We start from the raw sequence: 576716 nt of genomic DNA, 5'->3' as shown, positions 1-576716 counted from the left end.
CTCAAGTCCAGCTCACCCTCCCAGACACTATGAGTAGGTCAAGAAAGTACTCAGTCTCTCATCCGCGTACACTGGGTTTGAACGCCCACATTGCCAAACTAATCTCGTTTGAGATGATGCCCTTTCGGTTGGTGGAAAGCACAGCTTTCCGTGAACTCATGGCCTATGCAGTACCACGCTATGACCTACCCAGTCGCCACTTCTTCTCTCGCAAAGCCATCCCAGCCCTCCACCATCATGTGAAAGACCGCATTGTCCATGCACTCAAGCAGTCAGTGAGCGGAAAGGTGCACCTCACAACTGATGCATGGTCCAGTCGGCATGGCCAGGGCCGTTACGTGTCCATCACTGCGCACTGGGTTAATGTGGTGGATGCAGGGTCCACAGGGGACAGCGGTGGTGGGACAGTGCTGCCTAGCCCACGGTATAGGAAACAGTTGGCTGTAGGCGTTCGACCCTCCTCCTCCTCCTCCTCCTCCAGAAGCGACAGCTCGTCCACAAAGCGCAGTCGTACGAGCACTCCATCTGCAGCTGCCACTGTTGCACACGATGTGTCCCCCTATCGAGCAGCTAGTGGAAAGCGTCAGCAGGCTGTGTTGCAGATGATGTGTTTGGGCGACAGACACACCGCCGAGGTGCTGGCCGAGTACTTGAAGCGACAAACTGAGTCATGGCTGGGCAGTGTACATCTTGAGGCAGGCAAGGTAGTTAGTGATAACGGCCGTAATTTTGTGGCAGCCATAGCCCTTTCAAAACTCAGCCACATACCTTGCTTGGCTCACACCTTGAACCTGGTGGTGCAGTGCTTCCTCAAAAATTATCCGGAGTTAACAGCCCTGCTCCAGAAGGTGCGAAGACTGTGCGCCCACATCCGCCGGTCGCCTGTACACTCCGTTCGTATGCAGAAGCTGCAGCGATTGCTCCACCTTCCCAACCACCGCCTCATTATCGACATTGCAACAAGGTGGAACTCCACCCTGCACATGGTGGAGCGGCTGTGCGAGCAGAGGCAGGCCATAATGCATTTGTGGGAGGATACACGGCCAGGCACTTTGAGAGCAGACATGGAGTTGACAGGCGTGCAGTGGTCGAAGCTGAAAGACCTTTGTAAAGTCCTTCAGTGTTTTGAGGAATGCACACGGCTGGTAAGCGCAGACGACGCCATCCTAAGCATGAGCATCCCACTTATGCGTCCGCTCATGCAAACTTTGACGCACCTTAAGGAGCAGGCGTCTGCAGCCAATGTTGATGAGGAGGAAGAGGAGGAGGGAATCCTTGATGACATTCAGCCATTGTCTGCTCAGGGACCTCTCCTGGACGAGGTGGAGGAAGAAGAGGAGGAGGAGGAGGAGGATGATGGGGATGATTACTTAGGGGAGGAGGATGCATCTCGTGGGGCAAGTGAAAATGTTGGCGTGGCAAGGTCTGGTACAGGGTTTGTGCGTGACTGGAGGGATGTGGATTTGCCAGAAAGTGCTCCTCCACCCAGCACTCGCAGTGCATCATTGACACCGGGAACATTGGCCCACATGTCAGATTATGCCTTGCGGATCCTAAAAAGGGACCCCCGCATTGCCAAAATGATGAACGATGACGACTACTGGTTGGCCAGCATCCTGGATCCACGCTATAAAGGCAAATTACAAAACATCATGCCACAGGAGAACCTTGACCTAATATTGGCTAATAAACAAGCAACTCTGGTAAATCGGTTGCTTGAGGCATTCCCAGCACACAGCAGCGGTGATGGTTCTCACACGAGCCGTACGGGCCGGGGGCAGCTTGGCAGAGGTGTTCGTGGTGCACACAGCAGAAGTGGCGTTGGAGACAGGGGTTTCATGACAATGTTGTGGACTGATTTTTCAAATACCGCTCACACAACTGGTAATACTGCATCGATGGAAAGTGACAGGAGACAGCAGTTGTCAACTATGGTTACAAACTACTTTTCCTCCCATATCGATGTTCTCCCACACAGGTCATTCCCCTTTGACTATTGGGCCGCTAAACTGGACACCTGGCCTGAATTGGCCCAATATGCCTTACAGGAGCTCGCTTGCCCAGCTGCAAGTGTGCTATCGGAAAGAGTCTTCAGTGCAGCTGCATCAATCCTGACAGAAAAAAGGACCCGTCTGTCAACCCAAAATGTGGATGATCTAACCTTCATTAAAATGAACCACGCATGGGTTTCCAAGGATTTTGTCCCACCTTCCCCTGATGACACATAGGGTGACAGAAAAATGGCTTGCTTTGGTCCACCTCTTCCTGGTACTTCACCTATTTCGCCTTTTGCATCAGTTGAATGTCCAACATCAACATATGCCACTTTCTAAAACTCCCTAACTGTGCTCCCTCCCCCCCATGGCCGGGGTCACCACCTAGCGCACGACACCGTGCGAGTGCCGTTGCCCTGGACAGGTGGGTAGGCCGACACTTGGGCGCGGGCACTGGCACAGGGTCCCTCATAGTGCAATCAAGTGTCTCTGACGGTGGTGGTGCACACCCGCCGTCAGACACACCGCTGTACTATGAGGGGCCCAGTGCCAGTACCGACGCCCACGAGTGGGCCCCCCTTGCTTGGCCAGGGCCCCAGCATTTGCAATCTTTACCTCTCCCTGCTCCTCCGCTGTGTAATCTGGGCCGTCAAATCCATACTGTGCCTGACACCGTCTGAGCCTGCCTCCTGAGACATATATTTTGAATGTGTATGCTATCCATACATGTTATCCAGGGATACGGTACCCTTTCTAACCTTTGTGCAATGACGTGCAATCCATACTGGGCCTAACACCGTCTGAGCCTGCCTCATGCTGTATAGACATATATTTTGAATGTGTACGCTATCCATACATGTTATCCGGGGATATGGTACCCCTTCTAACCTTTGTGCAATGACGTGCAATCCATACTGGGCCTACCACCGTCTGAGCCTGCCTCATGCTGTATAGACATATATTTTGAATGTGTACGCTATCCATACGTTATCCGGGGATACGGTACCCCTTCTAACCTTTGTGCAATGACGTGCAATCCATACTGGGCCTAACACCGTCTGAGCCTGCCTCATGCTGTATAGACATATATTTTGAATGTGTACGCTATCCATACATGTTATCCGGGGATATGGTACCCCTTCTAACCTTTGTGCAATGACGTGCAATCCATACTGGGCCTACCACCGTCTGAGCCTGCCTCATGCTGTATAGACATATATTTTGAATGTGTACGCTATCCATACGTTATCCGGGGATACGGTACCCCTTCTAACCTTTGTGCAATGACGTGCAATCCATACTGGGCCTAACACCGTCTGAGCCTGCCTCATGCTGTATAGACATATATTTTGAATGTGTACGCTATCCATACATGTTATCCGGGGATACGGTACCCCTTCTAACCTTTGTGCAATGACGTGCAATCCATACTGGGCCTAACACCGTCTGAGCCTGCCTCATGCTGTATAGACATATATTTTGAATGTGTACGCTATCCATACATGTTATCCGGGGATACGGTACCCCTTCTAACCTTTGTGCAATAACGTGCAATCCATACTGGGCCTAACACCGTCTGAGCCTGCCTCATGCTGTATAGATATATATTTTGAATGTGTACGCTATCCATACATGTTATCCGGGGATACGGTACCCCTTCTAACCTTTGTGCAATGACGTGCAATCCATACTGGGCCTAACACCGTCTGAGCCTGCCTCATGCTGTATAGACATATATTTTGAATGTGTACGCTATCCATACATGTTATTCAGGGATACGGTACCCTTTCTAAGCTTTGTGCAATCACGTGCAATCCATACTGGGCGTGAGAACGGCTGGCGAGCTGTTAAGCAAGCTACAGCACCTGTCCAGACAAGTACAGGGATTCCCTAGCGAGGAGACTTATTTGATTGTTTTCTATGTTGGGACAGCAATTTTTGGGGAGCACTATACTCTGGAGAATGATAGATGGGGCCCACCATACACTGGAACATTCCAAAGGTGGACATCAGACACTGGAGCAGCATTTACAGGGCCCATTATACACTAGAGCAGTAGAAATGGGGCCCATTATGTTTGGAGCATTATTTGGGCCCATAAGACAGTGGAGCTTCATCCATGGGGACCAACATATACTGTAGCATTATGTGGAGCTCATCATATACTGTTTCAAACATTATATGGGACCAATGATTTTGTATGGAGAAATAGATGGGCCTCGTCATGAGATGTAAAAAGTGAGGTATTTTTCATTGTACTATACCGCTATTTCTCTGCCGTATCTGAGCATGATGAGTTGTGGTATGTGTTAAAGGGGCGCTCTTTCGCCCAGGGCACATGAAAACCTGCAGCCAGCCCTCCCCCCCACAAATTTAGCCAAATAACCCCCATTTTTCAGTGCGTAACTTGTATTATGAAGTTAATTAAGGTTGACAAGCTTAAGTAAGAAGAATTGATGCTTTTGGCATTCAAATGGGCACTGTAGGTGTGTTTCCTGTCCTCCTCTCACTGCCGACTTTTATTCCCCATTGACTTACATTGGGTTTCGTGTTTCGGGACGACCCCGACTTTTCCCTATAATCGGACGATCTTGCTCGACCCGACTTTTGGAAAAGTCGGGTTTCACGAAACGAAACGCGACCCTAAAAAAGCAAAAGTCGCTCAACTCTAGTTACAAATATTACATTAAACTATTAACGATCTTGATCTTAACAAATGTCATATACGTGGTGTAAATGAGTCTGAAGTATTCCCTCCAAATGTAGGGATTTCTATTACCTTTTGATCCTGATTTTTCTTGTTCCACCTGTGTGACATCACCTTACCATCTTACAATCCACAATTCCAGGGGTGGACAAAGACAGATGAGGCCTTTGTAGAAGAATGGTTTATGAGCCCATTGCAGACCGATAGTTCATCCTAATGCACCCATTTAGGTGTCTTTGACAGAAGCTGCTTGCCTCTTTGGAGGGGCAGTGGACCCCTTCTTGGGCCTCTGTGCAACTGTACAGGTTGCACAAATGGTATATCCATCCCTGCACAAGTCAGTAGTCTATCACTTAACAAACAAAGCCAGAGCTGACATTCCAATCATGTGGTAACAGGACAAAATACCTACAATAAAATATTGGCTTTCGAAGGAGCAGGATGGTTATGCGGATGGAGGATCTCATGGATCTCTGAAGGTTGAATAATACCATGAAAAATACTGGTATGATTGGATTTGGTTTTGAAAACTCTGACTTTTCTATAATAAATTGCACTTGACTAGACTTGATTACTCTTCTCCCCACCCTGCCATCATTCACCTGCTGAAATACCCCTTTGTTATTTACGTTTTTATTAGTATTTTTGCTCTAGCTATTATTTGAAGCCTTAACTGTAACCTGAGATGGTGATAAATGTATGTTTGAACATTCATACAATTCCCACCTCTTATTTACATGTCACTATATGGTTTCTTTCATTGTGTTTTAATAGAGTATTCTGACCACGTCTTTGATATTGCTATTAATAGAGGTGCCATTTATGCTGTATTGTAACTAATGTAATGTAGTAATGTAATGAAGAATATATGATAAAAGAACATATTCTGTAAAGAGAATACCTATTTTAGAATATCTGTAAACCACGCTACATTTGTCCATAGATTATATTGGTATTGCTTCAAAGCCTCATTCATTTTGATGGAGTTTAACTGCAATACCAGACAAGCCAAGGGCAAGTATGTCATGTTTTCTTAATCAGCTCCAACACATTAAATACACACTGGTCCTCAAGACTGGCAATTTTCTCTCCGGTCTTGATGAGGTGGCGTGTAAGAGTCAGATGCTCCTGATTGATTAAGAATGGTGTGCACCTTCGTGCGCCTTGCTGTAAATCTTACTCCAGTTCCTAACTGTAGTAAGATTTCTGGCTATAAGTAACGCCACAGCTCATCATGAGTTAAACAAGTTGTGGCATCACACCCCAGCCGCATTCCCATCCATAAACTATGAAAATGACAAGAGTCGTTAAATTTCTGTGTAACTACTTTTCAAAGCAATTTACTTCAGAATTCTGTTGATATTGCTTTGATGAATCAGGCTACTTGCATAAGTGGAAACTGAACATTTAAGTTGGCTGTACACATTATATGGATGTTGGCCAAACAAGGCTTCATCCAATTGTTTGGATATTAGCCATCTCTTTCGTCTCTCTCATACCCTGAAGTCTTCACTCAGCTAAGCGCTCCTGTGTTCTTCATGAGAAAGCCACCAGCTGACATCTCTGATGGTGGCTTATCTACAGGAGAACAAATCAATCCACAGTCCAAAATCAGACATGTTTGGATGACATCTCCCCTGACTATCAGTCGGCTGGTGCCCCCATACACATTAGATATTAGTGGAGTCAGCCAATATTAGTCTAATGTTTTTTTGGGGGGCTTTTACTGCCAGGTTTTAAAACAAATTACTTCTGATTGTCAGTTGCCTTAGCAGGGAGACCCACTGAGATAATTTATTATCAAGGGACCGTTATCACGGTTGGGATGTTTTCATAGAATCATAGAATCATAGAGTTGGAAGGGACCTCCTGGGCCATCTGGTCCAACCCCCTGCTCAAAGCAGGATTCGCTAAATCATCCCAGACAGATATCTGTCCAGCCTCTGTTTGAAGACTTCTATTGAAGGAGAACTCACCACCTCTCATGGCAACCTGTTCCACTCATTGATCACTCTAACTGTCAAAAAGTTTTTTCTAATATCTAATTTGTGTCTCCTCCCATTCAGTTTCATCCCATTGCTTCTAGTCTTTCCTTGTGCAAATGAGAATAAAGATGATCCTTCTGCAATGTGACAGCCCTTGAGATATTTGTAGACAGTTATTAAGTTTCCTCTCAGTCTTCTCTTTTGCAAGCTAAACATTCCCAAATCCTGCAACCTTTCCTCATAAAACAGGGTTTGCAGACCGGTCACCATTCTGGTCGCTCTTTTCTGAACTTGCTCCAGTTTGTTGATGTCTTTTTTAAAATGTGGCACCCAAAACTGGACACAGTATACCAGATGAGCTCTGACCAAAGAGGAGTAGAGGGCAATAATGACTTCACGTGATCTAGACTGTATGCTTCTGTTAAAACATCCTAGAATTGTATTTGCCTTTTTTGCTGCTCCATCACACTGTTGACTCATATTCAGTCTGTGATCTATTAGTATACCCAAGTCTTTTTCACATGTGCTGTTGCTTAGCCCTATTCCTCCCATTCTGTATATGCTTTTTTTATTTTTATTGCCCAGATGTTGTTAGGTGTCGGATTTCTGTCACTGCACAGCGAGAATCCCAAGTGTTACTTCCAGTGGTCTCCCATTCCTCTCCAGCCACAGAGGAGGTTGCTCAGCAAACTCGTCGGTCTAGGCGCTCTGCCCAGACCAGCTCCGTGAGTTTGCTTGCTGCTGCCACCTCTGGCACATCTATGGCAATACATGCTGCTCAGCAGTGAGATTCTCCAGGGACTAAGTCCCCATGTCAGGCAACTGAGCATGCCCGTGTAGTGATCTCCCACTGGAGATCGAAGGTCACGTGCCCAGGTCCTGCTCGTGTACGGATTGGCCCATCCGAGAAACCAGGAAGGTCCCGGACACTCACGGCTATAAAAGGTTTGCATGGCCGCTCGGCCATGCGCTAGGATAGACTGTATTTACAGACTATGTGGAGTGAGTAATGTATGCATGTATGAATGTCTCTGGTGAATGACTCATTAAGAAACCCCTACCCTTGGTACGCATGTGTTGTGCAGCCTAGCATGCTAGCGCCCAGGCTTAGGTGTAGGTAGGACAGAGGTTGAGTCAGGCATCAGTCCTCACCAGGGACTTGGCACGCCTCAGTGCACGTGCTCCACTTCATAGCCAGCGTCTATAGCGGCGCTCGCGGCAGCGACGCCGTGCGCTCAGTGGGCCTAGAGGGACTCTAACCCCGTGTCCTTGGGGTAGAGTTCTGTGACCGTACACTGTGCGCTCTTTTGGCCAGGCTCTGTGAGATAAACAGGCTCCGGCATTTACGTTCAGTGGTTGTGCGACTGTGTCCATTAACAGAGTTCGCACCTGATCACATTGGGTGACGTAACCCACGTGTGACTGTTTTTACGCCGCTCTATTCTTCCGCCATTACTTAACAGCAGTGTACCACCTCTGCAAGGTGGACCCCGGGCTGCGAACGCACCTACTATTATTTTATAATTTGGTGTGTTCCGCCAGCCCTAACAGATGTAGTACTTTGCATTTTTCCCTGTTAAAAACCATTCTGTTAGTTGCTGCCCAGTGCTCCAGTTTATTTATATCTTTTTGAATCTTCTTTCTCTCTTCTCTAGTATTAGCTATCCCTCCTAGCTTTGTGTCATCAGCAAATTTAATCAGTTTACCCTCAATTCCTTCATCTAAATCGTTGATAAAGATGTTGAACAATACAGGGCCCAGGACAGAGCCCTGTGGTACCCCATTTGAGACATTCTTCCAGCTGGATGTGCAGCCATTTACGACCACTCTTTGGGTCCGATCACTAAGCCAGTTATGAATCCACCTAACAGTTGCCTTGTCCATTCCATACTTAGTCATTTTTTCAATAAGGATTGTGTGAGATACTTTGTCAAATGCTTTGCTGAAGTCAAGATATACTATATCTACCGCATTTCCCTGATCTACCCAATCAGTGATTCTGTCATAGAAGGAAATTAAGTTAGTCTGACATGACTTATTAGTTACAAACCAATGCTGACTCTGTTTAATCACTTTATTCTTATCCAGGTACTGACTTACATGTTGTTTAACCCCTTCACCCCCAAGGGTGGTTTGCACGTTCATGACCGGGCCAATTTTTACAATTCTGACCACTGTACCTCTATGAGGTCATAACTCTGGAATGCTTCCATGGGTCCCGGTGATTCTGACATTGTTTTCTCGTGACATATTGTACTTCATGTTAGTGGTAAAATTTCATTCAAATAACTTGCGTTTATTTGTGAGAAAAACGGAAATTTGGCGAAAATTTTGAAAATTTCGCAATTTTCCAACTTTGAATTTTTATGCCCTTAAATCACAGAGATACGGCACACAAAAGACTTGATAACTAACATTTCCCACATGTTTACTTTACATCAGCACAATTTTGGAACCAAAATTTTTTTTTGTTAGGAAGTTATAAGGGTTAAAAGTTGACCAGCGATTTCTCATTTTTACAACACCATTTTATTTTTAGGACTACATCACATTTGAGGTCACTTTGAGGGGTCTATATGATAGAAAATACCCAAAAGTGACACCATTCTAAAAACTGCACCCCTTAAGGTGCTCAAAACCACATTCAAGAAGTTTATTAACCCTTTAGGTGCGTCACAGGAATTTTTTTGAATATTTAAAAAAAATGAACATCTAACTTTTCTTCACAAAAAAAATAATTCAGGTTCAATTTTTTTTATTTTACCAAGGGTAACAGGAGAAATTGGACTGCAAAAGTTATTGTGCAATTTGTCCTGAGTACGCTGATACCTGATTTGTGGGGGGGAACGATTGTTTCGGCGCATGGCAGAGCTCAGAAGGGAAGGATCGCCGTTTGACTTTTTCAATGCAAAATTGGCTGGAATTCAGATCGGACGCCATGTCACGTTTGAAGAGTCCCTGACGTACCTAAACAGTGGAAACCCCCTACAAGTGACCCCATTTTGGAAACTAGACCCCCCAAGGAACTTATCTAGATATGTGGTGAGAACTTTGAACCCAAACTTTCATACAATTATAGAAAGGGTCTAATGTAATCTCATATATATATCCCCTAAAAATGATACTTTATTAGTTAAAAACCACAAGTGTGGTAAACACACCAAAGAAAAAAGTGACAAAAAATAAACATAAATTGAAAAAAGTGTTCAAACAGAGACCACTCTAAGGTGACACCTAGGAATCCCTGATGTAATCCTGAGCTTGAGTCTACCTGTCCGCGGAGGTTGGCACCATATGGGGGAACGTTGTGGCGCCCCCGCTCAACGATGACTATCCCTAGGGGCCCTAATATACCCTACAGCCACTAGTGGTCACCTCTACCCGATAATAAAGGGGACCTCTATTACTAGACAGAGACCAATCTGCTCTAAAGAGGGCCCTGTGTCCCAAAGAAAGAGGTTAAAAATAGAACACACATGGCATCAGGTGGTATAATTAAATACTCATTTGCATTATAATGCCCCACATCCGATATCAACAGTGAGGCACCATATACAGATTAATGGGAGTCAGAAACCGAACACTTTAGATAAATTCAGTGTTGCCACGATCTTACAGGTATAAAATCTCTTAATACAAAGAGAAAAATATATCCAAAGCTGGCAATTTAACCAGTGTAACACAGGATAGAAGATAGTGTCCCATTATTAAATCCATTAGCATCCCATTAGAAACAGCAAAGTAAACACAGAACTGCCACAGCGATACTCATCTGTGTTTATCGCCACCAGCCATCAAATGGTTAACACCTCAAGGGAATGGGATGCTAATGGATTTAATAATGGGACACTATCTTCTATCCTGTGTTACACTGGTTAAATTGCCAAAAATCATATTTTTTCCACAAAAATGATCTTTTCACCCCAATTTTTATTTTCCCAAGGGTAACAGGACCCTAAAAGTTATTGTGCAATTTGTCCTGAGTACGCTGATACCCCACATGTGGGGGTAAACCACTATTTGGGCGCATGGCAGAGCTCGGAAGGGAAGCAGCGCCATTTGACGTTTTTGGCTGGAATTGAGATCGGACATCATGTCGCGATTGGAAAACCCCTGATGTACCAAAACAGTGGAAACCCCCCACAAATCACACCATTTTGGAAACTAGACCCCCTAAGGAACTTATCTAGATGTGTGGTGAGAACTTTGAACCCCCAAGGGCTTCACAGAAGTTTATAACATACAGCCGTACAATTAAAAAATCATATTTTTTCCACAAAAATGATCTTTTCACCCTCAATTCTTATTTTTCCAAGTATAACAGGACCCTAAAAGTTATTGTGCAATTTGTCCTGAGTACACTGATACCCCACATGTGGGGGTAAACCACTATTTGGGCGCATGGCAGAGCTCGGAAGGGAAGCAGCGCCATTTGACGTTTTTGGCTGGAATTGAGATCGGACACCATGTCGCGATTGGAAAACCCCTGATGTACCAAAACAGTGGAAACCCCCCACAAATGACACCATTTTGGAAACTAGACCCCCTAAGGAACTTATCTAGATGTGTGGTGAGAACTTTGAACCCCCAAGGGCTTCACAGAAGTTTATAATGCCCGGGCATGAAAATAAAAAAATCGTATTTTTTCCACAAACATGATCAATTAGTCCGCAATTTTTTTATTTTCCCAAGGGTAACAGGAGAAATTGGACCCCAAAAGTTGTTGTCCAATTTGTCATGAGTACGCTGACACCCCATATGTGGGAGAAAACTACTGTATGGACACACGTCGGGGCTTGGAAGGGAAGCAGTGACATTTTGGAATGCAGACTTTGATGGAATGGTCTGCGGGTGTCATGTGCGTTTGGAGAGCCCCTGATGTACCTAAACTATTGAAACTCCCCACAAGTGACCCCATTTTGGACACTAGGCCCCCCACGGAACTTATCTAGATGTGTGGTGAGCACTTTGAACCCCCAAGTGCTTCACAGAAGCTTATAACGCTCGGACGTGAAAATAAAAAAATCATTTTTTTCCACAAAAATGATATTTTTGCCCCCATTTTTTTATTTTCCTAATGGTAACAGGAGAAATTGGACCCCAAAAATTGTTTTGCAATTTGACCTGAGTAGGCTGATACCCCATATGTGGGGGTAAAACACTGTTTGGGAGCATGGCAGAGCTTGGAAGGGAAGGAGCACCATTTGACTTTTTCAACTCAGAATTGGCTGGAATTGAGATCAGACGCCATGTTGCATTTGGAGAGCCCCTGATGTGGCCAAACAGTGGAAACCCCCAATACTAACTCCAACCCGAACATGTCTGAACATGTCTGAAAGCTGCACATGTCTGCTCCGCCCAAAGCGTTGCCTGCTTTTGAACGCTGGTGATTCCGTATGTGTTCATTGAACCGTGCGGAATCACAGCATCCTATACATTGTACAAGTGATTTTATCTTGTGGAGACGGAGCATTTCCACAAGATAAATAGACATGCTGCAGTCTGGAAAGATGTGCCGCATGTTAGGTTACGCAGGGAAGCCGGAGGCGTCCCTGCACGCATAATGGAGATGGGATTTCATCAAATCCCAACCACTATGCTGTAACATCTGGACGCTGTGGGTTGGACGCTGCAGCTGTATGCAGCGTCCAATCCACAGCGCTTACAGACCTTGGAAACATACCCTTAATGATTTACCTTATATTTTATATAGTCCTTTACTTTTTATTCCTTCTATTCTTCAAAAACTTATTGTTAGACCCAACAGCAAACATATTATGCATAGCCTGTGGACAGACACAGGGTCCTGTACCTTATAGGCAAGGGAATAAGCCTTTACATTAAAATGAAAAGACCAGTACTATTACAGTATAGTGCTTTTTTGGCTGTAGTAAGTCTGCAAAAGGAGACGAGAGGAAGGTGCTCTATAAATAAACTAACTGAAGGCGATCAATCTCTGAAATTCTGTCAAATAGTTACAAAATTAAGCTGAATTTTAGCTGAATATGGAGCAGCATGCAAACCAGTGCCTTACTGGTAAAGGAAAAATCACTGATTTCTCTCTCTTCCAAAAAAATAATAACATGTTTTCTTGTAGTCTACTGATGTACTCTGTTCAGTAAGACATTGATGTAATCTGTAAAGTGCTGTTTTAAGCTGCAGAAAATGGTGAGTAAGTTCCCTGATTTAGCCAACACAGCAGTTTCTTGGCAAAGTGTCTCTGCATTTCTGTTTGTGTTAGTATACTGGAGGAAACTGATATAATAGTCAATTAATACCTGAGTATAAGACAAAAGAAAGCCCAATGAATATTTATGGCAGAAGAGTATTAAGTAGCATTGTAAGCAAAAAAATATCATATTTCGGTAAGCCCAGCAATGTTGCTATACTCACGGGAAGATTATACATTCAGTCAAGTATCACAGATACTTCTACTGTAAGGTAATTTTGACCATCAAAGAATTTCTAAAAATGTGACTTCATTGGACTTATATTGGCCCAAACAAACATTTTGCAAGTACCGTATTTGTTCTGTACTTACATAGTTATTGACATCACATAATGTATTTTCTCAGTATTGTGCCTATCCATATAAAACTCCAATTTCTGCATAGTTTAAACACTGAACATTGAAATACAACGAAAACCACACATTATGTAAAGAAATTAAACATTTGTATTGAAAAGTCACATAATATTCATGGATATGTACGTCTTAAGATTTCCAATAAACGTAAGATATATCAAGAGTGAAGTACATCTAGTACTCCATAATAACCCCTGATCCATCAAACCAACTCTCCCCTCACCTACTGTATCCTCACCCAGTTCTTGTAGACTGTGAGCCCTTGCGGGCAGTCGTCTCTCATCCTGTACCAGTCGTGACTTGTATTGTTTAAGATTATTGTACAATATTTGTTTTTATTATGTATACCCCTCCTCACATGTAATGCACCATGGAATAAATGACGCTATAATAATAAATAATAATAATATGAAATCACCAACTAAACAGTATCACAGCTATGTAACATAGCAGAGGATGGCAGTATGAAAGACTTATAGTAGAGTATATTGTAAAGAGGCATTACTGAATGTTCAAATGCATAAGAAATTTAACAATAAATCCCGATAGGAGTATGTGAGGGTGCAGGTTATCAGGAACTAAAGTGATCCAACACGGGGTTACGTACTACTAGTTACAGTGGTTTTAATGCAGGCCTAAATGATCTGATCATCCAACAAAAGAGCATTTTCCTGATTTGTCAGGTGATCAGCAATATCACCAGCCGATGATTGGGAAAACAGCATTCTTATAAACACCGGTTTGCTAATTATGGACTTCCAGAATGGGCGATTAGTTTTTTTGTGTGTTTTTTTATGTTTTTTTTACATTTAGGTTAAGTTCCTACAATAAATTTTTTGGTAGTTTTTGATGCTGTAAAATTTCGCTACGCAAAAACATTATAGAAATCTCATGCCCATTGTGCATTTATTTTCATGCTGCATAAACTGAGCTGCACTGCAGTTTTGAAATCCATATGTTAATTTTACTTACCATTACTCTAGGCTTTATGTGAAGATATTCCCCATAAAATTGCAGAAGATGTAGAAAATCCGCTGGTAAAAAATGCATATGTGCTTTAGTGCATTTCCGTTGTGAAGACACATCAAAAACGTATGTAATCCAGACAACTGTATCATTAAAGTTTTGTCAAATCAAAAAATCAGGAAGCATAAAAAACAAAGCAGCTTTAATTAAAATATGTCATGCTAAAAAGAGGTAAAAAACACAAAACACCTTAAAAAATGCACTGAAAAACGCACTGGAAAATATGCATGTACCTAATTTACCTAGTAGGTGCAGACATGATGCATAAACTCTCCAGCATGAAAAACTTATCAAATACTCATTGTGGCAACTCAGTCTTAAAGGGAACCTGATAGCAGATTGATGATGCCTGAAACCACGGTCAGCATGAATCAGACGCTGACTGCATTGTTGCAAGCTTGTACCCTTAAGGGCAGGCTCAGACTGCCGTATTTCTCCTGCGAGAATCGCATCGAAAAACTCATCCTGGTTGTCGGCTATCCTGACCTGAGCTTGACAGCTGCATAGTAATCCTGTCTTGCTCAGGTCAGGAGCCACGACAGGCAGCAAAGAAGAGGACGTCACCGTTAGAAGATGGGAAGTGCTGGACGGGACGGCGACACCCATCGGACCGGACCAGTCCCCCGGGTGAGAATAATCTAACTCTTTATTCTTATCTTTCAGGTTACATCGGGGGGGGGGGGGGGGGATTATCTACAGCATTAGAGAATGCTGTAGATAAGCCCCTGATGTCAGTGCCAGCAGCTGATAGGCGAAAAATAGGGTGACAGATTCCCTTTAAACTCTATTGTCTACAGCCAAGCCATTAGGTACAATCAAATATGTTCCAAATCTATGGATAGAGATAAACACCATGGTGGCCTCAGAAAGGCCTTTTGAAGCCAAGGCTACCATCCAAGAACAATTGAAAGCCAGATTACATGAGCCACCAGAATATCATGACATCACCTCCTACATTACAAAACTAAAGAAGAAAGCAACCGAGTACCTCTAATAGTCACCTACAATCCAAATCTGTAAGTGCTAAGGGGAGCAGCAGGGAAACTACAACCTTTACTACAAAAAGATGCCCAATTGCAATCCATATTTCCTGACCTCCAACTTCTGTGTTTTAGACAGCCCCCAAATCTAAGAAGACTCATTGTCAGAAACTCCCTGTCCTTTCTGACAGCTACAGGAACCTTTCCCTGCAACCAGAGAAATGCAAAACTTGTCCATTTATAATGACCATGGACAAGATAAGGATCCCAATCTCACATAAGGACTACAAGATCTCAGATACTTTCAGCTGCATCACATCTAATGTGGTGCCTTAATTATATGTTCCAATTGTTAGTACTATGGGTGTCTGATAGATGTCTCTTACTAACTCCTGGGTTTGATACCAGCAGACACTACAAAGCTGATGTCAAACCCACAAACCATTACCCCAATTGCCACCACACCAGAGCACTCTGGAAGAGACAAGGCAAAATGCTAGAATTGGCGCGACTAAAAGATGCGCCAAATCTAGGGTGGCTGCAGGCTGGTATTTTTAGGCTGGAAAAGGCCAGATAACTAAGGACTTTACCAGCCTACTAATATTAGTTCACAGCTCTTTGCTTTGCCTTTTGCTGTTATAAAAAATGGAGGGACTCCAAATTATTTTTTTAGGGTTCCCCATTTTTAATATCTAGCAAAGGCAAATCGGGCTTATATTAATAGGCTTGGAAGGTCCATGATTATGTGGACTTTTCCGGCCTGATAGTAAAATCCTGCAGCTGGCTGTTTTTCCTTAACTGGTTATTTAAAAAGAAAGGGGAACACACATCATTTTTTAAAAATTATTTATTTATTTAATATGTTTAATAAGGCTAAACACCTTTTAGTGCCACATGAAAGGCCCTAAAATGTGCTAGTTTGTTATATGTAGAGGGCTTGTGACATTAAGTTTGTACATGACTCTCAGGTAAGCATTGACTCATTTACTAACATTGGTCAGAGTGCAATGTGATGTTTTCTCACATTGCTCTCGTCCAATTTATATGCTTATGTGAGTGAGGCCTAAGAGCAAGACTTATTGCATGCATGATGAGAAAAGGCACATTTTGAGTTACCAGCATGCCGAGTCTGGAGAACAAAATTCGGGAACTTTAGGTGGGACAGAATTCCCCATGGAAAGTTAAGAAGTTTTATTACACCCTAAGGCCATATTTACACTTTCAGTATTTGGTCAGCATTTTACATTAGTATTTATAAGCCAAAATCAGGAGTGGAAAATCAGAGGGAGGATATAATAGAAACCACATTACCACTTCTGCATTTTTTGTATTTTTGTATTTATTTATTTATTTTACTCACTTATATAGTGTCATTAATTTCACAATGTTTTATAGACCCGGTTTTAGATTACAAATACTGATGTAAAACACTGAATGTGTGAACATGGCCTTAGTATTTGTGCACATGAAGTCTTATCCTGGTGGATTCTGTTTGGAAGACAACTGAAAAAGCGTTCAATAAAAATGTAAAATTATGACTATATGCACAGCATCTTCAAAGCCACTTGCTGTGCATATATTTCATCTTTTTAACTTTTTTTTAGCAGCTTCACAGCTTTTGAAACATGAAGAAGTGAACCAACCATTTGTCAGGTGGCCACTGTTCTATTTACGAAATTTAAGAAAAAAAGACACTGGCAGCAAAATCAACAAAAGAGACAACAAAGAAGACTCTTCAGGAAAAACACTGTTGGCATTTTCCTTAAAAGGAACCTGTCAGCAGGATTGTGCACAATAACGTACAGACGGTGTCAGGGTGGCACCATTATACTGATTAAAATGATACCTTGGTTGAGGAGCTCTGATTAGGTATTCACCAGTATTGCTTCTGACAGGTAACTGATCCCTCAGTGACCTGCCCTCTAGTTTACATAATGAATGTTATACAGTATATAGCTTGGAAAAAAAACACCTTCTGCAGGCAGGTGCCAGCGGTGGCGCCTGTGCTGCAGCATGATCACATATGTAATGTGTATACTAATTTGTTTCATGTTATCCTGATATATATATATATATATATATATATATATATAAAAATCTGTTTGAAAAAGGCGCTGGCCGCACCTACGCAGTAGCAGCTATTAGTGATCCGATAGCTGCCACCGTGCAGGCGCCGGTTACTGTGTATAGGTCACTGTGCACAATTCTGCTGACAGGTTCCCTTTAAGCATCTTTTGTTTCAAAACCAAGCTCTGTATGCCTACACAGTATACGACATGCACAAACCTTAAGAAACTGGTACTACTACTAATCTTGAGTACTAATTTGAAGTGCGGTGAGATGTATTACATGTTATTTTTAGAGAAATTATCGTATTTCCTGTATGTCTGTAATGTGCAGGAAGGAACTGGCTGCAAAGCTATGTACTCCATCTGTCAAGTAATACACTCAATTAACGCTGTGTAGTGGGTAGTGAATACATGCCTTGGCACTGAAAGTGATTACATTGAACCCATCTAGCACATGATTGCCATGTACCTGCTAGGAATAGAAGAGCTGGTGGGTCCTAGCAGACCCAGATTAGTTCTGCATGTGTGGCAGAGCAGAAGGGGGCTTTGTCTGTTAATGAGACTCTTATGGATGCCTCAGCTGTGAAAAAGTGAGGAACAAAAAGAAATATATATAACTAGATGGAGGCCCGATGCTATCGCATCGGGAGAGCGGTAATGTCATGATGGCTTTGCAGTGTTGAGAATCTCTCCCCTCATGTGCTCACCCACCTATCCACTCTCTCTTTCCCCATATGCTGACTTCTCCTGTCTTTGCTCTGTTCTTTGACCTGTCTACCACATGTGCTATCCCCCTTGTCTGCTGTTCTCCCCTCATTTGCTGTCCCGTTTGAGCTTTCTCCCCCCTGTGCTCTGTCTCTCTCACCCCTGTGCCCCTGTTCGCTTTCTCTCTCCTGCATCTGCTGTCTTCTCCTCTCATGTCATCTCTTCTTTGACCTGTGTACCCCATGTGCTCTCTGAATGATTCACTGCACCTGAACGGAATTCACGCAGGTGCAGTAAATCAGACCGTCATCTTTGTGCAGACAGATAGCAGCGGTCACATTAAAATTGCGCATACGCTCCTCCTGTACAAAAATGGCGGCTGTCAGTGAATTATTCGGCTGATGCCCGCGGTGGCGTGTACGCGATGGTGTTCTGTTGGTGGTACCGTGCATGAGGCTGCGTACGGCGTATACAATGTGTGTGTCTGTGTGTGTGGTGTTTTCGGCATATACAGTGTGTCTGTGTGTGGTGTGTACGGCGTATACAGTGTGTGGTGCGCACAGCATATACAGAGTTTGTGTGTGATGCGTACGGCGTATACAGTGTGTGTGTGTGTGGTGTGTATGGCATAAACAGTGTGTGTGTGGTGCATATGATGTATACAGTGTGTGTGTGTGTAAGTGTGTGGTGCGATGGTGTTCCGCTGGTAGTACCACGCAAGAGGCTGGTACCACCAGCAGTTTCTATATTGTGACACCCATCTCTTGGGTGTCTCTATATGGCGGTCGGTGAACTTCCGCAGCTTGGAATTCTGAGATCTGGACACATCTGGCCGAAACAGGATGTGAAGACATTATAAGGTAAGTATATATTAGGCTAGATGGAGTTCCAATGCTATCGCATCGGGAGGGCAGTAATGTCATGATGGGGGCAGGCTTTGCAGCGTTGAGAATCTGTCCCCCCATTGTTCTCACCCACCTATCCTCTCTTTCCCCATGTGCTGACATCTCCAATCTGTCCTCTCTTCTTTGATCTGTCTACCCCATATGCTTTCCCCCTTGTCTGCTGTCTCTCTCCTTCCTGTGCTGTGTTCGCCCCTCATGTGCTGTCCCATTTTAGCTGTCCCCCCTGTGCTCTGTCTCTCACCCCTGTGCACTTTCTCTCTCCCCCATCTGCTGTCTTCTCCTCTCATGTCATCTCTTCTTTGACCTGTGTACCCCATGTGCTCTCCCCCTGCTGTTGCTCTTCAAGAGTCTCATTTGCCCGTTGATGCCTTTGACGTTATGCCTTTGCTGCTTTCCTTTCATTGTCATTGGCATACTTTTCAGGAGGAGCCAAGTTGGCATTGATATTTGCTTTTTAAAGGGGTTTTCCCACAAGCCAAAGTTCATTTTAAAAATTGTTTGTGTCTGACCATGTACAGAACATACCACAGCTCCTGGGCAGGGTAGGAAGCAAAACACAATCCTGACGTTACAGCAGGAGATGGCAGAGGATACATTTTGTGAGGTAAAATATTGTTTAAAAACAGTCAGTGAAATATTTTATCTCACAAAATGAATCCTCTGTGATCCCTGATGTAATGTCAGTATTGTCTTTTGCTTCCTCCCCTGCCCAGGAGATGGGGAATGCTCCGTACACGGTCAGACACAGACAATTTTTAAAATGAACTTTCGCTTGTGGGAAAACCCCTTTAATGTGACCGGCTTCCTCTGCCTGTAGACACGTCGTGCATCTGCTGCCAGGATCAGCCGAATGATTCACTGTGCCTGCGCTGAATTCGCGCAGGTGCAGTAAATCAGACCGCCGCCATCTTTGTGCAGACAGATAGCAGTGGTCAAATTGAAACTGTGCATGCGCTCCTCCTGTACAAAGATGGCGGCAGTAAGTGAATCATTCGGCTGATCCCGGCGGCGGCGTGTTCGCGACGGTGTCCGGCTGGTGGTACCGCGCAAGAGGCTGCGTACGACGTATACAGTGCTGTGTGTGTGTGTGTGTGTGTGGTGCATACGGCATATACAGTGTGTGTGTGTGGTGCATACGGCATATGTAGTGTGTGTTTGTGTGTGTGTGGTGCGTATACAGTGTGTGTGTGTGTGTGTGTGTGTGTGTGTGGTGCGACGGTGTTCTGCTGGTGGTACTGCGCAAGAGGCTGATACCACCAGCAGTTTCCATATTGAGACACCCATCACTTGGGTGTCCCAATATGGCAGTTGGTGAACTTCCGCCGCTTGGAATTCTGGGATCTGGACACATCTGGACGGAACAGGATGTGAAGACATTACAAGGTAAGTATATTAGGCCGGGGTCACACTAACCGACGCAAAATACGGTCCGTATTTTACATGCGTAATACAGATGAACGACCCCTAAATAGAGCACCGTATGTCATCCGTAAGCAAGGTGTGGTCACGTATTTTGCGCATGTCAGCATCCGTATGTAATCCGTATGGCATCCGTATGGCGAGATTTTCTCGCAGGCTTGCAAAATGGACATTTAACGGTTTTGAGGCCTGCAAACTATTTAAATCATTAGCCTGCACCCTATTTATTGGCTCAGGAACAGGTGTTTGCCTCCATTCTGTCCATTTGTGACCTTGCCTTGACTAGGTGTGTTGGTGTTGTATGTGCAACATGGCAGACAGTCAGAGTTTCAACACAACTGAGCAGGTTCTCTTCAACTGGCTTTGTCACGCCGCTTTGGTCAACCATACCCAGTGATAGTGGATCCGCGGAGGAGGAGACGCATGTGGGTCCATCCACTTTTGAGGCAACAACTCACAAGAGGTCATTTTCACCGCCTCTATTCTTCTCTGCAGGAGCATCCGGAAAAATTTTACCAATACTGTCGCATGAGCCTTGCAACATTTGATCTACTCTTGGAGACAGTGCGCCCTGGGATAACCTTTCAGAACACAAGGATGCGCAAAGCTATACTTGCAGAGGAGCGACTTCTACTCACATTATGTTATGTACTACACAACCACATTCTCTATGTTCATGATGTGTTGCCCAAAGTATGCATTTTTTGCTTCTTGGACTAAATTTAATGCCCTCATCTTATGCCAGATATGTTTAAACTTACAGACCAGAATGTTATGTGTAATATGTACTGCATATCACTTAGTCATTGTGCGACCAAATATATGTGTGTTAGTAGATCTGAATAACTAACAAGTTTGGTATGTATGTACCTGGTCTTTTGTTAATTTGTGCATTCTAAAATGTTCCATTTCTGTTGTTCTTCAGCTTCCTGTCCACTGGCCTGTCTTATGCCGCCCTCCACCATGAGTTTCTCATTGGAAGATCTACCATTTCTGGCATAGTCAGGTCGACATGTAGTGAAATATGGTCAAGACTACATCAACTCGTCATGCTCGAGCCCAGGATGGAAGACTGGTTGAGGATATCAAGGGACTTTGAGGAGGAATGCCAGTTCCCTAATTGTATTGGGGCCCTTGATGGCAAACATATCCGGGTGCGTAAGAGGCCGAACTCTGGCTCCCAATTCTTCAATTATAAACAATACTTTTCTGTTGTATTGTTGGCTCTAGCCGACCCTCAATACAAGTTTATAATTGTTGACATTGGGGCCTATGGAAGGATGGGAGACTCTAGAGTCTTCAATACTTCTATTATGGGTCGGCGGCTACGCACGAACCAGTTGGATCTAGCACCACCACGCCAGCTGCCAGGCTCCACTCAAGAATCAGTCCCTTATGTCCTTGTGGCAGAGGAGGCATTTCAGTTAACGCGCAATGTCACGAGGCCATATCCCCGGCGTAACCTGGACCATGGCGCAGAATTTTTAACTTGTGCCTATCACGTGCTTGGCGACTGGTGGAGTGTTCCTTTGGCATTCTTTGTGCCAAATGGCGGGTCCTCCAGTCTGCCATTCAGCTGAGTGAACAAAATGTTAATGAAGTTGTTAAAGCCTGTGTGGTTCTTCATAACTTCACCAGGATACATGATTGTTCCTCCTCTGCTGGTGTTGTGCGTGGGTCGGACAATGTGCGTAGGGCGAGACCACCTATCAACCCTCAATGTAGACCGCTGTCTGGGCTCAAAGTGCGTGATATTTTCACAAATTACTTCATGTCACCTGAGGGGGAAACTTCTTGGCAAAAGCATGCTGTGTCTATGTTATAATTTTTTAGTTTATGTCTGTCTAAATGTATATATATTTAAACCCCTTATGATTCTATGACTGTTTAATTGCATTGGTAGGCGTATCTTAGTATGCTGACACCTTTTTTTAGAATTGAGACAGAGACGTAAAATGTAGTAGACAAATGTTTACTTTTGCCTTTTTTTTTTTTTTTTTTTTTTTTTAAGAAAAACATTATTGCCATATGATAAATGTGGCAATGGGCCAAATTGGCCTTTGTGCAGATATGAACATTGGGTACAAATAACATTTTCTGACATACAAAACAACCACAAAACCATTAGGCAATACCAAAATGGCAACATTATAAATTTTGGTAGGTCAGGGGAGGAGAAGGCGGAAGACCAGCCTGTGTTTGCTGCTGGCTACTTTGCCCAACTTGGCCATCACCCTGTGTGGGGGCATACTGTTGCCCATGATGTGCGTAGTGTACTGCCTCCTGGGATTGTGGTTGGTACTGGCCAGAGTGTTACTGGAGAGGGGCCTCTTGTTGGGGCTGGTAGGCCCGTGTCTCATACCCAAAAAAATAGCCATGTCGTCCCCAACCAGGTTGGGACCAGCCTCCAACACTGGGTGGGAACAAGTGGCCATATTGGTGAGGTTGGCTAGAGCCAGACGTATGTGGCTGCTGTTGGAAAGGTTGGGTAGGGGGAGGAAGGGGGCGAGGTGTAGGCCCACGTATTTGAGGAGCCTCAGAGCTTGCTTGAGCAAGCATCTGTGTGGGGTGTCTAAGGCGCATCAGATTTCTGGGTGAAAGCTGCCACCTCTCCAGATATTCAAATAACTCATAAGGGGTATTGGGGTGTGTGCTTGCATCAAGCAGGATCTGAAAACATCCTCGAATACGTAGCCTCACCTTACGGGAAAGGGCACAAAGATAAAGGGCCAGGCTGCGTGAGTATGCCTCCTCGCCATCATCATTATTGACTCTAGCCAGATAGTTCAGTACCCCTGTGACAACATTGGTATGGGTATCTTGGGCAGGGATATGGCGCCTTCTTCTTCCTCGCTGGGATGGTCCAGCAGGCTGTGGGGAGCCCTGGATCTGGGCAGTTGGGCTGCTGCTAATGTTGCCCTGCTCCTCCTGTATGGCTGATGGTGCAGCAGACGGTCCTGCTTGTGGATGTGGTCCTGGTGGTGGGGTTTGTGGTGCAGGCACTGGGTTTTCCTGAAAGGAATCTTCACCCATGCTTCTTGGAGGGGGAGAAGATGGGCAAGCCACCTCATCCCCTACAGACCCAGGATCTATGATGGGCTCGGTATCTGAGCCAGTTCCTCTCTCCGTAAGGTTGGACTGAGTTCTGTTATGAAATAGAACAGAGCCAAAAATAAATCAATTTTTTTGGCCCTGCAAAGTATCTGTGTAATGTGGTGTGAGGTATCTACTTACGGTCTCAGATCCAGAATAGGAGCGAGGAAGGAGAGGCGATCATAATAAATATATTTTCGCTTTGTGTGGCCAGGAATCATCACTCCTGGCCCGCTGCTGACGTTCCCGTCTGTATTGGTCGTGGATGCTGCGCCAGCGTCTCATCACATCTTCCACTGCAATGTGACAGGAAATATTCTCAATTTCACATATTTGCTATGTCAAATTTGCTACCAGTAGCCTAGGCATGTGGCCTTCTAGGGTGTGCTTTCTACCCAGGGTGGCATATATAATTGGGGCATCCAGGCCAGATACACAGGGTCACAATAGTTCAGGTATCAAGTAACTACACTTAATAACTTGGTTGGCTAGGAGGATGAGGAGCTTGTGGCCTGGGCCAAATTATGGCAGTGTAAAACCATGGGTCACATAAAAATCTACCCGCCTCATGAGGCAAAAAGTCCAAGCAAAGGAAGGGGGGGCTGCTGATTCTAAATGCCTTTTTTGATGTGAGGTAATTTTAAACAGTTTTTGGGTTGTACTTACTCAGTTGCTGCTGCTCCTCACGTGGCCGATCAGCAAAATCGTGGAACATCTGTCGACATATGCACCTCCATGACGCCTCCTTTCTTGCCCGGTTGGCATAATGGGCATCACGTTGGTCCCAGATTTCTGGCCGCTCCTGCACTAATACAATAAGCATCTCCACATTGAGGAAATATGGCGCCATGACGCTGCAGGACTCCGTGGAGGCGTACTTCCTGGATGTCTGGAGCGCTTTTTGAGCTAATTAGCATGTCTAAGCTTCCTGATGATGGATTGGCCCATCTCCTGTCACCTGCCAAAAGACTTGCGTATTTCTCGCAAGTCACACGTGTGGTCCATGTGTAATCCGTATTTTTTGCGCACCCACAGACTTGCATTGGCGTACTATGGGCGTAGTACGCTGACAATCGCAGCATGCTGCGATTGGCACGGACCGTAGAATACGGACGAGAATTATGCGGCTGTTGGGAGCAAACCCATAGAGAATCATTTGTCCGTGTGTAATGCGTGCTTTTAACGCCTCTCACTCGTCCGTATTCCTCTCTAGTGTGACCCCGGCCAGGGATACATCTTATGTAACAAACACATGTGAATTGAAATATGTATAAAAAAAATAAATAAAAATAAGCTACCTTTGAAATAATTGAAGAATCGCTATATAGTATGAAATACATTTTATTGCATATACATCACAAAAATATATTTGTATTATGTATGTGTGTTTATAGAGTATGCAATGCATGTGCATATTATATATACAACATGTGAATATGTAATTAAGTGTTTGTGGGTATAAACTGATGTGGAGTGACTTCACTATTGAGCTTGTGCACACATTGCAGATTTGGTGCGTTTTTGGTGTGTTGTTGCCATGCAGATTTGCTAGCAAAACCTGAAGCAATCTTGATGCCAGCAAAGTGAATAAGAAGCCTGAAGTGTCATGCCCACGTTATTTGTGACTTGCAGATTTCGTGCAGAAAATAATGCGTGTCAATTCTCTGTGTTTTTTACCCTTGACTTCACTCAAATCAGTCAAAAATGCACCAAAAATGCACCAAAAATGCGCCTTTTTTGCAGCTGCATTTTTCCTAGCAAGCGCTACAGAAATGGGGCAGAAATTTCTGCATCCATTTACTCAATGTGTGCACATAGACTTATAGTATAGTGTCTACACCTGAATTGGATACAAGGATTTAAAATGAATGGCCAATGTGCAGTATAGATTATTACCATAAGATTGATGGGGGTCTAGCTTACAACTACTACAAAGATGTGTTAAGAAATTATTAAGCAGAGAATTTTGGACCTACTGCATGGAGAATCAAAAAACTAAATGATGTTCTAAACTTAATATTCAGAAAGGGCTGAATCATTAATAAATGTGTTAATTGTTTGTATTCAGCTTTGCCTAACAAACCTAAAGTCCTGGAGAAACATGGAGAATGGAAATGTCCTCCATCTTCAGCTCCCAGAAATTGCGTTCAAGTAAGTCCTGTGATAAAACACTCCGGGATCGCCTTTGCTGGGGTCAAAGGTCACGTGCGTTCAGCATGAAACTCAGGCGCAGAGCTGGAATTCGGGTGTAACTGACACTGGGTCAGGTTTATTAACAGTGAAAGCAATGCAAAAGGAAATAAACCATAAAACAAATCCTTGCCTGTCCGGCACTAACTAAACAATGGACAACCTAACTACCAACTGGCGGGCTTCTCCCGTCCAGCCAAACCACAGTTGCAGTGGGCACTGCTTTCACTCACGTGTGTGTCTCTCACACAGACAGGCTCTCTGTGTTCCCAGGCTGAGACACTCACACAACCACCTTGCATCCTTTTATATCCACCTCCCATTATCCATTAGTAAGCAGGTGCGATACTGACCAGACTAGGCCACATAGGAAAGGAATCTGGGCGAGATATACCTGCCCTCATCCACTATTCCCACATGATTCTCACATATCCCCCCCTTCTGCTCAGACCACTCCGGTCGAGCAATGACACCCGCCAAACAGTGCACTCGGGACAGGGCATCTGCATTTCCCATCTGTACCCCTGGGCGGTGCTCCACCGTAAAAGTGTAGGCCTGCAGGCCAAGGAACCACCGGGTCACCCGGCTATTCCGTTCCTTGTTCAAGTGCATCCACTTGAGAGGGGCATGGTCAGTGATCAGCCTGAACTTTCGGCCCACCAGGTAATATTTGAGGGCCTCTAGAGCCCACTTAATGGCGAGGCACTCTTTTTCTACGACTGCATACCTTTGCTCGTGTTTATTCAGCTTCCTGCTGAGATAGAGGACTGGGTGTTCCACTCTGTCCCTCACTTGTGAGAGTACAGCCCCGATACCGGTATCAGAGGCATCCGTTTGTACCACAAACTCACTGCGGAAGTCCGGAGTCACCAGTACGGGCTGGGAGCAAAGTGCCCGTTTTAGGCTATGGAAGGCTTCTTCAGCCGCTAAACTCCATTTAATCATGACGGAGTCTTTCCCTTTTGTAAGATCCGTCAGGGGGGTAGCGATGGCTGCAAAATTGGGTATGAACCGGCGATAATAACCGGCGATCCCCAGGAAGGCTTGCACCTGCTTCTTGTTGACAGGTTGTGGCCAGTCCTGAACCGCCTGAATCTTATCAACCTGGGGTTTAACAACACCCCTCCCAGTTACATACCCCAAATACCGGGCTTCTTCTAGCCCGATGTGACATTTCTTGGGGTTCGCGGTTAGACCTGCCTCCCACAGGTCGTCAATCACAGCTTGTACTTTCTGGAGATGAGTCTCCCAGTCCAAGCTGTAAATGACAATGTCATCCAAATAGGCCGAAGCGTACCGCCTATGTGGCCTCAAGACTCGATCCATCAGTCTCTGGAAGGTCGCCGGTGCCCCGTGCAGTCCAAACGGCATATACACATACTGAAATAAACCTTCCGGCGTAGCAAATGCCGTCTTTTCTCTGGCAGCCTCAGCCAGAGGGATCTGCCAATACCCCTTTGTTAGATCTAGGGTCGTAATATACCGGGCTTTTCCTAACCGATCTATTAACTCGTCGACCCGGGGCATAGGGTAGGCATCAAATTTTGAGACCGCATTCAGTTTCCTGAAGTCATTGCAGAACCGGATGGTGCCGTCCGGTTTAGGAATTAGCACAATCGGGCTGGACCAAGCACTGTGCGATTCCTCAATGACTCCTAACTCTAACATTGCCTTCACTTCTCGGGAAACGGCTTCACGGCGCGCTTCCGGGATTCGGTAGGGCTTTACGTGAACTGTGACACCAGGTTCCGTTACCATGTCATGTTTCATTAGCGTAGTCTGCCCGGGTTTTTCTGAGAAAAACTTTTGGTTGTGAAGTAAAAACTGCCTGACCTCAGTCTTTTGCCGCTCCGAGAGAGTCTCGGCAACCCGTACCTCCGGTACGGTATGTGAGCAGACGGGACGGGCCAGCTCCGCTGACAAGACAGACCGATCCTTCCAGGGCTTTATCAGATTTACATGATAAATCTGTTCAGGTTTCCGTTTACCTGCCTGGTATACTTTGTAATTTACTTCACCAACTCTTTCCTTGATCTCAAAGGGGCCCTGCCACTTTGCCAGGAACTTACTGTCCACCGTGGGGACCAGGATCAACACCCTATCTCCGGGTGCAAACGTACGGATCTTGGCGCCCCTATCATAGATTCTTTTTTGGGCTCCTTGAGCCTGTATCATGTGTTCTTTGACGATAGGCATAACAGCCGCAATACGGTCCTGCATTTGTGTGACGTGATCTATCACTGTTTTAAACGGAGTGACCTGACCCTCCCAGGTTTCTTTTGCAACGTCTAACAGTCCGCGAGGACGTCGGGCGTACAATAACTCGAAAGGCGAGAATCCCGTGGAAGACTGGGGTACTTCCCTGATGGCAAAAAGCAAATACGGAAGTAAATAGTCCCAGTTCTTCCCATCCTTGTCTATCACCTTTCTCAGCTTCTGCTTCAGAGTTTTATTGAACCGTTCGACCAACCCGTCTGTTTGAGGGCGATACACGGATGTGCGTAACGGTTCAATTTGTAACAATCGGCAGAGCTCCTTCATTACCCTGGACATAAAGGGGGTCCCCTGGTCGGTGAGTATCTGTTTTGGTATACCGACCCGACTAAACACATGCACCAGTTCCTTGGCAATCGTCTTGGTGGCCGTGTTACGCAAAGGGATGGCCTCCGGGTAACGAGTGGCATAATCCAAGATGACCAGGATATGTTGGTGTCCACGTGCAGACCGTGGAAGGGGCCCAACTAAATCCATCCCAATCCTCTCAAACGGGACTTCAATAATAGGTAGGGGTACCAAAGGGCTACAGAACCGGGGCTTAGGTGCAGAGGCTTGGCAATCAGGACAAGACTCGCAATATACACGAATATCATGATGCATGCCTGGCCAAACAAAACAGTGTAATATCCTTTCGGTGCTTTTCTGGACTCCCAGGTGACCTCCCATCACATGTCCGTGGGCCAGGTCCAGCACCTGCCGCCGGTAGGGTTTTGGCACGGCTAATAGTTGCACCGTATCTTCCCCCTTTTTCTCTATCTGATAGAGTAAATCATTCTCCAGAACCATGTAAGGATATGCCAGCCTAGAGCCAGGTTCTACGGGTACCCCATTTATCAATTTTACATTTGTCCTAGCCTGAGAAAGGGTAGGATCCTTTATTTGCTCGCTTTGGAAGTCATCTTTCTGAACTTCTAAATCCGGCAAGCGGGGAGGTGGACGGCTGTCAGCCTCCTCCTCTTTCCCGGTCTCCTCATTATCACCCGCCATGACTGAAAACGGGAACTGCAGGTCATTTCCCGCAGACTCTTCCCCAGAGTCTTCCGGGGAGACCTCTTCCAGGGGTTCGGGACCCACACGCGCCCTGGGAGAAGAATCATGTACACTATTACCCTGGGGTATCAACTGATTCTCCCACAATTGCCAGAAGTGGGGAAAATCCCGGCCCAGGATAACATCATGCAATAACGCCGGGACGAGTCCCACTTTATGTTGCACAGACCCATAGGAAGTAGTAATACATATGACCGTGGTGAGGTACAAACAGGTGTCTCCATGCACACACGTTACAGAAAATTTGTCTGATGGTCCAGTCGGGGCTGACACCAGACTGGCCTTCACCAGAGTCACCACACTTCCCGAGTCTAACAATGCCACCACATTTTTGCCATCAACAGTTAAATCACACAAGTGTTTTTCCACATCCTTTTGACCGGCATTCACACTCACTACCCGTGCAACCATAGACATGTGGTTTTTAGAGTCTGTGACGTCGCACTGCATGGGTTCAGTAGTGACCGGACAGTTCGCAGCAATATGTCCCATCTCTTGGCAGCGGAAACACCTAACGGGCCCCTGCTTAGACCATAGTTCGTTACTCTCGGCCTCGCAGTGCGGGCAGTCCCGTTTTCCTCCCCCACTGTCTTAGGGATTTTTCCATCTCCCCTACTCCCTGGAACAGTCTTACCGGTTCCACGTGGAGATGATGAAGAACGAGGTGGGGTAACGTCGTCTCGGAGTCCTTCCGCCACGGAGTAACGTTCAACCAGATCCACCAGTTGATCTGCCATCATAGGATTTCCATGGCTTACCCACTTCCTCAGGGCTGGCGGTAGAGCTCTCAGGTACTTGTCCATGATGACTCTCTGGATTATCTCTGGCGCTGTCAACACCTCGGGTTGTAGCCACTTCTTCGTCACGTGGATCAGGTCGAACATCTGGGACCGCGGTGGTTTATCCGGTTGATAAGTCCATTGATGCACTCTCTGTGCACGGACAGCGGTCGTCACTCCCAGCCGGGCCAAGATCTCGGCTTTCAGTTTGTCAAAGTCCTGTGCGGCTTCAGGCTCTAAGTCATAATAAGCCTTTTGGGCCTCACCGGAAAGAAACGGGGCAATCAGGCCGGCCCATCGTGCCTTCGGCCATTTTTCTCTCACCGCCGTCCGTTCAAACGTGGTCAGGTATGCCTCGACGTCATCTTCGGTCGTCATCTTCTGCCAGTACCGACTCACGTGAATCACTCTCGACTCGGCTTCCAGGTTAAGCTCAGGTAAGCTTGCCAAGCGCTGCGCCACCTGCTGGAGAAGCGAACGATCGGTAACTGTCATGTCCACCAACTCCTTCAGCTGGGCCATCATCACCCGATTGGCTTCTTGCTGGACGGCGGTGGACTGTACCAGCGCTTTCACCACGTCCTCCATGCTCATGCTTGCAACGTGATGCCCGCGTTCTCCACCACAATGTGATAAAACACTCCGGGATCGCCTTTGCTGGGGTCAAAGGTCACGTGCGTTCAGCATGAAACTCAGGCGCAGAGCTGGGATTCGGGTGTAACTGACACTGGGTCAGGTTTATTAACAGTGAAAGCAATGCAAAAGGAAATAAACCATAAAACAAATCCTTGCCTGTCCGGCACTAACTAAACAATGGACAACCTAACTACCAACTGGCGGGCTTCTCCCGTCCAGCCAAACCACAGTTGCAGTGGGCACTGCTTTCACTCACGTGTGTGTCTCTCACACAGACAGGCTCTCTGTGTTCCCAGGCTGAGACACTCACACAACCACCTTGCATCCTTTTATATCCACCTCCCATTATCCATTAGTAAGCAGGTGCGATACTGACCAGACTAGGCCACATAGGAAAGGAATCTGGGCGAGATATACCTGCCCTCATCCACTATTCCCACATGATTCTCACAGTCCATAAACAGCAGCTTTGTTGGGTTGGAGCAGATTATACTTGCAGCTAATAACTCATTTAGTCGTTGCTGCATGTTATGTTTTTATTTACCTCCTGTGTATACATAAATACAAATATTTTGATGGCATTTTTCGCTAGTGCCATGCTGACTGCTGTGAGATGTGTTAAATGTCAATTTCAGAGAAATTATCATATTTCTTATATGTCTGTAATGTGCAGGAAGGAACTGGATTCAAATCCATGTCCTCCATCTGTCAAGTAACAAGCGCTATGTGAGTCACAGTCTTCTCTTTTTCTAAATGTCATTGATCATATGCGGAGCTAATTATGTCATCGTATATTAAGAAAATGCAGAACGATAATTCACCCCCAGCAAAATCACCTTTAGAAAAAGGCCGAAGAAAATGTAATTATTGAAGAATTCAATGTTCAGACTCAAATTATGTTTTCATTTATTGGATTAGTATTTTTAGCAGTCCTGGGTGATAAAGAGGGCAAAGGAGCAATTAGGGGTCCCCACAACCCCACTAGTCACTTCTAGATAATCCCACCTAGTAGTGTATCTCAAAAATTATCAACATTTTTAAAATATGACAATATAAATAATTGTGTAATTTTTGCACAATTTGGTCACCCGAACTCCTGGTGCAAAACAATATACAGGTGCTTCTCACAAAATTAGAATATCATCAAAAAGTTAATTTATTTCAGTTCTTCAATACAAAAAGTGAAACTCATCTATATATATGAGGCATCGTGATTACTCGCTAATCCCACCCCCTGCACAGTAGCTCCACCCCCACCACATCACCACACATAATCCCGCCCCCACCCCATTACCACACACAATCCCGCCCCCTACCCCATTACCACACACAATCCGGCCCCCACCACATTACCACACACAATCCGGCCCCCTCACCACATCATCACACACAATCCCGCCCCCCACCACATCACCACACACAATCCCGCCCCCCCACCACATCACCACACATAATCCCGCCCCCCCACCACATCACCACACATAATCCTGCCCCCCACCACATCACCACACACAATCCCGCCCTCCCACCACATCGCCACACACAATCCGGCCCCCCCACCACATCGCCACACACAATCCCGCCCCCCCACCACATCGCCACACACAATCCCGCCCCTCCACCACATCACCACACATAATCCCGCCCCCCACTACATCACCACACATAATCCCGCCCCCCCACCACATCACCACACACAATCCCGGCCCCCCACCACATCACCACACACAATCCCGGCCCCCCACCACATCACCACACACAATCCCGGCCCACCACCACATCACCACACACAATCCCAGCCCACCACCACATCACCACACACAATCCCGACCCCCACCACATCACCACACACAAACCCACCCCCACCACATCACCACACACAATCCCGCCCCCCACCACATCATCACACACAATCCCGCCCCCCCACCACATCACCACACATAATCCCACCCCCACCACATCACCACACATAATCCCAGCCCCCACCACATCACCACACATAATCCCGCCCCCCACCACATCACCACACATAATCCCGCCCCCCACCACATCACCACACAATCTCGCCCCCCGCCACATCACCACATTCGATAAGATTGGCGCTCTCCTACCTGATCCTGTATTCACACATGGTCAATTATACACTGCATTCTCTAGAGTAACAAGTTGTAAAGGTCTTTCAGTTCAAATTGTACCTGGTAGAAGTCAAGGAAAGATCTTTGAAAATGGCGAAAATGACTATACATTTAATTGTGTTTACAGAGAAATTTTAAATTAATTTATGTTTCGTTATGAAATGTGTTTAAATGCTGGAATGAATAAAAAAACGCACATCTTACTGAATCCAGTTTGTTTTTGATTTTACACTGTGAATAAAATGTATCATTAGTATTATTCAGATTTTTAATGATTATTATTGTTATTAACTTCATTTTAATTTACCACCTGCGTAAGCGCTATTGAATGTTGTCATTATTTACGTTAGTATAATCACCAGCAGCGTTAATTAGATAGCAATGAGCGTGCCGAGCGTTAGCAGGTTGGAAACAGCTAGTATATTATATAGCCGTTACAAACAGAGTGATCTATTTCAAGTGTTTTTTCTGTTAATGTTGATGATTATGGCTTTAGACCAATGAAAACCCAAAAGTCATTATCTCAGTAAATTAGAATAATTAACAAAAAACACCTGCAAAGGCTTCCTAAGCATTTAAAAATTTCCCTTAGTTTGATTAAGTATGCTCCACAATCATGGGGAAGACTGTTGACTTGACAGATGTCCAGATGGCAGTTATTGACGCACTCCACAGGGTGGGTAAGCCACAAAAGGTCATTGCTAAAAAGCTAGCTGTTCACAGAGTGCTGTATCCAAGCATATTAATGGATAGTTGAGTGGAAGGAAAAAGTGTGAGAGAAAAAGGTGCACAAGGAGCAAGGAAAACCGCAGCCATGAAGGAATTGTTAAGAAAAGGCCATTCAAAAATTTGGGGGAGATTCACAAGGAGTGGACTGCTGCTGGAGTCATTGCTTCAAGAGCCAACACGCACAGACATATCCAGGACATGGGCTACAAGTGTCGCATTCCTTGTGTCAAGCCACTCCTGACCAATAGACAACGCCAGAAGTGTCTTACCTGGGCCAAGTAGAAAAAGAACTGGACTGTTGCTCAGTGGTCCAAGGTGTTGTTTTCAGTTGAAAGTAAATTTTGCATTTCATGTGGAAATCAAGATCCCAGAGTTTGGAGGAAGATTGGTGAAGCACACAATCCAAGCTGCTGGAGGTCTAGTGTGAAGTTTCCACAATCAGTGATGGTTTGGGGAGTCATGTTATCTGCTGGTGTAGGTCCACTGTGTTTTATCAAGACCAAAGTCAGTGCAGCCATCTACCAGGAAATTTTAAAGTACTTCATGCTTCCTTCTGCCGACAAGCTTTTTGGAAAAGGAAATTTACTTCTCCAGGAGGACTTGGCACCTGTCCACACTGCCAAAAGTACCAATACCTGGTTTAAAAACTACAGTATCACTGTGCTTGATTGGCAAGCAAACTCGCCTGACCTTAACCCCATAGAGAATCTATGGGTTATTGTCAAGAGGAAGATGAGAGACACCAGACCCAACAATGGAGACAAGCTGAAGGCTTGGAGCATGCATATTCATTACTTTAATGAGCGGTACCACATGACCGTTCAGCACTGGAAGGAAGACAAGAAGAGAGATGCTGGCGCCCATCCTGGACTGAGATGTAGCAGTGTCAGGAGGGTGACTAGGACTGGGGGAGAGTGAGCCATGCGATATTCACCTGTCCCTGTTCCACCGCCACATTATGCTGTCTTCCCCGGCCTCTGGCTGTGACGTTCAGGTCAGAGGGCGCGATGACGAGTTTAGTGCACATCCTCTACCTGTACAGTCACTGCAGTTAGCCGGAAGACACCCCGGTATCAACGGGGACAGGTGAATATCACAAGTGCCAGGGGCGACACCGGCCCCAGGCCCCTCGCCTGCTCAGGACACTGGCATCTGACCCCAGTGATGAGAGGCGAGTATGTCATTTTTTTTTAATCGCAGCAGCAGCATACGAGGCATATTTTAATGTGGAGCATCTTATGGTACCATTAACCTTTATGGAGCATCTTATGGGGCCTGTTGTGAATTCTTTTGCTCGGACTTCTGAGCCGGAGCTCCCTCTGCTCCCTCTGGCGGTTACTGGGAGTAGTGGAGCTGGCCTGGTTGATGGAAGTTTGCCACCTGACGATGATAATTGGGAATCTGGGATTACTGGATGGGAGCATATAATTGAGCAGGCTTCCCTTGGTGGTTGCTGGTGATTTCCTCCTTGTGCATTTGGAGTTCTTTTGTCTCCTGCCTGATCTGCATGGTTCAGTTAAGTGATTCTTTTGCTAATCCTTTGCATCTAATCAGGTTGCCTTTTTTGCTTTCTGCTTGTTGCTAGGGTTCAGCGTACTCCCTGCTGGGGGCAGTGCTGGGCCCTGCTCATATGTTACAGCTTGTGTCAGTTTGTTCAGTCCCCTGTTATGCTAGTATCTTTTGCTTTGCTTCCAGTTCATACCAGAGTGCTGATATAGTGGGGGAGAGGTGTCTGGCCTCAGGTTTTTTGTATATCAGATGTGTTGTTTTTTTAGGGTTTTGTGCGTGATTGCAGACAGTATCTTTTCTGTCCTGTCCTGTCTAGACAGCTTGGGCCCCACCGTTTGCTCAGTCTGTTCTCTGCCTGTGTTTGTGTTTCATCTTGTCTCACCGACAATATATGTTTGGGGGCTATCTATTCCTTTGGGGATCTGCTCCGGGGCAGTTTAGATTTCACCTTTCTTGCTTTAGGCTTAGTTAGTTCTCCAGCTGTGCCGAGGCATCTAGGACATCGTAGGAACGCTCCACAGCTACTGCTAGTTGTGTTGATAGGATCAGGGGTCTGCAATCCACTTAGTTACCAACCTCTCTGGTTTTCTGGTGGCTTAGCCTGATCCTGCCATCCTCCTCATTGACCCATTCATAACAGGGGCCATCAGTAACCTTTGTGCAGCATTATACGGGGCATATTTTTTATGGAGCATCTTATGGGGATCATTATGAGCTGTATGGAGGCTCCTGATTCAATATGGATATTCAAAAACATTTAACCTACTGCTGTCTCAATTAATTTTACTTTTATTGGTATCTATTTTTATTTTTGAAATTTACCAGTAGCTGCTGTATTTCCCACCCTAGGCTTATACTCGAGTCAATCAGTTTTCCCAGTTTTTTGTGGCAAAATTAAAGGCCTCGGCTTATACTCGAGTATATATGGTATTATAATTTACTGAGATAAAGACTTTTGGGTTTTCATTGGCTGTAAGCCATAATCATCAACATTAACAAAAATAAACACTTGAAATAGATCACTCTGTTTGTAATGACTCTATATAATAAGTTTCACTTTTTGTATTGAAGAACTGAAATAAATTAACTTTTTGATGATATTCTAATTTTGTGAGCAGCACCTATGTATATTGTACTTGAGCAGGTCATAGAAAATTGAATAAACTTGTGTCATGCCCTCAGCCGCAGGCCCGGTCTCTCATGGACAGGGAGACAGGCGCTCCTCACGCAGCACAACGCACCTCACTCACCCTGTCCGTTGCTCCAGACGATCGGCGACTTTGTTCCCTGCTAGGAACCTGCATCCCCTTGGCACATCTCCTGGAGGCACTCCCCGCTTCCTGCACATACTTAAAGCAGCAGGGCACCTGTTCTCTATTAGGGTCGTCTGTGCTGTGATGATTTGTTCATACTTAAAGTCCTCACTTCCTTTGGGAGGTGCCTGGGCAACTTTGTGTTTTGTTCTTAGTTGCTGTTCTCAGGTCCCAGATCAGTGCTTGCTTATTCTGTCTTGCCTGAACTAATATACAGTGTTTTTTCCCTAGTGCCATTGTCCTGAATCTACAGTCATGGCCAAAAGTATTGACAGCCCTGCAATTCTGTCAGATAATACTCAGTTTCTTCCTGAAAATGATTGCAAACACAAATTCTTTGGTATTATTATCTTCATTTAATTTGTCTTAAATGAAAAAACACAAAAAGAATTGTCCTAAAGCCAAATTGGATATAATTCCACATCAAACATAACAAAGAGGGTGGACAAAAGTATTGGCACTGTTCGAAAAATCATGTGATGCTTCTCTAATTTGTGTAATTAACAGCACCTGTAACTTACCTGTGGCACCTAACAGGTGTTGGCAATAACTAAATCACACTTGCAGCCAGTTGACATGGATTAAAGTTGACTCAACCTCTGTCTTGTGTCCTTGTATGTACCACATTGAGCATGGAGAAAAGAAAGAAGACCAAAGAACTGTCTGAGGACTTGAGAAACCAAATTGTGAGGAAGCATGAGCAATCTCAAGGCTACAAGTCCATCTCCAAAGACCTGAATGTTCCTGTGTCTACCGTGCGCAGTGTCATCAAGAAGTTTAAAGCCCATGGCACTGTGGCTAACCTCCCTAGATGTGGCCGGAAAAGAAAAATTGACAAGAGATTTCAAGGCAAGATTGTGCGGATGTTGGATAAAGAACCTCCACTAACATCCAAACAAGTTCAAGCTGCCCTGCAGTCCGAGGGTACAATGGTGTCAACCCGTACTATCCGTCGGCATCTGAATGAAAAGGGACTGTATGGTAGGAGACCCAGGAAGACTCCACTTCTTACCCCGAGACATAAAAAAGCCAGGCTGGAGTTTGCCAAAACTTACCTGAAAAAGCCTAAAACATTTTGGAAGAATGTTCTTTGGTCAGATGAGACAAAAGTAGAGCTTTTAGGGCAAAAGCATCAACATAGAGTTTACAGGAGAAAAAAGAGGCATTCAAAGAAAAGTGCATGGTCCCTACAGTCAAACATGGCGGAGGTTCCCTGATGTTTTGGGGTTGCTTTGCTGCCTCTGGCACTGGACTGCTTGACCGTGTGCATGGCATTATGAAGTCTGAAGACTACCAACAAATTTTGCAGCATAATTTAGGGCCCAGTGTGAGAAAGCTGGGTCTACCTCAGAGGTCATGGGTCTTCCAGCAGGACAATAACCCAAAACACACTTCAAAAAGCACTAGAAAATGGTTTGAGAGAAAGCACTGGAGACTTCTAAGGTGGCCAGCAATGAGTCCAGACCTGAATCCCATAGAATACCTGTGGAGAGATCTAAAAATGGCAGTTTGGAGAAGGCACCCTTCTAATATCAGGGACCTGGAGTAGTTTGCCAAAGAAGAATGGTCTAAAATTCCAGCAGAGCATTGTAAGAAACTCATTGATGGTTACCGGAAGCGGTTGGTCGCAGTTATTTTGGCTAAAGGTTGTGCAACCAAGTATTAGGCTGAGGGTGCCAATACTTTTGTCCGGCCCATTTTTTGGAGTTTTGTGTGAAATGATCAATATTTTGCTTTTTGCTTCATTCTCTTTTGCGTTTTTTCATTTAAGACAAATTAAATGAAGATAATAATACCAAAGAATTTGTGTTTGCAATCATTTTCAGGAAGAAACTGAATATTATCTGACAGAATTGCAGGGGTGTCAATACTTTTGGCCATGACTGTACCATCTATCTTTGGACACTGATGGTATTCTTGGGTCCTGCCGGTTCTCATTCTCCCATTCCCTGGACCTCCCGCTCCTTCTCTCCCTCTGGTCTCTGGAGCTGTTGCATGTGGGCTTCCTTGGCTGCGCCGGGTCTATCCCTGTATAGGGGTTCACTCGACGGAGCTCCCTCGGGGGTATTCTGTGTTTCAGTCCAAGTTGTTCTCCCTTGTGGGTTCACTGCTTTATAACTTGAATAAAGCTTTGCTGAATCGTCTGACATCCTTTTTCGGCTGGTTCCTAGGGTTCATCTCCCACAGAGTCCTCTGTGGTCTAGTGGGTTCACTAACCTTGCTCCGCCTGTCTTGGTGTGACAATTTGTATGTATATGGATAAGGGCGTACCACAAATCAAAAAATAAATAAGGAGTGATATCCATGAAATTGCAGGTGACACATCAGGTAGGAGAAATAATGTGAAAAGGAAGAGAGAAAAAGACTACCTGTAAGCATGTGAATACCCTCAAGAATATATAATATGTATAATTTTTATTGGACAGAAAACAACAAGCAAAATATATATAAAAACAAATACAAATATAAAACAGGGTTTCCCAGAACAAAGTACCCAGTAATTTATAAACTGGTCCTAGGGATTCAATTGTGCATCCACCTAATCATATGATAACATTAAACTAGGATGTGGATCAGAATACAAATATAATACATATAGGTCAATACAAATTGCACATACCCTTGAAAGAAATGGTGATGAATATCCTTAAGGCAAACCTCCAATTATCAACCAAAGAAGAAGAAACTAACCCTTAGAATGGTGTTGATCATATCCAGGGCCAAATAAGGTTTAGAAAAAAACAGATTGTCCTTGGGGAAGACAAAAAGCATGGATGGGTATTATCATGACAAAATGTAGCCGATCTATATGTGAAGGGAGCCTGGTCACATAGATATTATAAAGAACAATATACAGAAAGTATGCCTCATGAAAGAATGGCCTCAAGTATGCCAAAACAAGATGCCAAGGAATATACCTATGTGCGAGTAGAATACATCACATGAGTAGGAGGATGCCAGGGAAACCACGGAAGTATGGAGGCGTAGGGGCGGAGATGGAAAACAAGCTGCTCGACAGGCCTGGGAACCAACCCACGCGTATCGCTGCATCTTGTGCAGCTTCGTCAGGGGAAGTGCAGCTTGTGAAATACTGTCCGGTATTTAAAGTATGCGAATGATTTGAGTAATAGCTTACCGGTGTCACGAGCGCTGGCTGTGCACAGACTGGAAGTCAGTGAGGAGTCACGTGTAAGAGGAGGGTGGGCAGACATCTCTGCCTAAGAAAAGGAGAATGTGCATGCGTCCGGACACATATCCATATATATGTGATCCCATTTATCTATTCTTTATTTAAAAAGAAGGACACCGCATTATCTTAGGACAGACAGTGCCTCCATCTGCCTCATTATAGGGAATCTTCCATCAGGGGTTCTGTCTAAATCACGTATTTCAGAGATTTACATGGAAACCCCAGTGTAAGTACAAAGCGTAGAGTGCAGGATAAATGTGAGTCGAACCTTGCTTCGATTTTTGTTTGGCTTTTATTTATTTTTTAATGCTGTTCCTCGGGCAGTATAAGTGATTAGACGACTTTATTCCTTGGGTTGGTGCGATTACAGCGATACCAGATTTATATCGATTTTTTATGTTTGGCTGCACAACACATTAAAAAAAAGCTTTTTATTGCAAAAACGCATCACCATATTTAAAACTACAATTTTTCCATTTATCTGCTTACAGAGTCATGTGAGGGCTTGTTTTTTGCTGGACGAGTTGACGTTTTCATTGGTACCATTTTCGGACACATAACTTTTTTTATCGCTTACTATTCCGATTTTTGTGAGGCAAAATTAACAAAATCCAGCAATTCAAAAATTGTTTTTTTCTTTGTTTTTTTATGCCGCTCATTGTGTGGTAAAAGTGATAAGTTTATTATTTGAGTCAGCACGATTACAGTGATACTACATTTATATTTTTTAATGTTTTGCTAGTTTATAGAAAAAATAATTGTTTTTGCATTTCTATGTTTTGAGAACTATAACTTTTATACTTCTCCTCTGATGGAGCTGAGTGGGGGCTTTTTTTTGTGGGACAAGATGGCGTATTCAGCTATACCATTTTTATTTCCATTCGACTTTTTGATCGCATTTTATTCCACTTTTATCCAGTGGTATGATGAAATGATATGAATCGGTATGATGGTATTATAGATTTTCAACATTTTTTTATTTAATTTTTTTACAGTGTCCACTGAAGGGGTTAACTAGTGTGACAGTTTTATAGGTTAGGTTGTTCTCAGGTCCCCTCTCTCTCCCAGCCTTTTAAATGTTGGTCAAAATTACTGTTATTGTGAACAGTTAGGCTGTGTGCACACGCTGCGGATTAGGTGCGGATTCATCTTTTTGTAAAATCCGCAGGTGAAACCGCAGGTCAAAAGACCTGCGGTTTTACCTGCGGATTGCTCTGTGGTTTGGCCCTGCGGTTTTTCATCTCCTCAATGGAGGAGATGGCAAACCACAGGGGAATCCGCAGAAAGAATTGACATGTCAATTCTTTCTGCGAATTGAAAACCGCAGATAATCCGCGCAGAAAATTCCGCACCGTCTGCACTGCGGTTTTTGATTCCCATAGGGAATCATGGTACTGTACACGGGTCCGCAGCGGCCGAAACCGCAGCAAAATCCGCAGCGTGTGCACACAGCCTGAGGCTGTGTGCACACGATGCAGAATTCCTGCGGATCTGCAGCGGATTTTACCGTGCAGAAACGCTGCGGATCCGCAGTGTGATTTACAGTAGTATGTAAATCAATGAAAAAAAACAGCTGTGCAGACGCTACGGATTTTTCAGCGCGGTTTTCCTGCGGTACAAAATCCGCAGCATGTCACTTCTTTTGTGCGGTTTTCCACCTCCCCAGTCTCCAAATCCGTGGGAAAACCACAGTGGAAAACCACACAAAAGCCGCAAGAAAACCGCATTAAAAATGAAAGAAATCCGCAGGAAAAATGCAGGTCATTTGACCTGCGGATTTCTTCAATTCTGCGCGGAGAAATCCGCAGGACTAAAAAGTACGTCTGCACTCAGCCTTAAGCAAGATCAAGATGAAATGATCTCTAAAAGGCCTAAAGTTAATGATCACACATTTCCTTTGCATTTTAGTCAACAAAATATATATATTTTCATCTTTTACATCTTAAAAATTACAAAAAGGAAAATAGTCCCATGCAAAAGTTTGGGCAAACTTTAATAAGCCTGTTAGGCCTGTTTCACACATCCGTTTTTTGGCGTCCGCCAAAGTGTGAAAAAACGGATCCGTTTCCGTTTTGCCACAAACGGATGCTAACGGATCAGTTTTTTGGACGGATCCGCTTTAGCCACTAATGCAAGTCTATGGGAAAAAAAACGGATCTGCCAAAAAAATGGCGGATCCGTTTTTTTTGCAAAACGGCGGATTTTGACAGATGTCTAAAAACGGATGTGTGCTACAGGCCTTAGGGTTATGGCTTGTTCACTAGGAAAGGCCATGTGATGGAAATTCCCCAGCCTCCTCTATCCTTGAGCAAAAAACAGCAGACATGGGTAAGCACTTGGTCTCATCTGTGCATAAGACACTTTCCCAGAAGGATTTTGGCTCATGTAAATTTTAGCAAACTGCATTCTAGCTTTTTATGTCTTTGCGTCCGCAAAGGGTCTTCTGCCATAGCGTTTAATTTCATTCAAATGTCAATGGATAGTTTGCACTGATACTGATGCACCCTGAGCCTGCAGAACAGCATGAATTTCTTTGAAACTTGATTGTGACTGCTTATCCACCATCCAGACTATCCTGCAAAGCAACCTTTCAGCAATTTTTCTCTGCCGTCCACTTCCAGGAAGATTAGCTACAGTGCCATGGGTTGTAAACTTCTTGATTATGTTGCACACCATAGATAAAGGAGCATCAATATTTCTGGAGATGGACTTGTAACCTTGAGATTGTCCTCAGACTGAGTTAAATATACTTATTTTGCATATTTATTTATTCAGGACATGTTACCAGATGTGATACTCTAAAGAAAATGTCATGATGTTTCTTATAAAAAATATAGTGGTTTATTGGATTGTCCACCAAAAAGCAATCATTGTAGCAAAACATAAAATAGGTGAAATAGTTACAAATAAATCGTCCATTTGTCCAGATCAAAGTTTGTTCCCCATCTTTCCTGGGAATCTGAATGGTAGATTGCGTCTGTCTCTGTCATAAGCATGGTTGAATAAAAAAACACGTGGTTAGCACACACTGTCCTTCTGATGTCTGTGTGAAGTGTGAGCGACGTGTCTCCGAAGAGAGAGCCCCCCTTCCTGTGGTTCATGTGGTTATATACGTCCCACAGAGCACATGTTCTCTCTACATAGTGATACCATTTATACTGAGCTAAATATACAGAAATAACCTGTCAGCTAAAACCTCCCACGAGGAAATGTGCTTAGTACAGAAATGAGTGTAATAAGAATAAATCGATAACCAATAATTAATATTTAACAGACAGTTCTTTTCTCTTTCTGTTTTCCATGCTTAGTGTGGCACACACATACAAATGCAAAGATTGAATCAACTTCTACCCTTTTTATCTGGTTTTACATGTGATTTTCAAATTGCCAGCACCTGTTACTTGCCACAGGTGAGTTTGAATGAACATCACATACTTGAAACAAAGTTGGAATGGTGGCAACAATTTTGTCTGGTCCATTTTGAGGGTTTTGTGTGAAATTATGTCCAATTTGCCTTTTTAGTCTGTTTTTTTACGTTGTTCCAAAACACACAAACAAAATAAACATGTGTATAACAAGACGTGTAGCTGCAATAATTTTCTGGGAGAAATACTTCATTTTCTGAAACAATTTCAAGGGTGCCAACACTTTCTGCCATGACTGTATAAATTATATACATTTATTTGCATTTTTCAGTGAGAAATAAGTATTTGATCACCTACCAACCATTAAGTGTTCTGGCTCCTACAGTCCAGTTAGATGCTACTAATCAAATTGTTACCTGCATTAAAGCCAGCTGTCTTGGGCTACTTTCACATATCCGTCTTTTGTAATCCGGCACAATGTGGCGAAATTTGTACAAATTGGATCCAGCACCAGTTGGCACCGGATCCGTTTTTTTTCCCATAGACGTTCATTATCGCCGAATTGTGCCGGATGGGCATGCGGCGCATCCATTTTTTGCCGGATACGGCCAAACGTCGCCGTCCAACATCTGCAAAAAACTTCCATGCTATGTTTTTTGACAGCGCCGGACCGGTATTTTGAACAGCGCATGCCCGGACACTGAGTTTTAACCCCGGACATGCCTGGCGAAAATCTCTCTCCTCCCGGATCAGATTATACCTGTGTGCTGCTCCTTTAAATCTGAGCGACACCGTATCTGGCCACGCAAAAGGATCCGGTGTCAGCGGCACATCCTGGATCCGCTACTACGGCTTTTCACCGCACGGCGTTGGAGTACAAAAGCCGGATTTGTGAAAGTAGCCTTAAATAGTCACCTTTATAAAAGACTGCTGTCCACAAACTCAATCAGTCAGACTCTAACCTCTACAACATGGGCAAGACCAAATTGCTTATAAGGATGTCAGGGACAAGATCATAGACCTGCACAAAGCTGGAATGGGCTACAAAACCTTAAGTAAGATGCTGGGTGAGACGGAGACATCTGTTGGTGCAATAGTAAGAAAATGGTAGAAATACAAAATGACTGTCAATCGACATCGATCTGGGGCACCATGCAAAAACTCACCTTTGTGGAGTATCCTTGATCATGAGGAAGGTGAGAGATCAGCCTAAAACAACATGAGGGGGATTGTTAATGATCTCAAGGCAGCTGGGACCACAGTCACCAAGAAAACCACTGGTAACACATAATGCCGTAAATCCTGCAGTGCCCGCAAGGTCCCCCTGCTCAAGAAGGCACATGTGCAGGCCCGTCTGAAGTTTGCCAATGAACACCTGTATGATACTGTGAGTGATTGGGAGAAGATCAACTCGCCGTGTTTGGAGGAAGAGAAATGCTGCCTATGACCCAAAGAACACCGTCACCACTGTCAAGCATGGAGGTGGAAACATTATGTTTTGGGTGTGTTTCACTGCTAAGGGCACAGGACTACTTCACTGCATCAATGGGAGAAAGGATGGTGCCATGTACCATAAAATCCTGAGTGACAACCTCCTTCCCTCCGCCAGGACATTAAAAATGGGTCGTGGTTGGGTCTTCCAGCAAGACAATGACCCAAAACATACAGCCAAGGCAACAAAGGAGTGGCTCAAAAAGAAGCACATTTAGGTCATGGAGTGGCCTCCAGACCTTAATCCCATACAATACTTATGGAGGGAGTTGAAGCTCTGAGTTGCCAAGCGACAGCCTCAAAATCTTAATGATTTAGAGATGATCTGCAAAGAGGAGTGGACCAAAATTCCGCCTGACATGTGCGCAAACCTCACCATCAACTACAAAAAAACGTCTGACTGCTGTGCTTGGCAACAAAGGTTTTGCCAACCAAGTATTAAATCTTGTTTGCCAGAGGGATCAAATATTTATTTCTCACTGCAAAATGCAAATAAAAGTATGTAATTTATACCATGTGATTTTCTGTATTTTATTTTTGTTATTCTTTCTCTCTCAATGTTAAAATTAACCTACCCTTAATATTATAGAGTGTTTATGTCTTTGTCAGTGTGGAAACTTATAAAATCAGCAAGGGATCAAATACTTATTTCTCTCACTGTGTACATATATTTAACCCCTTAATGACCGTGAACACGTCTTTTATCTGACCTGATAAATAAGAGAATAGCCCCCCCATACAGATGACAATCCAGCAGCTGTCGGCTGTACACTATAGCTGACAACTTGCTGTATCACCAACGATCAGTGTTGACACCGTCCATATCTGTTTAACCCCTTAGATGCTGCTGTTAATAATGACTATATCATATAAATGGTCAAAAGAATGTGGGTGCTTCCTCTTTATCCCCATCAGCACCCTGAGATCATGATTGTGTGGTCCTGATATTTGCCATCGCAATTCATGACCAAATAGCGGCCTAAGAGTCTGCCGGCTACAGCAGCTTGTCCAGAAGTTACCGACATCTAGGTGGTTAAAATACACTTTTTCATTCCTATCATGCCACTTTGTATTAATTCCTGAAAAGCACCTGAAGGGTTAATAAACTACTGACTGCAGTTTTCAGTACATCAGGGGTTGTTGTTGTTTTTAAAATGGTATCACTTTTGGGGGTTTTCCAATATATAGGACCCCTAAAGTCACTTCAAACCTGGATAGGTCCCTAAATATTTTTTGTAAATTTCCATGGAAAATTTTAAAATTGCTGCTGCATTTTTAAACCTCCTAAAATGCTAACAAAATAAAATAACATTTTACAAATGGTGCTGATGTAAAGCAGACATGAGGGAAATGTTATTTATTAATGTTTTTTCTGTGGTATGACTATCTGAATTAAAGGGATAATCCTTCAAAGTTTGAAAATTGCTATTTTTTGTTACATTTTTGTCAAATTTCTGATATTTTTATAAAGAAACACAAAACATAACAACCTAAATTTACCATTATCATAAAGTAAGATGTGTCATGAAAAAAAATCTCAAAATCACTTGAATTAGTTTAACTTTTCCAAAGTTATTACCACATAAAGTGACACTGGTCAGATTTTGAAAATTTGGCTCTGTCACTAAGGGGATATTATATATATATATATATATATATATATGTATATATATATATAGTCATGGCCAAATATATACAGCTCTGGTAAAAATTAAGAGACCATCATATCAAAACCCTGCCATGGTCAGCTCATTCTCCACACTTGAACCCCATTGAAACCGTCTGGAATGTAATCAAGAGGGTGATGGATAGTCATAAGCCATCAAACAAATAAGAACTGCTTAAATCTTTGCCCCAGGAGCAGTGTGAAAGACTGGTGGAAAGCATGCAAAGACTCATGAAAGCTGTTTTTAAAAATCATGGTTATTCCACAAAATATTGATTTCTGAACTCTTCCTGAGTTAAAACATTAGTATTGTTGTTTCTAAATGATTCTGAACTTGTTTTCTTTTCATTATAAGAGGTCTGAAAGCACTGTTTTTTGTTTTTTTTTAATTTTGACCATTTTCCTTTGTCAGAAAAAAAATGCAAAATGTATTTCTTGGAAATTCGGAGACATGTTGTCAGATGTTTATAGATACTAAAAGAACAATTTACATTTAACTCAAAAATATACCTATAAAGAGAAAAATCAGACAAACTGAACATTTGAAAGTGGTCTCTTAATTTTTGCCAGAGCTGTATATACCCAGTGCAGTGAGGAGACCTAAAACAGCTCTTCTATTGGCAGAGACTTGTGCCATGTTAACCAGACTCTGTTCCGCTAGTTTGGACTTCCCTTTGACAGCACTAGACAAAGCCTGGGTTGGGGGGCGGTACAAGGAACTAGGATCAAGTGAATCACAGGAAAGTGCTGATTGGGGTCATTTTGGGGAGAAGAAGGTGGTAGCTAGAAGAGAGAGGACATGTTGCATCTCCATCCAGCACCATCAGCAGAACCTTGTGTCCTGGGGAGACAGACCACACTGGATAACAGAGGACACCATTCACTGTCAGCAGGAGAGAGTGGAGCCAAAATGCCCGGGAGCCGGTATCAGAGATCCAGGTAGAGGGCCTTCCAGCAATTCAGCAGTTGTACCACGTTTCGGCTGGAGACTCGCCATCTCCTGCTCACGCAGTCATCAGCCGGGCGGATGCTACTCTGCAGCATTACAGTGACCAGGCACAGATTGGTACGTCTTGAACACAGGCTCACTGCAGGATTCGCAGTGGAAGCGTGCATGCACACATAGTTAGTTTGGTGCTAGACTCAGAAGGGCAATTACAGGCAATTGATAGCACCAGTGTTCAGCAGACTCAGTTTTCTGAGCCACTAGTGCCTTACAGAGACCACAAAAGTAAAGTGGAATCTACCAGAGTATACAGAGGTGTTCTGGGGAGAAGCCCCACCATGCTCATGTGGTTCTTAAGTGAACACCATGTTATATACACTGACGAGCAAAAGGGTAACAATGTTTTAAACTTTTGATTTTCAGGTTCCATATTTCTCCATCATTTTATAGACAATCACCTTGGCTATCTCATACATAAATTTGACTTGCAACTATTTAGCATATGATCAGTTATGCAGATTTTTACCATATCACTGCATTGTTACTGTTTTGCTCCAGGTGGTGCAAAAATGTTTTTCCTCCTGTATACTACAAATTACAACCTGTTCGCACATTCCCTAACAGCACAGTGTGTTATTAGGTTGATTCCCAAGTTAAAAGGTCTCTGGCTCGAATCAAGGAGCAGCCATGAAGATTTCTCAAGAAAAGAGAAACAGCATCATTCAGCTCATCGATAGCAGTGTCTTGGCCAAGAAAATTGCCAAACTGCATCATATGAGTGCCATGACAGTTGGAGGAATACGAAATGAAGTCTGTCCATCCATTCAAAAGTCAAGAGGTGGATTTCCAAGCAAAATATAGAAGTCAAAAAGGCAGCTCATCACAAGGTTTATCAGTACTAGTGCAACTAACACTGCAGTGGAGGTGACTTGCATGCTTTTAATATGAATGGTCACTAACCACTATATGTCCTACCTCCTGATATGCTAAACCAAGTATCATTTGAAAAGGAGTAAAAATGGAAACCAGGCATAGCTTGCAGTTTAGCTCCCGAAACACTAATGTCTTTCGGACACAAGGTTTTAATTGCGAGCTACTCATGGTTTCCTATTCACTCCCCATTCAGATGAGTCCTGGTTTGTCACATGGAGAGGTAGGACATTTAGTATTTAGGGACCATCTATATTGTTAAACCTTGATGTGTTAAGATGGCTTTTGCTCTTTTTGATCAATAAACACTAACTACCTTATGTTTTTAGCATTAAAACATAGGCACAAATTAAATTTATGGGATCAAATAACTAAAAATTGGCATGTGCATGTGTGGGAGAGGGGGGCCCAGCCGAGTGTCCGGGTCGGAACCAAGGGGACCGTCAACTGGGTTCCGGGGGAAACTGTTTCCGGGGGACAGAGTTCAGGGACGGACCGTGGAGACTGAAAGGTGGACTGGGGGAGGAGCCAATATAAAAGGGGTGGGGAACATGAGTCACAGTGAGTCAGTAGAACGAGACAGAAGGAGCGGGAGATCGTGGGAGTGACTGAGAGCCAGAGCGACTCACCAGAGCCAGGAAGGAGGCCAGAGACAGGAGAGATACTTCCCCTGGACATCAGTGGGACGGCGCAGAGATGACCGTCCGAGAACCGCTGCCCCGTGTCCACCAGCAGCGGCCGCCGCCTTCCTCCAGCCCGCGGCTGCGGCCTGCCTGCGGTCACTAGCGGCCATTGGCACCTCGCTCCTGCCCGCGGCTGTGGTCTGCCCATGGTCACCAGAGACCGTTGTTGCCTCGCTCCTGCCCGTGGCTGCGGCCTGCCCGCGGACACCAGCGGCCGTTGCCGCCTCACTCCAGCCCGCGGCTGCAGCCTGTCTCCCACCGCCCACAGCTGCTCTGCCCTCGCCCGTGGCCGCGGCAAGTCCAGTGCCGTCGGCGGCCACCACTGTCCTGCTCCAGTCCATGGCAGGGGCTGGGCCTCTGCTTGCCACGAACTCCCTGTCGCAGCTGCTAGCTGCACAGGTGGCCTGCCACTCGCCACCCCACACCGCTATCGCTTACCCCAGCCCGGGGGCAGCGGCCCACTCATCCAAGGACTCCTCCAGGGCCGGAGGTGCCCCAGTGTCACAGGATCGTCGGAACACTCGAAGACTACGTCGACTCTTCAGCAGCTGGGCCCAGCGGCTGCTCCGCCGAAGAACCACCGTCCAGGACACCGAGGGACGTCAGGACGGCTAAATTGACTATATAGTTAAGGACCCGTAATCGGCCATACCGTGGCCCTATAGTGACCGGCTCCTGCCAGAAGTAGTCGTGTTCTCCTCTGCTTGTGTTTACTTGTATTGAGCCCCTGCGAGAGCAATTCTTGTTACCCCTTTTGGTTGGTCAGGCTGAGACTGAGGAAAATCACCTCTAGGCCTATAAATGTTATTATAAAAAGCACCAAACCGTCTCGCAACTCGTCACTGCATCCTGCGTACCTGATTGTACCACACATATGTATTCACCCCTTTTGCTATGAAGCTCCTAAAAATTTGCTGGTGCAAGCAATTATCTTCATACAGTGGGTACGTAAAGTATTCAGACCCCTTTAAATTTTTCACTTTTTGTTTCATTGCAGCCATTTGGTAAATTCAAAAAAGTTCATTTTTTTCTCTTTATTGTACACTCTGCACCCCATCTTGACTGAAAAACAGAAATGTAGAAATTTTTGCAAATTTATGAAAAAAGAAAAACTGAAATATCACATGGTCATAAGTATTCAGACCCTTTGCTCAGTATTGAGTAGAAGCACCCTTTTGAGCTAGTACAGCCATGAGTCTTCTTGGGACTGATACAACAAGTTTTTCACACCCAGTATTGGGGATCCTCTGCCATTCTTCCTTGCAGATCCTCTCCAGTTCCATCAGGTTGGATGGTGAACGTTGGTGGACAGCCATTTTCAGGTCTCTCCAGAGATGCCCTGCAGAGTGCAATTTTATTTGATGTTTTTTATGGAGATTGGCTATTCTTAGTTTGCACCTGCATACAACTGGTTTCTGTCTTGAAATAACAGTCAGTCTTTTGTTATTTGTCAGTGATTTGAGACTGGGATGGAAGTTCACCTTCCAACAAAACAATGACCCAAAGCATACTGCTAAAGCAATACTCGAGTGGTTTAAAAGAGAAACATATAAATGTTTTGGAGTCACCTAATCAAAGCCAAGACCTTAAACCAATTGACAATCTGTGGTCAGACTTGAAGATTGCTTTTCACAAGAGGAAACCATCTAACTTGAAGGAGCTGGAGCAGTTTTGACTTGAGGAATGCTCATAGAGACTAATCAAAATTGACTTGCAGTTGTAATTGCAACAAAAGGAGGCTCTACAAAATACTAACTTTAGAGGGATAAATAGTTATGCACACTGAAGTTTTCAGCTATTTGTTTGCTAAATAATGATAAGAAAATGTTCACAGCTGTAGGTATGTTCTTTACACGAATTGATTCAAACCCTAAAAAAACTGTGAAATTCCAGGTTATAAGGTAGCAAAACATTAAAAATGCCAAGAGGGTGAAAACTTTTGCAAGCTACTGTATAATTGACAAAATACTAAAGCCTTCCAGAATTATGTTACAGTATGGCCATTTATAAAACTGACTTGAGCAGTATCCAACAAACAACGATGACATACAGTTTGTTATTACACATATGCGTGAAATCATCCAGTCACTAGTCCTACTGGTTTCTAAAATATGATGTACTTCTATGTAATTTAATTGTGGACAGATCTCAAGGGATGCTCTTAGCTAGATTTATTACGTCTCATATGGCCAGAAGCCTGAACACTGTGCAAACTTGCGGTAAATAGCTATTTATAAAGAGGCTATTGCATTGTGTTCAAGCCAGACATTTAATGAAGACGATCCATATTTATTTAAGGGATAAACTTGTAAAGTACATTATATACTTGGCTAATGCAGCATCTACAGCAAATTACATTAAGATGTACTGGCAGGAATGTTAACGTCTACAGAAGTGCACTGGGACTAACCTTGTTGGAATCAATTGAAAATCAATCAATGCATATAAAACACAACTAATATTATTATGACTAATTCAGCGATGGACCTGCCGTTAGTTACAAGCACAAGAGCATAAAAAAATGGAGATTAGTGTTCATTAACAAAGAATAATAGCAATCTATAGTATCTGTCATTTGGTGGGATCTTTAGTAACTGCACAGTGTGTTAAGTCATATATCAGTGATGCAAAAAATAAAAAATTAGACAAGTATTTTTATTAACATGAAAGTCTGTGGGTGATGGATGGTAGGCATTCGATAAAAGTGGTACATCATAGGCTTTTCACAATGTGTCAGTTAAAAGGATGCTAGTACAGATAATGGATGATGAATGTGTTAAACCGTTATCAGTGGCATCCATCATGTATAGACTATAATGGCATAAGTTAACTGATTCTTTGGGGAAAAAAATAACTGAAAAGATCATAATGTATGAGTTAAAGGGGTTTTCTTGGCCAGGGCTAATTTTTGGCAGGCACTATATCATGCCGAATTCTAACATTGTGTATTGTACAAACTGTTAAGATTCAACTCAGCTTGCCATTTTGAAAGGCTGTCACGTGACCGCTCATATGTTATCTGTAAACTAGCTTCCAATGTCTCAGTGAGAGAAACAGGAAGTCAAGGTAGTTGGCACATGGCCACAATTATTTAAACCTCATGTAAGTGGTCACGTGAGAACTCATACTAGTAGGCAGAGCAGAATCCTAACAGTGTGTGTTGTTATGAATGGGTCACCGAGGAGGACAGCAGGCCCAGTCCAAGCCACAGAAAACCAGAGAGGTTGGTAACTAAGCGGATGCAGACCCCTGATCCTGTCCACACAACCAGCAGTAGCCGTGGAGCGTACCTACATTGATCCTAGATGCCTCGGCACAGCTGAAGAGCTAACTAAACCTAAAGCAAGAAAGGGGAAATCTAAACTGCCCCGGAGCAGACCCCAAAGGAATAGATAGCCCCCAAACATATATTGTCGGTGAGACAAGATGAAAACACAAATGCAGGCAGAAAAATAGACTGAGCAAACGATGGGGCCCACACTGACTAGACAGGACAGGAAAGGAAAGACGCTGTCTGCAATCATGCAAAAAACCCTGCAAAAAGTCCAGCACGTCTGATGCACAAAAACACTGAAGTCGCACGACTTCGCCCCTACTATATCAGTACTCTGGTATATTCTGAAAGCAGAGCAAAAAGAGACCAATGTAAAAAGGGGACAAAACAAACTGGCACATGCAGTAACATATGGGCGGTGATTCAGTACAGCCCCAGCCGGAGCTAGCTGACCCGCTCAAAGCAGAGATAAACAAACCAGATCAAATGCAAACAGAATAGCAAAGGAACCACTTAGCTAAACCATGCAGGGGCAGAGCAGGAGACATCAGACCTCAGGAGGCACAGGAAGAAAATCACTAGCAGGGATACAGGGAGTCAGCTGTCTTAAATCCCAATCAGAAACCCCAGATCTCCAATCGTCTTCCTCATTATGAGGTGGCAAGCCTCTGTCAATCAGATCAGCTCCACTACCTCCAGTAACCACCAGAGGGAACCCAGAAAGAGAACTCTCAATCTGACCAGCTCCATTATCTTCAGTAATCATCAGAGGGAAGCCAGAGAGAGAATTCACAACAGTGTGTATTACATAGTGTTGGAAATTTGCATTATACAGTCCCTGAACCAGAAAAACCTTTTAAATGTATACCATTATGCCCTATCGATCACACCATAGATGTATAACACTACATTTAACGTATGTTTCAGGAACTTTACCAAGTGTACATGTTAAAAATGTTAAAACAAAAATGTGATATGAACAAGACCTTAATGCATTCCCTACTATTTAGACAATTTTAAAAATTCTCAATCAATCTTTTGTTGCCCAACACTATAATATTGTAATATTGATGAACTTTTAAAATAAAAATGGTAGAAGTCTAACAACGTGCATCTGGCAATGATCAGTCGTTTCCAGTCTCTATGGATTCCAAAAGTACGCCAAGTATGGAACAAGAAAACAAGAGCTCCTTACATGGTGGGGTGGCTGTACTTGGGTGTGCACCTCTGCTCCTACTGAAGTGAATGGTTTTCAATTACCTTTTCTTCAGATTGGATAAAGACTCTCACAAAAAAGCAATACTTTACACTGACATGCCAGCAAGGCCCTTGGTATGTTGCAAGTCACATCATATCCACGGGATGGCATCACTTTGACAAATATAGCATAGACATTTTGCAACAGTTTATCGAACAAATCATGTGGTTTTGCAAATCTAGTGCTTGAGCCCTGGAGTAGACCTGCTAAGCACAGAAGTGTATATGCGGCATGGTGGTTCAGTGGTTAGCACTAGAGATGAGCGAACTTGATTGGAAAATGTTCGCCAATCTCAAATTTGGCACAAACATAGCACATTCGGATTCGTGTTCGCTTTCACGAGCATTTTTACTGAAAAATTCGGTCACAGTTCACTAAATAATCACATTTCCACTAATGCTTTTGTTATTACTTTGGCAAGGATAGTGCTGGTGTGTGATAATTGGGAAGGATGGGGGGGACATGTTTCATGAGACGAGGGGGTGTGCCTAGGTCAGAGGAGCTGCGGAGTGTAGTTTTTATTTTATTTTTTTTCTTTAATAACTTAATGTGCATAGATTCCGACAGCCAATCAGGTCACAGAAATCACAACATCATGACACATGGTCTTCTGTGATTGTGATTGGATGCCGAAGTGACATGTCCCTGGCCATATAAAAAGCGGACATCTTGTTTTGCTGGCGCCATTTTCTCAGTGTCACAGTGCAGAGAGGCAGCTCCTGCTAGTTTTCCAATTTAGCTAGTCAGTTAGCTAGATAGGATCCTGTCCTGTGTGAAATCAATCTTCCAGCATCTAACTTGATTGTGCAAAAAAACTGTGTTGCAGTCTCAGGAGGCCCCATTTGCTAATCCAAATCATTTGTGAAACAACTGTGTTTCAGTGAGAATTCAGGTGGCTGGATTTCCACTTAAAAATTGTTACGTCTAATATTGGGGTGCAGCCAGGAGACTCAATTTCCTAATGAAAATCGTTTGTGATGAAACTATGTTTCAGTGAGAAATTAGAAGGCCAGATTTCCTCTTAAAAATCGTTAGGCCTAATATTGGGGTACAGCCAGGAGGCTCAATTTACTAATCCAAATAATTTGTGATAAAACTGTGTTTCAGTGAGATATCAGAAGGCCAGATATCCACTTAAAAATTGTTAAGCCTAAGGCCTCTTTCACACTTCGTTTTAGTACTGATGACAACGGATGCCACCTGTCCGTTTTTTTGACGGATCCGACAAATGAAGAATTTTAAAGGAATCGCAGCCGAGAGAGAGAGAGAGAGAGAGAGAGATGACAACGGATGCCACCCAGGCCCGGATTGGCAATATAACCAACCGGGCATTTTCCCGCTGGGCCGCCGTCATGTGGGCCGCGGGCGGCAGCGCCCGAACATCTGGCCGCTTGCCAGCTGCTGCGGCCACTGTTGCTCCTGCCGCCGGCCCTCTGCGGGCACGGTGGTGATAGATTCAAGTTCCTCCCGCACTGCAGGGAGATAAGCCGCCACGCCCCCCCTCGCACCCCATCCTCGCCGTAGCATGAGACCCCCTCCCCCCCGCAGCCACTCACAGCGTTGCACTCGCTTGCCTGCTCGCTCTGTTCGCAGGACCTGTGATGAGGTCACGGGAGGGGAGGAGTCAGGGGGTCACATGATCAGGAGCCTTTGTCCAGACCCCCGATCATATCACCCCTGACTCCGCCCCTCCTGTGACCTCATCACAGGTCCTGTGCGCTCAGCCTTGCCTCTACCGTCTGCAAGACTCTGCTTTGCTGTTGTCATGGTGCTGGTTGAGGTAAGTATGTGTGGGGTCAGGATTTACAGTGTGGATGTAGCAGAGCTGTGTGTGTATGAGATGTACGGAGCAGAGCCGCGTGTGTACGAGGTGTACGGAGCGGAGCCGCGTGTGTACGAGGTGTACGGAGCGGAGCCGCGTGTGTACGAGGTGTACGGAGCGGAGCCGCGTGTGTACGAGGTGTACGGAGCGGAGCCGCGTGTGTACGAGGTGTACGGAGCGGAGCCGTGTGTGTACGAGGTGTACGGAGCGGAGCCGCGTGTGTACGAGGTGTGCGGAGCGGAGCCGTGTGTACGAGGTGTACGGAGCGGAGCCGTGTGTACGAGGTGTACGGAGAGGAGCCGTGTGTGTATGAGGTGTACGGAGTGGAGCCACGCGTGTACGGAGCGGAGCCGTGTGTACGAGGTGTACGGAGCGGAGCCGTGTGTACGGAGCCGTGTGTGTATGAGGTGTACGGAGCGGAGCCGCGTGTGCACGAGGTGTACGGAGCGGAGCCGCGTGTGTACGAGGTGTACGGAGCGGAGCCGCGTGTGTACGAGGTGTACGGAGCGGAGCCGCGTGTGTATGAGGTGTACGGAGCAGCGTGTGTACGAGGTGTACGGAGCGGAGCCGCGTGTGTACGAGGTGTGCGGAGTGGAGCCGTGTGTACGAGGTGTATGGAGCGGAGCCGTGTGTACGAGGTGTACGGAGAGGAGCCGTGTGTGTATGAGGTGTACGGAGTGGAGCCACGCGTGTACGGAGCGGAGCCGTGTGTACGAGGTGTACGGAGCGGAGCCATGTGTACGGAGCCGTGTGTGTACGAGGTGTACGGAGCGGAGCCGCGTGTATACGAGGTGTACGGAGCGGAGCCGCATGTGTACGAGGTGTACGGAGCGGAGCCGTGTGTACGAGGTGTACGGAGCGGAGCCGTGTGTGTACGAGGTGTGCGGAGCCGTGTGTACGAGGTGTACGGAGCAGAGCCGTGTGTACGAGGTGTACGGAGCGGAGCCGTGTGTACGAGGTGTACGGAGAGGAGCTGTGTGTGTACGAGGTGTACGGAGCGGAGCCGTGTGTACGAGGTGTACGGAGCAGAGCCGTGTGTGTACGAGGTGTACGGAGCGGAGCCGTGTGTACGAGGTGTACGGAGCGGAGCCGTGTGTACGAGGTGTACAGAGCAGAGCCGTGTGTACGAGGTGTACGGAGCGGAGCCGTGTGTACGAGGTGTACGGAGCGGAGCCGTGTGTGTGTACGAGGTGTACGGAGAGGAGCCGTGTGTGTGTACGAGGTGTACGGAGAGGAGCCGTGTGTACGAGGTGGACGGAGCGGAGCCGCGCGTGTACGAGGTGTACGGAGAGGAGCCACGCGTGTACGAGGTGTACGGAGAGGAGCCACGCGTGTACAAGGTGGACGGAGTGGAACCGTGTGTGTATGGAGTGGAGCCAGATATGTGTACGAGATGTACGGAGCGAAGCCAAGTGTGTACAAAGCATACAAAGCGGGCTTTTCCCACGGACACAGGAGTACACGGCGGAGCCCCGAGGAGCATTTTAAAACACACACATGATGTTCCACCTGAAGTGATGTGCTGGAAGCTGACCGGAAATGAGATAATTTCTTGAGGAGATTGTGACGGAACCAGGAATGCTTCAGATCCATCACCGTGTCCTCCTCCGACAGCGCAGACAGCAGGATCGCCTTGGAATCGGGGATGCCGGCCATGTGAGCGGATCATGATAGGTCCTGCACCGGGAGGCTCAGGTGGGCACTACAATGGGAGCCGGGCTGCTATAGTATCTTTGTAGAATCCTTCTTTATTTCTTTCTCTCTTTTTCTTTCTTTCTCTGTTCTTTCTTTCTCTCTCTAATCTTTCTTTTTTCTCTCTCTGTTCTTTCTTCCCCTCTTTCTTTCTTTTTCTTTCCTCTCTTTCTCTCTGTTCTTTTCTTTACTTCTTTCTTTCTCTCTCTGTTCTTTCTCTGTCTCTCTCTGTTCTTTCTTTCTTTCCCCTCTTTCTTTCTCTCTCTGTTCTTTCTCTGTCTCTCACTGTTCTTTCTTTGTCTCTCACTGTTCTTTCTTTCCCCTTTCTTTCTCGCTCTCTCTGTTTTCTTTTTTCTCTCTCTCTCTCTGTTTTCTCTCTTCCTTAGTGCCAGTCAGTGTGCCCTCAGTACCAGTCAGTGTGATCAGCAGTGCTAAATGGGTGCAATTAGGTGTGGACATGGGTGTGACTAGTTGTGAAATGGGTGTGGTTGGGCGTGGCCAAAATTTGCAGCGGCGTGCTGCGCGCGCCGCAGTCTTTGTCCGTCTTCCCCTTCTTCAAAAGTTGGGAGGTATGATAGGGGCAGCTATGACCAGGGGGTCTGGTTGCGAAATAGAGAGCAGTTCTGCCAGGAATTCTGTAATCATGCATACAAAAGGGGTCAGAGATTTGGGAGGAGTACTGTACCTAAAAGCAATAAATAGGACTGAGCTGAAATACTGGGCACAGCTGTGACTACATGTTATATAGTCGTGTTAATCTCCTCTCACTTCTTGTAAACTACAACTGTACAAAGATATTATATAGTCACCATGTGACTAGTGGGCCTGTGTAACTTCAAATGCCAGGGCTGAATTTTAGTCCCAGTCCGGCCCTGATGCCACCTGTCCATTTTTTTGACGGATCCGACAAATGAAGAATTTTAAAGGAATCGCAGCCTGGAGAGAGAGAGAGAGAGATTTTTTTTCTTTAATAACTTAATGTGCATAGATTCCGACAGCCAATCAGGTCACAGAAATCACAACATCATGACACATGGTCGTCTATGATTGTGATTGGAAGAGAGAGAGAGAGAGAGAGAGAGAGAGAGAGAGAGAGAGAGAGAGAGAGAAAGAGAGATTTTTTTTTTGTCCGGCAACCAGAAAGAATTTCGGGTTAAATCAGTGTCTGGAGGATCCGCCAGAGAAAAAAACGCTGCAAGCTCCGTTTTGAAAACTTTGAGGATGGTGACGGACAGCAACTTTTGGCGGATCCGCAAAAAAAACGGATGCAACGGACGGCAATCCGTCACAATCCGCCTATAATGAAAGTCAATGGGGAAAAAAACGGATCCTCAAAAAAAATTGCGGATCCGTTTTTTTCAAAACCTGGCGGATTGTGACTGATTGTAAAAAACTGAAGTGTGAAAGAGGCCTAAGGGCACCGTCACACACAGCGAGATCGCTAGCGAGATCGCTGCTGAGTCACAAGTTTTGTGACGCAACAGCGACCTTACAAGCGATATCGCTACGTGTGACATGTAGCGGCGAACAGGCCCCCGCTGTGAGATCACTGGTCGTTTCAGAAAAGTCTGGACTTTTTTTGGTCATTGAGGCCCCGCTGGGTAGCATACATCATTCTGTTTGACACCAAACCAACGACCTCGCTAGCGACTTGAAGCGAGAAAGAATAGGCGTGTTTAAACGGTGCCTTTTCCGCGCCCCTCAGTTCCGATTGGTGGCCGCTACTGCGTTCTGATTGGCGCTCTTGCCCTTATAGAATGTAACACAGTGGCGCTTTCCTTCTTTGTTCCTGACCCCGTGAAGAAGGCAGCATAGCAGCGTTTGTGTTCTCTGTCCCTTCTTGCTGGTCACACATCAAAATAGCGTTTCTCTGGCAGCAATTCCTCACTGCTATATCAATTCATCAACGGATCTCCTGATCTTAGTAGGTATCATTTGGGGTCTCAACAGCGTTTCCTTTTTTACTACTTTATAGAACATTTACCAATTGTCTGCTTTCATTGATCTTGTCGGAGGGAGGGTGTGGTTTCTTTGTGCGTATGTTTAATATGTCTGGTCTGCCATTTTAGGTGGTCTTGTGTGCACGCACCCAACCCCCAACAAAACAACTATTGTACCTTTTTTTTTTTTTTCAGTTTGCACCTTCTTGCTGGTCACGGACCTAGCGTTCTCTTGCTGTGAAACAACACTAATTTCAAATTCATCAACGGTTCTCCTGATCACAGTAGGTATCATTTGTGTTCTCAACTGCGTTTCCATTTTAACAAATTTATAGAAAAGTTATCAATTATCTGCTTTCATAGCTCTTTTTGGGAGGGAGGGTGTGGTTTCTTTGTCTGCATATGTTTAATACCTGGTCAGCCATTTTAGGTGGTTTTGTGTGCGCACACCCAACCCCCAAAACAACATCTAATGTATTTTTTTTTTGTTTGTTTCAGTTTGCACCATCATGAATAATGCAGAGTGTGCTGTCGTGGTTGCTGCATTACTTGTTGAGGAACATCGGTGGCAAGAAGAATCTCGGATGCAGGAGAGGCGTTCAAAAAGAAAGCGTCGCATGTGGACAATAGATAGGCCGCAGAGGAGGTCCGAATTGTCCGACATGCAGTTGGTGAAAGAGCTTCAGGAAAAAAATCCGCATGATTTCAGAAATTATCTGCGGATGTATGAGGAATCATTCTCATTTTTGCTGGACAAAATTACACCACTTATCGAACGCAAGGATAAATTGATGCGTGCTGCCATCCCAGCAGATGAGAGATTGGCAGTCACGCTACGCTACCTGGCCACCGGACGCTCCTTGTAAGATTTGCATTTTTCTTCTGCCATTTCAAGGCCACTGCTGAGCGTACTGATTCCGGAAACGTATAAGGCGATTTTTAGTTGTCATCGGACCTACATGGAGTTTCCCACAATGGAGGCGGAATGGAGCAAGATTGCCAACGATTTTGATCAGTTGTGGCAGTTCCCAAACTGTGGTGGGGCTTTGGATGGAAAACATGTCCGTATAACTCAACCACCTAACAGTGGATCATATTTCTACAACTACAAGGGCTATTTCAGCATCATACTGATGGCCCTTTTAAACGCCAACTACGAGTTCATTTACGTTGACGTTGGAATGAATGGAAGGGTTTCCGTTGGTGGGGTTTTGGAGAATACTTATTTTGGAGAGCGTTTGTATAACTCCGAACTTCACCTGCCTTCCAACGCAAACACAAGAGGAAACCTGAACTTTGTTTTTATTGGCGATGAGGCCTTCCCGCTTCATCCCAATCTTATAAAGCCTTTCCCTCAAAAAACTCTCACACCAGAACGGAGAATTTATAATTACCGTTTATCAAGGGCACATCGTGTTGTGGAGAATGCCTTTGGAATAATGGCTAATCGCTTTCGGGTTTTGCACACACCCATTAACCTAAAACTCGACTCTATTGACTCTGTAGTTTTAACCTGTTGTGTGCTTCACAATTTCCTATGCTGCCGGGATTCAATTTCATACTGTCCTCCTGGCTTTGTTGACTCTGTGAACCAGAGTGGAGAAGTTCAGCTTGCGAATGGCGGGCAACCGAACATGCAATTGCTGGCCTTCGGCCTTTGGGACCTAGAAGAAACACACAGGATGCAAAGACCTGCAGAGACAATTACTGTGCCTATTTTAATGGTCCCGGTGCTGTTAATTGGCAGCACCAGAACTTATAGCGGACTACTCATGATAAAGTTCACATTTCTTTCAATTTTGGCCATTTTTTGATAATATAATGTGTTTTTTTACGGTTATAGATAATTATGTTTGTATTTAGTATTTTAACAGTTTTCTAATGCTTTGGATAATAAACTTGTTTTTTTTCTATTTCAAAACCTTTGTTTCTCAATGTTTCCTTTTTTTTGTGGTTCTAAAACCAACTTAGGCACAATAGTATACTGAAAAATACATTCATACATATTAACATACAAATTCCAATACAAACACATCTACACACATATATAGAAACGCACATATATACACAAACCCCCATATACACATTCAAACTTTTACATACATGTATGCATAAATATATAGTTAATTTTATGACCTCTGATTAGTGTTGAGCATTCCGATACCGCAAGTATCGGGTATCGGCCGATACTTGCTGTATCGGAATTCCGATACCGACTTCCGATATTTTTTCAATATCGGAAGTCGGCATCGGAATCGGAAGTTCAAAGTTGATTGACAGCCTGACGTCATCATGATGCGCGGTGTGTGCGCATCATGATGCGCCGTCATTTCGGGCCTTCCGGGGGTCTCTGCCGGCCTGCCGGGGGGCTGTGTGGACTGCCCGGGGTCTGTACCGGCCTGCCGGGGGGCTGTGCCGGCCTGCCGGGGGGCTGTGTGGACTGCCCGGGGTCTGTACCGGCCTGCCGGTGGTCTGTGCACCCTGTGGGGGTCTGTACCGGCCTGCCGGGGGGCTGTGCCGGCCTGCCGGGGGGCTGTGCCGGCCTGCCGGGGGGCTGTGCTGATGTCCGGGGGTCTGTGCAAGCATCGTCCGATGGGACTATAAGTCCCATCTGGCGATGCCTGCTACCATGACAGTGATTGACACATTAGCCAATGATGGGACAGTAGTAGTCCCATCATCCGGCTAAAGTGTTAAATGTTAAAAAAAAAAAAAAAATACTACATACATACTACATACATACTACATGCATGCTACATACATACTACATGCTACATACATACTACATATATACTACATGCATGCTACATACATACTACATGCTACATACATACTACATATATACTACATGCATGCTACATACATGCTACATGCTACATACATACTACATATATACTACATGCATGCTACATACATACTGCATGCTACATACATAACACATATATACTACATGCATGCTACATACATACTACATGCTACATACATACCACATACATACTACATACATACTACATACATACTACATGCATGCTACATACATACTACATGCTACATACATACTACATATATACTACATGCATGCTACATACATACTGCATGCTACATACATATTACATACATACCACATATATACTACATACATACTACATGCATGCTACATACATACTACATACATACTACATGCATGCTACATACATACTACATATATACTACATGCATGCTACATACATACTACATGCTACATACATACCACATACATACTACATGCATGCTACATACATACTACATGCTACATACATACTACATATATACTACATGCATGCTACATACATACTACATGCTACATACATGCTACATATATACTACATACATACTACATGCATGCTACATACATACTACATGCTACATACATACCACATACATACTACATACATACTACATGCTACATGCTACATACATACTACATATATACTACATGCATGCTACATACATACTGCATGCTACATGCATGCTACATACATACTACATACATACTACATGCTACATACATACCACATATATACTACATACATACTATATACAATACATTCATACAATACATACATAGACATACAGTACATATAACATAGAGTAACATACTTACCAATACTTGTCACATTGTTCCCCGAAGCCATTGTCTTTTACGGAATAAATATTAACATAACAAACCACAAAAATACTCACCCACGATCCGAAGCAGTCCACGAGTGTGTCCCATGACGATCTTGGGTAGAGAAATTCCCACACAGCAATGGCATAAAGTGAGACTAGGGACTTTTTTTTTTTTAAGTGGCGGAGGAATACAGTGCGGAAGGATACCTACCTTCCGTCATTGGATTCCTGCAGCCCGTAGAGAACGGCAGCATCAGCTGATGCTGCCGTTCTCTACCCAAGATCGTCGTGGGACACACTCATGGACTGCTTCAGATCGTGGGTGAGTATTTTTGTGGTTTGTTATGTTAATATTTATTCCGTAAAAGACAATGGCTTCGGGGAACAATGTGACAAGTATTGGTAAGTATGTTACTCTATGTTATATGTACTGTATGTCTATGTATGTATTGTATGAATGTATTGTATGTAGTATGTATGTAGTATATATGTGGTATGTATGTAGCATGTAGTATGTATGTAGTATGTATGTAGCATGCATGTAGCATGCAGTATGTATGTAGCATGCATGTAGTATATACTGTATGTAGTATGTATGTGGTATGTATGTAGCATGTAGTATGTATGTAGCATGCATGTAGTATGTATGTAGTATGTATGTAGCATGCATGTAGTATATATGTAGTATGTATGTAGCATGTAGTATGTATGTAGCATGCATGTAGTATATATGTAGTATGTATGTAGCATGTAATATGTATGTAGCATGCATGTAGTATGTATGTAGTATGTATGTGGTATGTATGTGGTATGTATGTAGCATGTAGCATGCATGTAGTATGTATGTAGTATATATGTGGTATGTATGTAGCATGTAGTATGTATGTAGCATGCAGTATGTATGTAGTATGTATGTAGCATATATGTAGTATGTATGTAGCATGTAGTATGTATGTAGCATGCAGTATGTATGTAGCATGCAGTATGTATGTAGCATGCATGTAGTATATATGTAGCATATATGTAGTATGTATGTAGCATGTAGTATATATGTAGTATGCATGTTGCATGCATGTAGTATATATGTAGTATGTATGTAGCATGTAGTATATATGTAGTATGCATGTTGCATGCATGTAGTATATATGTAGTATGTATGTTGCATGTAGTATATATGTAGTATGAATGTAGCATGTATGTAGTATGTAGTATGAATGTAGCATGTATGTAGCATGTAATTTTTTTTTTTTTATTTTTTTTTACATTCAACACATTAGCCGGATGATGGGACTACTACTGTCCTATCATTGGCTAATGTGTCAATCACTGTCATGGTAGCAGGCATCGCCCAATGGGACTTGTAGTCCCATCGGACGATGCCTGCACAGACCCCCGAAGCCTGCACAGACCCCCGGCAGGCCGGCACAGCCCCCCGGCAGGCCGGCACAGCCCACCGGAGCCTGCACAGACCACCGGCAGGCCGGCACAGCCCCCCGGCAGGCCGGCACAGCCCACCGGAGCCTGCACAGACCACCGGCAGGCCGGCACAGCCCCCCGGCAGGCCGGCACAGCCCCCCGGAGCCTGCACAGACCCCCTGGCAGGCCGGCACAGCCCCCCGAAAGGCCCATACAGACCCCAGAGAGGCTGTACAAGGCAAAAACAGGGTTTTTCTTATTCCGATACCGGAAGTCCCATAGACTTGAATGGGACTTCCGGTATCGGAATCGGCGATACCGATACTTTTTTTTAAGATCGGCCGATCCATTCCGATCCGATACTTTGAAGTATCGGACGGTATCGCTCAACTCTACCTCTGATGAATAATTGAAAAAGCATCAATTTCAGGACGCAATTGCATCATAAGAATGAAGGCGAGTCTTTAGTGAACGCATTAGCGTTCTCTAATAGCCGGGGCCCCCCGCCGAAAACACTGGGCAGAGCTAATGCGTCATGGGCGTGTTTTAGAACGCTGTTGCGGCCTAGTCACTGTAGAGAGGCGTTAAAATGGCGGCCAGGCGTCGTGCAGCACCGTGGGGAGACCCAGAGGTACGTTACCTCATTGAACAGATTCATGCCCATGACTATTAATGCACCGAACAATATGAGCACCCGGTCCTGCACAAACAAGCTGTGCTGCGCAGGATAAAGCGTGGCCTGGCAACACGGTTTGGGATTCACTGCTCCACCACCCAGATACGGAAAAAATTGGCAGATCTGCGGTACAGATCTCGTGACCGCCTTGCAAGCGTACGCTCACAGAGCGCATCCCATCGTGGTGAGTGTTATAGCCCCTCCTGTTATGAATGAGTCACCGAAGGAGGAAAAAACAAAAATACAAGCTAAGTCCAGAAAACCGGAGCGGTTGGTAGCTATCGGATTGCAAACTCCTGATCCTATCCACAACAACTAACAGTAGCCGTGGGGGGTTCCTACGATGCCCTAGACCCCTCAATCACAGCCGGAGAACTAAATAGGCCTAAAGAAAGAAAGGGGAAATCTAAACTGCCCCAGAGCAGACCCCAAAGCAATAGGCAGCCCCCAACATATAATGACGGTGAAGCAAGATGAAAACACTAACACAGATAGAAAGATAGGTTGAGCAAACGATGGGGCCCAAGCTAACTAAAAAGGACAGGATAGAAAAGCTGCTGTCTGCAATCCGTAAAAAACCCTACCAAAAAATGTCCCAACCGCCTGATAGGAAAAAACAGGCCCTGAAGTCGCTAGGACTTCAAAAAGACTATATCAGCACTCAGGTAAGTTCTGAAGACAGAGCAAAAAGACAAACTGATCAGAGACAAAAATGGAACTCAGCACACCCCCGACCGGGGATGGCTGAACTCCAAAAAACAAGGTAAACAAAACTAATAAGTTCAATAGCAGAGCAAAAACTTATCTTTGGGAAGCAGGAATCAGACTGGTCTCCAAGAATCCAGCAGAGAAATCACCAGCGACTCAGAAGGGCATAGGCTGCCTTATATCCAGTCAGAAATTCCTGTTACCCAGTCATCATCTACCAGATCAGGTGTTTGGTAATCAGCCTCACTACCTTCCTTCACCAGAAGAGGGAGTTCATCAGACATCGATGGTGAAGGGGAAAATGAACTCACAACACCCTCCCCCAACCCAGTGCAATGTAATAATGAATAATTCAACAAGGGAATAATGTAAAAAATAAATAAATAAAAAAAATTGAAAAATGTATGATATACCGTACCATAATAAATGGGCCTGATCATATATATGGAGTATTATTTGGGCACATCAAACACTGGAGCAGCATCCATGGAGCCCATCATACACCCTAGCATTGTAAATGTGCCTGATTATACATGGAGCATTATTTGGGCACATCATACACTGGAGCAGCATCCATGGAGCCCATCATATACTGTAGCATAATAAATGGCCCTTATTATATATGGAGCATTACTTGGGCACATCATACACTGGAGCAGCATCCATGGAGCCCATCATATACCGTAGCATAATAAATGGGCCTGATTATATATGGAGCTTTATTTGGGCACATCATACACTGAAGCAGCGTCCATGGAGCCCATCATGTACAGTAGCATTATAAATGAGCTTGATTATATATGGAGCATAATACTGTATGGAGTTATATACTGTCCTTTTTTGAGATGAAGAAAGTAGCATACACCAGCATACCTGCCATATGGGGAATATATCATAGTAAAGGCAATATAGCAGCAAAATGCCCCATAATACTCACAGTGCTGTGGACTGTAAACAGACCAATTGTCAAACTGACATAAGAGGAGAGGGAAGATAAAAACCTTCCAAACGACAATAAAGGTCAAAATGTATAAAATTGCTTTATTGGACACAGGGCAAGGAACAATACAGATTTAAAATAATAGCTGATAGCTTGTCACAAAAAGGCACCGTAGTCTGCACATGCTACTTCAATATAACCCATATAAGGAGGACAGAGAAATATAACCATCATTCCATATAAAATGAAAGTGCATGGCATACTCAATTTAACGGCTGCCGGGTCTCTTCCATTGTCTGCGTGCACTTGCAAATATTAGGTAATGTAGGACGTACTCATTGCTGATCACATGGTCACTTTCTGTGTATTTATGTGCTGTTACTGTTAAATTGAGTATGCCATGCTCTTTCATTTTATATGGAATGATGGTTATATTTCTCTGTTGTCCTTATATGGGTTATATTGAAGCAGCATGTGTAGACTATGGTGCCTTTTTGTGACAAGCTATCAGCTATTATTTTAAATCTGTACTGTTCCTTGCCCTGTGTCCAATAAAGCAATTTTATATATTTTGACCTTTATTGTCGTTTGGAAGGTTTTTATCTTCCCTCTCCTCTTATGTCCTTTTTTGAGGTATTGTTGAATTTTAAATAGATATCAGTCATGTCATGTAATTAAACTTTAGATTAATCTTTATGGGGTATTCAGATGATGAGCCTGAGCTACAGCAGGACACGACTTCACGACAGCCCGAGGATGCGAGAGGATTGGGGTGGTCCGTGAGCCCACCTCCACCCGAATCGATGGAAGGCGCATCCAGTGTTGATACTCAGGAATCCCAAAACCGTAAGTGTGAAATTACAAACACGTACCTGTAAATTTAATCCTTGGATACATTTAAAAATTTAACTATCCCTTTCCTTTTAAGGAACACCTACAAATCAAGAACTTGTGGCTTCACTGGGGAGAGCAATTGAAGCCTTGGAAGATCTGAGAGCGCTCCTGCTACGCTCCTTGGCTGGCCAAGAACAGGGCGGCAGCCGTTAATTTTTTTTTGTTTGTTTGTTGTTCCTTTCTTTTTTTGGTTACATGTCCGGGCACTGTTCAGGCCTGTTATAAAAAAAAGGTATACTTATAAAAAGGTATACTTAAAAGATCCGCTGCTGTGTTGTGTTTTTTTTTGTGGGTGTGAGGTCTCAGGAGGTGGAGGAGTAAGGGGTCACATGATCAGGGGCCTCCCTGATATAGCACATCTATTACATTAACTCACATCCACAACATCTATGCATAAATATTAATGCACCAAGCCCATTCACCCGCCAAGTTGACCTGGCAATAAGCAGCTGCTCAATTCATCAAAGCCTCATGCAAGTTATAAAACAAAAACAATTTTTATTAAATAAAAACCAAATATTTCAACCAAAACATAAGTTAATAAAATGTGGAATGTACAATTATTTTACAATAGTACAAAAGAAATTTTTAAAAAATTGGTAAACGGCGCTACAATTCCAGGTAATGGATTTCTTCTGTCGAATAACCACGCCTGGGCGGAGAAGACATTTGTGGCAAAAAAGATTGGGAAAAAGTGGGATACTCTGGGGGTGGGGGGGTAAACCCGGTTTGGAGGATGACAAAACCTCCCCACAGGCGTGCTCCGAAGTGGCTCCGGCATTTGTGTCCATGACTGTTCAGAAGGATCACGGTCAAGCACACTTCGGACAGTTGAATACTCATCCAGTTGTCCTTCGGCTTTACTCAACGTTTAGAAGATCAACCTTTTCGGCGTGTTTCCTTTGTCGAGCATCCAGCTTTCCAAGTCTATCCGCTGCAAAGTTTGCAAAGGTGTCCATGGTGGTTTTGGCCTGATTTGACACAATTTGATTAGCCAAAAATAGGAGGTCGGGGGATGGCTGTACGGCGGCCTTTCTTTTTCTTGAAAGCGGTTGACGACGAGGTAGAGTAGATGGTGCTGGGTTTTCACTATACCCCTCACAAGGGTCCTCCATACTGTTCTCACTACAAGTTTGTTTAGCAGTTGTTGGAGTACCAAGTTCTTGGCGATGGGGCTCAGAAAAAGAAAATAACGGTTAAAGAAAAACCCCCAAAAAATATCAATTTAAATTGCTATATTCAGGAAAACAAACAAGTAACTTACATTTCCAACAGGGGAATCTTGATCAATTTGGATCGCTGGGTCTTCATCCAAGGTCTGCCACACCGAAGATACTGTTGCGCGTGGTAGCACCTGGTCACGGGTGAAGCCAAGTAAGTCATAGTAACACAACGAGGGCACATAAACCTCGTCCGTGCCGGCACGAGACTTCCTTGACTTCTCCACTTTGTTTAGCTCCTTTTTATACACAGTGCATAGACCTTGGATTTTTTTGCGAACAACTCCTTCATCCACCTTCTCGTCCGGATTATGCCGCTGGAAGAGGGCAATCATCTTCTCGTAAGCCTCCCGTTTCTTTATGCGATTACTGTAATCGGCCGACTTAATTTGCCAAAGGCATGGCAGAGACCGATACAGTTCAATGAGTTCACGAATAAACTCCTCTGTATTGTAAGACATCTGAAATAAAGAATAGCATATAGTGAGCATACATGGAAAATGGGAAAAAAAAATACGAAACATTGAAGCGCAGTACTGTTGTCGTGAAAAACTGAGTGTGCGCACACAAGATCACCTAAAATGGCTACCCATCCACAGATAGAGCCACGCCCTCAAGAGCTAAGAAAGCAGAGAACTTGTAGTGGTTCAATAAAATTTATAAAATGTAAAAACATTAGCGACCACAAACCTTACTTTTAGAACCCCCAAAAAATATGAAAAAAATAAATAATTGGAAGCACAGAACTTTGCAGCATAACACGTGTTTTCACGGGTGTGTGAATACAAGGCCAATAAAAATGGCTTACCATGTAAAAGCATAGGGACACAGATAGATGCCACACCCTCCCTAACGATCACTTTTGTAAATTGGATGTTGCTTTTCAAATTTCAGCTCATTTGAGACACCAAATATACATACCGTGCACAAAATATAGTTGTCCAAATAATAATCGGGGAAAAAAATGGAATTCTGTTTGGAGTCGCAGCCGGTGAACGCTAGTATGATCTTGCAAGAACAAAGCTGGCAGGAACAAAGAACGCTACTATGATCTGAAATACGCTGGCAGGAACAAAGAACGCTACTATGATCTGAAATACGCTGGCAGGAACAAAGAACAGAAGCACTGCGAGGTTGCCTTTTCATACGGTCAAACAAAGAAGAAATGCTCCGCCAATAAGAATGCAGTAGTGACCACCAATCGGAGATTAGGGGGCGCGGAAAAGGCAACGCTAATCCACGCCTGGGTGCCTGCAAACGTCACAAAGTACCACCCTCATCGTGTACTGCATCGTCAGAACAATAGTAGTGTGACAGGGTTTCAACGACCGCCGAAATCATTACAAAGGTCGCTATGGGTCGCCATATCGTTGCAGCGTAGTTGGGAAGATCGGCCAGTTTGACATTTCACCAGCGATCACACAGTGATGCAACAACGATCCTTATCTGGTCGTATCGTTTGCGGGATCGCTGTAGAGTTGTTATGTGTGACGGGGCCCTAATATTGAGGCTCAGCCAGGAGGCCCAATTTGATTATCCAAATAGTTTGTGAGAAATCAGAAGGCCAGATTTCCTCTTAAAAATCGTTAGGTAATACACTGTTGTTCAGGCACACTATCTAAGAAAATAAATAGTGATTGTTCAATTAGCGACAGATGACTGACAGGTGTGTGCCTAAGGTTGGGAAACCATAGAGAAGAAAGCGGATAGGCACAATCCATCCTATGCAAAAAATATCCTTTATTGTGGCATCATATTACCAACAGCAAGCAGATAAAATAATGGAGCAAATACAGACGACGATCGTTTCGTGCTTACATTGCGCTTAAACAGTTCATGATGACCTGTTTTTAATATGATGCCACAATAAAGGATATTTTTTGCACAGGACGGATTGTGCCTATCCGCTTTCTTTTCTATGGATACACAGACTTTTTTCCTTGGAAGTGGCACCCGTATTCCCTGATGTGTGTGGAGCTTCATTAACCCGAGGTCATACAGCTGTGCCTTTGTCCTGCTTTTCTTCTATGGTATGTGCAAAGGTTGGGAAACAGTATGTTACAAGAGGGGAAGGGTATATACAACATGAATGGGAAAAGCGAGACCATAGTGGAATGGGGAATAGGCTTGGTTGTTATGATTGAGTCACCATAGGAGGCAAAAACAGAAATGCTAGCTAAGTCCAGAAAACCAGAGAGGTTGGCAGCTATCGGATTGCAGACCCCTGATCCTATCCACAACAACTAACAGTAGCCGTGGGGGGTTCCTACGATGCCCTAGACCCCTCGATCACAGCCAGAGAATTAAATAGGCCTAAAGAAAGAAAGGGGAAATCTAAACTGTCCCAGAGCAGACCCCAAAGCAATAGGCAGCCCCCAACATATAATGACGGTGAAGCAAGATGAAAACACTAACACAGACAGAAAGATAGACTGAGCAAAGACGGGGCCCAAGCTAACTAGATAGGAAAGGACAGGAAGGCTGCTGTCTGCAATCCGTGAAAAACCCTATGAAAATAAGAGCCAACAGACTGACAGTGAAAAAGACCCTGAAGACGCTAGGCTTCAAAAAAGCTATGTCAGTACTCAGGAATATTCTGAAGACAGAGCAACCGGCAAAAGGAGATTCAGCTCACCCCAGAAGGGAATGGCAGAATCCAGAAAAGCAAGGAAAACAAAAATCAAAACACAAATGCTAACAGGCAAAGCAGAAAACTTAGCTTTAGAGGAGCAGGAATCAGACTGGTGTCCTAGAAGTCCACAGAGAAATCACCCGCAGGGCAGAAGGGCGTCGGCAGCCTTATATCCAGTCCATGACTCCACTCAGCCAGTCATCCTCATTAGGCTCAGGTGCCTGATAATCAGGCTCATTACCTTCCTTTACCAGAATAGGGAGTTCACCAGACCTCAGTGATGAAGGGGAAAATGAACTCACAACAGTACCTCCCCCTTGAGGAGGGGTCACCGTACCCTCTACCACGCCACCAGGGCGATCAGGGTGAGCCCGATGAAAGGCACGCACCAATCTTTTGGCATGAATATCAGAGGCAGAGACCCAGGAATTATCCTCCTGACCATAACCCTTCCACTTAACCAAATACTGGAGTCTCCGTCTAGCCAGACGGAAATCCAGTATTTTCTCTACCTCATATTCCATGTTACCTTCAACCAATACAGGGTCTGGAGGTGCCACCTCAGGAACAACTGGTTCAACAAACCTCTTCAACAAGGACTTATGGAACACATTATGGATTTTAAATGTGACAGGAAGAGCCAAATGAAAAGAGACGGGATTAATAATCTCCAAAATCTTGTAAGGTCCAATAAATCTAGGCTTAAACTTAGGAGAAGCCACCGTCATAGCAATATTTTTTGATGATAACCACACCATATCACCAATATTAAACTGGGGACCAATGGTCCTATGTCGATTGGAAAACCGCTGGGCCTTTTCCTGGGAGAGAGATAACTTATCCACCACTTGGTCCCAGATCTGGTGCATTCTCTCCACCACAGTGTCAACACCTGGGCAGGCAGAAGGCTCCGCCTGCCCTGAAGAAAATCGAGGATGAAACCCAAAGTTACAAAAAAAGGTGACATCAAAGTGGCAGAACTAGCTCTATAATTTAAAGCAAATTCGGCCAAGGGCAAAAATGAAACCCAATCATCCTGATCAGCGGAAATAAAACATCTCAAATACGACTCCAAGGTCTGGTTTGTTCTCTCTGTCTGCCCATTGGTCTGAGGGTGAAAAGCAGAGGAGAAGGACAACTGAATTCCGAGCTTGGAACAGAAAGTCCTCCAAAATCTAGACACAAACTGAACTCCTCTGTCAGATACAATGTTCTCAGGAATCCCGTGTAAGCGAACCACCTGTTGCAAAAACAGGGGCACCAACTCAGAGGAAAATGGCAACTTAGGGAGTGGTACAAGATGAACCATCTTAGAGAACCTATCACAAATCACCCAAATAACAGTCATTCTTTGAGAGACCGGCATATCAGAGATGAAATCCATTGAAATATGGGTCCATGGCCTCCTGGGGACCGGCAAAGGCATCAACAACCCTCTAGAGCGAGAACAAGATTTAGACCGGGAGCAAGTCCCACAGGACTGCACATAATTCCTGACATCATGAGACAAGGTGGGCCACCAAAAAGAGCGACTCACCAGATCTCTAGTACCAAAAATACCTGGATGACCAGCCAATGCAGAGCAATGAACTTCAGACATCACTCTCTTCTTCCACTGGTCAGGAACATACAACTTTCCACTGGGACAACGCTCAGGTTTGTCCTCCTGGAACTCTTGCAGAGCAAGTCTCAAATCGGGCGAGATGGCAGAAAGAACTACCCCTTCGCCTAAGATGGTAGCAGGCTTGGTCACCACAGGAGAATCAGTAAAGAAACTCCTAGAGAGGGCGTCTGCCTTGACATTCTTAGTTCCAGGAAGAAAAGAGACCACAAAATCAAAACGTGTAAAAAACAAGGCCCACCTAGCCTGTCTAGGGTTCAAGCGTTTAGCCGAATCTAGGTAAATCAAATTCTTGTGGTCAGTGAGGACCACAACTTGATGTTTAGCTCCCTCCAACCAATGTCTCCACTCCTCAAATGCCCATTTCATGGCCAACAGTTCCTGATTCCCCACATCATAGTTAGGTTCAGATGGAGAGAACTTTCGGGAAAGGAAAGCACAGGGATTCATTTTAGATGTTACAGGATCCTTTTGGGACAAAACAGCTCCTGCACCAATCTCAGAAGCATCCACCTCTACCTGGAACGGGAGTGAGACATCAGGTTGCCGCAAAACCGGGGCGGAGGTAAATCTTCGCTTCAGCTCCTGAAAGGAAGCAACAGCCTCCGGAGACCAATTCAACACATCAGCACCCTTCTTAATCAGATCAGTCAATGGCTTGGCAATACTAGAAAATATTGCTATAAATTTCCGATAAAAATTAGCAAAACCCAAAAACTTCTGGAGGGCCTTCAAAGAAGTGGGCTGAACCCAATCATAAATGGCCTGTACCTTGGCCGGGTCCATTTCAATAGTTGACGGAGACAAAATAAATCCCAAAAATGAAATCCTCTGTACTCCAAAAAGGCATTTCGATCCTTTGACATACAGGGAATTCTCCCTCAAGATCCGGAACACAGTCCGAATATGTTCCACATGAGAATCCCAATCCTTGGAGAAGATCAAAATATCATCCAGATAGATAATCAAAAATTTATCGACAAAGTCTCAGAAAATATCGTTCATGAAGCACTGGAAGACAGAAGGGGCATTAGTGAGCCCAAAAGGCATCACCAGGTACTCAAAATGTCCCTCCGGAGTATTAAACGCCGTCTTCCATTCATCCCCGTGCTTGATGCGAATAAGATTATACGCCCCCCTAAGGTCAAGCTTGGTAAACTAGCAAGCACCTCTAACTCTAGAGAATAGATCCGAAATCAGGGGTAACGGATACTGATATTTAATAGTAATTTTATTGAGGGCACGATAATCAATACAAGGCCTTAAAGAACCATCCTTTTTGGCCACAAAAAAAAAAAAACGGCACCTAAGGGTGAAGAGGATGGTCTAATATGACCCTTCTCCAACGCTTCCTTAATATAGGACCGCATAGCCTCGTGCTCGGGTACAGATAAATTGAAGAGCCGACCCTTGGGAAATTTACACCCCGGGCTTAGTTCAATTGCACAGTCATAACTCCTATGAGGAGGCAAGGACGCAGACTCATTCTCACTAAATACATCATAAAAGTCTGCCAAATAGTCAGGAACATCATGCGACTGAGGAGAGTTGGAAAAAACCGGAGCCTCACTAAAGGCACACCGACAACCCCAACTCACCACAGACACAGATTTCCAATCCAAAACTGAATTATGAATTTGCAACCAGGGAAATCCCAGAACAACGGCATCATGCAGACCATGCAACACCAAAAATCTGCAATTTTCTTGATGGTCTGGGGCGACCCGCATGACCAACTGGGTCCAAAACTGAGGTTTATTTTTAGCCAAAGGAGTAGCATCAATCCCCCTCAAAGGGATAGGCGTCTGCAGAGGTGTCATCGGAAATCCACCATGTTTAGCAAAATCCAAGTCCATTAGGTTTAGCGCTGCTCCCGAATCCACAAAAGCCTTGGCGGAAAATGTGGACAGGGAGCAGATCAGAGTAATTGCCAGAAGAAACTTAGGTTGAACACCACCAACAGAAAACGTGTGTGCAAAGCGTTTCTCTCGTTTAGGACAAACAGAAATAATATGCGAGGCATCTCCACAGAAAAAACACAGCATGTTACGCTTTCTGAACTCCTGACGTTGCGCCTTAGACAAAACTCTATCACATTGCATAGGTTCAGACGTCTGTTCAACCGGTGGCAACACCTCTCGTGCAATCCTGCGTTCACGTAAACGCCGATCAACCTGAATGGCTAATGACATAGAATCGTCCAGACCAGAGGGAACAGGAAATCCCACCATAGTATCTTTTACGGCTTCTGACAAACCCTTCCGAAAGAGAGCAGCCAAGGCATTATCATTCCATAGAGTTGAGCGAAACGGGTCGAAAAATTTCAAAAGTCGCCGACTTTTGGCAAAGTCGGGTTTCATGAAACGAAACCCGACCCTAGGATGAGGTCGGCCACGAGGTTGGCGACTTACGCGCCAAAGTCGCGTTTCAAAAGTTTGTTTTGCGCTCTTTTTCAGCCAATCAGGATCCACGGACACTGTGGGCAACGTGATGACATAGGCATGGGTCACCACCATCTTTCAGAAGGGCATGCAAGTGATTGGCTTGCTTTGGTGGGCGTCACAGGGGGTATAAAAGGGCGTGCACGCCGACCGCCATCTTACTTCTGCCGATCTTAGTATAGGGAGAGGTTGCTGCTGATTCTGTAGGGAGAGTGTTAGGCAGGGAAGAAGAAAAAAAAACTGCTTCTGCTGCTAGCGATTGTGCCTGTACAACACACCAGTCACTGTGTGTGCAGTGCAAGGGGAGGCTATATTGTGGTGTATCAGTGGTGTTGGTTGTTGGGCTGCCTTCTAAGGCTTCCTGACAGCTGCATTGCTGTTTACCCACTGCTCTGCAAACTGCTTTTTTAAAAGCAATCCCAATTTTTTTTTTTGTCCTGCTGAGGTACTGAGCGTGCATTTTTTCACACCATACAGCGGTGCACGCTCCTCACAAAGTACCGTGTAACGGCTGTTATCACAGCCACAGTGAAGCTATCTGTGTCACTCTGTGAGAATAAGTCGAGGAAATGTTCCGTTCTTACAGACCTGCACTCTAGGGAGATTCCTACTCTGCCCAATTCTACATACACCTTGTAGTTTGTGATACACTAGCCAATTTCTGCCTGTGACATAGCGCTGTGATATTCAGTGGGCCTCACACAATCCAAAAGTGTCCAGTGTCCACAAGTGTCTGCAGAAATTCAAAATCTCCCTTATCCTCTAGTCACTTTGGTCACAGCTGTGCCATCGAGCCTGTGACATAGCGCTCAGATATTCAGTGAGCCTCACACAATCCAAAAGTGTCCAGTGTCTGCAGAAATTCAAAATCTCACTTATCCTCTAGTCATTTTGGTCACAGCTGTGCCATCGAGCCTGTGACATAGCGCTCAGATATTCAGTGGGCCTCACACAATTCAAAAGTGTCCAGGGTCCACAAGTGTCTGCAGAAATTCAAAATCTCACTTATCCTCTAGTCACTTTGGTCACAGCTGTGCCATCTAGCCTGTGACATAGCGCTCAGATATTCAGTGGGCCTCACACAATCCAAAAGTTTCCAGTGTCCACAAGTGTCTGCAGAAATTCAAAATCTCACTTATCCTCTAGTCACTTTGGTCACAGCTGTGCCATCGAGCCTGTGACATAGCGCTCAGATATTCAGTGGGCCTCACACAATTCAAAAGTGTCCAGTGTCCACAAGTGTCTGCAGAAATTCAAAATCTCACTTATCCTCTAGTCACTTTGGTCACAGCTGTGCCATCGAGCCTGTGACATAGCGCTCAGATATTCAGTGGGCCTCACACAATCCAAAAGTTTCCAGTGTCTGCAGAAATTCAAAATCTCACTTATCCTCTAGTCATTTTGGTCACAGCTGTGCCATCGAGCCTGTGACATAGCGCTCAGATATTCAGTGGGCCTCACACAATCCAAAAGTGTCCAGTGTCCACAAGTGTCTGCAGAAATTCAAAATCTCACTTATCCTCTAGTCACTTTGGTCACAGCTGTGCCATCGAGCCTGTGACATAGCGCTCAGATATTCAGTGGGCCTCACACAATCCAAAAGTGTCCACAAGTGTCTGCAGAAATTCAAAATCTCACTTATCCTCTAGTCACTTTGGTCACAGCTGTGCCATCGAGCCTGTGACATAGCGCTCAGATATTCAGTGGGCCTCACACAATCCAAAAGTGTCCAGTGTCCACAAGTGTCTGCAGAAATTCAAAATCTCACTTATCCTCTAGTCACTTTGGTCACAGCTGTGCCATCGAGCCTGTGACATAGCGCTCAGATATTCAGTGGGCCTCACACAATCCAAAAGTGTCCAGTGTCCACAAGTGTCTGCAGAAATTCAAAATCTCCCTTATCCTCTAGTCACTTTGGTCACAGCTGTACCATCGAGCCTGTGACATAGCGCTCAGATATTCAGTGGGCCTCACACAATCCAAAAGTGTCCAGTGTCCACTAGTGTGAGCAGAAATTCAAAATCTCACTTAGCCTCTAGTCACTTTGGTCACAGCTGTGCCATCGAGCCTGTGACATAGCGCTCAGATATTCAGTGGGCCTCACACAATCCAAAAGTGTCCAGAGTCCACAAGTGTCTGCAGAAATTCAAAATCTCACTTATCCTCTAGTCACTTTGGTCACAGCTGTGCCATCGAGCCTGTGACATAGCGCTCAGATATTCAGTGGGCCTCACACAATCCAAAAGTGTCCAGTGTCCACTAGTGTGAGCAGAAATTCAAAATCTCACTTAGCCTCTAGTCACTTTGGTCACAGCTGTGCCATCGAGCCTGTGACATAGCGCTCAGATATTCAGTGGGCCTCACACAATCCAAAAGTGTCCAGTGTCCACTAGTGTGAGCAGAAATTCAAAATCTCCCCTGTCCTATAGACACCTTGTACCTTGTTTTACATTACTATATAGTTTGTTGGATTTTGTCTACATTTCTACCAAAAATGAGGAAGGCTGGTGGAAGAGGCCGTGGAATTGGGCGGGGGTTGGCAGCTTTTAAAGCCAGAGCATCAGGAAAAAGTTTTGTCTTACATTGCTGACTCAGCCTCCAGCTCTATCGCCTCCTCTTCTTCAGTTGTAAAAAGTAAAAGCACTGAGTCGTCATTGGAGGCTCATGTTCATGAACCACACCTTTCCTTGTGTCCTTCACCCCAACCAAGATTGAAGGATGACGCAGGCCATACTACTGATTACTCCATGGAGCTGTTTTCACATACCATGCCTGGATTATCAAGTCAAATGGTGAATTACCCAGGCCAAGATGAATCTGACATGGAGTGCACTGATGCACAGCCGCTGATGGATGATTCTGCTGGTACATTCACTCAGAGCACTACATTGTCCTCGCAGTGTACAGAGCCAGATTCTGACCCTGATGAGACTCAGGTGCCCCTTCCCGTACACTATACCACCATACACGGTGACACAGAGGAAGGTGCACATGACATTGAAGAGGAGGTGATGGATGACCCAGTTGTTGACCCAGATTGGCATCCATTGGGGGAAGAGGGTGCTGCTTCCAATAGCTCAGATGAGGAGCATCCACAGCAGACATCGACATCGCAACAGCTGTTATGTGGCAGGCCCGGAGCACTCCAAAGACAGGTTCCAAAAATCAAAAGAGTTGCTGGACAGCTTGTCCAGAGGGTCAAAAGATCACAGCGTGCTAGGCCGCAAAATGTCTGCCAAAGTAGGAAGAGTGCAGTGTGGCACTTTTTTGAACAAAATCCTCATGATCAGGCCAAGGTTATCTGTAAGAAGTGCGCAAAGACCTTTAGCCGAGGGAAAAATCTGAAAAATTTGAATACCAGTTGCATGCTTAGACATTTAAACACCATGCACTTGCAAGCGTGGACACAACACCAAACCTCAAGTGCCACATGTGCAACTGATCACAACGAAGGTAGTCAGCAACGCTACATTGTTTCCCCCACTGTAAGCCCACCGGTTAGCACAGCAGCAAATGTTGAGGTGTCGTTGCAATGCCACAGCAGTCAGGGAATCCCACTGTTATATCAACGAAAGACTGATTCTAGGCCATCAGAAAGAACACCAACTCCATCACCATCATCAACCCTCTCTCAGTCCGCCCTGTCCACCGCTACTTCCACCATATGCAGCTCTCAAGTCCAGCTCACCCTCCCAGACACTATGAGTAGGTCAAGAAAGTACTCAGTCTCTCATCCGCGTACACTGAGTTTGAACGCCCACATTGCCAAACTAATCTCGTTTGAGATGATGCCCTTTCGATTGGTGGAAAGCGCAGCTTTCCGCGAACTCATGGCCTATGCAGTACCACGCTATGACCTATCCAGTCGCCACTTCTTCTCTCGCAAAGCCATCCCAGCCCTCCACCATCATGTGGAAGACCGCATTGTCCATGCACTCAAGCAGTCAGTGAGCGGAAAGGTGCACCTCACAACTGATGCATGGTCCAGTCGGCATGGCCAGGGCCGTTACGTGTCCATCACTGCGCACTGGGTTAATGTGGTGGATGCAGGGTCCACAGGGGACAGCGGTAGTGGGACAGTGCTGCCTAGCCCATGGTATAGGAAACAGTTGGCTGTAGGCGTTCGACCCTCCTCCTCCTCCTCCTCCTCCAGAAGCGAAAGCTCGTCCACAGAGCGCAGTCGTACGAGCACTCCATCTGCAGCTGCCACTGTTGCACACGAGGTGTCCCCCTATCGAACAGCTAGTGGAAAGCGTCAGCAGGCTGTGTTGCAGATGATGTGTTTGGGCGACAGACACACCGCCGAGGTGCTGGCCGAGTACTTGAAGCGACAAACTGAGTCATGGCTGGGCAGTGTACATCTTGAGGCAGGCAAGGTAGTTAGTGATAACGGCCGTAATTTTGTGGCAGCCATAGCCCTTTCAAAACTCAGCCACATACCTTGCTTGGCTCACACCTTGAACCTGGTGGTGCAGTGCTTCCTCAAAAATGATCCGTAGTTAACAGCCCTGCTCCATAAGGTGCGAAGACTGTGCGCGCACATCCGCCAGTCGCCTGTACACTCCGTTCGTATGCAGAAGCTGCAGCAATTGCTCCACCTTCCCAACCACCGCCTCATTATCGACATTGCAACAAGGTGGAACTCCACCCTGCACATGGTGGAGCGGCTGTGCGAGCAGAGGCAGGCCATAATGCATTTGTGGGAGGATACACGGCCAGGCACTTTGAGAGCAGACATGGCGTTGACAGGTGTGCAGTGGTCGAAGCTGAAAGACCTCTGTAAAGTCCTTCAGTGTTTTGAGGAATGCACACGGCTGGTAAGCGCAGATGACGCCATCCTAAGCATGAGCATCCCACTTATGCGTCTGCTCATGCAAACTTTGACGCACCTTAAGGAGCAGGCTTCTGCAGCCAATGTTGATGAGGAGGAAGAGGAGGAGGGAATCCTTGATGACATTCAGCCATTGTCTGCTCAGGGACCTCTCCTGGACGAGGTGGAGGAAGAAGAGGAGGAGGAGGATGATGGGGATGATTACTTAGGGGAGGAGGATGCATCTCGTGGGGCAAGTGAAAATGTTGGCGTGGCAAGGTCTGGTACAGGGTTTGTGCGTGACTGGAGGGATGTGGATTTGCCAGAAAGTGCTCCTCCAACCAGCACTCGCAGTGCATCATTGACACCGGGAACATTGGTCCACATGTCAGATTATGCCTTGCAGATCCTAAAAAGGGACTCCCGCATTGCCAAAATGATGAACGATGACGACTACTGGTTGGCCAGCATCTTGGATCCACGCTATAAAGGCAAATTACAAAACATCATGCCACAGGAGAACCTTGACCTAATATTAATACAAAAAGGGTGGGGGAACAAGAGGCGCAATAGTGCCCTATCACTAGTGACACTACGATGTGAGTGGTGTAATGCAGTTCCACTCACCTATTCCGGTTGTGTGACCCACAACTGGCTTGAAGACATAACACAGTATCAGCTGCTGCAGGACCTCCACCGACCACTCCAAAGTGGAAAAACTGCCAGAGATTATGGGAAGCAAGATGTGCCACAGTCCGCGCTGCTGAATCCACAAAATCACCTGGGATGCAAGATGTAGTAACAAAGTACTGCTTTATTCCTTCCTACGCGTTTCGGCACCCTTCCTGGCACCTTCCTCAGGGATCTCACCTGAGGAAGGTGCCAGGAAGGGCGCCAAAACGCGTAGGAAGGAATAAAGCAGTACTTTGTTACTACATCTTGCATCCCAGGTGATTTTGTGGATTCAGCAGCGCGGACTGTGGCACATCTTGCTTCCCATATTCTTTGACCTAATATTGGCTAATAAACAAGCAACTCTGGTAAATCGGTTGCTTGAGGCATTCCCAGCACACAGCAGCGGTGATGGTTCTCACACGAGCCGTACGGGCCGGGGTCAGCTTGGCAGAGGTGTTCGTGGTGCACACAGCAGTAGTGGCGTTGGAGACAGGGGTTTCATGACAATGTTGTGGACTGATTTTTCAAGTACCGCTCACACAACTGGTAATACTGCATCGATGGAAAGTGACAGGAGACAGCAGTTGTCAACTATGGTTACAAACTACTTTTCCTCCCATATCGATGTTCTCCCACACAGGTCATTCCCCTTTGACTATTGGGCCTCTAAACTGGACACCTGGCCTGAATTGGCGCAATATGCCTTACAGGAGCTCGCTTGCCCAGCTGCAAGTGTGCTATCGGAAAGAGTCTTCAGTGCAGCTGGATCAATCCTGACAGAAAAAAGGACCCGTCTGTTAACCCAAAATGTGGATGATCTAACCTTCATTAAAATGAACCACGCATGGGTTTCCAAGGATTTTGTCCCACCTTCCCCTGATGACACATAGGGTGACAGAAAAATGGCTTGCTTTGGTCCACCTCTTCCTGGGACTTGACCTATTTCACCTTTTGCATCAGCTGAATGTCCAACATCAACATATGCCACTTTCTAAAACTCCCTAACTGTGCTGCCTCCCCCCCACATGGCCGGGGTCACCACCTAGCGCACGAATCGAGTGCCGTTGCCCTGGACAGGTGGGTAGGCCGACTCTTGGGCGCGGGCACTGGCACAGGGTCCCTCATAGTGCAATCAAGTGTCTCTGACGGTGGTGGTGCACACCCGCTGTCAGACACACCGCCGTACTATGAGGGGCCCAGTGCCAGTATACCGACGCCCACGAGTGGGCCCCCCTTGCTTGGGCAGGGCCCCAGCATTTGCAATCTTTACCTCTCCCTGCTCCTCCGCTGTGTAGTCTGGGCCGTCAAATCCATACTGTGCCTGACACCGTCTGAGCCTGCCTCCTGATGTATAGACATATATTTTGAATGTGTACACTATCCATACATGTTATCTGGGGATACGGTACCCTTTCTAACCTTTGTGCAATCACGTGCAATCCATACTGGGCCTAACACCGTCTGAGCCTACCTCCTGATGTATAGACATATATTTTGAATGTGTACGCTATCCATACATGTTATCTGGGGATACGGTACCCTTTCTAACCTTTGTGCAATCACGTGCAATCCATACTGGGCCTAACACCATCTGAGCCTGCCTCCTGATGTATAGACATATATTTTGAATGTGTACGCTATCCATACATGTTATCTGGGGATACGGTACCCTTTCTAACCTTTGTGCAATCACGTGCAATCCATACTGGGCCTAACACCGTCTGAGCCTGCCTCCTGATGTATAGACATATATTTTGAATGTGTACGCTATCCATACATGTTATCTGGGGATACGGTACCCTTTCTAACCTTTGTGCAATCACGTGCAATCCATACTGGGCCTAACACCGTCTGAGCCTGCCTCCTGATGTATAGACATATATTTTGAATGTGTACGCTATCCATACATGTTATCTGGGGATACGGTACCCTTTCTAACCTTTGTGCAATCACGTGCAATCCATACTGGGCCTAACACCGTCTGAGCCTACCTCCTGATGTATAGACATATATTTTGAATGTGTACGCTATCCATACATGTTATCTGGGGATACGGTACCCTTTCTAACCTTTGTGCAATCACGTGCAATCCATACTGGGCCTAACACCATCTGAGCCTGCCTCCTGATGTATAGACATATATTTTGAATGTGTACGCTATCCATACATGTTATCTGGGGATACGGTACCCTTTCTAACCTTTGTGCAATCACGTGCAATCCATACTGGGCCTAACACCATCTGAGCCTGCCTCCTGATGTATAGACATATATTTTGAATGTGTACGCTATCCATACATGTTATCTGGGGATACGGTACCCTTTCTAACCTTTGTGCAATCACGTGCAATCCATACTGGGCGTGAGAACGGCTGGTGAGCTGTTAAGCAAGCTACAGCACCTGTGGTTTGCACACGTAAGTTTTTCATTTTTTCAGGAATGACGGTTAGGCCTAATTCCGGAACTGCGGTTGAACTGCACTTACTGGGAAATCATTGTTCGTGGGTAATAATTGTAATCAGTGATCCCCATCACTAACGTTGTTCAGCGGGTTATCTGCACCTGTAAGCGACAAACGCTGGCCTTTTCAGTGTAGCGCACATGCAGCCACGGACATGTAAGGGCATGACACACCAGTTATTGGCCAATCTCATGTGCCAGAGCCTCACGTGTCCCTCTAGTAAGCCGGACTCGGACCGCGGGGCATGACGGAGTCTCGTTCGTTAACGGAATTAAGCTTGCAATGTGTGCATCTGTTCCGTAGCTGGCATGGTTGAGGTTTCCCAGGTGGAGTCGAATTTATCCGTAGGCTCCACTCCTGGTGGTGCCCTTCTGGACATTCCTTTAAGGTTCACCTTTGCAACAATACTGCCCACGTAAAACAAACACTTTGCCTTCATCAACACTGTTTGGAGGGTCATGACTCGTGGGAATAACGCCGCCCAATCAGTTAACCTGCTAGAGAGATCGTTCGTTGCTCCCAAGCATGACATCACACTCCCTAGGAAGAAGGTAATGCCACTGTGGTGACCGTACTCCTGGGGGCGACACAAGTGCACTGATGCCCAGCCACTGCTCGATGAATCTGCTGGTACATTGACCCAGACCACTACATTCCCCTCGCACGCTACACGGCCTGAATCTGACCCTGATGAAACTCAGGTTACCCTTCCCATATACAGTTCCATCTTACACGGTGACAAAGAGGAAGCTGCAGATGAAAGTGCAGGTTCGGCCCACCCGCCATCAGACACACCACCGTACTATCAGGGGCCCTGTGCCAGTGCCGTCGCCAACGAGTGGGCCCCCCCTGCTTGCTCAGGATCACAGCACTTGCAAAGTTGAAATACTGTGCAGTGAGATGGAAGATGGGGACGACGAGGAGTCCAGACAAGTACAGGGATTCCCTAGCGAGGAGACTTATTTGATTGTTTTCAATGTTGGGACAGCAATTTTTGGGGAGCACTATACTCTGGAGAATGATAGATGGGGCCCACCATACACTGGAATATTCCAAAGGTGGACATCAGACACTGGAGCAGCATTTACAGGGCCCATTATACACTAGAGCATTAGAAATGGGGCCCATTATGTTTGGAGCATTATTTGAGCCCATAAGACAGTGGAGCTTCATCCATGGGGACCAACATATACTGTAGCATTATGTGGAGCTCATCATATACTGTTTCAAACATTATATGGGACCAATGATTCTGTATGGAGAAATAGATGGGCCTCGTCATGAGATGTAAAAAGTGAAGTATTTTTCATTGTACTATACCGCTATTTCTCTGCCGTATTGGAGCATGATGAGTTGTGGTATGTGTTAAAGGGGCGCTCTTTCGCCCAGGGCACATGAAAACCTGGAGCCAGCCCTCCCCCCCACATCTGTAGCCAAATAACCCCCATTTTTCAGTGCATAACTTGTATTATGAAGTTAATTAAGGTTGACAAGCTTAAGTAAGAAGAATTGATGCTTTTGGCATTCAAATGGGCACTGTTGGTTTGTTTCCTGTCCTCCTCTCACTGCCGACTTTTATTCCCCATTGACTTACATTGGGTTTCGTGTTTCGGGATGACCCTGACTTTACCCTATAATCGGACGATCTTGCTCGACCCGACTTTTGGAAAAGTCGGGTTTCACGAAACGAAACGCGACCCTAAAAAACCAAAAGTCGCTCAACTCTATCATTCCAGGTAGTAAGGACCGCCCACTTTCGGAACTTTTGACAGTACAACTCTGCAGAATCTCGACCCTGGTTCAAAACCAACAGGGTCTTTTCAGCCTGATCAATAGCATTAGGTTCGTCATACAACAACCCCAAAGCTTGAAAGAATGTGTTCACATTAGTCAGAATAGGATCATCTGGTTTCAAAGAAAACGCCCAATCCTGGGGATCGCCACGCAGCAAAGAGATGACAATTTTAACCTGCTGCGCGGAGCTCCCTGACGAGTTAGGCTTCAAGGCAAAAAATAATTTACAATTATTTTTGAAACTCAAAAATTTAGATCGATCCCCAAAAAATACATCAGGTGTAGGGATCTTTGGTTCAACAGCAGGCGAACGAGCAAGGTAGGCGGAAATTCCCCGCACTTCCGCAGCGAGCTGCTCCACACGATCAGACAATTGCTTTATCTCCATTGAGAGAAAAAAAATTCCCCCTACGGCCTCAGAGATATAGAGGAAAGAATGTACAAACACTTTTTTTTTTTTTTAAACACAATTCTTTCCTGCTATTGAGTACCCTAGGATCTGCGGTATGGCTGGTGATTCTGTTATGATTGAGTCACCGTAGGAGGCAAAAACAGAAATGCTAGCTAAGTCCAGAAAACCAGAGAGGTTGGCAGCTATCGGATTGCAGACCCCTGATCCTATCCACAACAACTAACAGTAGCCTGTGGGGGTTCCTACGATGCCCTAGACCCCTCGATCACAGCCGGAGAATTAAATAGGCCTAAAGAAAGAAAGTGGAAATCTAAACTGCCCCAGAGCAGACCCCAAAGCAATAGGCAGCCCCCAACATATAATGACGGTGAAGCAAGATGAAAACACTAACACAGACAGAAAGATAGACTGAGCAAAGACGGGGCCCAAGCTAACTAGATAGGAAAGGACAGGAAGGCTGCTGTCTGCAATCCGTGAAAAACCCTATGAAAATAAGAGCCAACAGACTGACAGTGAAAAAGGCCCTGAAGACGCTAGGCTTCAAAAAAGCTATGTCAGTACTCAGGAATATTCTGAAGACAGAGCAACCGGCAAAAGGAGATTCAGCTCACCCCAGAAGGGAATGGCAGAATCCAGAAAAGCAAGGAAAACAAAAATCAAAACACAAATGCTAACAGGCAAAGCAGAAAACTTAGCTTTAGAGGAGCAGGAATCAGACTGGTGTCCTAGAAGTCCACAGAGAAATCACCCGCAGGGCAGAAGGGCGTCGGCAGCCTTATATCCAGTCCGTGACTCCACTCAGCCTGTCATCCTCATTAGGCTCAGGTGCCTGATAATCAGGCTCATTACCTTCCTTTACCAGAATAGGGAGTTCACCAGACCTCAGTGACGAAGGGGAAAATGAACTCACAGCACTTGGTGTTCTACATGTACCATGTGGGTTAGGTGTTAATGTTAATGAAAGCAGCTCAACTGAACAAACACTGTCTCATCCTATCCAAAGACCATTGACAATATCTGTTGCTGGTCGGGCTACTCCACTCCCTTTCTTTGGTAGCCACACAGTGGTTCGCTTGTAGGAGCATGAGCTCCAGTTGATGGCAAGCGCTGCTACAAGTGGCTTCTCCTCCTCTTCCTCCACCTTAACATCACACACAGTACAATCCTCAGAAGTTGCACCCCAATCACCCTTGCTTCCCACCAAGACACAAATTTCCAAATGCCCAGCTGACTGTGGGGAACCACAGATGGGCCATTCTGCAGAGCTGTTCACACATTCTATTCATGGGCATCAGAGGTTTGTTTCAAAGATTCACAGAATCTAGAGGAATAAGGCATCTACACCGATGCCCAAAATCTTTTCATGTTGGATCAGGGGCCAGACGAAGTAGGGTACGAGCAGAATCTAGACCCTCGTCACCAGACGTTAACCACTGGGTCTGGAGGTGATTCTGATGAGGCTCAGATACCAGAGGCGCCCGCGGACTGTACTGTGGTGTCAGGGCAGGAAGAGGAGGAGTGTGACTCTCAGGATGAGGAGTGTGAGAACAGAGAGGATGACAATGAGGTTGTAGATCCCACTTCATGTGAACCCATAGGTACACTGCTGAATAGCTTAGTAGAGAAGGAAGACGAGGAGGTTACATTGCGGCTTCCTACACAGATACGAAGTGATACAACCACAACCATGACAAGCACTGCATCCTCAGTCCCAACTCTGGCTGTGGCCAGCACCAGTCGCAAGTGTGCAATTCGCAGGGGTGGCAAGGGCTGCCTAGACTGGGACTTTTTTGAGAGCGCAAAGGATGACTCAACTCATTTTATCTGCTAAATTTGCAAAAAAATACTCAGTAGAGGCAAAATTTTCAAACAATTTGACAACTACATGCATGAACTGGCACATGTGCAATCAACATGCCTTAGTGTGGGAATCTCACTGTGCTAAAAAGTTGACTAGTGGGCCTCACGAACCACCGGCCATCCCATCAACCACATCTGCTGCTTCTTACTCCTCCATCACCTTGCTAAGTCTTCTCACACAGGTCTCTGGCCGCAAACACTCCACTTGTTTACCCCGTACAGTCGGGTTGAGTGAGAGCCTATCAGCTGTTACGGAAGTGGAGATGCCTGCTGCTTTTGTGTCAAATAGCACAACACATCTTTCTCAATCCACCATAACATCTTCGCGCCACCTCACTCACAGTCCTGTAGTTTGTCCTGGTAGCTGTGCCCCCAGCTGGTCAAGTGGCTGCTCCACAAGTCTTTGAATACCCAAGGCTTGTGGGACAAATGTCGGTATCTAATACTTCCTCCACTGCTTCTGGCTACTCCACCTAGGGCCTCCACCTGTACCCTAATGCTCTCCCTTAATCAGACACGATTTCCAACAGTGCAGATGGAATCCCTTCCCACCTCCATACTGCGCAGCCATGGCTCATCACAATCAGGCTCTCTTAAAATTAATATGCCTTGGAGATCACAGTCACACAGCTCAAGAGTTGTGGGCAGCTATCCAGGCCGAGTTAGAGCAACGGCTGCCTCCACTGAACCTGGAGCCAGGAAAGGCCGTGTGCAATAACGATGCAATCCTGGTGGCGGCTCTGCACCATGGAAACCTCACACATGTGCCTTGCATAGCTCACGTCCTCACCCTGGTGGTACAGCAAAATCTCCGCCACTATCCTGGCCTGAATGCACTGCTACAGAAAGCACGGTCACTGTGTGCTTACTTACGACAATTGCATTCCTCAGATCATTGACTTGCATTGCTACAGAGGTCTGTTGGCCTACTGGTTAACCGTTTGATTTGCGACATTCCGACATTGTAGAATTCCACTCTGAACATATTGCAGTGACTGTGGCAGCAATGAAGAGCCCTGGGGCAGTATGTCCTTTTGCATACTCTGGGCCAACGCAGTACAGACGTGGTGCAAATCAGGCTTGCGGAGTGGGCACAGATAAAACACCTCTGCACACTTTTGCTGCTTTGAAATGGCTACTAAGATGGTTAGCTCGGACGATGAAATAATCAGCATCACTATTCTGGTCATTGACATGCTGGAACATACTTTGAATAGTCAGAGGACATGGTGGTCGCAGAGGAAGAGGTTGAAGCAGAAGAGGATGCGGAAGAAATAACATTATCTAAAATTTCCAGTCTGTCGTCGCACAGGCGGGTGCCAAGTGAGGGTGGTTTACAGCAATTGAGAGGGGCTTATGGTACCAAACTGTTAGTGAAGAGCAGGAGCCGAACAACAAATGGAAGAGGACGAGGAAAACGAGGTGATGGATGCACAACAATCAGGAGATGAAGAGGATAATGATCCCCTCTGTTGCTGTCACGCACGGTGAGGGAAAACCAAGTGTAACATAAAGGAAATGGCGAAGGGGCCCAGAAACTAAGGAAGGGATTTGTAGACCCCTAGGCTAGATCTAATCTCTCCCTAGAACTCCTACCGAGTCCCTGTATAGGGTCCTCACCAATCGCCGAGCCGGAACCTGGGGCCCTGAATCCTGAATAGGAACGGGAGGGAGATGCACGCTAGGCAGTCTCCGCTAAACTAAAGACAGTAAGGTGAGATGAACAGGGGAACACTTAGCTAAATCGCCAGATACAGATACCAGAAGAGGGATTCCAGACACCAAACTGGAGCACTCTGAGAAGGTCCAACACTCTAGCAAGCAGAAGTGGAAATGAAGCTATTACTCGCACTGGGTCGCAGCTGGGCCACTAACTAAATAGATCCAAACTTCTCAGGGCAGGAGGAGGTCGACGCTGGGTCCCAGAGGCAGGTGGTTCAGGGAGCAGTCTGTATGGACAGGCGCTCAGACCTTCTGAGGCCTGACATAGGATGATAGCCTGTCACCTCCGAAGCGCTCATGACAGTTGCCCATGTTTTGCGGGAGGAGACAGAGGAAGCAGCCTTGAGTATTACCCCGCCACCAACATACCATGGACTTGTACCTCATGGAAGTGCCTGACACATGAGCACCTTCTTGCTGCACTATCTTCAACATGATACTCGTTTTCTTAGGGTTAGAAATAGTACTGGGTTGCCACTCTGTTAAATCCATTGTTCAAGAGTAAATTTATCAATATGCTTCCCCCCATGGAAATGGACGTGTGCACGCTAGGGTAACGAATCATGCTTGTAGACAACCTTAAGAGTGGTTTTCCAAAAGACAACAGGGAGGCACATAGTGTGCATGATAGTTCTAGATGTCCAACCCAGGGAACATTAAGGCTTTATTGTGAAAAAAAGCAGCAGCGTTAGTGGCATAGACAATTTCTTTAAGTTGTTTAACACATTTTTTAGACCAGCCTGTGCCCCAGCAGAACAGAGTACAAGTCTGATATGTTGTGAATGACTGGAGAGGATGGTGCAGGAATATCTGGAGCTCAATATCAATGCCATCAGGGGGGGTTGAACCCTTTTGCATTGTGGTCTTCAAAAATGAAGGAGTGGCCTTAGCTCATCTGTCAAGCCTTGGAGGTTTTGTCATGCCCGGCAACCAGTGTTCTCTCAGAACATGTAATCAGCGCTGCTGGTGTTGTCCTGACTGATAAGCACATCCAGCTGTCCCCTGAAAGTGTAGAATGCCTAACTTTCATCAAAATGAACAAGTCAGAGCTCTCCAAAGACTTTTGCACCCCAGTCACAGACTGGGCAGACTACAGATCTTGCTTTATTGCAGTCTTTGTTACAATATTTGTGACAATATTTTTTTTTAAATGTGGAGACTCCCAGACAGGCAGGCCTGCACTTACTGTACTTTCGATCAACTACCTGTGTTACTTTCCTTACATTTTATACCAATAGTACTGTATGAAACTGATGTTTGTGCCATCTGAATGTGGCTGGAAAAAAAATTGGAGGTGTTGCCTGAGGTATCAGGGCTTCCAGCTAAGAGGGCTTACACCACTCCCTTAACCACCAGGTCCCTGAAACCTCATGTATGGCCCATGGCTCACTGCTTCTGTGCCATTAGAAAAGGTTCTAATGTGGGTCAATTGATCTGTCAACTTCCTATGTTACTTTCCTTACATTACTCTACCAATAGTATTGTATGAAATTGATGTTTGTGCCATCTTAGTGTGGCTGTAAAAAAAAAATTGGAGGTGTTGCCTGAGGTATCAGGGCTCCCAGCTAATAAGGCTTACATCGCTCCCTTAACCACCAGGTCCTCATTGAAACTTCAATTCAACGCTGTAAATGCTGACCCAGACCCTAATACCTCATGCATGGCCCATGGATTACTACTTTTGTGCCATTAGAAAAGGTTCTACTGTGAGTCAAGTGATCAGTCAATTACATGTGTTACTTTCCTTACATTTTTCTACCAATAGTACTTTATGATACTGTTGTTTGTGCCATATGAATGTGGCGGGAAAAAAAATTAGAGGTGTACCATGATGTATAAGAGCTCCTAGCTAAGAAGGCTTACACCACTCCATTAACCACCAGGTCCTCATTGAAATTCATAGCTGTTAATGTTGGCCCAGACCCTGTGGGTCAATTGATGCCACTTTTCCTGGTGTCTGCCCCTAATTTTAGCTTTTTGGATAGCTTTCTTGTCACCTCTTAAGGTGTTCTGTATATGTTTGGTTTAGCCTCCCATTGAATTCAATGGGGTTTGGTTACGTTCGATGAACTGTGCGGTGAACATGTTCGGCAAATGTCTAAACGTTCGACGAATCGGACTGAACCTTGAAAGGTTCGCTCATCTCTAGTTAGTAGTGCTACTTTGCAGCATTGTGGTCCTAGGTTCAAATCCCAACAAGTTCAGCATCTGCAAGGAGTTTGTATGTTCTCCCCATGTTTGCGTAGGTTTCCTCCGGATACTTCGGTTTCCTCCCACATTCTAAAGACATACTGATAGGTGATTTAGATTGTGAGCCCCAAATGGGACAGTGATGATAATGTATGCAAAGTGCTGTGGAATTAATGGTGCTGTATGAGTGAGTAAAATAAATAAATGTGTATATATATATATATCTAATATATAAAGCTCAAAGTGTGTATGTATGTATGTATGTATGTATGTATGTATGTATGTGTGTGTGTGTGTGTGTATGTCCGGGAAAGGCATCCGTACCGTCGCAGCTACAGCCACAAAATTTGGAACAGTCGCACGTCTGGACCCTGAGAGTGTCCTAAGCTGTGTTGTGAGGCGAAATTTTAACCCCGCGCGTTCCAATTCACCAAACAATTTTGCCCCTATCTACATACTGGGGAAAAAGTGTGTGCGCGTCAAGCCCCGCCCCTCATTATGACGTCATAATGCCCTTATTTGCATACTGGGGACACAGAGTGTGCGTATCAAGCCCCACCCCTCATTATGATGTCACAATGGTTGCCATGGCGACGCTGATGTCATCATAGGTTGCAAGCCCTGCCGCCGCTCATTATGACGTCATAATGGTTGACTATGGAATGGAGGATGCGTGATGGGTATATGGGCACGGGACTATGGGATGGCGGATATGTATGATGGGTATATGGGCACGGGACTATGGGATGGAGGATATGTATGATGGGTATATGGGCATGGGACTATGAGATGAAGGATGTGTGATGGGTATATGGGCACTCGACTATGGGATGGGTATATGGGCACGGGACTATGGGATGGAGGATATGTATGATGGGTATATGGGCACAGGCTTATGGGATGGAGGATATGTATGATGGGTATATGGGCACGGGCCTATGGGATGGAGGATGTGTGATGGGTATATGGGCACGGGGCTATGGGATGGCAGATATGTATATGGGCATGGGACTATGGGATGGAGGATGTGTGATGGGTATATGGCTACTGGACTATGGGATGGAGGATATGTATGATGGGTATATGGGCATGGGACTATGGGATGGCGGATATGCATGATAGGTATATGGGCACGGGACTATGGGATGGATGATATGTATGATGGGTATATGGGCAAGGGACTATGGGATGGAGGATATGTATGATGGGTATATGGGCACCGGCCTATGGGATCGTGGATATGTATGATGGGTATATGGGCACGGGACTATGGGATGGAGGATAATTATAATTTGCTATAACTCACCACAGTTAGTTACTATGCCCGGGCAGCGCCGGGCTCTTCAGCTAGTATATATATATATATATATATATATATATATATATCTACTATATAAAGCTCAAAGTGTGTATGTATGTGTGTATGTATGTGTGTGTATATGTGTGTGTATGTCCGGGATAGGCATCCGCACCGTCGCAGCTACAGCCACAAAATTTGGCACAGTCACACATCTGGACCCCAAGAGCGTCCTAAGCTATGTTGTGAGGCGAAATTTTAACCCCGCGCGTTCCAATTCACCAAACAATTTTGCCCCTATCTACATACTGGGGAAAAAGTGTGTGTGTCAAGCCCCGCCCCTCATTGTGATGTCATAATGCCCCTATTTGCATACTGGGGAAACAGTGTGTGCTCGTCAAGCCCCGCCCCTCATTATGATGTCACAATGGTTGCCATGGCGACGCTGATGTCATCATAGGTTGCAAGCCCCGCCGCCGCTCATTATGATGTCATAATGGTTGACTATGGGATGGAGGATGTGTGATGGGTATATGGGCATGGGACTATGGGATGGAGGATATGTATGATGGGTATATGGGCACGGGACTATTGGATGGAGGATGTGTGATGGGTATATGGGCACTGGACTATGGGATGGAGGATATGTATGATGGGTATATGGGCACGGGACTATGGGATGGAGGATGTGTGATGGGTATATGGGCACGGGACTATGGGATGGAGGATATGTATGATGGGTATATGGGCACGGGACTATGGGATGGAGGATATGTATGACGGGTATATGGGCAAGGGACTATGGGATGGAGGATATGTATGATGGGTATATAGGCACGGGACTATGGGATGAAGGATATGTATGATGGGTATATGGGCACGGGACTATGGGATGGAGGATATGTATGATGGGTATATGGGCACGGGCCTATGGGATCGTGGATATGTATGATGGGTATATGGGCATGGGACTATAGGATGGAGGATAATTATAATTTGCTATAACTAACCACAGTAAGTTACTATGCCCGGGCAGCATCGGGCTCTTCAGCTAGTATATATATAAAGCTCAAAGTGTGTATGTATGTGTGTATGTCCGGGATAGGCATCCGCACCGTCGCAGCTACAGCCACAAAATTTGGCACAGTCACACGTCTGGACCCTGAGAGCGTCCTAAGCTATGTTGTGAGGCGAAATTTTAACCCCGTGCGTTCCAATTCACCAAACAATTTTGCCCCTATCTACATACTGGGGAAAAAGTGTGTGCGTGTCAAGCCCCGCCCCTCATTATGATGTCATAATGCCCCATCTACATAATGGGGAAACAGTGTGTGCGTATCAAGCCCTGCCCCTCATTATGTCACAATGGTTGCCATGGCAACGCTGATGTCATCATAGGTTGCAAGCCCCGCCGCCGGTCATTATGATGTCATAATGGTTGACTATGGGATGAAGGATGTGTGATGGGTATATGGGCACTGGACTATGGGATGGAGGATATGTTTGACGGGCATATGGGCACGGGACTATGGGATGGCGGATATTTATATGGGCACGGGACTATGGGATGGAGGATGTGTGATGGGTATATGGGCACTGCACTATGGGATGGAGGATATGTATGACGGGTATACGGGCACGGAACTATGAGATGGCAGATATGTATGATGGGTATATGGGCACGGGACTATGGGATGGAGGATATGTATGATGGGTATATAAGCATGGGACTATGGGATGGAGGATATGTATGATGGGTATATGGGCACGGGCCTATGGGATCGTGGATATGTATGATGAGTATATGGGCAAGGGACTATGGGATGGAGGATAATTATGATTTGCTATAACTAACCACAGTTAGTTACTATGCCTGGGCAGCGCCGGGCTCTTCAGCTAGTACACTATAAACCCACAGCAGCAACATAAAGTTCATATTATCAGCATAACGTTCATGACAGAGCTTCCCTCTGTTAGGCCTGTGGTCACACAGGTTATGCAATGTCCAGTACTTAGGTTCTTCAGCCTCACAGATCTCACCCCGTCAGGGTTACCTCATGGTTGCTTCAGACTGCAGACATTCATTGCCTCCCCTGGGAACTCTCAGATACTGGCAGCCATTACACACAGCCACTTCATGTGCTGTCAGGCAGGAAGCCCCATCTCCCAGCGGGACCTTCAACAACGGACCAACCGGGTCCAAGCATTCACTCCATGTGACCTACCCTGCCACCTTATATGGTCCATAGCCACGCCCACCGGGTCACATGGCTATGACCTCATCACAGGTCCTTCACACTCACATAGTCTTTTACCACCAACGTTTTCAGACACACCCCTGGGTGGATTTGTAGGTAGCTGGTCACGCCCATCTTTCCAGCTACCTGAAGATTTCCCTAAGACATTGACATGGAACCTCAGCAGTATCACTGCTGATCAACACATACACAAGTCTTCATCTCAAGGCCACCCACCTTGAGATACATTACGATCATTCAGCATCCTACTCCTATCAGGACACTGGAAATGCTTATACGCCTGTCCTGGACCACCCATACAGCGCCCTCTAGCGGACAGTAATCACTACACCACATACCTCCCCCCTCTGTTCAAACTTGTGGGGTTGACCACACATTACCCCGGGATCTTGAGATCGGGCACTCACTACACCTTGCACCACAGGTCGAGAGAACCATCTCCGTCTGTCATCCGGCCTCATCTCTACGTTAGGCCTCCCCCGCCCCCAGCGGTCAGAATATCGGTCCAGATCTTTGGCCCTCCAGTCACAGTCTGTCTGTGTCCAGGACCTTGCTCACTGAACCCTCCAGGTACACAGTCTTTCTCACTGACCCTAGTCAGTACAACACGAACACCTGTCCGTTACCTGTGTCGGCCACACAGGTCCTCGGGTACCTCATATCCACAGTCTCTTTCTCTGACCCCAGTCAGCACATCACACGGTTTTCACGACCGTCACCTGCCGGCCACGCAGGTTCTCAGATGACTCTACCGCAGAGGTGTCCTATAAGTCTCTTCCACTGACTCCGGTCAGTATATCACACGGCTTTCAAGACCGTCAGCCCTCTTGGCTCAGCGTTGCCAGCACTGCAACATATGCTTTTGGAAATCGTTGCCCTTAGCAACCAAATTCTGCAGACTTTGTCCGTTGCCCCTAGCAACAAGGCTACAGCATTGCCCTTTGCATTTCTCCACCAATTGTAAGGTAGCGCTGTCATTCAATGTTGGGGACACTCGCTTGGCAGCCAAATAATCACATCCGGCACGGGTTTTCCATAAAACAATAACAATCCATGCGGTTTATTATGCATTATAAACCCACAGCAGCATAAATTTCATATAATCAGCATAGCGTTTATGACAGAGCTTCCCTCTGTTAAGCCTGTGGTCACACAGGTTACGCAATGTCCAGTACTCAGGCTCTTCAGCCTCACAGATATCTCACCCCATCAGGGTTACCTCATGATTGCTTCAGACTCCAGATGTTCATTCCCTCCCCTGGGAACTCTCAGATACTGGCAGCCATTACATGCAGTCACTTCACGTGCTGTCAGGCAGGAAGCCCCATCTCCCAGTGGGACCTTCCACAACGGACCAACCGGGTCCAAGCATTCACTCCAAGTGACCTACCCTGGCCACCGGGTCACATGGCTATGACCTCATCACAGGTCCTTCACAATCACATAGTCTTTTACTACCAATATTTTCAGACACACCCCTGGGTGGATTTGTAGGTAGCTGGTCACACCTGAAGACTTCCCTAAGACATTGACACGGAACCTCAGCAGTATCACTGCTGATCAACACATACACAAGTCTTCATCTCAAGGCCACCCATCTTGAGATACATTACGATCATTCAGCATCCTACTCCTATCAGGACACTGGAAATGCTTATACCTCTGTCCTGGACCACCCACAGAGCACCCCCTAGCGGACACAGTGGTCACTACACCACAATATACACACAGTTATCACCATTGAAATTGCAACTTTAAGAAAGGAAAGTCATAGAATTATAGAGCTCACTGGATCCATAGGCATGTTAATATAATGCAAATAAACTAATAGAAACATTTTTTTAAACATCTCAATATATTCAAGCGTAAGCATCACATGTAGAAATACAGACACACTCAATGGCACACTATTAATGAGGTTATTAATGGTTGTCTGAGGAATGTTCTGACACACTGAATGCACTGGGGCATGCAAATCATCAGGATCCGCTGATGTCAGCGCCCTTTGCAGTTGCCAACCAATGACGTTCCTGATGTGTTTAACCCCTTTCTGACATCAGACGTACTATCCCGTCCATGGGACCCGGGCCCCTATGCCCATGGACGGGATAGTATCAGAGCTGACACCCGGCACTATGTGTCATGGGCGGTCACGGACCACCCCCGACACGTTAACCCCTTGCACACTGAGATCAAACATGATCGCGGTGTACCGGGGGTTAAAGGGAAGCATCGGCAGGGAGGGGGCTCCCTCCGTGCTTCCCTGAGCCCCCCACAGCAGCGCAATGTGCAGTGCTGCTGCGGGGGGGCTCTTTCCCTGCAGGTCCCTGGATCCAAGATGGCGACGGGGACCTTTGGGGGCCTGCAGGGAGCTGGCTTCCTCAGTGCCTGCAAAGCGCAGGCAAGGAGGAAACCTGCACACTGCCTGTGACAGATTGCTGATCTGTCACAGTGATCTGTGATGTGACAGATAAGCGATCTGTCACAGAACAGGGATGTCCCCCCTGGGACAACCTAATAAAGTGACAAAAAAAAGTGTAAAAATAATTTTTAAAAAAAATCGCTAAATAAATTTAAAAAAAAAAAATTATTCCCTAATAAATTAATTTTTTGGAAATAAAAAACAAACAATAAAAGTACACATATTTGGTATTGCCGCGTCCATAACGACCTGCCGTATAAAACTGTCCCATTAGTTAACCCCTTTAGCGAACCCCTTAAAAAATAAAAAACGAAGCAAAAAATAATGATTTATTATCATACCGCCGAACAAAAAGTGCAATAACGCGCGATAAAAAAGACGCATATAAATATCCATGGTACCGCTGAAAACGTCATCTTGTCCCGCAAAAAATGAGCCATGACACAGCATCATCAGAGAAAAAATAAAGAAGTTATAGCTCGCAGAATAAAGCGATGCAAAAATAATTATTTTTTATATAAAATTTTTTATTGCATAAAAGCGCCAAAACATTAAAAAACGACCTAAACGAGGTATCACTGTAACCGTACTGACCCGAAGAATATAACCGCTTTATCAATTTTACTGCACGCGGAACGGTATAAAAGCACCCCCCAAAAGAAATTCATGAAACGCTGGTTTTTGTTCACTCTGCGTCCCAAAAATCGGAATAAAAAGCGATCAAAAAATGTCACGTGCCCGAACATGATACCAATTAAAACGTCAACTCGTCCCGCAAAAATTAAGACCTCACATGACTCAGTGGGTCAAAATACGGAAAAATTATAGCTCTCAATATGTGGTGATGCAAAAACTATTTTAAAATAAAAAGCGTCTTTTAGCGTGTGACAGCTACCAAAAATAAAAACCGCCACAAATAGTAAATCAAACCCCCTTTATCACCTCCTTAGTTAGGGAAAAATAATAAAATTAAAAAAATGTATTTATTTCCATTTTCCCATTAGGGTTAGGGCTAGGGCTAGGGTTAGGGCTAGGGCTGAGATTAGGGTTAGGGGTGTGTTGGGGTTAGGGTTGGAGTTAGAATTGGGGGGTTTCCATTGTTTGGGCACATCAGGTGCTCTCCAAACACAACATGGCATCTGATCTCAATTCCAGCCAATTCTGCGTTGAAAAAGTCAAATGGTGCTCCTTCCCTTCCAAGCTCTGCCATGCGCCCAAACAGTGTTTTACCCCCACATATGGGGTATCAGCCTACTCAGGACAAATTGCAAAACAACTTTTGGGGTCCTATTTCTCATGTTGCCCTTAGGAAAATAAAAAATTTGGGGCAAAAATATCATTTTTGTGGGAAAAAAATATGATTTTTTTATTTTCACGTCCGGGCGTTATAAACTTCTGTGAAGCCCTTGGGGGTTCAAAGTGCTCAACACACATCTAGATAAGTTCCTTAGGGGGTCTAGTTTCCAAAATGGTGTCATTTGTGGGGGGTTTCCACTGTTTAGGTACATTAGGGGCTCTCCAAAGGCAACATGACACCCGCAGACCATTATATCAAAGTCTGCATTCCAAAACGTCACTACTTCCCTTCCAAGCCCCGACGTGGGCCTATACAGTAGTTTTCTCCCACATGGGGTATCAGTGTACTCAGGACAAATTGGACAACAACTTTTGGGGTCCATTTTCTCCTGGTACCCTTGGGAAAATAAAAAAAATGGGGACTAAATGATCATGTTTGTGGAAAAAATACAATTTTTTTATTTTCACGCCCGGGCATTATAAACTTCTGTGAAGCACTGGGGGAGAGTTCAAAGTGCTCACCACACATCTAGATAAGTTCCTTAGGGGGTCTAGTTTCCAAAATGGGGTCACTTGTGGGGGGATTCCACTGTTTAGGTACATCAGGGGCTCTCTAAACGTGACATGGTGTCCGATCTCAATTCCAGCCAAAAAGGTCAAATGGCGCTGCTTCCCTTCCGAGCTCTGCCATGCGCCCAAATAGTCGATTACACCCACATATGGGGTATCAGCATACTCAGGACAAATTGCACAATAACTTTTAGGGTCCTGTTTCCCTTTGGAAAATAAAAATTGGCGGTGAAAAGATCATTTTTGCAGAAAAAAAATGATTTTTTAATTGTACCGCTGTACGTTATAAACTTCTGTGAAGCCCTTGTGGGTTCAAAGTTCTCACCATATATCTAGATAAGTTCCTTGGGGGGTCTAGTTTCCAAAATGGGGTCACTTGTGGGGGGGTTTCCACTGCTTAGGTACATCAGGGGCTCTCCAAACGTGACATGGCGTCCGATCAGAATTCCAGCCAATTTTGCATTGAAAAAGTCAAACGGCGCTCCTTCCCTTCTGAGCTCTGCCATGCGCCGAAACAGTGGTTCCCCCCAGATATCAGGTATCAGCGTACTCAGGACAAATTGAACAATAACTTTTCCAGTCCAATTTCTCCTTTTACACTTGGTAAAATAAAAAAAAATGAGCCTGAATAATTTTTTTTTTGAAAAAAAGTTAAATGTTCTTTTTTTTAAATATTCAAAAAATTCCTGTGAAGCACCTGAAGGGTTAGAAAACTTCTTGAATGTGGTTTTGAGCACCTTGAGGGGTGCAGTTTTTAGAATGGTATCACTTTTGGGTATTTTCTATCCAATAGACCCCTCAAAGTGGCTTCAAATGTGATGTGGTCCATAAAAATAAGATGGTGTTGAAAGGCTAGTTTCACACTAGCTTATTTTTCACGCATCGCTCGGCGCCGCTAAGCCCCACCCCCTGCCCGCCCCATCCGGTCATCGCCGCCTACTATCGCACACGGCTGCATGCGATCTGCGCACCCTATCTTTAGCATAGGGTGCGCAGACCGTGCGCTAGTAGGATTTTAGCGTGCGCTGCGCCCTTTTGAAGGTGCAATAGTAGGCAGCGATGATCGGATGGGGCGGGCAGGGAGTCGGCAGGGGGCGGGACTTAGCGGCGCCCAGCGCTGCGTGGAAAATAAGCTAGTGTGAAATGCCTAAAAATGAGAAATCGCTGGTCAACTTTTTACCCTTATAACTTCCTAACAAAAAATGATCATAGCAATTTAATGCCGAGCTGGAGGTGTACTTGGATTAAAGACTAAAATGGGTGCAGCTACTATACATTAAGCTACCCCACGCCAAACCCTGGAAAGGACATTCCATCGAGAAGACCTTGTCATAACGATGCCCATGTTTTCTTTAGACGAATCTCCGGCTATCATTGCATCCAAGACAAAAGCGAGCTTCATCTCTTAAGAAGTCAGATCTCCATTACTGCCTCTACTGCGCCATTTCAGATTCCTGTCTCCATCTGGAGACCACATGGCCAGTGTATTATACTGGGACAACAACCCCAAACAAACAGCCAATGTCATTACTGTGTAGTTGCAATAGAATGGACACAGAGCACGTATGGCTCTACAGAGCAGAGCCCTACTTCATAGGGAGAATATCTCTTTAGTGCTGTGCAAAGGCACCGTAGGCTGGCTCTCAGAGTTCCTATGGCTCTACAGTATAGAACACTACTTTTAAAGCCTCACACACAACTGTGTTTAAAAACGTATGTGAAACAATGGTGCCAGTGTGATCAGTGTCCGTTTTTACTATCAGTGTGTAAACCAATTGTTCATTTTTACCATTAGTGTTTAATCAGTGTTTTTCATAGATGGATAAAGAAATAAATTACAAAGCTTTTTCTATACTTTGAAATGTTAAACACGGAAAGCACATAGATGGCATATGGATGCCACTCGTGTGCTGCATGTGTCTTTCATGGACCCAGAGACTTTTATTGGCCCTTGTCATCTGTGCATTTTTCTGTGTTTTGCCTGGACACACAATCCTTGTAAAACATGGACATGTGAATAGCACTATAGATTATAAAAGGCACTACTGTATCTGTAAAAAAAACAGATACAACATGTCCTTGCAAAACAGACATCTGACTGAGGCCTAATGGAGAAGAGTATAGCTCTGTAGTACTGTAGTACAGAGGTGCCATAGGATGGCATAAAACCTCCTTACATTTCTGAAGGACAGAGCCATAGTGATTTTGTTTTAACCATAAAGACACAATGCTCTGTACTCTGCACATATAAGAAATGAAAACTTTGTAAAGAAAACTTTTTTACATATTAAATGGTGATCTTGTTAAATAGCTGCATATTATAGTTTTTACAGTTACCAGTAGTTACAATTATTTATGTTAACAGTATATACTAATGGCAACTGGGAAGCATCTGAAAGGGATGGAAAATTTGGCCAAGTTATTTCTTTTTTCCACTTTTTGCACTTTTTCTCTTCTGGGCTGATGGAGTTTTCTTTTCTTCCTGTAAGTGACTGGCCCCTACTTCAGCAGCAGGAATGTCCTGCTTTCCTTTCTCAGCTTCTAGAAGTTTTCGTCTGTATGCTTCCTGGCTTCTGAGGATCTGCTCTCTGGCTCCGTCAAGTGATATCTGCAAGGAAATTAAATAATATATTGTAATAAACAGATACCGTAATTCCCAGGCTGCTATGACATAGACATAGGCTGTGACAAAGAACGCCGGAGTCGCGTTCAAAACACTTTGCATTACCCTCCCCCCACCTCTCTATTTTTTCACAACAAGGATTATTTTAAAAAAATCTATTTTTCACATAAACACATTAGTTTTACCTGGAGCTGGACTTTCCTTTTGGTTTCTGCATGACAGACAACATTCTGAGCTGTCAATCCCACTGTGACAGCTACACTAGTGTGGAAATGCGTGTGTGATGCTAGTCACTTTTCACAGCTAAGCCATGAGTCAGAGTGGTCAAGGAGTCCAAGGTCAGAAGCCAGGAGGGTACATCATAAACAGAAGAAAGAGACAAAAGTGTAGTCGGGTAACGTTCCGAGGTCAGAGTACTGGGAGGATAACAAACCAGAGCTGAAGGCGTTAAACAGGTGGATGGTCAGAACGAAGTCCAAGATCAGGCAACAGATCAAGCATACAGACCTCAAGGCACAGGAAAGAACAAGGCAAAACCTCACAGGCTGAATGTACGTGTAGCAGAGTTCTGGTAGACACAGCTCAGATAAGAAGCATGGCAATCAACTGGAATAGTGAACACATGGAGACAGACGACACCTCATAGTCTCAGATTGGATAGCTGAGCTGTCATTCAACACATTGACAGCTCAGCATTCTCCTGAACCAGATTGGATGGCCAAGCTGTCAATCAAAGTACCGACAGCTTCAGCACACCACTATACCAGATTGGATGGCCGAGCTGTCAGTAACTGTATCCCAGACACACTGAGGGGTGGACCCGACCGTGACAGTACCCGCTCTCCTGGGGGCCACCGGACCCCCAGGCTTCCCAGGAAATTTTAGATGGCAGGCCCTGACCCACCGATCGGCCTTCACATCTTGAGAATGGACCAAGGGTCTCTCCTCTGGTCCGTATCCCCTCCAGTGGATGAGTTACTAGAGGGAATTACGGACACTCCAAGAATCCACAATCCTCTGAACCTCATACTCCAGTCCACCATCTACTGAAAGCGGAGTAGGAGGGGATGAGGGAGATAATTCAGAAGGGACATACTCCTTTAATAGGGAACGAAGACTAGTTCTCCTGTCACGTAGCCACAAAGTACCTTAAAATTTGTTCCAATGATTGATTTGTCCTCTGAGTCTGACCATTGCTTTCAGGGTGATAAGCAGATGAAAATGACAAGTCAATCCTCAATTTACTGTAAAAAGCTCTCCAAAATGTAGAGAGAAATTGTACTCCCCTATCAGACACAATGTTCAGAGGGATCCCATGTAACCTTACAATATGAGAAATAAGTAATCTGGAGAGTGTCTCTGCATTAGGTAATCCTGACAAAGGAAAAAAATTAGCTTGTTTGCTGAATCAATCAACTACCACCCAAATAGCAATCTTCCTATCAGATAGAAGCAAATCTGTAATGAAATCCATCGAAAAATGTGTCCATGGTATTTCAGGAATAGGCAGTGGAGCCAATTCCCCAACCGGCCTGCTAGGATTGACTTTGGCGTGTGCGCAGACTTCACAAGAAGATACAAAATCTTTAATATCATTATGCATGGACGGCCACCAAAAAAGTCTAACAATGGCTTTCCTTGTGGCAATAACCCCAGGATAACCACTTAAAACGGAATCATGATATTCCTGTAACACCCGCAATCTTAGGTACACAGGCACAAATAATTTTGACCCTGGGGAAGTGGAAGGTGCCAGTGACTGGGCTTTACGAATCTCCTCTTCCAGCTCCGAGGTTACCACAGACACCACAATACCCTGAGGAATAATGGAGGATGAAGGTTCTGGAGGAGAAATGTAATCTAGACTACGAGATAAAGCATCAGCTTTCACATTCTTAGACCCTGACCTGAATGTAATAGAAAAATTAAACCGAGAGAAAAACAAAGACCATCTAGTCTGTCTAGGAGTTAACCTTTTAGCCAATTCAATGTAAGCTAAATTCTTGTAATCCGTGATCACCGTAACTGGATGAACCGCCCCCTCCAAAAAATGCCTCCATTCCTCAAAGGCCAATTTGACAGCAAGTAACTCCCAATTCCCAACATCGTAAATTCTCTCCGCCCGTGAAAGTTTTTTAGAAAGAAAAGCACAGATGCAGATTAGTCAGAGTTTTGGGCCCCTGCGATAAGAATGTCCCACTCCGATCTAAGCATCGACCTCCACAATGAACAATTCCTGGAGATCAGGTTAGATCAGAATGGGTGCAGACATAAAACACTCTTTTAATCTTTCAAAAGACCTGATAGCACCCGGAGACCAAACCTTGAGGTTTACCCCCTTACGTGTAAGGTCAGTAAGTGGTTTGGCAATCTGTGAAAAGTCCTAGATAAATTTTCTATAATAGTTGGCCAATCCCAGAAAACGCTGCAAAGCCTTAAGATCACAAGGTTGAACCCAATCAATTATGGCCTGCACCTTCCCAGGGTCCATCTTAAACCCTTCTGCTGACAAAATAAACCCCAAGAAAGAGATTTGCTGCACAGAAAAAAAACACATTTCTCTAATTTAGCAGAGAGTCCTCCCTCAATCTCTGTAACACAGCACGGACATGTTCCTGGTGAGTGTCCAAGTCTGGTGAGAAAATGAAAATGTCATTGAGGTAAATCACAACAAATTTCCACTGCAATAAGAGAAAAGATCATTGATGAAAATTTGAAACACAGCAAGTGCATTAGATAATCCGAAAGGCATGACAAGGTTTTTAAACAGACCCTAAGAATTTAAAAATGCTATTTTCCACTCATCACCCTTCTGGATGTGCATCAAATTGTAAGCCCCTCTAAGATCAAGTTTAGAAAACTCCCTGGCCCCCAGAAGCTGATTATATAGGTCAGGGATGAGTGGAAGTGGGTAAGTATTTTTTAAGAGTGATCTTATTTAGTTCTCGGAAATCAAGGCAAGGACGGAGACCCACATCTTTCTTTTTAACAAAGAAAAATATAGCCACTATAGCGGAGGAGGAAGGACGGATATGACCCTTCCCTAAACTTTCATTAACATTCTTTTATGACGGTCCTCTCAGGCCCTGACAAATTGTAAAGGACTAGCTTTTGGCAACTTGGTGCTAGGAATAAGATCAGTAGCACAATCATAGGGACAATGGGGAGGTAGTATCTCCGCCTCTTTTTCAGAGAACATATCTCCGAAGTCCTTCAGGTATCCCGGAATATCATCCAGTCTAGCGGAGCATATCTGTACATTCTTTAGACATTTCTTATAACAATTGGGGCTCCATTTTACAATCTCCTTCTGACACCAATCAATAACTGGATTGTTGTGAGTTCATTTTCCCCTTCACCATCGATGTCTGATGAACTCCCTCTTCTGGTGAAGGAAGGTAGTGAGGCTGATTACCAAACACCTGAGCTGGTAGATGATGACTGGGTAACAGGAACTTCTGACTGGATATAAGGCAGCCGACGCCCTTCTGAGTCGCTGGTGATTTCTCTGCTGGATTCTTGGAGACCAGTCTGATTCCTGCTTCCCAAAGATAAGTTTTTGCTCTGCTATTGAACTTATTAGTTTTGTTTACCTTGTTTTTTGGAGTTCAGCCATCCCCGGTCGGGGGTGTGCTGAGTTCCATTTTTGTCTCTGATCAGTTTGTCTCTTTGCTTTGTCTTCAGAATTTACCTGAGTGCTGATATAGTCTTTTTGAAGTCCTAGCGACTTCAGGGCCTGTTTTTCCTATCAGTCGGTTGGGACATTTTTTGGTAGGGTTTTTTACGGATTGCAGACAGCAGCTTTTCTATCCTGTCCTTTTTAGTTAGCTTGGGCCCCATCGTTTGCTCAAACTATCTTTCTATCTGTGTTAGTGTTTTCATCTTGCTTCACCGTCATATGTTGGGGGCTGCCTTTTGCTTTGGGGTCTGCTCTGGGGCAGTTTAGATTTCCCCTTTCTTTCTTTAGGCCTATTTAGTTCTCCGGCTGTGATCGAGGGGTCTAGGGCATCGTAGGAACCCCCCACAGCTACTGTTAGTTGTTGTGGATAAGATCAGGGGTCTGCAATCCGATAGCTACCAACCTCTCCGGTTTTCTCGACTTAGCTTGTATTTTTGTTTTTTCCTCCTTCGGTGACTCATTCATAACACTGGATTGTGAATCTGAAACCTTGGAAACCCCAGTACCAATCCAGCAGGTAAATTATCCAACACAAAACAAGAGATGGATTCAGAGTGGAGTGCTCTCACTTAGAGAGTGAAATCCACCATTGCTCTCTTGACCAAATTATAAGCTAACGATGTCTTGTCAAGGGCTATGATTTGAACTGGTCTTTGTAAACTAACTTTGTAAGGGATTGAGCAGAATATCCCTTTATTGCCACCTCCCCTTTAAGGAGTTCCTATAGTAATATATACTACTCAGCCGCTGTCGCCGAACAGCACATCCCCGAGGGGGGTGCAGCCGCATATGCATGCGACGGAAAGGAACATCCACTGCAAAGTACTGTCGCTTTACAAAAAAAGAAAAAAAATTGCGCTTGTTGCGCCTCAAAATATTTTACGGAGGGACTGTTCTACGTCCCCATAATACTCATGCCCCACTCTGTGGGAAGAACACGGTTGGACGGCCAAAGTGAACGTGAAAAAAAAAATTGTTTTTGTTGGTTTTTTTGCTGGACCTGTTGTGCCCCTTCTGCTGGAAAAGACAGACTGTCTGGACGGCCTGGACCATATCTAAAAAAAAATGTGTGTGTTTTGTCGATGGGAAAGCCTGCTCTCTTTAAGGAAAGGGGGTGCTCTACCTCAGAAAGACTGACGGCTTTGAAAAAACGGTCCGTATTTTGTGAATATGTTATATCTAATGTATATATTAGTGGACTTAACCTGGAAGACTGAGCCGGGTTTGCATCTTCAGGCTTTAGAAAGTTTTATATGTATAGTGTAAATATTGAAATTGGTTTGGTCGGGACGACCAAATTTTAGGAAAGGAGGAATGTAAGGGATTGAGCAGAATATCGATTTAATGCCAACTCCTCTTTAAGGCGTTCTAATAGTAATATATATTGTAAATAATGTACAGATCTTATGATGTTTCGGTACTGCTACACTTCGGTGCACTACCTCCTCTTCATTGGTACTGCCACATTATGTGTTACCATGATGTAATATATTATATTAGATTGTATTGTATGTCGTATATTGATGCTTAGATTAGGGTAAGCCAGTGCATCCTTCGGTTTCAATAGTGGAGGGCACTGTTAGTATATAGTTCCATAGACTGGGTAAGAGTAGTTCTAGTGTAGGCCACTAGATGGGGGTATACAAGTGGGCCTTGTTAGGTATAGTTGATAGGTAGTTCACATAATGGTTAACTGTAGGAGGAGCTGCTATGGGAAGAGACAAAAGCCTAGTCAGGTAACGTTCCTATGTCAGAGTACTGGCAGGATAATGGATCAGAGCTGAAGGGGTTAAACAGGCAGATGATCAGAACGAAGTCCAAGGTCAGGCAACAGATCAAGTATACAGAACTCAAGGCACTGGAAAGCACAAGGCACAAACCTCACAGGCTGAATGTACGTGTGGTAGAGTCCTGGGAGACACAGCTCAGTTAAGTACCGACAGCTTCAGCACACCCCTATACCAGACTGGACGTCGAGCTGTCAGTAACTGTATCCCAGACACACTGAGGGGCGGAACCGTGACAGCATGCCTATTCAATGTGACCATGACAGATCACCTCATGAAGTACAATGCTTTAAAAATCCATCATTGCAGCCTACAAATAGGACCATCCGATTCAGGTGTCCATATTGGTCCTTAGTTCTTCTGCAGTTTAAGTAATATACTGGCTAATTGTAAAGAGAAAATAAAATAAGAGGGCGCCCCATGGGGCAGTTATCAAATAAAAAAAAAAAAGAAGAGAAAGTAGTTAATGAGGGGCAATAAAGAATGTGCCCACCTAAGATCCTTTGCATAAATATCCTGTGTTATCTTATTAATGGGGTTGTTCTCTTTCAATGAAGTTTCTTCCCGGCTGAAGTCTTTTTTTAAAAAACAAAAAAATAAACCACTCTGTACTTGCCTCCTATGCATCGATAGATGAGTCTGTCGATTTTTGTGCTGCCTGGCATTGGCTGTGTTGCTGAAATCACGATGACAGAGTGGCAACCACTCAGTAAGGCCGGTTTCACATTATCCTCCTTTAAGCTTTGCCTAATGCCGCACTTCTTCCGTTTAGCTCTCCCTACTTCTGCATGCATCCTGCTTACCTATCTTTAACATTGGTTACGCAGGACATGCGGATGTATGCGGACAAGTTGTTTTGACGTGCCCGCCGAACGCACAGAAACGTAACATGTAGGCACAATTAGGTATGCACAATTATGCAAAGAAACCTGTCATTCACTGGTAGAACTGCCCACTGGATTGAAAATCCTAGGAAGAGCAGAAGTTTAAATGATTACTACACAGGTTGTACTGAATATTTACTCGTAAAACTATATATCAATCTGCTCAGGACCCCCTGTTCTATAACATGGTGTCTGTGTAAAGGTGGAGAAGATGTCTGAACACCCTCTTTGAAGACTCATGAATGTAGATGTGGAGACATGGGGGTCAGTGGGTGCTCTCGTGCGCTGGCCCGGCTGTCTTTAGAAAGACTGCATGGACCAGGACTCATACCATTGAACGCCCATTCTCTTTCCCCATGGGCAGAACACTACTCAGACAACACAGGGTGAGGGTAAAACAGTGTGGCAAAAATTTATTGAACCACCAACACAATAGCCTACAGAACATTCCCAGCAAATACCCAAGATGGTGCAAATTACAGAGTCTCACCCTTCCGCTGATTCGCCGGGATTAGCGCTACTTCCATTGTTGTATACCCTCACCAGTGGCTTCCCACTTTTGGCAGGCCCCCACAGCAAGGATGTAACAACAAGTTCAGGAAGCTAACTGAGAGAAGAGAGGTATGTGGCCAGGTAAACCGATTGTCCCAACCTGGATTCTTTAAGATGTCTCTGGGGCTTCAGTGATGGTCAGTGAAGCAGTCCTGTGTTCTTCCAGCGGGGTCCATAGCACCCTAAGCTGAGATAGATCCTGAACAGTCACCCAACCAGAAGAAAAAGTCTCTTTATATAGTGAAATGTAACCTACTTTTAAATTTAACAAGTGTCCTTCAGTCTAGCAACACAGATAAGGGGAATGGTCATGAGATCAAGTAGCATTATTATTTAAACTATTTGCATAGAGTTTCCCTCTCTGCTTTAGAAGTCAACAAACTGGCTCCGTAACACAATGCATAATTAGCATATCAGCAAACATCATTGTCCAGTGGCAATGCCTTACTTTTTTACAAAGATAACAGAAGATAAAACTGTAGGAGATAATATTAGTGATCCCCATCGGAGCCGACCATCCCCACGCCATCCGTTAAAGTAGGTGGATCTTAGCCTGAGGGACACCGCCCGAAGCGTGAAAATTGGAGGAGTAGCAAAAGTCCCACCAACCTTGTTTCCATGTGCCCCCTGGTCTGGGCTGAAATCAATGGAAGAGCAGTGCGGTGCCTGACAGAAACCGGCTCTCAAGTGACCACCATGCCCGTAAGATATTTCCGCCGACACTTCGCGGAAGCACTGTGGCCAGAATGGGGCCCAGTGATCAAGCTCATGGCGGCCAACCACTTACCCATCCCAGTTGCAGGGGTGGTATGGATGAACGTAGAGGTCTGCGGAAGAGATGTGGGCATGAATGTGCTTAAAGATCTCGGGAGTCTTCTCTTCAATGAGACCCCAGAGCAGTTCATGCGACAATGGAGTGACCAGACACCTCATAGACGGGTCTTCCAACAGCTGATACGGACAGCACAGGTCCGAGAAGCATACTGCGCCGGGTAAGAACTTGGCAAGGTCATCGCACCCGCCTCCATCAATCGAGTGTTGCCCCCTGGACAGACCATGCTCTCCCTACCTGTCCGAACTGATATTCCCCTGGAGGGGGTGGAGGTACAAGTTGAACCCAGCAAAGGTAACCTGCTGCCATCGGAGATATTGGTCGCACTGACCTTGGCTACCATGCGGGATGGCACCGTCCTCGTACGCTGTGTTAATTTGGGGGAGACTGATGTAACTTTGCCCCCCAGGAGTGAAATTGCCCATATCCTGGGTATGCCAGACGAGCTAGTTCTATCTGAGACAGTACAGCTGACTGCAAAGTCAGAAGACCCGTGGCTGGTGACTGTCAAGGCAGAGGCAGCCCCAGACCCCAGATTGCGGCAGGAAGGGAGACGGATACTGAAACACATGCGGGCAGAGCTCTCAGAGCTGACTCCTCAGCAGGTCCACCAGGTGAAAGCCTTGTTAGGAAAATACCAGGAAGTGTTCGCCAAAGACAAGGATGACTTTGGGCGCACCACGGCCATCACCCATGAGATACCCACCGGGGATGCGGCACCCATCCAGGAACAGTATTGCCAGATAACCCCACAGATGTATCAGAAGGTGAAAGGGATGCTATCAGAGATGTTGAAGAAAAGAGTGATTCGTGAGAGTCAGAGTCTGTGGGCTGCCCCCATAGTCTTGGTGCGGAAAAAGGACTGATCCTTACGCTTCTATGTGGACTACCACCGGCTCAACGCTTGTATGGTGCGAGACTCATATCCATTGCCGAGGATAGAGATGTCCCTGTCGGCACTAGGGAATGCCCGGTACTTCTCCATGCTAGACCTGGCCAGTGGTTATTGGCAAGTACCCTTTTGTGCAATAAACAGGAACATACAATGGGGAAAGCGCCAGGAAGAAGCATTCCAAGCCCTGAAGAAGGCTTTGGCGGAGGCCCCAGTGCTGGTCTATGCTGACTTCACACAGCCGTTCAGCTTGCATACCGATGGCAGCCTACAGGGACGCAGGGCATTGCTTTCGCAGATGCAGGACGGGAAAGAGAGCATCATAGCATATGCCAGTCGTTCCCTACATGACTCGGAAAAGAATCCGGATAATTACAGTTCATTCAAGCTGGCGTTGTTGGCGCTGGTTTGGGCGATGACTGTGAAGTTTGCAGACTATCTGGCCGGCTAAGAAGTTCACGTGCATATGGATAACAATCCATTGGCTCATCTTGAGACAGCAAAGCTAGGGTCCCTAGAACAACGTTGGGTAGCCCGTATTGCAAAATTCCGGTACAGGATTTCGTATAAGAGGGGAGTGGAGAATACTCAAGCTGATGCCCTTTCTCGAGTGAATTATCGCAAACCAGCGCCCAGTCAGGACGAAGAGTTGGAGGCTTTGGAAGTCCCAGAGTTTGGAGAGACTGCCAGGATGGTGGCAGCAACGTGGAAAACAGTTCAGGAAAAGACCCGTGAGAGTTTGCTGGAGCAACCCCACAATGAGTGGGTCCGAATGCAGCAGGAGAGCCAGGAGATAGCCCAGCTGAGATGGTGACTCGCATCCAAACAGGTCTGCATCTCCTGAGAAGTTGCGAATGCTGCGTCAGTGGGAAAGGCTGCAGTTGCGAGATGGCATCCTGTATCGGAAGATATTCCTCCAATCGGAACTCAGTTTTGTCTGGCAGATGGTGATTCCCTCGTCTTTGATAGAGCAGGTGGCTACAGAAGCGCATGGAAAAGGAGCACACTTTGGCCCGGAAAAGACTTTCCAATGGTTGCAATGGCTGTTTTACCATCCCAATATGAGGAACATCGTGGAAAGAGCCTGCCAGCAGTGCCGGAGTTGTGAATTGGTCAAACCACCTGAACAGAGGGCTCCCACGGAGACAGTGAAGTCCTCTGGACCCTTGGACCTTCTGGCCATAGATTACCTGCCGATCGGGCCAGCGCATAAAGGCTATGAGCACTGTTTAGTGATGATAGACCACTTTTCTAAGTTTCCCGTATTGACGACTACAAGGGACCAGATTGCAGAGTCTGCCGCCTACGCACCCTGTAAGCATTTCATACATGTGCATGGGTTCCCCAAACGCATTCACTCTGATGAGGGAGCCTGTTTCCTCGGGAAAGTGATGGAGGAGCTGCACCAGCTGTATAAGATCAACAAGTCCCAGATAACTCCTTATCACCCACAGGAGCTTGTGAGAGGTTTAATCGCACCCTGATCCAAATGCTGCAAACTCTGGAAGGGGACCAGAAGTCACGATGGACTGAATTTGTCCCTGAATTGGTGTGAGCATATAACAATCAGAAACATAGCACCACTGGTTTTACACCCTACTCTCTGCTCTTCGGATGACCTGGGAAAGAGTTGGCGGAGTTGGAGTTAGAGCCCGAGGAGGACTGCCCACGGACGTGGGTGTACTCCTGAGTTCAAGAACATCGGCATTGGTGGCTGACTGTCCAATGGCTAGTGCAGAACCGGCTGCAAGAGTTGGAACATTCTCAGACCACCCCTCAGAAGGGGACAGCTCTACGGCCTAGAGACTGATTCTTAGTGAGAGAAAAGCATCCACACAACAAATTGGAGTACTGGTGGGAGAAGAGCCCATACAGGGTGAAGCGGCGACTTGGTGACAAAGGTCCCATCTATGAGGTTCAGCCAGAGATGGAGGAAGGGGCTCCCACTCGCACTCTGCATTGAAATATGTTGCGACCATGTTTGTCTCGGGATCCTGAACCAGTGCAAGTGGCTTCAGCGCCCCCACAGGCCGTTCCATTGGTAGATGTTGATGTTGAAGATGAGGAAGACTCCCAACTTCCCCCCAGGGGATACAGAAACAGGGCTGGTGCCAGAAGTTACCAACATGCCGGAAGTGACCCCAGCTCCCATCCTTCCTGCTACAACTGACCCCGCTGCTCCTTCTGATTTGCGGCGCTCTGAGCGCTCAACGGCTGGTGTATCCCGTTTGCTATAATCAAAATCAGTTCATCTGGCAGCAGATTGTGCAGGGATTGGAAGATTGTCAACGAGAACTTCAGAAACTCTCACCCGTGGAATGGCGAGCACAAAGAGAGGGGGAATGTAAGGGGGGTGATGCACAAGAAGAAGCAGAAAGGGGTTACTTCCTTTGCTCCGTGTCCGGAACCATATAGCTGCGAAGTAGGGTTGCCAGGAGGAAGACTTTTGGACCTGGACCGACTGCATTATGGACCTGTGAGTAACAGTGGGGAGCAGGAAGTTGTGCTGGACAGGAAGGGGTGCAGGCAGAGGGCGCAAAGTCAGAGTGCGCTCAGGGCATAGCAGCTTGCGCAGGAGAGAGAATAGGAAGCAGCTGCACGCAGGGGAGGAGGGAGCTCTCCCAGCCAGAAAGATAAGACAGGAGGACATGACATACAGACTGCTGCCTGTGAGTATGGTGAAGTGAAGCCCCCACTGATTAAGGGAAGATATTCGACTGACAGTGCAGAGATGGAGACCCGTGCGCGCAGCCCTGGTGTGCACAGTGACAGGTAAGAGCCCCTGATTCCAGCAGAGAGACTTAACAAGAGCCGGTTAGTTTGAAAGCAGAGACTCAGAGCAGGGGAGACCCAGTCAGTCCCAGTGTCCCCGTGCCTACCATCTTAGCCCTGGAGATCCCGGTTACCATCTAACAGAGACTACAGCGTATACAGTGACTACAGAGACTACAAATGCCGCTGCTGATGGCGCCGATGATGTAGAAGACGACCCTTCAAGCAAGATTTCTTCAGGCTGATAAGTTTCACGAATACCCGTTAATTACCATTATCTGCCTTGACTGTTTGATAACTTTGCCTAATTGTCATAAACCGTTATTTCATCATTCTTTTGCCAGTTTAACCCCCACTGGTTCCTCCGTGCGAGGAGGTTTAGACCCTTGTAAATAAAACCCTTTAACTTTTGGTCTGTCTCTGTTCCGTGGTGACATACCAAGCACCTGCACGTTATTACAAGGGTACCAACAATTTTGTCCAGCCCATTTTTGGTGTTTAGTGTGAAATTATGTCCAATTTGCCTTTTTTTCTCTTTGTTGTGTTGTTCCAATATACACATGTTTATTTCCTTTGTGTATAACGACACGTGTAATTTCAATAATATTCGGGGAGAAATACTTCATTTTCTGGAACAATTTCAAGGGTGCCAACACATTCGGACATGACTGTATATAAAAAATAATACAGATAATGAGGATTATACCCAGTAAACAGGACCAGAGTAGTACTGTTCAGTGTATATATACAAAATAATGCACTGACTGAGACCATGACAGTAATACAGACGAAGAATTCAAGTATTTACCTACAACCTATTGTATATTGTTTCAAGACCAACTAACAAGAATTTATTTTATTAATAATGCCTGGCTCATTCTTCATGACAAAAAAGGGCCACAACTTGCTCCAAGATATGGCAGCATGCAGTCTGAGAGTGACAGCAACTCAAACGAACACATGTGCAAACACCAGTATAGCGTGTTTAGGTATGCAGAAGTAACCATTGGCCAGTCTCGCCCCTTACACCTGCAGATTGGACTGCATATTCATGGTGACAGATTCCCTTTAATTGAAAGGGAACAACTGCATTAACTAAAATGCAGGATTTAAAATGATGGAGGAGCTAATGCTGTTCAGATCTTGCACCAGACAAGTCTGTTGGGGTAGTCTGGTGGCCAGATATCAAAATTTCATTCAACAATGTTGTGTGTCCCACAGAATGATGCCTGGAATAAAAAGCTGAAAAAATGAGAAGAGCATGAAAAAGTATAGTGACTAGAATTGATGTATTTTGACATCAGTTATATCATCAGTTTAAATTAGAAAAATGGTGCCTGATGCTGATAGATATAAACCTAGCCTTAGGCCAGGTTTACACAAGTGAATGTCACAGTTTGCATACAAACCGCAATGCCTGTTCTGGTGGCAGGTCTCCTGACATGAATTTACAACTTTATATGTGTTTATGAAGCAATAAGATAGGGTCAGGAGGCCAGTGGTCAATTTGGGCATTGTAGTGCATAAACAGACCATGAAATAAGCTTGTGTGAACTCGGCGTTGGACATACAGTATGTGCTAATGTCAGGCACAATTCTGTTTTATAGCAAGCAGAAATCAAAGTCATCAGTGGAATTAGGATCAGTTGTTCCTGCATGTTTCCCTCAAATTGTAATCCCAATAAAAATATACAACTCCAAAGTTACAATTTACAGTAAATTCAATCATCCATTCTGAAAGACATGGTTTTTACCTGCAAATCTTCATACGTTTGTAGAACTTTCTGTTTTTGCAAATTTCTGGCATTTTGTTCTTGTTCTCTTTGCTTTAAAATCTCTTCTTTAAGCTGCCGAAACTGTCGGATTTCCTCTGCTTTCTGCATGGCCTGCTGCTGAATGACATGCTCATCTCGGAGAACTGGTTCTGACTGTCTGCTTCTGATAAAGTAGCATGGATACTAGTATCACAACTGTGTATATATCCGGAAGATCCAGTATAACTACACAGACTTATTACAATTTCATGCAATGACAGCTTTAATTTAATATGAAAATATAAAATTATCTCATGTATTAAATAAACAATACTTTGCTAAGGCTTCCGCTACGTTTACTGATCCCTTGTCTGATCACATATTGTACTGAAGCACTTTCCTGTGATATATGGTTTATCACAGGTAGAATAGAGACATCCCACTGGAGTAGTGTGTGATATCTAGCTGCAATAGATTTCCATAATGAAAGAACATATTATAGCAATGAAACACTGGGAATTATTGAGAATGGGAATCTGACATAACACTGAACACAGTGCCAGTGTGGATAGGATTTTGAGTTTCATTTTCATTAACAAAAATCTCTGATTTGTACAAAAGGTGTCTGAACAATCTATAGAATCCCAAATCGTTAGACTTTACCAATGTGATCCTGTCACACAAGTTTTATTTGTATAGGGAAACCTCCTAAAAATGCCATCTCTGGCCCACTGGTTATCGCTGATCGCGCGAGAACGTCCTGGACTGTTTCTCGTCGTCAACTTCCTGCTGGGCTTCCTGCTGTGGAGACGAGCGGCGCGTGGACGCGGGCGGGAGGACGTCAGGATCGCCGCGTCTGACAGGTAAGTAGCGACCCCCGAACCCTGCGATGTCGCTGGTGAGATCTGCCTGTGTGGCAGCTCACTAGCGACCACTTAGCGATGCACCAGCGATCCTGACCGCGTCATATCGCTGGTCGGGATCGCTGGTGCATCACTAAGTGTGACAGTACCTTAAGAGTACTAGCCCCAAGCTACAAAAGCTTATTGTCTCAGATTGTTTAATTTCCCATTCATTGTGTATATAAGCACTTAGAAGACATATGTTCACTGTCTTGTATGTAGATCGTCACAAAACACTGAGTGATTTCAAGGGTTTTGTTCTTGTTTATTATCTGCAACCTACTACACATATTGGTTGGATATTGCCAGTTACTCTATATAATGCCTCTATAAATAATCTGCTTCTTACCTAATAAAAGGAGATAAATCCAAAGGTTCCAATTCTCCTTTCAATGTCAGCCCTTCTTGTTTAGATGACTGAGCTTCTTGGATTTTTGAAGTCAAGCCTGCAAGAAAGAGATATGTGTAATTTATTATTATCAGAGTGATAGTATTCCGTATTCTGTGTTTAGCAAACTAATAATATCATATGCAAACATACAAATAATAATAATAAAAAAGAATTAAAAAAAGAATTAAAAACTAGGACACATACATGGAAATAATTTCTAAATTAAAACAAACATGTTTAGGAAAAGCGAGGAGCAATCTATATTGCAGGATGGGGCTGAGAAGAGTATTGTACCGAAAGATTAGCCTGAATGTACAGGAGCTGAGATGTGCAATGTATTACCGGATGGGAATGAGAAGAGTGATGTACTACAAAATGGGTCTGACCTCCAAGGGTGGACAAAAGTGCCAAACAGCAGGCAACTGAGGAAAAGAGACAATACCTGCATTGGAACCGCAATCTCCAACAGCAGCAAACAGCTGCTGATCCTCACATACAGTGTACAGAGGGAAGAAACAGGGCTACACTTGCTCTGAAATAGGGACACAGAGGAGGAGTTATGGGGTGGGATTGGGTGAAAGAAGAATAAGACTAACGGGAAGAGTAGTTTTTGACATGGGTCTTGGAAAACCCCTTTAGTAGTGTATTCAGTGTTATATGATGCTGTGAGAGCACTATTTATATTTTACCTATCCTGACTTCATTTTAGTTTCTTTCTATATGTATTTATTTCCTTCCAAGATGGAGTCTATGATCACATAAGGAAGCTAAGGAATGTCTTTGTGTAAGGGACTTAGAAAAAACATAGGAAAGTGAGAGAAATGACACATAAAAGCTAGGCGGACACCTAGACCACAAGCTGGATGTCAATAGTGTTAACTTAACCAATTATAAGTATGTATGCTAATGACAGCACATAGTTAGAAATAAGATGAGCCCATTATATTGTTACAATGCATGAATACTAATAACCTGTATAAGATGATGTTAGGAGTTAATAAAGAAGAGATCTGCGTGGATTCTTAATGTATTAGAGTGGCTCTTCTGTGCACGTATTTGAAATTAACAATTTAATTTGAAACAGGCACGACGTCTCAGAACGTCCCTAATTATGTGTCGATGCAAACCTGGCGAAACGAACAGGGACCCAATAGTTGAAAGGACCGCTTGATCCAAACATTTTGCTGGCGCTTAGACAGACATCTAAGGGCAGCTGCAGCAAGGTAAGAAGTTTTATTCTTGCGCTACCTGAACTTGTCGTTTTGTCTTAGCCTCGGTGAGTTTGTGGAAGTTGGTCCACAGGTCACTTGATCTGTTCATAGTAAGTGGGTTCATTATTGTTAGACAAAAGAACCCTGATGAGACCTTGTGTACTGTGTTGAGTTCCTGTGCTGTCTGTTGTATGGGAAGGGTGGATTTAGCATTTCACTGATCATTTGTATGTGAGGTTGGATTGTAATGATTAGTTGATTGTACCAAGTGGAGCCGCCATTGGTGATTGTCGGCAGTAGTCTCTTGTATTGCTAAAGAAACCCACATGGTTTTGGCTCCTAGATATAGGGGGTCGATGGTTTTTGTCTGACTTATATATAGATTTAAGTTTGGCATGTTGTGACTGAAGGAAGCCATAGCGTGTTTGGTAGATGTCCCTGCTGGTCTGCCTTTTTAGTCCTGTATTCCTGTTTCCCAGGAGAGAAACAGAAGATGGGTAAATCTGTTCGGTAAGGAACAGATGGAGCATGGTATAACTGCTGCTGAATTCGTGAAATAAAAAGAATGGAAAAATTTGTGCAGAAAATGCAAAGGTTTTGTGCAGTGTCAGGGTGTCCACCGGGTGGCAGACTTAATAAGGGTTTCTGGAAGTGTATTGAAGGAACATAGAGGATGTGTAAACAATGCTGGCTTGTGAGACCAGGCTGAGATATGATGGAAAAAAGACCCTCTGTGTAATTAGAGGTGAGGCGAAGGGAGAAAAACAAGTTGATAAGCTTTTATATGTGAAAATATGAAACAAAGATGGTGCTGATCGCCCTGCCGCTGCCAGTTTGTCTCCACCTGCTTACATTTTTCCTGAAGAATGGACATGTTGTGTATGTGGGAACCAAAATTTAGCTTGGGTGGAGACCTATCGTGTATGTGGTGCCCTCTGTTGGCACATAGGAACTATTAAACTTTCTACTCCTAAGCCAGGATTGTATCCTTTTGTTATGCCCCCACAATCGATTTGCATAGTGTGGCCAGTGTCCCAAATGCTACACCCCCATAAGTCTTGACGATGCCCCTATGAACATCGTGCCTGTACTGGATGGCACCAAATTCCCCTTAGGCCCTGCCTTGCCCTCCAGCACCTTCCCTGACAGAACCCAAAATGGATGGAGCAATTATATGTCAGTCTTTTGCTGCCATCTGAGACTCAATAGGACAATTAATAAGGGAGAGCAGCTCACCTTAACCCCTGCTGATCGCCCACCCTCAATGCTCACCCAGCTTGCTACCACCAGACCACACACCCCAGTCTAGGGGACCCGATACTGTAGAGCCCCAGAAGGGTGTGCAGCATCCATGGGATCCTAGTGAAATGCTGGCCATGATGAGTAGAATGCCAGACCCAGGAATGTTTCCTATGTCGTTTGTTACAGAGGTTAATAAAAAGAAAAATAGTATTGCTTTCTGCTGTTGCTGATGAGATTTAGAGGACCTGGTCTTAGTAGAGGAAGCTCACTCCTTCTACCCCCTTGTGGCAGGGGCAATAGGAGCCCCACCTGCAGATGATACTTCAGTAGGTTTGGGGAAGTAGTATATAAGAAAACTCACCTAGTGGGGTCAGGACAGGTTAGCCTCCCAGTCAGCCATCCTTCATGAAAACCAACAGGATGATACAGAATCATAGAATCGTAGAGTTGGAAGGGACCTCCTGGGCCATCTGGTCCAACCCCCTGCTCAAAGCAGGATTCGCTAAATCATCCCAGTCAGATGTCTGTCCAGCCTCTGTTTGAAGACTTCCATTGAAGGAGAACTCACCACTTCTCGTGGCAGCCTGTTCCACTCATTGATCACTCTGTCAAAAAGTTTTTTCTAATATCTAATCTGTGTCTCCTCCCATTCAGTTTCATCCCATTGCTTCTAGTCTTTCCTTGTGCAAATGAGAATAAAGTTGATCCTTCTACAATGTGACAGCCCTTCAGATATTTGTAGACAGCTATTAAGTCTCCTCTCAGCCTTCTCTTTTGCAAACTAAACATTCCCAAATCCTGCAACCTTTCCTCATAAGACAGGGTTTGCAGACCGGTCACCATTCTGGTCGCTCTTTTCTGAACTTGCTCCAGTTTGTTGATGTCTTTTTTAAAATGTGGTGCCCAAAACTGGACACAATATTCCAGATGAGGTCTGACCAAAGAGGAGTAGAGGGAAATAATGACTTCACGTGATCTAGACTGTATGCTTCTGTTAATACATCCTAGAATTGCATTTGCCTTTTTTGCTGCTGCATCACACTGTTGACTCATATTCAGTCTGTGATCTATTAGTATACCCAAGTCTTTTTCACATGTGCTGTCACTTAGCCCTATTCCTCCCATTCTATATATGCTTTTTTCATTTTTATTGCCCAGATGTAGTACTTTGCATTTCTCCCTGTTAAAAACCATTCTGTTAGTTGCTGCCCACTTCTCCAGTTTATTTAAATCTTTTTGAATCCTCTCTCTCTCTTCTCTAGTATTAGCTATCCCTCCTAGCTTTGTGTCATCAGCAAATTTAATAAGTTTACCCTCAATTCCTTCATCTAAATCGTTGATAAAGATGTTGAACAATACAGGGCCCAGGACAGAGCCCTGTGGTACCCCACTTGAGACATTCTTCCAACTGGATGTGCAGCCATTTACGACCACTCTTTGGGTCCGATCACTAAGCCAGTTATGAATCCACCTAACAGTTGCCTTGTCCATTCCATACTTAGTCATTTTTTCAATAAGGATTGTATGAGAGACTTTGTCAAATGCTTTGCTGAAGTCAAGATATACTATATCTACAGCATTTCCTTGATCCACCCAATCAGTGATACCGTCATAGAAGGAAATTAAGTTAGTCTGACATGACTTATTAGTTACAAACCCATGCTGACTCTGTTTGATCACTTCATTCTTATCCAGGTATTGACATACATGCTGTTTAATAATTTGTTCAAAGATCTTTCCTGGTATAGAAGTCAGACTCACCGGCCTAAAGTTGCCTGGGTCCACCTTCTTCCCCTTTTTGAAGATAGGAACAACATTTGCTCTTCTCCAGTCTTCTGGCACTTCTCCTGTTCTCCAAGAATTTTCAAAGATTATGGAGAGGGGTTCAAAAATGTCTTCTGCTATCTCCTTCAGTACTCTGGGGTGTAATTCATCTGGACCTGGAGACTTGAATTCATTTAGGTTAGCTAAGTGTTTCCTCACTATCTTTCTGTTTATAGATATCCTGGATTCTTCTATTCCCTTAATAGGACAGTGAATAACAGTTGATGTTGCATTTCCTTTCTGAGAGAAAACAGATGCAAAATAGGAATTTAAAAGTTCAGCCTTCTCAACATCCTGTCTTACCATTTCATCATTTTCATCCTGTAAAAATCCTATAGCATCTTTGACTTTTCTTTTACTTTTGACATATCTCCAAAATCCTTTATTATTGCTTTTGACATCTCTTGCAAGCCTCAATTCATTTCCAGCTTTAGATAATCTGATTTGTGCCCTGCAGGTTCTGCAGACAGCATTATATTCTTCTTTAGATATGCCTCCCTCTTTCCATTTTATAAACATTTTTTTCTTCCTTTTTAGCATGTGCTTAAGTTCTGTGTTCACCCATCCTGGTTTCCTTAAATGCTTCCTATTCTTCCCTCTTTTCGGAATTGTTAACTGTGCTTTGAGAATTTCATTTTTCAAGATTTCCCATCCTTCCTGGACATTTTTGTCTTTAAGGATATCCAGCCATTGGATCCCTCCAATTATCTTTCTGAATCCCTTCAGTATCCAGAATCAGTAGAAAAATATTATACCTAGCTCTAGCAAAGATTGTAGGGCTTATGAGAGCACGTCCGAGGTCGACACCTGTTTAATGTCCTATGACTTTGTTTAAAGTCTGTGATTAGAGAGCCACTAATAGTGTCCCACCCAGAGTATCAGGTCCTGTCCCCAGCTCTGATGCTCTGAGTGGCCAAGAGTGTGGAAGCAACAAATGCCCTGTATAATAACGCAAAATCCCGGTCCAGAGCCCCGCTTTTGTAGAGCAGGCAAGAGCAAGGGAATTTCACATGTTGTGGTTGTGAGGAGTCTGTATACAGAAGCTACACTCAGAGCAGCATGATAATCCCCCACCTCTCACTTCTCAAGTCTCTTTGGGGATGTCGGGGGAGCCAGGGTTATAAATGATGTGCTGCTGTAATTGTCCTAACTTTTTCCCTGTTTGTCTCTCATGATGTTACGGCCATTCCTTTTCAGTACCACATGACGTCTCAGGTTTCAATGTGCCCTCCTCGTGCCTGATAAAATCAGCATTCACAGTTGCACTATTGATTCCAGCCATCTTGTTGCCTCTGGAGGGGGTAAGTGGTTGGTAGTGATAACTTGGGTGACCTGCTAGTTGAGCCACAACAGGAACATGACTGTGTACAAATAATGTCCCATGGGGGGTTTCAGTCATGTTGCCAATTTCCGACTAGATAACCTAGACCATGAGCTCTTTGTGAATAGATCGCAGTATGGCATGGATGGCCATACTGAATATGCTGTTGCTTCCCTCCATGAAACCATAAAAGCAGAACCATTGCCCCCACACATGTCCGTCCAGGAAGCTGAACATCGTGCCCTAGAAGAAGCCTGCAGACAGCTGCTATGCTTTCACATCTATGGACCTTTATGTAGAGCTTGATCCTACTTTGCAATGGCTGTTAAGCCTATCAAGAATGATAAATTCGTCCAACGCCTGATGGAGGCCCAACTTTTACCCGAGAAATTTGCCATAGTGAAAGTCTAAGGCCATGCAAAGGGCGATTCAACTGCAGCAAAAGGCAATCACCTGGTCAACCAAATCAGCTGCTTACAAACCAAGAGACAACCCTATCAGGGTGGCAGCTGCACAAGTGGCCTCTGTCGTGGACCCACATGTGACCTACGACCTTCTCTAGAAGCCACAACAGGCTGGTGTTGAAGAATTCGCCAGACAGCAGTCATAACTCTGGAACACGTCAACGGATCATGGTGATTCTGTTTTCTCGTGATATATATTTTACTTTAAGACAGCGGTAAAATTTCTTCAATATGACTTGCATTTAATTGTGAGAAAAAAACAGAAATTTGGAAAATTTCGCAATTTTCAAACTTATTTTTTATGCCCTTAAATCAGAGAGCCATTTCGCATAAAATACTAGTTAATAAATAACATTTCCCACATGTCTACTTTACATAACAAAAAATATTGGTTCCAAAATTGTGCTTATGAAGTTATAAGGGTTAAAAGTTGACCAGCGATTTTTCATTTTTTCAACAAATTTTACAAAACCATTTTTTTAGTGATCACCTCACATTTGAAGTGACTTTGAGGGGCCTATATGACAGAAAATACCCAAAAATGACATCATTCTAAAAACTGAACCCCTCAAGGTACTCAAAACCACATTCAAGAAGTTTATTAACCCTTCAGGTGCTTCACAGGAATTTTTGGAATGTGGAAGTTAAAAATGAACATTTACTTTTCTTTCACAAAAATGTTCCTTTAGACCTAATTTTTTCTACTTTTGCAAGGGTAACAGGAGAAAAAGGGACCATATATTTTGTTTTGCAAGTTCTCCTGAGCATGCCAATACCCCATATGCGGGGGAAATCTACTGTTTGGGCACATAGCAGGACTCGGAAAGGAAGGAGCGCCATTTGACTTTTTTGAATGTAAAATATGCTGGAATAAGTAGCGGTTGCCATGTCGCGTTTGGAGGGCCCCTGATGTGCCTAAACAGTGGAAACCTCCAACAAGTGACACCATTTTGGAAACTAGACCCACTAGGGAACTTATCTAGATGTGCATTAATCACCTTGAACCCACAGGTGCTTCACAGAAGTTTATAATGTAGAACCATGGGAAAAAAAAAAAAAAAAAAAAAAAAAAAATCACATTTTTCCCAAATAAATCTTTTTGGCTCTAAATTTTGCATTTTCATAAGGGTAAAAGGAAAAACTGCATTGTACAATTTACTGTGCAATTTATCCTGAGTAGGCTGATACCCAATATGTGGAGGAAAACAACTGTTTGGGCGCACGTTAGGGCTTGGAAGGGAAGGAGCGATATTTGACTTTTGGAATTGAAAATTTGATGCAATAATTAGCAGATGCCATGTTGCGTTTGGAGAGCCCCTGATGTGCCTAAACAGTGGAAAACCCCCACAAGTGGCACCATTTTGGAAACTAGACCCCTTATGGAACTTATCTAGATGTGTATTGAGCACCTTAAACCCACAGGTGATTCACAGAAGTTTATAGCGTAGAGCTGTGGAATTAAAAATATAATTTTTCCCACATAAATCTTTTTTAGCTCCATATTTTGCATTTTTGTAAGGGTAACAGGAGAAATTGCTCCATAAAATTTGTTGTGCAATTTCTCCTGAGCAAGCTGATATGCCATATGTGGGGGAATACTACTGCTTGGGCGCACAGCAGAGCTTGGAATGGAATTTTGGAATGCAAAATTTAATGGAATTAGCGGATGCCATGTTTGGAGAGCCCCTGATGTGCCTAAACAGTGAAAAAAAAACAACAAGTGACACCATTTTGAAAACTAGACCCCATTGGGACCTTATCTAGATGTGTATTGAGCACCTTGAACCTCCAGGTGCTTCACAGAAGTTTATATTGTTAAGCCGTAAAAATAAAAAAAACATTTTTTTTCACACAAAAATCTTTTTTAGCTACAAATTTTGTATTTTCACAAGGGCAAAAGGATCAACTGGACCCCGAAGTTTGTTGTGCAATTTCTGATGAGTTCATTGATACCCCATATGTGGTCGAAAACTACTTTTAAGGCACAGTGCAACGCTCAGAAGGAAAATAGCGCCATATTACAGTGCAGATTTTGCTGCACTTGATTAAGGGTGCCATGTTACATTGACAGAGCAAAAGCTAGATTCCAGCTCACCCAGTTGCTCTATGCTCATCCACCTGGGGCTCAGACACCGGCCTCGCCCTGGCCTTACATCAATTATAATAGAAAAAAATTAGAGTCTGGCTCAACAGGACTGGATTTTTCTTTTCTTTTTCAAAAGAAAATATAGTGCGTACAAAAGAAAATTTTCATGGTCAACATGACCCAGTCGATGTGTTTTGACTGCACGAAGCAGTCTTACTCATGACTCAGTGCGAAAAAATTATTTTTGTGTCACTTTATTCTCAGAGCTATAACTTTTTTTTCTGCTGATGGAGCAGTATGGTGGGTTGTTTTTGGCAAGACAGGATGATATTTTTAGCGGTACCATTTTTATTTACATCCATCTTTTTGATAGAGGTTTATTGCACTTTTTGTTCGGCGGTATGATGATAAAGCATTGCTTTTTTTTTACTTGTTTTTTACGGTGTTAACTGAAGTGGTTAACTAGTGGGATAGTTTTATAGAGCAGGTCGTTATGGACGTGGCAATACCAAATATGTGTACTTTAATTTTTTATTTGAATAAATAAATGTATTTATTGGAAAAATATTTCTTTTTTTCTTTATTTTGGGATTTTAAAAAAATTTTTTTTACACTTTATAACTTTTTTTTAAACTTTTTTACATTGTCCCAGTATAGGACATCACTATATAATGTCAGATCGCTGATCTGAGACTGCACTGTAGAATATCAGATCAGCGATCTGACATGCAAGGAAGGATGCATGCCGGCACCTGCCCTCAGCAGGCTCTCACAAGGCACCCCTCCCTGCAGGACCCGGAAGTATCCCACGGTCATCTTGGAACTGGGGGTCTCCATGGAGACCACCAGAACAATGCGATCACATCACGATGTCCTGGTGGGAGTACACAGGGAGCCCCTCTCCCTGCGCAATGCTTCTCTATGCCGCTGTCACTACTCACAAAGGCATCAGAGGGGTTAAATGCCCATGATTAGTGCTAGCACCGACCGTGAGCGTTGCTGCGGGGTGTCAGCTCATCTGTCACAAACAGCAGACACCCGCACATGATCGTCACGGTGCTCAGCGTGAGCACCTCGAGGCAGAAATGCTCGAGGCAGAAATGCAGTTCCCGCAGAGCAGTACTAGTACGGCGAAGGTCGTGAAGGGGTTAAAATGTGAATTCACACAAATAAATATAAAAAGGATTCAGGTACAACAAAGACATGCAAAAGATTATTTTGGTGCATTACTGTTCCACGGTGACTGTACGTGATTAGGGAAAGGGGCCTTGAACCATCCCTAGAACTAGGGCCCTAAGTGTCCCTGATCCCAAAGATACCTTTAAAGGTGAGGAGGTTTGGGCCACCAGCCTTACTGTTCTGTTATTTACTAAGGTGTCCCCTCCCCTTCCTCCAGGTGGCCTGGGAGAGAAATGCTTGTGTATTAACACTTAAAACAGACAGGGATAACAGAAATCAAGAAAGATGCAAAAACACTCACCAAATGTAGAGAGGAATATAGGGAGGGGGGATGGGAATGTACCAACAAAATAGGAATAGAACATTGAAGAAAGCATACACCCAAAATCAGCACGCAACTATCTCCAATAGCAACAACGATCTCCAACTGTGCAGAGCATCTCCATGGAGCTAAGAAGCAAAGCTTTTACTGGCAAGGAAGAGAAGGTCTGACCAGATTTTATAGAGAGCAGAAATGACCAGGTTAGAAACAGCTGTGAGATGGAGCTGCAAGTTTCAAACCAGCATAGGAAGGGTTGTTAACCTCTTCAAAACCAAAGGAAACTAAATCTATTTAATATGAAACAAACACACAGGCTAAATGGAAGATCTGCGATTCACAATATGCAGTGACTTTCTAACCCCAGATCTCCCAGTATATCTGAAGAAATTTATAAAAACAATTTCAGCTGTGCTATATTTTGTATTTGATATATTTTGAAGCAGTCCCAAGAATTTAAAATGGAGCGGATAAGCAAAAAGGTAGACAAGCACAAAAACAACATTATTGTTTTCGCCACTTAGTCATTTTTAAGTAGTAAACAAAAATGACACTTTGACTACTTCATGTGCGGTTCCTTGGATTTCACACTCATACTATACACAGAGACAGCACTCATCTGCCAAGTCAGGCAGCCACAACAGGCTTTGCTGCGTGCATCTCTCATCTTGTGACTGTATCCTTATATACTAGGAGACAAAGATATTAATAATTATTATATTAAAGTAAGATTTTTCATTGTTCAATACTGAATGAAGCTACTACTTTAACGTGCAACATCTGTGAGTCATATTCTTCCGAATCTGTACGATAAAAGCCTGTTTGCCTGTGACAAATGCCAAAGATTTCTTTATAGTCTTCAAAGCTAAGAAAACCAGCTTTCATCAACAGACCAATTTAAACCATGAAAGCGTTTTCTTTCTAGGTCATAAAAATAACACTTCTACAGATGCTCACTCAGCCTGAGCAATAAGAAACATCATGTAAAAAGATCATTATATTTATTATTACAGCCTTACTCCATTAAAATACGTCTTAGGTGCATGTGTAAGGGGGTGGGATAAAATTACCTCCATGCTCCCCTTCCTTTAATTGTTCTCCGTGTGTTGATGTTTACATATGCTAATGTTGGTAATGTCTGTGTAAATATTTGTGGTACTGCTACATAGCAATATGTATTACCGCTCACATTTATGGTACTGCCACATTCATACATGTTACCATTCTCTGTTGTTATGTGTATTATGTTGTGTTCCTTTAATATGATGCAATAATGTTGTTATGGCTCATGTACAGCTTAGGGAAAGTAAAGTGCACCCTTCGGACATTAGAGGGGGGCACCTTAGTATTATAGTTCTCATAAATAAGGGTAAGTGTAGTTTCTTTGTGGGCCACTAGATGGGGGCATACTAGTGGGCATGGTTAGAATAGGTTATAGGTAGTGTATAGAGGGTTAAGTGTAGGAGGGGCTGCTGGGTGTTAAGATAGGAGTTTTTAGGAAGTTAGAGCAGACAGGGCCAGGGTGCCCGAAGTGTCCACATGGGCTATAGGCCCAGGACGGCTCGGCAGCCACGCAACATTAGATAGCTGCAGCCCATGTTATCCACGGCCACTGGGCATCATAGCAGTGGGCCAGTACAGGAGGAGAAAGATGTGGCGACTCATAGCCTGGGCAGACGTTTTAGGGCAGGAGTCGGTTGGAGGAAATGAAGGAAGTTGGATCTTTGATGGGATCGGTACAGAAGGGCCAGATGCTTTACCAGAGGCAATCAGACCGGGTGACTGATGATTTGAGTCTGGGGTGAAACAGGCAGAAGGAATTGTCATCATGGCGAGGTTGGGCCAGGAAGGATCTGGGGAGCAGTCTAAGACGGACCGGTCCGGACATGTGCTGCACAGAAGCATCCACAACACAGGGAAAGATGAGGAAACAAGTGAATTCCATGATGTGCCAACTGTGGATGTATAATGTGAAGTGTTAAGTAAAAAGAATATTCAAGTTATCCTGGACTGTGTCTCCATTACTGGGGGTTGCCTGGAAGAGGGACCGTCGCCACCTGGGAAGTGCCTGGGGGGGACCTGAACCTGGAGAAGCAGGTACGCCAAGGAGATGAATACAGGTTTCTGGGAGGGAAGGTCGGGTCACAGATGCTTCAGTATCTCTAGTAACGACTACAGTCCTGGAGTCCCCTTACACATGTAGGTGCAGGGGGAAAATTTACTGAAACAGTAACTTTTAGACAGTGCAAACTTAGACTAGACAGGTTTAAATACCTCACTATGGCTCCTGTTGGATGATAAATTTGGTGTATTTTTCTAGTCTACGTTTACACCACTTATTAACTTGTGCCAGAAATTAAATTCAATATTTGTATTTTAGGCCATCACCCTTTCCCAAGAAAGTACACACCTTTGCAGCAGTCATGCTCCATTGTTGGTCAAACTACAGAAAGTGTCTACAATAAGTAATACACAAGGTGCAAGGTATGTATGTTTTTTTGAGAGTCAAATTGCGCCAGAATACTGTCACATTTAGCATACTAAATCTCCCACAGAATGTCTGTCGCCTGAGACTTCACGCATCATATAGGCCATATCCTAATTCACAAATGGATTTATTAGATATACTCCTGGCAAAAAAACCTGAGATCTATGCATTTTGTCTAAACAATGCCCTTCATTCAGCTGTGAGTTTGGTCATATAGACTTACAGCAAATGTCTTCAATTGCTTCCATCCACCGTTCTATTGTTTACATGCAATAGGAAAGCTCAATAAATTTCATGATAAACCTACTGTTACAACAGGCCACATCTACTAATACTAGTGCACCTACAAGGCATATGAAGGTACTATTTGCAGGGACAAAATGGCATATTGGTTCCTTTTAGTTCTCCTCACTGTCTACTTTAGGTTAGGATTGTCCAATATTCAATTCTGAAAACCAATGGTTTACAGTTTTTGCAATAATTAAAGCTAATAAGTCTTCAACAGCTTTATTCAAATTGAAATAAAGGGCACCAATCTGCACCTATTAAGCTATATGTGTGCTATGCACTAAGAGCTTTGGATTCATAGTTGGAAATAGAGGCATTTCCGTCTTTTGTGGATATGTGTGGACATTTAAATACCTTCTGTTACAAGCAGGCCTTGTTGTATGCCAAATAGATGACAGTGATTTGGGGGAGAGTTATGATAAAAAGGTATGTGGAGAAAGATACAGGAAAGATGTATATCTTTGTACCGTGTTATCCAGTAGATAGAAAAATATTCTGAATTGAGAGTCCTCAGTGGTTGATACCTTTTAATGGCTAACTGAAAAGATGGTAACACATTGCAAGCTTTCGAGACTACTCAGGTCTCTTCATCAGGCTTGACTAATACAAAATCTGAGAGAAAAAAGAATGGATCTACCTGTGGCAAAACATTTTTATATGCCTGATCATAACACCGTGGATATGAAGTTACTGGTATTGAAAAGTAACTTCACATCCCAGAGAGAGAGAAGAGTCTGGGAGTTCAAGCTCATGATGACCTTTGACACTTTCAAAGCTGGAATGAATGTGTCGCATGGATTTATGTCTTTTTACATCAATTAAGGAATTTGCTCCTTAGACCTTGTGGGGGCATCACAACACATTAGGAGACCCCAATCAGAGGAGAATAAAACATCCAGACTCCTTATCTATGAACTGGTCCAATATTTATGCTTCTCCCTCTCCCACAATGATAGTTCTGCTTCACATCACCTCTCTTATCTACTGCATTTTTTCTGTGCCGTGTTGTGTATAAATATGTGATTCTTCAGATTTTGTATTAGTCAATACCTGATGAAGAGACCTGCGTAGTCTCGAAAGCTTGCAATGTGTTACTATCTTTTCAGTTAGCCATTACAAAGGTATCAACTACTGAGGACTCTCAATTCTGAATATTTTTCTATCTACTGGCTAACACGGTACAAAGACATACATCTTTCCTGTATCAAAATGGAGGATACCAGAATGTACCGCATCTTGATGGAACTAAAACCACTTCTGAAGAAACGTGCACAAATGGACAGCGATATTTTTTTCTTATTTAAATGCAAAGAGGAGAATCTAATTCCCAAAGGACTCTGGATTACAAACCCAATTCTTCATACCTACAACACCCATTATGCTCAAAACCTTTGTCACAGGACTTTTGAGAGACTAAGGAACCACCTTTTACATGTCTGCTACAGCATAAGGAGTAAAGTCCAGGGGTAATTTGAAAATCTGAGGAAAACACTTACAGAAAGCACAGAGCAAAAATTTCAACAATACTACAACAAACTGCAGACCTTTCTGGTTCATAACAAGGAAAAGAAGCTACACAGATTGCACCTCAATTCAGAACTCTATACAGATACAAAACAAATCCTAAACCTGATAACTTGGACAACCACTCCATTCCAGACACAAAAGCATCTAACTGTGTCATCAATCTCTCAGATTATAAACCCAACACAGTGGAGCTGGCCGTGCTTTCTAGAGGACTCTCATTTTGTCCCACTAAGGCCCTAGATAAAACTGAACTCTGCAGTGATATGGAACATTATTTCAGGAGACTGTGCCTGAGGGAATATTTCAATGATACAGAAGATTCAGAGAACACTCAGACCGAAGGAAATGGGATCATAACAACCAAGAAGAGGTCAGACTGGACACCTCCACCTGGATGCAACCCTCATTTGGATAAATACATAGACTCCTTCAGACATTTGATAAAATCCAAAATCATGGACACTAAGGGTACCATTAAACATAATGTCCCAACGATCCCACCAACGATTCGACGTGGATGGGATCGCTGGGACATTGTTAGCTGATCGCTGGTGAGCTGTCACAGACAGCCCCTCCAGTGATCAGGACCAGCGAGCATGCTGGCTACCAACGTAAACATTGGGTTTCTAAGGGCTGCGGGGCCCTTAGAAACCCGATGTTTACCTTAGATACCAGCGTGCACTTGAAACAGGGTGGAAGGTGGAGGCAGAGTGGCGCACAAACAGACCGGCGTAGCTCTGCTATCTGCTACTCCAATCTGACAGACTGGAGTAGCAGATAGCAGAGCTACTCCGGTCTGTGCGCCGCTCTGCCTCCACCTCCTGCCCTGTCTGCAGTGCACGCTGGTATCTAGGGTAAACATCGAGTTTCTAAGGGCCCCGCAATCCTTAGAAACCCGATGTTTACATTGGTAACCAGCGTGCAGCGTCGCTCATCGCTGGCTCCCGCTGCCACACGCAGCGATGCATGCTGGCCAGCGGGAGACAAGCGATGAAAAAATGGCCCAGGATGATCCAGCACGATCAGCGATACCCCGCGGGGGGGCCGATCGCTGCTGGATGTCACACACAGCGATCTCGCTGGAGAGATCGCTGATGTGTCACAAAATCAGCGAGATCGCTGTAACGGGCCCTTAACAGGAGACAAGCATCCAACATCAGTGCTGAGGAGAGAAAGGCCATACAGTCTTTAAAAACCAACAAAGAAATCATCATTAAACCTGCTGACAAGGTAGGTGCAATAGTCATGATGAATACGCCAGACTACATGAAGGAAGCAAACAGACAACTTATGGACACATGCTACTACAAAAAATTGGAGTCGGATCCTACACAGGACTATTACAAGGAACTAAACAAGTTGGTATCTTGTCTGCCTGAGTCGGCGATGACCTGATACCAGAGAGTCCAAGAATAGGGATATTCTACATGCTTTCCAAAATCCACAAATCTGGAAATCCAGGAAGACCAATTATTTCATATGTGGGCACCCTTACTGAGCAGGTATCTGGATGGGTAGAGGGTATTCTTAAACCACTGGTGAAGGATACACCCAGCTACATTCAGGACACAACTGACCTATTGAATAAACGAGGAGGGGGTGTCGCATTGTATGTTAGAAACGCGTATATCTGCACAGAGATTGAAGCTTCAGAGACTGGGAGTTCTGTGGAAACTGTTTGGGTAAGAATACAAGGACAGAACAATGGAAAGGACACCATTGTAGGCATTTACTACAGGCCGCCTGTGCAAGCCGAAGATATAGATGAACTCTTTATGCATCAGATGGCCAAGTTCTCCAAAAAATATGACATGGTTGTCATGGGAGATTTCAACTATCCAGACATTTGTTGGGAATCTCTCTCAGGCAAAACTAACAGGTCAAGGAAATTCTTATCCTCTCTTGCTGACAACTTTATCTTCCAAAAGGTAGGGGAGAAAACAAGGGGAACTGCTACCTTGGATCTAATCCTTATAAACAGGGAGGAAATGGTTGAGGAGGTAAAAGTGGCTGGGACCCTAGGAGGTAGCAACCATGCTATTTTAGAATTTTGGATCACTAGAGGTGGAAGACCTGTGAAGACTCAGACGTCAAGGTTAGATTTCAGAAAGGCAGATTTTAAGGGATTCAGAAAGAGAATTGGAGGGATCCAATGGCTGGATATCCTTAAAGACAAAAATGTCCAGGAAGGATGGGAAATCTTGAAAAATGAAATTCTCAATGCACAGTTGTTAACAATTCCGAAAAGAGGGAAGAATAGGAAGCATTTAAGGAAACCAGGATGGATGAACACAGAACTTAAGCACATGCTAAAAAGGAAGAAAAAAATGTTTATAAAATGGAAAGAGGGAGGCATATCTAAAGAAGAATATAATGCTGTCTGCAGAACCTGCAGGGCACAAATCAGATTATCTAAAGCTGAAAATGAACTGAGGCTTGCAAGAGATGTCAAAAGCAATAATAAAGGATTTTGGGGATATGTCAAAAGTAAAAGAAAAGTCAAAGATGCTATAGTATTTTTACAGGATGAAAATGATGAAATGGTAAGACAGGATGTTGAGAAGGCTGAACTTTTAAATTCCTATTTTGCATCTGTTTTCTCTCAGAAAGGAAATGCAACATCAACTGTTATTCACTGTCCTATTAAGGGAATAGAAGAATCCAGGATATCTATAAACAGAAAGATAGTGAGGAAACACTTAGCTAACCTAAATGAATTCAAGTCTCCAGGTCCAGATGAATTACACCCCAGAGTACTGAAGGAGATAGCAGAAGAAATTTTTGAACCCCTCTCCATAATCTTTGAAAATTCTTGGAGAACAGGAGAAGTGCCAGAAGACTGGAGAAGAGCAAATGTTGTTCCTATCTTCAAAAAGGGGAAGAAGGTAGACCCAGGCAACTATAGGCCGGTGAGTCTGACTTCTATACCAGGAAAGATCTTTGAACAAATTATTAAACAGCATGTATGTCAATACCTGGATAAGAATGAAGTGATTAAACAGAGTCAGCATGGGTTTGTAACTGATAAGTCATGTCAGACTAACTTAATTTCCTTCTATGATGGTATCACTGATTGGGTTGATCAAGGAAATGCTGTAGATATAGTATATCTTGACTTCAGCAAAGCATTTGACAAAGTCTCTCATACAATCCTTATTGAAAAAATGACTAAGTATGGAATGGACAAGGCAACTGTTAGGTGGATTCATAACTGGCTTAGTGATCGGACCCAAAGAGTGGTCGTAAATGGCTGCACATCCAGTTGGAAGAATGTCTCAAGTGGGGTACCACAGGGCTCTGTCCTGGGCCCTGTATTGTTCAACATCTTTATCAACGATTTAGATGAAGGAATTGAGGGTAAACTGATTAAATTTGCTGATGACACAAAGCTAGGAGGGATAGCTAATACTAGAGAGGAGAGAGAGATGATTCAAAAAGATTTAAATAAACTGGAGAAGTGGGCAGCAACTAACAGAATGGTTTTTAACAGGGAGAAATGCAAAGTACTACATCTGGGCAATAAAAATGAAAAAAGCATATATAGAATGGGAGGAATAGGGCTAAGTGACAGCACATGTGAAAAAGACTTGGGTATACTAATAGATCACAGACTGAATATGAGTCAACAGTGTGATGCAGCAGCAAAAAAGGCAAATGCAATTCTAGGATGTATTAACAGAAGCATACAGTCTAGATCACGTGAAGTCATTATTTCCCTCTACTCCTCTTTGGTCAGACCTCATCTGGAATATTGTGTCCAGTTTTGGGCACCACATTTTAAAAAAGACATCAACAAACTGGAGCAAGTTCAGAAAAGAGCGACCAGAATGGTGACCGGTCTGCAAACACTGTCTTATGAGGAAAGGTTGCAGGATATGGGAATGTTTAGTTTGCAAAAGAGAAGACTGAGAGGAGACTTAATAGCTGTCTACAAATATCTAAAGGGCTGTCACATTGTAGAAGGATCAACTTTATTCTCATTTGCACAAGGAAAGACTAGAAGCAATGGGATGAAACTGAATGGGAAGAGACACAGATTAGATATTAGAAAAAACTTTTTGACAGTTAGAGTGATCAATGAGTGGAACAGGCTGCCACGAGAAGTGGTGAGTTCTCCTTCAATGGAAGTCTTCAAACAGAGGCTGGACAGACATCTGACTGGGATGATTTAGCGAATCCTGCTTTGAGCAGGGGGTTGGACCAGATGGCCCAGGAGGTCCCTTCCAACTCTACGATTCTATGATTCTATGAAACTAGCAGCAATAGGTCCTCTACCAGAAGGAACCATCCTGGCCACCATGGATGTGGAATCTTTGCACTCTAATATCCCACACCAGGACGAATTTGATGCCTGCAAATTCTTCATGGAAAACACAAGGACTGATGCTGATGCTGTGGTGAAACTTATAAAATTCATCCTCACCCACAATTACAACAACAAGATCTATCTACAGGAGACTGGCACAGCTATGGGAAGTAAAATGGCTCCACAATATGCAAATCTTTTCATGGCCAAGCTTGAAAGCGACTTTTTGTCCTCATGTCACATCAGGCCTCTGGCATACTACTGCTTCATTGATGATATTTTAATCATCTGGACGGAGTCTGAGCAACAGCTAAAGACATTCCACGAACAGTTTAATCAGTTTCATCCCACCAGCAACTCAACTACTCCAGCACTGAGATTAACTTTTTGGACACCATCATTAAGCTAAAAAACAATGAAATAGAGACACCCTGTATCAGAAGCCAATCGACCGTCCAACATACCTTAAATGAGACAGTTTCCATCCAAAGCGTATAAAGAACTCTATTATCTATAGCCAAGCCATCAGATACAATCGTTTATGCTCCAACCCCATGGATAGAGATGAACACCTTGGTCGCCTCAAGAAAACCTTTTTGAATCAGGGCTACCATCCAAGAACAATTGAAAACCAAATTACAAGAGCCACCAGAATGTCAAGGAAGCACCTGCTACATTACAAAGCTAAAGAAGAAAATAACCGGGTGCCTCTAGTAGTCACCTACAACCCAAATCTGGAAGTGCTAAGGGGAGCTGCATGGAAATTACAACCTTTACTACAAAAAGATGCCCAATTACAATCCATTTTTCCAGACCCCCCACTGTCAGCTCCCAAATCTAAGAAGCATCATTGTCAGAACCTCCCTGTCCTCTCCAACAGCTGCAGGAACCTTTCCTTGCAACCAGAAAAAATGTAAAACCTGTCCATTTATAATGACCACGGACAAGATAAAGATCCCCAATTCACATCAGGACTACAAGATCCCAGGTGTCATGATCTGACAGTTTTAAATTGCACTGGGTGAACTTTTTTTACTTTGGAAAGTTCCAAGGTGTCTTGACTGTCCCCGGTGGTGGTTAGTGGTATTGCACTTTAGGTTTTTGTGCACTTAATTATGGATCAGGTGTGACACCCTATAAAGGTGTGCTAGGGGTGTGCAATCACTGCCTGTGATATTGTTTCACTCTGAGTTTGAGAGCCTGGTGGAAGGATGGAGCTGGAGAGGAGTCCTGCGCAGCTTAGCCAGGGGGGAAGAGTGTCAGCTATGGTGTCTGGACGAAGGGCTGGCATGGCGTGGTGGGGTCGCAGTTATGGTGTCAGCGGGAAGTGTCTGCATGGACTGGTGGAGTGGCGACTATGGAGAGTGGCACTCACCATGTGGGACTTGGCTGCTGAGCTGGACTCAAGCATGCTTAACTTCGTGCCAGAAGCTGGACTCATCCTGGGGACTCTGCTATTAAGCAGCAGCAACTGGTGGTGGACCCTGCTCCAAGGCTGCCCTAAGGTGAAGGATCCTGTTATGGTGATGGATCCAGGTGGAGGAGAAGATGCTCGCAGGTGGTGGGCTCTGTTGCTAGGAGCGTACGCAACAGAGCAAAGCTAAGTGGTGTTTCCCCTGTATTGTCTCTTTCCTCATGTGTGTTATTAGTGCAGTGGTGGGATTAGTTTCCGCACCGCCCTATTCCCTAGTGAGGGTTTAGGGTCAGGGCGAGCTAGGGCGTTGAGGTACGCCTGCGGCGCCCGGTGCGAAACCGGCATAGGGAACGGTAGGAGTGCAGGGACACTGGCTCAGGGGAGCTCAGGAGGTCTCCAATTCCCTTTTTCCTATCGCAGGGCCCACCATTGTAATTGTTTCCCAGGTCCCCCTTATTATTTAAATTCGCCGTACTGGAGGCGGTGTTTCCAGAATTATTGTATAACGTGTAATACCTAAATTCGCCAGGTGGAGGCGGCGTATCCACCTGCACGTTTTATTATTTAAATGCGCCCCACTGGAGGCGGTGTATCCAGGGTCACGTGTGTTATGGGTTCGCCTTGCGGAAACATCTGCGTCCTGACACACGTGACCATGACACCAGGTACTTTCAGCTGCATCACATCTAATGTGGTGTACTTAATTATTTGGACTAAATGTCCAACTGGGGGGGCTGTATGTGGGGGAGACAGGGCAAAAGCTTAGAACAAGGATGAATTCTCATCGTCACACAATAAGAGAAAAAAGAATGGATCTACCTGTGGCAAAACATTTTCGTATCCATGATCATAACACCATGGATATGAAGTTACTGGTATTGAAAAGTAACTTCACATCCCAGAGAGAGAGAAGAGTCTGGGAGTTCAAGCTCATGAAGACCTTTGACACTTTCAATGCTGGAATGAATGTGTTGCATGGATTTATGTCTTTTTACATCAATTAAGGAATTTGCTCCTAACACCTTGTGGGGGCATCACAACACATTAGGAGACCCCAATCAGAGGAGAATAAAACATCCAGACTCCTTATCTATGAACTGGTCCAATATTTATGTTTCTCCCTCTCCGACAATGATAGTTCTGCTTCACATCACTTGTCTTATCTATTGCATTTTTTCTGTGCTGTGTTGTGTATTCTCCAGATTTTGTATTAGTCAATGCCTGATGAAGAGACCTGAGTAGTCTTGAAAGCTTGCAATGTGTTACCATCTTTTCAGTTAGCCATTAAAAGGTATCAACCACTGTGGAGAAAGAGGCATTCTTTTTAACAAGGTACTGTATATAAGAATATGGGTATAAATGATAAATATGCTTTACATAGATCTTTGCCCATTACCAGTTTCACAGATTATTACATTTTTAACACTATGTTCCAAAAGCCAAATGCTTGTCCATAGTACTACAGTGCTGTTGGTCAGTCCAAAAGGTTAACTCCTTTACTACCAAGGATGGTTTGCATGTTAATGCCCGGGCCAATTTTTACAATTCTGACCACTGTCCCTTTATGAGGTAATAACTCCGGAACGCTTCCATGGATCCCGTTGATTCTGACATTGTTTTCTCATGACATATTGTATTCATGTTAGTGGTAAAATTTCAATCATATAACTTGCGTTTATTTGTGAAAAAATGGAAATTTGTCAAAAATTTTGAAAATTTCACTATTTTCCAACTTTGAAATTTTATGCCCTTAATTCACAGAGATATGGCACACAAAAAACGCAATAAGTAACATTTCCCATATGTTTACTTTACATCAGCACAATTTTAGAACCAACATTTTTTTTTGTTAGGAAGTTATAAGGGTTAAAAGTTGACCAGCGATTTCTCATTTTTACAACACCATTTTATTTTTACGGACCACATCACATTTGAAGCCACTTTGAGGGGTCTATATGGTAGAAAATACCCAAAAGTGACACCATTCTAAAAACTGCACCCCTCAACAAGGTGCTCAAAACCACATTCAAGAAGTTTATTAACCCTTCAGGTGCTTCACATGAATTTTTTGAATGTTTAAAAAAATGAACATTTAACTTTTTTTCACAAAAAAAATTACTTCAGGTCCAATTTTTTTATTTTACCAAGGGTAACAGGAGATATTGGACTGCAAAAGTTATTGTGCAATTTGTCTTGAGTACGCTGATACCTGATATGTGGGGGTGGACCACTGTTATGGCGCATGGAAGAGCTCGGAAGGGAACGAGCGTCGTTTGACTTTTAAAATGCAAAATTGGCTGGAATTGAGATTTGGTGCCATGCCACGTTTGGAGAGCCCCTGATGTGCCTAAACAGTGGAAACTCCCCACAAATGACCCCATTTTGGAAACTAGACCCCCTAAGGAACTTATCTAGATGTGTGGTGAGAACTTTGAACACCCAAGGGCTTCACAGAAGTTTATAACGTACAGCCGTACAATTAAAAAATCATATTTTTTCCACAAAAATGATCTTTTCACCCCCAATTTTTATTTTCCCAAGGGAAACAGGACACCAAAAGTTATTGTGCAATTTGTCCTGAGTACGCTGATACCCCCTAAGTGGGGGTAAACCACTATTTGGGCGCATGGCAGAGCTCGGAAGGGAAGCAGCACCATTTGACTTTTTTGGCTGGAGTTGAGATCAGAAACATGTTGCGTTTGGAGAGCCCCTGATGTGCCCAAACAGTGGAAACCCCCCAATTCTAACTCCAACAAACCCCTAACCCTAATCTCAGCCCTAAACCTATCCCTTACCCTAGCCCTAACCCTAATGGGAAAATGGAAATAAATACATTTTTTTTAAATTTTATTATTTTTCCCTAACTAAGGGGGTGTTAAAGGGGGGTTTGATTTACTATTTATGACGGGTTTTTATGTTTGGCAGCTGTCATACACTAAAAGACGCTTTTTATTGTAAAAATAGTTTTTGCATCACCACATTTTGAGAGCTATAATTTTTCTGTGTTTTGACTCACAGAGTCATGTGAGGTCTTATTTTTTGCAGGATGAGTTGACGTTTTTATTGGTACCATTTTCGGGCACATGACATTTTTTAATCACTTTTTATTCCGATTTTTGGGACGCAGAATGAACAAAAACCAGCTTTTCGTGAATTTCTTTTGGGGGGTGCGTTCCACGTGTGGTAAAATTGATAAAGCGGTTTTATTCTTTGGGTCAGTACGATTACAGCGATACCTCATTTATGTCTTTTTTTATGTTTTGGCGCTTTTATTCAATAAAACCAATTTTATATAACAAATAATTATTTTTGCATCGCTTTATTCTGCGAGCTATAAAAAAAATTTTATTTTTTACTTTTCGTTTTTTGCGGAACAAGACAACATTTTCAGTGGTACCATGGTTATTTATAGCCGTCTTTTTGATCGCGCGTTATTGCACTTTTTGTTCTGCGGTATGATGATAAAGGATTGTTTTTTCCTTGTTTTTTTTTTCTTGAAGGGGTTCAGTAAAGGTGTTAACTAGTGGGACAGTTTTATAGGGCGGGTCGTTACGGATGCGGCGATACTAAATATGTGTACTTTTATTGTTTTTTTATTTAGAAAAATTTTTTTAGTTGGGAATATATTTATTTCTGTCTTGTGCCAGATTGCTGATCTGACACTTAGAACAGCGCTGTGTCAGATCAGCGATCTGACAGGCACTGCTGCAGGCTTCCTCATGCCTGCTTTCAGCAGGCAGTGAGGAAGCAGCTTCCCTGCAGGACCCCAAAGGCCCCCGCGGCCATATTGGATCCAGGGGCCGGCAGGGAGGCGGACTCTTGGAGCGACGCAGCACATCGTGTCGCTCCGGGGGTCGCAGGGAAGCACGGAAGGAGCCCCCCTCCCTGCGTGCTTCTCTCCTATGCCCCCGGTACACTGCGATCATGTTTGATCGCAGTGTGCCAGGGGTTAACGTGCTGGGGGCGGTCCGTGACCAACCCTGACACATAGTGCCGGGTGTCAGCTGTGATAATCAGCTGACACCCGGCCGTGATCAGCGGCGCTCCCCCCGTGAGTGCCGCTGATCGCGTGTGACGTAATATTTCGTCCTTGGGACTTAGGTCCCAGGTCACATGGACGGAATATTATGTCCAATGTAGGAAAGGGGTTAAGAAATCTAAATATTTAAAAAAGAAAAAGTGAAGCTTTGTCATTCTTAGGGGAATACCTATGTGTGGATAATTATTGGTCAACTATTAGTGTGCATTATTATTGTGAAAAGCAAATATGTTCCCATCTCAATTGTTTATTTTCATCTGTTAAAGTGAGAATAATAACCAAACAACTCAAAACGTACAAAAATACATTTCTGACATTCAAAATATATATATCAGTGATCAATAAAGCCACCATTCTTTTCAATAACAGACATAAGCCATCCAACCATGGAGTCTGTTAGTTCCTTAGTCTGCTGATGATCAACTTTTTCGGCGACAACAACCACAGTCTCCAAAGACACTGTTCAGAGAGGTGTAATGTTTTCCTTCATTGTAAATCTCCTGTATAAGAAGGGCCCACAAGTTTTCAATATGGATTAGCTCAGGTGAGGAAGGGACCATGTCATTATTCTTTAATTTTAAAGCCTTTACTAGCTAGTCGAGCAGTGAAGACTTTGATGCATGTGATGGAGCATTATCCTGCATAAAACTCATGGTTTATTTGAAAAATGCAGACATTTTCCTGTACCACTGATTAAAGAAATTGTCTTCTATAACCTGGCAGTAGGTTTGGAAGTTGATTTTGACTCCGTCTTTAACCAAAAAAGGTCTAACTAACTCTTCTTTAATAATACCAGCCTATAGCAGTACCCTGCCTCCACCATGCTGGTGTTTGAGTCAAAGTGCAAGTTTATGCCTGTTATTGATCCATCCATGGGGCCATCCATCTTGTCCGTCAAGAGTCACTCTCTCTTGGTGTTTCAACTTCTGTCTTGCTCAGTGGTGGTTGGGTTTTAGCCTTCCGTACCTTGTCCAGGTCTCTGAGCATTCAACACATTTTACATCTGGGAACTCCAGGGTGTTGCAGCTCAGGAATATAACAACACCAGAGGATAATAGGATCTTGGACGCTACGTTTGATTCTTCTTATATGTTTGGCAATTAATGTGCATCTTTTTTTCCTCAATAATTTTTTTGTGACCCTGTTAACTATTTGTAACAAAACTTTTGATGGTTCTGTGATCAATATCTTGGCAATGTAAGACAATTAACAATTTTTGACATTTTCAGAGTCAGTTAAAAGGAAACTGTCACTAAGTTTGACCTAACTAACCTATTCATATGGGCATACAGGTTATAGAATGTTGGAAAAAGTGGTAGCTGTGACCTCTCTGGGGGCAAAGTTATATTCCAGGCAAGATCCTCCCCATAGTCTGAAAGAGGTCATTTACATAAAGTGATAAAAGATGATTTCTCAACAACAAGGCATCTGGTATATGGCATACAGGGTGGACTTTTCTCAGCATTCTATAACATGTATGCTCAAACAGTTTAGATAGGTCAAATGTGGTGACAGATTCCCTTTAAATCTCTTTTTGACCCATCAGTAAACTTTATGGTTATTTTATAATCCATTGTTTTTCTCTCCAGTTTTTGTCTTGTGATTTTTTGCTTATATTTATCTGGAGGGATCAGTATATGAGTAATTCTGGAAAATACAATGGAGAAAATAAGTATTTGACACACTGCTGATTTTGCAAGTTTTTCCACCTACAAAAAAAGGAGAGGTCTGTAATTTTTATCGTAGCTATGATTCAACTGTGACAGACTGAATCTAAAAAAATCCAGAAAATTACATTATATGATTTTTACATAATTAATTTGCATTTTATTGCAGGAAATAAATATTTGATACAATAGAAAAACAGAACTTAATATTTGGTAAATAAACCTTTGTTTGCATTTACAGAGGTTAGGCTTTTCCTGTAGTTCTTGACCAAGTTTGCACACACTGCAGCAATGATTTTGGTCCACTCCTTCATACAGAGGCTCTCCAGATCTTTCAGTTTTTGGGGCAGTTGCTGGGCTATATTGAGTTTCTTGGGTTCAGTTCTGGATACTGGCTAGGCCACTCCAGGACCTTAAAATGCTTCTTACTGAACCACTCCTTAGTTGCCTGTGTACTTTGGGTCATTGTCATGCTGGAAGACCCAGCCACCAGGGAAAGAGATTGTTGGCCAAAATCTTGCAATACATGACCTCATCCATCCTTCCTTCAATACTGTGCAGTCGTCCTGTACCCTTTGCAGAAAAGCACCCCAAATTATGATTCCCCCACCATGCTTCATGGTTAGGATGGTGTTCTTGGGGTTGAACTCATCCTTCCTCAAAACACGACGAATAGAGTTGATACCAAAAAGTTCTATTTTGGTCTCAACTGACCACATGCTTCCTCTGCATCATCCAGATGGCCATTGGCGAACTTCAAATGGGACTGGACATGTGCTGGCTTGAGCAGGGTGACCTTGCGTGTCCTGCAGGATTTTAATCCATGACAACGTAGTGTGTTATTACTGGTAATGTTTGAGACTGTGGTCCCAGCTCTCTTCAGGAAATTGAGGAACTGAGGAAGAAAACCACCCAATTTTGATACGAGTTGGATTTGGTTCACCTCGGATCTTTGTGATACCATGTAGGATCACCAGAGTTCACCATAGTCAGACACACCTTCACCTTTGCCCAGCTGTTTGTGGATTCTCCCATGTGCGCACCACCGGCTGGGGCAGTATTTCGATCACTAGCTATTACCATGCATCATAAGCACCTAAACTTATATGGATGACAGGAAGAATTGCCGGAACTTTGGACATAACAAAAAGGTCAGACATTATTTCATACCTGTATGTAATAACTGCCTTGAGACAGAAGCAGCAGAAGCTATCAATCAACTACTAATCCTGACAGACGATTTTCCAGCGGGACTAGTACAGCGGTCAGTAGCAGATCTGACAGCACAATCAGTAGCATGCACTAAAAGCACTTCATTATACGGCAGCGAGTCAGATTAACCTAGATGGCCTGTGTATAATTAACCTACCCATTAGTATGGAGGTACTTTTACTTGAAGTGACCCTCCTTTTGTTTTAAACAATACTCATCATATATGACAATCAATACAATTCTGTGCTATTTGTGTTTAGCCAATACTTGGTAAAATTTACAACCCTTATGTATTCTTCCCATAGCGCCATTTGATATCTAATTTTTAATCTAAAGATCATTTTCTAATAATTTCACTAAAAGTTGCTGCCTTCTCACCAAGCTGCTTGCCTATTGTCCTTTGTCCTGTAGCTCATCCTTGCCGGTCTACAATTTTGTCCCTGGTGTCCTTCGAAAGCTCTTTGATCTTTGCCATAGTGGAGAGGTTGGAGTGTGATTGATTGAGTGTGTGGACTCAATCAATCAATCTTTTATACAGGTAATTAGTTCAAACAGGAGCAATTAATACCGGTAATGAGTGCAGAGTAGGGGGGCTTCTTAAAGAAAAACTAACAGGTCTGTGAGAGATAGAATTCTTGCTGCTTTGTTAGGTGATCAAAAACTTATTTCATGCAATAAAATGTGATATAATCATTTAAAAATCATACAATGTGATTTTCTGCTTTTCTATTTTAGGTCCTGTCTCTCACAGTTGAAGTGTACCAATGATAAAAATTACAGACCTCTCCATTTTTTGTAGGTGGGAAAACTTACAAAATTGGCATTGTATCAAATACTTATTTTCCCCACTGTATGTGCTTTAACCTGCGATAGATGAGCTCAAGCTCCCTTTCCTCTAATGCTTCAGGCATCCTCCCAATCATTTAAGATCAAGACCTCCCAACAATTTCTTTATACACAACAAAGTGCTATATTTCTAGGATTCCATTGTACAATAATGTCCTTAAAGGAGACAAAATGTATCATCTAAACTTTTATATTTACCTATACATACATTGATTTACAATTTTTCATATTTGTTTTTTCATGCTACTTATAACACGGGTTTATCAATAGTCACCTGGCAACTCTAAAATTGGCTACCACTGTCAGATTTAGCACAAGCCACCTTGATTACCAGATCCCTGGGGATGCTCTGGCCTTCACCTTTAAGGCTAATTTCACATTTGCGCTTTTGAGCGCAGCGACGGCCTGCGCACGGGTGCCGCTAAGCCCCGCCCCATGCCGCGCCTCCACCAGTAGCTCCGCCTACCGGCGTATGACGCTGCATGCGTCCCCTATCTTTATCACTGGGGGCGCAGGCCGTGCGCAGTATGCGTTTGGCGGCGCATGCGTCCTTTTCACGGTGCGCCGAGCGCAACCAAACTGCAGCAGGTTGCGTTTGGCGCTGGTCGGCGCACCGCGAAAAGGACGCATGCGCCGCCAAATGCATACTGCACACGGCCTGCGCCCCCAGTGATAAAGATAGGGGACGCAGGACGCATACAGCGTCATGCGCCGGTAGGCGGAGCTACCGGTGGAGGCGCGGCAGGGGGCGGGGCTTAGCGGCGGCCATGCGCAGGCAGTCGCTGCGCTCAAAAACGCAAATGTGAAATTAGCCTAACCCCTGTAAAGGGATCAAGACTTTGTGCCGTCAAGGTACAAAATGTGAGGTCAGTCAATGTACAAAATCAGAAATTCACAGCCTTTTCGATTATGCAAATTCTATTTTTCTCTGATTTTTCTAAAATGGTTGATGTAAATTAGTTAGTATGAAGTTCAATTCATCAATTGCTGGAGTATAAATAAAATTTTATTGAGAAAACCTCTCAACGATAGCGGCACTTTTTTAAACTAAAAAAAACAACGCAAAATGCACTGTTCCTATCTATTATGCACAACAAAGTTTCCAAACATTTTATAGGCTGTAATGAAGTGAAGGGTCATTTGTTGAATAGCATTAAAAAGGACACATTTAGTGAAATCAAAATCTTTTTCAATCAAAAATATCAATATCAAAAACATCTTATCAGGTCAAGTTAAATGTTAACATAGGATCCTTTCTTTGATACTTGGGAGTTTTTTATAGTTTCTACTTGAATTTCTTTGCAGGATTACAGAATAGCCCCCAGAGCTGCATGTGAACTGCTTCCCACCTGCAAAGATCTTTTGCTTTAGAATACTCGAAAGGTTCACAATAGGGCCGAGGTCAGGGAAAGATGGCAGCCACACCATGAGTTTCTCTCCTTTTATGCCCATAGCAGCCAATGACTCAGAGGTATTCTTTGCAGCATAAGATGGTGCACTGTCATGCATGAAGAGGACTTTGCTATTTATGGCACGGTTCTTTTTGTACCATGGAAGAGAGAACCATGGTACTTTGCCGAGGTCGTTTTCACACCTTCAGGGACCTTAAAGGGGCCCATCAGCTTTGTCTCTCTGGCCCAAATTATGACTCTGCCATCTCTTTGCTGACATTGCAGCCTTGTTAGAATGTGGGGGCCATACATCAACCATCCACTACTCCATTCATCTGGACCATCAAGGGTTGTACGGCACTCATCATTAAACAAGACTAGTCTTCATGTATGTCTTGGCAACTGAAACCATTTCTGCTTGTGAGTACTGTTTAGGAGTGACCGAATTGTAGCTTTATAGACAACTGCAAGTCTCTGGAGGATCCTACATCTTGAGGTTCACACAACTCCAGAGGCACCAGCAGATTCAAATACCTGTTTGCTGCGTTGTAATGGTATTTTATTAGTTGCTGTCTTAATCCAGTTAATTTGTCTGGCAGAAACCTTCCTCATTATGCCGTTATCTGCACAAACCCATTTGTGCTTTGTATCAGCAACAAATCTATTCACAGTATGATGGTCATGCGTACGTTTTTAATGAAATAGCTAACATTTTCATACCTTCTCCAAGGCACTGCACTATTTTCACGCTGTTTGGCAGCAGAGATATCCTTCTTTTTTCCCTTATTGTGTGGCGCCCCTGAGGGTCCAGTCACCGCAGACGTACTACACCTCAACCAGTGGTGTGGTATCCCACCTTTCAGGTAAGATGGAGACACCTGACCTGGCTCTGACAACACTACATCCACCACACACTTTAGCAGCAGGTGCTGAGCTTCACCAGCTATGCTGTCCATGAAGGGGTGTTAGAAGGAGGATGGAGCTGGAGAGTGAGAGCAGAATAGAGGGAAGTTAGGACAGTCTCCCCTTCGGGGAGGAAGTGAGAGGACGTGTGCAGCAGCTCCCTGTCAGCAGGGGCTGCTGGAAGAAGTACTGGTATGGACAGAAGGAAGCTCCCTGAAGGGGAAAGGGATTTACCAGAGGCACGGGTGGAAAGAGTGCTCCCCATGGGACTCATTCCATGCTGATGGACGTCAGGTGGGGGAAAATCCAGGTCGCAAAAGGGTCTCGGCCACTTAGCCTAGTGGAGTGTACAAAAGGGCTCAGCTAGCAAGTCGACAGCTGTGGCAGCTTTAAAGGTCACAGCCAGCTACCACAGTTATCTTCTCCAGAAAGGCAGCCAGAAATTATCAAGGAAACGTTTTGGGTCCGTTATCCGACAGGATCCACGGCAGCTGGCCTGGGACACTGACTGTGAGGTGCTGGAAGGGAAGGAAAGTGGAAATCAGCACTGTGGAGATGGCCAGGGAATGCATATACTGACAGGGAGTTCTGGAAAGGTGTTCTCTATCTGTCTGGAAGTTGGCTGGATCCTTCACCTGGAGGACGCAGCACCAAGTGGGCATCTGTGCTGCAGCCAGAACTGTGAGTAAAGCTTTGGAACTGCATTCAGCTGTGTCCTGTGAATTCTTTCTGCAAACACCTTCTCAGCACTGCTACATCCCTTGCTTCACACAACATCACCATCATCTCTCTCAACATCTTTCATCTGCCCTGGGACTCAGCTCTACCTGTGGAGAGCTATACAATCTCTGCTGCATCACCATCAGTCCCAGAGGATCTGAACTGCAGCGCTAGTCGTCTCTGATCAGATACCACAGGTGGCATAACAAACTCTTACCACAAAAACTCTTTATTTCTCATTCCCTTGTAAATACACACCTTTTATTGGACACCCAGGGCCACGGACCGGGTCACTGTCACACTGCCCCTTTAATAAAGCGACCCGATACCGAGTATCCCACTGCCCTGGCAGGGCGCTCCAATTGCTTTAAACCTGTGGCCTGTTAAATAATGTGAAATGTCCCTCTTAAGTAGTTTTCCTTTATTTGGGCACACCTGGCAAGCTAATTATCACAAGTGTTTGAGATTGATTTCAGTGATCCAAAGATCCCTGAGACACAATATCATCCATGAGTTTATTTGAAAAACAAAAAAAATTACATATTTATGACACTTAAATACACTTTGCATAATAATTTGGAACTCGGTGAAGTCGGGGAGTGGGCCAAGGTCCAAGGGCCAAGGAAAAAGCTCTAAATCAGGCAAGTAAAAATATCTAGCAGTGGGAGTATTAGTAAGGTGTGGTGCTCTCTTATTAGCCAAGGCAGGGAGCTGAATACTGCAGCTGGACAGCACACGCTCCTACATGGCCAGACTGGATGGCACTACTGGTCACAGCTATCCTTGTCTCAGTTGATGGAGTCTGCCCTACCCAGAGCTTCTAGTTCCGACATCTCCATTATCAGCGCCGTACACAGAATTAATATAGCGGCACCTGGTTACAGAAGCAGACATTGCAATAGCAGGTTCTGGAGGAGATGTGACACTACCAATACATTGTCCATATGCACGCTCAAATATTATCAGTTCTATACCATGTAGTTGGGCACTGCAGATTTTAACAGTCACTTTCACACAATTGGCATACTTCCAATTGCAATTCTCTGTACTTTAGTTGTTTTTTCTGTACAGAGCATTCCTCACAGCTTTTTGTATTCAAAGGCCTGTCATGCTATTATCCTGAAATTATAGGTACCTAAAATCTGTTATGTGCTTATAGCCTGAATACCATGGTTTGCCTCTATTTTTGTTATATTATTGATACTATATCGAGATGGATATTTTTATACTTACCTTTCTCTTGTATTTTGCTTTTCTCAAACACACTGTGATAAAGTCTGGTATGTCGAATCGAAACGTCACTTAAATAGATTTTCTGGTGAAAACTTATCACCTATCCACGATGAAAACTTATTGATTGGTGTCCTACTGCTGAGACCCACACTGATTAGCAGAAAAAAGCACTTTTTATCTCCATAAGAGCGAAGTCGCAATGCACATGCTTGACCGACGCTCCATTCATTCTCTGCGGAGATGACAAGCATTGCACTTTACTTTTTTTCATAGACCTATAGAGCAGGGGTGAGAAACCTTTTTTCTGCCAAGGGCCATTTGGATATTTATACCATCCAAACAAAATTATCCATTTAAAAATTATCCAGCTATATTTGGTCAAACATTTACTGTAAATATCTCACCCCTAATGTAATGGCTGGAACTGCTTCTCTTTCGTGCGGCTCTGATGTTAGGTGGAAAGGATGATGTTCCAGATTTGCGTTGGTCTGGAGCACAGGTGACTCTTAGCTATTATAAGTTCTGTAAACAATTCACAGTAAAGTTGTACAGAACACAAATGTATATTACAGTGGAGGTCTCACTACCCTGGGAAATTCATCAGTGCTAACGTTATTTATATGGATACACCTGGGTGGGCCATTTATATGTATAAACCTAAATTAAATGGGAATGGTTGGTGATATCAACTTCCTGCTTATGGCACATTAGTATATGGGAGGAGGAAAACTTTTCAAGATGGGTGGTGACCATGGTGGCCATTTTGAAGTCAGCCATTTTGGATTCCAACTTTATAAATGGCCCATCCTGTAGAACTCAAACAGTGGAAGATCTGCAGTATATACATCTACTAACTACACCCAGACCCACCTGGCACGGTGTTCAGTAGTGAACAATGTGTGCACGTGCTCGCAGAGCAAGAAGAAATTAAAGGGCTGGCAGCCATTAGAATGCAACCCGATCACTGTGGTCCCTGGGAATCTGCCCAGAGGTTGGGAAAAAAATGTTATTGATGGCTGTTTATGGGCCGAGGGCTTGATGTTCCCCAACCCTGCTTTATTTAGATAATAAGTGGAGCAGTGGTCGTTCATGGACTATTGCTACATTCTAATGGGGATAAGGGGGCTCTGTCTGGGAATAAAGTACCCCATTTTGCCAATTTGTGTGGGCTCCAGCAGTTAGACACACACCAGTCCATAAGATATTACCTACCTATGGATAACTGATAACTTGTTTTCACCAGAGAACCCCTTTAACCTGTGAGGGATCTCTGAAATAAAAACATTTTCATTGCATTCTACATGTTTGGAGTGATGAGTAATTATTCGTATTAAGTATTACGTAGTGGAATCCTTCCCTGGCACCCTGCCAGATGCATTACAAGTTTTATTCGAAGAGTCATAACTTTATTTTTGTTATGTGGCAGCCGGAAATGTATTTTTTTTAAAACCATTTTGGGATACATGTAAACTTTTAATGTGCAGCAAGACAGCTTAATAGGCAATGAAAGACAATAAGAAAAACTGCATTATAAAATTTAAAGTGAACCTGTCATTAGAATTTTGCTAAGTAAACTACAGCCACTGTCAGGTCGGCGCCGTTATACCGATTACAATGATACCTTGGTTGATGAAATCCATCTTGTGGTTGTTGCTTAATCTGTATTTGCAGTTTTCACTTAATGAGATTCTTGTCCTCTGGGGTGGGGGGGTTTCTTTATGTGGTGCTCTGCTTACATATACATCTTTATGGGTTTATGACAGGTCACTAACCTTCAATAAACCTGCCTCCTATTTTACATAGTGAATATAATATTGTGGGCTTAGAAAAAAAAAATTACAAACAGCAAAATGACGCAGACGATAGATTCTACTGAACAAGCGCTGCCACTGGCACCATTTAGCTGCAGCAAAATTTTCTTTCCTCCAGCAAAATGGCACCAACGCATGCACAGTAGCATCTGGCTCTTGCCGATAGATGTTACTGCACAAGCGTGTCACCATTTTGCTGGAATAAAAAAAAATGTGGCTGCAGCAAAATGACACCAGTGCATACGCAGTAGCATCTGGCGCTTGCCGATAGATGCTACTGAGCTCACACTGCTTCCATTTTGCTAGGGAAAAAAAAAAAAATTTCCTGCAGCCAATTGGCGCCAGCGCATGCATAGTAGCATCTGGCGCTTGCCGATAAATGCTACTTTGCAAGCACAGCCGCCATTTTGCTGGAGGAAAAAAAATTTGGCTTCTGCAAAATGGTGCCTGCAGCAGCGCCTGCGCAGTAGCATCTATAAGAGATAGATGCTACTGCGCAGGTGTCACCTCCAGCACCATTTTGCTGGACGTATTTTATTTTCTAAGCCCACAACATTGTACGCATTATGAAAAATAGGAGGCAAAGTGAATAATAGCGCCAACCTGACAGTGTCTGAACTTTACTTAGCAAAATCCTGATGACAGGTTCATTTTAAACTTAATTCTTTTCTTGCACTGGTTTTACCTTCTTCCCCAGAAGAAACCTGGTCATCTTGAGGGCTATTCTCTGTTTGCTCTGTGGAAGCCTTCTGTTCATACTTGTTCACAAACTGGAGTCGTGACTGTAAGGCCTGCATGTACAGTTTTTAGTTGTTTAGTAAATGATAAAAGAATGGACATAGATTTTTTTTATCGCTAATACATTTCACTGGTCTAATATTTTCTTATATTAAGTTACCTTAACAGCACGACCTGGTTCTGCCAACTCCCAAGCTTGTTTTAGGGCTCTTATCTCGTCTATACGCTCAGTGTCTTTCTTCACCTCTAGTGCATCCGCCTCACTAGTTTCACTGACAATTCGCAGGATCCAGAAAGGTTTGTTGGGATCAATTTGAGGTTGGGTCTGGAACAAAATGACACCAATGTTGAATTAAAGTAGAAGGCAACAGCTTCTGTCACTCTGTGACAAAACAAGCGGCGGAAACCGCGTCCAGCCTGACGCCCATCACCACTGATCTCCCATGCCTCATAAGGACCTGCTATACTACCACACGGCAACTAATATACCGTATATACTCGAGTATAAGCCGATCCGAGTATAAGCCGACCCCCGCATATTCATGAGTTTTAATGAGCGGTACCACGTGACCGCTGAAGGCAGGAAGAGAGAGCGCGGAGAAGCTGGGGGTTCAAGAGACAGCGTCAGGACGGGCAAGTATGACCTGACACCCCCACTTCCACTCCGACCCCCCGCTGTAAATGACTCGAATATAATAATAATAATAATAATCTTTATTTATATAGCGCCAACATATTCCGCAGCGCTTTACAGTTGAACAATTTCAAACACAACAGTCATAAGTAACAACGTTAACAATACAATAATTAAAGCGAAATAAGACGACCCTGCTTGTGGAGCTTACAATCTACAATGAGGTGGGGGAGATACAAAGCATAGGTTTGTATTTACAATGATGTATTTACAATGACGGTCCAGCCATCTTCAGGGGGTGGGGGTTAGATGGAGATAGTGAATGGGCTACACACACACACACAAACATAACATGACTTTGATTACTGAATGTGATAGGCCGCTCTGAACAAATGTGTTTTGAGCGAGCGCCTAAAACTATGCAAATTGTGGATGGTCCTAATATCTTGGGGTAGAGCATTCCAGAGGATTGGCGCAGCACGGGAGAAGTCTTGGAGTCGGGAGTGGGAGGTACGGATTAGGGCAGAGGTTAGTCGAAAGTCATTTGCAGAGCGCAGCGGTCGGTTAGGCCGATAGACAGAAATGAGGGAGGAGATGTAAGGGGGTGCCGCACTGTGGAGAGCTTTGTGGTTGAGAACAAGTACTTTGAATTGTACCCTGTAATGAATTGTCAGCCAGTGTAACGACTGGCGAAGAGCGGACGCGTCTGAGTAACGATTAGCCAGATGGACAACCCTGGCTGCTGCATTAAGGATAGACTGGAGAGGGGAGAGTCGAGTGAGAGGGAGGCCAATTAATAGAGCATTACAGTAGTCCAGGCGGGAGTGGATCAGGGCGACAGTGAGAGTTTTTGTTGTTTCCATGGTGAGAAAAGGGCGGATTCTAGAGATGTTCTTTAGGTGTAAGCGGCATGAGCGGGCAAGAGATTGTATATGGGAGGTGAAGGAGAGATCGGAGTCGAACATAACACCCAGACAGCGCGCCTGCTGTCGGGGTGTTATTATGGTGCCACCCACAGAGAGGGAAATGTCAGATTTAGGGAGGTTAGTAGATGGTGGGAGCAGAAGAAGTTCAGTTTTGGAGAGGTTGAGTTTCAGATAGAGAGCAGACATGATGTTGGAGACTGCAGACAGACAGTCAGTGGCGTTCTGTAGTACAGCGGAGGTAAGGTCAGGGGATGATGTGTACAGTTGTGTGTCATCAGCATAAAGATGGTACTGAAAGCCAAATCTGCTGATGGTCTGTCCAATTGGGGCCGTATAGGGAGAGAAGAGAAGGGGGCCAAGGACTGAGCCCTGAGGTACCCCAACAGTGAGAGGAAGAGGAGATGAAGTGGAGCCAGAAAACAGAACACTGAAGGAGCGGTCGGAAAGATAGGAGGAGAACCAGGAAAGAGCAGTGTCCTTAATGCCTAGTGACTGGAGCCTAGAGAGTAGGAGAGGATGGTCAACAGTGTCGAAAGCTGCAGAAAGGTCGAGAAGAATGAGCAGAGAGTGGTCACCATTACGTTTTGCTGTCAGAAGGTCATTGGTCACTTTGATGAGTGCAGTTTCTGTCGAATGTAGGGGGCGGAAACCGGACTGTGAAGGGTCTAGGAGGGAGTGAGTGGAGAGGTAACGGGTAAGGCGTGAGTATATCAGGCGCTCCAAGAGTTTAGAGATGAAGGGGAGATTGGAGACTGGTCTGTAGTTGTTTGTGCAGGATGGGTCGAGGGTGGGTTTCTTTAGTAATGGAGTAATGATAGAGTGTTTGAAGGAGGAGGGGAAAATGCCAGAGGAGAGGGAGAGATTAAAGATTGTAGTTAGGTGAGTTGTGACGACTGGGGAGAGAGACTGGAGGAGGTGTGAGGGAATGGGGTCGGTTGTGCATGTAGTCGGACGAGAAGAGGAGAGGAGCCTGGAGACGACTTCTTCTGTGATGGGAGCAAATGTGGAGAGTGAGCCAGGGGAAATGCAGGGAGGGATGGGAGTCACTGAACTTGGTGATTGGGAGCGGATTTCCTGACGGATATTGTCTATTTTCTCTATAAAGTGGGAGGCCAGGTCATCAGCGCAAATTACTGTGATAGGGGCTTGTGCTTTTGGCCTGAGGAGGGAGTGAAAGGTGTCAAAGTTTCTTGGGGTTGTTGGATAGTGAGGAGATCAGGGTGGTGAAGTAGGTCTGTTTAGTGAGGTGAAGGGCAGAGTTATATGTCCTTAACATAAATTTGAAGTGTATGAAGTCTTCTGGTGTGCGTGTTTTCCTCCATAAGCATTCAGCACACCTAGAGCATCGCTGGAGAAATCGGGTTTGCGATGTGAGCCAGGGCTGTTTTACTCTGTGTTTGGAGGTTCTGAGGGTGAGGGGAGCTACTTGGTCAAGGGTGCTTCTAAGAGTGTCATTGAAGTGATGTACAGCCAGATCAGGACAGGACAAAGAAGAGATTGGGGACAGTGATGAGTGTAGGGAGTCTGAAAGTGTATGAGGGTTAATGGCTTGTAGATTTCTGACTGAATGGTAGGTAGGAGGGTGCTGGGGTGAGCGAGGATTTGTGAGTGTAAAGGAGAGAATGTTGTGGTCAGAGAGGGGAAGCGGTGAGTTATCTAGGTAGGAGATTGAGCAGAGCCGGGCGAAAACCAGGTCCAGGGTGTTACCGTCTTTGTGTGTTTTAGAGGTTGAGAGCTGAGAGAGGCCTAGAGAAGTGGTTAGTGATAGAAGCTGGGATGCAGATGTGGAAGTGGGGCTGTTAATGGGGATGTTGAAGTCTCCCAGAATAAGGGTTGGTAGTTCTGAGGACATGAAGTGCGGCAGCCAGGCAGAGAAATGGTCCAGGAAGTGGGTGGGTGAGCCTGGGGGCCGGTATATGACCGCTACTCTGAGGGAGAGGGGACGAAAGAGCCTGATGGTGTGGACTTCAAAAGAAGGGAATGAGAGTCATGGAACTGGGGGGGATGACCTGGAAACTGCATTGTGGGGACAGGAGTATGCCGACTCCACCACCAGGTCTGTTTGTCGGTCTCGGGGAATGGGAGAATTGTAAGCCACCATGGGAAATGGCAGCAGGAGAGACAGTGTCAGAATCCTGAATCCAGGTTTCCGTGAGGGCCAACAGATTCAGAGAGTTTTTCAGAAAGTAATTGTGTAGGAAAGGAAGCTTGTTGCATACAGACCGTGGATTCCAAAGGGCACAATTGAAAGAAGGAGATGAAGGAGTGCAAATAATATTAGTAAGATTATTAAGGTTTCGATGTGAGGTAGGGTAGGGGTTGAGGTTGGGGGATGGTGGACCGGGGTTGGGGGAGATGTCCCCTGAAATCAGTAGGAGCAGGAAGATAAAGAGCAAGTAGTTTTTGGAATTGTATGAAGATTTTTTGTGCAGTGTGTTTGGGCAAGATGGGCTGAGGTTTTTTAAGAAGGTGAGAAGTGCATGGGAGCTGTACATGGGAGAAGGAAAGAGAGAGGAGCTGATGTATATGAGTTGTGATGGAGGGGGGATTGGTCGGTGAAAGTGGATTGCAAGAGAACATAGGAGGATAGGAATAAAGCACATGGATAAAAGGGACAGCAGAGTGTGGGTTACCTGACTCCTGCCCTGACTAACTGCCATGTAATAACTGCTGTATCCTGACGATTATCTTCGTGACGCTTTGCTTCTGTGATGCGTGCACCCCCACATGCGTGCACCCCTAAGAATGGTTCTACATTTATAGTCCAGACTGCTGGGTCAGAAGAGATGGATTGTGGGAACTGGTTGAGGATAATTTGGCAGCTGGGCTCAGCACACCAGGGTTGTTTTTTTTTTTGGGATGATCAAAGACATTCAGCCAGGCAACATCTATTTTAACACCTCCACCAGATAAGATCTACACTGATCCCTGTCATGGAAATGCAACAGTGAGTTTTAAGTACAATATATACAATATACAATATATACAATAAGCCGAGAGGGGGACTTTCAGCCCAAAAAAATGGGCTGAAAATCTCGGCTTATATTCGAGTATATACGGTAACTACAGAGAAACTGGTAACAAGCCTCCTTTTCAAAGTAACAGGTTCTTCCTACAACTATTCTGAATTAATATACGATACTAGGGAGCCGGACAGCTCACCTACAAGTTTTCCATTACAGTAGGAACTCACGCTTGTTCCCCATTTCTGCACAATACTTAGAATCATAGAATCGTAGAGTTGGAAGGGACCTCCTGGGCCATCTGGTCCAACCCCCTGCTCAAAGCAGGATTCGCTAAATCATCCCAGTCAGATGTCTGTCCAGCCTCTGTTTGAAGACTTCCATTGAAGGAGAACTCACCACTTCTCGTGGCAGCCTGTTCCACTCATTGATCACTCTAACTGTCAAAAAGTTTTTTCTAATATCTAATCTGTGTCTCTTCCCATTCAGTTTCATCCCATTGCTTCTAGTCTTTCCTTGTGCAAATGAGAATAAAGTTGATCCTTCTACAATGTGACAGCCCTTTAGATATTTGTAGACAGCTATTAAGTCTCCTCTCAGTCTTCTCTTTTGCAAACTAAACATTCCCAAATCCTGCAACCTTTCCTCATAAGACAGGGTTTGCAGACCGGTCACCATTCTGGTCGCTCTTTTCTGAACTTGCTCCAGTTTGTTGATGTCTTTTTAAAAATGTGGTGCCCAAAACTGGACACAATATTCCAGATGAGGTCTGACCAAAGAGGAGTAGAGGGAAATAATGACTTCACGTGATCTAGACTGTATGCTTCTGTTAATACATCCTAGAATTGCATTTGCCTTTTTTGCTGCTGCATCACACTGTTGACTCATATTCAGTCTGTGATCTATTAGTATACCCAAGTCTTTTTCACATGTGCTGTCACTTAGCCCTATTCCTCCCATTCTATATATGCTTTTTTCATTTTTATTGCCCAGATGTAGTACTTTGCATTTCTCCCTGTTAAAAACCATTCTGTTAGTTGCTGCCCACTTCTCCAGTTTATTTAAATCTTTTTGAATCATCTCTCTCTCCTCTCTAGTATTAGCTATCCCTCCTAGCTTTGTGTCATCAGCAAATTTAATCAGTTTACCCTCAATTCCTTCATCTAAATCGTTGATAAAGATGTTGAACAATACAGGGCCCAGGACAGAGCCCTGTGGTACCCCACTTGAGACATTCTTCCAACTGGATGTGCAGCCATTTACGACCACTCTTTGGGTCCGATCACTAAGCCAGTTATGAATCCACCTAACAGTTGCCTTGTCCATTCCATACTTAGTCATTTTTTCAATAAGGATTGTATGAGAGACTTTGTCAAATGCTTTGCTGAAGTCAAGATATACTATATCTACAGCATTTCCTTGATCCACCCAATCAGTGATACCGTCATAGAAGGAAATTAAGTTAGTCTGACATGACTTATCAGTTACAAACCCATGCTGACTCTGTTTAATCACTTCATTCTTATCCAGGTATTGACATACATGTTGTTTAATGATTTGTTCAAAGATCTTTCCTGGTATAGAAGTCAGACTCACCGGCCTATAGTTGCCTGGGTCCACCTTCTTCCCCTTTTTGAAGATAGGAACAACATTTGCTCTTCTCCAGTCTTCTGGCACTTTTAAGCAGTCGGACTGATGAATGCCATGTAGGCCGAAACGTTTTGCAGACTGCATAATAAAATTTTCTTCTATGGACCCTTATGTTGAGTGCCAAGTTACTTTTCACTCTTGAGCTTTGGTTTGGGTAACCTACTTGCGCACCCTGCAGTACTGCCACGCTATATTATACAAGATGACTTGAATAGGCATCATTGAATGTGCCTCTGATGATGCGCTGTTCAAATCCTGCTGCAGCCAATCAAAGGCCGTTGTTGTCAGATGACTGAAGTACAACACGTCATTGCTTCCTGGTATACTCCTCTTGATCCATGGATTTAGAGCAGGTGATTTGTCTAACTATTTTTGCAGCCTGCAAATTTTGTGTAACAACCCATTAAATAAGAATTAAAAGAAACTTAAAACTCTGATTACGACAGCCAATTATCTGGCATTAATCGGTCAAAGGTAGAACAAGAAATAATCAGATAAAATTTTAATCTTACATGTTGTATTTTGCCTGCCATAAGTTGGTCATTTGGAATACAAATAGAATTTGCTCTGTCCTTTTCTCTTTGCTGCTTCAGAAATATACATATACTGTGGGCAAAATTATTAGGCAAGGGACAATTTTGACCATATGATCATTTTTATACAGGTTTTCCAACTTCAAGCCGTATAAACATGAATGCTTATTGGATGAAGCAGATCAGGTGATGAGTATTTGTGTAATGAAGGAGGGTTAGGCCTAAGGATAAATACAACCTTTATCAAGGTGTGCAGAATTATTAGATGGCTTGCTGTTCTCAGGTAAAATGGGCCAAAAAAAAAAAAGATTTTACTGGTGTTTAAAAGTCATTGTTAAGTGTTTTACAGAGAGATGCAGCAATCTTAAAGTTGCTAAGATATTGTGGGGTAAGAGAACCAAATAGCCAAAAAGGTTAGAAAAAAAAAGATGCACATTAACTGCCAAAGAGTTGAGGTGACTAAAACATGAAGAGACCGGGAACCCATTATCCTTCACTGTTATCGTATTTCAGAACTGCCCAGAAGTACAAGGTGTTCAGTGATCAGAGACCTGGCCAATGTGTGGAGGGCTTAAATCTGACCACCACTGAACAAGAAACACAAATTGAAAAGTCAAGACTGAGCCAAGAAATATCTGAAGACAGATTTTTCATAGTTTTTTTGGGGACTGGCGGGATGCGAGTGTCTCCTGACGGAACAGAAGGATGAGCTTGTGGCTGGATCAGTAATGGGCACAAACCTCTACTGAGATGCTAGCAAGGTAGAGGAAGGGTATTTCTATGTGCTAGCATTATTAAACATTAAGTAGTTAGACCATTTCGTATTAAAGATGGACTCAAAATGAACTCCCAAACCTACTGTCAGTTTTTAGAAAAAGCAGGGTTACAAAAAAATTTTTGGGGGAAAATTAGAGAAAAAATCGAGCAACCACAAAAAAATATTTTTTATATAGAAAACATCATTGTCACGACTCTGTTGTCAGGTGTCCCAGGACCAGGGGCTCCTTCCCTGTCCCTAACGCTAGGGTTGCCCTAGCTTACCCTGTTCCCAGGGAAGAGGGAAGTCATAGTGCACCGTAATACACCAACCAGACTAATAAGGTAATACGAACAAGGACAACAGAAAATACCAATCATACAAATATACTCACACAAACAACAGAGGAAAGCACTGGGGAGTGGAGGATGGGGAATTGCCACACACACAAAACCTAGCAACAGTCACAAATAAATCCACCAAATGCCTTCTCAAATGACAACCACCAACAAGTTCAAGCCATGCAGCAAAATCTCACTCTGACAATGAATGTTAGCCAGGGCCCAGAATATATAGGAGATGGGAGTGGCTAACAGTGAACACCTGAGCCTTAATGCAGGAAAGCTTCCAGGAGCTCTCAACTGAGCAGATTAGCCCCTGCACTGCTAACAGAAACCTGCACTGTTTAATATGAAGGTGAAGTGCTTCTAATCAGTGCAGGAGTAGGAGTAATCAGACGCTGCGGTCTTCTGGCTCCTCTCTGTCGTGGTAAACCTGTGACAATCACATTTATTTGGATATAGCTAAAAACAAAGAAAGAATGAAGGTAGTATAAAATAACATGGTGGACACCGGGTCTACTTGTTTTGAGCCTTAAAGTCTCTTAGTCAGCTCTTACAGCTTTAATTAAGATTATTAGCTTGTAATGCGCAAACGTGTAGGCCCAGTGTCCACCAGGTTATTTCATACAATCTTCATTTCTTTTGTTTTTAGCCTTGTCCAAATAAATGTGATGATTTATACATAAAAAATATTTATTTTCGGCTGCTGGATTTTTACAGTATTTCTTTCAGCTCTGTAGCCAGTCTGTTCCCTCCATACACCGCACTCTACTTTAATATATGTTGTACATTGGTGAGCTGATTAACTGTTCATTTTTCTAACAAGAAAAAAATCTACATCTTTCAAAACCATGATTTAAAAGTACTGCAAAGTAAATTTATAGTTGTTTGGTTATTATTCTCACTTACTGTATAGATGAAAATAAACATTTGAGATGGGAAAATTTATGTTTTTCATTTAGTTGCATAATTATGCACACTAATAGTTGATCAATAATTCTGCACACAGAGATATTCTCCTAAGAAAGACATAACCTCACGTTTATTTCCTAACCCCTTCAAGACCTTGCCCTTTTTCATTTTTGCGTTTCTGTTTTTTGCTCCCTTTCTTCCCAGAGCCATAACTTTTTTATTTTTCCATCAATATTGCCATGTTAGGGCTTGATTTTTGCGGGATGAGTAGTACTTTTGAACGACACCATTGGTTTTACCATATCGTGTACTCAAAAATGGGAAAAAAATTCAGAGTGCGGTGAAATTGCAAAAAATGTGCAATTCCACAACTTTTTTTTGGAATTTTTTACCATGTTCACCAAATGCTAAAACTGACCTGCCATTATGATTCTACAGGTCATTACAAGTTAAAAGATACCAAACATGTCTAGGTTCTTTTTCATTTAAGTGGTGAAAAAAAAATCCACAGTTTATTAAAAAAAATAATAAATTGCGCCATTTTTCGAGACCTGTAGCATCTCCATTTTTTGTGATCTCGGGTTGGGTTAGAGCTTTTTTTTGCGCACCGAGCTGACTTTCTTAATGATACCATTTTGGTGCGTATACGATCTTTTGGTTGCCCGTTATTGCATTTTAATGCAATGTTGCGGTGACCAAAAAAACGTAATTCTGTCATTTTTACATTTTTTCGCTACACTGTTTAGCAATCAGGTTAGTCTTTTTTTATTGATAGATTGGGCGATTCTGAACACAGCAATACCAAATTTTTTTATTGTTTTCTTTTGAATGGGACCAAAGGGGGGTGATTTAAACTTTTATATATTTTTTTTAAATATTTTTAAGAACAATTTTTTTTTACTTTCGGCATGCTACAATAGTCTCCATGGCAGACTAGACGCTGCCATAACCCTATCGGCTCTGCTATATACAGGTGATGATCAGATCACCTCTATGTAGCAGAATTACTCGCCTGCTGTGAGCGCCAACCACCAGGCGGCGCTCATTGCAATCCGGCAGTGACAACCATAGAGGTTTCCAAGAGACCTCTGGATGTCATGCCAACCCACGATCATGTGACGGAGATCACCGGTGGGGAGATTTCCCGATTCCACCCGCGACTGTCCTGGGCACATGTCAGCTGTTCAAAACAGCTGATATGTGCCGGGAAAGATGTGGGCTCACCGCCGGAGCTCACTTCAAAGGGAGGGAAGCGACCCGTGCAGTACTAGTATGGCAGAGGTCGTAAAGGGGTTAAATATTCAGATTTCACGTTTATTAGCCTTCTGGATTGACCTACAGCACTATAGTTGTTCAATCATAACATTAATGATCAAAAATACAAATTGCCTAATAACTGTGCACATAGTGTATACAGACGAAGACTAGAGGGATTTTCCACTACTATGATATTTATTAACTATTCTATCTCCGACACCAACACCAATCAATGGTTACCAGCTTTGGCAGCGGCACCGGCCGCATATAAACCGCATATGGATGGGAACACTGCTCCATCAGGCTGTTTATTGGCCTCCTCCAGGTGTTGCAGCTCCTGTTCATATGAATTCATAATAGGGGTAGACCTCTTAATGTACATGTTGTATGGGACCTCATATACCTTTCTATGTTCCAAACTCATACAGTGTAATAAAGGGTCCCATTTATTTAAGACTGTTTTGCACTCAATTAAAAATGATATACATTAAAAAAGGCAAGGGACTCTTGCGAGATTCGGAAAACGGGTGAAAAATAAATACAGGAGTATTTCATGTTTCAAAAGAACCCCTCATAATGGTGAAAATATGCTCAATATACTGTGATAGAGATTTCTTGTTTTTAGCATGTATTTAACAGTTATTGCTGCTTACTATGTGTATGGTATTATACTGCTAGAACACATGGTGGCAGCATTTGCTCAAGAATTACCCAGCATGCAAATGATCTCGTACATAATAAAATTGCTGCAGTGATTTTATGCTAGAAGTATTTTTCATGAAGTGTATGTTTTGAGACTAGAAACCCAATAAATATGAATTAGAAACTATTTTGTGCCAATCATACACAATATAAACACATCAAATTTATTGGAGAAACCCATTACAAATACGTGTGATAAATTTAAAATGTAAATTTACTTAGAGTTTTGAACACTAATTAAACCTGATGCAAATGCTGTAAACATGTATTTATGAGCTGTGTGTAACAGACGTGCCAAACTTTTACCATATTACTAACTTTCACAACTAGGTTAATGGCATTTATATAAAAAAAAAAGAGTTGGTTTTTTTTTTAAATAAATTCTACTCTTTTTTACAGTCTTCTCATATATTCTGTGTCAATTAATGGATAATTTTAAATTCACCTTACAGCAGATCTGTCACCAGATTAGGCCTCTTTCACACTTCAGTTTTTTACAATCAGTCACAATCCGCCAGGTTTTCAAAAAAACGGATCCTCAATTTTCTTTTGAGGATCCGTTTTTTTCCCCATTGACTTCCATTAATGGCGGATTGTGACGGATTGCTGTCCGTTGCATCCATTTTTTGTGAGGATCCGCCAAAAGTTTCTGTCCGTCACCATCCTCAAAGATTTCAAAACGGAGCTTGCAACGTTTTTTTCTGTGGCGGATCCTCCAGACACTTATTTAACCTGAAATTCTTTGGCTGCCGGACTCAATCAATCTCTCTCTCAGCCAGCAGTTCCATTATATTTCCTCATTTTCAGGATCTGTCTGAAAACGGATCCTGTGCCATCCATTCGCATCAGTTCAGAACGGATCCGCTTGTCTGACTTTTTGGCGGATTTGAACTGATGCTAAAAAACTGAAGTGTGAAAGAGGCCTTATACAATACAGACTGACTGCATACAGTAATAAACAGCTCTTTAAAATCAGATAAGGCTGGTGCATTTGCATTGACAATCCATGTCAGGACTGTATAATTTTTTTTATTAAGGTTAGTCTCCATCTCTGCTTACTTATGCTGATTTACAACTCCTCAATGTCCCTCCTGCTGCTGAGCTCTTACCCTGCTTTGTATAAGCTGCAGCTGTCAATCAGTCAGGGGTGGAGATTGCATGCACTAGGACCCATGAACTCTCTCATTCTTTAGCTCGCATCATGAAATAGTCATTTTAATATGAACATTAAACAGCCATTCTGATATGTATTTTCAAAAGTAAATATATCAGCCTCATCAGATCTAAAATATCTGCTTACTAATGTTTGCAGTTGGTATTATGTGACAGATGGCAGAAAGAGACCCCACTGGCCTTGATGAGCTGGTCACCTAGAATATGCATTCCTTTGTCTACTCAGGATGCAGTTACACTCATTAGTTTACTAATTGGGTACTGTTATTTAGGCAACTCTATGGCAATGTTCATTTGGCTACCATATAACATTGCACCGCAGAACATCCAAAAGAGGGAGAGCTAGCATTGTGGTCCATTCATTATGAGGGTGATAAGGATATTAGAGTTTTGACTTCCACCTTGATGGCATATTATTGCTTTAAGATTTTCACGTGGGAAAAAAGCTTTAAAGGAAGAGAAGAGAGAATCTAAGAAACATATCTATCTGATTACCTTAATCACTCAACACAATAAGTAATTTAAGAAACGGAAGTACAGACTATTTTAAAATTGCTAATACTATGATTTCCTAATATATAAGTAAAAGCTGAACAGAGTAGTTTATTCACTTAAAGGGAAACTGTCAGTAGCACTACCCTGTACAAGAAAAGGTAGTGAAGGACAGGGTAGTGTAAAGCATTATGAAAAATACTTAATAATGTCCCTACATTAGTAATACTGGCTACAGTACCAGGACGTGACAGAGAGAGGACACTACCAGCAGATCCCTTAAGAGGCAGGTACTCAAAAACCCTTGAATGACTGGGCTGCAAAAGACCTGCAGCACAAATTAGAGGCAGCAGGCACTGTAGTTTCCATTACACAGTAAGATGCCAAGTAAAGTATTAAGGAGAATCTGTCAGCATGATGTTGTAATGTAAATTAAAGACATGGCTGTAAAGGTGCTGCAATACAGATTACATTTATATCTTTGGTGAAGAAATCTGCATTTTGGTTCTCCTTTAATCATCATTAGAAGTTTTCTGCTAATTAACTTTTAGTGCACAGGGCCGGACTGTACCCAGGGTCTTCTCCTCCCTGTGTGTGATTCCCCGACCCCTACGTCTGCCTCTGGTCTTTAAATGACAGGTCACTGCTGAGATTTCAGAGGAGGTTAGTCATTCAAAAACTGGAGGCAGGCAGAGAGGCCGGAGAATCCCAGACAAGGAGAAGATCCAATGTACAGTACGGCCCCTGTGCACAAAATCTAATTAGCAGAAAGCTTCAAATGGTGATTAAAGAAAGTTATTTCTTCACCAAAGGTACCGATTTAATCTGTTTTACTGCACCATTATAGCCATGTCTTTACTTTACAAAATCATGCTAACAGGTTCTGTTTAACTTCGGCATGTCCACACTCAACTAACCTGAAAGCACGAGACAAGTCAACCTCAAAGTCATATTAATAAGCCACAGAAGTTTTGTGATTCTGGAACTTTCTGTATCTGTGAATTAACAGTATGACATACTGAAGGAGAAAGAATAAAACATACACTGAAAAGAACACCCTGCCTACAGAGAAGCATGGGCTCTCTTGGGCTGCTTTGATTTTTCTGCAAATGGAAGGCTGCAGATTCTGGAGGGCAAGATGGATTCAATCAAATATAAGGAAATCCAAGATGAAAACCTTCTGTGAGAACGCTAAAACATGGGCATCATTTGACAACTATACTAAAGTCCACAAAGGCTTGTTTGTATAAGAAGTCCTGGAAGACTCTTGAGTGGCCATCACAGTTGCCTGACTTGAAAGCAATAGTGGAGACTATTTCCCATGAGGAACAGGCTAAGATAACTCAGGAACATTGCCAAAATTTGGTATCAGGCAGATACTTGCATGTTTGCATCATGTTATAACAGCCAAAGAGTGCTCTACTAAGTATTAATGATGCTTTATATTAAGGGGAAGAATATCTCTGAGACTGCAATAGCGGCATTTTGTGTTAACCTTAGGAAAACCACTTGTTATGTTAGTTATGTTGAGGTATTTAAATTGCTTTTCATTGATTGGCTTATTACAAACAGAAGAAACTTTGTAAATTTTGGCAATAAGCCTAATTTGCAATGAGGTATGATTTTTTTTTTCATTGCAAATGTACCGTATGTGAATATATATCTAAAGCATATGTGCTTGCATGCAGAGCCGTATTTTCCAATGGAGGTCCAGTGCCAAGAGCAGCAGATTGAGAAGGGCAGCAACTAACAGCTGGAAAAAATATATATTTGATTACTTTTTTTTTCTCCGTTCACTGCTTTGCCTCTTTCTGGACTGCCATCTTTCATTGAAAGGGAACATGGGCCATATCAGCATAAAAAATATTTTAAAAAAATTATATAAATGTGGCATTGCTGTATTCATATTGATCCGCTTTGTTGTTTTTAGTGAAATCTGCCACCCAAAAATCAGAATATAAATCTCTTAAATTCGTGAGTTAGATGGAAACCCTGAAGGAAGATCTCATATAATGAAGCAGATGGAGTCACTTTGGACTCTCTCTGTCCTATGACGTGTCCGTTTTTTTTAAGAGTCTTTGCAAGCATGGTCAGCTACAGTTTTGTGTACGGCTGAAAAAAGGACACCACTGAAAAGAGGTTAAACAGAGTCCAGAGTAACTCTGCTGCCTCACTACAGTGAATGGACCTCTTAGGGGGATTCAGCTAAATCCAGGGGCGTAACTACCACAGTCGCAGGAGTCACCACTGCGACCGGGCCCGGGGGGAGTCAGGGGCCCGGCAGGCATATCTCTCAATCATCCCGATTCTCGCGGGACAGTCTCATTTTTGACTCCCCCACCCGCACTGCACTGAGCCGCCACGTCCCCCCATACACCCCTTCCTTGCCCTCCCGCAGAGACCCACCGCACTGTCAGCAGCCCGTCGCTAGACTGTTTTCTCCAATGTGCGCACAGGACCTGTGTTGAGGTCACAGGAGGGGAGGAGTAAGGGGTCACATGATCAGGGGCTTCGGTGTCTACAGGACTCTGCTGTGCTGGTTGTCATGGTGCTGGAGGATGAGGTAAAGTTTATGTGTGGGGTCAGGAGGGGTTTACAGTGTGGATGCAGCAGAGCTGTGTGTGTACAATTTTGGACGGAGCGGAGCCGTGTGTGTAGGAGGTGTACAGAGTGGAGGTGGAGCCATGTCTGTAGGAGGTGTACGGAGCGGAGCCGCATGTGTACGAAGTGTATGGAGCGGAGCCGCGTGTGTACGAGGTGTACGGAGCGGAGCCGCGTGTGTAGGCGGTGTACGGAATGGAGCCGCGTGTGTATGAGTTGTACGGAGTGGAGCCGTGTGTGTACGAGGTGTACGGAGCAGAGATGTGTGTGTATTTTGGCATGGGGTGGCCCCATTTGAAAGTTTGCACCGGGGCCCATAACTTTGTAGTTACACCACTGGCTAAATCACATCATTCGAGATTTAGCTGGAAATCATGATATAAGTGCTCAGCATAGAACATATGATAAAAGTCCCCACACAGGTCCGGCATCTATCAATGGAATTTTAGGGGGCTTCCATGTTACTGGTAGCACAAAAGATCTGGAAAAGCACTGTGGCTCACCGCCATATAAAAATTCTGCAAAGACTGCACTCCAAAATACAAGTGCCCCACTCCCTTCTGAGCCCCACAGTGTGGACTTAAAATTGTCACTACACCTGCAGATATATTCCCAGAGGGGTGTAGTTTCTAAAATGTGGTCACTTGTAGTGGGCTTTTGCTGTTCTGGCACTTAGGCGCTCTGTATATGGAGTACGCAAACTATTCTATGAAAATTTTTTCTCCAAGAGTCAAATAGCGCTCCTTCCCATCCAAGACTCGCTGGGTGGCTAAGCAGTACTGTACAGTCACATCAGGGGTATCACCACGTTCAGCAGAAATTGTGAGAAAAATTCCCTGAGTAAAAATGTAAAATCTGGGGCTAAAACAAAATTTTTGTGGTAAAAATGTAATTATTTTTTTCTTCACTGCCAAATGGTATAACATTCTGTGACAATCCTGTGGTGTCAATATGACCACTGAACCTTTAGATAAATTCATTGAGAGGTGTAGTTTGCAAAATGGGTCACTTATGGGGGATTCTACTGTTCTTGCACCTCAGTAGCTCTGACAAGGGTTCATAGCATCCTCAAAACATAAAAGCAAAATCTGCACAATACTATGGCGCTCCTTCTCTTCAGAGCCTTACACTGTGCCTGAAAAGCAGTTCCCAATTACATTTAGGGTCCTGAGGGTCACTCGGGAGAAAATGCACAACAAACTGTGAGGCCAATTTTTTCCTATTAGCCCTTATAAAAATTAAAAACTTTGGGTTAAACAAATGGTAAAAATGTAATTATTCTTTCTTCACGCAATGGTATAAAATTCTGTTAGGTACATGTGGTGTCAACATGCTGACTTCACTCCTGGAAGAATTAATTGTGGGGTGTCACCGATGGAGGGTCTCTGCTGTTCTGGCACCTCAGAGGCTCTGCCAATGTGACATGGTCCCCTCAAACCATTCCAGCAAAATCTGAAGTTCAATATGGCGCTCCTTTCCATCTGAGATTTGCAATGTGCCTCAGCAGTAGTTTTGGCGTACATAGGGGATATTCGCGTACTCAGGAGAAACTGTGTAACAAATTATACCATTCATTTTCTCCAGTTATCCATTTTGAATATTAAAAATATGAGGCCAAAGCCACATTTTAGTGTAATTTTTCATTTACTCAGCCCAATATTATACAATTTTGTGAGTCGCCTGAGGTTTAAAAAATGCCATTACACCTCTAGATTAAATCCTCAAGAGGTGTAATTTCCAAAATGGAGTCATTTGTGGGTTTTTTTTTGCTGTTTTGGCATGTCAGCCATCGATTCCAGCCAGTTTTGCACTCAAAAAGTCAAAAAGCACTCCTTCCCATCTGAGCACTGCCATGCGTCCAAATAGTAGTTTTCTACCTCATATGGGGTATTGGTGTACTCAGGAGAAATTGCTAAAGCAATTCTTTCATGGGAAAAATTAAAATTTGTATTTTTACCTTCCATGCTGTTTTAATCCCTGTAAAGCAACTAAAAGGTTAATAAACTTCTTGAATCTGGTTTTGAGCGCTTTCAGGGGTGCAGTTTTTAAAATTGTTTATTTTTTGGCATTTTCTGTCACTTAGGCCCCTCAAAGTTACACCTAGAATTGGCAATCTTTACCCACTCTTCAAAATTCTACATCTGTCAGATTGTGGGGGCATCTCCTGTGCCCAGCCCTCTTCAGCTCAAACCACAGATTTTTAATTTGATTCAGGTCTGGGTTCTGATTGGGCCATTGCAAAACTTTCATCTTCTTCAGGTAAGCCATTCTTTTGTCATTTGGGATATGGTTAGGGTCATTGTTCTAACTAAAGGTGAAATTCCTCTTCATGTTCAGCTTTTTAGCAGAGGCCTGATGTTTTGTGTCACAACTGACTGATATGTGGAACTATAAAGGAGGTGCAAAGCACCCTTGTAGTAATAATAATGATCGGGTGAACAAAAAAGGTTCCAACCCGTATAAATGATGACACTCAGGTACTTAGCACTCCACATATATGATGCAAATTTCTTTAATAATAATAATTTAATTCAAACTGTCTGTATACATACATATAATATAGGGCTAAAACGTCACATTTTCTGTTCGGATTCCCTTATATAAAAGAAATTTGCATCATAAATGTGGAGTGCTGAGTACCTGATTATCATGATATGTAGAACTGTTCATAATTCTTGACTAAAGCACCAGTTCCACCTGACGAAAAACAACCTCAAATCAAAATGCTGCCTCTAACATGATGCACTGTGGATATGGTGGATTTTTGGTGATGTGCTGTGTTGGCTTTGCGCCAAATGAAACTTTTGAAATTATGTTCAAAAAGATCAACCTTGGTGTCATTAGACCATAACACATTTACCCAGATGCTTTTAGCAGGCTTCATGTAAGTTTTGGAAAATTTCATGTAGGTTTTATTAAAATATATCTGGTACTTGGATGGGGTTTTTTGTAAGAAAAGACTTCTGACTTGTCACTCTACCCTCCACGCGAGACATCAAGAGTACAGGAGACTGTTGTCACATGCAGGACACAACCAGTACTTGCCAGAAATTCCTACAGCTCCTTTAAAGGGAGCCTGTCATGTAAAACGACACTACTAACCTGCAGATATGGGGTAAATGTGAAGGCTAATAGCTTTCTGACAATATGCAGAGCTGGCACTGAGAGCCACACTGCTGGGAGTAAATTAACTTTATTCCCCCAGTGGCATTTTGCTTCCAGTCATAGAGGTGGCGCTGGCACAGCTTCAGTCACCACTTTGTGTATAGAAAGCGGTGGCTGTCACGGAGTTCCCTGCACCGACTAAGGCTGTGTGCACACGCTGCGGAAAAGGTGCGGATTTTGTAAAATCCGCAGGTGAAACTGCAGGTCAAAATACCTACGGTTTTACCTGCGGATTGCTCTGCGGTTTTGCCCTGCGGTTTTTCATCTCCTCAATGGAGGAGATGGCAAACCGCAGGGGAATCCGCAGAAAGAATTGACATGTCAATTCTTTCTGCGGATTGAAAACCGCAGATAATCCGCGCGGAAAATTCCACACCGTCTGCACTGCGGTTTTTGATTCCCATAGGGAATCATGCTACTGTACACCGCAGCAAAAACTGCTGCGGGTCCGCAGCAGCCAAAACCGCTGCGGAACCGCAGCAAAATCCGCAGCATGTGCACACAGCCTAAAAGCTGGCCCTAATGCTGTCAGTCATTGCCAGGGGCGTGGTTACAGCTGCACGGTGTCAAAACGCTATTAACCTGCAGATTACTCCACATCTGAAGGTTAATGGCGTTATATTACATGACAGGTTCCCTTTAATATTAACATTTAATCTAAAAATTTATAGTGACATGTTATTTGTGGATAAAAAAATAAAATTGTGGTTTTAAGGAAAAAACAATAGACAGTTTGACATAGGGCATTATTCAACCCAGTAGTAGATCTGAAGGTACTAATAAATTACCTACATGAGATTCAGGTCTTGAGGTAGGAGTTGACTGCAGTCTCTCTCTCTCTTTGTCCTTGCCAGATCTTTCTTTTTCAGATTTCTCTGCTGTTTTCTCTTTACTCTTTCTGGCAGTCTTTGGGGTGCTTGTAGATTTCAGGCTCTCTGAGCTGTTTAGTGCCTCTGCTTTGATTTCCTCATTCTTTTCTGGATATACTACAAACGAGGGGAAAAAAAAAAATCAGTTTTGGAGTGGGTAGCACAGTTACTCAGTGGTTAGAGCATTGAAGTGCTGGGGTCCTTTGTTCAAGTCCCACCAAGAACAACATAGGCAAGGAGTTTGTAGATTCTCCCTGTGTTTGTGTGGGTTTCCTCCCTCACTACAAATACATATTGATAGGTAAGTTAGATAACAGACAGTGCTGGTGATGTCTGTAAAGCACTTTGGAAATTAATGGCGCTACATAAGTACAATAAATAAAGTTAAATACACAAAATATAAAACGTGGACATCAAATTAATTACATGCATTAGACTTCATTTTCATTATGTTTAACCTCATAATGACTGCAGAAATTTTAGGCAGCTGCTTTTGGAACTCAAAATTCTGTGTGCCATTTTACTTAAAAGGGGTTTTCTCAAGTTCTCAATTGTTTTAATTAGTTTGACAGCATGAAAATAAGCAAGTTTGCAATTGACTTGCTTTTTCTATCTGTTGTCATTCTTCTGCAATAACAGCTTTTATCTTCTATAGTGTACAGCTGGTTTTGATGGAGCTTTGATTCCAGACACTGGATGTGAGGGGTTAATTATTAACATCCCAAAAACTCTCTCCAGCCCAATGATTTCTATACAACAGTTATTTGCCCACCTCCCTCCTTCCCTCTCATCTTTTGATGGAATGAGGTGATAAATCACCAGCCTGCAGCTTTAGAAAAGGTCTCCTAATCATGGCTCTCAGTGCTCACTCTTGTGCTCAGCTGTGTGCTTATTCAAATGGCTTGTTATCTCTGTGTGTAACTGCAGTGATAGTAATGTACGAGTTAGGGTACCGTTACACCTAGCGATGCACCAGCGATCCCGACTAGCGATATGACGCAGTCAGGATCGCTGGTGCATCGCTAGGTGGTCGCTAGTGAGCTGCCACTCAGGCAGATCTCACTAGCGACATCGCAGGGGACGGGGATCGCTACTTACCTGTCAGACGCGGCGATCCTGCGTCCTCCTGCTCGGCTCCACGCGTCGCTCATCGTCACAGCAGGAAGCGCCGCAGGAAGTGACCGACGAGGAATGATCCAGCAGCTTCTCGCGCGATCAGCGATTACCAGCGGGGGAGCCGGTCGGAGGTAAGTATCACATGCAGCGATATCGCTAGCAATATCGCTGCAACGTCACAAAATCGGTGACTTTACAGCGATATTGCAAGCGATATCGCAGTGTGTAACGGGGGCTTTACTGTCTAGATCAAACCAATGACAGCTGAATGTGTTATAGCACAACTTGTGTTGATCCTTATAGTTCTACTAATACTACAGTTCTACTGTTCACCAGAACTGTCACTCAAGGATGAGTGCCCACCCTGCCAAAAGCCAAGAATTGAGGAAACCAGAGTGACTGCAGAGTTGTGTACCGCTCAACTTAATAGTACTCCTTTTACTAAAGTGTATACATTATAGTCAACAGCAGATCAATCTTTTTCATGCTTATATAGACAATAATACAGAGAAGGTATCTACAGACCATCACACCCCAATCCCTCTGATATAGATCTATTTCTATTGCCTGAAAAAAAACCATTTTCAGTAAGCCAAAGGCTGCAACCAAAAAGGACCCAAAAAAGCCCAAATGCACAGATTGTTTTTCACAGATATCTTCTTTTGATCAGGGAAAGGAAAAAATACTTTGGCAGGTAATTATTGCAGAGGGTGTGTAATGTGGATGGTGGGTGTACATCTTCTCACCAGACATAAGCAGGATTTTCAGCTTTTTCCTGAAGACTAGAGCCATTTAAAACATAATAAAAGTTAATTGCCTTCTTGTGAAATTGACTCTAGTGTGTCTGGTTTAAATAGGAAATTAAATTCACACCACTAATATGTTACAACTATATATTGTAAAATCATTAAAAGAAATGAAATTTAATCCTCTAACTTGTGGTTTATTGTGAATTTTATTTCTTTTTAAATTAAAAATTATAAAAAGTATTTTCTCTAAAGTGTATGGGCACAGTAGGTGGCACTGTTACATAATTTACCTCCATCTTGTCAAAGGTAAAAATAAACATTTTTTGTTTGATATTTTTATAATGCTATATGTGCTTGGTAAAGTGTATCTTACTAATATATTGATGTTTCTCCTTGCGGAGAGTGACATGCCAGCTGTGGCTTGTCAAGGTAAGGAGACTTATTCGCCGTGCAATGCTCCTCTGGGAAAATAATATGCAAATTGCCTCTTCAGAAAGAAAGAGGACTTTTACTCTACAGCGCCACCTATTGGTAGTAGCGATCCTACAAGTCACAATCAACCCTTTAACGAGTCTTGTAGTATGACTTAGGATACAAGCCAAATCAGAATCTCAATTTGCAGACACGGTGTTTCGAGCTGTTGGCTCTCGTCAGTGCAAAGTATGAGATCTGATTTGGCAAGGTGAGAGGCTCTGGACTAGGGTCTAAGAAGTAACGTTTCTCCTTGCGGAGAGTGACATGCCAGCTGTGGCTTGTCAAGGTAAGGAGACTTATTCGCCGTGCAATGCTCCTCTGGGAAAATAATATGCAAATTGCCTCTTCAGAAAGAAAGAGGACTTTTACTCTACAGCGCCACCTATTGGTAGTAGCGATCCTACAAGTCACAATCAACCCTTTAACGAGTCTTGTAGTATGACTTAGGATACAAGCCAAATCAGAATCTCAATTTGCAGACACGGTGTTTCGAGCTGTTGGCTCTCGTCAGTGCAAAGTATGAGATCTGATTTGGCAAGGTGAGAGGCTCTGGACTAGGGTCTAAGAAGTAACGTTTCTCCTTGCGGAGAGTGACATGCCAGCTGTGGCTTGTCAAGGTAAGGAGACTTATTCGCCGTGCAATGCTCCTCTGGGAAAATAATATGCAAATTGCCTCTTCAGAAAGAAAGAGGACTTTTACTCTACAGCGCCACCTATTGGTAGTAGCGATCCTACAAGTCACAATCAACCCTTTAACGAGTCTTGTAGTATGACTTAGGATACAAGCCAAATCAGAATCTCAATTTGCAGACACGGTGTTTCGAGCTGTTGGCTCTCGTCAGTGCAAAGTATGAGATCTGATTTGGCAAGGTGAGAGGCTCTGGACTAGGGTCTAAGAAGTAACGTTTCTCCTTGCGGAGAGTGACATGCCAGCTGTGGCTTGTCAAGGTAAGGAGACTTATTCGCCGTGCAATGCTCCTCTGGGAAAATAATATGCAAATTGCCTCTTCAGAAAGAAAGAGGACTTTTACTCTACAGCGCCACCTATTGGTAGTAGCGATCCTACAAGTCACAATCAACCCTTTAACGAGTCTTGTAGTATGACTTAGGATACAAGCCAAATCAGAATCTCAATTTGCAGACACGGTGTTTCGAGCTGTTGGCTCTCGTCAGTGCAAAGTATGAGATCTGATTTGGCAAGGTGAGAGGCTCTGGACTAGGGTCTAAGAAGTAACGTTTCTCCTTGCGGAGAGTGACATGCCAGCTGTGGCTTGTCAAGGTAAGGAGACTTATTCGCCGTGCAATGCTCCTCTGGGAAAATAATATGCAAATTGCCTCTTCAGAAAGAAAGAGGACTTTTACTCTACAGCGCCACCTATTGGTAGTAGCGATCCTACAAGTCACAATCAACCCTTTAACGAGTCTTGTAGTATGACTTAGGATACAAGCCAAATCAGAATCTCAATTTGCAGACACGGTGTTTCGAGCTGTTGGCTCTCGTCAGTGCAAAGTATGAGATCTGATTTGGCAAGGTGAGAGGCTCTGGACTAGGGTCTAAGAAGTAACGTTTCTCCTTGCGGAGAGTGACATGCCAGCTGTGGCTTGTCAAGGTAAGGAGACTTATTCGCCGTGCAATGCTCCTCTGGGAAAATAATATGCAAATTGCCTCTTCAGAAAGAAAGAGGACTTTTACTCTACAGCGCCACCTATTGGTAGTAGCGATCCTACAAGTCACAATCAACCCTTTAACGAGTCTTGTAGTATGACTTAGGATACAAGCCAAATCAGAATCTCAATTTGCAGACACGGTGTTTCGAGCTGTTGGCTCTCGTCAGTGCAAAGTATGAGATCTGATTTGGCAAGGTGAGAGGCTCTGGACTAGGGTCTAAGAAGTAACGTTTCTCCTTGCGGAGAGTGACATGCCAGCTGTGGCTTGTCAAGGTAAGGAGACTTATTCGCCGTGCAATGCTCCTCTGGGAAAATAATATGCAAATTGCCTCTTCAGAAAGAAAGAGGACTTTTACTCTACAGCGCCACCTATTGGTAGTAGCGATCCTACAAGTCACAATCAACCCTTTAACGAGTCTTGTAGTATGACTTAGGATACAAGCCAAATCAGAATCTCAATTTGCAGACACGGTGTTTCGAGCTGTTGGCTCTCGTCAGTGCAAAGTATGAGATCTGATTTGGCAAGGTGAGAGGCTCTGGACTAGGGTCTAAGAAGTAACGTTTCTCCTTGCGGAGAGTGACATGCCAGCTGTGGCTTGTCAAGGTAAGGAGACTTATTCGCCGTGCAATGCTCCTCTGGGAAAATAATATGCAAATTGCCTCTTCAGAAAGAAAGAGGACTTTTACTCTACAGCGCCACCTATTGGTAGTAGCGATCCTACAAGTCACAATCAACCCTTTAACGAGTCTTGTAGTATGACTTAGGATACAAGCCAAATCAGAATCTCAATTTGCAGACACGGTGTTTCGAGCTGTTGGCTCTCGTCAGTGCAAAGTATGAGATCTGATTTGGCAAGGTGAGAGGCTCTGGACTAGGGTCTAAGAAGTAACGTTTCTCCTTGCGGAGAGTGACATGCCAGCTGTGGCTTGTCAAGGTAAGGAGACTTATTCGCCGTGCAATGCTCCTCTGGGAAAATAATATGCAAATTGCCTCTTCAGAAAGAAAGAGGACTTTTACTCTACAGCGCCACCTATTGGTAGTAGCGATCCTACAAGTCACAATCAACCCTTTAACGAGTCTTGTAGTATGACTTAGGATACAAGCCAAATCAGAATCTCAATTTGCAGACACGGTGTTTCGAGCTGTTGGCTCTCGTCAGTGCAAAGTATGAGATCTGATTTGGCAAGGTGAGAGGCTCTGGACTAGGGTCTAAGAAGTAACGTTTCTCCTTGCGGAGAGTGACATGCCAGCTGTGGCTTGTCAAGGTAAGGAGACTTATTCGCCGTGCAATGCTCCTCTGGGAAAATAATATGCAAATTGCCTCTTCAGAAAGAAAGAGGACTTTTACTCTACTGCGCCACCTATTGGTAGTAGCGATCCTACAAGTCACAATCAACCCTTTAACGAGTCTTGTAGTATGACTTAGGATACAAGCCAAATCAGAATCTCAATTTGCAGACACGGTGTTTCGAGCTGTTGGCTCTCGTCAGTGCAAAGTATGAGATCTGATTTGGCAAGGTGAGAGGCTCTGGACTAGGGTCTAAGAAGTAACGTTTCTCCTTGCGGAGAGTGACATGCCAGCTGTGGCTTGTCAAGGTAAGGAGACTTATTCGCCGTGCAATGCTCCTCTGGGAAAATAATATGCAAATTGCCTCTTCAGAAAGAAAGAGGACTTTTACTCTACAGCGCCACCTATTGGTAGTAGCGATCCTACAAGTCACAATCAACCCTTTAACGAGTCTTGTAGTATGACTTAGGATACAAGCCAAATCAGAATCTCAATTTGCAGACATGGTGTTTCGAGCTGTTGGCTCTCGTCAGTGCAAAGTATGAGATCTGATTTGGCAAGGTGAGAGGCTCTGGACTAGGGTCTAAGAAGTAACGTTTCTCCTTGCGGAGAGTGACATGCCAGCTGTGGCTTGTCAAGGTAAGGAGACTTATTCGCCGTGCAATGCTCCTCTGGGAAAATAATATGCAAATTGCCTCTTCAGAAAGAAAGAGGACTTTTACTCTACAGCGCCACCTATTGGTAGTAGCGATCCTACAAGTCACAATCAACCCTTTAACGAGTCTTGTAGTATGACTTAGGATACAAGCCAAATCAGAATCTCAATTTGCAGACACGGTGTTTCGAGCTGTTGGCTCTCGTCAGTGCAAAGTATGAGATCTGATTTGGCAAGGTGAGAGGCTCTGGACTAGGGTCTAAGAAGTAACGTTTCTCCTTGCGGAGAGTGACATGCCAGCTGTGGCTTGTCAAGGTAAGGAGACTTATTCGCCGTGCAATGCTCCTCTGGGAAAATAATATGCAAATTGCCTCTTCAGAAAGAAAGAGGACTTTTACTCTACAGCGCCACCTATTGGTAGTAGCGATCCTACAAGTCACAATCAACCCTTTAACGAGTCTTGTAGTATGACTTAGGATACAAGCCAAATCAGAATCTCAATTTGCAGACACGGTGTTTCGAGCTGTTGGCTCTCGTCAGTGCAAAGTATGAGATCTGATTTGGCAAGGTGAGAGGCTCTGGACTAGGGTCTAAGAAGTAACGTTTCTCCTTGCGGAGAGTGACATGCCAGCTGTGGCTTGTCAAGGTAAGGAGACTTATTCGCCGTGCAATGCTCCTCTGGGAAAATAATATGCAAATTGCCTCTTCAGAAAGAAAGAGGACTTTTACTCTACAGCGCCACCTATTGGTAGTAGCGATCCTACAAGTCACAATCAACCCTTTAACGAGTCTTGTAGTATGACTTAGGATACAAGCCAAATCAGAATCTCAATTTGCAGACACGGTGTTTCGAGCTGTTGGCTCTCGTCAGTGCAAAGTATGAGATCTGATTTGGCAAGGTGAGAGGCTCTGGACTAGGGTCTAAGAAGTAACGTTTCTCCTTGCGGAGAGTGACATGCCAGCTGTGGCTTGTCAAGGTAAGGAGACTTATTCGCCGTGCAATGCTCCTCTGGGAAAATAATATGCAAATTGCCTCTTCAGAAAGAAAGAGGACTTTTACTCTACAGCGCCACCTATTGGTAGTAGCGATCCTACAAGTCACAATCAACCCTTTAACGAGTCTTGTAGTATGACTTAGGATACAAGCCAAATCAGAATCTCAATTTGCAGACACGGTGTTTCGAGCTGTTGGCTCTCGTCAGTGCAAAGTATGAGATCTGATTTGGCAAGGTGAGAGGCTCTGGACTAGGGTCTAAGAAGTAACGTTTCTCCTTGCGGAGAGTGACATGCCAGCTGTGGCTTGTCAAGGTAAGGAGACTTATTCGCCGTGCAATGCTCCTCTGGGAAAATAATATGCAAATTGCCTCTTCAGAAAGAAAGAGGACTTTTACTCTACTGCGCCACCTATTGGTAGTAGCAATCCTACAAGTCACAATCAACCCTTTAACGAGTCTTGTAGTATGACTTAGGATACAAGCCAAATCAGAATCTCAATTTGCAGACACGGTGTTTCGAGCTGTTGGCTCTCGTCAGTGCAAAGTATGAGATCTGATTTGGCAAGGTGAGAGGCTCTGGACTAGGGTCTAAGAAGTAACGTTTCTCCTTGCGGAGAGTGACATGCCAGCTGTGGCTTGTCAAGGTAAGGAGACTTATTCGCCGTGCAATGCTCCTCTGGGAAAATAATATGCAAATTGCCTCTTCAGAAAGAAAGAGGACTTTTACTCTACAGCGCCACCTATTGGTAGTAGCGATCCTACAAGTCACAATCAACCCTTTAACGAGTCTTGTAGTATGACTTAGGATACAAGCCAAATCAGAATCTCAATTTGCAGACACGGTGTTTCGAGCTGTTGGCTCTCGTCAGTGCAAAGTATGAGATCTGATTTGGCAAGGTGAGAGGCTCTGGACTAGGGTCTAAGAAGTAACGTTTCTCCTTGCGGAGAGTGACATGCCAGCTGTGGCTTGTCAAGGTAAGGAGACTTATTCGCCGTGCAATGCTCCTCTGGGAAAATAATATGCAAATTGCCTCTTCAGAAAGAAAGAGGACTTTTACTCTACAGCGCCACCTATTGGTAGTAGCGATCCTACAAGTCACAATCAACCCTTTAACGAGTCTTGTAGTATGACTTAGGATACAAGCCAAATCAGAATCTCAATTTGCAGACACGGTGTTTCGAGCCGTTGGCTCTCGTCAGTGCAAAGTATGAGATCTGATTTGGCAAGGTGAGAGGCTCTGGACTAGGGTCTAAGAAGTAACGTTTCTCCTTGCGGAGAGTGACATGCCAGCTGTGGCTTGTCAAGGTAAGGAGACTTATTCGCCGTGCAATGCTCCTCTGGGAAAATAATATGCAAATTGCCTCTTCAGAAAGAAAGAGGACTTTTACTCTACAGCGCCACCTATTGGTAGTAGCGATCCTACAAGTCACAATCAACCCTTTAACGAGTCTTGTAGTATGACTTAGGATACAAGCCAAATCAGAATCTCAATTTGCAGACACGGTGTTTCGAGCTGTTGGCTCTCGTCAGTGCAAAGTATGAGATCTGATTTGGCAAGGTGAGAGGCTCTGGACTAGGGTCTAAGAAGTAACGTTTCTCCTTGCGGAGAGTGACATGCCAGCTGTGGCTTGTCAAGGTAAGGAGACTTATTCGCCGTGCAATGCTCCTCTGGGAAAATAATATGCAAATTGCCTCTTCAGAAAGAAAGAGGACTTTTACTCTACAGCGCCACCTATTGGTAGTAGCGATCCTACAAGTCACAATCAACCCTTTAACGAGTCTTGTAGTATGACTTAGGATACAAGCCAAATCAGAATCTCAATTTGCAGACACGGTGTTTCGAGCTGTTGGCTCTCGTCAGTGCAAAGTATGAGATCTGATTTGGCAAGGTGAGAGGCTCTGGACTAGGGTCTAAGAAGTAACGTTTCTCCTTGCGGAGAGTGACATGCCAGCTGTGGCTTGTCAAGGTAAGGAGACTTATTCGCCGTGCAATGCTCCTCTGGGAAAATAATATGCAAATTGCCTCTTCAGAAAGAAAGAGGACTTTTACTCTACAGCGCCACCTATTGGTAGTAGCGATCCTACAAGTCACAATCAACCCTTTAACGAGTCTTGTAGTATGACTTAGGATACAAGCCAAATCAGAATCTCAATTTGCAGACACGGTGTTTCGAGCTGTTGGCTCTCGTCAGTGCAAAGTATGAGATCTGATTTGGCAAGGTGAGAGGCTCTGGACTAGGGTCTAAGAAGTAACGTTTCTCCTTGCGGAGAGTGACATGCCAGCTGTGGCTTGTCAAGGTAAGGAGACTTATTCGCCGTGCAATGCTCCTCTGGGAAAATAATATGCAAATTGCCTCTTCAGAAAGAAAGAGGACTTTTACTCTACTGCGCCACCTATTGGTAGTAGCGATCCTACAAGTCACAATCAACCCTTTAACGAGTCTTGTAGTATGACTTAGGATACAAGCCAAATCAGAATCTCAATTTGCAGACACGGTGTTTCGAGCTGTTGGCTCTCGTCAGTGCAAAGTATGAGATCTGATTTGGCAAGGTGAGAGGCTCTGGACTAGGGTCTAAGAAGTAACGTTTCTCCTTGCGGAGAGTGACATGCCAGCTGTGGCTTGTCAAGGTAAGGAGACTTATTCGCCGTGCAATGCTCCTCTGGGAAAATAATATGCAAATTGCCTCTTCAGAAAGAAAGAGGACTTTTACTCTACAGCGCCACCTATTGGTAGTAGCGATCCTACAAGTCACAATCAACCCTTTAACGAGTCTTGTAGTATGACTTAGGATACAAGCCAAATCAGAATCTCAATTTGCAGACACGGTGTTTCGAGCTGTTGGCTCTCGTCAGTGCAAAGTATGAGATCTGATTTGGCAAGGTGAGAGGCTCTGGACTAGGGTCTAAGAAGTAACGTTTCTCCTTGCGGAGAGTGACATGCCAGCTGTGGCTTGTCAAGGTAAGGAGACTTATTCGCCGTGCAATGCTCCTCTGGGAAAATAATATGCAAATTGCCTCTTCAGAAAGAAAGAGGACTTTTACTCTACAGCGCCACCTATTGGTAGTAGCGATCCTACAAGTCACAATCAACCCTTTAACGAGTCTTGTAGTATGACTTAGGATACAAGCCAAATCAGAATCTCAATTTGCAGACACGGTGTTTCGAGCTGTTGGCTCTCGTCAGTGCAAAGTATGAGATCTGATTTGGCAAGGTGAGAGGCTCTGGACTAGGGTCTAAGAAGTAACGTTTCTCCTTGCGGAGAGTGACATGCCAGCTGTGGCTTGTCAAGGTAAGGAGACTTATTCGCCGTGCAATGCTCCTCTGGGAAAATAATATGCAAATTGCCTCTTCAGAAAGAAAGAGGACTTTTACTCTACAGCGCCACCTATTGGTAGTAGCGATCCTACAAGTCACAATCAACCCTTTAACGAGTCTTGTAGTATGACTTAGGATACAAGCCAAATCAGAATCTCAATTTGCAGACACGGTGTTTCGAGCTGTTGGCTCTCGTCAGTGCAAAGTATGAGATCTGATTTGGCAAGGTGAGAGGCTCTGGACTAGGGTCTAAGAAGTAACGTTTCTCCTTGCGGAGAGTGACATGCCAGCTGTGGCTTGTCAAGGTAAGGAGACTTATTCGCCGTGCAATGCTCCTCTGGGAAAATAATATGCAAATTGCCTCTTCAGAAAGAAAGAGGACTTTTACTCTACAGCGCCACCTATTGGTAGTAGCGATCCTACAAGTCACAATCAACCCTTTAACGAGTCTTGTAGTATGACTTAGGATACAAGCCAAATCAGAATCTCAATTTGCAGACACGGTGTTTCGAGCTGTTGGCTCTCGTCAGTGCAAAGTATGAGATCTGATTTGGCAAGGTGAGAGGCTCTGGACTAGGGTCTAAGAAGTAACGTTTCTCCTTGCGGAGAGTGACATGCCAGCTGTGGCTTGTCAAGGTAAGGAGACTTATTCGCCGTGCAATGCTCCTCTGGGAAAATAATATGCAAATTGCCTCTTCAGAAAGAAAGAGGACTTTTACTCTACAGCGCCACCTATTGGTAGTAGCGATCCTACAAGTCACAATCAACCCTTTAACGAGTCTTGTAGTATGACTTAGGATACAAGCCAAATCAGAATCTCAATTTGCAGACACGGTGTTTCGAGCTGTTGGCTCTCGTCAGTGCAAAGTATGAGATCTGATTTGGCAAGGTGAGAGGCTCTGGACTAGGGTCTAAGAAGTAACGTTTCTCCTTGCGGAGAGTGACATGCCAGCTGTGGCTTGTCAAGGTAAGGAGACTTATTCGCCGTGCAATGCTCCTCTGGGAAAATAATATGCAAATTGCCTCTTCAGAAAGAAAGAGGACTTTTACTCTACTGCGCCACCTATTGGTAGTAGCGATCCTACAAGTCACAATCAACCCTTTAACGAGTCTTGTAGTATGACTTAGGATACAAGCCAAATCAGAATCTCAATTTGCAGACACGGTGTTTCGAGCTGTTGGCTCTCGTCAGTGCAAAGTATGAGATCTGATTTGGCAAGGTGAGAGGCTCTGGACTAGGGTCTAAGAAGTAACGTTTCTCCTTGCGGAGAGTGACATGCCAGCTGTGGCTTGTCAAGGTAAGGAGACTTATTCGCCGTGCAATGCTCCTCTGGGAAAATAATATGCAAATTGCCTCTTCAGAAAGAAAGAGGACTTTTACTCTACAGCGCCACCTATTGGTAGTAGCGATCCTACAAGTCACAATCAACCCTTTAACGAGTCTTGTAGTATGACTTAGGATACAAGCCAAATCAGAATCTCAATTTGCAGACACGGTGTTTCGAGCTGTTGGCTCTCGTCAGTGCAAAGTATGAGATCTGATTTGGCAAGGTGAGAGGCTCTGGACTAGGGTCTAAGAAGTAACGTTTCTCCTTGCGGAGAGTGACATGCCAGCTGTGGCTTGTCAAGGTAAGGAGACTTATTCGCCGTGCAATGCTCCTCTGGGAAAATAATATGCAAATTGCCTCTTCAGAAAGAAAGAGGACTTTTACTCTACAGCGCCACCTATTGGTAGTAGCGATCCTACAAGTCACAATCAACCCTTTAACGAGTCTTGTAGTATGACTTAGGATACAAGCCAAATCAGAATCTCAATTTGCAGACACGGTGTTTCGAGCCGTTGGCTCTCGTCAGTGCAAAGTATGAGATCTGATTTGGCAAGGTGAGAGGCTCTGGACTAGGGTCTAAGAAGTAACGTTTCTCCTTGCGGAGAGTGACATGCCAGCTGTGGCTTGTCAAGGTAAGGAGACTTATTCGCCGTGCAATGCTCCTCTGGGAAAATAATATGCAAATTGCCTCTTCAGAAAGAAAGAGGACTTTTACTCTACAGCGCCACCTATTGGTAGTAGCGATCCTACAAGTCACAATCAACCCTTTAACGAGTCTTGTAGTATGACTTAGGATACAAGCCAAATCAGAATCTCAATTTGCAGACACGGTGTTTCGAGCTGTTGGCTCTCGTCAGTGCAAAGTATGAGATCTGATTTGGCAAGGTGAGAGGCTCTGGACTAGGGTCTAAGAAGTAACGTTTCTCCTTGCGGAGAGTGACATGCCAGCTGTGGCTTGTCAAGGTAAGGAGACTTATTCGCCGTGCAATGCTCCTCTGGGAAAATAATATGCAAATTGCCTCTTCAGAAAGAAAGAGGACTTTTACTCTACAGCGCCACCTATTGGTAGTAGCGATCCTACAAGTCACAATCAACCCTTTAACGAGTCTTGTAGTATGACTTAGGATACAAGCCAAATCAGAATCTCAATTTGCAGACACGGTGTTTCGAGCTGTTGGCTCTCGTCAGTGCAAAGTATGAGATCTGATTTGGCAAGGTGAGAGGCTCTGGACTAGGGTCTAAGAAGTAACGTTTCTCCTTGCGGAGAGTGACATGCCAGCTGTGGCTTGTCAAGGTAAGGAGACTTATTCGCCGTGCAATGCTCCTCTGGGAAAATAATATGCAAATTGCCTCTTCAGAAAGAAAGAGGACTTTTACTCTACAGCGCCACCTATTGGTAGTAGCGATCCTACAAGTCACAATCAACCCTTTAACGAGTCTTGTAGTATGACTTAGGATACAAGCCAAATCAGAATCTCAATTTGCAGACACGGTGTTTCGAGCTGTTGGCTCTCGTCAGTGCAAAGTATGAGATCTGATTTGGCAAGGTGAGAGGCTCTGGACTAGGGTCTAAGAAGTAACGTTTCTCCTTGCAGAGAGTGACATGCCAGCTGTGGCTTGTCAAGGTAAGGAGACTTATTCGCCGTGCAATGCTCCTCTGGGAAAATAATATGCAAATTGCCTCTTCAGAAAGAAAGAGGACTTTTACTCTACAGCGCCACCTATTGGTAGTAGCGATCCTACAAGTCACAATCAACCCTTTAACGAGTCTTGTAGTATGACTTAGGATACAAGCCAAATCAGAATCTCAATTTGCAGACACGGTGTTTCGAGCTGTTGGCTCTCGTCAGTGCAAAGTATGAGATCTGATTTGGCAAGGTGAGAGGCTCTGGACTAGGGTCTAAGAAGTAACGTTTCTCCTTGCGGAGAGTGACATGCCAGCTGTGGCTTGTCAAGGTAAGGAGACTTATTCGCCGTGCAATGCTCCTCTGGGAAAATAATATGCAAATTGCCTCTTCAGAAAGAAAGAGGACTTTTACTCTACAGCGCCACCTATAGGTAGGATCGCTACTACCAATAGGTGGCGCTGTAGAGTAAAAGTCCTCTTTCTTTCTGAAGAGGCAATTTGCATATTATTTTCCCAGAGGAGCATTGCACGGCGAATAAGTCTCCTTACCTTGACAAGCCACAGCTGGCATGTCACTCTCCGCAAGGAGAAACGTTACTTCTTAGACCCTAGTCCAGAGCCTCTCACCTTGCCAAATCAGATCTCATACTTTGCACTGACGAGAGCCAACAGCTCGAAACACCGTGTCTGCAAATTGAGATTCTGATTTGGCTTGTATCCTAAGTCATACTACAAGACTCGTTAAAGGGTTGATTGTGACTTGTAGGATCGCTACTACCAATAGGTGGCGCTGTAGAGTAAAAGTCCTCTTTCTTTCTGAAGAGGCAATTTGCATATTATTTTCCCAGAGGAGCATTGCACGGCGAATAAGTCTCCTTACCTTGACAAGCCACAGCTGGCATGTCACTCTCCGCAAGGAGAAACGTTACTTCTTAGACCCTAGTCCAGAGCCTCTCACCTTGCCAAATCAGATCTCATACTTTGCACTGACGAGAGCCAACAGCTCGAAACACCGTGTCTGCAAATTGAGATTCTGATTTGGCTTGTATCCTAAGTCATACTACAAGACTCGTTAAAGGGTTGATTGTGACTTGTAGGATCGCTACTACCAATAGGTGGCGCTGTAGAGTAAAAGTCCTCTTTCTTTCTGAAGAGGCAATTTGCATATTATTTTCCCAGAGGAGCATTGCACGGCGAATAAGTCTCCTTACCTTGACAAGCCACAGCTGGCATGTCACTCTCCGCAAGGAGAAACGTTACTTCTTAGACCCTAGTCCAGAGCCTCTCACCTTGCCAAATCAGATCTCATACTTTGCACTGACGAGAGCCAACAGCTCGAAACACCGTGTCTGCAAATTGAGATTCTGATTTGGCTTGTATCCTAAGTCATACTACAAGACTCGTTAAAGGGTTGATTGTGACTTGTAGGATCGCTACTACCAATAGGTGGCGCTGTAGAGTAAAAGTCCTCTTTCTTTCTGAAGAGGCAATTTGCATATTATTTTCCCAGAGGAGCATTGCACGGCGAATAAGTCTCCTTACCTTGACAAGCCACAGCTGGCATGTCACTCTCCGCAAGGAGAAACGTTACTTCTTAGACCCTAGTCCAGAGCCTCTCACCTTGCCAAATCAGATCTCATACTTTGCACTGACGAGAGCCAACAGCTCGAAACACCGTGTCTGCAAATTGAGATTCTGATTTGGCTTGTATCCTAAGTCATACTACAAGACTCGTTAAAGGGTTGATTGTGACTTGTAGGATCGCTACTACCAATAGGTGGCGCTGTAGAGTAAAAGTCCTCTTTCTTTCTGAAGAGGCAATTTGCATATTATTTTCCCAGAGGAGCATTGCACGGCGAATAAGTCTCCTTACCTTGACAAGCCACAGCTGGCATGTCACTCTCCGCAAGGAGAAACGTTACTTCTTAGACCCTAGTCCAGAGCCTCTCACCTTGCCAAATCAGATCTCATACTTTGCACTGACGAGAGCCAACAGCTCGAAACACCGTGTCTGCAAATTGAGATTCTGATTTGGCTTGTATCCTAAGTCATACTACAAGACTCGTTAAAGGGTTGATTGTGACTTGTAGGATCGCTACTACCAATAGGTGGCGCTGTAGAGTAAAAGTCCTCTTTCTTTCTGAAGAGGCAATTTGCATATTATTTTCCCAGAGGAGCATTGCACGGCGAATAAGTCTCCTTACCTTGACAAGCCACAGCTGGCATGTCACTCTCCGCAAGGAGAAACGTTACTTCTTAGACCCTAGTCCAGAGCCTCTCACCTTGCCAAATCAGATCTCATACTTTGCACTGACGAGAGCCAACAGCTCGAAACACCGTGTCTGCAAATTGAGATTCTGATTTGGCTTGTATCCTAAGTCATACTACAAGACTCGTTAAAGGGTTGATTGTGACTTGTAGGATCGCTACTACCAATAGGTGGCGCTGTAGAGTAAAAGTCCTCTTTCTTTCTGAAGAGGCAATTTGCATATTATTTTCCCAGAGGAGCATTGCACGGCGAATAAGTCTCCTTACCTTGACAAGCCACAGCTGGCATGTCACTCTCCGCAAGGAGAAACGTTACTTCTTAGACCCTAGTCCAGAGCCTCTCACCTTGCCAAATCAGATCTCATACTTTGCACTGACGAGAGCCAACAGCTCGAAACACCGTGTCTGCAAATTGAGATTCTGATTTGGCTTGTATCCTAAGTCATACTACAAGACTCGTTAAAGGGTTGATTGTGACTTGTAGGATCGCTACTACCAATAGGTGGCGCTGTAGAGTAAAAGTCCTCTTTCTTTCTGAAGAGGCAATTTGCATATTATTTTCCCAGAGGAGCATTGCACGGCGAATAAGTCTCCTTACCTTGACAAGCCACAGCTGGCATGTCACTCTCCGCAAGGAGAAACGTTACTTCTTAGACCCTAGTCCAGAGCCTCTCACCTTGCCAAATCAGATCTCATACTTTGCACTGACGAGAGCCAACAGCTCGAAACACCGTGTCTGCAAATTGAGATTCTGATTTGGCTTGTATCCTAAGTCATACTACAAGACTCGTTAAAGGGTTGATTGTGACTTGTAGGATCGCTACTACCAATAGGTGGCGCTGTAGAGTAAAAGTCCTCTTTCTTTCTGAAGAGGCAATTTGCATATTATTTTCCCAGAGGAGCATTGCACGGCGAATAAGTCTCCTTACCTTGACAAGCCACAGCTGGCATGTCACTCTCCGCAAGGAGAAACGTTACTTCTTAGACCCTAGTCCAGAGCCTCTCACCTTGCCAAATCAGATCTCATACTTTGCACTGACGAGAGCCAACAGCTCGAAACACCGTGTCTGCAAATTGAGATTCTGATTTGGCTTGTATCCTAAGTCATACTACAAGACTCGTTAAAGGGTTGATTGTGACTTGTAGGATCGCTACTACCAATAGGTGGCGCTGTAGAGTAAAAGTCCTCTTTCTTTCTGAAGAGGCAATTTGCATAATATATTGATGACATTGATCTATAATTTTTATATAATGTCAATATAAATTATATTCTGTTATTATCTATCTATCTATATGTATTATATTTGTTTTTTACATTCATACACTACCGTGTAAAAGTTTAGGGTCACTTAGAAATTTCCTTATTTTTGAAAGAAAAGTATAGTTTTTTCCAATGAAGCTAACATTAAATGATTCAGAAATACACTCTATATATTGTTAATGTTGTAAATGACTATTCTAGCTGCAAATGTCTGGTTTGTAATGCAATATGTTCATAGGTGTATAGAGACCCATTTTCAACAACCATCACTCCAGTGTTCTTATGGTACTTTGTGTTTGCCAACTGTGTAAGAAGGCTAATGGATGGTTAGAATACCCTTGAAAATGGCTATTTTTTTCTAGCCATTTTGAGAGTTTAATGGAACAAACAAATGCTCCACATTCTCAACTAGCTCAAAGGAAGGTCAGGTTTATAGCTTCTCTAATCAGCCAAACTGTTTTCAGCTGTGCTAACATACTTGCACAAGGGTTTGTGCAAGTATGTTAGCACAGCTGAAAACAGTTTGGCTGATTAGAGAAGCTATAAACCTGACCTTCCTTTGAGCTAGTTGAGAATCTGGAGCATTTAATAACTTTCATGTGAAACTCGACAGTCTATTCTTGTTCTTAGAAATGAAGGCTATTCCATGCAAGAGACTGCCAAGAAACTGAAGATTTCCTACAACTCCCTTCAGAGGAGAGAACAAACAAGTGTTAACCAGAGTAGAAAGAGAAGTGGGAGGCCTCGCTGCACAACTGAGCAACAAGACAAGTACATTAGAGTCTGTAGAAAGTCTGAGAAATCGACGCCTCACAGGTCCTCAACTGGCAGCTTCATTAAATAGTACACGCAAAACACCAGTGTACAATGTCTACAGTGAAGCGGCGACTCCGGGATGCTGGTCTTCAGGGCAGAGTGGCAAAGAAAAAGCTATATCTGAGACTGGCTAATAAAAGGAAAAGATTAATATGGGCAAAACAACACAGACATTGGATAGAGGAAGATTGAAAAAAAAGTGTTATGGACAGACGAATCCAAGCCTGTTCGTAACAGACTTGGATCAAACAGAAGCACACAGAAGAACATTTGTGAGATGCAGAACAACTGAAAAGAAGCTGGAAGAGTGCCTGACGCCATCTGTCAAGCATGGTGGAGGTAATGTGATGGTCTGGGGTTGCTTTGGTGCTGGTAAAGTGGGAGATTTGTACAAGGTAAAAAGGATTTTGAATAAGGAAGGCTATCACTCCATTTTGAAATGCCATGCCATACACTGTGGACAGCGCTTGATTGGAGCCAATTTCATCCTACAAAAGGACAATGACCCAAAGCACACCTTCAAATTATGCGAGAACTATTTAGGGAAGAAGCAGGCAGCTGGTATTCTATCTGTAATGGAGTGGCCAGTGCAGTCACCAGATCTCAACAGACAAAATACAGTTAAAAAAAGACAAAAAAAAAACACTTGAATTTAGAAAAACTCACAAATCACGAAAAAATATTGCATGCCACACATATACTGCAGCCTGCAGCCACAAGTTGCCTTCTGATAAGGTGGTGTAAAAAAAAAAAAAAACACAGCTAAGAATGAAGAATGTGGGACTGGGACCTGTTAGCAGCAGCAGGAGCGCCACCACCACCAGCTGTCCAGTCAGTAGTATTAATGCAGGTCATAATTGGTCTCCTTTGCCTCTGCCATGCACTAGTGAAGTGCAGGTAACCATTCGCTACGTCACTTCCCTCCCATATTCATGACTCTTCACATATTATCCATCATTTGGAGGGCCTTACTGTGACTGAAAAAAGCTCTTTTATTCACTCTTGATGTTGAGTCACTATACTCAAAGATCACACATTTTGATGAATTCGAAGTTATTTCCCACTTTTTTGAGCTTGCATGAACCAGACAAGAATATGTTGCATTCATTCATTATCAACTTACTTTCATTTGTTCTTCATTATAAATATTTTGTCTCTGATCGTTCTTTTATTAACAAATCTCTGGTACTGTCATGGAGTGCATGGTGTGCTCCCTCTCATACTCTTTTTTTAAGATTGGTGGGAGGAGGTCTCTGAACCCCCAAAGACTCTTTCAGCCTTATATGCATAAGTAGTTTAGGTATATAGATGACATCTTCTTTCTTTGGACAGGATCATTGGAAGAATGCCATGAATTTATTACTTACCTGAATAGTAATTCTCTTAATATACATCTTACTGCTTATATTTCTGAGATTATGATTGCATTTTTGAATTTGCGGATACAAGCCAACAATGGCTGAAATTCTACTAATCATTTTTGGAAGGATATAGCCACCAATTAAATTTACTTCATTTTTCAAGTTTCCACCACATCATGTAAGAAATGCCATACCTACTAGCCAGTTCTTGAGATAATTGGCTCTTTCTAAAATGATTTCTACAAGAAGCACTGTATCTAACAAGACAACTAAACGACAGAAATGTTTTCCACAATCATTGGCATCTCAAGCCTATGTACAAGTAAAGAGGAAGTACTAAACATCATAATTTGTTATAAAACTACATTTGTGGACTGTAAAATGTGACTCATCACCTCTTTGAACAATGTTCTGACATCAAATCATGAAAAATCATTGGTACATCCTTAAATCTTATCTCAGGATCAAACACTATATTTCGGACTTCCATCAAATAACAGCACATTGTGTACCAAATGTTAAAAATAGACGTATTTATAGTAACTTAATGAAACCTACTTTTTCATTGAATAGAGTCAATAGATTGAAGAGTTCTTTCTAATGGAATATTTTTCAATATTTTCTTTCAGATTCTAGCTTTTAACATCCCAATGAGTGCAGCATTATTAGAGCTGCCAATAAAATCATACATGAATTGTCAATCTAAGAATGCTATTTATGTGTTGATATGTTCTTGCCCTAAGACTTAAGTAGGTCCCACCATTTATTTATCTATTCTACTCATTTATATAGTGCCATTAATTCCACAGCGCTATATTCCATACCATGCAGGAATTAAGAAAACGAATCCCATACCATATTTCTACTATTGGACTGGCCTCTAAACACAAAGCTGCTGATATGGCACCTCATTTTTCAGTTGATGATTTGTTCGTCCTCTGGGGCGGCCCATGATGTGTCTTCATGGGGTGCTCTGCTTAGCTATTCATACTGATGGCTTATGACTGTTCACTGATCCCTTAGTGACCTGTCCTCTATTTTACATACTGAAAATTATATGTAATGAACAAAATAAAAATCACATTCAGCAGGCAGGCGCCAACATCGGTTTGCCATTTTGCTAAAGGAAAAAAATTGTCTCCACCAAGATGGGGCCGCAGTAGCATCTATCGGATCGCCAATAGATGTTACTGTGCAGACAAGAATCACCAGCGCCATCTTGGTGGAGACATTTTTTCCTTCTAGCAAATTGGTGCCGGCGGCGCCTGCGCAGTAGCATCTACCGGACCGCCGATCGATGCTACTGCACAGGTGCGGCCAGCGCCATTTTGAGAAAGATTTTTTTTCCCAGAATAAATGCATATGACTAAATAAAACAATTTAATGCATATTAGAGATGCGATCATGCTGCAGTGCAGGCTCCGCCATTGGCACCTGCCTGCTGAATGTGATTTTTTTTGTTCAATACATATAATTTTCAGTATGTAAAATAGGGGGCTGGTCACTGAGGGATCAGTGACCTGTCATAAGCCATCAGTATGAATAGCTAAGCAAAGCACCACATGAAGACCACTCAAGCCGTCCCAAAGCATGAGAATCTTGTTAGTTGAAAACTGACAATAAAGATTAAATAATCACAAGATGGATTTCATTAGCCAAGGTATCATTTTATTCTGTCTGTAGGTTACTCAGCACAATCCTGCTGACAGGTTCCCTTTAATAAATGTTTGTACATTTTTTACTTGTTATTCGTGAATAATTATTAAATATTGGATTGGGACATTTCAATTTGGCCTGAAATTATATTCATTGAATATTCATTTCTCTTAAGTAGCGGCACATGTGACCACTGGCAGCAGCAGGAAGCCTGTGGCTGACACTGCGCGCTACTGAAGAGCAATGAATACTCACTGCTCTATGCACGCACAGTCCCGGTGAGTGATTCCAGCAGCTGTGCTCTGCTTGTGAGCAACACATGACATCCCTGCCATGCGCTGATTACAAGTAAAAAGAAGTTGCTGGCACCGGAGCAAGACGCTGCGAGGGAGCGCAGGAAGGTAAGTGTAATGGTTTGCTTTTTTAATGTTTTTTGATTGGGTCATGCATGCCAGAATGGGGGTGGGGGCCAATTAGAAGGATTGGGCCATGCATACCAGGATTGGGGTTGGTAGGCAATCATACCAGATACTCTTAAAGAGAAATAAATATTCATTGCCCTCCACACCCATGGACGTGGAATGCAGTGAATATTCATTTCTCTTTAGCAGTGGGAACAGGAGTTAGGGTCCCGTTTCACATAACGACGCTCCAGCGATCCCGACAACAATACGACCTGGTAAGGATCACTGGTGCGTCGTTACATGGTCGCTAGAAAGCTGTCAAACAGGCAAATCTATTCAACAATGCAGCAACGATACGACGATCAGTATAACGACCTTGAGGGTCGTTGGGACCTTGCCACACAGCAGCTATTCTGACGACTCACACCTGCGTCCCTGAGTTCTGCGTCGCCAACAAGGTCGCTCGTCGGCGTCAAACACAATGATGCATGCTGGCCAGCAGGATTCCAAAGATCAAAAAATGGCCTAGGACATTCGAGCATGATCAGCGATATTCATCGGGGGGGCCGGTCGCCGCTATGTGTCACACCTAGCGAGATCGCTGGCGAGGTCACTGTTGCATCACAAAATCTGTGAAGTTTCAGCGATTTCGCTAACGATCTCGTTATGTGAGACAGGGCCTTTAGCCACAGTTTCTAGCTCCAGTCTCCTGTGATCCGCTGCTCCGCAGATGCGCTCCCCCACCTACTCACGACAGCCAGAGTCGGTACAACCGAACTAAAAGACGCACCCCCCATTTTCATCCACATTTTTGGAGGAAAAAAGTGCGTCTTATAGTCTGAAAAATACGGTATATAAATTTTAAATATTCTTAAATATTTTCAAGTATTGTATAGATTTTACCTTGCTCTTATGAAGATTTCAGGCTCCAGTGTCCTCAGGATTTTGTCTTATTTATTTGCATGTTTTCAAATATATTTTTTGTCACTTATTATCATAATATGTTTCTCTGATAAAGTTACCATATTCATTCTATTCAGCAATAATTAGTATTTTTTATATTTATATATTTTCTTTTATTACGCACAGTGTTTTCACATATTTTTATTATTTCTCCTGCTTGTTATATTTCATTATAATGTAAATTCATAAAAAAAATATATACTGTAGATATTTTTTCCCTCAATTCTGATATTTTATTTTTTTATTTTGGTTTATACAATCCTTTTAGTGTTTTTTTGCTTTGCTATTATTGTTATTTTATTATGCATGTGCATGTATTTCATATGTTAATGTTTTATTTGTGCTAAAGATATTTCCAGATAATTGATGGTGACTATGAGAGCAATTTATGCACATTTATTTACTTATATTCATATATTTATTTTCTTACTTGGACGATTTTATATTTAATTGTGATACAAATAATATTTTAGATGTTTATTATGTTTATTTATCCGGCATGTATTCTGCTTCATTGATATGATTTATTCCACTGATAATTTTATAGCATATGGGTATTTATTCTTTGCGCCATTAGTTTGCTTATGTTTAAAAAAAATCCTGATTATCTGTTCAGTTTCTGACAGCTTATTTATCTTTTACGCAAGCGGTTTCTATAAATTTGTTGTTAGTATATTATGTGAGATACCCTGTAACTTGGGGAACTCAAAAAATTCTAAAAGACACAGCACATCCCACAACCCGACCCCACTTGAGCTCATCAAGGAGAGGTATGTGGGTGTAAGTTTGAGCTAATAAAAAGCAGTATTTGGATCTGTGCCATTTGTCAGTCCTTGGAAGACATAGTTCGCTATGGTCTTCTCCTTTTTCCCAATCAGAGTGCTTCCCTCCACTAAGCTCTGAGCCATTTCTGCTACCAGGTTTAGTCATTCTCTTTTGTTACTCCTTTTTATTTTATGAAATTGTATGCATTGTATTGTTTGTTCCCATTTTGTATCATCTTGTATATTTTTTTAAACACTGCCTATCTTTCTGGATTGAATATATAAATTTATTAGCTCTCTTACTGTTGCTCTGTGAACTGCCCCTCTGAAGCCATACACTACCTGTAACGGGTGTCCAACTGGCCCGTATAAACAATTGGTGGCAGCTAGTAGTTCTTTTGTTTTTGTGGAGCTGGCAGTGACTTACAGAGGGTATATAATATATTTCATGTGTTGGAATTAAAGGTGTATATACCATATGCTCCCTGCTAGTTTCCCAATTACCAGCCTATTAGTGGAAGCAGCTGCAGTCTCGTCCATCACTCATCAGCCAATTGCATATTTGTCCCAACGATTGGTGCCAGCAGAGTTGTGATCTCTCCGGTGTCATCTGTGACAAAGTGGTAACAGAAGTGGGATCAGCATGTCCCCACTGCTGTGTATCCGTGACATACTGCATAATTTAGCAGATGAATGCAGCCATGTGGCATTGAGAGCATGTAGCCAGCTGTCAGACAACCAGGCTCAGCATAGAGAAGGCACAAACTGATTATTACTGTCTCTGCCTTCTCTATTCCTATATAAAGAGCGCTGAAGAAGTGCTTGGTGTATAGCATATAGAAAGCACCAACAGTGCTCCCTTCTCTGGACCCAGTGGTCATGTGATCACTTGGTACAGGGAGAGAGTAAAAGACATAGTCAGCTTTACTTTGCAGGCAGGAAGTTGCATTTCCATTGTAATTTGGGCTAATATACCAGCCCCAGCTATAGGAAATAAGATAAAATAAAAGTATTTCAATATTGAAATGCCTCTAAGGTTTTTTATGACCTTATTGAGGCATACTATGTGAAATAAATGAAAAATAAAAAAAAAAATAAAAATAAAAAGCAGGGCACCAATCAACGCACAAAAAAATCATAAAATTTATTTTTTACAAAAAGTAAGGATGATGGTAAATAAAATAGTAAGTCATGAATTTGTGTTTAAATCTTAGCCTTTTGCACCTGCACAGGGGCCCAATATTGGATTATACACAAGTGTAAAAAATCCATCATTCTGCCGTTTGTGAAAGAATGGGTCATTTTAAAGAGCTCACTGAATGTCACCACTGGCAGTTGAACCACACCATCTCAGCCACTAAGTGGCAGACCATGGAAAGTTACAGAGTGGGGTCGCTGACTACTGAGACGCATAATGTACAGGTGGGGCCATTTATATGGATACACAAATAAAATGGGAATGGTTGGCGATATCGACTTCCTGTTTATGGCACATTAGTATATGGGAGGGGGAAACTTTTCAAGATAGGTGGTGACCATGGCGGCCATTTTGAAGTCAGCATTTTGGATCCAACTTTTTTCCAATGGGAAGAGGGTCATGTGACACATCGAACTTATTCAGAATTTCACAAGAAAAACAATGGTGTGCTTGGTTTTAAGTAACTTTATTCTTTCATGAGTTATTTACAAGTTTATGACCACTTATAAAAGGTGTTCAAAGTACTGCCCATTGTGTTGGATTGTAAATGCAACCCACTTCTCCCTCTCTTGACACATTGATAGCAATACCGCACAAGAAATGCTAACCTAAGGGGGTAAGATTCCTTGTAGGAATGCTCGGACCTGACACCCATAAGGTGGTGGTGTACCATCTTGCTGGAAAAACTCAGGGAACTTCCATCTTCAGTGCATAAAGAGGGCAACACATCAACATGTAGCAATTTCAGATATCCAGTGGCATTGAGGTTTCCATTGATGAAGACTGGCCCACACTATCTTTGTACACTATATACCACACCATACCATCAATTATGGGTGTCAGATCCGAGAATTCCTACATGAACAGTTTCCTGGAAAGTGGATTGGTCGTCGTGGGCCAGTTGAATGGCAACCAAGGTCTGCCGATCTGACCCCCTTAGACTTTTATCTTTGGGGTCATCTGAAGGCAATTGTCTATGCTGTGAAGATACGAGATTTGCAGCATTTGAAACAATGGATACTGGAAGCCTGTGCTAGCATTTCTTCTGTGGTGTTGCTATCAATGTGTCAAGAGTGGGAGAAGAGGGTTGGATTTGGATTTGCCCTGACTTCCATACCAATGATCCCTTTAATAGAAGCCTGGGGCCAGAATCAGAGCGCTGAGGGATTTGCCCTAACTTCCATACAGGAGATCCCTTTAAGAGAGCCTGGGGTCAATACCAGAGCATTTTAAGGCAATTTCCCTGACGTCCATACTGGGGATCCCTTTAAGAGAGCATGGGGTGAGAACCAGAACGCTGAGTGGAATTACTCTAACTTCCATACCGGGGATTCCTATAAGAGAGGCCTGGGGTCAGAACTAAAATGCTGGATGGATTTGCCCCGACTTCCATACCAATGATCCCTTTAATAGAAGCCTTTAAGAGGGAAGATGTGCCTACGGGATGGAGGATGTGTGATGAGTATATGGGCACGGGATGGGGGGATTCATTTCTGTCATGTGCTCTCTGCTCCTTTCTGGGGGGCAGATAATGGCTGGGAGCTTATGTTCCCGGGGATGCTAGGTTTCTCCCATCCAGACAGTGTCTGCTGAGGTGTTGTCGTGGAGTGGAAAACTGTTGCTCATAGCAACCAATCACAGTTCAGCTTCTTTTAAACAGCTCTGGTGAAATGAAAGATGCTTAGTGATTGGTTGCAAGGAAAACTGTTGCTCATAGCAAACCAATCACAGCTCAGCTTCTTTTAAAAAGCTCTGGTGAAATGAAAAATGCTTTGTGATTGGTTGGTCATACACACATACATTAAAATATATATATATATATATATATATATATATATATACACACACTGTATATATATATATATAGATGAACAATCAAAGAAAAAGTGTCAGAAGGCTGCAGTATTGGTGTGGCATGTACCTCAAGCTTGACTAATGAAACGGGTGTGCAAAAAATCAGTGGTTTTGACACGCACACTTAAGGTAGACAGTCACAAAGTTAAATGACTATTTTTTTTTTACTTCTCTTTCATAGCTTTTTAAACGGAATTTACACAATATCCTTCTTCCTTCAAAGGACCAACCATGTCATGGTAGATAAACAGCCAAAAAATAACAGCGGTAATAGGCTGCAAGATTGCTTTTGTGAGTGTACATCAAATTAGACTAATATAACAGATATGTAAAAAAAATCTCTACTCACACTTTGTAAGGCAGTCACAGAATTATTTTTTTGTTTCAGCAATATTGACGGCCAGCTACTGTATGAATAGCAAAAAAATATGTAATTGAAATGCAGTGTGCCAGCTACACAATAACCATACATCAAGCAATCAGCTGCAGCTGTCAGTGCTTCTTATCTCTAAATTAAATTGCTATATTATTCTACTTCTTTCACACACTAATATTCTTCATGGCTGTGCACTCACACACATTATCTGTACAATTGGTTCAGTGTTTTATGTTTTTCTCTCCCAATCACTATGGCTAAGCTATGAGCTGTGACATTCTTTTCTGATCCAGGTTTGTAACGGGGACATGGGTGATAATCATGGGGAGGGTCTGCTGCTGTTCTGTCACACCCTGACTCTCCATTACAGAAACATCAAGTTCTTCCTGTTGTGTCCTGTGTTTGCAAGGTGTTTCACCCAGCTGTGGGTCAGAAGTCTTCTCACAGTGCAAAGTCCCAATCCGCTTCAGTAGCACACAAATATTCTCAAAGTCCAAGGTTCATTTTCAATAAAATTTTACTTAACTTATTCATCTTCATTACTGACACCGTCCAACAGTCTTCATAAGTCATGAATGTTCCTTCAGCTACGCTGTCCCTGGTCTTCTCTAACAAAGTGTAAGCTGGTACCATGGTCTCCATTCACACAGCTTTCTGGATAACCGGTCTATCTTGTTCCTGGTGCTCCCCGTCCACTTTCCTGATCTTGGGCAATTCAGGATGCCACTGCCAATCCTTGTCGGACTGTAGGTCCCGGACGTCAAGGTAGTTACCTGAAAGCCTGACCACTGAATTCCCTCCGGCTGCACAGATCCACGCACACCCCGAAGGTAGACATCACAACCTTCCTCAATCTCAGTTCTTCTTCCAACACAGACTGACTACTTCAGACAACCTCTTGCTAACACCTCTTCTAGCTCTTCCCGCCAGCTATCTCTCATTGGCTCAACTATCACTATGTTATCTTATCTAACATCTAGGTCTAAAGTGCCCCCCACTGTTGTAGATCCAGCGATCCAACGATGCAACCTGGTCAGGATCGCTGGTGCGTCGCTACATGATCGCTGGTGAGCTGTGAAACAGGCAGACTCACCAGCGATCAGGACCAGCGAGCACGCTGGTATTCAGGGTAAACAGTGGGTAACTAAGCGCGCACAGCCTTAGTTGCCCGCTGTGTACCCTGGATACCAGCGTGCTCGCGCCGGGAGATGGTATCCAGGGTAAACAGCGAGTAACTAAGCGTGCGCAGTGCTTAGCTACCCGCTGTTTACCTAGGATACCAGCTCCCAGCGCGAACACGCTGGTATCCAGGGTGCACAGCGGGTAACTAAGCGCAGAGCGTGCTTAGTTACCCGCTGTTTACCCTGGATACCAGCTCCCAGCGTCTGCTTACAGCGCTGCGAGCTCGCTGATCGTTAGTCTCCCGCTGCCACACGCAGCGATGCGTGCTGGCCAGCGGGAGACCAACTATCAAAAAATGGCCCAGGACATTCCTGCACGATCAGCAATACCCGGCAGGGGGGGGGATCGCTAATGCGTGCCACACACAGTGAGATCGCTGTTGCGTCACAAAATCGGTGACACATCAGCGATCTCACTAGCGATCTCGCTTAGTGTGAAGTACTCCTAACTAATGCTAAACCATACTTCACCACTACATATCCCTATCTCTACCCCATGAAGGTGCATATACGCAACTTGCACAATGTATAACCATAAATACATTAGCCAACACACAAAATTGAAGTCAGATGTTATCGCATTACTCAGTACACATACAAGCCATACCCGGTTTCATTAAGCAGGTGTACACAGGAATGCAGGGCCCAAAGCAGCCTCCTGCACACCCCCTACAGGTTCAGCACAAAATGGCTGCTGAATTCCATTCTTCTGTTTTTATACAGGCTCATATAGTCCCTCCTGATTGGCTATGCTATACTATGTAATGGATAGCCCATCCGGCCGCACCCAAGTTCATGCTAGCCTTCCCTGGCTGATGCAAATGCCTGAAATGTGTAAAATAGATAGTTTAGATGATTTGTGCAAGGAGAATATAAATTTGTTCGAATTTGCGGGATTCAGCAAATTCCTACAAATGAAACACCTTTATGACAGCTTACCTTAGTAACAATGTCTGTTCACTAGTCTAATGTGATAAATTACAAGCAGTATAATTCCCTTAGACCATGTTCACATGTTTCTGTCCTTGACACTAACTCTCAATTCCCCCTCCCAAACTGAGCAGGCCATTACAGTTAACCTTGTCTAAGCTAACTGCAGCCCCAGTGAGTGTTATCCTTTTGCAACATACGTGAACATCAAATACCTTGACCCCTTTAAAACATCAGGGAACAAACTATCAGCCCCCACCACTCCTATATACACATGGGCAAACACTAATTAAGGATAACATATGGAACACGTAAACTGTGTTTTGCAAATACCGAAATAACAATAATAGTAATATTAAAAATAGTAATAACACACATTTGCTTTCTTGGTGAAACTTAGCCTAAGAAATAAAGAATAAAGTGTGAAATATTTTATGTTAGTGTTTAATTTGCAGGTTTATGTATCAAGCTGTTAATTAAAAAACACCAATGCTCATTTGTTCAAACCTAATTACTAAAAATAATATTATTCAATTTACATCTCTCTAACTTCAGCATATGAGCGCAGGTTTCTTTTTAAGCTTAATTTAAATTGAAAGATAATCATGAACGAGTCTTCTTAACCAGTTGAAGACCAGGCAAATTTTTGGTGATTTTTTGTACATGATGTTTTAAGACTTTTTACCAAAGTTTTCATGATGAACTGGGCAAATAATGGAATAGTAGCAGCAGAGTGAAAACATTATTTTGTGTTTATTTCACTTCTCTGTTGCAGAGATATTAGCAATCTAAGTATTTGACACCTAATGAGTTAACTTTTCCAAATGGGTGTTTTCAGAAAGCACCTCATACAGGGAGAAGTACAAGTCAATAATGAAAAGTATGTAACACCCATTTAGACTTATCTAAAGTTAACTCATTAGGTACCAACTATTTTGATTGATAATATCTCCACAAAAAAGAGGATAAATTAAAAAAAAAGACCATTTTATTCCTCTCTGCAGCAACTATTACATTATGTTCCCAGTTCACAGGGAAAAATTGGGTGAAAAGTCTTCTTTAGGGACCTATAAAAAAATTTCTAGTTCAGATATTCAAGTAATTTTTGCATCCTTTTTTGTGATAATGGGGCTTCACTGCTCATATGAAGTGACATTTTAGAACTGGAGCTCCTGAAAGTTCAGAATCTATGGGAAGTCCAGAAGTGATTAACCTCTTAGTGACAGAATCAATTTGGTACTTAATGACAAAACCAATTTTTACACTTCTGACCACTATCACTTTATGAAGTTATAGCTCTGGAACGCTTCAACGTATCCCACTGATTCTGAGAAAGTTTTTTCGTGACATATTGCACTTCATGTTAATGGTAACATTTCTTTGATATAACTTGTGTTTATGAATAAAATGGAAATTTGGCATAAATTTTGAAAATTTAGCAATTTTCAAATATTTAATTTTTGAACCCTTAAATCAGAGAGTGGTGTCACACAATAGTTAATGAATAACATTTCCCACATGTCTACTTTAAATCAGCACAATTTTTGAAACATATCTTTATTTTGATAGGAAGTTATAAGGGTTAAAAGTTGACCAGCAATTTCTCATTTTTCTAGCACAATTTACAAAACCATTTTTTTTAGGGACCACCTCACATTTGAAGTGAGTGTGAGGGGCTTAAATGACAGAAAATACCCAAGAGTGACATCATTCTAAAAAGTGCTCAACACCACATTCAAGAGTTTTATTAACCCTTCAGGTGCTTCACAGGAACTGAAGCAATGTGGAAGGAAAAAAATGAACATTTAACTTTTTTCACTAAAATTTTACTCTTATTTTCACAAGGGTATCAGGAGAATCCAGGTATTAGGAAAAAAAAATGAACCTCAATAATTGTGCAATTTCTCCGGAGTATGCCGATACGCCAAGTGTGAAAGAAGACCACTGTTTAGTTACACGTTTTGAACGAAATATTGACTGGAATCGAGATCGGACACCATGTCGCATTTGGAGAGTCCCTGATGTGTCTAAGCAGTGGAAACAGTGGTTAGCATCTTGAACCTCCAGGTGCTTCACTTAAGTTTATAACGTAGAGCTGTGAAAATTAAAAATCCCATTTTTTCTACAATAATGATCTTTTTGCATCAATTTTTTTATTTTCACAAGGGTAACAGAAGATAATCGATCCCAAAAATTGTTGTGCAATTTCTCCTGAGTATGCTGAAACTGCATATGTGGAGTTAAACCACTGTTTGGGCACGCAGCAGGACCCGGAAGGGAAGGAGCAAGGTTTGACTTTTTGAAAACAAAATTGCCTGGAATTGAGAGCGGATGTTATATCACGTTTGGAGGGCCCCTGATGTGCCTAAACAGTAGAAGCTCCCAAAAAAAGAAACCACTTGGTAAACTAGACAAATCAAGGAACTTGTCTACATGTGTGGTGAGCGTTTTGAACACTCAGGTGCTTTACAGAAGTTTATAACACAGAGCTAAAATTCCCACAAAATGTTTCTTTTAACCCCAAATTTTTTATTTCCTCAAGGGTAACAGGAGAAAATAGATCCCAATTTTTTTTGTGCAATTACTCCTGAGTGTGCCAATACCCCATGTGTGTGTGAAAACTACATTTAAGGCACAGTGCAAAGCTCACAAAGGAAGAAATGCCATATTTGAGTTCAGATTTTGCTGGAAAGGTTTGAGGGTGTCATGTTACATTGCCAGAGCCCCTGAGGTGCTAGAACAGCAGAAACCCTCCATAAGCTATGTCATTTTCCAAACTACACCTCTCAATGAATTCATCTAAAGGTGCAGTGAGCATGTTGACACCACAGGTGTGTCACGGAAATTTAAACTATTGGGCAGTGAAGAAAGAATAATTACATTTATTCCACTGAAATGGTGTTTTAGCCCCCAATTTTTAATTTTTAAAAGGGCTAATAGGAAAAAATGGACATCTCAGTTTGTTGTGCAATTTCTCCTGAGTGTGTCAGTACCCTGCACATAATTGGAAACTACTTTTGAGGCACAGTGCAAAGCTCTGGAGTGCCACATAATAGTGCAGATTTTATTGTTATGGTTTGCGAGTGCCATGACCATCTGGGTAAGCCCCTGAGGTGCCAGAACAGCAGAACCCCTCATAAGTGACCCCATTTCACAAAATACACCTCTTGTTGACTTAATCTAGGGGTGCAGTGATCATATTGACACAACAGAATTTTATACCATTGGACAATGAAGAAAAAATAATTAAATTTTACCACAAAAAAATTAGGTTTAGCTCCAGATTTTACATTTTTTCACTTGAGAAAATGGGCAAGAATGGCACCAGAATGTGTCCCACAATTGTTGCTGAATATAGAAATAACCCATATGTGGCTGTACAGTACTGATTAGTTACACGGTGAGACTCGTAAGGGACAGAGCGCTATTTGCCTCCTCAGGCGCAGACTTTCCTAGAATAGTTTGCAGGCTCCATATACAAAACCCCTAAGTGCTAGAGAGCAGAATCCCCTCTCAAGTGACCCCATTTTGGAAACTATACTGCTTGGGGAATTTATCTACAGGTGTAGTGACGATTTTAACTCCATGGGTATTTTCCAGAAACAAGCAGCAATAGTTGCTGAGTGAAAATTGCAAACTGCCGTTGTAATGACCGCTGTTGTGACCAGAATGTTGTAGTCACCAGTATTTATGCCCAGCCCGTTCTTATGGAGGCATGCACCCATAAGTTAGGCAGGCTCTCATCGCTTCAGAAATGCCAAACGTGGACACAATATGTGGTTTAGGTACACTGTGAAGATCATAAGGGAGGGGAGAATTTGGATTTGGGAGCACAGAATTCGCTGAATTTTTTTGGGGGGAAATGAGCCATTTTGCTTTTGCAGCCTTTGTACTACCAGTAACGTGGAAGCCCTCTTTATTTCCGTCAACAGATGATGGTACTGAGTGTGGACTTGCTTTTTTTGTGGATTGATTTGAAGCTTTTGTTTGGAACATTTAACACAACATTTAGGATAACATTTATCCTGTACTCTACACTGAGCACTCACTTTGGGGTTTCGATCTAAATCTCCAAGTGACGTGATTCAGATGAAACCCCTGAGGAATCCATTCACTATAATGAGGCAGCAGAGTTACTCTGGAATCCATCTGGCCTCTGCTCAGCGGAGTCCTTTGTAAAAGGACACAAAACTATAGTGGTCCCCATTTTTATGCAAGTCTAAAATGAATGACCATAGGCTGGATCATAGGCCAGATGGCGTCCACAGTGCCTTCATCTGCCCCATTATAGGGGATCTTCCGCCAGGGGTTCCGTCTGAATCATCTATTTCAGAGATTTACATAGAACAGAAACCCCAGTGTAAATGCTCAGCATAGTGAGCAGGATAAATGTAAGCCGAGCCTTACTGCAATCTTTTGGAGGCAGAATGAACAAATCCACAGCAGGTGAAGAATTGGTTTTATTTATCTTTTGTGCTGTTTCTCGTGCGGAATAAGTGATTAGACGACTTTATTCTTCAGGTCGGTGAGATTACAGCGATACCAGAGTTATATCCATTTTTTTATGTTTGGCTGCTGTCACACACTAAAAGACGCTTTTTATTGCAAAAACTCACTTTTACATCCCTATATTTTGAGAGCTATAATTTTTTCCATATTTAGACCAATAGAGTAATGTGAGGGATTGTTTTTTGCAGGATAAGCTGACATTTTTTTGGTACCATTTTCGGTCACGTGACTTTTTTGATGGCTTTCTATTCCAATTTTTGTGGAGGAAAAATGAACAAAAGCCAGCAATTCAGGAATGGTCATTATTTTTTAGGTTTTTTTTCCGTTCTGTGTGTGGTAAAATTGAAAAGGAAAAAATAATTATTTTTGCATCTCTTTATTCTCAGAGCTATAACTTTTTTATTTTTCTGCTGATGGAGCTGTATGGCAGATTGTTTTTTGTTGGGACCAGATGAAGTTTTCAGCTATACCATTTTTACTTACATTTGTCTTTTTGATCACATTTTACTCCACTTTTTCCAAGTGGTATGATCATAAAGCATAGTTTGCTACTTTTTTGTTTGTTTTTTTATGGCGTTCACTGAAGAGGTTAACTAGTGTGACACTTTTATAAAACGGGTTGTTCCGCATGCGACAATACCAAACTTGTGTACTTTTTTTGTTTATTTTTTTACATAAAATGTGTATTTATTAGAGTAATATTTGTATTATTCTTATTTTGTAATTTGTTTTTTTTTTGTTTTTTTTTTACATATTTTCCTTTTTTTCTTTTTTTAAAAAAACCTTTTTACTTAATTCCTATATGGGACTTTCTCTTTTTCACTTTGATTGCAGGTATAATACATTGCAATACATTAGCATTGCAATGCATTATACCTATACGGAAAGCTTCTGACACCATGCTATGAGCATAGTCTTAGAAGCTTTCCGTAGCTTGGTGACCCGGGCATCACGATGGCAACGATCTGGAGCCCTTCTGAAGTCAGAGGGAGCTCTCGTCCCTCGGCCTCCCTCCTGAATGTTGCAATCACTCTTGATTGCAGCATTTAGGGGGTTAAGAGTCAGTGCTGACACCACTTCTGGCTGCACTGATTAGGCAGGAGGGGCTGATATTTCAGCATCACCTGTGCGATCATGCTGTGATCAATCAGTTAGCAGCTCAGTGCAGAGTAGGAGAGCTTCTTAAAGAAAAACTAACAGTGAGAGCCAGAATTCTTGCTAGTTGGTAGGTGATCAAATACTTCATTCATGCATTAAAATGCAAATGAATTACGTTAAAATCCCACAATGCGAGTTTCTGGATTTTTTTAAGATTCTGTCTCTCACAGTGGAAGTGTACCTACGATAAAAATGACAGACCTAAATACTTATTTTCCCCACTGTATATTTATATAAAATCAGCAGAGATTAATAATCTGCTCATAATGTGTGTAACTGTATAATTATCTCGATGTATATGCATGAATTAAAATCAAATTTAAATACTCACTCCACATGAAAACTAGGAAAGTAGACAAGTATAATCTGCTCTGCGAGTATAACCTAGACACACTCATAACTGATGGGATGCTGGCCATTACTGCTACACAAAATGATACAAAAGTGTTACACAAATAAATAAGTACAGAATGTGAAGAAATCATCATCCAAACATTTGTTTCTTCGGCGTGACTACTCTATGGGGACAGCAAGGCATGGGTAAGAATTTGTGATGTTTTGTCAGGGGTGACCACATATGGCATGTGCCTTCAAAGGACTGGTGGCATTTATTAGGTCACATGCTGGGTGCTTTAGGAGGGTGATGATTGAAAAAAACTGGCCCTATATGTTAATGACAATTTATTTTTGGCAGACCAGGAAACTTCTTTAAAGAATACTATGGAGACTATCACCAGGTTATGGACCTTTTCAGTTTGGTTACAATTTGGGATAAATCCAAAATCTTGCATATATAATAGCTCCTTGCTGCTGGATGAAAATGAGATTCTCACGAGGCAAGATAACTATAAATAATCTGGGCATTGGAGTGCTCTGAATATTTCAGACAACAAAAAACTTAACCTTGATCCTCTTTTGGCTAGATTTTTAAGTTTTACAAATAATTGTGGTGTAAGTTACCTTTCCATGGTGGGGCATGCTAACTTGATAAATATTATATGGCTGCTCCAATTATTGTATATTCTACACAATTCTCCAGTCTAGGTCCCAAAGTACTGTTCTAAATAAAGTATCTCTTCAGGGATTAACATGAATGGGGATTCAAGTTTATTCACAAGGTAAGTTGATAATCTATCATTTTATCAAGTTAAACTCATTAATAGACAAGTTTAAATTTAATATTCAGAAGTTCCCTGCCCTATACAAGTTGTGGACCACAGTGTAGATAGACAATGCACAGATGTACTGATTACTAGTGTTGAGCGATACCGTCCGATACTTAAAAGTATCGTATCGGATGGTATCGGCCGATCTAAAAAAGATATCGGGTATCGCCGATTCCGATACCGGAAGTCCCATTCAAGTCTATGGGACTTCCGGTATCGGAATAAGAAAAACCCTATTTTTGCCTTGTACAGCCTCTCTGGGGTCTGTACGGGCCTTTCGGGGGGCTGTGCCGGCCGGTCTGTGCAGGCTCCGGGGGGCTGTGCCGGCATCGTCCGATGGGACTACAAGTCCCATCGGGCGATGCCTGCTACCATGACAGTGATTGACACATTAGCCAATGATGGGACAGTAGTAGTCCCATCATCCGGCTAATGTGTTGAATGTAAAAAAAAAAAAAAAAAAAAAAAAAAAAAAAAAATTACATGCTACATACATACAACATGCATACTACATATATGCTACATGTAACATACATACTACATACATGCTACATACTACATGCATGCTACATACATACTACATACATAATACATATATACTACATGCATGCAACATACATACTACATATACAGTGGGGAAAAAAAGTATTTAGTCAGTCAGCAATAGTGCAAGTTCCACCACTTAAAAAGATGAGAGGCGTCTGTAATTTACATCATAGGTAGACCTCAACTATGGGAGACAAACTGAGAAAAAAAAATCCAGAAAATCACATTGTCTGTTTTTTTTTCATTTTATTTGCATATTATGGTGGAAAATAAGTATTTGGTCAGAAACAAGCAATCAAGATTTCTGGCTCTCACAGACCTGTAACTTCTTCTTTAAGAGTCTCCTCTTTCCTCCACTCATTACCTGTAGTAATGGCACCTGTTTAAACTTGTTATCAGTATAAAAAGACACCTGTGCACACCCTCAAACAGTCTGACTCCAAACTCCACTATGGTGAAGACCAAAGAGCTGTCAAAGGACACCAGAAACAAAATTGTAGCCCTGCACCAGGCTGGGAAGACTGAATCTGCAATAGCCAACCAGCTTGGAGTGAAGAAATCAACTGTGGGAGCAATAATTAGAAAATGGAAGACATACAAGACCACTGATAATCTCCCTCGATCTGGTGCTCCACGCAAAATCCCACCCCGTGGGGTCAGAATGATCACAAGAACGGTGAGCAAAAATCCCAGAACCACGCGGGGGGACCTAGTGAATGACTGCAGAGAGCTGGGACCAATGTAACAAGGCCTACCATAAGTAACACACTACGCCACCATGGACTCAGATCCTGCAGTGCCAGACGTGTCCCACTGCTTAAGCCTGTACATGTCCGGGCCCGTCTGAAGTTTGCTAGAGAGCATTTGGATGATCCAGAGGAGTTTTGGGAGAATGTCCTATGGTCTGATGAAACCAAACTGGAACTGTTTGGTAGAAACACAACTTGTCGTGTTTGGAGGAAAAAGAATACTGAGTTGCATCCATCAAACACCATACCTACTGTAAAGCATGGTGGTGGAAACATCATGCTTTGGGGCTGTTTCTCTGCAAAGGGGCCAGGATGACTGATCCGGGTACATGAAAGAATGAATGGGGCCATGTATCGTGAGATTTTGAGTGCAAACCTCCTTCCATCAGCAAGGGCATTGAAGATGAAACGTGGCTGGGTCTTTCAACATGACAATGATCCAAAGCACACCGCCAGGGCAACGAAGGAGTGGCTTCGTAAGAAGCATTTCAAGGTCCTGGAGTGGCCTAGCCAGTCTCCAGATCTCAACCCTATAGAAAACCTTTGGAGGGAGTTGAAAGTCCGTGTTGCCAAGCGAAAAGCCAAAAACATCACTGCTCTAGAGGAGATCTGCATGGAGGAATGGGCCAACATACCAACAACAGTGTGTGGCAACCTTGTGAAGACTTACAGAAAACGTTTGACCTCTGTCATTGCCAACAAAGGATATATCACAAAGTATTGAGATGAAATTTTGTTTCTGACCAAATACTTATTTTCCACCATAATATGCAAATAAAATGAAAAAAAAAAAACAGACAATGTGATTTTCTGGATTTTTTTTTCTCAGTTTGTCTCCCATAGTTGAGGTCTACCTATGATGTAAATTACAGACGCCTCTCATCTTTTTAAGTGGTGGAACTTGCACTATTGCTGACTGACTAAATACTTTTTTTCCCCACTGTATAATACATGTAACATACATACTACATATATACTACATGTAACATACATGCTACATACATGCTACATACATGCTACATACATGCTACATACATAATACATATATACTACATGCATGCAACATACATACAACATATATACTATATGTAACATACATACTACATGCTACATACATGCAACATACACACTACATGCTACATACATGCAACATACATACAATGACGGAAGGTAGGTATCCTTCCGCACTGTATTCCTCCACCACTTTAAAAAAAAAAAAAAAAAGTCCCTAGTCTTACTTTATGCCATTGCTGCGTGGGAAATTCCCATGCAGCAATGGCATAAAGTGAGACTAGGGACTTTTTTTTTTTTTTACAGTGGTGGAGGAATACAGTGCGGAAGGATACCTACCTTCCGTCATTGTATTCCTGGAGCTGGTAGAGAACGGTAGCATCAGCTGATGCTGCTGTTCTCCACGCAAGATGGACGTGGGACCCTCGTGGACTTCTGCGGATCGGGGTAAGTATATTGGTGTTTTTTTATTTTGATATTTATTCCTCAAGGGGACAATGGCTTCGGGGATCAAAGTGACAAGTGACGGTGAGTATGTACTCTGTTATATGTACTGTATGTCTATATGTATGTATTGTATGTAGTATATATGTATGTTGCATGTATGTAGTATATATGCAGTATATATGTAGTATGCATGTTGCATGCATGTGGTATGTATGTAGCATGCATGTAGCATGTATGTAGCATGTATGTAGCATGCATGTAGCATGCATGTAGCATGCATGTATGTAGCATGCATGTTGCATGTATGTAGCATGTAGTGTGTATGTTGCATGTATGTAGCATGTAGTATATATGTAGTATGCATGTTGCATGCATGTAGTATATATGTTGTATGTATGTTGCATGCATGTAGTATATATGTATTATGTATGTAGTATGTATGTAGCATGTATGTTACATGTAGTATATATGTAGTATGTATGTTATATGTAGTATATATGTAGTATGTATGTAGCATGCATGTTGCATGTAGTATATATGTAGTATGCATGTTGTATGTATGTAGCATGTAAATTTTTTTTTTTTACATTCAACACATTAGCCGGATGATGGGACTACTACTGTCCCGTCAATGGCTAATGTGTCAATCACTGTCATGGTAGCAGGCATCGCCCGATGGGACTTGTAGTCCCATCGGACGATGCCTGCACAGACCACCGGAGCCTGCACAGCCCCCCGGCAGGCCGGCACAGACCACCGGAGCCTGCACAGACCACCGGCAGGCCGGCACAGCCCCCCGGCAGGCCGGCACAGACCCCCGGCAGGCCGGCACAGACCCCCGGCAGGCCGGAACAGCCCCCCGGCAGGCCGGAACAGCCCCCCGGAGCCTGCACAGACCACCGGCAGGCCGGTACAGACCCCCGGACAGTCGGCACAGCCCCCCCGAAGGCCCGAACTGACGGCGCATCATGATGCGCACAGACAGCGCATCATGATGACGTCATTTCGGCAGCCAATCAGAGCCACAAAAGTGGCTCATTGCATTTTGGACTTCCGATTCTGGTATCCGATATGAAAAAAGTATCGGTACTCGGTATCGGAATTCCGATACGGCAAATATCGGCCGATACCCGATACTTGCGGTATCGGAAAGCTCAACACTACTGATTACTTTTGATTAAGCTTGAGGTCCGTTTTATGATGACTTGCACACTCTGACTTTTCAGTTGGAGAAGAATAGATTGAATAGTTTGTTTCATGGGATGTACAGTGGTTTGCAAAAGTATTAACACCGCCATGGCATTTTTCACACACTGGAATTTTACTCTTATTTTTGAGGATTTGCATCAGTTCATGTAAAGAACATGCCTACAACTGAACATTTGGTTCTCTTTTATTTTGTGAAGCAAACAACAAATAGGACAAAATAACTGAACACTTCTGTATGCATAACTATTCACCCCCCCTAAACTCAGTATTTGTTGAGCGTCCTTTTGTGGCAATTATAGCTGCAAGTCACTTTGAATAAGTCTCTAAGAGCTTTCCACATCTGGCCATTGGGATTTTTGCCCATTCCTCAAGGCAAAACTGCTCCAGATCCTTCAAGTTAGGTAGTTTCCTCTGGTGAACTAGTAATCTTCAAGTCTGACCACAAATTTTCAATTAGATTAAGGTCTGGGCTTTGACTAGGCCACTCCAAAACATTTACAGTTTTCCCCTTAACGACCGCCGATACGCCTTTTAACGGCAGCAGTTAAGGGTACTTATTCCTCAGTTCCGAGCTGAGTGCTGAGAAATAAGTACAGTTGTGGCCAAAAGTATTGACACCCCAGCAATTTTGTCAGATAATACTCAGCTTCTTCCTGAAAATGATTGCAAACACAAATTCTTTGGTATTATTATCTTCATTTAATTTGTCTTAAATGAAAAAACACAAAAGAGAATGAAGCAAAAAGCAAAACATTGATCATTTCACACAAAACTCCAAAAATGGGCCAGACAAAAGTATTGGCACCCTCAGCCTAATACTTGGTTGCACAACCTTTAGCCAAAATAACTGCGACCAAAACGCTTTCAGTAACCATCAATGAGTTTCTTACAATGCTCTGCTGGAATTTTAGACCATTCTTCTGTGGCAAACTGCTCCAGGTCCCTAATATTAGAAAGGTGCCTTCTCCAAACTGCCATTTTTAGATCTCTCCACAGGTGTTCTATGGGATTCAGGTCTGGACTCATTGCTGGCCATCTTAGAAGTCTCCAGTGCTTTCTCTCAAACCATTTTCTAGTGCTTTTTGAAGTGTGTTTTGGGTCACTGTCCTCCTAGAAGACCCATGACCTCTGAGGGAGACCCAGCTTTCTCACACTGGGCCCTACATTATGCTGCAAAATTTGTTGGTAGTCTTCAGACTTCATAATGCCATGCACACGGTCAAGCAGTCCAGTGCCAGAGGCAGCAAAGCAACCCCAAAAGATCAGGGAACCTCTGCCATGTTTGACTGTAGGGACCGTGTTTTTTCTTTGAATGCCTTTTTTTTTTCTTCTGTAAACTCTATGTTGATGCCTTTGCCCAAAAAGCTCTACTTTTGTCTCATCTGACCAGAGAACATTCTTCCAAATCGTTTTAGGCTTTTTCAGGTAAGTTTTGGCAAACTCCAGCCTGGCTTTTTTAGGTCTCGGGGTAAGAAGTGGGGTCTTCCTGGGTCTCCTACCATACAGTCCCTTTTCATTCAGATGCCGACGGATAGTACGGGTTGACACTGTTGTACCCTCGGACTGCACGGCAGCTTGAACTTGCTTGGATGTTAGTCGAGGTTCTTTATCCAACATCCGCACAATCTTACGTTGAAATCTCTTGTCAATTTTTCTTTTCCATCTACATCTAGGGAGGTTAGCCACAGTGCCATGGGCTTTAAACTTCTTGATGACACTGCGCACGGTAGACACAGGAACATTCAGGTCTTTGGAGATGGACTTGTAGCCTTGAGATTGCTCATACTTCCTCACAATTTGGTTTCTCAAGTCCTCAGACAGTTCTTTGGTCTTCTTTCTTTTCTCCATGCTCAATGTGGAACACACAAGGACACAGGACAGAGGTTGACTCAACTTTAATCCATGTCAACTGGCTGCAAGTGTGATTTAGTTATTGCCAACACCTGTTAGGTGCCACAGGTAAGTTACAGGTGCTGTTAATTACACAAATTAGAGAAGCATCACATGATTTTTCGAACAGTGCCAATACTTTTGTCCACCCTCTTTTTATGTTTGGGGTGGAATTATATCCAATTTGGCTTTAGGACAATTCTTTTTGTTTTTTCATTTAAGACAAGTTAAATGAAGATAATAATACCAAAGAATTTGTGTTTGCAATCATTTTCAGGAAGAAACTGAGTATTATCTGACAAAATTGCAGGGGTGTCAATACTTTTGGCCACAACTGTATATAGTGCCCCCCAGCGTCGGAATTTCTCCAGGATCTCGGGAGTAGCCAAGACCCCTGAGAACATGATTCGAATCGGTTTTTACCAACCCCGTGTTGTGATCGCCATTTTTCATGGAATAACAGCGCCCTCAAAAAAAGTCAGATTTCTCATTTATTTCTCTCTCCTCTGGTGTGATCTAGCACATAAGAGGAGAGAGAAATGGGGTCCCCCGAGCCCTCCCCGGTACCTGTGATGTCCCCTGCCTTCTGCGTCTTCTTCCAGGAAAAAAATGGCAGGAGCATGTGCAGTGCACCCGCTGAGATCTGCCGGTCGGCACCCGGCAACAACAGGCGATTTCTATTATTTATTAATTTTGATCACTGTGATAGACTCTAAATTAAAAAAAATAGTAAATCAAACCCCCCTTTATTACCCCCTTAGGTAAAATAAATATGTTTATTTATTTCCATTTTTCCATTAGGGTTAGGGTTAAGGTTGGGCTTATAGTTGGGGTTATAGCTACGGTTAGGGTTGCGCTAGGGTTAGGGTTGGGGCTAGGGTTACGGTTATAGTTGGCCTTATAGCTAGGCATGGGTTATGGTTGGGGTTATAGCTAGGGTTAGGGTTGGGCTAGGGTTAAAGTTGGGGCTATGGTTGTGGTGGTGGGGTTAGGGTTGTGTTGGGGCTAGGGTTGTGGTTAAGGTTATGGCTCGGGTTGGGATTAGGGGTGTGATGTGGTTAGGGTTGGGGTTAGGGCTGTGTTAGCGTTGGAGTTAGAATTTTGGGGTTTCCACTGTTTAGGTACATCAGGGGGTCTCCAAATGTGACATGGCACTCGCCATTGAGTCCAGCCAATTTTGAGTTCAATAAGTCAAACAGTGCTCCTACCCTTCTGAGCCCTGCCATGCACCCAAGCAGTGGCTTTCCCCCACATACGGTGTATCGGCATACTCAGGAGAAAATGGACCACAAATATTTTTGTGCAATTTCTCCTAATACCCTTGTAAAAATAAAAAAGTTTGGTTCCAAAGTAAAGTTTTTGTGAAAAAACGTAAAATGTTCACTTTTTTCCTTCCACATTTATTTAGCTTTAGTGAAGCACCTGAAGGGTTGATAAACTTCTTGAATGTGGTTTTACACACCTCGAGGGGTGCAGTTTTTAGAATGGTGTCACTTTTGGGTATTTTCTGTCATATGGACCCCCCAAACTCACTTCAAATTTGAGGTGGTCCCTAAAAAAATGGTTTTGTAAATTTTGTTGGAAAAATAAGAAATCATTGGTCAACTTTTAACCCATATCACGTCCTAACAGAAAAAAAAAATGTTTCCAGAATTGTGATGATGTAAAGCCAGCAATAGCGTCGTGAAATGAGAAGAGCTGTTTTCTTCTGTCTGGCATGACCAGTCAATTTGGACGATTGACCCCAATGAAGCACCCACTTCCTGTCCAGTTCAGAGATGAAGGTTTTTCCATGTGGTACCTGAGACAAGTCCAGGGGACTGACAGTAAGCATCTTGGAAGGTTCAGTTATGTTCTGAGGCGCCTCCTCTTGGTTAGAAGACATAAAAGACCTGGAAAACGTGTCCGCTTTGATGTTCTTGTCTGCCGGCCAGAATAGGAAGACAAAATCAAAGCAGGCAAAGAACAAAATCCACCTGGCTTGTTGCGGATTTAGGTTCTGTGCGGACTGCAGGTACGCAAAGTTCTTGTGGTCTGTATAAATAATCACAGGATGAACTACTCCTTAAAGTAGAAAGCGCCATTCCTCCAGAGCCATTTTTATCGCTAACACTTCTTGATCGCCTACAGAGTAGTTGCATAATGGAGCCGAGAAGGATTCAGAGAACAAACCGCAGGTCACCACACAGCTGGAAGGAGACTTCTGGGTTAGGATACCTCTGGCACAAGAGGAAGAGGCATCCACCTTCAAAAAGAATGAGTGGTCTCTGTTCTGCCTCTCTGATTAATGCTCTCCTTGCCCGGGCTGAGTGTTTTGGTGGGCTGCCCTCTCTTGACAGGTTTGTTGTGGTACCATATTTTTTCAATTTGATCATAATGGATTGGTTGGTGCTCCGGGGGATCATCAGAGATTGGGTTATTTTTTTTATAATCCAACTCTGACTGGTTCTTCTCAATAACTTTGTCCCTGACTTGTTTGGAGATTTCCTTGGACTTCATGGTGTTTGGTTAGTGGTGCCTCTTGCTTAATGGTGTTGCAGCCTCTCTGGCCTTTCAGAAAAGGTGTGTATATACTGACAGACCAGGTGACACTTATATTGCACACAGGTGGATTTCCTTTCACTAAGCATGTGACCAGAAATTATAAGCGGCTTCATAGCAAAAGTGGTGAATACATATGCACATTCCAAATTTTAATTATTTGATCACATAAATTTTATTTATGCCAATATTTTTCTCACTTCACCAACTTAGACTATTGAGTGCTGATGCATCACACAAATTGGAAAAAAAGATTTATACACTATTTGTAAAAAAATTAGGTAAAAAGTCAAGGTGAATACTTTTGCATGCCACTGTAATATTTCATATGTTGGATTCTGCAGAGGTAACATGTAAGATTAACCTCTATTTTACAACAGCAAAATAGAATAGAATATTGGAGTAACATCTAATGTAAAAGAGAAGTGGGAGGGGGATTTGGGCCCTATTGAGGAGGAGCAGTAGCAAGACATACTGGATAGGGCTCTGCAGCTTTCCTTTTGTTTCTGTAAAATATTGGGTTTCAAGAGGAAAAGTACATAATGCAGATTTGCTCCAAATGGTGTGGTTATGTCCCAGATTGGAGAGCTTTTGGATTGGAGTGGTAACGCTGATCTATATCTACAGTCTGAATTATGTCTACAGTAGTGACCAAAAGTTTAGCCTTTTTTTTTTTTTTTAAGTGTGTCTGGTTGTTGTGATACCAATTTCCTGGTGATGAATGAAAGTGCACGAAGTTGTCATCATGCAAGACCTTAATTTTAACCATAATGCTTTAGAATAAAGATATGGTAATTTAATTAACCCCTTTCTGACATATGACATACTATCTCATCCATGCGCCCTGGGCCTTAATGCCCATTGACGGGATAACACGTAATCACGATCAGCTGCGCTCACGGAAGGAGCGCACCTGCTCGCGGTTGGGTGTCAGCTGATTATCACAGCTGACACCAAGGACTAGGTGCCGGGAGCGGTCACGGCCCGCTTCTGGCACTTTAACCCCCGGCACACTGCAATCAAACATGATTGCAGTGTTCCGGTGGCATAGGGAAGCATCGCGCAGGGATGTGATGAGATGTGATCGAGCAGGGAGGAGGCGATCGGATCCAACATGGCCGTGGGGTTCTTCTGGGTCCTGCAGGGAGGTGGATTGTCAGTGCCTGTTGAGAGCAGGCGCTGAGAAGCCTCCTGCACTGCTTGTCAGATCGCTGTCCTGACACAATGCTCTGCAAAGTGTCAGATCAGCGATCTGACACTAAATAGTGATGACCCACCCTGGGACAAAGTAAAATAGTTAAAAAAATATATATATATATACACACACACTATGTTAAAATATTTTTTTTTTAAATTCTTAAAGAAAAAAAAAAATTAAATATTGTTCCAAAAATACATTTCTTTATGTAAATACAAAAAAATAAACATACACATACAGTACAGACCAAATGTTAGGACACACCTTGTCATTCAAAGAGTTTTCTTTATTTTCATGACTATGAAAATTGTAGATTCACTCTGAAGGCATCAAAACTATGAACTAACACATGTGGAATTATATAATTAACAAAAAAGTGTGAAACAACTGAAAATAGGTCTTATATTCTAGGCTCTTCAAAGTAGCCACCTTTTGCTTTGATTACTGCTTTGCACACTCTTGGCATTCTCTTGATGAGCTTCAAGAGGTAGTCACCGGAAATGGTCTTCCAACAGTCTTGAAGGAGTACCCAGAGATGCTTAGCACTTGTTGGTCCTTTTGCCTTCACTCTGCAGTCCAGCTCACCCCAAATTATCTCAATTGGGTTCAGGTCTGGTGACTGTGGAGGCCAGGTCATCTGGCGTAGCACCCCATCACTCCCCTTCTTGGTCAAATAGCCCTTACACAGCCTGGAGTGTTATGATTGAGTCACCGTAGTAGGCAAAAATAGAAATGCTAGCTAAGTCCAGAAAACCAGAGAAGTTGGCAGCTATCGGATTGCAGACCCCTGAACCTATCAACACAACTAGCAGTAGCCGTGGGGGGCTCCTACGATGCCCTAGGCCCCTCGATCACAGCCGGAGGACTACATAGCCTAAAGACAGAAAGGGAAATCTAAACTGCCCCAGAGCAGACCCCAAAGCAAAAGGCAGCCCCCCACATATAATGACGGTGAAGCAAGAAGAAAGAACAAAACAGACAGAAAGATAGACTGAGCAAAGATGGGGCCCACGCTAGCTTAGATAGGAAAGAACAGGAAGGCTGCTGTCTGCAATCCGTGAAAAACCCTATGAAAATAAGAGCCAACAAACTGACAATAAAAAAGGCCCTGAAGACGCTAGGCTTCAAAAAAGCTATGTCAGTACTCAGGAATATTCTGAAGACAGAGCAACAGGCAAAAGGAGATTCAGCTCACCCCAGCAGGGAATGGCAGAATCCAGAAAAGCAAGGAAAACAAAACACTAATGCAAAAAGGCAAAGCAGAAATCTTAGCTTTAGATGAGCAGGAATCAGACTGGTTTCCTAGAAGTCCACAGAGAAATCTGTTTAAAAAATTGTCACAAATTGAAAGCATGTGGATCTATCGACTTAATTCGATGGTCCCTGGGGGTTTGAATGAGAGTCATGGGTTTGGGTCCTTTCTCTAGAGTACTTGGGTAATTTTAGTTTAGGTGTTTTTATTTTTTTAATTTGCTAATTTTTAATTTTGCATTTTCATTACAGCAATTTTTCTCATGTCCATTTTTGGTGCTTGCGATCTTGCAGATAAATACCCATTATTTGGAGAGAGAGAAGAATGGATTTTTTTATCTGGATTTCTTCCAAAGGGGAAATTGTTACGGACTGACTGTTACGTCACTATCAGCACTTTTTACTGGTGTAAAATATTGCAGTACACAAATAATAACTATATCTGAGATATATTTAAAAAAATTATTTTTATTTTTTTGTTTTAAAAAATTGTTTCTGTATGTATAATATTTGTATAACTTAATTATTTCACCACATTATTCATTATGTGCGTTATGCATTTTGTCTTGATACCCTATGCTTTATGGGGTTAAATCTTTATAGTCCTTTCTCAATGTTATTATGATCAGCTTAAAAGTCAGCTGTTTGTGGCTAATAAAGTTGTGATTTCACTACCATTATTCACTTTTGTTTGCATTCACACATTCAAACAGTCCGTTCATTTTTAGATTATTGGCACTTTAAGTGTGTATTTATCTATATCGGTCCAGTGCGCATGCCCAGAGCTGGCCCTGTCAGGGATCTCTCAGAGCGCCCGACGGGAATTGTGGGCGACTCAGGTTGCTAAGCGGCACCTGGTTGCTTGCGTTCCATGTGCGCTGAGAGAGGGTCCCGGGTTTATGACGGCTCCGAATCTGTGCATGCGCCGTTGTACGACCTGGCTTGGATTGCTTATTAGCATCTGTGACATCATTTCCTATAAATACTAACACCGAGGCCGCTATAGGCCACGCCTCCTGAGGAAGAAGCGGTGAAACGCGCGTTGGGGCGGCAGGCCTGGGGAATCCTTCATTACATATCATTTGTAAGTACAGTGCATTGCATATCCATATGCATTTTTATTTGGGCCACAGTCTTAGTACTGGCGGCGGTATATCGCTGTCCATTTATAATGGGCTTGTCTAGATTGTACTATCCAGTTTGTATGGGTCTTTTTGCCGGCTCTGGAGGACGGTTTGAGATGTCACTATTAGTATAGCGATCAGCCTCATTTTGTATAAGTACTTCAGGCACTTTATATAGGGCCCTATTATGTAAAAAACTTCAGCATAGTGGAGAACTTGCACTTTATATTAGAGGATGCTTGCAGTTGATATTACATATTCTCAGCTAGCTCTTCATTGTTTATATTGTTTAAATTTGGATTAACCCCTTGGTTCCCTGCATAGTGGGAAACTCTGTCTAATATGTATTTTTTTTATGTATTCTAATAAAATTCTCTTTATATTTTTCCTAAATACTCGTTGTCTTTTTCTGCTACAAATTAGCTAGAAGAATTTTGTATTATAGTATTGTATCTAGAGTTACAGAGGTGACATGGTAGTATCCATAATTTTCCTTTGGGAATTTTTGATAATATGGTTTCCTAGAAGTCCACAGAGAAATCACCCGCAGGCCAGAAGGGCGTCGGCAGCCTTATATCCAGTCATTAACTCCACTCAGCCAGTCTTCATCATCAGCCCCAGGTGTTTGACAATCAGGCTCACTACCTTCCTTCACCAGAAGAGGGAGTTCCTCGGGCCTCAGTAGTGAAGGGGAAAATGAACTCAACACTGGAGGTGTGTTTGGGGTCATTGTCCTGTTGAAAAATAAATGATGGTCCAACTAAACGCAAACTGGATGGAATAGCATGCCGCTGCAAGATGCTGTGGTAGCCATGCTGGTTCAGTACGCCTTCAATTTTGAATAAATCCCCAACAGTGTCACCAGCAAAGCACTTTGTATAGAAGTCCAGCTCACCCACGTCTGACCTCACCGCACCTCAGACTCGGATCCGGCCCTGCCCTGGCCACACAGCAATAATGAAAGAAGCGATCCAACTGAGTGCTCTGGTGATTTATTGAATGCTGTTCAAACAACAGAACGTTATGATTAAGGGCGTCTAGCCAGAAACGCGTAAACAACGTTCTGTTTGAACAGCATTCAATAAATCACCAGAGCACTCAGCTGGACCGCTTCTTCTTTCACCAGCAAAGCACCCCCACACCATCCCACCTCCTCCTCCATGCTCCACGGTGGGAACCAGGCATGTAGAGTCCATCCATTCACCTTGTCTGCGTCGCACAAAGACAAGGTGGTTGGAACCAAAGATCTCAAATTTGGACTCATCAGACCAAAGCACAGATTTCCACTGGTCTAATGTCCATTCCTTGTGTTCTTTAGCCCAAATAAGTCTCTTCTGCTTGTTGCCTGTCCTTAGCAGTGGTTTCCTAGCAGCTATTTTACCATGAAGGCCTGCTGCACAAAGTCTCCTCAACAGTTGTTGTAGAGATGGGTCTGCTGCTAGAACTCTGTGTGGCATTGACCTGGTCTCTAATCTGAGCTGCTGTTAACCTGTGATTTCTGAGGCTGGTGACTCGGATGAACTTATCCTCCGCAGCAGAGGTGACTCATGGTCTTCCTTTCCAGGGGCGGTCCTCATGTGAGCCAGTTTCTTTGTAGCGCTTGATGGTTTTTGCCACTACACTTGGGGACACTTTCAAAGTTTTCCCAATTTTTTGGACTGACCGACCTTCATTTCTTAAAGTAATGATGGCCACTCATTTTTCTTTACGTAGCTGCTTTTTTCTTGCCATAAAACAAATTCTAATAGTCTATTCAGTAGGACCATCAGCTGTGTATCCACCAGACGTCTGCACAACACAACTGATGGTCCCAACCCTATTTATAAGGCAAGAAATCCCAATTACTAAACCAGACAAGGCACACCTGTGAAGTGAAAACCATTTCCGGTGACTACCTCTTGAAGCTCATCAAGAGAATGCCAAGAGTGTGCAAAGCAGTAATCAAAGCAAAAGATGGGTACTTTGAAGAACCTAGAATATAAGACATATTTTCAGTTTTTTCATACTTTTTTGTTAATTATATAATTCCACATGTGTTAATTCATAGTTTTGATGCCTTCAGAGTGAATCTACAATTTTCATAGTCATGAAAATAAAGACAACTCTTTGAATGAGAAGGTGTGTCCAAACTTTTTGTTTGCACTGTTTTTAGTATCACCGAGTCTGTAATGACTGGCCCTATAACCCCTTCAATGAACACCGTAAAAAAATAAAAAACGAGGCAAAAAACAATTCTTTATCATCAATCTGCCGAACAAAAAGTGGAATAACATGCGATCAAAAAGACGGATATAAATAAACATGGTACCCCTGAAAACGTCATCTTATCCCGCAAAAAACGAGCCGCCAATACAGCGTCATCAGCAAAGAAATAAAAAAAGTTATAGCTCTCAAAACAAAGCGATGCAAAAATAATTATTTTTTATATAAAATAGTTGTTATTGTATAAAAGTGTTAAAACATAAAAAAGATGTAAGTGAGGTGTCGCTGTAATCGTACTAACCCGAAGAATAAAACTGCTTTATCAATTTTACCACACGTGGGATCGTATAAACGCCCCACCCAAAAGAAATTCATGAATTGCTGGTTTTTGTTCATTCTGCCTCCCAAAAATCGTAATAAAAAGCTATAAAAAAAAGTCATGTGCCCGAAATTGGTACAAATAAAAACATCAACTCGTCCCACAAAAAACAAGACCTCACATGACTCTGGGCCAAAATATTGAAAAATTATAGCTCTCAAAATGTGGTGATGCAAAAACTATTTTTTGCAATAGAAAGCGTCTTTTAGCGCGATAGCTTCCAAACATAAATACCCTCTCTAAATAGTAAAGCAACCCCTCCTTTATTACCCCCTTAGTTAGGGAAAAATAATAAAATAAAAAAAATGTATTTATTTCAATTTTCCCATGAGGGTTAGGGCTAGGGTTGGGGCTATAGTTAGGGTTTGGGTTGGGCCTAAAGTTAGGGTTTGGGTTGGGCCTAAAGTTAGGGTTGGGGCTAAAGTTAGGGTTGGGATTAGGTTTAGGGTTGGGATTAGGGTTAGGGGTGTGTTAAAGTCAGGTTTGTGGTTAGGGTTATGGTTAGGGCTGGGATTAGGGTTAGGGGTGTGTTGGGGTTAGGGTTGGAGTTAGAAATGGGGGGTTTCCACTGTTTAGGCATATCAGGGGCTCTCCAAATGCGACATGGCGTCTGATCTCAATTCCAGCCAATTCTGCACTGAAAAAGTTAAACGTGCTCCTTCCCTTCAGAGCTCTGCTGTGTGCCCAAACAGTGATATACCTCCACATATAGGGTATCGGCGTACTCGGAACAAATTGGACAACAAATTTTGGGGTCCAATTTCTCTTGTTACTTTTGTGAAATAAAAAAAATAAAAAATTGGGGGCAAAAAGATCATTTTTGTGAAAAAAAATATGATTTTATATTTTTACGGCTCTACGTTATAAACTTCTGAGAAGCACTTGGGGGTTCAAAGTGCTCACCACTAGAGTTGAGCGACTTTGGTCGGATCGGGTTTCGTGAAACCCGAATTAAACAAAATTGGTTTTAGATGAAACTGGTCCGACTAGGGCAAAAAAAGTCGGAGTTTCGTCCAAAACCCGACCCCAATGCAAGTCAATGGGGAATAAAAGTCGTCATTGAGCGGATGAATGTTTCATTCAGGTTTCACGAAACCCGATCTGACCAAAGTCGCTCAACTCTACTCACCACACATCTAGATAAGTTCCTTAGGGGGTCTAGTTTCCCAAATGGTGTTACTTGTGGGGGGGATTTTCTGTTTAGGCACATTAGGGGCTCGCCAAACGCTACATGGCGTACGATCTCAATTCCAGCCAATTTTAGTTTGAAAAGGTCAAACGGCGCTTCTACCCTTCCGAGCTCTACCATGTGCCCAAACAGTGTTTCCCCCCATATGGGTTATCAGCGTACTCAGGACAAATTGGACAACAACTATTAGGGTCCAATTTCTCCTGTTACCCTTGGGAAAATAAAAACAATTGGACCTGAAGTACGGTACATTTTTTGTGAAAAAAAGTTAAATGTTCATTTTTTTTAAAACATTCAAACATTGGTCGCTACTGTATATCCCTTTGTCTGCATTCTGGGATATATTAAGGAGTTCCCTGCCTCTGAAACATATAAGACTGCAGTGGTATGTATGCTATACACACGTGGTCAAAATTGTTGGTACCCCTCGTTTAATGTCAGAAAAACACACAATGGCCACAGAAATAACTTGAATCTGACAAAAGTAATAACTTAAAAATCTATGATAATGAACAAATGAAAGTCAGACATTGCTTTTCAACCATGCTTCCATAGAATTTTTTTTTTTTTTTTTTAAATAAAACTCTTGTATAGAGTTGAGCGACTTTGGTCGGATCAGGTTTCATGAAACAAAATTTGTTTCAGATGAAACTCGTCCGACTAGGGTAAAAAAAGTCGGAATTTCGTCCGAAACCCGACCCCAATGCAAGTCAATGGGGAATTAAAGTCTGCATTGAGTGGATGACATTCATCGGCTCAATGCAGACTTTTATTCCCCATTGACTTGCATTGGGGTCGGGTTTCGTACGAAACTCCGACTTTTTTTGCCCTAGTCGGACGAGTTTCATGAAACCCGATCAGACCAAAGTCGCTCAACTCTACTCATGAAATATGCTTGGACAGAAATTATGGTACCTTTAATATTTTGTTGCACAACCTTTTGAGGCAATCACTGCAATCAAACGATTCCTGTAACTGTCAATGAGACTTCTGCACCTCTCAACAGGTATTTTGGCCCACTCCTCAAGAGCAAACTGTTCCAGTTGTCTCATGTTTGAAGGTTGCCTTTTCCAGATGGCATGTTTCAGCTCTTTCCAAACATGCTCAATAGAATTTAGGTCAGGGCTCATAGAAGGCCACTTCAGTATAGTCCAATGTTTTCCTCTTAGCCATTATTGGGCGTTTTTAGCTGTGTGTTTTGGGTCATTATCCTGTTGCAAGTCCCATGACCTGCGACTGAGACCAAGCTTTATGACACTGGGCAGCACATTTCTCTCTAGAATCCCTTGATAGTCTTCAGATTTCATTGTACCCTGCACAGATTCTAGACACCCTGTGCCAGATGCAACAAAGCAGCCTCAGAACATAACAGAGCCTCCTCTATGTTTCACAGTAAGGACAGTGTTCTTTTCTTGATATGCTTCATTTTTCCATCTGCGAACATAGAGCTGATGTGCCTTGCCAAAAAGTTCCATTTTTGTCTCATCTGTCCATAGGACTTTCTCAAAAGCTTTGTGGCTTATCAACATGTATTTTGGCAAATTCCAGTCTGGCTTTTTTATGATTTTTTTTTCAACAATGGTCGTCTCCCATGAAGTCCACTTTGGCTCATACAACGACAGTTGGTGTGATCTGACACTGATGTTTCTTGAGCTTGAAGTTAACCTTTAATCTGTTTAGAAGTTTTTCTGGGCTCTTTTGTTACCATTCGTATTATCCATCTCTTTGATTTGTCATTAATTTTCCACCTGCGGCCAAGTCCAGGGAGGTTGGCTACAGTCCCATGGAGCTTAAATCTCTGAATAATATGTGCAACTGTAGTCACAGGAACATCAAGCTGCTTGGAGGTGGTCTTAGAACTTTTACCTTTAACATGCTTGTCTATAATTTTCTTTCTAATCTCCTGAGACAACTCTTTCCTTCACTTCCTATGGTCCATGTTGAGTGTGATACACACCATGTCACCAAACAGCACAGTGAGTATGTGTAGCCCCCTTTACAGGCCCACTTACTGATCCCAAAATTGTACACACCTGTGATGCTAATTAGTGGACACACCTTGATTTACCTTGTCCCTTTTGTCACATTATTTTCAGGGGTACCATCATTTCTGTCCAGGCCTATTTCATGTTTTTTATTTTTTCATTTTCATAGATTTTTGATTTATTAATACTTATTTCAGATTCAAGTTATTTCTGTGACCATTGTGTTTTTTTCTGTCATTAAATGAGGGTACCAACAATTTTGAACATGTGTGTATATGCCTTGAAAGCTTATTGCCCAACACTGACTTTGAGAGCTTTCACATACATGACGAGGATTTGGTAATAAGATTGACTGGGTTAGCCCAATAGCAATGGGTATCAAACATAAAAGGAGCATAATTAGAAATGATAATGATCCATGGGCTGTGTGGCTAGATGGTTTGGGACTCACTCTCTTCCATTTGAACAAATATTACTCAATTAAGAAAGATAACACTGAATGATGTGAGGGAAGTCCTACCAATCTCTCTGACTGCTTGTAAACCCGCCCCCTGACACCCCCTATTAACTGTCTCAGCCATATACGTGCTGGAGCATGTTTTTCCAGGCTTACATCACTGAGGCCTCCAACCCCGATGATACATATGTGCACTGGAGGACCTGTCCAGCAGCCATCTTACTATATATATATATCTGATCCTCTCACTGCCAGCATCTTTACTCCAAATGTGTGCCCCCAGTCAAATAATAGCATTTTTACTCCCCTCTGATGCTGTTCCAGCTGTGTAGATGTTGGCTCTTCCAGCGTTCGCTTGACATTGTTACATCATTTATTTTACTCAATTACATAGCACTATTAATTTCACAGTGCTTTACAGACATTATTGTCACTGTCCCTGATGGGGCGCACAATCTAAATTCCCTATCAGTATGTCTTTGGAACATAGGAGGAAACCGGAGAATCCGGAGGAAACCCACGCAAACACGGGGAGAACATACAAACCCCATGCAGGTGTTGTCCTTGGTGGGATTTGAACCCTTGACCCCAGCACTGCAAGGAGCCGCCATCATGAAATTCACGTGGTCAATTAGCTTTACTTTTCCCATCATAAGAGAAATCACATACATGTAAAGGAAGTGAGAGCTGCTCTCTCACTTTCTCCGGAAGTATGTGATACGTCCAATGGCAGGGATAGTGAAGTGGCTGCTGATTGGCCTCAAGGTCAATCACCACTGGAATGGCATCGGCACTGGAGGTGAGTATATTATTTTAATGGGGACAAATACACAGTGACAAGGGGTTATGCGAGTAGTGTGCAAACTCTTTAACCCCTTTCTGCCATTAGACGTACTATCCCGTCCATGTGCCCTGGGACTTAATTCCCAGGGATGGGATAGTACGTCTAATGCGATCAGCGGCGCCCATGTGGTGAGCGCTGCTGATCGCGGCCGGGTGTCAGCTGATTATCACAGCTGACACCCGGCACAATGTGTCAGGGGCGGTCACGGACCACCCCCGACACGTTAACCCCTTGCACACCGCGATCAAACATGATCGCGGTGTAACGGGGGTTAAAGGGAAGCATCGGCAGGGAGGGGGCTCCCTCCGTGCTTCCCTGAGCCCCCCACGGCAGCGCAATGTGCAGCGCTGCTGCGGGGGGCTCTTTTCCTGCAGGCCCCCGAATCAAAGATGGCGACGGGGGCCTTCGGGGGCCTGTAGGCAGCTGACTTCCTCAGTGCCTGCAAAGCGCAGGCATGAGGAAGCCTTCTGCACTGCCTGTGATGTGACAGATCAGCGATCTGTCACAGGACAGTGATGTCCCACCTGGGACTATTTAATAAAGTTAAAAAAAAAAAATAAAAAAAAGTGTTAAAATAAATAAAAAAAAAACCACAATAAAAGTACACATATTAGGTATCGCCGCGTCCATAACGACCCTCCCTATAAAACTGTCCCATTAGTTAACCCCTTTAGTGAACCCCTTAAAAAATAAAAATAAAAAACAAAGCAAAAAATAATGATTTATTATCATACCGCCAAACAAAGTGTAATAACGCGTGATCAAAAAGACTCATATAAATATTCATGGTACTGCTGAAAACGTCATCTTGTCCCGCAAAAAACGAGCCGCCACACAGCATCAGCGAAAAAATAAAAAAGTTATAGCTCGCAGAATAAAGCGATGCAAAAATAATTATTTTTTATATAAAATAGTTTTCATTGCATAAAACCGACAAAACATAAAAAAAAGACCTAAATGAGGTATCGCTGTAACCGTACCGACGCGAAGAATAAAACCGCTTTATCAATTTTACCGCACGCGGAAAAGAAATTCATGAAACGCTGGTTTTTGTTCATTCTGCGTCCCAAAAATCGGAATAAAAAGCGATCAAAAAATGTCACGTGCCCGAAAATGGTACCAAAAAAAAAACGTCAACTCGTCCTGCAAAAATAAAGACCTCACATGACTCGGTGGGTCAAAATACGGAAAAATTATAGCTCTCACTATGTGGTGATGCAAAAACTATTTTTACAATAAAAAGTGTCTTTTAGCGTGCGACAGCTGCCAAATATAAAAACCGCCATAAATAGTAAATCAAACCCCCATTATCACCCCCTTAGTTAGGGAAAAATAATAAAATAAAAAAAATGTATTTATTTCCATTTTTCCATTAGGGTTAGGGTTAGGGTAGGGCTAGGGTTAGGGCTGAGATTAGGGTTAGGGGTGTGTTGGGGTTCGGGTTGGAGTTAGAATTGGGGGTTTCCACTGTTTGGGCACATCAGGGGCTCTCCATGCAACATGGCGTCTGATCTCAATTCCAGCCAATTCTGAGTTGAAAAAGTCAAATGGTGCTCCTTCCCTTCCAAGCTCTGCCATGCGCCCAAACAGTGTTTTACCCCCACATGTAGGGTATCAGCCTACTCAGGTCAAATTGCAAAACAATTTTTGGGGTCCAATTTCTCCTGTTACCCTTAGGAAAATAAAAAATTGGGGGCAAAAATATCATTTTTGTGGAAAAAAATGATTTTTTTATTTTCACGTCCGAGCGTTGTAAACTTCTGTGAAGCCCTTGGGGGTTCAAAGTGCTCACCACACATCTAGATAAGTTCCGTGGGGGGTCTAGTGTCCAAAATGGGGTCACTTGTGGGGAGTTTCAATAGTTTAGGTACATCAGGGGCTCTCCAAACGCACATGACACCCGCAGACCATTCCATCAAAGTCTGCATTCCAAAACGTCACTGCTTCCCTTCCGAGCCCTGACGTGTGTCCATACAGTAGTGTTCTCCCACATATGGGGTATCAGCGTACTCAGGACAAATTGGACAACAACCTTTGGGGTCCAATTTCTCCTGGTACCCTTGGGAAAATAAAAAAATGGTGACTAAAAGATCATGTTTGTGGAAAAAAATACGAATTTTTTATTTTCACGCCCGGGCGTTATAAACTTCTGTGAAGCACTGGGGGCTTCAAAGTTTTCACCACACATCTAGATAAGTTCCTTAGGGGGTCTAGTTTCCAAAATGGTGTCATTTGTGGGGGGTTTCCACTGTTTAGGTACATCAGGGGTTTTCCAATCTTGACATGGTGTCCGATCTCAATTCCAGCCAAAAACGTCAAATGACGCTGCTTCCCTTCCGAGCTCTGCCATGCGCCCAAATAGTGGTTTACCCCCACACGTGGGGTATCAGCGTACTCAGGACAAATTGCACAATAACTTTTAGGGTCCTGTTACCCTTGGGAAAATAAAAATTGGGGTGAAAAGATCATTTTTGTGGAAAAAATATGATTTTTAAATTGTACCGCTGTACGTTATAAACTTCTGTAAAGCCCTTGTGGGTTCAAAGTTCTCACCACATATCTAGATACGTTCCTTGGGGGGTCTAGTTTCCAAAATGGGGTCACTTGTAGGGGGTTTCCACTGTTTAGGTACATCTCTCCAAACGTGACATGGCGTCCGATCTGAATTCCAGCCAATTTTGCATTGAAAAAGTCAAACGGCGCTCCTTCCATTCTGAGCTCTGCCATGCGCCGAAACAGTCGTTCCCCCCACATATCAGGTATCAGCGTACTCAGGACAAATTGCACAATAACTTTTGCAGTCCAATTTCTCCTGTTACCCTTGGTAAAATGAAAAAAATTGAACCTGAAGTATTTTTTTTGTGAAAAAAAGTTAGATGTTCATTTTTGTTTAAATATTCAAAAAAATTCCTGTGACGCACCTAAAGGGTTAATAAACTTCTTGAATGTGGTTTTGAGCACCTTAAGGGGTACAGTTTTTAGAATGGTGTCACTTTTGGGTATTTTATATCATATAGACCCCTCAAAGTGGCTTCAAATGTGATGTGGTCCCTAAAAATAAAATGGTGTTGTAAAAATGAGAAATCGCTGGTCAACTTTTAACCCTTATAACTTCCTAACAAAAAAAAATTTTGGTTCCAAAATTGTGCTGATGTAAACATGTGGGAAATGTTACTTATCAAGTTTTTTGTGTGCCGTATCTCTGTGATTTAAGGGCATAAAAATTCAAAGTTGGAAAATTGCGAAATTTTCAAAATTTTCACCAAATTTCCGTTTTTCTCACAAATAAACGCAAGTTATTTGAATGAAATTTTACCACTAACATGAAGGACAATATGTCATGAGAAAACAATGTCAGAATCACCGGGATCCATGGAAGTGTTCCAGAGTTATGACCTCATAAAGGTACAGTGGTCAGAATTGTAAAAATTGGCCCGGTCATTAACGTGCAAACCACCCTTGGGGGTGAAGGGGTTAAAGGTATTTAGTAATTTATTTTTAATTACATTTCCTTTAGTTAGCTGTTTTTATATTCACAAAGAATCATCTTATATATGATTAAATATATAATATTTTATACTTCATATCAATAGGATGGAATCGGTGACCAGGAAATTACCGTAATTGTTGATGCAATGAAACACATGGCTTGTGGAGAAGACAGATACAAATATGTATACTCTATCAAGACAATGGTAAATGTACAGATGTAGCATTTCTTAAGCACACAAAAAAGATTTCACAGTACAGAAAGGTAACCCTTAAAAGTAATTAAATTTGTATTGTTAGTTACACTCAAAATAAGACCTAGCATGATTTTACAGGATTTTTGGAGCTTACTTGAAAAATAAGCCCTACACCAAAAATAAGCCCTAGTTACATTCAAGACTGACATATGAGAGGTGAGGTGGGAAAACTGGTCAATTGCCCAGGGCCCCCACTTTCTTAGAGGCCCCCAGCGTTTCCATTCTGAGGTTAAAACTGCTTAAGGATCTTTAGTACAGTTGCTTTGTGTGTATACATGTGTATGTGCACTGTGTGTATAAATATACATATGTATGTGCAGTGTGTGTACAGTATATATGTATGTGCAGTGTGCGTCATGACATGATTAAATTTGAATAAATGTTAACATTTTTGTTCAAGAATAAATGTGGATTGTTGTTCATGAAAAAAATAAGACATCACCCGAAAAGAAGTCCTAACCCATCGTTCAGAGCAAAAAAATAATATAAGACCCTGTCTCGTTTTTGGAGAAACACAGTGTCTGTCCATAAATAATATTTCTAATTTCACATAGTGCATTAAAAAAATAATAAAAATAGAGAAATAAGGATGGTATGTTACCTTTCATTTCCTGTTTTTCCATCTCCTTTAGTGTTTGAACAAAGGCTGCTTGACTTTCTGTAAGCGCCCAACTTCTATACAACACAGTCGCTTGTACAATATATTTATGCGTTTGCACAGAAGCCACTGGATGGAACTGATAAAACAAAGATCATTGTTACTTTAAAAAATAGTGAGGCCTATGTATCAAGTCAAAAGAAAAATATAAAGTGTAGCATCTGTTATGGTTAACATTTTGTATACCGTATATACTCGTGTATAAGCCGACCCGTGTATAAGCCGACCCCCCTAATTTTGCGACAAAAAACTGGGAAAACGTATTGACTCGCGTATAAGCCTAGGGTGGAAAATGCAGCAGCTACTGGTAAATTTCAAAAATAAAAATAGATACCAATAAAAGTAAAATTAATTGAGACATCAGTAGGTTAAATGTTTTTGAATATCCATAATGAATCAGGAGCCCCATATAATGCTCCATACAGTTCATGATGGGCCCCATAAGATGCTCCATACAAAATGCACCCCATATAATGTTGCACAAAGGTTAATAATGGCCCCATAGAATATGCCCCATATAATACTGCTCCATAAAGGTTATGGCCCCATAAGATGTTCCATAGATTATGCCCCCATTTGCTGCCCCATAAGATGCTCCATAGATTATGCCCCCATAAGATGCCCCATAGATTATGCCCCCATATGCTGCCCAGTAAGATGCTCCATAGATTATGCCCCCATATGCTGCCCCATAAGATGCTCCATAGATTATGCCCCCATATGCTGCCCTATAAGATGTTCCATAGATTATGCCTCCATATGCTGCCCCCATAAGATGCTCCATAGATTATGCCCCAATATGCTGCCCCCATAAGATGCTTCATAGATTATGCCCCCATATGCTGCTCCATAGATTACGCCCCATATGCTGCCCCCATAAGATGCTCCATTGATTATGCCCCCATAAGATGCTCCATTGATTATGCCCCCATATGATGCCCCATAAGATGTTCCATAGATTATGCCCCCATATGCTGCCCCCAAAAATTGCCCCATAGATTCCGGGTCTTCTGTCAGTGACTGTACAAGCAGACGGCTCGGTGCGCACTAACTACATCACCACGCCCTCTGACCTGAACATCACAGAGGACACGGAAGAGAGGACAGAGCAGCGCGCAGCGATGGACCGGGGACAGGTGAATATAGCTTATACTTACCTTCTCCTTGCGCGATGTCTGCAGCCCCACTTCTCCATGGTCTCCCTTCCTTCCTTCAGCGGTCATGTGGTACCGCTCAGTAAAGACATGAATATGCGCATATTCACGTCTTTAATGAACAGTACCACGTGACCACAGAAGGAAGGAGCCCGAGACCAGGAGAAGTGGGGGTGGCTGCAGAGACATGCCAGGGAGGAGTAAGTATGATCTGACACCCCCGCTTCCCCTCCCCCGCTGACCCCCGGTATATGACTCGCGTATAAGCCGAGAGGGGGACTTTCAGCCCAAAAAAATGGGCTGAAAATCTCGGCTTATATACGAGTATATACGGTAAAAAGGAAAAATTCCAACAATGAAAGTGCTGAAATGTTAATTTATTAAATAGGAAAAAAGCCCAGAAAAAAATAAAATAATAACACCTATAAAAAAACAGATACGTTTAAGGCACAGTCCTTGCTAAATGAGGATTTATGTTGCTGGAGTTTTTCCTTTTTCATGTTCAAGAGATGGCATACTAAGAGACCCCATGCTATACAAATCTCTGTCTCCCAGGATTGTTGACCGTCACTTGGCTTTCTTTTAACATTTTATATTATTATAGATATTTTATATTTTGTATTGTAGATTGTAAGCTCTTATGAGCAGGGACTTCATTATCTTTGCTTTAATTGTATATCACCTTCAACTTTTTTACCTATGACTACAGTTGAGCGACTTTGGTCGGATTGGGTTTCATGAAACAAAATTTGTTTCAGATGAAACTGGTCCGACTAGAGCAAAAAAAAGTCGGAGTTTCGTCCGAAACCCGACCCCAATGCAAGTCAATGGGAAATAAAAGTCGGCATTAAGCGGATGACATTCATCCACTCAATGCCGACTTTTATTCCCCAATGACTTGCATTGGGGTCGGGTTTCGGACGAAACTCCGACTTTTTTTTGCTCTAGTCGGACCAGTTTCATCTGAAAAATTTTGTTTCATGAAACTCGATCCGACCAAAGTCGCTCAACTCTACCTATGACTGTTGTGTATGAACTGTTGAATTGTAAAGTACTGCGGAATACGTTGGTGCTATATAAATAAAGATTATATACTGTGTGTATATATATACACACATATATATATATATATATATATATATATATATATATATACACACATACACACACACACATATATATACACTGCTCAAAGAAATAAAGGGGACACACACAGCCTGTTGCAAATGGAATAGTGTTCCCTTTTTTTGAGCAGTATATTATATATATATATATATATATATATATATATATACACACACACACACACACGAGGGGCGATCCAAAAGTAATGATAATTGGTTATTTCTATTGCACACAAATTAAAATAAAATGTTTTCTTCTCTCTTAGGTACCCCCTAGTCTAGGAAAAATAAAATCACTTAAATAGGCCACGATTCCCAGGAGCTACATTCATTTGAATATGAACTGCCAAGGAGTGAACATCAAAATGGAAAAAAACTAGCTCAGAGCTGTCATCAAATACCTCTGCTTGAAAAAAAATGTCTACCAAAGACATACACAGCGACTTGGTGGAAACATTGGGGGACTCCTCTCCTCCATATTCCACAGTTGCACGCTGGGCCAAGGAATTTAAGCTGGGAAGAACATCGACGGAAGATGAACATCGCGAAGGACGCCCATCCACGTCCCTCAATGAAGAAAACGTGAAAAAAGATGAAGAAGTTGTGTTGGCAGATCGAAGAGTGACTATCAGGCATGTAGCTGAGGTCACAGGGATCTCATATGGCAGTATTCAAAGAATCCTTGCAAAAGAATTGCATGTGAGAAAGGTCTCCGCACGTTGGGTGCCAAAAATGTTAACCGACGAGCAAAAGAAGAAACGAGTTGACATTTCAATAGCAAATCTCGAAAAGTTCCAAGCAGACAAGGAGAATTTTTTGTCACGTTTTTTTGACCTTGGATGAGACCTGGATCCACCACTTTGATCCCGAAACTAAACAACAATCGATGACATGGAAACGAGCCGACGAACCGACACCGAAGAAATGCAAAGTGTCAAGCTCAGCAGGGAAGGTTATGGTGTCCGTTTTTTGGGACGGTGAAGGAATTATTATGGTGGACTATTTGGAGAAGGGAGCCACTATTACGGGCTCCTACTACGCAGAACAAATAAGAAGATTGCGGGAGGCTATCAAGGAGAAAAGGCGCGGCAAACTGCGGGCTGGAGTGCTGTTTCACCAAGATAACGCACCGGCTCACAAAGCTGCAGTTGCCATGGCTACCATTCAAGAAGCGGGCTTTGAACTGGTGGAACACCCCCCCTATTCGCCAGATCTAGCCCCCAGTGACTTCTTTCTCTTTCCTCGGCTCAAGGAACACCTCCGGGGCAAGAAATTTGACAATAGCGACGTGATAACTGCTGTTGGGGAGCTTTTTGAGGGTCAAGACCAAGAATTTTTTTCGAAGGGAATTCTATGTTTAGAAAAGAGATGGTCTAAATCTATAGACTTGTTAAAAGACGATGTAGAAAAATAAAATGTTTTTTTTACTATATTCATTGTGTTTATTATTGATTATCATTACTTTTGGATCGCCCCTCGTATATATATATACATACATACATACACACACACACACACACACACACACACACACTAGATGGAGGCCCGATGCTATCACATTGTGAGGGCAGTAATGTCATGATGGGGGCAGGCTTTACAGCATTGAGAATCTCTCCCCCCCCCATGTGCTCACCCACCTATCCACTTTCTCTTTCCCCATGTGTTGACTTCTCCCATCTGTGCTCTCTTTGACCTGTCTATACCACAGCTCCTGGGCAGGGGAGGAAGTAAAAGACAATACTGACATTACAGCAGGAGATCGCAGAGAATACATTTTGTGAGGTAAAATATTTTTTAAAAACAGTCAGTCAGTGAAATATTTTACCTCACAAAATGAATCCACTGGATCCCCTGCTCTAATGTCAGTATTGTCTTTTGCTTCCTCCCCTGCCCAGGATATGCTCCGTACACAATATAAACAAGGCTACCCACTGAACTGGACAGACAGAAATGTTATGGTTTAAAAATACATATTTTATTATTTTTACACAAAATGTTTTTTTGATATGTTGACAAAACCAATTATAATGATGCCTCTAGCCAAACAGATTGCATTTGGTGCCTCCAAGTCTCATGTTGACAGTTCCATATCCGATAAAGAGTTATTTAGACAGTACAAAGATATCATGAAAAAAAAAACAAAACAGATTTTGGTGGACAAAAACTGCATTGGAAAATTATGTAAGTCAACAAATTATACCTAGAGGATTGCGTGTGCAACTCTTTCCTACATTTGATCTTAAAGATGACAATCTAATTAAGAGATGGTCTACCGTGGCCACAACATGCTCCCTTGAATTCCTGAAAATTATAATTGAGAGCAATATACAATCATTGACTGTGATTGAAGAGGAGTTAGAAAAATTAGAAGAATCAATGAAAAAGGAAATTAAAAAGGAGCATCTCGAAATTTGGTCTAGTGAGTTTAATAAGGACATGGAAAATTGGGAAAATGAAATGTGTCAGAGAAAGATGAAAAAATGTCAGAGAGTTGTAACTAATTATGAGGAAAATAAGGTCTTTAAATGGCAATGGAAGAAAAACAATGCCAATCAGACAAGACAACGGGAGTCTTCCTTTAGCTCTATATCAACTGTCTCTGAGGCCAATGTATCTAGTAGTGAGCAAATGTCAAGCACTACTGCGGGATACAGAACACGATATCATGGCTCTAGAAGACCGGCCCACATTTTCACCAGAGCCTCTAAATACAGGGATGATCGTCCTAAGGTAATCAACCTGTCAGGACATAATCTTACTGCCATTCAAACCAGGGTGTTGGAGAAAGGTCTTACCTTTGCTCCTTCCCAAAGGTTAGATCCATTCATAGCCATTAAAGATCTTCATTTATTTTCCAAAAAATGATTTTAAAAAGAATTTATCATAAATCTACTAATGCAGATGACTTGTCTTCTATTGAGGAAAGGGAAGCATTGGTGTTATGAATGGGTCACCGAGGAGGAAAAAACCTAAACATGCTAAGCTCAGAAAAACCAGAGAGGTTGGTAACTATGCAGATTGCAGATCCCTGATCCTACCACAACAACTAGCAGCAGCCGTGGAGCGTGCCTACGATGAACCTAGACGCCTCGTCACGGCCGGAGGACTAAATAAGCCTAAAGCAAGAAAAGGAAAAACTAACTGCCCCAGAGCAGACCCCAAAGGAATAGACAGCCCCCACACATGTATTGACGGTGAAACAAGATGAAAACACAAACACGTAGGAAAATAGGCTGAGCAAACGATGGGGCCCAAACTAACTAGATAGGATAGGAAAGGAAAGACACTGTCTGCAATCTGCAAAAAACCCTACAAAAATAATGTCCAACACTTCTGAGAGCAAAATTAACCCTGAAGTCACTAGACTTCTCTCACCATATCAGCACTCTGAAATATTCTGAGACAGAGCAAAACGAGGCCAATCTAATAAGGGACAAAAAGTAAATTGCAAACACAGATAAATAAGAGTGGAAATTCAGCACAGCCCAAGCTGGGGCTGGCTGACCACACAAAAAAACTGAATAGAACAACAAAATCAAGTGTGAACATTAGCAGAGGAACTTAGCTTGAGCTGACTGGAACAGAGATGAAAAGCAAGACCTGACAAGTAGAAGGAATCACCAGCAACTGAATAGGGCTTCGGCTGTCTTAAATCCAATCTGAGACTCCTGAATCCAGTCGTCATCCTCATTCTCAGGTGGCAGATTTCCACACATCAAATCAGCCTCGCTACCTCCTGTTACCACCAGAGGGAGTCTGGAAGGAGAACTCACAACTGGTGAACCAGAGAATGAACTCACAACAGTACCCCCCCCTTGAGGAGGGGTCACCGAACCCTCATCCACACCACCAGGCCGATCAGGATGGGCCCGGTGGAAAGCACGAACCAATCTATTGGCATGAATATCTGAGGCAGAGACCCAAGAATTATCCTCCTGACCATAACCCTTCCATTTGACCAAATACTGGCATCTCCGTCTAACCAAACGAGAATCCAATATTTTCTCTACCTCATATTCCACATTGCCTTCAACCAACACAGGGTCAGGAGGTGCTGCCATAGGAACCACTGGCTCAACAAACCTCTTCAACAGAGATTTGTGAAATACGCTATGGATCTTAAACGTAACTGGAAGAGCCAATCGAAACGAAACAGGATTAAGAATTTCTAAAATCTTATAAGGACCAATAAATCTTGGCTTAAATTTAGGAGATGCAACCTTCATAGGAATATTCTTAGACGACAACCAAACCATATCACCCACTTTAAACCGGGGACCAATGGTCCTATGCCGGTTGGAAAATCGCTGGGCCTTTTCCAGAGAGAGTGACAACTTATCTACCACTTGGTCCCATATCTGCTGCATTCTCTTAACCACAGTGTCCACACCTGGGCAGGACGAAGATTCCACTTGCCCTGACGAAAATCGAGGATGAAACCCAAAATTACAGAAAAAGGGTGACATCAAAGTGGCAGAACTAGCTCTATTGTTCAGGATGATTGGGTCTCATTTTTGCCCTTGGCCAAATTCGCACTGATCAGCAGATATAAAACATCTCAAATAAGACTCCAAGGTCTGGTTTGTTCTCTCAGTCTGTCCATTGGTCTGGTCTGGTGATGAAACGCGGAGAAGGATACCTGAATTCCCAGATTGGAACAAGAGGCTTTCCAGAATCTGGAAACAAACTGGACTCCTCTGTCGGACACAATTTTCTCAGGAATCCCATGTAACCGAACCACCTGTTGTAAAAACAAGGGCACCAACTCAGCGGAAGATGGCAACTTTGGGAGTGGTACAAGATGGACCATCTTCGAAAATCTATCACAAATCACCCAGATAACAGTCATCTTCTGAGAGACAGGAAGATCAGAAATAAAATCCATTGAGATATGGGTCCATGGCCTCTTGGGCACCGGCAAGGGCATCAGCAACCCACTAGAACAAGAACAGGGTTTAGACAGAGAACAAGTCCCACAGGACTGTACAAAATTCCTGACGTCACGAGATAAGGCAGACCACCAAAAGGACCAACTCACCAAATCTCTGGTACCAAAAATACCTGGATGACAAGCCAATGCGGGGCAATGAATTTCAGACATCACTCTCTTTCTCCACTGGTCAGGAACATACAATTTTCCCATAGGGCAACGCTCAGGTTTATCCTACTGAAATTCCTCCAGGGCGCGTCTCAAATCGGGCGAAATGGCAGAAAGAACTACCCCTTCACCTAGGATGGTGGTAGGCTCGGTCACACTAAGAGAATCGGCAAAGAAACTCCTAGAAAGTGCGTCTGCCTTAACATTCTTAGTGCCCGGAAGAAAAGAGACCACAAAATTAAAACGCGTGAAAAACAAGGCCCATCTAGCCGGTCTAGGATTCAAGCGTTTGGCCGACTCCAGATAAATCAAATTCTTGTGATCGGTGAGGACCACAACTTAATGTCTAGCTCCCTCCAACCAATGTCTCCACTCCTCAAATGCCCACTTCATGGCCAACAATTCCCGATTCCCCACGTCATAGTTGCGTTCAGATGGGGAGAACTTTCGAGAAAAGAAGGCACAGGGATTCATCTTAGAAGTCACAGGGTCTTTTCGGGACAAAACAGCTCCTGCACCAATCTCAGAAGCATCTACCTCCACTTGAAATGGAAGTGAGACATCAGGTTGCCGTAAAACTGGAGCTGAAGTAAATCTCTGCTTAAGCTCCTGAAATTCTGAGATAGCCTCAGGAGACCAATTCAGCACATCAGTGCCCTTCTTGGTCAGATCAGTCAGTGGTTTGACAATACCAGAAAAATTACCTATAAATTTACAATAGAAATTAGCAATACCCAAAAACTTCTGGAGGGCCTTCAAAGAAGTAGGCTGAACCCAATCATAAATGGCCAGTACCTTGGCCGGGTCCATTTCAATAGTCGATGGAGACAAGATAAATCCCAAAAATGAAATCCTCTGTACACCAAAGAGGCATTTCGATCCCTTAACAAACAGGGAATTCTCTCTCAAAATCCGGAACACAGTCCGGATGTGTTCCACATGAGAATCCCAACCACTAGAAAAGATCAAAATATCATCCAGATAGATGATCTAAAACTTATCCACAAAGTCACAGAAAATTTCATAAAGGACTGGAAGACAGAAGGGGCATTATTGAGCCCAAAAGGCATCACCAGGTACTCAAAATGTCCCTCCGGAGTATTAAACGCCGTCTTCCATTCATCCCGATGCTTGATGCGAATAAGATTATACGCCCCCTGAGGTCAAGCTTAGTAAACCAGCAGGCATTCTTAACTCTGGAGAATAAATCTGACATCAGAGGTAACGGGTACTGATATTTAACCGTCATCTTGTTAAGGGAACGATAATCAATACACGGTCTTAATGAACCATCTTTCTTGGCCACAAAAAAAAACAGCACCTAAAGGTGACGAGGATGGTCTAATATGACCCTTTCTCCAATGACTCCTTAATATAGGATCGCATAGCATCATGTTTGGGTACAGATAAGTTGAAAAGCCAACCCTTGGGAAATTTACACCCAGGCATCAACTCAATTGCACAGTCATAACTCCTATGAGGAGGCAAAGACGCAGACTTGCTCTCACTAAATACATCAGAAAAATCGGCTAGATAATCAGGAATATCATGAGACTGAGGAGAAGTGGAGAAAACAGGAGCGTCCCTAAGAACACACTGACAACCCCAACTCACCACAGACCAAGATTTCTAATCCAAAACTGGATTAATGAGTTTGCAACCAAGGAAAACCCAGAACAATAGTATCATGCAAATTATGTAGCACCAAAAATGTACAATTTTCTTGGTGGTCTGGGGCAACTTGCATTGTCACCTGGGTCCAAAACTGAGGTTTATTCTCCGCCAAAGGAGTAGCATCAATACCCCTCAAAGGAATAGGCGTCCGCAGAGGCGTCATGGAAAAACCACAATGTTTAGCAAAGTCCAAATCTATCAGATTCAACGCTGCTCCTGAATCCACAAAAGCCTTCGTGGAAAACGTGGATAAGGAGCAGATCAGAGTAATTGCCAAAAGAAACTTAGGTTGTATACTGCCCACAGCAAATGTGTGTGCAAAACGTTTCTCTCGTTTTGGGCAGACAGAAATAGTATGAGAGACGTCTCCACAGAAAAAACACAGCTTATTACGCCTTCTAAACTCCTGACGTTGCGCCCTAGACAAAACCCCATCACATTGCATAGGTTCAGACGTTTGTTCAAAAGATGGCAGCGCCTCCCGTGTAGTTTTACGTTCACGTAAACGCCGATCAACTTGAATGGCTAATGACATAGAGCCATCCAGACCAGAGGGAACAGGAAATCCCACCATAACATCTTTTACGGTCTCTGATAAACCCTTCCAAAAGAGATCTGCCAATGCACTATCATTCCATGTAGTAAGGACCGCCCACTTTCGGAATTTTTGACAGTATAACTCTGCAGAATCCTGACCCTGGTTTAATGCCAACAGGGTTCTCTCAGCTTGATCAACATCATTAGGTTCATCATACAACAACCCGAAGGCTTGAAAAAAAATGCATCCACATTAGTCAAATAGGATTTTCAGGTGTCAGAGAAAAAGCCCAATCCTGGGGATCGCCGCACAGCAAGGAGATGACAATTTTAACCTGCTGCACAGAGCTCCCTGATGAGTTAGGCTTCAAGGCCAGAAATAATTTACAATTATTCTTAAAATTCGGAAATTTAGACCGATCCCCAGAAAACACATCACGAGTAGGGATCTTAGGTTCAGCAGCATGTGACTGAATGAGGTAGGAGGAAATTCCTTGCACTTCAACAGCCAGCACGATCAGACAATTGCTTAATCTCCATTAGGAAAAAGAAAAAAAAATCCTCCTACAGCCCCAGAGAAAAAAAGGAAAAAAATATAAAAAAAAAAAATTGACACTTTTTTTTTCTTTTTTGACAGGTTTTTCCTGCTTTTGAGTACCCTAGAATCTGTGGTATGGCTGGTGATTCTGTTATGAATGGGTCACCGAGGAGGAAAAAACCTAAACATGCTAAGCTCAGAAAAACCAGAGAGGTTGGTAACTATTCAGATTGCAGATCCCTGATCCTACCACAACAACTAGCAGCAGCCGTGAGTTTTGCCTACGATGAACCTAGACGCCTCGTCACGGCCGGAGGACTAAATAAGCCTAAAGCAATAAAAGGGAAAACTAACTGCCCCAGAGCAGACCCCAAAGGAATAGACAGCCCCCACATGTATTGAAACAAGATGAAAACACAAACACAGGTAGGAAAATAGGCTGAGCAAACGATGGGGCCCAAACTAACTAGATAGGATAGGAAAGGAAAGACACTGTCTGCAATCTGCAAAAAAACCCTACAAAAATAATGTCCAACACTTCTGATAGCAAAATTAACCCTGAAGTCACTAGACTTCTTCCACCATATCAGCACTCTGAAATGTTCTGAGACAGAGCAAAAAGAGGCCAATCTAATAAGGGACAAAAAGCAAATCGGCAAACACAGATAAATAAAAGTGGAAATTCAGCACAGCCCAAGCCGGGCTGGCTGGCCACACAAAAAACTGAATAGAACAACAAAATCAAGTGTGAACATTAGCAGAGGAACTTAGCTTGATCTGACTGGAACAGAGTTGAGAACCAAAACCTGACAAGCAGAAGGAATCACCAGCAACTGAATAGGGCGTTGGCTGTCTTAAATCCAATCTGAGACTCCTGAGATCCAATCGTCATCCTCATTCTCAGGTGGCAGATCTCCACCGATCAAATCAGCCTCGCTACCTCCTATTACCACCAGAGGGAGTCTGGAAGGAGAACTCACAACTGGTGAACCAGAGAATGAACTCACAACACATTGGCTAACCTTGAAGCCTTGGAGGAAGAAAGTAACACCACATTGGTAAGTCCACTCTTTCCAACTGCTTTAATTAATAAATCTAAGAAATTTGCATCTCTTGGTCTCTGTCCTGCTGTGGAAGTGTTCACTAAGTTGGTAACCATGGTAATTTAACAACTACATGATAGTGGTTTTGGTGCATCCAATTCAGCAGGGCAGAGAGCGAGACAATAAAGAGTTTGTTGACCAATGTGGTGTTTAAACTGGCTGATACGGGCGGCAATTTAGTAATTTGGCCCAACGATTTGTACAAAAAACAAGCCCTAAAACTGCTAAGTGATAAAAATTGTTACTGCAAACTACATCTTAACCCAATTAATTCTTTTCAGTATTAGTCAATCAAAATATTGGAGGATGCCTTTGTAGGTGGAGTGATCCTGAAAAAATTGGTAGATGTCATAAAGGAAATGCATCCACGCCTTCCTACATTATGTCTGATCCCTAAAATTCACAAAAATCCCCTTGACCCCACCGTAAGACCGATCGTATCTGGAAATGGAAGTCTGTGTGAAATGGTTACAAGGATAATTGATCACTACTTGAAACCATTGGTAAGTGAATTACCTTCTTATGTACAAGACATGAATTCAGTCCTACGTAGACTGGATAATGTACATCTCAGTGACGATGCAGTGATGGTAACCGCCGATGTAGAGTCAGTCTACACTTCTATAAGTCACAAAGATGGATTAAAAGCTACAGAATGGTATTTAAACTCCAGTAGTATAGACAAGGATATGATTCGGTTGCTATTACTACTATTGGAATATGCTTTAACACACAACATATTTACGGTTAAGAACTGTACCTATTTGCTAACTCAGGGTATGGCAATGGGTGCTAGCTGTGCCCCGTCATATGCCAATCTGTTTCTTGGGGCATGGGAACAAGAAATTTTCGTTTGTGAACCTGTACCTCATTCCAGTCTGATTTCAGGCTGGATCAGGTACATAGACGATATCTGGTTCATATGGGAGGGATCAGAAGAGGATATAAATATGCTTATGGAACATTTGAACAAAAATGAATTGAATTTTAAGCTTGGTTTCAACTACGGAAAAAGTGTAGAGTTTCTTGACCTCGCTATCAAAGTGGATACTAAGGGAGATTTACTAACTTGTACAGGAAACCAAATGCAACCAATTCATTTTTACATGCCAGCTCATCACATCCACCAGCTACAATTAGAGGGATTCCAATAGGGCAGTTTTTACGAGCCAAAAGAATATGCACCAATGCAGAAGATTTTGAAACTCAATTCTGTGATTTTGCAAGTCGTTTTCAAGAAAGAGGCTATAGTAAGAGGACCATCAGGAGAGGATATAAAAGGGAATCAAAATGCTCTAGAAATGATTTATTGTATCAAGAAACAAGGAGATCAGGGACGAGTGAAGAATCCAAAAATTCAGAACATATTAGAATGATTACCACATACCATAATAAATGGGGTCAGTTTAGAGAAGCTATCAGCACACACTGGAAAGTGTTATTTACAGATCCAATTTTAAAAGATATTCTACCTGAAAAACCATTACTAACAGCCCGAAGATCCAAAAATCTGAGGGATACTTTGGTGCACAGCCTATATGATCCTAACAAATGTAACAAAAAAATCCATTTAAACCCCAAATGCCGGCTTTTTCCCATGCGGCTTATGTAAAGCCTGTCTGAACACAGTCAAAACAAAACCCTTTTTCAATTTTGATAATTTTTCATATAGTCATCACATCCAGCTCTAAAAAACCATCCTATGAATATCACCTGTCAGTGGATATACCAACTATCAATGGACCATTGCTATAATGAAGCCACATCTATTATCTCACCTTTTGAGACATGTTGTATGGGACTCCAATCATATCATTAACATTGTGGCCTTTTAGGCAGCTTCACTTTTGGTTAGAAAACATTGTTAGGATCTTTTTACATGTATAATTATGTGTTTAATAATTATGTATATTCCGTGTAAGGATATATAAGGCAATGTTTCATATAGTGATTTATTTATAACTTAGGTTCACTAGTGGTCAAATATTTTATTATCACTTATAAATCATCACTTCTGTATGTAGCATTGCTGTATGCATGATATACAGTATATATTGGATATTGGTCTATGGATTTTATTAACAAGTAATGAGTATAAATTAAGCACTTTAATTATCACCTCAGGAATAGGTATTGATATATAAACCTTGATTTGCGCATGAATGTTGGTCGGGATCTCCCGTCTCTGGCAACTGGTGGGACGGTGACTTCAGTTCAGTACACTCTGGCTGAATGCATTTGCCTCATTGCCGCCGAAGCTAGGAGTACCCCCTGTGACCATAGCAGTCATCGGGCATGCGTCATTGTATCAAGGTGTTCACATGTATTTTATTTTTTGAAGTCCCTACATTTGATAGTGATTAATAGTATGTTAGTGGGGTTCACAATGGTTCATAGTGGTATTTTAGTGACCAAGTGATTATGCTCCATTAAATGTATGCTATATTAAATTAATATATCAGGTATGCTCCATATATAGGCTGGGGTAATGAGATAGACCAATAAAAAGGGAGTCATGTGACCGGAAAGGTCCTTTCTGTAACAGCTATGCAGGCTGAATCAGGTGGCCGAAAAAGTCCTTTTCTGCAAAACATTTAATGCTGGAGATTAGGTCACATGACCAGAAAGGTCCTATTTTCGGATAGTTATGCATTATAATGATTGGTTGATTAATTTTAAATATAGGATGTGAGCATAGTGATTGGTTGGTGAACTGGATAAATACATCCCCAATTTACCCTGTCAACCATGCCCCCAGAAGAAGAATATATCCAAATGTACGTTTGGGTGGGTGGCAGATCCAGGCGATTCCACTAATCAGGTAACAAATCTTTATAAAGGTATTTAGTTAATTGCAACGGCTAACAGTAGTCACATGCATTTTGGTCATTGGGTTTGGTCCTTTGAAACAGACAAATGTAAAAGTTATTATGCAGACAAGATTCATAGAACATGTGGCACTAGGCACTTTATTTTGATTTATATAAAATCATGATCTGGAGATTATGCTGTGGCATTTTGATATGTTGTAGCACTAGCACCTTAATTTAATTCAGTTGTTAATTTTGTTGCTGCTATATACTAATAATGTATTTAGGCCCTATAGCACTTTTACATCAGTGTATTAATTACTGCTTTATTGGATGTCTGTATTAACACTTTGTTATATCTATATGGATTAGCCCATATATGAACCTTAGTACATTGTGTAGCTTTGATTAATACATATAAAGAGCTGGAATGAAATGTGATCTGTTTGGCTAGAGGCATCATTATAATTGGTTTTGTCAACATATCAAAAAAAATTGTGTAAAAATAATAAAATGTATTTTTAAACCATAACATTCCTGTGTTTGTCCAGTTCAGTGGGTAACCTTGTTTATATCTTGCATTGAATGGGTTTTCATTAATTTATACGGACTAATGATGTTTATGCTCCATACACGGTCAGACACACTCATCCCTGTGTCTAACCGTGTACAGAACATACCACAGCTCCTGGGCAGGGGAGGAAGCAAAAGACAATACTGACATTACAGCAGGAGAATGTGAATGTGAGTGTGAATGTGAGTGTGGATGTCAGAGTGAGTGTGAGTGTCAGTGTTTGTGTGAGTGTGTTTAACTGAGTATGAGAGTGTGAGAGTGTGAATGTGAGTGTGTGAGTCTGATTGTGTTAGTCTGAGTGTGTGTGAGAGTGTGTGTGAGTATGTGAGTGTGTGAGAGTGTGAGTGTGTGTGGTGCGTATGGCGTATAGAGTGTGTGTGTTAGGGCTGGTGAAACGCACCAAATTCTAAAATAATAGTAGGTGCGTTCGCAGCCCGGGGTCCACCGTGCAGAGGTGGTACACTGCTGCCAAGTGTTAGGAGTGGTGGAATGCACTAAATAAAAAATATAAATAAAGTGCGTTCGCCACTCGGGGTCCACCGTGCAGTAGATGTTTAAACCGCTGCTAGGTGGTGGCAGAGCAATCAGGAGGTAGTGTGCACAGGGCTAGATATCACCCAGGTGCACAAAAGCAATCTCTGTTGTACTCACAGAGCTGCTAATACAAATAAATATAACTGCACTGAGCCTGTTAGAGGCACAGAGACTCAGCGGCACATAAGCGGTAAATGGTCACCGGAGTAGTTCAGGATGACGGCACTACATCCCCCAAGACCTACCGTAAACAGTCGTGTGCACAGTGTTGCAACCGCGAACGCACACAAAAACTGCTACAGCAGCTCGGCGTGGGACTTGCAGTAAGATAACACCGCAATAACGCAGGCGCGATGTTGGACGCTAGCAGGTGTGCTTGTGGAGCAATGGCGCGCTGGCACTAATACTGGCTATAACTCATTCCCTCACACAGACGTAATATCATAGGAATGGGGTTTCAAATGAGTCATTCACCAGATCATGCATCCATCAACATACACACAGCAGCAAGTATGACTATACTAGCGCATGGTGGAACAGCCATGCGCACTTTTTATAGCAAACGGGACCCTCCGGAAGTCTCCAAAACTCTTAGCTGAACCAATGGGATTAGGAGCAGGACCCGAGCACCTGACTCCCGAACACCAATGGGGGCTCGTTCCACGAGCATGCTCAGAAGATGGAAAGAAGGACTTAGCCTCCGGAGAGAGTTGCTGCAAGGAAATCTCCTCTGCAATATCTTCTGCAGTAGACAATGAGCAGGAGACTGCAGAATGTGAGGGTCTAGATTCCTGCATAGTACGGGCAGAAATCTGACTCCTAACACTAAGTAATGGCGGAAGAATAGAGCAGCGTAAAAACAGTCACACGTTGGTTACGTCACCCTTTGTGAACAGGAGCGAACTCTGTTAATGCACAGAGTCGTACAACCGCTGAACGTAAATGCCGGAGCCTGTTTAGCTCACAGAGCCCGGCCAAAAGAGCGCACAGTGTACGGCCACAGAACTCTACCCCAAGGACATGGGGTTAGAGTCCCTCTAGGTCCACTGAGCGCGCGGCGTCGCTGCCGCGAGCGCCGCTATAGACGCTGGCTATGAAGTGGAACACGTGCACTGAGGCGTGCCGAGTCCCTGGTGAGGACTGATGCCTGACTAAACCTCTGTCCTACCTACACCTAAGCCTGGGCGCTAGCAGGCTAGGCTGCACAAAACATGCGTACCAAGGGTAGGGGTTTCTTAATGAGTCATTCACCAGAGACAATCATACGTGCATACATCACTCACTCCACATAGACTGTATTTACAGACTATCCTAGCGCATGGCCGAGCGGCCATGCGAACCTTTTATAGCCGCGAACATCCAGGACCTTTCTGGCTTCTCGGATGGGCCAGACCGAACACGAGCAGGACCTGAGCACGTGATCTTCGATCTCCAATGGGAGATCACTTCACGGGCATGCTCAGTGGCCTGACATGGGGACTTGGTCCCTGGAGAATCTTGCTGCTGAGCAGCATGTATTGCCATAGATGTGCCAGAGGTGGCAGCAGCAAGTAAACCCAAGGAGCTGGTCTGGGCAGAGCGCCTGGACCAACAAGTTTGCTGAGCAACCTCCTTTGCGGCTGGAGAGGAATGGGAGACCGCTGGAAGTAAGGCTCGGGATTCTCGCTGTGCAGCAACAGAAATCCGACGCTTAACAGTGTGTGTGGTGCGTACAGCGTATAGAGTGTGTGAGTGTGTGGTGCGTACGGCATATGGTGTGACGGTGTTCCGCTGGTGGTACCGTGCAATAAGATGGTACCAGCAGCAGTTTCCATATTGAGACACCCATCACTTGGGTGTCCCAATATGGCGGTCGGTGAACTTCCTCCGCTTGGAATTCTGGGATACGGTGACATCTGAACAGGAAATGAAAACATTACAAGGCAATTATATAAATATATATAGCTTTAATAACTTTGACTTTGTGATCGCTTTATATGTCTTGTTCATAAAGGCAATGAGACAGGGTGTTGGCAGGTAGTGCTTAAAATGGTTGTTACATTGAGAGATGGTTTTAGCTAGTTCTTGGTGGCAGCTGGCAGAATCCATGATTTACGACCTTTGTCCTTAAACTTACATACCCGTGCTAGGCAATGTACTGAGCCGTTCCCCTTTTTAAAGTGGGTGAAATAAAAACCTGTGTCTTGGTACATGAGACCAGACAAGCCTTGTACACCAACTGTTGCTGTGTGTATGTTCTTGTCTACAATCAATTGACAAACTGATTTGGACAACACCGGCAACATACAGTATGTGAACCTCTTTTGTCACCCCTAAAGCGGGGTTTACACAACACATCTTTTGGGGCTCATGAGCACCAGAATCAGAAATCTTCAGCTATCGGGTGGAATAGATTTCTGCTACTTTACTGTGTAAATAATATTGAATTTGTTTTGCTGTATATGACGATTTCCCCTTACTTTAAGCCCACCCAATTTTTTTTCTCCAAAAGTAGCATTTTTGTGCAACTATTTGCAAATACTATACACCAGTTTTTGTTTGCAAAAAAAAAAAAAAAGAAGTGGATGGGTATATCCAAAAATGTATAACATTTTCAAACTTTATTCCATATTAATAACAAAGTTAAAATTTACACATTCTGGTGGTTCAAAAACACTCTGATGTGTTTCTGGCGCTGGTGGTGCTCCTAGTCATAGAGCATAACAAAGCATCATGGTGGTGCAAATTTAACTGATACAATGTATATTATTTTCTTTTTTGTATTTTTCATAAATCTGCATGTTGTTCTCGTGTACATTTGCATTAATTGCAACGGATGTCTCTCACAATTGGTGGATTTTTCTTTTAAATTTTCTCTTCTATAATGCTTTCTTACACACTATGACTAAGCTCACCATTGGAACCAGAAACACAGAGCAATTTCTAACGCCGAGCTTGTGCCTATACATTTCTGCTTCTGCATATGAATCCACTGCCGGTCAGCAGATTTGGAATGGTACCCATTGTAATGACAAAAAAGATTCTCTTTTTCAATGCATGGTGAGAGATGTATATGCCTGTTTGTAGTATTCTTTTCTAGTGTAAACTCTTTGAGAAATCACCTTTATCTTTTCAGTGTCTTAGAACTTTCAAAACCACACTAACATATGAATGAGATAATAAATTGTATATAACTTGCTAATGATTCATAGAGACTAAATTTTGATCTTAAAAATCTAACTAACTAGGTCTAACCGTAGTTCTGTAGAAGTTTTCGTAAGTTTGACAGGAAGAACAGAGCTTCATACTTGCTATCAAAAGAAACAGAAACCCCAGAATATAAGACATTACATGGAACCGGTTATGTCCTCAAATGCTCCTAATCTGCAGATATTGGGTTAAATCTGCAGACTAATAGTGTTCTAAAGTTACCCATCACCACTGAAAAACTGGCTACCGGGAGGAAATGAGCTTTCTTTGAAGTGATGAAAAATGTTTTCCAATTCAAAAAAGTGAATGAAAAGCAAAAAATTAATTATTTTGACTTCATTACAATAGTAGCAGGGCTAGAGAAACATGTCTGCTAGGTTTTGAAATTTATTCCTCCCAGCATAAGCTATGACTTTCAGTTACAGAGGCGTGCCTGGTGGCTTCAGTCATTGCTCAGTACACACTAGCAAGAAAAGACATTATTACAACTAATAGGTGGTGCCCATGTAGGATCCCAAACCATATAGATTAATGTGAAAACTTGGCACACACGAAAGAAATTGCAGTGAAGAGATTTAATGTGGTCCAGTACATACAGTAGCAGATGTTTCAGTCGTATACACCATCATTAATGTACCAAGTGTATGTACTAAGAAGTATGGGGGTTGTCCCAGTAGATAACTAGTCCGAGGGTACAGGTATCCTGGTTAAGGGAAACACCAGGAATAAGGCAATTAATCCAACCTAGTGGTGAGTTCAGGAAAAAAGACAAGGAATCCACCACTAGTCGTGCCAAGTTTTCACATTAATTTATTGCTCAGCACACAGTGATGGACAGCTGTAACCACGCCCTGGCATTATGACAGAGGCGACTCTGCACTGATACACTGCTGAGTCGGCTGTCAGTCATATTGCCAAGGTGCGGTAAAAGTTGCCGCTCACTATGTACTAAGTGGCGACTGAAGCCACTCTGACATGCCTCTGTGACTGAAAGCCAGCAATTTATTTCCTCCCAGTAGCTTTATTAGCCTGCAGATTAACCCAATATCTGCAGGTTACTAGCAATGAAGAACATGACAATTTCCCTCTGAAGGGAACCCGTCACCAAATTTTGCCTTTAAAACTAAACCACCAAATCTAATGCCTCTTTTACAGCAGTTTAGCAACCTGCATATAAGTCTCTAACTCCATCTGCATATGCCAAAAAATATCTTTCATAATCCCCCTATACAGCATGGTCCAGTATGACTGGCGTCTCTGGTTTTGTCTGGCGCCTCCTTTATCCCAACAATCACTGTCATCCTGCTCTGCTTCATGAGGATGATGAATCTTACATCATCCACATAGCACCCCTAATCTCGCTCCTGCGCAGACGTACTTCACTCTGCACTGCTGAGGAAAGAGCAAAGTAGTATAATGCGCATGGGTCAGCTTTACTTCCAGGTCATCAGCGCTCTTTGGCCTCTCCCAGCACCAGTCCATTACAGGTCATGCGCCATGAAGCAGGGCAGGAGGGTGACAATTGTAGGGATAGTGGAGGTGCAGAGCAAGACCAGTTATGTCAGTCAGATTGGACCATGTCGTATGGGAGGAGGATTATAAAAGGTATTTTTGGGGGAGATTCATAGGGTGTTGGTGAGTTATATAAAGGTTGCTAGACTGCTGTAAAAGAGGTATTAATATATTGCGAAGATCTGGTGACAGGTTCCCTTTAACAAGACTTGTTGCAATCTTGTTTCACTTGCCGAGTATATAATACTGCATGTAATATACAGTTGTGCTCAAAAGTTTAAATATTTTGGCAGAATTTTTGAATTCTTGGCCTTTTTCCAGAGAATATGAATGATAACACCAAAACTTTCTCCACTCATGGTTAGTGGTTGGGTGAAGCCATTTATTGTCAAACTACTGTGTTTTCTCTTTTCAAATCATAATCACAACCCAAAACTTCCAAATGACCCTAATCAAAAGTTCACACACCCCAATTCTTAATATTGTGTATTGACCCCTCTAACATCAATGACAGCTTGAAGTCTTTTGTGGTGATTGTGGATGAGGTTCATTATTTTCTCAGATGGTAAAGCTGCCAACTCTTCTTTGTAAAAAGCCTCCAGTTCTTGTAAATTTCTGGGCTGTCTAGCATGAACTGCGCGCTTGAGATATGATATTGAGGTCAGGAGACTGAGATGGCCACGGAAGAACCTTCACTTTGTTCTACTGTAGCCAATGACAGGTCGACTTGGCCCTGTGTTTTGGAACGTCAGGTTGAAATGTCCAAGTACGTCCCATGCGCAGCTTCCGGGCTGATGAGTGCAAATTTGCCTCCGGTATTTGCTGATAACGTGCTGTATTCGGATCACACAGCTGAATAATCAAAAACAATTCTTCTTTATTTCACACCATCATAAAAACATGTAGATATATCCACAAATAGATAAAAACAGAGTCACATTCTTACGCATTTCTGGCTATCAGCCCTTAGTCATAGAATGTAAAGAATTGTTTTTGACTATTCAGCTGTGTGATCCGACAAATTTTTTCTTCCTCTCATTGTAATCCGACAATAAGATGGAATTGTTTGGATCGCTGCTGGCAAATTCAAGGCTACCAGGCACTTTGACACGGTGAGGCATTCGGTTTTTCTCTGTATTTTTTCTAACTTGCTGTATTCATCTTTCCTTCAACTCTGATCAAGTTTCCTGCGCCTTTGTAGCTCACACATCCCCAAAACATCAGCGATCCACCTCCATGCTTTACAGTAGGAAGTGTTCCTTTCATCATAGGCCTTGTTGACCTCTCTCCAAATGTAAAGTTTATGGTTGTGGCCAACAAGTTCAATTTTGGTCTCATCACTCCAAATTACCTTGTTCCAGAAATTTTGAGGCTTGCTTCTCTGCTGTTTTGCCTATTGTAGGCGAGATACTTTGTGGCATTAGCACAGTAATGGCTTTCTTCTGGCGACTCAACCATGCAGTCCATTTTTCTTCAAGTGCCTCCTTATTGTGCATCTTGAAACATCCACACTGCTAGTTTTCAGAGAGTCCTGTATTTCAGCTGATGCTATTTGTGGGGTTTTCTTTGCATCCTGAAAAATTTTCCTGGCAGTTGTGGACAAAATTTTTGTGGTCTACCTGACTGTGGTTTTGTTTTTACAGAGACCCTGATTTTCCATTTGTTAATCACAGGTTGAACACTGCTGACTGGCATTATTATTTCCTTGGATATCTTTTTGTATCCCTTTCCTGTTTTATACAGCTCAACTACCTTTTCCCGTAGATCCATTGACAATTCTTTTGCTTTCCCCATGACTCACAATCCAGAAATGTTAGTGGCTGGATGAAAGATTCAATAGTCTGTCTGGATCCCAGAAACTTACCGTACTCTGCTTCTAATCAGTATTTGTGTATAAAAGCTAACAGGTCACAGGTGAGGATGTTACCTTTAGTAGACATTCAAACCCTTTTGTGTCAACTTCTGTGCATCTTATTAGGTCAAAATCACCAGGGTATGTGAACTTATGATCAGGGCCATTTGGATGTTTTGGGTTGTGATTATGATTTAAAAAGAGAAAAACAGCAGTTTGACAATAAATGGCTTCACCCAACCACCAACCATGAGTGAAGAAAAAGTTTTGGTGTTATCATTCATATTCTCTGAAAAAAGGCCAAGAAAGCAAAAATTCTGTTTGGGTATGTAACCTTTTGAGAACAACTGTACATGTGTATGTTCAGTATGTGTGATGACATGATTATATTTGAATTAATGTTGATTTTTGTGTTAAGAAAAAATGTGGATTGTTGGGCAAGGAAAAAAATAAGACAATACCTGGAAATAAGCCCTAAACAATTTTAAGAGCAAAAAATGATATAAGACACTGTCTTATTTTTGGAGAAACACAGTATCTGTCCATAAAACATATTTCTAATTTCACATAGTGAAACACAGTAGTTTCACAATAAATGGCTTCACCCAACCACTAACCATGAGTGGAGAAAAAGGTTTGGTGTTATTCATATTCTCTACAAAAAAGGCCAATAAAGCAAACATTTTGCCGGGTATGTAAACTTTTGAGCACATCTGTATCGCCATCAAATTTATTGAGAAATATAAATATCTCCTTTGTACTATGTGTTTGACTTCTGTTCTCAACTATCATCACTTTCAGAGGTCGTCAGCCTCCCTAGCACTGAGGATCTAAATGAAAATGTATTTTCAAGTCATTACACTTTTACATGTTGTATTATTCACAGAGAAAGATCAGAGGATGTCATTAAACCATTATCATCATTTTCTTAAATATTTCCTCTAACACAATTAATAACAAGATTATGGTTATTAAAACAAAAAAATGCTTTGTATCTTGTGCCTTTCGTCTCTTTCAAATTTCATATAATGTCAATTCAATGTAAAGCTCAAAGGAATTTTCTTGAATCATTAGTGCATGAGAACTGTTTCGTCAACAGTGTTTTAGGAGGTCAATAATAAGCATGAAATACCTTGAAATTTAATAAAGCACATCATTTTGTCTCTGCTAACAAAATGCTATTGGAGCGCTTGAAGCATCAGACAACTGAGGAATAAAAAACAGATCATCAAGGTCTCAGAACTCCAATTATAATGTGAACTTGGATCGGCCTTATCTTTGGGCTGAAAGTCCTTTCATGCTCAAACACAATCATCTCGTGGCTTCTATATTCTAGTCTAGTCATCTATTAAAAGTATTTTTATTTTGGGTATAAACACTATTCTAAATATAAAATGTATAAAAAATAACAAAATGATAAGAATAGATGAAATGGCATTATTAAAAAGAGTAAGTTCAATGTTTTTGCCTCACAGACATAGTTTTATATTTTTCACTCTCAGCCTGTATATATACTTTCCAATATCATACAGATTCGATGACCTTGGCTCAGTTGTGTACTAAACTCTTTATAGAAAACAAAATTAATGTACTTAGATTTAACCCTATAGGACCAGACACCATTTTCAGCTATGCGTTTATGCACTGCAACATTTTTTAATTTTATTTTTTTACATCAATGCAGATATATGAGGTCTTTTTTGTGGGACAAGCTATATCATTTTGTGTTTTAACTCCTTTGTGTACCCTGATGTAAATGTACACCAGCATTAGGGTGTGGGTGTATGGAGCAGGCACAGAGTTCTGGCAACCATAAGCCAACCCACAATGAGATATCAAGGTGCTAATGGGTTGACATGGCTCACTGAAGGCCCCCGTCAACATCATATTTGTACTCCTATGAAGCCTAGCTCAGTTTCCTTAAAGACTGCAATATGCCATAAAGGAAACAAATGGAACTGCCAAAATTACCATTTTTAAGCTGCCAAAAAAAAAAATCAAACCTTTGTATGTACCCCAACATGGTATCAGTTAAAACTATAGCTGAAGAAACAAGCCTTCACACAGCTCCATCGATGGAAAAATGAAAACGTTTTGGGTCTCAAAAAATTGTGAAACAAACCATTGTTTTTGCAACCAAGTTCAGAATTTTTTTTAACGTCCGAAATATGAAAAAAAAAAATTACTTGTTTCGTATCATAGTATTCATACTGACCTGGAGAATCGTGTTGTTCACTTTTACCGCAGGATGAACACCACAGAAACGATACTCAAACGCAATGGCAAAATTGCTTTTATTTTTCACCATTTCAATCCCTCTTGGAATTTTTTGTTACTGTTTTTCAGTATATTATATGGCAAATTGAATGATGTCTTTCAAACTACAATTTGTCGCACAAAAAATAAGCCTTCGCTTGGCTAGGTCGAAAGAAAAATAATAAGTTATGGCTCTTAGAAACTGAGGAGGAAAAAACAAAAGCTTAAAAATAAAAAATTTCTTAGCCCCAAAGAGGTTGAAGGGGCTATTCCGATTTTTTAAAACCAAAGGCCTATCTTTACTATAGGCAATTGAAATTAAATTGATGAAGGACTGACTCTCAGCAACCCCCCCAATCTACTCAGTTTGTAGGGGCTGTGTCCTTCTGCAAGTACTACAGCCTCATCAATGTCTACATCACTTTCATTCCGGTTTGAACTTGCAGATGACATATTTTTCATTGCAGTAGTGAGACATAGTGTAGCATAAGATCATTTAAGAGATTCTTTTCTAAATAGCAGGGAGTGTGAAAATAATAAAATAAGGAATATTCATCTATTGAATTTCCAACCTGCAACAACGACATCACATACATCTTTACCATGATTGTGTCTGCTAATTACTGGCCAGAGCACTGACACTTGCTAGCTCGGCTTGGGAACACTGTGGCCAATGATTGGCTGGAGCATTCATGTGAATACTATACGTGACATCATCTATATAGGACTACCAGGAACGACAAACAACTGTGAATATTGACTATTTTTTCATTCCAACAGATTTCCTGCTCGGTCATTTTTAAAAAATCCCAGACAACCCTTGTAATACGTATAATAATAAGAAATAACTGTTACCAGCTGCGGGGAGGAGGCTTTTTCTTCTGGGATTCCATTCTCTGCAGAATGTTGAGTTTCACTGATGCTTCCAGGTCTTGAAGATGTCTTATTTTTTTGGCTTCCACCTGAACTAATTCTTCCTTTCCTTGTTCCACTTGCTAACACCTGACTTTTGTTTGCTATTAAATAGTTAATCATGTATAACTATACATTTTACACCATGATATAAGTCAAACAAACATTACAATTAAAAGTAATCAATGCAAGCATCACCTCCTTTTTTATTTACTTAAATGTTTCCATTTTACAGTGGGGAAAAAAGTATTTAGTCAGCCACGAATTGTGCAAGTTCTCCCACTTAAAAAGATGAGAGAGGCCTGTAATTGATATCATAGGTAGACCATAACTATGAGAGTCAAAATGAGAAAACAAATCCAGGAAATCACATTGTCTTAACTGGCAAGATTTATTTTGCAAATTATGGTGGAAAATAAGTATTTGGTCAACTAAAAACATGCAAGATTTCTGGCTCTCACAGACCTGTAACTTCTTCTTTAAGAGGCTCCTCTGTTCTCCACTCACTACCTGTAGTAATGGCACCTGTTTGAACTTGTTATCAGTATAAAAAACACCTGTCCACAACCTCAAACAGTCACACTCCAAACTCCACTATGGTAAAGACCAAAGAGCTGTCGAAGGACACCAGAAACAAAATTATTGCCCTGCACCAGGCTGGGAAGACTGAATCTGCAATATGCAAGCAGCTTGGTGTGATGAAATCAACTGTGGGAGCAATAATAAGAAAATGGAAGACATACAAGAGTACTAATAATCTCCCTTGATCTGGGGCTCCACGCAAGATCTCACCCCGCGGGGTCAAAATGTTCAAAAGAACGGTGAGCAAAAATCCCAGAACCACATGGGGGAAACCTAATGAATGACCTGCATAGAGCTGGGACCACCATAACAAAGGCTACCATCAGTAACACAATACACCGCCAAGGACTCAGATCCTGCAGTGTCAGATGTGTCCCCCTGCTTACGCCAGTACACGTCCGGGCCCGTCTAAAGTTTGCTAGAGAACATTTGGATTAAAGAGTATTGGGAGAATGTCATATGGTCTGATGAAACCAAAGTAGAACTGTTTGGTAGAAACAAAACTCGTCATGTTTGGAGGAGACAAAATGCTGAGTTGCAGCCAAAGGACACCATACCTACAGTGAAGCATGGGGGTGGCAACATCATGCATTGGAGCCGTTTATCTGCAAAGGGACCAGGACGACTGATCCATGTACATGAAAGAATGAATGGGGCCATGTTTCGTGAGATTTTGAGTGCAAACCTTTCTCCATCAGCAAGGGTATTGAAGATGAAACGTGGATGGGTCTTTCAGCATGATAATGATCCCAAGCACACCACCAGGAAGGAGTAGCTTTGAAGGAAGCATATGAAGGTCCTGGAGTGGCCTAGCCCGTCTCCAGATCTCAACCCCATAGAAAACCTTTGGAGGGATTTGAAAGTCCGTGTTGCCCAGCGACAGGCCCAAAACATCACTACTCTAGAGGAGATCTGCATGGAGGAATTGGCCAACATACCACCAACAGTGTGTGGCAACCTTGGAAGACTTACAGAAAGCATTTGACCTCTGCATTGCCAAAAAAGGATATATAGCAAAATATTGAGATGAACTTTTGTTAATGACCAAATACTTATTTTCCACCATAATTTGAAGTCTTGCCAAATCAGACAAGGTGATTTTCTGGATTTATTTTCTCATTTTGACTCTCATACTTGTGGTCTTTGATGTCAATTACAGGCCTCTCTCATCTTTTTAAGTGGGAGAACTTGCACAATTGGTGCCTGACTAAATACTTTTCCCCCACTGTATATCTTTATTTTTCTGACGTTTTTATACCATTTTTTCTCTATAAGTGCAAGACAGATGATACATGTTAGCTCATTGGGAGTTTCAGCAGTCATTAAATTTCAGTCACAGATACGGCCGTTCTTAAAACACACAAAAAAAGATTAAATCAGGTTTTCTAGTTAAAAGTACTGTATATGTTAAAGATAATTTTTTAAAAACATTTTCCATAATACAATCTGTATTACAAGTAAAAATTAGAATGGCAAAATATGGTATGCAGAAGATACTCTTTAATCTTGCTATATAAAAACAGATCCGGACTTGTGTTTCAGTAGGGAAGGGAGGGGGGTTATTTTTTATGTTATTGTATGTGATTTATGTTCCCTGTGGTTGTTATTAATTGAGAAATGTTTAATAACAAGAATCTGATTTAAAAAAAAAAAAAAATGTAAAAATTAGAAATCTTGCTATTTTCTCACTGGCCATGGGGCTTTTTTTTTTTTTTTTAGACTTTAACTTCCTGTTGTTTCAGGAAACATTACATGTACATTAGCTACAATGGTCTGATCCCAACCCTATCATTTGTATTTAAGCATCAAATGAGCATGTGCAAAGGTTATTGTAAAAGGAGGGGGAACAGGGCCAGATGTCACATCACTTATTGTGATTGATAAATCCTGTGTTATTGAACAGAGGTGTTAGCTGTCATTATAATCCTGCCTCTGCTGGTAAGGAAAACCTACAAAAGGAGATGCTAAAAATGTGCAAATTTATAATAGCCTACCACTACAAAAATAAGTATAGACTAAAGAAATGTATAAAAAAATTGAACAAATATAACTTTTATAGAAATCACTTTTATTAATCCCATTCTTGACATATGACGTATATTTACGTCATATGTTGTGTCCCCAACTTTAATGCAGGCTCCGGCGCGGAGCCCGCATTTTTCAACACACATAACAGCTCCACCTGTGGCTGTTAACCAGTTACATCAGAGTTTGACAGTAGATGTTAACACGAACCAGCCAGAAGTGCGTCACAAATCCCAGCATCAGTGTCCCTGTCACATGATCGGGGGGGTGCTGAGGGGTTGTCATGACAGCCAGGGATCTGTGGAAGAATCCTGTGTCTATCATTGCTCTCACAGGAAATTGTGATTTCAGCTATACATAATATGGCTGAAGCACTGCTATGTATAGCATGGGTGATCAGTGAATCTCACTTCTTAAGGGGACTATGCAACGCTCGTGCCCAGACTGGATGGCACGAGCGAGAATTGTGACCCCACTGTGCCACAAAGCAGACTACCCAAGAGGGGAATGGCTAAGCAGCTACCTTGGTGTTCAGTAGAGCCTCTGATGGTGAGGTTAGACTTGTGCGGCAGGTAGCTGCCAGGTACCACTCCTGGGTGGTGTCTGGCTGTAGAAGCTGATCCCACTGGGGGACGGAAAACTAATGACAGGTGTGGGCAAGTACAGATGGGCACGACTGGTACTCTGGCAGGCAGGCGGACACGGCTGGCACTCTGGCAGGCAGGCATGGGTAGGATAAGAGAACAGGTAGGAACCAGTTCAGACAGGAGGGACCGGAACCGTAGGATGTGGAACAGGAGCAGAGTAGGACCGCAAGGTGCGGAATGGGAACGGAGCAGCGCCACAGATTGCGAAGCGGGAAGCAGAGCAGAGCCGCAGGGTGCCGAGCGGAGAGCAAAGCAGAGCCGCAGGGTGCAGAGTGAAGAGCAGAGCCGAAGGTTGTGGAGTGAAGAAAAAAGCAGAGCTGCAGTGTGCGGAGCAGAGAAGCAGAGCAGCGCCGCAGGTTGTGGAGTGAAAAGCAGAGCAGGGCCGCAGGGTGTGGAGCGAAGAGCAGAGCAGGGCCGCAGGGTGCAGAGCAAAGAGCAGAGCCACAGGGTGCAGAGCAAAGAATAAAGCAGAGCAGAAGGAGTAGACACAAGGCTACACACAGCTGAGTAGGGAAGGAAACAGACAGGGACATGAACAGGCACAAGAAATGGACTTAGTACAGACAATGATGGACACAGGAACAAGTACAGGACAAAGGATACAGGCCAGGGCATGCAGCCACCAGAGAAGCAGAACACAAGACACACAGGGCACAGAAACGGGTCTTGGTATGCAGCCCCCAGAGAGGCGGAAAACAGGACAGGACCTGGCAACTAAGCAGCAAAGTGCAGACAGAGAGTTTGTTGCCCAGGCATCTCCCTATGGGTGGAGATGCCTTTAGTACCCGATACCTCTTGGCAATAGGCTGGAACCAAATTAGGGGTGTGCACTGTGTCTATAAGACTCAGGAAATGCCGGCACCACTGCCCTAAGCATGCAGCCAGGAAGTATGCAGCAAGCAAGGACATGAGGCCCACAGCATGGAGCAGACAGAGGTTAGAACTCACAGCATGGCCTGGAATGGTGAGTAAGATGGGAGATAGGAAGCCATGCAGTGATGCCAGCAGGCATGTTACAAACTATAAAATAGTTTTCAAAAATATGAGAAAAAAAAAACAAAAAAAAAAACACAAAAGTTCAAATCCCCCTTTCGCTCCATCTAATATATAAAGCTCAAAGTGTGTGTGTGTGTGTGTGTGTGTGTGTGTGTGTGTGTGTGTGTGTGTGTGTGTGTGTATGTATGTATGTATGTATGTATGTATGTATGTATGTCTGGGATAGGCATCCGCACCGTCGCAGCTACAGCCACAAAATTTGGCACAGTCACACGTCTGGACCCCGAGAGCGTCCTAAGCCATGTTGTGAGGTGAAATTTTAACCCCGCACGTTCCAATTCACCAAACAATTTTGCCCCTATCTACATACTGGGGAAAAAGTGTGTGCGCGTCAAGCCCCGTCCCTCATTATGATGTCATAATGCCCCTATCTACATAATGGGGAAACAGTGTGTGCATATCAAGCCCCGCCCCTCATTATGATGTCACAATGGTTGCCATGGCGACGCTGATGTCATCATAGGTTGCAAGCCCCACCGCTCATTATGATGTCATAATGGTTGACTATGAGATGGAGGATGTGTGATGGGTATATGGGCACGGGACTATGGGATAGAGGATATGTATGACAGGTATATGGGCACGGGACTATGGGATGGAGGATATGTATGATGGGTATATGGGCACGGGACTATGGGATGGAGGATATGTATGATGGGTATATGGGCATTGGACTATGAGATGAAGGATGTGTGATGGGTATATGTGCACTCGACTATGGGATGGCGAATATGTATGATGGGTATATGGGCATGGGACTATGGGATGGAGGATGTGTGATGGGTATATGGGCACGGGCCTATGGGATCTTGGATATGTATGATGGGTATATGGGCCCGGGACTATGGGATGGAGGATAATTATAATTTGTTACAACTAACCACAGTTAGTTACTATGCCCGGGCAGCGCCGGGCTCTTCAACTAGTTGAAAATAAAACAATTTAAAAAAAAAAAAAATACACTGCCCTGCTGCCCTGATGAAGCGGTAACAAAATGGGCATTGAGAGCTGCGAGGGGGCTGTTGGTCTTCTTATGGTCAGTATAGCTTTCAGACCTTTAACTGACATTATAAAATCCATTGAGTTCACTAGGGGTTTTTGACATTCTGGTGTATTATGCAATATTTAATTATTTATTTATCAGAACAATTCTCTTGTCACTCTTATTCTTATTTATTATGTGCACTTTCAGCAATAAAGTTTATGTATTTGCATAAAATGGGATTTTACGCTTTTGTCACTATATGCAATATTTAGTTATTATTTATAAAATTCCTTGTCACTGGACATTTATATTTATTATCTATATATTGTTGCACAAGATTTTTTCATATATCATCTTTGACATACTGCATATAAATTATGAATATAAATTACTAGATGGTGGCCCGATTCTAACGCATTGGGTATTCTAGAATATGTATGTAGTTTATTTAAAGGGAATCTGTCACCCCATTTTTGCCCCATAAGCTAGGGCCACCGCCATCAGAGGCTTATCTACAGCATTCTGTAATGCTTTAAAAACACATGCGACATGCACATATGTGAACAGGTCGGTCGGACAGTGTTCACACCACCCACTGATTGAAACACAAAAAGAAAGCACAGAATGACAAACGTTCAAAAAAAACTCTGTAGTAAAAAATATAACAGTAGTCAGCTAGTGCTAGTAGAAAGATGATAACCAATACAGGGTATTTAGTTGATACGTTTTTTGCAAAAAATGTATACCAAGCTACTCCACCTTGTCACGGTAACCCTTAATGTAATGCTGTAGATAAGCCCCCGATGAAACCTGAAAAATAAGAAAAACACGTTGGATTATACACACCGGGGGGGCGGGGCGGTGGGTGTCGTGGTCCGGTCAGGTGCCTCCTATGTTCATACGATGATGTCCTCCTCCTTGCTTCTCCCTCAGCTCCTGCTCACGTGTACTTTATCTGCCCTGTTGAGGGCAGAGTAAAGTACTGCAGTGCGCAGGCGCCGGGAAAGGTCAGAGAGGTCTGGCGCCTGTGCACTGCAGTACTCTGCTCTGCCCTCAACATGGCCGATAAAGTACGTGTGCGCAGGAGCCGAGGGAGAAGCAAGGAGGAGGACGTCATCGTATGAAGATGGGAGGCGCCGGACGGGACGGCGATACCTATCGGACCGGACCGAACGCCGGGATGAGTATAATCTAACTCTTTTTTCTTATCTTTCAGGTTTCATCGGGGGCTTATCGACAGCATTACAGAATGCTGTCGATAAGCCCCTGATGGCGCTGACTGCAGCTGATAGGCCAAAAATGGGGTGACAGATCCCCTTTAAATTCCATGCCAATATCGCTGATTGCGGCAAATCCGTGCGGCAGGAGATGACTCGCGGCAACCGTCGGGAGATCAGCGGCTAGCGCCGCAGATCTCCCGATGGTAGCGGTGTCGTGCGTCGTTCGAATTCCGTGCCAATTCGCGGCCGGACTGCGCCTGTCGCTGATTGTAACGGAAATCCCACGTCGCTGATTGATCGCGCCCTGCCGTGACCAAACAGACAGACAGAATTAGACGATTATATAGTAGATGGCACATCCAACACACTCTTTTTCATTTTCTTTTTTATTGTGTCTTTTCTGGTCTATGTTTTTAATATGACAATCAATTAATACAAGTGATTTGTACAAATATTACATTTGCCTAATTTTTTTTATACATTTTATTGGTCTGCTGATAAGGAGCCTGCTGAATACTCTTTCTGAAAGGACAGGAAGTTAAAGTCTAAAAAAGCTTCAATGGCCAATGTGAAATTTGAAATATTCCTTTTTTTTAAATAACATTTGTGATATGAAAAATAAACAAAAAAAACTGACAAAATTTTTAAACAATAGGTCATTTTCTGATCACAACCAACAAGAAAAGCCATTGAATAGCATGGTCTCGAGCTGTACTCTTCTGGACTGGGATATTTTTCTTCATTGTGATATCATTTTAAGAATCGCTACATATGTACTCTATACATTCAGATTTTACTGATATTACAATATTTCAGAGGCCTTGTAGCCTTTTTCTAGTTTCTAATGCAGGTTCATATGATAGAGAAGTGTGTATGGGCCCTGTTCTCATTAATGCCCAGAATAAAAGAAACACATCCTGAGTACATGCCGAACACTTCCGCCGCAATATGCTCAGCAGGTTTCTGCTACATGAGAGCAGTGTCATATAGGGCAGGAAAGTCTGATTCCAGTGATGTATCACTTACTGGACTGCTTGGTGTAGTTTTGAAAGAATCCTTGTTTGTCTGATATAAATGATTGTATGTAGGATGGGTGACCAAAGTGAATACATGAAGGATGTTTGGATTATTAAGTTTGAGGGAAGTTCTTTGTTTCAGCCTCTAGGGATTTTACATACCAAGATTCAACCGGAAAAAAAGGCCTGTTAAGTGTGATGTGCAGAGTGGTCATTGTGTAGTATGTGTGCCAATTTTGAGTGCAGCATGTGCCCTATGTTTGTGTTAAAGAAGTTGTTCACTACTTGGAAAACTTCATCTCATACCCCTTACTTTGCCCCCATAAAGTAAAAAAAGGTTTTGCTCACCTTCCACTGGCGTCACTGTCCCCCACATCCTGTCAAATTGAGCATATTCGATTTGTCCAAAGGTGGAGACAGTGATGCCAGCTCTGATTGGGCGCCGGCGTCACTTGTCACAACAACCACACAAGAGAAACCGTGAAGGTGTCGTTCAGAAGTACAACTCGTCCCGCAAAAAATAAGCCCTCAAATGGTCATATTGACGGAAAAATAAAAAAGTTATGGCTCTGGAAAGGAGCAGAGCTAAAAACAAAAACACAAAGCCGACAAAAGCTCTAGGGGATAAGGAGTTAATCTGAGAGTAGGATAATATAGGGCACAAGAGCCTGATTCCAGCAATGTGTCACTTATTAGGCTATGTGTTGTTGTTTCAATAATCAGCATTTTATCAGCAGGAGATTAACACTACAGAACTACAACTCCCATGCCAGGCAGTCAAGTCAATCTTTATGACCCCAGCAACATCACTGATGAGCAGCTTGCTCACAATGCACAGTGTACACAAGAAACTGCCAGTCATGGTGTGGGGAGGGGTTATACAGAGCAGAAGACTTAGCTCTGCTACATCTACATCATACAAACAATGATTCTATCATTGTATGAAAACTACACCAAGCAGTCCAGTAAATGATACATCACTGGAGATACAGTACATAACTATATTATACTGCTCTCAGGTTATATAGCAAAAACCTACTGATGGATTCCCCTTGAGCATATTCGTGCCAAAATGCGGAAGACGTGTACAGCATGTGCTCAGTATGTGTTTTTTTTTCGTGGAATTAATGGGAACAGGGTCCACAGACATACACTTCTTGCTCAGGGACTTTGTGCTGTCACTGTCCACCCCTAATTAAATATGCAAAGTATTTTACATTATATACAGAATTCTTCTTACATTAAATACTTACAGTATGAGCTTGAAGGCCTTTCAGTCGGCAAGAAACAAAATGCAGGTACAAGTGCTTGACCTTTGCCAGTAGCGCTTACAACCTCTTTATCGTTATCAAGGATCTGTAACTCGATGAATACATCTGACTTAGAGGTTTGCACCTGAACGGTTGCGATGTGCTCTGCTGCCGCTTTTACAGTGTACCTTTGTCACAAGAGCAGAACAAAGAAAACATTATGACAAAAAATTCAGAACAAACAGAAAAATTCTTCTGACTGGAGATTTATGGTGGCATGAAGAAGCGGAAGGAGGTATAAGTCACTTTCCACTTTTTGGCTGATGACAATATGCAGCTTAGAATAGTACATGTTACTGTGAAAGGGAATCTGTCACCAGGTTTTTGCCACCTTATGTTTGAGCATAATGTAGGGTCAGAGACCTGATTCCAGGGATGTGTCACTTACTGGGCTGCTTGCTGTACTTTTGGCAAAATCAGTGTTTTATCAATACAGGACTAGTAAATCTGCTGCCATATATTCCAACCACAGTAAACAACTTCAAAATTAGCTAAACAATTTGACTTCTATGGTCGATCTGTGATGGTCTCCTTGAAGGTTCGGTCTATCACTTTTATACTAAACACATTACAATACATGTTCCCACATGCTTTATGCATCCATTAGCCCTCTGTGTCTGTACGGTTACACACTTAACATTATGGCTGGTCCATACAATCAGGGCAATTGTTACAACCCGCCTTTCTTGTCTACCTTTTTTTCCTCATAGATTGTAAGCTTGCGAGCAGGGCCTTCATTCCTCTTGGTATCTGTTATGATCTATGTGATTATTGTTATGCTGTAATGTCTATTGTCTGTACAAGTCCCCTCTGAAATGTAAAGTGCTGCGGAATATGTCGGCGCTATAGAAATAAAATGTATTATTATTACTTAAAGGAGATTCTGTATTTTGTTTTATTTACTTTTAGCATCAATTCATTATAGTGATTAACCTTCATATTAAAGGCTCCTATACAAATTATGCTAACGTTGGCATATAAGAGAGATCAATCGATCAACAGTCTAATATGTATGCTGGCCTCTAATCTCTTGCCGAACAGATAATGTGAGGGGAAGGAAGAATCCAGCCTGATGAATTTCAGCAGCCAATCTTTTGTTTCCTGGGAGATGAGCGCTGCTATAGAAGGTAGGTAGAGTCTCTCTCATAGAGAACACAGGGGCACTCGGACACATGGAGGAGGCAGGGAGAAAGCTGGTGAACAATCATTCGGCCAACATTTGTGTGTATGGCGGCCGTGACTTCTAGAGTTTTACCCTGGTTATGTTAGAACATGACCAGGAGCAAATACAATATTTCCTTCCTAAAGAAGGACACTTCAGGTGCAATGTATACTACCATCTATGTATTTTGCCTAAAAACCAGTTTTCTAATAGGAGTTCATTACCAATTTTGGACAATTTGGCTTCTACAACCAAAAATATACTTCTATAAAGGGGTTGTCTGGAAATAACTATCCTACCCAGTGGCTTTCACTAAGCAAAAATAATAAACTCAAGTGTTACCTACCTTTCCCAGGTCTAGCGTACATGACTCCATTAGCCAACTAGTGGGCTCAGTGTCTATGGTAGGAGCCACTGAGACCAGTGATTGGCTACAGTGAACATAACCGCTGCAGCCAAAGATGGTGTTGCCTGTCAATACACACTAGAGCTGTGGTTGAGAGTGAGCACTAGATCTGGTGAGGGTGATTAACACTCAGTTTAATTATTTTAACCTAGCAAAAGTTGATGGGAATGGAAAACTCATTCCTGGAAAACCCTATTGAGTAGAAAAGTATAAAAAGTGTCCTCGAAGGTGTCCATATCCTTTACTTTTAGATGAGTACTATGGTTACCTGCAGTAACCACCAAACCACTACACGGCCTCACCTACAGTGTCCTCACCCATCCCTTGTAGATTGTGAGCCCTCATGGGCAGAGTCCTCTCTACTGCTGTACCAGTCGTGACTTGTATTGTTATAAGATTATTGTACTTGTTTTTGTTATGTACATTGTTTCCACATGTAAAGCTCCATGGAATAAACGGCGCTATAATCTATATATATAAAGCTGAGTGTATGTGTGTGTATTGTGGCATGGCAAAGGGTTGTATAGTTGATGGGAGGTATGTGGCTCAGAGATGAGTGCGCTCTGTAATGTAAGCCCTAATTAATATCATTCCATTTCTTTTTTTTCTCAATTATTTTTATTGAGGTTGAACAAGAAAACAAGTCAAAACAATGACAACCATAGTTACAACCACCATATATATGAAACTAGGGGAACGAGAGGAGAAAATAAGGAGCAGAAAGTGGGGACCGACAAATGAAAAACAGGAAAGGAAGGGGGGGGGGGGAGGGGTGAGGGGAGGAACAGGCATTAGTGGCATCGATAGAACTATGTGTAACAGCAAGTACACATAATAAGTCTCTTGGTTCTACAGTACAGTAATATATTCCAAAAAGGAAGGAAAACAAACATCCAATATCCAATGTCTAACATCCGGCATCTTAATTATATACGGCTAAGCAGGCTGGAGCGGGGCAACCGTGGAGTGTCTACTATGTATCCAGGGGTGCCAAATGTTCTGTCTTTTTATTATGGCGGTCATCGAGTGAGCTAGTGCTAGTTCAAGCTGGCAGTGAGTGTTAATTCTATTGTGACGTCTGCCTGCGGTCTGGGCTGCAGCCAGACAACACCCCGAGAAACACTGATACCCTTTACCCCTATACAGCGATCTGGATTTATAGCAGAGCCCAGGAGGCGCTGTCTGAATAGGAGCAATGACCAGAGCAGGACGGTCGCCAGAAAGGTGTTCCAATACAGGACACAGAGGCAATGATATCCGAGACTAAACCAGTCGGGCAGAAATGGTATAAAAACAGTAGACAGTAGCAGAGTCGGATTCCAGGCCGAAGTCAGAGTCATAAACTAGGAGGGCAGCAGAGGTACAGAATCGTTAGGCAGAAGCAGAGTCAGAAGTCCAGGCAAAAGTCAGAGTCAGTCAAACAGTAATTCACACAGTAACACACAGGGGAACCAAGAATATATCTGGCGGCCTGCAAGAGCAGTCCCAAGGTATTTGAGGGATCAGGTCATCACTCACAGGCTCCTGGGCTGATGATGTCACCCGGACCGCCCCCAGGACCAGGCTGGATGGTGATGCACCAGCCCCTTCATGACTGATCGAGGAGCGAAGCCTGCGTCCAGCGGACGCCTGCGCAGGAGCCTCATAACTATCGCCGCCATCACTCGGGGTTGAAGCACAGCGCTTCCCAGAGACCAAGGCCGGAACCGCAGGCCACGAGTCAGACGGTGATGGGACAGTCCGGCGCCTCCTAGTGGTCGAGGCCGGGACAGCAGGCCCTGAGTCTGACGGTGATGTGAAAGTCCGGTGCCTCCTAGTGGGCGAGGCCAGGACAGCAGGCCCCGAGTCTGACGGTGACGTGACAGTACCCCCCCTCTAAGAGGGGCCTCTGGACCCTCAAAACCTGGTTTGTCAGGGTGTAGAAGGTTTCACCTCCTCATCAACCCCTTTGCATGAATGTCACTAGCGGGGACCCAGGACCTCTCCTCTGGGCCGTAGCCCTTCCAATGCACTAAATATTGCACAGAGTTTCTCACTAGACGGGAATCAAAGATGCCCTGGACTTCGTACTCCAAGGAACCCTTGACCAAAACTGGAGGAGGAGGGGACTGGACGGGATGAATTGGGGAGCGGTACACCTTGAGGAGGGACTTATGGAAAACATTAGGAATTTTAAACGACTGCGGGAGTTTCAACCGAAACGCTACCGGGTTAATTACCTCTAATATTTCATATGGGCCGATGAACCTGGGACCCAGTTTGGCAGACGGTACCTTAAGTTTGATGTTTCTTGTAGAGAGCCAAACCTTGTCACCAACTCCCAGGTGTGGCCCCTGGGATCGTCGTCTATTAGCCGCCGAAGCCTGCCTAATCTGAGCCCCTTTCAAATTTGAGTTTACTTCGGACCAAATTGTCTTCAGACGATGTATATTTTGCTCAACCCCTGGGAGTTCCGACATCTTGGCCGAAAATGATCCAAAGCGCAGATGTAGTCCAAGGTTAGAGAAAAAGGGGGTAGTTTTGATGGAGTCTTGGTATCTATTATTGAGAGCGAACTCCACCAATGGCAAATGTTCCACCCAATCTGACTGATGTGCTGAGACATAGCAGCGGAGGTATTGTTCCAGCGCTTGGTTGGCACGCTCAGTTTGACCATTGGTTTCGGGATGGTATGCCGAGGAGAAGGACAACTCAACACCAATACGTTTACAGAACGCCCTCCAGAACTTCGAGACAAACTGGGTACCCCTGTCGGACACAATATTTGCCGGAACGCCATGCAAACGTACAACGTGAAGAACAAACAACTTACTTAAAGTTTCAGAGTTAGGCAAGCCAGACAGGGGAACAAAGTGACACTGCTTACTGAACCTGTCCACCACCACCCAGATACAAGTTTTCCTATCGGAGGGTGGCAGGTCTGTAATGAATTCCATGGAGATGTGGGTCCATGGACTCTCAGGGGTGGGCAAGGACTGAAGCCAGCCGGTAGGGCGATTATGGGGGGACTTGGCGCGGGCACAGACTTCACACGCTGAGACGTAGTCCTTACAGTCCTTGGCCACCAAAAGTTCCTGGTTACCAGCCTAGTGGTATTATTGAGACCAGGATGGCCTGCCAGGACGGAGTCGTGTGATTCTTTTAACACTTGTAAGCGAAAGGTAGCTGGAACGAATAATTATTTTGGGGGTGTAGTGTCAGGAGCTCGTTCTGATGACCTATGGATCTCCTCCAGGAGGTCCAGAGATACTGCCGACACGACAATCCCATTAGCCAATATTGGAACTGGTTCATAGTCCTCGGTCTGTGTGGGGCAAAAGCTGCGGGAGAGGGCATCTGCCCTCACATTTTTAGTTCCGGGGCAAAAGGTGATTAAAAAAAAAATCAAACCTGGAGAAAAACAAGGCCCACCTGGCCTGCCTAGGATTTAGTCTTTTAGCCGACTCTAGGTAGGTTAGGTTTTTGTGGTCGGTAATAACAGTGACCTTGTGTTTGGCACCTTCGAGGAAGTGGCACCATTCCTCGAAGGCCCACTTGATTGCCAGTAACTCCCGATTGCCGATGTCAGTTTCTCTCCGTGGCAGAGAATTTGCGGGAGAAAAAGGCACATGGGCGAAGCTAAGTGAGGGATGCAGTGCCTTGCGAGAGCACTGCTCCGACTTCGGAGGCATCTACTTCTACAATAAACGGGTGGTCCAAGTTTGGTTGAATCAACACCGGGTTGGCCACGAAGCACTCCTTTAGTGTAGAAAAAGCCCGAGTTGCTTCAGGATTCCAATTGGTCACGTCCGCCCCTTTCCGGGTAAGGTCCGTGAGTGGCTTGGCAATCTCTGAGAATCCCCTGATGAATTTGCGATAATAATTCGCAAATCCCAAAAATCGCTGCAGTGCTTTCAGCGATTTGGGTTGCACCCAATCCTTAATAGGTTGAATCTTGGCAGGATCCATGCGGAACCCCTTGCCTGAGACCATGTATCCTAAAAACTGCACCTCTTCAGCAAAAAAAAAAAACAAAACACATTTTTCAAATTTAGCAAACAGAGTTTTTGCGCAGTCTTTGCAGTACTGAACGAACGTGTTACGCATGTGTCACAGGGTCAGCAGAATAAATCAAAATGTCGTCCAGATATACGACGACATACACCCCACAAATGTCTCTGAAAATATCGTTGACGAAGTGCTGAAATACTGCAGGAGCGTTACTGAGTCCGAACAGCATTACCAGGTACTCAAAATGGCCAAGGGGTGTATTAAAGGCCGTTTTCCATTCGTCCCCATCTCTTATGCGGACCAGATTATATGCCCCCCGGAGGTCAAGTTTAGTAAACCAGCGGGCTCCCAGTAACTGATTAAAAAGATCAAGAATGAGTGGCAGCGGGTACTGATTTTTTACAGTAATGGCGTTCGGCTCACAGTAATCAATACATGGCCTGAGTCCACCATCTTTTTTCTCTACAAAGAAAAACCCAGCTCCTACAGGTGAGGTGGAAGGTCTAATGAAGCCTTTTCGTAGGCTGTCTGCTATGTAGTCATTCATGGCTACACGCTCAGGACCAGAGAGGTTGAATATTCTCCCCTTAGGGAGACGGGCACCAGCGACCAAGTCAATAGGACAATCGTATTCTCTGTGAGGAGGTAGTTTCTCAGACTCCACTATGGAGAAAACATCTTCATAATCCCTAAATGCATATGGAATAGAAGGTGTTTTAATTTTAATTTGGTTCGCTGACAGTGACATACAGTTACTCTGACACCGTGGACTCCAGTGCACGATATCACCTATGCGCCAGTCAATTACTGGATTATGCTGGTGCAACCATGGCATGCCTAATACAACGGGATCTGATAAATTATGAATAACAAAAAATGACATCTGTTCGTTATGTAATGTCCCCACTGACATAGAAATTTCGGCAGTAACGAATTCCACGCCTCCCTGGAATATAGATGTACCATTAATCGCAGTAGTCTGAATAGGCGCTTTAAGCCTTGACAGAGGTACACCAAGGCTCCTAGCAAATAAAAAATCCATAAGGTTGCCGGCAGCACCACAATCCACATAAGCCTTCACACACAGACATTTCTTAGCAAAAGAAAGGGAAACTGGTAACAACAGTTTGGCCGCATTTGCGGGCAATACCTGGCCCCCAGAGCTGTCCAGGGGGCGATGATCCAGGAAAGTGGATTTCCAACAGCCAGCATTTTCCTTGAAGCTTCCAGGCTGCAGCATGCTTGAGCCTGAGAGTGACCTTCCAGGCTGTGCAATGTAACAGGTGTTTGGGCCAAGAATTAGCTCAGTCAGGAGGAAGAGGAAAAAAAAAAAAAAAAGGTAAGGAAAACCGCTTTTATATGTGTTAAGTATAGACACAAAAAGCAGTTTTATTTTTTGGGCCGGATATAATGTGACGTCTGCCTGCAGTCTGGGCTGCAGCCAGACAACACCCCGAGAAACACTGATACCCTTTACCCCTATACAGGGATCTGGATTTATAGCAGAGCCCAGGAGGCGCTGTCTGAATAGGAGCAATGACCAGAGCAGGACGGTCGCCAGAAAGGTGTTCCAATACAGGACACAGAGGCAATGATATCCGAGACTAAACCAGTCGGGCAGAAATGGTATAAAAACAGTAGACAGTAGCAGAGTCGGATTCCAGGCCGAAACCAGAGTCATAAACCAGGAGAGTGGCAGAGGTACAGAATCGTTAGGCAGAAGCAGAGTCAGAATCCAGGCCGAAGTCAGAGTCAAACCAGGAGAGTCGCAGAGGTACAGAATCGTTAGGCAGAAGCAGGGTCAGAAGACCAGGCAAAAGTCAGAGTCAGTCAAACAGTAATACACACAGAGGAACCAAGAATATATCCAGCAGCCTGCAAGAGCAGTCCCAAGGTATTTGAGGGATCAGGTCATCCCTCACAGGCTCCTGGGCTGATAATGTCACCCAGACCGCCCCCAGGACCAGGCTGGATGGTGATGCACCAGCCCCTTCATGACTGATCGAGGAGCGAAGCCTGCGTCCAGCGGACGCCTGAGCAGGAGCCTCATAACTATCGCCGCCATCACTCGGGGTTGAAGCACAGCGCCTCCCAGAGACCGAGGCCGGAACCGCAGGCCACGAGTCAGACAGTGATGGGACAGTCCAGCGCCTCCTAGTGGTCGAGGCCGGGACAGCAGGCCCTGAGTCTGACGGTGATGTGACAGTCCGGCGCCTCCTAGTGGCCGAGGCCGGGACAGCAGGCCCTGAGTCTGACGGTGACGTGACATCTATCAATTAGTCCTGCAACCTCTGGGGGGGTGGGATCTTTCCATCTAGCCGCTGTCAACACTCTAGCAGCTATCAAAATATGTGACAGCGTACCTCTAAGAATATGAGGAATTTCGTTCAGGCCAATGTGTAAAATGGCCTGGCTTGGGGTCAGAGTCATCTGGATACCCAAGACTTGTGAGATCAATAAATCAACACCCCTCCACCAAGGCTGGAGCACCGGACATGACCACCAAGTATGCTCAAGAGTACCCCTCATCCCACACCCTCTCCAGCATTCACCAGACCCACCAGCTCCAAAATGTGCCGTTCGGACCGGGAACTGGTACCATCTCAGGTGCGTCTTTTTCAACTGCTCCAGATGGTTCACACATGAAGAGACCTGTACAACTTCACACAATCCTTCCTCCCAGTCAACAGGTTCGGAGAGAAAACCCAGATCCCGCTCCCACCTGATCATATAGGGCAGTTTTGTATTATCCGGCGGGTCATTCAGGGCTCTATATAATAATGAGATACCTCTCAGGCCAGAATCAGGCAGCAGAAAATAACCGTTAACTGTGTTATTTAGTTGTGAATTGAAAAAAACTGAGTCTGGTGAATTATGCAACATATGACGTATTTGTAGGTATTGGTAAAAACACCTCCGGGTGGCCGGAAACTCAGCAGCCAGTTGGTCAAACGGGATTAACCCACCACTCCCCACCAGGTCTCCCAGACTCACAATTCCGGCAGCAACCCATGACTGAAGATTAAGGTATGGAATAAGCATCTCAAGGGCCTTTAACGATATGGAGTGGCGTGATAGTTTAATAAGAGATGGGACCACTGTCCTCCAATGATGTAGCGCAGCTTTCATAGTTGGCAAAAGTGGGGAATATTTAGTAGTTTTAATAGCTTCAGCCTCCAAAATATATCGGGTAGACCTGGCGGTAGCATAATAGTTTTCTATTTGAAGCCATTTATGGTCTCTGTCCGCTTGCCACCAGTCTCTCAGTCCCGTCATTATAGCGGCTTTATGATACTTTAACAAGTTAGGTACCCCCAGTCCCCCTTTTTTATACGGGAAATACATTAGGGCCCTGGAGATCCTAGACTTTTTATATGACCAAATATAACTATATGCCATAGTTTGTAATCTTAGAATTCTTTTTTTAAGGATTATCATTGGTATGCACCGGAGTAGGTACAATATTTTAGGTAGGACAATCATCTTAAAGGCATTAATCCTTGCAATCCAGGAGGTCTGGACAGCATGAAGCTGCTCCAATTGTTTCTTAAGCTGTATTTCCAAATTAGTAAAGTTCCTATCCACAATCTGCTCAGAACCCGTCAGCGTAATGCCCAAATATGGAATACCCTCTCTCATCCACTTAAACAGAAAAATGGCCTCCAGCCTTGTCTTTGCCGCACAAGGAACCGCCACCGGAAACAGGGATTTTGTGGGGTTCAGTTTATAGTATGAGACCTTGCTAAATTCCCCAAGTTCACAAATAATCGCAGAAAACGAAGATTCTAAATTTACACAGGATAGAATGTCATCATCGGCGTATAGACCGACTTTGTGCTCCACCTGTCCAACCCTAATCCCAGAAATGCCCGCCGACATTCTAATGCGCTCGGCAAGCGGCTCCATGCACAGCGCAAAAATAACAGGCGAGAGCAGGCACCCCTGTCTCGTACCGTTCGTGATCTGGAACGGGCCGGACAAGAAGCCAGACGTCAAAACCCTGGCGCAGGGGGTCGAGTACATCGCACAGATTGCGGATAATATAGGGCCCGACAGTCCAAATTTCTTCAGGACTGCTCTTAAATATCCCCAGTGCACCCTGTCAAAAGCTTTTTCAGCATCAAGTGACAGGAATGCACTGGGTTGGCCAGACAGCTCAGATATTTTTATCAAATTCAACATACGTCGTATGCCATCCTTTGCCTCCCGTCCTGCAACAAAGCCCACCTGATCTGGTGACACTATAGTCGGTATAATTAGTTTCAGTCTAGATGCTATGATTTTAGTAAACAGTTTGACATCTGAATTTAACAAAGCAATGGGTCTGAAATCTCCGGGATGTGTGAGTGATTTCCCCGGTTTTGGTATAGTGGAAATAGTGGCCTCTAAATTAGGGGCCATCACAGTACCAGCGTCTCTCCAGTGTGTGAGCAGATGCTGTAGATATGGTGTTAATTGCTGAGAAAAGGTCCTAAAATAATCATTCGTTAAGCCATCCGGGCCTGGGGCTTTATGAAGTTTAGTCTGTTTAATCGCCTGCTGAATTTCTGCAGCCGCGAAGGGGGCGTTTAAATAATTTAATTGGTCAATGGTAATACATGGCGAACTAACAGAATCTAAGTATGCATCAATAGATGTTTGGTCAGGTTGAGGGGTGGAGGCATCATCTTTTAAATTATAGAGGGCAGTGTAATATTGAGCAAAGGCTTGCACTATGTCCTGTGGGTTCCTAAGGGCTCTACCTTGCTCATCCAATATGTGGTCAATTCGTGACATGACCTCCCGTTTACGAACTCTGCGAGCTAGAAGCGCTCCCGCCCTGTCCCCGGTAGCATATAAGTTAGTTTTAAATTTCTTCATATTGTATGCATATTTGTATAGGAAATTTTCCCTTAATTTAAATCTAATTTGGCAGATCTCCTCAGAGACGGAGGGCGTATGTGCAGCCTTATTAATAGCATCTAAATAATGTAAACGGGAGAGCAGAGCCTCTCTACTGGCTTCTCTTTTCTTCTTTAAATATGAAACTTGTTGTAGGAGAACCCCCCCTAACCACCACTTTGTGAGCAGACCAAAGGGTCTCATCAGAGACCTCCCCATTATCGTTTATTTGAAAGTAGCCCTCCAGCTCCGAGGAAACCTTATCAACCACCTCCCCCCTCAGCAGCAATGAGTCATGAAGATGCCACCTGAACGCAGGGTCAGCCTGGTGGGCAAGAGCAAATGTCAGAGAGACCGGAGCGTGGTCAGACCAGGCGATTAGGCCAATAGTGGCATTTAGACACCTGCTTAGGGTCGCACTATCTATCAAGAAATAGTCGATACGGGAGTATTGGAGTGCCTAGGAGAATAAAAAGTATAATCTCTTTCCAATGCGTGTGAGTATCTCCAAAAATCATGTAGGTGAAATTCATGGGATAGGAGGTACAAACCCCTCCTAGTTCTCTTCCTTCCTGAAGAGCAGTCAAGGTCCGCATTCATGGGGAGATTGAAATCACCACATATGATATTGCTACCCTTCGCTTTTAAAGAGATATCATTAAAGGCAGTTCTCAAAAATTTGTGTTGGCCTTCATTGGGAGCATATTCATTTGTCAACGTGTGCACCTCTCCATTTAGCAGGCAAGTGACTGTCAAGCATCTACCTACGGAGTCAGCATATTGTGATAACAATTGAAATGCTATTGTACGTTTCACCATAATGCACACACCAGCCTTTTTGGTCTGACCATTAGCAAAAAACATGTGGGGGAAGTGAGGGTGTCGAAGCCTGAAATTATCAGCTTCCAATAGATGTGTTTCTTGAAGGCAGACAACATCCGCCCGTGACCTCCCCACCTCCCTCCACATCATAGAGCGTTTTTCAGGGGAATTTAGGCCCCTAACATTCAACGATAAGATTTGTATACTCATAATACTGATACGAGAAGTTCACAGTGCTGCCGGCAGAATGGAACTGCACACTTAATATAGTCACATATAGCATGCTAGAACCAACACGTCTACAAATACACTGAGAGTCCATTGTAGCATATAGATGCCTGGGTATTTGGGAGGAAAAAACCTGGAAGAAAAAATGGGAGCAGATATACTTACAGACGGGCCAGAGTATTGACCCGAAAGGATGCCAAAAAGAAAATAAAAAAGAGAACAGACAAAAAAAGAAAGGAAAAGTAAAAAAGAAAAAATAAGAAACCAAAACATAGTCAAATATACGAGAGCCACTCGTATAAACATCCAGAACAGTTCGGACGATCCGCAGATCAAGGATCTACGAGGGGGGAGGAAGTGAAAAGTTCACGAACCAAGGCCCACTAGGAAGCGTAGCAGGAGAGTCCAGTTATCCAGACCCATACCATGCAGTACAGTCAAGCCATAGACCACTCCGAAGCCACCTTCCGACCCGTGTCAGTTTGTCTCGGTGAAAAAAGGATCTTCCAGCTCGTGAGCTTCTCCTCCGCTTGCTTAGGAGAGGAACAGACGACTGTACTTCCGTCATGAGTAATGAAAAGCCTCACAGGATTGAAACCCCACCGATATTTCACGGAGACCTCCCTTAAGGCTCTGCAGACGTGGGCATATTCCCGCCTCTTAGCGCAGCAGCCGACAGATCTGGGAAAACTTGCAGTGCCTGAAACTCAGAAGGAAGCTCAGGAGGATTTCTTATTTGTCTCAGAAAGGTCTCTTTATTAGTATACAGGTGTGTGCTTGCAAGAGTGTCCCTGGGGAGAGACGAATCCAAGTGCTTGGGTTTGGGCGTCCTGTGGACCCTGTCAACTAACAGGTCCCTTGGGGAGAGCGATGGCAGGACAGCTTGCATATAGTTTTGGAGGAAGGAGGCCAGATCTTTATCTCCTATAGTCTCTGGGATGCCTCTTATACGAAGATTATTTCTTCTAGATCTTTCCTCCAGATCGTGTATTTTATCAAATGCCCCTGCCAATCTACCTTTCATGGCTTGATTCTCATCCACAAGAGCGTGGATAACAGAAACATACTCAGACATCTTGTTTTCTAAGTGGTCTGTACGTACTCCTAAAGAGTTAACTTCTCCTCTTATCTCCTTTAACATGTCCTGCATGTCCTCCCTTAAAGAAGTGCGCATAGATGCCAGGAAATCCCTCATGTCCCCCCTAGTCATAGGTGCACAGTTACTGTGATGTGTATCTGCTGAGGTCTCACCTCTCTCAGCCCTGGGAGCTGTGGGAGGAACGAGATGATCCTGTGGGAGGGGAAGCTGCTGCCATTTTCCCTGCTGCATGTGCAGTCTGAGATCATTCTATTTCTGATGTTTTGCAAGGACCTGTGGTGAGGTCACAATCACGTGACTAGTCAGCTGCTGGGTTCATGGGTGTGGCTAGAACTTTATAAGCTAGACTACTCCTGAAACCCAGAGCTGTATGTGGAGAGAACAAAGTCTCCCGTGTGTGCTGAGGCTTCAGGATGGAGTCTGAAGTAACGGACATTTGTGTTCTCTTTTTGCCTAAGCTAAAAGCTATCTCTTTTGTTATGTGCTGCTTTATGGGTTTATGATTCAATAAACCCCATGAACTTTAAAGGAACCTGCCTCCTGATTGTCTCCCGCTGCACCTGAACGAGTAGAATCCCTACAGTATGTATGTGTGTATTGACGATAATGTCATAATGATTGCCATAGCAACGATGATGTCATAATAGGTTGCAATGGCGAAGATGTCATAATGGGTATATGGGCACGGAACTATGGGATGGAGGATGTGTGATGGGTATATGGGCACGGGACTCTGGGATGGTGGATATGTATGATGTGAATATGGGCAGGGGACTATGGGATGGAGGATATGTATGATGGGTATATGTGCACAGGACTATGGGATTATGGGATGGCAGATATGTATGATGGGTATATGGGCATGGGACTATGGGATGGCAGATATGTATGATGGGTATATGGGCATGGGACTATGGGATGGAGGATATGTATGCTGGGTATATGGGCACGGGACTATGGGATGGAGGAGATGTATGCTGTGTATATGGGCACAGGACTATGGGATGGAGGATATGTATGATGGGTATATGGGCATGGGACTATGGGATGGCAGATATGTATGATGGGTATATGGGCATGGGACTATGGGATGACGGCAGTGTATGATGGGTTTATGGGCACTGGACTATGGGATGGAGGATAATCATTATAATTTGTTATAACTAACCACAGTTAGTTACTATGCCTGGGCAACACCGGGCTCTTCAGCTAGTAATAAATAATAATAATAATAATAATTAATAATAAAATAACTTTAGGAAACTACAAACTTATGACATTTGTATGGGATCATACCTGAAGACAATTTCTTTCTTGTTGGGTAAATAATAGTCTCCGATTTCTTTAATAGAGAAGGCATTATTTACAGTGTCACGTGAAAGTGACGGTAAAGGATTACAGGCCCCAATGAGTCTTAGTCTCCACCTTCCAGATGCCACAAAAAAATCACCAGCATATGCTTCAGCCACAAATGTATATCCTTTCTGAAAGTTGAGATAAAATGTGATTCCATATAACTTAACAGATGTATCTAATATTATATCTTGCCTTAAATACTCATATATCAATATTAGACTAAGAGAACTAAGCATGAGCATCTATCACTCAACACAAGAGAATGTGATATACGTCTCTAGCAATGCTGTGGCTTCCCATTTCAGTGACTTCTGCTGTGAACACTAATGGAAAGATTTATCAAGAAACCATTAGGTCACAACCTCTGATATTTGGGAATTAAATTTAGATTGGTTGAAACAGCAACTTCTACACTTTTCTCTTGAATTAATGTTAGATAATCTGTCATTATGAGCATAGGAGTAGTCACAAGATGTTAGGAAACTGAGCAGTCAATTGACCAAGTACAAAACTGTACTGCCTTCATGGCAGAAATACTACCATGGTTACTTACCGGTAGCCGGTTTTTCCTGAACCCATGACAGCACCACCTGAGAGAGGGATCCGCCCCGCCAGGACAGGAACCTACTGAGACATAAGGGGCGGCACCTCTCCCCCGCTTCAGTTGGGTTACAGAGCATTGAGAGGACTTCCCGGTTAGTTACATGTTTAATCCAACACCACAACACTCAAAACACCCTACTAATTGTGCACACCCATACAGAGAAAAAGGGGGGGAATGTACGGGTGCTGTCATGGGTTCCGGAAAAACCGGCTACCGGTAAGTAACCATGGTGGTTTTCCCTTCACCCATGACAGCACCACCTGAGAGATTTTTGGAGACTTCGAAACACCTTAGGGAGGGACCACCGCTTGCATCACCCTTCTACCAAAGGTTAAGTCAGCAGAGGAGGATAGATTTAATCTATAGTGCTTAAAGAAGGTTGAAGGTGAGGCCCAGGTAGCGGCCTTACAAATCTGTTCGATTGATACCTCTGCCTTTTCAGCCCAGGAGGTCGCCACGGCTCTGGTGGAATGAGCCTTGATGCCGTCAGGAATCGGGATACCACTAGCTGAATAGGCTACACTAATGGCTTCCCTAATCCATCTAGCAATAGTCCCTTTTGAAACCCCATAGCCTTTCCTGGCACCCTGAAAAGCTACGAATAGGGACTGTGACCTCCTCCACTGGCTAGTGGCAGATATATATTCTACGAGAGCCCTTTTAACATCCAGACTATAGATTCACTAGTAGGACTTTTATGGATTAAAACGTGCGCTGCCAGACCATCAATCCTCACAAGTTGTGTACTTAATATATTTATTTCCCAACGCGTTTCGAGGTCATAAAACCTCTTCCTCAGGGGATGACATGTCATCCCCTGACATGTCATCCCCTGAGGAAGAGGTTTTATGACCTCGAAACGCGTTGGGAAATAAATATATTAAGTACACAACTTGTGAGGATTGATGGTCTGGCAGCGCACGTTTTAATCCATAAAAGTCCTACTAGTGAATCTGAAGATTTATGGCCACAGCGTGGTCATTTGGATGTGCAGCAAGCTGACCGCATTTCTTTATGCTTGTTACTCTCCTATATACGGTGAGTATAAATTACTATTTGATATCTTGGTTTTCTCAGATAAGACCCTATTGCGCTTTTTTTCCTTGCAGTTTCAATTAACATCCAGACTATGGAATTTCTCCTCCCCCAGATTTTTTGGATTTTCGCAAAAGGATGGAAGGACAATTTCCTGACCCCGATGGAAATCTGATACTACCTTGGGCAGATAACTGGGGTCTGTTCTTAAAACTACCCTATCCTGAAAGACTTGCGTATAAGGAGGATTTACTGAGAGAGCCTGTAAGTCGCTTATCCTGCGGGCTGATGTGAGGGCTACTAACAGGATTGTTTTTAGGGTCAAGAACTTTAGGGGTAGCTGATGTAATGGCTCATACGGATCTTTTGTAAGGGCTTCTAACACCAGGTTTAAATCCCAGGGGGCTATTCTGGGTATTGGAATAAGCTTAGCTCTATGGCAGGATTTAATAAATCTGGCTATCCACCTATCTGATGCCAGTTTGCAATTGTAGAGCGCCCCTAGTGCCGACACCTGAACCTTAAGTGTGTTTACTGCTAACCCCATCTGCAACCCAGATTGTAAGAACTCTAGGATGGCCCTAATCGGGGGTTATTTTCCTAACGGCTTACCCAAGAACTGTAGGAACTTATCCCATGTTCTGCCGTAGATGTTAGTAGTCACCGGTTTCCTGCTTTTTAGCAGAGTGGCCACCAGCCCAGGGGAGAACCCCCTATCCATTAAAAGCGACCTTTCAAATTCCACGCCGTCAGATGGAATCCTTTGACCTGAGCGTGCAATATTGGACCCTGAGCTAGTAGGTCCGGGATTTCTGGCAGAACCCATGGATCGGAGAGGGACATCTTCCGTAGCAGAGCGAACCAGGGCCTTTTTGGCCAGAATGGAGCTATTAGAATCACCCTGGCTTGATCGTTTCTGATTTTTCTTACCACAGTTGGGATCAGAGCTACTGGGGGGAACGCGTAAGCCAGTCTGAAGTTCCACTGAATGTGCAACGAGTCCACTGCCCATGGATTTTCCCTCGGGTTTAGAGAGCAGAACCTTTCTGTTTGCCTGTTGTGCTTGTTTGCAAAGAGGTCTATCACCGGTTCCCCCCAAAGCTGAATTATCTTTTGAAAAATGGACCGGTTTAGTGCCCATTCTCCTTGCCTCAGGGTATTGCGACTCAGGAAATCTGCCTCTATGTTTTCTGCCCCTTTTATGTGTAGGGCTGTCACGGAGTGTAGGTGTTCCTCTGCACTGCTCAGAATGTCTGTTGCTGCTTCCATTAAGGAGTGTGATTTTGTCCCACCTTGGTGGTTGATGTATGCCACTGCTACCTTGTTGTCTGACATGATGCGTACGTCTCGACCCTGGAGTAGCGGAATGAAGTGGCTTAGGGCCTTGCCCACTGCCCACAGTTCTCTCAGGTTGGAGGATGCCTTCCTTTCTTGAGGTGTCCAGGAACCCTGACCTATGAGGCCCCTTAGGTGTGCCCCCCACCCCGAGGAGCTTGCATCTGTTAAAATTATATCTGTCGCCTGTCTGTCCCATGGTATTCCTAAGGTCAGATTTGTCCCGTTCAACCACCAGTTGAGAGAGTCTCTGGTTTTTGAGGAAAGCTCCAGCTTCCCTTCCAAACGCCCTCTTAGCGATCTTTGTGCTCTTAGTATCTCCCCCTGGAGTTGCCGGGTGTGAAACTGAGCCCACCTGACCGCCGGAATACAGGATGTTAGGGTACCTAGTAAGGACATTGCTTTTCTTAATGTCATACATGGTTGGTTTCGGCCCGCCAAGGCCAGATTTTGTACCTTCTCTATCTTGGACTCTGGGAGCAGACACTCTTGCCTTTCTGAGTCCAGTATAAATCCTAGGAAGGTCTGTTTCTTTAGGGGTTGTAATTTTGATTTTTTGAAATTGACTATCCACCCTAACTCTTGCAAGGTGTTGATCACCTGAGTCAACTGTGCTGTACAGTGGTCCTCTGAACTGCCCACTATAAGAAAATCGTCCAGGTATGGTATTATGACCGTATCGTGAATCCGGAGAAAGGCTGTCACTTCCGCTATGACCTTGGTGAAGACCCTCGGGGCTATGGATATGCCAAACGGAAGAGCCCTGAACTGAAAGTGCCTTAGTGTGCCCTGAATATAAAGCGCTACCCTCAGGTATTTCTGGTAATCTGGATGGATAGGGATGTGATAATACGCATCCTTTAAATCGACTACGGCCATGAAGCAATCTTGATGTAGCAGCTTCACTGCCGTAGTCACTGATTCCATCTTGAAGGTCGGGTTCCTTATCCAAAGATTGAGGCGTCTGAGATTTATGATTGTCCTGAATGACTGATCCGGTTTTTTTATTAGAAAAAGGGGTGAATAAAACCCCTTTCCTTCCTGTAAGCGTGGCACCTCGGACAGTACCCGCTTGTCTATCAGGCTCAGGATTTCTGTTTCTAAGGCCAGTTGTTCTTCGGTCATCTTCCTGATAGGTGTGATGACGACCACGGGTTTTGGCTGACGAATAAAGGGGATTTTCAGGCCTTCTTTTAGGATGCTCAGAATCCAGGTATTGGAGGAGATCTTTTCCCAGGCCTGGAAAAAGAGTGCCAATCTCCCTCCTACTGGAATACCGGCGTCATTGTGGTGACTTTTTTGAGGTGGAGGTGCCTCCACCAAACATAAACCCTGATTCTTTCTTTCTTTTATCCTCCCATCTTCTCCTGTCAGCGGGAGGACGCCCTCTATTGAATCTCCCCCTCCGAAAGGGCTGTCTCCTCTGATCCATAGGGAATCTGGGGAAGCCTTTTTTCTTATCGCCTGCTTTCTCCAGAATATCGTCCAAGTTCTTGCCGAACAGGAATCGACCATCGCAGGGGAGAGAGCACAATTTGGCCTTGGACTGAAGGTCACCCGGACAGCCCTTAAGCCATAACGCGCGTCTAGCAGCATTTGATAGTGACGCTGCTCTGGCTGTCAATCGCATAGAGTCCGCCGAGGTATCTGCCAAAAAAGCCGCTGCCCCGTGCAAGAGATACATGTCTGATAAGATCTTCTCTCTTGGGACCCTTGACGCTAGCTTCTCTTCTAACTGCTGCAGCCAGATCATGAGGGAGCGTGCCGTGCAGGTGCCCGCTATCGCCGGCTTTAGACCTCCTGCTGTCGCTTCCCATGCGTGCCTCAAATATGAGTCCGCTTTTTTGTCCAGCGGGTCTCTAAGAACCCCTGCATCTTCCAAGGGCAGGGCCGACCTTTTGGAAGATCTGGACACCGCTGCATCTATTTTTGGGACTTTGTCCCATACCTCCGTATCCTTGTATTCAAAGGGGTATCGTCTCTTAGAGGCGGATGGAAGGGCCCCCGATTTTTCAGGCTTTTTCCACTCCTCAATAAGCGCCTGGATTTTCGCGTTTACTGGAAAGGTTCGTTTTTTCCTCTCCTGAAGCCCCCCAAACATGACGTCCTCTAGGGTTTTAGCCGCCCTTTCTTCCTGTAGGCCCATTGTGGTTCTAATGGCCTTTAGGAGGGCATCTGTATCTTCTACAGGGAAACATGGCTTACCCCCTGTGTCACTATCTGAGGAGTCTGAGGAGGATGATTTTTCCGCCTGAGATGATACTGACGCGGAATCTGACGGGGAACTAGGGAAATCCTTCCTGCTTTTTTTCCCTTTTTTCAATAAGGACTTAATTGAGCCTTCCATTTCTGACCTGAGGGCAGATATTAGATTGGCTGCGAAACTAGGCGCTTCCTCCGCCATAGTCCGCTGAATGCACGAAGCACAGAGATCTTTTTGCCAGTCTCTTGCTAGGGGAGATTTACATATAGCACAACCCCTATTATTCTTCTTGCTTCCCGCTTTTCTGGGCCTTTCCTACAGGGTGAAGCATACAATAGAAAACCCATATTAATATACTGTTAACATTCACGAAGATCACTCACCACCCGTAATCAAGGGTACCGGACTTGGAGGCTGCATCGGAGCACCTGACCCACGCTCTTTGGACCTTGAGGAGTGCCCCGACCTGCGGCTGGGGCGACTGCTGCTTGAATGGCTTCCATGCTTCCTGCCAGAGGGCTGTGAGGGAGGCAGGGACGCTGAACGTTCCTGCTCGGACTCCATTTTGCACCGCCGATCTACAGCTGTCTTCCTCCTTTTAAATTGCATGCCTCCGCCTGGTGAGCGTCTTCCTCCCCTCCCCCCTGCGACCGCCGGCTCAGCGCTTCAGAAGCCGGCCGGCGTCGCACCCGGCGCCATTACACCGTCGCCTTCTGCTGACGTCAGCTGGCGCACCCAGCATTCCAAGCGCCGCTGACGTCAGCGGCCGGAAGACGCCAGCGTCTCTCCCCTACCACGGGGATCGAGATGCGGCGTGCGCGAGGGGAGGGCGGCGCGGTGGGGGCTTCCCGGAGCCACCGGGATCCCATCCACGCCCGCACGAACCCGGAGCCCCAGGGACCCCGGGGACTGCGCTTCCAGGACCCGACGGCCGGCGCTACAGGTAAGCTACCTGTTCTTCCCGCGCCGGGATGGGCCTGGGTCTTTTATCTTTTTCTTCGCCCATGACAGGCACCGCCACAGTGGGATTCCTTCCAGGACAGGAACCCAACTGAAGCGGGGGAGAGGTGCCGCCCCTTATGTCTCAGTAGGTTCCTGTCCTGGCGGGGCGGATCCCTCTCTCAGGTGGTGCTGTCATGGGTGAAGGGAAAAGGACGTTTTAAGGACCTCAAGTAGCATCTGAGACACGAACAATAGTGAGACGTGCCATTGAAGTACTCCTTTTATAGTACAGTGCGTGATGGATCTATGAAAACACATGTAAAGAACTCAAGACTAAAGGCCCCGTCACACACAGCGATCTCGCTAGTGAGATCGCTGATTTTGTGATGCCACAGCAATCTCGCCAACGAGATCGCTGTGTGTGACGGGGATCAGCGACCGGCCCCCCCGCCGGGTATCGCTGATCGTGCTCGTGTGGCAGCGGGAGCCAATGATCAGCGAGGCTCCCAGCGCTCTAAGCAGGCACTGGGAGCTTGTCTCTAAGGTAAATGTTGGGTTACTAAGCGGCGCGCGTCACTTAGTTACCCGATGTGTACCTTAGAAACCTGCGTGCTGGGAGCTCCCGGCGCGAGCACGCAGGTTTCTAAGGTACACATTGGGTAACTAACTGACGCGCGCCGCTTAGTAACCCGATATTTACCTTAGAGACCAGCATCCTCACTGATGTTTATCGTTGGTGAAGGTGCCTGTTTGGCAGCTCACCAGCGATCATGTAGCGATGCACCAGCGATCCTGACAAGGTTGCATCATTGTCGGGAGCGCTGGTGCATCTTTATGTGTGACGGGGCCTTAACACTGCTGGGGTCAGATCCCAAGGCTATGGTCACACAACTATATGTTCTACATCCGAGAAAAATGGTCTGATTATGCTAATCAGAATCTGATCAGAGTATGATCAGAGTGGGATCCATTTTCCTGGACATTAAAAAAAAAAATTCAATGTTCTCCACTCTGAACAAGGCAACAAATCGGACATGTGCATGGCCTCAATGAATAACAAACGTTGTTTTGACAGATCGCACACTCGATCAAAAACTACAGTCGTCTGCATGAGCCCTAAGGGCATGTGCATATGTTGAGTATTTACAGCAGAAAAATCTGCGGCAAATCTTGGGAGTCTCGGCAGGAAAAACACTTGTGCCAGTCTTTTTTATGTGTTTTTTTTTTTCCATTCACTTGCAGCATGTGCATGAAGTTTCATAATTTTCATTTAATTTGCTAGTACCTAAAATGCTGCCTGTTTGAGACAAAAACGCACAGGAAAAACATGACAAAAACACAATGTGTGAACATATTATGTAAGGAATACACACTTTTTTTTAGTACTATTAGCTATTAAAAAACATTTAGAAAATAAATATCTTATCACTGAACATTCATATGTGCCTGAAATTACACTTGTTCCATTGTAAAAAGCAACAAAGATGACAGACAAAAATATAAGCATAATATAAAACTAAGTTTTATTCTTATTGAAGATAAATTCAGACATACAATAAAAGACCACGGATACCGTATTTTGCGGTTTATAAGACGCACCAGATTATAAGATGCAACACAAATTTTGAGGAGAAAAATAGGAAAAAAAAACCTTTTTTTTTAATAAAATGGTGGTGCTTCTTACAATCCATGCGCCATATTGCATGCCGGGGGTGGTGGCTGCCATGAAGCAGGGTCCCAGAGTCCCTGCTGGCGGAGGCAGGAGTGGGACGATGAGAAGGACCCCAAACTAGGTAAAAGGGGTGTTTGGAAGTGTGACATTTTGTGAAAGCCCGGAGCCCCCTTATTTCCATGGAGGTGGCACATGTGCAGATGGAGATCTTGGCGCTGAGATCTTATCTTTCGAGACCTTGGTGACAAGATCTACATCTGTGCATGAGCTTCCCCCAGCAGCCATTTTCCCAGAGTCCACTTCAATGTAAACCATGGAAGAGCCGGGGTCCCTGGGCTTTCACAAAACGTCAGTGGAGTCCCTGCACCACCGAACACCCGCAGTGTCGCACCTCCAAGCACCCCCTCATCCCAGCATGCGGCCTGCAGCAACACGCCACTTTTGCCTCCTCCAGCAGAGACCTTGAAACCCTGCTCCACCGTGGCCAGTAAGGTATATTCCAATTATAAGACACACCCCCATTTTCCCCCCACATTTGAGGGGGAAAATGCATGTTGGGTAAATAGGAAGGACTTTAAATAAAATGACAAAGTCACAGATGAAAGAGAAACAAATGTGTATATATGAAGTATGTAAAATAATATTCAATATAAAGAGTGAAAAGGCTAAGTAGCAACACTAAATATGCAAACACATATATAAACACAGAAGCATGAGGAGAGAAGCATCGATAAGCAAATTGGTAGACATCAATGCCATATGCAGAAAGTGTAGTGGATGCATATCTCATAAGCCATAAGATAAAGGATAAGATGTCAAAAGATCAGAGGGCTAAAGCCATGAAAAAGGAGATGCATACATACACCCTGTCATGATCGACAAGGTTAAGTCCAGCGGATGACACAACATACACCAACAAAGGGATGGAATGGGGTAAGGAAGGCTCTAACCATAGGGAATGAGGGGTGGGGCACCTCTTTATCTCCAGCCTGTGCCTGTCCCTAAACACCCTTGATGGCCTATGGGGGTCCTTCCCCCTGTCGCCGTCACGTGCCTAGTCCCTGATTGTCACCTCACTATTCCCTGGCTAGTGCACTGACTGGAAAGGTCGCTAGCCTCACCACTGCAGATGGTAAACACCACAGGGAAAGGGACAACAACAAGACAGATGGAAAAAGGGGAAGGGTACTTAACACTGTCCCTGTTGTAAAGCATCACACAGCAAAAGATAAGGCACCAGGACTATAATTTCCATGAAAACAACAGATTCACCACTGAAACCAGAGAGCTCTTTACTCCAGGCTGGTCATCATAGATTACTCTACCACAGACAGTCAGCTCATGGGTCATGTGTTTTTTTTTAAAGGAATGTGGGAGTGGTCACCACCCACATCGGCTGACCAGCAACAAAGCAGCTGCCAGCAAGGAAACTGACATTAACCCTTGCTGGCCCAAAAGGAAAAAAGCTACATTTAAATTATAGCGGTACCAGAGCTGCCACGAATCCAAAAATGAATCGTGACACACCCATCCAGAAACACACCTAGTACGCATTTCACTGATGCTTTGTCTGGGGTTATTGTGCAGCATTCAATTATAACAGTTAATACATGGTTGAGGTACTTGTCACTTACTGTGTTTTTGGTGTATATAAATGGTTTTACTCTGTTGCACACTCGAGGTATTTCTTCCAATGTATCATTGTTAATGACATGAAGAGCAGAGGCTTGGAGGTTTGTATACATCTTCGGTACTATGAGCATATCTTCAGAAACATGGAAAACTTCCCTAATTAAGTTGAAAAATTCAGTTAAAAAAGCAAAATTATTACAACTGAATGTTTGCATATGATGATTTTACATGCAAAAGAAGTGGTATGACTGTATAGGCACTTGTTCCCAATAAAAATTGTGGCGATTTCATGTGCTATGAGAAATCTAGCATAGAAGCCATATGCGAATCAGGCTGGTAGTGGACGTAATAAAGAAGAGTAAAAAGATTTGCACTGCTCTGGTCCAGCGTCTACTTTGGTACTTTGTGGCAGTCAGACTAGTGCAGTGGAAACTTACTTGTCTGGCACTTGATAGCCGCCATCCAGGCAGCCTCTTGTGATTACTAGGACTGGGGGCCTATCAGTGCTCTTGGAAGAAACAGTCCAGGTACATTGACACACCTCTATTGCTTTGTTGCTTTTTCAGCCTGATTTGTATATACCTTTTTATACGAGATTTCACATGACTGACATCAGATCTCTAGCAAAATGGTATTTTTATTTGGGGACAAATGTCTATACAGCCAAATCACTACTTTCATATGTAAAAACGTACTGACAGGTTCTCTTTTTTTTTTTTCAATGTTCTTTTTATTACAATTTTAAAGCATAACATCAAACAGACTGGTACAATGATACACATATGAGTATAAATGCTCTGTAAAGTACAAGCAAGTCCAACTGAGAGCTTTACGATTAGAGTTAAGCGAAACGGGTCGGTCATATTCAAAAGTTGGCGACTTTCGCTGAAGTCGGGTTTCATGAAAGGAAACCCGACCATAGTGTGAGGTCGGCCATGAGGTCGGCAACCAGAGCGCCAAAGTCGCATTTCAAAAGATGCTTCCAGCGCCCTTTTTCAGCCAATGATGGAGGACGCACACCGTGGGCAACGCGATGACATAGGCGTCGGTCACCACCATCTTAGAGAAGGGCATGCAAGTGATTGGCTGGCTTTGTGTGGTGTCACAGGGGCTATAAAAGGGCGTGAATGCCGACCGCCATCTTACTTATGCCGATCTTAGCATAGGGAGAGCTGCTGCTGCTGATTCTGTAGGGAGAGCATTAGGCAGGGAAGAAGAACCAAAAAACTGCTTCTGCTGTTAGCGATTTCCACTTACAACACAACACTTTGTGTGCAGTGGACAGGGGAGGCTCTATTTTTGTGCATCAGCTCTGTTGGTTATTAGGCTGCCTTATAAGGCTCCCTGATAGCTGCATTGCTGTTTGCACACTGCTGTGCAAACTGCTTTTTTAAAAGCAAAAATACTTTTTTTCCTCTTTTCTGCACAGTTACCAAGCGTTCATTTTTCCACCCTTGTGTGTGCACTGTGCAGCAGTCCTGCTTATTAGGCTGCCTGCGTCCATACTTGGACTGAGAGCATCATTGTCAGCGTCCTCAAATCTTTAGTGAGATCCAAATTCTCACCAATCCTATAGACACCCTCCACCTTGTCATATACCATCCAATTTCAGCCTGTTACATTGAGGTATAATCTGTACTGGGCCTGAGACAATAGTTCAGCGTCCTCAAATCTATAGTGAGATTCAAATTCACACCAATCCTATAGACACCACACACCTTGTCATACACCATCCAATTTCAGCCTGTTACATTGAGGTGTAATCTCTACTGGGCCTGAGACAATAGTTCAGTGTCCTCAAATCTATAGTGAGATTCAAAATCTCACCAATAGTAGATACACCTTCTACCTTGTTTTACAGTACCATATAGCTGGTGGTATTTTGGGTACATTTTCACAAAAATTAGCAAGTATGGTGGAAGACGCTATGGAAGTGGGTGGGGGTTGCCAGCTGGTCCCGATGCTGGTGGTGGTGGTGTTGCATCTGTTGGTAGTGGCAAAAGCCCAATAGCACCTAAGGCAGGAGGTGTTGAGCCTGCGTCATCAGCTGGCACAAGAAGGCCTTTAAGGCTCCCTTTTCTGGGAGTAGGTAAACCGCTTTTAAAGCCGGAGCTTCAGGAACAAGTTTTGGCTTACTTTGCTGACACAGCCTCCAGCTCTCTCGCTTCCTCTTCTGAAGTTTCAAAAAATAAAAGCACTGAGTCGTCATTGGAGGCTCCTGGTCAGGAAGAACCCCTTTCCTTTTGTCCTTCACCCCCAACAAAAGTGAATGATGCAGCAGGCCACACTTCACATTAGTCCATGTAGCTCTTTCTATCATACCATGCCTGAGTTATCAAGTCAAATCGTGAATTCCCCAGTCCAAGATAAATCTGACATGGAGTGTGGGTGGCCAGCCAGGGCAGTGGGGTTAATTGGTATCGGGCAAGTGTCTCAGAGGGATGTGTCACGTTGGTGGTGATGACCCGTTCCGTGGCCCTGGGCGTCCATGCAAAGGGGTGAATAACGTTTATAGGTGAATGATACGTGACGCCACCTGTGGTTTCTGATTAGATTGACCCGCGCTGCAGTGTCGCTTCTCTGGGACAGATGTTGTGGTGCAGCTAAGATGTAGAAGCCCAGCACAGGTAGGGCCGTAGTCGCAGGGCAGATGAAAGAGTTGGTAGATGGTGTGCAATGCAAGATGTAGCAGAGCCGTGTGCCAGGCGCAGGAGACAGATGACCGACACAGTCGTGCAGTTCCTTTACCTGTACTTGGTAAGTGCCGTCCAGGACCCAGAGTACAGAAGGAGTTGGTCAGCATGGAAGCAAATTTGGAATTCTCTCTCTGCAGATAGGTAGTGTGGCCTCCGTTCTAGCGCTTATCTGAGGTACTCGCAGTACTGAGTTCACTGAAGTTCCCCCTGTTGACTCTCTTTTGGAACTTTCTCGTATGGCAGGCAGCCATAGCCTTTTCCTTCTGGCTCACACACGTCGCTGCTGGGGCCTCCGAGCCTTAGTTGGGAACAGAGCATTTACAGCTGCTACTTCCTCCGGTTTCTGCTGCAGGACCGTCAGTGTCCCTACAAACTCGGAGACTGGAATACCGACCATGCGCTCCAGCTAGGAGTGAGCCTTAACTCTGCTCATCCTCCAGCTCCCCTTCTCACGTCCACACACTTCCCCTTCCCTTCACAAACTGCCCTCCTCCCGACCACAGAGAGCAGCTCCTCAGCAGTCAGGTTCAGAGGTCTCCCTGCTGGCCTGGAGTGGGAACTGTGTTGTGTGTTGGTTTAACTGCTAGAGAGATCCTTCATTGCTCCCAAGCATGACATCACACTCCCTAGGAGGAAGGTAATGCTACTGTGGCGACCGTACTCCTGGGGGCGCCACAAGTGCACTGATGCCCAGCCACTGCTAGATGATTCTGCTGGTACATTAACCCAGACCACTACATTCCCCTCGCACTCTACACAGCCAGAATCTGACCCTGATGAAATGCAGGTTCCCCTTCCCGCATACTATACCACCTTACACGGTGACAAAGAGGAAGGTGCAGATGAAAGTCCAGGTTCCTTGAGCAGGTGGGGGGGGGCATACTCATGGGCGACGCACTGGCACGGGGCCCCTCATAGTACACAAAAGTGTCTCTGCAGGTGGGAGGGCCCTCCACCCGCCGTCAGACAAACCGCTGTACTATGAGGGGCCCTGTGCCAGTGCCATCGCCAACGAGTGGGCCCCCCCTGCTTGCTCCGGATCACAGCACTTGCAATGTTGAAATACTTACCTCTCCCTGCTCCACCGCCATGACGTCTTCCGCGTGTCCTGACAGTGATATTCTGATCAGAAAGCGCAATGACATCACGTCTGTACGACCTCTGCCTAAACAGCCAAGTGCAGTGAGATGGAAGATGGGGACGATGAGGAGTCCAGACTAGTACAGGGATTCCCTAGCGAGGAGACTTATTTAATTGTTTTCAATGTTGGGACAGCCATTTTTGGGGAGCACTATACTCTGGAGAATGATATATGGGGCCCACCATACACTGGAGCATTCCAAAGGTGGACATCAGACACTGGAGCAGCATTTACAGGGCCCATTATGCACTGGAGCATTAGAAATGGGGCCCATTATATATGGAGCACTATTTGGGCCCATAACACAGTGGAGTTTCATCCATGGGGACCAACATTTACTGTAGCATTATGTGGAGCTCATCATATACTGTTTCAAACATTATATGGGACCAATGATTCTGTATGGAGAAATATATGGGCCTCATTACTCTGTATGGCGCACTATGCGGTGGCCATAAGACTGTATGGAGAAATATACTGTCCATTTTTGGAGCTATTGGAAAATTTAAGATGGATTATCAGTCATGAGATGTAAGAAATGAAGTATTTTTCATTGTACTATACCGCTATTTCTCTGCCGTATCAGAGGATCATGAATTGTGGTATGTGTTAAAGGAGCCCAGTGACACTCTTTGGCCCAGGTCCCACGAAAAACTGGAGCCAGCCCTACCCCCACAACTTTAGCCAAATAACCCCCAGTTTTCAATGCCTAACTATTATTATAAAGTAAATTAAGGTTGACAAGCTTAAGTAATAAGAATTGATGTTTTTGGCATTAAAATGGGTACTGTAGGTGTGCTTCCTGTCCTCCACTCCCTGCCGACCTTGGCTCCCCATTGACTTGCATTGGGTTTCGTGTTTCAGTCGGCCTTCGACTTTACATGATAATCGGCCGATTTCGTTCGACCCGACTTTTGAGAAAGTCGGGTTTCATGAAACCCGACTCGGCCCGAAAAAAGGCAAAGTCGCTCATCTCTATTTAGGATTCAATTAAAGATACTTACAACTTGCTTACTGATACCATAGTAAGAATCATTGACTTGAAGCCTGAAATTTTATAATACCCATCAATTTAACAGTCTAGGACTTACATGTTTATTTCCAGTAACCATATGTTTTCAATGAAACAGATTAAAAAAAATGAGAAAGAAGTAGATAGTATTGAGAGAAGTATAAAGAAGAGGGGGAGCAGAGTAGGAAAGGAGAGGTAGTTGGGGCATCATTAGTCAGCACTTTGTACCATATCTGAAAGATCGCTTGATCTGAAAAGAATCCATGGTTTCCAGGCATCTTTGAAGTTTGCTTGTGTGTGGTTTACATGAGCCACCAGCTCAGCCGTATAATACAGTTGGTCTATTTTGTGTAGCAATTGTTGATATGTGGGACTGTCTGTAGTTTTCCAGTATGTGGGAATCAGAAGCTTGGCTGCCGCTATTATGTTATGAGCCAATGTAGAAAACCTCTTATGATGGCAACACTGGAAAGTTCAGCAATGCTGCTTCGGGCGTCAGTTTTGCTTTTTTCCCAGTTACATCTTGAATAATTTTTTCTGTGAGGGCCTAAAAACATTTTATATTTGGGCAAGACCACCATAAATGGAGATAGTCACCCTCTTCAGTTTCACATCTCCAGCACTTTAAAAAAAACAAGCTGTTACAAGTGGTTCAGCCGCTCGACCCTTATTCACATTCACGCCACTTGGCAAGTGATAAGGTTTTAAATACTAGAGTAGGGACTGTCCCACAAGGGTTGCCGTGACGTGGCGGGATGGCTTGTACATTATTTTGATCAAAATTATGTTTACTAAATACCCTTATTATTATTATTATTATTATTATTATTATTATTACCTTTATGCATTATTTGCAGTATATTTTTTACTTTTAGTTCAGGATATTTGTGTTTTTTGCTTTCTGTTATCTCCAGCACTTTGTATGTTAGTTCACCCGCCAGGCCTGAAACTGTGTCTGAGAAATATACCATCTGGACACTACTTTATAGGAGTTTTCTTGGGATTTAACGCATTTTGTCGGGCCATGGGAATGTTTATATATATGAAGTATTTGTTCTTGTGAGAACATGTAACTTAGATCTTTTTCCCACTTTGCTATAAAGGCTCGCTTAAAGCTTAGGACTGCTGAAAGAAGTTCTTGGTAGATTGTAGATAGTACTTTTAAGGGCTTGTTTGAGTTGGAGCAAAGAATCTCGTAAGGTGTGAGTTTGCGCGAGATATCTGCATAATAGTGTAATTTTTTCAGGGTCTCCCTCCTTTATTGTGGAGTATTGCATAAAATTGATGTTTGCAAGACCAGGGAGTTTACAAATTTCTGAATGTGGTAGGAGCACTTCATCAATCAATAGCTGGTCTATTGAGATTTTCAGCCCATGTGATATGTCCTTAGATGACGTTTCTCAGGAGTGAACTAATATGTCCGAGAGTGTTAGTAATAGTGATGAGGGGGGTACTAGGGTGCTGTGTGTTTTCGCCCACACCTTTAGTAAGGAGCGTGTAAGCAGGTTTAAATGAGGGAAGGGGATTCACGACCAAGAGTAGGTCAATAGATGTGGTCTGATAGGTATAGGCGAAAGCTCTTTCTCTATTTTTATCCACTGCTTATCCTGCGAGCCCCGAATCAGGTTTACTGAACGTGCCAGCACTGCGGCATAATAGTACTTCCTTATATCAGGAGCGCCCATTCCACCCCTTGCTTTAGGTTGTTAGTGTGTGGAAGGCTATACAGGGTTTTGCACTGTTCCACATGTATTTAGAGAAGAGGGAATTTACTTTAGCCAGATAAGAATCCGGGACATGTATGGGCAGCATTTGGAACATTTAGGTAAATTTTGGTAATATCAGGCTTTTTAAAAGATTTTTCCTAGCTGTCCAGGATAAGAATGGGTCCCTCCAGGATCTAACTGTAGCGGCGGCGCGATCTAATAATGGGTAGCAGTCCTACTTATTTTAACTCCCAGGTACGTGATATAGTTCCTGGCCCAGGTGAACGGATATTGACTCTTCAGTTTCTTAAGAATAGGTTGTGGAACATTTAGATCCAATGCCTCAGATTTAGACATTCACCTTAACGTTTGAGATATTACTGTATTCATCTAATATCTTCATAAGGGCTGGAAAACTTTTGAGTGGTTTTGTCATTGTCACAAGTAAGTCGTCGGCAAAGGCTGCTGTCCTATAATGTTGCTTTCTGATTTTTACGCCTTCTATTTCTGCGCACTGTTGTATCGCATTTAAGAGCGGCTCCATTGTCAGCATGAAAAGCAGTGGCGACAGCGGACAGCCTTGGCGTGTACCGTTTTTTATGGTGAACGTGTCTGTAAGTGAGCCATTGATTCCAATGCGGGCCTTTGGGTTTTTGAATAGCTTCATTATGGTTAAGACTATCTGATTCGGGAATCCGAACCCTATTAATGTTTCCTCCAAATAGGTCCAGTCTACCCTGTCAAAGGCCTTTTCTGCATCTGTACCGAGCAAAACCAATGGGAGTTTGCCCTTTTTCGCATATTGCATGAGGTGTAAAATTTTATATGCATTGTCCTTCACCTCTCTCCCCCCCACAAACCCCGTTTGGTTTAAAGATATTACCGTCAGCAGGAACTTCGCTATCCTGCGCGCCAGCATATTTGCATATAACTTCAGATCGACAATGAGTAGCGATATCGGCCTGTAGCTACTGCATTGTTCCTGGTCTTTACCTTCCTTATAAATTAATGAAATTTTTGCTTCCAGAGCCTGGGAGGGAAACTGATCCTTACCCAGTATGGAGTTGCACATGTTCAGCATATGTGAGCTAAAGATTGAGGAGAAGGACTTATAGTAAGTTATCGGTAGACCGTCTGGTCCGGGTGCCTTCCCACTTGGGCTATTTGACAGGGCAGACTGGAGCTCGTCTATACGGAATGGTCTGGTCAGTTGGGACTGTTGTGTTTTGGTCAGTTGGGGCAATTTCAGCCGGGATAGGAAGTCTCTAATTGCATTTTTCCTCTTTTGCTTTTCTATGCTTGACTCTGTTGAGCGTATGTTATATAGCTGCTTGTAGTATTTCAGGAACTCGGCCTCTATTTGCGCATAATTTTGGGTGCTTAGTCCTCCTGATTCTTTGAGTGTATATATGTGCGGGCTTGGCGCTTTCTTATCCTTGAGAGCATAAATTTAGTGGCTTTGTCTCCGTGTACAAACATTCTAGTTCGCCACGAGGCGTACCATTTTGCTGACTTTTTGACAGGTTCTCTTTAATGAAAAAGAAAGAGAAATTAAAAGAGACCCGCAGGCACCCCTTACTTAAGAGTAGGAAAAAACATAGCAACTCCGAGATCCACAAAACAAAGTTGAGTCTCAATCTTATCTTATTAACTAACAACTAGCAATGTGAGCTAACATTGCCTCTATCAAATGATGTTCTGTTACCAAGCTGAATCCTACTCTTTGTCACTAGGAAATTATTCCTTAGGAAGTTTGAAAGTGCAATGCATTAATTATATGAGTAAAAGGCAATTCTCTATTAAAGTTTCCCTTTAAAAAGGGGGGTTATTGAAAACAACCCTAATTACAAGTCCTATTACAGGCTACATGTCCCCGGAAGGACATCTATTGGGAGGTCCTCGAATAAGAAGTGGTATGCATGTGAATAGTCGCCATGTACATTTTCCTGCAACAACTACTGTAGGGGCAATATCTGGCTGGCTGACAGCAACATCAGCTGTTTGCCAGGAATTGTGCTGGCATCCCCATTTTGAAAAAGGAATTGAGTTTGATGAGATAACACCTAGAAGTGTGTACCCCTTTAGAGCTTATACAAGTGACATTACAGCTGCTGCGATCCCAAGTAATTAAATTAACTGTTATTCCCATAGATGCAACGTCTCAATTTTCCATAGGATAGGTAAAACTTGCAAATCGGTGGGGGTCCAACCACTGGGTCCCCTACCAATCCCGGCAACAAGCCCTTGGTCACTGGGCATGGGCAGCACCATACAATTCATTCCCTGTAGGACTGCAGGAAAAGTCTCTGGGAGCCCCATAGAGATTAAAGGGAGTGGTGATGTGGAAGTTCGGCAACCATTAAATTCAAACAGCATACTGCAGAGCTCCATTCTTGGAATTGTGAGAGTACCAGTAGTTGTTCCTTTACCAATAGGGGAGTCTTCACGAAACCTATGGACAGCTGATAACTTCTAAAGATAGGAATAACCCTATATTCAATTACTGGAGATCACAACAGTTGTAATCTCAGAGTGGACATGAGCAGCACATCCTAGTAATAAGGCATCAATGTATGTTACATCACTCTTCCAAAATAAAAATTAGTTGTGTCCCGGGCATTGGCAGACTTTCTGGAGGCTCTGAAGAAGGCCTATGCAGAATAGTACAGACTTCCCCAGCATACAGAAAGCCAATACCTGGTAAGGAACGTATCATATGACACTTCTTTTCTTTGTTCTGTTAATAATGGCTGGTGAGAACCAATAATGAAAAAAAAGAAACAAAAATTCTAAAGGACTTTCAAGTCCAAAACATGCCCCTTAAAATGTATAACCATTAACCTATATAAAACATCTTACCTGAAAATCACAAACCATGAATTTACCGGTTGATCAGGGTAAGTAACCGCATAATCAGCAAATGCAATCCTGTATCGCTCATCTGCATAGCAGGGATAGTTATGTGAAGCAGCACTGTGCTTAAACATATACCTGAGACACAGAAATACTGGTGTTATTACAGCCTGCACATCTAGGACTAATGTATATATTATTAGCACTAATCCAAAACTATTTAAAGTAGGAAAACCCTACTTTCTCTATTAGGTAAAATTTCCAAATGTTATATTTAAACCATCGGAATTGGATAAAAACAAGCAAATCAAAGCATGGCATGCTGCAGATCTTTTTATGATGCATGTACGGTAAATGAGTTTAGATAAACCAACTGACCTGCATTTTGTGTACTTTTCCATGAATTTCAGTGCCAAATGTGTACCAGACCTATGGCATGTGATGTCCCTTTCACACTATATACCATACAGTTGTCTAGGAATGTTACTAGGATCTCTATACTGAGCGAAAGTCAAAATGCTGTCAGCTAATGGAAGGACAAGTACTGTCCACAAAAGCTGATAAGGCTCCAAGCAGAGTGTGGAACAGAAGAGAGTAAAAGGCTGAATTAGGGAGAAAAATAGTAAAGGAGAAGAGAAAACCCCTTTAAGTAATAGCTGTTCATACAAAGTAAACCTGAACATTGTGGAGCACTTCTTAATGTATTATTATGTTAACAATATATACATAGATTATAATTTACTGTATTTTTCAGACTATAAGACGCACTTTTTTCCTCCAAAAATGTGGAGGAAAATGGGGGGTGCATCTTATAGTCCTGATGTATCGACTCTGGCTATGGTGGGGAAATGGGGGAGCGGTCTTGGTGGAGCAGTGGGTCACAGAGGCAGGAGCCGGCTGCTGTGGCTAACTCCTGTGCCCGCTGCTAAAGAGAAATGAATATTCACTGCATTCCACGCCCATGGCGCGTGGAGTTCAATAAATATTCATTTCTCTTTAATGGAATCCTGGTATGATTGGCTCCCATCACGGACCTGATACTGCTCTGGCAAAAATTAAGAGACCACCACATCAAAACCCTGTCATGGGCAGCCCATTGTCCAGACTTGAACCCCATTGAAAATCTCTGGAATGTAATCAAGAGGATGATGGATAGTCACAAGCCATCAAAGAAGAACTGCTTAAATTTTTGCCCCAGAAGCAGTGTGAAAGACTGGTGGCCAGCATGCCAAGACGCATGAAAGCGGTTTTTAAAAATTATGGTTATTCCACAGAATATTCATTTCTGAATTCTTCCTGAGTTAAAACATTAGTATTGTTGTTTCTAAATGATTATGAACTTGGTTTCTTTGCATTATTTGAGGTCTGATAGCACTGGATTTTTTTAATGTTGACCATTTCTCCTTTTCAGAAAAAAACCCAAAAAATTATTGCTTGGAAATTCAAGGACATGTTGTCAGAAGTTTGTAGACTAAAAAGAACAATTTACATTTTACTCAAAAACATACCTATAAAGAGAAAAATCAGACAAACTGAACATTTGGAAGTGGTTTCTGAATTTTTGCTAGAGCTGTATGATTGGTCCCATTCTTTCCTTATCCTGGTACGATTGGCCCCCATCCCCATACTGATATGATTGGCCCCCACCCCTATCCTGGTATGCATGGCCCCATCAGATAACATTAAAAAAACAAACCATTACACTTACCTTCCAGGTGCTCCCTCGCATCGTCCTGCTCCAATGTCAGCAGCTGCTTTATGCTTGTAAGCTGCGCATGGCAGGGATGTCATGCGCTGCTTTCAAGACTAAGGGCAGCTGCCGGAATACTCAATGCTCTGCACGCCGGGACTGTGTGCGCAAAGAGCAGTGAGTATTCACTGCTCTCTAGCGAGTACAGTGTCAGCCACAGCCTTCCTGCTACTGCTGGTGGTCACACGTGCTGATACTTAAGACAAATAAATATTCACCCCAAACCATGAATATTCATTTCTCTTAAGTATCGGCACATGTGACCGCCGGCAGCTGCAAGAAGTCTCTGGCTGACACTGTGCTTGCTAGAGTAATGAATACTCACTGCTTTGCGTGAACACAGTCCCGGCTTGCAGAGCATTGAGTATCCCATTAGCTGCCCTTCGGCTTGAAAGCAGTGCATGACATCCCTGCCATACGCTGCTTACAAGTAGAAAGCAGTTGCTGGAATCGGAACAGGACACTGCGCGGGAGCGCCTGGATGTTAATTGTAATGGTCTGTTGTTGGGGGCCAATCATACCAGGATAAGGATGGGACCATACATACCAGGACTGCGATGGGGTCAATCATACCAGGGGAAGGATGGGACCATGCATACCAGGTCCAGGATGGGGGCCAATCATACCAAGTTAAAGATGGGGCCCTGCAAACTAGGATAGGGATGGGGCCAGGCATACTAGGATGAGATGGGGCCCTGCATACCAGGATGGGCATGAGGGTGATCATTCCTGCCAGGATAGGGATGAGGGGGACTATTCCCACCAGGATAGGGATGAGGTGGACCATTCCTACCGGGATAGGGATGAGGGGTACCATTCCTACCAGTCTAGGGATGAGGAGGCATGCATACCAGGATGGGGTTGAGGGAGCCATGCATACCAGGATAGGGATGAGGGGGGCCATTTATACCAGGCTAGGGATGAGGGGGGCCATGCATACCAGGGTAGGGATGAGGGAGCCATGTGTATCAGGATGGGGATTAGGGGACCATATATACCAGGATAGGGGATATTAAGTACAGAATTGACAACATTTTTTGCTTCAATTTTTTTCCCTAATTTCCTCCACTAAAACCTAGGTGTGTCTTATAGTCCGAAAAATAGGGTACATCAACTCCTGTCCACACTGGAGATTACAATCTAATTCCAAATAAATTCTAATCCTGGAGGCCAGTACTGTAAGGCAATGGTGTTAACCACTGAGCCATTCTTCAACTTCCCCTAACTCTTCCCACAGTGATGTTATTACTAAATTCACATACAAATACACATATTTAACATGTGAATACAATATGATTGATTTTCCTGCCAACAGCTGCCCTTTCTGCATGGTCACCTATAGGCATGAGGCCTACTAAGATCAGCTTCTACATCAGGCTTCAGGACTATGTTTCAAAACTGTACATGAGATTGTTCAATACAATCTACCCAGACATTATGTAAAAAGCAATATGTTTATATCACACTTACCTCAACAAATTAGCACCATACTGTTCAGTATTTGGTTCAACAATTGCACTAATTTTATCCAGAATTCCTTTCACTAAGATGTTTTCGTTGGTTCCTAGAATATGCAGTAAAGTAACTTTAGTTACAAACTTAGTAAAAGTATGTGTTTGTATTAGTATAAGTAAAAGTATATGATAGCAAGTTTGGCCATCCAGGAGAAGGGTCTGGTCTTTGTGTAAAATAGGGACCACCTTGCATGATTGGGATCTCTGGACACTTCATTTTGGGTGAGCTAGACCACAACAATCTTTTCTTTGTTTCCCTGCTCTAAGTCTTATCGAACTTCTATGATGGATGCACCCATCATCAGATGTAATTTTAACTAACTTGTCCAACTGAAGTCATATATAGTGACGTAACCTGGATGGTCAGTTCATAAGGAAAGGTATACAGGAGCAGCAGGAGGTGGGAGGAGATGGGGCAGATGGATTAGTTCAGAAGATGCGAGAGGTTGTGACATAGAGTAGCACTATTTGTCGAGGTCATTTTACCAGTCACAGTGGGCCCAGGCAACGTGTGCACCTCTTCTCTGTATTTAGTACATGCCGTTTGAGGACTTTGCTGTATATAGCTACTCTTGCTTATTGGAAATGCATTGCCATCTGCTAAAGGTGCCTACTGGGGTGCTTATAACCACTATGAATAAGACTAACTGGGTTCAGGGCCCACTCAGATGTGTTTTTCCCCCTGAAAGCCATAGCTAGACTTCTAGGAGAGGAACCACTAGGAATAACCAGGGCCGGTTTTAGGCAAAGTGGGGCCCTAGGCAAAGTTTAAAATGGGGCCCCAAATGCTAACATATTGCACATCACACAAAAGCATTTCGGTTGTAGTCGGGCCGCTAAACGAGTGTGATCGACAATACTGAAATCATTCAACACTTGTTTCCTGGCCTCTTTCCACCATCTGAGAAAGAATGATGGGAACAGATCAATAAAAGATCAATCCATCCCCATACAGTTCCATGTTATCAGCAGCACATCTACAGTTTACACCAGGCGATGTGCTGCTGAGAACAATGATTTTTGTTCTGGCATAAACAATCCAATCACTCGATGAATATGCAGCATTTTGCTTGTTTAGTATAATACACCCCATAGTCCTCCATATATTAAAATACACTCCTCAGTCCTTCATATAGTATTATACACTTCCCATAATCCTCCATATAGTACAATACACTCCTCATAGTCCTCCATATATTAAAATACACTGCTCAGTCCTCCACATAGTATAAAACACGCCTCATAGTGCTCCATATAGGATAATGCACCGCCATAGTCATCCATGTAGTACAATTCACTTCCCATAGTATAATGCACCCCATAGTTCTTCATATAGTATAATGTATTTCCCCCATAGTCCTCAATACAGTAAAATGCAGCCCACATATAGTATAATGCAGCTACCCCATAGAGCATAATGCAGCCACCCCACAGAGTATAATGTAACCCCCCCATAGAATATAATGCAGCCCCTTCAAATAGTATAATGTAGCCCCCTCATAGAATATGATGCAATCACCCCTCATAGAATATAATAAATATAATACAGCCCCCCAAAGAATATAATGTAGCCCCATCAAAGAATATGATGCAATCCTCCCTCATAAAATCTAATACAGCCCCCCATAGAATATAATGTGCCCCCCATAGAATATAATACAGCCCACCTCCAAATAGAATATAATGTAGCCCCCCCATAGAATATAATGTAGCCCCCCATAGTATATAACACAGCCTCCCCCATAGAATATAATGTACCCCCTTAGTATATAACACAGCCTCCCCATAGAATATAATGTATAATGTATCCCCCATAGTATATAACAGCCTCCCCCATAGAAAATAATGTACCCCCCATAGTATAACACAGCCTCCCCCATAGAATATAATGTATAATGTACCCCCATAGTATATAACACAGCCTCCCCATAGAGTAGAATATACTCCCCATAGCATATATCACAGCCTCCCCATAGAATATAATGTACCCCAATAGTATATAACACAGCTGCATAGTATACAACACAGCCTCCCCCCATAGAATATAATATACCCCCAATAGTATATAACACAGCCACATATAGTATATAACATAGCCACATAGTATATAACACAGCCCACATAGTATATAACACAGCCCACATAGTTTATATCACACTCCACATAGTACATAACACACCCCACATAGTATATAACACAGCCCACATCGTTTATATCACACTCCACATAGTACATAACACACCCCACATAGTATATAACACAGGCCACATAGTATATAACACGGCCCACATAGTATATAACACAGCCAACATAGTATATAGCACAGCCACGCAGTATATAACACAGCCCACATAGTATATAACAGCCATATAGTATATAGCACAGCCCACATAGTATATAGCACAGCCCAGTAGTATATAACAGAGCCCACATAGTATATAGCACAGCCCACATAGTATATACTGTAGGTCCAATAAAGCCACCACTATGCCAAGGCAGGTGAGCTGGTTTATTCATTTTTTCCACATAGTATATAGCGCAGCCCACATATTATATAGCGCAGCCCCGTAGTATATAACACAGCCACGCAGTATATAACACAGCCACATAGTATATAACACAGCCCACATAGTATATAGCACAGCCACGTAGTATATAACACAGCCCACATAGTATATAGCGCAGCCCACATAGTATATAGCACAGCCTCGTAGTATATAACACAGCCCACATAGTATACAGCACAGCCACGTAGTATATAACACAGCCCACATAGTATATAGCACAGCCACGTAGTATATAACAGCCCACATAATATATAGCGCAGCCCACATAGTATATAGTGCAGCCCAGATAGTATATAGCACAGCCCCATAGTATATAACAGCCCACATCTCTGCCCCCCTCCCCTGAGAATGGCCCCACAGTCCAGTACTCACTCATATTTAAAAAAACAACAACAAAAAAAAAAAACACACAATCCTTACCTCCTCTCGTGCCCACGCTGCTCCCGGCTCCTGTCTCAGCGGCTGCACTGCCCGGCACACAGTAAGTGCGCGATGACATCATCGTGCACCCGCAGTGTCAGAGGCAGAGCGGGGAATGATGGGAGAGGGAGCATCAGCTGAAGCTCTCTCTCCTCCATCATCGCTTTGAACTGTACCGGCAGACGCCAGTATAGTTCAATGCGGCGGCGGGGGGAGTCGGTGCTGGCAGCAGGCGGGACCTCTGCCTCACGGGCCCCATAGCGGCTGCATGATGTGCCGCTAGTTGGGGGCCGCCCCTGGGGGAGCGGGGGCCCTAGGCAGCTGCCTGGTCTGCCTGCCCCTAACTCCAGCTCTGGGAATCAAGTAGCCCCTTTGCAGCTAATTTGCATGGCAAGGAATTAGCACAGCCAAGAATGGAACGTAAATGCTCAACCAAGTATGGGGCATAAGTTTGGCACGCACAATAGAAAATGTTCCTGATGTACAGTGCTATGCAAAAGCTTTAGGCAGGTGTGGAAAAATTGCAAATTTACAATTTAGAAGTGTTAATAGTTTTATTTTATTATTATTTATTATTAATTAGCAAAATGTAAAGTGAATGAACAAAATAAACATTTTAATCAAATATTTGATGAGACCACCTTTCACTTAAAAACATCAAATCATTAATTCTTCTAAATACACTGGAACACTACTTTGAGAACTAACTACAGATCTACAGATCTTCTGTGAATGTAGACTTGAGCAAATTCTTCTGTCTTTTCGTGTTATTCCACACAGACTCAATGATGTTAATAACAGGGCTGTGTAGGGGCCATATCACTACTTGCAGGGCATCTTGTTTTTCTTTACATTGAAGATAATTTTTGCTGATATTAGCTGTATGTTTGGGATAGTTGTCCTGCTGCAGAAAAAAATTGGAACCAATCAAATGCTTCCTAGGTATTGCATGATGGATAAGTATCTGCTTGTATTTCTCAGCATTGAGGACACCAAAAAAATGAGGAATGCAGATCAGTAGTCTGCCAAGGAAACTTACTGCAGTGGATGAGAGACACTTCATGCTTACTTCCCTTCAAAAACGGAAGATGTCCAGCAGCGCCATCAGCTTAGAACTGGCAGTAACCAGTATATCCAGCTACACCCATCTACTATTTTCAAAAGGTCTGCCCAGAAGTGGTCTTCATGGAATAACTGCAGCCAAAAACCTCAACTTCAACATGGAGTCAAGTCCAAGACTCAACTATAAACAAATACATAGGAACTGGGGTGTAAAAGGAGAAATATGTTCTGGACTGATGAGTGAAAAAGTGAAATATCTGGCTGTAACAGAAGGCAGTTTGTCACCAAAGCGCTGGAGAATGGTACAATAATGAGTGTCTACAGGCAACAGTGAAGCATGGTAGAGCTTCCATGCAATTCAGCAAATGTGATAAGAACTAACGGTGTCCTCAATGCTAAACACATGCAGATAGTTATCTATAATGGAATATTAACAAGGAGGCATCTGATTTGAAATTTATTCTGAAGCATGAGAACAACCCCAAACATGCAGCAGTCACTGTAATTGAAAACTATCTTTAGCATAAAGAACAAGAAGTCCTGGAAGTGATGATATGGCATCCACAGAGCCATAATCTCAACATCGAGACTGTCAAGTATCATACGAGGGGAATGAAGGATTTGCAGAACTCTACATCCACAAAAGATCTTTGGTTAGTTCTCCAAGATGTTTGGAACGATTTCCCTATCGGATTGATTTGATTTAAATTACCCTTTTGTTCATTCAATTTGCATTTTATTAATTGATATAATAAAATAATTGATAAAAATAAAGTGTTAACACTTCTAATTTTTAAAGCATTTTTTCCATGTCTAAAACTTTCGCATAGTACTGTATATGCTGAAGGCATACACAGATGTCTGTGTACACGACCTATAGCTAAAAAGTGTCTTTCCAGTATACTTTTACGGTTTGATTTATCATTTTATACGAGATCAAAAGTATTATCTGCCTGTGTTATAGCTTACATGAAGCTGCTATTTTCAGTATTAATAATGTTCAGTTTGTGGGTGGGGTGGGGGATTTTTCACACTACTAAAGGGGTTCTATAAATTTTAGGCAAACTCCTAGAATATTTACTATAACAAAACATCATTTTAATAGTTGCTACAAAGGCAATGACATCAAAGAGGCATTTATGACCATAGTGACATCAAAATGACAATAACTGCATCATGACAATGGGATAATGGTTAATATGGTGCTGTATATATTATTGGGGCCACAAGAGTACTGATATTATAAATGCTGCCACAGCAAGAATTACCGTATATACTCTATACTCGAGTATAAGCTGAGTTTTTCAGCACATTTTTTTGTGCTGAAAAAGCCCCCCTGGGCTTATACTCGAGTGAGTGTTCCAGAAGACTGAGGATGAGTGGCAGCGGTGTAGCAGCGGGTCAGTGGAGGCATGAGCAGGTTGCTACGACTAAAGCCTGTGCCCGCTGCTAAAGAGAAATGAATAATTCCTGCGCTCACAGTGAATAATTATTTCTCTTTTATAGCAGTGACAGTACATGTAGCCACTGGCTTCCTTCAGAGGCAGTGCGATCACATGTGCCCGCTACTTAAGGTAATTTATATTCACTGCTCTCCATGCCCACCAGAACAAGACACTGTGAGGGAGTGCAGGGACGGTAAGTAGGATGTTTTTTTCATGTTTTTCTGATGGGGGCCATGAACACCAGGATAGGGATGAAGAGCCATGCAGACCAGGATAGGGATGACGCGCCATGCATACCAGTATAGGGATGAAGATCCATGCATTCAAGGATAGGGATGAGGAGGCATGCATACCAGGATGAGGATGATGAGCCATGCATACCAGGATGAGGATGAGGAGGCATGCATACCAGGATGAGGATGAGGAGCCATGCATACCAGGATGAGGATGAGGAGCCATGCATACCAGGATGGGGATGAGGAGCCATGCATACCAGGATGGGGATGAGGAGCCATGCATACCAGGATGGGGATGAGGAGCCATGCATACCAGGATGGGGATGAGGAGCCATGCATACCAGGATGGGGATGAGGAGCCATGCATACCAGGATGGGGATGAGGAGCCATGCATACCAGGATGGGGATGAGGAGCCATGCATACCAGGATGGGGATGAGGAGCCATGCATACCAGGATGGGGATGAGGAGCCATGCATACCGGGATGGAGATGAGGAGGCTGTGCATACCAGGGTGGGGGACATGCATACACAGATGGTAATGAGGATGCAGTGCATACCAGGATGGGGATGAGGGGACAATGCATACCTCAGCTTATACATGAGTCAATACGTTTTCCCAGTTTTTTGTGGTAAAATTAGGTGCCTCGGCTTATACTCTGGTTGGCTTATATTTGAGTATATACTATATGTGTTCAAAGGTTAAAATAAATGACACCATGTTTGTGGCCAATGGCCATGTTCACACGGTCAGTATTTGGTCAGTTTCTTACATCAGTATTTGTAAGCCAAAACCAGGCTTGGGTGAAAAATACAGATAGTGGTGCACATTGTTCTATTATACGTTTCCTCTGATTTTTTCTCTCCAGGTTTTGACTTACAAATACTGATATAAAATACTGACCAAATACTGAACATATGAACGTGGCCTAAGGGAAATTATGACTTCATAACAGTTGTTATCATCAAAATAGGAAAGCCAGCAATGACAACATGATGGTTACTATGGCAACAATGACAAAAAATGTCTGCCTTATGGTAGCTGTGATTGTAGTGGTTGCTTATGGAAATGACTTCAGAGTAATAGTAATCATGATAACACTGATGTCTCGACTCTGTTGCAGGGTGTCCCAGGACCAAGGGCTCCTTCCCTGTCCCTAACGCTAGGGGACACCCTAGCTCTACCTGTCCCCCAGATCTCTTCTGATGTTGAAGATGCCAGAGCCACGAACCTTGCGTTAGCTCCTGAATCTGTCCTCAGTATGTATCCTTCACCCATGCAGGGAAGAGGGGAGTAGTAGTATACTATAGTACACCAACCAGACTAACAAGGTAATACGAACAGGGATAACAAAAAATGCCAAATATACAACATGTTATCATCATGCTATCATAATGACTTCTATACCAATGATGACCATGATGACACTGAAGTCACAATGGTGACATTATAGTAACCATAAGGAGTCTGGACTCATAGGACAAAATTCACAGGATGGACACCACCAATTTATACTAAGAGGGGAAGGGAAAAGTGGAAATGTGAATAACCTTAAACTTTACTATATTTCTTTAATTCAAATTATATTTTGTGATTAAAATACTTATTCATACATCATAGATGTATATAGGATCGCAGTGTGTGATTAGTTGTGTTATATTCACCACTGTGACCCACTATATCCCAAGCGATTAGACTCAGGTTCAAATGAATGAGATGGAATCCCAGCCACTGACCCTAGAATTAAGGGCTGGACTCCAATCTCATTAGGGCACTCAATTAGTTATGAAATTGAAAAAATATTGGTGTTAAACATCTTGTATTTTAAAGTCATACCGCGTTATTAACTCCATGAATTATAGGTCTGTATGATTTAACCCCTTAGTGACGGAGTCAATTTTTAAAATTCTGACCAATGTCACTTTATGTGGTGATAACTCTAGAATGCTTCAACAAATCCCATTGATTTTGAGAGCGTTTTTTCTTGGCACATTATAATTTATGATAGTGGTAAATTTAGGTTGATATATTTTATGTTTATTTATAAAAAATATCAGAAACTTGACAAAAATGTAAAAAAATTGCAATTTTCAAACTTTGAATGATTATCTGTTTAATCCAGATGGTCATACCACACAAACAATAATAAATAACATTTCCCACATGTCTGCCTTACATCAACACCATTTTTAAAACGCTAATTTATTTTGTTAGGCTTTTAGGAGGTTTAAAAATGTAGCAGTAATTTTTCATTTTTTCAAGGAAAGTTACAAAATTTATTTTTTGAGGGACCTATCCAGGTTTGAAGTGACTTTGGGGGGTCCTATAAATTGGAAAACCCCAAAAAGTGATACCATTTTAAAAACAGCACCCCCTGACATATTGAAAACTTCTGTCAAGTAGTTTATTAATCCTTTAGGTGATTTTCAGGAATTAATGCAAAGTAGTATAGCAGGAATGAAAAAGTGTTTACCACCTAAATGTCGCTAACTTCTGAACTGACCGCTATAGCCGGGAGACTCTAAGGCCGCGATTTGGTCATGAACTGCTATGGCAAACACCAGGACCACACAATCATGGTCTCGGTGTGTCAATTAGATTAAAGCGGAAGCCCCCACAATCTTTTAACCATTTTTCCGATGTAGTCACGTTTGACAGCAGCAACAAAGGGGTTAAACAGATATGGACGGTGCCAACACTGATCGTTTTCGATACCTCAAGTTGTCAGATATATTGGCAGCCGATAGCTGCTGGATTGTCACCTGTGTGGGGATGATATTCTCTTATATCTCAGGTCAGTAAAAAGACGTATTGGCTGTCATTAAGGGTTTAAACAGCCCTAATACCTGTGTCGACCATGAGTAATCACGTATCCGCCTTAGTTCAAATATTTAAGGCTGATTGGATGATAGATTAGGTTAAAAAATTATTTTAACACCTAATGAGGACAGAGTCAAATAAATGTTAATAGCGTCAGTGATCCCCGGTCCTGACCTGTCCGGTATCGGCTATGGAGATCGTCGGCACTAGGCTTTGCAGAGAAGTGTGCCGCTCAGAGCTGCAGTGACTGAGTGATTGAGCACTGCCACCCACTTAACAGACTTCGGTGGGAGAGAGTGCGCTGATCAGGCACACTAATTTCCTGGAGAGATTTGTCAAGTCCTTTGATTTTCAGAGTCTGATCAGATCGGCTGGCTGCTGTACCTTTGAGGTCAGTACCTGCATCTCCTTTCAAGACCATAAGACACAAAAAATGGAGCGAAACATCCATAAATATAGCAAAAAAGTCAATATCAAACTTGCTTTTATTAATACAAAAATCATTAAAAAGTCATCACGAAGTATTACAAACAAAGACAAAGTCATTTAACACAGGTCAGAATGCATCAATATTAAAATAAAAGACGTGCTGCACAAAGAACATCACAAAACCATGGTAAGGCCGACACATTACCCTAAGGATCCCACACCTATATCCAAGAAAAATTACATTATAATGCGTCATAAATTGACAATAACATCGGTATTCCAAATAAATGGGAAGAATATCATGGGGTCCCAATGAGGAAGCGCACGTAGGGGTACGCGCTTGCTCATGGACACCAGCACGGGTAATGACTGAAATCTTCTGCCAACTATGGACTTCCCTCTTCCTTCCCTCTTTCGGCCAGATATGGACATACTTTGTTAGGAAATAACCATTGCTATTATTAGCTACATGTATGTGGGGGCTTAGAAGGTGGAGGAGGGACAGGACCCCATAATATTATTCCCATTTATTTAGATTACCGATGTTATTGTCACTTTATGACGCATTATAATGTAATTCTATGCTGGCCTTTTAACCTCACCTTGGAATGGACTAAGTGAATAAAAGGATTTATATTTTCACTACATCGTGGAGCTGGACATTCCTTTCTTCATTGCTCTAAATCAAACACCCTGACACAGCGGTCTCGTGCTCCGATGTTGGGATGATGTTTCTGGTGAGCTGGATTTCTTCATTGAATTTCTCAATTTCTCCTCCAATATTTCTACCGCAGGGATTTAATTTTTAGATCTAATGATTAATGTTGACCAACAAGGTCGAATCTCTACATCAACCTATTTTAAAAAAATTGATGTTAATAGCTACCTTAATTTTTCCAGCGGCCACCTCCCGAAATGGATTTTGAATATTCCATATGGGCAATACTGGAGAGTTTGTAAGAACTGTACCAATGACAGTGATTTTTTAAAAGAGGCAAAAATTCTAGATAACCGGTTCATTAACAAGGGCTATCCTAAAAAATTATTGAAAGATGCCTTTACTAGGGCCAATAATTTCTCACAGAAATATTGCATTGAGAAAATCAGAAATAGAAGTGTAGATAAAATCTCTTCACAAAGGAAGGCCGGACCTGCGGATTTTGTGAGATGGGGTTTTATCACCACTTTCAATCGTTCTCACACTTGCATATGCAATTTAATAAAAAAATATTGGTTCATCTTAAAGGGTGATCCTATTTTGTCTACCCATTTACCGGCACAACCTATGACAATTTTTAGAAAGAATCGGACCCTATGTAACTTGGTGGCCCCGTGCAATACTTCTATCAGACATTCACCCCTACCAATAGCCCAAGGTTCACAGAACCCAGAGTGTTTTGCCTGTAGAACTCCCAAATGCTTCTACTTCACATCCATTTTAAACGGGGTGCAATATTTCAAATCTTGCACTACTGGTTCATCTTTTAAAATAAACTGTCACATTACCTGTCAGTCAAATTATGTCATCTACCTAATTGAATGTGACTGTGGGCTGCAATACGTGGGAAGGACTATTCAGTCTATGCATAATAGACTGAATAAACACCATCAAAATATTAAAAACGGGTATCTGCTTCACAGCTTAACACTTTTTGCTTGCACACAATAAGATTCCAGGTTCGCTAAAGCTCACAGTTATAGAGCATATCAGAGATGACGTACCCAATCGCTATGAGAGCTTAATAAGGAGGGAAAGTTTTGGGATCTTCAAATTAGGTACGCTAGCACCAGAAGAGTTAAACTTAACATTTGGGAAACCCATTTGATAGTCATTGTGTATTTTGTCTGCTATGTTATTTTTATGTATTTTTTTCTTTATTTTTAATGATTCCAGTAATATTGAATGTTTATTGTATCGGATATATAATTTTTTAATTTTTTACCTTGTTTTTCTTGATACAACATGTTTTAATTGTCTTGACCTATTAATCACCTGTCTCTCCCCCCATTGGTCACTACCCCTTTAAATACCTGCCCCCTCATGTGATCTGTGAACTGCCACCTGAGGAAGGCAGATGATTCTGTTGAAACGCATTGTGGATCATGCACTAATAAAAAGATTTCAATTCACCCTCTCCCTTCCTTGCACTCCGTTTGTGACCAGGATACAACCCAGAACTGTCACCGCTTCCTCTCATGAGGTACCTGGCTGGAGCTGCATTTTTAAATAACACACGGCTAGCGCTCCTATTTCTGACCGTCTCCAAGCTATCTGAACTATAATATTCTGAGGTCATATCAGCTCAGGGTATCGTCTCTCACACACGTTTCACCAGGGAAACCGGCTTTTTCTAAGGGCGAGATCAGTTGCACTCTGAACCAATTTATACACCCTGTCAAGACTGACAGATCAGTTAACCAATAGGCACATCATTCATGTTTTAAATCTAATACATGTCTAAGTGACAGTTGAGTCAACTAAATCCATTGATGTTTGATCAATCATAGATCTCTATTATATAGGAATAATTAATTGTTCATCATTAGAGACTCTATTGGGCCAGTTATATATTGGAATTTTTACATGGGACTGATTGTCTCCATGTTAAAGATATAAAGTGATAGAATTCCAGTACACTGGTCTGATATCTATGCTCAGATGGACACTTCGTAATGCCACTCAATTTAGATTGTCCCAAAGATTACAGTATAAATGTGACCTATCAAACTCGTATTTATTCTGTAAGATAATGTCCCCAAAAAGTGGCCCCATTAAATTGTAAGCATATAGTCCAAAATGATTCACTTCTCTGCAAAGCCTAGAGCCGACGATCCCCGTAGCTGATAGGGGGCAGGTCTGGACCGGGGATCACTGGCGCTAGAGTTGAGCGACTTTGGTCGGATCGGGTTTCGTGAAACCCGAATGAAACAAAATAAGTTTCAGATGAAACTCGTCCGACTAGAGCAAAAAAAGTCGGAGTTTCGTCCGACTTTTATTTCCCATTGACTTGCATTGGGGTCGGGTTTCGGACGAAACTCCGACTTTGTTTTGCTCTAGTCGGACGAGTTTCATCTGAAACTTATTTTGTTTCATTCGGGTTTCACAAAACCCGATCCGACCAAAGTCGCTCAACTCTAACTGGCGCTATTAACACTTACTTGACTCTGTCCTCATTAGGTATTATAAGAATTTTTAAACCTAATCTATCATCCGATCAGCCTAAAATATTTGAACTAAGGTGGATACGTGATTACTTATGGTCATCACAGGTATTAGGGCTGTATCAATCATGCAGACCTACAATTCATGGAGTTAATAACGCGGTATGACTTTAAAATACAAGGTGTTTAACGCCAACATTTTTTCAATTTCATAACTAATTGAATGCCCTAATGAGATTGGAGTCCAGCCCTTAATTCTAGGGTCAGTGGCTGGGATTCCATCTCATTCATTTGAACCTGAGTCTAATCGCTTGGGATAAAGTGGGTCACAGTGGTTAATATAACACAACTAATCACACACTGTGATCCTATGTACATCTATGATGTATGAATAAGTATTTTAATCACAAAATATAATTATTTTAATTAAAGAATTATAATAAAGTTTAATGTTATTCACATTTCCACTTTTCCCTTCCCCCTTATCCTCCTGACATAGTATTGAGATCACACAAGTTGCTTTGAAATCAAATACTTTAAATTACTGTAGTTTATTGAAATGGTGAGAAAGACAATATGGCTCCCATAACACTAGAAATACTATGATGTCTATGACAGTACTAACATAACAGTCCTGCTGACACATGATGGTATTGTAACCATGATGGCAGTATTAATGATGACAATAAAAATACTGTAAGATATTAGAACATTTGTCATCTCACATTAGGATTGCCATGACAACCGTGATTTTTCCAATGCTGACCATCACGGCACGGTACTGTAATGGTTGCCTTGACAACCAATCCTACATTGTCGCCCGAAGGCTTACCAAAGCTTATACAAAATAGCAAAGCTATCATGTAATTTTTTTTACACATAGTAGGAAATGGTAGTGACTAGTCTATATCTATTTTGTCGGAACCATCAAAATTTTTAAATTGTACTAGTTTATAATGTCTCCCATTTGTTATAAAGTTACAGTTGTTACATAGCTGTGAAGTGTATTCTTAAAGAAGAACTCCTCCTACCAAAGATTTTATCCTCTTAATATATTGCAGTCATCATATTATATATTACTGTGTACTTACAATTGCTCATTTTGCCTTTCTACCCAGATATTTCTCCTCTTTTCTCTGCTCTATGTAGAAACAGTATCTTCTCCCTGCATTTATCATTCCCCTCTTCAACTCCTGACCCAGCTGCTCCCTTCTCCACCCTGCTAGGGATGTTTGCAGTGACTTATGACTCATACAAGGAAAATTGACCTCCTGTTTCTACACAAAGCTTAGAAGGATTCAACTATTCAGTTTTTAATCACATGATGTCAGACCTAATGGAAATAAGAATTATCTGGGGAGAAGGGCAAAATGAGCAATTGTAAGTACACAGTGCTATATAATATGATGATTTCTGTCACGACTCCCGGGTATTACTGCTGCGGGGAGAGCTGCACACAGCAGCAGGGAAGCTGAGAGCAGAGCGGCGAGGAACTCACCAGGTACAAACAGAAGCTGAACCATGTGACAGAGTAGGAGGTGGTCGGGGCGGAGCCAGACGCCAGGGTGCAGAGGAGATGATAAACACAGGAGAATAATCAGACAAGATAACATCAGAACCAGGAGATCACGAGTTACCAATGGGGTGAGACAGGGGATTGTCAGAAGGGAAGCCAGAGGTCAAAAAGCCAGAACGAGCAGTGCGGTACAATAGGGACAAACTGTAATGGAGTAACAATAGCCAAGCCAGGAGGTCAGAACCGAAGAAGACAATAGTACAAAAACATGTGGTAGAGAACAGAGTGAGCGGACAGACCAGGTCATACACAGGAGGCAATCAAGCAATACAGTATACAAGCACACCAGGGGGTCAGACACACAGTCAGAACAGTACAGCCGACAGGGAATCACAGTCCAGAGTGAGTACAAACACCCCTCCCAGATCCAAAGGGAGGCCAGAAAAAGTCAACCCCGAGAGCGTAGGGCACCAACCATGTCCTATACCATGACAATTTTAATACATTAAAAGATAACAATTTTGATGGGAGTGTCTCTGTAAAGGGAATCTGCCTGGTAGGAGGGACAGACATCCTGATTCTAGAGATGTAACACTTACTGGGCTGCTTGCTGCAGTTTTGATAAAATCACTTTTATTTGCTGCAAATCTACCAGTTCTCTCTGATAAAACAGTAATTTTATCAAAACTATACCAAACAGCCTAGTAAGTGATAAATCACTGGAATTAGGGTCCCGATTCATCATTGCCTTTGCGCCTGTTTTTTGTTAAGTTTTGTGCCTTTTTTTGGCTTGTACCCATTTAATATTCTATTTGTTAATTATTCTAGTCAAGTCAATTTTACATGTGCTCGCCTGTTTTCTTATTTTTTATAGCTTTGTGGGCAGAGTCTAGCATTTCCATATGTTTTAGCTTGACTCTTCAATTGCAGCTTATGCAATAGTCACTAAAATTGGGGCAACGTCACTCGAATTCACCTTGATGTAGTTTTGAATACTTCAATATTTTGGTGCAAATTTTGTGACTTTTCACACCAACATGCAACTTTTGGTGCCAAAATTCTACAAAACAGCTTCAGATAGGAAGAAAGCCCATTTTTCTTACTTACACCAAATTCAAGAATCAAGAGCACCATTTTCATTAGTTTGGCACCCAAACCAGCAACTAATACCAAAAGTCAAAAATGGAAACTGACAAATGAAAAAACAGAATTGATGTATCATGGGCATTGTGTCTGCATTATAATGCTTGCAGACTATGTGGCAAACCTCTGGTGACAGAATTCCTATAAAAGTCTCGAACAAACAATGGCTTTAAAAACTAAAGTCTTGAATCATACCTTATACAGTATTATAAAGTCATTGAACCATAAATTATATTATAAAGTCTTTGAATCATATAAAGTCTTTGTGTCATACAATGACTTATACTTGTGAACATGAAAATGAGCCTACTATATTATACACCTAATATACACCGCTCAAAAAATAAATCCCCAAGTCAATCACACTTCTGTGAAATTAACCTGTCCAGTTATGAAGCAACACTGATTGTGAATCAATTTGTCCTGCTATTAATCAAATGGAACAGACAACAGGTACAAATTATAGGCAATTAGCAAGACATCCCCTATAAAGGAGTAGTTCTGCAGGTGGTGACCACAGAACATTTCTCTGTTCTCACCCTTTTTGGCTGTTTTGGTCACTTTTGCATTTTGTCATTGCTTTCACTAGAGATACAGTAGCAACCCAAAGAAGTTGCTAAGGTAGTGCAGGTCATCCAGGATGGCCCATCAATGTGAGCTGTGGCAAGAAGGGTAGCTGTGTCTATCAGCACAGTGTCTAGAGTATGGAGCAGATACCAGGAGACAGGCCAGTACATCAGGAGGAGTGAAGGAGGCCGTAGGAGGGCAACAACCCAGCAGCAGGACCATGACCTCCTCCTTTGTGCAAAGAGAAAAAGGAAAAGCAGTGCCAAAGCCATGCAAAATGACCTCCAGCAGGCCACTAACATCCATGTGTCTGCTCAAACTATCAGAAACAGTCTTCATGAGGGCAGTATGAGGGCCTGATGTCCACAACTGGGTGTTGTGCTTACAGCCTAACACCATGCAGGGGCGATTGGCATTTGCCACAGAACACCAAGATTGACAGATTCAACATTGGTGCCCTGTACTCTTCATGGATGAGAGCAGGTTCACACTGAGCACATGTGACAGACGTGACAGTCTATAGACACCATAGAGAATGTTCTGCTGCCTGCAATATCATCCTGTAATACTGGTTTGGCAGTGGGTCATTAACGATGTGGGAGGCATTTCTTTGGAGGGCCGCACAGCTAGCCAGTGGTACCCTGACTGCCATTAGATACTGTGCTGAGATCCTAGACCCATTGTGAGACCATATGCAGGTGCACTGAGCCCTGCATTCCTTCTGATGCATGACAATGATAGGTCTCATGTGGCTGAAGTGTGTCAGCAGTTCCTGCATGATGAAGGCGTTGATGCTATGGAATGGCCTGCCTGTTTCCCATACCTGAATCCAATCGAGAACATCTGGGATATCATGTCTCACTCCATCCACCAATGCCACATTGCACCACACACTGTCCAGGAGTTGACAGATGCTTTAATCCAGGTCTTGAAGGGAATCCCTCATTAGAACAATCGCCGCCTCATCAGGACCATACCCAGGCATTGTAGGGAGGTCATACAGGCATGGGGAGGCCACACACTACTGAGAATCACTTCCTTTTCTTGAGGCATTTCCACTGAAGTTGGATCAGCCTGTAATTTGATTTTCCGCTTTGGATTTTGAATATCTATCCAAATCCAGACATGGGATATTAATTTTGATTTACATTGATAATTTTTATGGTTTTATTGTTCTCAACGCATTACACTATGTAATGCATAAAGATTTGCAACTCGAATATTTCATTCAGTGATATCTAGGATGTCATATTTTAGTGTTCCCTTTATATTGTGAGCAGTGCATATGTATATACATAAAATAAACAAAGAAACAAAGTCAGTCCACAAATAAGGAATTTCCACCACATGAATAGGTGTACAAATGATATCAGAGGGTGAACTGGCAGCTTAATACACAACAAACCATGGATAGGGTACTGTCGTAAATTCTCAATGCTACTTACAGTTACAATTCAAGAGGGGCGAATTTGTCTTGTGGCAGATATGGTGGGCTCTGTTTCTGCAATGTGAACGACAGCTGTACTAGCAAAGTAGAAGGTCCAGCTTCCCAGTTGGAGGAGGCAGTCAGTGGACCAATTAATAGATGGGGTCTGTGGCCAAGAAGTGGTACCAGAGCCCTATTTAAATACCCCTACACTTTTCCTTGTGCTGCTATCGTATTTCATTGTACAGTTCAAGTGCGCTTAGGATTGCTATTCAGTACCCTGACCTGACTTTTCTCCTCACTATGCTACTGATTAACCCCTGGGTGCCCCCTCTGGTTTGAACCTTGGATTGCCTGAACTCCTTGCTCAGTCACATGGCCTGATCTCCTGGACTCCAGCGATCCACGAGTACATATTTGACTTTGATTCTGTCTGTGTGCTAATTCTTTGGTTCTGGCCCCGATTCGTTTGGGTATTCCATGAACTCACTCCACCTGTGAGAGGATACTCTGCAAATGCAAGCGGGGACACCACTTGCAGAAAAGGCCACTTCACTCCATAGGGGTCTAAATCTAGTTTTCAGCACAAAGTCAAAATTTCAGTAAACCTTCACAAATTAATGCAGCACCAGCCATTTATGTAAGAAGCTGAGAAATGCATAAGCCGAATTTGTTTTACAAGGAATAATGAACATACTTTAATCATTTCCCAGATTTGATTAGGTATATCCCAGGTGGGATATGCATTTTTTTGTACTACATGTTAAGCTGGATAATTATACAATTACTTACAATACAATACAAATAGTTATAATTAATTATGGCCAACTAAAGCCCCATACATATTAGAGTAGTTTTGACTTGTCAGAGGAGATGTTGATAGGACATATCTGATTTTGGCTTGCCAATGACTTTGTTTTCCCAAAGATAAGCCCCCCCAGCAAAGTTATTTGTCGGTGGCTTTCTTAAAGAGAACACATGAGCGTTGGGTTGAACAAACACTCTTGTGTATGGGTGAGACAGCTGAAATAGCTATTAACCAAACAATTGGCACAACCATCTTTTAGCAATCAGCCATCTTTTGGGATGGGGCGCCTTAAGTTTCAGTCACGCAGTCAAAAAGCACGCTGTCTACAACATCCCAGTTAATGTAAAAATGCACGTAAAAACTGTACAATGTTTTCACTGCATCAAATCATATCATATTTAGAGTAGATCAGATACATATTGTATGTCAGTTAGTAGAAATCTGTTTTGCACAGAGATGGGAAATGCTGCTCGTGATAAGCAGACATGGAGAATTCAAGATAATACTGGTGAGTAAGATTAAACTTTGAAATGTATAATAAAGTGGAACTTGTTTAACAGACTTGATAAGAAAGTCAGCATAAGGATACCGTCACATTTAGCGATGTACCAGCGATCCCGACAACGATACGACCCGGTCAGGATCGCTGGTGCATCGCTAAATGGTCACTAGTGAGCTGCCAAAAAGGCAGATCTCCCCAGCGATGCAGCAGCAGTCGGTGGTTGTTACTTACCTGTCAGACGCGGCGATGAAGACGTCCTCCCGCCTGCGTCCATGCTTCGCTCGTCGGCGCCAGCAGGAAGTTGACGACGAGAAACGGCACTGGACGTTCTCGCGTGATCAGCGATAGACAGCGGGGGAGCCGGTCGGAGGTATCACACATAGCGATATCGCTAGCAATACCGCTGCTGCGTCACAAAATCGGTGATGCTTAAGTGATATCGCTAGCGATCTCGCTTAGTGTGACGGGGCCTTAAAGCCATGGGCATGAAATTAAATTTCACTTTATTCCAAAAACCTACTAAAATATTACAGGGGCGAGACTAAAGCACCTCAATTACATACTTGCATAGTTCATATGTTTGAAAAAGACACATATCCACCACATCGAACCAAGTGATGAGAAAAGAAAATTATGCATAAGCCGTACATCCATAATGCATGATCCAGTATGATCTAAAGTGCATTTTTTTCCCTCTTGATCCTGAGTGTCGATCGACTGGATCAACATTCAGAACAAGAATTTTATACTTGTACATCATTATTTATGTTTGTGTGGCGCCCCTGAGGCTCAGTCGCCACAGAGGTACTGCACCTCCTCCTGAGGTGTGGTGCCTCACCATCCAGGTAAGTTGGAGGCTCCAGACCACGCTCCAACACTCGCACCCCACACAACAGAGTAGTTCAGCAAAGCCACATTGCGGCTCCCTGCTTGGAGTGTAGCAGAGCACCTTTGGTGGCTCCCTGCTTGGAACACGAAACGTGCTGGGAGGTGGGTGGAGTTAGAATACATAAAAGAGCGGGAAAGTTTAGGATTTCAGTCAGTCAGAGAGCAGAGGCAGTCAGTGAGTCACTCAGAGAGGAGTGAGGACAGAAGATCCCTGGGAGAGGGATGGAGGAAGGAGGTGCTGCAGCAGATCTCAGTGACCTGGGTATGCTGGCACGGGAAAGGAAAGAAGGAGAAAGGCATTGAACTGAAACCTGATCTTCCAGGAGAAGGAGAGATTAGTACGGAATGAAGGAGTAAAAGGGAACAGAGGACGTGGGTTAGAGGAAAACCCTGCCTAGAAGTTCTAAGCGCAAGGCCGGGGCCCGGTCCCCGAGGTTGTATGGATGCTAATGATCCTGCAGCAGACACCGGTGGAGTAGTGGGCTGTAAATGCACTACTCCCATCTAAGACTTGGGGGCACAACAGCAACTTGGATAGTGAGCCGGGACTCAGGAGTAAGGAGTCCCCGAAGCAGGCTACAGCTGTCTGCTGTAAAAGTAGAGTTCTTGGGAACATCTGTCAGGAGGCACTCCAGTGTAACTCAGTACTGGGAGTACTTCACACTTAAAGGCGCTATAAGAGGAGACGTTCAGAAAGGTACATGTTGGCGGAGCGTTGGAAGGGAGCATTCCATCTCACCTGGAGGTTGACTGAGCCTCTGACCCGGAGGACACAGTACGGAGGCAGGCACCTGTGTGTACTACAGACTGTGAGTAAAGCTTTGGAACTACAAGCCCTGGTGTCCTCCATTGATTCTTGCGTCAACACACCCAGCACTGCCACATCTGGGTACCAGCTACTACACTGCTTGTGCCTCTCCTCTACCCCTACATCTACACTGCCCTGGGGCTACAGCTTCACCTGTGGGGAGCTTCACCATCTTGGCTGCAACACACCACCAGCCCCAGAGGATCTGCACGCAGCGTCGGCTTAACATCTCACTTGCCGAACACCACAGGTAGCGTCACGAACTATTCCATTAACTACATTCCACCATTCGATCTTCCCCTGTTAATTGGGCGTCCAGGGCCACGGACCGGGTCACCGCTGCTGTGACACATCCCGCCGATACCGGCCCGGTACCGAGTACCCCACGGCCCTGGGAGGGCGACCCATTTGTTTCTTCTAAGAAAGCATCTAAACCTTTTGTGAAACCATTGCGATTCCTGCTGTGACTAGCTCCTGACGTAGGTGAGATGTTCCATCAATTAATAGTTCTCAAGGTAAAAAAGCCTTGCCTTCTATGCAGACTGAACCTCTCTTTTTCCAGGAAGAAAGAATGCCCCTTGTCTTTTGAGGAGGTTTTACATAAAAAAGCTTTGGGCCATACTTTTTGTAAGGACCATTTATTTATTTATTCATCATATCTCCCTTTAGTTGTCTGTTCTCAAGACTAAATTCATTGAATTCTATTAATCTTTCCTTATAACCAAGATCATCCATGCCCCTTATCAGTTTTATTAGATGGTGGCCCGATTCTAACGCATCGGGTTTTCTAGAATATGTAGGTAGTTTATTTATGAAGTTTTAATAATAATGCAATAATGCACCCCCCCAATCCTGATATGCATGGTCCCCTCACCCCCCAATCCTGATATGCATGGTCCCCTCACCCCCCAATCCTGATATGCATGGTACCCCTCACCCCCCAATCCTGGTAAGCATAGTCCCCTCACCCCCCAATCCTGGTAAGCATAGTCCCCTCACCCTCCAATCCTGGAATGCATGGTCCTCTCACCCCCCAATCCTGGTATGCATGGTCCTCTCACCCCTCTTTCCTGGTAAGCATGGTCCCCTCACCCCCCTTTCCTGGTATGTATGATCCCCCTCACCCCCCCTTTCCTGGCATGCATGGTCCCATCACCCCCCTTTTCTGTTATGCATGGTCCCCTCATGCCCCAATCCTGATATGCATGGTCCCCTCACGCCCCAATCCTGATATGCATGGTCCTCACCCCCCAATCCTGATATGCATGGTCCTCTCACCCCCCCCCCAATCCTGATATGCATGGTAACCCTTACCCAGCAATCCTGGTAAGCATGGTCCCCTCACCCTCCAATCCTGGAATGCATGGTCCTCTCACCCCCCCAATCTTGGTATGCATGGTCCTCTCACCCCTCTTTCCTGGTAAGCATGATCCCCTCACTCTCCTTTCCTCGTATGCATGGTCCCCCTCACCCCCCTTTCCTGGTATGCATTGTCCCATCACCTCCCTTTCCTGGTATGCATGGTCCCCTCACCTCCCTTTCCTGGTAAGCATGGTCCCCTCACCCCCTTTCCTGGTATGCATGGTCCCCCTCACTCCCCTATCTTGGTATGCATGGTCACCCACACCCCCCTTTCCTGGTATGCATGGTTCCCCTCACCCCCCTATCTTGGTATGCATGGTCACCCACACCCCCTATCCTGGTATGCATGGTCCCCCTCACCCCCCTACCTTGGTATGCATGGTCACCCTCACACCCTATCCTGGTATGCATGGTCACCCACACACCCCTTTACTGGTATGCATGGTCCCCCTCACCCCCTTATCTTGGTATGCATGGTTACCCACACCCCCCTATCCTGGTATGCATGGTCCCCCTCACCCCCCTATCTTGGTATGCATGGTCACCCACACCCCCCTATCCTTATATGCATTGTCACCCTCACCCCCTATCCTGGTATGCATGGTAGCCCTCTGCCCCCTTTACTGGTTTGCATGGTCACCCTCACCCCCCTTTGCTGGTATGCATGGTCCCCTTCCCCCTTTGCTGGTATGCATGGTCCCCCTCCCCCCCTTTGCTGGTATGTATGGTCCCCTCCCATTGCTGGTATGCATGGTCCCCTCACCCCCCTTTGCTGGTATGTATGGTCACCCTCACCCCCCTTTCCTGGTATGCATGGTCCAGTCACTCTTCTTTCCTGGTATGCATGGTCACTGTTAAAATAAAAAAATAGTTATATACTCTCCTTCTGACGACCCACAATCACCACTCCACGCGCCCGGCCTCGCGGTCCCAGTAATGCATTGTGCACAACACCACTGATGACGTCGTGCTCTCATGAAAGTGACATCATCTCCGGTCTAAGGCTGGGACCGCGAGGCCGGGCGCGTGGAGTGGAGACCGTGGGCCGTCAGAAGGTGAGAATAACCTTTTTTTACTTTAATCCTTTTTTTTACAAAGCCCTGCGCCCGATTGCGCCTGCCGCTGATTGGTTGCGGCCTGGCGGCCACGACCAGTCAGCGGCAGGCGCAGCTTACCGTTACAAACAGCTGCGCCTGTCGCTGCGGGATTTCGGTTACAGACAGACAGACATGATAAGACGATTATATATATAGATGGTTCTTTTTTGCACTTTTTCTAACTCCAGGACATCCTATGAACTTGGGCCCGAAATGGAATTGCATATTCCAGATGATATCGCACTAACGCTTTGCAAAATGGTGGTATACTGTACATCCCTGCCCTATAAGTTCATACATATCCTGCTGAACTTAGTTTTAAACTCTTTCCTGACAAAGCCAATTTCCATTATTTTGCATCCGTTTTGACGCTTTTTTTCATTGTTTTCCTCCCCTTCTTCCAAGACCCATAACTTTTCTATTTTTTAGTTCATATAAATGTTGAGGGCTGATGAAATTGTCAAAAAAAGCAATTCTGACATTGTTTTTTGGGAAATGTTTTTATAGCGTACACTACCGTTCAAAAGTTTAGGGTCACTTAGAAATGTCCTTATTTTTGAAAGAAAAGCACATTTTTTTTCCAATGAAGCTGACATTACATGAATCATAAATACATTATATATTGTTAATGTGGTAAATGACTATTCTAGCTGCAAACATCTGGTTTGTAATGCAATATCTTCATTGGTGTATAGAGGACCATTTCCAACAACCATCACTCCAGTGTTCTTATGGTACTTTGTGTTTGCTAACTGTGTAAGAAGGCTAATGGATGGTTAGAATACACTTGAAAACCCTTGTGCAAGTATGTTAGCACAGCTGAAAACAGTTTGGCTGACTAGAGAAGCTATAAACCTGACCTTCCTTTGAGCTAGTTGAGCATCTGGAACATTACATTTACTGGTTCCATTAAACTCTCAAAATGACCCAAAAAAAGGAACTTTCATGTGAAACTCGACAGTCTATTCTTGTTCTTAGAAAGGAAGGCTATTCCATGCGAGAGATTGCCAAGAAACTGAAGATTTCCTACAACGGTGTGTACTACTCCCTTCAGAGGAGAGCATAAACAGGTTCTAACTAGAGAAAGAGAAGTGGGAGGCCCTGCTGCACAACTGAGAAACAAGACAAGTACATTAGAGTCTGCAGCTTGAGAATTTTACGCCTCACAGGTCCTCAACTGGCAGCTTCATTAAATAGTACTCGCAAAACGTCAGTGTCAACGTCTACAGTGAAGAGGCGACTCTAGGATGCTGGCCTTTAGGGCAGAGTGGCAATGAAATAGCCATATCTGAGACTGGGTAATAAAAGGAAAAGATTAATATGGACAAAAGAATACAGACATTGGACAGAGGAAGATTGGAAAAAAGTGTTATGGACAGACGAATCCAAGTTTGAGGTGTTTGGATCACATAGAAGAACATTTGTGAGATGCAGAACAACTGAAAAGATGCTGGAAGAGTGCCTGACGCCATCTGTCAAGCATGGTGGAGGTAATGTGATGGTCTGGGATTGCTTTGGTGCTGGTAAAGTGGGAGATTTGTACAAGGTAAAAGGGATTTTGAATAAGAAAGGCTATCACTCCATTTTGCAACGCCTTGCCATACCCTGTGGACAGCACTTGATTGGAACCAATTTCACCCTACAACAGGACAATGACCCAAAGCACACCTCCAATTTATGCAAGGACTAAGGACTATTTAGGGAAGAAGCAGGCAGTTGGTATTCTATCTGTAATGGAGTGGCCAGCGCCGTCACCAGATCTCAACCCCATTGAGCTGTTGAGGGAACAGCTTGACCATATGGTACGCAAAAAGTGCCCATCAAGCCAAACCAACTTGTGGGAGGGGCTTCTGGAAGCATGGGGTGAAATTTCTCTAGATTGTCTCAGCAAATTAACTGCTAGAATACCAAAGGTCTGCAATGATGTAATTGCTGCAAAGGGAGCATTCTTTGACGAAAGCAAAGTTTGAAGAAGAAAATTATTATTTCAAATAAAAAAATTTTTTTTCGAACCTTGTCAATGTCTGGACTAGATTTTAAATTAATTTGGCAACTCATTTGATTAATAAAAGTATGAGTTTTCATGGAAAATACAAAATTGTCTGGGTGACCCCAAACTTTTGAACTGTAGTGTACATTGTGTGTTAAAAATTATTCTCCTCATCAGTAGGATTATTGCGATAACAAACTTGTCCAGTTTTTTTATTTTAGTGAAAAAAATCAGAAATAAAAAAAAACACTTTTGGATTGTGTCGCCAGTTTCCAAGACTTATTTTTTCTGGGGCAAGATGATATTTTATCGATATTATTTTGAGATAGATTTGACATTTTGATTGCTTCTTACAGCATTTTTTGTGGTACTGAAATGAACAAAAAAAAAGGAATTTTGGCATTTTGAATTTTTTTCTGCTTACAATGTTTACTGATCGGGTTAATTTTTTATATTTTAAAAAAAATCATACTTTTTGCAAAGTTTTATTTTCGATTATCTTTATTTCTGCTGGGGGAAATGAGTTGTGGGGGTGATTTGAACGTTTAGGTTTTCTTTTTATTTTTACACTGTTTAGTGTTTTATTAGTCCCCTTAGGAGACTTGAATTTGTGATTGTATGATCACTTGTACTATATACAGAATTATCACATTATTAGTGCATTTAGTAAAAATCATGGTCTACTATGAAACCTTGCCACAGCTGGATTTTTCGTGAGTTCTGTGATTACAGGCACGGAAGTCTTCAACAGACTCCATGCTGTCATAGCATAGAATGTCTCACCCCATGTCAGTGCGCTGTTAACGCCACTGTTAGAGGTTGACAGCAGCATTTAACAGGTAAACAGCAGAATTTAACAGGTTAACAGTTATAGAGTCAGGTACTGGCTGTAACTCACAGCCATTATCTATCAGGCATGGGGCAAGCTAACCCCATTGCCGACTTGCCCCATACATATACAGCGAAAATCAGTAAAGGATAAAATGCCATTGGTCCCCATTAGATTTGAATATTCAAAATCTCTTTTTTGTCATTTAGGCCGGGATCACACTACCGTGTGTGATGCGGAGTCTCTCACATCAACAGCCAGCGCTGCCATTCAGGACCAGAGCTGCGGCTGCATAGAAATACATGCAGCCGCAGCGCCGGTCCTGAGTGCCGGCGGCAGCGCCAGGTGTTGATGCGAGAGACTCCTGCGAGTTTCTCGCATCACACATGGTAGTGTGATCCCGGCCTAACTTCTTTTGTAACAGAAGTTGTAAGCCAAGTCGGGTCTGTTGTCTCAGTTGCAGATGCTGAATGGTGGAAGAAGGAGCTAGTGGTTTCCTCTTCCTCCATTACATTCACCACTATCTGCATCTTGAAGATGCAGATAGTGGTGAAATTGGGATGCCAGGTAGGGGAGGGCGGTCATATAGAGCAGCCTGTGGGCCACTGTTTTCATCCCTTCAATTGTCTCAAATTGTCTCAGTCCACGGGCTGGACAGGAATAGCTAGATGGCCAAATGTGGCCTAAGTACCACACTTTGCCCAGGTCTGGTCTACAGGTTCTGTGTTTTATTGAAGTTTTTCCCTATTCACTTCCAATGACCTGACTTACCAATACCAGACGCAACTCATGGACAGCTGTATCGCTGTTTACCGAAGATAGGTTTACTAATATCGTGCAGTCCACATACTGCAATGCTGATAATCTAGTAGGTACAGTCTTTCTCAGCAGCCCAGAAAGTAAAGCATCTGTATAATAGCTACCTGCTTTTCTGCCATTTAGACATTTCCTACAGAAAAGTCCTCTCCACCAAGCTTGAAGTTTAGAAGATGCAGCTTCTTCAACAAAGGTCGGGGTTCTATTTTGCCAGGGAGGCGGTATTTCAGTATTGGGATCTTAAAAACATAAAAAAAAAAGTTATGAACATAAAAGTTAAATTGAACATATGAACAACTTACAACTAATGGTTGTTCTTATCGTGATATTTTTAGTCTCATGCTCTCGTCTATGTTCATACAGAACTGTAAAAAATTGTGTTGTACTTTTGTAATAGGCTAGCTGTATGCTTCATCTAGAAAGAATCTGGTGATACTAAAGGAAAACGTGGCTCCATGGACAAGTATTGATAAAAATACCATTCTAAAGATTCTTATGTTAATATGAGAATTTGGGGAGGCATTTGTACCACATGTGTCTAGTAAGTTTCCCAAAATCTGTGTGCATAGTCAAAGTAGTTAAAGATATACCTTCATCTACTTCACCAAAACTGTAACTTGTTTGTTTTTCTCTAGTTGTCCATTAATTTTCTGTAAAAGTGCATCAGATTACCATAAAGTATGTTAGCACATCTTATTCATGCTGCCTACTTCAGAGAACTGAAGGATTCTGGCCATGGTTATACATAGTAGCCCTGCAGCAGTTTGCCATGTTACTTATATTAAGAACTGGGTTCTGCTGATTTCTGCTTATTACTTGTATTATGGGGTTTGTCATACGGATAAAAATATACAGTAAAAACATTTTTTTAACTGGTTCCATCTCACCATACTGGAAATGGCCGCAAATGCCCATTCAGCCAATCACTGGCAAAGGCGTCACTGCTGGTAAAAATGATTGGCTGAGCATGGATTTTTTTGCCATTTTGCGTTGTTTGTTGAGTAACTAGAAATCAGCAGGAAGCAGAGAAGATGCAGGCAGGGCAGAGGAGGATCAGTGAGGGTGAGTATCAATTTACTTATTTTATACCAATCTGGACCTTTAAAAAATAGTTTTTATTCACTTGACAAGCCATTTAAGGAAAGTGATATACAGATGATGAAGTGAAAAGTTTCCTGGTTGTGTTATTGAGGACAAGCATTCTCCATAACGTTGTAACGTTTCATCAGCATTATAAAGTAAATCATACATGGCCACAATAAAGCAACCAGGAATCCAGTGCAATTTGTCATCTGTATACTGGATATCACTTTCCTTAAACATCTTGTCAAGTCAAGCCAGCCAGACACTATGCGTCCAAGGTGAGTAGTCCGAGGCAGGTCTCTGATGGCTTGTCCCTGCTCTGTTCCCCATGGCTGACAGGTCTCACCCTATTTGTTTGTGTACAGGGAGTGACCTCTCAAACCGCCAGGGACTTGCCTAAACCTTTGAGACACAACATTTCTGAATAAAACATATAAGACTGCAATAAGACAGCCAGTGTATCATTCATACAGCTTGTGTTTAGGGCAGCATGCATCAGCTGACAGGTTCACCTTAAAGGAGTCCTCTCGCTTCACAAAATCCTGATTCCTGGATGTAGTTTGTTTAAAAAACAAAAACCAAACTGAGCCTTAGGGCCCCGTCACACATAGCGACTCACCAATGATCCCGACAACGATATCAACTTGTCAGGATCGCTGGTGAGTCGCTACATGATCGCTGGTGAGCTGTCAAACAGGCAGCTTCACCAGCGATCAGCCCCAGGGACGCCGAGCGCACGGCATCGCTGTGTACGTTAGTTACCAGCGTGCTGATGCAGGGAGCTGGTAACTAAGGTACACATCGGGTTTCTAAGCGGCGTGCGTAACTTAGAAACCCGATGTGTACCTTGGTTACCAGCTCCCTGCATCAGCGCGCTGGTAACTAAGGTACACATCAGGTGTCTAAACACAGCGCTGTGCTTAGAAACCCTGGGTTTACCTTAGTTACCAGTGCGCTGATCGCTGGTCTCCCGCCTGTCACACGCAGCGATGCGTGCTGGCCAGCAGGAGACCAGCAATCAAAAAAATGTCCTGGCTATTCCAGGACGATCAGCGATAACCGGCAGGGGGGCCGGTCGCTGGTAAGTGTCACACACAGCGATCCCGCTGGTGAGATCGCTGTTGCGTCACAAAACTTGTGACTCAGCAGCGATCTCGCTAGCGAGATCGCTATGTATGACGGGGGCTTTACTCACACTTTCCTTGTCCACCGCAGAGTCTCCGCTGTTGCTCCCAGTGCCTGATATTGGCTGCTGTGCGGAAAACAGTGCACTAGCTAATCAGTGAGCTCAAAGGCGTGCCATCTACCCGGGCAGAGCCACTGGGCTCAGTGATTTGCTGCCATTCTGTGACATCAGCGCAGCAGTTAATGTCAGATATAGGCAGTAACGGTAGACACTCAAATGCACCTGGGGACTGGGATTTTCTTAAAGGGGACAAACCCTTTAAATCTCTGAAATAGTTATTCACTGTTTTTCTTTATATAATTTGTTTCAGAATTGAAAAGAATGACATTTTTCATCAAGAGAATCTATCAACCACATGAGTAATACAAGGTTATAGCAATTTACCTAGCTCAACATATTCCACAAGAAGGTATAGCATGTGGAAAAATAAGAGAAAATATTGATTGTTAAAAAATGATACAATGATGTAAAAAAATAAAAATACACACAATAATAACCCTGTAGATTTAAATATAAATGCAAAAATGGTTCTTGCATGCAAAAGTAATAATAATAATTCCTGCTAGAGTCAGTGCACCATAGTAGATGACAATGAACCCATTGCTTGTTACTACTAGGTTTTGCAAAAAAGGCAATATTGCACGTTGCCCGTGTGGCTGTGGAAAAAGTAGATGTAAATTAGATGTAAATATAAAGAGGTATTGACATGCAAATTAATCACTGCAGGGTTCAACATCCCTCGGTAGACAAAAGCCATTTCGCTATGTAGCTTCTTCCAGGGGCGTGAAATGGCGCCCCTGGAAGAAGCTACATAGCGAAACGGCACTCGTCGGGCGGGGGAGAGACTCCTGCGGTATTCCCTCAGCTGTTACCCGTGGACGCTGCACCGAATCTGGCACATTCTTCTAACTCAGGTACTAACAACCAGTCCCCGGTTTATATCAGGCACTTTATTTCTATTATACTCTGTGCAGCTCCCTGGCACACTTTACTCATTAACCCTTTAGCACACTCAGGACGCTAATAGTCAAATGGGCAATGTGCAATACTGTTTCCTTTGCAGATACTCAGCAGTAACAAACAATGGCTTTTGTCTACTGAGGCATGTTGAACCCTGCAGTGATTAATTTGCATGTTAATACCTCTTTATATTTACATCTAATTTAAATCTACTTTTTCCACAGCCACACGGGCAACGTGCAATATTGCCTTTTTGCAAAACCTAGTAGTAACAAGCAATGTGTTCATTGTCATCTACTATGGTGCACTGACTCTGGCAGGAATTATTATTACTTTTGCATGCAAGAACCATTTTTGTATTTACAGTATATTTAAATCTACAGGGTTATTATTGTGTGTGTATTATTTTTTTACATCATTGTATACTGTTTTGCCGCAGCCTATCCCCCTTTTTTGGAGGCCTTTTGCCCTGTCTTTTTAAGTTCTCTTTTTAATATTTAATAAAGAATCATTTTTTAACAAACAATATTTTCTCTTATCTTCCACCTGCTATACCTTCTTGTGGAATATGTTGAGCTCAGTATTGAAGTGACTTTGCCTTTCTAAAAAAGGACTATGAGATTTATAGCAATTTACCTGCCAAGTACTCTCTACATTTCCTATAACCTTGAAACCTTTAAGCAGCATTTTCCACAATTATATAGCTGCTATCTGTGCTGTACGTGATAAAGGATTAGTGTTTCTTAGAGCGACAAGAAAGCTTTCATTGCAATAGCAGTCATAATCTCTGGGTGTTTCTGATCCAAGCTTATAACATTTTACAATAGTAGAAATGAGAGTAAGATTTATGGTTAAGCTCGCATATCTTGAACAATTTCGTAGGAAACTGAAGGTGATTAGTTGGGATTAGATTTCATATGCTTTGTCTTGAGATGGTCACATATACCTTGTATGGAAGTAGATTCTGGTGTCAAAATAGCTGAGAAATCCAATGTGAAGACTCGAAAAACAAATATCAAGTTTTGTGTAACTTTGTTCCCCATGGCTTCAGTCAAAAGACGCCACAAAGCAGTATGAAAAGTCTGAAATAGAACCAGAGCAAAACCTTACATGTATTCAGTAATATAAAACAATATCAGCCTGGTGTGCCAAGTTTGAAAGTAGCTGAGAAACTCAGCTCCATTACAACTATGAAGTCTTCTGCTACTTAGGCCTCTTTCACACTTCAGTTGTTTGACGTCAGTCAAAATTCACGGTTTTTACAAAAAAGCGGATCCGCCATTTTTTTGGCGTTTTTTCACCATAGACTTGAATTAGCGCCGGATTATGACTGATGGTCGTCCTCTCTGTCTCTCTCACTCTCGTTTTCCAGACCTCTGTTCCTTTAAATTTCATGCATGCACTTAGCGGCTGCAGTGGATCCATCCAGAAAACGGATCCGTCCAAAAAACGGATCCGGTGCATCCATTTGTTGCAAAGCAGAAACAGATCCGTTATTTCACACTTTGACGGTTTGCAACTGACGTCAAACAACTGAAGTGTGAAACAGGCCTTATGTGTCGGTGACCTGTCACAGCCATAAGTGGCCAATGTTTGGTCTTATTTTACTACTGCTGCTCCTTAGACTATAACATTATTTTTATTTATTTTTGTTTTTGTTTTTTTTAATTTACCATACGGCTGTAGAGATATGGGCCTTTTTACTTAGTGCAATTATTTGCATGCTCTCAGAGGTCCTTGGGGCGTATCTTTAGGATGCTCTGCATTATTACCCTGTGAGCTCTGTGCACTTGGCAAAAACTATAACAGGCAGTACTATATAAAAAGGCCCATAGCAATAGAACCATATGTCAGCTTATAAAAAAAACTAAATACTCATGGGAGCAGCAGGAATAATGTAGGAGCAAAAAGTGGCCACGACTTCAGACCTGGCCACGGGTTCTTCTTAAATACAAAATTAATAATAAACATATTAAAACTCAGTACATCTATATAACTAATAATTCAAATATGTCATGGCCTAACTAAACAGAAGTAAGCCCCAACAACACAAAGGCGGACATATAATTTTGGCAACCTATAGCCTAAGGCGTAAGATGGGCCATTTCCACCACCAAAGCAGAAAACGGCTTCAGAGAGACAGCAATTTTTTATGGTGTCATTTTTTTCCTCCCCTCCTCCAAGAGCCATAACTCTTTTTATTTTTCCGTTTCACCTAGACGTATGTGAGATTGTTTTTTGTGGGACGAGTTGTAGTATGGAGTAACATAATTTTTTTACCACTCAAAAGCACTGGAAAATTGGAAAAAAAATTCCAAGAGTGGTAAAAACGCAATTCCACAAATTGGTGTTTTATTTTATGGCCTTCGTTGTACGGTAAAAATGACATGGCAACATGATTCTACAGGTTACTAAGATTACGGCCATCACAAACATATACCGGTATATTTTTTATTATTATTATTTAAATGGTAACAACAGGGAAATGTGTAAACAATTTGCTTGTGTCGCCATTTTCTGAAACCCCTAACAGTTTCATTTTTACAATGAGCTGTGTAAGGGCTTTTTACAGTACATACTATTTTGATCACTTTTCTGGAGTTTCATCTTTATGGCATTTACCAATCAGGTTAGTGAGCTTTTATTATTTTATTCTAATAGATTGCACTTTTACAGATGCACTTATACCACATAGGTTTTTCTTTTTCTTTTTCTTTCATTATTTTTAACGGGGGAAAAAGGAGGATTCAAATTTTTTTTTCTACTTTTTTGTTTTAATTTCCTTTGTAGTCCCCTTGGAGGACTTGAACCTGTGTCTGATTGCTTGTACTATATACCGTAATGCCACATCACTGAAGTACAGTTAGGTCCTGAAATATTTTAACAGTGACACAGGTTTTGGCATTTTAGCCGCTTACCAAAACATATTCAAGATAAAATTATATAATCAATATGAGCTTCAACTGTAGACTCTCAGCCTTAATTTGAGGGTATTCACATCCTAATTGGAGCAAGGGTTTAGGAATTACAGCTCTTTAATATGTTGCTGACTTTTTTTTAAAGGGACCAAATGTAATTGGACAAATATTTCAAAAGCTCTTTAATAGGCATGTAATTGGACAAATATCTCAAAAACTCTTTAATAGGCTACATGGGATATTCCCTTGGTATTCCATCATCAATTAAGCAGGTAAAAGGTTTGGAGCTGATTCCAAGTGTGGCATTTGCATTTGGGTACTGTTACTGTGAACCCACTACATGCAGTCAAAGAAGAAATCCATCAGAGAGATAGCAGAGATTTTCGGAGTGGCTAAATCAACAGTTTGGTACATTCTTAAAAAAAAAGAGCACACTAGTGAGCTTAGGAACGCAAAAAAGCCTGGATATCCACAAACGACAACAGTGGTGGATGATCACATGATCCTTTTCATGGTGAAGAACTCTCTCCAGAAAGTAGGTGTTTCAGTATCTAAGTCCATCATAAAGAAAAGACTTCATGAGAGCAAATACTGAGAGTTCACCATAGGGTGCAAATCATTAATAAGCTTTAACCCCTTCATGACTGTGGGATTTTCCATTTTTTGCGGTTTCAGCTTTTGCTCCCATTCTTCCAAGAGCCATAACTTTTTTTATTTTTCTGTCAATATGATAATGTGAGGGCTTGTTTTTTTGTGATGCAAGTTGTAATTTCCAGCGACACCATGAATTGTAACATACAGTGTACTGGAAAACAGGAACAAATTCCACAATTTTTTTTACCATGTTTATTAAATGCTAAAACTGACCTGCAACTTGGATGCTCCAGGTCATTAAGAGTTCGGAGATACCAAACATGTATAAATTCTTTTTATTTAAGTAGTGTAAAAAAAATAATGTGTAAAAAAAAAACAACAAAAATGGTGCCATTTTCCTAGACTCGTAGCGTCTACATTTTTCGTGATCTGGGGCTGGGTGAGGGCTTATTTTTTGTGCCCTGAGCTGCCGTTTTTATTGATATCATTTTAGAGTAGATACAATGTTTTGGTCACCTGCAACCAAAAAACTGTAATTTTTTTTTTTTTTTTTTTTCTCATTACCCCGTTTATCTATCAAATTAATTTAGTTTATATTTTGAAACAGAGATTGACAGTGGCATTTAACATGCTAAATGCTGCGAGTGGATAGCAATTCCATCTGCAGAGACTGGACATGGAGGCCGAGTATGATGCATTCTTCCCTTTCTTTCTCTGCCACAGTGATTAAAAATACATGAGAAATAACTAATCTGCACATTCAATTATTTAAAAAATCATCATTTATTGTGCTACTAAAAATATTTTTACCTTAAAATGTTGTGCTGTAAATCCCAAATCTTTTGCTCTTGATTGCTTTGGATAAAGTGTGAGCTCCAAGTCTTTTAAAGTCCTGGGTAGTTCGTATTCATTACTAAAGTTCTGCATCACTTTTAGTACTGCTCTCACTATACGTGTAGCCTGATCCATGAATCGATAACTTTCCTGTATAATACAGTAATTTAAAGGGAATTATTATAATGACCACAATTTGCTAAACTGTATATATATATATATATATATATATATATATATATATATATATATATATATATATATATATATATATATATACACACACATGTACATACACACACACACTAGACCTTGGAAATCAAGGATTTGGCCCTGCGGGGCCACAGCAGATTCTGCTGCGTTGTACAGTACCTTTATTTCCTATGGAAAAAAAAATGCTGTACACATGCTGCAGATTTTCCGCACAGATTTGTTGCGGGTTACAATCCGCAGCATGTCAATTCTTTGTGCAGTTTCCGCTGCGGTTTCACACCTTATCATTATGAGGTGTGAAACCGCAGGGCAAAACCGCAGGCTAATCCGCAGATAAACCGCAGGACTTTTGTCCTGCGGATTTACCTGCAGATTTTTCAACAAATCCGCACAACCAAAAAACTACGTGGGCACATAGCCTGAAGGTCTAGTGTGAAGCTTCCACAATCAGTGATGGGTTGGGGAGCCATGTCATCTGCTGGTGTAGGTCCACTGTGTTTTATCAAGACCAAAGTCAGTGCAGCCGTCTACCAGGAAATTTTAGAGCATTTCATGCTTCCCTCTGCAGACAAGCTTTTTGGAGATGGAAATTTCATTCTCCAGCAGGACTTGGCACCTGTCCACACTGCCAAAAGTACCAATACCTGGTTTAAAAGCAACAGTATCACTGTGCTTGATTGGCCAGCAAACTCACCTGACCGTAACCCCATAGATAATCCATGGGGTATTGTCAAGAGGAAGAGACACCAGACACAACAATGAAGATGAGCTGAAGGCTGCTATCAAAGCAACCTGGGCTTCCATAACACCTCAGCAGTGCCACAGACTGATCGCCTCCATGCCATGCCACACTAATGCAGTAATTGATGCAAAAGAAGCCCCAACCAAGTATCGTATGCATTTACTGAACATACATTTCAGTAGGCCAACTTTTCAGATTTTAAAATAATTTTTCAAGCTGGTGTAATATTCTAATTTACTGAGATAATGACTTTTGGGTTTTCATTGGCTGTAAGCCATAAACAACAACATTAACAGAAATAAACACTTGAAATAGATCACTCTGTTTGTAATGACTCCATATAATATGAGTTTCACTTTTTGTATTGAAGAACTGAAATAAATTACATTTTTGATTCATATTCTAATTTTGTGAGATGCACCAGTATATATATAGTGACACACACGCATACATGTATATATTACATAGTCTCCTCTATTATGTATATTGCCATCCCTTATTGCACAGTGCCCTCTCTTGTTATGTACAGCACCGTCCCTTACATATCAGATTATATAGCGCCCTGTCTTTATTACATACCGTCATGTCTTGTTAGATGAATAATGCAATGATGTGGCTAATGGAGCATGGGAAATCTTTTTTTTTTAATGGAGGAGCTGATGGACTAGTCGTCTGGTCACTGGCTGCTCTATCAGCAGTAATTTTATATCTAACAAGAGAGGGGACTATTTAATAAAAGAGGGCGCTGTGAACAAAAATAACAAGAATACACTTTGTAAGAGATAGTGTTGTACATAACAGCAGAGGAAGCCATGTACTAAGTGATGGCACCATACAGTGGGGAAAAAAAGTATTTAGTCAGTCATCAATTGAGCAAGTTGTCCCACTTAAAAAGATGAGAGAGGCCTGTAACTGACATCATAGCTAGACCACAACTATGAGAGTCAAAATGAGAAAACAAATCCAGAAAATCACCTTGTCTGATTTGGCAAGATTTATTTTTCAAATTATGGTGAAAAATAAGTAATTGGTCATTAACAAAATTTGATCTCAATATTTTGTTATATATCCTTTGTTGGCAATGACAGATGTCAAACGTTTTCTGTAAGTCTTAACAAGTTTGGCACTGTTGGTGGTATGTTGGCCCATTCCTCCATGCAGATCTCCTCTAGAGCAGTGATGTTTTAGGCATGCCGCTGGGCAGCATGGATTTTCAAATCCCTTCAAAGGTTTTCTATGGGGTTGAGAACTGGAGACTGGCTAGGCCACTCCAGGACCTTCACATGCTTTTTATGAAGCCACTCCTTTGTTGCTCTGGTGGTGTGTTTGGGATCATTATCATGCTGAAAGATCCATCCACATTTCATCTTCAATGCTCTTGCTGATGGAAGGAGGTTTGCACTCAAAATCTCATGATACATGGCCCCATTCATTCTTTCTTGTACACGGATCAGTTGTCCTGGTCTCTTTGCAGAGAAACAGCCCCAAAGCATGATGTTGCCATTCCCATGCTTCACAGTAGGTATGGTGTTTTTTGGATGCAACTCAGCATTCTGTCTCCTCCAAACACGACTAGTTTTGTTTCTACCAAACAGTTCTACTTTGGTTTCATCAGACCATATGATATTCTCCCAATACTCTTCTCTATAATCCAAATGCTCTCTAGCAAACTTCGGACAGGCCCAGACATGTACTGGCTTAAGCAGGGGGACACGTCTGGCACCGCAGGATCTGAGTCCATGGCGGCGTAGTGTGTTACTGATGGTAGCCTTTGTTACGGTGGACCCAGCTCTATGCAGGTCATTCATTAGGTCCCCCATGTGGTTCTGGGATTTTTGCTCCCCATCTTGTGATCATTTTGACCCCACGGGGTGAGATCTTGCGTGTAGCCCCAGATCGAAGGAGATTATCAGTGGTCTTGTATGTCTTCAATTTTATTAATATTGCTCCCACAGTTGATTTCATCACACCAAGCTGCTTGCCTATTGCTGATTCAGTCTTCCCAGCCTGGTGCAGGGCTACAATTTTGTTTCTGCTGTCCTTCAACAGCTCTTTGGTCTTCACCATAGTGGAGTTTGGAGTTTGACTGTTTAACATTATGGACATGTCTTTTATACTGATAACAAGTTCAAACAGGTGCCATTACTACAGGTAATGAGTGGAGGACAGAGGAACCTGTTAAAGAAGAAGTTACAGGTCTGTGAAAGTCAGAAATCTTGCATATTTTTAGATGACCAAATACTAATTTTCCACCATAATTTGAAAAATAAATCTTGCCAAATCAGACAAGGTGATTTTCTGGATTTGTTTTCTCATTTTGTCTCTCATAGTTATGGTCTACCTATGATGTCAATTACAGGCCTCTCATCTTTTTAAGTGGGAGAACTTGCACATTTGGTGGCTGGCTAAATATTTTTTTCCCCACTGTATATAACTAGAGAGGAGGGTACGTAATAAGGGACAGTGTTATACATAAAAAAGAGGAAACTATGTAACTAAGGAAGGCGCTATACATAAGTGAGTACACTATATATTAAGGAACTGTGCTATACATAATAAGTGAGTACACAATATACTAAGGGACTGTGTTATACATAAGTGAGCACACTATATACTAATTGACTGTGCTATACATAATAAGTGAGTACACTATGTACAAGAGACTGTTATACATAATAAGTGAGTACACTATATACTAAGGGACTCTGCTATACAGGACTGTGCTATACATAATAAGGCTACATTCCTGTATCCGTGTGCAGTGTCGGTGTGCTGCGAGCTTCTACAGATGCATTAAGGATGTCCTATTCTGATCTTCAAAATTGGATCAGAACAGAACATTCTCTGACCCTCACGGATCTCATTTTCAGATCCGTGATTTTCATGTATGTGTGAATGGAACTATAAAACTCTGCTAGCCTGTGTGCCATCCGATAAAAAAACCTGGAAGCACACAGACATTTCACACAAATGTGAGAATGCAGAAGGGATTTTACAAAAAACGTTATCACTCCACGTCACACAGTGCAGATACAAAATAATATCTACATCCAAGCACTTACCGCTGACGTCTTGTCTAATTACAGCTGCTTTTTCCTGTTTCTTCTCCATCTGGTCAGACCTTCATGTTGATATCTCCTAGCCTTGACTGATCTGTCATGATGATTTTCACAGCCCTGAAAATAACAAGGTCACATACACTGTATACATACATGTGTCTCCCCCTGAATATAGATATGTACCCTACCATTAATATACTATTAGCCACGCACCATTAAAAATATAAAGTGATAAGCAGCACTGTGTCCCACATTAACTATAATCTCTGACTCCCAATACTATAAACTATTCAGTATGTGACTCTCCCCAATTAACTGTAAGGCTATGTGCACACGGAAAATATGCAAGGTTTTACAGTACAGGAAAAGTGAATGAGATCCCTGAAGTCTCATGCACACACTGCTTATTTTTTCCTTGCAGATTTGCAGCAGATTGAAATCTGCATAATGGCAATTGTTGCAACGTATTTCACCTGTACTAATGGGGGGGGGGGAATACGTAACAAAAGCCTGGCAAAAATGTGGAAAAAAATAAAATGTATTTTACGCAACTTTCTTCCTGCCAAAACAATAGGATAAGCAGCAGAATTTTCTCCAGCAAATCCTGAATGTTTGCACATAGCTTTAGTCCCTGTCCTGTGTTCCCCCCAGGCATTAAGTAGTTGATAGCATCATAATGAATTGGGGGTGGGAGAAGACGTTATCAGGTACTGCACATCCTCTGCCACCTCTCAATTCATTACAAGTCCCTGACAGTGTCTCCTCACACCTTTCAATTCATTATAAAGGGTCCTATGCACCTTATCGCCTCCTTTCCCAATCCCCAAAAAACTTTAAGTCCCCGATAGCAGTACAATGAATTGTGAGATGGGTAGGATGCTATCAGGGGCTTAGCATTTTCCTCCACCACCCAATTCATTTTACATCCATATCTAACATCTTCCTCCACCTCCCCCTGTTCATTATAAGTCCCCCTTCCTCTCATCCCAATCCCCCGCATCCCATTATTGTCCTCTCTCCCACCTTCATCATTGCCTGCTCCACCAACCCCATCATTGCCCTCTCCACCACCCCTATCCTTGCCCTCTCCACCACCCCAATCATTGCCCTCCCCATCACCTACATCATTAACCTCTCCACCACCTCCATCACTGTTCTCCCCCTCCACCCCCAACATTGCCTTCTCCACCCCCAACATTGCCTTCTCCACCCCCATCATTGCCCTCTCCATCACCCCCATCATTACCTTCTCCTCCACTTCAATCATTGCCCTCACCACTACCCCATCATTGCCCTCTCCACTACCCCAATCATTGCGCTGTCCACCACCCCAATCATTGCCCTCCCCATCACCTCCATCATTGCCCTCGCCACCACCTCGATCATTGCTTTTTCCCCACCACCCCCATCATTGTCCTCTCCATCACCACCATCACTGCCTTCTCCCCCACCACCCCCATCATTGCTTTTTCCACCACCTCTATTATTGCTTTCTCCCCCACCACACCATCATTGCCCTCTGCACCACCTATACACACATGCACACACACACAGCACCACTTACCTCCCAGCATGTTCCCCTCAGCCACACACACACCCACAGCACCACTCACCTTTCCACATGTTCCCCACAACCGTAGCATCTTCATTGCCGGCAGCTTTCTATCTGACACAGACACACGCTGAATGGTGACGTCATCCAGCCACGCTGCTGTGTCAGACCGGTAGTGCGGGCAGGAAGCAGGACAGATCCCTACAGCTCCACTCTGCTGCCATTATCTCCTGTAGCCAGCAGAGCTGCAGGGATCGCTCCCTGCCCACCGTGTTAGCCGCCCTGCAGGGGCCCACCTCCACCTCTGGGCGCAGATGCGGCCGCACCAGCTGCACATGCGGCATATCCACCCCTGGAATATGCAAAAGTGACATACGCAAATTTTTCCTTTATGCATCACTCATTTATGCAGCGCCCACCATATAACATTTAACTTACAAAAAGACCTCACTGATTACATTCCAAAATAAATGGTGACCACTCTCACTAAATCACTGAATACAAATTGCCCCACCCTGTGCTTCGCCAATAAATGACCAGTCATTGTGCCACGTAAATATTTAATTAACCGTTGTATCAACTGTGTCGTTAATAAATAACTAGCCACTGCATCCACTGATTATAAATTAATCCACTGTGTCCTCCACAAATATATAGCTAACCACTGTGCCCCTTGTATACATAATTATACACTGTGCCCCCTGTATATATAATTATTCACTGTGCTCCCTTGAATATGAATGATATGAAATCAGCTCCTTAATAAAATTATGCCACTGTTCTCTCTTACTGACTAATAACACTATTCCCCCTTAATAACAGAAATGTATCCACTGAGCCCCTTAATAAAATTAATATGCCTCTGTGCCCCCTAACTACAATTGATATGTCACTGTGTTGCCTTAATAAAGTGATTATGATACTTTGCCCCTTATTACTATCCATATGCCATTGGACCCCTTAATACAATACACCACTGTACCCCTTTAATATACAGTGCCTTGCTAAAAGTATTCGGCCCCCTGGAACTTTTCAACCTTTTCCCACAGATCATGCTTCAAACAAAGATACCAAATGTATAATTTTTGGTGAAGAATCAACAACAAGTGGAACACAATTGTGAAGCTGAACGAAATTTATTGGTTATTTAAAATTTTTGTGGAAATTCAAAAACTGAAAAGTGGGGCGTGCAATATTATTCGGCCCCTTTACTTTCAGTGCAGCAAACTCACTCCAGAAGTTCATTGTGGATCTCTGAATGATCCAATGTTGTCCTAAACGATTAATGATGATAAATATAATCCACCTGTGTGTAATCAAGTCTCCGTATAAATGCACCTGCTCTGTGATAGTCTCAGGGTTCTGATGCACAGAGAGCATCATGAAGACCAAGGAACACAACAGGCAGGTCCATGATACTGTTGTGGAGAAGTTTAAAGCCGGATTTGGATACAAAATGATTTCTAACTTTAAACATCCCAAGGAGCACTGTGCAAGCGATCACATTGAAATGGAAGGAGTATCAAACCAGTGCAAATATACCAAGACCCGGCCATCCCTCTAAACTTTCATCTCAAACAAGGAGAAGACTGATCAGAGATGCAGCCAAGAGGTCCATGATCACTCTGGATGAACTGCAGAGATCTACAGCTGAAATGGGACAGTCAGTCCATAGGACAACAATCAGTCGTACAAGGCACAAATCTAGCCTTTATGGAAGAGTGGCAAGAAGAAAGCCATTTCTCAAAGATATCCATAAAAAGTGTTGTTTAAAGTTTGCAACAAGTCACTTGGGAGACACACCAAACGTGGAAGAAGGTGCTCTGGTCAGATGAAACCAAAATCGAACTTTTTGGCAACAATGCCAAACTATATGTTTGGCATAAAGGCAACACAGCTCATCACTCTGAACACACCATCCCCACTGTCAAACATGGTGGTGGCAACATCATGGTTTGGGCCTGCTTTTCTTCAGCAGGGACAGGGAAGATGGTTAAAATTAATGGGAAGATGGATGGAGCCAAATACAGGACCATTCTTGAAGAAAACCTGTTGGAGTCTGCAAAAGACCTGAGACTGGGACGGAGATTTGTCTTCCAACAAGACAATGGTCCCAAACATAAAGCAAAATCTACTATGGATTGGTTCACAAATAAACATATCTAGGTGTTAGAATGGCAAAGTCCAGACCAGAATCCAATCTAGAATCTGTGGAAAGAGCTGAAAACTGCTGTTCACAAACGATCTCCATCAAACCTCACTGAGCTCAAGCTGTTTGCCAAGTAACAATGGGCAAGTATTTCAGTCTCTTGATGTCCAAAACTGATAGAGACATACTCCAAGCGACTTGCAGCTGTAATCGCAGCAAAAGGTGGTGCAACAAAGTAATAAGCTAAAGGGGGGCGAATAATATTGCACGCCCCACTTTTCAGTTTTTGAATTTTTTTAATTTCCACAAAAATTTTAAATAATCAATAAATTTTGTTCAACTTCACAATTGTGTCCCACTTGTTGTTGATTCTTCACCAGAAATTTACATTTGATATCATTATGTTTGAAGCATGATATGTGGGAAAAGGTTGAAAAGTTCCAGGGGGCGAATACTTTCGCAAGGCACTGTAATTAATATGTCACGGTGCCCCTTAGTAAGCCCTTTCTCTAGTTTAAGCAGGTTAAACTGACCACATCATTGAATAGTGACTGCAGAACTGGGTAAAACTTTTTATTTTTTAATTTCTTCTCTTCTAATTGCAGCGATACAGTGGTGAAAATAAGTATTTGATATACTGATGATTTTGCACGTTTTCCCACCTACAAAGAATGGAGAGGTCTCTAATTTTTATCGTAGGTAAAAGTCAACTGTGAAAGACAGAATCTAAAAAGAAAAATCACACTGTATGAGTGACAACCTTGTAGAACTGCACAATGCTGGGATGAGCTACAAGAATAATTAGAAGAAAATGGAAAAATCACAAGATGACTGTCAACCTTAATCGGTCTGGGGCTCCATGCAAGATCTCACCTATTGGGGTAGCAATGATTCTGAGAATGGCCAGGAATCAGCTCAGAACTACACAGGAGGACCTAGTTAATGACCTGAAGATAGCTGGGACCACAGTCTCAAACAGTACTGCTAGTAACACACTACAATGTCATGGATTAAAATCCTGCAGAGCAAATCAAGGTCCCCCTGCTCACGCCAGAACATATCTAGATCCATTTGAAGTTTTCCAATGACCATCTGGATGATCCAGAGCAGGCATAGAAGAAGGTCATGTAGTCAGATGAGAACAAAATAGAACTTTTTGGTATCAACTCCATTCGTTGTGTTTGGAGGAAGAAGAAGGATGAGTACAACCACAAGAACACCGTCCCAACCGTGAGGCATGGTGGGGGAAACATAGTTTGGGGTGCTTTTCTGCAAAAGGGACAGGATGACTGCACTGTATTGAAAGGAGGATGGATGGGTCATGTATCGCTAGATTTTGACCAACAACCTCCTTCCCTTAGTAAGAGCATTGAAGATGGGTTGCGGCTGAGTCTTCCAGCATGACAATGACCCAAAACACACAGCTCTGTAAGAAGCATTTTAAGGTCCTGGAGTGGTCTAGCCAGTCTTCAGACCTGAACTCAATAGAAAACCTTAGGAGGGAGATGAAACTCAATGTTGCCCAGTGACAGTCCTGAAACTTGAAAGATATGGAGATCTGTATGGAGGAGTGGGAAAAAATCCTTGCTGCAGTGTGTGCAAACTTGGTCAAGAACTACAGGAAAATTCTGACCTTTGTAACTGCAAACAAAAGTTTCCGTACCAAATATTAATTTCTGCTTTAGCATTCTATCAAATACATATTCATGCAATAAAATGCAAATTAATTATGTAAATATTATACAATATGATTTTCCGGATTTTGTTTTAGATTATGTCTCTCAGAGTTGAAGTGTACCTATGATAATAATTGCAGACCTCTCCATTCATTGTGGGTGGGAAAACTTGTACAATGCTTATTACCTGACTGTATTTGCTTTTAAAGTTTAAGATATAATTTATGCTATAATTCAGAAATTTGTTTCTGGGGGCGTGTATTACTTCTGCAAGAGGTTGATCAATAAAAAGCAGGCAGCATTATGTATGGGAAAAAAGATCCCACCCTCCAGTCCTCACTGATCTCTGCAGCTTCTGAGAAGAGAAACAGCAGAGCTGAGTTACTTATAATTACAAACCTTTCCAGATCTCATATCAGAATGCTGTCAGCTCTGTGCTAATTTGTGAATATTTAAAAGTTTAACTGGAGTTTATAATACTTACCACTTTGTCAGAACGTTTATTCGAAAATGGACGTTATATTTTACCTGTTATCTCGCTGACTATATTATGCCAATGCTATCAAAAGTATGAGATTTTGTAATATGATGTATAATTGTAATACAATGTTGTTAGACAATGATATATTGAGGTTTCTATTGATGTAGATTTAAAAAAAAAAAAAAAAAAGAGAAAAAAGGAAACTGGCAAACACTAAAAAAATTCTACATATTCTCCATTAACTATGTACATTGTTGCCATTTTGCACAATGGCTAGAAATACAATAAGAATATCACAAATCATATAGCATGACCTAGTAGTTCTCTAGTTTCCATGGTAACATGTACCTTGTCAAGATTTGGCATAACAGTTTCCTCATCACCAAAGACAAATGGCACTGTACTACACAGGTGGATATGGTGCCCTAAGGGTGAACTTGCAATGAAGCGTAAGACATGACGCCTGCAATGAAGACAGATAAAAGTTATGTCTAATAAAGGATTTAAAGAATAATTTCACATAGAACTTAGCACATAGAACAATCTAATGAAAATCGACTAAAATAACTTCTCATAAAAATAGTATAAAAAATGGCTTCCTAAAGAGAAAACTAAGTTTTAATTACTTGACACTGAGACTAATAGTACCCAAGGGCACTCTTTGTGCCCTGGGCTCTCTGAATGCTTCTCAGCTCCTTCCTTCAGCTCTTGAGTGACAGTCGTAGCATCCAATCAGTAGACTACTACAGCTGTAACTAGAGAGCAGAGGGGAGGGATTGGGAAGTATTTGGTGCGGAAACCCCATGGGGGGGGACAGCCACTCGGCACGTGCACCAGCGGGATTAAAACTTGGATCTCTTTTTCAATACTATGCACATACATATTTTCACCCCTATTCTCGTCACCTACAGTTGTGGCCAAAAGTCTTCCTGAAAATGATTGCAAACACAAATTCTTTGGTATTGTTATCTTCATTTAATTTGTCTTAAATGAAAAAACACAAAAGAGAATGAAGCAAAAAGCAAAACATTGATTATTTCACACAAAACTCCAAAAATGGGCCAGACAAAAGTATTGGCACCCTCAGCCTAATACTTGGTTGCACAACCTTTAGCCAAAATAACTGCGACCAACCGCTTCCGGTAACCATCAATGAGTTTCTTACAATGCTCTGCTGGAATTTTAGACCATTCTTCTTTGGCAAACTGCTCCAGGTCCCTGATATTAGAAGGGTGCCTTCTCCAAACTGCCATTTGTAGATCTCTCCACAGGTGTTCTATGGGATTCAGGTCTGGACTCATTGCTGGCCACCTTAGAAGTCTCCAGTGCTTTCTCTCATACCATTTTCTAGTGCTTTTTGAAGTGTTTTGGGTCATTGTCCTGCTGGAAGACCCATGACCTCTGAGGGAGACCCAGCTTTCTCACACTGGGCCCTACATTATGCTGCAAAATTTGTTGGTAGTCTTCTGACTTCATAATGCCATGCACACGGTCAAGCAGTCCAGTGCCAGAGGCAGCAAAGCAACCCCAAAACATCAGGGAACCTCCGCCATGTTTGACTGTAGGGACCGTGTTCTTTTCTTTGAATGCCTCTTTTTTTCTCCTATAAAATCTATGTTGATGCCTTTGCCCAAAAAGCTCTACTTTTGTCTCATCTGACCAGAGAATATTCTTCCAAAACATTTTAGGTTTTTTCAGGTAAGTTTTGGCAAACTCCAGCCTGGCTTTTTTTATGTCTCGGGGTAAGAAGTGGGGTCTTCCTGGGTCTCCTACCATACAGTCCCTTTTCATTCAGACGCCGACAGATAGTACGGGTTGACACTGTTGTACCCTCGGACTGCAGGGCAGCTTGAACTTGTTTGGATGTTAGTCGAGGTTCTTTATCCAACATCCGCACAATCTTGCGTTGAAATCTCTTGTCAATTTTTCTTTTCTGTCCACATCTAGGGAGGTTAGCCACAGTGCCATGGGCTTTAAACTTCTTGATGACACTGCGCACGGTAGACACAGGAACATTCAGGTCTTTGGAGATGGACTTGTAGCCTTGAGATTGTTCATGCTTCCTCACAATTTGGTTTCTCAAGTCATCGGACAGTTCTTTGGTCTTCTTTCTTTTCTCCATGCTCCATGTGGTACACACAAGGAAACAGGACAGAGGTTGAGTCAACTTTAATCCATGTCAACTGGCTGCAAGTGTGATTTAGTTATTGCCAACACCTGTTAGGTGCCACAGGTAAGTTACAGGTGCTGTTAATTACACAAATTAAAGAAGCATCACATGATTTTTCGAACAGTGCCAATACTTTTGTCCACCCTCTTTTTATGTTTGGTGTGGAATTATATCCAATTTGGCTTTAGGACAATTCTTTTTGTGTTTTTTCATTTAAGACAAATTAAATGAAGATAATAATACCAAAGAATTTGTGTTTGCAATCATTTTCAGGAAGAAACTGAGTATTATCTGACAGAATTGCAGGGGTGTCAATACTTTTGGCCACAACTGTATATAGCTCTGACAACAATTATGACAGATCAGAACTGCTAACAGACTCCCCCAAAGCTTTTCTCCATTGAGAGTAATTGTAATTCTATTAGGTCAGCCTCTCAGCACATCATCATTCCTTCACTTAGGAATGCCAATCTGATATTATCAGGCTCAAATCTAAAATATAAAGCTCAATGTGGATGTGTGTATATATGTATGTGTGTGTGTGTGTGTGTGTGTGTGTGTGTGTGTGTATGTCCGGGATTGGCATCCGCACCGTCGCAGCTACAGCCACAAAATTTGGCACAGTCACACGTATGGACCCCGCGAGCATCATATGCTATGTTGTGAGGTGAAATTTTAACCCCGCGCGTTCCAACTCACCAAACAATTTTGCCCCTATCTACATAATGGGGAAAAAGTGTATATGTATTGGCATCTGCACCGTTGTAGCTACAGCCACAAAATTTGGCACAGTCACATGTCTGGACCCCGAAAGCATCATAGGCTATGTTGTGAGATGAAATTTTAACCCCGCGTGTTCCAATTAACCAAACAATTTTGTCCCTATCTACATAATGGGGAAAAAGTGAAAGGAAAAGTGTTGGAGGCAAATTGACAGCTGCCAGAAGTGAACAAGGGGGACCTAAAGAATGAGAGCGATGGCGCCAAAGAGTATATACCGTACAGTTGCTAAGGTGGAGCCCTGACATGGGATACTCACCACACACGGGGATATGAACACACACACAAAATGCGCCACACACTACCACGTCCTTCAACACATATTCCACCCTCAGCACACATTTCACCATACATACACCAACCTCGCCACATAAAAGTCGAAACACAAAAGTCGCCACTTAAAACTCGCCACGCTGTCCCAGAGCTGTTTAAAAGATGAAAAATGAGCTGTGATTGGTTGCTATCAGCAACAGTTTTCTTTGTAGACAGTTGTGGTAACTGAGGCCTATTATTCTTATCATTTCTATAGTGTTATCGCCTATTAGATACACGGCTCAGCAGTCAGTATCACACAGGATAGGATTAGATACATGGCTTAGCAGTCAGTATCACACAGGATAGGATTAGATACACGGCCCAGCAGTCAGTATCACACAGAATAGGATTAGATACACGGCCCAGCAGTCAGTATCACACAGGATAGGATTAGATACTTGGCTCAGCAGTCAGTATCACACAGGATAGGCTTAGATACACGGCTCAGCAGTCAGTATCACACAGGATAGGATTAGATACTGTACATGGCTCAGCAGTCAGTATCACACAGGATAGGATTAGATACACGGCTCAGCAGTCAGTATCACACAGGATAGGATTAGATACATGGCTCAGCAGTCAGTATCACACAGGATAGGATTAGATACACAGCTCAGCAGAAAGTATCACACAGGAGAGGATATTTGGGTAATCGTTTAGTTAATTTGTGTTGCATATCTGTAGTGTTGAATATATGATGTGAAATGTTTTTATGTGCAATATAATCATTATAATTTGTTATAACTAACCACAGTTGGTTACTATGCCCAGGCAACGCCGGGCTCTTCAGCTAGTTATATATAAATACAGTGCCCAGCATAAATGAGTACAATCCCCTTTAAAAGAAACGTTTTCCAAAATTTTGACAAGACTAAATTTCATAGAGTATTTTTAACTCATTAGATGAAAGTACTGTAAGATCAATAATATAACTTTAATTACAAATCTTGTTTTACTCAAAAATGAATACACTTCACATAAAATACTACGATACTACAACTAGTGTTTTGTATGACCTCCATGATTTTTAAGGACAACACCAACTCTTCTAGGCATTGGAATGAATAAATTAGCGACATATCACAACATCTATCTTTTTGCATTCTTCAAGAACAACCTCTTGTAGAGCCTGGATTCTGGATGGAGTGTGATACGCAACTTGTCTCTAAAGTACTACCCATAGGTGTTTGGTTGGGTTCAGATCAGGAGACATACTTGGCCACTGAATCACTTTCACCCTGCTCTTCAGAAATACACAGTGGCTTTAGAAGTGTGTTTCAATATAAAGTAGTACATCTGTGAATTCATGATACCATCAATTAAATGAGGCTCGCCAACACCAGCAGCACTCATGCAGCTCCACATAAGGACACTGCCGAGACAATATTTCCCTGTAGGCACCATACATTTAGAAAAATGCATGTCTACTAAGGGCACGGAGTGATGGTAGCATCTCCTCTTTCAATATAGAGCAGTGCATCTGTGAATTCATACCATCAATGAAATATAGCTTTCCAACACCAGCCACACTCATGCAGCCTCATATAAGGATACTAAAACAATCATGTTTCACTGTAGGCATCATGGATTTTTCTACCAAAGGATGAAAAATTAAAACTAATCAAATTGGTTGCTATGGACAAATTTGCATATGAAATGAGTGAGAATACAAACCCTGGAGGCAGGCTTATCATTGCGGCCTTGGTCACAAAAGTATGGAGTTTTAATACAACTGGTCCATTCAAGAGACTTTTCCAAGAAAACTGTTCTGCAGTTAATATACCCCTCTGAGATCCAGCATCCTGCTTCACTGTAATTACACATAGACAAGATTTGCAAGTGCTAAAACAAACAGCACTGTAAAATTTCAGGCAGAGTTCATATGCATGGTCAACTGTATTATTTAATTAAACTGAAGTCAATGCAAGAAAGCGGACGGCACCGCTGTTACCGTGCTAAGGTCCGTGGCTGGCAGCAGGCGGAGAGCTCACATCCAGGACTCCCGGGTGCTTGACCTCGTAGCAAGACGAATGTAGTTTCCAAGAGAAAAAGGTCGCACTCTGCGGGATAATGATGAATGTTTATTGACACTGAATTACATGTCATGTCGGAGATGTGAAGGAGAGTGTGTCAAATGGCTGACTACGGCCCGTGGAAGCGCTCGAGTAGCGTGAAACGGCCGTAGTCAGCCATTTGACACACTCTCCTTCACATCTCCGACGTGACATGTAATTCAGTGTCAATAAACATTCATCATTATCCCGCAGAGTGCGACCTTTTTCTCTTGGAAACTATATTTAATTAAACTGCACATCAAGTTTTAACATTCTAGACCACCCATAATTAGAGGTCCGCGGTAGACAAGGATTTATGTACACAACCCATAGCGCTACAGGACTTCCAGAAAAGGCAGAAACCATTTTGTTACCACTTCTGCCTTCTTGATCACAAAGTAGCTATAATTGTTTATAATTAAAAAGATATGGCTGTTCAGCATGTTGTGCAAATCCCAATGATTATATTAGCCCCAAGATACATTATGATGTCTGCACTGTTTGTTCTAACAAGACTCAGATCAACTCTTACTGCACCTATGCAAAAAAATGAAAACAAAACAGTTTTCTTCACTATGCCAGCATGAAAGCGCTGCAGCATTTGGTATAAAAATCTAGCAATCCCTAATATTTCTCTTGTGACTTTTTCTGTATAGTAATTGTGAAAAGTTACATTTGCAGAGATCACAGTCAGGGGAGTCACACTGAACCCACCACACTGTTATCTTTTAGTCACGAACAAACCTTTGCTGCCCCTATTGATCATGAAGTTGAAAATATATATCCCATCAATATCGGATTGACACAAACCCCAATATTCCTAACTGTACATTGGAGACACAAAGTCTGGGGAAGTTCTTTCATCATAACAGCTCATCACCGTAGAAGTCTATTTCCACTAAATATACCAGTCTTAAGGTACCGTCACACTTAGCGATGCACCAGAGATCCCGACAACGATATGACGGGGTCAGGATCGCTGGTGCATCGCTAAGTGGTCGCTAGTGAGCTGCCACACAGGCAGATCTCACCAGCGACATAGCAGCGGTCGGCAGTCGCTACTTACCTGTCAGACGAGGCGATGAAGACGTCCTCCCGCCTGCGTCCACGCGTCGCTCGTCGCCACAGCAGGAAGCCCAGCAAGAAGCTGACGACGAGAAACGGTCCAGGACGTTCTCGCGCGATCAGCGATAACCAGCGGGGGAGCTGGTCGGAGGTAAGTATCACACATAGCGATATCGCTGCTGCATCACAAAAACCAGTGATGTTATAGCGATATTGCTAGCGATATCGCTTAGCGTGATGGGCCCTTTAATTACCTATCCACACCAGGAAATCTGGGCTTCCAAAGGGTTTTAATTGGTTTTGTCACTTCTTTGTTACCATTAATTTCCTTTCTGCCCCATATGTCAACTGTGTAATTCGACTTCAAGGAGCATTGTAGACTGTAAACTCTTTCTCCTAATGGATATTCTGCGTGAGAGAGGGAGTGGGTAAATACCCCCTCACTGGAAAGGCCTCAGGGATTTTAATTTTTTTTCTATGACAAACATGGTGTATGAAAATGACCTAGCACTTGGCCCAATGTTATACTATGGAGCAGTGCAGATCTTGCAGCATGTTGTGAGTGCGCCTGAGAATCAGATCACACACACCCATACAGTGTCAGCCAAAAAATGCTTTGGCTAATCATTCGGGCGCCAGCCAGGTCAGCCATTTGTCCCATACATAGGAGCGCTCGCTTGGCCGTTTTCTCCTGTGTTTTCTTTATTAGAAGAGCGCCAACAGCTTATCTCCAAGAGGAAATTGCGATAGGCAGTCGAAACTCGGGCATGCCAAATCAACATCTCCTCCAATGATCAGTATTCTTGGGGACCCCTTACAGATTAGAGTGTTGTCTGAACATAACATTGGAACTTTGAATCAACATTACTCTAACGTGCATAGGGGCCTTAATAAATTGTTCAGTATTTATTTATTTTACTCACTTATATAGCACCATTAATTCCACAGCGCTTAACAGATATTATTGGCACTGTCCCCGATGGGGCTCACAATCTACATTACCTATCAGTATGTCTTTGGAATCTGGGAGGAAACCCACGCGAACACAGGGAGAAATATAAAATCCTTGCAGATGTTGTCCTTGGTGGGATTTGAACCCAGGACCCCAGTGCTGTAATGCTAACCACTAAGCCACCATGCTGCCCAGTGTGCATAGGTTGCCATTTTTCTTGGCAGCACAAGTCCTATTTACACAGGACAATGTGCTGCTGAGAACTATAATTTTTAAGCTTGCTTAAAAATCATATCACGTTTTGCTTATTCATCGAGTGATCAACAGTCTGTTTAATCTGTAAGATCATTATGAAATGAGTGTTTCAAAGAAGGTTTGTTCACAAAAATCTTTCAGTGTAAATGCACCTTAGGCTATGTTCACACATTGAGTATTTGGTCAGTATTTTACATCAGTATTTGTAAGCCAAAATCAGGAGTGGAACAATCAAAGGAAAAGCATAATAGAAACATGTCACCACTTCTGTATTTATCACTCACTCTTGGTTTTGGCTTAATAATACTGCTGTAAAATCCGGTTGAAATATTCAACGTGTGCCTGTGGCCTCAAAGAAGAACTCCAATGAAGATTTTTTTTTTTTTAATAAATCTGTGTCTATGTGTATGTAGTGTAGTATGTATCTGTTAATATACTCACCTACTGCCGTCTTCTCTGGGATCCAGTGTCGTTCTGCTCTTCAGTGACGTCTCTGCTATTCAGATTCTAAATAGCCGAAAGTCTCTTTTAAAATGACGCGCCATAGGCATTAGGTGAGTATATTAACACATACACAAAAATGCACATATACACAGATATTGTTAAAAAAAAAAAAAAAAGTCTTCATGGGAGGGCTTCTTTAGGTCCTTCCGATAAAATGTCACCAACTTCAGCCTAAAATCTCTGAATCTCAGAACACATTCATATAAGATTACATAAATCTGCACAAGTAGTATGACATCTAAGACAGCAATTGTGAAATATTTTGCACACACTGCATAGTTTGGAAGAAGTTAAGTAACTTTTATGTACAATATAGAGTTGAATCATTTTATTACTTGACGACCGTAGGAGACTCAAGTGTTCCCCACCAAGGATCACCGTTAGCATAGGAATTAAACTCTGTGTGCGATTTTGATCCATGATATTGGACGTCTCTTTCTTCTTTTTTAGCATACACTCAATCCACAAAAAAATCAAGAATATATGAACTTCACTGGAGACAATTATGGGTATGTATTCTATCCGTAAAATACACAGAACACATGTGAAACATGGACGAATCATTTGGCTAGCCTAAGAAATCATTTTAACCATTAAACTAGCACAATGATCAAAAAAATGAGTGGTGTATAATATTGGGGCAATAATACGGTTTCCAGAAAACAAACTCACCAAATGAATCTCCCCAGTGTGTCAGTGCTGAGAAGCTTACTAACATTTCTGTAGGCCTCAGGTTATCAACACATAAGAAATAGGTTCCTCTATCTCGATCATCTGTTGTCTGTGTTAAAAAATAAAATTAAAACATTTGCCAAACTCTTAAATTATCCAAGGCCAAGTAAGATGCAGTTCACCATGATAGTTATCTTTAATGACTTATTTATGCTTTGCAATTTGGCCAAACAAGTCAGGAATTATTTCAGACTCCTCATCATCTGTTAGCTATGTAGACATCTGAAGGTGTTAAGTACAAAGATGAAATGTCATGAGTATTTGCAACAGTCAAGCGCCTATTCCTTACTAAATAATTCATTGTATGAAGGTTTACTGTTGACATAAGAGACAAGAGGCACCAGGGTGAAAAAGTTTGACAAAGTCTCAGGAGCAGCACTGCTTTCGCTGTCACTTTGTCCTCTCTTCCTGCCCTTCATCACTTGCAATCAATAATTTAAACTATTTAGTTATTTATAGCCCTTTCCCGCTATACTATTGTATTCACTCAACAGATGGAGAAGGTTTTCATAGACGACTTTCTACTTACAGAAGTCTTGTGCCACTTACATTGTAATAACATTTTGTAAAGAGATGTTAAGTTCATGCAATTTATAGAAAATGTCGAATTAATTTTATAATACATCCAAACATCTCAGGAGGTGAACAAATCTAATAATGCAAATCTTTATAATGAGTTTAAAGCCTTGAGAATTAACCAGGAAAGTGGGTTAGAAAGATCTGTTAGATGAAAGACTAAATATAACAAGGTTAACATGGTGTACTCAGCTCGCCCATTAAAGACCTCATTTTATTAGGCTGATCCATCAATTGTAACACAAAGAATATTTAGGAGAAAAACTGATTGATGTAAGATCTTTCCACATGCAGATCTGGTAAAAATTAAGAGACCACCACATCAAAACTCTGTCATGAGCAGCCCATTCGCGAGACCTGAACCCCATTGAAAACCTCTGGAATGTAATCAAGAGGATGATGGATAGTCACAAGTAGAGTTGAGCGACTTTGGTCGGATCGGGTTTCGTGAAACCCAACTGAAACAAAATTTGAATCGGATGAAACTGGTCTGATTAGGGCAAAAACAAGTCGGAGTTTCGTCCGAAACCGGACCCCAATGTAAGTCAAAGGGGAATAAAAGTCGGCATTGAGTGGATAAATGTCATCCGCTCAATGCCGACTTTTATTCCCCATTGACTTGCATTGGGGTCCGGTTTCGGATGAAACTCCGACTCTTTTTGCCCTAGTCAGACCAGTTTCATGCGACTCAAATTTTGTTTCAGTTGGGTTTCACGAAACCCGATCCGACCAAAGTCGCTCAACTCTAGTCACAAGCCATCAAACAAAGAACTGCTTAAATGTTTGTACCAGGAGTGGCATAAGGTCACCAAAAAGCAGTGTGAAAGACTGGTGGAAAGCATGCCAAGACGCATGAAAGCAGTGATTAAGAATCATGGTTATTCCACAAAATATTGATTTCTGAACTCTTCCTGAGTTAAAACATTAGTATTGTTGTTTCTAAATGATTATGAACTTTTTTCTTTGCATTATTTGAGGTCTGAAAGCGCTGGTTCTTTTATTCTGAAATGTAAAGTGCTGCGGAATACGTCAGCGCTATAGAAATAAAATTTATTATTATTATTTAATTTTGACCATTTCTCATTTTTAGAAAAAAAAATAAAAAATTTATTGCATGGAAATTCGGAGACATGTTGTCAGAAGTTTATAGTCTAAAAGAACAATTTACATTTTACTCAAAAATAAACCTACAAACATAAAAGTCAGACAATCTGAACATTTTGCAGTGGTCTCTTAATTTTTGCCAGAGCTGTATGTTTAGTTAGAATAACCTCACTTACTTCATTCATTCTACAAATCTACAATGCAGAAGCAGATGAGCTTAGTAAAACAAATGGATCAGAATAGTTCTGGCTATATGATCATGAAACCAACAGACTCTAAAAGGATAATGTTGGCAAAGAGAAACTAATTCCAGGGATGTGTCACTTTACTGGGTGCTGTATTTTTTATTTAAAACAGTTATATTTGCGGAAAATCTACTAGTTCTCTGAATGCTGAGCCCTGTAAAACCCCGCCCAAACCACTGATAGTTCACAATCAGCATAGGCAGAAAGCAGCCAGTCAGTGGCGAGGGCATGGTTGGACTAAATGAAATCAGGTTTACTAGTGCTATAGTGATAATTTCCTGCTGAAAAAACAGTGATTTTATAAAAACTAAAGTAAGCAGCTCAGTAAGTGACACATCAATGGAGTTAGCGTCTCTGTCCCTACATCTGTTCTCAAATTAGGTAGCAAAAACCTGGTGACAGATTCCCTTTTAAATTGTATGAAGCTAAAAAGAGTTGAACATGGCAAATCTAGGATTAGCTAAAACAATCAGAAATACAGACCATTAACTTGAAATCTGCTTTCTGATATGTATACGGATATGTACTTGGCTTGTGGAAGATATACAATGTCCTGCAAATGAAGATAGAGAAGTGTGTCATTAGATTCTCACTGGAATTGTAGTGTCTACAAAAATGTTCCTTATTTAATGGCTCTTCAATTAGCCAAAATGGACACTAAAAACAAGCACAGTAATTGACCAGCAATTGTGTTGTGAAAAGTAATAATGATAATAAAATAATAATATTACAATAGGGGTATACTAGATGGGTAGTCTCATTTTTCGGTCATTTCCTTTTTAAAAGACTTCTTTATCTTTATCTATACCATTTTGGCTTAAGGCTATGTGCACATGTTGTGGATTTGTTGCATTTACGCAGCTTTTTTTGAGCAGAAATGCTGTAAATCCGCAATGGACTATTAAAGCAATGTTAATCAATGATATTACTGAATTGGTGTGCACATGCTGCGGGTATTTCCATCCTTATTTGCAGTGTTTTATTTTTCAAAGCATGTCAATTCTTTTTGCTGATCCGCAGCGTTTCTGCACCCATTGACTTCCACTGAGTCAGTCAAATTCGGAGCAAAACCACAGGTGTAAAAAGGTCTGAGGTTTTGTTGCGGAGTTGCGTGCCAAAAACGCTGCAGAAAAGGAAATTATGTCAGAAGGAGGAAGGGTGTGTGGGCAGAAAATGTGTGTGGGCAGAGACTATGTGCAAGCGGAGAATCTGTGCGTGTCTGTCAGTGGGTGTATGCATGTGTGCGGCTGTGTGTGTGTGCGCAGCTTTGTGTGGGTGTCTGTGTGTGCGCATGTCTGCGTTTGTGTGCGGGTGTCTGCGGGTGTGTGCGGCTGTGTGCAGTAACGCTACCACTGGTACTGTCCGTTACAGCGCTGCGGGATCATGATGGCAGATGTCAGAGTGATCCTGCAACTGCCTGTGATCCGCAGCGGTGATCTGTGGTAAAAAAGCAGGCATGGGCTGATGAGATTACTGCTCCCATCGGGCTATGTCTGCTGTCACTGATAAGAGTGACAGCAGGCGCCGTTGATGGGAGAGTAGTGTCATCTGCCGGCACCTGTGCTTACAGAGATACACTGACAGTAGCTAATCGCTCCTGCAGTGTATCAGCTGATCAGCTCAGGTGCTCTCACTTGCGGCACTGCTGGGTGGGAAAGTTCTCACACAGCGGTAGTACCAGAGCTGATGAACTCTGGTGAATTCTCACAGCAGTGCAGTGATATACTGCAGGAGCGATTACCTCCAGTCAGTGTATCGCCAGAGGCCGTGTAGAGCAGTCACATCACCCAATTTGACTGTTCTACATGTGAGATTGTCGTGGGACACTCGGTAACTAAACTACAGCGGACAGGGTGTATTATATCTTGGTTTATTATTTTATTTTTGCTGCAGGAGATGAGGGTGTTGGGGATTAGGCGTTCAGTAAGTATGATAAATTAAGATTCAATATAGGAGTCTGTGTGATTATTTAAAATAAAGGACTTCATTCTGGCTGTGTCTTTATTTACCATATAACTATAGGATTACTAATGGATAGGTGTCTTATAGATGCTTCTCCATTACTAATCTGTGGGCTTGATGTCACCTGACAGTGCAAAGGTGACATCAACCCCACAAATATGAACCCCACTTGTCACTGCTACAGTCATGGACCGCTCCCAGCTTTTTAACCCCCAGAACACTGCCATCAAACATGATAGCAGTGTTCCAGAGCCGGCAGAGGGGCTGCCTTTAGATCGGAGACCCCGCATCATGATGCGTGGTCCCAGTCGCTGCCATGGAGACCCGATGTCATCATGACGACATCCAGGTCTCCAGACCTGAGAGACTTCCTGTTATGCCCAGTGATGACCACGAACTCTCTCAGGCCAGTGTATAGAAGCTGCAGCGCTGACAGTTTCTATAGCATGCAGATTTGCATATTATAGAAGCACAACAACTTTTGGGGTCCAATTTCTCCTGTTCCCCTTGGGAAAATAAAAAAATGGGGGCAAAAAGATCATTTTTGTGAAAAAAATATGATTTTTTATTTTTACGGCTCTGCATTATAAACTTCTGTGAAGCACTTGGGGGTTTAAAGTGCTCACCACACCTAGATAAGTTCCTTAGGGGGTCTAGTTTCCAAAAATGGTGTCATTTGTCGGGGGTTTCCACTGTTTAGGCACATCAGGGGCTCTCCAAACGTGACAATGCGTCCGATCTCAATTCCAGCCAATTTTGCATTGAAAAGTCAAACGGCGCTCCTTCCCTTCCGAGCTCTGCCATGCGCCCAAACAGTGGTTTACCCGTATATATGGGATATCAGTGTACTCAGGACAAATTGTGCAACAACTTTTGTGGTCCAATTTCTCCTGTTACCCTTGGTAAAATAAGACAAATTGGATCTGAAGTAAATTTTTTGTTAAGAAAGTTAAATGTTGATTTTTTTTTTTTTTTTTAAACATTCCAAAAATTCCTGTGAGGCAACCTGAAGGGTTAATAAAATTCTTGAATGTGGTTTTGAGCACCTGGGGGGGTGCAGTTTTTAGAATGATCACTTTTGGATATTTTCTATCATATGGACCCCTCATAGTGACTTCAAATGTGATGTGGTACCTAAAAAAAAAAATGTTGTTGTAAAAATGAGAAATCGCTGGTCAACTTTTAGCCCTTATAACTTCCTACCCAAAAAATTTTGGTTCCAAAATTGTGCTGATGTAAAGTAGACATGTGCAAAATGTTACTTAAGTATTTTATGTGACATATCTCTGTGATTTAAGGGCATGAAAACTAAAAGTTGGAAAATTACAAAATTTTCAAAATTTTCCCCAAATTTCCATATTTTTCACAAATAAACGCAAGTCATATCAAAGAAATTTTACCACTATCATGAAGTACAATATGTCTCTCACCAGGATCCAAGGAAGTGTTCCAGAGTTTTTACCCCATAAAGGAACAGTGGTCAGAATTGTAAAAATTGGCCTGGTCATTAACATGCAAACCACCCTTGGGGATAAAGGGGTTAATCTCAGCCCTCAGCCATCAGCTCTGCTGGTTATGAAAATAATTACAGGGGGAGCCGACACAATTTTTTAAAAATTTTTTTTAAAAATAAACAGATATTCCGTTTAATGCAAATTTTGTGTGTGTCTTTATTTAACTTTTTATGTACCGTTTTATTAATGAGGGTATCTGGCTGACACCTGTTCATTACAAATCTAACGGCCAGTAAAGAATATAGTAAGGGGTATAATTCCCAATTGAACAGCCATATTATAGGGGGAAACAGATTATATAGACCAGAAAAGAAGGGACAGACACATACCAGGGAGGAGGACACAGGACACCCGTCTCAGTTAACCCCGACGTACGTTTCGGATTGATGATCCTTCACACACCCCCTGTCCCTTCTTTTCTGGTCTATATAATCTGTTTCCCCCTATAATATGGCTGTTCAATTGGGGATTATACCCCTTACTATATTCTTTACTGGCCGTTAGATTTGTCTTGGAGGAAGCCGGGATGCTACCTGACACTTATTTCTTCCATTATCCTTTATATGCTATTATGGGTATGGGGGCCCTGTAGACACTGCATACCTTGGAGCTCAGTTTTTCTTTTGTGTCACCCTTTTCTCTGCCATTTGTGCCAATTTTAACCTGTGTTTTCTAATAATAAAAATATTTGTGATTTAACATCATATTTTGGACGTACATGCACTGATTGTCGTTCGCTTTTCTTGTTGAATATTCAATTTCAGTGTGTCCTGCACTGATACACTATGGGCTGACACTGATGTGTGTTTAATACTGTAATCTTATCCATACATGATCTATGATGTTACTGTGTTTTAGCCCTGTGGTCTGTCACCTTTACAGTTGTGGCCAAAAGTATTGACACCCCTGCAATTTTGTCAGATAATACTCAGTTTCTTCCTGAAAATTATTGCAAACACAAATTCTTTGTTATTATTATCTTCATTTAATTTGTCTTAAATGAAAAAACACAAAAGGAATTGTCCTAAAGCCAAACTGGATATAATTCCACACCACCAAAAAAGAGGGTGGACAAAAGTATTGGCACTGTTCGAAAAATCATGTGATGCTTCTCTAATTTGTGTAACTAACAGCACCTGTAATGTACCTGTGGCACCTAACAGGTGTTGGCAATAACTAAATCACACTTGCAGCCAATTGACATGGATTAAAGTCGACTCAACCTCTGTCCTGTGTCCTTGTGTGTACCACATTGAGCATGGAGAAAAGAAAGAAGACCAAAGAACTGTCTGAGGACTTGAGAAACAAAATTGTGAGGAAGCATGAGCAATCTCAAGGCTACAAGTCCATCTCCAAAGACCTGAATGTTCCTGTATCTACCGTGCGCAGTGTCATCAAGAAGTTTAAAGCCCATGGCACTGTGGCTAACCTAACTAGATGTGGACGGAAAAGAAAAATTGACAAGAGATTTCAACGCAAGATTGTGCGGATGTTGGATAAAGAACCTCGACTAACATCCAAACAAGTTCAAGCTGCCCTTCAGTCCGAGGGTACAACAGTGTCAACCAGTACTATCCGTCGGCGTCTCAATGAAAAGGGACTGTATGGTAGGAGACCCAGGAAGACCCCACTTCTTACCCCGAGACATAAAAAAGCCAGGCTGGAGTTTGCCAAAACTTACCTGAAAAAGCCTAAAACGTTTTGGAAGAATGTTCTCTGGTCAGATGAGACAAAAGTAGAGCTTTTTGGGCAAAGGCATCAACATAGAGTTTACAGGAGAAAAAAAAGAGGCATTCAATGAAAAAAACACGGTCCCTACAGTCAAACATGGCGGAGGTTCCCTGATGTTTTGGGGTTGCTTTGCTGCCTCTGGCACTGGACTGCTTGACCGTGTGCATGGCATTATGAAATCTGAAGACTACCAACAAATTTTGCAGCACAATGTAGGGCCTAGTGTGAGAAAGCTGGGTCTCCCTCAGAGTTCATGGGTCTTCCAGCAGGACAATGACCCAAAACACACTTCAAAAAGCACTAGAAAATGGTTTGAGAGAAAGCACTGGAGACTTCTAAGGTGGCCAGCAATGAGTCCAGACCTGAATCCCATAGAACACCTGTGGAGAGATCTAAAAATGGCAGTTTGGAGAAGGCACCCTTCAAATATCAGGGACCTGGAGCAGTTTGCCAAAGAAGAATGGTCTAAAATTCCAGCAGAGCATTGTAAGAAACTCATTGATGGTTACCGGAAGCGGTTGGTCGCAGTTATTTTGGCTAAAGGTTGTGCAACCAAGTATTAGGCTGAGGGTGCCAATACTTTTGTTTGGCCCATTTTTTGAGTTTTGTGTGAAATTATCAATGTTTTGCTTTTTGCTTCATTCTCTTTTGTGTTTTTTCATTTAAGACAAATTAAATGAAGATAATAATACCAAAGAATTTGTGATTGCAATAATTTTCAGGAAGAAACTGAGTATTATCTGTCAAAATTGCAGGGGTGTCAATACTTTTGGCCACAACTATATATATATATATATATATATATATATATATATTATATACACACAATGTAAATATATATATATATATATATATATATACACAGTCATGGCCAAAAGTATTGACACCCCTGCAATTCTGTCAGATAATACTCTGTTTCTTCCTGAAAATGATTGCAATCACAAATTCTTTGGTATTATAATCTTCATTTAATTTGTCTTAAATGAAAAAACACAAAAGAGAATGAAGCAAAAAGCAAAACATTGATCATTTCACACAAAACTCCAAAAATGGGCCGGACAAAAGTATTGGCACCCTCAGCCTAATACTTGGTTGCACAACCTTTAGCCAAAATAACTGCGACCAACCGCTTCCGGTAACCATCAATGAGTTTCTTACAATGCTCTGCTGGAATTTTAGACCATTCTTCTTTGGCAAACTACTCCAGGTCCCTGATATTTGAAGGGTGCCTTCTCCAAACTGCCATTTTTAGATCTCTCCACAGGTGTTCTATGGGATTCAGGTCTGGACTCATTGCTGGCCACCTTAGAAGTCTCCAGTGCTTTCTCTCAAACCATTTTCTAGTGCTTTTTGAAGTGTGTTTTGGGTTATTATCCTGCTGGAAGACCCATGACCTCTGAGGTAGACCCAGCTTTCTCACACTGGGCCCTAAATTATGCTGCAAAATTTGTTGGTAGTCTTCTGACTTCATAATGCCATGCACACGGTCAAGCAGTCCAGTGCCAGAGGCAGCAAAGCAACCCCAAAACATCAGGGAACCTCCGCCATGTTTGACTGTAGGGACCGTGTACTTTTCTTTGAATGCCTCTTTTTTCTCCTGTAAACTCTATGTTGATGCTTTTGCCCTAAAAGCTCTACTTTTGTCTCATCTGACCAGAGAACATTCTTCCAAAATGTTTTAGGCTTTTTCAGGTAAGTTTTGGCAAACTCCAGCCTGGCTTTTTTATGTCTCGGGGTAAGAAGTGGGGTCTTCCTGGGTCTCCTACCATACAGTCCCTTTTCATTCAGATGCCGACGGATAGTACGGGTTGACACCATCGTACCCTCGGACTGCAGGGCAGCTTGAACTTGTTTGGATGTTAGTGGAGGTTCTTTATCCAACATCCGCACAATCTTGCGTTGAAATCTCTTGTCAATTTTTCTTTTCCATCCACATCTAGGGAGGTTAGTCACAGTGCCATGGGCTTTAAACTTCTTGATGACACTGCGCACGGTAGACACAGGAACATTCAGGTCTTTGGAGATGGACTTGTAGCCTTGAGATTGCTCATGCTTCCTCACAATTTGGTTTCTCAAGTCCTCAGACAGTTCTTTGGTCTTCTTTCTTTTCTCCATGCTCAATGTGGTACACACAAGGACACAGGACAGAGGTTGAGTCAACTTTAATCCATGTCAACTGGCTGCAAGTGTGATTTAGCTATTGCCAACACCTGTTAGGTGCCACAGGTAAGTTACAGGTGCTGTTAATTACACCAATTAGAGAAGCATCACATGATTTTTCGAACAGTGCCAATACTTTTGTCCACCCTCTTTTTTATGTTTGGTGTGGAATTATATCCAATTTGGCTTTAGGACAATTCTTTTTGTGTTTTTTCATTTAAGACAAATTAAATGAAGATAATAATACCAAAGAATTTGTGTTTGCAATCATTTTCAGGAAGAAACTGAGTATTATCTGACAGAATTGCAGGGGTGTCAATACTTTTGGCCATGACTGTATATATATATATATATATTTTTTTTTTTTTTCACTTATAATTGTTTGGTGTGTGAACATATTTGAACATGACATGTAATGATAATATGGTTTTCATTGGAGAATGAAAAAAGAAGAGGTTGAACAAGGAAATTACATCATTTTTTTTAAATATATATCTTTATTTAGCTTACAAAAACACATACAAATCCACATGAAAATCCGCATAAAAAAATGCATCAAAACCGCGTGGAATTTGAACTGCGTTTTCTGCCAAGAGAGGCTGAAACCACGCAGAAATTTACACACGCAAATCCGCAACATGCACACATAGCCTAAAGGGCTTGTCCCATTTTGAATATTTTTTGTGATAATCAACGTGTGACTGGACACACCGCCTCCAGCAGGGCGAATTTCTATGGCACACGTGACCCTGGATACACCGCCTCCAGCAGGGTGAATTTAAATAATATAATGTACTGCCGGATACACCGCCTCCAGCAGGCGAATATCAGAATTACACGTATAACTGGATACACCGCCTCCAGCAGGGCGAATTTAAATAAAGGGAAACACCAGGGAAACTGATACAATGGAGAGCCCTGCGATAGGGAACGGGGACGTGGAGACCTCCTGCACTCCCCTGAGTCAGTCTCTCTACACTCATAATGATCCCTAGGCCGGTTCCGCACCGGGCGCCGATCAGGAACCTAAAAACACTAGCTCGCCCTGCACCTAGCCCTTTCTAGTGAAATGGACGGTGCAGAAACTAATCCCACCACTGCACTTAAACACACAAAAGGAAAGTTACAAAACAGGGGTAACACCACTTAGCTTTGCTCTGTTGCTCTTGCTCCCAGCAACAGAGTCCACTACCAGAATTCAGCTTTCCTCAAGAATAGCTGCTGCTTCACCAAGCTTTGTCAGAGCTGCAAGGAACTCTCTTTAGCTCCTTCCACACCAGGGCTCTGATTGAGCTGCCAGGAACTCTCTCTAGATCCTTCCTCCACCAAGGATGGTTGAAATGAGCAATATCACCAATAGGAGTGAGTGCACATGACACACCTATATAGTTAAACCAGAGCAATCACACCTTTTAGTGATAATCACGTGCACTAAACTAAAGTAACCAGAGTGAATTGACCCTACCGACCACCGGGGGCAAAACTAGAACTGAAATCACCACAGTGCAATGACCCTAATGGCCACCGGGGGCAAAACTACCTTAAAGCCAAAGGCTTGAAGGAAAAAAAAAGGTTACTAGTGCATTTATCTGTCATAATCCAACCTGGATCATGACATTTTTAACCCATAGGCTCAGTGACATATAAAATAACAAACTGAGCTTTACTTACCTTTCCAGCATCCAGGGTTCAATCTTCACCACTGTCACTGAGCTCAGTGGTTCAGTCAATGTAGATGACAAGGACAACGTAGTTCAAGGGTTGACTGCAGCCTATCAAAAAAGACCGGAGCAGCAGAAGAGATTCAGTGCTGGACCCGAGAAGGTTAGTAAAGCTCAGCTTATATGCCACTAGACCTATGGGTTAAAAATATTTCTGGTAGGAGATCCCTTTTAACAGGGAGGATGATCTGTCCCCCATGATTAAGGGTTGCATTGGCTAATGACTTATATACTTTAACAATAATGATTGTTGTGTGCAGTGATCTCCCATCACATGGCTGTCACATGGACCCGTCCTGTGTGACGAGACCCGCAGGCCGGTAACTAAGACAACAAGACACGGCACGTGTAACTGTCCTGTGTGACACGACCCGCAGGCCGATAACTAACACAACAAGACACGGGGGAAGGGGAAACAGTTACAACAGTGGGCCCTGCGATAGGGAACGGGGACGTGGAGACCTCCTGCACTCCCCTGAGTCAGTGTCCCTCACACTCCTAACGTTCCCTATACAGGCTCCTCACCTGTCGCCGAGCCGGAACCTGTCACCCTACCACACCCTACACCTATCCCTTGCTAGGGAGCTGGGTGGTGCAGGCACTGGCCCCACTGCTGTACTAATACACACCAGGGAAAAATACAAACAGGGAAACAACACTTAGCTTTGCTCTGTTGCTATTGCTCCCAGCAACAGAGTCCACCAACAGAATGCAGCTTTCCTCCAGAATAGCTGCTACTTCTCCAAGCTTTGTCAGAGCTGCAAGGAACACCTCTCTGTAATTCCTTCCTTCACCAGACTTTACACCAGAGCTGCTCTCTGTAGTTCCTTCCTTCACCAGTCTTGGTTGGAAATGAGCAATATCACCAACAGTGATTGCAACCACCTGACACTCTTATAGGTAAGCCAGCAATCACACCTGCTTCATTATCATGTGCAATAACACTAACCACCACCGGGGGCAAACTAGAACAAAAGACACCACCATGCAATAACCCCAATTGCCACCGGGGGCAAAAACTACCTTTAAGCACACAGCTTAAGGAAAGAAAAAAGGTTACTAGTGTTTTTATCTGTCATGATCCAGCATGGATCATGACAATGGCTTTGTAACTATAGTTTAGTTTCTAGCATAGTTGAGCTGTTGATCACACTGCAGTCCGGCCCGTGCTGTGCTGGTTAGTAATGTAAATAATGTGTAAAAAAGACAAGACTAAATAAAGGTAAAACAAAGGGAGTACGGGTATGTGTACATGACCCCTTTTCAGGCAGATTCTGCCTGTAACTCACTTGAAAAGGCACTAATCAAAAAAAACACACCGATGCCAAAACGACTGGTTTTGCGTAGCCTTCACGTTTTGTAACTTCTTTTAACCGCTTCAGGCTTTGAAAGGTAAGAAAAAAAAAGTGCCCTATTCTTCAGGTGACTTCTGTTTGGAAACCTACACTATCTTATACAATACATGAAATAAAAAAACAAAGCAAGAGATGTCAAAGATGCTTCAAAATATACATTCCTTCAGCATTTTACTGAAGCATCTTTTGCTTAAAAAATTATGTGGGTACGCCAGTGTCTGAAAGACGCCATGTTCCTATAGAGTACAAACTTCCATTTAGGCACCCTTCACATTATTCACTATTTATCAATATTCTCAAAGGTATACAAAAATTGCTCCTCCCGGTAAGCCATTACTAAGTTTGCAATGGAAGGAGAATGTTTCCCCCCATTGACACTCCTTTACATTGAAGGAAATATTGCTGATCGAACAAAAAATAATTGCGCTTAGGGTACCGCTACACTTAGCGATGCACCAGCGATCCCGACAACGATATGGATCGCTGGTGCATCGCTAAGTGGTCGCTAGTGAGCTGCCACACAGGCAGATCTCACCAGCGGCATAGCGGGGGTCGGGGGTCGCTACTTACCTGTCAGACGAGGCGATCCTGATGTCCTCCCACCCGCGTCCACGCATCGCTCATCGGCTCCACAGGAAGCACAGCAGGAAGCTGCCGACGAGAAATGGTCCAGGCCGTTCTCGCGCGATCAGTGATAATCAGCGAGGGAGCCGGTCGGAGGTAAGTATCACATGTAGCGATATTGCTAGCGATATCGCTGCTGCGTCACAAAACCAGTGACGTTACAGCGATATTGCTAGCGATATCGCTATCGGTAACGGGCCCTTTACTGATGAAGCAAATTGCTTGTACAATAAATTCACTTAATTCATTAGTGTAACCACTGTACTTTTCTAGGTGATAATGCACCGCCTCAATCATCAGTTGCTGTGGTATGGATGTATATAATGCAACCACGTCACATCCCATTCAGTGAAAATTTTCATTTGAAATGATTTTTGAAAGCTGATTTAACACCTCTTTCAAATCTCTCAAGAAACCTGCTGTACGAGTACATAGTGGTTGTAATAAAGAATCTAGCCAGTGACTCAGCAGTCCTTATCTAAATTGGAAAGCACCATCATGAGCCGCAAAAACAACAAGTTTCAAAGAGATGTTTGTTATTATCAAAATAATCAGGTCTATGAATGGGGCAAGTGGACCCAATTGCCACAATCCCCACGGTCTAGCCTCAAACATCACAAATCAGCAGAATCCCTGGAGCGGCATGTTTCCTTTAGCTCATCGGATGGGAAATCATTGAATAACAGCATAAATTATCTACATTATGATGGAAATACATCCGATAATTCATATGCTAAAGTTAATTCCTATTATAGAAGACCTAAAAGACTGTTCCCAAAAAAAGGAAGAAACGCGGGGGCCGCAAGCACAGGAGTGCATACAAGAATGGCCACCCGCAACAAGAAGTAACTAATTTGTCTGTTTCAAATGATTCTTATGACTTTTCCAATGTGCTTAATACTTCCAGTTGCAACCTGACGGTGGACCAATTACAGGTTTTGTCATTAGGCTTGAATTTTGTCCCGGATAAAGTTTTTTATTTTATTTCAAACTTTGCTTGACATTAACAGGTTCATACATAATCTCACGGTGAGAAAGCATTTTTTTTTAGTGAGGATATATGTATAACCATTTCTGATATTTTATCTGAGAATGCTTATGGGAATTTGATGTTTAATTTGGAAGATTTGGGTAGAGAAAGTTCACACATGAACAAATCTGTTTGCCAAGCTGAACGGCTGGTGGACAAAAATATCCATTTTTTTTATCCAGTCCATTGAAGGGTGGACTGCATGGAAAAATTTCAATGTGCAATGGAATGGGATCTTCGATCGCTCCATCAATCCACATTATCTAAAAAAAGAGAAATGCAATTTGAACTTCAAGCAGCGCCAAGCGCTGAATGAGATCAAAACTATGCCACAGATTACAGTAAAAATAGCTGATAAAGGCGGATTGACGGTAGTGATGGACACATATGTACAGGCGACAAATTGAGGTTTTTCTAAGTGATGATTCCACCTATGTCAAATTGGTAGCAGATCCTACCAGAAAATATCAGCAGGAATTATTTAGTTTTGTCGATGAAGGGTTAGTGTTGGTAGAGCACCCTGTTATCCCCATATTACATGCTCTGCCTAAGGTTCATAAAAGCATAAAGCCCCCCTCTATGCATCCTATCATATCGGGCATTGGCTCAGTAACTGAACATTTGAGTCACTGGCTAGATTCTTTGTTACAACCACTATGTACTCGTACAGCAGGTTTCTTGAGAGATTCGAAAGAGGTGTTAAATCAGCTTTCAAAAATCATTTGGAATGAAAATTTTCACTGGATAGGATGTGACGTGGTTGCATTATATACATCCATACCACAGCAACTGATGATTGAGGCGGTGAATTATCAACTAGAAAAGTACAGTGATTACAGATTTACTTGCAACAAAAACTGAACACCCATCTGTGAATACTAATAATAAAAAACTAGTCTGTTCTGTTAATTATAGTCCTCAATTTGGTGCTATTAAACATTTAATCTGCAGGAATATGGGTATCCTTTATGAGGATAACATTATCTAAAATTCTCTGATGGTTGTCAAATTGTAGCCAAGAGGGCAATTACATTGGGGAACTGTTGTGAGTTCATTCTCTGGTTCACCAGCTGTGAGTTCTCCTTCCAGACTCCCTCTGGTGGTAACAGAAGGTAGTGAGGCTGATTTGATAGGTGGAAATCTGCCACCTGAGAATGAGGATGACGATTGGACTTCAGGAGTCTCAGATTGGATTTAAGGCAGCCGATGCCCTATTCAGTTGCTGTGATACCTCTTGCTTGTCAGGTCTTTGTTCTCAGCTCTGTTCCAGTCAGCTCAAGCTAAGTTTCTCTGTTAATGTTCACACTTGATTTTGTGGGTCTATTCAGTTTTTTGTGGTCAGCCAGCCTCGACTTGGGCTGTGCTGTATTTCCACACTTATTTATCTGTGTTTGCCAATTTGCTTTTTGTCCCTTATTTGGCCTCTTTTTGCTCTGTCTCAGAATATTTCAGAGTGCTGATATAGTGGGAGAAGTCTAGTGACTTCAGGGTTATTTTTTGCTATCAGAAGTGTTGGACATTATTTTTGTAGGGTTTTTTGCAGATTGTAGACAGTGTCTTTCCTTTCCTCTCCTTTCTAGTTAGTTTGGGCCCCATCGTTTGCTCAGCATATTTTCCTACCTGTGTTTGTGTTTTCATCTTGTTTCACCATCAATACATGCGTGAGGGCTGTCTATTCCTTTGGGGTCTGCTCTGTTGCAGTTAGTTTTCCCTTTTCTTGCTTTAGGCTTATGTAGTCCTCCGGCCGTGACGAGGCGTCTAGGTTCATCGTAGGCACGCTCCACGGCTGCTGCTAGTTGTGTGGTAAGATCAGGGATCTGCAATCTGCATAGTTACCAACCTCAGGCTTTTCTGGGCTTAGCATGTTTAGGTTTTTCCTCCTCGGTGACCCATTCATAACAGGGAACATTATTTCTCCTAGTTTTTTGGTTTCAACAATGGCAAATGCACATGGTTGCATCACTGCGGTTTTTACCGCTGCAGTGAAGCCAGGTGTAGAACCTGCATGCATTCTGAAAAAAACGCATTTGTTCAGAGATAGTGAAAATGCGCAACAGTTTAAAATCACAAATTTCATTAAATTGCAACACAAAAAGTGTTGTCTGATATCATGTACGGAATGCAAATTAAGTTATGTTGGTTGCACCACGCGCAAATTGAAAGTGAGAGTCTCTGAACATTTAACTGATATTATTTCTCTCAGCAGCTCAAATTGAACAGTATCTTTTGCCTCTAGACATTTTATTTCCCAACATCAGAGGAATGTCTCATCACTGCGATTTATGGGAATTGAAAAGGTTATGATATCAGCAAGAGGGGGTGATTTAAAAAGATGCCTGATGACCAGAGATGCGTTTTGGATATTTCACCTGAAAATGTCCCCAATGGGCTTAATGCCTGCAAAGATATTATGTTCCAGTTTTAGTGTATCATTCACATTGGATGTGTCATATAATAGTTTTTTGCAATCTTTGTATGTGTTTTTTAAACAATGATTTATTTAATGTATTTTTTCTTGCTTTTTTCTTATGTTTTGTAAAAAATGTGTTTTAAAGGTCATTATGCACCTTATGTGTGTTGGCTTGCAAATAGGAGGTAGAGGTATATAACTGCATGGTGTTCTTATTGCAAGCAGCTTTGAAAAAGAACTACTATAGTTCGAAACGCGTTGTCTCAGTATTGGTGCAGCTTGTCCGTCTCTCTGTTTTTATGTCCAATAAATTTTTCTAAAATTTGGAAGCTGATTTGGAATGTTTTTGTTGGCCAGCTGCTAAAGGCATTGAGGTCACCGCAGTTCACTGGGCCGCCCACAGTGATCTGCCAGTGAGAACACAACTTCAGTGACCTGCGGTAACCTCTATGAAGTCACCGTGTGTCACTGAAGCTGTGCACGTGGCAGCTCATGGTGTTGTGATTTTCAGTGTGAACGGTCGCATCATGTTACCATTCATTTTGAAAATCAGATGTCGCAGAGATAGATTACGGCTTGGAACAGTATGGATTAAATTCACTTTGTACAGGTGAAGGATATGGTTTTTTTTTTTGTTTTTTTTTTTACAGGGGACATGGGCATCATAGGATGATCTTTATGTCTTACCATAATTCCTAATTTTACACAGGTGATCAAAGTACTGCAGCTTCTAGTGTCCCACAGAGACTATGGAAGCTTGCAAAAAGTAAAAAAATGTTTTTAAAAATATTTAAAAATTTAAAAACCACCCCCCATTCTTCCCATTCAAAATAAAACAGTAAAAAATACACATATTTGGTATCACCACATTCAGAATCGCCCCATTCTACCAATCTATACAAAGAATTAATCCGATCAGTAAACGGCGTAGCGGAAAAAAGTCAAAACGCAAGAAATACATTTTTTTTGTCGCAATAAAGGGCGATCAAAAGATTGCATCCACATCAAACTGGTATCTTGGCACTCAAAATAAGCCCTTAACCAGCCCCAGATCACGAAATATGGAGACGCTACATCTTGGAAAATGGCGCAATTTTTTTTAACAAACTTTTGATTTTTTTCACCATTTAATGAAAAACAACCTAGACATGTTTGGTATCTACATACTTGCAATGACCTGGAGAATCATATTGGCAGGTCAGTTTTACATTTGGTGAGCATTGTAAAAAAAAAAAAGAAAAAAAATCCAAAAAACAGTTGTGGAATTGCACTTTTTTTGCAATTTTACCGCACTTGGAATTTCTCATTTTCAAGTACACGATATGGTAAAGCCAAAGGTGTCGTTCAAAAGTACAACTCGTCCCACAAAAAACAAGCTCTTACGTGGCCATATCGACTGAAAAATAAAAAAAGTGGTGTCTCTGGGAAGAAGGTGAGCGAAAAACAGAAACGCGAAAATGAAAAAGGGCCTGGGTGAAGGGGTTAAATAGGGAGGGCTCTTCATTGCCTGTATGTATCAATAAGGATCTGAACTTCTAAGACGTTTCTAAATCGGAGGAACAGAACAATTTTTGAAACATTGACCTTCTGATTACTTGTTCTGTACCTTTTTTATTTTGTACGTGGTTTATTTAATGATTATAAATACCATACTATAATTACGACAATGCTAATAAACACATTGAAAGTGCTCTTGGAAAAAAAGTGAAAGATATAACTCTTTCAACATTCAGACATCTCACTTTATTTTCGGCAATTGCTTAATTTCAGATCTTACAGTAGCCTCTTCATAACGCTCTAGAGTCAGTGAACTGTAACTGAAAGAAAATCAGAAAAACTGACTCCTTTGTGTGCTTCCAAGTCCTGAGTATCTCTGTATTTCCAGTGAAAATCAGGTATAACTTTTGATCGTAATGCATGTGGTGCATGCTCCTTTCAGTGATGTGATACACTGAGCATGCCATTCTATGGATGTCAGCGAATAATGCCAGCATGAGTTTAGGGATGGCGCTAAGCTATTAGAATTCCGGCTTCTCTGGATAGGAGATGAGCTTACTAACACGCTGACAGTGTGAATGTTATCTGCTATGGCAGAATCTGTATGTACCATCAGCAGCATCCAATAATGAGTTTCGCTATGATTAGTTAGGGAACAAGCACAATATCATGATGAAGACGGGTTGTGTGCAATCATGATGTCTAGATGGTCCGGTTAAGTACTATGCATAGGTGCTATTGAATGAGATGTAGTGGGTTGTCTTGAGAGGAAGCATAGTAAAGGACATGTGCTCTGCACTACTGACTCACAGCTACTATATACATTTAAAGGACTAGTCCCTTATAAAAACGGACATAGTTATCTTCGTTTATATACTTTGAGGATTAACCAGTAGGGGAGTTATTCCTGGGTTAATGGGATTCTCCGACTCTAGGCATAGCCCATAAAGACTCAAAAAACAATTTTGCACCAGATAAAATAACTAGATGCAAAAAATTAAAGTGACCAACAATAGTTTTTAGGCTAGGTTCACATTGTGTTATGGCAGTCCGTTTCAGATGCGTTACAAAGTGGCATTAACGCGATGTAACGCAACCGTTAACGCACCCATAGACTGCCATAACCTAGCGCATCGCTAATGCATGTAAAAATCAGAATGCGTTAGCCTCGGACACGGTCTAACGCGTTCGAGGGTGCGTCATGGCTAGTGCAGAAGGAGCAGCTGCGCTAACGTGATAGCTCAAACACGATCAAAAGAAGAATAGCGTTAGCGCAGTCCGTTTAACGCATCCGTTAAATGGACTGCCATAACGCAATGTGAACCTAGCCTTATAGTTTTTTTTTTTAAAAAAAAACTTAACATTTATTAGAAGGAAAATTAAAACATTTAAAATTTCAGAAATAGGTGTTGGAATAGGAGGTACAGGTAAAAATAATGAATAAGTAGCAGCTGAATATACAATGTTATTTAACTCTGATTTCATTGTAAATCATTTAACACCCGGTGGGACAAACAAAATCATCCAATATTTTCTAAAGTGCCAGTGTCAAAAAAACAAGTAAGAATGATAAAGTGCTAATAGTGGTCAAAATCTGATTAACTTCAGGTTTATCCTGATAAGAAAAAATAATCATACCATAAAAGCATTTTTTCTACTTTTGCTATTGGTTATTTTTTAATCAATGATTTACAATGGAATCAGAGTTCAATAACTTTGTATATTCAGCTGCTACTTATTCATTATTTTTACCTGTACATCCTATTCCAACACCCATTTCTGAAATTTTAAATTATTTTAATTTTTCTTCTAATAAATGTTAAGTTGTTTTTTAAACTAGAAAAACTATTGTTGGTCACCTCTATTTTTTTGAACTTGGTTATTTTATCAGGAGCAAAATTGTTTTTTGAGCACCGTATATTGCTATGTGAAGTGCAGCCCACTGCTTATGGACATTTCTGAGTGAGTGTGGACTGACACCTTACCCTATATTGTGGAGACCTTGGGTTTATGGTATTTGTTGTTTTGTATGCTCTAGTCAGTCTGTTAGCAGAGGGTAAATTGTATTTTTGGAATATATAGTATCAGTGAAGACAGATACACAACACATAATAAAAATGGTCATTACTAAGTATCAATCCATTATTATTAAAGGAAATCTGTCACCCTCCAGGACATATATGACCTATTAATATGGGCATGCAGGTAATACAGGGTGGGTCATTTAATATAGATACACCTAAATAAAATGAGAATGGTTGGTGATATCAACTTCCTGTTTGTGCATATTAGTATATTGGAGGGGAAAACTTTTCAAGATGGGTGGTGACCATGGTGGCCATTTTGAAGGCGGCCATTTTGGATCCAACTTTATTTTTTTTCAATGGGAGGAGGGTCATGTGACACATCAAAGCTTGGTTTTAACGTAACTTTATTCTTTCATGACTTATTTACAATTTTCTATTTGTTTACAGCCATTGACATGTCGCAGAGGTTAACACCCTATGCAAGAAAACTGTCACCATTCCCATTTTATTTAGGTGTAAATGTCCCACCCAAAAAAGTTTGCCTCATCACTGAACATAATGTTCTGTGTAAACTGAGGGTCCTGTTCCAATTTTTGTTTTGCCCATTCTGCAAATTCAGTGCGCCGATCTGGGTCACCAACCTTTCCAATTTTATTTAGGGGTATCCATATAAATGGCCCACTCTGTAGAAATGTTACACTAGTCCTACCTGTATGCCTCATATTAATGGTCTTGTTGCTGAGAAATGTTGTATTCTCTCTTTATGTTAATGATTTCTTCCAGTCTCCGGGGTGTGTAAGACCTGGAAGAAATCCTGCCTCCTGTCCTCATTACAATACAACCCTAATTCCATCAGTGTCAGTTATGGCCCCGGAATCCTGCGCCTTGTACTCCTCAGAAATGCATACCTCATCCTCTCTTCTGTGGGTGCTGCACTCAGGGAGCTTCTACGCAGGTGCTGGCGAGTCACTGTGACCTCTGATGTGAATGCCGATAAGAAGCTCTCTCTACTTCTTCCCTGCACAGTCACCGCTAGGAACCATGTGTACATGGCAATGACTATGCAGGGAGGAAGTAGGGAGAGCACCTTATTGGCACACACACTGGAGGTCACTGGAGCGGAAGTCGCCTACGTAGAAGATCCGTAAATGCAGTGCCCATAGAAGGGAGGATGAGGTATTTGAGGGAGTGCAGTGCGCAGGCGCATGATTCCGGGGCCATAACAGATGTGCATGGGAGTGGGGGTAGTATTGTAATGAGGACAGGGGGCAGGGATTTCATCCAGGCACCGCACGCCCCAGAGCCTGGAAGAAATCATTAACATAAAGACAGACTGTAACATTTCTCAGCAACAAGACCGTTATTATGAGGCATACAGGTAAGACTAGTGTGACATTTTTATTACCTGTGTGCCCATATTAATAGGTCATATATGTCCAGGGGGGTGACAGATTCCCTTTAACCATGACTGCTTACAAGAACAAAAAAGGAGTAGATCACATTTATTACTAAAGAAGTGAGCAACATACTGGAAACAGCGGCCAAAGTCAGAAAACTCCATCCAAGTTTGCTTTGTGACTTTATTTATTTCCAACATTTCTTCTTTCTCAATGACATTGGGTGCTTGACCAAACCCGTCTGTTGTGTGACCATCACCAGCTATAGCATCATTGGAGTCATCTAAGACAAAGACATTATTAAACATTTATTTCCAAATGTTCACAATCTGATGACAGATTACATTTACGTCACAATCACACCTTTAGAATTGGGTGAGTTTTTTACCTCAGTATTTGTAAGCCAAAACCAGGAGTGGAACAATCAGAGGAAAAGTATAATAGAAACCTGTCACCACTTCTGTATTTATCACCCACACCTGGTGTTCTTTTACAAATACTGTGGTAAAATACTGACCAAATACTGATCCGGTGAATGTTGCCTTTTACCTCAGGATTCGGTCAGTATTTTACCTCAGTGTTTATCAGCCAAAACCAGGAGTGGGTGATAAACACAGAAGTGGTGACGTGTTTCTATTACAATTTTCCTTTATTCTTCACCTACTCCTGCTTTTGGCTTACAAATACCAATGTAAAATACTGAGGTAAAAGAAAATGCTCAAAAGAAAGAAAATATGAATTTTGATAGAAAAATGACTTTTGCTGCCCCTTGACACTGTTTTTATTTTAAAAAAACAATAACGGTGTGTTCATTATTCAATGGAGTGAAAAAGAAAAATGCTCAAAAAATAACAGTAATAAAGACATGAAAAAAAACATGGAAAAATATCAATACCCGGCACTGACGCCAGCACTCGGGACCGGTGGGTGCGGCTGCATGTATTTCTATGCAACTGAGCACTCCCGGTACGAGTGTCGGTGGCAGTGTCGGGTATAAGGCCGGGGTCACACTGCCGAGGAATACGGCCGAGTGAGAGGCGCTAAAAGCACGCATTAGACACGGACAAATGATTCTCTATGGGGGTCACTCACACCAGGCGTATATTTCTCATCCGTATCCTACGCTCCGTGCCAATCGCAGCATGCCGCGATTGTCAGCGTACTACGCCCGTAGTACGCCAATGCAAGTCTATGGGCGCGCAAAAAATACGGATTACACACGGACCAGACGTGTGACCTGCGAGCAATACGCAGGTCTTTTGGCTGGTGACAGGAAATGGGCCAATCCATCATCAGGAAGCCTAGACATGCAAATGAGCTCAAAAAGCGCTCCAGACATCCAGGAAGTACGCCTCCACGGAGTACAGCAGCAGCATGGCGTCCACGTACATAAATGTTGAGATGCTCATTGTCCTGGTGCAGGAGCATCCCGAAATCTGGGACCAACGCGATGCAAATTATGCAAACCGGGCAAGAAAGGAGGCGTCATGGAGGCGCATCTGTCGCCAGATGTACCATGACTTTTGTGACCGACCACGTGAGGAGCAGCATAAAATTTGTAAGTACAACGCAAAACATGAGTAACCTTAGCGCGCAACAAAAAAGGAATATAGAATCAGCACCCCCCTTCCTGTGCATGTACTTTTAGCCTCATGAGGCCGTTAGATTTGGATGTGACACGTGGCTTCACACAGCCATAATTTGGGGTTAGGCCACAAGCTCCTCATCCTCCTAGATAAAACTATTATTAAGTGTAGCTAAAGAGACCCTGTGTATCTGCCACCATGGGTATAAAGCACACCCCAGAAGGCCCCATGCCTAGACTACTGGTAGAAAATGTGACCTCTCAAATATGTGAATTTGACAATATTTCCTGTCACATTGCAGTGGAAGATGTGATGAAACGCTGGCGAAGCATCCGGGACCAGTACCGCCGGGAACGCCAGCAGCGGTCCAGGAGTGGGGATGATGGATATGTTAAAAGGAAGTACATCTACTATGACCGGCTGTCCTTCCTCGCCCCAATTCTGGATCTGAGACCGTAAGTAGATACCTCACACCACATTACACAAATACTTTACAGGGCCAAAAATATTGATGCATTTTTGCCTCTGTTCTATTTCATAACAGAACTCAATCCAACCTTACGGATCAAGGAACGGTCTCAGAGGCAGAGCCCATAATAGATCCTGTAGGGGATGAGGTGGCTGGCCCATCTTCTCCCCCTACAAGAAGGAAGGCAGAATATGAGGCATCACAGGACAACCCAATGGCTGCCCAACACACAACACCACCAGGACGGTCTGCTGCTGCCCCATCACCCATCCTGGAAGAGCCGGGCAACTTGAGCAGCAGCCCAACTGGCCAGATCAGGGCCTCCCCACAGGCTGCTCTTACATCACGGTGAACACGAAGAAGGCGCCAGGTCACTATTCAAGAGAGCAGGACCAATGTGGACACAGGGGTGCTCAATTTTTTATCGAGTGTAACTACAGACTATGGGGAGGAGGCCTACGCACGTAGCCTCACCCTTTATCTCCGTGCCCTTACCCGTGAGGTCAGGCTCCGTATTAGGGGATGTATTCAGATCCTGCTTGATGCAAGCACCCCCCCCAATACCCCATATGAGCTATTCGAATATCTGGAGAGGTGGCAGCTCTCCCCCCGAAATCTAATGCGCATGAGACCATCCACACAGATGCTTGCTCAAGCAGGGTCCGAACAGCCCCTAATACGTGGGCCAACACCTCAACCCCTTCCTCCCACTACCCAACCTTCTATTCAGCAGCCACAAATGTCAGCCTCTAGCCAACCCCACCAATATGGCCACTCGTACCCACCCAGTGTTGGAGGCTGGTCCCAACCTGGTTGGGGACGATCTGGCTATCTTGGTGGGTATGAGCCACGTGCCTACCACAGCCAACAAGATGCCCCTCACCATCATCATTACTCTGGCCAGTATCCCCAACAGTCCCAGGAGGCAGGACAATTCCAGCATCATGGGCAACAGTATGGCCCCACACAGGGCGATGTTGGCCACAGTGTCCAGCAGCACCCACAGGCTGCTCTTCCACGTTCCCCTTCCCCAACCTATGAGGATTTATAAGTCTGATGGCCGGAGATGTCCAGTGCGGTTTAACTGGTGCTCCAAATAGAAAGGAAAAAACAGGTGTTCTCCATCACCAAACTTTTTTACCTAATTTAATATTCTAATTTTTTCACAATGTTTTCCAATCATATGAAAGATTCCATCATGACAGGCAAGGCTACCTCACGCCTTTCAGACAGATATTACATGTGTGTACAAAAGAGAATATTTCAACGCGCTATACTGTAAAATGAAAGGATGAAAATACACTACTCACTTGCTAATGCCTAGGAAAGGCGTGCTGGCCTTAGTGAAGTAGTCACCTTTTTTGCTAGCAATCTATAGTAAAACAAATCAAGGCGACCAGCCTTCAGAATATCACGCTCTCTCTATGTCTTAACAAGTGAGTTTTGTTTTTTCATCCTTTCCAGTATAGCATGGTTAAATATTCTCTGTTCTACAGACAGGTAATATCTGTCTGAAAGCCGTGAGGTAGCCTTGCCTGTCATGGTGGAATATTTCTATGATTGGAAAACATTATGAAGAAATGTGAGTGTTATCTTTTAGCATTAATTTTGGTGATGGAGATCACCTATTTTTTTCTTTTCTAGTTTAATATTCTCATGCAGCAATGTTGTTATTGCCTAATCTTTTTTTGGGTTATGTTATGTAATGTTACTTTTCAAAAAAGTTGAAGAAGGCACAAAGGGTCATTTTGCCCATTGCCAAAATGTTCTTATGGCAATATTATGGTTGCCTTTAAGCAACCAAACAAAAAAAGGCAAAACTAAAAATTTGTCTGCTATAGTTAACGTCTGTGATTTTTCACAAACCCTGACAACATACTAACATACACTAACCAATGCAATGAAACAGTCATAGAATCATAAGGGGTTGAGTAATATATATTTAGACACACTTAAAGAAACAAATTATAACATAGACACAGCATGCTCTTGCCAAGAAGTTGCCCCCTCAGGTGAGATAAAGTAATTAGTGAAAATATCACACACTTTGAGGCCAGAGAGCGGTCTACGTTGAGGGTTCATAGGTGGTCTCACCCTACGCACATTGTCCGGCCTACGTACAACACCATCAGAGGAGGAACATTCATGTATCCTGGTAAAGTTATGCAGAACAACACAGGCTTTCACAACTTCATTCACATTTTGTTCACTCAACTGAATGGCAGACTGGAGTACCCGCCATTTTGCACAAAGAATCCCAAAGGAACACTCCACCAGTCGCCTAGCACGTGATAGGTGCAAGTTAAAAATTCTGCGCCTGTGGTCAAGGTTGCGCCGGAGATATGGCCTCATGACATTGCGCGATAACTGAAAGGCCTCATCTGCCACAAGGACATAAGGGACTGATTCTTCAGGGGAGCCTGGTAGCTGGCGTGGTGGTGGTAGATCCAACTGGTTGGTGTGTAGCCGCCGACCCATAATAGAAGTATTGAAGACTCTAGAGTCTCCCATCCTTCCATAGGCCCCAATGTCAACAATTATAAACTTGTATTGAGGGTCTACCAGAGCCAACAATACAACAGAAAAGTATTGTTTATAATTGAAGAATTGGGAGCCAGAGTTCGGCGGCTTACGCACCCGGATATGTTTGCCATCCAGGGCCCCAATACAATTTGGAAACTGGCAGTCCTCCTCAAAGTCCCTTGATATCCTCAACCAGTCTTCCATCCTGGGCTCGGGCATGACGACTTGATGGAGTCTTGTCCAGATTTCTGTACATGTAGACCTCACTATGCCTGAAATGGTTGATCTTCCAATGAGAAACTCATGGTGGAGGGCGGCATAAGACAGGCCAGTGGACAGGAAGCTGTAGAACAACATAAATTGATAATTTTAGAATGCCTAAAGTCCAAAAACATCAGTTACATGCCGACCAAACTTTGGAGGAATTGAGATAGAATAACACACACATATTTGGTTGCACAATGACTAAGTGATATGCAGTTCATATTAGAGCTACCATTCTGGTGTGTAAGTTGAAACATATTTGGAGTTAGATGAGGGCATAAAACTTTGTCCAAGAAGGCAAAAAAACATACTTTAGCCCACACATTATGAACAGTACATACCGTATTGTGAGTAGAAGTCGCTCCTCTGCAGATATGGCTTTGCGCATCCTTGTGTCCTGAAAGGTTATCCCAGGGCGCACTGTCTCCAAGAGTCGATCAAATGTGAAAATGCTCATGCGACAGTATTGGTAGAATTTTTCCAGATGCTCCCGTAGAGAAGAATAGAGGCGGTGAAAATGACCTCTTGTGAGTCGTTGCCTCAAAAGTGGATGGACCCACATGCGTCTCCTCCTCCGCGGATCCACTATCACTGGGTATGGTTGCCCAAAGAGCCATGACAAAAGCCAGTTAAAGAGAACCTGCTCAGTTGTATTGAATCTCAGACCCTCAGCCATGTTGCACAAAGAACACCAACACACCTCGTGAAAGCTAGCTCACAAATGGACAGAATGGAGGCAGCCACCTGTTTCTGAGTGTCTAAATAGGGTGCAGGCTAATGATTTAAATTGTTAGCAGGCCTCAAAACCATTAAATATCCATTTTGCAAGGCTGCGAGAAAATCTCGCCATACGGATTGCATACGGATGACACACGGATTACATACGGATGCAGACATGCGCAAAATACGCGACCGCACCTGGCTTACGGATGACCTACGGCGCACTATTTAGGGGTCATTCATCCGTATTACGCATGTAAACTATGGAGCGTATTTTGCGCTGGTTAGTGTGACTCCAGCCTTAAGGTGCGAGGCTCATGAGAGTTTCTTGCAAGTTTGTGCCCGGGGATTATGCCCAAAAAGACTTAATTCCCAATAGACTGGAACACATCAGCAGTGTGAACAGAGTCTTCCTTGTTATCGCTATACATAAACCATAAGTACCATTAGTAAATGGCAGAAAAAGAGGCAAAAAGCATGATAATAAAATTTCTTCAAAATGTATTATTTACTCAATACATAAAATAAACAAGGGAATATACACAAAATGCCATGATAATACACAGACCAGAAACCATATCAGAAAATATGACCGGAAAACACCATAAAACTCATGTAATCAAAAACTTATTGTTTGATAGATAGCAAAAATTATAATAAAATGCTTGCTGTAATAGACAGAATATGTGCAAAATTCACAATGAAAAAAGTGATACATGCAAGGAGGTGCCAATAATTGTCTGCTGCATATAAAATGCTAGCCACCCTATTGAAAAAAGCACAGCCTTTTATTAAATGCACAAAAATCCACTGTTGAGAAAATGGTGTATAACGCCACTCAGAAGGAGCATTCACTTATTTCATATAATTTCCACTCACCTATACCTCAGAAAAATAAAGTGCTTAATGCAATAAAATGGATTTTGTGTGCAAAATATGCAGGAAAAGTGCATAAAAAAGGTGCTAATAGTTGCCTGCTGCAAATAAATGCTAGCCCATTTGAGGAAGCCTGTGAGGCGACACGGCGCTGTCGGGGTGGCTGTGACAGACCAGACCAGTACCTGTAACATATTTAAGTTCAGGAGATCATTATGCCCATAGATGATTAGTGTTTTATATGCAGCAAAATAAAGAGGTTTAAGTGGCTAGCAGCTTTTCATGCAGCAAGTGGATGAACATTCCTAATGAAACTGAATCACCTTTGTTTTTCTCTCAGTTGGGACTTGGTTAGTGCATTGAATATAGGACTGTGCTTTTCAATATGGTGGCTAGCATTTATTTGCAGCAGGCAACTATTAGCACCTTTTTTATGTATTTTTCCTGCATATTTTGCACACAAAATCCATTTTATTGCATTAAGCACTTTATTTTTCTGAGGTATAGGTGAGTGGAATTTATATGAAATAAGTGAATGCTCCTTCTGAGTGGCGTTATACGCCATTTTCTCAACAGTGGATTTTCGTGCATTTAATAAAAGGCTGTGCTTTTTCCATAGGGTGGCTAGCATTTTATATGCAGCAGACAATTATTCGCACCATGTAGCACTTTTTTTTATTGTGAATTTTGCACATAATCTGTCTATTACATCAAGCATTTTATTATAATTTTTTCTGGTCTGTGTATTATCATGGCATTTTGTGCATATTCCCTTGTTTATTTTATGTATTGAGTAAATAATAAATTTTGAAGAAGTTTTATTATCATGCATTTTGCCTCTTTTTCTGCCATTTACTAATGGTAGTTATGGTTTATGAATAATTTTTGAGGTGGCATTTATACATCTTGGACATTTTTGATATGTTATCGTTATAAAAGCTTTTTTGGTAAATTTACTTACATCTAGCTGTACATTTTTCATTCAAATGAATTTGTATTAGTTTTCACTGACTAGCTCCCTTACGATTTTACCAAGTTTTATAATTTCACCTTACAGTTCTAAAATGCTAGATACCATTCAGTTAGCTCTGGTCCAATAATGCTCAAACCTTTAATAAATTAGCTCAGCCACAAGGCAGGAGGTATAAGCTAATTTACATGACTCCCAAAGTTTTGCTTAATGTAAAAACTACACAATTTAAACATAAAAGTCTATGTTATATTCACACCTTGAGTTTTTGCAGCATTTTTTTTCATTTGCTGCATTTGTATGCAAATTAAAAGCTGTTTTTTACAGTATCAGCAAAATTTATGAAGTTTACCATAATTAAATTAGTGATAATTAAATTAATGACGTGTTAGGGTACCGTTACAATTAGCGATGCACCAGCGATCCCGACAACACTGCTGAATCGCTAAGTGGTCACTATTTAGCTGCCACACAGGCAGATCTCACCAGCGACATAGCAGCAGTCGGGGGTCGCTACTTACCTGTCAGACGAGGCGATCCTGACATCCTCCCGCCCACGTCCACGCGTTGCTCGTCGGCGCCACAGGAAGCTCAGCAGGAAGCTGACGACGAGAAACGGTCCAGGACCTTCTCGCGCAACCAGCGATGAGCAGCGGGGGAGTCAGTCGGAGGTAAGTATCAGACATAGTGATATCGCTAGCAATATCGCTGCTACGTCACAAAATCGGTATATCGCTATATGTAACGGGGGGCTTTAAAAGTAAAAAAAAAAACAAACAAACACCTATTACCTAATAAACGTAAAAAAAATTGTCCCCAAATATTTTGATCAAATTGCCCTTTTGTGTAAAAATATTTTATGTTTTCCTATACATCCAGCTTTGGCAGCCTAACACCTTGTATTGTTTATGCTTGTAAGGTGGAAGCAAAGATGAACTTTGGGATCCTGGAGGATGCAGCAAAAACTCAGCAAGAAAAGCAGAAAAAAAACCTGCATTTTGGCTGCAGACTTTTTTTTTTTACAGGTTTTGGCTGCAGAAAAAAAGCAGCAAAACTGCAACGTGTGAACATAGCCTAATACAACAATAAGTTGGAAGTAGCTAAACCACATTACACCAGCACAAACAGCAGGACAAATCTAAACAAACTGTATATAAACGTTAATTTACCTGTTCTGTTTTCATGAAGTGAAGAGTTTACCTGTGGGCATAAAAGAAGAGAGTTTTTATTTTTAAGTAACAACCATTATATAACATTAACAGTATCTGACAATTGAGAAAGTAATGAACACCACAGGACATAACTTTGAAATACAGAATTAGGCTATGTTCACACATTGCATTTTGTGCTTTTTTTTCTTTAGGCAAAACCTGCTCTCTTGTCAGTAAAGAAGTTGCTTACAAAAGGCAGGAATTGCTTCATATTTGCTGCATTTTTATTTTCTCTTGTGCTTACTGATAAATTTTAGTGCCCCCAAAAAATCATGATGCAACTTCCTTCATGTTTTTGCATCAAAACACAGCAAAACCTGACACTATTTGCTGCGTTTTTGTTACACTTTTGTACCTATCAATTACTTTCTATGGGCGAAAAAAAGCTCCAAAAATGCTCAATAAAGAGTGAAAGAAGTGACATGCTGCAGTTTGCAAAAACGCAACAGTTTTCCAAATCAGTCAGGAAAAAAAAAACAATGGTCGTGCGTGAGGTTTCTGAAATCTTGTAGACTTTGCCAGAACTGTAAAACGCAGCTTAAAATTTGCAGCAAAAATGCCACATGTGAACATAGACTTAGTGACCTGAATTCTACACCCTACTGTTTGTGTATTTGCATGGAGCGTATATTATTTTTCTGAGATCCCTCCTTCCACAAATAAGATTCTGGTTGACTTTCATTGAAATTGGCCCTGGATTTATTGGCAAAAGGAGAAGAATTAGGGTCCCGTCACACCAAACGATGCACCAGTGATCCTGACAACAATACGACCTGGTCAGGATCGCTGGTGCATCGCTACATGATCACTGGTGAGCTGCCAAACAGGCAGACACACCAGCGATCAGGACCAGCAAGGTTGCTGGTATCCAAGGTAAATATCGGGTAACTAAGGCATGCGTCGCTTAGTTACCCGCTGTGTATCTTGGATACCAGCGTGCTCGCGCTGAGAGCTGGTATCCAAGGTAAATATCGGGTAACTAAGCGTGCGGCACTTAGTTACCCGCTGTTTACCTTGGATACCAGCTCCCAGCGCAAGCACGCAGGTATCCAAAGTACACAGCGGGTAACTAAGCGACGCGCGCGCTTAGTTACCCGATATTTACCTTGGATACCAACTCCCAGCGCTGTAAGCAGACGCTGGGAGCTCGCTGATCGTTGCTCCCGCTGCCACAAGCGGGAGACCAACGATCAAAAAATGGCCCAGGACATTCCTGCACGATCAGCGATACCCGGCGGGGGGGGGGCGGTCGCTGATGCGTGTCACACACAGCAAGATTGCTGGCGAGATCGCTGATGCGTCACAAAATCAGCAATCTCGCTATGTGTGACGGGCCCCTTAGTCTCCTGAACAATGTAAGAATTAAAGAGAGAGAGCAAGTAAATGAGGTCTGTGCATGTGGGCACTAAATGCAGGGCAGTCTCTGGGCTCTGCATGTGCTCCAGAGTAGCATATAGGTCATCAATTTACTGTTCAGCAATTTTTGGGCTCTAAATATGGCTATAAGTTGGTTCTATTTGCCACTTTGTGGGCAAAATACAGCACTATTGATACTGGACAAATGTGCAACCTGCATGGTTGCCTGATACCTATCTAACATTAAATGGGGTCTGTGTGTGACGACTACAGCCAATCAGTTGCCGCAATAGTGACCAATGCGTCCGCTGTGGCCAGTGACTAACTTCAGTAGTCACCAGCCAATCCCTCTCCAATAGGAAGAGAGGAGACTAGCAAAGGACCTGGGCACCTTTATGGAGAAGCGGCAGATATTTAGCAATTTTCCCTCCAGACTGTACACTCTTGAATGGAAATTTGGAGAAAATCTGCAGGAAATTAAAACAGCATTCTAATAAGGTAATGAGCCCAATAGCAGCACTACCTGAATCGGAAATTTAGAATTTTTAAGTCCATTACTGAATATTCAGGGCACTCAGTTTACGGGGAACAGTAGAGTTTAGTATGATTTTAACCCCTTTACCCTGAAGAGTGGTTTGTATGTTAATGACCAGGCAAATTTTTACAATTCTGACCACTGTCCCTTTATGAGGTAATAACTCTGGAACGCTTCCATGGACCCTGATGATTCTGACATTGTTTTCTCGTGACATATTGTACTTCGTGGTACTGGTAAAATGTCTTTGATATTACTTGAGTTTATTTGGGAAAAAAAAAACGGAAATTTGGAGAAAATTTAGCAATTTTCGAACTTTGAATTTTCATGGCCTTAAATCATACAGATATGTCACATAAAATACTTAATAAGTAACATTTCCCACATGTTAGCTTTATATCAGCACAATTTTGGAACCAATTTTTTTTTTGTTAGGAAGTTATAAGGGTTAAACAGCGATTTCTCATTTTTACAACACCATTTTTTTGGTGGGGACCACATCACATTTGAAGTCACTTTGAGGGGTCTATAGGATAGAAAATACTCCAAAGTGACACCATTCTAAAAAGTGCGCCCCCCAAGGTGCTCAAAACCACATTCAAGAAGTTTATTAACCCTTCAGGTGCTTCACAAGAATTTTTGGAATGTTAAAAAAAAAATGAACATTTAATTTTTTCACAAAAAATTTACTTCAGATACAATTTTTTTATTTTACCAAGGGTAACAGGAGAAAGTGAACCCCAAAAGTTGTTGAACAATTTGTCCTGAGTACGCTGGTACCCCATATATGCAGGTAAACCACTGTTTGGCTATGTGCACACGTAGATTTTAGTCCTGCGGATTTTTCCACGCGGATTTGTAAAAATTCGCAGGTAAAATCTCAGGTCAAAAGACCTGCGGTTTACCTGTGGATTAGCCTGCAGTTTAGCCCTGCGGTTTCACGCCGCTACAATGGAGAAGGTGTGAAACCGCACAAAGAATTGACATGCTGCGGATTTGAACCCGCAGCAAATCCGCGCTGAAAAATCCGCAGCATGTGCACAGCGTTTTTTAGGTTACCATTGTAACAACACAGCTAAATCTGCTGCGGACCCGCAGCACCTGAAACGCTGCGGATCCGCAGCAGAATCCGCACCGTGTGCACATAGCCTTTGGGTGCATGGCACAGCTCGGAAGGGAAGGAGCGCCATTTGACTTTTCAATGCAAAATTGGCTGGAATTGAGATTGGATGCCATGTTGCATTTGGAGAGCCCCTGATGTGCCTAAACAGTGGAAACCCCCCACAAGTGACATCATTTTGGAAACTAGACCCCCTATGGAACTTATCTAGATGTGTGGTGAGCACTTTGAACCCCCAAGTGCTTCACAGAAGTTTATAATGTGCAGCCGTAAAAATAATCATATTTTTTTTACAAAAATGACCTTTTGGCCCCAATTTTTTATTTTCCCAAGGGTAACAGAAGAAATTGGACCCCAAAAGTTGTTGTGCAATTTGTCCCGAGTACGCCAAAACCCCATATATGTAGGTAAACCACTGTTTGGGCGCATGGCAGAGCTCGGAAGGGAAGGAGAGCCCCTGATGTGCCTAAACAGTGGAAACCCCCAATTCTAACTCCAACCCTAACCCCAACACACCCCTAACCCTAATCCCAACTCTAACCCCAAATCTAGCCCCAACCCTAACTTTAGCCCCAAGCCCAACTTACTTTAACCCAACTCTAACCCTAATGGGAAAATGGAAATAAATACATTTTTTTATTTTATTATTTTTTCCTAACTAAGGGGGTGATAAAGGGGTGGGGTTCATTTACTATATTTTTATTTTAATCACTGTGATAGACCCTATCACAGTGATCAAAATGAATCAATAGGAAAAATCTCCTATTGTTGCTGGGTGCCAGCCGGCAGACCTTGGCAGGTGCACTGCGCATGCGCCTGCCATTTTCTCCCAGAAGACGTAGACGGCGGCCTGGGGGACTTCAGAGGGGCCTGCAGGGACAACGGAGGGACCCTATTTCTATCTCCCCTGATGTGCGATCACATCAGAAGAGAGAGAAATTAAATGGAAAATCAAACTTTTTTGCGGTCGTCGTTATACCGATAATAACAGTGATTGCAACACCGGGGTTGGTAAAAACCAACCTGAATCATGTTCTCTGGGGAATCGGCTACCACCGGCAACTGAGACCCCCGGAGAAATTCCGATGCTGGGGGGCGCTATAACATTGAACCTCAGCGCCGTTAAAAAGCAAGGGAGAATGACAAGAGCCGTGTTCAGCACCCGGCGCAGGGGAACAGTGCTTACTGCAACTCTTCTTCCCTGGCACCCGTCTGTGTGGTACTGATGCGGCACACACATTCCACACGTGTGCCGCAAGTATTACACACACAGACACTGACATCTCCAGTACCCGAAATATAAGGATGTGTGAAAGAGGCGTTATAGCGGGTTTTTATGTTTGGCATCTGTCACACACTAAAAGACGCCTTTAGGCTGTGTGGCCACGATGCGATTTTTAAGCTTTTTTTGCCGCGATTTTCGGCAAGAAAACGTTTAAAAATCGTGTACAGAACGCCCCCCATGCATTCCTATGGCATTCCACACATGCTGTGCTAATGCTGCGCTTTTTTCCGCGGCGGAATCGCATCGCGGAAAAAATCGCAGCATGATCATTCTTTTGTGCAGAATCGCAAAGAATTGCCGCAATTCCGCACCCATAGGAATGCATGAGAATCGCTTACTTCCCGCATGTGGCTATGCCCACCATGCGGGAAGTTAAGCGTCTCATGTGCGGTTGGTACCCACAGTGTGGAGGAGAGGAGACAGTCCTCCAGGCCCTGGGTACCATACCCCTGTTAAAAAAAAAAGAATAAAAAATAAAAAAATCAGGATATATTTACCTTCCGACGTCCCGGGCTGCATTCCCGGCCTAAGCGTTCCCAGTAATGCCTTGCGGCAAGGTCCTGTGATGACGTGGTCTCGCGAGATCGCTATAGTAACGCGAGAAAAACGTCATCACAGGTCTCGCAAGGCATTACTGGAAACGCTGAGGCCCAGGATGGCAGCACGGGACGTCGGAAGGTAAATATACCCCGATTTTTTATTTTTTTATCACTTTTACTATTGAGGCCGCATAGGCGGCCTCAATAGTAAAAAGCTGCTCACACTTGTCAAACACTATGTTTGACGAGTGTGACCAACCTGTCAATCACTTTCCAAGCGATGCTTCAAATCGCTTGGAAAGTGCTTGAGAAAATCGTGGCAAAATCGCGAACAGAATCGCGGTAAAATCGCAGTGAAATCGCGAGGAAAAAAACGCGCGATTTCTGGGAAGGAGTCTGGTTTTCAGTGTGCGTTTTAACACGCAACGTGGGCACATAGCCTTAATTGCAAAAAAAAAGTTTTTACATCACCACATTTTGAGAGCTATAATTTTTCCATATTTTGGCCCACAGAGTCATGTGAGGTCTTATTTTTTGCGGGACAAGCTGACGTTTTTATTGGTATAATTTTTGGGCACATGACATTTCTTTGATCGTTTTTTATTACAATTTTTGGGAGGCAGAAAGAAGAAAACCAGCAATTCATGAATTTCTTTTGGGGGTGGGGGGCATTTATACTGTTCTGCGTGTGATAAAATTGATAAAGCAGTTTTATTCGTCGGGTCAGTATGATTACAGCGATACCTCATTTATATCTTTTTTTATGTTTTGGCGCTTTTATACAATAAAAACTATTTTATATAAAAAATTATTATTTTTGCACCGTTTCATTCTGAGAGCTACAACTTTTTTATTTTTCCAGTGTTGGATCTGTATGGCGGCTCGTTTTTTTGCGAGACAAGATGATGCTTTCCGCGGTACCATGTTTATTTATATCCATCTTTTTGATCGCGGGTTATTCTACTTTTTATTTGTCGGTATGATAATAAAGCATTGTTTTTTGCTTTTTTATGGGGTTCACTAAAAGGGCTAACTTGGGGGCAGTTTTATAGGTCGGGTCGTTATGGATCCCAAATGTGTACTTTCATTGTTTAGACGTTTTTCAATCAAATATTAATTTATTGATAATAAATATAGATTTTTTTATTTTTTTAAATATTTTTAGTTATTTAAAAAAAAAAAAAAATATTTAATTCTATGTTTTACACTTTGTCCCACTATGGGACAATCATTTTGTGCAGGCTGATCACTTCTATAGCATGCAGATCTGCGTGCTTGTCACAGGGCACTAAGGGGAAGACAGGTGATGTGGAACCGGGACCCCTGAACTGCCCCTCAAGCTAAGGGGATGCCCTGTTTTTCTTTAACTTGGGGGTACACTTAAAGGTAGTGAGGCCCAAGTCCCCGACCTGTCCCTGTCTCCTGTTTAGCCCTAAGCTAAACTCCCAACCTCCTCCCCAGGAGGTGAGACTGGGAAAAACTGTACTACACAACAAACTCAAAAGAAAGATACAACAGACAGGGTAAAATAAAACTTGGCTTGCTCTGCTGCAATGCTCCTGGACAGCAGAGATAGCCACTTGGCAACAGCAAACAACTGAAGCACCACAGAACTCAGCTCCTGAACTCCAGCTTGGTTTGTCTCCCAAGAGCAAGTGTATAACCAACAGCGATCTCCAGCACCTGCACTCCTTTTATAGGAAGGAGGGGGAGAAGTCATCACCTGCATAAATAATTAATCACATGCAGTAAGTGGCCAACGGGGTCAAAAACTCATATTAACCCCGATGACCGAAAAGGAAAAAAGGTTTAGATATGAGGAGATCCAGATCTGACAGATCCAAAAAATGGATCATGACAGTGCTATAGAAGCTGTCAGCGCTGCATGTATTTTACACTGACCTGAGATACATCCTGGTCATCACTGTGCATGACAGGAAGTCTCTCAGGTCTGGAGATCGCTATCGGGTCTCTGATCTAAAGGAAGCATCTCATGCTAGAAACACACATATAGAGTAGTTTTCACAATATGTCTTACTAGTATTTATTGTTAGAAAAAAATACATTGTTAATGTATATGTTGTAATTTACTCATTCTTTAGTAAACTAAAAATTATAATTTATGCATTCATATTTAATTCTATACAATTAAATTCTATATCAATTCAGCAATTTAATTAATTTAATGAAACGCAATGGAAGCAAAAAATTTTCCCTTCCAGCTTGCCTGCGAGTATTTAATAAAATCAAAGTTATTTTTTCATTAATTATCAAATTAATCTAGCCTTCAGTGATGTAAAAGAAAAGAACAATTTTGGGATACCGTCTTTAGCTCTCATGTTAAATTAATATGTGACACAACGAAGTAGCAAGCGCAGCTTGTCATTTACAAAACAAAGTGTCATCACATATGAGTCATAAAATTCAAGCAGCACATGAGTCATCTCTAATTCGACCAGGCACTAAGATTCAAACTACAAATTTCCATTTTAAAAAACATAAAAAAAATATATGGTATATCCTCTTCATGCAGGGAAACACAAAGCTATCTTGCAAGTAACATTCTGACTCAATGACAGCTCAAGGTTGTAGTGTATGTTGCAGAATAGTAATGATGAATGTCTGAATAGCATTAATGATGAAAGATGCTTGTCTGGGCACATTATTCCTAGGATATAAGTGACGTATACAGAATTAGAGGAGACCTGCATATTATTTGCTCTGACTAGTAGATTTCTATTCTACATACTGCAGCTTAGAATTCATATTAAATGTTTTTTTTATCAGTGTAGTTAAAGCTAATTTATTGTGAAAAATAAAAACTTTACTTTGCTGTTAAGGGAATCTGTCAGCAGTTTTTTTTTTTTTTTTACACCTAATCTGAGAGCAGCATAAGGTTGAGACAGAGACCTCGATTCCAACAATAGGTCACTCACTGGGCTGTATCTTGTATACTTTAAAAATTCACATGAGCTCTGCATAACCATGCCCATACCATTGATTGGCAGTTTACTGCATATGCACAGGTACACAGAAAGCTGCCAGCCAGTTATGTGGGCCAGGATGTACAGTGTTTAGCATTGAGAAAACTGATAGATGTGACACTGAGTCACCTCTCATGGACAAGCCATGAGATGGGATAGTCAAGTAGTCGAAGGTCAGAAGCCATGAGGGTACGTCATAAACAGAAAGAAAAGCCAAAGGCATAGTCAGGTAACGTTCCGAGTTCAGAATAGAAGGAGATAGCAGATCGAAGCAGTTAAACAGATGGATGGTCAGAATGAGGTCTAAGGTCAGGCAACGGAAGATCAACAAACAGAATACAAGTGACAGTAGCTGAATGTACATCAGGTAGAGGTTTGGGAGAAACAGCCCAGTTAAATAGCCGGGCAATCACCTGGGACAATAAACACCTGGAAACAGCCAGCAGTTCCCAGGCTCACGTTGGACGGCAGAGCTGTCAATCAACACACCGACAGCTCAGCATACCCCTGCACCAGACTGAATGACTGAGCTGTTAATCAAAGTACTGACAGCTTCAGCAAACCCCTGTACCAGATTGGACGGCTGAGATGTCAGCAACTGCATCCCAGACACACTGAGATGTGGAACCGTGACAGTAGATTTACATCAGATAAAACATTTATATATTTGTGTGCAGCTCTTCTCTTCAAAGATCAATTTTCTTGACTTGTTATAATTTTGTGCCATTCTGAAATTCAAATTTTCACAATGCTCTTTATAACATGAAGTTGTGACGATTGTCAGCTGTTGTGAAAGTACTACTTCCAGCAGGCTGGTAAACGTATTCCCACAACAGGTGGAGTGTTGCAGACTGCTGTGCCAATATTGCTATAACCAAATCAAGATTTTATTAGAAAACAAATTGCCTTAACCCCTTAACGACTGTCGATACGCCTTTTAACGGCGGCGGTTAAGGGTAATTATTCCTCAGCGCCGCTTTTTAATGGTGTTGAGAAATAAGTGTAGAGCACCCCTAGCATCAGATTTTCTCTGGGGGTTCGGCAGCTTAGACCCCAGAGAACATGATTTGGGTCAGAAAAAAAACGAACACCTTAAGCCAGATTTCCCATTTAATTTCTCCCTCCTCGGATGTGATCTAGCAAAACAGAGGAGAGAGAAATGGGGTCCCCCTGTACCTCTAATGTCCCTGGATCCTCCTGCATCCCCGGTGATGTCCTCCAGCTGTCGGCATCTTCTTTCGGGAAGAAAATGGTGGGCGCATGCGCACTGCACCCGCTAACATCTGCCATCCAGCACCCGGCAACAATAGGAAATTTTTCAATTAGTTCATTTTGGCCATTGTAATACACCCTATCACAGTGATTAAAATAAAAAAAATAGTAAATCAATCCCCCTTTATCACCCCTTTCGTTAGGTAAAAATAATAAAATAAAAAAAAGTATTTATATCCAATTTTCCATTAGGGTTATGGTTGGGGCTAATGTTAGAGCTAAGGTTAGGGTTGGGGTTATAGCTAGGGTTAGGGTTATAATTGGGGTTATAGTTAGGGTTGGGGCTAAGATTAGGGTTGGGATTAGGGTTGTGCTGGGGTTAGGGTTGTGGTGTTGGGGTTACAGTTGTAGTTAGGGTGTGTTGGTGTTAGGGTAGGGATTAGGGCTGTTTTAGGGCTGGAGTTAGAATTGGGGGGTTTCCACTGTTTAGGTACATCAGGGGGTCTCCAAACGCGACTTGGCGCTCAACACTGATTCCAGACAATTTTAAGTTCAAAAAGTCAAACAGTGCTCCCTCCCTTCTGTGCATTGCCATGCGCCCAAACAGTGGCTTTCCCCGACATACGGGGTATCGGCGCACTCAGGAGAAATTGCACAACAAATTACGTCATTCATTTCCCTTGTGAAAATGAAAAAGTTTGGTTCCAAAGTAAATTTTTGTGAAAAAGTAAAATGTTCATTTTTTCCTTCCACATTGCTTTAGTTCTTATGAAGCACCTTTTCGGCATCTTGAGGGGTGTAGTTTTTAGAATGGTGACACTTTTGGGTATTTTCTGTCATATTGACCCCCTAAATTCGCTTCAAATGTGAGGTGGTCCCAAAAAAAATGGTTTTGTAAATTTTGTTGGAAAAATAAGAAATCGCTGGTCAACTTTTCACCTTTATAATGTCCTAACAAAAAAAAAATAATGTTTCCAAAATTGTGATGTTGTAAAGTAGACATGTGGAAAATGTTATTTATTAACTATTTTGTGCGATATGACTCTCTGATTTAAGGGCAAAAAAATTAAAAGTTTGAAAATTGCAAAATTATCAAACTTTTTGCCAAATTTCCATTTTTTTAAAAAATAAATGCAAGTCATATCGAAGAAATTTTACCACTGACTTGAAATACAAAACAACAATCTCAGAATCAGTGGGATCTGTTGAAGCGTTCCAAAGCTATTACCTCAAAGTGACAGAGGTCAGAATTGTAAAAATTGGCTTGGTCATTAAGTACCAAATTGGCTCTGTCACTAAGGGGTTAAAAACACTGCTAGGGTAAGATAATTAAAAGGGTTGTCCGCTACTTGGACAACCCCTTATCAATCACCACAGTTCCCCCATGAAAAATAATAACAGCTATACTTGCCTCTGATGCAGGTGTCGTTTAAGCAATGTTGGAGCCTGCTCACGGGGCTCATGTGACATTATTATGTAATGCAAGCCCTGCAGCCAATCAGCAGCCATTTCCCGATCACTTTGTTCAGACAAAACTGACACCCGGAAGCAGTCAGAGACCAGAAGCAGCTCTCAATTTTTCCAGGTGTCAGTTTTTTCTAAAGTAAGTGAAAGGGAAGTGGCTGCTGATTGGCTGCAGTGCTCTCATCTCCCAAGGAGAGCAGACGCCATTGCTGGAATGATGAGCACACCAGAGGAGAGTATAGCTGCTATTTTGCGTGTTTTATGTGATAGAACTATGGTTATTGAGATATGGAATGTCTGTGTAGTAACATAGTATTTAAAGTTGAAGGGAGACTTTAAGTCCATCTAGTTCAACCCATAGCCTAACATGTTGATCCAGAGGAAGGCAAAAAAAACCATGAGGCAAACACTAAGCTCCACATTGGGGGAAAAAAAAATTCCTTCCCGACTCCACATACGGCAATCAGAATAGTTCCCTGGATAACCCCCTTTAAGTTATTTTAGCTCTATAAATTTATGTATCTGTCTGCTTCTGCAGCTCATATCAGCAGGGAGAAAGTAAGCAACTTCAGTAATTTAAGTCTCTTCTTACTTAGTTTAAAAACAAATTGTGTATCAGTTCAGCAACTTCATTTAATGAAAATTCAGTAGCATGATAAAAATCCTCCCATCCAGTTTCCATGTTAGTATTTCATAAGATCAAAGTTTTTTTCACTATTAATTATCAAATACATCTGACCTTCAGTTCTTGTGTTTATTTTATATGTGACAAAATGAAGTACAAGAGCCACTTGTCAGTTTCAAAACAAATTAATAAGGTTAATGGGATTATCCAGGACTATATATTTTTCTTTTTTTACTATGGGCTCAAGAACTAACAGGCAGGTCGTGGCTACATACCTGCCTGTTGTGCCGGCGCTGATATCTACTAGCACTGATATCTCATAGACAGAGTAGCAACTTCTCATCCACACTGCTCTACTGACGGGGTGTCACTGTCGACGTTATACTGACTGACACCCAGCTCCCTGCTGCTTAACTGCAAAGAGCCAGCTCTCAATCAGTATGATGTTGCCCCTCATGCCCCATCGACAGAGCAGCCCGAAAGAGGAAGAGCTGCTCTATTGACAAGGAACAGCTGAAGCGTCGACAGGACTGCTTTGAGCCGGCACAAGTAATTGTCTCTGTTAAAAATGACCTACCTGTTAGGTTTTAGGCCAATAGTAAAAAGAATACAATAGTCCTGGACAACTTTTTTAAGAAACAGCATAAATAATATGGGTACAATTCATCAAGTCGGTCCTGATTAATGAAGAAGAGCAACTATGAGAAAGTCGCAAAATGTAGGTGCAGTCCAACGTTAAACCAAAAGTTGGTGACTTTTCAGAGTAGTTTCACAAGAATTCTGACGTAAAAGCTTTGATGTATTGGGCCCTTTTTTAAAAATTTTATTTGACAAAACATGAATTTACACTCGGGGTGCATATTCTAAGAGACAAATAAATAATTAATAATTTAAAGCTTCAAACTTGCAACACACTCACCATTGAACTACGTCAACCCCAGGATTACCATATTTTGCCCTTCCTGCCCATTCAAACTCTGTGCAAGTGAGTGTCAGAGACAGTAGATTCAAACTTTACCATAAAAATCATCATGTGAAAAGAAATAGCAGGACTTGAGTAGTATCAGAGAAGAAGAAAAGTGAGGTGAGGTTTACATTGCATTACCCAACAAAGCAGAAATAAAGTAATAACCACAATACAACACTAAACAGTATTAGTAGCAAAACAGATATTGAAGTGATGACAAATACACAGTTAGTCTTATATGTACATGTGATATACATTCATTTTATAGACAAGTGCTTTCCAAACCTGGAGATTTATTTGTGCTGTTAACAAAGCAAGAGTCAATAAAAAGTAAGAAGTTACACCATAAAGATGATAGGAAATATATATTAGATCTGATTTCTATTAGTGATGAGCAAGTATACTCCTTACTCAAGATTTCCCGAGCATGCTCGGGTGGTCTCCGAGTATTTGGATGTGCTTGGAGATTTAGTTTCTGTCGCCTTAGCTCCTTAGCTGCATGATTTGCGGCTGCTAGACAGCCTGAATACATGTGGGGATTTCCAAACAAACAGGCAACTCCCACATGTATTCAGGCTGGCTAGCTGCTGCAAATCATGCAGCTAAGGCAACGGAAACTAAATCTCCGAGCATGCCCAAATACTCGGAGATCACCCAAGCATGTTCGGGAAATCTCGAGTAATGAGTATACTCGCTCATCACTACTTTCTATCAATACCATTGCCTCTCTTTGTAATAGTGCTTTTAAATGACCTGCAATACCGGGCACAGGCTACGAGCAAGCGGCAGTGGTTCTGGAAAAAAGAACCTCTCTTCTCTGATCCTAGAAAACCATGCTTTAGTATTACCGTATATGGGAGGCATATATACAATCAAATTATTTTCACATTTTTTACTGTGATTTGCACATGTCTTCTTTAAAAATTCAAAATATTTATTTTAGGAAAATTATTATTACCCAAGTTTCCCTTCCAGCATTCATTCCAAAATGTTCTTTGATATCTGTGTTACTTTTCTGGGTCATCTCTTCTGCTTCATCAACAGATGCTAAGCTTGATGTCACGAGAGAACTACTTCTTGAGGTTGTACTTACGATTTGTCTAAATCGTGAATTACAAAGGAAAAAAAACAGGTATGAGGTTTATACTAAGGTAAAGAAGCTCATACACACATCCAGGGGATATTCACATTTCATTAAGCGATGGCATATGGCTAGTATATGATATCCAGAGACATACTGATAGGGAATTTAGATGGTGAGTCCCGATGGGGACAGTGATAACGATTTCTAGAAAGAGCTGTGGAATTAATAGTGCTATTTAAGTAATATTGCTTGACCTTTGAGATCCCCACTGATCCTAAGAATGAAGGGGCCGGGGGGGCTGCTTCCCAGCTTTTCATCTGCACGTTCTCAATTACCTCTCTCCAGTGTAGCTCCATTAAAGTGAATGAGGTCAGCTGCGAGAGTGCTGCCGTTCAGTGAAAATTGTGGCATCGGTGGATTCCCAGAGGTCGGACCCACTAAGTGATGCCATAAAATATACATGGCTGCAATAATGGAGCAAAACTCTGTATTTTAGAGGGAAATAGTGAATTTTTATGGACATAAGTTGTGTCCATTTTGAAGGTGACAGACGGCTTCAATATGTTGATTTTCATAAAACTTAAAGCTTAATCATCATTTTAAATTTTTATTTCATAAAGTGATAGTACACATAAAAATAAGCTCCTTTGTAATATATCTTAGACAAATTTGCTTCTTTCTCTGCCAAAATTGATCAGTCATTAACAAAATTCTCAATTCTGATGTATAATCAGCATTCAGTAAAGATAGACTCTCCCATTACTGAGATAGGTGATGGCAGCGGCTACTGATGAGATTCTATGTAAACGGGAGGAAGAGGAGGAGGAGGAAGGAGCTCTGCCTGTAGCTCCTCCTTCCTTCCGCCTATATTTTGGCAGCAAAAGAAGCACATTTTTCTAATAATATATATTACAAAGTTTTTTTATTTTCACGTGAACTTTTAATTTATGAAATAAAAATTAAGACGATGGTTTTGCTTTAAGTATATTATGTAATTTAGGGCACCATTCAAAAAATATTACAAAGTTTACCCAAATAGACTGACATGCTGAATCTCACAGTTCTTAAATAACATTTCTCAAAAGAATAATGTGATTTGTTGGCCTTACTACATGTACAGTTAGTTTATATAATACGACACGACATGGGAAAACATATGTTTAGAACACTGCGTAATAACACGTAGAATGAATAGAAGGAGAGAAATCACGGCATATAGTTTAGGTTTTGACAATGCGACAAGAAGACAAAGTTTTGCACGTACCCTTCGGACGGTACAGAGAGTGGATTCATTCGAAAGTTAAGAAATGGGGTGGTGATCTCCACAAACTCAGCTTTCTTCTCAACTGGTTCTGTGATTGAAAATATTTTGCAAATAGAATTTTGTGTTATTTAAATAGCTTTATAGTTTACTTTTGCCCTTTCAAAAGCAAGAATGCCCACAACAATTTTTTTCTTTTCAGAATGACATATTGTAAAAGCGATAAACTTCCCTGCCGACTGCCTTCAAAAACTGTGTGCAAGGTTATCTAGATCTATCTACAGTGGGTATGAAAAGTATTCAGACCCTTTTAAATTTTTCATTCTTTGTTTCATTGCAGCCATTTGGTAAATTCAAAAAAAGTTATTTTTTCTCATTAATGTGCACTCAGCACCCCATCTTGTCTGAAAAAAATAGAAATGTAGAAATTTATGCAAATTTATTTATTCAGACCCTTTGCTCAGACACTCCTATTTAAGTCACATGTGTAACGAGGAGCAACATATTTCAACTGTTTGTCACCTCAGGACCTCAGGAGAATCGGACAAAGAAAAAAGTAGGCATCACAATCATAGGACATTGGTAGATCATATACAGTCATGGCCGAAAGTATTGGCACCCTTGAAATTGTTTCTGAAAATGAAGTATTTCTCCAGAAAAATTTTGCAATTACACGTTTGGTTATACACATTTTATTTTCTCTGTGTGTATTTAAACCACGGGAAAAAAGGCAAAATGGACATAATTTCACGCAAAACCCTCAAAAACGGGCAAGACAAAATTGTTGGCACTTGTCCAAAATTGTTGATAAACAACTTTGCTTCAAACATGTGAAAAAATGTACTTACAAAGTTCCCCGATGTCTCCAGCCTCTGTGAATAGCAGCTATGTGCACACAAAAGCAGAATTTTCCTGAGCAAAAGGATCCCAGGAAATCCGCATTTTTATTTTTCACGCTTTTGTCGCTTTTTTGTGCATCTTTTGCGTGGTTTATTCACTTTTTTAGTTGAAAATGCGGATTTTTCCGCAAAATTAATGAACATGCTGCGGTTTTTTTTGCAGAAAAAACGCATCATGTGCACAAAAATTGCGGAAAAAACACTTAAAAAAAGCGAAAAGAACGCAAATGTGTGAACACAGCCTAAAGTACTGCTATTTACAGACACCGGGTAATGGCGACAACTCATGAGAGCTGCTGGCTCAACACCGCATTTATCGGGAGCCAGAGGCTCTGATGAGAGTTGTCCTCATCACCCGGCACCTATGAATAGCAGTACATTACTTTGCTGTTCACGGACACTAGAGCTGGATGCGAGGAACATGGACTACATCAGAGAAGCTATGTGGGAACATTTTTGATAATAAATTGGTAAAGAAGGGATGGTGTGGGAAAGTCTTTATTCAAATAAAGTATTTTTTTCTGTGTGTGTGGTTTTCTTTTTTGATTACTTGGTTAGTAATGGGGGGTGTGATAGACACTGGGTCACACAGCGCACAGCCTGACTAGGAGTAACCTATGAAGGTTTGTTCTTAGAATGAAACTCCATAGGTTGCCTTAAAAAATGAGTGGATGTTGTGGGAACACCATGGATTAAGTTGGAGCCACGGGGTTTATCTCCCAGTAAATGGCATCCGTATACATACTGTTCTAAAAAAAAAACTATCATCCATTAAGACAAACTATGACAGGGAACTCTTGGCAATTAAGTGGGCTTTTGAATAGTGGCATCATTTTCTTGAAGGGGCAGTTCATCCAGTCATGGTAATCACTGATCATAAATATTTTTTACATTTAGAATCTGGTAAGAATGTGACGAAGCATCTGATGCCTAGACAGGCAAAATGGTTATTGTTCTTCACCAGTTTTTTGTGATGTATAGGCCAGGAAATAAGAATGCTAAGGCAGATGCCATATCCCATTGCTTTCCTGAGCGTGGAGATAATTGTGAACAGGTTCCTATACTACAGAAAGGGGTAGTTATTGCTGGTAATATTTAATTTCTGACCTTGAGAAAGATGTTGCAGACACTCAGGGGGACGCCCCTATTGCCTGTCCTTTAGGTAATCTGTTCATATCTGTGACTCGCCGCCTTAAAGTTATAAGTGAACATCGTGATTCGGTCTTGGCCAGACACCCTTGTGGTGAATCCACCACAGATTTCCTTCCCTGGCGTTTATGGTGGTCTGAGGAGGTGTTCAGGAGTATGTAGCTGCCTATAGTGTGTGGAGAATTCTAAGATCCCTCATACTTGTCCATCTGGGTAAATTAGGAAAGATGTGTATCTTTGTACCGTGTTAGCCAGTAGACAGAAAAATATTCATAATTGAGAGTCCTCAGTGGCTGATGCCTTTTAATGGCTAACTGAAAAGATGGTAACACATTGCAAGCTTTCAAGACTACTCAGACTACTACTGAGAGTGTCGTTTGACACTCTCAGTGCTGGAATGAATGTGTCGCATGGATTTATGTCTTTTTACATCAATTAAGGAATTTGCTCCTAAGACCTTGTGGGGGCATCACAACACATTAGAAGACCCCAATCAGAGGACAATAAAACATCCAGACTCCTTATCTATGAACTGGTCCAATATTTATGTTTCTCCCTATACCATAATGATAATTCTGATTCACGTCACTTGTCTTATCTATTGCATTTTTTCTGTGCTGTGTTGTGCATATTTATGTGATTCTTCAGATGTTGTATTAGTCAATGCCTGATGAAGAGACCTGAGTAGTCTCGAAAGCTTGCAATGTGTTACCATCTTTTCAGTTAGCCATTAAAAGGTATCAACCACTGAGGACTCAATTATGACTATTTTTCTGGGTAAATTAGTGATTTACTCGTATCTCCAGTTATTTTGGTTGTAGTGGACAGGTTCAGCAAGATGTTTAATCTCATTACTGTGTCCGCCTTACCCAACGTCTAGAGCGTGGTGCCAATTTTCATAAAAGAAATAATGAAATTACATGAGATTCCTACCGATATTGTTTCTTACAGAGGGATGCAATTTATTTCCAAATTTTGTAAAGTATTTTGCGCTGCGTTAGGGATCCATCTGTTGTTTTCCTCAACCTGTTCTCAGCTGTTCAGTGTTGGCCACTCCCTTCTTCTAGTGTATATGCAATATACTCATCTCTGGCTATCTGGAATACCAGTGTTAGTCTTAAACAGCCTGGTATGGAGTGGAGGTGTCAGTTGTTGGTAGAGGCGTTTGGAGTGTTGAACTGTGACTGTTGCTTGGTGTTTAAGCAGTGTGAAAAATCCTCATCCTCTCCTATTTGGTTTTCTTTCCTTTTATCCCCAGTGTTTCTCTCTGTTGTCTGTGAGTGTTGTGACAAAGTCACTGGCTTTGTAGAGGAAGGGAGGTACGTGTCACTGTGCTTACAGCGGTCAATGATATGAAACCAGTGTGTTTTTGTGCTTACTGCACACTATGTGCTGAGAAGCTGTGTACAGAGTTTTAATGGGCCGGTTTTATGTGAGCACCCACAGTCTGGGTGGGAAGGTGCTCACCGTACCCTTCTTCCCTGCAGGACCTGCAGGTGTTTGAGGACCTGAAGTGATGTCACGAGCACGTGACCAGCCATGTGGTATATAAATGGACCTGTGGTTCAGTCTGTGTGTGGTGCTGTGGGGAGAAGCTGTACTTCCCACAGAAGTAAGGACTGGGAGTGGTTTTCCCCAACAGTGTGCGGGAGGACCCCACATCAAGGAGGACTGTATGCTAAAATTTTAGTTTTGTTTTTTTCTCTCATGCCCAGAGGGCTGTGTTTTGTTTTCAACACCGTGGTTTATGCTGCATACAATAAAGCCACTGGTGCTTTACGTGCACTGGCTCCTGAGCCTACCTGAAGGCTTCTACCGAGCGTGACAGCCCCTCACACATGGTGTTTTGAATGCGGGCAGCGATCCAGGAACCCAGTTAGAGGATGTGGACAACCACATGTCCTGGGTGGAATCCGCCATCCAGCACTAGACGTCTAGCAACATGGAGGATCTGGTGAAACACTTCCTGAAGGGGCATCAGCAACACCAACTTGCTAGTCAACAGGAACAACTAGCGCAACAGGAGACGAATAAGCTGTTTGAACAGCAGCTTCAGAAATTTCATCAGCGGCAGCAACAGCAGCAGGAGGTGCTAACGCAACAAATGGAGCTCCTCAAGAGGTGGTTCTGGTAAGGCTGGCGGTCTCCTCATCTCCGTGAGAGTGATGCATACGCCCGGAAAACGGTAAGGCGAGCTATGCAGAAAATGACACCGGAGGATGATGTGGAAGCCTTCTTGACAATTATTGAGCTAGTGGTTGAACGGGAGAGACTTCTGCCGGAGCAGTGGGCAGAGGTATTGGCGCCATATCTGAAGAGAGAGCCCCAGAAGGCATATTATGACTTAGTCTTCCAGGATGCCAATGAGTATGGGAAGTGAAAAACTGAGATACTGGCATGCCTGGGCGTGACATTTCTGTAAGGGCTTAGCGAGTCCACTGCTGGGCATATTCTGGCAATAAACCACCTCGCTCACAGATGTTTGACTTGCTACACCTGGTTCAAAAGTGGCTGCAGCCAGAGTCGTCCACTCCGGCCCAGATAGTTGACCGTGTGGTCATGGACAGAATCATCCACTGCCTACCCAGGCCAATATAGACCTGGGTTTCCCTGGGCGACCCCCAGAATGCAGACGATCTGGTTGGACAGATTGAGAGGTACCAGGTGATGGAGAAATCCCTGGGGAGACCAGATGTTACTAGGTCCCTGTACTGGGATACCCAAAAGGGGACGGGCTCTCCAAAGAGGGTGGCTAGGCCCACAACTGGGGGATGCCCCAATCCTGCTGAGGGGACCTCTCAGACTGGGATGAAGGATGTGGTCTGTTGGCAGTGTCACAATCCTAGGCACGTAGCCACCCGATGTAATATAGCCCCGGAACCTATGGACTGCAGTCTCGGCAGACAGTACTTGTATTATGCTTACCCAGCTTGCAGTGTGGACTGTAAACCCGGCGACAGTCCCCAGTCATGTGCTGTCTCCATCAATGGGGTGAGGGTCCTCGGGCTGTTGGACTCTGGAAGTCTGGTAACACTAATCAATGCTGCACTGCCCCACCAGTTAATCCCCAATAAGTTGGTGGGTGTCTGCTGTATACACAGATGCCAAGGACTATCCTGTAGCCAGAGTAACCATGGGGACAGACTGTGGTGATAAGACCCATGAGGTTGGGATAGTGACAGACTTGATCCATCCCATCACACTGGGTCGTGATTTTTCTCTATTCTGGAACTTGTGGCAGAGGGGGCTGTACAGAGTGTCCCAACTAAAAGCCATTCCCCTCTGAAGGTAACTCCTTCAGGAGCAGAGGTAAAGGAGTTTCCCCTTTGTGTCTTCGCTGGAGAGGATGAGACTGTACCAGAGGAGCTCAGCTTTTCTGATTTAGAGGTGCTCAGAGAGGACTGCTCTGCTTGGAGACCTCAAGTTGAAATATATGCCTTTGAAAAGGTCACTGTATGTAATGGGGTTGCTCAAGAGCCGTGGCTGACACCAGGTTCCCTCATTTTGCAGTGACTAGCGAACCTCTGTATCAGGGTACCAAAATGAGGGGTGGAGAAGTTGTGGAACATTCGTTAGTTCTGACATTGTACTGGCAGAGGGTGCTAGATATGGCCCATGCACATATACTGGGTGGTCATCTAGGTGTATAGAAAACTCAGAAGAGGATACTGCAGAGATTTTATTGGCCATGTTGTTGCAGTGAGATTCTGAATTATTGTAGGTTCTGCCCTACCTGCCAGATAACTGCCCCTGTCTTTCACTTCAGAAGCCCCTTAGTACCATTGCCGGTGATAGAAATTCCCTTTGAAAAAATTGCTATGGATTTGATGGGTCCTCTTGTCAAGTCTGCACGCGGCCATCAATACATCTTGGTTGTCATGGATTATGGAACCTGATACCCCGAAGCAGTGCCACTGAGGAACTCTTCAGCTATGAGTATCATCCGGGAGCTGGTACACATCTTTGCCAGGACCGGTTTGCCAAGGACATTTTGACGACCAGGGAACACCGTTTATGAGCAAAGTGATGTGGGAGCTGTGCAGAGTCCTCCAAATCGCCAAGCTGCGAACCTCCGTGTACCATCCGCAGACCGATGGACTGGTGGAGCGCTTCAACAAGACCTTGAAGGTAATGCTCAAGAGGGTCATTGAGAAGGACGGTCAAGACTAGGACTATCTGCTCCCGTTCTTGCTCTTTTTCATCAGAGAAGTTCCACAGGCATCCACTGGGTTCTCGCCGTTTGAGTGTATGTATGGCTGACATCCACGAGGGCTCCTGGACATCACCAATGAAACCTGGGAAGCCGAAGTCACACCACACCGACGCATGATAGAGCATGTTACCCAGCTGCAGGAGAGGATGGCTCACGTAATGCCTATAGTGAAGGAACACCTGCTCCAGGCACAAGAGGCCCAAGCAAGGGTGTACAACCGATCAGCGAGGCTAAGGCAGATCCAGCCCGGGGACCGCGTGCTAGTACTCATACCGATGGTGGAGAGCAAGTTCCTGGCCAAGTGGCAAGGCCAGTATGAGATCGTGGAGTAACTAGGGGATGTGAACTATAAGGTACACCAGCCCGGTCGCAGGAAGCCATAATAGGTGTACCATGTGAACCTGCTCAAACCTTGGAGGGACCGTGAACCGCTGGAAGCTCCTTGCCTGGGGGCCTGTCCTGAAGTCAAGGTCGAGGAGGTCGTGATTGCAGAGACATTAACGCCAGCCCAGAAGCAACAATGTCGAGAACTGCTGAAGCAGGACCGTGATCTGTTCTCGGAATTGCCGGGGCGCACACAGGTCTGTGAACACGACATACTAACGGAGCCGCATATAAGGGTGAACCTAAAGCCCTACAGAAGCCCCGAAGCATGCCGGGAGATAATCTCACAAGAGGTGAAGAGGATGCTGGACCTCAGGGTAATAGAAGAATCAAACAGTGGCTGGTCAAGTCCCATCGTCCTTGTACCAAAGCCCAGTGGCGAGTGGCAGTTTTGTAACGACTACTGCAAGCTCAATAAGGTGACCAGTCTTGAAGGGTACCCAATGCCCAACGTGGATGAACTTATTGAGCGACTGGGGCCCGTGAGGTATATCACCACCCTCGACCTGACGAAGGGTTATTGGCAGATCCCCATGTCACAGATCGCCAAAGAGAAGATGGCCTTCTCGATGCCGGATGGTTGCTTCCATTACACCAGGATGCCATTCTGTCTGCAGGGAGCCCCTGCTACCTTCCAGAGGGCAATGGATCAGATCTTGGTGCCACATAGGAAGTATGCCGCAGCCTACTTGGATGATATCGTCATCTTCAGCCATGACTGGAGTTAGCACCTCCCAAAAGTACAGGCTATCCTTGATGCCCTGAGGAAAGTGGGTTCACCAATAAACACTAAGAAGTGTGCCATAGGAAAGGAGGAGTCCAGGTACTTGGGCTAAATCGTTGAGAGAGGTGTAATCAAGCCCCAATTGAATAAGAGAGGCAATCCAGGAGTGGCAGTAACCGCTTTCCAAGAAGCACGTAAGGGCATTTCTTGGGATTGTGGGGTATTACCAGCGGTTTATCCCGAACTTCGCCACGATTGCCGCACCGCTAATGGACCTCCTCGGGGGCGCCAGGCAGACAGTGACAAAATGGACTCCTGACACAGAGGGGGCATTTCAGGAATTCAAGCTGGCCCTGTGTAGGCATCTGGTTCTGGTTGCGCCAGACTTTAAGAAAGAATTTGTGTTGCAGACTGATGCTTCAGAAGCTGGATTAGGAGCAGTGCTCTCACAGAAAATAAACGGAGAAGAGCATGCCATCATGTAACTGACCCAAAAACTCTCTTCTTGAGAGAAGAATTATGCAATTGTGGAGGAGTGCTTGACCATAAAGTGGGCCATAGATACACTAAAGTACTACCTTCTAGACCGTACGTTCAAATTAATGTCAGACAATGTCCTGCTGAGATGGTTGCGTGAGAAAAAGGGTAAGAAGGCCAGGGTGATTAGGTGGTTTTTAGCCCCCTTCAGGACTTTTCATTTCATGTAGAACACAGGCCAGGGAAGTTACATGGCAACGTGGATGCCCTCTCCCAAATTACTTATCTAGTGTCTAATGGTGCCAAAACCCCCTGCTTCGGGCAGAGGAGGGGAATATGTGAAAGTCACTGGCTTTGTAGAGGAAGGGAGGTACATGTCACTGGGCTTTCAGCGGTCAGTGATATGAAACCAGAGTGTTTTTGTGCTTCCAGCACACTATGTGCTGAGAAGCCGTGTACAGAGTTTTAATGGGCTGGATTTATGTGAGCACCCGCAGTCTGGGTGGGAGGGTGCTCAGCGTACACTTCTTCCCTGCAGGTCCTGCAGGTTTTTGAAGACCTGCAGTGATATCACGATCATGTGACCAGCCATGTGATATATACCTGGACCTGTGGTTCAGTCTGTGTGTGGCGCTGTGTGGAGAAGCTGTACATCCCATAGAAGTAAGGACTGGGAATGGTTTTCCCCAACAGTGTGCAGGAGGACCCCACACCAAGGAGGACTGTATGCTAACATTTTTTTTTTTCTGTCGTGCCCAGTGGTCTATATTTCATTTTCAACATCGTGGTTTATGCTGCATATAATAAATCCACTGGTGCTTTACGTGCATGGGCTCCTGAGTCTACCTGAAGGCTTCTACCAAACGTAACAACCACTCACAGTGTATATTTGTATGTTTGGTATTTTCACTTATCCCTTCCTTGTTAGTCTTGTTGATGTATATACATGCACTATTGCTCTCCACTTTCCTGGGTTGGGAAGGGGACAGATATAAGGCCGATTCAGGAGTTCAGCAAGGTACATGGTCCCGGCATCTTCACCATTCAAAGTAATACGGGGAGCAGGAATAGCTAGGGTGCCCCTAGTGTTGGGGACAGGAAAGGAGCCCCTGGCCCTGAGTATTCTAACAGAATTGTGATACCAGCTGTAATCTTTACCTTGGCTGGTTATCAAAAATAGGGGTGACCCCAAGTTATTTTTTTAAATGTAATAGGTTTAAAAAGGTTAAAAACACACTTTAGTGAAAGGCACTAAAGGGTGCAACTTTATAATATTTAGGAGGTGGAAATTAATCTATGCTCTCACTCCTATGACAACTCTCCCTGAACTGCTTCTTGAGGACAATGTGCCAAGCATCGCGTCACCACATCCTACAATATATAAGACCACATGACGTGATGCAATCGACCAATCACATTAATGCCAGTAGCCAACATGGCTATGGCATTACCGTGTATGGGGGGATTCACCACATATTTATTGGCTGTCTATCAGTCCCAAAATATGCAGGGTGGGTGTTACCACGGCTGGTCAGGAGACAAATCTCCAGGAGTGGACCCTCTGGACTGTGGCACCGAGGGGCCCCGAGCGAGCTGCCAGGTGGAGCCGACCCCTATACAGAGATCGTTAGGAGCAGGCCCAGGGGTTCGGGTACCACGATAGCCGGTACCGAGAGGGGCGGCTCAGGATGGAATGGAGTAGGAGTGCGGGACTGAAGTGTAGACAACAGAGCGAGATCACTGGAGACTGGACCGGAGTAGGACTGCAGGACTGGAGCATACACAACAGGACGGAGCAGGAACACAGGAGGCAGGACTGGAGTAGAACTGTAGGACTGGAGTGTGGATAGCAGGATGGAGCAGAAACACCAGAGGCAGGACTGGAGTAGGATTGAAGGACTGGAGTGTGGATAGCAGGATAGAGCAGGAACACCGGAGGCTGGACTGGAGTAGGACTGAAGGACTGGAGTGTGGATAGCAGGATGGAGCAGGAACACCAGAGGCAGGACTGGAGGACTGGAGTGTAGATAGCAGGATGGAGCAGGAACACCGGAGACAGGACTGGAGTAGGACTGAAGGACTGGAGTGTGGATAGCAGGATGGAGCAGGAACACCAGAGGCAGGACTGGAGGACTGGAGTGTGGATAGCAGGATGGAGCAGGAAAACCAGAGGCAGGACTGGAGTGTAGATAGCAGGATGGAGCAGGAACACCGGAGACAGGACTGGAGTAGGACTGAAGGACTGGAGTGTGGATAGCAGGGTGGAGCAGGAACACCGGACTGCGGGGCTACTGCAGGGACCACAGAAGACAGGACTGCGAGACTGCAGAGAGCACACAAGGAAGCAGGGCCCAGTGTGCTAGCAAACACAACGATCAGGCGCCTCCCTCGGGGGGGGGACGGCCTGATATGGCCCTGTCAGGTCTGCCATTGGTCCGTAGGTGCTTCCGGGTCAGGGCATTGCCGGAGCACAAGCAACAGGAGGGAGGCGCGGCCGTGGCCTATGGCGCATGCGCATTGCATGCAGGGACCCCGTCAGCCGCGAGCCTGTCAAAGGGACCGCCGTGGCTATCGGGCGGCGGGTGGCTGCGGCGTGGGAGCGGAGGCCGGGTGAGTTTGCGGAGACGGCGTGACAGTGGGGACTCGAGAATGGAGCTTGAGCACCTGTGATACTCGATAAAATAAAGCGTGTGCCTGAGTAACACGATCCTCAATCAAGTACCAAGCAGTGGCGAGCACGCTAGCTCATCACCGATTGTTAGCCGTCCCATCAAAATGCACTCACATTTTAAGTTAACTCATTCTACTGTCAAACAGAAAGTACAACACAAATATTTATAGAAGGCAAACTATGGAAAATTTGTAATAAAACCCAATTCCAAAAAATATTTTTTTATTTTGCTGTATCCTTTAACTTACACTGTAAAGCACAGCAATCCTTAGTTCATCTTCTAAGTTTTGCATAGTCCTCCTACATGTATGTTAATTGACATAATCTATGAGTTGCTATGAGTCAACCCTCATATGCATTGTCTGGAAATATTTTGCAAACTCAAAATACAGTCATTAAGTTACCCTTTTTTAATTTCCAGACAAGTACCAAAGTTTTTATGCCTAAAATACAGGTACTTTGTTGATTGCTAAAGTAACTTTAAAGCAGACATTGGAAAATTCTTTAAGGACACAAAACAGATTTTCTTTTTGCAAGGCATGTTTTTGAGTGTTGGGCTAAAGATGCTAAAGAAAGAACATATGAATTTCCGTGATGCACCAAGTGGAACATGACAAATGAACATTGTGCAGCTAAATTTAGTCCATTGTAGTCTCTTATTATGATCAACGACATGTCTTTTGAATCATAGTAAAATAATATATTAATGGCCTCATAGTCAATACTGCCACTGAAAATTCTCTGGCAAAGTAAGTGTACTGTTCATCTATTCTGGTAATAAGTTGATCAAAATTTATAATAAATCTCCAAAAATACATAATTAAGCATGTGGTTGAAACCAATGTAAAAATGTCCTGCAGTTTCTTCTAATTTATGTTTTTTAATATATTAAAACTCAAAGAAGTTCAAAGATTACCGACTCAGGGAGGCAAAAAACAAACTGAGCTGCTACTTTCGAGGTCCACCACTGCTTCTAGCAGTTGCTCCGGTGACTGTGTAAAGGCTGCGATGGTGACATCTTTCATGTTTGTCTACTTGGTCCTCAACAGATTCTTTCCAATGGTCAAGACTGCTCCTGCTTCTACCTTTGACCCAGACAAAGTATATGAGATCAACCAATTACCGACCTGCAAGAATGAATGGGGGAATCGAATCTACTTAATAGCCTAAAAGGGATACGTTCCTGAGGAGAGATGCTGGGTCCAAGGAATAACAATGTGCCAATAGTGCTCAAGAAGTTTCATGCTAAACATCCTCTTGTTTATTCCTGACTTATCTAAGAGGTGCAACTGTCCCAGCTTGGCAGGGCTCCACTTGCTTCACTTTCTCTCTGCTGTGCTTCACATGGGGTTTTACTAGTGGCCTGATGTGCCTCCATGACATTATCTCCCTAGGCCTTTTAAGGCCCATTTAGACAAACCCCTGAGCGTTAAATTTGAACTATGTCCTACAAACAAGTCCTTGGTTCCTGCTGTCTCCTCAAACTTCTGTTAATTCTTTTTCATTCCAACTAGTGAGGAGCGAGTGTGCCCGTTACTCGAGTTTTCCGAGAATACTCAGATAATGTCCGAGTATCTTGGGCGTGCTCGTAGATTATGTTTGTGTCTCCGCAGCTGCATGATTTGTAGCTGCTAGACAGCCTGAATACATGTGGGGGTTGCCTAACAAACAAGCAATCCCTGCATGTATTCAGGCTGTCTAGCAACTACAAATCATGCAGCTGCGTAGACACAAACAATCTATGAGCACACCCAAAATACTCAGATCACCAGGGCATGCTCGGAATGCTCGAGTAACAAGCTCACTCGCTCATCACTAATTCCAACAGGTTAACTAATCCCTTGCCATATGCTTCTTGAACTATTATTATTGAAGTTTATTTGCAATACCTGCACCTGCTGCCATTTAATCTATTCCCTGCTATGAGCATCCTGAAGTGTTGTGGAAGGTTGTTTGCATTACCTAACACCTGAGGACCTGCCGTCTTCCTGCTTTGGTACTCCTGCCTCTGTGGCTTCCAGAGTGTCCTGCACTGCCAGTTTGTCTGCTGTTCACATTGCCAGTTTTCTGAGTCTTTATCACACCATATGCACGAGAGCCTGCTGAGCCGAAACATGAGGTCCGTGTGTTCACCAAGACCTGTGGCTTCCTGGATCCTCCTCACCAGGTGAGCCTAACATAAGCTCTGTTGATGTGGATGGCACAAGCTGTTGAGATTGGTGACTGACTGCAGCTCTGTTGACGTGATTTCGCCAAGGCAGCTCAGAAACAGCTTTGCTTTGTTTTCTTATTAGAACTGAGCATTGTGCTGTTCCCTGGTTGTTTCTCCTGGAAATGTATAAATTAATTGCCAATTTGGGGTTACCATTTTCCTTATCAATGTTGACAAGTCCCTCCAAACTCTGGCCCTATCCAGACAGTTCCTGACAAGAAAGTAGTCAATCTGCGTTGAATTCAGATACTATGGATCTGAGGTGAGGATTGTTTGCTGAAAATTAGCAGAAATGAAAAAACACAATGTATGTAGATGGAATTTTGAAAACACTCCACATTTACAAAAAAAAAAAATAAGCATGCTGCACATTGTATAATTCACAAACTACTCATTATATTAATACACAGTATTATCCATTCTAAAATTTGCTGCAGAATTGCAGTGGCAAAAGTTGCAGAGTTTTGTGGCAAAATCCTTACAAGAATTTCTACTAATTTGGCCTAATTCATACAAATCCAAAATTTGTTTTCAAGAAGAACACAAGATTTTACTAAAATAGAAGAGGTCACTGGTCCTTTATAAAGAGACTAAACACCAAAAGAGCAGTTTCACACGTCAGTGTCTCCGGTACGTGTAGTGACAGTTTTCTCACGTACCGGAGACACTGACACACGTAGACACATTCGAATGAATGTGTCTATGCAGATGTCAGCGTGTTTTCACGGACCGTGTGTCCGTGTGCAAAACACGCTGACATGTCCGTTTTTGTGCAACAGCACGGATCACACGGACCCATACAAGTCAATGGGTTCGTGTAAACACGTACCGCACACGGATGCTGTCCGTGTGCGATCCGTGTGCGTTTTTAAAAGTCAAAGGGTTAACATTGAAAATAATTTTTCAAAAACATGGACACGGACAGCATACGGACAGCACACGGATGGTACACACGGACATACGGATAGCACACGGATGGCATACGTATGCACACGGACAGCTCCGGTACCGGTTTTTCCGGTACCGGAATTATCTGGACGTGTGAAACTGCCCAAACACGGTTATAAAGTGTGAGCACATGGTAGTGTATATACCTTGTTAAGGTTTGCCACTGCAGGTTGCGTCCCGGAAGGTAGTGCAGAGAGAGAATGTGAAATCTCTTTACTAAATTTGCTGGTCAAGTGTGTATATGAACCCTTGTGATGTAGCGGCACTGCTGTACATGTACAGAGGCCATGCACCATCACTATATAAAACAAGTGGAAGTCATGAGCCTTCTTCATGCAGCACAGCTGTCAGCTGTGTTACATAGCTGGGACACGAAATTAACATGCGATCATAATCAATATTTTGGCTATTATCTTATAGTGATTATTTTATTGCACTGTTTTTAGGCAATCCCTGCATGTATTGTGGCTGTCTAAGGGTGATTTCACATTAGCGTTTAAGGCCGCGTCGGCCTGCGCACGGCCGCTGCTAAACCCCGCCCCCTGCCGTGCCTCCGCCGGTTGCTCCGCCTATGGGCGCATGATGCTGCATGCGTCCTGCGTCCCCTATCTTTAGCACTGGGGACGCAGGCCGTGCGCAGGTATGCATTTGGCGGTGCATGCGTCCTTTTGACGGGTGCGCCGACCAGCGCCAAATGCAACCTGTTGCAATTTGGTGCACTCGGCACACCGTCAAAAGGACGCATGCACAGTCAAACGCATACCTGCGCACGGCCTGCGTCTCCAGTGATAAAGATAGGGGACGCAGGACGCATGCAGCATCATGCGCCTGTAGGCGGAGCTACCGGCAGAGGCGTGACAGGGGCGGGGCTTAGCGGCGGCCATGCGCAGGCCGACGCTGCGGCCTTAAATGCTAATGCGAAACCACCCTAACAGCCTCGAGACCTGCAGCCGTAGGGACTCAAAGACATCTTTCAAGCATGCCAAAGTCACTAAGATAGCACTCGAGCATCCAGAGATAATGCCCCAATCTTATCCCAGCACGTTCGCTCATCACTAGTATATAGATAAGAGCAGAGTGCAATACCCCATTGTTAATTACAGTTTTAGCACAGAAATATTAAATAAAATCAGAAAAAGTACATATGAATTATGAGCACTCACTAGGTGGTTTGATGTTCATGATTGGGTGAAGTGCAATAAAATAATCACTAGACGGTAATATGAAAAATAGTAATTATGATGTAATTGAGGAGGAACAATACTGTGAAACTATCTAATAACAGACACATTAATAAAATCAGTATATGCGTCATGAGGGGAATTTATCTACTATCTCAGGCCTATATATTAAAATATAAGAAATATAAATTAGTCTGATAAACACGATCATGTCACTCCGACGGGCACATGGAATCATGAGCTCCCTTGTTGGTGTCTGTTTAACAGGTTAACAGCTGCAGGCGAAGCTCTGCTCCACCCACAGCTGTTAAAAGGCACATGATGGTTGATGAAATCAGCCATCATCAGCCAGGAAAGGCAAGGACATGACATATGACGTAAATATGAGAGATGGAACAACCCGAACAGTAAAGTTCAGTATCCGTACCAAACACCTACTGCTCGGGCATGGACAAAGAACACAGACTTCACCAGGAAGTCCGTGCTACTGTTCGGGTGTGGCTGCCCAAACACCGGGTGTTTGCTGTGCTGTCATGTACATGACAGCACGGCAAACACTACTTCTGATTGGTGGCAAAATCATCACCGCCGGTCAGACAGACGCGGTTCCCATGTTGAAATGACAGCATGAGCCCGCAGCTATGATCGGAGGTATAAAGTTTACTTCTGGTCATTGGGGTTGGCTGATGGGACTACTGCTCCCATCAGCTGACACCTGCTGTTGCTATTAACAGCGAGAGCAGGAGAATGGGAATATTCATCAGCCGGCACCTGCGCTGTAAAATTATTTAAAAAAAAAAACAGCAAAGGTTCACCTATATTTTCTATAACTAGCCAGGCCAAACTCACAGCTGGGGGCTGCAACCGTCAGCTGTCAGCTTTAGCAGGGCTGGTTATCAAGAAGGAGTCGCTATGCAGTTTTTCAAAATTATTTAAATAAATAAATTTAAAAAAATGGTGTGGGGTGCCCCCCCATTTTTGACAACCAGCCTTGCTAAAGCAGACAGCTGGGGGCTATTTTTCTCACGCTGGTAAGGGGCAATGGATATTGCCCCCCCAGCCTAAAAATCGCAGCCTGCAGCTGCCCAAAAAAGGCACATCTGTTAGATGCACCAATTCTGGCGCTTTGCCCGGCACTTCCCACTTGCTCTGTAGCGGTGGCAAGTGGGGTTCATATTTGTGGGGTTGATGTCACCTTTGTATTGTCAGATGACATCAAGACCATGGATTAGTAATGGAGAGGCATCTATAAGACACCTATCCATTACTAATCCTATAGTGATATGGTAAAAAAAAAAGACAGTCAGAATAAAGTATTTTATTTGAAATAATTAAAACTTTTACTTTTTTATTTAAAGATAACAAACACAGTTATACTCACCTAACACCCATTTCATTGAAACCCTCATCTCCTGTAATAAAACAAAAATATAAACACAAAAATATCCCAAACCTGTCCATCGTTCTGTCCCATGCCGTAATCCATGTCTGGGGGATAAACAGTTTTCAACCTGGATGGTGCCAAGATGCAACCTTCCAGGCTGAGAACCACTTATGAATGAGCTGCTGCGAGCACAGCATCAGTGACTAGCGGTGATGTCAACAAGGTTATTGCCGGTTACTGAGGCTGCGTTCTTAGCTGGGCTCAACTGCGGTGACCCCTGTAAGATCCCCGCTAGCACCGTGAGAAAGTCTCACGGTGCAGAGGTGAGTTTACAGCAGAGAATTTCACTGTGGTGAATTTGAACTGCTGGAAAAAAAAAATGATCCAGCTTGAGACGGAGGCGGCTGTAATTTTACAAAGCTTTATTGGACAACTTAAAAATATGTTGGTTCTTTAAAAATCTCTTATAGCAAACACCAAGCACACCAGTGAGGAGGATCAACACCTTTCAACTAAAAAAAAGTCTTAGTCATGATCAGATCATCTCTCTGATAACTCGCTTCTCGACCTTCTCCAATCCAGTTTCCGCTCTTTGCACTCTACTGAAACTGCCCTCACCAAAGTCACTAATGATCTTCTAACAGCTAAATCTTATGGTCACTACTCCATGCTAATTCTCTTGGATCTCTCCGCAGCATTTGACACTGTGGATCATCAGCTCCTCCTCACCATGCTCCGCTCCATCGGCATCAAGGACACCGTTTTCTCCTGGTTCTCCTCCTATCTCTCTGACCGCTCCTTTACTGTATCTTTTGCTGGTTCCTCCTCCTCTCATCTTCCCATTACTGTTGGGGTTCCTCAAGGATAAGTCCTAGACCCCCTCCTCTTCTCTTTGTATACTGCCCCTATTGGTCAAACAATCAGTAGATTTGGTTTCCAGTACCATCTCTATGCTGATGATACCCAATTATACACTTCTTCTCCTGATAACACACCTGCCTTTTTAGAAAACACCAGCAATTGTCTAAACGCTGTGTGTAACATCATGTCCTCACTATATCTGAAACTGAACTTGTCAAAGACTGATCTCCTTGTGTTTCCTCCCTCTAATAATGTACCTATACCTGACATTGCGATTTCTGTGTGTGGTTCCACTATTACTCCCCAGCAACATGCCTGCTGTCTTGGGGTCATACTTGACTCCGAACTTTCATTCGCCCCCCATATCCGATCACTGGCTCGCTCTTGTTATCTGCACTTCAAAAACATTTCTAGAATTCGACCTTTTCTTACTTTTGATTCCGCAAAAACTTATTGTTTCTCTTATTCATTCTCATCTAGACTATTGTAACTCTCTTCTAATCGGTGTCCCTCTTGCCAAACTCTCCACCCTCCAATCTGTCTTGAATGCTGCAGCCAGGATCATATTCCTCACCAGTCGTTACACCGATACATCTACCTTGTGCCAGTCATTACACTGGCTACCCATCCACTCCAGAATCCAGTACAAACTTATTGTTAGCAATCTGTGTCCTGCCATACATATGCAGAGATCCAGATCCTCACATTTGTCTCCAGAGGCTGTCATTTCAGCCAGCTTCTGAGCATGCTCGTGGAATGAGGTCCCATTGGAGTTCAGGAGTCAGGTGCTCAGGTCCTGCTCCTGATTCCATTGGTTCAGCTCAGGGCTCTGGAGATTTCCGGCAGGTCCCGTACGCTATAAAAAGTGCGCATGGCCGTTCCACCATGCGCTAGTATTTTCATACTGCTGCTGTATGTATGGTGATGGATGCTTGGACTGGTGACTGACTTATTATGAAACCCCTTCCCTCTGATATTACGATTGTGTGACTGATTGGGCAGCCGCCAGTAGCAGCGCCAGCGCGCCTAGCTCCATCTTAGTCAGCAGCTTAGCGTCTGCATTGCGCCAGCCGTTTGCAGCGTCTTGCCTGCGGCTCTCGCTGCGCTGCAGTTGCAGCCTATACCCGCGTCCACAGTTGCGACGCCTCATGTCTTATCAAACGGTAGGTCTAGAGGGAGTAGTCCTGCTGCCTAAGGCTACTTCTGTGACTGTAAAAACCGTGACACTTTCGCTGAGACTCTGTGAGTCTAAAAACAGACTCAGCGTTATTACACATGTATGTATGCTTGCAGCTCTGTGGGTGAAACAGAGTTTGTATGTGCTTGCAGCTCTGTGAGTGAAACAGAGCTTGTGTATGCTTGCAGCTCTGGGAGTGCAACAGAGCTTGTCTTTGTGTTTGCAGCTCTGTGAGTAAAACTGAGCTCGCTCTAGCATTACTTTATATGTCTTTATGCTTGCAGCTCTGTGTGTTCAACAGAGCTTGATTTCTGCATCTGGGTCTCGTCCAAACCCTGTGCACTTCACCGCCTGATAGCTCTGCAACAGTCTAACAGCGGTTTCACCAACTACCGCACGGTGGACCCCGAGCGGTGAACGTACTTTATTTATAATTTTGTTTAGTGCGTGCCACCGCTCATAACACTTATCACCCTCACCCACAAAGCTCTCCATGGCTCAGCACCACCCTACAACTCCTCCCTCGTTTCCATCTACCACCCTACCCGTGCCCTCCGTTCTGCTGATGGACTGAGGTTAGCATCCTCAATCAGAACCTCCCACTCCCGTCTCCAAGACTTTACACGTGCTGCGCCAATTCTTTGGAATGCAATTCCCAGGTCAATATGATTAGTCCCCAATCCCTACAATTTTAAGCGTGCCCTGAAAACGCATTTATTCAGGCTGGCCTACTGCCTCAACGAATTAACCTAACTATCCCTGTGTGGCACAGTCAAAAGTTTTACCATAACCAGGTTCCCCGCATCATGTTCCCACATGCTTTATGCATCTATTAGCCCTCTGTGTCTGTACTGTTACACATTTAACATTATGGCTGGTCGAAACAATCAGGGCAATTGTTACCACCCACCTGTTCTGTCTACCTTTTTCCTCATAGATTGTAAGCTTGCGAGCAGGGCCCTCAGTCCTCTTGGTATCTGTTATGATCTATGTGATTATTATTATGCTGTTATGTCTATTGTCTGTACAAGTCCCCTCTGAAATGTAAAGTGCTGCGGAATATGTCGGCGCTATAGAAATAAAATTTATTATTATTATTATTATGATGTCCATTGATCAGGTTTTCTCAGACATGAAGGAGAAGAAAGGTAACTACATTTCTTCTGCAGCATTAAGAAAATATATAGGAACACAATTTCACCTTTAGCTTCATCGGTAACATTAACTTCTTTTTTCTGCCTTATAAGTTTCCACCGTGGCACAGGAGGTGATTTTGGTGGAGCAACTAAAGGGCACGATCTAGTTCGAGACACAAGTACTGGGTGGTTGTGAATGTGAGATAATCCATATTGTCTCAGCTTTTCTGATGAGCTTGCCTTGTAATAAAAATATACAAGTTAATTTCCTTAGTTCATAGAGAATATGATATCATGTCACAAGGACACATGCAGCAAAGAATGAATGTAGGACTCTTTTGGCCAATTGGCCATATTTACTAAGGCTTAAAAAGGTTGTCCTCTTTCAGAAAATCATCAAAAAACCAAGCCGCTGTTAGCTCACCATCCCTGGGTCCAGTGTTGAGTCTCTTGCTCTGCTTCTGGTGTCTGGTATTAGTTTAGTCGTTGAGATCACGTCAACATTATGGTAGCAAATCATTGAGCTCCGCGATTCTGCCCATGTAGATTGAATGCCCGTCTCAGAGCCAGTAGGCTCAGTGATTTGCTGTTGTCTTGAAGTCAGCTCCGCAGTCAATACCGGACAGTATGAGGTGTAGAGACTCAGCACTGGACCAGGGACGGTGAGTAATTTTATATGTAACAAACAAAGATTTTCTGGGAGGGGACAACTTCTTTAATAAGTAAACAAGGTAAACTTAATTTCAATAAGCTGATTAATTTTGCAGAATATAATCTTTAGACAATTTTGTCTACCTTATCCAACAACACCTCTTTGTTGGCTTACATTTAAAACATCAAAGTAATGCCCCACCCCCGCACCAGTCATGTCTCCTTTTGAGTGTTAACCACAAAAGTGTTTTAAAACATCAAATAAATTGGTCCAATATTAAATGTTAAAATATGTGCAAAAAAGGGTAAAAATGTCAAGGCCAACACTCAGCAGTAATTATACAATTAGCAATAAAAGGAAACATCAGATAAGAGGATTTTAGGATTTTTAGTTCAACGTCAAACTCATTGCAGGAGAACTATATTCAGTAAATTATTCATGGCGATGGACACTTGATAATATGCTTCTGTGAGTACTGAAAAACAGGTACTGATAAGTTAAACATATTTTCTAAAATAAAATTAAGGTCAAGAAAGTTTGCTCCACATTAATGACCAGCTGAAGCAAGGCAAAAGCTCAAAATGGAAGCTAACCTGATTCTTAGATTAAAAAATAAAAGTACGGTGTTTAACGTCTGAATTAGAGTTGAGCGACTTTTGGTTTTTTAGGGTCGCGTTTCGTTTCGTGAAACCCGACTTTACCAAAAGTCGGGTCGAGCAAGATCGTCCGATTATAGGGAAAAGTCGGGGTCGTCCAGAAACACGAAACCCAATGTAAGTCAATGGGGAATAAAAGTCGGCAGTGAGAGGAGGACAGGAAACACACCTACAGTGCCCATTTGAATGCCAAAAGCATCAATTCTTCTTACTTAAGCTTGTCAACCTTAATTAACTTCATAATACAAGTTAAGCACTGAAAAATGGGGGTTATTTGGCTAAAGTTGTGGGGGGGGGAGGGCTGGCTGCAGGTTTTCATGTGCCCTGGGCGAAAGAGCGCCCCTTTAACACATACCACAACTCATCATGCTCCGATACGGCAGAGAAATAGCGGTATAGTACAATGAAAAATACCTCACTTTTTACATCTCATGACGAGGCCCATCTATTTCTCCATACAGAATCATTGGTCCCATATAATGTTTGAAACAGTATATGATGAGCTCCACATAATGCTACAGTATATGTTGGTCCCCATGGATGAAGCTCCTCTGTCTTATGGGCCCAAATAATGCTCCACGCATAATGGGCCCCATTTCTAATGCTCTAGTGTATAATGGGCCCTGTAAATGCTGCTCCAGTGTCTGATGTCCACCTTTGGAATGTTCCAGTGTATGGTGGGCCCCATCTATCATTCTCCAGAGTATAGTGCTCCCCAAAAATTGCTGTCCCAACATTGAAAACAATCAAATAAGTCTCCTCGCTAGGGAATCCCTGTACTAGTCTAGACTCCTCGTCGTCCCCATCTTCCATCTCACTGCACAGTATTTCAACTTTGCAAGTGCTGTGATCCTGGGCAAGAAGGGGGGGCCCACTCGTTGGCGACGGCACTGGCACAGGGCCCCTGATAGTACGGTGGTGTGTCTGATGGCGGGTGGGCCGAACCTGCACTTTCATCTGCAGCTTCCTCTTTGTCACCGTGTAAGATGGAACTGTATATGGGAAGGGTAACCTGAGTTTCATCAGGGTCAGATTCAGGCCAGGTAGCGTGCGAGGGGAATGTAGTGGTCTGGGTCAATGTACCAGCAGATTCATCGAGCAGTGGCTGGGCATCAGTGCACTTGTGTCGCCCCCAGGAGTACGGTCGCCACAGTGGCATTACCTTCTTCCTAGGGAGTGTGATGTCATGCTTGGGAGCAACGTAGGATCTCTCTAGCAGGTTAACTGATTGGGCGGCGTTATTCCCACGAGTCATGACCCTCCAAACAGCGTTCATGAAGGCAAAATGTTTGTTTTACGTGGGCAGTATGGTTGCAAAGCTGAACCTTAAAGGAATGTCCAGAAGGGCACCACCAGGAGTGGAGCCTACGGTTAAATTCGACTCCACCTGGGAAACCTCAACCATGCCAGCTACAGAGCAGATGCACACATTGCAAGCTTAATTCCGTTAACGAACGAGACTCTGTCATGCCCCGCGGTCCGAGTCCGGCTTACTAGAGGGACACGTGAGGCTCTGGCACATGAGATTGGCCAATAACTGGTGTGTCATGCCCTTACATGTCCGTGGCTGCATGTGCGCTACACTGAAAAGGCCAGCGTTTGTCGCTTACAGGTGCAGATAACCCGCTGAACAACGTTAGTGATGGGGATCACTGATTACAATTATTACCCGCGAACAATGATTTCCCAGTAAGTGCAGGTCAACCGCAGTTCCGGAATTAGGCCTAACCGTCATTCCTGAAAAAATGAAAAACTTACGTGTGCAAACCACAGGTGCTGTAGCTTGCTTAACAGCTCGCCAGCCGTTCTCACGCCCAGTATGGATTACACGTGATTGCACAAAGGTGAGAAAGGGTACCGTATCCCCGGATAACATGTATGGATAGCGTACACATTCAAAATATATGTCTCAGGAGGCAGGCTCAGACGGTGTTAGGCCCAGTATGGATTGCACGTGATTGCACAAAGGTTAGAAAGGGTACCGTATCCCCGGATAACATGTATGGATAGCGTACACATTCAAAATATATGTCTATACATCAGGAGGCAGGCTCAGACGGTGTTAGGCCCAGTATGGATTGCACGTGATTGCACAAAGGTTAGAAAGGGTACCGTATCCCCAGATAACATGTATGGATAGCGTACACATTCAAAATATATGTCTATACATCAGGAGGCAGGCTCAGACGGTGTCAGGCACAGTATGGATTTGACGGCCCAGATTACACAGCGGAGGAGCAGGGAGAGGTAAAGATTGCAAATGCTGGGGCCCTGCCCAAGCAAGGGGGGCCCACTCGTGGGCGTCGGTACTGGCACTGGGCCCCTCATAGTACAGCGGTGTGTCTGACGGCGGGTGTGCACCACCACCGTCAGAGACACTTGATTGCACTATGAGGGACCCTGTGCCAGTGCCCGCGCCCAAAAGTCGGCCTACCCACCTGTCCAGGGCAACGGCACTCGCACGGTGTCGTGTGCTAGGTGGTGACCCCGGCCATGGGGGGGGAGGCAGCACAGTTAGGGAGTTTTAGAAAGTGGCATATGTTGATGTTGGACATTCAGCTGATGCAAAAGGCGAAATAGGTGAAGTCCCAGGAAGAGGTGGACCAAAGCAAGCCATTTTTCTGTCACCCTATGTGTCATCAGGGGAAGGTGGGACAAAATCCTTGGAAACCCATGCATGGTTCATTTTAATGAAGGTTAGATCATCCACATTTTGGGTTGACAGACGGGTCCTTTTTTCTGTCAGGATTGATCCAGCTGCACTGAAGACTCTTTCCGATAGCACACTTGCAGCTGGGCAAGCGAGCTCCTGTAAGGCATATTGGGCCAATTCAGGCCAGGTGTCCAGTTTAGCGGCCCAATAGTCAAAGGGGAATGACCTGTGTGGGAGAACATCGATATGGGAGGAAAAGTAGTTTGTAACCATAGTTGACAACTGCTGTCTCCTGTCACTTTCCATCGATGCAGTATTACCAGTTGTGTGAGCGGTATTTGAAAAATCAGTCCACAACATTGTCATGAAACCCCTGTCTCCAACGCCACTTCTGCTGTGTGCACCACGAACACCTCTGCCAAGCTGCCCCCGGCCCGTACGGCTCGTGTGAGAACCATCACCGCTGCTGTGTGCTGGGAATGCCTCATGCAAACGATTTACTAGAGTTGCTTGTTTATTAGCCAATATTAGGTCAAGGTTCTCCTGTGGCATGATGTTTTGTAATTTGCCTTTATAGCGTGGATCCAGGATGCTGGCCAACCAGTAGTCGTCATCGTTCATCATTTTGGCAATGCGGGGGTCCCGTTTTAGGATCTGCAAGGCATAATCTGACATGTGGGCCAATGTTCCCGGTGTCAATGATGCACTGCGAGTGCTGGGTGGAGGAGCACTTTCTGGCAAATCCACATCCCTCCAGTCACGCACAAACCCTGTACCAGACCTTGCCACGCCAACATTTTCACTTGCCCCACGAGATGCATCCTCCTCCCCTAAGTAATCATCCCCATCATCATCCTCCTCCTCCTCTTCTTCCTCCACCTCGTCCAGGAGAGGTCCCTGAGCAGACAATGGCTGAATGTCATCAAGGATTCCCTCCTCCTCTTCCTCCTCATCAACATTGGCTGCAGACGCCTGCTCCTTAAGGTGCGTCAAAGTTTGCATGAGCAGACGCATAAGTGGGATGCTCATGCTTAGGATGGCGTCGTCTGCGCTTACCAGCCGTGTGCATTCCTCAAAACACTGAAGGACTTTACAGAGGTCTTTCAGCTTCGACCACTGCACACCTGTCAACTCCATGTCTGCTCTCAAAGTGCCTGGCCGTGTATCCTCCCACAAATGCATTATGGCCTGCCTCTGCTCGCACAGCCGCTCCACCATGTGCAGGGTGGAGTTCCACCTTGTTGCAATGTCGATAATGAGGCGGTGGTTGGGAAGGTGGAGCAATCGCTGCAGCTTCTGCATACGAACGGAGTGTACAGGCGACCGGCGGATGTGCGCGCACAGTCTTCGCACCTTCTGGAGCAGGGCTGTTAACTCCGGATAATTTTTGAGGAAGCACTGCACCACCAGGTTCAAGGTGTGAGCCAAGCAAGGTATGTGGCTGAGTTTTGAAAGGGCTATGGCTGCCACAAAATTACGGCCGTTATCACTAACTTCCTTGCCGGCCTCAAGATGTACACTGCCCAGCCATAACTCAGTTTGTCGCTTCAAGTACTCGGCCAGCACCTCGGCGGTGTGTCTGTTGCCCAAACACATCATCTGCAACACAGCCTGCTGACGCTTTCCACTAGCTGCTCGATAGGGGGACACATCGTGTGCAACAGTGGCAGCTGCAGATGGAGTGCTCGTACGACTGCGCTCTGTGGACGAGCTTTCGCTTCTGGAGGAGGAGGAGGAGGAGGAGGGTCGAACGCCTACAGCCAACTGTTTCCTATACCGTGGGCTAGGCAGCACTGTCCCACCACCGCTGTCCCCTGTGGACCCTGCATCCACCACATTAACCCAGTGCGCAGTGATGGACACGTAACGGCCCTGGCCATGCCGACTGGACCATGCATCAGTTGTGAGGTGCACCTTTCCGCTCACTGACTGCTTGAGTGCATGGACAATGCGGTCTTTCACATGATGGTGGAGGGCTGGGATGGCTTTGCGAGAGAAGAAGTGGTGACTGGGTAGGTCATAGCGTGGTACTGCATAGGCCATGAGTTCGCGGAAAGCTGTGCTTTCCACCAACCGAAAGGGCATCATCTCAAATGAGATTTGTTTGGCAATGTGGGCGTTCAAACTCAGTGTACGCGGATGAGAGACTGAGTACTTTCTTGACCTACTCATAGTGTCTGGGAGGGTGAGCTGGACTTGAGAGCTGCATATGGTGGAAGTAACGGTGGACAGGGCGGACTGAGAGAGGGTTGATGATGGTGATGGAGTTGGTGTTCTTTCTGATGGCCTAGAATCAGTCTTTCGTTGATATAACAGTGGGATTCCCTGACTGCTGTGGCCTTGCAACGACACCTCAACATTTGCTGCTGTGCTAACCGGTGGGCTTACAGTGGGGGAAACAATGTAGCGTTGCTGACTACCTTCGTTGTGATCAGTTGCACATGTGGCACTTGAGGTTTGGTGTTGTGTCCACGCTTGCAAGTGCATGCTGGTTAAATGTCTAAGCATGCAACTGGTATTCAAATTTTTCAGATTTTTCCCTCGGCTAAAGGTCTTTGCGCACTTCTTACAGATAACCTTGGCCTGATCATGAGGATTTTGTTCAAAAAAGTGCCACACTGCACTCTTCCTACTTTGGCAGACATTTTGCGGCCTAGCACGCTGTGATCTTTTGACCCTCTGGACAACCTGTCTTTGGAGTGCTACGGGCCTGCCAGATAACAGCTGTTGCGATGTCGATGTCTGCTGTGGATGCTCCTCATCTGAGCTATTGGAAGCAGCACCCTCTTCCCCCAATGGATGCCAATCTGGGTCAACAACTGGGTCATCCATCACCTCCTCTTCTATGTCATGTGCACCTTCCTCTGTGTCACCGTGTATGGTGGTATAGTGTGCGGGAAGGGGCACCTGAGTCTCATCAGGGTCAGAATCTGGCTCTGTACACTGCGAGGACAATGTAGTGCTCTGAGTGAATGTACCAGCAGAATCATCCATCAGCAGCTGTGCATCAGTGCACTCCATGTCAGATTCATCTTGCCCTGGGTAATTCACCATTTGACTTGATAATCCAGGCATGGTATGTGAAAACAGCTCCATGGAGTAATCAGTAGTATGGCCTGCGTCATCCTTCAATCTTGGTTGGGGTGAAGGACACAAGGAAAGGTGTGGTTCATGAACATGAGCCTCCAATGACGACTCAGTGCTTTTACTTTTTACAACTGAAGAAGAGGAGGCGATAGAGCTGGAGGCTGAGTCAGCAATGTAAGACAAAACTTTTTCCTGATGCTCTGGCTTTAAAAGCGGTTTGCCAACTCCTAGAAAACTAAGCGTTCGAGGCCTTATGTAGCCAGACGATGACGCAGGCTCAACACCTCCTGCATTCGGTCCTATTTTGCTCTTGCCACTACCATCAGATCCACCACCAACACCATCATTACCAGCTGCCAACCCCCGCCCAATTCCACGGCCTCTTCCACCAGCCTTCCTCATTTTTGGTAGAAATGTAGACAAAATCCAACAAACTATATAGTAATGTAAAACAAGGTACAAGGTGTCTATAGGACAGGGGAGATTTTGAATTTCTGCAGACACTTGTGGACACTGGACACTTTTGGATTGTGTGAGGCCCACTGATATCTGAGCGCTATGTCACAGGCTCGATGGCACAGCTGTGACCAAAGTGACTAGAGGATAAGGGAGATTTTGAATCTCTGCACACACTTTTGGACACTGGACACTTTTGGATTGTGTGAGGCCCACTGATATCTGAGCGCTATGTCACAGGCTCGATGGCACAGCTGTGACCAAAGTGACTAGAGGATAAGGGAGATTTTGAATCTCTGCACACACTTTTGGACACTGGACACTTTGGGATTGTGTGAGGCCCACTGATATCTGAGCGCTATGTGACAGGCTCGATGGCACAGCTGTGACCAAAGTGACTAGAGGATAAGGGAGATTTTGAATCTCTGCACACACTTTTGGACACTGGACACTTTTGGATTGTGTGAGGCCCAATGAATACCTGAGCGCTATGTGACAGGCTTGATGGCACAGCTGTGACCAAAGTGACTAGAGGATAAGGGAGATTTTGAATCTCTGCACACACTTTTGGACACTGGACACTTTTGGATTGTGTGAGGCCCAATGAATATCTGAGCGCTATGTGACAGGCTCGATGGCACAGCTGTGACCAAAGTGACTAGAGGATAAGGGAGATTTTGAATCTCTGCACACACTTTTGGACACTGGACACTTTTGGATTGTGTGAGGCCCAATGAATATCTGAGCGCTATGTGACAGGCTCGATGGCACAGCTGTGACCAAAGTGACTAGAAGATAAGGGAGATTTTGAATCTCTGCACACACTTTGGACACTGGACACTTTTGGATTGTGTGAGGCCCACTGATATCTGAGCGCTATGTCACAGGCTCGATGGCACAGCTGTGACAAAAGTGACTAGAGGATAAGGGAGATTGGATTGCTTTTAAAAAAGCAGTTTGCGGAGCAGTGGGTAAACAGCAATGCCAGCCTGTCAGGAAGCCTTAAAAGGCAGCCCAACAACCAACACCACTGATACACCACAATATAGCCTCCCCTTGCACTGCACACACAGTGACTGGTGTGTTGTGCAGGCCAAATTACTAGCAGCAGAAGCAGTTTTTTTTTCTTCTCAGCAGGACAAAAAAAAAAAAATTGGGATTGCTTTTAAAAAAGCAGTTTGCGGAGCAGTGGGTAAACAGCAATGCAGGAATGTCAGGAAGCCTTAGAAGGCAGCCCAACAACCAACACCACTGATACACCACTATATAGCCTCCCCTTGCACTGCACACACAGTGACTGGTGTGTTGTGCAGGCCAAATCTCTAGCAGCAGAAGCAGTTTTTTTGTCTTCTTCCCTGCCTAACGCTCTCCCTACAGAATCAGCAGCAACCTCTCCCTATACTGAGATCGGCAGAAGTAAGATGGCGGTCGGCCCCTGTGACACCCACCAAAGCAAGCCAATCACTTGCATGCCCTTCTGAAAGATGGTGGTGACCCCTGCCTATGTCATCACGTTGCCCACAGTGTCCGTGGATCCTGATTGGCTGAAAAAGAGCGCAAAACAAACTTTTGAAACGCGACTTTGGCGAGTAAGTCGCCGACCTCGTGGCCGACCTCATCCTAGGGTCGGGTTTCGTTTCATGAAACCCGACTTTGCCAAAAGTCGGCGACTTTTGAATTTTTTCGACCCGTTTTCTAGCCTACAGCTAGAAATCTCTGGAGCACTACAAGTAATATAGCCTACTGCCATGACATATGGCAAACAGAGAGAGAGGGCTTTACTAAGGGTAAGGGGAGACAATACTTCAGGTATGTAGGAAATTGAAAGGAAAGCTTGAGCACTTGACACCTTTGCCCCTCTGAATACTGCCCCATCTATAAATCATTTTTCACTATAACGTCAATTAAAATACAGTATAATTTGAGATTGCTCTATTAGATTAGACTTGGTAAATAAAAATGAAATTGACAAGACATTTGAAATGTTCTGCTTATGGCTGAGTGCGGCTAAAAGTTCTTACCATCTGCCCAAGTATGGAAATCTTCTGCTCACTCAAATGGAGTGGTAAGTAGCTTGCGTACACAACCATCTGGGGCACCGGGGTTACAGATGTGACTGCAGAAAAACACAGTGAGAATGTTATTCTGCTTGAAAGACTCTAGACTGGAAAAAGTAGCCAAACCAAAGTTATATAAGAAGTCAAGTGAAGTTTCTCGGCATAATTTGTGCTACATTTTATGATGCAAATAAGAACCCCTTTTGGCGTCTGGAGACTGATAACTTGCATGTCCCCCTGACATACCAAGCAAGGCCAGTGTAATTTAGGAATGTGTGAAAAAGATAATTGCATTTTTGTAGATACATTCTCTAAGGAGAGCCATATAAAAATATAGCCGGTACAAACTTCATGTTAAGCTGTGCTAATAAATAAAATCCCTTAGGTTTCTTCTATATGTTCTATTTTAGTTGAAGGGTTGAGTGCAAAAGATATAATTAGGTCAAAGCCATTATAAAATGAGAAAAAAAAGGCAAGCTTTGAAAGTTATAGGTCTCTTCGGGTCACCGAGCTTGAGGTGTGTAAAAATAGGCAGGAATAAATGTGAAAAATATGTTCTTGTTAGAATATGCCTCAGATAATATGGTAAGAAGTTAGTCACCTGCACTTGCTCCAGCATTTGCAGTAGTCCATAATTGCTTCTCAAGTTCCCAGCGAACATCTCTGATATCATCACCCTAGCCCCTTTCAGACCGACTCAGACTGATCTTGGGTGCTAGGGTATCAAATAGCATTGTCCACAATTGTCATACTCCAGTTTGCCAGTTTTGCTTCTGCTAAACTTACCTCAGCTCTAGCCAGGTGTGTAATCTTCCACCTCTAATATCCCTTACTTTCATATTATAGCCAGAGTTATTTCCAAGCTCTGTCTGAATTGTTAGATGTCTACATCTACCTCAACACACAAGTTACCAAATCTTCACATCTGTTCTTGAACCTGGCATCTCTTCAAACAAGTCTCTATTTTGCCTACACCTCATTGCAATTAACTATTCCCCTGTTGGAAAATACCAGACTGCATTCCTGTGATTAACTGTGTCACTTCTGGAATATACCAGTTTCCTATTTAGTTACTTTTGCACACTATATCCGCACAACCAGTTCTGCTTAACCCGTGGTATCTGCTCTGCTCGTTTGTCTGACATCCTGCCTATTTTGCTGTCCTGGTTCTCACTGATCTTTATATCATCCATCAAGCTCTGCTGCGTAACATCACCTCCTCTGGCCCATGCTGCACACCCTCACCTACAGCTTGGAACAGGGGTGAACAACCTTTTTTAGGTCCAAGAGGCACATTGTCAGATCGAACTAACCCTATGGGCTGCAGTTTTACCAAATTATTACCTTGTGAAATGTTTCAAGCATACTTGAAGATATGTGCCATAAATATTTAATCGGTGATGCTTTCAGTTATAGAGCTCCCACCTATCAGGAGAGTAGAGGTACCCTACTCATGGGTTTGCAGTCCAGAGAGGAAAAGGCCATGCAATCAGTTCTCTACATTGTAGTATGTCAGATGCTGAAAAAGTGGAGTGCTTCCTTTTGCCACTTTTTTACCTCATTTATTCCTTAATGTGTTACAGGAGCCAAAACTCACCCATTCTGGCAAAATATGGCTGGTCCAGAAATGACCACACAGCAAACTATTCATAATTACCTATCCATACAGTGCTATACACCACTGATATTATCCATGACAAGAAAAATACATGTGACCAGACACAAAGCAGATGTTTGAGGGTCACACAGAACGGTATTGTGGGCCGCAAGTGGCACACCAAGATAAAGGTTGTGCACCCCTGCCTTAGAAACTCTACCCCACCAGGTGAGCCATTAACATTAAGGAGCAATGCATTTAAAAAGCTTTTAAAGTGAATGTCTCATGTATTTATATATCAATTAATTGTCTAATGTACATTAGCCCAGAACTAAAAAGATTATTGTGTTTCCAATAGTGGCTAGAGTAAAAATTGCATATGCATATGAAGACCTCCAGGTCACAGACGCAGGGAAAAATACAGGCGCATGTGCAGTAGCGATTATGTGCTTTGCCCACAGTTGGGCAAAGCATACTGCGCAAGCGCGAACGGCCTTATCAATGCACAGACGCGAATAAACAATGCCATCTGTTATATTCACAGAAGAAATTACGTCCAGCAAGCCAAGGTGGTGGGAGAATAAGCCACGCCCATCGGACTGCGGCGATTTCCATAAATCTGAAGAGTGATAAAGTTATATATGCATCAAAGGTGCGGGGACAAGGGGGATAAAAAGTATGACTACAATACTTAGGTAACACAATTGAATGATATCATTATATGATATCTCAAAAAAGGGGTGTCAGATTTCCTTTAATGTTGATGATTATAGCTTACAGCCAATGAAAACCCAAAAGTCATTATCTCAGTATATTAGAATACTTTATAACCCCAGCTTGAAAAAATGATTTCAAAATCCAAAATGTTGGCCTACTGAAATGTATTGTAAAGCAGCGATGTCCATGCTGTGCAGTGATGAGGCAGTGACCCAAGCAAGTTCAAAACAAAACGTGTTTTAAAGTCCAAAAAACTCACACAGTGCACAGCACGCTGTATCCTCCGGATACAAAAAGACAGTCCGTCCGGGGCCGGTTGCCATGAGCAGGGGTGACCGACCCTTTGGCTCTGCTTGGCCCTGTGTGGCCTCACACAGGGAGTGCTCTGCAGACCAACTGCTGTGTCTCCTTGTAAGACCAAAACAGACACACCCAAACTCTTTCTGCAGCGTTTTTTTTCCTTCCCTCCAATCTGTGGCCATAGGCCACTTATAAGATCTGGGCTGGAGGAAACAGACTGGACCCCACTACCTTCCTGCAGTCCTTTTCAAAAATAAAAGCCAGCACTGGGTTTTCCTGAACAAGCTCTTTGGTCAAAATAACTTGACCAGATTCAAACTTACTTTTATTCTGCCTTGTGACTCACAGGCACGCTGCTGTGACCACAAGGCACTCCAGCGGATCTAACGTGCTTCTGAGTGCATCTTGGGGGACACATAGCGACCCTCACATATGACTCTGGTCATTGCCTCACAGTATGTTCAGTAAATGCACTCAATACTTGGTTGGGGTTCCTTTGGCATCAATTACTGCATCAATGTGGCATGGCATGGAGGTGATCAGCCTGTGGCACTGCTGAGGTGTTATGGAAGCCCAGGTTGCTTTGATAGCAGCCTGTCTGCATTGTTGGGTCTGGTGTCACTCATCTTCCTCTTGACAAGACCCCATAGATTCTCTATGAGGTTAAGGTCAGGCGAGTTTGCTGGCCAATCAAGCATAGTGATACTGTTGATTTTAAACAAGATATTGGTACTTTTGGCAGTGTGGACAGGTGCCAAGTCCTGCTGGAGATTGAAATTTCCATCTCCAAAAAGCTTGTCATCAGAGGGAAACAAGAAGTGCTTTAAAATTTCCAGGTAGACGACTGCACTGACTTTGGTCTTGATAAAACACAGTGGACCTACACCAGCAGATGATATGGCTCCCCAAACCATCACTGATTGTGGAAACTTCACACTAGACCTCAAATAGCTTGGACTGTGGCCTTTCCTCGCTTCCTCCAGACTCTGGGACCTTGATTTCCAAATTAAATGCAAAATTTACTTATGAAAACAACACCTTGGACCACTGAGCAACAATCTAGTTCTTTATCTCCTTGGCCCAGGTAAGACGTTTCTGACTTTGCCTATTGGTCATGAGTGGCTTGACACAAGGAATGCAACACTTTTTCCTTCCACTCAACTTTCCATTAATAGGTTTGGATACAGCACTCTGATCAGCCAGCTTCTTTAGTAGAGACCAATTGTGGCTTACCCTCCTTGTGGAGTGTGTCAATGACTGCCTTATGGACATCTGTCAAGTCAGCAGTGTTCCTCATGATTGTGGAGCCTACTGAAACAGACTAAGGCAATTTTTTTAAATGCTTAGAAAGCGTTTGCAGGTGTTTTTGTAAATTATTCTAATTTACTGAGATAATGACTTTTGGATTTCAGTGGTTGTAAGCCATAATCATCAACATGAACAGAAATAAACACTTGAAATACATCACTCTGTTTGTAATGACTCTATAGAATATATGAGTTTCACTTTTTGTATTGAAGAACTGAAATAAATTAACTTTTTGATGATATTCTATTTTTGTGAGAAACACCTGTATATGGTATTGCTGTGTCCATAAAGCTCTCAAAATATAAAATTAATTATCCCAATTAGTAAATAACCTTCAATAAAAAAAGTAAAAACGCCAGACTAGCTGTTTTTCGGCCACTGTAATGCAATAAAAAATCAATACAAATGTATCTACCCCAAACTGGTATTAATAAAAATGACAGCTTACCACAAAAAACAAGCTCTCACACACCTCCATTGACAGTAAAATGAAAATATTACAGGTCTTGGAAAATAGCAACACAAAACAGATCTAAACACATCTAAAACAGCAAAAAATAGCAAATTAGTAGAAATAGAAAAATAGGGAGAGGGACAAATACATTTTCATAGTACTAGTTCATTACAGGTGCCTGCATTCTCCAATAATCAGTGCAAGACAACCAGCTGATGACTACATTTTGTCAGACTTTTAAGGCTCTTTTTGGGCAGGTCTATAGTCTCTAGACAACCATTTCTCAACTCCACAAAGAATGAGGTCTCTGGCCAGGAGGCACAAATCTGAAATGGACTATAATACACACACCTGTTGGTAACAATGAACAAATGGTACTAATGGAAAAATGGAAATATGGCGTGTTTTGTGCCAATTTTAGTAGTATTTTATGTGACATTTTTAATTTAATTGTAGAAGAATTATGATGCCTCAAAGTTTAGGGCAAATAATACCACTATTCCATCGATTCATCAGGACTGGTGTTGTTCAGACAAATCGATAAGGGGACACAATTTAGTCAAAGGCACCTGATTCACAAAGAGGTGCACACCACTTAATGATTTAGGTACTAATGCCGGATGAAGAGACTTAAGTATTATCGAAAGCTTGCTTTGTAAGAGCACTTATTTTATTTTTGTTAACTATTAAAAGGTATGATAACTACAACATTATTATTTTGTTTCTCCCACTGAGATCAATCTTTGTAAGTCACTATATAACCTGTACACTATACACTACACACAGAGCTCCTGTGTATAATGTCACTAGTGGTAATAGTGTTATTAGTATTGTGATTTTTATTAATAATCAGTATAGTGTAATTTGGTCAAAATGTGGTGGTAATATGCTGTCTTGTCATGGAATGGCGGTATTTCTCCCTTGTATTATTCGGTCACTATGTGGTGATCATATGTGATGTGGTCATGGTATGGCGGTATTTGTCTCTTGTATGTGGAATTATTTAGTCACTATGTAGTGATATGTGCTCCGGTCATGATGTGACAGTATTTGTCTATTCTGTGTGGTATTATTAGTATATTGGTCTTGGTATAGTGGATTGTGTTGTGGAGGCAATATGTGGTCTAGTCATGGTGTGGTGGTATTTCTCTCTTGTATATGGTATTTCTCAATGGAGACATGTGGTTTGGTCAAAGTGTCTAGTGCTATTTGTCCTTTGTATGTGCTATTATTTGGTCACTATGGGGTGGTAATATGTGGTCTGGTCTTGGTGTGGTGGTATTTCTCCCTTTTATGTATTACTGAGTGGTAATATGTGGTCTGGTCAAAGTGTGTAGCGGTATTTTTCCCTTATATATGATAATATTTGGTCACTATGTAGTGATACTATGTGGTCTGGTATTTGTCCCTTCAATGTGGTATTATTGGTATACTGGTCTTTGTATAGTGGATTGTGTTGCGTATGAAGATCACTTGTTCACTCTGATATTAATAAGGAGAAGATTCCCTATCTCTGTTAGAGATTAAAGTGAACCTGTCACCTGTTTTGGCCACTATAAGATACGGCCACCGCCTTTCAGGGCTTATCTACAGAATTCTAAAATTCTGTAGATAAGTGATCCGACCTGCAAGATAAGAAAAATAAGTTGTATTATAATCACCCGGGAGGTGGTCCGGTCTGATGGGTGTCGCCAGTCCGGGTCAGGCGCCTCCCATCTTCTTGCGACGCCATCCTCATGCTTGCTTCGTCGCTCCCGTCATTGCATTTCTGCACAGGCGTACTTCTCTGCCCTGTTGAGGGCAGAGCAAAGTACTGCAGAGCGTAGGTGCTGGGCCTCTCTGACCTTTCCCAGCTCCTGCGCACTGCAGTACTTTGCTCTGCCCTCAACAGGGCAGAGAAGTACGCCTGTGCAGAAGTGTGATGCCAGGAGCGAGGAAGCAAGCAGGAGGGCGGCGTCACAAGAAGATGGGAGGTTCCCCGACCCTGACCTGCGACACCCATCGGACCGCCCCCCCAGGTGAGTATAATAAAACTTATTTTTCTTATTTTCCGAGGGCTTATCTACAGCATAATAGAATTCTGTAGATAAGCCCTGAAAGGCAGTGGACGTATCTTATAGCGGCCAAAACAGGTGATAGGTTCCCTTTAAATACTTGGAAGTTTAGCAAAGATGGGACTTTTGCAAAGATGCAATTAAAGGGGCTAACTGTTGAAAACAAGTCATCATATCACCACAGGATAACTGATAACTTATTGATTGGTGGGGGGCGTGTCACACTGCTGGTCCCGTGGGTCGGTGATAATGTAAACTCCCATAATTGCGCATGACAATCATCGTGTGCACACAATACATGTGCAATAGCCACCTGTATTTTAAAGTCGAGGCTCCACTATCACATGGATAAAGACTAACAGTTAACTGCATATAGTTGCAGTGTTGGCCCTGGAGTCAATTCCAATTGTGGGCCCCAGAATTCACAGATGGACTATCTACACAGCAGTACTGTAGTATTGTTGAGTATGGCACTAGAAATGAGGCAATCGCAGATTCAAGGCACCTAATGGGATTAATAAATACAGTGAAAAGAAAAAAAAATGAAAAAAAATATATATATAAACTGTGGTGTAGTAACCACTTTGTCCGCTAGGGGGCGCTGTGTTGAGGTTCCAAGGGAGAGGATGAGTGGCAGAATCCTGAAGGATGGTTGTGTATCTCAAAGGGGGTGGCTTTGAGATGGAGACTTAGTTATGCATATTGATCAGCAATGGTATTGCTGAGGTGTTATTTCAAGGTATAAGGGAGACGTCTCTAGGTAACTTGGGAGTTGGGCGGGCGAGTTACTGACAAACCCACCCAGGGGTGTTTCTGAAAACGCCTGTATTAAAAAAAGCTAAGTGAGTGTGTGAAGGACCTGTGATGAGGTCATAGTCACGTGACCCGGTGGGTGTGGCTATAGACCATATAATGTGGCCAGGGTAGGTCACATGTGGTGAATGCTGGGACCTGGTTGGTCCAGTGTGGAAGGTCCTGCAGAGATGGCACTTCCTGCCAGACAGCACGTGTGAAGTGGCTGGGATCAATGGCGATGTGTGCCTGAGAGTTCCCTGCAGGGAACGAACGTGTGCGGAATGCTGCAGCAGCATGAGGAACCCTGACGTGGGTGAGATAATTGTGAGGCTAAGTGAGCCTGCGTACTGGACATTGATAATAAGAGTGAAGCATTATAATGGATGCTATGCTGGTAATGCTATTAAGTGAACTTTCTGTTGCTGCTGTGGTTTATGAGGCGTGAATAAACCGCAAGGACTGTATGATTTGATGGAAAATCCTGTGCCGGAACTGGTTTTTGTTCGCTGCAAGCGAGAATCCCCTAAGTAAATTACAGCGCTACCTCACAAAACGTTCACATCACCCATTTCCCCTGATTAAAAATGAAGAAATAAAAAATACACATATGTGGTATTGCTACATGCGTAAAATTCTGATCAAAACATGAAATTGATTAACCCAATCTGTAAAGTCTATAATGACAAAAGAAATTAAAAAAGCCAGAATTGCATTCTTTTAGTCGCCGCAACATCACAAAAAAATGCAAAACATTGTGTCTACATCAAAATGGTATTAATATAAACGTCAGCTCAGCGCAAAAAAACTAGACCTTACACAGCTCCATCAACTGAAAATAGAAAAGGTTACAGGTCTTGGAATATGATAACACAAACTGATTTTTTATGAGGAATTGCACTGTTTTTGCAATTTTGTCACACTTGGAATTTTGTTCCCACTTTCCAGTGCATCATATGATAAAATGAATGGTGACATTTAAAAGTTCAACTCGTCCTGCAATAAATAAGCCCTCGTATGGCTATGTTAATGGAAGACTTAAAAAGTTCCAAGGCCCTTGGAAGGAGAGGAAAAAACAAAAACGCAAAAAATGGAAAATAGCAATGACACGAAGGTGTTAAGGGATTAAGACTGTCTAGACTAAGGGTACCGTTACACCTAGCGATGCACCAGCGATCTCGACTAGCGATATGACGCAGTCAGGATCGCTGGTGCATCGCTAGGTGGTCGCTAGTGAGCTGCCACACAGGCAGATCTCACCAGCGACATCGCAGGGGTCGGGGGTCGCTACTTACCTGTCAGACGCGGCGATCCTGCGTCCTCCCGCCCGGCTCCACGCGTCGCTCGTCGTCACAGCAGGAAGCGCCGCAGGAAGTGACCGACGAGGAATGATCCAGGACCTTCTCGCGCGATCAGCGATTACCAGCGGGGGAGCCGGTCGGAGGTAAGTATCACAAGCAGCGATATCGCTAGCAATATCGCTGCAACGTCACAAAATTGGTGACTTTACAGCGATATTGCTAGCGATACCGCAGTGTGTAACGGGGGCTTTAGTTTGATAAATATGCCCCAGAACATGGAGTGCATCTTACATCACAATAAGACTTCAAAGTCCCATGGGGCCACAGAGAAAAGAACACAAAACTTTGAAAAACATCATAAAACTGCTGTGTGAATCCAACCGAAAATGTATTTGTGCAGTATTATTTAATTGTATCTCACATAAATTAAATTATGCAGCTATTCAGAGAGTCATAGGTGCTGCTTGCAAGATGTTCCAGCCCTTCTTTTGCCACAAGCAAAAAATCTGTTATTTTTTATAAAGATTCCTAGCATTTTGTAATAAAATAAAAAAGATGATACATTTTTAATGCTAACTCAGTACCGCCTCGCACAGCCACCTCTTCCCTTAAAAAAATAATTTTATCCATTTGTAGAGTATATAAGCAATGTACATTTCAGGCATAAATATGAAAAAACATGACTAATCTATATTTATGGCTGCCCAGCACCACTTAAGTGTTGGTACAGGATACATTGCCCGGTTAACACGTACCTATCATGTTGTGCGTGCCATCTGTTTTCTTCCAGATATATCCAGTGTACTGCCTCCGGCACTGTCCAAATCTGTGTTTAGCCAATTGCATAAGAAGCATCTGACAATACTGTTACTGCTTTTTTGCATAGTGTTGCTTGGTAGAATATAAGCCATGCAAGACCACCAGACATTATAGACTGTATATGCAGTCTTCTTGAATTGGAAATAGATTTAAATGGATTTACATCCATCTAAACATATGTTAGAGCAGGTAATGCCTTATAGTAGTTTGCCGCTGCCAACCTCGCAGCAAAGACTTATAGATCTTAGTTTAAAGAGGACTCATCAATTATTGCAAGGCTGTATGGTATTAAATGAGAGCAAAGTACATAACCTTTCTCAAATTTCGTGATAGCTCTGACCTTTTAACCCCTTTCCGACGCTGGGCGTAAGAGTACACCCACATCAGACTCCCCCTGATTTGTGCTGATAGGTGCGGGCTCCTGGCACTGAGCCCGCACCTTTCCGGACACATGACAGCAGGTATATACAGCTGACATATGCCCGCAACAGCCGAGATCCACCCGCTGCTGTTAACTAGTTAAATGCCGCAGTCTCTGACAGTGGCATTTAATTTGTGCAGCACTAATCATGCCCATAGATGAACCCATCACATGACCGCAGGTCACCGATGGGTCACCATGACAATCAGAGGTCTGCAGCAGACCTCTATGGTTGTCATTGCCAGATTATTACGAGCGCCACCCCGTGGTCGGCGCTCATAGCAAGTAAGGCTATGTGCACACGATGCAGATTTGCTGCGGATCCGCTGCGGATTTTTCTGCGCAGAAACGCTGCAGAACCGCACTGTGATTTACAGTACAATGTAAATCAATGTAAAAAAAAAAAAAAAGCTGTGCACATGTTGCAGAAAAATCAGTGCGGAATTGCTGCGGATTTAAAAGAAGTGCATGTCACTTCTTTTGTGCGGTTCTGCAGCGGTTCTGGACCCCTCCATGATAGAAATCTGCAGTGGCAAAAACTGCAGAAAAACCGCACAAAATCCGCATCAATTCTGCCGCAAATCCGCACAAAACAGCAGCAAAACCGCGTCTGCGGATTCTGCCAGGAGATGCGGATTTTGTGCAGAAAATTCTGCACCACTTTTCCTACGTGTGCACATAGCCTAAGCATTTCTGCTACACAGGCAATCTGATCATCACTTATGTGTAGCAGAGGCAATCAAAGTATTGCAGCTTCTAGTCTCCCAAGGAGAATATTGAAGCATGCAAAATGTAAAAAAAAGTTTTAAAAAATATTGCAAAAATAAAAAAATGTTGAAATCACCCCCCTTTCACAATAAAATATATTATATACACACATATCTGGTGTCGCCGCATTAAGAATTGCCCAATTTATCAATATAAAAAAAAAATTAACCTGATCACTAAAGGGTGTAACGAGAAAAAAGTTAAAAATGCCAGAATTACATTTTTTTGGTCGCTGCTACTTTGCAATAAAATGCAACAATGGGCGAACAAAATATCGTATCTACACTAAAATGGTATTAATAAAATCCTCAGCTTGGAATGCAAAAAAATAAGCCCTCACCAAGCCCCCGGTCACGAAAAATGGATACAGGTCTCGGAAAATGGCGCTATTTTTTTTTTGGACAAATTTTAGAATTTGTTTTCACCACTTAAATAGAAAAGAACTTAGACATGTTTGATGTCTGTGAGCTCTTAATGACCTGGAGAATCATAATGGCAGGTCAGTTTTACCATTTAGTAAATATGGCAAAAAAACAACTGTGGAACTGCACTTTTTTTTTTGCAATTTTACCACACTTGGAATTTTTTTTCCAGTTTTCCAGTACAATGGTGTTGTTCAAAAGTACAACTTGCTCCTTAAAAAACAAGCCCTCACATGGCCATATTGACTGAAAAAAATAAAAAAGTTATGGCTCTGTGAAGGCAAGCTAGAAACAAATTAAAAAACTGAAATACCCCTGGTTGTTAAGGGGTTAAGAAAGAGGCTGATACCACTGTATGAGGGGAGCTGGGAATATCTAGCAAGTAAACATGGGGGTAATGTGATCTTCATATACAGGAGAGGAGCTTTTGTCTTTATACAAAGGTAAGGTGCTGTTATCTTCATTTTTAGTGGAGGTTCTGTTATCTACATACACCATGAAGTTACGTAAGAAAGATATAAGATAGATTCCTGTGTCTTATGGATCAGCAGGAGGAGAAGAAGGCAACTGCAATCCTGTTACAGCTTCCATTTAGTGTGATGTGACTGTCTTCCTAGTTACAGTAAGTAGTGAGAAACTCAGATTAACTTTTCTTAATTCCTACTTTTGCTGCATTATACACAGAAACATTCTATTACATGGGGCATTTTGGTTGCTAAACAATTCTAATCTATAAAAGTGTCACACTAGCTAATCCCTTAGTGAACGCAGTAAAAAGAAAAACGTGGCAAACTATGCTTTTTAATGAAAAAAAAGTGGAATAAAACGTGATAAAATGATGACTGTAAATAAAATTGGCATCGCTTGAAAATCTTGTCCTGCTAAAAACAAGCCACCATACAGCTACATCAGCGTAAAAATGAAAGCTCTCAGAATATAGCAATGCAAATTAATATAGAATAAACAGAAGTGTTGCCCTGCTTATGGATTATAGTTGGTGCACTGAAGGAACACTAGTCAATAATTAGACAGACAATTCGATCCAAGGTTTCGACATTTATGCCTTTTTCAAGGAAATCTGTAGGAGAGTCGGTCATCGGAAAAAAAGATCCATGCGGGATGCTAGGCATGTGGGATCAGTCCCGCATGGATCCTTTTTTCTGCTGACTGACTCACCTACAGATAATCATGTCGGATATGAATAAAATTTCAATCTACTTCATCTTAACTTGAAGTGTCATATTTTATAGTGTGTAAAAGTGCCAAAATATTAAAAAAAAGACATAAATGAAGTATCGCTGTAATCGTACTGACCCGAAGAATAAAGTTGCCTTATAAGGCCGGTTTCACATTAGCGCTTTTTAAGCGCATGCACGGCCGGGGGTAGCTCCGCCCCCGAGCCGGCTCTCTGCCCGGCGTGCCCGCCCCTTGCTTGTAGCGCCGCCTCCTATCGCACAGCGGCGCCTGCGATCGGCGCACCCTATCTTTAGCATAGGGTGCGCAGATCGTGCGCAGGCCGTGCGCTAGTTGCGCTTTGACCTGCGCTGCGCACTTTTGACGGTGCGCCGTGCGCGCCAAAATCAAACTTTTCGGATTTTGGCGCGCACGGCGCACCGTCAAAAGTGCGCAGCGCAGGTCAAAGCGCAACTAGCGCACGGCCTGCGCACGATCTGCGCACCCTATGCTAAAGATAGGGTGCGCCGATCGCAGGCGCCGCTGTGCGATAGGAGGCGGCGCTACAAGCAAGGGGCGGGCACGCCGGGCAGAGAGCCGGCTCGGGGGCGGAGCTACCCCCGGCCGTGCGTGCGCTTAAAAAGCGCTAATGTGAAACCGGCCTAAATTTTACCACATGCATAATGGCACAAATAAAAAAACAAAAAACAATTCCTGAATTGCTGGCTTTTGTTCATTCTGCTTCCAAAAAATAGAATAGAAAGTGATCAAAAAATGTTAGTGGTACCAATAAATGCAACAACTTGTCTCTCAAAAAATGAGTCCCCACATGGCTCTGTCGGGAGAAAAATTGAAAAATTATAGCTGTCAAAATAAGGAGATGCAAAAACTAGTTTTTGAAAAAAAAAAGTCTTTTAGTGTGTCACAGCAGCCAAACATAAAAATTCAATATAAATCTGGTATCACTGTAATTGCACTGACCTGAAGAATAAAGTCGTCTAATTACCGTACTTATGCTGCACAATGAACAGCATAAAAAAATAAATAACATTAATTCTTCATCTGCTGTTGATTTATTCATTCTGCTCCCCAAAGATCGCAGTAAAGCTTGGTGCACATTTATCCTGTGCTCTACACTGAGCGCTTACATTGTGGATTCCGGGTAAATCTCTGAAATACATGATTTAGACGGATCCCCCAGTGGAAAATTCCCTATAATGAGGCACATAAAGGCACTGTGAACACCTATGATATGGCAGTGTCCGTCTTTTTAGGTGAGCATTAAAGTGTGGTCAACCACAATTTTGTGCACTTCCAAAAAGAAGGACACCGCTGAACAAAGGCCAGATGGAGTCCAAAGTACTGTAACTGCTGTCTCATTATAGTGAATGGATCCCTCAGGTGTTTTATCTGAATCACGTCATAAGGAGATTTAGATGCAAACCCCAATGTAAGCACTCAGTGTAGAGCACAGGGTAAATGTGATCCCAAACGTTATGTAAAATGTTCACTCAATCCACCAAAAAAAGCAAGTCTCCACTCAGGTCTGTTATCTGTTAATGGAGATATAGGGGGCTTTCACGTTACTGGTAGCACAAAGGCTCAGGAAAAGCGCTATTACTCCTCACCTCCCAATAGAATTCCAGGGAGTTCTGAGCTCCAAAATCCAAATGCCCCCTACCTTCTGAGCCCCACAGTCTGCCTAAACCATATTTAGCGTCCATATGTTTGTCAGGGGTATAATTTCCAAAATGGGGTATTCAGATCTTCTAGCACTTAGGGGCTCTGCATATGGAGTCTGCAAACTATTGTAGAAAAATCTGTGCTCCAGGAGGCAAATAGCCATTTTCACCCATTTTTCTGAGAAAATGTAAAATGTGGGGTTATACCAAATTTTTAGTGGTAAAAATATTTAGTTTTTCTTCACTGGCCAATAGTATAACATTCTGTGACACACCTGCGGTCTCAATATGATCACTGCACTTCTGTAATAATTCATTGAGAGGTGTAGCTTGTAAAATGGGGTCACTTATGCGGGGTTCTGCTGTTCTGGCACCTTTAGGGGCTCTTCCAGTGCGTTATGACATCCGCAAACAATAACAGTAAGAGCTGCACAATAATATGGTGCTCCTTTGCTTCTGAGCTTTGTACTGTATTTTTAAAGTAGTTCCTGATTGCATGTAGGTCCATTTTTTCCTATCAACCCTTATAAAAATTTAAAAATTAAAAATTTAAGGCCAAGACAACATTTTAGAAGTAAAAATGTAATTATTCTTCTTCACGTTCCAGTGGTATAACTTTCTGAGGCACATGTGGTGTCAACATACTCACTGCAATCCTAGATGAATTCATTGAGAGGTGTAGTTTGTGAAATGACATCACTTATGGGGAGTTGCTGCTGATCTTTCTCCTCAGAGGCTCTGCTAATGTAACTAGGTACTCTCAAACCATTCCAGCAAAATCTGAACTCCATTATAGCACTTCTTCCCTTCTGATCTTTGCACTGTGCCTCAAAAGTAGTTTTTGACCACATATGGGGTATTGGCATAGTCAGGAGAAATTGTACAAAAAAATTTATATAGTGTATTTTCTCCTGTTACCTCTGTGAAAGTAAAAAAATGGGGCTAAAAACATTTTTGTGGGAAAAAAATTGATTTTCTTTGTTTGACGGCTCTACTTCTGTGCTCACCACACATCTAGATACATTCTTTAAAGACCTTGAGGGGGTCTAGTTTCCAAAACAGGGTCACTTGAAGGGGTTTTTGACTATTTAGGCACACCAGGGGCTCTCCAAACGTGACATGGAGTCCGCTATCCATGCCAACCATTTTTGTGTTCAAAAATTCAAACTGTGCTCCTTCCCTTCCGAGCCCAGTCGTGCACCAAAACAGTAGTTTTCCCTCACATAAGGGGTTCTGGGTTACTCAGGAGAAATTGCATTTTTGTGAAAAAGGCAAAATGTTATTTTTTTTCCTTGCACATTGCATTAATTCCTGTGACGTATCTTAAGAGTTAGGAAAAGGAAAGGATATGTTTACGGCACACTGACCAGCTAAAATGAAAAAAAAAAAAATATTTCCCTACCTTAAGAGTTAATCAACTTCTAGAATGTGGTTTTGAGGACTTTGAGTTGTGCAATTTTTTAGAATGGTGTCACTTTTGGGTATTTTCTGTTATATAGACCTCTCAAGGTCACTTCAAATGTGATGTGATTTCTAAAAAAAATGTTTTTTTAAATTTTGCTGGAAAAATTAGAAATTGCTGGTCAACTTTTAACCTTTCAAACTTCCTAACAAAAATTTTTTTTAAAAATTGTGCTGATGTAAACTAGACATGTGATAAATGTTACTTATTAACTATTTTGCATTACATAACTCTGGTTTAAGGGCAAGAAAAATTGAAAGTTTGAAAATTGTGAAATTTTCAAAATTTTTGCCAAATTTCTGTTTTTTTGAGAAACAAATGCTAGTCAGAAGAATTTTTACCACTGTCAAGAAGTACAATATGTCACAAATAACAATCTTGGAATCATTGGTTTCCATTGAAGCGTTTGAGAGTTATTACATCATAAAGTGACACTGGTCAGAATTGTAAAATTTGGCCTGGTTATGAAGGTGAAAATAGGCTTGGGGGGGAGGGGTGAAGGGGTAAAGGGTTAAGTTGAAGATGTTCTCTTCCTGGTATAAACACAACTTGGAAAATTGACTTGTGTCAAGAACACCGCCCACTCTCTGTACATGTGACTCGGATGTGACTGCAAAGTAAGGCTCCGCTTCTTGCACTCATTCGTCCACTCACCTAGGGCAATAAGCTGACAATGAGCTAAGTGTACCCCATAGTCAGGTCACACATCCACACCAGGATTCTTGCTGTCACCACTCACTATTTTATTAGGCAAGATTTTATACCTTCATATTTTAGAGGACATTCACACAGATGTAATCCTGGTTCAATTCAATATTTACAAATACATTTGGCTTATAAAACTGGAAACTGTCAATAGTACCTATACTTTAGTGTATCTATAGATGTCTATGGGCAAAAGGCATGACAAAAAGGTTTGCCTGATAACATTTATTTACTGGAGGAGAATAAAAGATTCAAAAGTACCAACTAGAGATGAGTGGATTGCTCTGTTGAAGATCAAGTTTGAGTAAAATTTCCTGAAATTCACGGTTTCACACGAATTCGAACACTTTGAAATTGGATTCACGGTTCGCAAACAAGAGAAATACCATACTGCTGAATCATTCCAGGGAGGGCTAATATCTTTTTGCATTGCTGCTATGACATCTAATGGATTATCATACCTTGTATAGTGGTGGTCAGTACCGGTGCCATCATAGATAAGCGGTTCACAAGCGCATAGATTGCACAGCAAAATCATTTTACATTTCCAGGGTCACTGGGTAAGTTTCTCTCTCCGGTAAAATGCAAGCTCTTATGATCAGCAGTGTCACCTCTCTCTTTCTTTTCAGTAGAGTGTAAGCTCTAATGATCAGCAAAAGGTCCTCTCTCTCTACTTTTTGTGGTTTTATAAGCTCTTGTGATTAGTGGTGTCCTCTCCTATAGAGCAAAAGGTCTTATGATCAGTGGGGTCCTCTCTCTCTTCTGTAGTGTGTAAGCTCTTATGGTCAGTCTGGTTCTCTCTTGCTCTCTCTTTCTTACAGAATATAAGTTCTTATGGTAAATGGGGTCCTCTCTCTTCTGTAGTGTGTAAGCTCTTGTGGTCAGTATGGTTCTCTTTTTCTCTCTCTCCTACAGAATGTAAGCTCTTATAGTAAATGGGTACCTCTCCCTTCTGTAGTGTGTAAGCTCTTGTGGTCAGTCTGGTTCCATCCTGCGCGTTCTCTCTCCTACAGAGTGTAAGCTCTTATGGTAAGTGGGGTCCTCTCTCTCTTCTGTAATGTGTAAGCTCTTATGGCCAGTCTGGTTCACTCTTCCACATTCTCTATCTCCTATAGAGTGTAAGCTCTTTTGATCAGAGGGATCCTCTTTCTCTCTTTCTCCTGTAGTGTGTAAGCTCTTACGGTCAGTGGTATCTACTCTCTCTGTCTCTAGAGTGTAAGAACTTATGATCAGAGGTGTCCTCTCTCTCTCCTGTACTGTGTAAGCTCTTAAGCCCCCGTCACACGCAACAGCGATCTCACCAGCGAGATCACTGTGTGTGACAGTTATCAGCGACCGGCCCCCCTGCCGGGTATTGCTGATCGCTGTTGAAATGGCTGGACATTTTTGGGGTCGCTGGTCTCTTGCTGGTCAGCACGCACCGCTGCGTGTAACAGGCGGGAGACCAGCGACCAGCAAGCAGGAGCTGGTAACTAAGGTACACATTGGGTTTCTAAGGGGGCACGCTGTGCCTAGAAACCTGATGTGTACCTTAGTTACCAGCGCGCTGATGCAGGGAGCTGGTGACCAAGGTACACATCGGGTTCCTAAGTGCTGCGCGCCCCTTAGAAACCCGATGTGTACCTTGGTTACCAGCTCCCTGCATCAGCGCGCTGGTAACTAAGATACACTGAGGGTAACTAAGCGACATGCGTCGCTTGTTACCCGTCGCTGGTCCTGATCACTGGTGAAGCTACCTGTTTGAGAGCTCACCAGCGATCACATAGCGACTCACCAGCGATCCTGACAAGGTGATATCGTTGGGATCGCTGGTGAGTCGCTATGTGTGACGGGGCCCTTACGGTCAGTGGTATCTCCTCTCTCTGTCTCCTATAGAGTGTAAGCTTCAGAGTGTAAGCTATTGAGTGTACTACCTCTACTATCTTGTCTAAGCTCTTAAGCCCCGTTACACACTGTGATATCGCTAGCAATATCGCTGTAAAGTCACCGATTTTGTGACGTTGCAGCGATATTGCTAGCGATATCGCTGCATGTGATACTTACCTCCGACCGGCTCCCCCGCTGGTTATCGCTGAATGCGCGAGAAGCTCCTGGACCATTCCTCGTCGGCCACTTCCTGCGGCGCTTCCTGTGGCGCCAACGAGCGACGCCTGGAGCCGGGCGGGAGGACGCAGGATCGCCGCGTCTGACAGGTAAGTAGCGATCCCCATCCCCAGCGATGTCGCTGGTGAGATCTGCCTGTGTGGCAGCTCACTAGCGACCACCTAGCGATGCACCAGCGATCCTGACCGCGTCATATCGCTAGTCGGGATCGCTGGTGCATCGCTAGGTGTAACGGTACCCTTATCCTTAACAGGGTCTCTATCTCTCCTCTCCCCCACATGTATTGTCTGAGAAATTACAAGCTTTCCAGTATTGAGATTTGTACAAATTTATTCACCATGAATTGAACTATTAGAATTCGGCGCTGCCAGCTTTCGAAAGATACTCTAATCTCTAGTGCTAATGAACAAGACCTCCTGTGCAAATACTTGAAACATTGGAAATAGCACAGGACTATTCTTTGCCAATTAAAAAACTTTATAAACTTGGGCTCTTGTGATACCATTGTAGACCTGTTACAGATCCACAAAGCTAATTAGGGAAATTACATGTATTGTAGACATGATGAAAGACTGAGTTCAAAAAGTTTCATGCAGCAAGAAGTTTGTCCAACTACTGTATAAAGTCCAAAACATATACAAAACTATTATTTATGAAACCGTTGCTATGAAAAAAATTTTTTTGTAAAACATGTTTTGAAACAAAGCAGCTTTATTTATGAACTTGTATAAAATGATCCAATCTCTGAAAATCAAGCTATAGTAATTTATCAGGCTTTTACACTAAGTAAACAAGCCCACAACACCAACCTGTGCAGCTGCCTCATTATAGCTGTCATTTCCTTACACAAACAGCTTTAAATAAAGCACAGCTGCTGGTTGAGTTTTCGAAAAAAGGAAAAAGCGCCCTTTAGCACAATAATAGGATATTTGTGATACATTTACTGCTGGAAATGTAATATTGTGTCACAAAATGCTCAAGATAAACAGCATAATTTCATTTAAAGTACAAATAACTACACATCATCTCTGTTCCAGATGTGATGTAAGTCTCATATCATAACACCACATTCATTTATCACTGCAAACATTGCAATTATTAAAACCCAACAGAGTAAGGCTATGTGCCCACGTTAGCGCTTTTAAACGCTCAGAAAACCGGACTCCTTCCCAGAAACTGTGCGTTTTATTTCCGCGCGTATTTTGCGCGATTTTTGCACAAAAACCGCGCGTTTTTGATGCGTTTTTTTCCAAGCAGTTTCTGGGAACATTGGAAAAGGCTAAAAATGCGGATATTAATGAGCATGCTGCGTTTTTAGCCGCTAAGCGTTTTCTGAGCGTTTAAAAACTCATGCATTGGCACAAAAAGAAAAAAATGCATGCAATTTAATGGGAAGCTTCTTTTAAGTGTTTCTGCAGCATCTGATCCAGTTCAAACGCTGCGAAAACGCTTACAAAAACGCAACATGGGCACACAGCCTAAATGTACCACATACTTATCATAAGGTTCATAATATTTATATGGAATTAATAAGAACAGCTGTTGGGTGAACCAAATGTAGCACCACAATATGGAGCTGAATACCAGTAGATGACGTATATACTTGGTTAACAAATTCCATGTTTTTTTTTTTTTCAAAGCACTGACAGCATTGTGACATGAGATCTGGAAGTGTTTTTAATGGTACATATCATTACAAACACTTGCAGATTTCATCTCATAGTGTTGTTAGCTCTCACCCTACCCTCGCACTGACTGCTGTGAGATGAGACCTGGAAGTGTTTGTAATGATAAATACAGTAACTCATCTCTGCTGTATAGCTACACAGTAGCTGCAGAGATAAGTGAAGAGAGGAGGGCATGTTCTTTTTTTACTGTGTTTTGCTGTCTGCTTATGATTGGACAAACTCATGCAGAGGAAGAAGTGCATGTCTGTAGAAGCAAATCTCTGGTAATGCAAAGCTACCAGAATTATAACATAAAGGATAACCTAAACTTTACAAGCAAAAATCTCCGCATTGGAGTGTAGAAATTAAAAAATAACAGCTATGTTTTACAGAGCTCTGCAGCCACTATTATATAATCTGGCAAATTTAACAAGCTCAAACTTTTGAACGGTCCTTTTTAAATATGATATGTTATTAATTTTCACAGAGATAGACAGAGAGAAGTCAGATGGCAGAATCTGGCTTAACGTGCATCTGTGCTGGATGGATCTGCTTTGCCTTCCAGTTAGCTGTGAAGATTTCCCTTGTTCTGTTGTTGCAAGGGTTAGGCGGTGTATACTTTCCTTGCTCTGTTGTTGCAAGGGTTAAACAGTTTTGTTTGTCTCCTAGAGCTCTCCTCCTGAGTTCTTAGTTGTCCTGAGTTTGCTAATCCCCTCTGATATAAATGATCACCTCTTAGCTTGAGTATATGCCAGTGATAGCTTGCTATACCTTGGAGTTGGTATGGGAGCTGTTAGCTGGGGAAGGGAAGAGAAGCTGTTTTGGAGTCATCTCTGGAGATTGCTGTTTGGAAGTTTGTTTGGTGATATCCTTGTCCTTATTTCCCTTTTTGGTTTTCCTCATCCTTCCTCTCTCCTTATATACCATTCCTAAGTCTGGGTGAGCTGAGAGTGATTGCTGTTTTCTTTACCTTTGTCTGTCTCCCTTTGTTTCTTTATTATAGAGCAGAAATAGTTTTCCTCCTGCACCATGCACTACCCAGGGCCATGCTTAGGGCAAGACAGGGAATACAAGATCACTGCACGGATTGAAAGAACATGTCTAAGGACGTCATATAGCTCAGGGTTGCCCCTTTCCCTAGTTACGGTGCTTCCCTTTCCTTCTTGCCATGCGCCGTCTGGCTCCTTATTGGAGAGTTACATAAAAAAAAAAAAAAATAAAGAAAAAAAAAGAAAAAAAAAAAAGAACTATCCAATACTATAGAGAAAGGTAAATGTAGGTTTCCAGGTCACATTATGGCCCTGATTCAATAAAGAGTTTATTGTAGAAAATTGGTGTGAACACTTTGAAAAGTCATAAAGTTTTAGTGCAACACAGGGTTGCGCAAAAACTTAGCGACTTTTGCAGTTTTCTTGCCAGTTTTGTCCAGCTTTACAAAAATGGGTGGAAGTGGGATTAGAAGAGGGCGGGATGGGGTGTGGTGATGATACACCTGATTTACTTGGAGGCATTTATCTTTTAATGAATTGGGGCCTCTGACTCCACCACACTCCATCAAAACTGGTGTGAACAATGCCGGTCTCGATGAATCGGGGCCCAGATGTTTGCAGGGATGACTTTTGTATGTTAAGACTGCATCTTTTAATTAGGGGATTTTATTTCATTCTCCCTACTCCAGCTTTCTGCTGTAAAAAAAAGTCAGAATTAATGGTGCAAACTATAATTACGCAATAATTTGCATCTATTTTTAAATTTCAATGTCACTCATAAGGAGCCCATTAAATTTACTACAATGGATACCAGATTTCATTATCTGGCATATGCACAGCAAGAAATGTGCCTTGTTTAAGAGGCATGTGGCTCCTAATAATTTAGGTGCATCTTACTCCTGCCAATATTTTATTATTAAGACAGGCTGGACATAATTCTTTTCCCCCAAAGAGTCTGAACACAAAATGGGTGAAACTACGGGCAACAGAGCAAGAAGTGGAATGTGTAAGAAACGTGCACAAATAGACATATTAAAAGAAAAAAACAACCTTTTTAGATACATTGAAAAAATGTCTAGTATCTAGGTGGCTAATTACTTACCCTCCTGAAGAGATTGCTGAAGAGGGTTTGATAACTCTGATGGAGGGCGTGCAGAATGAGTGGCTGACCTGGTTTTCTCTTTGTCTCCTTTCTTTTTCCCAGGATCCTTTGAGTCTGATTTGTCTGTGGCAAAAAAAAAAAATGGAAAAAGTTGGATGGTTGCCAATCTGCGAGGCTAGGCGATATAAGCATAAATGTTTGGGGTCCTGTGTTTAAAAGAGTAGTGGTGCTCACTATCAGTCTATTCGAATCAAGAGCTTGGCTTTGTAGGATGCTTGTGTGACTGATGGTGGTGGTGGAATCCCAGCGATCATACATTTTTCATCTGTTCTGTGGTGATACATGTTTTTTAGTGTTCACCCCTTTAAGAAGTAGAAAAAAAAATGTGCACAAAATGTTCTATTTTATTTAATATAAAACATGTCGGAAGATGATTAACGTCTGGAAGCTTTGACCCCTGTGACGTAGCAATCACTAGCAGGTTGGGGTGTACTTGATCGGCAGCGATAGACAGTAACATGCAGGAGGACTCTAATTTTCTTTAAAAAATTCACCTGGGTTTATTGCTCCATATCCCCAGCAGCACAAACACAAAGTGCACGTATGTGCACACGGTGCGGATTCTACTGCTGGTCCACAGTGGATTTGCCTCTGCAGATCCGCTGCAGTTCTGCAAGCAATGTACAGTACAATGTTAATAAATGGATTTTAAAAACCGCAGTGCACATGCTGCAGAATTTTCCACACAGATTTGCTGCGGTTTTAAAACCGCAGCATATCAATTCTTTCTGCGGATTCCACAGCAGTTTGACACCTGTTCCATTGTACAGGTGTCAAAATGCAGGGGGAAACCGCAGACAAATCCGCAGGTAAAACGCAGGTCATTTTACCTGCAAATCCGCACCGTGTATGCACTCACCCTAAAACAGCCTTAAGATCCGGCAAAACAAAATAGCAATGTCCATAAACAGGGCTTGGCTTCGACAGGCCTGTGGGCACACAGGCTGTGCCATGTCCAGCATGCAGACTCTATAGCCTAAACACAGTCTTTCTGACCCCAGTCAGCATATTACAGATCCCTATCCGTTCGTTACCTGTTGGTGTCAGCCACACAAGTTCCCGGATGCCTCTTATCCTCAGAGGTATCCCACAACGTCTCTCCCTGACCCCCGGTCAGCAACACTCACGGTTGTCAGACCGTCCAATCCGGAGGTATGTATCTCACAGCCCTCCTTCCTCTGGCTCAGACTAGCCAGCACTGCCATATGTGCCAAACACACAGGCTCTATTAGGTAGCCTCTAACCACACCCACAGGTGAGGGAACACCACATACACTGGTCAGGTGATCATAACATCACCATAGGTCCATAAACATACACAACCATATACAGGCTTCATCTTGGGTATTCAGACACACACCCCTTGGATGGGTATGTAGGTGATTGGACCCACCCATCTCTCCGTCACCTGGAAGCCTCCCAATGTATAGCAAAAACCCTCAGCAGTAGATATGCTGAGCAAAACATGCCCAAGCTTCCATCACAGGGCCCCCCACCTCTGCGATACATACCATCAATCAATCACATGACCAGTCGCCATGCCACACCCCCTAATGCGATGATGTTCAGAGTGCTCCTCAGGTCCATTTGCTGTCTTGAAAGAACAATACATTAAGACTATGTTCTCATGATGAGCTTTTGGTGAGTTTTTTACGCTGTGTTTTTTGAGAGAAAAAAAACAAGTAACATATTTTAATAGGTGCAGAAAATCTGCAACATCAAAAAACTCACCAAAAGCTTATCTTGGGAACGTAGCCTAATTAGGCATTTTAAAGATGCTCTACGCCTAAATCATACAGCACAATTATAAAAAGTTATGTTTATGTATAACTCATGCATATTCAGAACCATTTTTATATTTTTCATCTTTTTTTAATACATTGGCGGTTTTTGCAATATTATGGTATTTTCACAAGTGCCATTTTTGCAGCTTTTTTGATGCATTTTTTAATGCAAATGTTCAGCTGCATTTTACACTACCAGCAAAGTCTATGAGATATCAGAAATCTCATGCACATGTAAGGTCTCATGCACATGTAAGGTTAATGTGAAATGAAAAAAGAAGAAATATGCAGCACTCACCAATAAAGCTGAAAAACTGTGCGTCTTTATTTCACATGAATTCCATCAACAGATATGTGGACATGCAGGACGTTAGAGGAATGCTAGGGGAGGGAGGTGCCGGACAACGGCCGTTTCGCGATTACTCGCTTCTACAGGTCCAGGGGAGAGGATTAGCTTAAGGTAATTTCCTTTATAGGATCACAGACCTTACTAATTAACATACATAACAAGTTGTGAGACAAACATTTACAAAAAAATATATAGTTATACAATATACAGAGTGCAAGATACTAGTAAAGAATAAATCTTTCCATATTGATTTACAAGATAATCTATATTTTTTACAATATCATAGGAAGATTATAATCTAAATACCTTTATATACAATTTTTTACAAAAATACTGATAGATCGATCCGGTCATTTAGTCCCAAAGGACCTTGTGCGTTCGCTTTCAGGATCCATTTCGCTTCGTGTTGCAATAAAGCTTTGTCATGGCTGCCTCCTTGAGGTGGAAAATTGACCTTTTCAATCCCTGCAAAACTCAAAATTTCTGGGTTAGCTTTATGCACATCTTGAATATGCTTGATTAATCGCAGTGAGCCCTTTCCTGAGGTAATAGATCTATAGTGTTCACTAGTGTTGAGCATTCCGATACCGCAAGTATCGGGTATCGGCCGATACTTGCTGTATCGGAATTCCGATACCGACTTCCGATATTTTTTCAATATCGGAAGTCGGCATCGGAATCGGAAGTTCAAAGTTGATTGACAGCCTGACGTCATCATGATGCGCGGTGTGTGCGCATCATGATGCGCCGTCATTTCGGGCCTTCCGGGGGTCTCTGCCGGCCTGCCGGGGGGCTGTGTGGACTGCCCGGGGTCTGTACCGGCCTGCCGGGGGGCTGTGCCGGCCTGCCGGTGGTCTGTGCACCCTGTGGGGGTCTGTACCGGCCTGCCGGGGGGCTGTGCCGGCCTGCCGGTGGTCTGTGCACCCTGTGGGGGTCTGTACCGGCCTGCCGGGGCGCTGTGCCGGCCTGCCGGGGGGCTGTGCTGATGTCCGGGGGTCTGTGCAAGCATCGTCCGATGGGACTACAAGTCCCATCTGGCGATGCCTGCTACCATGACAGTGATTGACACATTAGCCAATGATGGGACAGTAGTAGTCCCATCATCCGGCTAATGTGTTAAATGTTAAAAAAAAAAAAAAATACTACATACATACTACATGCATGCTACATACATACTACATGCTACATACATACTACATACATACCACATACATACTACATACATACTACATACATACCACATACATACCACATACATACCACATACATACTACATACATACTACATACATACTACATACATACTACATACATACTACATACATAACACATATATACTACATGCATGCTACATACATACTACATGCTACATATATACTACATACATACTACATATATACTACATGCATGCTACATACATACTACATGCTACATACATACTACATATATACTACATACATACTACATGCATGCTACATACATACTACATACATACTACATATATACTACATGCATGCTACATACATACTACATGCTACATACATACTACATATATACTACATACATACATACATACTACATGCATGCTACATACATACTACATGCTACATACATACCACATACATACTACATACATACTACATGCTACATATATACTACATATATACTACATGCATGCTACATACATACTGCATGCTACATACATACCACATACATACTACATACATACTACATACATACTACATGCATGCTACATACATACTACATGCTACATACATACTACATATATACTACATGCATGCTACATACATACTACATGCTACATACATACTACATACATACTACATACATACTACATGCATGCTACATACATACTACATGCTACATACATACTACATACATACTACATACATACTACATGCATGCTACATACATACTACATGCTACATACATACTACATATATACTACATGCATGCTACATACATACTACATGCTACATACATACTACATACATACTACATGCATGCTACATACATACTACATGCTACATACATACTACATATATACTACATGCATGCTACATGCATACTACATACTACATACATACTACATACATACTACATAAATACTACATGCATGCTACATACATACTACATGCTACATACATACTACATATATACTACATGCATGCTACATACATACTACATACATACTACATACATACTACATGCATGCTACATACATACTACATGCTACATACATACTACATATATACTACATGCATGCTACATACATACTACATACTACATACATACTACATACATACTACATACATACTACATGCATGCTACATACATACTACATGCTACATACATATATACTACATGCATGCTACATACATACTACATGCTACATACATACTACATATATACTACATACATACATACTACATGCATGCTACATACATACTACATGCTACATACATACCACATACATACTACATACATACTACATGCTACATATATACTACATATATACTACATGCATGCTACATACATACTGCATGCTACATACATACCACATACATACTACATACATACTACATACATACTACATGCATGCTACATACATACTACATGCTACATACATACTACATATATACTACATGCATGCTACATACATACTACATGCTACATACATACTACATATATACTACATGAATGCTACATACATACTACATGCTACATACATACCACATACATACTACATACATACTACATGCATGCTACATACATACTACATACATACTACATATATACTACATGCATGCTACATACATACTACATGCTACATACATACTACATATATACTACATACATACTACATACATACTACATGCATGCTACAGACATACTACATACTACATACATACCACATACATACTACATACATACTACATGCTACATACATACTACATATATACTACATGCATGCTACATACATACTGCATGCTACATGCATGCTACATACATACTACATACATACTACATGCTACATACATACCACATATATACTACATACATACTACATACAATACATACATAGACATACAGTACATATAACATAGAGTAACATACTTACCAATACTTGTCACATTGTTCCCCGAAGCCATTGTCTTTTACGGAATAAATATTAACATAACAAACCACAAAAATACTCACCCACGATCCGAAGCAGTCCACGAGTGTGTCCCACGACGATCTTGGGTAGAGAACTGCAGCATCAGCTGTTGCTGCCGTTCTCTACGGGCTGCAGGAATCCAATGACGGAAGGTAGGTATCCTTCCGCACTGTATTCCTCCGCCACTTAAAAAAAAAAAAAGTCTCTAGTCTCACTTTATGCCATTGCTGTGTGGGACTTGTAGTCCCATCGGACGATGCCTGCACAGACCCCCGAAGCCTGCACAGCCCCCCGGCAGGCCGGCACAGCCCCCCGGCAGGCCGGCACAGCCCCCCGGCAGGCCGGCACAGCCCACCGGAGCCTGCACAGACCCCCGGCAGGCCGGCACAGACCACCGGAGCCTGCACAGACCCCCTGGCAGGCTGGCACAGCCCCCCGAAAGGCCCGTACAGACCCCAGAGAGGCTGTACAAGGGAAAAACAGGATTTTTCTTATTCCGATACCGGAAGTCCCATAGACTTGAATGGGACTTCCGGTATCGGAATCGGCGATACCGATACTTTTTTTTAAGATCGGCCGATCCATTCCGATCCGATACTTTGAAGTATCGGACGGTATCGCTCAACTCTAGTGTTCACCAAAACGTATCGTAAGTGGTCTTATAGTTTTTCCAATAGAAAAATTACCGCATGGACAGAAAATAATATAATCCATGAATTTAGCTTGACAAGAAATATAGTTATTATTATGCGGTTATTTTTATATTGGAAAAACTATAAGACCACTCACAATAGATCTATAGTGTTCATCAAAACTAAATTCATGGATTATATTATTTTCTGTCCATGCGGTAATTTTTATATTGGAAAAACTATAAGACCACTTACGATACGTTTTGGTGAACACTATAGATCTATTATATCAGGAAAGGGGTCACTGTGATTAATCAAGCATATTCAAGATGTGCATAAAGCTAACCCAGAAATCTTGAGTTTTGCAGGGATTGAAAAGGTCAATTATCCACCTCAAGGAGGCAACCATGACAAAGCTTTATTGCAACAAGAAGCGAAATGGATTCTGAAGGCCAACGCACAAGGTCCTTTGGGACTAAATGACCGGATCGATCTATCAGTATTTTTATAAAACATTGTATATAAAGTTATTTAGATTATAATCTTCCTATGATATTGTAAAAATATAGATTATCTTGGATATCGATATGGAAAGATTTATTCTTTACTAGTATCTTGCACTCTGTATATTGTATAATTATTTTGCTAAATATATAATTTGTAAATGTTTGTCTCACAACTCGTTATGTTTGTTAATTAGTAAGGTCTGTGGTCCTATAAAGGAAATTACCTTAAGCTAATCCCCTCACCTGGACCTGTAGAAGCGACTAATCGCGAAACGGCCGTTGTCCGGCACCTCCCTCCCCTAGCATTCCTCTAATGTCCTGCATGTGCACATATCTGTTGATGGAATTCATGTGAAATAAAGACGCACAGTTTTTCAGTTTTATTGGTGAGTACTGCATATTTCTTCTTTTTTCATTTCACATTGAAATATTCATGCTTTTTCATGCAAGCACCTCCGTTTTTTGACTGAAATATACACCGCAATACTTCAGATAAATAGCTCCGTCTGTTAATGTGGTGATTTGTGTGCCCTAGTTTGCCGTTCATCTGTTTGCTCTTTGCTGGGAACATGTAAGGTTAAGCAGGAATGCGGGATGCAGTGCTGAGCAGGAGGCAGATCAAGAGTTAACTGGTGTTTAATACAAGGAATACTCAACACAGGAAGAGAAAAAGGGAGGTATGGGGGGGTTAAGGTCCAAGACGAGAATAACGGGTAAACTTATCAGTCTGATGTTTGCAGAGGATGGAGGCTTGAAGATCCCGCGGTGGCGTTGTAGGAGACGCATGAAGTCTCTGGCCTGGTCGTGGAGGAATGTGAGGCACTGTCTCCTGACAGCCGCAACGTATCCTGTCTCTCCTAGGTGAAGCCTTGCGGTACCGGGGTGTTTCTGTGCCTCCAGTGTAGAAGGATGGAGGTTAGCGGTGGGGACCAGGGATATCCTGGCAGTCTCTGTGTGTTTTCCCAGGTCAGGCCTACAGTGCACACCATGGACAGACAGCGGTACAGTACGGAATGTCTCCCCAGTGTCCGAGGTGAGAGGGCCCACAGTCACGCGCTGCTCACAGTCTGGCAGCGCGTGTGTCGTCGGTCGGAAAAACAGCCTGGTCTCCTGGCGTCGCGCTGCAGAGAGTGAGTCAACCTTCTTCTGCTGTGCACGCAGTCTTTTTCACCAAAGACCCTGTTTTGATGCGCTCCGTTCCTTTTATCTCTGACCCGCCCCCTATAGTCAAGTGCAAAGGTCTGTCCAGGTCAGAAAGTGCTCCCTCCAGCAACAAGGGTGACAGCCCCAATAGTTCCGGCCCTGATACAAGAGAGGTACCACTAGCCCGGTCCATCTTCCTACACACACACAGCTTGGTTTTTTGTCCTCAGTATTTTGTGTTTTGCTTGGTTCTTGCACAATAAAGCATGTCACTTTTTTCAGCATTTTTCACACACTGAAAGTAATGGGAGGTGAACAAACAATGAAAAAATGCAGGATTCAGGTTTTACTGTGCTTTTAGTGCCAAAAGCTTATGAAGTAGAATGATTTTTTTTTTTGTCATTAAACTTTATCAGCATGTCCAAGGGACAACTGTAGAATTACAAAAACGCAGAAAAAAATGCGCAAAAAAAGCAAGAAAAACCTGTTTTTTCTGCAGCTTCTGTACTGCCAAGAGAGCAGGTTTTGCTGCAGAAAAAAAAGCAGCAAAAACGCCACGTGTGAACATACCCTTAGTGTATTCTAATTTTAGTTGGTCGTAAATTATTCCAGTTCCCATGATGTCTAGTTCTGAGCCTTTACAATTGTTCAATATTTTTTGTTTTTTAGCTTCTTCTTTAGAGCACTGACAGTCAATACAGTCAATGAAATAGAATTTTTGTTTACACGAGAAGATAATAGTTTGAATTAACTAATGACGCGATCCTAACTCATGACTAGCAAACGATGTTAGAAAAGTGTTTATATAGGGCGAGTTTTGTGAATGACATGTTTGAATAGCAATTGTTACATCATAACATCGAACATCGAGCACTGTGCACAAACAATCTGAAGAGTAGTAGTGTCAACGTTCATATCCCAAAATGTGACCATTTATTTTGACGACATGAATTTATAAAGTACTGTACAGACTTTTTGATGACACCAAGCAAAGAAAATTTAACTCAGAGATAAAATGTTCAATAATCAAGGTCATGGTTTTGTTTGTACAGCAGGATGTGCAATGATAACAAATATGTACTTGTTCCAATTGCTACTGAGCAACAAGCTCAAAACCCGATCAACCAATCAGTGAAAGTCGTTACCTATTTAGGATTTGTAATATTTGGGCACTGATTCATCAAAGTGTTTCTTCAGATTACTGGTGTAAATTTTTATGCTACTTGAGGTTGTACATGCTGGTCTTGATGAATCGAGGCCTTAAGGATACTTTCACACTAGCGTCGTGCGACGCACGTCGCCCTGCGTCGGGGCGACGTGGCGTCGAACGTTGTGAAAGTTTTGCCCAACGGGGGCAGCGGATGAGACGTGTGGCAATGCTTCGCAATGCGTCGCTAATGTAAGTCCATGGAGAAAAAACGCATCCTTCGGGCCACTTTGCAGGATGCGTTTTTTCGCCAAAATGACGCATTGCGACGTACGTCGGCTGACGCTAGTGTGAAAGTAGTCTTAGGCCCCGTCTCACATAGCGAGATCGCTAGCGAGATCACAGAAGCGTCACCGATTTTGTGACGCAACAGCGACCTCGCCAGCGATCTCGTTACATGTGACACTTAGCAGCGACCAGGCCCCTGCTGCGATGTCACTGATCGTGCTCGAATGTCCTGGGACATTTTTTGATCGCTGGTGTCCCGCTGGCCAGCATGTATCACTATGTTTGACACCAACGAGCGACCTCGTTAGTGACTCAGAAATCATGGACGCAGATGGGAGTCGTCAGAATTGCTGCTGTGTGACATGGTCCTAACGACCGCTGAGGTCGTTATACGGATTGCTGGATCGTTGCTGCGTCGTTGGGTAAATCTGACTGTTTGACAGCTTATGAGCAACCATTTAGCGACGCACCAGCGATCCTTACCAGGTCGTATCATTGCGGGATTGCTGATGCGGCGCTAAGTGTAACGGTACCCTAAGTCAGTGGCATACATGGGAACTGCAGGGCACCATAGCAAAAGCTCCAACTGGGGTCACACTACTGAAAAAGATACTGTATATATTGTCTACTCTGCGGAGTCATATCTCCCAACTTTTATAAATCAGGAGAAGAACCTGTATTGTGATATGTACACAGTAACTTTGTCTATATTGAACCCCTTTTAGTGTTATCACCAGCAATACCCTTTTATGAACCAATGTGGATCTATCTCCTTAACACACGTGTACCCACAGGGTTGAATTTAAGGAGAGAGTTCATGTTACATTATTGATTTTGTATTTTTCTTTTATTATTGTATTTTATTTGTTGTAAAATAATTTGCTATAATACAGTCATGGCCAAAAGTTTTGAGAATGACACAAATATTATACTTTCACATGATCTGCTGCCCTCTGGTTTTTATGTGTGTTTGTCAGATGTTTTTATCACATACAGAAATATAATTGCAATCATATTATGAGTAGCAAAAGGTTATATTGACAGTTAGAATGAGTTAATGCAGCAAGTCAATATTTGCAGTGTTGACCCTTCTTCTTCAGGACCTCAGCAATTCTCCCTGGCATGCTCTCAATCAACTTCTGGATCAAATCCTGACTGATAGCAGTCCATTCTTGCAAAATCAATGCTTTTATTTTGTCTGAATTTGAAGGTTTTTGTTTGTCCACCCGTCTCTTGATGATTGACCACAAGTTCTCAATGGGATTAAGATCTGGGGAGTTTCCAGGCCATGGTCCCAAAATCTCTGTTTTGTTCCCTGAGCCATTTAGTTATCACCTTTGCTTTATGGCAAGGTGCTCCATCATGTTGAAAAAGGCATTGTTGATCGCCAAACTGCTCTTGGACGGTTGGGAGAAGTTGCTCTTGGAGGACATTCTGGTACCATTCTTTATTCATTGCTGTGTTTTTAGGCAAAACTGAGAGAGAGCCCATTCCCTTGGCTGAGAAGCAACCCCACACATGAATAGGTTTCAGGATGCTTGACAGTTGGCATGAGACAAGACTGGTGGTAGCGCTCACCTGGTCTTCTCCGAATAAGCCATTTTCCAGATGTCCCAAACAATCGAAAAGGGGATTCATCAGAGAAAATGACTTTACCCCAGTCCTCAGCAGTCCACTCCCTGTACTTCTTGCAGAATATCAGTCTGTCCATGATGTTTTTCCTGGAGAGAAGTGACTTCTTTGCTGCCCTCCTTGAGACCAGGCCTTACTCCAAGAGTCTTTGCCTCACAGTGCGTGCAGATGCACTCACACCTGCCTGCTGCCATTCCTGAGCAAGCTCTGCACTGCTGGTAGCCCGATCCCGCAGCTGAAACACTTTTAAGAGACGGTCCTGGCGCTTGCTGGTCTTTCTTGGGCGCCCTGGAGCCTTTTTGGCAACAAGGGAACCTCTCTCCTTGAAGTTCTTGATGATGCGATAGATTGTTGACTGAGGTGCAATCTTTCTAGCTGCGATACTCTTCCCTGTTAGGCCATTTTTGTGCAGTGCGATGATGACTGCACATGTTTCTTTAGAGATAACCATGGTTAACAGAAGAGAAACAATGATGCCAAGCACCAGCCTCCTTTTAAAGTGTCCAGTGGTGTCATTCTTATTTAATCATGACAGATTGATCTCCAGCCCTGTCCTCATCAACACCCACACCTGTGTTAATGGAGTAATCACTGAAACGATGTTAGCTGGTCCTTTTAAGGCAGGGCTGCAATGATGTTGAAATATGTTTTGGGGGATAAAGTTCATTTTCTAGGCAAATATTGACTTTGCAAGTAATTGCTGTTAAGCTCATCACTCTTTATAACATTCTGGAGTATATGCAAATTGCCATTAGAAAAAATGAAGCAGTAGACTTTGTAAAAATTAATATTTGTGTCATTCTCAAAACTCTTGGCCATGACTGTACTTGTTTGTTTTTTATTAGCTTCATATATTTTTTTTTTTTCTTCTTTTTTTGTCTTAACTAATTAATTCTGTTCACCTGTTCATTTGCTTGAAATTTTGCTCAGCTAGTCTCTGAGGTCATTCTTTGTCTAAGAACACATGGTGTTCGAAACGTGTTCAGATCCTCCCTGAGCAATCTCTATGTGGTAGTCCCGTGCAAGGTATACCATTAAGATGAATATAGCAGCCATGTCAGTGTTTTATTGGAAATAATAAAGATTTTGGATTTTACTCTTGGAGCTGGACTTCCCTTTCTTCTAAAGTATCTTCAAGACGTTTGGCAGAGACATGTCCTTGCTGGGGTTTGCTGAGTTCCATTGAGAACTATGAGGGGTGAGCTGAACTATTTTTCGTTTTTTCACCCTTTCAAATATGGTTAAAAATGCCTCAACATCATCACCAGAGATCATTTTTTGCATGGCACATCTTACCACCTTCCAGACATATGAGTCATCACCTGGATTTGGGTGAGGGGCGGTCAGCCTGCCACAGATCGCCTCGATCAGGAGTGCCAACTGCTACTCCTGGAAATGTTCATGGTGATGCCGCTGCTGTTCCTGTTGCCGCTGCTGTTCCTGTTGCCGCTGCTGCTGTTCCTGTTGCTGTAGATGCTGGTGCTGCTGCCATTGCTGTTGCTGCTGGAGATTAGCCGGTAGTAGCTGCTTTAACATCTCATCCATGTTGTCTGCTTTTAAACCTGCAGCCACTTTCACACAAGACATGCAGTTTGGCCACAGCCTTCACACGTGCTTCATGGAGAAGTTGGATGCATTCTCCATCAACTGTGGCCGACCGGTTCACTTGGCTGCCCCAAACTAGTCACAGGAACACTTTCCATTTAAGTTTTCCACTGGTTTATTTAAAATGTGCTGTATAAACCAGTCTAAAATTCGATAAACATACATGGCCTTTCTGGCATAATGGGAAAAACAAAATAGCATACAGTACAGTCTGTGTGGCTACTGGGTTTTCCCGCTAAAGAAAAAAAAACAAAGTTCTGCTTTCTTTAACACGAGCACAACACTGGAGATCTCATATCCAGACACACCGAACCCTAAATGAGTCCAAAGGCTTCACATTTACCTTCTAGGCAACACCCTGAGGTGGAGATATGGTGAACTGCCTCCCACCCAGCTCAACAGCTGTTCTCAAAAACCCAGCCCTATTTTGCAGATTAACCCTTCTCAGCACATAACATGCTGGAGCATACTTCCGGGTTCATCTAACTGAGGCTAACATCCTCAGTGACACATATCTCCCCTCCAGTATTTTATCAATGACCTGCTCAATATATATATATATATATATATATATATATAAATATATATATATATGTATATGTATATATGTATGTATATAACATGTCACCAGTTTTCTAATTAAATATATTTCTAAAGATGCTATTGACATGAAATTCTCACCAAATGTTGGTAACAATCCATCCAATCCATAGTGGTAAATAACTCAGACCACAGATGTTTATAAATTAAGTTATGTGTAATAATGATAAATGACACAAGGAAAAAGTATTTAACACATGAAGAAATAGAGGTGCAAAAAGGAATGGAAATTCATCACACCAGCTGAATCTTTTAGTAATTAGAAGCAATCCTGCTACTTAGTGAACAATAATATCAGATGGTTCTATTAAAAGGTGTCTCATTACCAAAGTGTCACACAAAAAAAAATTCTCACGATAGGTGAAACCAGTGAGCTGTCTCAAGACCTTTGCAACCTTACTGCTGTAAAACATACCAATGGCATTGGTTACAGAAGAATTTCCAAATTTCTGAAGGTTCCAGTGAGCACTGATGGGGCCATAATCCAGAAGTGGAAAGAACATAATGTTGCCAAAAATGAGCCATGACCAGTAGCTCCCAGGCAAGATATCAGACAGAGAGGTGAAACAAATTATGAAACAGTTGCCCAAGAGCCTAAGACCACCTGTGGAGAGCTACAGGAAGATCTGGATCCAGCAGGTACAACTGTTCCAAAGAAAACTATAAGTAATGCACTCAAACTCCATGACTTGTATACACGCTCATCAAGAAAAACTCCGTTGCTGAACAAAAAGCATGTTCAAGCAAGTTTATAATTTGCTCATCATTAGACAAACCTGTGAAATACTTGGAGAATATAGTTTGGTCATGTGTCACGATTCATTATTGTCTCTTGCTGGCTGTTCTTTTAGTCTGGTCAGCTGATGTCGATTGGTAACCACTACTATTCAGACCAGCTAGGGGTTTGGAGCACTCCTGTTTCGGTGGTATTGCTGCTGTTGGTGTGCAGATTCCAGGTGCTGTATTCACTGATGATTTGGAGTGTAGCAGCAGAGCCTGAAGCTGAGTATTGCTTCCTTTTTTCTTTGTTTGTCCCGTGTTTGTCACTTCCCCTGTGTTTTACCATTTGCAGTGGTGAGGCTAGAATCCTTGCCAACTAGTGCACGAGCTAGGTTATATTGAGGTAACAATCAGGGGACTAGGCACGTGAGAGCGGCTGGGGGAAGTACCTGCATAGTGCGTTAGAGGATCTCAGGGACAGGCACAGGTTGGTGTCAAGAGATATCCCATCCCTCTCTTCCTACTGTTAGGACCTTCCTCTCCCTATTCCATGCCGTCATTTTTGTATGCTCGGTCGCCCGCCACACTTACCCTTGTCCGAGAGTGACATTGTGAGACCAAAATTGAGCTCTTTGAATGCCATAATACACACCATGTTTTGATGCCAAAATGCACTGCATATCACCCCAAAAACACCATACCAACAGTGAAGTTTGGAGGTGGGAATGTCATGATATGGGGCTGTTTTTCAGCATATAGCAGGCAAGCTTCAAGTAATTGAAGGAAGGATAAGTGGACAAGTGTATCGAGACATTATTGATAAAAATCTGCTGCCCTCTACCAGGATGATAAAGATGAACCAAGGGTGGACATTTCAGCAAGCCAAGGAAACTCTCAATGGGTTTCAGCGAAAAACAAAAATAAAGATGCTAGAGTGGCCCAGCAAATCACCTGACCTGAATGCATTAGAAAATTTATGGAAGTAACTAAAGCTCAGAGTTCATAGATGGAGCCCACAAAAACTTCAGGATTTGAAGAGTGCTTGTGTGGAAGAATATGACAAAATAACACCCGAGCCATGCATGCTACTAGTTTCTCCATACAGGAGGTGTCTTGAAGCTGTCATCACCAACAAAGGCTTTTGTACGAAGTGTTAAAAACATTTTAGTAAGCGTGTTCAATATTTTTTCCGTCTTAATTCTCATTTATGCAAATAACTTAATTTATGGACACCTATGGTTTGATTTCATTGACTGTGTGGATTGGATGGCTTGTTATCGACATTTGGTGAGAAATTCATGTCACTAGCACTTTTAGAAATATACAGTATTTACTTGGAAAATTGGTGTTCAATACTTATTTCACCATCTGTATATACTGTCATGGCTGACACATTCTGGCACAGAGACAAATAAAAAGCTAGACTGCAGTTTGCCAAAATGAATGCGAGTAATCCAAAATCCTTCTGGGTAAGCGTCTTGTAGACAGATGAAACCAAGTTACAGCTTTTTGGTAAAGTACATCATTCTACTGTTTACTGAAAACGGAATGATGCCCACAAAGAAAAGAATACAGTACCTACATTCAAATTTAGTGCAGGTTCAAAGACTGTTTGGGATTGTTCTGATGCCTCTAGCAGTGAGTGCCTTTACTGTGTGCAAGGCATCATGAAATCCGAAGATTGCCAAAGCATTTTGGACTGCAATGTAGTGCCCAATGTCAGAAAGCTAGTTTGCATCCTAGGTCACAGGTCTTCCAGTGGGGCAATGACCCCAGACATTTCACGAAGCACTCAGAAATTAATGGAAACAAAGCACTGGAGAGTTCTGAAGTGACAAGCAATGAGTTTGGATCTAAATCCCATTGAATATCTATGGATAAATATTAAATATGCTGTTGGGAGAAGACAGCCTTAAAATATGAGAGACCTGGACCAGTTTGCAAAAGAAGAGTGGTCCAATCTGTACACATTTTATTATTTACATATGATGTCCCTCTGGCAGGTGCATTCTTCCATCTTCAGCAGCTTCTTCCTGGTGGTCTTCTGTCTGTCCATCCATCAGCATTACTGGCCAGATCTCCAGCTTTTTTACTAACTCTGATAGCTGCTAGGAGCAGCCTCCGAGCACTCAGTGAATTGGACACTTCTCCTCCTTCCTTCTGAGAAGTTCTGACAGCTTCCTGACCCATGTGAACAACGGCCATTACATCAACCTTCCCTCCACTCTGTAGCCACTTACCGTACCACCCCTTGTACTGAGGGGCTATACTGGATAACAGCTGGACTGGCCCATTCAGGCAGTATTCACACTGCAGCTACTGCTTCTGAATGGGCCACTGCAGAAGTTTCCCAATAAATCCCCCTCAGTACAGGGGGGGGAGACAGCTATAGGGGGTGAGGGGGGATTGGTGTGATAGCTCGTGCAAACATCAGTTAGGCAGTTCAGTTGTCAGAACTGCTCAGAAGGAATGAGAGTTGTCGGATGTACTGACTGCTCGGAGGCTGTTTCGAGCAGCAGTCAGAGGCAGTGAAGATGGAGGAGAGAGAACTGGCTGAAACTATCAGCCATACTTGCCAGGCCTGTGCCTGAATGCTGAGAAGCCGTGGGAGCCATGTCCAGGTATCCGGCTCTCTGCAAGGTTTGCAGTACGCTGTGGTCACTCTTCAGTTTGTACTGCGCGTGTCAATCTTTTTCACGCATGCTCAGCACAAACTTTGGTAAAATTTTTAACAAATCACGGACGGTGCTTTTTTCTGCTGGACATTACGGATGGCAGAGAAAAGTACCAGGTTGTCATGAATGGTTAGCTGGGGGAGGGGGCCTGGTGTTGAAGCGTGTGTGGCCGCTATGGATGGTTCTCCCCTGAATTTTGTATTTGCATTTTTAGATGCAGTAAATTACATCATTGTAAAGCTAACGGCATATACATCCATAGCAAACAATTGTAGAACCCCTTTATTTATTATCTACTGGAGGAAAAAAGGTTGACAGTAGAGTTGAGCGACTTTGGTCGGATCGGGTTTCGTGAAACCCGAATGAAACAAAATTTGAGTCGGATGAAACTGGTCCGACTAGGGCAAAAAAAAGTTTCATCTGACTCAAATTTTGTTTCATTCGGGTTTCACGAAACCCGATCCGACCAAAGTCGCTCAACTCTAGTTGAGAGACTAATTATTCAAAGGCAAAGACAAAACAGCCTTCTTCCTATTTTAGAAACAAATGGCTGCAGCTTAGGGCACTTTTAATTGTGCCTACTTTACTGTATAAAAGCAATATTCTTGACACCTGCCCAGAGTGTCTCATTTAAAATAAGATATCAATCCTGCTATGTCATTGCTTTCATTAGCCTAAAGAGGATTTTAACCAACAGTCTTAATTAGCATGAAAAGCTTAGTGCATGAAATGTGTTCTATCATCCTCTTCAATTAAATTGCAGAGAAACAGGTTGCAACATTTTAGCGACATTTGATTTCTTGCATAAACACTGAAAGTAAAATTACCTTTGCCACTCTTTTCTGAGGGCTTCATTATGACGGGCACAGGCATTTCTGGTTTAACGTCTGCTAGCTTGTTGTCTCTAGATTTGTCTTCTACTCCATTGGGTTTGGGTTCTTGTACTTCATCGCTAGGTAACTTGAATTCAGGAACAATTCTTTTTAAGAGTTCCCACACTTCTTCGAGACAGTCATTTCTGAAATATGGGAATAATTACAGTAAGAAGGAATACGACATCAGAAGAACCCTGTTACGTTGAGCTTCTCTGGTATTTTTATAAACCACTCTTATCTACTATATAATCGTCTAATTCTGTCTTTCTGTCACGGAAATCCTGCGTCGCTGATTGGTTGCGCCCGGCCGGCTGCGACCAATCAGTGACAGGCGCAGTCCGGCTGAGAATTGGCGCAGAATTTTAAGGATGCACGCCACCGCTACCGGAGATCTGCGGCCGCATGGAGGTCAGCGGTGACGCAGCCGGGAGATGACCGGAGCTAGCCGGTACCCAGGATCCGGAGGAGAGGAGACTCCTCCGGACCCTGGGTACCATGAACCTGTAAAAAATAGAATTAAAATAAAACATATTTACAAAACTCAGGTATGGAAGTCAATGAACATCTCCACTATATGATCCATGTGGCTGCTTTAAATACGTTGCTAACACTAGCCCCTATAATAAAATATATACATGAACTAAAATAAAGCTATGATTGGGAAAATAAAAACAGTTCAGAATCTTTTTTTTTTTTTTTTTTTTTTTTTTGCAGGCTTTGTGTCATGTGTCTGAGTTCAAATCCTTGAACCTGTGTTTTGTGGTTGGCTTCTCTGTCCGCCAAGCCACAGCAGATACACTGTTTCTCTAGGTGGTTAGTTTTTGTAACCTTTGCTTCAGTCTTTTTAGGGTAAGATGTATTTTCGTTTACTCATTTGTCTGCCCTATCATCTTTCGGGTGCGGCTTTATATACTTTCCCCCAGCCGGTATTTCCTGTTCCCTGCTCTAGGTATAATTCAGTCTGCGCTGCCCTCCGGTTCATGCTCACTGGAGAGCTCGATGGCCTTTCAGGCAGTATAGATCTGAGTTGCCATAATCTAGTCTGTAGTTAGCGCTATCTAATCTTACGCAGGAACCATTAGGGACTGTGGGGTCAGGTTCTCTAGTCTGTACACGCCCTGGTAGGGTCAGTTGCAGTTTTTAGTGTGTCACCTATTTTCCCAAGTGAGTTGCTACACTATCATAACACTCTGCTTTTAATTAGTAAAAAAAAAAATAGATGATGCATTCCCATTAGGAGGAAATCTAAGGCTTTGTTTGCATTAACATGTAAGCTTTGCATCACTTAAGTGCATATTTCATATGGGAATTAATTTATGATTTATTTCCACAAATTATATGAACGACTGACATATTAGTTTTTGGAATGTTCCAGGGGGTCCTGTTATTTAAAATCTTAGAAATTCTGCTTTTCAATCAGTTAAAAAGTTCTGTCATGCGTTTCTTAAAATTACATTATCGTTAACAGATAATTTTTTTTTTATTGCTACACAGGTACATAATGTACAATGTGTTTGAAAAACAGACGTATGCTCCACACGTGACGTTTTTGCAACGCTGAGTATTTCACTCAGTGTATTTGGTGTGTAAAATAAGCAGTGTTTTATGGTAACAGCATAATTAATGATTTCTGAAATCTTATACAAATGCAGTATATTTTTTCCCAATGTATTTTAAGCCCTACTGCTTTTTTGCCAAGACACAGCATTTCAACATTTTTGCTGCACTTTCACCAATTAAAATGAATAGAAGAGAAAAAAAAGTGTAGTCATCTTACCGGTCTGTAGTTAAATCCCCCAGCCTGTCAACGCCCAGCACGGATTGTGGTGAGCATCCACATCAAATAGAAGAAGGGAAAAAAAAAACTGTGATCCAGCTCAGGACAAAGGCGGCTACAACTTACAAAATTTTATTGGACAACTTGAAAATATATAAGTGCTTTAAAAAAAATGTGCATAGCAAAGACCGAGCACATCAGTATGAACGACCTGCGGTTCTTGTGCCGGCCGGACAGGATATCTTTTTCCTCCTGTGTTTTTTGGAATCGCTCCACTAGTACTGGGAATGTTAGACACTGACCTCTGATCCGCAAAGTGTGTACTGTTCGTTGAACCCATTGAAGAACTGGATGCTTATGCTTGACACCCGTATTCCTCATGGTCTTAATGACAGACAGGATTTAATAAAACAATACTGAATATTATTTAGGCAATATTATATAAGAGAATTTATTATGTTGTTCCACTATTTTTATAATAGTTTTCCAATAGTGTTTTGTAAGGTCTTTTTCTGAATACATATATGCTTTTTTGCATTTTTAATTGTCTGTCCAATGAGTGTAATATGCCTCTTCTGCATTTTTGTTTGTCCTATGAATGCTATGTGCACTCTATATACAGTCATATGTTAAAGTTTGGGCACCCCTATTAATGTTAACCTTTTTTCTTTATAACAGTTTTGGTTTTTGCAACAGCTATTTCAGTTTCATATATCTAATAACTGATGGACTCAGTTATATTTCTGGATTCAAATGAGGTTTATTGTACTAACAGAAAATGTGCAATCTGCATTTAAACAAAATTTGACCAGTGCAAAAGTATGGGCACCCTTATCATTTTCTTGATTTGAACACTCCTAACTACTTTTTACTGACTTCCTGAAGCACTAAATTGGTTTTGTAACCACATCGAGCTTTGAACTTCATAGCCAGGTGTATCAAATCATGAGAAAAGGTATTTAAGGTGGCCACTTGCAAGTAGTTCTCCTATTTGATTCTCCTGTGAAGAGTGGCATCATGGGCTCCTCAAAATAACTCTCAAATGATCTGAAAACAAAGATTATCCAACATAGCTTTTCAGGGGAAGGATACAAAAAGTTGTCTCAGAGATTTAACCTGTCAGTTTCCACTGTGAGGAACATAGTAAGGAAATGGAAGATCACAGGTACAGTTCTTGTTAAGCCCAGAAGTGGCAGGCCAAGAAAAATATCAGAAAGGCAGAGAAGAATGGTGAGAACAGTCAAGGACAATCCACAGACCACCTCCAAAGACCTGCAGCATCATCTCGCTGCAGATGGTGTCACTGTGCATCGGTCAACAATACAGCGCACTTTGCACAAATGGGAGAATGATGTATGGGAGAATGATGCGAAAGAAGCCGTTTCTGCAAGCACGCCACAAACAGTCGCCTGAGGTCTGCAAAAGCACATTTGGACAAGCCAGTTACATTTTGGAAGAAGGTCCTGTGGACTGATGAAACAAAGATTGAGTTGTTTGGTCATACAAAAAGGCGTTATGCATGGAGGCTAAAAAACACAGCATTCCAAGAAAAACACTTGCTACCCACAGTAAAATTTGGTGGAGGTTCCATCATGCTTTGGGGCTGTGTGGCCAATGCCGGCACCGGGAATCTTGTTAAAGTTGAGGGTCGCATGGATTCAACTCAGTATCAGCAGATTCTTGACAATAATGTGCAAGAATCAGTGACAAAGTTGAAGTTACGCAGGGGATGGATATTTCAGCAAGACAATGATCCAAAACACCGCTCCAAATCTACTCAGGCATTCATGCAGAGGAACAATTACAATGTTCTGGAATGGCTATCCCAGTCCCCAGACCTGAATATCATTGAACATCTGTGGGATGATTTGAAGCGGGCTGTCCATGCTCGGCGACCATCAAACTTAACTGAACTGGAATTGTTTTGTAAACAGGAATGGTCACAAATACCTTCATCCAGGATCCAGGAACTCATTAATAGCTACAGGAAGCGACTAGAGGCTGTTATTTTTGCAAAAGGAGGATCTACGAAATATTAATGTCACTTTTATGTTGAGGTGCCCATACTTTTGCACCGGTCAAATTTTGTTAAAATGCAGATTGCACATTTTCTGTTAGTACAATAAACCTCATTTGAATCCAGAAATATAACTGAGTCCATCAGTTATTAGATATATGAAACTGAAATAGCTGTTGCAAAAACCAAAATTGTTATAAAGAAAAAAGGTTAACATTAATAGGGGTGCCCAAAATTTAACATATGACTGTATATGTCTCCATTGTATTGTGAGGTAGATCATGAGTAAGACTGTTTAGTTGAAACGCGTAGATCGTTCCTACTGGTGTGCTCGGTGTTTGCTATGCACATTTTTTTTTAAAGCACTTATATATTTTCAAGTTGTCCAATAAAATTTTATTAAGCTGTAGCCGCCTTTGTCCTGAGCTGGATCACAGTTTTTTTTTTTTTTTCTTTTCCTTCTCCAATTAAATTGAATGGGTGAAAAATGCAAGTAAATCCGCTGCAAAAACGAATGTAGCAATAATGCATATATTTAACGCAGTGTTTTTCCAGCCATCACTTGGTTTTTGGTGCAGGAAAAACACTACTTGTGTTAGGCGCCAGGAATTTTCCACCGCACGAGATAGATTCCCAAGCCTAGTCTGATGCTGGTATGACTGCTCAGCACAGACTCTGACCCCAGCACCTTGCCCAGGATCATACTGCACATGTACTTGCTGTTGGCTCTCCAGCTAAGCCTATGGTGACTACTGGTTTACACATGCAGAGTTGCACTCTGGAGCCTAAGTCCAGATTTCATCCTACTGAGCATGACCGGGATGTGGCACCTTCTCATTAGTGCTTGGACATCACCTGCTCTGGTTATGTGGGAGCTTCTGATTGGTCCACAGGCAAGGTCCTGTCTGTCTGGACTTGAGCTGTATGTATAAAAGGTCCTCTGGAGCACATGCCTGTGCGCTAGTATCATGTGTGTTTGATGGCTACTTTACCACCCTGTGTGCTGCTAATAGCTCTGCGAGTCTTGGTCTAGACAGGCAATGTAGGGTGGGAACTCCCGCTTGAACTTAGCATCTGCACCTGGCGTCCTAAGGCGTGTGTGCTAAAACACACCATATATCAGAGCAGGGTCAACCACCACCTTAGTCTTTCCTGGGGGGTTAAGTTATTGGGACCCCAATTAGTATTTTTCTATACACCTGTGCAGTCGAACAGGTTATAGTTTTTTTGCTTTGCTTCATAATACCGCTCTGTGGTGTAACAGAGCTTGTTACTTTGCGCTCTGTGCACACTGAGTGACATTTAACTCAGTGTGCTTTAAGTGTTTTCTCGCAGCCTTGCTCCACCATTGTGCTAGCTGCGGTTTCTCCATCACCGCACGGTGGACTCCGGGTTGCGAATGCACCTTATTATAATTTCTTATTGGGTGCGTTCTGCCAATCCTAACAACTTGTGAACATACCTTAAGGCTTTCTGATATTTTTACCAGCTAACATGTCTGTCTACAACAGCTAGATATGACGGTAAAGTCAGACCTTAGAAAGTCAGGTATCTAGTTATCCCATCGATACAATGGGCTCGAGTCATGGGCTTCCACTATCTCTGGTTGTCTCAATTGACACTAACCATGCATGTGACCCCAGAACTGTATTCTACCATCTGCTCTTTATGGGGATCCCGTCTACACAGATAAGCATATCTAAGCAAATGGATGGCCGAAGCCTGATTCCCTTGTTCTCAGTAGATAAAAGGCACCACCAGAAATGTCTGAAGAGAAACAATAGATGGGTCGACCGCGCTGCTGATGGAGATCCGTAAGAATGGTACAGATAGATCGGGCATTTCTGAACTCACCGATACCGAATATGTGCATATTTACATTTTTTTATTGTTTCATTTTGAATGGGACAATAGGGGGTGACTTGAAGTTTTAGATATTATTTTTTAAATATATTTTTTAAAACTTTTTTTTACTTTTTAATTTTTTCAGTATTTCACTTAGGAGACTTGAAGCTGCGATCTGCCGATCACTTGTGCTACACATTGCAGGGCTGTGGCCTGCTATCTGTAACATAAATCATCATCTCCTATGAACGACGGCCACGGCAGATGTATAACAGCAATGTCAGACTGGGGAGCAAATATTACATTATCCTTATTCTCAAATGTACGTATTCTTCTATATAATAACAGTTTGTATATGAATTCTGAGATGCTGCCTTGGTCTTTACATAGTAAGACAAGTATACTGTGCAAACTACTGCTCGTGTGAGGGGCCCTCCAGGGGATTTTCCTGTTCTCCTGTGGGCCAGTCCTAGCCTGTATGCCCAAAGAATATTTATTTGGCATATTTCTTGTCCAATATAGAGTATGGTTGTATTTGTCATATCATTTCCCAACATTTTAGTGTGTACTGTTGGCAGAGCTATTAATGTAATCTTATGGTAGAGAAAAAGCATGCACATTCACTTACTGCAGTGGTATAACCTCTGGTAGCCATCCAGTTAGTGCATGCAGAACAGTAAACTCTCCAAGCTCCAGCTTTGCAAATCCATTGGTACTTTGAAAAAAAAAAAAAAGTATGATTTAGAATGCAACTACATTCGTACTCGGTATATATCATAGAGATGTGTCAGTCTTGTTACATTGTAGTTACATTAATTGTACTATTCCTAATCCAGCCACTTAAATTAAATAGAAAGAAAGAAAAAGGTTTGGACATGCGAATAATGGGTGACGTCTCCTTTATTCATATTCCTCACCAATCGTTATACCGATGCCTCTACCTTGTGTCATTCCTTACACTGGTTACCCATCCATTCCAGAATTCAATATAAACTTAATACCCTCACCCACAAAGCCCTCCATGGCTCAGCACCACCATACATCTCCTCCCTCGTCTCAGCCTACCACCCTACCCGTGCCCTCCGTTCTGCTAATGACCTGAGGTTAACATCCTCAATAATCAGAACCTCCCACTTCCCTCTCCAAGATTTTTCACGTGCTGCGCCAATTCTTTGGAATGCACTACCCAGGTTAATATGATTAATCCCCACAGTTTTAAACGAGTCCTAAAAATGCATTTGTTCAGACTGGCCTATCGCCTCAACACATTAACCTAAATATCCCTGTGTGGCTCATTCAAATATTTTTTACCATAACCAGGTTCCTCGCATCATGTTCTCACATGTTTTATGCATTTAATAGCCCTCTGTGTCTGTACTGTTACATATTTAGATTCCTAAACTATGGCTGGTCTGAACAATAAAAGCAATTGTTACCATCCACCTTTCCTGTCTCCCCTTTTCCTTATAGATTGTAAGCTTGCGAGCAGGGCCCTCTTTCCTCTTGGTATCTGTTTTGATCTATTTGTTTATTGTTATGCTTTAATGTCTATTGTCTGTAGAAATAAAATTATTATTATTAATCCAAGTAGACACGAAGGTGATACTACAGAAGTAGCACGGGTGAGACTGAAATCAATGAGGAAAATGTTGGAAGGAGAACAGATCAGTAAGAATTTAATTTTATTGTATACATGCTCAGTAACAAGGTGACCACAAATACTGTAGCTGACAATGTTTTTCACTTTAGGTCCCCAGTTACAGTTAGCAACAAACTACAGCGGAAACTGACATTCTAGCTAAGGACGGACTTAGATGGTGCCCAGTGCAAGATTATTTAGGTGCCAGACACCCCTGGTCCTTAACCTTTTGGATTACGACAACAGAAGTATATTGTATATAGTTTTTTGTAATGGTCTCAATTAAGTTAAAATGAAAAATTAAGTGACATAGCAAATAGTTCTCCTATTTTCCATAGTCTTTATATGCTGCTCCTTTTCGGACCCATACATTTTACATATTTACAGAATACAAAGCAAACCGTGGACACATTAATTCTGTAGTTATACTTGTTCAATCTGTCAAGAATCTTGATTTTCTTTAAAATGAAGATCTCTCCAGCTCCGGATCATCTAAGGACTGTTTCTCCTACTCAGTACAATTTAGTAATAATTCTCCCATATGTGCTTTTTCTCTCTTGTTCATTCAGGATCAACACTCCCACCCAGGTATCATCTCTGACCTCAAAGGTATCCACCCATTAAAAGATATCACCTCACCCTATCTATTGAAGAAATCATATACCTCTCCTTCTGTAGGTTTAAACCCACTTAGGTATCAACTCTCCCTTCTCACTCCAAGTGTTGACCCCAAGGTGCCATGTTCTCCCCTCCCCAGACACAATATCTACCTTTTGAGTATTACAGGTGTCACTTCTCCCTCCTCTCCCAGGTATAAATTCACCTACTTTCCTTAGATATTATTTCTCCAGCCAAAACCTGCCCTAGCCCTAGTACCATTTTCCCTAAGGTACCATCTCTCTGACCAAAATCATCTGTCAATGTGCACAAATATTATCCATCCGTTATCATCACTCCCGTTCCTCCAGTATCATCTACACAATATCATTTGACACTGAGTATTATCTCTTCCCTAATATCAACTCTTTACAATCCCATGTAACATTTTTCCTCAGCTGTTTAAAGTGTCTTTCCACTGCTCTTTTTCCTATATCTCTCTTTATTAAACCCTCCAGTATCACCCCACCCGGTATCATCTCACTCCTCCAGTATCATCCCACCTGGTATCATCTCACTCCTCCAGTATCATCCCACCCGGTAGTATAATTTCACTCCTCCAGTATCATCCCACCCGGTATCATCTCACTCCTCCAGTATCACCCCACCCGGTAGTATCATCTCACTCCTCCAGTATCATCCCACCCGGTATCATCTCACTCCTCCAGTATCATCCCACCCGGTAGTATCATTTCACTCCTCCAGTATCATCCCACCCGGTATCATCTCACTCCTCCAGTATCATCTCACTCCTCCAGTATCATCCCACCCAGTATCATCTCACTCCTCCAGTATCAGCCCACCCTGTATCATCCCACCTGGTATCATTCCACACTGTATCATCTCACGCCTCCAGTATCATCCCACCCGGTATCATCTCACTCCTCCAGTATCAGCCCACCCTGTATCATCCCACCCGGTAGTATCATTTCACTCCTCCAGTATCATCTCACCTGGTATCATCTCACTCCTCCAGTATCATCTCACTCCTCCAGTATCATCCCACCCGGTATCATCTCACTCCTCCAGTATCAGCCCACCCTGTATCATCCCACCTGGTATCATTCCACACTGTATCATCTCACGCCTCCAGTATCATCCCACCCGGTATCATCTCACTCCTCCAGTATCAGCCCACCCTGTATCATCCCACCTGGTATCATCCCACCCTGTATCATCTCACGCCTCCAGTATCAACACGGCCCATCCCTGAGTCTAATCTTTTCCATATCTCGTGTCATCATCTGTGTACCCGTCCTTTATTGTCCTCTCCTCTATTGTAGTATCTACCCCCCCCAGCAGGAATATTTGTTCCTACCAATACTATCTCCATCTCATTATCTTCCCACAAGGATGCTTACTTAGATACAATTCTGTAATGCATTGAAGGAAAATAAACAGTGATCCCCACTAATACCTCCGCAATCCAAGGGAAAAACACAAATTAACAAACATTGTCAAATTTAAGCAGCAGAGTCAATGAGATCTCTATGGGGGAGGCTGGGGGAAAAAGAGAGGCTATTAATGCTGCTTATATAGCAAACTACTCTCTTGTATATTGCTCTTTTAGCTTAACACCTGTACACTGACCGTGGGTGAATAGCTGACAATGCAGTTGTCAAGAGAACTATAATCTCCAAGGCAACTGTAATGTTTTCTCCGCACGGTGGATGTGATAATATTTAAGATCTAGTCAATGTAATGCATTTTTCAATAGGGCCAAAAAAAGAAGTGTTGATTCAATATTGACTACTACAGTTTGATCTTGATAATCATGTCATCACCAAACAAGAAATGAGATATTTTACATTTTGTAAAAGAAAACCCAAAACGCTCTTTACACCTCTCCCCTTTATTCTGCTTATCTTGAACATTACATCATGCATGTCATTCAAGTCTACTCCAGTTCAGTTTTTTTGTGTTTCTTTAGTATTTTTGTATTCAGTACAAATAGGGTGTGGCCTCCTTTCTACTGAGCTGTTTACTTCACTTATAGTCCCTCTTAAGCTGGGTGTCCGTTTGGAACCCAGAGACTCTGCCACTATTCACACTAGGTAGGTTTTACAGTTAGTGTAGTTACTGTCTCAAATGGGTACACCTTGCCGTGGTGGGACAGCTTTATACTTTTTTGATCAAAATAGTGTTTACCAAGTACCATATGTTATTTAATGCACTTGCTTTTTTACTTATTTATTTTCATTAGGGTATATACACACATTGTTTTTTCCTTTGGTTTTGCTTATCCTGAACATTGCCTGAACATTGCCTCTCCTGAACTATACAGATATTTTCGACCCATGATAAGATGACATCACTTAAATGTTGCGGGAATGCATTAATTTTCTCGGTGCAACGCCAACGTCTGGCCAGTCTCAGAGCATTGAAAAGGGAAATCTACTACTAAATACTAAAGTAGAATCTAACTGTTGGATGATTATTATTATTATTATTTGCTTATATCTACCCCTATTAATTAATTACAGTGCTGCACTCGATATTTAAAGCTGATTTCTAGAAGCCAAATATTTAGGAAACTTTCCCAGCCTAATTGTAAAATCAGCAATTTAATATTGTTATAATTATCGGGATATCCACATGACATATTAAATATACAGGCTAGGATCATACTGTACAATGACTAAGTGATCCCCTTACAATGATTATATTCAATGACAATTGGCGAAAACTCCTTATTGACTCCTTAACCCTTTCCTGACAGATCATGTATAGTTATCTCATATGTTGGGTCCGAGGGTATGATGGGGGCTCACAAGCCAAGCCCACATCTTTCACAGCAGATGATGGCTCAATTATTCAGCCATCATCAGCCTCTAACAGATCATTTACCTAACATCTAAGTGGCCATATCATGTAGATGATAACAGTTCTCTGAGATGTATTTTGGCTTGGCTTATTGGGATACTCTATCCCTGACTTTATCTTAATACAGTGGGTATGGAAAGTGTTTATAGACCCCTTTAAATGTTTCACTCTTTCTTTCATTGCAGCCATTTGGTAAATTCAAAAAAGTTCATTTTTTTCTCACTAATGTACACTCTACACCCCATCTTGACTGAAAAAAAACAAAAATGTAGAAATTTCTGCAATTTTATTTATTCAGACCCTTTGTCAGACACTCATATTTAAGTCACATGCTGTCCATTTCCTTGTGATTATCCTTGAGATGGTTCTACTCCTTCATTGGAGTCCAGCTGTCCCAGTTCATGGATTGGCTCTTGCGCCCCTATTGAAAGATATCCTGACCTACATAAAGGACACTAATGCCTTGTTGGGGATTATACAAAATTACACAAGGCAAACGGGGTTCCCTTTAGTTTCTATTGACGTAGAGGACCTCTACACGAGAATCCCTCAGAATTTGGGGGAGGGGGCAATCAGAGATATTAAATTCCATAAATTAGGATCAGGATTTTATTAATTTTGTTTGTAGGGGTGTTAACTTCATACTTACATGCATCCCGATGCATTGTTAAATGCGGCATTGGATAGAGTAAAGGGGGAAATCGTTGATAAAAAACACCGGTTAAGAAAAAAGATAAGAGGTTTACATTCTGCTTCCAATATGGCCCAATGGATAGTTATATACGATCTAAGATAAGAAAAAGCTGGCACATTTTGGAGCACGATAAAGAGCTGTCGGATATTGTTGCAAGGGGTCCTTTGGTTTCGTGCAGACGCAGCACGCGATTAAGGGACATTCTTGTCCAGAATTGTATCAAAAAGGAACATAGTGATTTGTTAGGTTCAGGAAGCCCTAAGGGTAATTATAAGTGTGGTCATTGTCCTTTTTGTCAATTTCTTAGCACAGATCGTTGCATTCAAATGGGGGCAGTAATTCATTTCTGAGTTCATTTCTTATAAGACGGACTTTGTAGTGTATGCTATTTTCTGTCCATGTAAAAAATTTTTTATAGGTAAAACAATACACCCCCTATATGTAAGATTTAGGGAACATTTCAAATCCATTCCCTCTGGTAAAGGGGTGCCCGTTTAATCATTCATATTAGAGATTGTCATGGGGGAGATCCTAATGTCTTGTCATTTGCGGGTCTAGAAGACGTTACCCTACCCCCCAAGGAGGAGATCTACACAAACTCCTTTTAAGATGGGAAGCCAGGTGGATCATGCACACTCGGGCAATGGAATGCACTGGCTTTAATGATAGAGTAGATATGTCTATTTTTCTGTAAATTTATAGTCATGCTCATTTGTTTCTATGTATATGATTTGTATTTTGTTTTTAAAGTTTTTATATGTATTTCATTGCACTAAGGTTCAGGGTTGCTGACGGAGGAGCATACCTGTGATCGGGTATTTCTCTCTCCGTCACATTCTCTGACCTATTTACCCGTAGAAGCACCACAGCGCGAAATGGCCGTCATCACCTGCACACTCCTTTTCCTATTCTCCCGGTGAAGATGTTTTAATCGTTACCAATAAAGTGTGGAACTTCAAGATTGGTGAGTGCTACCCATTCTGTTCTGTTTGGATACAAGACATATAAAAGCCCGCATAGAGTTTGCTAAAAAAAAAAAACACTTGAAGGACTCCCAGACTAAGAGAAATAAGATTCTCTGGTCTGATGAGACGAAGATAGAACTTTTTGGTGATAATTCTAAGCGGTATGTGTGGAGTAAACCAGGCACTGCTTATTACCTGCCCAATACAATCCCAACAGTGAAACATGGTGGTGGCAGCATCATGCTATGGGGGTGTTTTTCAGCTGCAGAAACAGGACGACTGGCTGCAATTGAAGGAAACATGAATGTGGCCAAGTACAGAGATATCCTGGATGAAAACCTCTTCCAGATTGCTCTGGACCTCAGACTTGGCCGAAGGTTCACCTTCCAACAAGACAATGACCCTAAGCACACAGCTAAAATAACAAAGGAGTGGCTTCAGAACATCTCTGTGACCATTCTTGACAGGCAAATCCAGAGCCCTGTCCTAAACCCAATTGAGCATCCCTGGAGAGACCTGAAAATGGCAGTCCACCAACGTTCACCATCAAACCTGATGGAACTGGAGAGGATCTGCAAGGAAGAATGGCAGAGGATCCCCAAATCCAGGTGTTAAAAACTTGTTGCATCATTCCCAAGAAGACTCATGGCTGTACTAGCTCAAAAGGGTGCTTCTACTCAATACTGAGCAAAGGGTCTGTATACTTATGACCATGTGATATTTCAGCTTTTCTTTTTTAATACATTTGCAAAAATTTCTACATTTCTATTTTTTCCAGTCAAGATGGGGTGCAAAGTGTACATTAATGGGAAAAAAAATGAACTTTTTTACATTTACCAAATGGCTGCAATGAAACAAAGAGTGAAAAATTTAAAGGGGTCTGAATACTTTCCGTACCCACTGTATATCAATTTATTTCTGTGTTGAAAACGTTCACTCATTGCTTTTTTTGTACGTGGTAACTTGTATCCCTGAATACAATCATGTTTGCACAGGCATGCTTGTTAACCCTTTATATCTTGAATTCTCTGTTTTTGACAGCTAATTAACTTAGTAGTTCATGTTCCATGTTATAGTCACAATAGTCAGAAATGTGTGCACATAGTGCTGAATAGTCAGTTCCAGCCGACCGATATCACACTCACAGAGACATGGTTGTTGTTTCTGCAGGCAGAAGTTCATTCGCGTCTGCTATGAGATCGAAAGGGAAGTGCTCAGTCGGTCAGACTTCGGCTGTGCACAATGTGACGCCAGGGCAGTGGCGCATAGGCAGGAGATCACTGTGTACAGTGTGATAGCAGGGCAGTGGCGCATAGGCAGGAGATCACTGTGTACAGTGTGATGGCAGGGCAGTGGCCCATAGGCAGAAGATCACTGTGTACAGTGTGATGCCAGGGCAGCGACGCATAGCCAGAAGATCAATGTGTACAGTGTGATGCCAGGGCAGCGGCGCATAGGCAGAAGATCACTGTGTACAGTGTGATGCCAGGGCAGGGGCGCATAGCCAGAAGATCACTGTGTACAGTGTGATGCCAGGGCAGCAGCGCATAGGCAGAAGATCACTGTGTACAGTGTGATGCCAGGGCAGCGGCGCATAGCCAGAAGATCAATGTGTACAGTGTGATACCAGGGCAGCGGCGCATAGGCAGAAGATCACTGTGTACAGTGTGATGGCAGGGCAGGGGCGCATAGCCAGAAGATCACTGTGTACAGTGTGATGGCAGGGCAGTGGCCCATAGGCAGAAGATCACTGTGTACAGTGTGATGCCAGGGCAGGGGCGCATAGCCAGAAGATCACTGTGTACAGTGTGATGGCAGGGCAGTGGCCCATAGGCAGAAGATCACTGTGTACAGTGTGATGGCAGGGCAGTGGCCCATAGGCAGAAGATCACTGTGTACAGTGTGATGCCAGGGCAGGGGCGCATAGCCAGAAGATCACTGTGTACAGTGTGATGCCAGGGCAGCAGCGCATAGGCAGAAGATCACTGTGTACAGTGTAATGCCAGGGCAGGGGCGCAAAGGCAGAAAATCACTGTGCACGCTCGAAGTCGCGGCTGTAGCCATTCATTTGTGTGATGCAGCAACGGCACTGGAGAGACAACAGTCACTCCTCTGTGAGCCCGGTATTTAGCTGGCGTGATTGGACTGTTCAGCACTAACTAATTTTAATGTGGCACAACAATATTAAAATGCCAATTTTATGATTATGCTTGGAATGTTTCCTAAACATTGGGGTTGTTAGAAATCAGCATTAAATGAGGACTGCAGCATTGTAATTAGTTAATAGGGTTACATCCTGCTGTCGTGTTCCCTTTAAATGGAATTTGTTACCAGAATAATGTACAATCTCAATCTGTCACCAGGTTTTTGCAGATTCCATCGATTGAATCACTTACTGTAGTTTTGATGAAAGCAGTGTTTGATAAAATCAGTGTTTTATCAGCAGGAGATTATCACTAAATGATTAGTAAACCTACTGCCATGCTGTACTTCATGTTTATGAGCTCTGCATAACACCGCCCCCATTACTGATTGGAAGCTTTCTGTCTATGCACAGTTTACACAAAAATCAGTGACGTGGGTTGCGTTATACATACCTCATATGAATAGACTTTCAGGATGGGGCATTAGGCACCAGTACACCTAAGGCCTGCGGTGGCCTGCATATACTTGCATATACCTGCAGGTTCTAGCACTGTATGTGGTCAATGGTGGAAACCGAGTAGTATACGCACTAAGTATAAGAAGGTAATTTATAGCAAAATGTGCGGAAATGTTTATTATAAACAATTTGGTCCTGGAGGAGATCATCCCCAGCCACGAGGCAGCGGCAGCTATCATCAGGTCTCATAGGAGCTGTGCCTGCACACAACCTGCTCAGGTGAGCACCTTCTTTTACTTTCCTTGCACCCAAAAGGGAATCTCCGGATGGTCTTATGTAATTTTGTTCCCCTATAGTTTTACTATCTTTTTTAAATATTGATGTAGAGCCTGCCATTTGGTTGGGCATCCAACAGTCTGACTACTCTAACTGCAAAGAACCGTTTCCTATGTGGCCGTTGTAATGACCTTTCAACCACATATAATGACTGTCTCAGATTCCCTAGCAAGGAATAAATCATGTGCCAGCCCTATGTAATTATACAAGAGAATGAGAGCGCCTCTGGGGTGCAATTTTTATTTTACCAAACATACTAAATTTTTCTAACTTCTCATTATAAGGCCGGGGTCACACTTGGGAGAAACTCGCACGAGTCTCTCGTCTCAATACCCAACACTGCCGCCGGCACTCGGACCGGAGCGCTCATCTGCATAGGAATACATGTAGCCGCACACTCTGGTCCGAGTGCCGGTGGCAGTGCCGGGTATTGATACATGAAACTCACACGAATGTCGTTTATTTCCATTTTAGAACATGGATCCCAAAACTGAATTCCATACTCAAGATGTGGTCTTACAAGGGATTTATGAGGGGTAATATTACATGGGGAACATAGGATTTGATCTCTTTTCATAAAACCTTAAATTAAATTTGCCTTTGGTAAGTTGTTCTCTATGACAGCAGTGCAGAAGTATCACTGGTTACGTAGCGATAGATAGAAATCACTCTAAAAAATCTCTACGGTGGGATTGAAGGAGAAGAACTCGCGGGGAAGTGATGACACAAAAACCAACAAACCGAATAAAATATAAATCAAAAGAAATGTAAATGTGCCATACTCTACACTCGCAAGCTTAATGATAGCCTTGGCCAGCAGCATTGGCCATAATTCAGCTTCAAAGGCCGTGGCGGGGAGCAGCAACTTGTCATCTTCGCTGAACGGTAGAGTATCATCCACGACAATTTTTCTCCAACACCCCTGAGAATAAAGCAGAAAGAGCAAAGTAATGAAAACCCTGAGCAGGAATAAACTATGATTCAGAGCAAGTGATCCTTCTCTCCTACACAAAACACTTCCATTGTTTTCCTGCTGTGGGCCGAGAAGAATTATTGAAGGCTTAAATGAAGAGAAGGCACCAAGATTGCAGCTTAGGCCCCACGCACGCACGCTTCATGTGACAGCCACTGATAATCTGTCCTAATTTGGTACGCTGCTCACATCACTTCCGACCGGGTCCCCTGTACTTCTGGATGTATAAATATCATTGCCGAGTGAAACTGCAACGTACTATTTATTCTAAACCATTGCGCTAAAGCTTTAATTTGTCTCTCGAACACATCTGCAAAATGTATTATTAAAATGGGGGGGATTCACAAATTAAATATGGCACGCAAACGAAAAAAAACGACATCAGAAAGAAACAAAACAATTACATGCAACAGAAGTGGGCGAAAGTCACAATCTACTATGGCTGCAGCAAATGGGACAAATCATGAACTGATAAGTGGTTAATGGTTTATCACCTATACTGCCAACGATTACCTGTCCTCATGCAGCATGTCTAATATTTAAGGAAATCTGTCTGCAGTTTTTTACTATGGAATCTGACAGCAGAATGATGTGGGGGCTGAGAGTCTGATTCTTGTGATGTGTCACTTACTGAGCTGTGTGCTGTTGTTTAAAAAAAATCAGTGTTTTATGAGCATGAGATTATCTCTACAGGACTAGGTGTCTCATGCCTGATAGTCAACAGCTCTGTGTAACAATGAGATGGTAGAGAAATAAAGGCATATATGTATGGCATACAGTACCAGGTAGACCAGAGAACGTTCAGAATGTGCCGTTAATGACTTACCATCCAATAGAGTTTCACAATGTATTTCCCATAGCTGTTGTACAGAGGCACGTGTCCCTTTCCAGCTTTACAGAGCGCGTAGATGTGTTCCCATGGCTTCCATGTTACCACTGGTGGTTCTGCGGATGTGGCTTTATTATCTGTCACGGTTTCATTAGAGATTTTCCAGACAGCACTGACCTCGCTAATGATCCATCTCATGAGCTGAGAGATAAGATGACAATACCAGAATACGACTAAATTATTATTATAGGATTTTAAAACTAACAAATTTCAAATAAGTTTCCCCAAAGTGTCAGCTTAAATCCAGAGCAAGAACAGCTTCACATACCTCACTGCCAACCAAATGCTCGTTTGTTGATAGTAAATCACAGGAGGTTTCATCCTTAACAACCACAGGAGGCTAAATGGAAAAGACAAAAGAGATACGGGATTACTACGCTCTGGCGGCCGAAGAGGTCATTCTCCCATACAATTTGGGGAATGCATCGAAGCTGTGTAGTAACATAGCACGAGAGTGTACATTATGGAAGTTATTTGACAATTCAGTGGCCCTGACTCATCAGAACGGGTGATGAATAAATGCAAAATGCGCCAAATCCATTGATCACCCGTCTACAACCTCATGGCTTTAAAGTGACAGCAGTGGCGTAGTGAGCACTGGGCATCCCCAGTCACCGGAGGCAGGGGAGGGGAGCACAGAAACGTTTTTCGTGTTACCACCCATCTCATCAATCACTTAATCTTCTGTTTGCCATACTTAGGGGGAGGATATCTTTTTCTACTAAAGATCATCATAAGAGGTACAGCATATCTGATCACCCGCAGCATCTAACCAGGATATAGATCTCCCAGTGACTTAACACTTTTTAGCCAATTGTACAAGCAAAGATAAGAACCTTTATAATATAGCATACAAAAAATGCTTCTTTTTTCACTTCTCTTCTGCATTGACCATTCATTCTTTAAAACTGCTCAAATCTGTCTACATGTTTGTCTTCATTGAGGGATCAAATGACAGCTGCTGCCTATAGAAATATAGGAAGGGGGGAGGTGGATGGACCCGGGAGACAGACCTCCAGAGTAAGCAAAAAGAAGCTGTTTCAGCTTTTATTGAGTAGAGCCTGTGGGATATAACTCATATAATGGCCATAAATAGTGGTATCCCCTAGGTACACAGCCAACAGGTTATTCTGAAAAGTCATATCATAACCTGTGGAAGCGCAATGAAAGCGCGAAACGATCGTCTGTATTTGCTCCACTGCTTTATCTGCCTGCTGTGGGTAACATGATGCCACAATAAAGGATTTTTTTTGCACGGGACGGATTGTACCTATCCGCTTTCTTCTTTATGGATACACAATTTTTTTTTTCCCGTGAAAGAGGCACCCGTATTCCCTGAAGTGTGTGCAGCTTCATTAACCCGAGGTCATACAGCTGTGCCTTTGTCTTGCTTTTCTTCTATGTATATGATTTAAATGGCATTTGCCTGCAGATTACCCCTATATTTGCAGGTAAATAACATTTGCAGGTATTACAAGTAGGTACCCTTTAAAGCCTTTTCAGAACTGGTCATTAAGGGGTTACTGCGATAGGAATCAAACAAACAGAATCTTAGTAAATCAAATTTGTTATTTGCTGCTGAGATGCAAGACGGCTTCTGTATTTTGCGGTACAGCGCCACTAGATGGCAATGATATCATGTGTGCAAGAAAAAGAACATGACCAAAAAGAACATGTTCCCTGCAACTTTCATCATTACTCTGCATTAACATGAAAGCGAGGTTCCTGAACATTGATTTATGTAATATCTGGACGTAATACTGTACATTTACCTGCTATTAATATTTGCTATTCTCCTATGTATACTCTATTATCCACTTGCGGTGGAACCTGCGTCTGGAGGCACGTTTGCCCCTGCTCCACACCATACTAAGCTTACCAGCCCAGTCTGAGGACAGTCTGTCCCTATACTCAGCACACGAAGCTACTTTATAGATTCACATCATATTGCAAGAAATCTATTATAAACACGTAAATGAAGAAGGTCATTAATTGACCGAAACGTTTTACCTTCATACTACAATAAATCTCCTTTGATTACACTTAAGTTGAGTGCTAAGTTTATACCTATTATATATACTCTTTTGCTTCCTCCCCTGCCCAGGAGCTGTGGTATGATCAGACCATGTTCCTGTACGGTCAGACACAGACATTACACAGTGCACAGCAGGGGCACATTTATAAGATTATCTCAGCACAGGAACATTTTTTAAACACATCCAATTGTGGAAATTATTATTATTCCAAGATCTATTGATTAAAATATACCGTACTTTTGTTCGTGATACAAATTTGTTTTGCGGAAATGAAGATAAATCTAATAAAGTGATTTGCAAAGGTTCATAACTTTCCATGCTGGATAAAATTCTAAAAACTAACTAAGTTTCTCTATATCATGACATATACACAAGAGTAGACAGTGTATGATGTGCAGCTACTAACAGACTAGGTATTTCTGTGTTGTTCTGCTTATTGCTTGTGTCATATACAGTACATGTCTTCCATAAAAAATCCATTTGAACGTTACCAAAAGTTCACCTATATTATATTATATAACAGAATACTGTAGTAATAAAGAAAAAGATCGCTGAAATTGTAGTTGATACCATGAATAAAAGATGCAATAATTAAAGAAATCCAGACAATAAACGGACTGCAGACAGCCAAGCTTTACAGCAAATTTAGTTTTATTTGCTGTCAATGTGAATGGCAAAGTGAAATGCAGGACCCCCATAATGCTAATAACATGGTGTGCCTTGGGAAATTGTAGTGGAGCCAATAGTTTTCTTTTTTCCTCACATCCCAGTGTGAATATGTGTACACGTCCACACTGTATGACATTTATCAAGGACACAATTCTATATTTAACACAGAGAAATTCTGAAAAGCCAACAGTGGCAGAAACCATTGATACTGACCGAATCCTGACCATGGCTAACGAGAGGAAGTGCACAAATAATGAGCTGTACTGAAGCATTACAATGAAACACTTCAAAGTGCCCTTGATGAATTTGCACCTGCTATAAATAGAACACAACAACACAGACGGCGACAACCCTGGCACACCCTGCAAACACGTTTCCTGCAGCGGTGCTCCAGGTGCGCCGAAAGTCTGTGGAGAAAATCCAATCTACACGAAGATTTCATCTATTATAAGTTTATGCTTAGAACATACAACACTGCCCGTCACCTCTCCAAACAAACCAATTTCAACACCCTCATCACTTCACTGTCCAATAACCCGAAACGTCTCTTTGACACTTTTCATTCTCTACTCAACCCAAGAGTACAGGCCCCAACCACGGAGCTCCGAGCTGATGATCTGGACATTTACTTCAAAGAAAAAATTGACCAGATTCGACAGGAAATTATCTCCCAGTCACCTCATACCATGCACCGTCCTCCCTCCCCCACTGCATCTAGCTCACTCTCTGATTTTGAACCAGTCACAGAAAAAGAAGTTAGCAGGCTCCTTGCATCTTCTCGCCCAACCACTTGCATCAGTGACCCATTTCCATCACATCTCCTCTAGTCCCTTTCCCCTGCTGTCACCACTCACCTAACTAAAATATTTAACCTCTCTCTCTCTTCTGGTATCTTTCCCTCCTCATTTAAGCATGCCATCATACATCCACTACTTAAAAAACCATTCCTCGACCAAAACTGTGCCGATAACTATAGACCTGTCTCTAATCTTCCCTTCATCTCTAAACTCCTGGAACGCCTGGTCCACTCCCGTCTTAGCCGCTATCTCGCTGATAACTCTCTTCTCGACCCTCTCCAATCCGGTTTCCGCTCTTTACACTCTACTGAAACTGCCCTCACTAAAGTCTCTAATGGTCTACTAACAGCTAAATCAAATGGTCATTACTCCATGCTAAATCTCTTGGATCTCTCTGCAGCATTCGACACTGTGGATCATCAGCTCCTCCTCACTATGCTCCGTTCCATTGGCCTCAAGGACACCATTCTCTCATGGTTCTCCTCCTATCTCTCTGACCGCTCCTTTACTGTATCTTTTGCCGGTTCCTCCTCCTCTCCCCTTACTGTTGGGGTTCCTCAAGGATCGGTTCTAGGCCCCCTCCTCTTCTCCTTGTACACTGCCCCTATTGGTCAAACAATAAGTAGATTTGGTTTCCAGTACCATCTCTATGCTGATGACACCCAATTATACGCTTCTTCTCCTGACATCACGCCAGCCTTTCTAGAAAACACCGGCGATTGTCTAAACACTGTGTCTAACATCATGTCCTCACTATATCTGAAACTGAACCTGTCAAAGACTGAACTCCTTGTGCTTCCTCCCTCTACTAATGTACCTATACCCGACATTGCCATTTCTGTGTGTTGTTCCACTATTACTCCCCAGCAATATGCTTGCTATCTTGGGGTCATACTTCATTTCGAGCTTTCCTTTGCCCCTCACATTCGATCACTGGCTCGCTCTTGTCATCTGCACCTCAAAAACATTTCTAGAATTCGACCTTTTCTTACTTTTGACTCTGCAAAAACTCTTACTGTTTCTCTTATTCATTCTCGTCTCGACTATTGTAACTCTCTTCTAATCGGTCTCCCTCTTACCAAACTCTCCCCTTTCCAATCTGTCTTGAATGCTGCAGCCAGGATCATATTCCTCACCAATCGTTACACCGATGCCTCTACCTTGTGCCAGTCATTACACTGGCTACCCATCCACTCCAGAATTCAGTATAAACTTATTACCCTCACCCACAAAGCCCTCCATGGCTCAGCACCACCCTACATCTCCTCCCTTGTTTCAGTATACCACCCTACCCACGCCCTCCATTCTGCTGATGACCAGAGGTTAGCATCCTCAATAATCAGAACCTCCCACTCCCATCTCCAAGACTTTACACGTGCTGCGCCAATTCTTTGGAATGCACTTCCCAGGTCAATACGATTAGTCCCCAATCCCCACAATTTTAAGCGTGCCCTGAAAACGCATTTATTCAGACTGGCCTATCGACTCAACACATTAACCTAATCTATCCCTGTGTGGCACAGCCAAAAGTTTTACCATAACCAGGCTCCCCGCATCATATTCCCACATGCTTTATGCATCCATTAGCCCTCTGTGTCTGTACTGAAACACACTTAACATTATGGCTGGTCCATACAATCAGGGCAACTGTTACCACCCACCTTTCGTGTCTACCTCTTTCCTCATAGACTGTAAGCTTGCGAGCAGGGCCCTCATTCCTCTTGGTATTTGTTATAATCTTTGTGATTATTGTTATGCTGTAATGTCTATTGTCTGTACAAATCCCCTCTGAAATGTAAAGTGCTGCGGAATATGTCAGCGCTATAGAAATAAAATTTATTATTATTATTATTAGCTGTATATAGGAGCTAGAAGGGACCTATATCAGGGGCCGGCAACTCCTTTTCCCAAGGAGTCACATGAAAGATCATGACTGTTGTGGATGGTCCAACCAACAGGTCAAACTTAAATCTGCACAATATTATGTGATAAATTGAACAGAAAATAATAATATTGAGTAGAATTAAGTGTGCTGTCTAGCAGCTGGTGCTGATACGCTACGGCTTATACTGACGTGTTATTGCCTATAGCAGCTAATCAACACGTCATTTACTGCCTTTTCTAGAGTTTATGAGAAGCAGTATATCCTACTGCTCCTGTCATTCAACCCTTATACCTTGATCAGCAGCTCCCCCCACACAGTATGATGCCCCCTGAAGCTCCACATATAGTGTGATACTCCCATTGCTTTCCACACATATTGTGATACTCTCACAACCTCCCACACACTGTGTGATGAACCTCACAGCCCCCAAACAATATGATGACCCCACAGTACCCACACATTATCTTGGCTAAATAGCCTTCCACATAGTATATTGACCCTACAGCATGAAGGCCCCACAGTACCCTTACACAATATGATGTGCAAACAGCATTCACACACACAGTGTGATGACCCCATATCCCCCTACAAACAGCATGATGGCCAATAAGTACCCCATACTGCATTATGACCCACCCATACACAATATGATTGCCCCAAAAGCCCACCCCCCAAAAAAAATATGATACCCACACAGCCCCCACATGGTATGATGATCCCACAGTCTCCAGGCAGCATGATGGCCTCACAGTCCCTTTTCACAATATGATGGCCAAACAACACACACACAATATTATGTGACCCCACAGCCCTCTACTCCCAGCATAATAGCCAACAAGAGCCCTACACTGCCTAATGGCCCTACAGACCCTCCTACACAAAATGATTGCCTCAAAAAAAAAAAAAACACAAAAGTATGATACCCACACAGCCCTCACATAGTATGATGATCCCACAGTATCGGCACAGCATGGTGGCCTCACAGTCCTTTTTCACAATATGATGGCTAAACGACACTCACGCACACAATATTATGACCCCACAGCCATCTACACACAACATAAAGGCCAACAAAAGCCCTACATTGCATAATAGTCCTACAGCCCCTCCTACACAATATGACTGCCTCAAAATTCCCCACAAACCTATGATACCCACACAGCCCCCACATAGTATGATGATCCCACAGTCTCCACACATCATGATGGCCCCACAGTCCCTTTTCACAATATGATGGGCAAACAACACCCACACACATGACAATACGACACCACAACCCTTTACCCACAACATAATGGCCAAAAAGAGCCAGCCCTACACTGCATAATGACCCTACAGCCCCTCCTACACAATATGATTGCCTCAAAACCCTCCACAAAACTATGATAACCACACAGCCCCCACATAGTATGATGATCCCACAGTCTCCACTTATCATGATGGCTCCACAGTCCCTTTTTACAATATGATGAGCAAACGACACCCACACACATGATATTATGACCCCACAGCCCTTTACCCACAACATAATGGCCAACAAGAGCCCTACACTGCCTAATGACTCTACAGCCCCTCCCGTACAATATGATTGCCTCAAAAGCCCCCCCCCAAATAGGACAGGTAAAGTCAAAGGGCTGGACGTGGCTTATGGGTCGCACATTGCCTAGGTTTGGTCTATATCAACAAAAAGAAATATTTTAGCACTTTGGCATTTCAGAAAAGGTTGTGCAAGTAGTGGACAACCACTTTAACGTTAGGGTTAACATTCTTTAATATTAGTAAGTTAAATTAAAAATAGATGAAGGGCTTTTCCTGTTTCAGAAAACCCTTATCCTCAGGTGAACATTGTTTATTTTTATTTTTTTTTTAAACCCTGCGCCTTATTCATCCTCCCCAGGTCTGGCGCTGAGTCTCTGCCACTGCTCTCGATTTCTGTTATTGCCAGGAGAGCAGTCGTCGATCAGTGAGCTCAGCCGCTCGGCCTGAGTAGACGACGCTAATTAGGGTTAGTGCTACTTAACATTAACACTGAGTTGACATCAGTGATGTGAATAGAGATTGTGATTTTTGCAGAGTTAATATAATTAGTTTTATCATTAATCATTTCTAACATTAGGGTTAACATTAGTTTTCATGTTTAGCCACATGGAGGGTTAACATAAGAATCATTAATAATAAAATGTTTTTAACAGTTTAATGCTTATATTAGCAGCCGTAAAGAGCATAGATCTCGATGACATCAAGCACTTCAGCACTTCACAAGAGAATTTATTGAAATTCAGTGTTTCATTCCGGCACAATAATTCTTACCACGCTTGTTATAAACTCATGGGGACGTTTCCATGAATGGATTTTTAGATTAGCTGGTAATTCAATTTTTCCTTCAGGATCATCAAAAAAATGCTGAAAACAAAACAAAAATAGATTCATAGAAATTCTACAAAGAAAAATCCATAGAGTCTACATCCTACTGGGAGTTTCCAAATTGTGTAGAAAATTACAGAATGCATCTTAAACAGGAATTTCGGCAATATTCCAAAAACATACTGAGGCTAATTGTCATCCTATGTAACTGACCCTAGCATGCGTATGCAAGACCATACTTATAAAATTACGATTAGGAATAATAGGCAATTAATTCAGAGCAATTTAGAAGATTACTAAAACGGACGAGGATTTAGATTTAAAGGGATTGTTCATCTTTGAAGATTTTTTTTTTATTTAAATGCAGGTAATTGGGGCTAAAAATTAGTTTCGTAAATGAGTTTTATTAGAAATGTTGAAATATTTGGCTTTTACAGGCTTTGATTCCCTCCACAGTCAACTTTGGTGTGATCTTTGTTCATAAATCAACTGATAGGAGCTCCAAAAGAGGCAAGATAAGAAAAATGCAGATAAAAACTTTCATACTTTTTGTCAAGCTGTCATAATGGGTTTACTCATGGATTATCAATTGAATCATATTGCAGCCAACAATAGACACAGCTATCATTATATATGCATCACTGATGCCTCTAACTACATTTTTACTCTTTAGTATTCAGGTCTCGTGTATATCAACGCATGAAAGTGAAGATTGAATGATAAGCAGAGGTTGAGAGGTAGAACCATGGGGAACTTAATGAAGGTTTTACTCAATGGAAGGCTCCATGCCCTGCCCCTTGGTAGGAGATAACTAAAAGTTTTATTTAAAAGCAGATGCTCTGCACAGTGAGCAGGTAAGTCACACTAAATGCCGGGAGTCCTGTGTTCTATTAGATTTATTGACTGGAACACTACAGAGCTGGTGACCCACAGAGGATGAACCAGGAGATTACATGGTCTTAGTGGTATGGCTGGTAATAAATCTATTTAGGGCACAGTGAAGGGGGTGACCAGTAACAGAGGCGGTGTTTTGAACGGCGGAATGAGGAGGCCTCACTTATCGGAGAAGCAGAAGTATGGGGTCTGCTGCATATGATATAAATATACAGTACATATGTATTTATACACTTCTCAGAATAAATGAATACACCCATTTAAAAAGTATAATTTTAATCAATATCTCACAGAATACAAAAGCTGGTCTAGATGACACTTATGTCTGCTCTACTCCAGGCAATATGCAATCACACACAGCTGACCAATGAGATCAGTAAGAGCAGACTGTCATTACATGTCTCACACTGAGAAAGCCTGTTCTATACTATTGTAGGGGCGTTTTATTCTTTCCTCTGCATGTTGCTGCCTTCTTATGATTGGACAACATCAAACAGGGAGAAGAAGGACACCCCCCCCCAAGTTTGACTCTAGGGAAGATCAATATCCTTATGGTGTACATTATTCCAATTCAAAGATTGTGTTTTACCCAATCAGATGGAGTAAATTAATATGATTATTAATTTCAGAATCATCAACAGAAATTAAATTGTACTAGTGAAAAATTAACATTTGGAAACTCTAATTGCTATTCTGGAAGCATTCAGTGCAATTTACTGTACTTACTAAAGCTGGGCTTTTTCCGGTTTTGTCTTTTTCCTTTCCGCCTTTTCCTGTGTCCCATTTTTCTCCATTTACATCTGCTTCATTCCATTCTGGCCACAATGAAGATCTTCCTTTCTTAAACTCAACTGAGGAAACCAATGTATTGGCAACAACTGATGCCATACTAGAAATCAGAACATATTAATATGTGTCATTAGGAGATAAAAATAAAGAAACTTGTTGATAAAAAAAATGTATATAAAATTATTTCTCATACAGTTATGTGGAAAATAATGGTGTGTTTAACCCCTTCACCCCCAGTCTGTTTTCATTTTTCTGACCAGTGTCACTTTATGTGGTAAAAACTCTGGAACGAGTCAACGTATCCCAGTGATTCTGATTTTTGTGTGATACATTGCATTTTATGTTAGTGGTTATAGTGGTTATAGAGGCCTATATTTTTTGAGTTTTTGTGAAAATAATGGAATTTTGGCAAACATTTTGTTAATTCTGCAATTTTCAAACTATGAATTTTTATGCCATTAGAGTGGGGGAAATAAGTATTTGAGCCCTTGCTGATTTTGTAAGTTTGCCAACTGACAAAGACATGAACAGTCTATAATTTTAAGGGTAGGTTAATTTTAACATTGAGAGAGAGAATATCAAAAATAAAATCCAGAAAATCACTTGGTATAAATTATATACATTTATTTGCATTTTACAGTGAGAAATAAGTATTTGGTCCCTCTGGCAAACATAATACTTACTTGGTGGCATTTACTAATTAAACTTACTAATACTTAATACTTGGTGGCAAAACCTTTGTTGGCAAGCACAGCAGTCAGACTTTTTTTTAGCTGATGATGAGGTTTATGCACATATCAGGAAGAATTTTGGTCCACTCCTCTTTGCAGATCATCTCTAAATCATTAAGATTTTGAATCTGTTGTTTGGTAACTTGGAGCTTCAACTCCCTAAATAAGTTTTCTATTGGATTAACGTCTGGAGACTGGCTAGGCTACTCCATGACCTTAATGTGCTTCTTTTTCAGCCACTCCTTTGTTGCCTTGGCCTTATGTTTTGGGTCATTGTCTTGCTGGAAGACCCAGCCACGACCCATTTTTAAAGTCCTGGCGAAGGGAAGGAGGTTGTCACTCAGGATTTTACGGTACATGGCTCCATCAATTCTCCCATTGATGCGGTGAAGTAGTCCTGTGCCCTGAGCAGAGAAACACCCCCAAAACATAATGTTTCCACATCCATGCTTGACAGTGGGGACAGTGTTCTTTGGGTCACAGGCATCATTTCTTTTGCTCCAAACACGGCGATTTGAGTTAATGTCAGATTAATTATTGTCTCATCTGACCACAGCACTTTCTCCTAATCACTCACAGAATCATCCAGGTGTTCACTGGCAAACTTCAGACGGGCCTGCACATGTGCCTTCTTGAGCAGGGGGACCTTGCGAGCACTGGAGGATTTTAAATCTTTACGGCGCAATGTGTTACCAATGGTTTTCTTGGTGACTGTGGTCCCAGCTGCCTTGAGATCATTAACAAGATCCCCTGTGTAGTTTTAGGATGATCTCTCACCTTCCTCATGATCAAGGATACCCCACGAGGTGAGACTTTGCATCGATGTCAATTGACAGTCATTTTGTATTTCTTCCATTTTCTTAATAGTGCACCAACAGTTGTCTCCTTCTCACCCAGCGTTTTATGATTTTGTAGCCCATTGCAGTTTTGTGAAGGTCTATGATCTTGTCCCTGACATCCTTATAAAGTTCTTTGATCTTGCCCATGCTGTAGACCTTAGAGTCTGACTGATTAATTGAGTCTGTGGACAGGAGTCTTTTATAAAGGTGACTATGTAAGACAGCTGTATTTAATGCAGGTAATGAGTTGATTAGGAGCGTCTGACTCTAACTAGTCTGTAGGAGCCAGAAGTCTTAACGGTTGGTAGGGGATCAAATACTTATTTCTCACTGCAAAATACAAATAAATTTATATAATTTATAAAATGTGATTTTCTGAATTTTATTTTTGATATTCTATCTCTCAATGTTAAAATTAACCTACCCTTAAAATTATAGACTATTTATGCCTTTGCCAATGGGCAAATTTACAAAATCAGCAAGAGATCAAATACTTATTTCCCCCACTGTAAACAAGATAGTTACATACGTGGTCACAATTGTTGATACCCCTCGTTTAAAGACAGAAAAACCCACAATGGTCACAGAAATAACTTGAATCTGACAAAAATAATAAAATAATAAATCAAAAATGTATGAAAATGAACAAATGAAAGTCAGACATTGCTTTTCGACCATGCTTCCACAGATTTTTTTAAAAAATAAAACTTATGAAATAGGCCTCGACAGAAATGATGGTACCCCTGAAAATAATGTGACAAAAGGGACATGTTAAATCGAGGTGTGTCCACTAATTAGCATCACAGGTGTCTACAATCTTGGAATCAGTGAGTGGACCTGTATAGAGGGCTATAGATACTCACTGTGCTGTTTGTAACATGGTGTGTATCACACTCAACATGGACCAGAGGAAGCGAAGGAAAGAGTTGTCTCTGGAGATTAGAAAGAAAATTATAGACAAACATGTTAAAGGTAAAAGTTATAAGACCATCCCCATGCCGCTTGATGTTTCTGTGACTACAGCTGCACATATTATTTAGAAATTTAAGCTACATAGGACTGTAGCCAAACTCCCTGGACGTGGTTACAGGAGGAAAATTGATGACAAATCAGAGACGGATAATACGAATGGTAACAAAAGACCCAAGAAAAACAGATTAAAGGTGAACTTCAAACAGCAGAGTCAGATCGCACCGCCGCTGTATGAGCCAAAGTGGACTTCATGGGAGACGACCACGGAGGACACCATTGTTGAAAAAAAATCATAAACAAAACAGACTGGAATTTGCCAAACTACATGTTGACAAGCCACAAAGCTTCTGGGAGAATGTCCTATGGACAGATGAGACAAAAGTGGAACTTTTTGGCAAGGCACATCAGTTCTATGCTCACAGACGGAAAAATTAAGCATATCAAGAAAAGAACACTGTCCCTACTGTGAAACATGGAGGAGGCTCTGTTATGTTCTGGGGCTGCTTTACTGCATCTGGCACAGGGTGTCTAGAATCTGTGCAAGGTACAATGAAATCTCAAGACTATCAAGGGATTCTAGAGAGAAATGTGCTACCCAGTGTCAGAAAGCTTGGTCTCAGTTGCATGTCATGGGTCTTGCAACAAGATAATGACCCAAAACACACAGCTAAAAACACCCAAGAATGCCTAAGAGGAAAACATTGGACTATTCTGATGTGGCCTTCTATGAGCCCTGACCTAAATCCTATTGAGCATCTTTGGAAAGAGCTGAAACATGCCTCATCCCTCTCCATAATCTTTGAAAATTCTTGGAGAACAGGAGAAGTCCCAGAAGACTGGAGAAGAGCAGCAAATGTTGTTCCTATCTTCAAAAAGGGGAAGAAGGTGGGGAACTATAGGCCAGTGAGTTTGACTTCTATACTAGGAAAGATCTTTGAACAAATTATTAAACAACATGTATGTAAGTACCTGGGCAAGAATGAAGTGATTAAACAGAGTCAACATGGGTTTGTAACTATTAAGTCATGTCACACTAACTTAATTTCCTTCTATGACAGAATCACTGATTGGGTGGATCAGGGAAATGCTGTAGATATATCCTGACTTCAGCAAAGCATTTGACAAAGTATCTAACACAATCCTTATTGAAAAAATGGCTAAGTATGGAATGGACAAGGCAACTGTTAGGTGGATTCATAACTGGCTTAGTGATCGGACCCAAAGAGTGGTCGTAAATGGCTGCACATCCAGTTGGAAGAATGTCTCAAGTGGGGTGCCACAGGGCTCTGTCCTGGGCCCTGTATTGTTCAACATCTTTATCAACGATTTAGATGAAGGAATTGAGGGTAAACTGATTAAATTTGCTGATGACACAAAGCTAGGAGGGATAGCTAATACTAGAGAAGAGAGAGAGGATTCAAAAAGATATAAATAAACTGGAGCAGTGGACCGCAACTAACAGAATTGTTTTTAACAGGGAAAAATGCAAAGTACTACATCTTGGCAATAAAAATGAAAAAAGCATATACAAAATGGGAGGAATAGGGCTAAGCAACAGCACATGTGAAAAAGACTTGGGTATACTAATTGATCACAGACTGAATATGAGTCAACAGTGTGATGCAGCAGCAAAAAAGGCAAATGCAATTCTAGGATGTATAAACAGAAGCATACAGTCTAGATCACGTGAAGTCATTATTGCCCTCTACTCCTCTTTGATCAGACCTCATCTGGAATACTGTGTCCAGTTTTGGGTGCCACATTTTAAAAAAGACATAAACAAACTGGAGCAAGTTCAGAAAAGAGCGACCAGAATGGTGACCGGTCTGCAAACCCTGTCTTATGAGGGAAGGTTGCAGGATTTGGGAATGTTTAGCTTGCAGAATAGAAGACTGAGAGGAGACTTAAAAGCTGTCTACAAATATCTCAAGAGCTGTCACATTGTAGAAGGATCATCTTTATTCTCATTTCCACAAGGAAAGACTAGAAGCAATGGGATGAAACTGAATGGGAGGAGACACAGATTAGATTAGAAAAAACTTTTTGACAGAGTGATCAATGAGTGGAACAGGCTGCCACGAGAGGTGGTGAGTTCATCTTCAATAGAAGTCTTCAAACAGAGGCTGGACAGACATCTGTCTGGGATGATTTAGCGAATCCTGCTTTGAGCAGGGGGTTGGACCAGATGGCCCAGGAGGTCCCTTCCAACTCTATGATTCTATGATTCTATGCTGTCTGGAAAAGGCAGCCTTCAAACACAAGACAACTGGAGCAGTTTGCTCTTGAGGAGTGGGCCAAAATACCTGTTGAGAGGTGCAGAAATCTCATTGACAGTTACAGGAACCGATTGATTGATTGGATTTCCTCAAAAGGTTGTGCAACATAATATTAAGTTAAGGGCACCATCATTTCTGTCCAGGCCTATTTCATGAGTTTTATTTTTTAATAAAATTCTGTGGAAGCATGGTTGAAAAGCAATGTCTGACTTTCATTTGTTCACTTTCATAGATTTTTGATTTATTATTACTTTTGTCAGATACAAGTTATTTCTGTGACTGCTGTGAGTTTTTCTGTCATTAAACGAGGGGTACCAAAAATTTTGACCATGTGTGTATATCACACAAAATAGTTAAGAAAAATCATTTACCACATGTCTACTTTACATTGGCATAATTTTTTAAACATAATATTTTATTGTTAGGAAGTAGTAGGGTTAAAAGTTGATCAGCAATTTCTCAATTTTCCAACAAAATTTACAAAACCAATTTGTAGAGACCATATCACATTTTAAATGACTTTGATGGGCCTATATGACAGAAAATACCCAAAAGTGACACCATTTTAAAAACTGCACCCCTCAGAGTCCTTAAAACCACATTCACAAAGTGTATTAACCATTCAAGTGCTTAACAGGAATTAAAGCAATGTGAAGGAAAAAATGAAAATTTAACTTTTTCCCTCAAAAATGTTGATAGTCACAAATTTTGCATTTTCAAAAGTGCAACAGGAGAAAATGGACCATACATACATATTTGTTGTGCAACTTCTCCTGAGTATGTCAATACCCCAAATGTGGTGGAAAACTACTGTTTGGGAGTACGGCAGGGCTCAAAAGGGAAGTAGCAACATTTTAGAGTGCAAAATTGGTGTGCCCAAATGCCCAAACAATGGAAATCCCACACAAGTTACCCTATTTTGGAAACAACACCCTCTCAAGGAACATATATAGAGGTGTGGTGAGCACCTTGAACCCCCAGATGCTTCACAAAAGTTTATAATGTTGAGCAATGAAAACCACATTTTTCTCTCAAAAATGTTTTTTTGCCTCAAATCTTTCATTTTTACAAGAGTAACAGGCGAATATTGACCATACAATTTGTTGTGCAATTTCTCCTTAGTATGTCGGTGCCCCATATGTGGTTGAAAACTACTGTTTAAGAGAACTGCAGGGCTCGGTAGTGAAGGGGCGCCAACTGAATTCTGGAGCTCAATTTTGCCTGGAATTGCGGATGCCATGTCACATTTTAAGAGTTCTTGACATGCCAAAACAGCAGAAACCCCACACAAATGACCCCATTTTGGAAATTGCAGTGCCCCTGAAGTGACAGAGCAGCAGAACCATCCATAAGTGACCCCATTTTACAAACTACACACCCTAATGAATTCATCTAGGGATGCAGTGAGCATATTGACACCACATGTACCTCACAGAATTTTATACTTTTGGGCGGTGAAGAAGGTATAATTACATTTTTACCACCAAAATGTTGTTTTGGCCCCAAATTTTTAATTTTTATAAGGGCTAATAGTAAACTATGGACTTCGCAAGTTGTGTTGCAATTTCTCCTGAGTGCGCCAATACCTTATAAGTAATCGAGAAATATTTTTCAGACACAGCGCAAAGCTCAGAAGTTACTGTTAGGGTTTGCGGGTGCCATGACCCACTGGAAGAACCCAAGGTCCCAGAACAGCAGAACCCCCCATAAGCGACCCCATTTTACAAACTACACCTCTCAAAGAATTAACCTAAGAATGCAATGATAGTATTGACAAAACGGGTGTGTCACAAAATTTTCTGGGTAGTAAACAAAATATAATTTCATTTTAATTACAAAAATTTTGTTTTAGCCCCAGATTTTACATTTTCAGACCGGGAAATGGGTAAAAATGGCACCCAAATTTGTCACAATTTCTGCTGCACATGGAAATACCCCATATATGGCTGTTCAGTACTGCTTAGGCTAGTTTCACACTTGCTTTTTTTTGCAGCGCGTTTTTCCCGCAAAAAAACGCATTGAAAAAACGCATACATAAGCATACAACTGCTGCGTTTTTTTCAAGCATTTTTATGAGCATGCATGAAAAAAAACGCAGCGTTTTTATGCGTTTGTATGCGTTTTTAGCGCGTTTTTACCGCGTTTGCGTTTTTTTCCAACATTTTTAGGTGGCCCCTCACACTACCCAAACCATGACTTTACTAACCCTAACCCTAACCCTGACCCTAACCCTGACCCTAACCCTTAACCAAATCATACTTAACCCTAACCCAAACCCTAAACCCTAACCCTAACCCTGACCCTAACCCTTAACAAAACCATACTTAACCCTGACCCTAACCCTGACCCTAACCCTTAACAAAACCATACTTAACCCTAACCCTGACCCTAACCCTAACCCTGACCCTAACCCTTAACAAAACCATACTTAACCCTAACCCTAACCCTGACCCTAACCCTTAACAAAACCATACTTAACCCTAACCCTGACCCTAACCCTAACCCTGACCCTAACCCTGACCCTAACCCTTAACAAAACTATACTTAACCCTAATCCTGACCCTAACCCTGACCCTAATCCTTAACAAAACCATACTTAACCCTAATCCTGACCCTAACCCTAACCCTGACCCTAACCCTAACCCTGACCCTAACCCTTAACAAAACCATACTTAACCCTAATCCTGACCCTAACCCTGACCCTAATCCTTAACAAAACCATACTTAACCCTAATCCTGACCCTAACCCTGACCCTAACCCTAACCCTGACCCTAACCCTTAACAAAACCATACTTAACCCTAATCCTGACCCTAACCATGACCCTAATCCTTAACAAAACCATACTTAACCCTAACCCTGACCCAAACCCCAACCCTAACCCTGACCCTGACCCTAACCCTAACCCTAAACCCCCTTAACTAACCCTAACTCTAACCCAAACCCCTAAATTGCATGGTTAAAAAAAAAAAACGCATATGCAAAAAAACGCATACATGAGCATGCCAGTGCGCACATATGCGCATCCATAGGCTATAATGGCCATTTTTAGCGCAAAACGTGCGCATATGTGCGCATGCGCTTTTTTGCAGGGCCAAAAAATGCAACATGCTGCGTCTGGAAAATCCCAACGCACACCCCAAAAAAACGCAGCGCATGAAAATCGCATACATGCGCTGACCAGTGCGCAGGTATGCGCACCCATGTTAAATATAGGGGAAAAAACGCATGCGCAGGTGTGCGTTTTTTTCCAGCGCTAAAAAACGCAAATGTGAAACCAGCCTTAGCCACACGGCGAGACTCGGGAGGGACGGAGCACTATTTTCTTAAAATAGTTTGCTGACGCCATATACAGAGCCCCTAAGAGCTAGAAGAACAGATTACCCCATTCAAGTGACCCCACTTTGGAAATTTTAACCCTTTGGGAATTTATCTACAGGTGTACTCATGATTTGACTCCATGAATGTTTTTCAGAAACAAGCAGCAGTGGACTTTGCTAAGAGAAAATAGCAAATAGGCCATTGTTGTGCCCATACATTGCACTGCCCAGTACTTTATGTCTACCTCTTGCTTTTGGAGACATGCACCCACAAATTAAGCGGGCTCTCACCGCTATATAAATGCCAAATATGTGGACTCTAAATGTGGTTTTGGCACACTGGGTTCAGAAGGGAGGGGGGCATTTGGATTTGGGAGCACAGAATTTGCTGAATTTCTTTTGGAGGGAGCCATTTTGCTTTTCCAGAGCCTTTGTACTACCAGTAACGTGGAAGCCCCCTATATTTCTGTTAATAGATGACAGACCTGAGTGGGGACTTGCGTTTTTTTCTGGACTGAGTTGAAGCTTTTATTGGGAATATGTTACATAAAATTTTAGATCAAGTTTATCCTGCGCTCTACGCTGAGCACTTACATCGGTGTTTCCATCTAAATCTCCAAAAGACGTGATTCAATTGAAACCTCTGACAGATCCAATCACTATAATGAGGCAGCAGAGTTACTCTAAACTTTGTCTGACCTCTGTTTAGTAGTGTCCTTCTTTTCAGAAGTGCACAAAACTGGCTAACCGCAGTTTTATGCACACTTAAAAAGACGTATACTGCTGGATAACAGGCCAGGTATAGTCCACAGTGTCTCTATCTGCCTCATTATAGGGAATCTTCCGCCGGGAGATCTGTCTCAATCACAGATTTCAGAGATTTAAAGGGAAACCCAAGTGTAAGCGCTCAGTGTAGAGCACAGAATAAATGTGAGCCGAGCCTTACTGAAATTTTTGGGAGGCAGAATGAACAAATCAACAGTATGTCAAGAATTGGTTCTATTTATTTTTTACGCTGTTCACCATGCAGTATAAGTGATTAGATGACTTTATTCTTTGGGTCAGTGTGATTACAGCGATACTAAATTTATATCGAGTCTTTCTATTTGGCTGCTGTCACACACAAAAAGACGCTATATTTTTTCAAAAACAAGTTCTTGAATTGTGATATTTTAGAGCTATTATTATCACATATTTCTGCCAACAGTCATGTAAGGGCTTGATTTTTGCAGGACAAGTTGAAATTTTTATTGGTACCATTTTCAGGCACATAACATTTTTTGATCGCTTTCTATTCCGATTTTAGGAGACAGAATAAGCAAAAAACAGCAATTCAGGAATTTTTTTTGAGGGGCAGGGGTTTATGCTTTTCCGCATGTGGCAAAATTGATAAGGCAGCTTTATTCTTCAGATCAGTACGATTCCAGCATTACCTCATTTTGCATACACTGCTCAAAAAAATAAAGGGAACACTTAAACAACAGAATATAACTCAAAGTAAATCAAACTTCTGTGAAATCAAACTGCCCACTTAGGAAGCAACACTTATTGACAATTTCACATGCTGTTGTGCAAATGGAATAGACAACAAATGGAAATTATTGGTAATTATCAAGACACTCAATAAAGGAGTGGTTCTGCAGGTGGGGACCACAGACCACATCTCAGTACCAATGCTTTCTGGCTGATGTTTTGGTCACTTTTGAATGTTGGTTGTGCTCTCACACTCATGGTAGCTTGGGACGGACTATACAACCCACACAAGTGGCTCAGGTAGTGCAGCTCATCCAGGATGGCAAATCAATGCGAGCTGTGGCAAGAAGGTTTGCTGTGTCTGTCAGCCCAATGTCCAGAGGCTGTAGGCGCTACCAAGAGACAGGCCAGTACACCAGGAGACATGGAGGGGGCAGTAGGAGGGCAACAACCCAGGAGCAGAACCACTACCTCAGCCTTTGTGCAAGGAGGAACAGGAGCCAGAGCCAGAGCCCGTCAAAATGACCTCCAACAGGCCACAAATTTGCATGTGTCGGCACAAACTGTTAGAAACTGACTCCATGAGGATGGTCTGAGTGCCCAACGTCCATAGATGGAGGTTGTGCTCACAGCCCAACTGTGTATGGTCTGCTGAGATTCTGGGATTAGGTGGTTTTAGGGTTAACCTGGATGGGGCCTCACTCTGGGATTCTGGGAGGCTTCTTATAGCCTCATTGTGGAGCCATTCCCTGTCGCTTATACTCTGACCCTTGGCCGAGTGTGTTTGACCCTGTTGTGCCTGTGTCAGTGCTTCGTGCCTGTGCTACAATACGTCTGTCTGGTTCTGATTTGGCGGTGTCCCTGATACGAGTTTTGCCTGCCCCTTTTGTACTGTGCTGCACTCTCTGTCTATGACACCTTGGCTACGTCGTGACTACCCTCTGCCTGCTTCTCTTGTACTGTGCTGCCCTCTCTGTGTATGACCCCTTGGCTACGTCCTGACTATCCATTCTGTCTAATCCTTTGGTACTGTCATGCTATCTTGTGCTTTGACCTCGGCCTGATCTGGTTTATGTCCCTGTCTATGTCCCTTGGTAACTTTGTCCCGTAGTTACCCTCTAGGAGTTTTCATTCAGCTCCTAGCTCTCCGGAGCTTAGGCCACGCCCCCAACAGTCACGTGCTTCAGATCCTGTTTGTCTGAAGCACGCATCTTCACTGCTGCTGCCCCGCTTCACAGGTATCTTTTGGCACAGTTTGTTTTACTCAGGATACGCGCACTGGCTCAGTGAGCAAGTGCAGTGCGGTGTTCCTGACACCAACACCATGCAGGATGCTTGGCATTTGCCACAGAACACCAGGATTAGCAAGTTCGTCACTGGTGCCCTCCCCTTCACAGATGAAAGCAGATTTACACTGAGTACATGTGACAGACGTGACAGTCTGGAGACGCCATGGAGAGCGATCTGCTGCCTGCAACATCCTCCAGCATGACCGGTTTGGCAGTGGGTCAATAATGGTGTGGGGTGGCATTAATTTGGAGGGCCACACAGCCCTCCATGTGCTCCCCAGAGATAGCCTGACTGACATTAGGTACCGAGATGAGATCCTCTGACCTCTTGTGAGACCATATGCTGGTGCGGTTTGCCCTGGGTTCCACCTAATGTAGGACAATCCCAGACCTCATGGGGCTGGAGTGTGTCAGCAGTTTCTGCAAAATTAAGGCATAGAAGCTATGGACTGGCGCGCCCATTCCCCAGACCAGAATCCGATTGAGCACATCTGGGACATCATGTCTCGCTCCATCCACCAATGTCATGTTGTACCACAGACTGTCCAGGAGTTGATGGATGCTTTAGTCCAGGTCTGGGAGGAGATCCCTCAAGAGACCATCCGCCTCCTCATCAGGAACATGCCCAGGCGTTGTAGGGAGGTCATACAAGCACGTGAAGGCCACACACACACTGATGAGCATCATTTCCTTGTCTTGAGGCGTTTCCACTGAAGTTGGATCAGCCTGTAATTTGATTTTCCACTTAACTTAAAATTCAGAAAATGCAATAATAGACTGCTCAAAAATACAGCAGAGAAATATTTCCACTTACAAACTGGAATACTTACAGTACAAATTGAAATTTGTTTGTAGACTTAGGTTTTCTGTTAATCACTGAACTAATATTTAGTTGCATAACCGTTGTTTCTGATACTGCTTACTTGACTCCATGCTTTACATCTTTGTGGCATGGAGTCAATTAACATCTGAAAACCGCAAACAGATATTCTAGCCCCAGCTGACTGGACTACATTCCACAGTTCTTTTGCATTGTTAAGTTTCAAAAACAGCATTTTTTTATGTCACTCCACAAATCTCAATCGGATTGAGGTTTGGGGATTGAGTTGGCCACTTCATAACATCAATCTTGTTGGTTTGGATCCAGGATGTTGCCCATTTGCTCATGTGTTTGGGATCGTTGTTCTGCCGAAATACCCATTTCAAGGACATTTCTTTTTCAGCATAAGGCTACTTTCACACTTCAGGTTTTCGGCGTCAGGCGCGATCCGGCGTCGTGCCGGAACGCCGGATCCGGCAAATGTTTCTGAAAACCGGATGTGACGGATCCGGTTTTCTGCCGGATCCGTCTTTTTCTGGACAGACAAAACCGGATCCGTCTCATCCGGTTCATCCGTTTTTCTATCCGTTTTTTCGACGGATTACGCCGGATCCGGTTTTTAAAATTGACCCTTGTGGCCTTCCGAACGGGATTGGCTACTGGAAAACTATATATAGCGTGTTCCTACAGCCCTTCTTTGACAGGTTGTAGAGGAGAAAGTGCAGGTTGGAGAGAAGAGCAAGTTACTGGCGAAGATGGATGTTGTGATTGGAAATATTTTGAAGAATTTGGCGGATTTTACAGCGGAGGCGAATCGTTTGAGGGTGATTGTTCTGGAGAAGGAGAGAGCGAGACAGCAGCGCATCAGGCATCGTAGACGACGTTTGTGGATCCACCCCATCACAGCCAAGAGAATGACGCGTGGGGTCTATTCTACACTATGCATGGACATTCGACGAAACCCGGATAAATTTTTTGGATATGTTAGGATGAAAATGGAGAATTTTGATTACTTGGTGGAGCGCATTGCACACCTCATAAGAAAAGCGGACACCTATTGCCGCTTCTCTGTTTCACCCGCAGAGCGTCTGATGGTGACTTTAAGGTAAGCCACATTTATTGGATGTGATCGCATCAGAGCACACTTTCACTGCAATCTTGTTGGTGGTAATTTGTATCTCCAAGTGTTATAGGTCAGTTTTGGTATGTAATGCTGTGATTTAAAACTAATTTATTGTTTTTTAATTCCCCACAGATTTCTTGCAACTGGAGAATCCCTTTCGTCACTGCATTTCCAGTACAGACTCGGGATTTCCACCATATCTGGAATTGTGAAGTACACATGCCGTGCACTGTGGGACTCCTTAGCTGAAGAGTTTTTACCAGAGCCCACAACAGAGAGGTGGATTGAAATTGCTGACAAGTTTCAACAGATATGTCAGTTTCCAAACTGCTTGGGCGCTGTGGACGGGAAACATATCCGCATTGTAAAGCCAGCTGGATCGGGATCGGAATATTTAAATTACAAGAAATATTTTTCAATTGTCCTCATGGCCATCGCTGACGCGGAATACAAATTTATTGCGGTTGATATTGGGGCCTATGGCCGCTCCAATGACTCGCAAGTTTTCAAACTGTCTGCCATGGGGCGTAAACTGTATGGAAACACCTTCCAGTTCCCACCACCTAGACCGCTGCCGCAAACATCTGGTCCACCTATGCCATTTGTCTGTGTAGGGGATGAAGCCTTCCAGCTGTCAGAACACCTTTTGAAACCGTACTCTAGCAGAGGATTGACAAGACCAAAACGCATTTTTAATTACCGCCTCACAAGAGCAAGAAGAATGGTTGAATGTACCTTTGGTATTCTGACAGCCAAATGGCGGGTCCTATTGACTGCGATCAACCTCAAGACAGAAACTGTGGACGAGGTGATCAAAGCGTGCGTGGTACTCCACAATTTTGTTATCTGCAAGGAACCCATTTCCATTGAGGACACCTCTGAAGAAACCACCTTGCAAGATTACCATGACATTACCACTAGAAGTTCTGTGACGGTTTCAGTAATGAGGGACAATTTTGCACTATACTTTATGTCACCTCAAGGCAGAGTACACTGGCAGGATGACAGAGTGTGAAAGATTTGTGCCCTAACCAAACTTGTGTACCTTCTGGACCAACAGTATATACCTTTGCCAACCAAAGTTGGCTATCTTGTCATGGTCTCTATTTTTAGCTTTAGGCCACAGGTGTGTACCTGGTTGTGTTTTATGCAAAGTATTTCACCTTTTAACAAAAGTTGTGTACATTGTTAGGAAATCACCAACAATAAACACAACTTTTTAGGTGAAATACTTTGCTTCAAACACAACCAGGAACACAACTGTGGCAAAAAGCTAAAATTTACCCACAGTTATATACCTAGTTTTGAATACCATTTCACCTTTTAAATACCCTGTATTTAACCTTTTTCGCCGCAGAAAGAAATGACAGACAACCAGTGTAAAATAATTTAACTTTTATTGAAAAATGTTTTTTTTAGTAAACTTTTTTAAAATTTTAATAAACTTGTTTAATAAAACTTTGAAACTATAAAACTGAAACCATAAAACTGGTCATTTTTATTTAAATACACACATTATAATTCTGTGTAGTGTGTGGTGGAAATACTGCTGTAGGGGCTGCGGGACACTTCGACACTGGGAGTGTGGAGAGAGGACTGGGATCGTGGTGGGGAAGGAACAGTTAGAGGTGAAGGTGTGGAAAAAACTACAGAATGGGTGGACATGTGGGAAGCAGAAGAGGTGGTGGGTGGTGGAGTGGAGGGTTGGGCAGGGACTGTAGGAGCAGATGATGTTGATGGCAAGTTGTATGGGGAAGGAGTTTGGTACGGGGCAGGTTGCTGGAAGTGGGGAGATGTCTGGTACGGGGCAGGTTGCTGGAAGTGGGGAGATGTCTGGTACGGGGCAGGTTGCTGGAAGTGGGGAGATGTCTGGTACTGGGAAGGTTGCTGGTACTGGGGAGTTTGCAGGTACTGTGGAGGTTGCTGGTACTGGTGAGGTTGCTGGTGCTGGGGAGGTTGCTGGTGCTGGGGAGGTTGCTGGTGCTGGGGAGGTGGATGGTGCTGGGGAGGTGGATGGTGCTGGGGAGGTGGATGGTGCTGGGGAGGTGGATGGTATGTAATAGGAGGGGGAGGATGGAAAGTGGCTGGAGGTGGATGGTATGTAATAGGAGGGGGAGGATGGAAAGTGGCTGGAGGGGGTGTAGATGTAATAGGAGGGGGAGGATGGAAAGTGGCTGGAGGGGGTGTAGATGTAATAGGAGGGGGAGGATGGAAAGTGGCTGGAGGGGGTGCAGGTGGAGGAACTACTGTGGTGGGAGGAGGAGGAGGTTGGGAGGTAACTTGCTGGAGAGCAGCGTGGCATGAATGCATTACATGCATCTGCTGGGCAGGAGAGAGCGTTTCCATGCGCTCCACAACAGACCTGAAAAAGGTGTGGTTTGGCGAAGATCTTGCTTCTGAATGCATGGTTTGCAGAAGTGTCTTCACCTCCAGAATGCTGGAGTTGATCTGCTGATAGCCTGCGGATATTTGCTCTGACAAGACTTTGAGACAGTTCTGGAAAGATGCATTCAGATGCAAGAACTCTGGCGCATAAGTCTTTTCCTGACCCCTCTGCCGCTGCCGCCCAGTACCCGCAGGTGTACTAGAGGTGGCAGGGGCAGAAGGGTGGGGTAAAGGGAAAGCGATCTCCTCACCAGCAGCTTCATGTAATGTAGGCAGCCACGATGCTCCTGTGCTGGTGGATGGGACAGATGGGTCGAATGTGTGGGAAGGCTGGGAAGGTGCAGATGTACCGGGGCGGTCGAAGTGTCCCTCGGTGCCGGTCTCCTCAGGGATCGCCTCAGAAGGGTCCAATCGTGCCGGCTCCCGAGTGCTGCTCACCGTGCTGTGGAATAAAGAGAAAAAAAAACAATTAAAATACTGACATGGTATGGCCCTGGCTGAAAAAATTTTTTACATATAACATTTTTTTTCACATGTGGTGTGTAATATTTACCTTCTGGTGACCATTGTTTCCCGGAGGAACGACAGGGCTTCTGCGTACTTGTACTTGCTCCTGCGTCCTCCAGATCCACTCGGGGCCCGCATCTCTTTATTGAACTCCTTCTTGAAACGATCCCTCACAGTCCGCCACCGATTCACAATTCTGTTCCCTGAAACAAGAAAGGAGTGGTTAGTATACAACATCAGTGTTTCCCAAACTCCAGTCCTCATGGTCCCCAGGGGTCATGTTTTCATGATTTCTATAGTAAATAGAAATCCTGAACACATGATCCGTGGGGACCACGAGGACTGGAGTTCGGGAAACACTGGTTTACATCAAGCAACCGGTACTGTATATACTTACGCTCTTTAATCTGGGCCCGAGCTTCGAGGTCCTCCCAGCGGCCCACAAGGAGAGAACAGATTTCCTCCCAGAGTCGTCGGGTAACAATCAGGTCAGCGTGGCGGCGGTCAGCCACATTCCAGAGCGGCTCCCTTTCTCTGACGAGATCGATGAGGCGGTCCACATCAATCCCTCCATCCTCACCGTCAGAGTCGGGAGCACGCTGTGAAGGCTGTTAAAGAAAAAGACAAAAATAACATAATTAGCCTCCACAAAAGAAATGAAATAAAAAGTGCAAAAAAACAAAGCAAAAATATTTATACTTACACGCTGGTGACCGCCGCGTTGCTGTCGCCGACGACCCTGGGAGGCACTGCGAGGACCTCTTGGCCAAGCACCAGATTGGGAAGACTAGAGAAGAAAACAAAAAAAGTTATGTCTTTGGATGTAGGCATTTGTTTGCTGTGTGTGGTCTGCAGAACATTGTTTTCTATGTGTTGTGTGTAGTGTGATGTTGTGTTTCTGCGTTTGATGCAAAAAACTTACGAATTGTGAGCCCACTCCAAGTGTCTGTCCACCCCTTCCTTCTTCTTCTGGGAGCTTCTCTTCATCTTGTGATTCCTGTTTTGAAATAAAAGGCAATGAATAGACATATATTACAGAGAAGATGGATTTTGGAAATAAAAACTTACCGTCAAACGCTGACGATGCGAGGGAGGGCTCCCAGAAGATGTGCTGTCCTCTTGCTGGCCAGACTCCATGGCTGTGGGTGGTGTTACAGCTGCTGCCAGTGAAGCCAGTGCTGCTGCTGCTGCTGCTGCATCTCTTGGGCGGCTGTTGAATAAAGAGAAACAAAGGGCCAATGAATATCTTGATATTCAATAGCCCTAGTTTGGAGGAATGGGGGATTTGATAATTACCGTCTCTCATCTGCTGCTGGCCTCCCCTCCTCAGCATGTTCTATTTGCTGCTCCATTTGGGGTGGTGGTGGTGCGGATGGTGCTGCAGTGGTCTCCTGCCTTCTCCTGCGCCTGGTTGCTGTCTTGGGTGGCATGTTGGGTGTGGCTGTGGGTCCCACTGTCTTGCTTTTATATATGTCTTGTGGGCAGAGCTACTGAGCATGCTCAGACCAAAAAACCGGATCCGGCCGACGGATCCGGCTTTTGCCGGATCCGGCGCATTGCGGCGCTCATAGGCTTTCATTGTGTGAAAAAGCCGGACGCGCCGGATCCGGCGTGTCCGGCTTTTTCGACGGAGACAAAAAACGTTACAGTCACCGTTTTTTCCAGACGCCGGATCGCGACACATTGCCGGATCCGGCGAAAACCGGATGAAACGCATGGCCATCCGGCGCGATCCGGCGCAAATGCAAGTCAATGGGGGGGAAACCGGATCCGGCATTGCATTTCGCCGGATCCGGTTTCTGTCAAAAGCGCCGGATCGCGCCTGACGGCGAAAACCTGATGTGTGAAAGAGGCCTAAGGGAAAATTACTTCTTCCAGTATTTTGATTTATTCTAACTGGCCCAGGGTGCATGATATATGATAATTGGGCCCAACTCTATAGTAAGATAAGCATCTCCAAATCATTATGCTTGTATCTCCATGCTTTACAGTCTTCACAGTGTACTGTGGCTTGAATTCAATAATTATGGGTCGTCTCACAAACTGTCTGCGGCCTTTAGACTCAATAATAACAATCTTGCTCTCATCCGTCCACAGAATGTTGCACCACTTCTCTTTAGGGTCAGTCAATGCGCTCTTCGGCAAACTGTAAACTTTTTCAACACCCATCTTTTTTTCACCAACGGTACTTTATGAGGGTTTCTTGCAAATAGTTTGGCTTCATGTAGACGTCTTCTGAAGGTTGCAGGACTCACAGGTAACTGAAGATCTTATGTGATCTCCCTGGAGCTGATCATTGGATGCTTCTTTGCCATTTTGGTGATTCTATGTTCCATGCGGATGGTAGTATTTTTTTCCTACCACGTGTTTGGGGTTTTGTTTGCCATTTGCTGAGCAGTAGTGATGATGAGTGAGCGTGCTCGAAAAACGTCTTATCAGAGCATGCTTTTGGGTGTTATCCAAGTATCTTGGGCGTGCTCGTATATTATGTTCGAGTCCCTGCAGCTGCATGTTTTGTGGCTGTTAGGCAAACACATGCAGGGATTGCCTGTGTGTTAGGGAATCCAGCATGTATTGAGGCTATCAAACAGCTGGAAATCATGCAGCCATAAGTACTCGAACATAATATATGAGCACGCCCAAGATACTCGGATAACACATTATCCGAGCACATTCGCTCATCACTACTGAGCAGTTAATTATTTTCTGCACTTCTTTATAAGTTTTCCCCTCTCGAATCATCTTTATGATTAAAGTTCTTTCTCCTTCAGTACAATGTCTAGAACAACTCATTTTACTGATGTTGTAGAAATCAATCGAAGACAGTACAAACAGGTAGAAGAAACAAATCTCTTTGCCTACTAGCTACCTAGTTGTAGGAAGCTATAACCAGGTGTAATGGAAGATCCAATGCAAAAATTGGAACAGAGGCCACAACCTGCCATGTGCAATTCATATATTGGTCGCTCCGGGGCATGGTGTATGTGCTTCCTTTGTAAAAGCGTCTGGTCACAGCACAGGTAATGATAGCTAGGCCAAACACCATTAAATGAGGAGCAGCAAAGAAGGCAGTGATAAAGAGCTCACATATCAGAAATGTCATTCTGGTAGCTCAGCCTAGATGGAATAGAGATGAACTATTCCAGTGCTGCTCAGGAATCATCTTTCACAGGCATTCGGCAAAGTGTTTGTAGTCACTGAAGCATAAAAACACATTTATATTTAAACTTCAAAGGCAGAGAAAACATTCTGGAGCTAAAATGGGGAAAGCAACACAATATTCTGCATTAACTAAACACATGGCTGTAGGTCACAATAACACCCTGAGACTAAATATACTTAATACACTAAAATGTGTCAGATTTATAGTACCGGTAGCAGATGTTATTGGCTACGTGGCTCTTATAATAAGTTATACTGTATCTTTTTTATTGTAGATGATGTGTTAGTCCTTAAAAACACAGTATATGCTGCTGAACCTCTTTTTTTGAAGAAAACGGGTACCGTATCTTCCTGTTCACTATTAATTGACGTGAATTCTATCATCCTCTCAGAAAGGGTTTCTGATCCACATAAGGATATGTGTTACCACGTCTTTTTTGATGGTGGCATCCCCTAGCTTTTCACGGGGAAGCCACTTTGTGAAAACACTGGCAGATTTTGTCTTGAAGTGGCTTCACTGGTGTCTTTCCAGTTGACTTTTGTGGCGTCTCTGTAGTTGGGGTCTTTTCTCTTTGCTTTTCCTTATAGTGAAGAATGAGAATGTCACTTCTTTTAATCACTTTAAGATTTTTGAACCCTGAAGTGGGTAAAAGAAGTAAGAAAAGACCGAACATGAGCACTGCAATGTCAAATTTACATTGCTGTGCGCTATGTTCATTTGCGGCACTTTTTCAGGTGGATTCCAGGTGAAATTTCCCTAAAGAAGACGTTATGTGCACATACCCGAAGGTGTGTTTTATAGCATCTTACAACAGCTGAGACACACAACTATAAAACACACAGTGCAGCTTTTCAACAACCCCGTCTTTCATCTGTTTATGACCACACAGTGTATTTTGACTGTGGCGGTGAGCGTTTTTGGTCCACAGCGGCGTCTTTTGGCACCACTACAGTAGGGACTACAGAGTCCTTCACTCAGGTCCTAGACCAGCCTCCTGCTCTACTGCAATTAGCAAGTGATCCTGGCCGTGTAGAGGTTGCCCAGGACTAAGCAACTGATGACCTGGACTAAGCAACTGATGACCTAAACAAAAGATTAGGTCATCAATATGAGATCACCCAGTATCCCCATCAATCAATATCAGTAATCAAGATAAGGGGCACAACACAGCAGCCCTGAAAATTGTTTAGTGGCCGCTTCAGGTACTGCACCTTATCTATCATTCACCAGAATGGAATGGTAGTACATTTCGAATACTGCCAGAGATTTTTACTGATTTGATGATTTGAACCATTAATATGCTGATGCATGGCATCATTGTCTTGGTCATTAGTCAGCAAATGTACTTGTAGAATGTTCCCTGCACACAAGGGTAACATGCACACAATGGACACTGTTAAAACTGTAAGATTAAAGGGAACCTGTCAGCAGGATTGTGCTCAGTAACCTACAGACAGTGTCAGGTCGGCGCCATTAAACTCATTAAAATGATAAATTGGTTGATGAAATCCGTCTTGTGGTTGTTGTTTAATCTGTATTTGAAGTTTTCAGTTAATGAGATTCTTGTGCTCCAGGGCAGGCTGTGGGGGAGTCTTCATGTAGTGCTCTGATTACATATTCATCTGTATGGGCTTATGACAGGTCACTGATCCATCAATGACCTGTCCCCTATTTTACATAATGCATAGAATAGTGTTGGCTTAGAAAAAAAACATTACATCCAGCACAATGGTGGCAGCGCTTGAACGATAGCAGCTATCAGCAAGCAACAGATGCTACTGCGCATACGCCGACGCCGGAGCCATTTTGCTGGAGCAAAAAAAAAATCTGTGGGCAGCAAAATGGCGCAGTTGGTTGTAAGAGATAGATACTCCTGCGCAGGCGCCGCCATTTTGCTGGAGGAAAAAAATTTGCCTGCAGCAAAATGGCGCCGGCGCTTGCAGAGTAGCATCTTTCTGCAAGAGATAGATGCTACTGTGCATGCAGTGCTGCAAGCGCCATTTTGAAAATTATATTCATTATGTAAAATACAGATGAATATGTAAGCAGAGCACCACATGAAGACGCCCTCCACAGCCTGCCCTGGAGAACAAGAATCTCATTAACTGAAAACTGCAAATAAAGATTAAACAACAACCACAAGACGAATCTCATCACCTAGGTATCATTTTACTCAGTAAAACAGCGCCAACTTGACACTGTCTGTAGTTTGAAGAGGAAAATCCTTATGAAATGTTTGCTTTAAGTCGAATTCAGTGCAAGGGATATTTTATGCACATAAAAGTGTGACCTAAACCAATGCCAAACTGGCACATCTTCCTCTCTGATTTGCAGAAATATTCACCCTTTTCACTGTAACAAAATTCTTTGAAAAATTCACAATAGAACAGACATTCTGAAGACTGCCCTCCAATGTGATGTGGAGTGGATATGTGAATTCTCACCGAAAATCACAACAAATTCACCAGGAATAAATATGTATGCTCAGACCACACAATTTTCACATGAATTTTGAGGCACATTCAGCACTGATATCTGCCTATCTGATCCTAATCTACCTCCAAAGGTTTTCTACATTGTGGAAATAAAGGACTGTCACTGACATCTGGCTGAAGGGATTAGTCATGCCCAGATCTGTAGCAATTTGAGGTAGATTTCTGTTGCATTGGATTTTTCCAACTATTTTTTTTCTCACGAGGCTAAGAACTAACGGGCAGGTTTTTGCTAACTATCTGCCTATTATGCCTGGCACCAGCTCAGAATGATCACAGACTGCTCATGCTGGCAATTCTGCTGCTTCAAGTCAACAGAGCGCTTTTCCTCTTCTGGGCTGCTCTGCCGACGGGGCTGCTCTGTCGATGTGATGCTGATTGACACCCAGCTCCCCACAGTTATGCAGCTGTGAGACGGCTATCATTCAGCATGACATTGAGGGGCACATCCCTTTAACAGAGTGGAAGAGAATCAGCTTGTCACGAGTTTACTGCAACAGAGAGGAGCCAGAAAACCACAGCATCTGATTTCTCCTACTTCTGCACTGATTAGAAGCATGGCACCTTCTTATTAAATGGTATAAATTTATTTTGACGGTGCAGGAGTTAATAAGCTCAGTTGAGAGCTCCTGGAGCCTTAAGCCTCTTAGCCTCTGTTAGCCACTCCCATTTCCTATATAATTTGGGCCCTGGCTAGCAGTCATTGTCACAACTAGCTTTTGATCCATGGATGAGGTGGTTGTTAGTTTATAGGAGAAGGCGGTTGGTGGATTTATCTGAGACTGTTGGAAGGCTGTTGGAAGGCTTTCAGTGTATAATAAGTCCCTTTCTTCTCCTTTGATTTAACCCTATCCTCCACTCCCCGATGTTTTCCTCTGTTACATATGTGAGTATATTTGTATGTTTAGTACTTTTCATTACCCCTGTTCGTATTACCTTCTTAGTCTGATGTATTACAGTACACTATTACTCCCCTTTTCCCTGGGTGGGGGAAGGGTACAGATTGAGGGCAGATTCAGGAGCTAAAGCAAGGTACGTGGCCCTGGCATCTTCACAATCAGAATTAATCCGGGAAAAGGGCGAGCTAGGGGGCCCTAGCATTTGGAACAGGGAAGGAGCCCCTGGTCCCGGGACCCCCAACAACATAGTCGTGACACAACTGCTCTGTCAACGTGATGTTGCTGGAAGCCACAGAATCACCGGGCAGAGCAGACTGTGATGGCTTTGAGCAGGTAGGTAGTAAGCAACAACCTGCCTGTAAGTTCTTAGGCCCATAAGAAAAAAATGAAAAAGTTATGAATACCCCCTCTGTGTGAATGTAGCCTAAATATTTGTCATTTACACCATATATCATTCCACCATTGCAGTATGGATACAAAAAAAGAAATAAATAAGCAAATGACGTCTAACAACTACACCTAGAACCATAACGTGAAGGTCTTGGGCTCAAGTGCAGATTCTCTAACAGAGCCTTGCACCTGCCATGAGTCATCTCTAATACTGGTATCTTCTTAGAAAACAGACCACCTATAACCTTGCCCCTGAAACATTAGGTTCCAAATGCCACAGATATCTAACAGAGCCTTGCACCTGCCATGGGCCATATATAATACTGGTGTCTTCTTAGGAAACAGACCACCTATAACCTTGCCCCTGAAACATTAGGTCCCAAATGCCACAGATATCATTGCAAATCCCACATACAGCTATACAACTGGCTGCCCCAGGGCCCCATCAAATAAGACAGAAATAACATACATGGCACTTGATGTTGAAGGGCTGCATTTCATTTCCCTACTATACCGCTCATTAGAGTCACCGAGTTATGTTGCCCTCTGTCAGCTACTCTTATGAGTGTTATCGTTACTGATGTCAGAGCCGTCTTGTGCAATGCAGTGTGCAGGGCCGGCGGTAGCGGCAGACAGACTAGGCAGCTATCAAGAGTCCCAGCTTCCCCATGGGCCGCCAGCCACGGCCGACATGGGGCCCGTGAGTCAGGGGGGCCCGCCCGGAGCCAGCCGCCGCCCCCTCGTGCGCTGCAATCAACAGTATCGGCATCACAGATGTCGATACAGTTGAAAGCAATGATGGAGGAGAGAGTGTCAACTAACGCTCCCTCCCCCATCATTCCTCTCTGCGTCTGCTGTCACTTCATCGCGTACCCGCTGTATGCCAGGCAGTGCAGCTGCTGAGATCGGAGCAGAGCCTGGAGCAGCACAGGAAACGAGGAGGAGGTGAGGATTGTGTGTTTTTTTAATATATCAGTGAGTGACTACTAGACTGTGGGGCTGTATTATATTCTATGATGGGGGCTACATTATACTCTGTGGGGGGCTGCATTATACTATATGAGGGGGCTGCATTATATTCTATGGGGGATCTGCATAATACTATATGAGGGGTGCTGCGTTACATTCTAAGGGGGAGATGCATTATACCTTATGAGGAGGCTACATTATATTCTATTATGGGGCTGCATTACACTCTGTGAGGGGGCTACATTATCTTCTATGGGTGGCTACATTATATTATATGGGGGGCTACATTATATTCTATGGGGGTCTGCATGATACTCTGAGGTGTCTACATTATATTCTATGGGGGGTCTGCATTATACTCTATTGGCTATTGGACTGTGGGCAGTGCATTATACTATAAAGTACTATATGGGATCTGCATTATACTGTATCAAGGCATATGGGGAATACATTATATGAATAACTATGGGGTGCATCATACTATGTGCAATGAACTGTAATACATGAAGGACTATGGGGGTGCATTATACTATATGGTGAACTATGAGGAGTGTATTATACTATATGGAGGACTATTGGAGTGTATTATACTAGGTGGAGGACTGAGGAGTGTATTATACTATATGGAGGACTGAGAAGTGTATTTTAAAATATGGATGACTATGAGAAATGTATTATACTATATGGAGGACTATGAGGAGTGTATTATACTATATGGAGGACTATGTGGAGAGTATTATACTATCTGGAGGACTATGGGGCATATTATATTATATTATATGGAGGACAATAGCATGTGCAATATACTATATGGAGAACTGTGGGGTGCATTATACTATATGGAGGACTATGGGGTGAATTATGCTAAACAACTACAATGCTACTTATTCAACGAGTAATTGGCTTGTTTATGGCAGAACAAAAATCATTGTTCTCAGCAGCACATCACCCGGTGTAAACTGTAGATATGCTGCTGATAACATGATGATACTGTAAGGGGACAGATTGTTCTATTAGTAATCTTTCTGTCCCCATCATTATTACTCAGCCGGTGTAAAGAGGCCAGGAAACAAGCATTGAACGACTTCAATATTGTCAATCACGATCGTTTAGCGGCCTGAACTTAGCGCACGTAAATACAAGTGAAATGCTTCTGTTTGATGTGCAATATATGAGCATTTGGGGCCCCATTTTAAACTTTTGCCCAGGGCCCCACTTTGCCTAAAACTGAACCTGGCAGCGTGAGCAGGCAGTGGCTGTTGGAGACTCAGAATGAAGTGAGACACTTAATTTCTAATAAATGGTGAACGGGGACAGTGTCTTGCTTTTATTTCTCTCTTTTTAAGTTTTTCAGGTTTCGATTTGTGGATTACGTTGGATTCCCTGGACTACAAGTGAGCTGCAAGGGTTTTTATTTTTTAATAAATTGGTGAACACATCAAAGTGTCATGGAGTATTTTTTGAAATAAATGATTTTTTGTGTGTGGGTTTTTTTTTATTACTGGGTTATTAATGGTGTGTCTGGTACTAACACCAGAGTTTGATGTCAACTGTGGTTTTGGAAAAATCAAAGATGACATCAACTGCAAGCCCTATTAGCCCAATTGTCAAAGCACCAGTGCTATCGAGACGAGCACAGGCAATGCTTCGGAATTGGTGCATTTAACATGATGTACAACTTCTGGGGCGGCTGTGGGCTGGTATTTTTAGGGTGGGAAGAGCCCAATAACCAGGAACCTTTCCAGCCTGATAATATCAGTCCACAGCTGTCTGCTTTACCTTTGCTGGTTTCATAAAATAGGGGGGACCCCACATAATTTTACTTATTTAATTAGTTAAATAAGCCTAAAAAACTGTAGAATAAACTCTACATGAAGGGCACTAAAGGTTGCATGTTTATAATATGTAGGGGGCTTGCAAAATTATATACAGTATATGGCCATATGCAGAATGCTGCGATTTTTTTCCTCAACCTGATTTCAGCTGAAGAAAAACTTATGGAGCAGCAGGGACTCATTGAATAACATTGGTGAAAGTGTAATGCAATTTTTTCTCACATTGCACTCATCTGATTTATACGCTCATGTGATTGAACCCTAATAAAAAGACCTATATCTCTTGAACTATATGGCGGATTTTAAAAAAATCATTAGAATACACAGGGAAGCAGCAGGAAAAACACATGTGCAAAAACTGACCACTTTTGACTTGTCTCCAGATCCTCCCTAAACACTGCCCAGTCATTTGCCTACTTGTACGGTTACAATGAGTAGTCTTACGTGTAGAATTGGATTTGTGGTTAAGCAACTATCACTATGTAATTATTTCAGTTTTACGCTTCCACTAGGCAGAAGATGATTGATCATATTGACTTAACAATTTTGTGTTTCTTTTGTTGACAGCACCGTTAAGCAGGCGTTACAACAATTAATGCTTGCACTGAGAAGTCGAAGCATCCTGAAGACTTTGATGAATTTTTACATAAAATTTGGATTTCTCCAGAACACCTTGTGCTCCCATCTGTTGCTGAGGAATATATCGCTGACTGGCTGCATTACAGTCTGTCAGGTTGGCATTCTTTACACCTTTTGTTTCTTTTTTTATAAATATGGCATCCCTGTTGAGAAATACAGTATATTAAATATGCAAAAACAGCAAATTGCCTTGAAGGGCAGAAGAAAAATGTAAGGGCACGCATAAAGGAGGGTAAACCTCCAACATGTCCAACCTTACAATGTACTGCAGAGGAACTTTATTGGGTTTTGGCTTTAAAGGATAAATTCTGAATACACAACCATGCCATAACTTGTTACAAGAAAACCATTAAAGGGAACCTGACGGCATGAATCAGACAATTGCTGTGTTATTGCAACCATGTATGTTTTTCTCTGGAATCCTGAGACATTTCAGAGAACATCTTTAGCTGAAAAGTTGGCCAAGGACCATGGATCCTGGATGACCAGTCTGAGGAAGGTCCCTGACAGCTTCTCCATGCCCTGCTCCCCGTGAGTGACAGTTCTCTCCTTATACACACCTAGGTAGAGACCTGTCAGTCTCGATGAGTAGAGCAGGGAGAAGCCATCATGGATCTGCCCCAGACTGGTCATTCGAGATTCCTGGTCTCTGGCTGAATTTTCCAAGGTTTCCATAGTAAAATGTACAGAGATACAATAACGCAGCCAGTGTTTGATTCACACTTGCCCTGGTCCAAATACGTCAAGTTCATTTAAGGCTGTGTGCCCACAATGCGTTTTTGGTGAGTTTATGATGCTGTGTATTTTGCTTCAAAAATGCAACGTCTTAGGGTATGTGCTCATGATCAGGAATAGCAACGTTTTGGACACAGCTGACCTGCGTTGCGTCCAAAATGCTGCATTCTATGATTCAAGCACAGTGGATGGATGTATAGAAATCCCATGCCCACTGTGCTTCTATTTACCACTGCGTAAACCCACCCGCGGTGCGGGTTTACGAGCCGTAGCATGCCAATTTCTGTTGTGGAAACTATAGTCTTCACAACAGAAATTTCAAAAATAGATATGTATTGGATGCGGTAAACCCGCATTGTTCAATGAACGTATATATTTTTACCTGTGTGATTTAAATTCAGCGTTTTGGACGCAACAAAAATACTGTACGCTGCATCCAAAGCGCTGCTACTTCCTGATCATGAGAACAAACCTTACAGTTCCAGCAAAATGGATGGGATTTATAGAGATCTCATGCCCACTGTGCTTCTTTTTTTACGCTGCATAAACTGACCTGCGGTGCGTGTTTTAACCCCTTCATGACCGGAGGTATTTTAGTTTTTGTTTTTTTGCTCGCCTTATTTCCAGAGCCATAACTTTTTATTTTTCGGTCAAAATGGCCATGTGAGGGCTTGTTTTTTGTGGGACAAGTTGTACTTTTGAACGATACCATTGGTGTTAACATATCATGTACTGGAAAATGGGAAAACGTTCCAAGTGCGGTGAAATTGCAAACAAAAAATGCAATTCCACAGTTGTTTTTTTTTTTTTTACCATGTTCACTAAATGCTAAAACTGACCTGCCATTATGATTCTCCAGGTCATTACGAGTTCATAGACACCAAACATGTGTGGGTTCTTTTTTATTTAGGGGTGAAAAAAAATCCAAACTTTGGTAAAAAAAAAAAGTGGTGCTATTTTCTGAGACTTGAGAAACTGAGCATCTCGTAACGTCTCTATTTTTTGGGGATCTAGGGCTGGGTGAGGGCTATTTATTTCCACACTGAGCTGACATTTTTATTGACACAATTTTGGTGTAGTTATGATCTTTGCATTGCCAGTTATTGTATTTTATTGCAATGTAGTTGCGACCAAAAAAACATAGTTCTGGCTTTTTGAATTTTTGTCTCATTACACCGTTCAGCGATCGGGTTAATTTTTTTTTATATTGATAGATCGGCCAATACTGAACGTGGCGATACAAAATATGTGTATTTTGATTGTTTTTTTTTTAAAACTGTTTTATTTTGAATGGGGTGACAGGCGGGTGATTTGAACTTTTATATTTTTTTAGTTTTTTTATATTTTTAAAAACATTTTTCTTTTACTTTTTTCATGCTTCAATATTCTCCATGGGAGACTAGAAGCTGCAGTTGTCTGATCGCCTCTGCTACAAACAGGCGATGATCAGAACATTCACTTGCTATAACACCAGGCAAAAATTATGGAATCACTGGCCTTGGAGGATGTTCATTCAGTTGTTTAATTTTGTAGAAAAAAAGCAGATCACAGATATGGCACAAAACTAAAGTCAATTCAAATGGCAACTTTCTGGCTTTAAGAAACACTAAAAGAAATCAAGAACAAAAAATGTGGTAGTCAGTAATGGTTACTTTTTAAAACCAAGCATAGGGAAAAAATTATGGACTCACTCAATTATAAGGAAAAAATTATGGAATCATGAAAAACAAACAAATAAAACACTCCAACACATCACTAGTATTTTGTTGCACCACCTCTGGCTTTTATAACAACTTGCAGTCTCTGAGGCATGGACTTAATGAGTGTCAAATAGTACTCTTCATCAATCTGGCTCCAACTTTCTCTGATTGCTGTTGCCAGATCAGCTTTGCAGGTTGGAGCCTTGTCATGGACCATTTTCTTCAACTTTCACCAAAGATTTTCAATTGGATTGAGATCCGGACTATTTGCAGGCCATGACATTGACCTTATGTGTCTTTTTTTAAGGAATGTTTTCACAGTTTTTGCTTTATGGCAGGATGCATTATCATCTTGAAAAATGATTTCATCATCCCCAAACATTCTTTCAATTGATGGGATAAGAAAAGTGTCCAAAATATCAACATAAACTTGTGCATTTATTGAAGATGTAATGACAGTCATCTCCCCAGTGCTTTTACCTGACATGCAGCCCCATATCATCAATGACTGTGGAAATTTGCATGTTCTCTTCAGGCAGTCATCTTTATCAATCTTATTGGAACAGCACCAAACAAAAGTTCGCATCATCACCTTGCCCAATGTAGATTCACGAATCATTACTGAATATGACTTTCATCCAGTTATCCACAGTCCACGATTACTTTTCCTTAGCCCATTGTAACCTTGTTTTTTTCTGTTTAGGTGTTAATGATGGCTTTCATTTAGCTTTTCTGTATGTAAATCCCATTTCCTTTAGGCGGTTTCTTACAGTTCGGTCACAGATGTTGACTCCAGTTTCCTCCCATTCATTCCTCATTTGTTTTTTTGGGCATTTCCTGTTTTGGAGACATATTGCTTTAAGTTTCCGGTCTTGAAGCTTTGATTTCTTCCTTGGTCTACCAGTATGTTTGCCTTTAACAACCTTCCCATGTTGTTTGTATTTGGCCTAGATTTTAAACACAGCTGACTGTGAACAATCAACATCTTTTGCAACATTGCGTGATGATTTACCCTCTTTTAAGAGTTTGATAATCCTCTCCTTTGTTTCAATTGACATCTTTCGTGTTGGAGCCATGATTCATGTCAGTCCACTTGGTGCAACAGCTCTCCAAGGTGTGCTCACTCCTTTTTAGATGCAGACTAACGAGCAGATTTAATTTGATGCAGGTGTTAGTTTTGGGAATGAAAATTTACAGGTTGATTCCATAATTTTTTCCTCAGAATTGAGTGATTCCATAATTTTTCCCTATGCTTGGTTTAAAAAAGTAACCATTACTGACTACCACATTTTTTGTTCTTGATTTCTTTTAGTGTTTCTTAAAGCCAGAAAGTTGCCATTTGAATTGACTTTAGTTTTGTGCTATGTCTGTGATCTGCTTTTCTTCTACAAAACTAAACAACTGAATGAACATCCTCCAAGGCCAGTGATTTCATAATTTTTTCCAGGGGTTGTATGAGAGCCCGCCAATGGACGGCGCTCATAGCAATCCAGCAATGACAGGCATACAGTTCTGCTTCAGACCTCTGGTTCTCATGCTGACCCATCAGTGACCCGCGATCACGTGACTAGGTCACCGATGGGTGGGATTTCCGACGCGCTTCTGGTAAGCACGAGTTAAATGCCGCTGTCAGAAGATTATTTGAAGTGTTTTTTCATATCAATGTTTAATGTATATTATAGCGTCGCTCGTATATGTACGCTGGATCAGCTGCAAGTACAAGAGCCCCCACCACAAAGGGGGAGATCAAATAATAGTAGAAAATGTATATAAGATGTACTCTGAATCATGTGTCGGAATCATAGCGCGAGCACATCCTATATACATTTTCTACTATTTTTTCATATCAATCAACTTCAAAATCCATGTAAAAAATCTGTGTGAGCATATCCTGAGGGTAAGTTCACAAAGATAAGACACTGCAAAAGTTCTAATCCAGATTTACATGTTATTACAGTAGCAGATAACTGTGGAATTTATTCAAAAATGTACATACGGTGCAGGTTTTAAGAGAATGTTCACATGTTGTGTATTTACTGCACAGTTTGCTGAGGAAAATTCTATTATTATGCCAGTCATCTGAAACAAACCCATTCAGATGAACAGAATTCATTTTGAGTCGCTGAAAATTCTCCAACAAAATTTGCCTTGTGGGCACTCAGCTTTGGTATTAAAAGGAAAATCAAAACCCACAGCAACCCCAGTTGATAAATTGTCATAGATTTTGATGCCAGAGGATAGAAGCATAGCTTTTTTCTTTTTATTTAATTTTCTTCATTTTTCCCTAAATTACAGACATATTTGTATTATAAACATAGAAGAGAGAATGGCCGACAGCAACTTCTGGATCCAGGAGAGGCACGTTCAAAGTCCAAAGACCCAGTTGGACATCATAGAATCCAAAATAATGAAGAGGAACAGCATCTCATCCGGGTGAAAAAAACATATAGATGTTTATTTAGCCATGTCAAAAATGCGACGTTTCGACCATCACATGGTCTTTTTCAAGCATACCATACAACACATATGGCGGTCTTAAATAGGCCAATATGGCCAATCAGAAACAAATAACCGCCCACTTTAAATAAATAGCAAAAAGATATACATACACACAAAAAAACATACAAAAAATACAAATTACATGCATAATAGTATAATACAAAGCTGTCATAAAATATTTCACAGGAATTATATAATCTTATAAACACATGGTGCTAATAAACAAAGACACAGCTACCAATGAGATATTTGCATCTCTATATCTCTTAGCAACGTTCTACCAATCCAATCGGAGCATACAAAGGGTGTCACAACACAAGCACAATAACCAATGATTATGTTTTTTTAAAAAGGCGCCAAAAAACAGTAACCTATTAGATTTACCCACACAAACCTGTGCGCCATAGGTCCTCTTGCTAGCGTTCCCTAACACTCCCTCAGAGTCATCAGGCGGCGTAAGCCTTTTGTCGCACAGGGGATGACGTCACCCACTCTCAAGGTATCCTATCAGGAAATCGCGCATGCGAACTGGTGCTCTGTGCAGTCACAGAAGATGACGTCACCCAGTCTCACGGTATCCTATCAGGAAATCGCTCATGCGTACTGGCACTCTGTGTAGTCAAACATTCCACAATCATAGAAACCCATAGTCCTCTAAACGCGGTCACGTGACAAATCACATGACCATATCTACACCAACTAAAGCGGCCACCAGATCAAGTCATATGACCGCAATCATCGGAGCCGCAATAACTATGTATCCACATATCAAAAATAAACGGGTCCAAGAAGATTTATGATGGTGGTGATCAACATACCATATATGGGAATGATTATGGGACCAATATGTCAAAAACTTAAATATCAATAATAAACCAATAACACTCACAGGACCAGTCACATGATGATAGTCATAAAACCACAGTATCATGTATTATCTCTGAACTGATAACTACTCAAATACAGGCGCAACATTAATAAACCACCAGTCAGTATATCGTGAAAAATGGTCTAAAGTGCTTGCTCTGGGAATCACTGAAACCCACCAATAGCGCACAACTGATATACTCACAAAAACGCAACCACCAATCAGTATGTCACACATAAGAAGATCCTTAAAGGGCCAGTGTAATAATAACTACATACAGAGAAAAACATGCTCAGCTATCATAATCATATGATCACAACCTTAAAACATTAGTGTATTTGAACAAAAGGTAAATGTGAGATCCTAATTATTCATCCAAGTCCAATAAGATATCCAAAAAATAGCTTTATTGTAACACCCAAAAATAAAGACAAGAAGGCATGGGGAATGAACAAATTTTTATATAAATATATAGCCACAATCCATATGACTTCAGGACAATCCAGACCCCATGTCCTCCGGTCACACCAACACACCATTCCTGAAAAAAAACAGAAAAAAATTAAAATCAATTAATGCTATCAAAAAACCAATAGATGATGCTGTTAAGACTACTATGGATTAACTAGTACAAATTTGCAAATTGTAATCAAGATTCAAGCCCTTCGGCTGGAGTGTATCTAGAGTTGAAATCCACTTCAACTCCTTTCTTTTCAACAATAACGTCCTATCACCACCTCGTCTCAACGCAGGAACTCCACCAATCACCCTAAACCGCAACTGAATCACAGAATGTCTATATTCGATAAAATGCTTAGGTATCGGTAAATCAAGAAGTTGTGTTCTGATTGTGCTCTTATGTTTACCAATCCGAGCCTTGACCTCCATGGTGGTCTCACCCACATACAACAACCCACATGGGCAGGTACTCACATAGATAACGAAACTAGAGGTACTAGAGGTGTTAATTTGAAAGATAAATTGATAAGAGCAGATGTGGGACCAAGTAGGATTGTACGACAGCTGACATTGGGTCCTTTGAGATGTGGCAGTTTTCCGTGTCTTGGCTGTGCGTGCTGTGGCAATATGATTAAGGGGGATAGTTTCAACCACCCACATACTGGGAAGAAATTTTTTATTAAAGAACACTACACTTGTACCTCTTCTTGATTTACCGATACCTAAGCATTTTATCGAATATAGACATTCTGTGAATCAGTTGCGGTTTAGGGTGATTGATGGGGTTCCTGCATTGAGACGAGGTGGTGATAGGACGTTATTGTTGAAAAGAAAGGAGTTGAAGTGGATTTCAACTCTAGATACACTCCAGCCAAAGGGCTTGAATCTTGATTACAATTTGCAAATTTGTACTAGTTAATCCATAGTAGTCTTAACAGCATCATCTATTGGTTTTTTGATAGCGTTAATTGATTTTAATTTTTTTATTTTTTTCTGTTTTTTTCAGGAATGGTGTGTTGGTGTGACGGGAGGACATGGGGTCTGGATTGTCCTGAAGTCATATGGATTGTCGCTATATATTTATATACAAATTTGTTCATTCCCCATGCTCTCTCGTCCTTATTTTTGGGTGTTACAATACAGCTATTTTTTGGTTATCTTTCTGTGTGTATCTTATTGGACTTGGATGAATAATTAGGATCTCACATTTACCTTTTGTTCAAATACACTAAGGTTTTAAGGTTGTGATCATATGATTATGATAGCTGAGCATGTTTTTCTCTGTATGTAGTTATTATTACACTGGCCCTTTAAGGATCTTCTTATGTGTGACATACTGATTGGTGGTTGTGTTTTTGTGATTATATCAGTTGTGCGCTATTGGTGGGTTTCAGTGATTCCCAGAGGAAGCACTTTAGACCATTTTTCACGGTATACTGACTGGTGGTTTATTAATGTTGCGCCTATATTTGAGTAGTTATCAGTTCAGTGATAATACATGATACTGCGGTTTTATGACTATCGTCATGTGACTGGTACTGTGAGTGTTATTGGTTTATTATCGATATTTACGTTTTTGACATATTGGTCCCATAATCATTCCCATATATGGTATGTTGATCACCACCATCATAAATCTTCTTGGACCCGTTTATTTTTGATATGTGGATACATAGTTATTGCGGCTCCGATGATTGCGGTCATATGACTTGATCAGGTGGCCGCTTTAGTTGGTGTAGATATGGTCATGTGATTTGTCACGTGACCGCGTTTAGAGGACTATGGGTTTCTATGATTGTGGAATGTTTGACTACACAGAGTGCCAGTACGCATGTGCGATTTCCTGATAGGATACCGTGAGACTGGGTGACGTCATCTTCTGTGACTGCACAGAGCACCAGTGCGCATGCGCGATTTCCTGATAGGATACCTCGAGAGTGGGTGACGTCATCCCCTGTGCGACAAAAGGCTTACGCCGCCTGATGACTCTGAGGGAGTGTTAGGGAACGCTAGCAAGAGGACCTATGGCGCACAGGTTTGTGTGGGTAAATCTAATAGGTTACTGTTTTTTGGCGCCTTTTTAAAAAAACATAATCATTGGTTATTGTGCTTGTGTTGTGACACCCTTTGTATGCTCCGATTGGATTGGTAGAACGTTGCTAAGAGATATAGAGATACAAATATCTCATTGGTAGCTGTGTCTTTGTTTATTAGCACCATGTGTTTATAAGATTATATAATTCCTGTGAAATATTTTATGACAGCTTGGTATTGTACTATTATGCATGTAATATGTATTTTTTGTATTTTTTTTGTGTGTATGTATATCTTTTTACTATCGACTTAAAGTGGGTGGTTATTTGTTTCTGATTGGCCATATTGGCCTATTTAAGACCGCCATATGTGTTGTATGGTATGCTTGAAAAAGACCATGTGATGGTCGAAACGTCGCATATTTGTATTATAATCATGTTTTTCAAATGGCAGAGTTCTCTACTTATGGTATATTTTGCAATTACTGTTCCATAGACTTCATTATAGGAAAACAAGCCTGTCTATTAAAAAGTGGGTGAACAAACAATGTATTTTTACAAGCAAAGACAAACACAGCAAAAGTGTGTGTGTTGTCTGTATTGTTGAATGTGAGTGTTGTGTGTGTACATATTGTGAGTGCTGTGTATGGTTTGCATTCTTTGAGTCCTGTGTGTGGGAGGTTATGTGTCTGTTGTGAATGTTGTGTGTGGTCTGTGTTAGTTTTGTGTGTGTTGTATGCGATGATATCTGCGTGATATGTGTATGATCTGTGTGTGTGTAGTCTTTGAGTGAGTTTTGTGTGTGGTCGTTGTGTGTGTGTTGTATGTGAATGTGAGTGTTGTGTATGGTTTGTGTTATATGTAAGTATTGTGTGTGTTTTATGTGAAAGTTGTTTGTACTGTATGTGAACGTTGTATGTGAATGTTGGGTGTGTTCTATATGAATTTTGTGTGTGTTGTTTATGGTCTTTGTGTGTATTGTATGTGAATGTTGTATGTGGTGTATGTGAAGGTTGTGTGAGTGGTGTATGTATGTGAGAGTTCTGTGTGTGTGTTGTACGTGAATGTTTTGAGTATTGTAAGTGAACGTTGTATGTGAATGTTATGTGTGTTGTATGAGTGTTGTGTGTGCTGTGTGTGTGAGTTGTGAATGTTGTATGAGTGATGTGTGTGTGCTGTTTGTGAGTTGGTGTGTTGTTTGTGTGTTGCGTGAGATTTCTGTCTGTTGTATGTGAATGTTGTGTGAGTTTTCTATTTGTATGTTGTGTGAGTGTTTTGTCTGGTGTGATAAAATCACTAGCAAAGTACTAGAGCGGAGGTATGTTTCACTGAGGGTGTTAGATTCAATTATATCAACCTAGGAAAATGCTCTAGCACAATAATTGCTGAAATGAGTGGGTGGAATCAAGAGGATAAATACCCAGCCTTCTAGAGCATTCAGTGTGAGGTGACCTGGGTATGCAAGCTCTAGAGTTGTGTTTTCATGCTAAGGAAAGCTCAACCTTATGTTGTTTGTTCCTGAAGAGGGCAGATTCCCGTGGCAACAAGGACTGTGCCGCCATACGTTATGTATTTGTTTTCCTGTTAGGCCAAGAAGGCCAGGTTTGTTTTTTTCTAACCCTGCTCTGGTTTATGCAGGACTTTAAATAAACTAGTGGAAGATTTAAATAGACAGTATTCCTGTGTCTACCTCTATGTACAGTCAAGTGAACCGGTCTACCACAATTGGTGGAGAGTGCGGTCAAAATTCCCAAGAAGCAAGTGTGACAGATGTGGACAAACTGCATGTTGTGGATCAAGGCGGTCATAAGGATGGAACAGCGTTCAGACAAAATTGAGGTGATGATCAAGCACCTGGTCCAAAGCCAGCACCACCTCCAACAACTGTAGCAGCAACAGCTGGCAAAAGAGGAGAAAAGTAAGCTGCTGATGCAACAGAGCAGGCAGCAGATTGAGTTACAGAGGTGATTTGTGGCACCGAGGCAGCTTCGACCACAATGTCAGCTAATGATTTTTCTGTCCGTTAGATGTGAGAAGAGCCTTGCAGAAAATGACCCCGAGTGAAAACATAGAGGCCTTTTTAACTGTCTTTGAAAGAGTAGCCGAAAGGGAGAAATTCCCACCAGAGAAGTGGGCAGAAGTCTTGGTGCCATACTTAAGGAGGGAGCCAAAAAAGGCCTGCTATAATTTGGTCTTATAGCAATATATAAAATTGAAAACAGAAATTTTGGCGCGCTTGGGGGTGATAATGACTGTCAGGGCACAATGGGTCCACAGCTGGGCATATCACCATGACGTACCTCCTCAATCCCAAATGTTTGATCTACTGCACCTCACCAAGAGTGGTTACAGCCAGAGTCCTCTACCCCGGTGCGAATGGTAGAGGGAGTTAATGTAATGGACTCGTTCGTGCACTCCCTTCCGAACCCGATGCAGACTTGGGTTGCACAGGAAAATTACCAGAATACCGATGACTTGGTTGGACTTGTAACAGGGGGTCAACGGTTCTTTGGGAAGGCAGCCCACTCAAAACTGGGAGGTGGAGGTTAAAAATTGGGGGATGTGTAAAAAGTCTAAGGGGGCGGAGAGGGTCGTGCCAAGGGCTTCATGTAATTTGCTGGAGATGTCACGGCCCCAGGTCATACAGCTGCTCATTGTCCCCTGACCACCAAACAAATGGACTGTAGCATGGTAATGTATGAAGCATTATATGGAGTCCAGTTCTGTATGGAGCATTATATGGGGCCCATTCTGTATGGAGCATTATATAGGGCCCATTATTCCGTATGGAGCAATATATGGAGTCCATTATTGTGTATGAAGCATTATAAGGGGTTCATTATTCTGTATGAAGCATTATATGGGTCCCATTATTCTGTATGGAGCAATACAATTGGTCGATTATTCTGTATGAAGCATTATATGGAGTGCAGTTTTGTATGGAGCAATATATGGGGTCCATTCTGTATGAAGCAATATACGGGGCCCATAATTCTGTATGGAGCATTATGCAGGGCCCATTATTCTGTATAGAGAATTATATGGGGCCCATTATTCTGTATGGCGCATTATATGAAGCCCATTATTCTGTATGGAGCATTATACGGAGTCGATTATTCTGTATGGAGCATTATACGGAGTCGATTATTCTGTATGGAGCATTATATGGGGTATATGTGTTGTGTGTGAGTTTTGTGAACGCTGTGTGTGTGTGTTGTGAGTGTCGTGTGTGTGTGTGTTGTGTGAGTGTAGTGTGTGAAGTAATTTTAAATAAATTGAGCTATAAGCTAAATCAGAAAGAGGAAAATAATCTAGTTTGTCAGTTACTATCTGAAAGCATCAGCCTAAATCAGAAATCTTTGCAGATGGACAGGACTCACAGAAAAGGCTTTTATACTTGGGTAGATACAATCCAGTGTCAAGTCAGACAGCATACATGACATGTAGCCATTGCACTTATGAAATGCAATAGTGAAAAGCACAATACTGTGCGGAGTGAGCATCGTCTGCTGCAATGTAACTGTTGTGTGTACAATGTGTGTGTCGCTGTGCATCCAAATCAAGGTAAAGAAAGCTGCAAATAGAACAGGTTTTAGGTCAATCAATACATCTACAGGAACTGTGCCCCCCGCCAACATGACTAATGACATCTTGTTAGTTGGAAACTAATAGGTGATTTTTAAAACCTGTCAGCTCAAAAAACAAACAAGACAAACAATAAGAAGGGGATTATAATAAATAAATCTTAACAAATCCAGGCCAGCAATGTGAATGTTATGACATCTGTTTATCTCATTCTGCAATGTGGCAGTAGGTCACACTGAGCGTCCCGTCTACAGACGCCGGTGGTAGGCAAGTATCAGATGATACATGCTGAAATGGTGTCTGTACGGCACCGCCAGGCTGATATACATCAGTATGTCTTTTCATCACTGGGTGGAATAGGCTGGGTGACTAGTATTTTTAAATAAAGTCGTTGATTAAATAAAACCATGCTGTCTTATTAGTGTCGGAGCCTATGGGCGACCTGCCATCATATGACTATATACAGTGCCTTGCGAAATTATTCGGCCCCCTTGAACTTTTCAACCTTTTCCCACATATCATGCTTCAAACATACAGATACCATATATACATTTTTGGTGAAGAATCAACAACAAGTGGGACACAATTGTGAAGTTGAACAAAATTTATTGGTTATTTTACATTTCTGTGGAAATTCAAAAGCTGAAAAGTGGGGCGTGCAATATTATTCGGCTCCTTTAACTTAATACTTTGTTGCGCCACCTTTTGCTGCGATTACAGCTGCAAGTTGAGAGATTGAAATTCTTGCCCATTCTTCCTTGGCAAACAGCTCGAGCTCAGTGAGGTTTGATGGAGATCGTTTGTGAACAGCAGTTTTCAGCTCTTTACACAGATTCTCGATTGGATTCAGGTCTGGACTTTGACTTGGCCATTCTAACACCTGGATATGTTTATTTGTGAACCATTCCATTGTAGATTTTGCTTTATGTTTGGGATCATTGCCTTGTTGGAAGACAAATCTCTGTCCCAGTCTTAGGTCTTTTGCAGACTCCAATAGGTTTTCTTCAAGAATGGTCCTGTATTTGGCTCCATCCATCTTCCCATCAATTTTAACCATCTTCCCTGTCCCTGCTGAAGAAAAGCAGGCCCAAACCATGATGCTGCCACCACCATGTTTGACAGCGGGGATGGTGTGTTCAGGGTGATGAGCTGTGTTGCCTTTACGCCAAACATATCGTTTGGCATTGTTGCCAAAAAAAGTTCGATTTTGGTTTCATCTGATCAGAGCACCTTCTTCCACATGTCTGGTGTGTCTCCCAGGTGGCTTGTTGCAAACTTTAAACAACACTTTTTATGGCTATCTTTCAGAAATAGCTTTCTTCTTGCCACTCTTCCATAAAGGCCAGATTTGTGGAGGGTATGACTGATTGTTGTCTTATGGACAGACTGTCCCACCTCAGCTGTAGATCTCTGCAGTTCATTTAGAGTGGTCATGGGGCTCTTGACAGCATCTCTGATCAGTCTTCTCCTTGTTTGAGATGAAAGTTTAGAGGGACGGCCGGATCTTGGTAGATTTACAGTGGTATGATACTCCTTCCATTTCAATATGATCTCTTGCACAGTGCTCCTTGGGATGTTTAAAGTTTTGGAAATCATTTTGTATCCAAATCCGGCTTTAAACTTCTCCACAACAGTATCACTGACCTGCCTATTTTGTTCCTTGGTCTTTATGATGCTCTCTGTGTTTCAAACAGAACCCTGAGACTATCACAGAGCAGGTGCATTTATATGGAGACTTGATTACACTCAGGTGGATTATATTTACCATCATTAGTCATGTAGGACAACATTGGATCATTCAGAGATCCACAATGAACTTCTGGAGTGAGTTTGCAGCACTGAAAGTAAAGGGGCCGAATAATAGTGCACGCCCCACTTTTCAGTTTTTGAATTTCCACAAAAATTTAAATAAACTTCGTTCAACTTCACAATTGTGTCCCACTTTTTGTTGATTCTTCACCAAAAATTTACATTTGGTATCTATATGTTTGAAGCATATGTGGGAAAAGGTTGAAATGTTCCAGGGAGCCGAATACTTTCACAAGGCACTGTAACAGCATGTGCATTAGTTTCGGACACAGTTGGGAAATCCTCCAAATGTATACCACTGACGTCCGTTCACTCCATAAATACACCCTTATTGAGACAGTGGGCCGACTTCTCTTCTCTTGCCCCCTTTTATCGTTTTTGCTATGTATTCTGATAGCAGCATGATATGGGGGCTGAGACCCTGATTTAAGCAGTGTGTCACTTCCTGGTTTGGATGCCGTCATTTTGATACAATCACAGTTTTCTCTGATGCAGATCTAGCAGTGCTCAAGAATGCTTACGCATAAAATACTGTGTATAAAATAAGCTCTGTGTAGTGAAAAGAACGATTCCAGCTTATGACTCTTTCAGTACAGTGCTGCTTCCAGCATGTGCTGAATACTAAGGGTTTGTACAGTGTCTTGAAAAAGTATTCATACCCTTTTAACTTTTCAACATATTTTCACATTATACAAACAAACTTAAATGTATTTTATTGGGATTTTATGTGATATACCATCACAAAGTAGTGAGTATATGTGACGTGTAAAGGAAACAATATACGGTTTTCTAAATATTTTAAAAATATAAATCTTAAAATTGTGACCTGCATTTGTATTCAGCTTCCCCCAGTAAATACTTTGTAGGACCCCTTTCTCTGCAATTACTGCTGCCAGTCTTTTGAGCTCTGTCTCTACCAACTGTAGATATCCAGAGGCTAGTTACCGACCTGCTCCATTTACTGATATCAGCTGGGGTTGGGTACTGCACATTTATCCCCTATTGGATGTGCCGTATCCGGCTGCAGCTACTATCGGTAAGAGGAGCAGCTCCATAACTGAGTAGTTCTGGCCATCGCCGACACCTAGAACAACTGATCGTTGGGCTGAAGGGTGTCGCACCCTCACTGATCAGACATTGATGACTTATCCCAAGGATAGGTCATCAATATTAAAGTAGTGGACTTTAACTACTGGATGGAGTTTTAATTGTAACTAATAAATGTGCTGTTTTATTTTCTACATTTCGTTCTTTATCTATGTTGATAGAAGCTCCTCTGCCTGGTCCTGTATAGTTTCCCGCTGCACCTGATTGCAGATACCGATCTTGGTGAGCTGACACCCTTTCTTGTCTCTGTTTAAATCAAGTATTTATTTATTTTATTTTTTATTTATTTTTAAAAAGTTGTGTTCATTTTTATTTTATTTTGTTCTAGACAGATACATTTTCAGCAGTCTCAGTATCATCACAGACATGACTGCAATGATAGGTAAGACCTCTATACACAGTAGATGTAGATAGCACAGCATGCACCATTCACAATAGGTGATGTTACAATTCACCTCGTACCCCTTCCTTTACATTATGCCCAAAATAGAGTACGCTAAGACAGCACTTCTATGCAAACAAATGGGGTCTGGATCAGTTTATTGCTGCTAATGTCCATATACAGGAGGTTGGAGCCTAACATTAGGCCCATTGGCCATTGCGAACATTGAAACCTTTTTTAATATAGTGGTATGAAAAAGAAACCAAACATAAAAAAGACATTTAAGATAAAAAACCTTATTAATAAACAATAGACTATGTTCTACTTGCTAACTTTAATAATGTAAGCTCCATCACAATTTAGGAGCACCTTCTGCTATCACTATCAGCCTCCTGACTCCGATGCCATAGTCAGAATGCTATATCACCCTCAGTACTTTGTGGCGCCATTTATTTGCACTAGTACACATGCATGCCAATAAAATCACTAACATGGTGCATCTGGAAATACAATCTTGGTAGCCAAACTACCCTCTGATGTAAAAAAAAAAAAAAAAGTAATAAAACTTTCTGCTAAAGTAGGTAGGTGAGCCGACTGGGGAGTGGTCCTCTTATTGCCGCGAACAGACTGAGACAGAGGCTGTAGTGCGTCCAACAGGTCCTCATTATTGGCAGTCCTCTCGACGAGCCGCAGCACCACACAGCAACTGCTCGACTCTGCAGCACCACACAGCAGCAGCTCGACTCCGCACACAGGCCTGGGTACCTTCATTTCCTTCCTTTTCTGTTTGACGTCCCTCGCAGCTCTTTCACTGTGGCTGCCCTAGGCCTACCACCATAGCGCTTCACCCGTCCAAGTCCGTCCGTCTTGTGGTACCCCATGCTCTCTCCGTCTGCGGCTTCTCCCGTCAGGGCCACCCCCTGACCGTCTCTGTTGCCAGTCCCTTCCAGAGCTTCTTCTTTGTCCACCTCTCCCTTTAGTCTTCTCCTCTTCTGAGCTCCTCTCCTGGACTGACTGCTTCTAGAACTCTCTGTCTTCCTTTTGTCCCCCTCCTTGGGAATTCCCCTAGAGTCCTTGTAACCCCGCCCCCCATGACTGTGCAGTTTTGTAGCCCTAAGCTGATGTTCAGTCCTTTCCTCACAGCTCTCTACTGCCATCTTGTGGCCAAACTTCAGTACTACACCCATCTCCACTATCTCCAGCTGTCTCCCACCTATAAATACAACAGTCAACCTAAAGCACACTATACCTTATCCTCCTTCTGCAGACAGGTCCGTATGTCAGCCCACTTCCCCTACACTACCTCAGTAATGGGGGAATCTGTTTTATTTTAAGACCATTTTACCCCTAAGTTAAGGATAATGAGATGAATAATCAGTCGAGGAGAAGAAAGAAGCAGATTTCTATGATAAGTTACAAAGTTTCGTATTTGCTGTGTACTATTGATTTATGAAATAAAAAAAGTAAAACTCCAGTTACTCTTTAAACTTAACAGATGTTGTTAAATGTACAGTATATTGCCTATTGTAACCCAAACATGTCATCAGGTTTGTGTCTGTGTCCATTTTGGTGGAGTTGGAGTCGGTATAAAATGGAACAACTCTGACTCCTGAAATAAATAATAAATTGGGTTCAGTAGTTCAGTGCAGGATGTGCTGTAAATGATTTCAGAATAATTTGGGAAAGCTATGAACTGTCCTATAAATGTCTGTTCCTGATCTAAGGATCTCTGCTTTTAGTTGATATGAATCTGTGCTGCACTTTATGTACATGCTCAGTAGTGACCGATGCTGTGGGGTCGGAGTGGAGATGAATCTGTGCTGCACTTTATGTACATGTTCAGTAATGAGGCAGTGCTGTGGGGTCAGAGTGGAGATGAATCTGTGCTGCACTTTATGTACATGCTTGTGAGCCCCATCGGGGACAGTGATGATAATATGTGCAAACTGTAAAGCGCTGAGGAATATGTTAGCGCTATATAAAAATAAAGATTATTATTAGTAGTAGTAGTAGTGATGCAGTGCTGTGGAGTCAGAGTGGAGATGAATCTGTGCTGCCCTTTATGTACATGCTCAGTAGTGAGGCCGTGCTGTGGGGTCGGAGTTGAGATGAATCTGTGCTGCACTTTATGTATATGCTCAGTAGTGACCAGTGCTGTGGAGTCGGAGTGGAGATGAATCTGTGCTGCACTTTATGCACATGCTCAGTAGTGACCAGTGCTGTGGGGTCGGAGTTGAGATGAATCTGTGCTGCACTTTATGTATATGCTCAGTAGTGACCAGGGCTGTGGAGTCGGAGTGGAGATGAATCTGTGCTGCACTTTATGTACATGCTCACTAGTGACCAGTGCTGTGGAGTTGGAGTGGAGATGAGTCTGTGCTGCACTTTATGTACATGATCAGTAGTGACCAGTGCTGTGAAGTTGTAGTTGAGATGAATCTGTGCTGCACTTTATGTACATGCTCAGTAGTGATCAGTGCTGTGGAGTTGTAGATGAGATGAATCTGTGCTGCACTTTATGTACATGCTCAGTAGTGAGGCAGTGCTGTGGGGTCGGAGTGGAGATGAATCTGTGCTGCACTTTATGTACATGCTCAATAGTGAGGCCGTACTGTAGAGTCAAAGTGGAGATGAATCTGTGCTGCACTTTATGTATATGCTCAGTAGTGAGGCCATGCTGAAGAGTCAGAATGGAGATGAATCTGTTCTGCTGTAAGGGATGGAGTAGAATATCCCTTTAATGCTACCTCCCCTTTTAGGAGTTCTAATAGTAATGTGTATTATAAATTAATGTACAGTTTTTATGATGTTTTGGTACTGCTACCCTGTGGTGTATTACCTCCTGTTAATTGGTACTGCCACATTATGTGTTACCATGATGTATTATATTATGATGTATGCCATATTATGCCTTTGTATTTCTGTATAGATTATGGAAAGTTAGTGCATCCTTTGGGAACATTAAAGGAGGGCACTTGTAGTATATAGTATTCATAGACTGGGTAAGTGTAGTTTTGCAAAGGGCCACTAGGTGGGGGTAACCTAGTTGGCCTTGTTAGGTACAGTTGATAGTTCATATAGGGTTAACTGTTGGAGAAGCTGCTGTGGGTTACGTTAGTGTTGGTTATAGTAATGCTTCAGAAGGGTAGCACGCCCGACAAGTCCACAAGGGCTCTAGGCCCAGGATGCCACAGCAGCTGAGTAACATTGTGGACAAGCAGAGAAGAACGAGCACAGGCAGACGGGTGCCGTATAAGATCGGAGCACACGAGGAAATTGCAGTTTACGAAGGCAGCAGGAACAGAGAGGAAAGAGTGGTCAAAGAGTCTGTTCACCATGTAGCAGATCTTAAATAGGGCTGAAGATTGCAAGTCTGAGGCGAAGCGGATGAACAGGATCCCCTATGTATTGAGGTCTCACTGGAGTGATGCTGCTGTACCGCTTAGGGCGCTACTACCCCGGACTGTGTGTGAGGACATAGAAACTAAGCAAGGGAAAGTGCAGGAGGAAGGCTGTTATCAATGGGTCACCGAGGAGGATAGCAGGAACAGACTAAGCCACCAGAAGACCAGAGAGGTTGGTAACTAAGCGGATTGCAGACCCCTGATCCTATCAACACAACTAGCAGTAGCCGTGGAGCGTTCCTACGATGCCCTAGACACTTCATCACAGCCGGAGAACTAACTAAGCCTAACGACAGAAAGGTGAAATCTAAACTGCCCCGCAGCAGATCCCCAAAGGAATAGACAGCTCCCAAACATATATTGTCGGTAAGACAAGATGAGACACAAACACAGGCAGAGAGCAGACTGAGCAAACGGTGGAGCCCAAGATGTCTAGACAGGACAGGACAGAAAAGATACTGTCTGCAATCACGCACAAAACCCTAAAAAAGTCCAACACTTCTAATATACAAAATACCTGAGGCCACACGACCTCACCCCCGCTAGATCAGCACTCTGGTATAAACTGGAAGCAAAGCAAAAAGATACTAACATAACAGGGGACTGAACAAGCTATAACAAATGAAGCAGGGCCCAGCGCTGCCCCCAGCAGGGAGCACGCTGAACCCTAGCAACAAAGCAGAACGCAAAAAAAAGGCACAACCAGATTAGATGCAAAGGAATAGCAAAAGAATCACTTAACTGAACCATGCAGATCAGGGGAAGGACAAAAGAACTCCAAATGTACAAGGAGGAAATCACCAGCAATCTCCAAGAGCAGCCAGCTCAATTATGTGCTCCCAGCCAGTAATCCCAGGTTCCCAATTATCGTTGTCAGGTGGGGAACTTCCATCAACCTGCCCAGCTCCACTACTCCCAGTAACTACCAGAGGGAGCAGAGGATACTTCGGCTCAGAATTCCGAGCAAGGGAATTCACAACAGAAGGCTGTGTGAACTGTAATGTAACTGATGTGTCCGGGACCGTTGAAGAAAGAAAACGCTTTGGTTTGGCATCAGAACCGGTATCTGTGTCTGTTATTTCAACCCAGACCACTGAAACTAAGAATGCAGGAGCTCTGCAACACCACTATGGAATCCCTGTTGGTAGACCAGCCTCTCGAACAGGTATGCCGTTAGAAGCTGATGGTTTTTCTCTGGGAGGGGGTCAGGACACAAGAGCCCAGGTGTCCTCGGCTACGACTACCATCCTGCCCCCCTCTTATACTGCACTTTTTGTACATGCTCAGTAGTGACCAGTGCTGTGAAGTCGAAGTTGTGGAGTCGCAGAAATTGAGGAGTCGTGGAGTCGGAGGTTTGGCTTACATTACTCCACAGTCCTGCATGTCACATAACTTTTAATTAAAACCACAGTCTTAATGGTATATATTCAGGGAGCTATAAGGCCTCTATTACCATTTTGTGCGCACAGAAACTCTAAAAATCTGAATTCCCAACAGTATAAATTAAAAATAAGAACAACATTCCATTTCAGCCGTTAATTGAAACTGAGACAACAATATTTTAAGGAGCAGCAAATTAGGAAAAGCCGACTGTGGTGTTCAGAGTTCAGAGGATTATCGCCAGGTTTTAGTTGTGATTAATGATTTGCATTTTGCAAGAAGTAACACCAGCCTGATGATTTGTTACAGCAATGAAAGCTGCATTCTGAAGGCTATTTTTATTAGATGATGTATCTCTGTCTATGTACATTATTTCCATGGGAAAAAAAACAAGCGCCCAAGGTCTGCTCCCATGTAGACAGGTGATGGGCATACAGTTGTGGCCAAAAGTATTGACACCCCTGCAATTCTGTCAGATAATACTCAGTTTCTTCCTGAAAATGATTGCAAACACAAATTCTTTGGTATTATTATCTTCATTTAATTTGTCTTAAATGAAAAAACACAAAAAGATTTGTCCTAAAGCCAAATTGGATATAATTCCACACCAAACATAAAAAAGAGGGTGGACAAAAGTATTGGCACTGTTCGAAAAATCATGTTATGCTTCTCTAATTTGTGTAATTAACAGCACCTGTAACTTACCTGTGGCACCTAACAGGTGTTGGCAATAACTAAATCACACTTGCAGCCAGTTGACATGGATTAAAGTTGACTCAACCTTTTTCCTGTGTCCTTGTGTGTACCACATTGAGCATGGAGAAAAGAAAGAAGACCAAAGAACTGTCTGAGGACTTGAGAAACCAAATTGTGAGGAAGCATGAGCAATCTCAAGGCTACAAGTCCATCTCCAAAGACCTGAGTGTTCCTGTGTCTACCGTGCGCAGTGTCATCAAGAAGTTTAAAGCCCATGGCACTGTGGCTAACCTCCCTAGATGTGGACGGAAAAGAAAAATTGACAAGAGATTTCAACGCAAGATTGTGCGGATGTTGGATAAAGAACCTCGACTAACATCCAAACAAGTTCAAGCTGCCCTGCAGTCCGAGGGTACAACAGTGTCAACCCGTACTATCCGTCGGCGTCTGAATGAAAAGGGACTGTATGGTAGGAGACCCAGGAAGACCCCACTTCTTACCCCGAGACATAAAAAAGCCAGGCTGGAGTTTGCCAAAACTTACCTGAAAAAGCCTAAAACGTTTTGGAAGAATGTTCTCTGGTCAGATGAGACAAAAGTAGAGCTTTTTGGGCAAAGGCATCAACATAGAGTTTACAGGAGAAAAAAAAGAGGCATTCAAAGAAAAGAACACGGTCCCTACAGTCAAACATGGCGGAGGTTCCCTGATGTTTTGGGGTTGCTTTGCTGCCTCTGGCACTGGACTGCTTGACCGTGTGCATGGCATTATGAAGTCTGAAGACTACCAACAAATTTTGCAGCATAATGTAGGGTCCAGTGTGAGAAAGCTGGGTCTCCCTCAGAGGTCATGGGTCTTCCAGCAGGACAATGACCCAAAACACACTTCAAAAAGCACTAGAAAATGGTTTCAGAGAAAGCACTGGAGACTTCTAAGGTGGCCAGCAATGAGTCCAGACCTGAATCCCATAGAACCCCTGTGGAGAGATCTAAAAATGGCAGTTTGGAGAAGGCACCCTTCAAATATCAGGGACCTGGAGCAGTTTGCCAAAGAAGAATGGTCTAAAATTCCAGCAGAGCATTGTAAGAAACTCATTGATGGTTACCGGAAGCGGTTGGTCGCAGTTATTTTGGCTAAAGGTTGTGCAACCAAGTATTAGGCTGAGGGTGCCAATACTTTTGTCTGGCCCATTTTTGGAGTTTTGTGTGAAATGATCAATGTTTTGCTGTTTGCTTCATTCTCTTTTGTGTTTTTTCATTTAAGACAAATTAAATGAAGATAATAATACCAAAGAATTTGTGTTTGCAATCATTTTCAGGAAGAAACTGAGTATTATCTGACAGAATTGCAGGGGTGTCAATACTTTTGGCCACAACTGTAGAAGCATCAGAAATAAGGCGCACATGGGGAGAGTAAGGGATGAGTGAGACCGATGAATAAATAGTGGAGATGATCACCTAGGAATGTGCCAAGATACGGCAGCTGAAAGATGAGCCAATCTCATTAAGGCTATGTGCACACAGTGCGGATCCTCCCGCGGATTTTTCCGTACGGATTTTACTAAATCCGCAGGTCAAATCACCTGCATTTTTCCTGCGGATTTCTTCCTTTTTTTTTTGCGATTTTTGTGCGGTTTTCCACTGCGGTTTTCCACCTGCGGATTTGTAGAATGGAGCAGGTGGAAAACTGCAGCAAAACCGCACAAAAGAAGTCACATGCTGCTTTTTTTTTTCCGCACAAAAACCGTGCGGAAAAAAACGCAGCATGTGCACAGCAGTTTTTTTTTTACATAGGCTATAATGGTACTGTACATCACCTGCAGTTCTGCTGCAGATCCACAGCGGCAAATCCGCACCGTGTGCACAGGGCCTAAGAAGTGATTGCCTTACTCCAGCGCACTCAGGGTCAAGACTAGTGTACAGAATACCAGCGAGTCCCTAAAACTCCTGGTGAGCAGGGACACTGACAGAACTTAGCGGTGCCACTGCCCCAGGGGGTCTGACTCCAATAATAAAGGGATGCAGAAAGAACTGACATGTCATTTCTTTCTGCGGATTCTTTCGTTTTCCATAGGTTATAATGCTACTGTACACCACAGCAGGGCCAAAACCACTGCGGATCCGCAGCAGAATCCGCAGCGTGCGCACACATCCTCAGTCTTTCTTTTTGCTACTTGGATCATAAGAAGCAGGTTACAGAGGACCTGTCCGCCATTACTCTAAGGCTACGTGCACGCGTTACGGATTGCACTGCAGATTTTTCCGCACGGATTTGGTGAAATCCGCTGGTAAATCCGCATGACAAAAGTCCTGCGGTTTATCTGCGGATTAGCCTGCGGTTTTGCCCTGCGGTTTCACACCCCATAATAAGGTGTGAAACCGCTGCGGAATCCGCACTAACAATTGACATGCTGCGGATTGTAATCCGCGGCAAAACCGTGCGGAAAAATCCGCAGCATCTGCACAGCGTTTTTTGTTTTGCATAGGCTATAATGGTACTGTACTCCGCAGCAGAATCCGCAACGTGTGCACATAGCCTAATGATATCTCCACCTGCTTTCCAGGGACTTAGTGCAATTACAGAGAAAAGCTGTCTGCAGCTACATAAAAGCAGGGGGGAAGGTTGAGAAACAAACATCCCAAAGGCACCCAGAACTCAACTTAAAATGCACCCTGTATTCATCTCCAATACACCCAAAATTCACCCTGATGGGTGCCCAGAATAGATTCTGATCATGACACACATCCCAGCTCCGATCATTATGGGGAAACAAATGGCTAAATGATCACCTACATCAGTGCCATCTGCACGGCTCGAACACGGGGCATTAATGGGAAAAGTTTGGGAAAAGATTTTGACATTTCATTGTCTGATAAGAAGCAATTAATGCTGTCAGCAATTCTCATTTAAAAGGAGTTTTACAATTAGGCCGGAGTCACACTAGAGAGAAATACGGAAGAGTGCTATGTGATAAAAAAAAAAAAATCGCATAGCACTCGGACCAATGTAAGTTTCTGAACATTTTCCCACACTGTCAGTTCACCGCGGGTCAGGCGGGGAGTCTGCGCAGCCTCAAATAGAACTCAACAGCATGGGAAAATGTTCAGACACTTTCCCACGCTAATGAGTTCATGTCCAGTCAGGAGAGAGGCAGCTTCTCAGTCATTCCTCCGTAGTTTACCGCCGGGGCGGTCACATTAGCACCACTCCTGGTTGTAAACTATTTAACTCCTTGAGATGGATTGAAGCGAGGGACATGAATGTACGGTGGACAGGTATGGGATATTGTTGCTTTTTTATTTTTGATCATTTACAGGAGAACAAGGGCTTCGATTGAATTCAGAGTTTAATAAATATGGCAAAAATGGGTGTTTAATTATTTCATTAAAAGTCTTTACTCTTAATGTGTGTGTTTTTTTAACTCTGTTTTACAATGCTATTTTACCATGAGTTTTTACAAAGAGAGACCTGCTGTATGTAAAAGCTCATGTTAAAATTGCATTGCATACGGATTGCATACGCATGTCTTATGCATGTCATATGGATGTTCCGTGGAAAACTTGCACGGAAATCGCATTACACTCGCATAGCACCTGTCCGTTTTTTCAGTATGGAAATCGGACCTTTTTTTTCTTGCAAATGGGTATGTGCCCATATAAATGGAATCTGTCAGTAAGTTTGTCCCTCTACACCGTTTATAAACATATGTGGCCCAGTGAGACGTGAACTCATTGGTACCTGTATGTTGCCACTCTGATGCCTAAAAGTCTTTAGAAATCCCAATTTTTTGCTGCATGTAAATAAGGGGTTCAGTGCAGAGGGAGGATGATTTTATATAGTGTCATTCAATAAGACCAGGTGCCCACATCATCAGGTTATCACACTGGCATTAAAGGAGTCGTCTCATCAGACTGCAGATTTTGCACAGAGCAGATGCCAGTTAATCATTTCCTCTGCACCATCTGTGCACCAAAGCGTAGGATTGTTGTACATGGCACATAGTATAGTGCCATCATAAAGAACAGCCAGATGGCAGTACCACACAGGATCATGCCATCACACAGTACCTCCATGTGGTAGTAGCACATATTATAATGCCATCACACAGTACCTCCATGTGGTAGTAGCACATATTATAATGCCATCACACAGTACCTCCAGATGGAGGTAGCACATAGTATAATGCCATCACACAGTACCTCCAGGAGGTGGAAGCACATAGTATAATGCCATCGCACAGTACCTCCAGATGGCGGTAGCACATAGTATAATGCCGTCAGACAGTACCTCCATAAGGTAGTAGCATATAGTATAATGCCATCACACAGTACCTCCAGATGGAGGTAGCACATAGTATAATGCCGTCACAAAGTACCTCCATATGGTAGTATCATATAGTATAATGCCATCACACAGTACCCCCAGGTGGTAGTGGCATATAGTATAACGCCATCAAACAGTACCTCCAGATGGAGGTAGCACATAGTATAATGCCATCACACAGTACCTCCAGATGGAGGTAGCACATAGTATAATGCCGTCACACAGTACCTCCATAAGGTAGTAGCATATAGTATAATGCCATCACACAGTACCTCCAGATGGAGGTAGCACATAGTATAATGCCATCACACAGTACCTCCATAAGGTAGTAGCATATAGTATAATGCCATCACACAGTACCCCCAGGTGGTAGTGGCATATAGTATAATGCCATCACACAGTACCTCCATAAGGTAGTAGCATATAGTATAATGCCATCACACAGTACCTCCAGGTGGTAGTGGCATATAGTATAATGCCATCACACAGTACCTCCATAAGGTAGTAGCATATAGTATAATGCCATAACACAGTACCTCCATATGGTAGTAGCACATAGTATAATGCCGTCACACAGTACCTCCATAAGGTAGTAGCATATAGTATAATGCCATAACACAGTACCTCCAGGTGGTAGTGGCATATAGTATAATGCCATCACACAGTACCTCCAGGTGGTAGTAGCACATAGTATAATGCCATCACACAGTTCCTCCATAAGGTAGTAGCATATAGTATAATGCCATCACACAGTACCTCCATATATAGTAGTGGAGCACACGCCAAGGCAGTGGGGATACTTGGTTCCAGGCCGGTTCTTAATTGGATGTGTCATGGCAGTAGTGACCCAGTCCGTGGCCCTGAGCGTCCAATGAAAATTGATGCTTAAAGGGGAAATAAACTTTATAAGAGATGATTTGTGCCGTCACCTGTGGTACTCAGGCAAGGATGGCCGACGCTGCTTAAAGAGACCGCTGGGGCTGATGGTGATGCAGCAGAGTTGATACAGCTCTCCACAGGTAGAGCTTAGTCCCAGGGCAATTATATTGTAAAAGATGGTGATGATGGATGTAGTGCAGGGTGGGTGGCGCAGAAAATAACTACGTAGACACAGCAGCGTGAAGGTTCCACACTTTTACTCACGGTTTGAAGTGCAGGCCGGGGCACTAGTTACAGATTACAATGGAGGTCCGGGGAGAGTGAAAGCAACTTAGGATCTACTAAGCCAGGTGGGTTTTGAGCCCTCCTTACTACACTGTCCTCTGAGGTCCTTGCTGCCTAAAGCTATGCTCAGTCCTCTGTTCCTTTTTGTTCTTAAGTACTTGCCGTATGGCAGGCAGCTTGCGTCTATTGCAGGTGTCGCACCTTTATGGTGGCTCCGGACTCTGGTCTGCAGCTGTGCCTTCGGGCGTTTGCTGGACCAGGAAACTTGCAATCCCCTGCTCTCTGGATTTAGCTGCTGGGACTGTTGTACCCATCAGTCACGGACTCCGGTGTCCTGCTTCTAGCGCTGTACTCTGGGGTGAGCTTGGTCACAGCTCCACTCTCCAGGTTCTCTTTCACTTCTCCTCTCCTCTCTTTACTCAGACTCTGTCTCTCTCAGTCCCAGACACTGACAGACTCACCCCTGCTCCATGCCAGAACTAATAGAGAAGCTCCCATGAAACCGGGTTTAGAGCTCCCTCTTCTGGTCTGGAATGAGGAAAAGTGTTAGATGTAAGTGTTCTCTGGTCAGGGAACCCCTGCTTGCTTCCAGGCATGTCATCACCCCCCTGTCAGGGAGGCAATGCCACTGTGGCAACCGGACTCCTGGGGTGCCACAGTAGCACATAGTATAATGCCATCACACAGTACCTCCAGGTGGTAGTAGCACATAGTATAATTCCATCACACAGTACCTCCAGGTGGTAGTAGCATATAGGATAATGCCATCACACAGTATCTCCATATGGTAGTAGCACATAGTATAATGCCATCGCACAGTACCTCCATATGGTAGTAGCACATAGCATAGTTCCATCGAACATTACCTCCAGGTAGAAGTAGCACATAGTATAATGCCATCACACAGTACCTCCATATGGTAGTAGCACAAAGTATAATGCCATCACAGTACCTCCATATGGTAGTAGCACATAGTATAGTGCTATCACATAGTAACTCTAGGTGGAAGTAGCACACAGTACCTCCAGGTGGTAGTAGAACACAGCATAATGCCATCACACAGTACCTCCATAAGGTAGCAGCACACAGTAAAATGCCATCACACATTACCTCCAGGTGGTAGTAGCATATAGCATAATTCCATCACACAGTACCTCCATATGGTAGTAGCGCATAGTAAAATGCCATCACACAGTACCTTCAGGTGGCAGCAGTACATAATGTCACAAAGTGTAAGGTAACAGATGACTTGCCCTCCATAGTACCACTTACCAGCAAATAGTAGTGTCATTTATTTGTGCTCACAGATTAGTACCACAAAACACTTCACTATCAGTGTCAAATGGCTAATTCCCCAGGACTGCGCTGTGGCATAGCAATATGTTGGGTGGGCAGAGTCTGCAACTCATTGCCAGGGGTAGTCATTGCAGGTCAGTGCCAGGGATAGTCAGTGCAGCTCAATGCCAGGGAGAGTCAGTGTAGCTCAGTGCCAGAAATAGTCAGTGTAGCGCAGTGTCAGGGGTGGCCAGTGTAGCTCAGTGTCAGGGGTAGTCAGCGTAGCGCAGTGTTAGGGGTAGTCAGTGTAGCTCAGTGTCAGGGGTGGTCAGTGTAGCTCAGTGCAAGGGGTGGTCAGAATAGCACAGTGTCAGGGGTGGTCAGTGCAACTCAGTGCCAGGGGTAGTCATTGCAGGTCAGTGCCAGGGATAGTCAGTGCAGCTCAATGCCAGGGAGAGTCAGTGTAGCTCAGTGCCAGATGTGGTCAGTGTAGCTCAGTGCCAGAAATAGTCAGTGTAGCGCAGTGTCAGGGGTGGCCAGTGTAGCTCAGTGTCAGGGGTAGTCAGCGTAGCGCAGTGTTAGGGGTAGTCAGTGTAGCTCAGTGTCAGGGGTGGTCAGTGTAGCTCAGTGCAAGGGGTGGTCAGAATAGCACAGTGTCAGGGGTGGTCAGTGTAGCTCAGTGTCAGGGGTAAGTGTAGCTCGGTGCCAGGGGTATTCCGTGTAGCTCAGTGCCAGAAGTAGTCCGTGTAGCTTGGTGTCAGGGGTAGTCAGAGTAGCTCGGTGCCAGGGGTAGTCTGTGTAGGTCAGTGCTAGGGGTAATCCGTATAGCTCAGTACCAGGGATGGTCGGTGTAGCGCAGTATCAGGAGTGATCAGTGTAGCTCGGTGCCAGGGGTGGTCAGTGTAGCTTTGTGCCAGGGGTGGTCAGTGTAGCTTTGTGCCAGGGGTGGTCAGTGTAGCTCAGTGCCAGGAGTGGTCAGTGTAGCTCAGTGACAGTGGTGGTCAGTGTAGCTCAGTGCCAGGGGTGGTCAATATAGCTCAGTGCCAGGGGTGGTCAGTGTAGCTCAGTGTCGAAGGTGGTCAGTGTAGCTCAGTGCCAGGGGTGGTCAGTGTATCTCAGTGACAGGGGTAGTCAGTGCACTTCAGTGTCAAGGGTGGTCAGTGTACCTCAGTGTCAAGGGTGGTCAGTGTAGCTCAGTGTCAGGGGTGGTCAGTGTAGCTCAGTGCCAGGGGTGATCAGTATAGCTCAGTGCTAGGGGTGGTCAGTATAGCTCAGTGCCAGGGGTAGTCAGTGTAGCTCAGTGCCAGGGGTAGTCAGTGTAGCTCAGTGCCAGGGATGGTCAGTGTAGCTCAGTGCCAGGGGTGGTCAGTGTAGCTCAGTGTCAAGGGTGGTCAGTGCAGTTCAGTGTCAGGGGTGGTAAGTGTAGCACAGCGCCAGGGGTGGTCAGTATAGCTCAGTGCCATGGGTGGTCAGTGTAGCTCCATGTCAGGGGTGGACAGTGTAGCTCAGTGCCAGGGGTGGTCAGTGATGCTTAGTGCCAGGGGTGGTCAGCGTAGCTCAGTTTCAAGGGTGGTCAGTGTAGCTCAGTGTCAGGAGTGGTAAGTGTAGCTCAGGGCAAGGGGTGGTCAGTATAGCTCAGTGCCAGGGGTGGTCAGTGTAGCTAAGTGACAGAGGTAGTCAATGTAGCTCAGTGTCAAGGGTGGGCAGTGTAGCTCAGTGTCAAGGGTGGTCAGTGTAGCTCAGTGTCAGGGGTGGTCAGTGTAGCTCAGTGCCAGGGGTAGTCAGTGTAGCTCAGTGCCAAGGGTGGTCAGTGTAGCTCGGTGTCAGGAGTGGTCAATGTAGCTCCATGTCAGGGGTGGTCAGTGTAGCTCAGTGCCAGGGATGGTCAGTGTAGCTCAGTGCCAGGGGTGGTCAGTGTAGCTCAGTGCCAGGGGTGGTCAATGTAGCTCAGTGTCAGGGGTAGTCCGTGTAGCTCAGTGTCATGGGTGATCAGTGTAGCTCAGTGTCATGGGTGGTCAGCGTAGCGCCGTGCCATGGTGGTCACTGGTCAGCGTAGCTCAGTGTCAGGGGTGGTCAGTTTAGCTCAGTGTCAGGGGTTGTCAGTGTAGCTCAGTGTCAGGGGTGGTCAGTGTAGCTCAGTGTCAGGGGTGGTCAGTGTAGCTCAATGTTAGGGGTGGTCAGTGTAGCTCAGTGTCAGGGGTGGTCAGTGTAGCTCAGTGAAAGGGGTGGTCAGTGTAGCTCAGTGCCAGGGGTGGTCAGTGTAGCTCAGTGCCAGTGGTGATCAGTGTAGCACAGTGCCAGTGGGGATCAGTGTAGCTCAGTGCCAGTGGTGGTCAGTGTAGCTCAGTGTCAGGTGTGGTCAGTGTAGCTCAGTGTCAGGGGTGGTCAGTGTAGCTCAGTGCCAGGGGTGGTCAGTGTAGCTCAGTGAAAGGGGTATTCAGTGTAGCTCAGTGTCAGGGGTAGTCAATGTAGCTCAGTGTCAGGGGTGGTCAGTATAGCTCAGTAACAGGGGTGGTCAGTGTAGCTCAGTGCCAGGGGTGGTCAGTTTAGCTCAGTGCCAGAGGTGGTCAGTGTAGCTCAGTGTCAGGGGTATTCTGTGTAGCTCGGTGCCAGGGGTAGTCAGTGTAGCTCAGTGCCAGGGGTGGTCAGTGTAGCTCAGTGCCAGGGGTGGTCAGTGTAGCTCAGTGCAAGGGGTGGTCAGTGTAGCTCAGTGCCAGGGGTGGTCAGTGTCGCTCCGTTTCAGGGGTGGTCAGTGTAGCTTGTTGTGAGTTCATTTTCCCCTTCACCGTTGATGTCTGATGAACTCCCTCTTCTGGTGAAGGAAGGTAGTGAGGCTGATTACCAAACACCTGATCTGATAGATGATGACTGGGTAACAGGAACTGCTGACTGGATATAAGGCATCCAACGCCCTTCTGAGTCGCTGGTGATTTCTCTGCTGGATTCTTGGAGACAAGTCTGATTCCTGCTTCCCAAAGATAAGTTTTTGCTCTGCTATTGAACTTATTAGTTTTGTTTTGTTTACCTTGATTTTTGGAGTTCAGCCATCCCCGGTCGGGGGTGTGCTGAGTTCCATTTTTTGTCTCTGATCAGTTTGTCTCTTTGCTTTGTCTTCAGAATTTACCTGAGTGCTGATATAGTCATTTTGAAGTCCTAGCGACTTCAGGGCCTGTTTTTCCTATCAGACGGTTGGGACATTTTTTGGTAGGGTTTTTTACGGATTGCAGACAGCAGCTTTTCTATCCTGTCCTTTTTAGTTAGCTTGGGCCCCATCGTTTGCTCAGCCTATCTTTCTATCTGTGTTAGTGTTTTCATCTTGCTTCACCGTCATTATATGTTGGGGGCTGCCTATTGCTTTGGGGTCTGCTCTGGGGCAGTTTAGATTTCCCCTTTCTTTCTTTAGGCCTATTTAGTTCTCCGGCTGTGATCGAGGGGTCTAGGGCATCGTAGGAACCCCCCACGGCTACTGTTAGTTGTTGTGGATAGGATCAGGGGTCTGCAATCCGATAGCTACCAACCTCTCCGGTTTTCTGGACTTAGCTTGTATTTTTGTTTTTTCCTCCTTCGGTGACTCATTCATAACAGAATCACCAGCCATACCGCAGATCTTATGGTACTCAATAGCAGGAAAGAATTGTAAAAAAAAAAGAAAAAAAAAAGAAAAAGAGTTTGTCAGAATATTTTTTTTTTTTTTGTGTATATTTTTTCCTCTATGTCTCTGAGGCCGCAGGGGGAATTTTTTTTTCTTTCTCAATGGAGATGAAGCAATTGTCTGATCGTGTGGAGCAGCTCACTGCTGAAGTGCGGGGAATTTCCGCCTATCTTGCTCATTCACATGCTGCTGAACCAAAGATCCCTACTCCTGATGTGTTTTTTGGGGATCGGTCTAAATTTTTGAATTTTAAGAATAATTGTAAATTATTTTTTGCCTTGAAGCCTAACTCGTCGGGGAGCTCCGCGCAGCAGGTTAAAATTGTCATCTCTTTGCTGCACGGCGATCCCCAGGATTGGGCGTTTTCTTTGAAACCTGATGATCCTATTCTTACTAATGTGAACGCATTTTTTCAAGCTTTGGGGTTGTTGTATGATGAACCTAATGCTATTGATCTGGCTGAAAAGGCCCTGTTGGCATTGAGCCAGGGTCAGGATTCTGCAGAGTTGTACTGTCAAAAATTCCGAAAGTGGGCGGTCCTTACCATCTGGAATGATGGTGCCTTGGCAGCTCTCTTTCGGAAGGGTTTGTCAGAAACCGTAAAAGATACTATGGTGGGATTTCCTGTCCCCTCTGGTCTTGACGATTCTATGTCATTAGCCATTCAGGTCGATCGGCGTTTGCGTGAACGCAAAACTGCACGAGAGGTGTTGCCACCTGTTGATCAAATGTCTGAACCTATGCAATGTGATATTTTGTCTGGGGTGCAGCGTCAGGAGTTCAGAAGGCGTAATAAGCTGTGTTTCTTCTGTGGTGATGCCTCGCATATCATTTCTGTCTGCCCTAAATGAGAGAAACGTTTTGCACACACATTTGCTGTGGGTGGTGTTCAACCTAAGTTTCTTCTGGCAATTACTCTGATCTGCTCCCTGTCCACATTTTCCGCTAAGGCTTTTGTGGATTCGGGAGCAGCTCTGAACCTGATGGACTTGGATTTTGCTAAACGTTGTGGATTTCCTATGACAACTCTGCGGACGCCTATCCCTTTGAGGGGTATTGATGCTACTCCTTTGGCGAAGAATAAACCTCAGTTTTGGACCCAGGTGGTAATGCGGGTCGCAGCAGACCATCAAGAGAATTGCAGATTTTTGGTGTTGCATAATTTGCATGATACCATTGTTCTGGGGTTTCCCTGGTTGCAAATCCATAATCCAGTTTTGGATTGGAAATCTGTGTCTGTGGTGAGTTGGGGTTGTCGGTGTGCCCTTAGTGATGCTCCTGTTTTCTCCACCTCTCCCCAGTCGCATAATGTTCCTGACTAGAGTTGAGCGAAACGGGTCGAAAAATTTCAAAAGTCGCCAACTTTTGGCAAAGTCGGGTTTCATTAAACGAAACCCGACCCTAGGATGAGGTCGGCCACGAGGTCGGCGACTTACTCGCCAAAGTCGCGTTTCAAAAGTTTCTTTTGCGCTCTTTTTCAGCCAATCAGGATCCACGGACACTGTGGGCAACGTGATGACATAGGCAGGGGTCACCACCATCTTTCAGAAGGGCATGCAAGTGATTGGCTTGCTTTGGTGGGCGTCACAGGGGGTATAAAAGGGCGTGCACGCCGACCGCCATCTTACTTCTGCCGATCTCAGTATAGGGAGAGGTTGCTGCTGATTCTGTAGGGAGAGCGTTAGGCAGGGAAGAAGAAAAAAAACTGCTTCTGCTGCTAGCGATTTGGCCTGCACAACACACCAGTCACTGTGTGTGCAGTGCAAGGGGAGGCTATATAGTGGTGTATCAGTGGTGTTGGTTGTTGGGCTGCCTTTTAAGGCTTCCTGACAGGCTGGCATTGCTGTTTACCCACTGCTCTGCAAACTGCTTTTTTAAAAGCAATCCAATCTCCCTTATCCTCTAGTCACTTTTGTCACAGCTGTGCCATCGAGCCTGTGACATAGCGCTCAGATATCAGTGGCCCTCACACAATCCAAAAGTGTCCAGTGTCCACAAGTGTGTGCAGAAATTCAAAATCTCCCTTATCCTCTAGTCACTTTGGTCACAGCTGTGCCATCGAGCCTGTCACATAGCGCTCAGATATTCATTGGGCCTCACACAATCCAAAAGTGTCCAGTGTCCACAAGTGTGTGCAGAAATTCAAAATCTCCCTTATCCTCTAGTCACTTTGGTCACAGCTGTGCCATCGAGCCTGTCACATAGCGCTCAGATATTCATTGGGCCTCACACAATCCAAAAGTGTCCAGTGTCCACAAGTGTGTGCAGAAATTCAAAATCTCCCTTATCCTCTAGTCACTTTGGTCACAGCTGTGCCATCGAGCCTGTCACATAGCTCTCAGATATTCATTGGGCCTCACACAATCCAAAAGTGTCCAGTGTCCACAAGTGTGTGCAGAAATTCAAAATCTCCCTTATCCTCTAGTCACTTTGGTCACAGCTGTGCCGTCGAGCCTGTCACATAGCGCTCAGTTATTCATTGGGCCTCACACAATCCAAAAGTGTCCAGTGTCCACAAGTGTGTGCAGAAATTCAAAATCTCCCTTATCCTCTAGTCACTTTGGTCACAGCTGTGCCATCGAGCCTGTCACATAGCGCTCAGATATTCATTGGGCCTCACACAATCCAAAAGTGTCCAGTGTCCACAAGTGTGTGCAAAAATTCAAAATCTCCCTTATCCTCTAGTCACTTTGGTCACAGCTGTGCCATCGAGCCTATCACATAGCGCTCAGATATTCATTGGGCCTCACACAATCCAAAAGTGTCCAGTGTCCACAAGTGTGTGCAGAAATTCAAAATCTCCCTTATCCTCTAGTCACTTTGGTCACAGCTGTGCCATCGAGCCTGTCACATAGCGCTCAGATATTCATTGGGCCTCACACAATCCAAAAGTGTCCAGTGTCCACAAGTGTGTGCAGAAATTCAAAATCTCCCTTATCCTCTAGTCACTTTGGTCACAGCTGTGCCATCGAGCCTGTCACATAGCGCTCAGATATTCATTGGGCCTCACACAATCCAAAAGTGTCCAGTGTCCACAAGTGTGTGCAGAAATTCAAAATCTCCCTTATCCTCTAGTCACTTTGGTCACAGCTGTGCCATCGAGCCTGTCACATAGCGCTCAGATATTCATTGGGCCTCACACAATCCAAAAGTGTCCAGTGTCCACAAGTGTGTGCAGAAATTCAAAATCTCCCTTATCCTCTAGTCACTTTGGTCACAGCTGTGCCATCGAGCCTGTCACATAGCGCTCAGATATTCATTGGGCCTCACACAATCCAAAAGTGTCCAGTGTCCACAAGTGTGTGCAGAAATTCAAAATCTCCCTTATCCTCTAGTCACTTTGGTCACAGCTGTGCCATCGAGCCTGTCACATAGCGCTCAGATATTCATTGGGCCTCACACAATCCAAAAGTGTCCAGTGTCCACAAGTGTTTGCAGAAATTCAAAATCTCCCTTATCCTCTAGTCTCTTTGGTCACAGCTGTGCCATCGAGCCTGTCACATAGCGCTCAGATATTCATTGGGTCTCACACAATCCAAAAGTGTCCAGTGTCCACAAGTGTGTGCAGAAATTCAAAATCTCCCTTATCCTCTTGTCACTTTTGTCACAGCTGTGCCATCGAGCCTGTGACATAGCGCTCAGATATCAGTGGGCCTCACACAATCCAAAAGTGTCCAGTGTCCACAAGTGTCTGCAGAAATTCAAAATCTCCCCTGTCCTATAGACACCTTGTACCTTGTTTTACATTACTATATAGTTTGTTGGATTTTGTCTACATTTCTACCAAAAATGAGGAAGACTGGTGGAAGAGGCCGTGGAATTGGGCGGGGGTTGGCAGCTGGTAATGATGGTGTTGGTGGTGGATCTGATGGTAGTGGCAAGAGCAAAATAGGACCGAATGCAGGAGGTGTTGAGCCTGCGTCATCGTCTGGCTACATAAGGCCTCGAACGCTTAGTTTTCTAGGAGTTGGCAAACCGCTTTTAAAGCCAGAGCATCAGGAAAAAGTTTTGTCTTACATTGCTGACTCAGCCTCCAGCTCTATCGCCTCCTCTTCTTCAGTTGTAAAAAGTAAAAGCACTGAGTCGTCATTGGAGGCTCATGTTCATGAACCACACCTTTCCTTGTGTCCTTCACCCCAACCAAGATTGAAGGATGACGCAGGCCATACTACTGATTACTCCATGGAGCTGTTTTCACATACCATGCCTGGATTATCAAGTCAAATGGTGAATTACCCAGGCCAAGATGAATCTGACATGGAGTGCACTGATGCACAGCCGCTGATGGATGATTCTGCTGGTACATTCACTCAGAGCACTACATTGTCCTCGCAGTGTACAGAGCCAGATTCTGACCCTGATGAGACTGAGGTGCCCCTTCCCGCACACTATACCACCATACACGGTGACACAGAGGAAGGTGCACATGACATAGAAGAGGAGGTGATGGATGACCCAGTTGTTGACCCAGATTGGCATCCATTGGGGGAAGAGGGTGCTGCTTCCAATAGCTCAGATGAGGAGCATCCACAGCAGACATCGACATCGCAAAAGCTGTTATCTGGCAGGCCCAGAGCACTCCAAAGACAGGTTCCAAACATCAAAAGAGTTGCTGGACAGCTTGTCCAGAGGGTCAAAAGATCACAGCGTGCTAGGCCGCAAAATGTCTGCCAAAGTAGGAAGAGTGCAGTGTGGCACTTTTTTGACCAAAATCCTCATGATCAGGCCAAGGTTATCTGTAAGAAGTGCGCAAAGACCTTTAGCCGAGGGAAAAATCTGAAAAATTTGAATACCAGTTGCATGCTTAGACATTTAACCAGCATGCACTTGCAAGCGTGGACACAACACCAAACCTCAAGTGCCACATGTGCAACTGATCACAACGAAGGTAGTCAGCAACGCTACATTGTTTCCCCCACTGTAAGCCCACCGGTTAGCACAGCAGCAAATGTTGAGGTGTCGTTGCAAGGCCACAGCAGTCAGGGAATCCCACTGTTATATCAACGAAAGACTGATTCTAGGCCATCAGAAAGAACACCAACTCCATCACCATCATCAACCCTCTCTCAGTCCGCCCTGTCCACCGCTACTTCCACCATATGCAGCTCTCAAGTCCAGCTCACCCTCCCAGACACTATGAGTAGGTCAAGAAAGTACTCAGTCTCTCATCCGCGTACACTGGGTTTGAACGCCCACATTGGCAAACTAATCTCGTTTGAGATGATGCCCTTTCGGTTGGTGGAAAGCACAGCTTTCCGCGAACTCATGGCCTATGCAGTACCACGCTATGACCTACCCAGTCGCCACTTCTTCTCTCGCAAAGCCATCCCAGCCCTCCACCATCATGTGAAAGACCGCATTGTCCATGCACTCAAGCAGTCAGTGAGCGGAAAGGTGCACCTCACAACTGATGCATGGTACAGTCGGCATGGCCAGGGCCGTTACGTGTCCATCACTGCGCACTGGGTTAATGTGGTGGATGCAGGGTCCACAGGGGACAGCGGTGGTGGGACAGTGCTGCCTAGCCCACGGTATAGGAAACAGTTGGCTGTAGGCGTTCGACCCTCCTCCTCCTCCTCCTCCAGAAGCGAAAGCTCGTCCACAGAGCACAGTCGTACGAGCACTCCATCTGCAGCTGCCACTGTTGCACACGATGTGTCCCCCTATCGAGCAGCTAGTGGAAAGCGTCAGCAGGCTGTGTTGCAGATGATGTGTTTGGGCGACAGACACACCGCCGAGGTGCTGGCCGAGTACTTGAAGCGACAAACTGAGTCATGGCTGGGCAGTGTACATCTTGAGGCAGGCAAGGTAGTTAGTGATAACGGCCGTAATTTTGTGGCAGCCATAGCCCTTTCAAAACTCAGCCATATACCTTGCTTGGCTCACACCTTGAACCTGGTGGTGCAGTGCTTCCTCAAAAATTATCCGGAGTTAACAGCCTTGCTCCAGAAGGTGCGAAGACTGTGCGCGCACATCCGCCGGTCGCCTGTACACTCCGTTCGTATGCAGAAGCTGCAGCGATTGCTCCACCTTCCCAACCACCGCCTCATTATCGACATTGCAACAAGGTGGAACTCCACCCTGCACATGGTGGAGCGGCTGTGCGAGCAGAGGCAGGCCATAATGCATTTGTGGGAGGATACACGGCCAGGCACTTTGAGAGCAGACATGGAGTTGACAGGTGTGCAGTGGTCGAAGCTGAAAGACCTCTGTAAAGTCCTTCAGTGTTTTGAGGAATGCACACGGCTGGTAAGCGCAGACGACGCCATCCTAAGCATGAGCATCCCACTTATGCGTCTGCTCATGCAAACTTTGACGCACCTTAAGGAGCAGGCGTCTGCAGCCAATGTTGATGAGGAGGAAGAGGAGGAGGGAATCCTTGATGACATTCAGCCATTGTCTGCTCAGGGACCTCTCCTGGACGAGGTGGAGGAAGAAGAGGAGGAGGAGGAGGATTATGGGGATGATTACTTAGGGGAGGAAGATGCATCTCGTGGGGCAAGTGAAAATGTTGGCGTGGCAAGGTCTGGTACAGGGTTTGTGCGTGACTGGAGGGATGTGGATTTGGCAGAAAGTGCTCCTCCAACCAGCACTCGCAGTGCATCATTGACACCGGGAACATTGGCCCACATGTCAGATTATGCCTTGCAGATCCTAAAAAGGGACCCACGCATTGCCAAAATGATGAACGATGACGACTACTGGTTGGCCAGCATCCTGGATCCACGCTATAAAGGCAAATTACAAAACATCATGCCACAGGAGAACCTTGACCTAATATTGGCTAATAAACAAGCAACTCTGGTAAATCGGTTGCTTGAGGCATTCCCAGCACACAGCAGCGGTGGTGGTTCTCACACGAGCCGTACGGGCCGGGGGCAGCTTGGCAGAGGTGTTCGTGGTGCACACAGCAGAAGTGGCGTTGGAGACAGGGGTTTCATGACAATGTTGTGGACTGATTTTTCAAGTACCGCTCACACAACTGGTAATACTGCATCGATGGAAAGTGACAGGAGACAGCAGTTGTCAACTATGGTTACAAACTACTTTTCCTCCCATATCGATGTTCTCCCGCACAGGTCATTCCCCTTTGACTATTGGGCCGCTAAACTGGACACCTGGCCTGAATTGGCACAATATGCCTTACAGGAGCTCGCTTGCCCAGCTGCAAGTGTGCTATCGGAAAGAGTCTTCAGTGCAGCTGGATCAATCCTGACAGAAAAAAGGACCCGTCTGTCAACCCAAAATGTGGATGATCTAACCTTCATTAAAATGAACCACGCATGGGTTTCCAAGGATTTTGTCCCACCTTCCTCTAATGACACATAGGGTGACAGAAAAATGGCTTGCTTTGGTCCACCTCTTCCTGGGACTTGACCTATTTCACCATTTGCATCAGCTGAATGTCCAACATCAACATATGCCACTTTCTAAAACTCCCTAACTGTGCTGCCTCCCCCCCATGGCCGGGGTCACCACCTAGCGCACGACACCGTGCGAGTGCCGTTGCCCTGGACAGGTGGGTAGGCCGACTCTTGGGCGCGGGCACTGGTACAGGGTCCTTCATAGTGCAATCAAGTGTCTCTGACGGTGGTGGTGCACACCCGCCGTCAGACACACCGCCGTACTATGAGGGGCCCAGAACCATGACCGACGCCCACGAGTGGGCCCCCCTTGCTTGGGCAGGGCCCCAGCATTTGCAATCTTTACCTCTCCCTGCTCCTCCGCTGTGTAGTCTGGGCCATCAAATCCATACTTTGCCTGACACCGTCTGAGCCTGCATCCTGATGTATAGACATATATTTTGAATGTGTACGCTATCCATACATGTTATCCGGGGAAACGGTACCCTTTCTAACCTTTGTGCAATCACGTGCAATCCATACTGGGCCTAACACCGTCTGAGCCTGCCTCCTGATGAATAGACATATATTTGGAATGTGTACGCTATCCATACATGTTATTCGGTGAAACTGTACCCTTTCTAACCTTTGTGCAATCACGTACAATCCATACTGGGCCTAACACCGTCTGAGCCTGCCTCCTGATGTATAGACATATATTTTGAATGTGTACGCTATCCATACATGTTATCCGGGGATACGGTACCCTTTCTAACCTTTGTGCAATCACGTGCAATCCATACTGGGCCTAACACCGTCTGAGCCTGCCTCCTGATGTATAGACATATATTTTGAATGTGTACGCTATCCATACATGTTATCCGGGGATACGGTACCCTTTCTAACCTTTGTGCAATCACGTGCAATCCATACTGGGCCTAACACCGTCTGAGCCTGCCTCCTGATGTATAGACATATATTTTGAATGTGTACGCTATCCATACATGTTATCCGGGGATACGGTACCCTTTCTAACCTTTGTGCAATCACGTGCAATCCATACTGGGCCTAACACCATCTGAGCCTGCCTCCTGATGTATAGACATATATTTTGAATGTGTACGCTATCCATACATGTTATCTGGGGATACGGTACCCTTTCTAACCTTTGTGCAATCACGTGCACTCCATACTGGGCCTAACACCATCTGAGCCTGCCTCCTGATGTATAGACATATATTTTGAATGTGTACGCTATCCATACATGTTATCTGGGGATACGGTACCCTTTCTAACCTTTGTGCAATCACGTGCAATCCATACTGGGCCTAACACCGTCTGAGCCTGCCTCCTGATGTATAGACATATATTTTGAATGTGTACGCTATCCATACATGTTATCTGGGGATACGGTACCCTTTCTAACCTTTGTGCAATCACGTGCAATCCATACTGGGCCTAACACCGTCTGAGCCTGCCTCCTGATGTATAGACATATATTTTGAATGTGTACGCTATCCATACATGTTATCTGGGGATACGGTACCCTTTCTCACCTTTGTGCAATCACGTGTAATCCATACTGGGCGTGAGAACGGCTGGCGAGCTGTTAAGCAAGCTACAGCACCTGTGGTTTGCACACGTAAGTTTTTCATTTTTTCAGGAATGACGGTTAGGCCTAATTCCGGAACTGCGGTTGACCTGCACTTACTGGGAAATCATTGTTCGCGGGTAATAATTGTAATCAGTGATCCCCATCACTAACGTTGTTCAGCGGGTTATCTGCACCTGTAAGCGACAAACGCTGGCCTTTTCAGTGTAGCGCACATGCAGCCACGGACATGTAAGGGCATGACACACCAGTTATTGGCCAATCTCATGTGCCAGAGCCTCACGTGTCCCTCTAGTAAGCCGGACTCGGACCGCGGGGCATGACGGAGTCTCGTTCGTTAACGGAATTAAGCTTGCAATGTGTGCATCTGTTCTGTAGCTGGCATGGTTGAGGTTTCCCAGGTGGAGTCGAATTTAACCGTAGGCTCCACTCCTGGTGGTGCCCTTCTGGACATTCATTTAAGGTTCAGCTTTGCAACCATACTGCCCACGTAAAACAAACACTTTGCCTTCATGAACGCTGTTTGGAGGGTCATGACTCGTGGGAATAACGCCGCCCAATCAGTTAACCTGCTAGAGAGATCGTTCGTTGCTCCCAAGCATGACATCACACTCCCTAGGAAGAAGGTAATGCCACTGTGGCGACCGTACTCCTGGGGGCGACACAAGTGCACTGATGCCCAGCCACTGCTCGATGAATCTGCTGGTACATTGACCCAGACCACTACATTCCCCTCGCACGCTACACGGCCTGAATCTGACCCTGATGAAACTCAGGTTACCCTTCCCATATACAGTTCCATCTTACACGGTGACAAAGAGGAAGCTGCAGATGAAAGTGCAGGTTCGGCCCACCCGCCATCAGACACACCACCGTACTATCAGGGGCCCTGTGCCAGTGCCATCGCCAACGAGTGGGCCCCCCCTGCTTGCTCAGGATCACAGCTCTTGCAAAGTTGAAATACTGTGCAGTGAGATGGAAGATGGGGACGACGAGGAATCCAGACAAGTACAGGGATTCCCTAGCGAGGAGACTTATTTGATTGTTTTCAATGTTGGGACAGCAATTTTTGGGGAGCACTATACTCTGGAGAATGATAGATGGGGCCCACCATACACTGGAACATTCCAAAGGTGGACATCAGACACTGGAGCAGCATTTACAGGGCCCATTATACACTAGAGCATTAGAAATGGGGCCCATTATGTTTGGAGCATTATTTGGGCCCATAAGACAGTGGAGCTTCATCCATGGGGACCAACATATACTGTAGCATTATGTGGAGCTCATCATATACTGTTTCAAACATTATATGGGACCAATGATTCTGTATGGAGAAATAGATGGGCCTCGTCATGAGATGTAAAAAGTGAGGTATTTTTCATTGTACTATACCGCTATTTCTCTGCCGTATCGGAGCATGATGAGTTGTGGTATGTGTTAAAGGGGCGCTCTTTCGCCCAGGGCACATGAAAACCTGCAGCCAGCCCTCCCCCCCCACAACTTTAGCCAAATAACCCCCATTTTTCAGTGCGTAACTTGTATTATGAAGTTAATTAAGGTTGACAAGCTTAAGTAAGAAGAATTGATGCTTTTGGCATTCAAATGGGCACTGTAGTTGTGTTTCCTGTCCTCCTCTCACTGCCGACTTTTATTCCCCATTGACTTACATTGGGTTTCGTGTTTCGGGACGACCCCGACTTTTCCCTATAATCGGACGATCTTGCTCGACCCGACTTTTGGGAAAGTCGGGTTTCACGAAACGAAACGCGACCCTAAAAAAACAAAAGTCGCTCAACTCTATTCCTGACTATTTGGCTGATTTTTATGATGTATTTACTGAGAATGAGTCTGCGTCTTTGCCTCCTCATAGGAGTTATGACTGTGCAATTGAGCTGAGCCCTGGGTGTAAATTTCCCAAGGGTCGACTTTTCAATTTATCTGTACCCGAGCACGAGGCTATGCGATCCTACATTAAGGAGTCGTTGGAGAAGGGTCATATTAGACCATCCTCTTCACCCTTAGGTGCTGGGTTTTTTTTCGTGGCTAAGAAAGATGGGTCATTAAGGCCTTGTATTGACTATCGTTCCCTCAACAAAATTACTGTTAAATATCAGTATCCGTTACCCCAGATTTCTGATCTATTCTCCAGAGTTAAAGGTGCTTCCTGGTTTACAAAGCTTGACCTCAGGGGGGCGTATAATCTTATTCGCATTAAGCATGGGGATGAATGGAAGACGGCGTTTAATACTCCGGAGGGACATTTTGAGTACCTGGTGATGCCTTTTGGGCTCACTAATGCCCCTTCTGTCTTCCAGTGCTTCATGAATGATATTTTCCGAGACTTGGTGGATAAATTTTTGATCATCTATCTGGATGATATTTTGATCTTTTCCAAGGATTGGGACTCTCATGTGGAACATGTTCGGATTGTGTTCCAGATTTTGAGGGAGAATTCCCTGTATGTCAAGGGATCGAAATGCCTTTTTGGTGTACAGAGGATTTCATTTTTGGGATTTATTTTGTCTCCGTCAACTATTGAAATGGACCCGGTCAAGGTACAGGCCATTTATGATTGGGTTCAGCCCACTTCTTTGAAGGCCCTCCAGAAGTTTTTGGGTTTTGCTAATTTTTATCGTAAATTTATAGCTAATTTTTCTGGTATTGCCAAACCATTGACTGATTTGACTAAGAAGGGTGCTGATGTGCTGAATTGGTCTCCGAAGGCTGTTTCTTCCTTTCAGGAGATGAAGCGAAGGTTCACTTCTGCTCCGGTTTTGCGGCAACCTGATGTCTCACTTCCGTTTCAGGTAGAAGTGGACGCTTCTGAGATTGGTGCAGGAGCTGTTTTGTCCCAAAAAGATCCTGTAACATCTAAAATGAATCCCTGTGCTTTCTTTTCCCGAAAGTTCTCCCCATCCGAACGTAACTATGATGTGGGGAATCGGGAACTGTTAGCCATGAAATGGGCATTTGAGGAGTGGAGACATTGGTTGGAGGGAGCTAAACATCAAGTCGTGGTCCTTACTGACCACAAGAATTTGATTTACCTGGAGTCGGCCAAACGCTTGAATCCTAGACAGGCTAGGTGGGCCTTGTTTTTCACAAGTTTTGATTTTGTGGTCTCTTTTCTTCCGGGCACTAAGAATGTCAAGGCAGACGCCCTCTCTAGGAGTTTCTTTGCTGATTCTCCTGTTGTGACCAAGCCTGCTACCATCTTAGGTGAGGGGGTAGTTCTTTCTGCCATCTCGCCCGATTTAAGACGTGCTCTGGAAGAGTTTCAGGAGGACAAACCTGAGCGTTGTCCCATTGGAAAATTGTATGTTCCTGACCAGTGGAGGAAGAGAGTGATGTCTGAAGTTCATTGCTCTGCATTGGCTGGTCATCCAGGTATTTTTGTTACTAGAGATTTGGTGAGTCGGTCTTTTTGGTGGCCCGCCTTGTCTCGTGATGTCAGGAATTTTGTGCAGTCCTGTGGGGCTTGCTCTCGGTCTAAACCTTGTTCTCGCTCTAGTGGGTTGTTGATGCCTTTGCTGGTGCCCAGGAGGCCATGGACCCATATTTCAATGGATTTTATCTCTGATATGCCTGTCTCTCAGAGAATGACTGTTATTTGGGTGATTTGTGATAGATTCTCTAAAATGGTCCATCTTGTACTACTCCCTAAGTTGCCATCTTCCTCAGAGTTGGTGCCCTTGTTTTTGCAACAGGTGGTTCGCTTGCACGGGATTCCTGAGAACATTGTATCTGACAGAGGAGTTCAGTTTGTGTCTAGATTTTGGAGGACTTTCTGTTCCAAGCTGGGAATTCAGTTGTCCTTCTCCTCTGCGTTTCACCCTCAGACCAATGGGCAGACGGAGAGAACAAACAAGACTTTGGAGTCGTATTTGAGATGTTTTATTTCTGCTGATCAGGATGATTGGGTTTCATTTTTGCCCTTGGCTGAATTTGCTTTAAATAATAGAACTAATTCTGCCACTTTGATGTCACCTTTTTTTGTAACTTTGGGATTCATCCTCGATTCTCTTCAGGGCAGGTGCAGCCTTCTGCCTGCCCAGGTGTTGACACTGTGGTGGAGAGAATGCACCAGATCTGGGACCAAGTAGTGGATAAGTTGTCTCTCTCCCAGGAAAAGGCCCAGCGGTTTTCCAACCGGCATAGGACCATTGGTCCCCAGTTTAAGGTGGGTGATATGGTTTGGTTGTCATCAGAGAATATCGCTATGAAGGTGGCTTCTCCAAAGTTTAAACCTAGATTTATTGGACCTTACAAGATTTTGGAAATTCTTAATCCAGTCTCTTTTCGATTGGCTCTTCCTGTTACATTTAAGATCCATAACGTGTTTCATAAGTCTCTGTTAAAGAGGTTTGTTGAGCCAGTAGTTCCTGTGGTGGCACCTCCTGACTCGGTATTGGTTTAAGGTGATGTGGAATATGAGGTTGAGAAGATACTGGATTCTCGCCTGGCTAGACGGAGACTCCAGTATTTGGTTAAATGGAAGGGTTATGGCCAGGAGGATAATTCTTGGGTTCCTGCATCATATATTCATGCCGAAAGATTGGTTCGTGCCTTTCATCGGGCCCATCCTGATCACCCTGGTGGCGTGGATGAGGGTTCGGTGACCCCTCCTCAAGGGGGAGGTACTGTTGTGAGTTCATTTTCCCCTTCACCGTCGATGTCTGATGAACTCCCTCTTCTGGTGAAGGAAGGTAGTGAGGCTGATTACCAAACACCTGATCTGGTAGATGATGACTGGGTAACAGGAACTGCTGACTAGATATAAGGGGGGTGGTCAGTGTAGCTCAGTGTCAGGGGTAGTCAGTGTAGCGCAGTGTCAGGAGTGGTCAGTGTAGCTCAGTGTCAGGGGTAGTCAGTGTAGCTCAGTGTCAGGGGAATTCAGTGTAGCTCAGTAACAGGGGTAATCAGTGTAGCTCAGTGTGAGGGGTGGTCAGTGTCGCTCAGTGTGAGGGGTGGTCAGTGTACTTCAGTGTCGGGGTAGTCAGTGTAGCTCAGTGCCAGGGGTAGTCAGTGTAGCTCAGTGTCAGGGGTAGTCAGTGTAGCTCAGTAACAGGGGTGGTCAGCATAGCTCAGTGCCAGGGGTGGTCAGTGTAGCTCAGTGTAAGGGGTGGTCAGTGTAGCTCCGTTTCAGGGGAGGTCAGTGTAGCTCAGTGCCAGGGGTGGTCAGTGTAGCTCAGTGCCAGGGGTGGTCAGTGTAGCTCAATGTAAGGGGTGGTCATTGTAGCTCTGTTTCAGGGGTGGTCAGTGCAGCTCAGTGCCAGGGGTGGTCAATTTAGCTCAGTGCCAGGGGTAGTCAGTGGAGCTCAGTGTCAGGGATAGTCAGTGTAGCTCAGTAACAGGGGTGGTCAGCGTAGCTCAGTGCCAGGGGTGGTCAGTGTAGCTCAGTGTAAGGGGTGGTCAGTGTAGCTCCGTTTCAGGGGAGGTCAGTGTAGCTCAGTGCCAGGGGTGGTCTGTGTAGCTCAGTGTCAGGGGTGGTCAGTGTAGCTCAATGTAAGGGGTGGTCAGTGTAGCTCCATTTCAGGGGTGGTCAGTGTAGCTCAATGCCAGGGGTGGTCAATTTAGCTCAGTGCCAGGGGTAGTCAGTGGAGCTCAGTGACAGGGGTAGTCAGTGGAGTTCAGTGTGAGGGGTTGTCAGTGTAGCTCAGTGTCAGGGGTAATCAGAGTAGCTCAGTGTGAGGGGTGTTCAGTGTAGCGCAGTGTCAGGGGTGGTCAGTGTCGCTCAGTGTGAGGGGTGGTCAGTGTAGCTCAGTGTCAGGGGTAGTCAGTGTAGCGCAGAGTCGGGGGTGGTCAGTGTAGCTCAGTGTCGGGTGTGGTCAGTGTAGCTCAGTGTCAGGGGTGGTCAGTAAAGCTCAGTGCCAGGGGTGGTCAGTGTAGCTCAGTGTCAGGGGTAGTCAGTGTAGCGCAGTGTCGGGGGTGGTCAGTGTAGCTCAGTGCCAGGGGTGGTCAGTGTAGCTCAGTGTCGGGGGCGGTCATTGTAGCTCAGTGTCGGGGGTGGTCAGTGTAGCTCAGTGTCGGGTGTGGTCAGTGTAGCTCAGTGTCAGGGGTGGTCAGTAAAGCTCAGTGCCAGGGGTGGTCAGTGTAGCTCAGTGTCAGGGGTAGTCAGTGTAGCGCAGTGTCGGGGGTGGTCAGTGTAGCTCAGTGCCAGGGGTGGTCAGTGTAGCTCAGTGTCGGGGGCGGTCATTGTAGCTCAGTGTCGGGGGCGGTCAGTGTAGCTCAGTGTCGGGGGCGGTCAGTGTAGCTCAGTGTCGGGGGCGGTCAGTGTAGCTCAGTGTCGGGGGCGGTCAGTGTAGCTCAGTGTCGGGGGCGGTCAGTGTAGCTCATTGTCGGGGGCGGTCAGTGTAGCTCATTGTCGGGGGCGGTCAGTGTAGCTCAGTGTCGGGGGCGGTCAGTGTAGCTCAGTGTCGGGGGCGGTCAGTGTAGCTCAGTGTCGGGGGCGGTCAGTGTAGCTCAGTGTCGGGGGCGGTCAGTGTAGCTCAGTGTCGGGGGCGGTCAGTGTAGCTCAGTGCCGGGGGCGGTCAGTGTAGCTCAGTGTCGGGGGCGGTCAGTGTAGCTCAGTGTCGGGGGCGGTCAGTGTAGCTCAGTGTCGGGGGCGGTCAGTGTAGCTCAGTGTCGGGGGCGGTCAGTGTAGCTCAGTGCCGGGGGCGGTCAGTGTAGCTCAGTGTCGGGGGCGGTCAGTGTAGCTCAGTGTCGGGGGCGGTCAGTGTAGCTCAGTGTCGGGGGCGGTCAGTGTAGCTCAGTGTCGGGGGCGGTCAGTGTAGCTCAGTGTCGGGGGCGGTCAGTGTAGCTCAGTGTCGGGGGCGGTCAGTGTAGCTCAGTGTCGGGGGCGGTCAGTGTAGCTCAGTGTCGGGGGCGGTCAGTGTAGCTCAGTGTCGGGGGCGGTCAGTGTAGCTCAGTGTCGGGGGCGGTCAGTGTAGCTCAGTGTCGGGGGCGGTCAGTGTAGCTCAGTGTCGGGGGCGGTCAGTGTAGCTCAGTGTCGGGGGCGGTCAGTGTAGCTCAGTGTCGGGGGCGGTCAGTGTAGCTCAGTGTCGGGGGCGGTCAGTGTAGCTCAGTGTCGGGGGCGGTCAGTGTAGCTCAGTGTCGGGGGCGGTCAGTGTAGCTCAGTGTCGGGGGCGGTCAGTGTAGCTCAGTGTCGGGGGCGGTCAGTGTAGCTCAGTGTCGGGGGCGGTCAGTGTAGCTCCGTGTCGGGGGCGGTCAGTGTAGCTCCGTGTCGGGGGCGGTCAGTGTAGCTCAGTGTCGGGGGCGGTCAGTGTAGCTCAGTGTCGGGGGCGGTCAGTGTAGCTCAGTGTCGGGGGCGGTCAGTGTAGCTCAGTGTCGGGGGCGGTCAGTGTAGCTCAGTGTCGGGGGCGGTCAGTGTAGCTCATTGTCGGGGGCGGTCAGTGTAGCTCATTGTCGGGGGCGGTCAGTGTAGCTCAGTGTCGGGGGCGGTCAGTGTAGCTCAGTGTCGGGGGCGGTCAGTGTAGCTCCGTGTCGGGGGCGGTCAGTGTAGCTCCGTGTCGGGGGCGGTCAGTGTAGCTCCGTGTCGGGGGCGGTCAGTGTAGCTCAGTGTCGGGGGCGGTCAGTGTAGCTCAGTGTCGGGGGCGGTCAGTGTAGCTCAGTGTCGGGGGCGGTCAGTGTAGCTCATTGTCGGGGCGGTCAGTGTAGCTCATTGTCGGGGGCGGTCAGTGTAGCTCAGTGTCGGGGGCGGTCAGTGTAGCTCAGTGTCGGGGGCGGTCAGTGTAGCTCAGTGTCGGGGGCGGTCAGTGTAGCTCCGTGTCGGGGGCGGTCAGTGTAGCTCAGTGTCGGGGGCGGTCAGTGTAGCTCAGTGTCGGGGGCGGTCAGTGTAGCTCAGTGTCGGGGGCGGTCAGTGTAGCTCAGTGTCGGGGGCGGTCAGTGTAGCTCAGTGTCGGGGGCGGTCAGTGTAGCTCATTGTCGGGGGCGGTCAGTGTAGCTCATTGTCGGGGGCGGTCAGTGTAGCTCATTGTCGGGGGCGGTCAGTGTAGCTCATTGTCGGGGGCGGTCAGTGTAGCTCAGTGTCGGGGGCGGTCAGTGTAGCTCAGTGTCGGGGGCGGTCAGTGTAGCTCAGTGTCGGGGGCGGTCAGTGTAGCTCAGTGTCGGGGGCGGTCAGTGTAGCTCAGTGTCGGGGGCGGTCAGTGTAGCTCAGTGCCGGGGGCGGTCAGTGTAGCTCAGTGTCGGGGGCGGTCAGTGTAGCTCAGTGTCGGGGGCGGTCAGTGTAGCTCAGTGTCGGGGGCGGTCAGTGTAGCTCAGTGTCGGGGGCGGTCAGTGTAGCTCAGTGTCGGGGGCGGTCAGTGTAGCTCAGTGTCGGGGGCGGTCAGTGTAGCTCAGTGTCGGGGGCGGTCAGTGTAGCTCAGTGTCGGGGGCGGTCAGTGTAGCTCAGTGTCGGGGGCGGTCAGTGTAGCTCAGTGTCGGGGGCGGTCAGTGTAGCTCAGTGTCGGGGGCGGTCAGTGTAGCTCAGTGTCGGGGGCGGTCAGTGTAGCTCAGTGTCGGGGGCGGTCAGTGTAGCTCAGTGTCGGGGGCGGTCAGTGTAGCTCAGTGTCGGGGGCGGTCAGTGTAGCTCAGTGTCGGGGGCGGTCAGTGTAGCTCAGTGTCGGGGGCGGTCAGTGTAGCTCAGTGTCGGGGGCGGTCAGTGTAGCTCAGTGTCGGGGGCGGTCAGTGTAGCTCAGTGTCGGGGGCGGTCAGTGTAGCTCAGTGTCGGGGGCGGTCAGTGTAGCTCAGTGTCGGGGGCGGTCAGTGTAGCTCAGTGTCGGGGGCGGTCAGTGTAGCTCAGTGTCGGGGGCGATCAGTGTAGCTCAGTGTCGGGGGTGGTCAGTGTAGCTCCGTGTCGGGGGCGGTCAGTGTAGCTCAGTGTCGGGGGCGGTCAGTGTAGCTCAGTGTCGGGGGTGGTCAGTGTAGCTCAGTGTCGGGGGTGGTCAGTGTAGCTCAGTGTCGGGGGTGGTCAGTGTAGCTCAGTGTCGGGGGTGGTCAGTGTAGCTCAGTGTCGGGGGTGGTCAGTGTAGCTCACTATTAGAATGTGCCACATACTATGATGGCGCCATCACACCATACTGCCACAGATGGCAGAGACTGGGGTCTCTTAACAGGGTGACATAACACCTATGCCACAGAGGAGCCAGATGCTCATAATAGCTCGTTCTGAAGGACTAGGACACAAGCCATACATAAAATATGTAGCCGTGTCAGTGCCTACTACAGCCATGCATGAATCTCTCCTCGGAGGGCGCCCTCCCACTGCCCGCCGTACCCACACTCACTCTCTGGGTGTCTGCCCCATGGCCGAGCTCAGGCGATGCCCAGACTCCTTCTTCTTGGCTTGTTTAGAGGACATGGTGGCGGCTCCGGACCACTGTGCGCCACTGCGGACTGTGCTGGAGAGCCGCGTCTATTGGTTGCTAGGAGACGAGGGCTGCGCGTCCATGGAGCTGAGGCGCGCACTGAGCCTCGTCCGCTTCTCTCCTCTCTGTACCGCTGTCTCTGTGCCCGGTGTCAAGGGGCCCCTCTGCCACTTCTCACCACAGTGCACAGGGTGCCATATGTGTAACTGCTGAATCCCCTCTGGAGAGCCCGGGCATTTTCCTCTTCCCGCCACCACAGCTGTGTGGGGGGCTTCTTGCAGGATGAGTGGTCGCTGTGAATGACCCCGTTCCTTTTAGGCTGTGTGCACACGCTGCGGAAAAGGTGCGGATTCATCCGCGCGGATTTTGTACAATCCGCAGGTGAAACCGCAGGTCAAAAGACCTGCAGTTTTACCTGCGGATTGCTCTGCGGTTTTGCCCTGCGGTTTTTCATCTCCTCAATGGAGGAGATGGCAAACCGCAGGAGAATCCGCAGAAAGAATTGACATGTCAATTCTTTCTGCGGATTGAAAACCGCAGATAATCCGCGCGGAAAATTCCGCACCGTCTGCACTGCGGTTTTTGATTCCCATAGGGAATCATTGTACTGTACACCGCAGCAGAAACTGCTGCGGGTCCGCAGCGGCCAAAACCGCTGCAGAACCGCAGCAAAATCCGCAGCGTGTGCACACAGCCTTAGGCTGAGTTCACGCGTGGCGTTTTTTTCGCGTTTCCGCGGCGGTTTTAACCGCGCGATTTTGCCGCGAAAAATAAGCATCCCATGCATTCCTATGGGATTCCGCAATGCTGTGCTAATGCTGCGGTTTTTACCGCGGCGGAATCTCTTCGCGGTAAAAACCGCAGCATGCTCATTAATTTGCGGAATCGCGGCGATCCCGCACCCATAGGAATGCATTGTTCCGCTTACCTCCCGCATGTGGCTGTGCCCACCATGCGGAAAGTAAGCAGAACATTTGCGGATGGTACCCACGGTCCGGAGGAGAGGAGACTGTCCTCCGGGCTTTGGGTACCATATCCCTGTAAAAAATAGAATTTAAAATAAAAAATATTGTTATTCTCACCCTCCGACGTCCCGCGCAGCCTTCCCGCTTCTCTTCACGCTCTCGTTCCCAGTAGTCCTTTGCGAAAATGCCCGCGATGGCGTCCCTTCTCGTGGGATCGTGAAGTCTCGCGGTCATTCGCACGACGTCATCGCGAATTACCGCGAGACGTCGCGATCCCGCGAGAACTGACGTCATCGCGGACATTTTCGCAAAGGATTACTGGGAACGGATGCCCGGGACGTCGGAGGGTGAGAATAACACCGTTTTTTTTTTTTTTTTTTCATTCTATCTTTTACTATTGATGCTGCATAGGCGGCCTCAGTAGTAAAAAGTTGGTCACACTCGTCAAACACTGTGTTTGACGAGTCTGACCAACCTGTCAATCAGTTCTCCAAGCGATGCTCCAGATCGCTTGGAAAACGCTAGCATTTTGCAAGCTAAATACGCTTGCAAAATGCTAGTTTTTCCGCGGGAAAATCACGGGAATTTAAAATGCGATTTTCCCGCGGACTGGAATTCCGGAATTCTCGCGGTAATTTCCGCGAGAGTTCCGGTACGTGTGCACTTAGCCTTACCCTGTCATCTACTGAAAAACGGAGAAAAAATCCCAGTGGCTGAAACTGTGAAAATAAATGCGATTCTGCCATTGTGTTTTGGGTTTTCGTTTTCAGGCGTTCGTTCTGTGGTAAACGCGACATGGCGGCATCAGTCTCCTCCATCTGATGGCGGCATTAGGCCTGTTTCAGACATCAGTTTTTTCTGTCAGTCTATATCCGCCAAAATAGCAGAAAACTGATCCGCAGGCGGACTGACAGAAACGGGGGTCAGCGGATCGGCGGATGTACGGATCCGCCGATGGTAAAAATTTAAAGGAACCGTGCCTGGGAAAAAAGAAAAGAAATAAAAAATTAATACCGGCGGATGTAGTGGTCTCCAGAAGAGAGCGGGCATCTGCGGTGAGCGATCATCTCGCGGGATGTGGGTGAGCAGCGATCGCGAGATGTGAGAGGAGATTGCGCGATGTGAGACGTGGAAGATGGGGCTGGAGATGGTGAGGAATGGAGGAGAGAGAGAGAGAATGAATTTTCATCCAGCAGCGAGACTTGATTCAGGTTTAAAAGGGGAAAATGCGGATCCGGACAGCAAAAAAATGTTGCATGGTCCGTTCGGTGATGTCAGTGGACGCCAAAATTTTGGCGGATCCGCACAAATACGGACGCAACGGACGATCATCAGTCAAAATCCGCCGATAATGAAAGTCAATGGGGAAAAAAACAGATCCGCCAAGATAAATGGCAGATCCTTTTTTTGGCAAATTGGCGGATCTTGACTGATTGTGAAAAATTGAAGTGTGAAACAGGCCTTACCAGACGGACGTTTTTTATATAAGAAATTTTTAAAAACAGAATAGAATTTTGGATTTTTTTCTCCATTTTCTGAGACCAGTGACCTTTTTCTTCTTCCATCGCTGGAGCTGTATTGTGGCGCCCCCAGGAGTATGGTCGCCACAGTGGCATTGCCTTCCTCCAAGGAGAGTGATGTCAGGCTTGGAAGCAATGAAGGGTCTCTCTAGCAGTTAACCATAACATGCAACACAGTTCCCACTCTGGGCCAGCAGAGGGAGCTCTGAACCAGAATTGGGGGAGGAGTGCTCTCTGAGGGCCATGGGGGGAAAAAGGGATTTAGTGTGAGGAGGCCTAAGTGTGTACATGTGGAGAGAGAAGCTGGGGGACTGAGCGGAGTTGAGAGCTCGTTCCCAGCTGGAGCGCATGATCTGGAGCCTGGTCTCCACGGTTGTATGGATACTGAAGGTCCTGCAACAGAAACCAGAGGAATAGGAAACTGTAAATGCTCTATTCCCACCTAAGACTCGGAAGCACAACAGCAACGGGTGAGCCAAGAGAAGAGATAGAAGGCTACAGCTGTCTGCCATACGAGGTAGATCTGACAGGGAACAAGAAGGAGGAACTTCAGTGTAACACAGTACTGCATGTACCTCAAGTAAGCACTAGGAAGGAGACTACACAACCCATTTGCATAAAGATATTCCTGAGTTGCTTCCAGGCTAATCATCTCCTGTGCCATCTGGACCCTGGACTGCACTTACAAAGTAAAGGTAAAGAAAATTCATTCCGCCGTGTCCTTGCCTTCTTTCTGCAACTTCTCCAGCACTGCTACATCTATGTGCCAGACACTGCACCTGTCAGGAACACCGCACTGAACTTGCTCACTGAGCCAGTGCGTGTGTCCTGAGTAAAGCGAACAGTGCTCAAAGATACCTGTGGAGCGGGCAGCAGCCGAGTAGATGCGTACTTCAGAGCCGCAGGACATGAAGCACGAGACTGCTAGGGGCGTGGCCTAAACTCCACAGAGCTAGGGGCTGCAAGATAACTCCTAGCAGGGTAACTGCGAGACAAAGTTACCAGGGGGCATAGACAGGGAGAATAGTCGAGACGTAGCCAGTGATTCACACACAGAGATAGCTGCAAAGGTACAAGAGGGGCGAGCAGAGAGTAGTCAGGTCACAGGCAATGAGTCATACACAGAGATAATAACGCAGTGCAAAATCAACAGGCAAACTCACAACGCGAAACAGAACAGGGTCAGAACCATATAAACAAGCTATAGCAACAAACAGGCACACAGGGGTCAGCACACTAGGCCAAAGGCAAAAGTATGGCAGGGATTGAAGCTTCCCAGGGGTTTAAGAAGCTTTCCCAGAACCAGAAAGAGGCCACAATCATTAACCCCAGGTGTGCAGGTCAAAACCTGCACCGAGCTCCAGACATTAACCCCAGGTGTGCAGCTCAAAAACCTGCACTGGGATCATGACAGTACCCCCTCTCAACGGAGGGCTTCTGGACCCCCAGGCTTCCCCGGGTACTTGGCATGGAAAGCCCGAACCAGGCGATCTGCATGTACCGAGAGAGCAGGGACCCATGAGCGCTCCTCTGGTCCATATCCCTTCCAGTGGACCAGGTACTGCAAAGAGCGGCGCACCCGCCGAGAGTCCACAATATGTCCGACCTCATACTCCAATTGACCCTCCACCAGCACTAGAGGAACAACAGACTCAGAGTTCTCTTTGACAGATCCTGCGGGTTTCAACAGAGATTTATGGAATACATTAGATATTTTTAAGGAGGCGGGGAGACGCAACCTATATGCCACTGGGTTGACTATCTCCATAATCTCGTACGGACCAATGAACTTTGGTCCCAACTTAGCTGATGGTACCTTTAAGTTGATGTTACGTGTGGAGAGCCAAACCTTCTCTCCCACCTGAAACATGTCTCCTGAGGCTCTCTTTTTGTCCGCAAAATATTTGTATCTCCCCTGGGCCTGAGAGATATTACGCCGGACTTCAGCCCAGAGGTTTTTTAACCATTGAACGGACCCCTCTGCCCCTGGACAACCGGAATCCACCCGAGAAAACTCCCCAAAATGCGGATTAAACCCATAGTTATTCAGGAATGGGGACATGTTGGTGGACTGACTCATCCGGTTGTTAAAAGCGAATTCAGCCAACGGTAACGCATCACACCAATTCTCCTGTCTGGCGGAGGTCAGACACCTGAGAATTTGTTCCAGGGATTGATTGGTGCGTTCTGTCTGACCATTACTCTCTGGGTGATATGCCAACGAGAAGGAGAGTGAGATGCCCAATTTCATACTGAACGCCCTCCAAAATTTGGCCGCAAACTGCACACCTCTGTCAGACACAACATTCAGGGGTACCCCATGAAATCGGACCACATGCTGCACAAACAACCTTGACAATGTTTCTGCTGAAGGTAATGCTGCCAAGGGAATGAAATGGGCCTGTTTAGAAAACCTATCCACCACCACCCAGATCACGGTATTGCCCCTGAAAGGTGGAAGGCCGGTAATAAAATCCATGGAAAGATGAGTCCATGGCCTATCAGGAATCGGTAAAGGTATGAGTTCCCCAGCCGGTCGGTTATGCGAGCTTTTGGAACGGGCACACATGCCACAAGCAGAAACAAATTCCTTGACATCGGACCTTAATGAAGGCCACCAAAAACCCCTGGCTACTGCCTCTCTAGTGGCCGTGATACCTGGATGAGCACTCAGCCTAGACTCATGAAACTCCTGCAGAAGTCTAGGCCGCAAAGAATCTGGAACAAACAGTTTATCCCCTGGCCTGGTTGCCGGAGCTAGGGCCTGAGCCCTTAGAATTTCTTGTTCCAACTCAATTGAGACCCCCGCCACTACCACCCCTGGGGGAAGAATGGAGGACGGCGGCTCAGGGGGAGACACTGGATCAAAACTTCTGGACAGGGCATCCGCTTTAACATTTTTGGACCCCGGTCGAAAAGTAATGGAGAACTGAAATCGTGAAAAAAAAAAGTGACCAACGGGCTTGTCTAGGAGTAAGCCTCTTAGCAGATTCAAGGTATGCCAAATTTTTGTGATCCGTGACAACCGTGAAAGGGTGAGCCGCCCCTTCCAAAAAGTGCCTCCATTCCTCAAACACCAGCTTGACCGCAAGAAGGTCCCTATTGCCTACATCATAGTTTTTCTCAGCTGAGGAGAACTTCTTGGAGAAGAAGGCACAGGGATTGAGATTGGTAAGGGTGGCCGGACCCTGGGACAGCACAGCCCCCACCCCCACTTCAGAAGCATCCACCTCCACAATGAATGGTTTGGACGGGTCAGGTTGTATTAACACTGGGGCAGACATGAAACATTTCTTAATCATTGAGAAGGATTCCTTAGCGAGTACAGACCAATTTTTTACATCAGCGCCCTTCTGGGTAAGATCCGTGAGTGGTTTAACCACTTGTGAGAAACCTTTAATGAATCTCCGGTAATAGTTCGCAAATCCTAAGAAGCGCAGGATCCCCTTGAGATCTCGAGGCTGAACGCCGTCAGCGATCGCCAGCACCTTCTTAGGATCCATATGAAACCCCTCACAGGACACAATCAACCCCAAAAAAGACAGCTCCTGTACAAAAAACGAACATTTTTCCAATTTAGCGAACAATTGGTTCTCCTTGAGTCTCTGGAGAACTGTCTTTAGATGTTGCAAGTGAGATTGACTGTCCTGGGAATACACCAAAATATCATCCAAATAAATAATAACAAAATGGCCTATCAGATCAGAAAACACAACATTGATGAAATTTTGGAAAATAGCAGGTGCATTAGTTAACCCAAACGGCATTACCAGGTTCTCAAAGAGTCCTTCTGATGTGAGGAATGCCGTTTTCCACTCGTCCCCTTCCCGAACCCTTATCAGATTGTAGGCCCCCCGCAGATCTAACTTGGAGAACCATTGGGCCCCAGCTAGCTGGTTACATAAGTCTGGGATGAGGGGAAGCGGGGAAGCGTTCCTAACCGTTATATTGTTCAGTTCCTGAAAGTCGAGGCACGGCCGCAAACCACCATCTTTTTTTCTTCACAAAGAAGAACCCTGCTGCCACAGGTGACACAGAAGGCCTGATATGCCCTTTGCGGAGGCTCTCAGCTATGTACTCCTTCATGGCTTGGCGTTCAGGCCCAGACAAATTGAACAATCGAGCCTTAGGTAACTTGGCTCCGGGTACTAAATCAATGGCACAATCGTAGGGTCTATGTGGTGGCAGCGCCTCAGCCTCACTTTCGGAAAAAACGTCTTTGAAATCCTTCAGGTACTCCGGAATACCTGCCAGACAGATGACACAGACACGGATTTAATAGCGTTAACAAGATGTCCCAGGTTACCACATTTATTATTGCATCCCCATTGAGTGATTTCCCCTGTAACCCAATCAATGGTAGGATTATGACGTTGAAGCAAAGGCATCCCCACTACCAGTCTTGCAGGCAAGTTATCTAGCACAAGACAGCTTAGTTTTTCCACATGAGTGGAACCCACTTTTAGAGAAAAAAGTTCAGACCTGCAACAGATACCATCTTGGGTAAGAGGAGACGAGTCAATTGCCACAAGTTTAACAGGATCGTGAAGCCTGACTGTCCCTATCTTATTAAGAGTCATAACCTTGGTATCAATCAGGTTCACAGCAGAACTGCAGTCAATAAAAGCAGTAGTCTGAACAGGACCATAACCAAGTTCCAGTTCCACCTGCAGCACCATTTTTGCACATGAGGAAAATTGTACCTGAAGGTCTGGGTAGTCTCCTCGACTACTACCCAGACCTAGTTGTTTCCCGCCATCTTGGAGGATGACAGACAAGAGGGGCAGTCCTTCTTCCAATGTCCAGATTTCCCACAATAGAAGCACAACTGCTTTTCCCGGCGGCGTCTTCTTTCCTTTCCTTCACAGGTGAAAGCGCTCACCTCCATAGCCATAGGAAGAGTCCGGGTCTCATCTCCACTGAAGAATAATGGTGTTTCCCGTTGCATAATGCCTCTAGCCCGCAGCCTGCGATCCATGCGAACCGCTTGGATCATGGCATCCTCCAGGGAGTCAGGCGGAGGATGAAGTGCCAAAGCATCCTTCAGACATTCACACAGGCCTCTGTGGAACAGCCCCCAAAGGGCGGCATCACTCCAGGAAATCTCGGCTGCCCAACGTCTGAATTCAGTACAGAACCATTCGGCCCCCTGACAGACACTCATCACCTTGTCCTCAGGCAACCGCACTCTATCAGGTTCATCATAAATAAGCCCTAAGGCTTCAAAAAAACGCATCCACAGACATTCTCTCAGGGGCTGAAGAGAAAAGCGAAAATGCCCAGGCTTGTGGGGACCGCCTAAGCAGGGACATCACCACCCCCACTCTCTGTTTCTCATCCCCAGAGGAGCGGGGTCTCAAAGAGAAAAAGAGCTTACAGCCCTCCTTAAATGCCCTGAAATCATCCTTGTTACCAGAAAATGTATCTGCCAATTTAACCGGGAATTCGGGTGGGACTAACATGACATCTCTATTCCCCACATGCTGTAAGCCTGCGGAAAGTACCCCCTGAACTGAGTCCTCCACCCACCTTTGGGACTGGGCCAGAGCTTGGTGTTCCAAACTAAGCTTCTGCAGTGACTGAGTCAAGCATTTCACCTGCTCAGATAAAGCACACATTGTGTCCATGCTGCAGAAGTGAGGAGAGAAAAAAAAATTGTAGGCCAGTTATAATGTCAGGAACACCGCACTGAACTTGCTCACTGAGCCAGTGCGCGTGTCCTGAGTAAAGCGAACAGTGCTCAAAGATACCTGTGGAGCGGGCAGCAGCCGAGTAGATGCATACTTCAGAGCCGCAGGCCCTGAAGCATGTGACTGCTAGGGGCATGGCCTAAACTCCACAGAGCTAGGAGCTGCAAGATAACTCCTAGCAGGGTAACTGCGAGACAAAGTTACCAGGGGGCATAGACAGGGAGGATAGTCAGGACGTAGCCAGTGAGTCACACACAGAGATAGCTGCAAAGGTACAAGAGGGGCGAGCAGAGAGTAGTCAGGTCACAAGCAATGAGTCATACACAGAGATAATAACGCAGTGCAAAATCAACAGGCAAACTCACAACAGGAAACAGAACCATATAAACAAGCTATAGCAACAAACAGGCACACAGGGGTCAGCACACTAGGCCAAAGGCAAAAGTATAACTGGCAGGGATTGAAGCTTCCAAGGGGTTTAAGAAGCTCTCCCAGAACCAGAAAGAGGCCACAATTATTAACCCCAGGTGTGCAGGTCAAAACCTGCACCCAGCTCCAGACATTAACCCCAGGTGTGCAGCTCAAAAACCTGCACTGGGATCATGACAGCACCCTCTTGCCCAACACCGATCTACACTGCCCTGGGACTACAGTCTTGCCTGTGGAGGGCTACACCATCATTGCTGCACCACACCATCTGTCCCAGAGGATCTGTCTGCAGCGTCGGCTTAACATCTTCATTACCGAATACCACAGGTGGCGTCACGAAACATTCATTAATAAACTTTATTCCATCACTCAACATTCACCCCTTTTACATGGGCGCCCAGGGCCACGGACCGGGTCACCGCTGCTGTGACACCTCCCTCTGAGAGAGACCGGCCCGGTACAGAGTACCCCACAGCCCTGGGAGGGCGACCCAGTATGACGGCGACTGCTTCTTTGTGCGCCGCGCTATAGTCGTGATTGACACCATTTTGGGGTACACATCTCTTCTTGATCACTTTTTATTGATTTTTCTCAAGGAACAGCAGTGATTGAAAGAATGCAGATATGCCATTGTGATTTTTTGTTTTTGTTTTCAGCATTGAACTTATCCTTTAAATAATTTTATTTTTTTGACCATAGTATTGCAGTATATAGTATAAATTGCAATTTCCTTTGAAGCTCAGAGAAGTATCAAGATAACAGCAAAGGGGGCCTTCAGCAGACCCCCATCTGCCATGGTAACCCATCGGTCCCCCCAAGAACACGCCGTGGGGGTGGCATTGGCCCAGGTGGACGAGGCAGTTAAATGCTAGTGGCAGTGATTGACAATGGCATTTATATAGTTAAATGGTATCTGTCAACTTTGAAAATGCCTCTTACCTGCAGCTTTAATGTTACAACACTGCCCATTTGTTTTACTGAAAATGCAGCTACGTGGAGAAAATTGACTTCTTTCCTCCCAGAAGATGCCGGCTTTCAGTCACGGGGTATGCACGGAGTTGATTCAGTCTCCATGCACTGTACTGTGAGCGCAGCAGTTAGTACGGCCTGACAATTTGATTGACAGCTCAGTCACTCTGCACAGATGTACTACACCGAGTGCTGTCAGTCACAGTGCCAAGGCGTGCTTACACCGGTCACTCACAGTGCAGTGCATGGTGACTGCAGCCGCTCTGTGCAAACACTTTGACTGAAAGCCGACGGCTCCCAAGAAGAGATAAGTTCATTTTCTCGAGCCAGCCACATTTTCAGTAAAGATGACATCTGAGTGCTGTCAGGTTTTTCTGAAGTGACACAATGGAGAAGATAGAGAATATTTTTTTCTCCATCTCCTAATCCGAGAAAATCTGATCACACTGTAATTACACTCTGATCACTGTGTATAGCATAGCGATCACTCAGATGAAAGAAAATACGCTAGTGTGACCATCGCCTTACACTGCAAGCTTATCATGAAATATGGGCCTAGGATCAATGGTTCACAATAATCCTGCAGTGTTCATGGACCCGTACACTGGGGAGGACCCACAGACATTGTGCGGCACATCAGTTGGGATAGTATTCTATACAGTCCATATAAATACACACCTGCTCGGGTAATATTTACTAGATTTTCATGCGACTTTCCCATGGCTGTAGATTTATGCCATATCCAGATTGCGCTAATGTCACAATGAAAATCTGTAACTGTACAATGGGAGTGGTGTGTTCAAAGCCCAAGTGCATGTAACCCTATACGAAGGAATTTTTTCTCCTTATGTATGGGCATGCTTATTATATTGCAAATGTGTTGAATTTTCTTATTTGCGATGTAAAGGATAACATTCCCAGCTAAATTCAATGAAGAAGAATTTAAAAATGTAGCTATTCTCCTGGGGACATTATACTGTTTTTGTGGTTCTTTTTCCGCCTATTCCATAGGGAAAAGCGCTGAAATCTCACGCACATGCTACTTATTTTTTTGATTTCTGGATTTGAACCATCAAAGCTTTTTTCAATTCTTTCAACGTGTTTCACCCCTTTATATTAGCGAGGGAAAAATTTTTTAAAAAAATCAAGAAAAAATGCATCATAAACGTGTATTTTGCATAGCGTTTTCCTTCCAACACTTTAGCTCTTGTTGCAGAAAAAATTGCTGCAAATACTCTATATGTGCACGTACCCTTACAGTAGGTGCAGTCAATGTAGCACATTGAATTTCTTAAGCCTTTTTGATCTTCATTTTTAACCATTGACTGTATGTCCGCACGCACATCTGATGGAGCTTGGCCCGGTTCTATATTCAGCTGCTATGTCTGCCAATGTCCTGTCTGTGATATTTTTTTTCCCTGCATTGGGTGATCTCTAGTGTTGAGCAATACCTTCCGATATCGGGAAATATCAGATCGGATTGGATCGGCCCGATACCCAAAAATATCGGGTATGGCCGATTCCGATATCGGAAACCAATGCAAGTCAATGGGACCCAAATATCGGAATGAAAATAAACCCTTTCTTTCCTTGCACATCCAGTTCAGGAGGGGGGAAGAGTGTGGGCGGTGCGTGGGCGAAGACTTTGCGTGTCTGTGTGTGCGAGCGGGGTCTGTGCGGGCCTCTCGGGGGTCTGTGCGGGCCTGCCGGGGGTCTGTGCGGGCCTGCCGGGGGTCTGTGCGGGCTGCCGGGGGTCTGTGCGGGCCTCTCAGGGGTCTTTGTGTCTGTGTGCAGGCATCTTCCGATGGGACTACAAGTCCCATCGGGCTATGCCTGCTACAATGCTACAATGACAGTGATTGACACATTAGCCAATGATGGGACAGTAGTAGTCCCATCATCCAGCTAATGTGTTGAATGTAAAAAAAACAAAACACAAACATACATACTACATACTGTGAGAATCATGTAGGAATAGTGGATGAGGGCAGGTATATATCGCCCAGATTCCTTTCTTATGTGGCCTAGTCTGGTCAGTATCGCACCTGCTTGCGAATGAATAATGGGAGGTGGATATAAAAGCATGCCAGGTGGTTGTGTGAGTGTCTCAGCCTGGGAACACAGAGAGCCTGTCTGTGTGAGAGACACACGTGAGTGAGAGCAGTGCCCACTGCAACTGTGGTTTGGCTGGACGGGAGAAGCCCGCCAGTTGGTAGTTAGGTTGTCCATTGTTTAGTTAGTGCCGGACAGGCAAGGATTTGTTTTATGTTTTATTTCCTTTTGCATTGCTTTCACCGTTAATAAACCTGACCCCAGGGTCAGTTACACCCGAATCCCAGCTCTGCGCCTGAGTTTCATGCTGAATGCACATGACCTTTGACCCCAGCAAAGGCGATCCTGGAGTGTTTTATCACAATACATACTACATGCAATACATTCATACAATACATACATATAGACATACAGTACATATAACATAGAGTACATACTCACCATCACTTGTCACTTTGATCCCTGAATCTGTAAAAAATATTAAAATAACAAACAACCAATATACTCCCTGATCCGCAGAAATCCACGAGTGTCCCACGATGATCTCCCGTGGAGAACAGCAGCATCAGCTGATGCGACCGCTCTCTAGGGGCTCCAGGAATACAATGACAGGAGGAAGGTATCCTTCCTGTTATGATTGAGTCACCGAAGGAGGCAAAAACAAAAATGCTAGCTAAGTCCAGAAAACCAGAGAAGTTGGCAGCTATCGGATTGCAGACCCCTGAACCTATCAACACAACTAGCAGTAGCCGTGGGGGGTTCCTACGATGCCCTAGACCCCTCGATCACAGCCGGAGAATTAAATAGGCTTAAAGAAAGAAAGGGGAAATCTAAACTGCCCCAGAGCAGACCCCAAAGCAATAGGCAGCCCCCAACATATATTGACTTTGATGCAAGATGAAAATACTAACACAGACAGAAAGATAGACTGAGCAAAGAGGGGCCCAAGCTAACTTGATAGGAAAGGACAGGAAGGCTACTGTCTGCAATCCATGAAAAACCCTATGAAAATAAGAGCCAACAAACTGACAGTGAAAAAGGCCCTGAAGACGCTAGGCTTCAAAAAACTATGTCAGCACTCAGGAATATACTGAAGACAGAGCTACAGGCAAAAGGAGATTCAGCTCACCCCAGCAGGGGATGGCAGAATTCTGAAAAGCAAGGAAAACAAAAAACAAAAAGGCTAAAAGCCAAAACAGAAAACTTAGCTTTAGGGAGCAGGAATCAGACTGGTGTCCTAGGAGTCCACAGAGAAATCACCCGCAGGGCAGAAGGGCGTCGGCAGCCTTATATCAAGTCTGTGACTCCACTCAGCCAGTCATCCTCATTAGACTCAGGTGCCTGATAATCAGGCTTACTACCTTCCTTCACCAGAATAGGGAGTTCACCAGCCCCCAGTGACGAAGGGGAAAATGAACTCACAACAGTACCTCCCCCTTGAGGAGGGGTCACCGAACCCTCAACCACGCCACCAGGGCGATCAGGGTGCCCGATGAAATGCGCGCACCAATCTTTTGGCATGAATATCAG

At 43.4% G+C, this 576716-nt stretch overlaps 1 protein-coding gene across 1 annotated transcript; it reads right to left on the bottom strand.

The window, feature by feature from the left end:
* Positions 1-100570: 100570 nt before the first annotated feature.
* ADGB (androglobin) lies at positions 100571-563614 on the bottom strand. The gene is made up of 35 exons (XM_073557676.1): positions 563481-563614; positions 488008-488170; positions 486334-486426; positions 478905-478976; positions 478574-478777; positions 477557-477696; positions 467687-467773; positions 461372-461562; positions 444224-444346; positions 422352-422446; positions 412892-413066; positions 393414-393501; positions 392024-392165; positions 378937-378967; positions 370492-370642; positions 351415-351484; positions 348947-349055; positions 345119-345254; positions 340528-340642; positions 330284-330457; positions 326908-327043; positions 322840-322971; positions 296795-296888; positions 293581-293712; positions 284169-284322; positions 274684-274871; positions 260743-260927; positions 251902-252062; positions 227035-227170; positions 168505-168698; positions 149767-149931; positions 149554-149659; positions 115336-115432; positions 114085-114268; positions 100571-100917 (listed from the first exon to the last, which is right to left on the bottom strand). Exons 1-35 carry the CDS (start codon positions 563552-563554, stop codon positions 100729-100731), a joined length of 4686 nt encoding a protein of 1561 aa, XP_073413777.1. The 5' UTR covers positions 563555-563614; the 3' UTR covers positions 100571-100728.
* Between the last annotated feature and the right edge of the window lie 13102 nt (positions 563615-576716).

Source organism: Dendrobates tinctorius, unplaced genomic scaffold (assembly GCF_039654945.1).
Source record: "Dendrobates tinctorius isolate UK_male_01 unplaced genomic scaffold, ASM3965494v1 ptg000250l, whole genome shotgun sequence".
NCBI classification, from domain to species: domain Eukaryota; kingdom Metazoa; phylum Chordata; class Amphibia; order Anura; family Dendrobatidae; genus Dendrobates; species Dendrobates tinctorius.
The sequence above is the reverse complement of the archived record's forward strand: the minus strand, read 5'-3'. Positions and strand labels throughout refer to the sequence as shown.

Bases quoted from the DNA above. Each gene is read 5' to 3' on its own strand.
- ADGB (XM_073557676.1), bottom strand. From the start codon at position 563,554: ATGTCCTCTAAACAAGCCAAGAAGAAGGAGTCTGGGCATCGCCTGAGC. The intron at 393,502-412,891 runs GTGAAATTGTGT...TTTCAATCACAG, and splicing joins TGTTACCGATGAAGCTAAAG to AACCAGTTGAGAAGAAAGCT. The intron at 370,643-378,936 runs GTAAATTAACGT...TCTTTGTCTTAG, and splicing joins ACTTCATGAAAACAGAACAG to ATGACTCCAATGATGCTATA.